This window comes from Falco peregrinus, chromosome 11 (assembly GCF_023634155.1).
Source record: "Falco peregrinus isolate bFalPer1 chromosome 11, bFalPer1.pri, whole genome shotgun sequence".
Lineage (NCBI taxonomy): Eukaryota > Metazoa > Chordata > Aves > Falconiformes > Falconidae > Falco > Falco peregrinus.
In genome coordinates this window covers 26,268,630-26,805,449 of record NC_073731.1, presented here as the reverse complement: position 1 = coordinate 26,805,449, position 536,820 = coordinate 26,268,630, and the positions used below count along the sequence as shown (strand labels likewise).

General features: G+C 42.3%; 8 protein-coding genes, 3 long non-coding RNA genes and 1 other non-coding gene across 42 annotated transcripts; 7 read left to right on the top strand and 5 right to left on the bottom strand.

Moving 5' to 3' along the window:
- Positions 1–43,396: 43,396 nt before the first annotated feature.
- SUSD4 (sushi domain containing 4) lies at positions 43,397–117,795 on the top strand. Of its 3 annotated transcripts, none has more exons than XM_055816380.1 (9): positions 43,397–43,557; positions 43,840–43,995; positions 86,512–86,724; positions 94,169–94,348; positions 97,873–98,061; positions 112,640–112,831; positions 113,317–113,461; positions 115,132–115,514; positions 116,736–117,795. In XM_055816380.1, exons 2-9 carry the CDS (start codon positions 43,875–43,877, stop codon positions 116,762–116,764), a joined length of 1,452 nt encoding a protein of 483 aa, XP_055672355.1. In that variant the 5' UTR covers positions 43,397–43,557; positions 43,840–43,874; the 3' UTR covers positions 116,765–117,795. The 3 variants fall into 3 exon arrangements, with proteins under 3 accessions (XP_055672355.1, XP_055672356.1, XP_055672357.1); XM_055816381.1 differs by lacking the exon at positions 43,397–43,557 and adding an exon at positions 43,618–43,707; XM_055816382.1 differs by lacking the exon at positions 43,397–43,557 and having other exon boundaries at positions 43,787–43,995.
- On the bottom strand, positions 90,289–132,417 carry LOC114013399 (uncharacterized). Its single transcript, XR_003556328.2, has 7 exons — positions 131,527–132,417; positions 118,329–125,118; positions 111,710–111,845; positions 107,690–107,870; positions 107,400–107,605; positions 92,013–92,246; positions 90,289–90,424 (listed from the first exon to the last, which is right to left on the bottom strand). It is a non-coding gene; the product is annotated as an uncharacterized LOC114013399 (long non-coding RNA).
- Positions 124,958–129,259, top strand: LOC114013400 (uncharacterized). Its single transcript, XR_003556329.2, has 3 exons — positions 124,958–125,080; positions 125,575–125,656; positions 127,598–129,259. It is a non-coding gene; the product is annotated as an uncharacterized LOC114013400 (long non-coding RNA).
- A 286-nt stretch (positions 132,418–132,703) lies between the features above and the next one.
- TLR5 (toll like receptor 5) lies at positions 132,704–148,566 on the top strand. 20 transcript variants are annotated; one of them, XM_055816394.1, is made up of 6 exons: positions 132,716–133,041; positions 134,092–134,185; positions 134,907–135,021; positions 137,080–137,775; positions 140,288–140,359; positions 143,690–148,566. In XM_055816394.1, exon 6 carries the CDS (start codon positions 143,694–143,696, stop codon positions 146,277–146,279), a length of 2,586 nt encoding a protein of 861 aa, XP_055672369.1. In that variant the 5' UTR covers positions 132,716–133,041; positions 134,092–134,185; positions 134,907–135,021; positions 137,080–137,775; positions 140,288–140,359; positions 143,690–143,693; the 3' UTR covers positions 146,280–148,566. The 20 variants fall into 20 exon arrangements, 18 of the variants coding, with proteins under 18 accessions (XP_027648947.2, XP_055672369.1, XP_055672373.1 ...); XM_055816398.1 differs by having other exon boundaries at positions 137,141–137,194; positions 137,376–148,566; XM_055816396.1 differs by having other exon boundaries at positions 137,141–137,194; positions 137,348–148,566.
- A 30,582-nt stretch (positions 148,567–179,148) lies between these two features.
- Positions 179,149–271,350, bottom strand: DISP1 (dispatched RND transporter family member 1). 3 transcript variants are annotated; one of them, XM_055816447.1, is made up of 8 exons: positions 271,160–271,350; positions 213,248–213,781; positions 195,415–195,444; positions 191,953–192,076; positions 190,568–190,695; positions 190,051–190,148; positions 187,883–187,980; positions 179,149–182,812 (listed from the first exon to the last, which is right to left on the bottom strand). In XM_055816447.1, the coding sequence occupies exons 2-8, from the start codon at positions 213,748–213,750 to the stop codon at positions 179,168–179,170; spliced, it is 4,626 nt and encodes a 1,541-aa protein (XP_055672422.1). In that variant the 5' UTR covers positions 213,751–213,781; positions 271,160–271,350; the 3' UTR covers positions 179,149–179,167. The 3 variants fall into 3 exon arrangements, with proteins under 3 accessions (XP_055672422.1, XP_055672421.1, XP_005241906.2); XM_055816446.1 differs by having other exon boundaries at positions 271,213–271,350; XM_005241849.4 differs by lacking the exon at positions 271,160–271,350 and adding an exon at positions 221,164–221,299.
- A 14,886-nt stretch (positions 271,351–286,236) lies between these two features.
- BROX (BRO1 domain and CAAX motif containing) lies at positions 286,237–303,670 on the bottom strand. 3 transcript variants are annotated; one of them, XM_055816329.1, is made up of 14 exons: positions 303,525–303,670; positions 301,901–302,031; positions 301,007–301,113; positions 299,383–299,479; positions 297,950–298,045; positions 297,234–297,306; positions 296,770–296,875; positions 296,149–296,238; positions 295,265–295,350; positions 293,861–293,942; positions 292,649–292,799; positions 291,080–291,239; positions 290,481–290,576; positions 286,237–286,668 (listed from the first exon to the last, which is right to left on the bottom strand). In XM_055816329.1, exons 2-13 carry the CDS (start codon positions 301,999–302,001, stop codon positions 290,490–290,492), a joined length of 1,236 nt encoding a protein of 411 aa, XP_055672304.1. In that variant the 5' UTR covers positions 302,002–302,031; positions 303,525–303,670; the 3' UTR covers positions 286,237–286,668; positions 290,481–290,489. The 3 variants fall into 3 exon arrangements, with proteins under 3 accessions (XP_055672304.1, XP_027648915.1, XP_027648916.1); XM_027793114.2 differs by lacking the exons at positions 286,237–286,668; positions 303,525–303,670 and adding an exon at positions 302,982–303,100 and having other exon boundaries at positions 286,930–290,576; XM_027793115.2 differs by lacking the exons at positions 286,237–286,668; positions 303,525–303,670 and adding an exon at positions 302,380–302,560 and having other exon boundaries at positions 286,930–290,576.
- Positions 303,671–303,755: 85 nt separating this feature from the next.
- On the top strand, positions 303,756–332,230 carry AIDA (axin interactor, dorsalization associated). 4 transcript variants are annotated; one of them, XM_055816330.1, is made up of 11 exons: positions 303,761–304,002; positions 307,635–307,704; positions 314,590–314,643; positions 316,879–316,933; positions 322,143–322,206; positions 322,661–322,767; positions 324,462–324,473; positions 327,193–327,315; positions 330,077–330,199; positions 330,691–330,808; positions 331,758–332,230. In XM_055816330.1, the coding sequence occupies exons 1-11, from the start codon at positions 303,893–303,895 to the stop codon at positions 331,852–331,854; spliced, it is 933 nt and encodes a 310-aa protein (XP_055672305.1). In that variant the 5' UTR covers positions 303,761–303,892; the 3' UTR covers positions 331,855–332,230. The 4 variants fall into 4 exon arrangements, with proteins under 4 accessions (XP_055672309.1, XP_055672308.1, XP_055672305.1 ...); XM_055816334.1 differs by lacking the exon at positions 330,691–330,808 and having other exon boundaries at positions 303,756–304,002; XM_055816331.1 differs by lacking the exon at positions 324,462–324,473.
- A 3,143-nt stretch (positions 332,231–335,373) lies between these two features.
- On the bottom strand, positions 335,374–363,001 carry MIA3 (MIA SH3 domain ER export factor 3). 3 transcript variants are annotated; one of them, XM_055816326.1, is made up of 30 exons: positions 362,788–363,001; positions 361,991–362,124; positions 356,577–356,663; positions 352,639–355,579; positions 351,430–351,714; positions 350,370–350,474; positions 349,791–349,897; positions 348,397–348,528; positions 347,179–347,200; positions 344,981–345,069; positions 344,747–344,824; positions 344,550–344,660; positions 343,659–343,730; positions 343,348–343,452; positions 342,436–342,558; positions 342,199–342,322; positions 341,302–341,357; positions 341,133–341,223; positions 340,864–341,002; positions 339,182–339,283; positions 339,029–339,089; positions 338,869–338,904; positions 338,710–338,777; positions 338,318–338,415; positions 338,074–338,205; positions 337,813–337,881; positions 337,619–337,695; positions 337,403–337,474; positions 336,571–336,730; positions 335,374–336,185 (listed from the first exon to the last, which is right to left on the bottom strand). In XM_055816326.1, the coding sequence occupies exons 1-30, from the start codon at positions 362,948–362,950 to the stop codon at positions 335,863–335,865; spliced, it is 6,162 nt and encodes a 2,053-aa protein (XP_055672301.1). In that variant the 5' UTR covers positions 362,951–363,001; the 3' UTR covers positions 335,374–335,862. The 3 variants fall into 3 exon arrangements, with proteins under 3 accessions (XP_055672301.1, XP_055672302.1, XP_055672303.1); XM_055816327.1 differs by lacking the exon at positions 337,403–337,474 and having other exon boundaries at positions 362,788–363,000; XM_055816328.1 differs by lacking the exon at positions 350,370–350,474 and having other exon boundaries at positions 362,788–363,000.
- A 3,691-nt stretch (positions 363,002–366,692) lies between these two features.
- On the top strand, positions 366,693–378,359 carry TAF1A (TATA-box binding protein associated factor, RNA polymerase I subunit A). The gene is made up of 10 exons (XM_055816415.1): positions 366,693–367,079; positions 368,357–368,526; positions 369,836–369,949; positions 370,774–370,972; positions 371,660–371,790; positions 372,657–372,815; positions 373,898–373,964; positions 375,293–375,413; positions 376,798–376,958; positions 378,122–378,359. The coding sequence occupies exons 1-10, from the start codon at positions 366,947–366,949 to the stop codon at positions 378,262–378,264; spliced, it is 1,398 nt and encodes a 465-aa protein (XP_055672390.1). The 5' UTR covers positions 366,693–366,946; the 3' UTR covers positions 378,265–378,359.
- A 1,628-nt stretch (positions 378,360–379,987) lies between these two features.
- Positions 379,988–398,485, top strand: HHIPL2 (HHIP like 2). The gene is given in 12 exon segments (XM_027793164.2): positions 379,988–380,194; positions 383,121–384,698; positions 388,436–389,088; positions 389,860–390,003; positions 390,358–390,614; positions 390,617–390,673; positions 392,112–392,238; positions 392,613–392,641; positions 392,644–392,754; positions 393,988–394,069; positions 396,977–397,059; positions 397,816–398,485. Coding segments are annotated over 11 exon segments (2,301 nt in total). The 5' UTR covers positions 379,988–380,194; positions 383,121–384,314; the 3' UTR covers positions 398,190–398,485.
- Positions 398,486–400,182: 1,697 nt separating this feature from the next.
- On the bottom strand, positions 400,183–400,255 carry TRNAT-UGU (transfer RNA threonine (anticodon UGU)). Its single transcript has one exon. It is a non-coding gene; the product is annotated as a tRNA-Thr (tRNA).
- Positions 400,256–400,456: 201 nt separating this feature from the next.
- Positions 400,457–444,872, top strand: LOC129785333 (uncharacterized). The gene is made up of 4 exons (XR_008749248.1): positions 400,457–400,942; positions 401,171–401,263; positions 411,218–411,355; positions 444,774–444,872. It is a non-coding gene; the product is annotated as an uncharacterized LOC129785333 (long non-coding RNA).
- The last annotated feature ends 91,948 nt before the right edge of the window (positions 444,873–536,820 follow it).

Below are 536,820 nucleotides of genomic sequence, written 5' to 3'. Positions count from 1 at the left end.
CCTGTGCACGTATCACTGATCATGACATGCCTGCAGCTGTCTGAGGTGGCCACCAGTTTCTTCTCATGGTAGATATTTGCCTGCTGACCACCAATAGACATCTATGTATCTCCACCTGCCTGGAAGACACAGCTACGTGAAACAAGCTGAGGTGTCCAAAACCTTGAGAACTTTCTAGTGAATGCTCTGCCTGTTCAGTAAGACAAATGTGTCCTTCCCTGCCCTATATCTTGAGTATGCAACACGTCTCCTTACTAACCATGCAGCAGGGTGAGCTAACTCCTTGCAGCTTCAGATTTGCTTTCTGCTCACATGCACTATTCATGAGTTCATTCCAATTATGATCACAGAGAGGCCTCTCTCCACAGGACTGGGAAAACTCAGCTATATGCAGAAATCCATTGCACATTCCCGGTTCTTCTCCCTTTACATCAAGCAAGATGCCCCCACCACAATAAAATTCTCACAGTTAGCTCAATGGCTCTCACCCTCCCGTACAGGATGGGCGGAGTGCTGCACTCCATCTTCCTTTATCTTTGGGAAGCAGGCAGATCCAGAGGGTTCACCTCCTCTTTCATTTCTTCTTTGAGCACAGCACTTAGTTATCAGGTCTCAGAGAACAAGTGCTCAAAAATAAGCCTTTTCATGGGGTTGCATGCAATTCTCTTATTTTGCTTGACACATCTGCAAAAAAGGTGATTAACATCCACCTTATTTTCCTTCCTTATGCTGCAAGCTGAACAAATGTCCGTGCCCATCAGTTCTCTCTGTTAGTCCTGATGGAGCTCAAATGCCATTTGAATAAAATGCCTGCAGCAGCTCCTATGGAAGTGGTGGGGCATGGTGAGCTGAGGCAGGGCTTGGGCATCTGGATTCTCTGCACTCTTAGACACTGCATGTTGGCTGTGCTTCATTTTTGGAGCTGAGAAGTACTGCAGCTCCCATTAGATTTGCGTAGCTCAGTCACAGGGAATTATAATGCAAGCAAGTCACAAAGGTTCATGAATTTGTGATGCATTCCCTGTCACTGTGAAAACTGTGCTGCATGGCATCCTTAGCACTTTATAAATAAGGTGGGGCAAGAGACCCCCATGGAAACTCTGCAGTGGCTCATCAGATCTTTCCTTTCTTTCACAGAAATGTCCTCATTTGCACTGCAGCCTTGTGAACTTAAAACTTGAGCTCTGTACACTGCTCCTGTAAAATGTTATTCACATTAAACCATGTTCGGAGTTCCAAACTCCTTGTGCACTAATTGTCTTGTGGTTGCCTGTAGAGGAACTTCCCATGGGTATAAATCCTACCACATCAGCATCTGACAGCAGCTTTGCACCAGAGTAAATGTCTGCATGAGGTGCAAGACAATCACGGAGATTTGAGAGTCTGTCTATGAGCTAGGAGGATAAAAAGAATCAACCTCATATGTGCAATTATCTGTCACCTGCTCATCCTCCCAGAATGGGAGATTTACAGAGGGATCTCTCCTTTCCATCACTGCAGGCTAATGATCAGATCCATGGCTTATGAGTAAGCACAGAAGGAGCAGTCCTTTTTAAACTCCTTTTCGTTCTTTACTTCAGACAATCCTGCTGAACCTGACTCAATAGTGTGTTTTCATTCTTCATTTCCATACAGTTCAGACAACCTGGCAGTCCTGGAAGACCTGAGACACTTTAAGCACATTTTTCATTTCCACGTTATTCAGGATGCATCCCAAATCCCAGCCTACTGTTGTTATCCCAGCCTAAGCTTATAGACTGGAGATTCAAATAAAGTCCATAAAAGCAAGGGAGATTCTGGGTGCAAAAGGAACCCAAATTCCAAAGCTTTTGAAGTTTCTCCACCACTAATGATGTCCCCAGTGATAGTTAATCTTAACGTGGTGCCCTGCTACTGCCTGACAAGCTTGTTGCCATGGTGTCTGTCTCTCTCTGTATAACTGGCACGTACAATATAAAATCCTCTCTTTTTTAATAGAGCAAATTACTTCACTTGTTACTGTTGGCCACTCATTAACTCCTTCCTCCATGTTTGAAATCTTTGATGCAGCTCTCACCTGAAGCTCAGCCCCCCACCCCTCACAGCGTCACCTGCCTGTGTGGGCAGGAGGGCTTGGCCAGTGTGATTCTTGGGGAGGGTTGTGTTGCAAAAGAAAGAGCATGAAGCAGAAAATATTCAGTAGGAACAGATCTGGGAGGTGGACTAAAGATGCACCTGAACAAACACTGGGATAACAGGCAGGAAGAAGCTGAATGAATCACCTTTTCACCCATATAGGAGCTGAACAATGTCAGAACTGGAGAAAACGGTTTGTTCTTTGACTCTTGGTGCTCTCAGGGAAGAAGGCATGTTGCACAGCCTTCATAATACACAGGGCTGACTTAGAAAAACAAATCTTCACTTGCTTGGAAAAACATTGCTGGCTTTGTCTACTCACTCACCTCTAAATGTATAGAAACTACATTGTTGGCTCAAGCGGTGATTCATGCGTTCCTTCTAACCTACCTCCTATACACTAAAAGAAAACAACAACAAACTGGTGATGCTTTCTTTAAGTTTAGGCTAGCCGGTCTGCTCCTTGATAAGATCCCTCACCAAATTAGGTTTGCCTAGGCTAGTTTACACAGAGTAGGTTGATCTAGCTCTTATACAGAAGACAACAGTGAGGGACTTCTCCCAGTGTCTTAAAGCATTTCAAGCTTCCCTAAATTCCCACACCCTTTTTGATGGTCTCTCTTGTTCTCCTAGCTGCACAGATGGTCACATTTTAATCACTGCTTTATGCTTCTTGTCAGCTGATATGGCGAAACATTTCGGTGTTCCTCTGTTATATGTAAAAAACCACCAAAGCTGGTTTTGAAGGGGACTTTCCGTTAGCCGCCTCAGTCGTTCACTCCCTGCCAGCTATACCAGATAGCAGGGTCTGTAGCGGTTCTCCATACCTGGTACATCACCACCAGCTGCTGAAGCAGAGCAGCAGGAATAGCTACAGTCACTGGCAAGGGGAACATCACCCAGGTGCTCTGCTGAGGCCACATACCACTTTGAAGCATCTCGCGTAACACAGGTATGTGGGGCACAGATTCCCCAAGAAAACTGCTAGGCTATCCATGCAGAAAGCACCACAAATATTTCCAAAGATGTGTTTTCTTTGCACCGTAAACACATGAATACATTAAACATATTTCAGTGTGTTTTCTCTGTGTCTGTACTCAACCCCATTGCTCCATGGGGACATTGCTGAAATTCCCACGTTGCTGCCCTGGCAGTAGCATCATGGGCTATGAAGAGAAAATAAGCAACTGATCTCCACACCATTGAGGGCCTGTATTTAGGCACAAAAGCTCAAAACCTGATTTATTACTAGTTCTCATCAGAGCTTTCACACCTCTGAAAGAAGTCAGGCTGCTGCTTTGTCTGCTGAAGCTCTTAAGCAAAAAGAGAGTAGACCAGGGCAGTGTGATATTGCTTTAATTCTAAAATCATCAGTGCCATCTTTAATAATGAATGGAATCCTTTTGCCACAGCTTAGCTACAGATAGCACAGGATTTGGAATTTCCAGAGTTTTCATTTCTGCATCTTATTTTCTCTGCACATCTTAACTGCCTAAATAGCCAGCATTCCTAGGCCAGTTCTCGGGCACAGGTCTCTGGATACCTGGCCTTTAATGTCATTTGTCTTTCGTGTCATTCAAGTAGGCTCGACTAGAAAAGATAATCTTTCCTTTTATTTAATGAGATCTATTGGTAATTGACATCAGTAAGATATCTGGCACGATCACTAAGCTAGCTAGCTTAAATTTGTATGTGTTTGTAAAACTGTATGTTTTCCCAAGCTGTAATCACACTCTTAGACTGCTGTGTAAATTTACCCAGAGCACATGCTGCAGCAGGTATGATCTCTTGGGAGTTTAGAGGGGCTTTGTGACCAACACAGTTTATGGCAAATTGTGTTTTGCTGTGTTTTAAAAGCTTACCGTATTTGCTCATTAATTTGCAGGTAGATGGAGCTCAGGAAAATGCGGTGCTCATCAAACACAGGATTGATCACGGATGGTGGCTGGTGTTGCGGCAGGCGGCGGGGCATCCCACAGGGTCTCTGTGCTGGAGGACAGGGGCATCCCCGGGGTCTGTGCTGGGGTGCAGGATGTGTCACATGAAGGGCGCTCCTCTCTGCCTTAGGTGGCACTTTCTGCTGGGGAAGCCTCACCTAGAAGATGGTGAACATGAACAGAGAAAGCTAGGAAAATATTTTCAGTTTCAGAAAGAATCAAGAAAAGAAATTAAAGGAAAAATGAGAAAATGATAAAGTGCCAATCTGATCTCTAATCTATAAAGCACCTTTAGTCAAAATCCTGAGAGAAGGAGCTATCTGAAGTAGCAGTTGTGAACTTAATAATAACGAAGTTGATTCCAGCAGAGAGTGCCATCTTCTACATGTTAATTTAATTTGAACTCGTCTCAGTTTTGGGTTAGGATTTTTTTTGTGTGTGTGTGCTTTTATACATGCTGATAATGTTTGAATTTCAGACATGCTGGTCTGGTGCATGAAAGCTTAAATGAGAAGTTACCTAACCAAATTTTAGTGTCCAAGCTGACTAGAGCACAAATGATGAACAAGCTTTATGGAGAGAGAAAATAAAATTAATTTCACAGTTCATGCTTTGCATTGTACGGTGGTACCAGTAGCACGAGCAACAAGAAAAAATCATGACTTTAAAAATTATCTGGGTTACACCAGGGATTTCCTAGGTATTCTGTCAAGTTAGTAGAAAGGTTAAGTGAAGCCTTCTGAATTAGGAGCTTGAGGTTCAGTTCTCTTCACCAGTGACTTTCAGGGTATCCTTGGGGCATTCACTTAAACTGCCCCCCAAGTGCATTTAGACCCCAACTCCAAAGCTGCACTGCTCAGACTTGCCTGTGTTCAGTTGCTGCAAGCCTGTGGAGATACCTCCACTCAGAGGTGCTGCAGATTTTGTACTGGAGCTGCTAGGGTCCCTGGAAGCTCTGTTTCTCTAAATGTGCAGAAATATTTAAGTTTTGACAGTTTTCAGGTTTTGGCATCTAGCTCAGACTCAAGGCTAACCAGGTTCCAAGTACTAGATGTTTCTCTAGGAAAGAGTCCTCTGAGAGATTCAGTCCAAGAGGCATATCTGAGGATGCCTAAAGCATCTCAGAAGGATCCAGTTCCTTTTGAAACACAGTGATAGCACTGCTTTCATCTGAAATACATCTATGGAGGAGTGGTTTCCCTGCCACTTTCACTCTCCTCCTATACATGGTGGTGTCGTGGTTTAAGCACTTAACTAGGATGGCTGTGAGAAGCTCTGCTTCAAGCCCCCCTTCTCTTTAGATGATGCAAGTCATCTAAAGTCATAAATCTCTCCTGTCCCTAGGAGAGGCTTTACCACCTAGCCCAGGGGTGATAGTGAAGGGGAGGTGTCTCTCTATTCTTCACCTGGAACATATGCCACTATACAAAATAAATTCAAATATTTACGTGCCAGGAATACGCCTGGGTGAGACAGAGCATTCTGAGGGGTAGATCTCCTTCATGGAGCAGTGTAGCCTGAGGTCTGATCCCAAAAGAAGTGCTGCTCATGGGTGGGAGATCAACACAGATGATTCATTGGCAAAGTTCTATGACTCCTGCATCCCAGGGGATCCCAGTGACCCTGGCAATGACAGACTTAATTTTGCCTGTTCTCATAAGAATCCTTGAGCCAGCCCTGTCCATAGGACTGCCAATATTATTCTAGGCTAAAGAATATCTCTCTTCAGTACCCAATGTCCTATCACCGTTCTGTGATGTAATGGAGCTATGTAATGGTGAGGTCCTATTGTCAATAGAGATATACATTTTTTTTAAGACAAGGTGCATTTTTGGAATGTATATATGAGCATGTCTTGAAAAAATCATGGTATTTTATCAAGTCAGGATATTGCTTTTCTGAACTCCTACACATAGAACAGATGAAATTTCCTCAGATACCAGGAGTATGATTTTTTTTGTTTCAACTTTGTTTTACTCTGAATGGATGCTTCTGTTTTGGGATTCCTGGAAAAAAGGTAAGTAAAATACTGTTGGCCAGGTGTCCTTTATTTCATCTAAAAGTTGCTGGCAGCATAGTGATAATTGGCTTGAGTGAGGAAATGTTTCCATCCCTAAATTCTAGATCATTCCATGGATGGATGGAGACATCTCAATCAGAACTTAGCTACAAGATGAATGAACCTGGCTGGACCAAAGAGGTTCACTGCACTGAGCAAAAAGTGAACTGCATGTTTTGATATTGGTTTTGGTAGGTTGAAGTATCGGGATGTATGTAGTAAATTATGCTCCATGCCACTGGAGTGGTCAATAGAGAAGTCTGGGAATACAGCTCATTCAGAGACACCGTAAACCCAATTATACCACCAGTAGATCTTAAAAGTACCACAGAGCTAGACAAGACTGTGCTGCAACACGCCTTCAACCTGCAGTCCCTAAACGTTTACATCTAATTAATTTTCTTAATTGTATAACAGTGCATTTCCTAATTACACTGGGGAACCACTCTTGGGTTGTAACGGGGTCTTTATCTATTGCTCAGCTTATTCTGGCTGCCTCTCTATCAGCATACTCCCTGGCCTAATTTTGTGCTAGCCTGTATGTCTACAAGCACAGACTGCTTGGGGGATGCTTGACAGATCCTTCAGCTGATGCAGCTACATCTCCAAGGACCAGATGGAAACCCTTATTCACACTGAGTTACTACTTGAGTAGTGCCATTGAAATCAGTGGGACTACTGTGGAGACACTTACTGCTTCATGTAAGGGTTTTGTTAAGAGCTCCTATAAACAACAGCCAGAGGAAGCCATTTGCAGTGCACATCCACAGCTTTATTGGTCCTACAATACCCAGGAGCTAGACTATGTGTTCTTGAGTGCCATCTAATGTGAGGAGTAACGAAGTCCTTATCAACAGATGGCATGCTCCTGAAACAAGGACAATCAACCTCCAGATTAGCCATTTTCACATGATGCTGACAGAAATGAGGAACCCATACCCTCAGATACCCCCAATTTATCCCGTCATTGGAACTGGCATACACAATGGTATATGCAGGTATGTAATAAAGTCATGCAAGAGTAATTACAATCAAGAAGTAAAAAGACACATAAACAAAACCCCCCATGTGAGGAGTCTGGTTTTGAAGGAACACACATCCCAGTGTTGCCAAATACATATGCCAGGCAGTAGTGCACTTTTTGTTTTACTTGGCTATGCAGATGGCTGAGGTTAAATACTTGAAATGTATTCCACATTTTTCAATGGCACTGATGTGCTTTAACACAGCATTGGCGCCTCTGGGTTTCCATCACTGCTGGGAAGTAGCTGGAGTCTGGATCCTTTTTTCCCTATCTCCATATTTTGCTGAAACAACTGAAAAATTTCATAATAATGCTTGGTAGATTTTATATCTGTTTTCCTCCTTTGTTTTCAAATTTTGTAAAACCTGACTTCTTAGCCAATGGGTTTACTGGGAGCTCTCCCCAAAAAAATCTGCTGCGCTCCAGGAGAAGAAATTGTTCAATACAATACCGAAATATATACATCATTTATATAATTTAAACCTGATCAAAGGAAATATATTTTAGAAAATGCTGACCAAAATGCAGAACTTATTGTTACTGGATGTTGTTGGTCTACAGAACTCTTTTAATAATTATTGCTAAAACATCTTTTGGAAAATTATGAAACCTCATGATTTCAGGCTTTGAGCCGACCTCTAATATCACAGACTGAGAGCAGACCTGCTGTGAAGTTTAAAATACGCCTCCATCTGTGTGGCTACTCTGGAACACTTGATCTTGGACACTTTGAGACAGGATGTTCCACTGGATTGACCACAGATCACTTCCAGGAGACTAGTGTTTGCTTCACGTTATATCAAATAGACTTGTACTCATTTGCTGTGCAGTTGCCACCGGCACTTTGTACTTCACCCCTCTGTGTTGCCAGGAGCCTAATGTCAGCTTCTGCTTTGCTGAGCAGAGAGAATTTGGCATGTCACAGAGCAGAAGGAACCTGTGCCCTCTCAGAGAGATTTCACTTTTCCTCCTCCTTCCTTTGCTGCTTTTACTGCATCCTAAATAAATGCAGCTGAGTGGTAAGTTACATGCTATTCTTTATTTATAGACTTATAAGGCAACAGAGACTGTGAAAGATATTTGCAAAGCACGGTTCTGGCCAGTTATTGAATTGGCTGAAATATATTCAACCAGTAACAATTACTCTAAAGCAGAGGACAACCTATAAAAGTGTAATCATCATTTTCTATAAAAATAACTCACAATGTGTGGGTTTGGGGGCACTAAGACATGTATTAAAAATATTTCACATAATTCTGGTCTCTGCCAATTGTGAAAAATATCTCTGGGTCCCTAGGGCTCCCTCAGAAAGCACAGCATGGGGACAACCCACAGCTCTGTTTTTTGTATCTGATAATAATGGTGACTATAGTCCCTGGATCACCTGAAAACATCCCTTCATAATTCCTGTTTTCTAACAGCTCTACAGAATTACTTGTGGGATTGAACAAAAACCCACTAGAATCTTAAATAGCTGTCCTGATAGAGATCAGTACCCAAAGGGGAAGCATCTGGGTACCCACAGGGTCAAATATTTCTGCTGCAAATATGCTTCTTAGTGATGATGATATACAAGCTGTAATGCTTCTTTTTCATCTAGCCATTTTAACAGAATCACAGCAACACATGGCTTCAGCCTGAGTTTTTCCCTGTCATCCATTCCAGCGACTAAGATCTGTGAGACAGATCTGCTTTCAAATTGGATAAGACGTGTACCAGGTGCCACATCCATGAGCACTGCACAAACAATGAAAACCCAAAATTGCCTTTCAGCACAGCCTGAATAGAACCCGTATAAACAGCAGCGAGGACTGCCTGAGCTTCAGGATCCGTCTTACTTCTTGCTCTCTGCAATGCACTTCAGCCTGTGTGGCCTGTGGCTTTCCCACCATCATCCTTTCTAAGAGTATAAATGGAGGACAGCAGACTATGAAAGCAGAGGATGGTTATGCAGTTGCTGTTAGACTGTGACTTGGGAGATTTGGGTTGGACTTTCAGTTGTGTTGCAGAGGACTTGCATGATTTTCAGAAAGCAATTTCATCTCTCTTGGGGTCTTCATTTCCCATATTTGCTGTCCTTGCTTCAATAGGTTGGCTCTCCCATCAACATGAACTAGACAGAAACTGCGTCTTAGCCTGCATTTCTGCGCTAGCACCATGATTCAATCATCATCTTGGGATCTCTCTTTCTGTCTGCTGTACTGGAAATGCAACACCATGCCAACCGTGCAAGTCCTCTTTTAAAAAAGAAAAGCTCCTCTGCATGCAGGCTGGCAGAGCCCTGTGTCTTCTGTCACCCACGATATCCATATGAAATTATATGCTCAGTCTCCAAGCAATAGAGTTGTTAACTTTCTCAGTGACACTCATCAGCCTGGGCAGATGTCCGAGACCATCATGATGACTATGGGTTCCACCAAACAAAATAGGTTCTGATACTTTTTTCAGCCTGGACCCTGAGTGGCATCTTTGCTTTAAGTGAATTTGCAAAGTATAAATGTTTGGGAATTCAGTACACAATTCCCCTGGTGATATAAAAGGGAAATAAAACCTGGACCACCCTTTTCAGGGTTTATAGGAGTAACAGCAATAAAAGGCAATAAAGCATGAGTTATCACTGAAGTCATAAGTTTGACTCTCATACAAGCAAAGGTCAGATCAGCTGACAAAACAGTTCATTCTTTCCAGTTCGGATTAGGAGGGTGCTTTAATCCTCAGAACATTATTTTTGAAGATACTCACATATGCCAGTGCCTGTGGCTAGCTCTAAAAATAATAAGCATGATTCATTTCAGTTTTGGACATGCGTTGGACTATGAGGATCATGACTCACTACATGGGGAAGAGTTAAGAGGATATCACCAGTTCATACTCAGATGATGGAATTAGTATCACTTGTTTTCAAAAGAAATTTCAAGGCTGGAACTCTTTAACTTCAGAAATCCAGTGAGTACTTGTGCACAGCAAGACTACTAAAATGATAACATGCCAGGTCCTTTTGGCAGGGCTTGGACATTTTTAAGCAGAGCTTTTCTGAAAGTTTTCTTTCCTGCTCAGTTGCTCACAAGCAGAGGAAAAGTTCAGCTCTCCCTGGGGTCTGCTGTAACATGCTGGCTGGCTGGTGCATGGTGGCACTGGAGCGATATGGGCTGCCTTGGAGTTCAGAATAAGCTGTATCAGGGGAGAATCAAGGTGAAAGACACTTACAGGAATCTCCACCCCGTTTTTAAAGGTCCTTTGCTTAGAAACCTGTTTAAGAAGCACGGCCAGAATAAGCCAAAGACATATGAATGATGGAGAGGTGTTGCAAGTATCTCCTCTCGCAGAGAGATTTCTGAGTGACTCGGTCTGATCTAGCCTTGCTGAGATGGTCTCATTTTGGTTGTTGACATGCTAATTATCTCTATTTCTTTTTTACATATGGAATTTATTATGTCCATTTCTATCCTGAATGCAGTCTTTTCTGTCTCTAAAGAGGCATGGACAGGTTACAAAAGCTACTAGGTATTGATTTTGTTGACACTGAACTTAAAAATTAAAGCTAATTTCTGAAGCACATGTAAAGAATGCTGTGAATTTATTTTAAGAAAGAACTCTATTGAAATGTACTAAAATTGGTAGGTGCCATTTAAAACAATAACATAAACTTTATGACAACCTTCTTGGAAGGACGTATCATCCTGTGGAGCAAGGTACCATGGGGCATGGAGACAAATGAGCCACTAGAGATTCAGAAATTCAGGGTAAGAGAATACCAAGGAGTATCATTAGACTAACTCTTAGGATTGTAGTACTGTTTTTTATAAGCAGCTGAATGTCACTATGAAAAATGTTTACATTTTGAAGAATAAACAGAATCTTTTATTGCTGATTTGAATCCCTCTCTATGCCTTTGCAGTGCCCCAAGGCTGGCATTTCATGTCCTTATTATATTCATTTCTCAGTCTGTTTTTATTTTTGGTTGGTTTGGGGCTTTTTTTTTTTTTTTCTTATTTGGAAAATATTTTGTGTATGTGACTTGAACACCACAAGATAAAGTTCAGTTGGATAATGTTAATGAAATGTGGGAGGTTGGGAGAGAAAATCAGGGGGTGTTTGAAGAAAGTGCTTGTATTTCACACTGTGTTGCAGCAGCTGAAATTAAATTCTGATTAATAGTGTTCACAACCAGTAGTAAGCGACTGTACTGACCTTTGATTGCCAGTAGTTTTTTAATATCTGCCAGAGGTCAAACAAGTAAAAGACCAAGGAGGTATGGCCAGGGGACACGATGGGGAGAAAACAGGGGGGGGATATTAATATGTTACGTGTGGCATGTACATGCCTGCTATTTAACTACAGTTCATTCCTACTCCATACCCTCAGGCAGCCTGAAGTTAATAACCCTGTCATCTGGAGAGATAACACAACACTGATCATCACAATTTCACTAAATAAGTAATTTTAAATTAATTATATTGCATCCTAATAAGACCAGCTCTGGTTGACTCCTCACTTATCTTGGATTACTTTGTCAGGACTGAATATATTAATTTTACAGATAAAGCTGTGTGTGCTTGCACACCAGCTGTTGCTGAGTGTCTCTCTGCGTCACCCACTACCTGCACCTCTCTGACCTCCTGCAATCCTGATGAACAAGGCTCAGTGGGCAGGGAAAGCCGGAGAGTTTTTCCCTTCTCGTTTAGCACTGCATGATGCCATCCTGCAGCTGTGCAAGCCTCCCATTGAGGTGGTTGTTACAGTCACCTCAGTGAGGCCAGTTTATCTCAAGGCACATAGGATTGCAATCCAAATGCAAGCCTCGAGCTTGCCACTTAACTATGCTCCAAATCAACTTCCTCAACCATTTTGATAAGACCAGTGTTTGCTGGCTGATAAAGTGGCTTCTTTATTTTGATATCCTGATGATATGAATGGCACTGACAAGCTGCGGAGAGGAGGATTGGAGTAACGGGCAGGTAGCAGAGTAGGCAGAGGGAGACCTTGGAAAGCTCTCAGCCTGCTGCTGTAACAGCTACTTAAGAAGCGTTTCTTCAAAATGCTCTTTTTGTCAGAAAGTGCCTCTATGTTGAAAAAAATCAGGTCTACTGCATTTTCAATCTCAGAGTAGAGCTAAAGCAGCATGGGAATATCAATTAATTGATTCAGGGTTTTTTTCCCCTCAAAATTTTAATTTACAGGAAAAATATTTGAAATCAAAACATTGACATGATTATAATATCATAATCAACCAAAAGAAACCCCCATGGTTCTGGCTTTTAAACCTTGATTTAGAATAAAGGAGAAGCAGGGATATTCAAAGTAATGGTGATTCTTTTGGAGCAGCAAAAAATTCCCCACTGATTATGGCCTGGGATGCTACAAACTGGACACAAATTTCAATTTTGGAGCTAGTTTCAATAGTCTAGTTCAGGGGTCCTCAAACTACGGCCCACGGGCCGGATACGGCCCCCCAGGGTCCTCAATCCGGCCCCCGGTATTTACAGAACCCCCCCGCCCCCCCCCCCCCGCTGGGGGTTGGGGGGGGAAACCAAGCAGCCGCAGATGACTGCCTGCCACTTCATCTGCGCGCCGGCCCCCTGGTTAAAAAGTTTGAGGACCCCTGATCTAGTTGAATATTCACCTTAGAGATCCTCCTGGTCCATGAAAGGTCCAGCCTTCAGGGACTTCTGAGCCAAAGACATGTGAACTCCTCCAGCCTTGTTCATCTCTGCTCTGTTTTCTAGGATCAAACACTACAATCCAGACATCCAGGGTGATGGAAAGGAAGAGGGAATGGGGGTGCAGACTGTTACTGCATTCCCAGTACATCTATGCAATGTTCTTTTTAATGTCATGGTGCATCAGCGCATGATAACAAATGGTGCCTCCTAAATAGCGGGATTTACTAAAGGGGAGAATAGCAATGAGGTCAAGTCCTGCTTTTGTTGAAACCGTTAGCCAATATTTCAAAGAAAATGTGTTCAGGGATTTATATGGCAAATCAGGATGCCACCTGTGAAGGAGTAGTTTAGTAAGACCAGGGGAGAGTGACACATAGAGGGTGAATCTATTACTAAGTGTGATGCAAATTTCACTCTACAGTTTTAGTCAACCTGTGTTTGGGGGGATGAATGGCAGGTAAATGAGAATCTGGGCTCCTGAGAAGGAAACAGATGAACCCATGAAGTCAAGCACAAGAAAGCAAAAAGCTGGGCTGAGAATGCACGGCCATTAGGTGGGAGCTGAGGAACGTGCATAACAGGACATCACACTCCCACAAGCGGTCTAACCAGGCTGCCACAGCTAAGCATCCCAAGTCAGACAAGCACTTGCCTTCTCTGGGGGAATTACAGAATGCCACTCACTAACAGACAGAGTATGCGGGATTTTCTCCCCCAGTATATGGTGTTCTCTAAGGCAGTGTGTCCTGCACACATGCAGTCAAGAAGAAAAGACAATCCCTAAATGCTGTGTGAGGTGCTGAACTATGCTGTTATGAAAAAAAAAAAAAAAAAAAGACCAGCCTTAAGCTAGTTTTGAAGCTATACCTGTAGGTACAAATGGGGGCAAGTAGATGCCATCACAAACTGTGTATGAGATGCTCATTACAGCAATTCTTCAGGTTATTCTTTGGGCCATGCCAAGAGGGATTTTCTCCCTTCAGACTGTTAATCATGCTGGCTGATGGGCTCTAAGAGAAACACAAGTTTAACTGGTGTTGCCTCCTTTTGCAGATGTTTTCCTTTGAAAAGGGAGAGTGGCAAAACTCAAGAGACACAGTAGTTCAGAAGGAGCTGCAGGAATCACACCCAAGTTCCTCAGGATTTGTATCCTCCCAGCAGTCGTATTTTTACCGTAGGAAAATGAAACATTGCCTGATTAGCAATATTTTATCACTTGTAGTATAGGAGATCTCCTCTCTCAACAGCTGTTTATAGTTTTCCCAGCAAAATTTGCATCTGTTTAAGATAACTGAGTCTAATGATTTAATTGGCAACTGCTATTATGTTCCTAAAATGTTTGATATGAATTCAAGGTTGATAGTAGCAGGAATGAATGATAGACTCGAGTCTCTACTTGAAGGAAATAGGTTGTAGTGTCTCCCTGGAAGGAATCTGGTTATGTTAAATGTGAACAGGGCAGTGTAACAGTTGATGAGTGCAAAGACTGCTTACAGGAGGGAAAATGGTTATTTACCATCAGAATTAAATTGCTATCATTATTGCATAAACCAAGTATGAAAACTCTGTGTCTTATACTGACTATTATAATAGAGAGACACAAGTTGGCCCGTGACAAGCACATACTGGCAAAAGGAAGTGTTTGCTTGTGGGTTTCTTTTTAATAAGTCTGACTTTCTCCAGGCAAGGTTACTTTACACTTATTTCACCTCTGTGAATTGCCTTAGTTAAGAGATACAGCCACAGAGGCATTGCATGGTTGGCTAAGCCTACACTGTAATAAAGACTACTTTTACTTCAAGGCTGGGGAAAGATTTTTCAAGATAACATGCTTTTACCAAAGCCCCTGAAGTTACGCAAATCAACAAACTCTCAGCAGTTATATCACATTGATTTTTGAGTTCACGGGAGGCCTGAACTGTCCAAATTGGAAACTGAAATGGTGCTAGGAGCTGCTCTAGCTTGTGTTCTAGTTCACATAATCCCACAGGCTTTCTGCATCAGGAAAAGAACTGAAACACAGATACGCTCTGACCCTCAGCTCTGACTTCTTCTCCCTAGTTGCTAACATACATTTGGGACATCTGCCAAATGGCTCTTTCACAGAGTGTGTTGAGGAACTATAGGATCCAAGCTGATGCTCTGTGTTCTGTGCAGTAGGACTGACCAAGAACCATACATTTGCCAAGGGATTAATTTCAAACATACGTTTTTTTTCAGGCACTGCAGTGGCACAGTGGTCTTTGTAGCATTACAGGGGGCCTTTCTCATTGTTTTCCTCCCTGGGCCACATAATTTTCATGTACTTTTATCTTTTTCTTATGGGATTTTTGCCATATCATCCTCAGCTGAGACAGTTCTACCCAAGCAAGCAAGAGACAGTTTCAGTCTTGCAGCTTGGATCTGGAGTCTGTATTCAAATCTCTGTGGTCTTACAAAGGTTCTGAGGGTAAGACATGTACCACTGTTTGCTTTGGACTGTCACTAGTGGCATGGTGTACTGCCTCACAGGGGGACTCAAAGCATCTCACAGTTGATGTCTGTATCTTTGGTTCTTTTCAGCAAAATGGGTTTTCTTTCCCCACTGTATAACCGACTGTTAGGTGCAACAGTGCTAGTTAGCATTGGGTACTCCTTCAGAGAGAACTGCAGCATGTTGCAGAGCCTTGTGTATAGGAGTGACTTCAACCTACCCCCAAGCTAAACAATGTGCAGGTGGAGGAGGCTGTCTATTTTAACGGTTTTGTACAAAATGCTGCATGCAACCCCTTCAGGTTCATGAGCTTGTCTGAAAATAGTGACTGTATTTGGATCTTCTTGTAATAAAGAGAGGCAGTTGTGGCTAGATTAAGGAAGAGGTGTGCTCCTAAACCTCCGTGGAATTTACTTTGGAAATATTGCTCAGAGGAGACATTCTGGCTGCTCAGAGGTGGGTAGTGCCATAAATAAATGGCAGATAAATTGAGAAGGAGAAATAATAATCAGAAGTTAAAAATCCCTAAGGAAAATGTCAGCTGTAGTGTATCCGTAGTATGGCACAATGTTTAAGGTCATATTAATTCTATTTTCATCCACATCATTGCCAGTTTTAAGAATAAAAAGAAGAGATAATGTTAATAGTCTTGACACTATGTTTTCATTTCAGACTTGGTACAAATACTTGCAGTATCACTGCCATTCTAGTCCCTCCTGTTTAGACCAGACTCACCTCTACCACATTGTTTCTGTGCTTTTTCCATTTCCACCACACCAGCCTACTCTGACCTTGAGCAAGTCTTTGCTTGTATCTCTGTCCTGCTTCTGTAAAGTACGGCTGATAGTACAGCAATCCTGCAAGGAAAAAAAGCCCTGGATGAACATCACAGTGGGCACTGTGAACATGGCTTAAGCAAATAAGCTCTCGAACACAGGGTGAATTCAGGTTTAAAGTGGCTACAATGACAGGTTGATGTAAAATTTCCATTCCAGTTGCCTTTGGCCTTTTGTGGTGTTTCAGAATCATACTCCAATGAAGGACACTGCAGCAATATGCAATGCACTGTGTCTAAGGGCTTGCACATGCTGGTTCACATCAGTGCCCTTTAGTATGTAGGGCTGGCTGCCAGTCAAAGGCTCCCTTCATCCAAGCTCAAATTAACTTCATGTCATTCGGCAATGCCCACTCTGCATGCATCTGCTGCTTCTCCTGGCCTCATTGCTTAGACTAATGAGGACAGAGCCCGCACATCTTGTATATGTTTGCTGTAGCGTTCACAGTCACATTCTTGGAGAGGTTTGAAATAAAACCCTCCCAAAATTAAGGCCAAGCACACAGGCATTTCCATAACAGTTTTAGATATGACCAGGTACGATGAATTTAGGATTATATTCAATAAAAAAAGGGGATCTTATGTTCACTGAGGTGCTGGGAATGCCATAGCATATGCCATAGCATATCCTGGAAACATGAGGGACACGAACACGATTGGAACTTGGAGTCGGCATGGATTCAGCAAGGGAAACCCTGCTTGCCCAACATAATAACCCTCTATGGTGAAATGACTGGCCTGGGAGATGAAGGGAGTGCAGTGGCCATTTTCCACCTAGACTTCAGGAATGCTTCCTGCACTGTCTTCCAGAAGAGCCTCATGGAGAAGGTGAAGAAGCATGGGCTGGCTGAGCAAACAGGGATGAGGACTGAAAGCTGGTTGAGCAGCTTGGGCCTGGAGGGTGGTGACCAGTGGCACCAGGTCTAGTGGGAGGCCAGGGACCACCAGTGAGCCCCAAGGCAATGGAATTGCCACCTGGTGGGGGGAGGTGGGCCTTCCCCTCTGCTGTGTCCTGCTCTGGGCTCCCCAGTGCAAGGCAGACACGGCCAGACTGGAGAGAACCCCCAGCCCAGTGCCCCTCTGAGCCACCCCCACATTCCCTTGGGGTCAGAATGTTGGGCAGTTGGAGCCAACAGCCACCAGACCAGCTGGGTCAAGACAGGCTCCGGCCGAGCAGCGCTGCCCCAGCACCAGCACCCCGCTTCCCCCCCTCACCGCTGCCGGCTGGCCCATCTCCCTGGTGCACAGCGAGGGTCCTCCTGTCCCAGGTGGGATGGCCCTGGCCAGCTTCTGTGCAGCTCTAGGTGGGCTCCCCCCAGGGCTCAGGGACACGTGGGCACGGCCGGGCCCCACAGCAGCAGCACTGCTCATGTCTGCCGCTCTCTGCTCTGCAGGGAGCCTCTCAGTGATGCCAAGCACAGAGGTGCGGCCGACCTGGGGCTGCAAGAGGAGTGAGAGGTGCCTTCTCCTCCTCCACGAGGAACTGGTGGTCACCAAGTTGCAGTAAGGCCCTCAGAGCCCATCTGTCTCTCCCCCAGCCCCGGCCTGGGGCCCAGGGCAGGGCTGCCCTGACAACAGCCCCTGGGACCTGGCTCAGAGCTGAAGGCATAAGCGCGGGCAGCAGCCTGCCTGCTGAGCGGGGCCCTGACCGCCGGCTGAGAAGCCGCACAACATGGCCGCTGGCTCCCACCTGCCTCAGGCCTGGGGGATGGCTGTGGGCAGCGTCCACTTTATTAACCTTGTGTCCTGTTCCCTCAGCGCTGCTGAGAAGTTGCCTGTGGCCAGTCTCCTCCTCCTGAAGCAGCTGCTGTCCTGCCTCCAGCCCATCAGCCACAACGCGGCCACCAGCAGAATGAGCTGCAGCGACCTGGCTGTCCGCGCTGGGCCCAGCCTGCAGAGCCCACCCAGCGAGGCCCTGCTCCCGCTGGAGGCCTTGCCGGAGCAGACCGGGAAGGTACGTGTCCTGAGCAGCTTTCCCGGCCCATCAGAGCTTGGCTGCTCAGAGGGCCCCGGATGCCTTGAGCAGATGCTGGTGGGGTGGCTGTCTGTACGAGCAGCCCCACAACCTTCTGAGGGACGCGAGGCTCAGCAGTGGGAGAGGCTGCTGGGTCCGTTTTCAGGCAGCAGGGCTGAGACCAAGGGTTTGATATGTGCAGGGAAACATGCTGGTGGTGTTCATGATGGAGAATTGCAGGGAGCTCTTTGGGGAGGAGACAACTGACCTTTCCAGGTTGCCAGCCAAGAAGTCATCAGCCTGCCTGGAAAAATCCAGAGGTGAGAGGAGGGACTGAGGGTTGCCACAGGCTGGGGTCAGCATTGTTTCTGGTGGGGCTGGGCATCAAGCATGGTCCTCTCAGCCCACTTGCCCCATGGCCTGTTTGGCCACTGGCCCTCAAGGCAGGAACAGTTGTCTAGGCAGGATGAGCTGAGCCTGCAGACAGGCTATCGGAGAGCTGAAGACATAAGTGGTGTGGGGCTTCAGGTGGGTTTTGCTTTAGCTGTTGTTTACTTCCAAGAAGTCACTTTGCTGCACATGCTTTTGACTTCTAGATCTGCCTTTGGAAAAGCAAAGTGTCCCTGCAGTCGCAGCAGACACCGAGCACTAGGGAGAAGCCTTGCTGCTCACACTCCCTTCTCTGCTTGGTGTCCCCAAAGAAGCTGGGGGAGAGAGGGTGGTGGAATCTGAAATGGGAGAGGTATGTCGGCTGCCCAAGCACTGTGAGAGTGTGTCTGGTGTAGGAGGGGAGTCTCCGGTGAGGCCAAGTCACTGCTGTGCCTATTTCTAGCACTAAAGCTGGTGTGTGTTTGGGTTATTCCTCCACCCCCCAGGAGGATACAGAGTAAGGAAAACTGGCCTGCTTGTTTCTCAGAGGCACTAGGCATATGCTTCATCAAACAAAATGCCTGCAAAACACCTACAAAAAGACAGAGGGGAGGAGCTGTCAACTTCAGAGGGGTTTTGCTCAGGTCCTACTTCGTCAGAGCTTCACCAAGTCTATTCTGGGCAGGCAGGGGAAACTGCAAAATGTGGCTGATGCAACCCAGCCAAAGGGATCTCCTCTGGATAGCAATTTTGCAGACAGTTGCTTACCATTCCAGGTCATCTCTTGCCACCTGCTAAGGGACATTTCTGTTGCAGGCCCCTCCAGCTTTGCATCCAATCACCCCCGAGAGCACAGCAGACTCCCTGGGATGCCCAGCAGAACTGGCCTGCCCTTCAGGGCATGGAAGGTAAAATGAGCTTGCTTTGGTTAAAATCAGAACTGACTGCAGTGGATTGTGGCTTTCCCTAATATATAATACCACTGTGGGATGGAAAGGTTTGCAGGTTTTCCCCAGGACAAGGAGAAAAAGAGAAGCTGAAAGCAAAAACAAGCCCGGGGAGAGAAGAGTGAGAACCATGTGGAGGAGAAGAGGGGGAAGAGAAAAAAAGCTCTTCTGGGCCATGAAGAATTCCTCGTAAATGGTGTTCCCCAGAGAGGATGAAAATCCAGTCTCTTCTTGCCTTTATGGATTTATCAGAGCTTTCTGACTCTGTCATTGCAGGTGCCAACTCATTTTCACCAGCTGAACCGCTGTGACTCCTGGGCCCCTGTAGCTGATGTTTACAATAAAACGATCTTTTCTCTCTTCTGACTGTGTCTGCCATAGGATATTCTGAAGTGGGGAGCTGTTGTTTTGTGATGAATCCTCAGGGAGGAGTTTGGGATTGTCCCTTGTCCCAGCATCCTTTCCAGCGGGCATCAGGGCTATGTTGAAGTGCTTTAGGAATGAAACCAAAGCACAGAGGTACATAGGAGGGTGGAAGTTGGAAGGGTCCTCTGGAGGTGTTTGCTCAGCTCATGCTCAGATTTTGGTTACAATACAGCTTGTGCTAAGGGCTGGCATATACTGGGAGTGAAGCGTGAGGTCAGAGGGAGGGTAAGATGTAGGCAGGGCATGGTGGCCAGTAAAGGCTAAAGCAGTAAAGGCTAAAGGTCCTTATGCAGCTACTGCCACCTGCAGCTTGCTGTCCCCTGGGGTTGTCATCCCTGCACACTGATTGTCGGGGTCTTTCTTCAGAATCCCCTCGATCGGGGCTATGGTATAAACCAAACTTCCACATTGGGCAGGATAAATACTTCCCTCACATGATGCACCCCCTATTGATTGCACAGAGCTGCAACAGGAAGATTTCAGTCAGTTTGCACAGAATGACTCAACTAAATGTTCTGTTGCCTGCAGAAATATAATTTTAAAAAGGAGCTTAAAAAACCTGCAGTCTGGGGAACTGCACTAGGTTCTTTCCCCTTGATGAAAATGGTAATGCTCCATGCTTGAAGTGAGCCACTGTCAGGGTGCAGTTACTTGTTAATTGTCTCAGACACTGTCAATAAATGAAGAACTGTAAATATCACTCCTTTTCTGCCTTTGAGAACTTACAGACAAATTCAGACATGGCAAGAGGAAGAATTATGTAACAGTAACAGAACTGTGAGGGTGCTGAGTGCTGGGGACCTCAAAACTCCAGGCTTGTGCTTTTGGACAGCTGCTCAAGCTAGTGCTGAGTGAATACAAAACACAGGTGCTCTGGCCTTCTGTCCTTTCCTTGTGCATTTTGCATGAGGGGCTTTGAAAACAAGCAAGGGAGAGAGTCTCTGGCATAAAGCTGGAAAATTGATGTATGAATACAGCTTCCCCATGAGAAAGAAAAAATTACTGTTGCCCATGGCAAGTAATCAGGATGATGCATCTGGTACATTACTAGGAGATGGGTACGTGGGATAAAATGAGACTAGATGCATGTAAGACTTTGGATAAGATGGAAAAGCCAATGATGGGTGCAGCAGTTGCAGAGGGAGATCTTCACAGCAGCATTTCCCACAATGTTACATGTGAAGACAAGGAGAAAGTGGGGGACAGGGCTGTTTTTCTGTTAGATCCAAGGCTTTTGGATTCTTTTTTGTCTTTGCATCTGGGAGCCTGCTGAAACTTCTGTGTCTGAACATGGAGAGATTTTCATTGAAATGCTGTACCTTTGAAGAAAACCCAAAGCATAGCCTTATACTTGCATTTCTGGTACAAAGCATAGAAATAACAGGCTTTGAGAATGGCTATAGTAACCACACAAGATACAAAGAGTTTCTAAATCCCAGTAGCCCAGTGGATAGTAATGCTGGAGACGGGTTCATGCTGTAATTTGTATGCAAAGCCTCAACACTACAGATAGACCATTTCTTGTACCTGGAATTCAGAACAGGCCCACTAGAAAGACATGGCTGGAAGTTAACAGGTAGATATGATCTCTTAACACCGTAATATTTAAGATTATTTAGTTCCAGGTTTAAATTTCTCCAAATAATATACAGCAATCTATGGGAGAAAGTGAAAATTGCAAAAAATAGTAAGGAAAGATTATTCACTCTTTCCTATAACACTGGAATTAGAGGGCAACACATGGACTTATTCATCACAATAAGGGAAAGGAAGAACATCTGCACACAATACATAATTAAATTGTCCACCTCCTTGCCACAGGATGTTTTGGATATCACAAGTATGAATGGGCTAAAGTAGCAATTAGACAGAATCAGGGAAGAAAGGACTCTCATGGGCCATTAAGCTCGGGAAGCAGGAACAGCCTCCAGAAATCCCTGAACTAGTGACTGTCAGTAGAGGGTACAGCAGGGAAAGAAGCCTGCTATGCTTATCCTGTGTCTTATGCTCTTTTCCTACACATCTTTCACCGTTCAGACTCAGAGATGGGATGCTGAGCTAAATGAACCTTTGGTATGACCCCGTGTGGCTATTCTCATGAATTATACAAGACACAGTTCCATACATGCTATGGATGCAATTCACATTCACGCAGAGCATCAGCTTATGGCCTTGCAAATTCTGCTGAATATTTACAGTGAGAATTTAAGCAGAACCTAAGTGGCTGAGTTCATGCATTCACATGATCCCATTTCACCCTATCTGAAATTACATACTGCCTCTTCTGTGACTGGGTTTTGGCTTGGGTGCAATTTGATATGCAATTAGTCAAACATCCTCTCCTGCGATATCTGTCCTGTTGTGAACAATTAGTGTTGCATAAAGGAATAAGTTCTGAGGCTCGAATCCTGGGGATTCCTGTCAATTTGCATTGACAGCATGCTTACAAGAAAGGAGCTGACAGGTCCAGCTGGAATTGAGTGTTAGCAGCCACAGAGGCAGCCACACACCAGCCCACAGATGGTCCACTTCTTGCTCACATTCTTAGCTTTGGCTGCCTTTAGCATCATTTTGTTTTTATATAAATGTTATGCAAGCTATTGAATGTGTTTCAATGTCCAGAAATGCACTTAATATTTTTGATATGGATTAAGGCCACAAGCAGAATTCTTAGATATTTTATTGTGCAACCCATGGGAAGGAAATCATCAGGTTCTTAGTTATATATAGAACAGTTTCTTTTTGTCAGAGAAGAGGGGACCAGCTGGTAGAAGGGTGACCTGATGCTGTTCCCAGGGTGGCCAGATTGCCTGAGAGCAAAGCCCACTTGAAGAAGGGACAACAAGATTTTTCAAGGAAGGTCAGTTTGCTCCTAACAGTGGTTGTCCAAAAAATCCTGCTTCATGGTGATGAGTTTTTCTCCACATTAAAGCCTGCTCCTGAGTAGCTGGGTATCTCACAAGCCCTTGCAGAAATTTTTTATTAAAAAAAATAATTGCAAACCCCCTCTCAAATCTGCCCTCATCCAGAACTAAATTTTCTGGAGGAGGGCAAGGGGAGGTCATTTTTAGTGATCAGAGCTCATGCGTTGGAAAGTTATCAGATGCTGTCTTTTCTTAGCTCTGTGAAGCCATTTAGCTGTGTTCTGGAAGTAATTGGCTTTTAGTGCTCTGGCTAATCAGATACCTCCTTGGTTTACCCTGAACTAATTAACTCTTATTTCTTCAAATTATTCTCAGTGCAGCTGATCACCTAAAGACCTCTTGTCCCTATGCAGCAGTTGCTGCCCATCACTGATAAGGTGAGACATTCTCCATCTCAAGATGTCTTCCCAAACAGAACTAGACAAAAATGTTAAGCGGTGCCAGAATATCGTACCAAATAACAGCCTTTTCTATAGCTGCAATTTTTTCCTTTCTGGAGAACACTGCCTACAATCCTGGATGCTGTTTTTCTATTATACGGGCTACAACATGCAGGAAACAAGACTCCATGCACATGGGACAGGTCAGCTCAATCAAGTTTCTTTGCCCTTCAGTGGCTGACGATCTGTGCGTGGTGAAAGACTACAGCCCTACATGGGTTATAGGGTGCAGAATGCAACATTTTCCAAGCATGAGCAGTATCTCTGGGTTATACGTCATTGTGTTCCTCTGCACCTCTTAGGCAATGGCTTGGATGCAAAGAATGGTTAAATTAGCTGAGGTCATAAGAGGAAGGCAAAGCCATGCACCAATATTAAAGCACAGGTTTTGTTGGTTCTGAGACCTTTACAAATGCCAGGCACAAGCAGATACTGGTTATTTAATCCTAAAAGATATAATGAAGTGGGATGTTCTTTGGAAAACAGAGAGCTTAGACTATGGAAGGAGTTTGGGTTAAGCCTGTTTATGAACACCATCCCAGGGATTATGTACTTCCAGTGTCATAGCTGTGAATGTATCACCAGCAATTCCCCCAAAACATTCAAGAGAATCTCAGAGAAGCTACAGAAGTTCATTGTCCGGGAAGCGTTTGCTAATCTGGCTCTCTCTGATATGGAAAAAGAAGCTGTAACCTGCCTGTGTTATTACTTGTACCTCAATTCCAAGCCTGAGGCTCAACATCATGTAAGGGAAGATGACAGCAAATATTGGCTGAAGCTGTTTGCTTGTCAAAGCGGCCTCAGGTGTGTCCACCTGGGAGACTCCGTTTCTCTCTCCACCCAGATGGCCACAGAGAATGCCTTGTTACCCTTCACGTTACCCTTGGTTGTTATTTACATGCCTAACGCTGGAATCAGTCCCTGTTAAAGCCTCGACATCGAACCCCAGCTTTCAGAAGGGTCCCTTTCTCTGCAAACCATCCCAAAATGCAGATCTGAACAGCTGCTGCAATCAGAAGTGTTTGAAATTCATCTTCGGATCTGAGTGTTGCAGCACAGCCTGCAAATCTGCCCATTATTAACCTTCCAGATGGCAAGCTGAGGAGACATCCCTCAAAAGATGGGTGTATAGTGAAATTTTAATTAATGGTCACTGACCTTTAGGAGTGAGGCATAGCAATCTATGTACTGTGATGCCAGACATTATAGATATCTTAGGAAAATGTTAGAGTGTTGGAAAATACAGTTTCCTGAGCTGGAATATTTTCCTCATTGAATTTCCACGAACTACTTCACGTTTAAAATGTTGTTTTCCTGCTTTTCTCTCAAGGATCTTAACACCTTCTCAGACTTTCAGCAGACCACATCAGGATGTTTGGATGATCCCCAAGGGTAGATTGATCAGTTTCCAAATCTGTCCTCTATCCTTATGTGTCCCAAGGTACCCATGAATCACAGAATCATAGAATCATTTAGGTCAGAAAAGACCATCAAGTCCAACCGTTAGCCCAGGACTGCCAAGACCACCACTAAACCATGTCCCTAAGTGCCACATCTACATATGTTTTAAACATCTCCAGGGATGGTGAAGCCACCACCTCCCTGGTCAGCCTGTTCCAATGCTTGACAAACCTTTCAGTGAAGAATTTTTTCCTAATATCCAATCTAAACCTGCCCTGGCACAACCTGAGGCTGGTTCCTGTTGTCCTGTTGCTTGTTATCTGGGAGAAGAGACTGACCCTGACCTGCCTACAATCTCCTTTCAGGTAGCTGTAGAGAGCAGTAAGATCCCCCCTGAGTATCCTCTTCTCCAGACTAACCAACCCCAGAGAAATTAATAAACTAATTAAGGTTAAACAGAGAGGAATCTGAGGGGACAGCTAAGTGGGAAGAATTTTTTTATCTTATGTTTCTCTTTTCCTGCTCACATCCTTCCGTTTCGTGTCATCTAAAATTTCAGTCACAAAAATCACTCTTTTGCACTGAGCTTCATGAAACCATTAGGTTTGAGTGATGATCTTGCTAATACTCTACTGTTTCCATATGCCTGTGCAGGCAAAGTTAGTAAGCAACACCTTCAGCTCCTCTCCTGAAGATGTTTATATCATTTTGTAATGACCTTTTATCATTACCTGTCCAAGTGAAGAGCCATTCTTGGCTACTTCTTGAGTCGGACTCCTAGTGAAATCCCATACACCCATGAAACTACCATTAGTTTCTGTGGTAAATAAGTGGGTTGGATAAAGGTCCCTGTTCAGAGGGAGTCAGCATTTTCCTCACATTTGATGTGGCCAGAGTGTATCTACTTGTTCTGACGTGGGTGGGGTATGAGATAACTTGTGCAGTGTTAGACCTGTCTGGAAGCCTGGGTTAATGAAATAGGCCTGTATTATTAAATTCTGCTGAGAGGTAACACCATGTCTCTGTGTGAGCTTGGAATGTGAGTAAATTGGGTTCACTCCTGTCCTTACGCAAGCCTGCAGAGATGTACTGTACAGACCTCTCCCAGTACACCAGGGCACTCTCCATAGCTGCTGGTGCCCCACTGTGCTCTTCTGTGTGACAGAGGCAGCATCCTGGATCCTGGGCTGAGGGATGTCACCTGAGACTTTGACCTTTAGAAACAAGTGTGTCTTCTTGAGCAGGCCAACATAATAAAGAGTAATTCAGAGGGTGCTTTACTCAGTATTATTCCCAGACTGTTCAAAGCTGCCTCTTACTCCACATCTTCCACACGTCAACCCCAGGGTCTGAATTTTTTCAAGGTCAGTGATTCTTTTTCTCAGGGTTTTGCTTATAGAAGTGTCCAGACTACAAGGAAGCCACTGAGAGTACATCAGTCTTGCTATAATTGTTGGGTTGCATGCCAGGTCTGGTGATCAATGTTGAAGAGAGAGGAGAGAGGATTTCTGCAAATGAGCTTGATCTCACCTGTTGAATGCCCACAAGGAGGCACAAACACTTTGAAGTGTTTGGTTTACAGTGAACTGCTCCACTGATGTAATTTGCCTTGCATGTTAGCTATGTGGTCTTTGAAGATGCAGCCAAATTAATTTGACAGTTTTAAGTGTATAATTTTTCTTGGCTGAAAATTTCTCAGATAAAGCAGGCTTAATCTGTGTGATGACATGATGTAAAAAGGATACCTGTTCAGATTACATCTAATTACTTTGAAATTGCAAGGGGCCATGCGAAAACTGGTATTTGGGACCATAATTGTTCCCTAGAGCACCAACTAGCTAGCAGGACCTGAATGGATAAGATTTCCACCGTCATTTAGTCATATCCACCAACCTTTGCCCAGAGAGACTTCATCTATGGCAAGGGCCAGGGGATAATCAGATTTCTGCCTGCTCAGCTTTTGAATTGTTATGACTCAGCATGTCTAGTTCAGCTGAACTGAGCTATTCTGCTGTTTAGGGATTCGACTGAAGAAAATTCAAGCTCATTATATAAAGGCAAAGTAAAATACATTATCAATTGGTACACTAGGCTTTGCTGCAGTGAAAAGGAATTAATAACATACAAGCTCATCCAGTTATCTTTCTATTGAAATGGTTGTTGCAAACAACATTCCCGTTATAAAAACTAATTCATTTCACCATACCACTGTGCGATTCCCTGTTTACTCTATTTAAATATAAAAATTTGTTCTGTGACATATAATTCAGCCATACAGATTTTGAAAGGAAATAAATGGTCTGAGTACTGGGCCTACAACACAGAAAAAGATTCACGTACACAGTGAGTATCCTCACAGCAGTGGGAACAGTGATACACTCTACAAGAAGCTGGAGACTTATCTCGTAGTCAAGCAGATCTGCAGGGCATTATCTAGGAGCAGATCAAGATCTCAGCACTAGGGAGGGTGAGATCTTCATTATTTACTCTAGACAAAACATTAAAGATGAAGAGGGAAAAAGTTAAAATTTTCCAAGATGCCTAATGACCCTGCACGGACTTAAATTTTTTATATTCTGTCCAAGATACCTAGAAAATATCTTATTCTCTTCAAGCCCAACTAGATGAGATTGTTGAGATATATATGAAGTAACCTTTTTACTCTTTGTGCTGGGATCCACAGCAGAATGTGGGGCAGCGGTTTCAGAAGTTATTTGAATAAGTGTTAGTGAACTGCACATGCACAACGGCATCCTTTTGTATCTGGATCTGAGTTACAATTTCTTTTTTACGTGTTTTCTGCTTTAGGCTTTTTAGTGCTGCTGGATATGACAGCTTGTAAGGTTTTAAGCAAATCCTTATTTAAGTTAAATGTAGAACTACATCCATGTTTTGTTTTGTTTAGTTTCGGGCCTCGGATTGGTTTTTTTTTAATATTATGTGGTTTAGACTGTGAGGAGGGAGTGAAGAATGTGAATCAGCAGCTTGCTGGCTTCTCTGTCACAGTGAATGCATGTCAGGCTGCTTCGCAGAGGATGACATACCCGCCTTGCTGCGATGGATCAGATTCTTCAGTAACTGCAGCCCAAACAAGACATAAACCCAAATGCTGCCACAAAAGAATGCCGTTCTGTAGCTTGTTGAGTTTCCAGTATCAAACTTGCCATTCCACAATTGAGTTTGTTAATTTTCCTAAGAGATTAAAGCACTTTCAGGTTTACCTCAAGACCTTTGTATTTGTAGAAGGAAATTAGTGTAGCAAGCTGATGTCAGAGCTAGTATCTTTCAAGCATGCTTCTGCGTTACTTTCATCAGAAACTGGTGGATCATTTCTATGAAAATAAGCAAATAATCATTCCTCCCACAGCTTTCTTTCTCATCAGAGTCAAACTTTATAGAGAGCAAGACATTTATGCAAGACATAAGCATAATCACTATAATGTGATTTGGTTTTCTCCTGCAGTTTGAATGGGATTGCAGATTATTTCTACAAATACTGTACATTGGTCAAGGATTCCTTCTGTTATGCACAGAAACTTCTATTTTACTCATGGCTATGTGCAGCCTTTGATTTTCCAACCTGTAATTCTAGGCAACTGAGCATGGCATGAAGCCTTGGTTTTCAGATGTGCTTGGAAATCCCCACTCATGGACTCTCTAAGCAGGTAGCAGGCTCTCAGACTTCCTTGGTGGCTGCAATGGTAATGCCCACTGTGGTTCTGCCTTTCTCTTCACAGCTGGAGTCTTACCTCAGATCCTTAAATAGGTTAATCCATCATCACAGGAAAGTAATAGGAAATTAATTATTGCAGTCTCTGATAAACAAAGCTAGCAGCAAACTTTTCAGTGGAGAGCAGGGCCACTCTAAATACCAAGAGAATTCAGCCAAAATTGTCTCAGGGCAGTTTAGATTCTCTGAGTGCAGGAACTCTTCTATTTAGAATTATTGACAAAAATTGCACCTGAAGACCAAGAAATGAGAGCTTACAATGACCCCAGAATAATTATCTTAGGTGGATATTAATGTAACAGCCAAAGGTGATAGAGATACTACAGAGGTTGAAAAGAAAGCCACTTAGATCAGAAGACCTATGATGCTGTCTTCCAGACACATGCCTAGGACCGTGTCCCTACAAAGGCAGCTGTACCTAGTAGGGAACACTGGCATTTTTCTTTCAAGTTTCTGTGTTCAGCTTCTTGCACCATAGTTCAAACAGATCTAAACCGACTGGTGAGAGCTTAGAAGAAGGTAAAGACAATGATCAAAGATCTGAAAAAAAAAATGGCATATAAGAAAATACTGAAGGAACTGGGAATGTTGCTCTGGAGAAGACTGAAGGAAGACATCATAACAGTCTTCAGTTGCGATGCAGAGAGCAGCTGCAAAGATGGTGGGAATAATCCATTTCCCACATCCATGGTGAGTGGTATGAGCTTCTGTGGGAAATCACAGAATCACATATCAATGATCCAGAAACATCACAGAGGACCTCTTGGGGGTCTTTCCAGCCCTGTTTTCTACAATTGCTAGAAGCAACATACAGGTATGTGAGATCACCCTCTTTCCCATCAGTAGTGTGTAATTAGCTACTATTTCCCATCTTAGGAATTGGCTTAATGGTAATTTTCCATTGGAGTAACTAATCGCTTATGGGGAGGTTGCTGATTTGTTCTGCTGCTAGGAAGATCAGAAGCCAATTTGTATTTTCTTTAGCCTGGAGAAGAAAACACTGAGAGGGAACCTTATCAATGCATACAAGTGTCCTAAGGGTTGGTGTCAAGGGGATGGGACCAGGCTCTCTTCAGCAGTGCCCAGTGACAGGACAAGGGGCAACAGGCACAAACTGCAGCACAGGAGGTTCCTTCTGAATATTAGGAAGAATATATTTACCTTGAGGGTGACAAGAACACTGGAACAGGCTGTCCAAAGAGGCTGTGGGGTCTCCTTTAGAGATAATTCAAAACCCGCTTGGATGCGACTCTGTGCAACCTGCTCGAAGGGAACTTGCTTCAGCAGGGGTTGGACTAGATGGTCTTCAGAGGTCCCTTCCAACCCCAGCCATTCTGTGATTCTGTGATTTCTCCTTCTTTAAAGCCATTCAAGATGCTGCTTGATTGAAGTGAAATTAGAGCTAATGTAAGTGAGCAGCACTATGGATGACAATTAGGAAAATGCTCAGGCTATGAACACCTCTTTTCTTAAAGAACCAAAGTAGAGATCAAATTCAGCAGCAGCTAGAACCTCACTGTGGCACAGTTGAAATCATAGATCTGTGAGCAGCGTTAAATGGAGGTATCATTCCTCAACAGTTTTAAACAGTATAGCACAACCATGACAATGTGAGATAAAAAGCAGATATAAATGACAGTCTACAAACTAAATCTGCTCTAATCTGCTTGAGTGTAAATCCACTTACTTCAGCTGCATAGCTCCAGAGAGTGATTCCAGGGTGAGAAAAAAGAATTTTGCCCCACTGTACTCCCTTCTTTGTTGTCACATGTTTTTCTTTACGATTTGTCACCTTGTAGTCACAGCAGAGCACAGATAAGTTGAAACTGTAAATTGCATATTCTCAGCCAGGACTTTTCTGTTCGTAAGGCTGTTACGTGTACTTACCTGCGACCAGGCATGGGGGGTATAATCATCAACATGACCTGTACGAGTACAGACAGGAGCAAGCAGGGAGCCTAAAGATTTCAGAACCAATCCTTTAACTACTGAGGTCAAAGGCAAATCCCCATGAATTACAAAGGACCTGTGATCTTGGTTTCCAGCAGGTGCCTAAAGCTGTCATGGCAAACCTGCCTTTGCCTGGAGAGCAGTGAGAATAAACAGATTTCCGAAAGCATTGGGAAAAGAAAGCCTCTTTCCACCAGTACAACTAACCAGTTGTTTCTTCTTTTGTGCATGTTGGTTTGCCTTGTAGAATCCATTGCAGGTTTTGTGTGGCACCAGTGGCAATGGCCAGGGACTGCTGAAGGAGGAGGCAGAGAGGTGGGATGCCTGGGGTGGGAGGGGGCTTGAGGGGCACAGACACAGCATGTCCCCCTGCTCACAGAACAACTTGTCAGGTAATTATAATCATCGTTTGGGATATATTCTGACTAGCCAATAAATCCTTATGAATGAAATTGCCCTAGTCAGCACTGCAGCATGTTAGCATTAAATCACCATGGTATATAATCCAGAAAGTAAAACCTCTAAATCTTTTGAAAGGTTTGTTCTTCTGACTAGTAATTTAACAATCTTGTAAGAAGCTGAGATACAAGAGCTTTCTGGCAGAGAAATAGAGAAGAGGCAATGAAAAAAGTGTCATGTACTCTTCTGAATCAATTGCAGTGTCTGACTTACATTTCTAATGAATTATGAAAGGTGAAATTTCTCTCTTTTTCCTTCAAACTAAGCTGGGACGAAACATTGTGATTAAATCTGAACAGAGTCCCGCTCCCTTACATGTATTTTTTGTGGGATATACAGGTTTTTTGGCAGGATAAAATATGCATAAAATCAAGATTTCCATGTAAAGCATGTGCTTTGTTGCATTTGTTTTCCATCCGGTGCATGCTTATGAAGATGACTGAATGATTATCAGTATTTGACGAGCAGCTTCTTTTCAGTGCTCCCTTGCATATCTCTCAGTCTTTGCTCAGTTTCAATTTCTCACTGTTTTTGCAGATCACAACCTAAAAGCTTGAGCCAAACCCCAAAGAAGTAAATAAGCATATTTCTTTGGCCCTGAATAACTGAAGGACTAGACAACAGACTAACTCAGTACAGCTCCTGGGTCAGGCAGCTTTTAGTTTTGCTTTTCCTGTGCTGATATTTTTCCTCAGGGAATTCAGTGAATGTTGCCTAGAAACACCTGTGCCTCAGAAACATCTGAAGCACAGCAAAATAGCCATAGAATTGGGTATGTGAAAATGCCCATCTGTTCCCACCAAACTGAAATTGGGGAGACAAATCCTATAAATATATTTGTGCTAATCAAAATGCTGTTTGACCATTTTTGTCCTCAAAGCTTTTCAACTATGGCTTGCATCGCCCACAAATTTGCTAGTCAACCTTAAAAATTTAATAAGTGCAGTGCATTAGTATAATACTTTGCTCACTCCTGAATTGGTATAAGTAAAGGTTTTAATTACTAAAATTATGCAGTTATAAAAAATAATTTAATGAAATTATTCTTCCCATTTGTATTCATGGGCTGCCTGTATTCAGGCATTATGAGACATGGTAAATTGCACTGAACTGTGGTGGAATAATTCTCAGCGCTGTAACTCTGCCTGAGGACCGTGCACCTTAATGGTTTCTGTTCCCAGCAAAATCAAACTTCAGGGAAGTGTGCTCAGTGTATTTTAAGGAGAATTAAACATAATGCCTGGCTTTTGGAATCACTATCCTTTGTGCTTTGTTGAAGACCTATGACCTAGGCATAGGTAAAAGCATTTCACTGTCATAATCTAAGAGGATTGGCTTCTGCTTGCATTGAAGCCCTTTGCGTAACATCTTTTGCCATCGCTGGTGCAGAAAGTGTGCCCTGCAGATGAAGGTTTCTGGATGATGCCTTAATTAAAGTGCATCCTCTCTAATCTAAAATTATGTCTGTTTATTTCAAAACTAATTACTTCACTATGCTTTCCTCTGCTAAAAAATCTTTGGTTCCTGAATGAGACTGCAAACTCTTTGGGGCAAAGACCACATATAATGAGATAATGTTATGTTTCGTAAATAATATATTAGGAAGGAAGCTTGTGAATAAAATATAGGCTGAAGTTTTGTGATTCAATTTTGGGTATAGGTAAAATTTTACAATTTATCCCACATTTGCAGTCATAAATAATCTTTTTACTCAGATTCATAAATAAATCATCAGCTGAAATACAACCTGCTACCCCAACAGTCTCAAACGTCAGGAAAATAATTTCTGACTTGACTGTGATGGACTGAACAGGAACTCCTGGATTCAAATCAGTTGCAACAAAATTTCACATATACAATTCCTCTTTTCTTCACAAGCTTTGTGTATGGAAAGAACTGCAATATCCTCAGACACTATTTTGAAGGCATTTTTTTCTAAAAGTTACAAGGGTAGCTTCCTAACCTAGAACACCCAAGCTACACCAAATCTACCCTGGACTCTGTGATGGGGAAGGCTAGGTGGTCAACCAGGGAACAGTATTCACTGCTTGTTAATATACAGAATGGGCAAAAAGAGAACAGATTTTTACACATTTTTAGTGTTTCAGAAGGACTAGTTTCCCAAAGATGAAGAAAAAATGGTGAGACTGGTAGTGAGAAAAAAAATCAGAAGGAGCAAATGTGATGGAGAACTGTGAGCTCTTAAGAAAAGCTCGTTAAACAGCCAAAAAGCTGTGATTCCAGTGCCAACACAGATGACAGCGTTGCCTGAAAGGCCACCCAGACTCTGTGAAAAAATGAAAGCAACAATTAGGAATAAGCAGTGATGTACAGTCAATAAAGAAGGGCAACATATAACAATCAGTTATAGATGAGAATTTGTGAAGTGTGGGGAATGGAGCTGGGACAAAAAGACATGACAGTGAATTCTTTCAGTTCCTTTCTGGCTGGGCACAAGGCAGTCTGGGCTTTTCATTAGGAGCTTTGTAGGGAGTTACCACAGTGCAGGTCAGTGCTAGCTCCCTACAAAGCCAGCACTGGGGATGGTGGCTGTCATCACCCAGTGTGGAGCAGTCCTTCTGAAAAGGTCATGGGCTACTACGACCTTCTCGACAGTGAAAGCAAGGCTAAAGTTTTTTGCTCCAAAGAGGAGAAGGAACAACATTCCAAGAGAGGACTGCCCATTTCTCCCTGCCCTTTCTCCCAGGACTGAGAAAAGCCTTTTCCACCCCAGCACAAACCTCTCCACCCCAGCACAGTAGTGGCTTGAGCAGGTCCAGGCCACATGGACCACTGGCTCAGGCAGCTAGGACCAGGCAACCTGGCACGTCCCTGTCATCTGGGGGTTCTGCCCCTGCTCAGTCTCCCCATGCACCAGGTAGCCCTATTTAATTGGAGTCAGAAATGTAAAGAGCTCAGTCTGCTGAGCTTGCCTTGAAGAATCTTGTGAAGTGGTTCACACGTGCTATTTAAGCATTTTCACAGGGAAAAGCACAATTATGAAAGGATGCTTAAGTCCAGATGGAAAAGGCTCTAAGAAATCATTGTTTGGGATCTGAAGATGACAAATTGAAGTTGGATAGTTGGGAGTCTTATTTTCACATGGAAATTAGCTAACTATTTGAACAAACTGCCACAAGAAAACTTGATGCCTTTCCGGAAGCTTAGGTTTAACTGAATACTAATACTCTTCAGCACACAAAATGTACTGGGGCAACTGAGAGAAAAGTAATGGTCAGAGAGACACAAAAGGTGTGATCAGATGGAAGATCTAATTAGCATTAGATTTTGAAAGCCTGTCATCTGAAGCTCTTGCCATCATCACCTCCATACACAGTTCCATCCATGTATGTAATACCTCATGCTTTATGCACCAAAAATGTGTTGACATTGCTATACTAAAGAAATCAGTTTATGTTTCAGTTTGTGTCCTACACTTTAAAGAAAACAATCTCCTCATGTAAATACTATACCCTCATCACCTAATTACAAAGAAGGGCTAAGCTTTTAAATTGCACTAAACTGAAGAAAAAGGAATCATTAATATTATGACAGTTAACCTGTTGAGACAGTTAACCTGTTGATGAAGAGTAGACCTGGATGGATTTGCTTTTGATCAACAAGCATGAAGAATAAGATGACTCCCATGGAGGTCCATATACCTGAAAGTTGTCTTACCCAGAAGAAAGACAGAACTCGTTCTCCTGCATAGCTAAGTAGGGTTTCAGCCCTCGCTCTGGGGAGCTGTTGCCCCTGGAGGGTGCAGGAGACCTTGTGCAGAGAAGGCAGGGACACAGAGAAAAGAGGAAGGCAGCACTGCTTCAGAGGCTTTTCCAACCCACACTGTTGCCACATGCAAAGTCTCCTTGGCAGGCTGCTGCTCTCTCCTTCTCCAAGCTAGACAGGAGATGTTCAACAGATGTTCAACTACAAAATCTATGCTGTCTCTCTCTCATGTCTTCTGTTCCCAAACAGGGAACAGGGTAACTCACCCCAATTCTAACCATGCCCTTTTTTCTCACCCCCTCCCTGTGCCTTCAGTTGCCCAGCGGCTCTCAACCCACAGCTTTCCCCGCACGGACTACAGAGGGAAGGGACCACCCAAGTCACACACCTTGACATGTCCCAGCAGGGCTGGTGTGGACCTACCCTGACCGTCTTGCTCCTCTCCTTTTAAGAACTGCTGATGTTCTTTTTGTTTGGGTTTTGTGTTTTGTTTAGGGTTGGGTTGTGGGTTTTTTTGCTAAAGGAGGAATAGCTAATCCAACCTAATCTAGTTTAGTCTTCTCTTCAATTCAAACTAATCCTGTTGTTGCTATGAATTTCAGGGTGGCAACAGTATGCAGTAATGGTGATCATGTTTTTTCAAGACAGCTTTAGATTTGTTATCATCTCACCTGATAAGTGCTGACAGATGTTCAACTACAAAAATGCAGCACCAAAAAGGAAAAAAGGATCACATGCAGGGAGAAACCTGAACGAACCTGAGCTGTTTGTTGCCTGTACCGAGAGCCAAATGAACAGCTGATACAATTGGCACAACTCAGTGGTAATGTGGCTGTAGCCAAATCAAGTTATTTTTGTGGCTACATGAAAAAAGTAGAAAATAAACATGGAAATTACAAATCAGAACAGCTCAGATCCAAATCTATGCTTCTTCAAGCTGCTAATGCTAAGCACTGCCTAGCAGATTTTTCTTTCTGGTCCCTTTCTTCTGGCTGCACTAATTCCCACTGTATGGCTGTTGCTTTACATTGTGGATTTTTCTAGAAGTCTTGCATTTAATATCTGCATCAAAACATATGCCAAATAAAGTTATAAAAATTCTAGTGTAACAATGATGCAACTATTCTTTTGTAGCTTTTGCATGGCTTTGCTACAAAACGAACTGATTGTTGTATCCCTATCAAGAAACATGAAAACATATATATATGGAAATGTGTATATATATGGAATATATAAGATTCATGTAAACCATTCTTTCCAAATTCATATTTGACCATGTGTTATGAAGTTAAGGTTTTGCCTGGCATTTGGTTAAGACCTGGTATAAAATCCCTCATAACTTAGAAAGCCATTATGCAGTGCTATAAAATTGTGACATTTTACTTCTTTCTGTTATTCTGCTTTCATGACTGCAAAGGTATGGGTATTTGCACTGGAAGGGCTCTCAAACAGCAGCTCTGCTCATGCCATAGCCTTTCAAAGAATATGTGTGAACATATCTGCTTCAGCTCTTTCATTCTGCTCTCTCAAGGGGACTCCACTCCAATTCCTCCTACTTCTTTCCTTGTGTCCTGAAGGGATATATAAACCTGCTCTTTATGCGAGGAAAAAGGTAGAGCGCATTTTTGAACTTTTCTACATGGTTAATTAAATAATTCTAAGCAAACACGCCGTGTCTAGACAGACCCTGCGGAGACATGAGATGCAAGGGCCCGATCCAAGGGCCATGGAAGCAGATTTCTTCTGCACCTGGGCAGAAAGCTCAGCTGCTTGGTTTGGACAAGGGAAGGCACATCCCTTCAGGTTTGAAAGAGGCTCTTCTTATCGGAAGTGTCGTGCTAGCACAGATCCAGCACACAGAGATACACCGCTTCCTAGGCAAGTGCAAGATCCCTGTTGTCGGGGCAGAGCCCACTCCCTGAAACATACCCTCAGACCCCTGGGAATTGTTCCTGAGAAACAGTGAAGTGCCTTTGAGTGAAATCGCAGCGGAGCAGGGGTCTGGAGATCGCAGTTTTGAATGTAAGTATCCTTTGGGGGAGCTGAGTCCAAGGGACTTGCTGGCAGCTGTAAGTTCAAGCATTGGTAGGAAGGAATGTGTGTCTTGCTGTCTCCCTGTGCAGTTCCCTACATAACGGGCTGCGCTGCCCACCCAAAGGTGTGGTGGCAGTGGGATGCATGCCTCCTCATTCTGTTCTGGGCTGCCTCTGCTGGTCTGGTGAAAAAGACTGGAAGGTGTGGTAGGAGAACTTTTCCAGTGGGAAAATGGATGGGGCTGAGCATCTTAACTGACACAGACAAACCTTCAGTGAGTAATTCATCTGTGAGCTGGAGGTGAAAGACACCGGGTCCTCTTATGCAGAACTTCAGGTGTCATAATACAAAGAAAATTAACTGTGTCAAGTGTGCTGTGGGCACAGAAAAGTTTATTGAGTTTATGCTTAAGGGTGACAAATACCATTCATGCTTAGAAGGGTGTTACAGATCAAACACTACATATTGCAATTCATATTTGCTACCCTTTCCTTGTCCATGGGGATATAAAGAAAAGCATTCACAACCGATTTAAATTGTTTCAGGTCCTGGAATTGTTTCACTTGACATTCTTCTGCTGGGAATCACTCTAACAGAAAGCAAGGGCCAAATGTCGTCACAGGGCTAGTGGCAAGTACAATTTGGCTATAATCAGAAAAGTACAAAAAAACTCCATGGGTTCAGCTGAAGAACAGACCTCCCAGTAAGTGCAATGTGGTTCAGTTCTCCAGTTAGCCAGGTATCATTTTTTCATGTAATTTCCTCTGAACTATGTTGATGGAAATAAAAATACAGTTTTCTGTTAATTAAAACTTTTCAGTAGTTAAGTAGGTCAGTAGGAAACAAAAAAGTAGTTCAGACTCCACCCTCCCTATGCTGCCAGTATTTCTAATGAAATGTAATTAGCACTAATTGGTAAAACTACACTGATGGCTGGTTATTAATGTTTGTGTATTGGTCCCAGATGTGGTTTTACAGCTGTCAATGCTAATGGCTCAGTGAAGGAAAAAGAATTCTCCTTTTCATATTCCTGTCATTTTCTTCAGGGTGCCCCCCGCTCCCTTCAAACAAGAGTGATTATGTTAAGGGAAGGGAAAGTCTCTTCTTAAATCCTGACTTTGTAAGAAACTGAATGCCTTCAATTCTCATTTGAATCTGGTAGGAGTTGAAAGCAGCCAGCACTTAGCATCTACAGAATCAGGATTCAACAATTTTAGGGCTGCTTTTCTTGCGTCATCATAATTGTTAGTGGTTCAGAATTTATCAAAATAATTATCCTCCTAATTGCATACATGTTCTTGAAAGCACACTTAGAAGGCAAGCCTCTCTTCTAAGCAATCACCTTAAAGTATTCTGTTTAGAATAATTGCTTTCTTGCAGTCCCTGCAATTACCGACCAAGTGGACAGCATCACCTTCTTCAGGCAGATGTAGGTGAGAAGGCTGGCCTTTTTAGAGAGGGGTGAAATGAAGTGATGAAATCAAGATTTCCAATACAAATCTACTCAGAGAGGTGTGAGGGGGTAGCCTCTTGTGGAGTCAAGCAAAGGCAATGGCACAGTGAAGAGGAGGGTCTCCAGGAATGCTCTGAAAGGGACCAGAGCACACTTGGAAATAGATTGGAAAATACTCAGGAACTCATTCACTTCTGAATATTAACAGTCAGGCATCAACGCTAACAACTAAGAAGATAAAACCTTTCTTTGAAAAGCATCTGCATATTCTTACATGGCTTAATAATGTATGCCTCCCCAGGTCACCCATGGACAGCTTATGTTTGTGAAATCTCGGCTTATTAAGATTTCCAAGTTACAACAGAAATATGGTTCCAAGTTAAAACAGAAAAAGACTCCAGGTATGAAGAAATTGCCTGAATGTCTTATCTGATTCATAAGGGGATTTAACAAACTAGTAAAGTCAGCAGTCATGTGATTATTTGAAAATGCTTGAAAACTTGAGCCCATTCAGATACAAGAAATGCCACATATCTTAGGCTATTATCTGCCATACGGACATGACAAGGCCATTATGAGAACTTATCAAACTTATCTCTTAATAGTTTTGTGCCTTACAAGGTACTCAGAACTCCCTTTTAGCATCCCCCTGCATTTTGCTGGATGATGCTTGGTTCTTTTTTTCATTTCACAAGCAGAATTGTGTTTATCAACATGATACCTGTGGGCTGGGAAACAATAGTTCTTCCTGTGGCCGATGAAAAAGGAAGCTGGTCTGTGCCCAGGAGATCTGGAGGATGCATCGCAACAATATGTACTTACAGCGTGGAACGTTGTTCTGCCAGCCAAATATCAATGCTAGTCATTACCATTTTATATTTAAAAATAATTAATTGCAGACTTCTGTGTTAAGCTGTTCTTTTCCCCATGGACTGACCACCCCTATACTCATTCAACTGTCACTAACCTGCCCTAGTGTCCTTTTTACGGTCTCACACCACCACAAATAAGTTTTCTCAATACCCTCAGCTACAATCACAGCTACATCCTTTTCACCCTTGCTGGAATCTAACTAAAGGATGAAGCAGCCACATCACTGGGACAATTCCTTCTGACCTTGCTTGTGAGCAGAAGAAGGAATATTTTAATGGGATAAATAAAAAAACCCAAACACTTAATCACATAAAGACACAGTAGCCAACCTGTTGCATTACATTTTTGCTAGCAAATTAAAGGTGCCCACAACCTCTCTCATGCACTGAGGCCAACCAGAATGTTAGGCAGTGCAGACTAATGCTGTGGTAACAATTTAACAATACAGAGAAATTAGGTCTGGTGTACTAGAACTGTTAAATGTACTTACATAGATGTAGCTTCAGTGTCTGTAGTGTCTGTTCACTGACGAAAGCAACATTTTAGTTCCTTCAGACCAAGGAATTTGGTTTCCCAGCTCCTGGGTGACAGGTCCAACTGCTCTGTTGTCCAGCAGACGTGGGCAGAACCACATTACTCTGACCCAGCTTGCACAGTTTGCTCCGTGGAAAGCCCAAGCTGGTTGGCATTGAGTGCCCTGACTGTGTAGGTCACACACAGCCCCATGTGTGTCTCCTGGTCCAGGGCAAGCTCAGGGTCTTGAACTGCTGACCATGGGACACTGCTGGGATATCTGCAATAGTGGGTGTCCAAACACTTCTGGTAAAAAGGGAAGAACCAAATGAATCTGGGTGTATTCCAGGCTAGGAAACAGCTGTTCCAGTTATGGGAGAAATTGCAAATTTGGACTAAAAAGATTCCTGTCCATCTGACGCCTACCTTAGATACTGAGCAGCTCTTTGGGTGCGTCTGCCCTGTTTTCACTCACAGGTCTTGGTTCAACATTGTCCACTCTCCACTCACATTAATTCATTCCCTAGCTCCTTTTTTGGAGTGAACAAATTTATCCCCTTTCACAAAATAATTGTTTGCGGTTCCCGAAATAATTTAGTCCAGGCACCTTCCCAATAAGCAGTGTGAACAAGACTACACCACATTTGGCTCCTCCTGTCCCCCTTTTGTCCTGGCTTTGCATCCTTGAGCATCCTTAAGTACTTTCCCATGCCACGGGCACGAGCACTGACCATCAGGTTCACACTGCAAGAGCACCACTCAGGCTGGCGATGTCACAGGATCCCGCTTTGCCTTGGATGCTTTGAACGGCACTTCATACACCTTCACGCGCAGAGGAAACTATTGTATTGTATTAAGGACTCAGGGCCAAATGCTGCATAGGGTGGGCATGGTCGTCATGTTCTCTAGTTCTGAGCAGAGTCAATGTTACTGCTCTTGTCACCTGGTTTGGAGCGAGGGACCACTTTTTGGGTTGGACGCACATAGCTGCATTTTTCAATCTAGCCTTTTATCCGGTATGGATCTCAGAATAAGTTAATCAAATAAATAAGTACGTATGGGAAGATAAAAATAAGAGAATGAAATAGATGAGTGTGTACGGCAAGACGAAAATACAATCCTGTAACTTCAAATATAAGCACAGTGTTTTACTCATGAAGAAGATTATGAAGCTCCAGGAGAAGGTAAGCTGTAAACCCACAAACAGCCAGAAACTAGCTGGGATGCCCACCCTACGCCTGCTAGAGGCAGCCAGGAGCCTGCTGTGCACACCAGCTGGAGGGGAGCTGAAGCCCTCTCCCTCCGACGAGGGTGAAGCCAGCCAGAAATGCCTCTCACCACATGGCAGCACCCACAACCCACTGCAAGGAAGCAGAGATCTCCCCCCACTACCAGCACTGCCTCAATATTTATGTGCCCAAACAATGGGAACCTGCTTCTGGTGGGCACAGATGAGCGGCTGGAGCTTTTCGTCTCCGTTCTGGGGTTGGCTGCTAATAAGAGGCATTTTTAGCTGCAGCAGCAGTGCAGGGACATGGAGGCAGCTCTGTGAGGACATATGGAGAAAAAAAAATGTCATGTCATCTGTCTGACTTGTTTCCAGCCCATCTGTGCCAGTGCTGGTGAGGTGTTATCCCCATCAGAGGCAATTCAGGGTTAGGCCCTACAAGTTTGAGGCATGGCTATAAACTTGCTTAAGTAAGTAGTGGAGGGGTGAATGAATGTGTGAAGGCACAAAAATCACAGAATCTGTGACTGTGAGACACTGGGCGGGGGGGGGGCGGGGGGGGGATTGTCAGGGGACAAATCCTCCTGTATTGCAGTTTGTGCTGTGCAACAGCAGCTCAGACCTTCAGGTCCAGCCCGTTGATCACTGCTCTGGGCCCACCAGCTCAGAAGGATGCACTAAAATTGATTACAGATGTCAGTTTTGGTCACTGAGCTGTTGTAGCCCTTCAGGCAATCTACCCCTTCCAGAAACAAAGTCCAAGCCAAAGCAGAGCAGCTCCTTCCCCTCTGCCTGTCTGCAGTCGGGCTTGCCTCAGGCACCATCCTCCTCCAGCTCTTGCTGCTCCTCACTCAGTTTGGGCTTTCCTGGGCTGCAGGAGCCCTTTCCTGCTCTTGGCTGGCGGGGATGCCTGCCAAACTCCTTCCCACTGGGGGTCAGTCGCCCCAGGCCTCTGGCTGCTGCCACCATCTTGCATTCTACATCCATGCACTGCTCGGCAAGAGGTAAATTTTCACAATTCAGTAAGATTTTAAAGAAGAGCTGCTGCACAAGTGAACGTTAATTTCCTAGTGCTGCTGGGAGCGGTTATACCCCCACTCGCCTGGGTGGCTGATGGAGCACTTGGTTGTCCCTCCTCAGGCCGAACGGTGTCAGAAGCACAGCTGCACACATATGGGGACAGGAGTAAATGGCAGAAGAGGTTAAGTAGGACCTATCCACACCAACAGACACTATTTAATTCGTCTCTTCCTCCTCAGTCAGGGCAGTATGTATCGAGGTGCAATGGCCCCATCCATGCCGAAGGCAGGCTTTGCGTCCAGCACTTTGCATTTTAATGGGTGCAGAACAGGAACAGAGCTAGCTCAGCTGGGGGCATTATCTTCTGCCGTTTTGTTTTCAGAAGCTAAAGCTATCAAACCAGTGACATAAAAATAAAGATCTTTCTATTACAGATAACAGGAATTGCTGCATTATTGCACTGTCCTACTACTTGTAGTAGCCAACAGCTTATTGCCTTAGAAGAACCATCTCTGTCACATAATTGTGCCTGTGTTGTATTTGCCTGGCTTGAGAGAGCTATTACTAACCTGAACTCCCTCGTCGGGCTGACTGGGGAGGTGAAAGGATGCTTGGGTGAAAAGGCTCTATAGTTTCCAGATTTTCATTTTTTAAAAGGAGCATCAAAGGTATCTCAGAGGTAAACATTCTCTTAGCTGAAAATTGGCCACATGCTTTTCCCATCTTAATGGAGGACCTGTACTTCACTATGAGATGCCCATTTTCCCCAGGTGAGAGTATAGACGTAGAGATTTACGCTTCCTGGACTGCTCTGTGAACTGCTACCTGATGCACCGATTTGAGCTAAAGCCCCTTTTGAACAGCCTTAAGTTTTAACTTGGAGGAGACAGCATCAGGTAGCTGAGATGCCTGAAAGCAGCTCCAGCTGTCCGTGTACCTTCACCAGTATCAACTATTAACTTTGCAGCTTCAGAGTGTGCTATGGCCACATGCTGTGAGTAGGAGCCTGCACACCTTTGGGCCCGGGCTGCCACCGGGCCCCAGCTTTTTTTTTTTTCTGTCACAAATGTGTCTTTTCTTGTCCCAGGTTCTCTGCCCCTCACTGCGTCCCAGGAGCATGCTGTGCGCCTTCGCCTGCTTCACAAACACCGGCTCTGTGGCCTCCTCAGCCAGAGGACACCGTCCGCCATTTTGGAGCAAGGGGACAGCGCCCGGCACCTCAGAGCAAGGGAAGGCCTGCACCCCGCGGAGCGTGGGGGGACAGTACCCGTAACGTCGTGCGCTGGGAGGGCACCGGGAAACACGGAGCCGGGTAAGCCACGAGGCAGTGTCTCCGATTCGGTGATCCATGGCACTGAATGTCACAGACTGACTGAGTCCAGCTGGGAGCTCTTCCCAACAGGCACATGGCTTCAGCGGCAGGCCCGGGCGTGCCAGTGCCCCCACGGGTGGGCGGGAGCGCTCCGTGATGCACCTTCGCACCCCCTCGGCTGGGAATGATGCGGCACTGCCGTCGGCCTGGCTGAGCTGAGTCTCGCTGCCGTCGGCCTGGCTGAGCAGTGTCTCGCCTCTGCCTCTAACGGTATCGCTGCCTGAGGAAGCACCGGGGCACCATCAAGTTGGTCCCTCAGCGCTGCCCGCCGGGACCCCCCTTTGAAGTGAAACCAAGCGGGGCCAGCCCGGCGCGCCCGCCTTAACTTCGCCTTCCTCTGCCCTTGCAAGTGTTCGGGACCCCCCGGAGCGGAGCACTGCGAGGCCCCCCCGCCCGGGCTGCCGCCCGCCGGGGCCCCGCTCCCTGTCGTCCCGTCCCGAGCCGCGCCGAGCGCGGCGGGGCGCCGCAGCCCTGCCCGCGGCTGCCATGCGTGTGCGCCGCGGCGGGGCTGCCCGCGCTGCCGCTGGGCGCCGGCGGTCCCGCAGCGCAGGGCTCCCCGCGGCGGCGCTGGGCTCCGCGGCCGGGCGGGCCGGGCAGGTGCGCGCTGCGGCTCCCCGCTGCCCCCCTCGCAGGTAGGGCCGGCCGTGCCCGCGTGTGCGCGCCTGTGTGCCCGCGTGTGCGCGCCCGCCCGGCCCCGGCAGGCTGCCGAGCCGCAGCGGCGGAGGCGGCGGCTGCAGCCGCGGAGGTGCCCGCCGGCGCTGGCGGGGGGGGGGCCCCCGCAGGTAGCAGCGGCGGCGGGCGGGGGGCGGGCGGGGGCGGTGCGGGGGCAGCCGCGCGGCGGGCGGCGGGGGCGACCCGCGGAGCCGGCGCTGCGCCCCGGGCAGCGGCGAGGCGGAGCGGCTCTCTCGTTGCAGGCGGCGGCGAACCGGATGCCTTTGGCGGGCAGAAGATGTGTCATGGGAAGCAGGCGAGCGGCGGCGGTGCCCTCCCGGCGGCGCGGCGGCGGGCGCTGGCCGCAGCGCTCTGGCTGCAGCTGGCGCTGAGCCTCGGCCCGGGGCCGGCGGCGGGCGGTGAGTGAGGGGCCCCGGCCCCGGCCCCCTCCTCCGCCCGGCCCCCGGGGCCGAGCCACCCCCCCCTGCCGCCCCCGCAGCCCCGGCCCCGGGGAGGGGGGAGCGGGGAAACTTCCTCCTGCGAGGGGCGCGAACCGCCGCTCCGTCCTGCCCCCCCGCCCCCCGCCGCTCCGGCCCCCCGCGGGGGGACCCCCGGGAGGAGCGAGCCCCATCCCGGCCCCTGCTAGGCAGCAGTACCTTTATGTAAGTACGGCATGATTTTGAAAAGGCGTCAATTTTTTAATTACAGAAAAAAAAGCGCCTCTCTTCCCCCCACCCCCCCGGGGGCCGCTCGGCCACCTCTCGGGTCCCTCTTGGTGCCACATCCCCCTCAGCCAGGGGAGGCAGAAATGCGGGGAGGGGGCAGGAGGTTTGGGTCTGCAAATGCAACGTCCTTCAGCACTCTCATGCGACACAGCCTTATTTGGCCTTTTTCATTTTAATTACATTTTTATACTATCGTCTGAAATTATTAAGCCTGTGAGATATTTTCAGCAGGTACATTTAATTACAAAATTGCTTTAAATGGATTCTGTAATTAGACTTGAATTGCTGGAAAAAGTCTTAAAGTAAACTGCTTTGCTGTAAAATGAACTTAGCTGTGATAATGAGAGCAGCTTCACATTTCTGCTCTGGCACGGTATTATCTATTTGTGTTGGGGGAATAAGCCATTTTATGATTGAATTGCATCACTGATGGTAGACGGAGTCCAATATAAAAATTGCCTGGGCTTTATCTCGTGCCAAAGACTTACGCCAAAATTTTCTAACTTGAATGCCTAAGCCCAAGCAGCTCCGATCCAGATGTGTTTTCTGTTGCTGAACGCAGACTTACAGAAATACGGCTGGAGAGGACCTCGAAAGGTCGTCTTGTCCATCCTCCTCCCGATGTGATTCAGTCCCAGTTTTCTGTCCGGAGACAGATAATGCCGTTTTCCAATAGAAGTCCCCTGACTGCAAATGTGATTCCAGCTAAACAAGCTTTTAAACTGTTGCAGTCTCTTACGAATCCTTCTTTAGAAATCAATGGCTTTTTTTCCTGCAACTGCGTTACCCTTGGTTTCCCGGCCAGCTCGCGTTTCAGTGTGGTGATGCCATTCCCCCTGTCCTGTGCCTTCCCCGCAATCGGAGTTGTGTGAGCTCCTGTCCTCTAACCTCCTTCTTCTGGCTCCATTCATAAAAATGAGGCTGTTCCAAGGCCCCCTCCTCCCTGAGGCTGCGGATATCCCACAGTTTGATTGTCGGCATTTATTTAGCTGATTAGTGCAAGGGGTTTTTCAAAATATGGTTTATGTCTCCCTTGAATGTAGTAGTTTTCATCTCAGCCGGCAATATATTCTTGTGTGATGTTGATCGTTATTAGCACTGTTGCCTTTCACCTTGGTAGTATAACTAATTCTGTATCAAATTCCATTTGTAAGGCATTTTAGGATCTTTCAAGTTGGGTTTTTTTTGGTCCAGAGTCTAGGAAAAGGCAAGACACTGAACGGTTGTGCATAGGTAAAATAACCAGTGAAAAATGTTCATTGCTGGTCTTAATTTATTATTGCTATTATTTTCCAGTGTGGTTATGTTCGAAAGTCAGGCACTATGTAAATACCGGTAAATGTACAGATCTTTCGTGTGGTGTGAATGTAGGGTTGCTGGGTTTTTTTTTTTGCCCTGAGTCATGCGAGTGGTAAAAATAATGAGCTTTGTAATTAGAACAGAGGACTGTAAATTGGGATCTCCCCTGTTTTAGGCTGTGTTGTATCTGTGAGCGAGCTCACTGTGCTTACGCAGCTTGCTGGGAAGGCTCAGCTTTTGACTCCCCACTCTCTGACCCAGAGTTTGAGAAGTCATAAGCAGCTGTTGACATCAGCCAAAGTTGTGGTTTCCTGGGTCCTTTGAAAATTCTGTTTCTGTAGGACTCTGGTTTTGTGGGTTTGTGTATCCAGACAGAAGGCACCTGGCATTACTGACTGCTTTGCAAAATGTAGTCCCAATCTCTTTCTATCTTCTCATTATCTGTTAAATAAGGATAATCACACTTCTCTCAGAGATTTGAAAAGAGCTTTGATGACATTTAATGAAAATACTATGGAGGTGGAAAGAATTTGTTACAAAAGCTTTAGAAAAACACCAGTGACAATATACTGAAATAAAAACTATCTTACATATTAAAAAAATGAAAATGAATAGTTTAGGGTTATTTTTTTCTGTAAAGCAATCCACAGCTTACATCTTGGATCCCATTTATAGCTTCCTCCTTTCCTTAGCTTATCCCAGGATTTGGCTCCTGTAATAATCCTGTCATGACTTGTGTGACTCCTTCTATTTTATATCTGACTAAGCTTTATTGATTGTCACGTTCTACCATTTCACCCCAAATCAATACTACTTATAACTCTTTTTTTTTTCCTGTCAGTAACCCTACAGAGAGTAACTGTTTATTACATTCTGACTGTCTCAAAAGTGGATCTAGCAGAAAATTTGCTGTAGAAGTGAACTCAAATGAACAAACCTTTCAGCTATCAATATAGCTCATTCCTCCCTGATGTATTTAACTCTGCTGATACCGAAGATAAAGTAAATTTCTCATACCTCAGCTTGCGGCTTTCATCTAGTCATCTTTTGTTTATAGAATCATAGAATCATGTAGGTTGGAAAGGACCTTTAAGATCACCGAGTCCAATGGTTAAAGCAGGATTGCCAAGGCCCCCTTAAACCATGTCCCTAAGTGCCACATCTGTACCCCCAGGGATGGTGACTCTGCCATCTCCCTGGGCATTCTGTTCCAATGCCTGACCACGCTTTGGATGGAGAAATTTTTCCTAATATCCCTAAACCTCCCCTGGAGCAACTTGAGGCTGTTTTCCTCTCGTCCTGTCGCTTGTTACCTGGAGAAGAGACTGATTCCCCCTGCCCACAGGTCCCTTCTGGAGGTTGTGGAGAGCGATCAGCCCCCCCCAGTCCCCTCCTCTCCAGGCTGAGCACCCCCAGCTCCCCCCGCCACTCCCCACAGGATTGTGCCCCAGCCCCTTCCCCAGCCCACGCCTGGCTCTGGACACAATCCAGCCTCTCAGTGTCTTTTTTGTAGCGAAGGGACGAAAACCAGAAAGAAAATAGGAAAATAGGAACAGGCTGGAAAGACTAGTAAGAGTGAAAATGAAATGTGCAAGTGGATAGAGCTGATGACAAGTTATTTCAGAGTTTTAAGATGTTGTAGAGAGTTCACTGTGAAACCTGTTGTTTGGAGATAGTAGTGGTAAGAATATATTTTTTCGTATATTTCAAATTCCTAGAATTATATTAAAATATGTGTCTGTGTGTAATCTAAAAGGAGAGGGAGAAAAAAGTTCAGTAAGCTTCTGCTTTTGAGGTTTGTTGTGTGGCCTTAGAATTTTGTCATTGTACCCCACCATCTTCGGGGTGAGCGTCTGCTTTATTGTCCTAGGTCAGCTGGGTGAGCTCTGTTCTTCTGCAGTGCCTTCTGCTCAGCCCCAGGGAGAAGCTCAGGGCTGCAACATGCATCTCTGTAGGCTTGGATGGGGCCAGGGGCTGTTCTTCTGGCAAATTGTTTCTTTAATCTTCTTCTTAAGAAGTCTCCACCTCTCCTTTAAGCACCTCTGCTGGTGCTTCATCAGCCTTTACACTAGAAAGTTTTTCCTAAGGCTAACCTGAAGCATCCTTGCTGCGGTTTAAGTCTGCTTTTTCCCATCTTGTTCACGGCAGACATTCCGCAGAGCCGCTGCTCCTCAGCTTTCTGGCTGTCTTGTGTTCTCTTCCATCTCTTTGGTCTTCTGCTGCAGAAATGTGGACCCAGTTTCTCCAGACTTCCCTATCATACTTTCTAGATTGCCGGTCATCCAGACCATGAGCTTGCTCCCATGGAGTCATGTCCCTGTGGAACGTGCTGCCCAGCAGCCTCTCCAGCACTGAACGTTGCTGAGGGGTAGCTGCCCGTGCCTTAGAGGCTCTGCTCCTACTCGGGCATCCTGGGTACCTTTGCTGCCATTGTGTGATGCTGCTGGTTTCTATTCAGCTTCTGATTCCCTGTAGCTCCCAGGCTTTTTCCTGCAGGGCTGCTACCTTGTTGTTCCCATCCTGTGTTACTGCTTTGATTTGCTGGGTTTCCCTGGTCACATGTTCTGCAGACAACACCCCTGCACATCGGTGGGTGCTTTTAAGATGGGAAGTAGTATACGTCATGTGTGACGGCAAATAAATCTGTCATGTTGTGAAGCCTTCAAACATTATACTTGGACAAGAGGAAACAGCCTCAAGTTGTGCCAGGGGAGGTGTAGGTTGGATATTAGGAAAATTTCTTCACTGAAAGGGTGGTCAGCCACTGGAACAGGCTGCCCAGGGAGGTCATGGAGTCACCATCCCTGGAAGTGTTTAAAAAACCTGTAGATGCGGTGCTTAGGGACATGATTTAGTGGTGGGCTTGGCAGTGCTGGGTTAACGGTTGGACTCGATGATCTTAAAGGTCTTTTCCAACCTAAATGATTCCATGATTCAACAATTTTATGAATGTTAGTGATACCATGCAGAATAGTGGTGTGGGTTTTTTTTAGACCAAAGCTGAATTTTTACTGCTCTGTGATTTTATTGCATTTGATTGAAGTCTTGCTTATCCCTTGGTCATAGTATCAAACCGCTACTTTTGGGTGTAGTGGCTACCAAACACACATCCCTCAGGTTTCTGAGCATGGTGGACTTGTTTTCTTGGGGTAGCACAGGTTTTTGCATGTGCTGATGATGCGGGCCCGCTAAAGGGTTTATTTCTTGTCATCCTGCGGTTGTTCTCTCTTGGTGAGAGAAGGCAGCCTAAGGTTCCCCCTAACTGTCTTGCATACCCTTTTGAGATTATAAAGAAGGTTTTCTGAAAAATCAGAATGTTTTCTGATACCCTGTCGCTAAGCCTGTAGTTAATGTATTTTACTCACTCCCTCTCAGTGTGTCTGTTTCGCTTGTCAAGCAAAATAGACGTTTCGGCCTCGAGTTCTCTGTACGTTTGATGAAGTCATCAGTCATTTTGCAGGATTGTTTTTAACCTCCAGCTTACTGGAGAAGCTCGGTATTGTGGAAGGAAAAGGTTTTTCCCACCATGACACGATCTTACTCTCAGTCCCAGATCTGCCTCACAGAACCTCCGTTCCCCTCTCTGCAGACGTAAGTTAGCAGTTAACTACCATTTTGCAGCCATTCTGATTGCACGTGGCACGGCCAGCGACATCATAGGATGGCAGCTCATAGTTTATCTTGGTGGCACATCCTTCTGCCTACAGCCTTGTGAGAGGTGGGCATATTTGTTAATTTTAAATTGGTTTCTTGGTACCCTGCAAGAAGGAGGTTTATCCCTGATTTACCATGGGATTCACAGGCTGAGGTTAACGTTGCTTCTCTGTTTTGCTCCCTTACTCCCAGAATTACAGTAGAGTATCTTTGATCTCTTATTAGGGATGATTACAACTTTAGAAGAATTAATTAATTAGGCTTTGCTTGATTTTCTCATCTTTAAACTAGATAAGCTATGTATTTCACAGGCATGTTATGAGGTAGTTTGAGAACCTCCCAAAGAAAATGTTACAGGAGTGAGAGATGGGGATTTTATAAAAGTATAAACTAAAGTTTACCAAAGTAGAAGATTCTTTAAAATTAATGAGTTTTGTTGTTGTTGTGTGGATTAATAATTAAATGTTCTTAGCAGAATTACGAAGTTGTTATCTTTTTTGACTTTTACAGCTTCTCACAGATTTTTTTTCTACAGCATTGATCATGTACCAATTTTTTCCAAATATTGACTACCTCTGATTGCGATTCTTTTTTTTTTTTTTCCACAATGAAATACACGTTATTAAAAGTAGAAAACCTGGCAGTTGTGCTGTGCATTTCAGTGAGGTTTTAGGCATGAAAAGGACAACAAAGTGTAGCCCGAATTCGTATTTGCTATATGCCAGTGCAAATGTCAGTGAAAAACTGGGCTGCACTTAGCGGTGAACATAACTTAGTCAGAAAATGAGCTTGAGGGATAAAGTGGTATATTATGTACAATTTGATTCAGTAAGTGTAAAAATTTGCTTTGCTAACATATTAAGGGAACCATGTATCTTACCGAATTCAGCAATTTAGCTGTGAAAACAACATCTCCTCACTTGGTTTTACATCTTCTCAGCTAGTTTCTTCGACGTGGCGCAAGCATAGTGTTATGAATCCAATTACAGGCTGAGCATCTACCAGGTTTCACAGTGGAGCGGTTTATAGCAGCATTTTTTAACATCCACGCTTCCCTTCTGACTATCATACCCCATTGCTTCTGTCGACACCACGTTTGGCCTCCTGTTTTTCAGAGGGGGCTCCCAAAGGCTCTTCCTGAACAGCTGGGCTGCTGATGGGATTTATCCGAAGTGGGGTGTTTCTTTCTGCGCGTAGTGAAAACAGTGGAAGCGGTGGTTGGTGCCATCTGTGCTCACTGAGCTCCTGCGGGGAAAATGTGTCGGACGTGTTTTCACACTCGTGATGGGTGACCCCTGAATCATATCAACTTTTAAATTGGGTAGTGTCCATCCCGGATTGCTCTTCTGCTCGTTATTAAGGGATTATACAAAGCTTTTGCTCTGTATGGAAGTTCCAGAACTTATCAGGAACATTTCTATATGAAACAAGCTGTGATTTTGTCGGTGTGACCAACTTTAGAAAGTAGTGTATGGGGCTTTTCTGCCAGTGTAACTACTCGATTTTTGGTAAGCATATCTCATTAAACCTCTAATCTGACAAATATTCTTGCTTGAGTTAGGTTAATAGTAACAATAGTGACAAAATGTGACTTTTCAATATAGCCCTTCTCATCCATAGAGTTCAAAGAACTTTATAAAGGAAAATGATTTTTATTATGTCTCTTCATAGATGGGGAGATGACTATGGAAAGGTTAAATGGCTTAAAGAAACGTTTCACATAAGAAAGATCTTGCCATAGATGAGGAAGAGATCCTCTGGATCTTTGTCCAGCACTTACTTCTGTAAATAGAATTGAGGGAAATTCCTAATCCACATTTGTATGATAGGGCTTTTATAATAGGATTTTTTGGCTGTGGCTGTCTTCTAACTGAAATGAGCAGCAGATTTCCTATTCACATAAATTGCTACTTAAGCAAATCACAGAGGGAGTTTTTCCAGTGTGGTTTATTTGCCTGACTCCTTTGTGTCTGAGATAGCACATGGCATTTTTCCAGACACTGAAAACATCTTTGTTCTGAATAATAAAAAAAATAAGAAAATGTTATAAGTTGAGGTTGAGCCCTGAAAAAAGGTATCATGCAGTTTCTACTAGTGCAAAGCATGTACTAACAGGAATGATATTTCTGCCTCGCTTGATCATGTGGTTTGTGATCACAGTTTACATGAAAGGGCAACATTAGAAAAGTATTGCATGTGATTTTTAATTAATTCTAACATATTTAAGCAGTTAGAGAGGAGAAGAGCATGGCATGACCAGGTGGCTCCGTGCAGACTGCAACATGCGTGCCATTGCCTTATACTGCCCATCGCATTATAGAACTCGGTGAATGTATTGTTGCTCCTGTAAAAAATTAGTTCAGCTTACAACTGGTTGTTCTTGAAAACAAAAGGTGTCATGTAAAAGACATAGAAGGATGAAATAGCTATAATGTCTGTTTCCTTACTCTTTTATTTGCTTGTGGTGAAGCAGTGCAAAATTCAGAGCTGGGAAGCATGTAAAGCCAAATTCTGCACTTAGTAAAAATTCACAAAATCTGGAAAAGAAAAAAAAAAAAGTTTGCTTGGAAACTGAAAAGAGGAGACAGGGCTTACCGTAGACTGAAAAAGAAAATAGGTTAGGTTACTAAGGGTTAGAGTATGTAGAAGTCGAGTTATCAAGGTTATCATGAGATAGTGTCCTAAAAATACACTCTTATACACTGCTAAAGAAAAAGCAGGATACAGCATGCACATGAATCAGGGGAATCGTTATTTCACCAGACTCCCATCCTGGAGACCTAGAGAATACACTAAAAAAAAAAGAAGTTGTCTTTGAAAATGGAAAGCCTTCAGATCTTCCTTTTTGGTACTGCGGAAGAAGAGCAGCGTGCCTGGTTGTTGATCTGTCAGGAGACTGGAGGGCACCATAGGGATTCCAGACAAAAGCTCCCCTGTGTGTTGGGAGGAGAAGGTGCTCAGAAGGGGAGGCCTGTAAACGTGGCGTCCTGTTCTCACTTCTTGTCATTAGCACCAGTGGATGCGTACACTGAAAAACTGTGGAACAAAAAATTCATTTCCATCTTCCTGGAGGTGGAACAATAGACCTGAGAGCGGAGTCACAGAAACAGGACAGGGAAAGACCTCAGAAGCACCTGTAGTTCATCCTCCTGCCCGGAACAGGACCCACATACATACCTCAGGGAAGTTATCATTCAAGGCTTCATGCTGGAAACTCTACAGGCTCCCTATCATATATCCCTATGAGTACCTATCCCAGTGCTTCACCACTTTAACCATTCAAAGGATTCTTCTCAAGTCTAATTTGAATCTTCTTTGCTGAAACAGAGCCCTGAGGATTTTAATCTCCAGTGTGGGATTCCCAGGTGTTCCTTCCTCCACTGTGCTCCTGTCAGTGCAGATCCACCAGTGCTGTCTTTGGCCATCCTGACTGCTGCTGCCACTTCCCTGGGTCAGGGCGGGAAGGTCCTGGCTGCTCCAGCCCAGCAAAGTGTCTCTGAAAAGTTAGATACCAGTTAACAGTCTGGGAGCTGAGGTTTAGCTGTAACTGCCCTATGTTCATAGGTTGCTACCAGCATAGAAGGAGCTGTTGTGATTCTTCATGGTGGAACTTAGTTTTCCTAGTTAAGGTTGCAGCTGAGTTTCTATTTAACACAAGATCAGATCTACCAGCAGCTATCAAAAAGGTCAGTTTTGCCTTACTAGTTTGGAAGGGCTTGCAAGGATTTTCCAAAGTCACAACGGAAAGAATCGGGAATAAATCTCAGAGCCCTCCTATAAAAGATGCTTATTTACACAGCCTGTTCTCCTTGGGGATATTAGACCAACTCTTTGTACTTGATCATGATGTAAACAGTATGGTTATTGCCACAGTAAATTGCACCCAAGTGAATTTGTATTTTACTTCTGTAGATTGAGTGAAGTTGTATATACTGAATGGCCCCGTGGTAATAGATCAGATCTACACAAAAGCCAGTCAGTAGCTTAAGACATCCAATGTGTGTTTGCAAATAAACAATTTTAACTGGAATTTTTAGAGGCAGCTACTTAGAGCCGTCACCTCCAGTGCCTGTGTTTCGTTCCCAGTACAATGTGTGCTGATGGTGATTATCCGGAAAGATTGTGTCATTTGGGAATCTGGAGAGGTACAGGGAGAGGTGGGGGTATCAGAGGGTGTATGGGGAGTAGTTGCTTGTTTAGGCTAAAATGGAAGTCTGAGATGTTAAAGCAATGCTAAGAGCTGAATTAGCAAGAGGAGGACTGAGATGATGTGGGTTTTGAAGTCAACAGGACTACTTGCTTCAGTAAATCTTTTAGCTGTAGGAACTTCATGGCATAGAGTATGTCTTTAATCTATTTCTAATGCTTTGTGTAAGCCTACCATGCTATTCCTGTGTTTGTGTAACAATGATTTCTATTCTGAAAGCCATAGGTACTTACGAGACAGTAATTTTTGTGTATCTCCCCACTTAGTTGACATTTTTAGGGATATTTTGTACACATCATATTACTCTGAGAAAACACAAATGATCCACTTAGAACTGAAAATAAATAATAAATAATTTGGTCTCCTGTAAATTGGACTTATAAAATAGCTTGATTGCAATTACCAGCTTTGCAGTAATCTTGAAGGAATTAAGATAAAATGGTGTTATCATGAGCAATAGTAAAAATGAGAATACGCAGATGTTTGTCTTGGTCTTGTAAAATGCAGAACATCCTCCTCTCCTCTAAAGGAGGACCATGACCCCCAGAAATACAGTCACAGCCATTCTGGGGGAGCACCACGCTGCTGCGGCTGCAACACTAACTCCCGCTCTATCCCTTCTTAGCTTCGGAGAGAATCATCCTGGGCAGTTCTTCCCATCACTGGCTCATACAAGCACATGCTCTCTTTTTTGCAGCCCTTTTTTGCTCTCTTCTCTGAGACCTGAGGTTCTTCTGTGAGGCCAGGGAAGTCGTATGGAAGGTACAGCCTCTCTTTTCTTTAAATGCAACTCCCGATTAATACCACCTGGAGTTACTGGGGTGATCTGGAGCTGTGTGTGACATGGTTGTGGCAGCACAGCCCTCTCACTGGCCGTGGCTGCAGCTAGCCCAGCTGCAGTCGCCTGGTGGTCCACCTCCCTTTGAGCTCCTCAGCAAGCGATTCAATCACACCAGCAGGCAAGAAACAAAACAAACCAACCCAATTTCTGTCTAGAATCATCAGTGGTGTAGGTTTACTAGAAGCAACAAAATCCTTAATTTACACACCTTAGCATGATTACACCCCTCTTTTATGTCTTGTGTGCTCCTATGCAAATTATATGGCTGTAGTCTGGTCTTTTGACAGCATTCAGATACCTTTCCCAGTGCAGTACCCACGTTTTAAAACTCTCCCTCTCTCTCTGCTATATGATTCATGTCCCAAAGAGTGGGGTGGTTGTTTCAGGCTTTAGCTCCCTTCTGTTTTGGAATAATGACACTCAGAAATGGTTGCCCAGATCGAAGAGTCCATCTTTCAAATCTAGCAGAGCCATGCACTGTTGCTAGCCCGTGCGTCATCTGTCACTGTTGCCCTCAGTCAGTGGGTCTGTCTTGGAGACCAGCACAAGAAGGGTGCAGTCTAGGACTGATTTTGTCAACACTAGGCTGGTTTGCAGAGGCTAGAATATTTTAGTCCAAAGGGGATAGCTCAGTGAAAATACTGACCAAACAAAGTATATGAATTATTGCAAAATGTACATAATGAAGCCCAACTCCATTATACCTACAGTCTCTTTGAAACTGCATCATGACGGGACACACCACTGCACGCCAGCTGTAAATTGCACGAAAGGACCCATGGACTAGCAGGGACATCTGGTTATAAAGGAGGGATGAGGGAGTGGTACATAACTATCTTTGCACTCATGCACTAGTGCACTTAAGCATGCCTTTATTAATCTTATGTGGAGATGGATAGAGAGATGATAGATAGATGGATAGATGGATAGGCAGGTATGTAGGTAGATATATGTGAGCATTATATGCTGAATAAGAGTAAGAACCTAAAACAAACCCCAGCAAGGGAATTGTAAGAAATATACTACTCTCAATGACAGTCATTTCAAGGTTCTTATGCTTGTTCTTAACATTTACAAGGTTGCTTTTTACACTGCAAAATGGATGAGTGTTCCCTCTAACGCTTCTGTTTGGGTGCAAGAAAGATATTGGATTCATGTGAGGGATGGAGAGCAGAATAGTGTTGGGTATATTTAGATTCTATTTCATTTTTATTTCATATACAGTAACATTACAGAGAAGGACTTCATTCCTCATTTCAAAGAGAAATCCATCACATAAATTGCATTCACAGTGGGGAGAGGAATTTTGTCAAAACCAGGATGAAAGATGCCTTTTTGCAGTAGCCTTGATGTGACAGAAGGTGTTTCCTGGATGCTACTAATGGGTGCATTTTTTATCTCTGGGTTCTGCATGTGGTAGAGTTTTGTTGGTTCTTCCAACAGGCAGACTGAGAAACCTTGTATTCCGAGGAAGTAGATCTATGCAGTTCAGAAAGTTAGCGTGTTGGCCAGGCCGCGTAACTTGATAAAGCAGACTGAAAAAAATTGTATGTAAAACTTTTTTTTTTTAGAATGCTAACATTATTAGGATATAAAAACAATGTAAGGGGGAACTTATGTAAAGTAGCTCAGGATTATGTCAGCTAAAGGGATTTTGCCGCAGTGCATTAGTATCGCAGGTAAGTGATTCATTACATCTGCTGTTCTGGCCTGTTTGAAGCTGTGATTTAAAAATGCAGACTTTCAGAGGAAATAGTTATAAATCTGATCTGAGCTCTGATAATTATTTTTTCCAAGGAAACAATGTAATAGCTCCCAGTTGTAAGTGCGTAGTAGTCATCTTAGCATTTGCTGTTTAAGGTCACTTTTTGCCATATGTAATCTCAGTTTTATTCTTCAGTTGTTTTGATGGAGAGGAAAAAAATCTAGTGTATCTATACATATATTGTTAGAAAAAAATATTTTCCATATGCCAATTTTTTCTGTCTTTGCAGTCAAGTGATTCTGTTATCATAAAATCTCCTCTGAAGTACAAAGCCAAAGCGGTTCAGGGAGCTGCAGCAGGGTTTCAGGAGCCAACACGACTGGCAGCTTACTGTGAATGTTAACATGATACTGATATTTGTTAGTTTGGAAATACTGTTTGCTGTTTTTTCCCTGATCCAAATGTCTTTGGAAACAGGATGGTGTGGGGATTTTCCTGTTCATCAGCTCTCCATTTCTCCTGATTTTCCTTTCTCACCCTGAGGCAGTTGTTCAAGCCCTGGGGGCTCTGATCACCAGCAGTGCTGCCAAATTTCCTACAAGAGCAAATGTGGATCCTCTGTTTTATCTCCTGCACTTGACCTTGGGAGTGAAGGAGGTAGGGCTGAGTGGAGGTTGTATGAGATTAAGAGATTGGGCCTTATGAAACAGTTCAGAAACAGTGTCTCGCCTCAGTTTACATGCAGGGAGGAAGAAAATCACGTATTTCTAGAACACAAGATGATGCTGGTCCTTCTGTTGGATATACAGCCTCTCCTTTCAGCATCTGCAGACCACTCATTCTTGCTCCCTTACAGCCTTGTCAGTCCATACTTACCTCCTCCTCTGACCTGTTTTTAAAAGTACTTGCAGGTGGACTGGTGCCTTTTCTGGGAGATTCTCTGGGAAGCTGCAAGGCTCTTAAAAAATGTTTAATTTGTTTATTTTGTAATGAGGCTTATGTGCTGCTTTCTACAGATCATCTGGTCTACCTGTCTAGATCAGCTAGCTTTTAAAAAATACCTTCATGAACACTTTATAACCATTTGCCTTCATCTGAAATACTAAAAACAGACAGAAAAAAACCCCAAACCACAGGGGGGGAAGAAAGGATCAGGGGATGTGCTATTCAGAGGTTTATGTATAGCTTTCCTTTTCTTCTTAGTTGTAATGGCAATTTCAGTCTTGATTCTGTTACTGAACTTCACTGAATGAATTTTGTTTATTCCTGAACTCTCTTACTGAGCCCTTACAAGGGCTGGTCAGTACCCAGTTCCAGCGTGCTCGTGTCCCTGCTGTCATTTCATGATCCATGGTAGGAAGGGAATGATTCTGTACATATAAGCCTAATGACCTGAATTTGTAAAGCTAAATAGCAACACTGCTACTGGCGTGACTCACTATTATTTTTAGCTCTGAAGGGGAAACAGTGGAGCAAAGGTTCATCTTGCCATACCAGCTGCGTCTTTTGTTGAACAATCTGATATTGCTGAGAGCTTTAACCTTCATGTTTCTGTTTTTAATCAGACTTCTGCAAGATGCCATGCATCTGTTCAGTTTTGTTTCATAATAGGCTCACTCCTTGAGAGAATGGCTCTCTGCTATTCTTGTATGGTACAGGTCCTTGCTTAGTAATTCTAAGGACTTTGCAACTTGGAACTATTGCTAGAAACAGCTGAGGTAGAAAACCAAACTGATTTAACTGAAACAGCAACATGGAAGTCTCTGGATTGGGTTTGTGCTAGTCAAAGCATAAATGTTTCCTCCATTTCCCTTCAGAATGCTAATAATTTTATGCTTAAAGAGCAATTTTCAGAGGTGAAATGTTTGGTAGTACTGATACAATAAAGGAAGAATCACATTTTCCTGTGAGATAACGGATCCAGATTCATTTTGGGAAATGACACTGATTTCTGAAAGCTTTTGCTCCTAGTCTCGTAGAGTGCTGCAAAGTCTAGCAGGTTGCATGGCCTCTGCATTCCCACCAGCTTACCTGGGAAATAAACCCGTCATTAAAATCCCCTGTGGCATGCAAGCAGTTCCAGTTTCCAACATGGAACTTCTAAGTAAAGGTGATACTGTCAGATTTGAAAGAAAAAAACATGCTTACATCTTAAAAGAGCAGTTAAGTGACGTCGGAGGTTAAGAACAGCTTTAGAATTGGCTTGGGCACTGAAATAAATTTGAAGTCTGTACACTTTCAGTGAAACAAGGGCTCTGAGCTACTGTGAAGGTGCAGGAGAGAGCAGAGAGATGCTCCTGCCTTTGGGATACTTGCTAGGAGTATGACCAAAGCAGAAACCTGCATTCAGATTACATGGGGTTTGGGTCCTAGACTATAGCTCATCATGGTGATGCAGCATATTTGATAAGGAAGTTACAGCTTCTACATTAAGTTGAGGAGAAGATATATTTTTTAAACCACAGTGGGAGACTGCGCATAAAGAAACCTCTTCCTGGAAAAAAACCTTACCAATATTTAAATCTAAGTTGAATTATTTCTTAAGAAGGACATATGATGGTGAATGTCAACTGAGTGATACTAGTATGTTCTCTGTAATCAAGCGTCATTCTGCTACATATGGGAGATTTATCTGAGCCAAAAGGGAAGTAAGGGTAGAGAATAAGGAATACTGGGGAAGAACATGCTTTGCATTATCAGGGGATTGTAAGCTCAGATAAAGAAAGACACAGGCATTTTGTCAAAGAAGTCGAGTACGTAAGTTTAAAGCTTGCTCTAGGCAGTTTTAACTTAGCTAGCACTTTCAGCTGCTGATAACCTGAAGTGACACTGACCTTGCCAGAATTACAAGGGTGAGCTTTGCACAGGGGTGAATTATTTCTTGATCAATTGCTCAAGTATATGAGGCACAGTCCAGCATTCCTTCCATATTGATTATAGATGTTTGTTTTGTCCCAGAACAAACATACTGATTGCAGATAGTGGAAGTAGAGTCAGTCCCTCTGTATATTTGAGCTCTTCTGTATCCATTATACGATATCCCGGGGCACAGTGATACCACTGAGCTCACGCTATGCCTCTCCGTGCTTTTTTTTTCTTTTTTGACTCGTTCCTTTCTAAAGCTGTAATGCATGGAATAAGAAATACTGGGTTTGTTCAGTAACTACCTTCACAATTGGGCTTTTTGGCTGCGTTGTCTTTTTCCTAGCTTTGCTGTGTTCATGTCCAGGGGATGCTTCATGACCTTCACTTGCAGATATGCAATTGCAATTGCACAGATATTTTTCAAGTACCATAAGTGGCTGCTTTGCGGTTGTCGGTGTTTAGAGACACAGTGGAGGCAATTTAGCTACAACGTCACTATTTTTAATCTATCCTCTGTGTACTGAATCACTGTACCTCTTGCTAAATCTGTCAGGGTCCGTGGGTGTTAAATGCTGCTAGGATGTAAATCTTTTTTCTTGTGTGGAGCTACCCAGAGTCAGGAAATAAAGTGCTACGGTGGGAACACAGCTCAGTTGTACCCTCCACATGCTAATTGTAGTGATTTCTATTAACGGAATTGGGCAGCTCTGTAGCGACACCATATTCCAAGTTCTTTTCTGGGAGGTCCTGAATTGTGACCCAGTGGACAGAGCCTTTTGGTTTCTTGGACTAGTAGAATGCTGTCAATGCCAAAAGTCCCACAGATATTATCATTTTAAGCTTAGTATATTAAAATGCCTGTCTTTAAAAAAACCCACCAAACACAACAAAAAGAAAAATCACCAAAAATTTTATCTGCTACCCTAGGGAATGTGACAGCTGAAGTGAAGTGTCCCTCCTAGGTCTTCTGTTGAGTGACTTGCTGGGTTCAGAGATACTTTTGCACATGCTACTTTGCCCATCTGTTCTCCTGGCTTTCTCAGCTCCCCTGAGCAGACAGAGAAGCAAAACTCAGAAGATTTCTGTTCTCTCTGCTCTTTAGAGAAAAGAAATTGTGTCAACTGCAATACACTGCTTGGATGCAAAAAAACTGAGCTGGCAGGAAAAAAGCCACAAGGTGGTACCCCTGACATGCAAGGCTAGTTGCAGAAAGGCTCACAGCCCCACCTTGGTTGTAGCAGTGGTCATTGAGTTACACACCTGGATGCTGACATTTTTTGACAGCTACATTTTTTGTTTGTTTGTTCCTCTGCTAGACATTTAAATAAAGATTGTAATACTGTGGTGAGAAATGGCTTAATTTATGTAATTTTCCTTAACAGCGTGGCCTTTAAGGCAATAGTGTGTTGTAAGACTCAGGCTCTTTGTGAACTAAATCTCTGTTGACAGCACATGATTGATTCAATTTTGCAGATGGGACAGATTTCTTTGTTGTGTCTCAACCTGTCTTTTAATTACTTGCGTATAGACCTAGCCAATGACAAACCCAAAAATGTTAATATGGATGAATGCTCACACATATGCCTTACACATATGTGAACGCCCACTCCTTTATGCATTGCTTGAGGAAAAAATATACTTGTACACAATAATCCTGGTTTTTATACGTGTAATACAGAATGCAAAGTTATGCAGCCAGAAATAGGAGCAGGGGTTTGAAAAGATGACGTGTAAAAAGAATCAAAAAAGAATATTGAATGGTTGTACATTCAAGTGGGCTGAGTACAACAGGGATTTGTACTTGATCATCAATTCTCCTTCCTTCAATAGGTCACCAGTTGTTAGCTCCAAATCTGAAGCTGCTTTCACCTGAAGACCTTCTCTTACTGTACTCTTATGCGTCTCATAGCCCTGGCTCACTTGGCACTAATTCCTAATAACTGCTGTCAGTTTTGAAGAAAAAGCCAGGACTGAACAGGCAAAGAGAGTGAATTGCTCTCCTGCCCCTGAGAGTTTTACACCTTGCCAGTCGTCACACAAGGCTGCTGCTGTGGCCTCTCCTATGTATTTTCTTAATGTTACCTGGTTCTGTGAAGACCACAGGAGTTATGCTTTGGATTGCATCAGAAGTAAAATGTTGCCATTCAGTAGAGGAATTCAGTTTCCACATTTTCCTTGCAGGTTCATACTTCTAGAGATACTGTATAGACATTGAAACATTTTAAAACATAGAATTTAGCTCACTTTTCAATTTTCTTAACGCCAATTTAGAAACTGGTATTTCTGTTTAAGAGATTTCAGCTGTAGTAGGCTAACGTCAACACAGCAAAATTTTTCTGCCCTACCTGATCCTGTAACTCGTAAAACCGAGCAGGGGAGACCCTTGGTCTCTGAAGGGTATTTGTCACTGCAGTTTATTTGGAAAACTGATGGCTTGCGTTTCTTTTAGGTTCCAGAGTTTGTCCTCTAAGCATTTATTTTCCCATTTAATGTAAAACCTTTGCCTGGGGCTGAGCCCTGACACATGAGGTGACATTCCAAGATCAAACGTTATTAACTTCAAAAGGAGCACTGGAGACCACTGGTTTAATCAAAGGACTTCATTTTCAGAGGTGATCTACCCCAATTTTCTAGTAGAAGTCCATGAAAGTTGTGATTGTGTACCATCTTTCGAAACTGGATCCTGACCTGAGACACCTTAATCATATGGCACTGCTTGTGGGGAATGATTCTGGCCATTGTGCTGAAATCTCTAAAATGTGACCATCTACCCAGTGTTCTGCAAAGGCAGGAAATATTAATTACAGAATACTCTGACAGCTCTGGATTTATAACACAGCTGAATTTGGCCTGTTGTATTTACAAAATTGGTGTTGATCAGAATTTGTGTAGATGAAAAACTACATAGCTAAATAGTGCTCTGTTTGCTGAACTGTTTTACCTTTGTATAAGAATATTAGATAAAAGGAGTATATTTTAGAAAGACATTCAGTACAAATTTGCATGAAAATGGTACTGTTGCTACAGGGTTTGTTATGAACTGTTATATAAATAATCTGCTTTTAAACAGACTCTAAATACCTATTTATGCAATACAGCAGTTAGAAAAGTTAGTATGTATTTTAAGGCTGACAGTAGCTTACTGCGTTCAACATCTTTGGTTTGTACAGAAGAACATTCTTCACTTAAGATATTTAAAAAAACCAAAGCAAATACCAAGAGACACACTGTCCACACGCACTGTATTTAAATATAAAATTCAAGTTGCATAATGAGTCAGCTACAACCAGGAAAATATTAAATCTGACAGTTTGTTAGTAAACGTTCTCCTGTGCCTATATGTTATAAAGGCTATTTGTCAGTAGATAATGCTGTATATGCTACAAGTTGAATGAACTAAGATAAAAAGGTTTCTAAGTGTATATACATTTTAGGAACTGGAACTCCACATCAGGGCTACAGTCTGATCCCCCTAGCCAAGCCTGTGAGAGGACTTCCCTTCTCTTCAGCCACACTGTTCACTTCTGTCTGCAGAATTGCTCACAGACCTGGGTGCCTGCTAAACAAGGGCAGTGCCTGTGTCATCTTGTAGGGCTCTTAATGTCGTCCTCTTGCTTTTGAGTCCAGCTCCTGACTCTTGACTTTGTGCTCTGGGTACTGAGTCTGAACTGAGAACCTCTACCACAGCCTCTGCGTGAGGTCATGTATCCCTTGCTACCGAAAACAAATGTGCCGTATGAGTAGATTCACCTCTTGTTAGACGATTAATGGATCTTGCTCCAAATGTCAAGTTTAATAGCAAAATTGCAAGTTTTTAGTAGGCAGTGAAATAATCTTAACATTGCTCCAGGCTTGGGTGTGAGGGGTTTTCATGCAGCGTACTTCTGGAATGGAGTGGAATATTGTATTCTACCTACGCATTCTTCAGTTCTTCATGTAAATATATACTCAAGCATTTGCTGGAGTCAGCGATTTCTTAAATCAAACAAGATATATTTATTTAAGGATGGATCTTCTATCCACTCCACCAGGGCAGGTGACAGTTCTTAAGACTGATTATTTAGGATGAACATGTCTCCCTTGTTCAAAGCCTATGTGAGTGTGTCTTCTGTACATGAAGGAGAGCATTCCTCTCATTCTGAAGTGGTCACCACTCTTGCTCACAGATGCTGTCCCTGCTGTGGCCTCGCCACATGGCTTCTGCTTGGGCCGACAGGTACCCTTGGAATCAGTGGCCATAGTCTTGGCTTAGTCTTCTTCTACAGCTTGTATGCCCACATCAAAAAGCAGCTGTGTGAAATAAAGCCATTGCCTGTCTGTAGTCTACCTCACGTGAACTGAGCCACTGCGATTCCACTGCACATCGGGCTGCTCGTACAGAAGCAGCTGAGATGTCTCTGTTCACCTCAGTTCACTGGGACACAGTGGCGAGAACCCCACCTGTATCCCCCCTGCAGGATGAGTTTATTTCAAGGGTGGAAAGCTGTGGCTTCATGTTTGAAAGCTGGAGGAATAAATAGCTGAAGTAATTGTGATCAAATACTTTCCTATTCAGTTTTGCAATGGATATATATGATCTTTCAGTGATGCGTTAGCACTGACAGCTGGGAAGACTCCTCAGGCAAAAGATCTGACTGTTTCGAACTTATAGCGGTACAGCATAGATATAACATGTGGAGGATGATAGTTTCATCCTTTGGGCATGTGTCTGTGTAGGCTGAAGAGATTAGTGAAGGTGGTCTCCTGCCTCAGTTTCCTTAATGCCCTGTATGTATTTTATACAACATTTTGGTTTTATAAATGGTCATTCACACATCTGGTTTCTTTCTGATCTGTTTCTAACTCTGGAAAGTTCTGCCTTGTATAATGGGTCTGGAGTTGATGAGATATTAAAGATTTAAATTCTGAAATACCTGAAATAGAGCACTTTTTTTTTTTTTTTGAAAACTTCCTCAAAACTTAAGCTATTCTTTGTTTTGAGTGCCTCTTGAAGACTAACCCTCTTTATATCACTGTCTTCTAAATCTCCTGGAAGGAGGATCTGATCACTTGTATTTTGCAGTCTGTTCTTGTAATAAGTACAGTCCTTTGACATGCATTGAGGTCATTGGTAATCAATCCTGCACTCATTTTCCAACCACAGAATTACTCTGACTGATTTTCAATAGAATTTTGCATTGAGGGAGAACTGCAGAAGTAATGTGTACTGTGCACTTTGGCTTTCATATTTTTAACCTCATTTTGCCCTTGTGCATCCATCTGACCTGTAAACGTGTCCAATACTAGAGCTTTCTGTGCAAAAAGAGTCAAAAAAGCAATCACTGACCATATATATTTCCCCTTTCCTCTGCAGTGCATTAAGCAGGAGTGCAACACAGCTAAATTTTTTCTTAATGCTTTTTCCATTTTTCTCATTGAGAAAACTGTAGAGAAACCTAGACTGTTGCATGAGTCTTTTCTTTCATTCTGTTAACAGTATGAGAATGTGTTCTTTCCCTTAATTACAAACTCTAGCTTCCTTGTCTGTCTCCACGTGTAGTGTGGTATGGTAGCTGAGCCAGAAGATGAGAAAGACATAGTGTGCTTTGTCTGTGACTTCAAGTCAGAAGTGACTTGACAGTGGAGGAAGTATTTGTAATTACAGAAGCCATGTGGATATCGGGTAAAGAATCCAGAAGACACTCCAGACTGCAAGAAACTACCTACCACTTGCCTTTCATTGAAAGCAAACTTCACAATGTAGCAAATACTTTTAAATATTTTCAAAGATTCACTTCTTGCTTGGCCAGACGTGGGAATCAAGATAGCTTGGTGAAAGTTTCATCTGTGTGTTTGAAATGCTGGATGTACAAAGTAAAGGATTGGTTGTGTTTCATAGGAGACACAAAACCTTGCAGCATTCACTGGAAATTTATCTTCTCTTGTTGTAGAGAAGAGAATTGAATCTTACCGACGACACCAGGGAGATGTTTTCAAAGCAGAAGGCTAGCTCTCTGTTCTGATCCTGTGTGAATGTCTGAGAGGAATGTTTTAAGTCAGGGTAGCGCAAACTGAGCTCTCCACTTGAAGTCTCATGTTTGACTCATCACCACTTCATAGTCAGCTGTAACAAATTCCACTGACTGGCCTGAAGTACCTTCTTTTTCGCTATTTGTGCATCTGCGTCCAAGTGTGGTGTTATGCGGGCACACATTTTAAAGGGGAGTTAATTTTCAGATTCTTACAAATCCTCTTAGTCATCTTGGGGCTGAGCGGAGGGAAAGCAGCTTTGTGGAGAAGGAGCTTGGGGTCCTGGTGGACAACAAGCTGACCATCAGCCAGCCATGTGCCCTTGCAGCAATGGCGGCCAGCAGCATCCCGGGCTGCATTTGGAGGAGAGGGAGACTGGGGCATGTTTCATGTGAGGAGTTGAGAGAGCCGGGACTGTTCAGCCTGGAGAAGAGAAGGCTTAAAGGAGGTCTTATTGATATATAAAACTGACCTGAAGGGAGAGGGCAAATATGACAGAGCCAGGCTCTTTTCAGTGGTTGCCCAGTGGCAGCACAAGAGGCAAGGTTCCCTCTGAACATCAGGAAACACTTTTTCATTGTGAGGGTGACCAAGCACGGGTTGCCCAGAGAGGTGGTGGTATCTCCGTCTGTGGACATACTCAAAACCTGACTGAATACAGTCCTGGGCAACCTTCTCTAGCTGACCCTGCTTAAGCTGGGATGTTGGACTAGATGATCAGAAGGGCCTTTCCAACTTCAACAGTTCTGTTAATTCTGTGATATACCACATACCAAGACATGTCAGAGGAAGCCTCCCTATCAGACTTGTCTACCATTCCTTTCAAGGACATGGGAAGTGTGTGAGACGCCCTCCGTTATGCAGACATTACATAGTTGTGGAGTGACTGAATATGATGCACAGGTCATATCCAAAGCACATGGACTTGCAGCAGGTTGGGTGCAAGGCTGAGGTGTGTTCCTAACATAAAGAAGCAGATGAAGAACTGAGACCTGCTATTTGAATTTTTTAAGTGTATCCAACAAGATTTCTATGTGTAGTATACACATGTGGAATGCTTGCTCATGTTCAAGAGCCCAAATGATTCCAGCCTGAAGATATGGCCTAAGAAATACTTAATTCTGGAAATGTGTAATTTACCTTTCCTCCCCTTTCTTTTCTATCTTTTCTTACTTTAGTCCAGAATGAATGTAGTACTTGATCAAGGTGAAACAATTTAGTAACCCTTTCAATACAGAGTTAAAGGTTTGTAGTGCAGTGTAAGTAATGGGAATGACAGAAAAGAAAAAACACCGTGCAGACATTATGTATGGCAGCAGTGTTCTGGTCACTATTATTGTCATCAATGTTATTGCTATTATGGCTGACATAGTTGTTTTTAACATAGTCTGGCTACCGTCCTCAGCTGAAATTAGGAAGAGTTTGTTGCATTGGTGTCTTTACGAACACACAACATGACCGTATGCTGCCTTGGCGCAAGTGGGACCAAACTGCTAAGGCACAGCTCACATTCTTCAACGTCCTTGTGTTGCTGATTTCATTATAGGAACAGATGGCTTAGCAAGAGTGTTCCCGGCTTGGTTAAAATAAAGATGCGGAAGGTCATATGAACTGGAATTGTTGGAATATGCTGGCTATTATAGTTAGGTGTCGTTCAATAGTGGGTGCTAGATGTACTTTTCCTCCATTGCACAGATAGGATCGAAGGTCTCTCAAGTGTGGGAAGCATATACAACACAGAAATGAACAGTTTTAAGAAGTAAGATGCAAAATGACATATATACATTTTGAGACATTTCTTCCCCTATCTGATTCTGAATGTGTAGAGACGTTTTTGTCGTATAGCAATAAAATGACTGCTCTGTTGGCAGCATCTCATGGTTGCTTACATAAAAGCCAGTATGGCCTTGAAACCTTGGATCTGGACAGAGGGATAAAGGAACAGGTATATTTTAAGCTCCTGATTCAGTGACCTTAGTTCAACACTAACAAAAGATTGCTGCCATCTAAATAGATATTAAATGACCTCCTGAATGTAAAATGGACTTTTCAGTTGCTCAGGTGTCTGCATCACACGTAGTCTCTTGAAGACCTTTCACAGTCTCAGCAGAGATGCCAGTTTTGGATGAGATCTTGGAAGTTGAACTGTGCTTGATTGTAGAATTTAACTACTTGAGGCTGGAGAGGTGCTGCTGGGGCCATGGAGAAAATTTACAACCCCTCTCTACTACGTGTACTGCTATTTTACTTTCTAGCACTTCACATTGTGCCAAGAGGAAAATCCTTTTTAAGCTTTTTAGACTATATTCACTGATGTTTGCTTACTGTATTTTGGCCTTGTATGTATGCTACTAGATGTAGGCTAATTTATGTCAGCGTGTGATTGCTTGCTGTACTAGTTCCTGAAACTCAGGTGGGAACAAAATGCTAGGAACAGGTCTGTAAAGTGATTTTATCTCATTTATTTTTTTTATTGCTTTTGCATTGGGTTGATCTACATTCTTTTTTTTTGTTCTGACATGTATTTCTTGGTCTCCTAAGTTTCTTCAAAGAACTTAAATAGTTACTCACTGATTCATATATATATCAAAGGGTGAAAGAGGTCAGTGAAGAGACTAGTAACAGGAGGGAGAGGGTGCTTTTCTATGTTTCTATTTTGATTAGATTTTCCTCCTGGTTCTAAATACAAAATCTTTGCAAACTTAACTCCTGCAACCTCGTTAGGTTATATTCCCAATCAATTGAATCTTCTGTCCAGCATGCCGTTAAATGGACAAAACTTAACTCCTGCAACCTTGTTAGGTTATATTCCCAATCAATTGAATCTTCTGTCCAGCATGCCATTAAATGGACATTTTCTAGTTCATAATTATAGTAGAGACAATGCAGCAGACTTTGTGAGGAAAGCCTTGTGTGGCTGCGAGATGGTCCATTTTTTATAATTATCTTAATTGGCCTAGGAAAATATATTTCTTTTCCCTACAAATGTTGCCTTGGTGTATCCTGAAGGCAATCACAGCTACAACAGTATTACTGCTGCTCTGAAAGTCACAGCTGAATATGTCAGTGGGAGTCAAAGTAAAAGGTGCAATAGAAATGTTATGAATTATTATTAAGATACATGAGAAAGCTCTGCAGGGAGGAACTGGAACATCTTGGGAAATGGTCTGCAGTCAGCCAGCTGGGAAATCTGGAGACAGAATGTTAATAGAAATGTTGTTTTTAAAAATCACCATGACATCAACATTTATATCAAGTGCCTTGTGCTGGAGCTGGTTATATAACTGTGATTATATTAGGTGTGATGAGCAGCTGTGGGTGAGAGGGGCTGTGCTGTGGATGGTGGAGCTGGTGGCGATGCCTGTAGCTAAGGCTGCTTTGGTAGGAATCCTTGTTTCCAGTGCCCTATAGCTTTATAAATGCCTAGCTGAAATTTTCCATGCTTGTTTTATTGCTGGCTTCATAGCTTTGGATTTTGGGAAATGTTAGAATGAGATTTTTAAAATAGCTAATTATACCCCATGTGTTACTTTTTGCATTAATTAATTATCAGAGTTTGCAAATGCTCTGAAGGCATTTAGGTGCTTGCAAAAGTATCTCAGTTTCCTACGCTGCATGTTATCTGGCCCGATGTGTTTGGAGCTTCAGGTTGCAGGAGAGAGGTGTAGCCCCCACTTTGTAACACAAGGGAAGGAGTAACTGGGCTTGAGTCTGAGGCAAGAACTACCTTCTGGGCAAAACCCCACAAGAGTGTTGGTCAGAATGGAGCCACATGAGGGAAAGCATCAGTTTGCCTTCTTTGCCTTCATACTCAGTTAAAGACATACTAGAAGAGGGTGAAATGACATCGGACTACGAAACCCCTCAGGTTAAAAAATGCTGAAGTTAAGCTTGCTCATATGACCGTTCTTCCAGTCTTCTCATATCTGAGCCCATTGTAGACATTTGTAATCTTTCTCAAGACTATCACTTATTTTAACCCAGGTTGCTCGTGTAGAGTTATTTCAGGTATGTGAAAGAAAGATAGCTTCAAATGATCAGTGTTACCAGCATGAGTTATCAGTAGGATATTTACTTAAGTTATAGAAAACAAAATTCCAGAATTGAAGTCCCCTAGCATGCCAGAGAAGTAACCTGAGAGAGTACGGTTAAGTACCATACATCATCTAGCAACTGGTCTGGTATTTCCTTCGCAGCATTTCCCTCCAAGAGAAAGGGAAAGGTCCCAGTTCCAGCCTGAGTAAACTAAAGCGTAAGTTCTTGTCATTGTGAAGTAAAGCCCCTCTGGCAAAATTTCTTGGTTAGAAGGACGATAGTTAAGAATAACAACATATAAAGTTTTTATATGGTAAGCACCTTCTCAAAACCAGCATAAGCAATTCAGAAGTAGTTCAGGGACTAGAACAAGTGATGAATATTTCAATAAATGTACTGTTGGAGATACCGGATACAAACATACTATATCCTTTTTCATCCTTTAAGCAATATATGCTTTAAGGCAGATTTCTTCTGAAGAGCCATGGAAGGAATAGGTTATAAAACACAGATGCAACTCTGTAGTAGCGTATTTTTAATATTTCATGTTTTTAATGATGTTTTGAAGGTCAGCTATCTAGGGAACGTGAGGGAGTTGTGCAAGGTGTTAAGAGGTCTGGAAAGCTCTGCTGTCTTTTCTGAAGAACTCTGCTTTCATCCATCTGCTTGGCAAGGCAGCCAAGGCAGGCACAGAAAACCTGTGTACACACAGGCTTTATACATAGAAAACAAGCTATATGTTTTCTTTTACAAAATCCATTAAAAACTTTATGTCTAGATAGTGAAAATTTCATACTATTCTACTACCTTAGTGTATTTATATATTAATATCTGGTTGCAAAAGGCTAGCTGTCTTGTGTAATCTGAATTGCTTCTAGCTACTCACTGAGACTGGATTTCCTGCATTTTTAGGCGAGGCGACTGTTAATCAAAGTTGTTCTCATCTCAGTTTGATTCTTGTCCTTCCTCTGCATGCTTTCCATATTGAAATGAGCCATTTATGCCATATATTACAACCTTTTACAAAACCTTACGCTGAAATAGAATTTGGTCTTAAGGCAAAGCTGCTGCTTCTTGGAACTCAATTTCTCAACTATAATTATTTTCATTAATTCCTGTGTCACTTTCAATAGCTTTTTCTTCTCTCGAAAGCTATCGGAGGCTCCCTCTGGTGGCTACATTAACTTACTTTTGTTTTTTTAAAAAAGAAAGATGAAAAAAGCAGTGTGCCCTGTAAGATTGAAAGCCCAAACCGAAAGAAACAATAATAATAATAACAACACAGCTATTGTACAGGCGCAGCAATGAAGATTCATACTGAAGAAGGAAAAGGTAATTTCTTGCAGGGATAGCTGAAGCATTTGCAGCACAATAGAAGCTTTAATTAATGTGTACACCGTTGCTACTGAGCAGTGTGCTCAGATAGGGACAGGACATGAGATCTACTGCGTGAAAACACAGCCTCTCTTTTTTATTGTCTAAAAAAGTAGACCTGTTATCTCACTTAGCATGGGAAACTACTTTGACTTCTGGCTTTATTTTTTTTTTAACAGAATTGTGACGTACAGAATGTTTTTGAAATAATGATGGAGTCTGTTGCACTCAAAAACGCATCACTCAGTTCCCAATAGTTACTTCTTTTGTGTTTATTTTTTTCTCAGGCTTTCCAAGCATATGTAAAATAATTCAGCAGTTCAGTTCTGCTGTTTGTTAGGAATCCATCTGGCAAATAGTCCGGATGCAAGAAATTAACGCTAATGCGTTTCATCTGATGGGCAAAGAGCGTGCACAGTCTGTTGCCACAGCTCAGCTGCCACACACGACCTAGGTAAGCCACAAGAGCTCGGCTGTAGAGACACCAGCTTAAACAAGGCTCCAGGCAGCCTCTGCCAGCCTGAGACAGGATTGACATCAACCCCAGCTGCCAAAGCAGGGTCTGGTTTTCTGTAGTGCCATTCCCATTTGTATGCAGAGAGAGCTTTTGCTGTCCAGTTCATCCATTTTCTGTAGGTCATGAACAAATACACGCAAGGTTTCAGGTTGGAGGCCAGGCTCCACACTCTTCCCCTTCTGCTTCTCCCCTTCCACTGTCTGGGACTGACAGCTGCCCATGAATGTCACAGTCATAATTTACAGCAAAATCCCTTTAAATGGCCCACTGGGTTATATATTTGGCAAATTTCCATTGCTTGGGGGAAGTTTGAAGAAGCTTAGTACCTACAACGTAAACAGAACCAAAATGGAGAGATGATTGTGGGTTATTTCTGGATTTGTGTACAGTGCTGATCCTCGTGAGGATTTCACAGTTTCACTGAAGCTTGTAATGGTAGATGAGGCAGATTAAAATATTTCAGAAGCTTACAGAAGCTTACTCCTGAAAGAGAAAATGTATCGCACAATGTCATTACCGAAAAGAATGTAACTCTTCATTACTGTTATAAATCACACTAAAACAATTTCCTCCCTTGTTTGGGTATGCTGTATTTCAAAAGTAAGTTTAACAAGATGTGTTTTTTGGCATCAGATTACATTTGCCTGATTAGTGATTAAATGAATTTTAAACAATGCAGAATTCATCCCAGTTCGGAGTATCTGTTCTTGTACTTCTTCCATACCATGTAGAACAGCCGATAAAGTTGAGACAGCATCCCTTGCCACCTAAGAGAAAGCTGAGGTGTTTCAAGCCAGAAATGTATACAGAGGCTTTGAGAAGTAGCAGTTTCCTCAGTTTTTCCATGGGATACAGTTTTTTACCTTGGTCATCACTCCATTTCCAATTAGGCTTGTGTATGTGGCGTGCTGTGTGCATAGTTGTATGTATGACATAGGAAACATGCCGAGTTTTAAGATGTACAAGGACATATGTATCTATAGTTAATTTCATTAAGATAGCTGAATTATAAGGTGCTACATCTAGTAAGGCATCCAGTAACTATAGAGCAGATTGTTTTATGAAGTGCTGGCCATGCTAGAGGAGTTTAGCTTTTTTATTTCCTTCGGAGAATTGGGCACGATTGGCAACACTACCTAATTGCCATTTTTCCTGAGAAAGTCCCTTTTCAATGGAGTTTAAGAAGTTAAGTTTAAATTTGCAATATAAAGGAATTAGCTAGGCATGAAGAAGGGTGAAGTCCCTAGAAGAATCCTTCAACCCTCTGTTTTAATTGGAGCTAAAGCCCAGGCAGTGTTTGTGTATGTGTGCATGTGCTGTGTGGGCTCTGTCCCTCACCACAGCTCCTTTCGGAGTGGCATGTGGGGTACACAGAGTTGTGCTTGATGAGTCAAGCCTAATCCTAGCATAGCAAAATATTCAGGTTGCTCCTCTTGGAGACCGCTTTGAGAAGGGATGATCAGTGACATTCGTCCTTCTTGTAATGGCTGAGTCACGTCTGGGCTAAGGGGGGACGTTGCCTGTCCCATGTTAAGACGGCTACTAAACATCAGGTTGGACTTTATACCTTTACACTATTGTATGCATGTCCTTTAGCCCTTCATTTAATTGTAACTTTAAATGATATAAAATTATCATTCCTGTAACTGTGCCTAGCTTCAATGTGATGCTGATAGGGCGTGAGATGCTGCCCTTTATGAGAGCCATAGGTCTAAATGCGTTGGAGGACAGGCGTGCTTTATGAGTGGGAAAGATCTTTAGGTCAAGCCATAGGCTGCACTCCACATAGCGTTATCTCAGTGTGGGAACTCGTAACTACCGGTGGAGGTCACTCCTGCCTGATGTGTGATGATTGATGTGTCTTTGGTGAGCAGCATGTGGGCTAGGAAATGGCTGGAGTCAGAAATCGGGAGCGGAGATATTTCTTTTCATACTGGGAACAACTATTTCTTAACAATAAGACAGATGAGATCAATGGCAATCTCTCTGTTTCTAGGTACGGTGACATATTCACAGAGAATTAATTGCAGGTGAAGAAATTCGAGAAGGTACCAGTGGGATTTCTCCAGGAATACAAAAAATTAATTAAAAGGTGAAAATTTTCAGGCCACGGTTAGGGCGAACTGTGTAAGAGACCACCACGTGTGGCACGATGCTTTCTTGTCTTTCTTTGGGTTTTATAGCCTGAACTGAAAGGCCTTGTGGAGAACAACCCTCAAAGAGGAAAGCAGCTGGGCCTGGCAAAGGATAAATGAAACACGTGGGGTTTTGAGAAGGGGTTTAAAAGACAACTGGACATGAATGGGGAAAAATGGGGGGATAGGGAGGTGTCATAAAAAGATAAATTGAAGCCTGGGAAAATACAAAGCAGCCAAAAGTATATCCTGAGGAGAATGCAGAAGAAAGGTAGAGCACAGAAAGAACCGAGAATAAGGATATATGATGTGGAAGAAGAGGATGAATGGCTTGAACTCCACAAAGAAAGGAAAGGAAAGCAGTGAAGGGATCTGGGACTGTGCCCTCAGCAACCAGGGCACAGCCTCACCGGGTCCCAGCAGGGCTGGGTGCTGGTAGTGGGGTCCATCGACAGCCCCAGATGCAGCCAGGGGGTGAACCAGGTCCAGGGCCCACCCAGCAGGAGGTAGGGATACAATGTGGGTCCAAGGTCTGCCCAGAAGACAGGGCCAGAGACGGGGCTCAGACAGGCCCACCTACAGCATAGCCCAGGGCTATGGGAGCCCAGGGCTGAGCTACCTGGAGCTCCTGGGCTGTGGGCAGGGGGTGTCAGTGGGGGCTTTTGGTGAGGCCAGTCAGTGCCAGTAAGAGCTATTGGTGCCCTCAGGATCCTGGCAGAGATCGTCACGAGAGCAGAGGTGGTACAGGGTGGAGATGTGGGATTCGAGGCAGCTCTAGAAAGGCGGTTCTGGCACCAGGCACTGGCTGCCAGGTGGTGGTGAGTGACTCCTGTCAGGCAGGACAGGAAGGAAAAAGGGAAGAGATTTGAAGAGAGATTTCTGGGAAGTGGTGCCCAACAGAGCCACCGAAGAAAGCTGGGTGAGAATAGAGGAGATATGGAAAGAAAGGGTTGTTGTCATTCTCAGACAGTAAAATTAGTCGTGATGAAGAGCAAAGGGGTGAGATAGTATAATGGCCAGGAAACTGGTGTGGAGACCATATCAATGTTCTTCCACTGGCATTATCAACAGCCAAGTTCAGAGGTTTAACTTGAAATTGGTTTTGAGTTATTGGAAGCAAAATATACCCATGAATTTCATGCATAACAAAACAAGGCCCTTAATCTTGCCCACTCCAGAAGGACCTGCGAGGATTGTCTGACCTTCCTAAAGCGGTTCATCTGCAGTCCCAAATGAGGTTCAAGATGGTGTCAGATTATAAAAAAATATCTTTCTAAGGTGGCCAGAAACTGAAAGTGGCAGTATATTTAGGCACGCTTCGCTCACTTTTAACCTTAATGTAGTAAGGCAAGGTAGTAGTATTGGACAAGGTACTGGCTGACTGGGGGTTGGCTTTCTACTCCCCGTGTAGTGTAGACACGTCAGTGTCTCTCATGTAAACTGGTAATATATATGTCTGTTTTCATTATAGGGTAATCTGTAGTCTGGTTATAGGAGTAAAAAATCATTTATAATCAGAAGATTAGCACTGGCATGCTGCAGTCACAATAGCTACTGAAAGGCCATGCCTACTTAATAAGCTGCTTAACTAAGTCTTGTGGGCTACATTTATAGAAAGAGGCTGTAGATGTAAAGTGTAGATATAATAATTAGGAAGAACATCATTGTCTAAATAACCCAACTGCTCTTGCAAGGAAGCTTGATGTGTTGTTTGTATCAGTGGAGACTGCAATTCACTGAACACTGGAAGGCAGGCTTGAAGATCTGTGCAGTTATGAAAAGAAATGGCTGAGCCAAATATTTTGTAAAAACAAAGTAAGATTTGAAAAGAGAGACTGAGTTAAATCAGGCAACCTATTACGTGCGTGGCTGGAGTCTATGATGTAAGGAGGGAGACAGACTCCTGCATTTATTTAACTCTGCTTACTATATAATTTAGGGTAGTGAGGTGAAATAAGGATGAAGCATTAGCTTCAGCATAGAATTTTACTCTGATCACTGGAGCCTAAAGTTATTAAAAGAACAAACACAATTATGACATGCTAGTGGACTGGCACACATATAAATCTGGATATGCTGCCCGTTTCTTGCAAAGCATATGTATGGCTCTGTGTACCGCCTGCTTTTTATTTTAACTAGATTTGCTGTAGCTGTTGCTCTGAAAAGAACCACTCAACACTCTGGGGAAAGAGGAGCTGCAGAAATTCTCAGATTAATATCTGTTAAGAAAAATAAGTTTTAAATAAATTGCTTGTTTATGTGGTTAAAACTCTTGTCCCTTGAATAAGAACAAAGAACCATCACTTTGCTGGTTCTAGACCTTTCCTAGCTCCCAGCTACTCAACTTACAGTACCATAAAAATTTAATAACAGCTTATTCTTCCTTTTCCTCTAGTCCTTCGAAATGATGGGAATCTATTTTCATGATAGGTAGGGATGTGAATACTTTCTGAAGAACAAAAGCCCATAGTCTTTAAATTTAACCAGTAGATGTTATTTTCAGATTGGCTTTTATGAAAATATTTTGAGCACCAGGTAGCTCAGCATTACCTGTTATCTGTGCACATGAATGCCGTAACAATCTTTCAACTGCCTAATAGCAATATGTATATATTATATAATATTATTATATATGTATATTATTATGTATATATTATATAATATATATTAATTATTATTTATATATTATATAAAGTGTATTAGTTGTCATCTGACAGCCTCAACTTCAGTGTTGTCAATGCAGAGTATATTATGGAGCCTGTAGTTTTTAATGCTGTCAGCAGAAGAATAAAATTGGGTTCTTCTGGTCCACAAAGGTAGGGCATTAACCCTTGGGGAGGCTCTCACAGTATGCTGCCAGCCTCCAACACTGACCTGCCAGGCATCTTGCTGGCATTGATGCCCTGATCTTATTTCAGGCACTGTCCATCCTCTTGGCTCTGCTGCCTGCGATTGAGGGTTTCCCCCTCTCTTCTCTCTTGTCGCTCTCCAGCTTCCTGTTTTAGCCTACTGGGAACCCTGTTGGGCTTCTTCTTGTGTTCCCATCTCTTTCTCTCTTACCTTCTAGTGGTATCACCATCCAAACAGCTGTCAGTCGGCTTCCAGGCTAACATATTTTTGTATGTCACTGCATCCCATCTCTGTACCTTTGCCAAGTCGCTCCTGCTGTTCCCCTTTCGGTTTCTTCAGCTTCTCTTCTGTCCTTAGCTTCACCGTCTTCTGCATATGTTCACTGCTGTGTCTGTAACTGAAAGGGAGCAACTCCCAGTAGCGCCCTAAGACACAATCTGTAATACCCATGGATTAAAGAAAAAAAAAAACCCACAAGAAAAGAACGGAAACCCCCATGATCAGGGGTTGGTTCTCTCACTTCAGTAACTCACAAGATTTTAGATTTTTTTAAGGTAGTGAGGTTAAAAGTCTTGGAGTTATGATGTAAAATAAAGCATAGATGTATTGCACAAAGATTGTACTAATCTTTCAGTCTCCTGAGATGACAGCTGGTTTCCCAGTGAAGGGAAACAGCAGATATCATCTATCTTGACTTTTTAAAACTGCCACCAGGGAAAGTATACGTGAAGATTTGGGGTAATAGAAGAATTGCAGAATTGATAGGAATCTGGCTAGGGAGGAGATGGGTTGCGTTGGAAGTGGAAATACTGGTCTAGAGGGACTTCACACACCAGTGATTTTTTGATGATGCCACAACAATTGAGAGCGTGCCAGTGAAATTTGTCATTGACATTTTCCAGGATTTTTCTTTGGGTTTTTTAGGGGGTTAAATATAACGGCTCTGCAGCGGCACAATGTTATAATTATAAATGTTTCCATATGGCTCACTAGCTCTTCTGTGACTTTGCTCCTTTAGTTGCTTGTTCTGATGCTGTGAGCAGCCTGCCATCGCTTTCAGGCACTGTGAGGTGGTCCTCAGGTAGGACTGCACCAGGAAAATGGGCACACAGGGATTTTTAGTTGAGAGAGCCCCACAGCTGGATTATCTGCTCTTCCAGTCCCACTCCTGACCAGCTGTTTAAACAGAACAAATTTCAGGGGAGTTTTTATCCTGTATTGAGGAATTAAATTGAACACAACTATGAATCAAAAAGAAAGGAAAAAATATGCTTCTGCATCGTCTTAATCTACTACTGATTTTTCCAGTCTTTTCAGTATGAACAGAATAACTCACAGGACAGAACATTTTAAATAAGTGATTTCAGTAAAAAGTGTTTCAGTGTGCTGACAATGCTTCATTATCAGCACCCGACTGGATTCCTGCTTCCTTTCTGTACAACTTTGTGGGTTTGTCTCATTCTTGGAAAATAACAAGTCATCTTTTTTCAGTTTTCTTTAGAGAATGCACTCTCATGAAGGGAAACAACAGACTAAAACCCCTGTGCTTAATGCTACCAGTACTGGCAGAACATAGGAATATAAAGTCACAATTCAATATAGAAGGAAATCAGAAGTTCTTGGGTCCAGATTAGGACCAAAATCAGTCAGAGTATTTTTTTTCCAGGGAATATTATCTGCTTGCTTTCTAAAGCTTTACTTGAGTTGGAGTGCTTTGCGGTGTGATCTGAAGCAAGTGTGAAAGGTGCAATGGCAGTCCTGATGTGGAAGGTGTGAGGTGAACCAGCAAAACCACCTTGTCTTCCTTTACATCTTCTAGACCTGTAGGTAAATAGTGTCCCAGCTTTGCAAGGCTAAGTAAGTACCAGCAAACAAAACATACACAGAGGAAAAGGCGGATAACAAATGGATGGCTGCGATGAGCTTCCCGTACAAGAGGAAAGGTCATGGTTTCATGGGTAGGTGCATCTAGAAAAAAATCACTTCAGGGCCTAAGAGCTATTAGAGTATCCAGAAGCATCAGAAGATTTGTGATGAGGAACCGAGTGCAAAAGCTGGAAAAGTTGTCTCTCTGCTCTCCTGCTTTAAGTATGTACTAGCTTTTAAAATCCCTTGTCTCTCAGTCTTTCTCATGTGTACTTTATTTAAAAGTTTAATATTATAATATTCACACATTTATCCTGATTGTCCCTATATCCAATTCTGCCCATTCTTGAGAGAGTATAAAATCAATTTCTACAGCACAACTGAAAAGGAAAATTTGTTGGATTACCATACTGTTGTGTGCAATAAAAATACAGCATTGTCTAGGGAAGTCCGTAGTTGATTAGAGCATAAATATCAACCCCCCCAACTCATACCTCTGAGTATTTGATTCCTGCATCTTACAGAAACAAGGATCTCTGCTGAATAGTGTGACATTTCATTACTTTGAATTTGCTGTGATGAATAATATTATATGCTATTGGCCTAGAAGAAATATTACTATAGTAACTAGCTCATGATTCATTTTTTATGTTTTTTTTCTGTATTTCCTAAGGGATGCCTGTCTAGACTAAAAATGTTTAAACTAACTCATGGTAATTAATTTTTTCCAGAGTGCTAAAAATATGGGACAGATAAACAAAAATAGTTAGATACTGCTTTTTAAAAACACAACAAGCCCATAACATTCTTGAAATTATGAGAGTATAGTTTTCTTTTGTTTGGTGCTTTTTTATTAGTAGCTTTCTGTCTTGTTATTAATCCTATTTAGTGACCTAAGGCTGATTCCCACATTGACAATATTGCAACTCTAATGAAAACCTTAGACATAAAATATATAAAATGGTACATATGAAGATGAAAACTTAAGTGGGGTTGGTTGATTTAAATCAAAGTAATGAGCTCACTTATTCATTTAAATCAGTAAAAAAGAAATCTTGGCCTAAGTGATATATTAATATTTTATATTTTAGGGTTTTATATATTTAATTCCTGATGAGGATCCTTATGGGTCACCAATCAACAAGCACATGTTGGTAAATACCATCTTTATTACAGTGCTGTATCGGCATAAGGAATAGGAGGATATATTATGTATGTGCCCATTTATTGAAGCATATGTAGAGGTTAATATGCATTTACTGAACCCTTGTTTTTATTATAGTAGAAGATGTTGTTTGATTACTTTTTTTAATTAGACTGTTTCAAAACTTCATCATCTATGTCAAAGCGTGGTTGTCTGCAATTGAGAATCCATAGATACTCAGGGTTCAGATAAGAAATGAGAAACTGAACAATTTAAAAATAGTTAAAATTACCTTAAGTATAATAATAAGCAAATTTAGGCACATTTTATATTTAAAATTCACTTAGAAACATGAAATATTAGCTGTAACAAGGAAATTGAAGAAGTCATTCATTCTCACCTGCTGCTTTTTCACAGAATAGAAAAGAAAAACCTAGCTTTACACTTTTTAAATTCCTGGTAGAGTTTGCAGCTTGAATAGAACTAGTCATTACACTGAACTAGCTGAATAAATAGAAATGAAGAGAATATTCACCTTGTATTTGCAGAAAGCTGAACAAACTCTGGCTTCAGGTTTTTAGTTATTTCTGTCTAATGTTTGATTTGAACTGGCCTCAGTTTAGGCTTCAGCCTGGAAGTGTTACCATTTTCAATAACTCTGTTCAAATACTAAATATCCAGTTTAAATGTTTAGGAACTGGGAGGAAGGGTGGGATTTTGTGATAAACTGGCTTTTATTCACCCTGAGTCATACCCCAGGATTGCCGTGGTAACTTTTGGTAATAAAAATGTAGAAGACCGGAGCTCTGTCAACAGAACCACCAGCACATTTACTGTCTGCCTTTTGTTTTTCATGTAAGTGATGGGAGGTTCAGAGGATTGCACAATAGCATATGACATTTCATAAGCGTTCATAAATTATACAGTCAGACTTGTTAGATTACAAAAGGCTGGAAGCAACAAGTACTTTTTGCATTATATATCAAATGGCTTATTTACAAAAATGACATAGCTATATTAATTGTGAGAAGTTGTGATTAAAGGGACAGGCCTGTGCTCTTTAAGATACTAATTAGAAGAAAGCAATTGTTGAAGTGAAGCAAATAACATCTTTTCAGTTTGCTGTAGGTTTACTGAAGTGCTGTGCTGATTGTATTCTAAACCGTCTTCCTTTTCCAGCAATTTTAAGTGGTTTTTGCTCATGCATTAGCCTAATATCCAGGCAATAAAAGAATCCTGTATCAAGGTTCACATTCAAAAATAAAAATTATGATCACCTCCATGGGTAGAAAATTCAGCTTTTCCCTGCTGTATGACACTGGTCAAGCACCAGCTGGGCTATGCTATCATCCCTGAGTGTTGAATGGTAATGGGAGTAACTAATTGGAGGCATGGCCCCTGAAATAAAGATGCTATTATTACATCTGCAATAATCTGTGCAGGGCTCTTGAACCTGCCCTGCTGACACTGCAGCTTTTCCTCCTTTCTCCCTGGTGAGGTACCCAGGCTGAAGCAGCTCCAGCAGGGCTCCTGCAAGACCCTTTTGCCCTCCATGGGCGCTTTGTCCTGCTTATGGCTCCTCACGTTCCCTCCCCTGTGCCTGCTCTGGAGGGAGCAGCAATCCTTAGGCTTTCCAGGTAGATGTCAGTTTGATTTAGCACAGAAATGCCATGGGACTTGTCACGCCTGAGCAGAGATTTTAAGGTTGAGCTGACCATCACTCTTAGGAGCATCTCTGAGTGACTGCTCCTTTTCAAGCGCACACTGAGAAGAGGAGAAGGAGGTGGTGAGCAAGATTTGGAAGCATGAAAGTCTTTAATAGGAGGGTGCAAACGCAGGTGGTGGGTTGGCTTGGGGTGAAGGAGGATGGGGAACACAGGTGGGAGGCCAGGGCTGGAGGAGGAGAGGCCATGAAATGGAAAAAATAATAAAAATGGGGAACTGCAAATGGGAAAACCTTTGAGCCTGTTGAATGATCAGTTGCCTCTCTTGGAGCCTGTTGCCCTTGCTGCAGGGCTTGCATGGTCACTTTTTATTGCAGATAGATGGTTTTGGTGCTTGGAATCTGCGTTACACACTGATTTTCCAGTTTTTCTGCTATGACACTCTTGGGTTATGTGAAGAAGAGTGAAGCTTAATGGTGTTCTTGATTTTGTAGATCAGCTTGTGGCTTAAGCAAAGTACCCACCCCCTGGAGGTCTTATTTGCTGTTCTATTTCTCCTACAGAGTAATTTGAACTTCTCCCTTTCTTCCAGTGGCTTGTTATGCTGCCCTGGCTAAGGCTGAGCCACGTGAGGAGGGATATCCAACAGTGCTGGGACTTGGGTGTATGTTCTGCAGGGATAGCGAGGGAGGCTGTGATTCACATCTTAAACAGGGCAGGGTTTTTACAAAGCTGCTGAAATCTCAGGGAAGCTTGAGCATTAGTGACCCTTAAGGGATTAAAGAGAGTTTAGATTTTATCAGGCATTTCACTAATGAAATCACAGGTTTATAATTTCATTTCACTTCCAAGGCTAGATGCTAATCGAAGCGCATCCTTCCTTTTCATGTTGCAGGGGTATGTGGATAGTTCAATTAATGTCATCAACAGTGAGGAAGCATAAACAGCCACAGGCGCAATATGCTATGCCTGCGTGGCTTTCACAGAAACAGGGCAAAAACTCTTCAAGGCATGAAAATTACTTCTCCTTTGTGCGAGACAAGCAAGCCCTCAGCATGTTTGCACTTGTGGCCCTTCTGCTTTAGTTCTAATATGTTTTTTTACTGAGAGCTGGCCTAAGATAACCTGCTCCTGCAGTGTTTACAGACTCCTTATAAAATGTGCATGCAGGCAGTCTGGTCCTGCCACAGTCCGCAGAGCCTCTGCCTCTACCCTGGCCTGAGATAGAAAGGACTTGCTGATTTAGTGAACCCAAACGCAGGTGTTGCTGTACGAGAAGCCCATTCTCTATCCTACTGAAGACAAATACTGAAAATGCTCTATCTTTAATGTTATTACACATTACATGTCACTTTTCCTTCACTGTATGTATGTAACTAACCGGATTGAGTGATATCTCTGTTCAAGAGTGAGTGTAGCCATTTCTGAGCTAACATGCATCAGCAGCGTGTCAGTGAAATGCTGTATAGCAGTTTTAGAGTCAAAGAAGTCTGTCAAATCTAGATTAGAAATCACCTTGCCAGCACCGTGAATTTACAAGGAGCTGTAAGATATGGAGGTGAGGGAAGAGGGAAACAAGGAAAACAAAAGAGGAAACTGAGAACAAGGTGTGGAGAAATAGAGAATGAAGGGAGGAGCTGAGGGATTATTCTTTCTGGCTATCATGATTTCTTGTCATGGCAAATATGTAATTTTCCCCTGGTTTCGGATATTTCAAGCCTTTCATGGGGGACGAGATGAATCATTCTGTGTTTGAGAACATACAATGAAGAATTCTAGAAACACAGTCCTTTCAAATAAATTGTTTTATACCCCAAGGAGAGCATTGCTTCTTTTTCAGTCTTCTGATTAATTTGACGTAATTTTTATCTGACTGACAATAACGAAGTAATTAAGGTAAAATAGGAACCTATATAAACTGCTTGTGTTTTGTCCAGGTTAAGAGCATTGCTGTTTTCTGATGACCTTCTGTTGGTCCAGCAACAACCAAAACACATTCTGTATCAGCTGCATGTTTTACTGGTGATGATGACCTTATGTACTCATTAACCTTATCAGGAGGTATTGTTGTCCATTATATTTTACACAACATCCCTTAAAGGTGCCATGCTACAGAAAGTCTACAACTGAGACTAAATATTAAGCTGTTTGGATTACTGAAATAATCAGTTCCAGCAGTAATTGTGTAGTCTTTAGGAATTTAAAGCCATACAATAGCATCCCATAAAGCTGTTACTAGGGATGCGGTGTTGATTATAATGATGACTTCTGACCTTTCTGAATTTTTGCTATATAGGTAACATGAAAGTTTACTGCTTTATTTGACAAGTGTGTGGTAGAGCTTTTACTGGTAGGTGCTGATGGTTCTCCCTTCCCTCTTTGTAACCATGAGAAAAAGTCCAGTAGTCAAAGTAAAATTTCATTCTTTTCCCCAAAGATTCATTGAAGGATTTGTAAAGAAACAGAATCCATTGTAGTTCTAAGTTATTTTTTATCTTATTTGATACACTCTTTCCTGCAGGGTGACACCTTTCTATTATAACCAAAGGATTGGCTTTCCCATTTATGTAACTTTTGTGGTTCTTTCCAAAGACTTGTCTTGTGGCTTTGGCTGAAAACTATTTTGTCTGGTTTCATCAGGTTCTAAAGGGACCAAAGCAAAAGATGTCCTGTCTATAACATGAGATTACTCCTGCCATTATAAAAATACTGTATGGCAACTTTGAGTAGCTGTTCTTAAATGCATAGCTTTGAAAAAGAAGAGAAACTAAAGATCACGAGAAAAAAAGAATTTACCAAGCTGTATTACATTGAAGACATACATTTACTCACTTTTGATAGGGTGGCGCTTAAGTAGATGAGATAATACGAAAACGATTCTTATGTAAAGAGTCCAGGTCTGATATCATTAAGGAAGAGTGGAAGATGCGAATTCAGGGATGTTTCAGCGTTGTTGTTCTTGAATATTGTACCAGAAGTTTCATGCTTAATTTGGAAAAGACTGGTGGACTTAGCTCTCCGCTAAGTAAGTTGTTGAAATATGCAGCACACCTCTTGTGCAAGAGAGTTAGCAACCCTGGTGAAAATCAGAGCAGTTCCTGGCTTCTGTAGATTGCAACGGCCCCGTCAAAACAGCTGCAGTGCTCTCTGTGCGCTGGGAGGTGCTCAGCACAGCGGCCAGCCTCGCTGGACCTCCCATGCACATTTCCTTGCCTCCTTCTCAGCCAAAGCACTGGACGGAGTGGCACAGCACTGGCTTCGCTGCTTTGTGCCTAGTTCGTGTACGCCTTCAAAAAGAAGTTTGCCGTATGAGTGACTTCTGCTGATTGTGGGCCAAATCTATTGTTGATATCTATGGAGAAAAGATGGGGCTGGGGTTTTGTTTGCTTTGCCTTTATGGTCTTACTATAAGAAGTTACTGTATGGCATGTGTAATCCGCCTAACTGGCTCTTCCCTGAGGCTTTTTCCTTCTTCCTTGCTTCAGGAACAAGCAATGGAAATGCTGCATGGAAGCAGTGATCCTGTGCGGATTCCATGTGTCATCTCTTACCCAGCAGCTGAATAACAGCTGGCTACTGGCTTTGTAGAAACTAGAGGGCACATAATTAAATTTTTCCATTTGCGTTCCATTTCCTTCTTGGGAATTCCCCTTGGCGATAGATTGGTCTGCTCACAAACTGTGTTCAAGAAAAAGGACCTAAGAGACTGACTTACTGCAAAGCAATCCCTAGGAGGAATGAAAATCTGTGCTTGTGAAAGGTCATCAGAAAAGTGGCAGCAGGGTCACAGAATTAGGCTGTACCAGGGAAAAAAACATTCTTGCCTTCTATGTTGGGTTTTGTGCTGACGGTCCCAAAATCTCTAACTTTGCATATTTGACTTAATGAAAACTGAGAAATGAGCTTGGCTGACTTTTTTTACCAGATAAATTGTGTGTGAGCTCAGCACCTTTCTTTTTTCTGTTGTTGCAGAGGCATAGTAGTAGGCATTTGTGTACTTTTCCCTGATGCAGCTGGTAAGAAAGGACACATATTTCAAGGTGGGTTGTAATATTCCTTGCCTGACTGCAAATGCTGAGATTACCAAAGTAACAAAATTGAGCTAAATGTCGTGTTATCCCTTGGCTTAATGGAAAATAATTAAGATCATCACTGACTTTATTGAAGGATGTGGGTTTGCTGCCTGAAGCATAAGGAGCTTCTTTTTAATCTCCAGTAAAAATGGACAGCCCTTCTTTATTACTGAGTATTGCCTACAGTGTGTAATCCCATGAACATAATGACTGTATTTCTCCTTGTTCATCACGTTAGCAAGTGATAGTCTTGGGCAATTTGCACTGGAGGTCTTGAGCCATGCAGCAGATGAGCGGGCATGAAGGTCAGAGGTATGTTTGGCTTGGCTACTGCACTGACCCTTCAGTTCTCATGATAAACTTCACTGGATGGAGGAGTAAAACCACGTAAGAGCAGATGCTCTGCTGCTCTTGTGCTGCTTCAGCAAAGAAAGGGGATGCTAGTGAAATCTCTCTGGGTGAAGAGCCCTGGCTATCGGAGCACTGCAGGGGCTGGGTGTAGGTGATGGCTGTGTCTAGCACACATGGCACGTAGGTATTCGGGCTGGGTTCTGGCCATCAGGTCACCTTCTGGAAATTGTAGCCTGGTTGTGGAGTTCAGCACAGTGCCCCGAACTCACATAAAATCAGCCATGTATGGAGTCAGAAAGATGCAATCCTCTCTGGTGACCTGCCGGTGTGCCCTGGCTTTGCTAGCAGGAGCAGGTAATTGGACATAAAACACGCAGCTTGGCATGTGCCTCTTCTATTCTCCACTAGCAGCTTGCGGCCAGGGAACTGAAGGGAGGAATTCAGTGTTCAAATGCAAGAGCCCCTTATGACCTTCAGTGCTCTCCATTTGGCTGCCACAGCTTCACACCAAGCTGTTTGGTGGACGGAATGATTTGGCCTCAGGAAACGGAGATTTGTTTTGAAAAGTCTTGTGCTGTTATATCTTCCTTCTCTCAGACTGTACCACGGAGGCACTTCATCCTTATCATGCAGGAAGTAGCTGAGGCTTTCTGATACTGCTCTTTTAAAATCAAAACATTAAAGCTACAATGCGATGATTTTCAAATTTTCCAGGCGTCCCTCCCACCGGCATTAATTGCCCCCCTGCCGTTCCTGTTGCAAAGCTATTTGCTCTTTCAGTATGCAGTGCTTGTTCAGTGCTGCACTAAACCTTTGTTGCTTTGCAGTAAAAAAAGCTTCAGTTTATGCAAATGACATTGAAATGAGTCTGATACAGTGATAAACAGTCACATTTTATGATTTCAGCTGTTGGGGCTTTGTTATTTTACAGTTAATTTTGTGGATGTAAAGGGCTTAATAAACCCCATTCTGGTGTCAGTGCAGTAATACAGCGCTCCCATAACAGCATTTTAAGAAATTGGTAGGGCCACCAAGCCAACATGATAGGGGAATCCCATATATCCAAAATCAGTGTCCCTTTTCCCTGTGGTAGAGCTCCCTCTCAGCTCGAAATCTCCCCGTACGTAGCAGCTCATCTTCTGGTTTAGTTACTGTGTCTTTGGATGGCAGTTAGGTTGCATGCCCTTTTCTTTATTTCCTCTTCCTCTCCGCTTCTGACACATTATTATTCTTTCCAGTGACTGTACCAGACCTCCAAAATCCCATAGTCCCCAAGAGTAATTACAGATACATTACTGTGCTATCCCCACTGGTAGGTTGGGTCAAGTGCTTTATTTTTATCCAGGCCAGCTACCGAGGAGTGTGGTTGACTGCTTCCTCAGTAGCTGCATGACAAGACAGGAGTGTTTCTGTCACCTGAGTATTTCTGCTGTAGCTGGAGGTGGGTCCTCGCCTGATGGTGGGGTAGCTGGTACTCACGCAGGATTGTTAGTGGTCATTAATGGAAGATGTGAGGCCCCCCGAAAGATTAAACATCAAATGTAAAAACCTAGAAAAAGGGGGACAATGGCTGCATGAGGAGTAAATGAACACAGTTTGATTGTATCTTTGTCTGACATAGGGTTTGATGACCTACATGCTTGTGCTGATCCTGGAGCTCCTGAACATGGATACAAGACACCCAGTGCAGGTGTTTTCTTTGAAAGTGTGGTAGTCCGGTTTCATTGCCAAGAAGGATACAGGCTTAATGGTACTTCAAAAAAACTTTGTGTGAGACACTTTAATGGCTCCCTGAGCTGGAAACCAAGTGATAAACCTGTGTGCCTACAAGAAGGTAAGTCAATTTTCTTAAAGCAATTACAAGTGTCAGTTCTCACTTGTCCACGTACCATGTCTGTGTGTCTCAGCACAAAACACAAAAGGTTGGAGTCCATTTCACAGTGTCTTATTTGATACATACTTCAGTTTACCATCCATCCCATCCATAATCCTCATTTGTTAGTTTAATTTATACCATGAGAGGCTGTGTGCGTGTGCATGCATGCAAGTGTTGAAAGGGACATAAAGAAATCTGAAGAAAAAATGAGAATACATTTCTCCTTTTAACTAGTTACAAATTGATGCAGAGAAAAAACCACCTCCAGTATAAGTAAACTGTAACTATTTATTAAAGCTGCCCACTTAATACTCCTTTCTGCAATGTTTTACTAGGAAAATATAATGAATTTTCAATGCCACTGCTCCTGCTAAACAGGACTTTTAAAAAGTTCTATTTTATGATGTGTTCATGATCCAAGTAGGAAAATCAAATATACATGGACTGCAGAAGTTTAAAGCCACAGTGGAAGTTTACTTTGAGATAATTTAGACTGTTATGGAATAAACCAATTTATTGTACTGCATTTTTTAAATTGTATTTGGTTTTAAATAATTAGAACGTTAAATTATTTTCTTCTTCTAGAAGTTAGAGGCAGGATTAATTCGAATATCATAAGTGTAAATTTTGGCCAAGATAGATTTGAGCAGCACAAACAATTTATTTCACCAAGTATATTGAAGATATAAGTTGTTCTTTTTGTTGATCTATTTTTGGTCAACAGGGCTATTAAAATCAACAGACATGAAAAGCGTTAGTTAAATCACCTGTGTACATTCCACTGTTGTGACTTCTCCACTGAAGTCATTAGCCATTGCCTCATCATCTTCAAGGTGGGGCAAGATAAATCCTATTTCAGAATGCCTCCTACCATTTAAAATCAGATAGATAAATGGGCTTCATTGAAGACTTACGTGGTTCATAAACACACTTACTCCATGGGATCATGCAATTTCTTGGCGTGTATAAAAACTGCAAGTACTTATTTATGCTGGTGGGTGGGTGGGTATGAGGATCCTGTGCCAGGACAGCAGGGATGAAGGGACGTGCCACAGCAGGAGCAAGCAGGGCTTGGGAAGACCATGCTCAGAAGGTACATGTGGAGGGAACAGCCCTAAACAGTGGTCTGTGTGAAAGTGGTGCAGGAGATACTGGAGAGAGTAGCCAGATGCAGCTGGTAGGTAGCCCATGGTCTTTCAGGTAGCTGCCCTGCTGGCAGAAGTCTTTGTAAAATATGGGCTCCTGGACATGTGTGAGGCTACAGACTGCAGAGCTGGAGCTGCGAGCAGCATAGCCGCGAGGTGACTTATGATGTGTATTGAGGTGACAGCTGATGCGTAGGGCGTAAAGGCAGTGGGGACCAATAACACCTGCTCATAATGGTGGCATGGGTCAGCTTCAGTGAAACAACCCGATGCCTTTGAATAATGTATGTATGAAAATCATGCCTTCTCCTGTTACAGTCACCTTTCATAAACGCCCTTGTCTCTCATCTCATGGTTATTTAAGAAAAAAATACATGTAGAGTGGCAGCCGCATGTGTCTAAACTGGATATTTGAACTACCAGAAAAAGCTATAACACTTGGAAAACCTGTTCCCTTAACCACTATGGGTGGCTTCTAGGAATTTTGATGCGCATCTTTGAAATAGTACCTGTACCATCCATTGCAGTTGTTAAAATAAGCATTAACAAGTTTTATTGAGTATTCAAAGCTCTTCCCAGGCCACACAGTCCAGTGGCAATCTGTGGAGGAAGTTTCTGATCGCAATGCCATCAGCAGCAAAACTGCCACTGATGTTAGTGTGATCAACACTCAAGCCAGGTGTTTTCAAAAAAGAAAGAAATTGGAAGATGAGAATGTGATGGATGATGTGAGAACAGTTGCTTAAGAGATAAGCATTACTTCACAGCACGGAACACTTAAAAAGGATTGCCAGCCAATGCTCTGATCAAGCAAAGCACTTAAACTTGAGCATAACTGTAATTATGTGATTAGTTTTGTTAAAGTTCTGTGCTCAAAATTAGGCATATGCAGAAATGCTTTTTATTATTTGGACTAAAGAGTAGGACCCCAATGCAGGATTTAGTGAAGCAAGTGCTTTCCTGATTAAATGGTGTAGTACTTCAGGTATTATTAAAACAATCTTATGGTTTAGCAGTAGGGAAAAAAAATAGATGACAGAATTAATTCTTCTTTCCAATGCACAATACAGCCGCTGATTCAGACAAAATAAGAAGCAAAGGTTCAGTGGCAACCCATGAGACCTATGCATTTGCTCAAGTGCTTTTTGGAGTGATCCTTTTGTGTACTGGGAGCAGAATCATCAGAGAAGGGCGACATAGGGAGCTGGGCAGTGTCGGAATGTGGCATATCTGCAGAACAGTAAAGGAGGAATTACAACAGGATTTGTAATTCTCTGCTGTCTAATGACATACATAAAAGTCCTCATTGCAAAAATTCTGTAATGATATATAAAAAGAAGTTTGAAATTTGTAGCGCCTACTGGAGAAGTAAGAAGTTAATGTTTTACCATTCATCATTAGCTATCACAAGGCGAACTAAACTTTATATTGCATTTACCCATTTGAGACAGTGGCTGCCTGCCATGTGTGCTGTGGTATGCTATCCACGCCTCTCATCCCAGTATGTGTAAATGTCAGATACTGCCAGCTGAGCTTGAACAGTAAAAACACTCAATCCTTTGGAGTTAATTTTCAGTTAATCTCAAGAGTTTGGGTTCAACTAAGGACGGTTACCTACAATTTTATGTCTATACATTGTGTACGTTTAATTGTCATTACATGTATACTAGAAGAATCTTTGATCACAAATGAATGCTGTTTACCAAAGGAAGTAAAGCAACCTGTTTCAGAATGTAATTGATTTTAAAACTAATACATTTGCCTGGAGCTCTTCATCCAATCAATTGAATTTTATAGGTCTGTCATTTCTCGTTAAGAGGCAGGAGATTTTAAATGTCAGTACGAGAATGAAGTTGCATGACTAGGTGCCCAATAAATGCCCTGTCAAAAATCTGTGTGCTTCGAGTTATGTTCTCATGTTGATCTACAGCATGTTCTGACTGTAACTTCCATCAATTCTAATGCAGTTATGCACATAAATACCAAAGCTCTAAGGAAGGAATTTTGTATTTACTGTTTAAGAACAATATGTCATGTTGTTCACACTTTAATCTAATCTTCTCCCACTGTGATAATGTGGCTGCTGAGACTTTGCCCTACTTGGAACAAATGCTACCTCTTTTCCTATGAGATTGAATCTAAATTTACAGTCCACATGGAGATGGCAACCAAGCGAAGAGCTGTGCCCTTCTCTCCCAGTGCATCTGCAGGCAGATGCTTTCGAGATGTCCTCAGTGCCTCATTCTCCCACTGACGGGGATGATAAACCTGCAGTGAAAGGAGTGTGCCAGTATAGTTTGGCTACAGTGTTTTTGTGTGACATTTAGCATTTATTTCTCTTCACCTTTGTCCCTGGATCTGCGAGATGACTGAAATATTTGTATTTCTCCATCTCTTACCTGTCTTGTCCAGTGTTTGCCAATTCTTAAGCCTGCTTACAAGCACTATTTGTATGATGTTTGTAACCTGTGCCTCACACGATGGCCGCAGATCTTGGGTGAAGTCTCAGTGCACTGTTGTTAATACAAGCAAGGACAATAAAGAGAAAGTGTTATGCAGTATGCACTGAAATACTGTGTTTATCATCCACAGAACTATCCTACTAACACAGTACTATGGATTTAATGCTAGTAAAAAGCAAGAGAATACTGATCTTAAATGTTTACTTTGAAGAGTGCAGGGTCCAGATGAGCTGTCCCTGCATTCAACCCATTCTTCATGATGTTCCTTTCATCCTTTCTCCCTATTCCTCTCCATTCCAGCCTGTCAGTGTCATGGCTAGATGTCGTCAAGGCTAATTCAGAGCCTGCTCCACAGTGAGATAGGAGCACTGGACCTATGCATTTGAATTTACATACGGACTAGTAAGCAGAACAGTGCCAGGGCACAGGCCAGCACACTGTTCCTCAACTGTTCCTCAACATTGCAGTGTTAGAAAGGTCCCTGACATGGTTTTGGCCAACGTCAAGTAGTATTCCCCACACAATTCCTGTGAGCACCTTCTGGATTAGTATGGACCAGGGACAATTTTTGGAGGGTAAGAGTTCACCTGCAACAGAACAAGCCACACCAAGCCAGCTGGTACCCATGGGTGGTGTGGCTATCTCCATAGTGCCCAGGTCATGCCTGCCTTCTGAGTCCTTTATGGTCCAGGTTCTCTCGGGAGGAAGGAAGGTGGTCTTCCTTCCCCATGGGCTGGAAGAAACGGGTCTGAGAGATGATGCATGGTTTGTGCATAAACAAAAACACTACAACTATAGTGTTTAACAAATTTTACTCTTCAGACCAATCTTCCTGTGATGGGGGACACACTTGGTTTGCCAAAGCCAAGAACCCCTAATGTACAAAGCTGCATTCTTCATGAAAGTTAGGTCAAGATGAGCCCTTGCACTTGGCAGGCTGTCAGGCCTGCCGGCCGCACCCCACCTCTTTGTGCCACTGCAAGATAAGAAATATGTTCCTAATGTTCTTTTGGCTGACCCATTTTAATATTCAAACGGTGAATATAAGCAGATCACATAAAATTGCCAGAAAGGAGTGTTAAGTCATAGCCGTTGCTCTTCAATGCTGGCTAAAGACCGAGTAGTCCCTTAAATGGTTTAGCAGCTTTCACAGATTTGCTGAAAAGTACTTAGAATAAAGCAGTTTATTTTCTAGGACAGGACATTTTAAAATCCAGTCACTTACTCTCAGCTTTTCCAAGCAGAATTTGTGCCAGCTAACCCAGCTGTTTGCAGAGCGTCGGGTACTGCAATTTACGCCTAAGTGCTAAACAACACAAATTCAGCCAGGGGGAAAGCATTTGCTCACAAGGCATCAGGAAAAAGAGCTGTAATACCGTGGTCCATTGGTCTCGCATTTAGCTGGGGCTTGTAATAGGCCTGTTATCAAAGTCAGCCAGGATGTCACGGGCAAAGGATGGTACAGCGAGCAACTTACCACTGTTCTCTGCCAACATCTAGCTGATTAAAATGATTCTATCTATAGCTGTTACTTGGAATAATGGGGATGAAGTTGCTGTAATAGCTCATTGTTACAGAATCAATTTCCCTCACTTTGAAAGTGAAATCTCATATCTTACTGTGTGGTATGTATACACACCTTTTTTATTTGTATCGCAACAGACAGCTGTTACGCCGAGAGAGTGAGCTGCTCATTGACGTTATCTTTTGGCATCCATCTCTGACCTCTTCCTGCGTGGCTGCGGAGCAGGATCCCCATCTACCTCATCCCATTCTTGGAGGTGCTCAGGGTGGCCTCTTTGTGACAGCATTCAAAGGCTTAGCGTCAGGCGTTTCTTGTGGGGCATCCTCTGCCATCTCCTCTGCTGATGAACTTGCCAGGGAGAGAAAATTATTCAGTCTTTGAAGGTGATGCCTGCGCCCTCATCGCAGTGCGTTTTATAACCCTCTGTTAGGGTAGGCATCCTCCCAGACTTGGGCATTTCTAAATGAATAAATTCTAATAAAACTCCTTGCTGCAGTTTCTCAGACCATCTGGCAGACTGCCAGCCCTTCCTATTCCAGGCTGCAGAACGTACCTGCAGCAGCAGCCAAGGAGCTAAAAGTAACAAGAGAAATAGGAAATTTTGTTACTTATAGTATGTCCAGGAGGCCCCATATCAAAACTAGCTAAATACAATGTATTTTGGAAAACACCCCTATAATGGGAAGGTACAGAGGAAAATATGTTTTAACTGGGGAAGCAACACTCTTACACTTCATATTAGTAAAATTTAGTGATGGAGTCTCAGAAGAATAGAACCCCTAGTTTGCATAAATAAATACATTACGAAATACGCTGGTATTTAGTAGTTGGTGTGTGCTATGCTAAATGACAGTTTATCTTGCCTCTGGTTGCACTTCTAAGCAAACAAGGAAGCTGTTGCTCCGCTTTACTTTATGCATGCTCACAATTAATGGTTAAATACAAATTTAGAGCTGCCTCTTACTCTTTAGCAAGAATTACCCATGGAAATGGCAGAATCTTTCTTTTTTATGCAAGTCTCAAGGTACTTCTGAAACAACTTCTTTGTTTATAAATATTGCATTCCTAAGTGAAGATAATTGTCTCTTGTGGTAGAAGTGTTGTAAAAAAATCCAGCATCAAACAGGCTTATAATATTTTAACTGTCTTGCTTTTATTTGAAATACTTTGTGGGTTTTGATGCCTGGAAACTTTTATCACCTTCTCTGTCATGGATTCACCGCTGGCCAACTAACAGATAATTTTGATTATATTTTCGTAGTATTTAATGTTTACCTCTCTTCTGTTTAATCTCACTTTGCATCTATGAGGAGGATGAACTTTGAGTCACCTGTACTATTCCTTCATATCTTCTTGGCTTGTCTCTTAATTATTCAGTGTTAGCAGAGGGATTTTTACCCTGCCTCACCCTTTCCTTCCACTTTCCACAACATCTTTCATTTTGTAGTCCTCTGGGTTTTATTTCATATTTTGGTGTCTTTGGTGCTGGTGTGAACAGTGAGATGTAAAGCTGCCCGGTACAGGTATCGCAGACAGGTTATAGAGCCCATGCGTGTATATCGCTAGAGGTTTGCAGTTGTTTCCCTTGTTGAGTCTTCTACAGCACTTGAGATGCTGCTGAAGGCCTTAAAAATCACAGCCTCTAAAGGCATATGAATTCAGGCACATAAAATGATCTGATTTAAAACGGGATCAATGAAGATTAAAGTGAAGGCATGCACGTAATGAACTCTGTGGAATGGAGCTGGATAAATCCTTGTAAATGTACCTGATATTCATCTGTCTCTCTGCTAAAAGCGCAGTTTTTCTGTGTTCCTCATGCCATGTCTGTATTTTATCTTCTCTTTCGTCCTGTCCTTAGTGCTGTCAAAGAGTCTGCCTTCACATGGGACTTTGGGATAGTCAGACTGTGCAGTGTAATTTGCATACATGATGAATGGAAGGACAAAATTAAAAAGTGTCTTCCTAAATGCTCTTAATTTTGTTTGTTCAAAAAAGTCTGGGTGAATGATCCATTACTGTAGAATGTCAGCTTCTACTGCAGTGCTGTAGACTTTGAAACCAATGGTTAACTAGGGAAAGGACATCATCATTATTATTATTATTATTATTATTATTATTATTATTATTATTATTTACTGAAATGCATGTATTTTCCAAATGGTTTGAGCAGAGCACTTACATTAACTGATAACTTTTGCTTAAGAGCTTGATTATTGAATAGCTAGCTATGTTTTTTTAATTAAGTTACTATTTTTTTTTTCATGAAGTCACAGATTGCCTTGTTCCACATGTTGAAGATGCAGAGATTCATAACAAGACATACAGGACTGGAGATAAGTTAATAATCAGCTGTCATGAAGGATTCCAGATCCGTTACCCTGACTTAGACAACATGGTTTCAATATGTCAAGACGATGGAACATGGGATAATCTGCCCATTTGTCAAGGTTTAGTACAACAGCACATCCTGTTTTATAGCTCATGCAACCTTGTGATAGTTTGCCAATACTTTTTTCTACAGTTGTAAGGGTGTCAGTGATCTGATAAACTTCACTGTACAGTATTTGAATAGTGCTGCTGCTAAGATTTTTTTGATTCTCTTCCCCATTGCTCCCTGCAGGAAAACAGGTGCCACTTCTGAACATACCCATCCTTAAAATAGTACTTTAAATATTGGTTTTTGTTTGCTAGTCTAAAATCTGACAGATACATTGCACTTTTTAAAAAATCAGGGTTAAATCAGTCAGAAGTTCAGCAGAGGTTCTGATGGGCAACTGACATTTTTGCACCAATTATTTCTGGAAAGATTTAAGCTTCTAACTGCAGTTTCCCCTTCTTTGCCTTGTGCAGCAGGCAGGGGTAGAGAAGGGGCGTACTGTTACTCTGTCAGAGAGTTGTTGATCAGGTTCACAGGCCATTAAACCAGTAGGTATTGACTGAAAATTCAAGGCGTGCGTAGGAATGATTTTGGCCAGAAAATCCATTAGCCATAGAACTAGTAGTACGAGTAGTGTGGGGTCCCAGGTTCACTTAGGCTGCGAGAAATGGTTGGGAGCAAGCCAGCTTTAGTAAATGGAAATTCAATAACCCTGGGCTGCTATTACCTTTACCTTTCTAACACACACATGTTAGTACCATTGACTTGGTTTTAACCAGTTCAGGTCTTGGTAACAAGCTTGACCAGCTGAACAGCATCAAGAGATTTTAACTGTCTGTGCTAAGGGGAAGACTGGATTAGTATTAACTTTCCTCAAACCTATCTCTTGTCTCCTAAAGCTGACAGTTCTCTGTAGGCACTTAATTACACTGTCACATCGATTTGTAGAGTTGAGGCAGGCAGGCAGGGGAGCTGGGACGCTTCTCAGGAGTGACAGTGGCAGGGTGAGACACAAACGTCAGGGCTTGGCATTTCTGCTGTAAAGTGATGAGATTGATGGGTGCCACAGTCAAAAGTTACAGAAGCTTAGTTTACATGGGTCTCAGCAGTTAGGACCCTTGGTTTGGGGCATGTCAAACTGTCCCCCAAGGTCTCGTCTTAGACTATAGCACAGACATGTAGAAATTTAGGCACGTTACGCGAGTAGCTCAGTGTTTTAAATGCACACATTGTATCTGAATAGGGCTGACAGGAAAGGGGAGTTTTCACAAACCCGTAAAAGAGTGGACAGTAGTTTTGGGGTATCTTCTCAGCGATGGCATCATGTGTGGTAGTATAAAGTATACAGCCCATTTTTGAGAGTGGCTGCTGCTCACATCTGGGGTGGATTAAGACTGTCACAGTTACATAAGATGAATACTCAAAAGACGGATTTGCAGGTACTGTATTTGCCAAAGATCCGGGTGGAAATTTTGTGACAGCCAGTATTAACTGGGTAAGCAAAAGTACCCCTTCACTTGTTACTGTCTTCTGTTGCTGTATTTATACTATCAAACACAATCAGTTGCTGCTACTCAATATTTGACATTAACTGCCTTTCAAAATAAAAGCAGTGCTGACAGAAGTTGAGAGATCAATTGTACAAGAGCCAAGTGCTAGGCAATTCGCATTCAAGTATCTGCCATATTTTGCCAAATTCTAAAATTGTCTCCCGAATTTTCTTTTTGCTACATCAGGTGCTAATAATATCAAAGCCCCTTGTCTACTTGCACTAGGTAGGCTGTCAGTGACATTTCTATGGCCCTTTGATTACAACAGGCAGGGGAGTCTCATGACACTAAGATGCCTTTTTTTCTGCCGGAGCAGTGTGAAAGGAATGTGGAGCATATAAGAATCCAGCCTCAAACTATTTTTGCCACGAGATAATAATGATAATTACTGCTCTGAAATTATGTGAATTACTTAGCAAAAAAAAAAAAGTCAAAATGAAGTTTTCAAGCAGCTCGAGAAGTCTGGAGACCTAGGAATTTTCACAGAAACTTGGCTTTCATACAAATTCAAGTAAATCTTGTTCCTGCATTGCGAGGCATCAAACAAGCATTAAAATGTTAAGTCAGCAGGACAAAATTTTCCCTGATACAGTTCAGAGAAGAGTAAGCTTGGTCTGGCTCAGGCCGTCTGTGCTGTTTCTGTCCCACTGGGGGCTGCTTATATCGCTCTGCTCAGCGGGCTGCTCAGCTTGCAGGAACTGGCGTGTTATGTGTGGGGCATACTCGATCAGGGGTATGAGCAGTAGCCAGTGGATAGGATGCCTGAAGCTTTCTTTGAGCAGGGAGATAACCAGCTAGTAAAAAAGCTATCAAAACCATTGCTCTGGTAGTACAGTGTGCTGTAAAAAAAGCTTTCAGGCTTTTTCTGTTCTGTTCTTTTGCTTTTGTCCCTCTGCCTCAAAAGACCATTGCAAGGAAATAACCACTTGAAGTGCTGCCGAGACTTTTTCTTTTAGATGCCAGTGTCTTACAAGAAGGTCTCAGACTGATTTTAGTTTCCCCCTCAGGCTTCAAATTATGAGAGTCCTATGAACATCCTTCACAAATTCCTAGTAGTGGCAAGAGACCTATTTAGGGATTGCCATAATGCAGTTCCTGTCAGTCTCATAACTTTATAATATTATTTTTCATTCCCTGATTACAAATCATCTTTCCTCCACATTATTGCAAATTTAAAAAATCAACAGTATTAAGTATTACCCAGAGGGTCGTTTCTAAGGCCATGAGGAATACTTTTTTTCTCTGGTATAAACCGTTATCTAAATACCAGCCCAAAACAGACTCTGAATGTGAATGATGTTATAAAGTCGTGTCATCAATTAAATTCACTGCTCTTTCTTGCACCAAATGTGGTTGGTGACCATTTAACTGTCACTGCTCAGTACCATCCATGGTACAAATCCCTCAGAAGTAATTCCACAAGTAGAACGTAGTCTGACTACATTTACAATTTCTGGTGATAACAGGTACCTTAAATTTTTGATAACCTAATCTGAGACCTTGTTCAGTGTTTATCATGGGACTGCTCATAGGAAGTCATGGCCCCTTAGACTTTCTCAAACTGGAATTTCAAAATCATTAATTCTGTCTGCAAATCTTTTATAGTTGCGTGCACTTTATCACAGGAGCAGTTTTAATATTAAATATGGTTTACATGCCTGTCAGTTTTAAGAGGAGGAATAAAAATCATAGTTTATCTAAATGACAACCTTTATTTATTAAAGATTCTACCTCAAAAAGAAATTGCCATCTGCTAAACCAATGAATGTTTGTGAAACAGAATACCGTCATTTTCAGAAAACCTTTCCTGAATTTGCTGAGGGTGAATCCCACGCTAGTGAAGCATGTGGGCTAAACAATAAAAGGGTTTGAAACAGGGTAATGAGGCATACGGATCCAAGGGAGATCATGCAGACATGCCATTCATAGCAGAGAAGATGAAAAATATCGCACTCCTCAATTTAGGAATTATAACTGAGATGTGTGAAGATGACTGAGATAAGCACCTTATATTAAAAGATACCTTCCTCTTCTTAATTTGCAGGTTGCCTGAGGCCATTGGTTCTTCCTCATAGTTACATTAACATATCTGAGTTCGAGTCCTCCTTCCCTGTAGGAACAGTGGTGTACTATCAGTGCTTTCCTGGATATAAACTAGAAGGGGCAGAGCTCCTTGAGTGCATGTATAACCTTATCTGGTCAGATAGCCCACCTAGGTGCCTTGATGTGGAAGGTAAATGTCTTCTTTTGTTTATCTTTCAATTTTGCAAAAGCAGCATGCTTTATACGATTTTCACTCAGGGCTATGACCGTGGTTCTGCTGTATGTAATGTTTCCACAGGCCACGCTGAGCCTGTCTGGTTTTTGTTGAGTGCAACCAGTTGTGGTTCACTGCACCATTAGCTCTTGGTGTTCCCTAACCAATAACTTGCTCTCTCAGTGTCCAAAGTGCAAGAGGGGAAGCTCTTCGTGATGATTGCTTTGCCCTTAAAATGTGAATTCTTTGCAGCTTTTCTAACAGAAATACTGAGGAATTTACAGAATTTACATTCATTTGCAGATGGTCAGAGTTTCTACAGGTATGGATAGAGTTCGATGATAAACTAAAAAATACTCCATAGAAACTCTTAGTCTGGGCTGTGCTAGCTGCAAACATTATTCAGTGTTCATGATGCTGAATGCTTGAATATTTGTTGTCTCTCTTAGTAGTTAACCTTAAAAAAGGATTTGCAACGGCAGAGCTCTTAAGTTATCGATTAGGAACATAAAAACCAGTGCAGAACAGAGGTAAATTGTACCAAGCCAAAAGGAATAATCTGTGACTATAACTGCAGTGCTGGAATGGAGGATATAGTAGTGCATGTATATTTGCATCCCATGCATTTAAAACAAAGATACCAAATGGATTGCTCCATACTGTCAAAACCTTCCGCCATCTTCATACTGCATGTTGAATGAAACATCCTAGGAAGTCATCAGAATCCAAATACATCCTCTGTATTTCATTCCCCTAAAAGGACTACATTTTTGCTCTATTTCAAGCCTGTAAGAAAGCTATCTATATGTAGAAAAGCTACTGAGCTAAACGCTAAGCATTCTGGAAGTGCAAAAATTTGCCAACAACATCAACAAAGTGATATACTGCACAAAAATAATAAAATTATCCTTATTTTTAACTGACAATTCAAGTTCCAAATTTGTCTTTGCAATTTTGGAATGACATAGCAAGATGATTTTTATTTTTTTTTATTTAGCACACCATAAAAGATTAATTGCAAATCAGCTCTGTGTAAGCCATTTTTGGAAGGTCTGGTTGTTGTTGTTTATAGCATGGAAAATACATTAAAAATCAGAAGGGCCCTGTTAGGCTTAATCCAAACAGTGTGACTGTTTTAATAAAAATGACAATTCTCCAGTTAGGAAGTTAAGAGCATTAAAATACAGAAACTCAAGTGTATGAAGCAAAAAAAAATGTGTCTTGCCCTCACTTAACACAGGTGAGCATTCCAGCTCCTATCAGAATACCCAAGAAAACTCATGTGCTCATCGCTTATTGCTTGTTTTATAAAGTCACGAAGAGGGTCTTTTTTCTTGGTGATGTACAACACGAGATAAGAACTGCTGCCCTGACAGTTTTACATTTGAAATAACACATAGAAAGTTACCATCCCCAGTCAACTATGATGATCTGTGATGGGGAGATCAGTGTGTGCCAGACACTAGGTCAAGGCCCTCTGGGAGGCATCCTGAGTTTTGATTTAGATCCAGCCTCCCTTCTAAGCCCTTTCTTATTGCTCTCCTGAAATGTTAAAACTTTCCAGGGTGATTTTGTGTTGGCGTCCCATCTGTGCATGTGTGGAATGAACCACAGGAGACTGAAGTCTAGAGCATAACGCTTGCAGGAGCAGGTTCTCCTCAGCTTTGGGGCTGTCCCTGCTTCTGTTGCGGCAGAAGAGAGCGCAGCATCACTGAAAGGTCACCCCTGACAGCACCTCCTGTGAACTCTGTTGTAGGGATGCCTCAGCTGGTACTCAGCGAGCTTCAAAATTAAATCCAGATAGGGTAAATTAACTTGAGATGCCCTCGTTTGAAAATGTTTGTTCAAGTGATTTACGCAAGGAGTGGTGGTCTCCAGGAATCTTGTTACAATCCACTACTCATAATTAGTGGACAAAACTCCCTCCCTATGTATTTTTTATTCTGCACCTTGCATACCTATGTCAGGCTCATTTTTCAGCATTCCTTTTACGTGTGAGGTATAATCTCGCCAAGCAGTATTTTTCACAGAGGAAATCTGCAAATAACAAAATAATTACATGCATTTATTTATTTCCATGATCAATTCAAAGTTCAGTCTAATGACATTTCCAGCTCTGTATTTTAATATGGTAATGATTAAAAGCAAATGGTTGTTAGGAAGCTAGAGTAGGCCATATTAGAGCTTTTCTGCCATAAACAATGCTGCTTACAGCTTTCCTGTTTTCACATACATTCCTCTTCAAGCCTTCACAGGAGGAATTTCTTAAATGTGTAGCCACACTAATGCTACATGTCAATCTTGTGATATTTCCCCACTTTGTTAGGTCAGATGAATTCTGAATGAGGGGATGGTAGCTCCACTTAAATCAGTAGTTACACCGGGGACCACTCGGCTCCCACCGTACAGCATGCTTTCTAATGCTCAGTCCAGTCTTATTCTCGATATTGCCAAGCACAGAGCTTCCACCAGCTCTGGCGAGAGACTAATTTTTGCTGATAGGGAATATTTTTCTGATAATTAACATCACTGTTGCTTTAGTCCCAGCAGTGGATAAAAATTGTGTTACCTGGTGCTGAAGTGCAGCCAACACTGCAGTTATGCAGCGGCTTCTCAGAAACAGCTGTTTGCATCTGATCAGGGAAGCTGTTATAGCTCTGGCAAATAAGGATGCCTCTAGCTCAGTTTGCCAAGTATTTACTGGTACGTGATCCTCTTCTCAAATACTTGTACCTTTGCCAAATTTAAAACATTCAGATTGATTTTTGAGTGTCTGCCTCAAGCTGAATCATTTGGGAAGCTTCAGTTGAAATGGTTCAGCTTTATCTGAGAATGATGGTAGAGGAAATAGTGTTGTTTTACCAGTGCTAGAAAGTTTTACAGTCGTTTAGAGGATAAAATGAAGCATCTTAACACTGAATTTTTGTCTCCTTTAAGTCCTCGATTTACATCTTTAACTTTCTTAATATCCTTTTTTCTAGTGGAATTCCATAATTATGCAGAAGTTTTTTAAACTTTCTTTTGTACAGAAACTCACTAGGCACTTCCAAGGATATACAAAAATCTAAGGAAAGTGTTAACTCTTTATTTATAAAATTTTTAAATTACCAATTTGGGGTTAATCATCCGTCTGTAGGAGTTGATGTAAGTTAATGATTGCCTTCTATAAAATCAGATATGCCAAGCATGGGTGGAAAAATCCCTTAAATTGAAGATTACCACAGGGGGTATAAACATTAACTGTAAAATCAGATGGCTTTCAAAAACATTGGAGGAGAACAAACATACCAGTATGGAACTCCGTGAAATGAAATGTATAGAACTAGGAAACGTTTATGATAGCATACTTTAAGGTTGATAAAGACATTACACAGGATTTTGAGAAATTAAAAAGAAAAACCCTGGCCATTAGTACTTTGGGAATGTGATCTGCATATGATTACACACCTTGCCATCTGGACTCTGTATTTTAAGCTTTCATGCCCTTTGGAAGACTTCCAAGAAGATGTAAAGAATAGTTTTTATAAGGAACTGGGGGGTAGGGGGGTAGGGAGAGCAGGCAAAGAGAGAGGCTGGAAGAATTTGATTATACTGCTAATGCTAGAATATAAAGCAGTTGTATGGATAGTGTAATTGGGAATTCCTGGCTTTGTATTTAAGAGTAAAAGGGAAAACAGGTTGATTGAATGTGCAAACAACAGACATGATCCTGTTACCTGGAATGTTTGGTTTCAGCATCATCCCAGCTGAATAGAAAAGCTAGTCCTGCAGGAAGTCAGATATATTGCAATATCAAAACTTAATTCGACATGCTAGGACCAACAGGTTCTCTAGCTGAGGTTAAGCTTGAAGGAATGTAAAATAAAATATATTTAAACTTTTTGTAGGTAGGTTCAAAATTAAAATGAAACAAACATGAGGAACAAACTTCAAAGGGGATATTTGATGAGTCGAAGAGGGAAAACATAGAAGAAAACTGAAGACATTTCAGAACTCTGGTATATAAAACTACTGCATTGTGAGGGGAGGTGAAAAGATACAGTGCTAAGCAACCACCAGTTACAGACAGGATCCTGAAAATTATAGAAGCTATGGAAGAAAAAGGGAAGGAAGGAACTAAGAAAACTGCACAACAAAGCCAGAAGTGCAAGGGAACCAAAAGAAAAACCCTACCTGGAGCACCAGGAAATTTCTGACTAAAAGGGGGTTATCCATATGAAAACCAAAACCAGCAAAGTATGCTACAAATTAAAAAAATATTCTGGAAAGACAGGCAAGAATACAGGACAGAGCTTTAAAATGGTTCTTCTCATAAACCTAAGGACAGACACTCAACAGAGAGAGTCTGATAATTCTGACACAGAACCTAGAAATTTAAGAGCATGAAAGAGCACTGGAGGAAGGTGATATTACAGGTGAGAAGCCATAGCTGCTCAGTATTTCAAAACAAAGTAGCCTAAACTTTCTAACCAATTACACACAGGATGCTTTGAAGGAAAGCTTCAAAAACCTTCATCCTTATATAACAATTGCTAATGCCATAAACGGTGATTGACAGCGAGCTCTATGTTTGATAAACTATGCCCTTCAAGTATTTTAAATTCTTGATGGAACATACAGCAGTACACTGAGAAAAAAGATACAAGTCAGCCTGCAATCAGTTTTTGTTCAGGGGTCAATAAAGTAAGCAATCCTAAGCCTGAGATGCTGTCCGTCGGTACGAATGGATTTCTCTCTGTGATTCTTTGTTGACACTGAGGAGGCTTTAGATAAATTCCAGCATGACAGAGTGATGTGTGTCCTCCGGGAAGGTACTGTTGATGCAGCAGGTCTCCAACAGATAAAAATCCTGTAGAAGGAGCGGAGGGCAGCAATACAAGCAATTTATGAAACACTGTGGTATTAAGAAATTAAGGGAGGTAGGTATCAGGATTCTGTTCTGTGTTTACAGCTACTCAACTTGCAGGCAAGAGGGAGAATAAATTAAATATTGCTCAACTGCCAAAGTGGTAATCCAAGTTAACTGAGTTAATGTTAACATAAGAGGCATTGAAAGCCTTGGTTTTAATAGCTCTGACTAGAGTGGCATTTCAGAATATATTCACTGCCTCCAGCAATACTTCTTGCAACTCAGGAATGAGAACCAGCAGTAAATGCTCAAATAGCAGCAGCCAACAGTATTTGTAAGCACCTTCACTTGGGCAACACCTCTGCATCGGTGTAAACACCATGATGGCCACAGGATGAAATAGGCTGATAGTGTTTCACCCTGGGGGTGATTAAGTTGCAGAAAGCAAGTGTGATAAAGAAGTTTAAAAAGATAGTTTTCTTTAGAGAAAAAAAAAAATCAGTCAGTAATTTTGCATTTTTCTGCACTGAAGACGGTTAATTCATTCATCACCCACGATTGCAGAAACAATACGCATCCAGCCACCCTGTATGAGTGTGGAAGTTGAACACTTCAAGGAGCTGCTTATAGTGATTTGGAATATCTAGATTTTTGTCCTGTTGGGGAATGCTGAAATTCTTCTGTACACCTTTACCCACAGCTGAAGAGGCATGGAAAATTATTTAATTCAGAAAGAGCATGGTGACATGAAATACTAGGCAGACAAATCATCTTCTGTGGACATGGCTTAATAATCAGCCAGTCTCTAAACTCCAGCAGGTGTGTTGCAAAGTGCAAGAGAAAAACAACCAGGGCAGATTTTGAGACAGAATGAAACACAGAAGTGGGGGGTTGACAGCTGATGTTATGAGATGGGGGGGCTTAGAAAACAGTCTCCAAGTTGAAGACATTGTTTGAAGAAGACAAATACCATTCTCTTTCTAAGTGACTGCTCTTCTTTTGCATTGAAGAAATCTTCAGTCTTGGCTGTGAGTGAAATAGATGCCTTCTCCACTGTTCATAGTTTTTCAAGAAAGCAACAGAACAACAACTTGTAATCTGTTTCTTTTATGTCTTCTGTTTCTGCTGGATGCACAGGACTGTCACAGTAAATCATTGTTTTACACCTGCTCTATCACCTTTCAGAAACTCCTTAGCATTTCCAGAACCAGCCAGACATCCCGACTTTTTTATGGAGCCATAATTTCAGCCCTGAAGTTCCATGTTAGCTGCCAGATGCATGTAGTGTTTTATCCACAGTGCTTTAAATATGCTGAGGATTAGGTGGGCGAAAGCAGACAAAATTTCTCCCTGAGGGCTGTTTATAATATTAATCTTTGACTGTACCTGGCAGGGCTCCTCGGAAAGGAAAAGCACACTACATCGTCTACCTGGAAATCAAGTATTTCTGTGCTTTGTGGACATGTTCATTAAATTTGGCAAAACAGGGCAATCACAGAACATCTTCCACAAATGGAAGGAACTGTAGCTACAGACTCTATGCATTAGGAAGTCTACTCACTGTGTAAGTTTGTTCAGTTCCAGAGATAAAAACCCAATATTTAAAGGGTGGCAGTGTCACCAGTCAGCATAGGGAGGCACTTGATAACTAAATGTAAGTAACCAGAAGCCGATACTCTTCCACACCTTCCTAGCCTTGTAAGCTGGTTTGTGGTATTACAGTGCTAAGATGACCTGTTGGTTTTCCTCCCACCTTTATTTTTTTCCTGGTAGCACTCCACTGGGAAGGGGACCTTGTGCTTTTCCTTCTCCCAGGTGGTATAGCTTGATTTCCTCAGCATTCAGCTAAGCCCTGGAATACGGCTTGTCTGTTCCAGCATTCCTTCTGTCAATCCCTGGTGTCTGGTGTAGGCGACACCACACCTGCTCAAGGGATTCTTGCTTATAAACAAAAAAGAAAAAGCTATTAGAGGAAGAGGGATTAAAATAACATAAAAACACTACTATGTCCAGCTCACAGTGATCACTGGCTTCTTCAGACATCCCTGTTAGGTGCTTCTATCTGTCTGATTTTCTTAGCCAATTTCCCAACAGCTCTTCCTCTCTCCTCTATCTCCCTTCTACTAAGTGCTTTGACCTTTTCCAGGTCTGAGGTTATACTGTGACGCCAGTCAAATACCCAAGCCTTGGCTTGTTTTGAAGCTCTCTGATTCCTGCTTGTTAGGTGTCTCTGCAGCCCCCAGCATCTGCTCCTTGGAGTCCTAAAAAGGCCATTACTAATCATAAAGTCAAACTCTCACGAGAAAAGAAGGAACAAAACTAGAAGCAAGTGATGAAGAAAGCTAAAACAATCTGCTGTAAATGAGATCACAGTGGTCCAAGCATTCCCATGTGAATAATGAGTATAAACAATTCCTTAAAGGTAATTATGGGCCTCTTGCTAAAAGAACACCTAGTTCTCTGTTGCTGCAAACTCATAAATTTTTGTGGTTTAAATGAAAATTGCACTTTTTAACTTAAAATTTACAGGAGAAAGATCACTTGGGGTGTGTTTCATCCTATATCTGTTGTGAAATGCATTTGAAACTAAAGCCTTTGGTATTAAGATCAATGTTTCACAGGTGTGCTGGGAACAGCAGGATTGTTGAGGATGAGTGTGAATTTGGCATGATGCTCCTGCAGGAGCTCAGCTGACTGCAACTGCAAAGTGGGCTTTGCAATGTGTAACTCCAGTAACAAGGAAGCTCTGTGTATGATAAGTCATTGTAAATCACTTTCTGTTTCCACTTAGGAATCATCTAATATTCAACTATTATTAAAATAGGCTTACAACTAGTTTTATACTGTTTCATTTAAGCTCATACAGCTGGTGTCAGTGATAGCAATTTTCAGCAAGATGGTGTTTGTCAAAGCTAGACCAGAGAAGCAGCTTTTCATTAAAAACTTAATTATTCAATTCATTTCACACGTTGTAGAAGGTGAAGAGTGCTTCTCACTGTGTGCATATTGAAAGGCTTACCTGGCTACCGCAGCTAGTCAGAATTACCCTGGGTAATTACTTTTGGCTAGGGGTAGAGCAAGCAGCTTGGAGTCCTGAGACCTCAGGTATGTTCTTAGCTCCTTGAACATGGAATTGCTGAATGGTTGAGAACAGGTTGCTTAACTGTTAGGTGTCTTTTCAGCAGAAAACATCTAAGTGGCATTGTGAAGGTTAAGTAATCGAGAAAGGTTAAGATGGAAAAGACTTTGGAAATTGCTGGCAATATTTTAAATAATTCTGGCTGTAGGCTTTCAAGAAATAAGTTCACTGGCAACTTCAGAGTTCAAAACAAACATCTTGCAGCATTGTTACTTTAGATCATGTTTACTGTCAGGCTTTCTGTATTAGTGCTCACTGAGCTGTTTCTATCAGACTTTCTATTCTGGTATTACTATTGGTGCTGTTGTTTTGCTGTGGGATTCAGCAATCAGAAAAGTTCCTCAGAGCATGTCTTCACCTTCAAAACACAAATTCAGTGGCCTCAAAGTTTTTCTCAGTGTTCCAGTACAACTATAATAGGCACTAAGTCTCCCTTCACAATGCCAGCAGCATTTGTTACAGGAATGTATCATTAAGATACTGTTAAGCCGATACGCATGATAAATGAAAAGTTACTCTAGTAATGCTTCCTGTTCTGCTGCCATTTCTGAAGAGTGTCATTAGATATAAATTCTTGTTAAGCAGCTGTTCTAGACTGAGATGTTTTAACAGGGCTTATTCTAAAGCAACTGGGTTTGCTACTTCCTTCCTTTTACAAATCTTTTGATTTCTTCTTCAAGCTCTCAACTGCATATGAGTGGTTGCATCCAACAGTTTTTCTTCCATCCCGCTTACCATACTGACAACTTAATAGAATTTTTTTTTTCAATTTTAGAATTAAAATACTTCTGTTTTTTACATTACTATGAATTTTAAATCTAAGTATAGAATAGAGAAATAGTGGGTTTAATATTTAAAGTGCAGAAGTAATTTCCTTTGCCTCCTCGTCCTGTTGGCCATCTAGTCCCCTTTCGCCCATGCATTTCCCTATTTGATATTGCACTAGAAATACCAATTCTTGTCTACCGGTTTTTGTCTTGAGATCTTTTTGGCTAACAAATAAATCAGCAAATTCTCTAAACAGTATAGTGTCTTCAGAGTTTAAAAATCCACAACTATCTAACAGCTACCTTTTTTTGAACACCACTGATTTATTTTCTTTTTGTGTGATTGTTTTTTACAAACTCATAACTATTAAGAAGCATTTTCCTTTGTGAAAGATTGTAATGCCGGTGTTCCATGAACTGAATATAGGATATAGGCATTACATACCCCTCCATACTGACTGTGTTATAATGTGTTGTTATGTGTGTGTGAGAGGACGAGGAGCTTGAAATTAGGGCTCTGTATTGTGTGGTGCAAGTGTGATTCATGTGCTGGTAATACCTGTGGAAATGGCCAGGTCTGTCAGGTGAACTGGACAGGAATTGTTGACGTATGCGAGAGAGAAAGGCTTCTTGGTTGAGTATTTATTTTATTCTGAAGGTCTGAAGGGTGATGACGCTGAGGTAACCAAGGAACCAAGTGTTATTAACACAGTGTTCACAAAGACGCAGGAAAAGGAACAAACATAATCTTCATCTTCTATGTTCCTGTAAAAAAAAAAAAGAATTTTCAGATCATTTGTACGCAAGCATGTGTTTGTCCGAAGGCAATGTATGGAAAAGGATCCTTACCGAGGCCCCAGAAGCCAGCCAGTAATGTCTCAGGTGGGGACCAGGCTACCCTCGATGGGTCAGACCTGTTGGAACTCGTACTTCTGCAGTCTCATGGAGTAAATCATGGCTCAAATTAAACGTTGGTTGGAATGCAGTAGACAGAAGACAGGTGTCCAGCTTTCTGGTGTTACTTAGTGTCCTGATATGCACAAGAAGGACCAGTGAGGGTCAGGAGAAGCTCTTGTTCTCTTCCAGTTTGTGAACAAACCAGACAGTGTGTCCACCTCTCTGATGACTATCTAGCGAGATACACCAGCGTTTTCCCTGCATGTAGGACTGGCAGGTTTTTATCTGTGTCTTTCTCATTAGGAAGTTTCACCCTAATCTTTTCTCCCTGTCTGCTCAATAGACAGACATTCACGGTGTGTTTGGAAGGCATGGTGGGTTTTTTTTATTAGGTGCAAATGCCACTAACCCTGACCATCCCTGTGTCAAACAGGTAATGGCTGGCCTTACACTGGGTTTTTCTGCTAACCCAGCTAACCGAGCAACTAATGTCCTACATGAAAGGCAGACTAATAGCTAGAGAAAAAAAATCATACTATGCAAAAAATCAAAGGTGGAAAACAAGCTTATTCCTATCTTTTTTTTTTTTTTTTTTTTTTTTATAAGCAAGTGCTCTGTATTTCAAGGCTTTTTTGCTTTTATTTTTTCACTCACATACAAAAGCGGGGCAAAACCTGAATAATTTACCTCCTACCTACTTTGACCGAAGACTAAACTGACTAGCCATTGAACTGACTAAAAAGAAGGTTTTGAGCACTGTAAATATCTAACTCCACTGTTATCTCTCTGCTAATGGCTTTTAAAAAATGATGTGTCATCTTTATTCTGTGCCATCAGTGTTAAAAGAGAATATGCTAATGGCAAAATATCTTCTCTCCCTCCTAAGGTTCCAGTGTCAACAGTGCAGAATTACTGCAGCATCCTCTGGGCAGAGTTTAAAAAGCTTCTTGGCTGTAGTGGATAGGAAAAAATTATTGGCTGAACCCCATTTATTCCTCCAGTGTCTGGGCAAGTGGCTGCAGCCTGTGGTACCCTGGCGGTGACCCTGCCCCAAGGGATGCGGCTGTTGCAGTGCAGAGGCTGCGATGGGGGGAGCATGCGACGGAGGGGGCATGCCACCGGGTGGGCCTGCCTCTGCCTCTGCTCCAGGCCAGCATGTGCCAGTGTTCCTAGCAGAAGGCTCAGCTCCCCAGGTTTCAAGCTCTTCCTGAGAGCACTAATCTTTCTTTAAAATCAGTCAGAGCAGAAAGCCCATAGCTGATCTCAGGGGAGAGCCCTTGGCTCCAGCAGCTTCTAAGAGCAGGCAGGGAAGTCCATCAAATCAGGAATTCTTCCCTTCAACTTTTCTGAGTAACAGGTGTCTTGAGCATTCCAGAAGGGATTTGTTTGCCATATAAACACACTTGTTCATTCTTTTTGAAAACGATTAAACTTTTCAGCTGAGAATGCAGAGCTGTAAAGTTCCTCTAAATCCCCTTACAGCCTGTGGCCAATTGCTCTGCAAAGACAGATCCAGGATCACGTGCTGCAGAACCACGAGCACACACTGCCTGAATTATGTCCACTCCTCTGACAAGCTCCGAAGTTAAGGACACACGCATGTGGTCTTTTAATGTTGGTCATCAGAAGATACTACTGGATTATCTATGCTGGATGTTGTAATTGGCACATTGCAGTCTCAAAAGCCTGATAAAGTGAAGATGCTGAAAGCTATTGGTAGTAAACATTTGATGTCATATTTAAGAACAGCTGTAGTACCTAGGGCTTTTTTTAAGCTGTTAGAGCTTCCTGAAGTAGAATTCACTTCTTTCTGTGATTATTTATCATTCATACTGCTGTTGGCTTTGATGGTAAAAATGTACTTGTCAGAGACACCTTTGTTTTAATCAGTTTGCAACTGTTTTCATTCTGTGGGTTTGATGCATTTGCCTGAAGGCCTGTAATTTCCAAATACAATTAGGGCTGATCACTGGGAATGCCAGAATTTTAACTTGCCTAGAAAATTTCAGTGGGCTTAGGTTTGCCACCTGAGTTTTCTTCCATATTTGATCTGGCACATTCCTTTTAATCTGTGTAACCAGTGTCGTACACTGGTATCCAGCATAAACAAGAGACCTGACCCTGTAAGACAACTAGCTCTGCACTAAAAATCTTCTGTCTTTGGGAGCCAAGGGTGTTCTGCAGCTCTCCAGACTTTCATAATCTTGCTTTTCTATGATCAAAACTAAGGCCAATTCATGGCTGTCCTTCCACTGACTTCAGAGGATCTTGGGCCAGGATGACCATGGGAATGGCACGAGCTGAGAAAGGGACTCAGTGTACCACGAACTGCCTCAAAGCAAGTTCATTTTCTGTTGTAGTGTATCTCATTTGACTTGATTCGGACAAAGAGGCTGTGAACCTGAGCGTTACTGTTTGTACACGGGGGCCGGTTTGCCCATACAGCTGTTGAGAGATCCTGAAACTGGCTGAACGTAAAGTTCACAGGAGGTGGTGAGCGAGTGAGAAGCCAGCTGATGTAAGAATGAAGCACTGTTTTCAGTGAAGCTAAGCACCCTCATTTTCAAACCTGCTCCATTGCATCTGCTGGTTGTAAGAGTATTTAATGCAAGAGGTGTTGGCAGGTATGACCATTTAAAACTTGACTCGTAACTAATAATTAGTAACAAATGCTCGGCAGTGCATTGAAGAAATGTTTGCAGAAGTTTCCAGGCAGCACCAATACAAAAGCATTTCACTTGAAATATGGAGGGTGTCAGTGGAATGGGTGGCACTCTTTCTTTTTCTTAACACTGGGGATATATCCCACACAGAGTGATGCTCTTGTTTTCAGGTTTTATAAGATGCCTCTCCATTTGTAAACAGACTGACAGCTCTGTATCTGAGTTGTCCCCACAGTGTATTGTTTTTAATCTGCCTGGAAATGTGTCATTCCTGAGCTGATCCACATTGCTGGGACACCAGTTTTGAGGCTTTTTTTTATTCAGCAGGCCGCTTTGGCTCTTAATGACATTAAGAGGTTAGGGCTGAGGCAGCAGGTACATTGCTGGAGGGGAAAATTCATTTCTCTGAGTGTTGCTCTTTGTGATAAGGTGTGCTCTACTTGCTCATTGCTAGAAGGGTACTGGGCATCTACACATCTCTTGCAGCCTGCCGTAGCTTGACAAAACTCGGTTGCAATGGAGCTTAAATTGCTGTCTTCCTTTGTTCTCATGCTCTAAGCATAGATAATAAAAATATACCAGGTTTCCTTATGGTAGGCCAGAATTGTTGCTTTCACTGATTGTTTTCTTTTTAATGGAAGAATGATCCCTGATATGGACAAAAGGTGCTTTCCTACTATTTGAGTCTGACACCTTTGCCCTAGCCTTAAGAAAATTGTTTTCAATCTTGAGTTAACTTCCCAGTAAAGCATTACTCTTTTTTTTTTTTTTGTGGGCCCAGAGACTTTGGAAAGCATGCAGAGTATTGAGGATGTGAATTTTTATGTGAGCTACTTGCTCTGATTTCAAGTTATTATTAAGCCTTGCCAGTGAAAATGCAAACAAAACCATGTCCCCAGGGGATGGGGAATAGACATTGCTGCACATTGTAATCAGCCTCTCTTGAAGATTCATTTAATATCTTGTGTATTTTTTTATGAAATGCATTATTCATGTAACAAGATTCACAGAGAAGCAGCTGAATTGTAATTTCTGGGAAGATTCTTCTTCCGAGAGATGGCATTTTCATTATTTAAATCAATGCAGTAGGTCTTGCCTGCGTGAGGGAGGCATGAAGGGAAGGGAACAGCCTGTAGATGGGGCGCTGAGCCGGTCAGCTCCTGCCTCGGACGGGAAATAAACCAAGCCATCCAGTAATTTAAGTCCTTTTTGGGTCAGTGTGTAGCCATTTGAGACTTCATTACACTTTGTAGGTGTTGTTGGTTTTTTTCTTTCCTCAGAAAGAAAATAGTGATCAACTAACACTTACTCAGTGGAAAAGTTTCCTCTCATAAAAATACTGCTTGCGAGCTGCGTTCCCTGCCGCTGCTTCCTAGCGAGTGCTCCCTCGGTTCTCCATCAGGTTCATCTGCCCAGCCTTGTGAGAGGACATCTTGTTTCAGGGTCTACAATAAAAGTTCCACATGTTTATATTGCAGTTCTGTCTTATTTACCTAACCTTACGTAAACCACTGTACTTAATTAACACAGACTCGGCCTCTGTTACATTTAAGACCTTTCTCCACCAGCAGTCCCGCTGAGGTCAGTTGGGCTGTTCAGAGATAACAAAACACAAATAACACTGGTGGAGTTTAATAATATTACAGTGGTACAGCCTGTAAGTGCCTAAGCAACACTGTGTGCTGTGCATCTCTTGCAGCACAGTTGATGGCAAACTTATTTTTGAAAGCAAGTATTTAGGAATTTAATTAGTGCATATAACCATTTAATTATGTTAATGAAACAAAAAATAGGATGTTACAGCTGCATTTGAGATGCTTCATGAGGAGAGGGGTTCTGCTTATTTTGACTGTCCCCCTCCATCCCCATATAGCCATTTTATGGGCATATGGGCCCCCTTTTGTCCTCCTTTCACCCTCCCCTTCCCCCAGAGGATGGGGAAACTTCCCAGATCCCATCTGTCGGGCCTTTAAACAAGCAGGTGACAGCAGAGCTTGCTGGTGGCACTGAGAGCCAGAAGGGACCCCTCGGCAGGCGTTGCCACGTGCGAGGTGTGTGCATCCATCCGTCCTGCGGCTGGGCACCTGGCCTCCCAGCAGCAGTGCTCTGGTACTGCCGAGACAAACCCCAACCCGCAGAGAGCCTGAAGGGTGCCCTGTGCATTCTGACACGCTGAAGCTACCCAGCGGTGAGTTGCTGGCATTAATGTTTTTTCTCCTTTTCTGTTTATTTGCCCAAGTTTGTCCACTACCTCCAATGGTGAGTCATGGAGACTACATCTGCCACCCGCGGCCTTGCGAGCGTTACAACCACGGGACGGTGGTGGAGTTCTACTGCGATCCTGGTTACACCCTCACCAACGACTACAAGTACATCACCTGCCAGTACGGAGAGTGGTTCCCCTCCTACCAAGTATACTGTGTCAAAACAGGTACGAGAGCAGCAGTGTCGTTTCTCCTGTGCTCTTATATTCCTTTTTTTTTAGAGCAAATTTTTTGGTCTGTAATGCCAGCTGAACTTCATCTGCTTCATGGTTAAGTGATGAACATTGATTTTAAGATACTATTAAATATAGTACGTTTCCAAGATCCTGACTGATCCTAAACCATTTCACTTGTTAGCTCTTCAAATCTGTATTTTTAACACCTTCTGGATATTTTTATGTGTACATAAGCTAAGGTCATGATTGCATGTACAAAAAAAAATGGTCAAGGGGAAAAAGCAAGGTCCAGCCCCTGTGGCAGCTTAATGTTAAGGTTGCTTTTGATATATGGCATTGGGTTCATGTGTCTTTTTACAACATACATATAAAAGATGTCTTGTCCTAACTGGCACTTCTGAGTATTGCTGAAGGTTTAATACAAAATAATAACGGTGATAATCAAGCACAACTCTTGTATTGCTTTTTTGTTACAGAACAAACCTGGCCAAATACCCAGGAGACCCTCCTGACTACATGGAAAATAGTGGCGTTTACTGCTACCAGCGTTTTATTAGTGCTGCTACTGGTTATTTTAGCCAGGATGTTCCAGACCAAATTTAAGACACATTTCCTTCCACGGTTTGTACTGTTTTCTACTTTTTGCAGACTGAGGGCCTTGGTTTGGTTTTCCCATTCAGCACTGTTGCTGAGGAGATGGAGTGGCTCACAAGCCTTGCAGATGCCTTCTGCTCTGAGCAAAAGTCTCTGAACCACAGTGTGGAAGGGCACCCCCAAAACCCCACAGTAGTCCTTTCTGCAACGAAGACAAAAAAAAGCAAAGTTTGCCATATCCGCTTTGGGAGTAATTACAGCTCTGCTGCTGAGAATTGTGGCTTCTGCATGTAAAAATAGCTGACAGTATTTTTAAATACTCATTTTCAGGTGCTGGGGGAATTAATTTTTTAACTACTGTAGGCTTAGTAATGTAAGTTTTAAGAAAGAATTTTTTTTCTCTATTGAAAGATTTATATTAAAAGTTTGCTTTCCCTTCATGAGTATTATTTTCACCAAAATTCATAAACATCTTCTACATAAACACCTGTATAAAATACCATGTAGCTATGAGCATTTGTCACTGACTCTCACAGCATTCCTCCTGAGACCGATAGGTGGGTATTACTATTATTATTATCGTCACCTTACAACTGCAGAAACAAAGGCAGGCATACTGAGTTTTAGGCAAAGCTGGTCTGTATTGGGGTTTACACTTTTTTATAGTTTCTAGTCTGCTCAGTTTGCTATGGACTGTGTGACTTCTCTCCTGTACTTGCTTTTTCTTGTCTCTTTATTCTACCACCTGCAGAAAGGAGCAGTAAAAAAGCTGTATGAGAGTAAATATGTCTCCATACCAATGCAGCAGAAAGGACTTGGTGATCTTAATGTTAAATAAATATATGTACATAAAAGTATACACATTATATAAGTAATGTGTCAATTTATATAGATATAGATACGTGCGTATATACAGTATATGGGGAGTAGTATACATATACATAAGTAACTAGGAAGATCTCTGAGGTAATGGGTTGCACTACAGATAGCTTTATTGCCTGTACTTGTCTAGCTTATTGAAATAGCTTTCTGTCCTCTCCTGTTTAGTTTTTTTTATGTCCTGGGACCCATTCCCTCCTGCTAGGACTATACTGTGATTTAATTAGCTACTAAACAGCTACTTTAGGGTTTAACAGACCCTCCCAATTCATAGAAATGTTTTGCTTAAAAAAGAAACCAGCTTAGCGTACTGGTTAAGGAAGCCTTCATCCTTTGAAAGTAAAACCTGAAGGAGACCAAAAATCTGGCCACCAAAGCCCTGTCATCCAGCAGTAGTCATCTCAGTGCCTGCTTACGAGGGCTGTAAACACTTTTGTGCTTTAGCACACATCTTGCCAGGGGTTCAGACACTTTTGACTGGTGAACTACATCTGTGATTTTATATCCGTGATACCTGCCGGGCACAGCACAGCAAACGGTGCTCCTTATCTCTTCCAAGCACCTGTTCTCCTTCCCATCCCCAAACTGTTCTTCACGTTACTGGTTTCATTTTTCCAATTGTAACAGATTCCACCTGACTGTCAACCTGAACAAAGTTTTGCAAACCTGTGAAGGAAGCGTTTCTGTGAATGTTAATGACCCTGTAGCTTCATTTTGCATGACTAGACAGTGCTGTGTTTGCTTAAGTTCAGCAGTAGCTCTGAGGTGATTCTGACGTGCTCCTGCTGTCTGTCATAACTCGTCTGTGTTTGACGTAGAGGCAACCAGGAGGGCTCCATGGGTGACCCCGACTTTGTGGTGGTGGATGGCGTTCCTGTCATGCTGCCTTCCTACGATGAAGCTGTAAGCAGCGGCTTGAATGCTCTAGCACCCGGATACTCGGCTACTGCGGACCAGGGGCATATTTTGCAGACAGAAGATCAGAATCCTCCCGCTTATCCTGGCCCCAGGATCACAGACATGCTGCCTAGTGAGTCTGAGACCTCTGACAGCAGGTCGGGCTGCTCTGAACTGCTCCAAAGTTTGTACCCGTCCCCGGCATGCCAGGCAGCAGCACTTCCCGGTTCAGATCGAACTGACGTATCCCATAGCACTGCCGGGGAGGCTGCATCCACGAGTCTGCGGATCGATATTGCAGATGGTGAGTCTTGCATAGGTGCAGTAAGTGAGTCCATAAAGAGGAGCCATCGTTTGTTTGTACTGTCAGAGCAGGAGTAAACCCAGCTGACTTGCTTGTCCTTTCTCCACGTTTTTGTCCACATCCTAATTTGGACATTTTTTTAATCGTACTATTCCATGGTCATAGAGCATTGTGTGTGCGATACATCCTTGCTACCTGTGGTGCAAGGGATTTGAATCCCAGGCCAGAAGGTTCCTGTCCAGACCCCATAACAGCAGTCTCACCAACAGGGATGTCAGGAAGCACCTGTGTACAGCAGCGAAGCCAACCATCATCTTGCCTGTGTTGGTCTGTTCATCTGCTCCTCAACTCCTACGCTCACAGCTCCCTCAGATGCCATGGCTTTTACAGCAAAGAACAGGATTTTCTTCTTAAAATGGAAAGCAAATCATGTTTTCATACTCAGTCAAAATTAGCAGCCTTTATTAACAAACTCATAGTGTCTGTGCACAGAGCAAACTGTTCAGTCTGGGGCATGTATGCATCGAGCCATGGGCATGGGAGTCACAGCATAAGGGGAACATACCCACAGGACCATGTAGGAGCAGGGGGATTGCCATACGTTACTGTCTGCATTTAAAATGAACGTGAGCATGCATTGGTATCATTGCATTGAGTTCTAATGGAGCTGTATGGTGCGCTGCTCAGCGTGTTAAGGAAGCCAGATAGCTTTCCTTGGAGACATTTCCATGGAGTGGCTTTGATCCTGCCCTCCACTGTCACTAGAAGTCACTAGGCAAAGAGCTGAAGCCCAGTGTCCTAAATTCAGTGTGGGTGAAGGTCTGGGTGAAGGAAGTCTTCCTGCTTCATAGGGCTGGGACTAACTTTCAATGGTATCACAAGAGGAAGAGGACAGCTAGAAGGAGGAGGGAGAAATTACGATGCCAGTAAAAGTCCCTGCCTACTCTGAATGCTGTTTCAGTGATTAATGTAGTAGAAAAGATGTTTGCATTTAGGTTTTTGTGGGCCTAACTTTTTTTTTTTTTTTTTGGAAAAGCTGGGTGGTTTTAGTAGGATGGGTGTTAGAATGTAAGTGGGTCTAGAACTGGCAATACCATATGTCTTGTCAGATTTTTGCAATGTCCATTCCTTTTTTGGTCAAATTGCTAATACTAATACTCTGCAAAAGTAAAAAGGGAAGGTACAATCAGCAATCAAATGCTATTTCTTTTTTCCCCCTAGAGATTCCTTTGATGGAAGAAGACCCTTAGCCTGCACAGACACGTGTCTTCATCGTATTGCACTGTTGGGTGACATGAATCGTGAGGATTTAGAGATAGAAAAGACTATCTGGATTTGGGGAGGGTATTTTCCTGCTTATCAATCTTCCACACGATGATGTCACCAGACTGGGTGTACATCTTAATCCACAGAGGGGATAACAGCGTCAGCATTTGGAACAGCAGCAGTTTTATGAATGAATCCTGGGGATTTAATGAAAGCAGATGTAGAAAAAGAACTGTGGCTTTTTAGAAATGAAATGTATATCTGCATCGCAGAAAGTCATATGGTTCTGTAAGAAATGCTATTGGATTTTGATACTAACTGCCTCACAAAAGCATGTCAGAATATGTACATTTGCTTATAAAGACTGCTTTAAATGGTCTATGGACCTCTAGTTTATGAAGAATCCTTACAAGTTTAAAAAAATACTAGTACTGAAACGCAAAAAGAGAGGAAAGATCCTCTTTGGCTTTCCTATGATAATCAGGAAGCTTTTGATTTAGTTGTTGGTGATTTTGTTTCAGACCATGTCTGCAGAAAATAGAACAGAAATGATGGGATTCATATATACTTTGATGTATGATAGCAAATATATATATATATATATTTAAAAACTCTTAAAGAGAAAGAAAAGGAAAGACTCCCAGGTCACGTAATGATCTGGAGATTTTTTTAAAGGTAAGGCAGAATTTATATCATATACAATATTCAAGGTAAAGTACTGATATTTGTATTTATGCAAGACTTCTGTGACTACATTGCATTTGATAAATCCTGCTATAATATGAGAGATCTAGAAAATGTTAAAATTATGAAATATGTGCTTAAGAAATGTTGAACTGCCCTGCTTCAACCTTTCTTAAGCTCTTACAAATACATATATATACACTAGAGTAATCTACAGTCATAGCCCAGAGCACTGCCTTGTCCCTGTACGTTGTGGTAGTATTCTGAGCCATTATTGTAGAATACTTTTTAAAAAGATAATAAAGTTCCATTTCCGTTCTTTTGACTTATCCGACTGTGTGTAGTTGGCCTTTTTTTCCTTTCCTCACTCCTTTCAGCAGCTGCCACCTGAAGGCTGCGATGGCAGCAGAACACCTGCTCTGTGGCATTTTCAGCTTTATATTCATTTTCCAGCTACAAATGCAGATAGTATTGTTGGTTAAGCAGAGCATACGAATTGGGTGCAGCAGCGGCGCAGCTTCTATAGATGCTACGAAGCTTCTGTAGGGGCTTTTCTCTCCTCTGCGTACTGCAGCAGAGCATTGTGCTAAAGCCTGTATGGACTGATCGCCTTTGTGGTGTTACAGGCTATTCGTTATTTGTCGGGAAGACTCCTGGCTGTTTCATATATGTATTGAAAGCCAAGCAGATTTTCTCATCTTATTTTTGGTATTGCGCAAATGAAACATATGTTCAGCTGGCAGTGTCTGAAGGAAGAACTCACCGAATGTTAATGACAGAGATTGCCATCATGTGGGCTCATCTAAACCAAAGGGAAAAATGAGACAGAGTTCTGATTTTAGGTACAAAGTAAACCAATAATACCTTTATTGCCCTGAGAAGAGGATCACTCCAATTTGCTCTGTTATTTTTTCAGGATTGCTTAATTATTTGTTTGTATTGTGGTAGCATCTAGTGGTCCCAGTCATGAGTCAGGCTGGTAGAATGACAGATGTGCTGCAGCCATTCAGGAAAGTGTTCCGTAGCATCCTGTCAGCAGTTGTATGTGATAGCAAATGGAGACAAAAAAACCTGTATAATGGAGAGGCAATTATTACAGTAATCTAATTATTAGTGATTGATACTGAAAGATAAGACATATTCCACATTATCCTCCAGTCCTGCTTACATAAGATCTGCATTTTTTTCTGCTGAAATTAGCTCAATTGCAGTCGTACCCTCAGGATTCTCCTAGAGCTGTGTCTGTCAGGTGTTAGCACTTTCTTTGCTACCCCTTCCTTTTTAGGTCCCAGAGGTGTCTGCACTACCAGCTGATGTTCAGGATTGTCACCCAGCACACAAGACTGCTCTAGTACCAACCTTGAACTGAAGCACGCCTCAAGCCTACAGTCAGTTAAGTGATTTTTGTTTCATAATGTCATTGAAAAGTATTGAATTTACTTTAGACGCCCTATAAAATACTATGAAATCTGTCTTGGCTGGTCTTGTAACAGCTTGTGAAATTTCATTCCTTATTAAATTTCTGGACTTCCATTTATTAATTTCTGTTATGAAAGCTTCTGATTAATATTTGGAGATCTACAGTTTTATAGATCTACACTGCTGTATATTGCAGTCATTTTGTTAAGGGAGCCAGATAGGGTGACTTAAGAAATGTAAATTTATGGCTTATCAGACCAGCTTTATTTTTAAAAGTGCAGAACTCAAATACACTAGAAAACGTTGATGTATTAATATTGCTTGATAGTCCTTTAATAGCACCATACTAAACATAACCTGCAAAGGTAAAAGAGGTTTTACCATTTTTTGTTTATGATGTTTAAGGCTTCCTGAAGTAGTGTTTTGGGAGGATGACTTGTGTGGTTGAGTTTGGAGTTGCTGAGGGGGAAAATGTTAATGTTAAAAGATAACATACCTGGGGGGAAAGAGAGGACTGTTTCTGCTGCTTGTTTTCTTTTCCACATAGGGCGTGAATTCTCATGGGGAGTCTGCCTGCCTCTGGATCCGCACCTCTGCCCTGACCCACCAGCTAATGCCCTGGGCTGAGGGCTACCCCCAGCTCCCTGGACGCCCTGCCAGCCTGGAAAACGCTGCAGCTCCCTGTCCTGAGATCTCGGGTCATCCTTGAGCGCTCCCTGAGCCTCAGCAGCCAAACCTGAGGAAGGCAGGTGCTCGTATGGCCCCAAGAGACTAGAGAGCTGGTAAGATCATGACAGTATGTTTGCCGTGCAAACAAAAGCTAATAGGAGGATGAGCGCATCTTATGCAGATCATAAGCTGTTTTCACTTGGGCTAACTGGATGTGAACAAAAACAAACCCAGGAAAACCCTTGTTGGTGAAGGGAGAAGCAGCATGTTAGTGAAGATGCACTACCCGTGTGCCTTCAGCAGAGGGAAGAAAGGGTGCGTACTGAGAACTCCGGGAAAGAGAAACAAGAACTGGCTTCACCCTACCAATATTTCTAAAAAATGAAAAAGGAGGAGAAGTGAACAATATGTCAGCCTTCAACACTAACTTATGAACGAGGGCTTGACCTGCAGAGTGCTGGGGAAGGGGTAGGGATCCAAGGTTTTGCAGTAGCTCTGCAGGGAATGAATCACAACCTGAGCATGAGTCAACAGGACCTGGCTGTTGTGAAAATGTTAAATGTCAATACAAGGGTGTTTACATAGAGCTGTAACTGATAAAATGCATGAAGCAATCCTTCAGCTCCACTCAGCACTAGTAAGGCCTCAGCTAGAGCAGAGTATCAAATGCTGAGCAAATTTTTTTCCTCTTCAAGGGAGATGTGAAGTAGCCGGAGGGAAGCCAAGCAGAGAGAATCAAGAATTATTAGAAGTTTGGAAGAGCCTGTCCTAACAGGTCATGTTAAAGATTATGTCGTGTTCAGTGTGAACAGCAGAAGACCAAAGGGAACACAGAAATTTGGTTTTCTATAAGAAGTGTATTTTGCAAAGAAGAAGGAATTCATCCATGTAAGTAGGGCACAAATAATAGGCTTAATTGCAGCTTGAGAGAATTAGGTTAGATATTAGGAAAAACCTTCTAGCCACAGGGATGGTTACAGGCAGGGAGAGATGGTCTGAGGAAGCTCAGAAACCTCTGTTAGAAGAGATTTTTAAAGACCTTTTTAAATAGATAGGGGCCAGGAGAACACTGGGGTGAGATGCTCTCTGTGAGCTTTGGGGTCCCTTCCCATTCTGTTTCTGTGTGATTCCCAGCTTGTGAAAACTGAACTTGGCTGATGCACAGTTTTCCCCATATAAATTAATACCAAACTGATGGTACTGGGCAAACTGGTCAGCAGTCATCAAAATCACAGCCAGAAATACACTCTGTTCCACCAGCAGAAGCTTTTCCTGTGGTGTGGGCTGGACTCCAGTAAAATCCTGTGGATTAAACCCTGTTGCATTAAAGTGACATTAACTTCAGAATTTTGTTCTGTGACAAATCCAAATTTGGGATTTTCTGGTCTTCATGTCTATCTTAGGCAGTTAAATGAATGCAGCCCTTCTAATTCTCCCTGCGCATTAGGTGAAGTAAATCCTCTCTTGGCAGTTATCTGAAGACACCTATTGAGTTCAAGGAAAAACAGCAGCTCAGGCCCTAGAGCACAGAGACCATCGTCGTGTTTATGCAAAACTTGCTTCCCGTGCCCCAAAAGCTGTTTGTTCCTCTGCACTGTGCTGCAGGTGCTGGCATGGCTTAGCACATCGCCTGTCAGAGGAGCAGCACTGATGAGAGAAGCACGTCTCAAGCTCCTGGTCTTGGTCTCCTGTGGATTCCTAGGGAGGACTCTGGAGCAAGAGGAACCAGAAAGTGAGTAAACGTCTGCCCCCAAACCCAGGAGCATCTCCCATTGTCAGGGGTATGTCCAGACCCTTCGACACAGTTCCCAAAGGAACTGCACTGTGGTGGAGGGGAGATAGGCCCTGCTTTGCTCTCCAAGGCCAGGGTGTGCAGCCAGAAGAGACAGACAAATCCTTCTCCCCCAGAATAACGTATGTAACTTCATGCATTACACATTTCTCGCGTCGCTACCATTATATAAGAGCATACATCCCATTCTTCCAGCCCTACCTTTTCCGGGACAGTAAGAAGAGAAAGGGTGGTAGCTTGAGATTAAATTATTTGCTGTCTAGGTGTCAGAGCGGACTTATAATTCACAAAGACCCCATACAGAAATCGGATGGATAAGGCCGGCTGGGATCCTTGAGGCAGCTTTCCTCAGCAAGGCAAAGGGACTGTCCTGCAGGGCAGGGGGAGCTGCTACGTGGGGACATTTTGTAACCCAGGAGAACTAGATTCACTAAACAGAAACGCGGAGAAGGAAGAAAAGACACTTTAATAAAGTCCAGGCTACACGGGTAAGTTCCCCATGTTCTCCAGTAAGAACAGAGGGAGCTGTTTTCTTAATACAACTGGTTCAAAAGAAAGAATAGAAATAAAAAAATAGGGAAGAGGTGGGGAGGGAAGACAGGCTTCCTAGTCTGAGGATCTAGCAGCTCTTTTTGCACCACCTCTGCGTTTCAGCGGACAGACTGGTTCTGCTTGCAGTAAGGACCTTGGTTTGATTTGGTTCCACTTCCTCCATTTTACTGTGTTTGCCTTCTGTTTCTCCTCTGCTTATCCTTCTACTCGCTTTCTCCTTTTTTTTTTTTTTTTCTTTCCTGTAACTAATACTGTTCTTTCAGTTTCATCCTGCCACCTCAGTCGTGCTGGGAAGCAAAACAAGTTGTTTAATTGCAGTGCAGTACCCAGGAGGACACGTCTCCTCTGTCATAAGAGGTTGCTCTTATTTGCCTGCCTCGTTTACCTTCTCAGCAAAGAGGACGAGAAGGGACGTGGAGCTCCTCACTCTGCTGACAAATGGTCCGTGAAAAGGGTTAGAGAGGGACACCGAGGGGAGCCCGCACTGCTACGTCCATGATGTATCTATATGCCTCGGTCCCAGGCTTGTCAGCCCCTGGTCTTTCGTTGGTCCAGAATTTGCAGGTGTATGTGAATGCTCCTATACAAACATGGTATCAGAGATGTTTAAGAATTAGCTGATGTTTCAGGATGTTTCAAAACAAGACATTTTAAAGAGACTCTCCTTTCTGAAACTGGTGAGCTCACAGCTTCAGAAAATGGGCACTGACACAGTCCAGTGAGGGAGCACAGGGTGCACAGCAGGTCACTTCATCTGGCTGCGTCCTGGTGCTCCAGTATGAATTTCTTGTCCACAGGGTAACTGCTCAAACTAAACAGTTGCCAGCTCCTCAGCTGTCAGGTTCGCATCTTTTTGGTTGGTTTTTTTTTTTTACCTAATTAGGTTAGATTTATTTTTAATGCTCCTTATTATCATCCGCTTCTGACTTGCATCCGTCTACTGCTGAGTACATGCTGCTCTTGCCAAAGCAAGTGTCTTTCGGCAGCTATCTCAGCCCCCTGGAACTGTACCACCCTGCGGGAGATGGCACTTGCCACTGTTGTCCCTTCTATTAATTCCATGGCAGCACATGCTGTTCGTCTGCCTTGTTCAGTGCTCTCGTGTTAATAACTGTGCAACTGGTTGTTATTTCTTTCGTAACCATTACCATAGCTGCCTGTTGTTGATAATTCAGGGTTAATTACTCACTAAGATGTTTAGCAGAACAATTTAGCTTCGCTTAGCCTGTTCATTCATAAAGACTAAATACGTCTGCAGTCTATCAGTAATACAGACGTTACCGGAGTTTGGTATAATTGGCTTTTATTGAAGTGCTGCAGCAAAAATGGGGGTGAGTCCAACTGGCAGTCAGCTGCCTGTTTGTACACCTACTGCTTGTTTTTCCATTAGATTCTGGGCAACCACTTGGGGGGAGAGCCGTCACAGTAACTTCCTAGGTTCACTTACGTATTCATTCATATTGCAGCAGTGTGCAGCGCAGATACAGCCATGGAAGTGCCGAAGCCCAGCTTTAGAAAGGACATCGTGGCAGATGTAAGGAGTCCAGCATTTCAGTTAGGCTTGCAGTGCTGGGCTGATCTATCACAAATATATCTTACTGGACATAGACATACCTGCGGCAAGACTTAGCTAATCTTCTCAATGATTTGTGGAAAAAGTGGTAGAAAAATTGCCAAGAAGAAACATCATTAAAGGCAACGATGCCTCCCGTCAGTCTTCTCTGGTCTGGCAGTCTCCTGTTCCCTGAAGTTTTGAATCCAGGAGCTGTTACAGACAGAAGGCTCTGGATATAGGCACTGCTTTTGGTTTCCAGTGAAAGGGATGGAAACTGGGACCCCTTTCAGCAATGATCTCTTTCTGACCAGGCAGTTGGGAGTCCCCTTCTCCTGACTGCCAGAAGCAGAAAACAGACCGCTTGTTCCCATCCAAGGGAAGGTGAGGGTTTAGCATTATACTCGTTTAGAGCAAAACTGGACTCTGGAAACTCCACTCAGCTGATTTTACTTGCATTACGCTATTTTGCAATGAATTGAGGTTGACTGGGTGCATCGTGGTGCTCTGCGTTCCTTTAAGCCTTCACAGCATAGGGCCGTGCAACAGTTCGTCGATAGCCTTTGGCTGCTCTAGGCACTGACAAGCGACAGCAAGACAGTTCCCATCTTAGACACTTTTTAAATCCAGGTGGTGCTGTCTTCATCTTCAGATGCCTAAATATCCTAAATATGCCCAAATATCTTTATATTAAATCTCACAAGAAAGTGATTAATTGTTCCCTGACCTTCAGTGTCTTCATTGAGACTGTATCACCAAACCATATTTTATGTCACTAGGAGACAGCAGATGTAAATCAAGTATCTGCCTGCTCTGGAATATCTAACAAGGGAGGAAATTACTTCCATCCATTAACACAGATGGAGTTTCTTGACAGGACTTTCTGCCTTTGAAATTCAGTTTTAAAATGCAATTTCATCCTCACAGGTCTGCCTGTTGGTTTCCAGCACACAGGGCATTGCCTCAGTTTGTTTGCAGCACTCGCAAGAACAACCACCTGCTGCTCTCTCATCTCCTAAATGCTTTTTTTACTACGTAATTTAAAAACTATAAATAATTTCTTAAAAAATCCCAACACCCAAGATAAACTTAGATTTTGGGTTTCTTCAGAAGGAAAGGTAGTGAGTATCTTTTCTCAAGAAATTAACAATAATTTAATAAGCTCAAAATAACTGAACTCCATGCACTTTACTTCTGTGGTCCAAGACCGAATACACGGTAACTAAAAAGGGGACATTTTTCCCAAATAATCAGCAAGAAATGACAGTGGGCCTTGGATCTCTGGGAGCACCCACGTTTGCAGCACACATCTGCGCATCCTGCGGCCACATCTGTGGGTGACACGAGACCTGGGAGGCCAATGCCTCTGCATGCAAGGGGGAGGGACCAGGCCTCTGCCCCAGTCACCGTCCTGTGCCACCCACGCTGCTGCTACTTGCTCCAGTACGCTGGGCACTGCAGCCTCCACTGAACATGGTGCATGTACAGCCCACGACAGAATGGGCCTCCCTCTGTGGCAGTGCTTTGTAATTTCTTTTCTTTGGTTTGTCCTCTTAGGGTTTTGCACCAGCAGCCTTCAGCGCTAACGAGTCATGGTATCGGCATGTTCTTCTGGCCCGGCTATATGATGTAGTGAGTATTTTCAACTCGCATCAGCTCCAAAGTGAGTGCTGTTGAAAACAAAACAGATTTAAAAATCCTTAAACAAAAAAAAAAAAAATCAAGCGTAGGAGTAGCCTCATTGTTGTGTTGTCCCTGTGTATCCATTTATCTGTTCAGATCAGTCGTGCACTTGAAGAGGAAGTTCACAACAGGGCAGACAAATCTCACATTCAGAATTAGGACCCTGGAAAGAAAAACCAGCTTGTAAACCAGACAAATATTAGCCCGTGATTGCATTGAAACCTCAAAGCTTAATGCGTGTTCGTAACTGCTTTTGCTGGAAAGAAGCAGCCTCTGCCATGCAATTACGTATTTAAGCTCCGTGGAGAAGATTGGTTTACTGAGTGAGAAAGGCACACAGCCCAGGCTGCTGGTCAGAGTCCTGCGTAATCCTCACAGGCTGCAACATAAATACAACGGTTTGAAGGCCTTTGACATTTGATTAGTATTTTTCTCTTTTATAGAGTGAAGACAGTTTGGAAAATGAGCTAAGGCTTTAATTAGTGGGGCCACAGAGAAAGAAATGAAGAATGACTGTGGAGAGCAGTAAGTATCTGCCAAAAGCTTACAAGGAAACTGATGCCAAGCAGATTGCAGTAGATTTAAAATTCCAAATGTAGATGGACTCACACGTGCAGGTGCCAAACACAACTGTTTCTATATAGGAAGGTAGGAAATCCAAAAAAATTCAAAACACAAATTTGTGGTAACTGGGAAATGCTTTACCCCTTGGCCCTGTCACAGAGAATTGATTCTGCTCTCTTAAGCTGTTCACTGCTGAAGGCTGTTTCTGGATTTACACCATACACACTAGAGCAAAAGAGAAACTAAGTTTATTTGTAGCCCAACTGTACCGGGCCTTGACCCACACAGCTCCATCGACGCAAATACTGGTGCATTGGCCAGGAAAAGCGGTAGCAAAGGTGACTAGACACAAAATGTACAAAGCAGACTAAAATTATCAGCAGTCTGTGGGGTTACTGAAAATGGCAAGCATGCTATTTTCCAGCAAACATGATTTGTGAGGTGATGGTTGCTTCACAGGCAGTGAGTCACAGAAGCTTAGCCTCTGCAGCGTCTCTCTCTCCCCCTTAAGCAGCACTTTCCATGGCAGGAACAGGTAGGTGTAGATAAGAGCAGCGTCTTGGGCTTATGCTGATGGCACAAAATGAGCAGAAACTCTTGCCAAGTCAAAAAAGGTAGAAGAAATACGGGAAAGGCCATACAAACATAAAACACGTTTCAGGTTGGAAGGGTTGGACTCTGAGGTGTGGGTGACGCCAGAAGCGATGTGACACCCAGCTCCAAGTGCTTTCTGCAGCTACACCTGGCTGGCAGCTGCTGGCAGCACTGGTTGGGGCGTCGCTAAACCGGGCACCGAGCGAGGAGGAATGAGACGCAGCACAACTGCTCTGTCTTGTTATCCTGGCATGTGAGACCCCAGTCGATGTGACGACTTGCTGTGGGGCAGGAGGCTGAGTGGCAGGTCACCTCTCCGGAGGGGGCTGCGGTGGCAGGGCACTGCCGGGAAGCACGGCCTCTGGCACAGCTCCATGGCAGGCGGTCCCCCTGCCCGCACCGCTCTGGGGTCTCTCCCCCCTGGGGGTGGGTGCCGGAGGCGGCAGCAGCAGAGGGGCTGCCAGCCAGCCCAGGAACTCGCCTGGCTGCCCACCAGTCCTTCCTCTTGAATCTGCGTAGAAAATTACTAATGATTCTTGGTAAAAATATGATCTAGTATCCAGACTTCAGATTATTCTTCTAATGCCTGCGGGCATCCTTCCATGTGGAAAAAAAAAAAAAAAATGTTCAGGACTTTTTCTCAAAGTTATTACATGCTTTGCTAATAAACCACTTTGGAGATCCTTAGAAGAGTAATGTTCCTGGGAGGGCAAGAAGCGATGTGCTGTTTTTAGTGCTTCCCCCCACCCTTTGTGTTTTTGAGTGGTACAGCGTGATGTGTTGCAATTCATCTGTCATTTTCACATTTGGAGAAGTGGTCAGAATGGGGCAATCCAGCCATCCCAGCTGAACACGCTGTTGTTAACTTGTTAAGTGACAGGCGTCTCGGGTGCAACAGGAGCCGCGAGGCTGGCGTGGAGGTGCTGACTTTTAAATCCCACTTGCATGCAGAAACTCGGCATATGTCAGCATGTACAATTTTCAATTTCACGGGACATTTCTTTTGGTGTTACCAGTGGATTTTGTTTTACCTTCATCTTCCCTTTTTGTTAGTGCTGCAGGATTTATTCCTTGGGGCTCTCTCCTGTTTTACCTGATACCGTGCACGCTGTGCGATTCCCTGGGGGGTTCTGTGGGCAGAGACCTGAGCTTTGCACAAGTGCGCATGTGTATACACTCACACGTAAATGCCGGAGAATTCAATAACATGAGAGCTGTCACAGGTCATTTTACTACAATTCCAATGTTTGAAAGGTACCTAGGTTAGTGTAAGAACAGGTTTCAGCTCTGGTCTGCTTTTCTTCACAGAATACGGGGAACAGCTGCCTGGCCAGCGGTGCTGCCCAAACAAAGGTCTCCCCCTGCTCAGACTGGCCTCGGGGGGAAGCTGCTGCTGCTGCATTTGGAGGGCCTGAAATAGGGATTTTCCCTGTACAGCTGTGGAGGTCAGACAATTGGGGGCTGTATTTTATATATATTTATTTATAAATAAATACATATATTAAGTATGGGAGTTTATTTTTCTCCTACAACCTACTCACCTTGGAAAGCAGCAGAGCAGGCCGAATCACTTCCTCGGACACTATCCTTTTGCGTATTTTTACCTTATTTTTAAGAATCCAAAGCAGGGTAAGCACAGGCTCTGAGCTTTTTTTGCCAAGATCTGACCACACTGATTTCAACAGACAAAACTTTGGTTTCAGAATGCTAAAATGAACATACTGGCATTTTCAAGCTAAAAGTTAGTATGTTGAGTAATTGTTATGCTGAGACTGATGGAGCACTTGCGTCAACTGATCAAACTTTGCTCTGTTAGACTTTACTGATCTTGCTTTTCTCTTTGCTCAAATTAACAGTCACATTTGTAATTGAACTCAGTGGCAGCCAAGGTTATAACGGTATAAACACGCAAAAACCTGCCTCGCCAAAGTCTTCAGTCTCACTAAGAATGAAGCTCACAGAAGCACATTCAGGTCAGAATTGATGCTACCTAAACCAGGAAAAGATTCACTTGCAGAGGCTCGTTTTGGATCTTTCTATATCCATAAAGGGAAAATAATTATCTTTGTATGTGTATAAATTTATCTTTTCTTATTCTACCCATTCTGTGGACAAACTGTTAAATGCCTTGATAAAAGCTTTCTAAAACACTTTAATAATTCCCCAAACACTCAACACAACCCACACTGGCTTTTTCTTTTTTTTTTAAATCTGAAGGTTTATTAAGAAGATCACAGATTTTCCTGTTCACTGTGAAATCCAGGTGGGAAAAAAAATCAAGTAATTCTTGGTATTTAATATGATAATTCTAACTGAGACTTACAAGGTAAAAGAACTTAATGTCATTACCTATGCAAGATATGAAAATGCATGCCTCCAGAAATAATGACCTTATTACAGCATTGATCTTGCGTGGGCAGAAGCCTGCTTTAGAAGAAGCCTGTGGGAAATGTTCATGTATTTCACCTGCCTATTGTACGTTATAGGTGAGCCCAGAGGTGCAATAAGATACACATTTGGTAAGTGTCTTGCATGTAAGAAATCAGAGATTTAATGCATTAATCACTAGAGTGCAATTATAGACCTTAATTGAGAAGGTATTAGCCGTTTGCCATAGATAACCTTCAGTGGCTATTAGAATTTCATAGTCTGAGTTCATTACAACTGGCAAATGCCATTTTGCACAACCAGCACACACAAGGGCCTGTTACTTGGCTGGAAGTACATTTTTTGCAGTATTAAATCCACTCCATTAAATACAAGAGAGAGCACCTGTTCAGGTCTTATTTCAATAAAGATTACATCCTAGTTGCATTTTAAGGGAGTTTATAAAGAGAGCACACTATTAATGTATTTTATTAGCATGTTTAAAATGGGACACACTGGAAATATTACAAACCCATCAGTAGAAGACATCGTGGCTGGTGATAAGGTGCTACGTGCGCAGCTTGCTATGGGTATGTGACTTGCCTAAGACAACAGAGGAGAAGAAACACGTCTGCCTAACACAGACACCTGGCAGAAAGACAACGTTGTAGCTTCGATCATGTCTTGCAAGCGACAGAACAACATAAGATGGTTGTGTAGGTGTGTCAAAATATAACATGCTCATCTGCATCTTTTGGAATTACATTACTTCCTCTGTGCGAGAAGGCACTGAAAGACGTCAGCACACTGCTACGAAAAATACAGCTGCATTAACAGAAAATGTCACTTTTTTTTTTTCTCTCTTTGAGTTACACAAGCACAGTAGCTCAATCTATTGGCATCTTTATATTATAGAGTCCTGTGATTTACACATTTTAAACTTAGGGTTTTTAAATAATTGAATCAAAAAGATTTAATCCAGAGCAAGTCTGCAGTTATCATAGTAGCGTGTGAGCATTGTGCAGTGGTAAATCAAAGTCAACACACCAAAGTGGAAAAGTTTGAGGTCAGATTTGCACCCATAACTTGACAAGAGCTTTTGCCAAAAACACTTCTCTAAGTTTGTGACCACCTGTCACAGCTGACTGTACAACAAGCAGCAGTGAATACCTCGCTTCCACACTGAAATGTACATTGTATATTAAAAAAATAAGATGCTCAGAGACTATAGCCGTGAAAGGATAGCAGTCCTGCTTACCTGTTGCTTCAGCCACTTTTAAAATTTTAATTCAAAATCTGAAACTGGCTTAGCTGGCACCTAAGCTGTCACTGCATTCTAGTCACTTCAGTAACTTCAATATAAAATCAGCCTTTTGTAGAATCATAGAATCACAGAACGGTTTAGGTTGGAAAGGATCATCTTATCCCAACCCTGCTGCCGTGGCCAGGGACACCTTCCACTAGACCAGGTTGCTCCACACCCCATCCAGCCTGGCCTTGAACGCTTCCAGGGACGGAGCATCCACAGCTTCATCCACAGCTTCTCCGGGCAACCTGTGCCAGTGCCTCACCACCCTCACATTAAAGAATTTCTTCCAAACAGCTAATCTACCCTCTTTTAGTTCAAAACCATTCCCCCTTGTCCTATCACTTCATGCCCCTCTCCAGCTTGCCTGTAGGGACCCTTTAGGTCCTGGAAGGCCGCTACGAGGTCTCCCCAGAGCCTTCTCCAGACTGAACAACCCCAACTCCCTCAGCCTGTCTTCACAGGAGAGGTGCTCCAGCCCTCTGAGCATCTTTGTGGCCTCCTCTGGACTCACTCTAATGGGTCCATGTCCTTTTTATGCTGGGGGCCCCAGAGCTGAATCCAGTAATCCAAGGGGGAGTCTCAGGAGAGCGGAGTAGAGGTGGGGAATCGCCTCCCTTGACCTGCTGCTCATGCTTTTGATGCAGCCCCGGATACAGTTGGCATTCTGGGCTGCAAATGCACGTTGCTGGGTCACATAAATGAGCAGTCAGAGGCCCAAGCTGACAGGATCCACAAAAACCTAGGTAGTTCCCACCTACACTGACAAGCTACAACAGGATTATAAGTGAAGTATCCAAGCTAGACACACGCTGAGACATGTAAACTGGGGGCAAACATGTCTAAATCCTGATGCTGGTTCTTGCTGTCACCACCTGGAGGGAGGTGCTGCAGTAGTAGGCTCAGTAGCAATGAGACGCTACAGACTTGCTGTCTCTCCCTATTAATTACAACTGACAGCAATCCTGAAAACATTCAGAACTTCAGGTATCCAGTTCCATCTACTCAACCATAAGTCAGTGAGAGAAGCAGGATGGAACAGAAAGTGCGCGTTACATATTTGAGCATAAGCATCACGACCATTTCCTCCCGCTGTAAATTCGCACAAAACAAGGGATGTTCCCAGGCACTTCTGTAGCACCTTGTGTGACCTGACAGAATTCTGCAGGGCTTTTCCTAAACCAGTTTATCGGACTTCATCTGATTCCCTGTGTTTCATTTACACACAGTATTCTAAATTTAGCAAAATTACTTCTCTCGAGATACACAGGTCCTATTTTCAGCAGCTTTAGAACTATTGTTTCAGTGCCCGAGTATGTTCTAATCTCTCAGCTGAATAAATGTAAGTATAATATATCACAGGCAACCAGAGAGGTGCACCAATATCATTAAAATACATATACATGCAATCACTTATAGGTACTTAATACAGGCATGACCTAAGTATCAGTAATGAAAGGCAGATAACCTGGATTAGCATGAAGACAGCCACTTCGGTGTCCTCTCCGGCCCAGCTGATTCCATACAAAGTAGAACAGCTTAAGAAAGTGTGAGAATTTCCTACCTGGACAGCCTCGCAGTCTGGTGGAGGACATCAGAGGGCATCAGCAGCAGAGTTCAGGTCCTGTCAGGAAAAGAAAGGCACTGGAAGGAGCAATCTGACCGTTGAGTGGAGGGAAAGGAGAAGGGTCTACATCCCTTAGGCATTTAATTCCAAGAGGCTGAGTTGTTGCAACCGCAAGAGTGGGGCCTCATTCTATTTAATAGGTGAATCTTAAGACCTGACCCTGAGTTCTGCATTTCCAGCTGTCCAGATCAGGTCATGCTTTGAGTAACCTGATGTACATTGCAGAACCTATATCCCCCATGCAACACCACCGGGTCCCCAGCTGGCTGCTGAGGATGTGGCCAGGCAGCACTGCGCTCCCGAGTTAGCTCACCAGCGGCCACTTTTTCAAACAGCATCAATTTCCAAAAATTGCATTTAAATGCAAAATGAAAATTTAAATCACTATTTTTTTTTTTTAATAAAAATTACTCTATCCTCTCTTTTACACCCACACCCCTTTTCATTCCTGGTTTCCTCTTTTAAGAATTACAGTAATAGGCAATGAAATCGCTTGAGCTACAGATGGAGCTGGTTCAGTTTGGCTCCCTTAGGAAGCCCGAGTATTGCACTTGGAGTACGGTGACCAGGGGAAGCGGGACAAGGCCGGGGGCAGAGGGTCAGCGCCCGCGGTGGCTCGGCCCGGGGGGCACCCGCACGGTGCAAGGGGCGGGGATGGGCCGGCGCAGCCCCCCCGGAGCGATGGCTGGGACACCCAGCCGCCAGCGAGGCCGAAAGGCGGCACTGCCGAGGCTGAGCCAGTCGGTGTGCCCGGCCCGGCCCACACCGGGCTGCCCCGCCGGTGGGAGCTGCCCCCACACCGGGCTGCCCCGCCGCCCCCCCTCGCCTGGCCCCGGTCCGGCGGCTGCTCCCGGGACCCGCGCGGGAGGGGACCTGCCGGGGTCTCACCGCTGTCTCTACCCTTCTGCTTCCACGGCGGGTTATTTCCCCGTTCCACACCCACCCAGCCACCGCTCCGCACCCCCGGCTCCCTGGGGGGCCCGTCCGCGTTCCCGCGGCGGCCGGGCGGGCTCGGGCAGCGGGGCGGGCCGGGTCCCGGGCAGCGGGGCACCCCCAGCCCAGCCCGGCGCGCTCCCCGGCCGTGACCGCCGCGCTGTCGGCCACACGCCGCCCTGGCTTCAGCCGCCCGGGCCGTGCGAGGGAAGGAGCTGCCCCGCGGAACGCCCCGGGAGCCCGGCCCGCCGCCCGCCGCCGCCACCGGCCGCTGCCCCGGGGCGGGCCCACCCCGCAGGCCGGCCCGGCGGAGGCGGTGCGGGCCGCGGCTGCTCCTTCCCCTCCGCCCGCGGCCTCTCCGCCGTGAGCCGCTACGAAATGCGTTACCCGCCCTTCTTCGGCACCAGCGCTGCGCTTCCCATTTCCAGACCAGTATGTTATTTAGCCGATTTATTGTCCTTTTCCTCAAGGCAGACAAGGCCCGTTACAGCCGTTTGACGGGAACCGAAGGCACGTGAGGTAGGAGCTCCTGAAGGGCACAGAGGCGCCCGAGGTAGGACTGGTGGGGCCTGGCCGGGCCGGCGCCCGAGCTGGGGACCCGGCGGGCAGGCGGAGGGGTGGTTCCCCCCGGGGTGCCGGGTGACCCCGTGCTGCGGCAGGTACCCGGCCCGGCTGGCCCGGCAGGGTGCTCGGCCAGCGCCGGGCTGCGGGGCCGCACCGCGGGCTGACTGACGGTGCTGCTTGCTCGGAGCCAGCCCGGAAGGCAGCAGCGGCTGCTGCTCAGGCTAAAAAGCAAAAATTGTTTTGCTTTTTGTTCCTGTGCGCCTTCAGCTCGGTGGCTGTAGCGGGGAGCGTGCCCCCAGGCCGTGGGAGAGTGCCTGCAATGCCATCCTCTGCCTGGGGGCAGGTGGGACCTGCCTCTTCCTCCTAACTGGGAACGGCTCCTCCGGCACTCCGGCTTCCCCTCCGGCTGTGCCACTGTGCAAGACCCTCTAGGAGCTGACCGAGCTGGTAAGAAGCAGGAGCTAAGGGGAGGGCAGGAAGGGCCTCCAAGCTGTTCTCAAAGGATGGTTTCTGGCTTGAACATACGCGTAGTGAGAACACGGAAACTGCCCAGAGCAGGTCTCCTCCCTCCCCTCTTTGGCCCCCATACAAAGCATCCCCCAACCCTTCATTAGGCTAAAACATGTCTTTGATTTAGTGAATCTTGAACATTATTCACTCTGCTGGATGACCTGTAAGGGGAGGAGAGTGCCTCCACTCCAAAAATAACCAGTGTTTCCACAGTTGATATTTGTGAAATAAAAGGCTTTGGCATTGCACTGTGCAGAAAACAGAACCGAGTGAAGCTGACACTAACTGCTAAATGAAAACATTTCTAGCTTTCTCTCCAGAAGGAGCTGGGTAGGGACAGAAGTTAAAATATAACCTGCATGGGGATTTCTATTTGGCAGTCCTACGTGTCAGACTGCAGGTCTTTTATGGCCTCGGAAACCAGATGCATACCTATCTACATGCGGGAGTGTGTAATTCGGTCTCCTGCTTCTACTCTGCTTGTCATTCATGCAGGTTACCCTGTGTGGCAGCTGTTCTTGGTTGCGTTGGGACCGCCTTGTATAAGGAAAACCGGTAGATAAGCACTTGACCTGGGATATATGTGCAGGTGAGCCCCAGGACTCTGCTACCACACTGTGAGCCAAAAGAAACGGCTGACTCACCGACAGCCTCACACAGCACCTGTTTCAGAAAGGCTACTAGCTGCTTCTCTGCATTCTCCACTTGTTAGGTCTCCTTGCACAACAGGTTCTACACTACTAAGTCATGTCAGCTACACTTGTTAAGTGTGATTTTCAGGTGTTTTTCCTCCCCCAACGAGTTAAGAGCTAATTCAAATTTACTCTGACATAAAGCCTGTTTCAAAGAAATTCAGAAGGTACCTTTTCAATGTCTCCGTTCCAGGAAAGAGTGGAGCAGGTTTCTAACGTCACTTAGACGGTGGGCAGGTTGCCTGCCTGTCTCTCTTTCATACTATATTTATGGTCCTTTTGTCACTGGACGTTTGCAGCTTGTTATCTTTTGCTTGCTTTTTTAAAACACAGGTGCAAAAAACATATTTGCAAAAGCAAACATCCCTCTGTTATCAATTTTTCTGTTTGGTTCCACGTATTTAGGCACCTGTCATACTCTTCTAATATTTTCTTAATAAAGAACATGCCAGATTGTGTCCCAGGAATGCAGGTGTGGCAACCATGCCATTTCCTCTCCAGCCATTTAGTCATCTTTGCTGACCTGAGGTCCTGAACCACTACCACTGTTTTACACCTGACCACTGTTTCACAGGCACGGCAGTGCTGACGAGCGTTATAAACATGTTAGCTTTTCAGGTAAGGCTGCGCAGAGGTCTGCTTGTGACTCCAGGAGTTACAATCTCAATGCTGCTTCTCCAGTTACTGCTACTTCCTTGAGAATTTCTGTCCTGTCTGGGAAAGCTGGCCTCCTGTAAGTTAAAAACTCTGCTGTCATCTTGAGAGTCCTTTCCTATTATCACTTTGATCTTTTCCAGGTGAAAGTTTTAATCCTGGCTGTTTCTAATTATCCTGTGAGCACAAAAAAAAGGACATTTTGTCCATGGACTAAATCCACTTTGTGAAAAACAGGGTCCAAAATGACAGCTAAGAGGGAAGGGAAACTAACAGGAAGGAAACGCCGCTTCCCTGGCGTGGTTTCTAGTCTAGACCAGGCAGTTATCACATGACAGTTTTCAAAGAAAAAGAATGTCAACATGGATTCAGGGTGTGAGGCAGGAATACCTGAGTGGTGACAGTGAGTGACCACGGGTGGTTTCTGCAGCTTGGACGAGCGCATCTGCTGGGAAACAACTGTAGCGCTAAGTTGGAAAAAAACCCCAGGAATCTTCACTGTCGTCACTGAAGCCTCGAGAAGTTCATTTCCTTAGGACCTGGAGGAGCATAAGAAACCCTGTTGGTCCCCTTCTCAAGCCTAGCTGAGGCGCTCCCTGCCTTCATGGTCCCATCAGACAGAGGGGCTGGGGCACTTCCCTGGAGCCTGGGGCTACAGCACCCTCCCTCTGCCTGTCCAGTTTACGCCTGTCCCCCAGAGAAATAGCCCAGAGCATCTTTTAGTCTATATTTTCCCACCCTTCTAGAGACTTCTTTCTTTTAAAGTGATGAACTTTACAGAATGAGTCTTATCCTTCACCTATTTTCATTAGGTATGTATCATTCTTAGGCCTCCAGAAATTGATTACATAGAAGAATAATGATAGAAAAGACTAAATATTTTTATGCATGCTTAATTGTATTTAACTCATTTTGGTCACAGTACAATTTATTTTTGATAGTGGCTGCTTTGCTATTCCTTATTTCACATTCCCAATTTACACGTCTTATTTTTTTCTCTCTCTGCCTACTCTCCAGTTATTATATAATAATAGAGGAACAACACTGCCTTTTTGTGTCCGCATCTCATCATATAATCTGAGGGGATATCAAAACTGATAAATACAAACAAATCTAGATGATGAACAGGAACTAGATAATTGCATCCCATAAGTAGCTTCTGATTACCCAAACCAGCAGCTCGTTTATTATGGTCTTTCTGCTCTGTGAGGTCATTAAATGCCTTATTGCCTTAGGTGTACCCCATCAATGACAGGAACTGTCACAGTACTCACTTGCCTTATAACATGCTTCCTGGCTTCCTGATTTTAAGTTGGAAAATTTGAGTTAAGCATCCTAGCAACTTAAGGTAGAGGCTGAGGGGATGGGAAGGGCCACATTCATTAATCTTTTAAGTCATAAAATTGTTTCTTTTTTAGATTGTAATTGGCTAGAGGGGCCTCATGAAGAAGAGTGTTTACACTGCATAGCATTTTATGAGCACAAATGCATATATTATGATGGCTTAGAGCCTGGGTGAAAGCTTAGAGCTTTATTTTTGTTTCAGTAAGTAGATTTGATCTAATCAGATAACAGCAGCAATACAAATTTTCACAACAGAGGTTGACCTTTATCTGGCCAGTCTAAGAACAAAGACTTACTGTTTGTGATATATCTTTCAAGATCATTTTTATGGCCTAGATAAATATTACAAACTCCATGTCAGTAGGCTTTCTGTTAGATTAAAAAGGGTGCTTTTTGAAGGTCTCTGGGTTCTTTTCTGAGAAATTTTACCAAGCGCCAGATACAAATAGCCCTCCACAGTCAGTTATGTCACCAGCCTCTGGGAAAGATGCCCATAATTGTTGCCATGAGTGAAGAAAAGACTGATGATTTTAGGGTGTCAGGCAAGGATATGTTACTTGTTCTGCACTTTCTCCAAGAAGTAGGAATGACTCAATTCCCTGTATAATTGTGACATGAATATATAGGGAAAACTGAACAGGGAGACTCTTTTATCTGGATAGCAGGACAGGACCCAAGAATTAAAGAATGAGTCTGGGACCCATTTGTCTGTTCAGGTGAATTTCAGTAATTTTAGGCAGGATGTCTCAGCCTTGTTACACATTAACAACAAAGACTTTTCCATTGTTTGCAGTGGGGTTTACTTGTTATTCTCTTCTTAAGAAAACACACAACTTTTTGTGTTTTTTTTCAAGTCTGCTTCATTCTGTTTGGGTGTTTCCATGGAAGGGTCAATGCAATCCAAGAAGGTAAGAGCTGCACTAGCCATGGACCTGGGGTAGAGCACACAGTTGCGCACGGGCTGCGTTAGGTTTGTGCATGCTTTGTAGTCTTCATTCTGAGACTTTGATTGGGGATTACATTTCTGACTGGGTAGCTAACATCCAGAATTCTCTATGCAGATAACTTGAGTCTTACCTTTACAACCAGACTAAACAGCAACGTGGGAAGAGGACAGATGCAGTAGGTCATGCTAACGTAGGAGTTAAACCCCCTTTATATGCTGGTGTATTCGGTCCGTGCCTAAGCCTAAGTATAGTGAAAAGAGAAAGGGACTGAAGAAAAGAAGATGGAAGTGGGAGCTGAGATCATTCGTTGACATACCACGTCTCAGGTCAGTAGTGTTGCGTATGCTCCTGCAGCACTTCTGGGCTGGTTCAGCCATCCCACACTGCTGAACTGTGAGACACCATTGCCAACAAGCTGTACGTGTGTTTCGTTGTATCTTACGGCTCAGCTCTGTCCTGTCAGCATGGCTGAGTGGCAACAGACTGCTTTGTCTGCCGTAACCCCTTTCCTGGAGCCGTTCCAAGCATCTGATCAGTTACAGGTATACAAAGATCAGGTATTTAAACTTAATACTATAAGGACATGAACAATTTCCAAGCATTTGTTCTCAAAAGAAGACTGGGTTTGAAAGAGGAAGCGGGAGAGAAGAAAGAAAAGATTTCTTTGACTTTGTCAGAATTCTTGTTCCAAAACTTGTAGGCTGAATCAAGATTTGGTTTTCTTTCTTATTACTCTACTCTGGTAATAAATGAAACTAATTTCCCCAACTCAAGTCTGCTTTGCCCATGACAGTAATCGGCGAGTAACCTCTCCCTGTCCGTATCTTGACCATGAGTCTTTTCTATATTTTTTCTCCCCTGTCCAGCTGAGAAGGGGAGTGACAGAGTGGCTTTGGTGGCCACCTGGCATCCAGCCAGAGTCAACCCATCACAGGTTCCAAACTCCTCCTGTTCATTGTTTCCCTTTCCCAGTGTCTCTTTCATGCCCACACGCTTTGTACCTGCAGTCGGTACTGTTCGTGAGTGCTGCGCTTTGCCAGCTTCTGGCAGAAAGATCCGGGGTTAACTAACTCTTCTGTTAATCCCTTGTCCCATAAGGATTTCACAACTGACCATTGTTTCTGGTCTGGGAAAGATATCCCGCAACTTTGGCCAGTAATGTTGGATGCTATGCAGAGGCACAGTACGCCAGAACCATTTCATATTAAGAGCATAACTACTTCAAGCAGAATTCAGAAGCTGTATATGGGCAGGACCCCCACTTCATTTTATCACAACTATAAATATGTCCATCCCTATCTGTCAGGAAAGATACTCTGGTGAATGTAAGAGAGGGACTGAAGTCGGCAGGAATGTGTTTATATTAGTATCTAACAATCAGAAGCAAAACGTTTGAAATTTTGAAACAATCAGAAAGCAAAATGTTTAATTTTCTATACAGAAACATCTATTGCTGATTAGATCTGAAACCAGAGAGTTATTTCAAATCTTAGAATTTGCCAGAAAGCAGAAGTGTGGCACCAGTCTGTCTAGTTACTTATTTATAAACTCTGCTGCAAACCCAGTGTAGCTTAGGTTAGATGAATGTAAAACAGCCTCTGTTCAGTTAGCTGGACTCTGGATATAAACATATAGAAGCTGACTTAAATATATTTTCAAAACGTTCAGAAGAAAAGTCATACACTGATGAGGAAAGCAGTGTGCATATCCTTTTTTAAGTTAAATCAGTGCAATTTTATACACAAATCCATCTCAAAACAGAAAAAACCAATAAGGGACAAGTAAGATGGTCTTTGTCTCTTCAGTGCCTTATGTTTTTGGGTACAGAGGGGAGAAACGAGGACTATCTTCTATGTGTTGAACTTACAGACAAAAAATACACCCTGAAGTTGGTTAATCCCATCTTCCTTCCCTTTCTCTGTGGAGCTTTTGTGCTACTTGTGACAACTAGTGGCATCTCACTGAAAGACAGCAGAGTAACAGCAGCACTCACGCAGCTCCAGGTGAGCTCTCCTGTCTCACTGCCCAAACAGCAAGACCCTTAGCTATGGAGCTAAGGGGGAAAAAACCTACCAGCTTGGCAGTAGCATTAATGTTTATCCCTTAGTCCTAAAGCAGGCTTGCGGCAATTCGAAATTAGATTCTCACACACTTATCAAAAGATGCTGCTACCTTTATTATATATATACCCTACTCATCTGTGATTCAGTGACCTACAGAAAATGGCCTGGATTTTTTGTGAAAATCAGCATCGGCAAAACAAAATTTTTTTCTTTGGTGCAGAAGATGAAAAATTTACCAGCTTTACCTTTTTATCCACCAGCCACACCCCAAACACGTAAACGACCGGTATTCTTGGTCAGAGAACTTCATCCTTGTGGAATTATTTCAAGGGATCTGTGTTCCTGATGGGCACACAACTCCTCTGGTGGCCTGTCATCATCTAGGAAAAAACTTCTTAAGAGGGTATCACAGTCACTGCAATAGATCATTGAAAATATTTTTGAAGTTTTTAAGTCTTATTGATGATTATATCAGACATCTTCTCTAGAGTCCACCCAGATAACCAGCGTCTCTGCAGCCCAGTTCCCCAAAACCTATGGCTGACAGTGGGGAACCATTTAGGCCCACTTCTCATTGTTGTAAGCACATATGGAACACGTCTGTTCACTTCCACTGGCATGTGCTGGTTCATGTTTGACCTAAGGTTATGTGGGGGAAGCATGGGAGGCTGCCGAAGAGAGTAAGCATGTACGGAATGCTGCACAAAACCACTTTGGAGACTGACATTTTCCTTTCAGATCACTCTTTTAAAATAGCAAGCAAATACCGTTGGCCATTAGTAAGGAGAAAAATAGGTTATCTGACTTGTTCTTCATCTCTGTGGACTCCGGTACATTTTTGTTGGGGGTATGGAAAGGAGAATGGCAAGGGATTTCTAACTCTCCATGGGAGAGCTGTTACTCTTAAATTCTTTCGGGGCTTGTGTACGTCAGAAAGGAGACAGCCCTAGCTCTCCTGCTCAGCCGTACTTCGGGCCCTGCTTTCTGACAGTTTCTGCAGACGTCCTGAGGTGTACACAACTGCGCTGAGATGGACAGGCACTACTACAACATCCACTCTCAGGTACTGTCAGGTCCCTTTGGGTTTTTTGCTGTGCTAATGAAGGTTTCTAGGCGATTTAAAACCAAGTTAACAAAACCCGAGTTTTTTTAAAAATGAGGACAATAGTGTAGGTCAGTTCCAAACGACTCAAAGCATCTGCATCAGCCTTCCCTGGTCCAGATGCCCTCTTCCCGAGGAGGCTGAGACCGCAGCTAGAGTATTTGTGTTGTGTATGCACTTGCTTGCTGCCTTTAGATCCAGGTAGAATATCTACCCTGCATTGTACATTTCTTTCCATTGCTCAGAAACATACCCTGCTTAGGACTTTCCACCCCAAAAGCATTTGCTGCGTTTTTCCTCCCCCTTCTACTCTTCCACTTCCCTTTGCTGCTCACCCCTTCTGACACCAGTGCGGTGGAAGGAAACAAAACCTCACATGCTGAGCTCTGGTTCTCTAAACTTTATTGCTTCAGTTTTCAATAACAAATGAAGCATTTACACCACCCTTAATCTCCATGTCCATGCACAGGCACGTAACTGAATGGGATGGTCATCATTTTGTGGGAAGAATATTCTTCCCAAAAGGTTTTAGGTGCTAATGGACAGTGGTGAAGGGTTATATAAAATGCTGCATGGAGGGATTCTGTTAACGTAAAAATCTTTGCTGTCCTTATGAGAGCACTAAGAGGCATTACTTACTGCCAGCATCATCCTCCTCGTCGCAGCGGGCCAAGATTAGGGGAAAAGGTAGTAACATGCAGAAAAAATTGAGGGAGCAAAGAGTTTACAAATGAATTCTTCCCTGTCACCAAACCAGAGCCGAGGTGGAGTGTAACAACTGTTAAGAGATTGTTAGAGGCTTCTTTAGCTTATAAGAATGTGGAAAAGCAGGTAAGTGTAAAAGCAAAGGTGGCTAGAAATATTTCACCATTTCCTTATTTTCTAATGATAAAAATAAAACTACATTTTAAAATTTAAAACCAACAACATTTTCTAACTGTTTCACTGTAAACATTTTAGGCTTTTTCTTGTGGTAAGTAGATACACGTCTATTACGTTTCTACTTCCAAAGTACTATCTATTTGTCACTGCTGGTGATGCTGTGATTTTGCCCAAACTTTAAAAACCAACCATGGCATTTGGGCAAAGACAAGGAATGCACACGTAAATGTCTGAAAGGTTAATTACATTAATTCAAAATTATTAGTGCTAAACATCTTGTATTATGGTGTCAACAAAAGAACTACTGTAATAGTTAACAAGTAATAAAAGGGAAAGTTGGTGTTTTGTTTTCATGGTTCAAGCAAAGAGAAAAGTAAAAAACCAAGATCTTGAACGACCTGCTGTATGTTTTCTTTTTTAATAATCTACAATATTTTGTAGTTGCAAAGACAAACGTTATATAGTTTACTGCTTATAATGTCCCCTTTTAACACTGCATGCTAAGTCGAAAAGAGAGGGTGGAAAACACAATTATTTTCTAGTACTAGGAATTATTCCCCATCGATGCAGTTAAAAATCTCTATAACAGAATTTTGATACTCACTGCCTGCAATTTGCTGTTCTTTGCAGCACATCCTAAATTCTGTAGTGAGACAAAATATGAATGAAATTTGAATGCCAGAACTTCAGAATTCAGCACTCTATCCAAGTGTTCTTTATGAACATATATAGTATGAATATTCATACTCTCTTTTACTTTCAAGAATAAGATCTTGTCCCAAAACCATGAAATTGTCTTAAAAATGACAAGATCAGTATTTTAAGTTGCAAGGTATGTGTCTTCCCCCTTGGGGAAAGCCTGTAGGGTGGAAATTTGCGGACTCCCCTTAGCAGTCACAGGTGTTACAAGTTAAGGTTTTAGTATAATCAAATGATTTTGAGACCATCACCAAAAATGTTAGGTACAGTGAGATACAAGATTTGATGGTACTATAGTATCCTTGTACTTCCTATTTAGCAGATAGTCTCTAAAAAATGGCTAGCTCTTTCATTTGGTATTTGCAGTGGGAATATCATGGTGGTTTCTACTGACGTACCTCTTCATTTCCCAGATACCACTTTGTATGATGGCAAGAAGCAGATTATTTTAGTTCAAGTGCAATATTCTGCACAGAATTTTGTACTTGTGCTTTAAAGTAGCAGTGTGTTCAAATCATCATCATAATAATTAGCAGGGTTTACCTCTTCTTAATTACTGGCTCAAAGTCCAGCTTCTTTCCTCTCTGAAGTAGATGTACTTTGCAGACGTTAGATGGCCATCGGGGGTTTGGTTCCACAAGGATTTTACACTTACCAATTTTTAAGCAGATTGTGCTGGAGGTTCGGTTGTCATTTCATTTCAATAAATGTGTTTTAAAAAGCAGAGGCAGATGGTTGAAATCTTAGTTAGAAGGTTGTTTTTTAAACTGCAGTACACAAACAATCACTTTAGGGTTAATAATTTGCTCTGTTCTTTACCAGACTCAGTAAAAATCTTGCTTTGAAAAGGTTTTTGTCTCAGATAAAGGGATAGACAAGCAGACAGATGGCATAATGCAAGGAAAATCCAGAGTGGGAATAAATTAATAAATGGATTTGTCAGTGAGCTGCATAAATTACGTTATGCACCTTTTTGTATAGCTTAGGAATTTACAGTTCACGAAATGTAGTTTTTCATAAAACATGAAATCTTGCGGCACAGTTTCGGGGTACTGCATTTTTTCTTTTCCTTCACTGTCAGACTTGTTCCTGCCTGTACTTTCAAAACTACTTTACAACCCTTTCAAGAACAGTTTCACATCACAGGGTGAATCTGAGGCTCAAAGAGCCCTGGAAGAGGTCACCTTTTTAAAAATTCACGGCAGTTAGGCACTTGTGTGTGACAGCAATCTGAATTCCAAGTAGCATGATCACCCTGACAAGGAGAGCATTCAGGGGAAGAGCAGCCTTGGCCAGCTCTCGACTGACCTTACTTAGGTTATCCAAACTGTTTAAACCTGTTTGGCTAACTGATTAAGGAATGAAACTAATACACCAGCATTATCAGTTCCATGATGCAAATGAAATAGCAAGGGCAAGATTTTCACACTTACCTAGTGGAGTTTTCATGCTGCCCTTAATGTACCTAAAGCAGGGTTACTTTTCAGGTGGTAGAGGTGCTCAGTTCTCATAGGGACCCATCTTCTCACCAGCCAGCCTATCAAATGATGCCTGCTAGACTTCAAAGAAAGGATAAATCCCAAATCACTAGTAATTCTTAGCGTGACATTAGCCTTTTATTCTACAACTGTTACAAATGTGCTGTACAGCTTACTGCATAGATAGCCAACTGCAGAATTAATGCTTAATATTTTCACTGTTTTCACACAGGTTCATGATGCTATATCAGCAGCTCGTATTTGTCTTTGGAGTATCACTAGCTAGTGACACATGGGCACTTAGAAGCTGTTACTCAGAAGCCCAAGTCTCCCTATATTACTTCTGCAACCTCACAGATATTCCACTTGTGCCAAAGGACACGGTGAAGCTTTTGCTGACTTACAACTATATCAGCCAAGTGACTGCAACTTCGTTTCCACTGCTGGAGCACTTGTTGGTGTTGGAAATCGGAACGCAGTATGTCTATCCTGTTACCATAGGAAAAGGAGCTTTCAAGAACCTGCCAAGACTTCGTGTCTTAGACTTGGGATTCAACAGGATTCTTCAACTGGATCTTGATGCTTTTGTGGGCTTGCCAAGTCTGACTGTTCTCCGTCTGTTTCAGAACTACCTAGGAGATTCCATCCTGGAGGAACGTTACTTTCAAGATTTAACCTCATTAGAAGAACTGGATCTATCAGGGAACCAAATTACAAAACTTCAGCCTCATCCTTTATTTTATAACCTAACCGTCTTGAAAACTGTGAACCTGAAATTCAACAAGATATCCAACCTGTGTGAAAGCAATCTTACCAGCTTCCGAGGGAAACGCTTTTTATTTTTTAGCCTCAGTTCTAATAATTTGTACATGACAGATGAAATGGTCTGGGCCAAATGCCCAAATCCTTTCAAAAATATTACGTTTAACTCACTAGACCTTAGTAACAATGGCTGGAGCACAGAGAAAGTCCGCTATTTCTGTACAGCCATTCAAGGGACTCAAATTGATTCTTTAATATTTAGGTCTCATACAATGGGTTCAGGATTTGGCTTTAATAACATTAAAAATCCAGATAATGATACATTTGCAGGACTAGCAAGAAGTGATCTTCGCTTGCTTGATATTTCAAATGGTTACATTTTCTCTCTCAATTCTTTAATCTTTCAAAGCCTTGGTAATCTGGAATTGCTAAACCTTTTCAAAAACAAAATAAATCAAATCCAAAGGCAAGCATTTTTTGGCTTGGGAGACCTAAAAATTCTCAATCTGTCAAGTAATCTTTTAGGTGAGTTGTATGATTATACTTTTGAAGGTCTACATAGTGTCATGTATATTGATTTACAGCAAAATCATATTGGGATGATTGGTGAAAAATCATTCCGTAACTTACTAAGTCTGAAAACGATTGATCTCCGAGACAACGCCATTAAAAAACTCCCTTCCTTTCCACATCTGACCGCTGCTTTTTTAGGTGACAATAAGCTAATGTCTATAGCTGACACAGCAATAGTAGCAACTTACCTTGAATTAGAAAGAAATTGGTTGGCAAACCTGGGTGACCTATATATTCTTTTCCAAGTTCCAGATGTGCAGTATATCTTCTTAAAACAGAATCGCTTCTCTTACTGTGTGAAAAGCGATAATGTTATAGAAAACAATCAGTTAATCTATATGGATCTAGGTGAAAATATGTTACAGCTTGTGTGGGAGAGAGATTTATGTTTGGACGTGTTCAGGGCACTGTCCAAACTGCAGGTTCTACATCTGAATAACAACTACCTTAGTGCTCTTCCACAGGAGATTTTCAGAGGTCTAAAATCTCTAAAAAGACTTAATCTAGCTTCCAACCTACTGTCTCATCTTTCTTCTGGGCTTTTTCCACCAAGCCTAACAAACCTAAACTTATCTGGAAACCAGCTTTTTTCCCCTGAGCCTGAAGTCTTTATGACTTTGAATATTCTGGATATAACACATAATAATTATGTCTGTGATTGTACTTTAAAGAGCCTACTAGCGTGGCTAAATGAAACCAACGTAACCCTGGCTGGCTCACAATCTGACAGGTACTGTGCATACCCACCTGCATTTGCAGGAGTACCACTGTCATCTCTGACATACGATGGTTGCAATGAAGATGAACTCCAGCAGACACTCAGGTTCTCAGTGTTTATCTTCACCTCCATCACTCTTCTAGCGTTGCTGATGGCAGTCACCATTTACACTCGCTGTCGGGGGATTTGTTTTGTCTGGTATAAAACTATTACCAAAAAAATTATAGACAGCTATCCACAAGTAGTAGATAAAAGTGGATACAGATATGATGCGTATTTGTGCTACAGCAAAAATGACTTTGAATGGGTCCAGAATTCTTTGCTAAAGCACCTGGATTCACAGTATTTTGATAAAAACAGATTTACCTTGTGCTTTGAGGAAAGAGATTTCTTGCCCGGGGAAGAACACATCAACAATATTCGTGATGCCATTTGGAACAGCAGGAAAACAATTTGCATTGTGACCAGGCAGTTTCTCAAAGATGGGTGGTGTGTGGAAGCCTTTAATTTTGCCCAGAGCAGGTACTTCTGTGATCTGAAAGATGTCCTCATTATGGTAGTGGTTGGGTCACTTTCTCAGTATCAACTGATGAAACACAAACCAATTCGAAACTTCTTACAAAGAGGTCGGTATTTGCGATGGCCTGAAGATTATCAAGATGTAGACTGGTTTTTAAATAACCTTTCTTGCCAAATTCTGAAGGAAAAAAAAGTGCGAAGGAAAGCTGGTGATACAGAGCTGCAGACTGTAGCAACCCTCTCACATTGATGGTGTATGGGTTGCTGGCTTTCCAAATATCCCATTTCCAGCTGTGCCATGGCAGGAATAAACAGAAGTTTGCTTCATCTTTCCTTGAAAAAGCAGGCAGAAAGATAACTATTTCAGTATAAATCCTACTAAACATGGAAACAGCCTGAAAGCGACCAGCAAATACATGAAAGTCTGATTATTTTATGGACTATGACACACATTTTCAGAATTACATGAATCACAGATGCTTCACATTTTGGATGCTCAGCTTCAGACATTTCAGTCCTGATTTTCAGAGTACTACTTACTTACAGGTCTCTTTCAGTTAGAGGATGCCCATGGCTGTTTTTTTAAAAAGACCCCACGGTACCGTATGGGAGTGACCAAGTCTACGTTCATGTATGGCCTAGCCTGACCCATCAGTTCATGGGTTATTTACTCCTGTGCTTTTTGCACTCTGTAACTTTTCATGCCCTGGTTCGAAGCACAATCAGTGCTTTGCACCTTTATGCTTTCATTTGGTGTAACAGAGATTTCATTTGTTTGCTTTCTACTCAATGAGCCTCAGCTTCTCCACTGGAAAGTACAAACTCTGAACTTCATCCCCTTACCCTCTACAACTTCTCTGCTTGGTGGTAAAACTACGGTCATTGATCTACTTCATTTACTGCTGTTTCAGCCTGGTGCTTTTCCAGTTGAGCTGCCTCCTGCCCTGCAGAGAGGAACAAGTATCCTCGTCAGACCTGAAGCAAACTTGGACTTGAAAAGCAAACAAGAAACTACCTCAGCAGCCACGTGGGCTGGACACTGGTGATGTGGCCATAGCCCAGTGACTGCCAGATAAGCTTTCACATTCCGGGAGTGGAAAGTACAGACAGCGGGTTGTTCTCTGTAAATCCTGTCCCCTGATCAGTTCTGGGATATTTTTCTGCTTCTACTGAAATATTTTTCTAGAGTGATTAATGCTTTTACCTCTCTAATAATTTTACCACTGTTTGTTCAGGTATGTGTCTTCAGGGGGTTGTTCAGGATCATTTTAATAGAAGTCTGATTGAGTGTTCATTGTTATAAAAACCTGCATCTATTATTTTGATGGTGACATACTCCTCGAGCATACGTACTGTTGGCATCTTGGTTTATACATTTATTCAACAAAAGCTTACCAAATTAATCACAGTATGGTCTCAGTCAATTTCTTGCTTTAATGACAGAGCAGGACTGGGAGGTTTTATAAGCTGTCTGTCTTGACCTTAGCTGCAAACAAATAACACCAGCTTAACTATTTTGACAGAGATGAGAAAGTACAATCCACTTCGTGTGGATGCAGTTGTTTGAATATAGATGTACGTGCCTGTGGCTGATCTAATTTACTCGCAGTGCACCAGTATACAGGATTTCTATTGATAAAATTACCACGGTAAAATATTACTTCCTTCTCAATCAGCGTAGTCACTCAGGAACAGAAAAGGGGTAAGCCTTGGAAAACTTCCCAGGCAGCACGGGGAGCAGATGGGAAGAGGGACTGACTGTGCTGATGAAGCCCTGGGTGTCGCTGTTGGCCCAGGGACTAGCTCGGGCTTCCCGAATTCCTGCCTCCCATCCCCTGCAGCTGCTGCCTTAGGGAAAACGTGCAGCAGGGATGGAGGTCTGAAAGAACCAGCAGCCCTGGTTTCCCAGAGCCCCCGTGGGCTGTCAGAAAAGCCACCACCTGCATTCCAACTCTCTGCATTTCTTACAGTTCTCTGAAAATGTCCAAACTTTTCCCTTTTTTTCTCCCCAACCAGTGCAAAGAGTTATAATCGTCCTTTAAAGTCAGAGGTTACATCAGGGAGTATTGCACATAAACCCCAGACAGATAGACAAAGCAGGAACGAATCCGTACAATGAAGACCACGTGCAGGTCTAGGCTGTCAGCCTATGGATCTGCACATGGTGTAAGAGATGGGAATTTTAAAAGCATACTTAAATTATATTTTAAAGGATGTCACAAACCATTTTTGGTCAAGTGTTAATTGAGAGCCCTCTCCAGTTACGACTTTATTGTATACTTACAAGGCACTCCTATCACTTCAGATACTTAAAACTTTTTCCTGCTAACCTATGTATGCAGGAACAACAAGTCGATACAGACATTACTGGGATGGCTTTAACCAAAACCGTTCTATTTTGTTTTAAACGTGTCTGCCTTCATAAGCTTTGGGCTTATGCCACTGGTGGGAGGTGGCTACATAAAACTTGCATTTTCTTCAGCCTTTGGAAAGTCTGACTTTTTACATAAAAGTTTTAATAAAACCTTTGGATGCAATTTCATTGTCTGCCTCCATACTTATATACCATTTTGGAAACTTAAAGAGATCAAACCTGTGTCAGGAGCAGCTGGGGAAATTTCTTTCTACCACAGAGGCAGTTTAGAAACACAAATAACCCAGCCCCTTGCAAATTCTATTGCAAGGGATCTACAAAAGACAATACAAGTGGTTTTGGAGAACGTGCTGCTGAACTCCTGGTTGTGGAGCGGTTTGCAGGCATATGAATAACTGCAGTGTCAATTTTAGAGGGATCTGAAATCGCTCCTTTTTACTCCTTGTGAAAACATTCCAAGTCTCACCAACAAATGCAGTTGGTACAGTCTGTCCTATACAATGCAACACTGACTTCAAACAGATCATAGGACACTGATCACCATCTCTGTAAAGTCACCTGTTCATAAATGACAAAGCTTGGGGAATTGTTGAGAAAGGGCTGTGCAGACTTTATACTCCTCTGCTCAGCAGGAACCACAAAAGCATCCTGTACAAAAATGGAGAATGACGATCCTTGATGAATGAAGGCCATAAATTGAGCCTCAACCTCATAACTATTGATTAGATTCCCTTCAGGCTCACTGGGAACATTACTGCTCTATTAGAATTTTATGGCTCCTTAGTTAAGGATACTCTCATCAGTTTTACTCACCTTCCTCAGTGAAAGACATTAACTTGTTGGAGAGTGTCCAGGATAGGGTGGCACTGGCTCTAAAGCAAGCCATTAAGACGGAAGCTGGTGGATTTATTTGCAGTAGCAGCACAGGGAATATTCAGAGGACAGTGACTCAGTGCCACAAGGTATCAGCTGAGATATTTAATAGTAAAAGACCACCCCCACCATTGCAACATACATTACAAACATTAACTCCTCAAACAAACAGACAGCGTTGTTCAACAGAAACAGCTAGCCAGCCTGTCAGAGCCCAGGGCTGCACGGGCTCCTACCTGAAATCAAGGACCAGAACCCAGATTCTACAAACATATTCCTGTAGAGGGTAACAGAAGCAAAAAATGATATGCCCACATATTATTTCACATTTTACATTATTATGATTTCACAAACAGAGAAATCAGGCTTCTCCTCCCCCCTCCCATCTGACATGTATACTAGTCTCAGCAAAGTGTTGTCCAATCGTATTTGCTAATCCCTCCTTCAGAGATACCACATGCTGGTAAATCTATCACCTTGTTAATTTACAGTTAGTATCCATCATCACTCCCATCTCAATAGCTGTACTACCTGTGCGGACAACACTAGCATAGATAACTACATTGACTACAGAGAGTTCAATCTTTTGAGTGGGACACTCCTACATACGTTGCTCAGAATCACTCCGCCTCTCATTTTCTTGTGTCACATCATTAACTCGGCTCATTTGCTGATTTCTGGGTCTCTTTCAGCATGACAGCTCTCCTACTGCTCACTGCCAGAGACCTTCTGGGTTTCAGATTATTGGATCCCACCTTCTCAATTTCATGTGGTGCTGATTATTTTACAATGACTCTAACACGTCCTTTTCTTGCTGGAACTGTGAATAGCAGCAGTCCAGCTAAACCCCAAAGCAAGGCCCATACCTGGCAAAATACTTACAGACAAAGAGCAATACACAGCTGAGTGGCAAGAGTGAGTGGTGAAGACGCTGCAAATGAAGCAGAAGCAGCACATGTAGATCCCTGGGAAAGCAGCAAAGTTGGGAAGGGAGCACATGGCAGTCTAAGCATCTTGCCATCAAAAGGGGACTTGGGTTCCGTGAGAAGCAGAAACTTGAAGCAAGCGAAAACAGACCAGGAACAAGATAGATCTTTAGGGTCTCACCCTACAAACATGACCAAACATAGTGCCCTAGTATAGTAAGCAGATTGAACTTAAAATAGGACTAGCACTAGAAATATTCGCAAGGTTTCTTTGTGCTATACAGTACTACCAATAGCAAGTGTGCAGTTCTGTAAAATATCAGTTCCAAAATCAGAAGACTGGTGTAAAACCTCAAAAAGTTTAGAAAACAGTTATGAATGTATGGTATTTGACCCTGTAAGACCACATTTTTACACATTCTCCATGATCATAAGAAGGTGGATATTCATACAGTCCATGAATACAAGAACCAAGGCTTTAAGAAATAACGCAAGTATTTCAACGTTTCTGATTAACTGTGAAGTATGTCTAAATTAGTCAGGCCTTGAATAAGCAAGAGTTTTGAGAAGATGATGAAGGAAAGACAGGCTGGCCTTTCCAGCCTCCCAGCCTGCTCTGGGCAGTAGTCTTACATCACAAATATCCTCTTCCATTCTTGCAAGATTTTTTAGTTGTTGCTGATAAACAGGATCAGCAAAACTACAGCCTTGACTGAAGCAAAATAACCGAAGGAGAAGTGACAATGTGAAGACTTCCCATACAAATTTACATCAGTAGTCATTACAGGGCCTCTTCTGGCGGTTGTTCCATTAGGCTGCCTGTTAGTCTCTGAGAAGGTATCAAATGCCTTTGGGATGCCAAACAGCTCATTCTGCTTTTGGGTACAAGGACATTTTCATATGTAGCTTTTAGTTACCTGTTTTCTGTTTTGTCCCTCACAAAGATGAGCTGAGCATCTTGGTCTTCAGTTTCACTGTGCTGCTCCTGGTAGCCATCAAAGATACCACACACCTGGAACAGAACTGCAGGTGCTGCTCCACCAGTATTTCCTTCAACTAAACAAAAGATGCAAAAGCAAAGTGTAGAAGCTGAGTTTTACCCAGAAGGCCACTGTGAGCGCTGACCTGAACCACAGAGAATGCTGCATGCCAAGTAGGTACCAGAAATTTTAAGTCCAGCCTTGTTAGTCAACCTTGCATCACACTGAGGCGTTATCGTTGGGCCAATACAACTCCTGCATGATTTCTTCTTGCTGTTTGGACAGATTGACAGGAGGCTTCTCTTCCCTTTCTAACCTGAACTTTGCTTTCTACATTGTGTATATAGTGTAGTGGGTGCCAAAAATAAGTCTACATTTCCTTTCCCAATATGCAAAAGTCAGTATATAGGTATGACCTGAGTTATTTCGTAGTGCAGAAACTATCTATTCATAGCAGACTCTGTTTGTTTCAGACGTGCAGTTTTCCTTCCTTTTAGATAGCCTATTGTTTGTCTTTTCCATTTGTATTAAAAATAAAATCTTTGAAAACTGCAAGTAAGAGAGAAAAATATATTTCTTCTGAAACTAACAATTCTCCAAACAGGAAGGTTAGCTTTTTCCTGTTTAGACATTATGTTCAAAGAAAGGAAGTCGGGATTTTCAATGATAATAATAATTACTGGTATGTAAACATCAGTAAGTATCAAAGAAGACTTCGCTCTATTTAGTGTGTCCCAAATGCTACACTGCTGTTTAGAGTATCTTTATCTTTACCAGCTCACCAGCCTCTTGCAACAATGGATTTATAAGCAGTCATTGCGCTGGGCTGATCACCTGTATGCAAGCTCCCACACTATAGGAACAGCATTATCAGGCTGCCTCAAGCCTGCATGGAAGGCAGTGATGGAAAGGAATGGAGCAAACAAAGAATCCTCAAACAAAACAACAGTTTGATGTGGCGGGGGTTTTTTGCATCAGGATTACACATACCAAGCTGCGTAAGCTTTTCCTGTTGCCACCCAAAGCTAAGTATTTCAAGCCATGAAATCCGTTGACAGATTCCTAAAAATTGAACTGGCAATATAATTTCAGCATTGTGATTAGACACAATATCAAAACTTTGATATTTGATAAATCGGGTACCTTGTACTAGCGAAACTAGAAGTGCTTTATAAAGACGAGCATTTTATTAACTTCTCTTTAAAGATGGAGGAATTGAAGCAGAGAGAATAAAGTTACTTACCTTTTGTCACGGGCAGCACTGGGAAGAGAACTCAGGTTTGACGAAGGATAAGCTCCTAGGTCTGTTTGCTCTCTTTCGTAGGAGTTCCACAACACACATTTTTATTACCTCAGAAACTGAAGTCTTCTATTTATCTGCAAAACTAATTAACAGCGTAAGGTCTCTACTTAATGTGCCACCAGTTTGCCCCTATGGGGCAGAACTAGTTTTACAGGGAAGAGAAGGTAGCTGAAGACTCATCGAGAGTTGCCGTCCAGAGTTCCAGTGATTTTGCGATGATCTGAGCCTACTCAGGATGGCAGCAAGAATTCACTGGGCATTTCACTGGGAGCTGCTAACATTTTTCAGACAGCCACATGGACTGCTATTTCTGATGAGCACTCGCAAATTAAGAACAGTAGGAAAAACAGTGGAGGACATATGGCCTAGTCCAGGTGAAGACGCATGTGTGGGAATGCCAGCAATGGAGCAGGGAGAACAGGGAGAAAGCAAAATATTGCTAAACACATGAACTCTCTTTGGAGAACTCTAAGATACTAAAATTTCATCAATGATCAGGAAAAAGCTTTGAGCCATTTGGGTATGTTGCTTCAAAACCACGAAGCCTAAGGATTTAACGTTGTCCTGGTTTTGGCTGGGGGAGAGTTAATTTTCTTCTCAGTAGCTGGAACAGTGCTGTGTTTTGGATTTAGTGTGAGAGTAACACTGATAACACACTGATGGCTTTAGTTGTTGCTAAGTAGTGCTTACTCTAAATCAAAGACTCTTGAAGATTCCCATCCCTGCCAGTGAGCAGACGCACAAGCAGCCGGGAGGGAGCAGAGCCAGGACAGCTGACCCGAACTAGCCAGAGGGATATTCCACACCATAGAGCATCGCGCTCAGTGTATAAACTGGGGGGAGTTGGCCGGGGGCTGCTGACCACTGCACAGGGACGGGCTGGGCATCGGTCAGCGGGTGGTAAGCAGTTGTATTGTGCATCAGTTGTCTTTTTCTTTTTATTCCTCTGTGTCTCTCTCCCCTTTTCATTACAGTTGTTGTTATTATATTATTTTATTTCAATTACTGAATTGTTCTTACCTCAACCCACAAGTTTTACCTTTTTCCCTGATTCTCCTTCCCATCCCACTGAGGACAGGGTGCGGAGCGAGCAAGCAGCTGTATGGTACTCAGTTGCCAGCTGGGGTTAAACCACAACAAACAAGAAAAAAAAAAAAAAGGTGAGACAATTAATGGTAGGAAGTATGAGAAACGAGCAAACATATCCCAGCTATAACCTCCTTTTTCCAAAGATGTGATGTTCTGGAATTCGTTCCCACAACTGTTCATCAGAAAGGAAAACCCCAGGCCCATGCACCCAGCCTCCCTTGTGGGATGGTGCAAAATACCAGGGTGAATCACTTGTTTTGTTGTAAGAGTGTTAGCAACTGCAGCCCTCCTGACAAAAATATGCAACGCTACTGAAAAGCAGGCCTTGAATTTCTCACTCTTTTCCTAGGGAGGATAGTCTTCAAGCTGCAAAATGAATGCATTCCAACAGCTCCTGTTGGAGGCATCTTGCAATTCTCAGTGTCAGCTTCTTTAATTTCAAGCTTTAATTGCTTTGTAACTCGTTTTTGTAATCTCTCTAGTTCCACATTGTCAAACATCCCTGGACCACCTTTTGTTGCAAATGGATTTGCACCCGCACAGGAAAGCCTGAGCCACTGGTGAGGACTGCCAACAGCTGGCATGTGCGCTGCGTGGCAGGAATGTGTGTGTGATTTAATACAAGTTAGGAAACGTCCACAAACCATTTACCTAGGTATGTCTACTACGCTCACTACCCAGATTTCTGAGAAAACTCACAGATTAATCACAGCCCTTCCTTATGTGTCTGAAGCCTGGACTGCACTTGTCCTGCCATAGGCACAACATTTTAAGAAGATTCCAGCTCAGCCTTCAGCTGTAGCAGCCAGCGCTGCCCTGACAGACCTCATGGCACAAGGGGAAATACAAGCTTGTGTGGAACAAGGAGAAATCCAGAACACACAGCACCTTTACAAGAATCCCTTGATACCCTTCAGGGACATGCCCAGCAAGAGGAAAATGCAGGCTGATGGTTAATACAGAGCTAATAGTATTTCACTCGGTTCTGTCTTTAAATTCTTTATCAGGAGTAATTTGGAATGTGACTTGATGGAGAACAGACTCGAGCTGGGAACAACAGAGCTTGGTTAGTTTAAATAATGAAGGGGTTTCTTCTTTTTTGTTCCTAAAACTCAAGACAGGCTTTAGAAAAGCCCATTCAGTTTTCTGCCCTCATTTTTATTTTTGTGCAATTCTAGCCCAGGTCCTGGCTGAAGATGGAAACAGATCACTTCACGGAAGAAGAGACTGGCTGCGAAAGATCTGTAGTGTGATTTGAAAGACCTGAAGAACCCAGAGAAGCAAAAGAACTACTAACAACAATGGCTGCAAGAAAATCATATCTGAAGCTAGCGGAAGTTTCCAGAAGAGAAAGAAGAAAGAGGAGCTGCTTTGCTACAGAGGGCACTGTCCCTGCCAACCCACTCCCTGTTCATATTGTAGATGTAGGGACTAAATTAAAGAATGGTACGAGAAACCAATAACCTGAAATAAAGGAGACAAATTCAACTTTTAAAGAACCTTGTGCAAATTACCCTCTTCATGCCTCACTTCTTCACCTTCTTCATGGGAAGACTAGCACAAGCCCTCTCTCCTAAGGGTGCTGTAATTGTAAATGCATTAAAATTGAGAGACATTTAAATACCATGCATATGGAGCATTGTAAACACAGAAGACGGAGAAGGGCTTAACTTTTTTTAATTGCTCCCCTCTTAAGAGGGGAATCCACAGGCCTGTCCTATGGCCCTGGAAGTACACTGGCATTTGTTTTTACACCCAGAATAACTTTCACTGAGGACAGACGTTATTTCAGTGTTTTGCTAAAACTGGAAAATCCTTCCTATTTAGCACGACTTCTGAAAAGAAAGTAACGTAGTTCACTAGAAAGTGGGAACCCACTCCCCCTGGGTGTTCTTCCTTTCGAGTATTTGCTCATACTTCTGCGGTCATTTTTGCTAACAGTGTCCTTTTCATCAGTGTTCTTCTCTGAAGAGACTCATTCATAATATTCTTATTTGGGTATACACACATTCGCCCCCTTGACACTTCAGAAATCCGCAGCTCCATTCATACCCCAGCACACACATCAGAAGGCTGTTTAAAAAGCCCCAGGAAGTTTGCTCAGACATGCTATTTTAGGATACTTGGACTGGGTCTTGGAATTTTACAATATTTAGAAGATTTGGCACTGTGACTATTTCCACACCAAGACATGTGTGCTGTCAGAACATGTACCGTACACCTCATGAGAGAAGAATAAGCTATCTGCAAGCTAAGAGATAAAGAGAAAGGCCTATAAAATGCTGGCGAGTAGCTGTAGTAAACAATCTGGGGAAGGCCGACCCGCTCTGCCAACAGCCCGATCCTGAAGAGAGAGGGGCAGGCCAGGCTGCAGCTGGTCATCGCGACGTACGTGGTGGGGACCCATCCGCTGCTCCGCTGCCTGTTCTGCACCCTGCGAGGAGGAAGGGCCAGCGCATACAGAAAATGTTAGCCTGTCTGAGGATGGGTTGCAACATAATTTGTTGTTAGCTGAAGGGAAAGAACTAGATCTTATTCGTGTTACAGCGCTACAAAGCACATAGCTACAAAGCCTGATGCTTCCTCTGCACAGCTCCACTACATCAGCATACGTGTTATGGTCTTAAAATCACCAGAAGATCAAAGGGCTGCCCAGTCACAAGAAGCCCGAGGAAGAAGAACAAGTAAGATGCCACAGTTTTCTACGTGGCTCCAACATACTTGCTGGCAGCTGCCAAAGGCACCAGAGAGGCACCTTATTAGCAGAGGTGCCCAGGGACAGTCCATCCTGATGATACTATAGTGGTTGCGAGATTTAGGAAGCTACTTAAATTAAAATTCTAAACAGTAGAATGAAGAGGTGGCAGTGGCCACTCAACCAGCTTTAACCTTCTTGTTCAACAGGCAACCCGGGATACCTGCTCGGACACCACCAACTGACTTAAGGGAGCAGCACCAGGGCCACTGTCCTTAGGAAACAATTATTTCTGCCACTCAGTTACTCTCCACAGACTCCTTGCAGGGTCCAAGGTTTAGGAAGGATCCCATGACGCACCTCAGGTTTGCATATACTCATTATTTGCAAGCCCTTAGGAAAGAGGCCTGGCCCTGTAACTTAGGGACCTATCAGGAATGTCTGCAGAAAAATATTTTACAAGTAGGTAGCTGCAAGTAACCACTATGGCTGGGCTGTTCTGCCTTCCCAATTTTCAGAGAAAGGTGGTATTTCTTATGTGTCTCTTATCCCGTGGCAGCAGGCTGTTTATCAAGAAATCGGCCCATACTTCACATCCATGAGACACAGCAAGGGGCGATGAAATCCACCACACAGACCTACATCTTGCAGAAGCACAACAGCAGCTCTTCTCAGCAAAGCTCACCCTTCCTTCTGCCATGCTGTAGCTTCTGCTGCTTCCCAGATGACCTCAGAATACAGAGTTTTAAACTTAATAACTTACTGCTCTCTGACCTCGGCTTTACCCCTTTGAAGGAGGAAGCTTAGCAGGAGACACCCTGGAGGAACACAGCTTGTACTTCACATATAGAAGCAGCAGCTTTTCTTTCAGTGACCCTTTGGTAGCCCTTACACTCAGGTTGGAGATCTCTCCATATCCTGTTGACTCTATTTCATTGGCATGACAAAGCAGCACATCCTGCCTGAACCTATGAACCTTTGGCCAGACCCTCATCTTTAGAGCTCCAGGATACATGCATTAATAATGCCTGATGAGCTATCACTATGTGCTCGATGCCTTAGTCACCAAAATTCAGCTTTGCAAAATATCATTCTGTTCTCCTGGGATGTGTATCTGCAGCCAGAATCATCACTAAAAGCTGCTATGCCACCAAAACACCATCCACAGCAAAACCGGCAGAGATTTTGGACAGAAGCTGTTGGCTTTATTCTGACTTCCTGCAAAGGCTAGAGATGTATCAAGCCTCGGTTTTCAAAGTAGCATCTGGGATCAATGCAAAGCTTTGTCACAAGTGGCTCAAGGTGCAAGACTCAGGCTCGCCTCCCACAGAGAGCCAGCAGCTGCATAGATTTTTGACAGACTGGTAACTGTTTATGCAGTAGCAAATATTTTCATGCTCCATCTATTTATACTTCCATGTCACTTCAGAATTATTTATATTTTTGAAAAAATCCAAGATACCAAGAAGGCTATATAATTCTGTGTGTTACTTCACAGTGTGACAGAGAAAACATGACCTAGGAGGGTAAGAGTCTGAGAAGTGAGATGTGAGATGTGATTGCTTTAGCAGGAAGGTTAATTAAATAAAATTTCTCAAGTTCTAATCCCTCCTGCTTAGCTCCCACTTGCCTTTTGTGACTACTCTGCATGTTTCTAACTACCCACTGAGAAGTCATTGAAGGGGATAATGGTTGCAGCCAGCCTGCCCTATATCCACTGACTTTGAGAAGGATGGGAAAAACATCTTTGAACAATTTTTTCTTCAATACTAATACACTTACTAGAAATAAACCTAACCAGTAAGATGGTCACTGATTAATGGGCATTTTTGGCTTTGCGGAGTCATGAGATGAAAGCCTAAAAATTATCTAGATGGTTGTATGCTGGATGAACTGGGGAGGAGAAGTCTTACACAGTTATGTTGTGGTAAAAGGACTGGGAACCACAAGGCAGAAGAAAACAAAAGGGCTTGAAAATTAGAGAAAACTAGAGAAAAACAAAAAATGCATAGAAAAACAAATGGGCTTTTTACATTTTAAGCAATCTAAGATCTGACCCTGTTTCGTCAATAGAAAGATACCCAGGGAGTTCCATAAATATTTTAGGTTTTTTAAAAAGGCATTTTTACTACATCTTGAGGAGATTAATCCCACAGCAAGAGTATAATCTTTGTTTTCCAAAATCTTAGCCCTTTTTGGGAAATTTTTAATACACTATTAGATCTTGATGGGGAGAATCAGATGATCTCAGTTCTGGACCAGCTTCTGACTTACAGCATCCAAAATGATCAAGATTATTCTTCTGCAGATGTGGCCTTAAGTATTTCTAAAATATGCAGCTGTCTATGAATTCCACATCTGAAAAGGAAAAGTTAGAGAAAGGGACCACCATGGTGACTTGGCGCTCTCAGATCTCCCCTGCAAAATATATGTGTCTATCCCTTCCCAAAATACATCACAATTTTCTGATGTGGGCTAGAAATCTGCCCTCCAATTCTCAGGAAATTATTTTATAGCATTGTAGTATCTAATGATTCAGGAACTGCAAAGCCTCTTCAAGAAACAGAAGGGGCTGCTGGACTCAGGTTACAAGCAAATAGCATGACCCCTGGACAGAAGACGAATGTGGGGATGAGAAAACAAAGATGCAAGGATTGCTGTTGATAAGGCACAATCTCTGTGTTTTCCCTGTGGCAACCACACACTTCCACAGTCATAACAAGAATTCATATGGTTACAAAGCTAATCAATACGCATTTTAAGTAATTCCCAGTTTTTGACTCCAGGAACTTCAAAAGGTGCCTCAGCAGATAGGTACTTCTGTCTCATCAGTGAATCAGAGTATCAATCACACAGGAAAATCAGCCACCCAGGAACTACTCTCAGCAGGAGTCACGAGCAACATCTGCCCTGGTACATTGCCTTCTCCATTACCCTTCTGAAATCAGATTTGACTTTGTGAAAAGGAGTGTGCAGGTACCCTTGTCAGCTCCAGAGGCATGAGACTGGAATGGCACTTTAATGACCCACTTAAAAGTAATGAAACAGCCATTTATCCTAATTGAAGGAACACTAATTATATCAGAAAGTGGTGCACTCTTAGATGGCAGAGTGCAAATGCTATCTAATCAAACTTAATGAATAGGTAAAGTATCCCAACAGAGCATCTGTGCATCACTCACACATTCCTGCAAACAGAAAAATTAGCCTGTAGGGAACTGATCTGAAAATGGAGGCTTTAAAATGGAAGGTTAATTACGGTAGTTGAATACACATGCTTCACCTGAAAACAAGTTCACACCATGAGCCTGGAGGGACATTTTCCTTTTGAAAGAAATGAAGGTGGTTGAAGGGTGGCTGGAACGTGGGGGAACACCCCATGTGGAGGGGCTGTGGTGCTTACTGGGAACATGTGAGGGACTCCCAGTCTTCATTCATGGCATAGAAGGAGGATGTTCAAGACAGCCTTTGAGTAAAGCCTCCACTGATGCTCAGCGCTGCTGCTAAGCCACAAGGGTAAATCTTACGCTGAAATGTCTTTGTTTTGTCTCTAATTGGCTCCCAGCGAGCAGAAGAGAGAGGCTTTTGGCACTGCTGCTGGGAGGGAAAGGTCAGTTCCAGTATCTTCCCAGCCAGGCAGCCTGGAGCGCAGCAGAAGCCAAGCGTACAGCTCTGGGCTGGCACAAAGCGGCTCACATCCTTCAGCCTCAGCCCGTAAGGACAGCAATGGGGCTGCCTGTGCCAGGCTCTGAAGGAGAACTCATTTGTACTGCATTAGCCAGGAGAAGGGTGGTTGGGACGCAAAGGCTGGGAAGGGACATGAAACGAGGATCAGTGCAAGGTCCTGGGGAGCACATCGGAACCCAGCACTCCTGGAAGAGGAGATTATTATTACAGGGGGAGTGTAGGGGTCTTGCCTTCACATGGATATACTAATGCACTTGTATGAAATAGAGCTGGGCTTTCTATGAGTTGTTCACTGATCGGATCCCAGCAGCTATGAAAAAAGAACAAAAACTTTACCAACTCTTTAAAAAAACCCTAACGAGGAATAGCAGTGAATTGACAAAATTGAAACCTCTGCCAATGAAAAAAAGCCATCAAAACTTGCTCCTGTGAGCAAGGTACAACATTAAAGTCAGAAAACATTTACCCTCAAGCCACATTAGTCAGAGCCTTAAAATATTAGCAGAATTGGCTGCATGGAAGCCATGTGAACAGCGCTAGTTTTATGTACTGAAGATGCCAAGTAAACACACAAGTCTTGACCAAACAAGTACTGCACTGACAGCTCAGCTTAAAAAAGAAAAAAAAAAAAAAAAAGCCATGAGGGATGTCATAAAACTCCAAGCAAAATGTGCTGCCAGCCAAAAAACCAAAACAAACCTCAGCAACTCGGGATAAAAAGACATTCACAGTCTCTGAATGCTTACTGAGATTAGACATAAAAGCTTCTTCAACTTATCTTGAGTTGTACTTTCCTCTTAATGTCAAAGGGTACCCTGCCGCATAGGGAGATGTTTATACCCTCTCATGGGAAGCCAAAGGCTTCAGATAAGGGAGTGTCTTCGGAAGAAGAGAGCTTTAAAGGCTCGGGAAGATAGCCTTTATTATCAGCCAACCCTCTATTAGGTTGGTGAGATTCCTGTTTGATTTGGCTGCAGTCTCTAGCCTCAAGTTCCTGCCCTAGCTTTTAAAATAGAACAAGATTTTCAGCTGCCCTGCAGCTGAAAAAGGGCAAAGGGTGGAACATGTAAATAGCAATTAAAGCAAAAATCTTGTTTTTAGAAAACCCTCCCCTAAAAGATACTCTGTGCTCTTCCCCAGTGGCCAAGGCTGGCAGGCTGACAAAGCCAAACATGCCACACAAACCAGTTCAAGTTAAATCTAACTTGCCCTGCTATGTCAAACTGTGGACGACAAAACCATCCTGACATCACCCTTCCGTGCTCTCACGATTAGAGGCAATTCGGTCAAAAGGACAGACTTCTGGATGGGCTTCACGAGGCTGGGGGCTATCCTGGCTCCCCCACCGGTCTGCTAGATAATTACCTTGGGACATCTCTGTTCCTTTACCTTTCTGAAGTATTTTTGAGACCTATTAATATGAAGTTCTGGATTAGGTATTAATATATATTCTTACTATCAGTACTTTTTGTTCCATATAGGTTGGTAAGACTACACAGAGAACTAAAGCAGCTAAGCAAACCGAAGTCAGTTTGGGGAATAAGAACCCTGCACATCTTCCCATACACCACAGAGCAGCCCTGTTAAAGGCTTGTGCTTCACAGCAGCTGAGCGTGCTTAGCTCCCATCTACCATTCATGTTTTGTGACCTTACTTCATCTGTTTCTCAGTTTTTCACTGCACTGTTATAAATCATGACTTCCTTGTCTCTCAGCATTTCAATCAATATATAAAATGTCAGATCAGATAACTGGTACTCTGTCAATGCACACTAATGTAATTTCATAAAGTGATTTCATTTTTCAGAGAAAGAATCAGAGAAGCTATTATTGGAACAGGAAGAACTTGGTAATCGATCAAGGACACTTTAAAGGCAAGATTCTTTGAGTTTTGAGTACTGTAATTGGCTTTGGATTATGCATGAGTGGCTTCTGTGACTTGCACTCCATTTGCACATGCTACAAACCAAAGCTATTTCCAAAAGCTAAGCACATATACAACTGACCTAGGACAAAGTGGATTCACGGGATGGTTAAGTGCCAGTACCTTGGGAGATCAGTTAAGTCATGCAAGTTTTTCAGCATCTATAATTTCTTTTTATATAGCATTAGTATCATGTGGAAGAAGTCACACTCCAGCCCATTGGTTTCTACCTCATTTCCAAACAATGTCTGACATACGGGATGAATCTAAGCTAACATGTATCTCCAAGCATGACAACACTGTATAGAGATCTTGATGAGCTGCAAGGTGCAAGATACAAAAGAGAATCAACTACGGAATTGTGGGCAATAATTAAAGGATTCATGCAGGGGAAAAAAAAAAACAACCAAACCACTCCAAAACTCATGCTATTGGTTTGAATCTGTACTCCAACAGAACACAAATCCAAAGATGCAGTCAAGACCCAAGCTTAGTCCTGATGGCTCTGGAACCAGAACTGTGCAATGGCAAGACAAAGTTCTGCTCACATCTCTGCACGTTTCCTCTCCTTTCATTCATGGCCGTATCATCCCATCTGCGTTAGGAGATGATGAAATTTCTTCAGTTGGGATCCTTGGTAGGTTGGCTTCGGTAACTAAGTAGTCCCTTTCAGGAGCAGATTAGGAATGTCTGGATGAACCATTGACAATTAGTGCTACAGTTTCAGAGTAATTTGTAAACTTTTCTCGGTTCTCTGAATTATCAGCATTATCCTCTTCACTGCTCAGACTTGAGAGCACAGAGAAACTAAGTACTACAAGTCACTGGAAAAGCCAGGGTCTGGGCCAGAATCACAATCCTTATGTTTCTTGCTTTAATAACCACTTGGACCATCCAAAATCTTTTGAAAAAATAATCAAATCGTTTCATTTTTGTTCAACTTGGTCATTGATCTCAGTTTTTGCGCCAGGACTGGGTGGACACACTGAACACTTCAGTGGGGAATACAAGCAATCTTCTGTGATAGCAGTTTCACTTTAAAGTTTTGATGATCTGCTTCTTTGCCACTTGTAAAAGCTTTTGTTTCAAAGGGAGGGAGGTTTGGTTTAGATTAAAAAATTCATTGCATTGCACAGCTATTCTTATAATACTCCTAATTTCCAAGTACCTTTCCAAAGTAAAATATAATAAACAGATTTTTGTGTGAAACATGGAAATAAGCAAAGAAGCAGAACTAGAGTATTACTGGGATAGATTAATTTGAGATTAGAAGAGAAGGAAATTGCAAATAGAAATTAAAGGCAGACAGCAAGGGAAATTGGCACAACACTGTATGAACATCTTGATGAGAATCAAAACTGCCCAAATACTGAAACCAGAGTGATCTCTGATTTTTTTAAGCACTGATTAAGGCTGTGGGGATGCCAACACTTGAAAGAAGATGTAATTTTTTGTAAGAGAAAACAAAGAAGGTGAAGGATTCTGGAGATCCAGACAACTCCACATAGAAAGTTCAGCAATACGGGAGAAAGACATTTTTCTTCAAATCCTACGGTGCTAAAAATAGCAGGAATTCAGACTTCATTGGGGCCAGATTTCATCTGTGGTCTCTGTTTGCAGGGACTCACGTTGCCATGCCATTAGGCACACGTGGCAGAGCTGGAAGTCTGGGCAGATACTGATTTTAATCAGGTTACCTGAAAAAGTCCGTGTAGAAGGTGACTTTACCTTAAGGTGACAGAGGTAAAGCAGATTCCTTGGACACTGTTACACAGAAACAACTTAATGTTAGTGTGTGCCTTAGAGCAGTGAAGGTTATGTGAGCAATTTGACACAGGCATACCTGAAATTCTTCCAAAATTGGAGTGAAAAGACCAGCCTGTGATTTATACAAAGGGGAGACAGAGCTGCACAAAGGCCAGGGGCAGGAGAGAGATCAAAGTTCTTAAACAGAACAAGCTATCCTTATCAGATTGAAGTTGGTTTTTTTTTTTCCTCCATTTCAGGAAACATTTAAAATATTAATTTCCAGCAAAAAGCTTATTCTCAGAATCATCTTCCTAAAAAATGAAACCTGCATTAAAGAAGCTTCAGTTTTCTTGTATTTTTTTATTGGTGGATTTCCTTTATCGCTTTTCCTCTTCTTTCACTTTTTCAGTGGCTAAATAGTAAGATTTAGAGAAAAAGAGAAAATGTCAAGCAGCCACAAAGAAACCTGGACATCATCTGTACAAATGCTAGTGAAATATTTTGAATTAATAAGGTGTTCATGCTGTATGCTTTCAAAATTAAAACATTTTTAAAGAACATTTTCCCACCATTATTACTTCACAAGCCCTAGAATTACACCGAGTCTTACAAAGCATTTCTGACATTTCAGAATTTTCCAGACTGCTCTCAAATAAAACCACAGTAATAAGAGTTTAAACAATCAATAATCCTGGAGGTCTGAATCTCTGGATTCAGGTATCACTCGGCATCAGATTGAAAACAAAGAATGTAACATGGTTGTTTATTTCTTATTCTCTCTTTCCAGCTTCTCTTTTTCAAGACAACATTTACAGGACTACAGGGCACACTGTTCCTTATTCCTGCCTAGTGTCCTATGCTGAACGGCAAGCAGAATAAAACTAGCACTTGCTACTGCCAATCCACGGCCAGACACAGCTAAAGACAGTAATTTCCAAGGCTGATAAACAGGGTTTATTTCTTTAAATGGCTAAATTTCTTGTATTTCTTTGTTCCTTAAGAGTTTTCTAGTCCAGCCATGTTCTAAGGTTTCCACTTAAACCTCAGGCCTCCCAAACACTGAGATTGCTGACAACTCCACACTCATTCCAGGCCTGTGATTCTGTTAAATCTCTCCAGGCTGCTGGAAAGGCAAAGTAGAATAGCAGTCAGTCAGAAAGACACACTAATTTTCATCTCTCATGCAGCTGATATCTGAGAAGAACATCTCAGTGAGGCCCTAAGGGCAACAAGGACTTTGATTTACTCCAGAAGCTGCTTTCTTAGACAAGTTGCTCTCCTGGCAAAATTTAGAACAAATTCTTGAACTATAAAGGCCTGGGGAAGGTTTTGACTTCCCGCCTCACTCAAACAAATAGTGTTCGCACTGTATTTTGTCTGATCCCGCCAGCCCACCAGCAACAACACTTAAAATTTCCTGATGGCATGTCACTATGTTCCAAGTTTAAAGCCTTCATTGTTTATAATATCAATAATTATTATACAAACACAGTATTGAAGAATTATTTCAAATCCTTATTGACTTCAGTACCAACAGGAAGAGGAAACGAGGGCAGGAAAAACCTGCAATTACTGTTATGCGTTCCCAGTAACATCAGTCACACCGCATCAGTACACTGTCTTCCTTGTTCTCCATCTCTCTTCAGCTCGGATATCCTCTGTCAGAGCCAGCTCAGAGAACAAAAGCTGGATTAGACACTTGTACGAATAAGAATAGTATCTAATATTACACTAGCTAATGGAGAACATTCAAAAAGATATCAATTGTCATGCTTGGAGGATATAAACTGATCACCAGCTGAGGTAAAGAAAAAATAGCCTCCCCACCCTCATCCACACAACAATTCAATGTAATTACGATGGGAACACAATGAGCATTTAAACCTTCTTTGAAACAGCCACAACTGGAAGCATGGGAGAGAAAACACTTGACCAGACAACTCGCCTCAAAAATTCCTGTAGCGTTACAAAAAATAGACAGGGTAGCAGTCTGGACCAAGATAATAAAGGAATTTTGGCTTTCCTCTTGAAATGCTGGCAAATGAGCCACATATGGCTGTTTGCTGCAATTCATGCCAACACATTAATGAGCATCTGTTAAGGTACTACAGTTACTTCACAGCATATTGTCTGCATATCCACCAAGGACCCATATTACAGTTCTGCACACACTGTTTAATCCTAGTTTTCCCAGTCACTGGTCCTGCATGGTCAAACTGCCTGCCTTAAGTCTGGTAGTTCTTCCCAACTCAACTCTAACACATCGAAGTCCACTACTCAACAAGACAGTAGTACACACTCCCAGAGGCACAGGGACCACGCAGCTAGTCTGTCTACACATGCCCCTTTTATTCCCTCTTCAGTCAATACAAAATACACCTCTGAGCAGCTAGTTCTGTCCCTGCTTTATTTACCAGGCAGTAAAAGCTGCCAGCACTGTAGCTTTAACCCATCGTCTGAAAATTAGGCTTGGGGTTTTTATTTCATACATAATTTTTAATATGAATAATCATACAATCACAGTGGATATGTAATTTATTACATGGTGCCTTCTCCCGGAGCTGTGCAAATTCTGAATCAGGAGTAGCTATTATGTATATTAATTACCTGGCTCTTGCTAATTTTTGAATCTATTCCTCTCTGGTAATATCCTTGCCTTCCAGGGTTGACCTTATATTTACCTGTAAATCCTGGAACATCCACAAAAGGCTGCAGAAGCAATACAGAACTAAAAATGCTTGACAATGAGATGATCTGCCTTGTTTTGGCACTCTTTTCACTGTTGCCCTATCCATAACACTGCAGAAATGACGCAGATACCCTGTAATGCCTGGCAGTCTTCCTTCCCGAAGGTTAACATTCACTGGGGTAAACACTGTAGTAGAGAAAGGGCAGGTGGGAGAAGATTTAGGAGATTCACAATTGAAATACCGAAGTATAAAAAGGCTTTCTAAGGAAGCTCTGAAATGTATCCACAGAGAATTCTGGTTCTAGATTCAAATAATAACTTTTGACAGGTTTTCCCTTGTCAATCATCAAAAGAATAGGTAAGTCTGGGCTGTATGCCTGGTGTGGTCCTACAAGAATGCAGCAGCCACAGTCATACATAGATTAAAATCCAGCTTCTAATGTGGTTGAAGCTTGATCCATTTATTGATTTGAAAACTAGATCAGTGCCTTAAATAGGTATTGAAACTAAATGGGAAGCAGCAGACTACAGGCTTTAGATGCCCACTGTGGCCTCAAGCATAGAGAAGGCAGGCAGGCAATCGTATGCTGTCCCCACTGAAATCTCTGCATCATGCTCAAACCCAGCTTTAGATAAAACAGATCACAGTAACGCAGTCTGGAGGTGGCGAATGAATTGGCATAATGTGGCCAGATGCTGTGTAAGGGAAGAAAGGCCGAACTTTCTTAGAAAGCTGGAAGTCAAAGATTACATTTTTAGAGACTAATGTAAACCTGAGCTTCCTCAAGTAAAGTATGCTGATGTGTCTCAAAGCTTCAGCTGGCATAAACACTGTAAGAAGAAGGTGGGTTTTTCTTTTAACAGCCTCAAATTTTCATGACCAGATCTAACCTTTAAAGAAATCTGGGTTTATGCCTGCTTATTTATTTCATATTTTTATACACACACTTACATATATGTATACAATGTTAGAACTTTACCAGAAAAACTGTTTCTTACTGGAAATTACTCATTTCATTTCTTCTTACAGGAAAGGATGACTGTAAATTCCAGGGTCAGAGAGGGTTTGTTCAAAACCTAAATCAAATAATGGCTCCTACATGTAAGTACAGACATGTGCAAGAAAACTGCTGATCTGTAAGAACAAGGGTAGATCACCTGTATTTCCTAGCTTCTGTGTTTACATACTGGAAGACTCTGAACTGGAAATCCAGTATTTTAGTTTACAAAAAGCACACAAGACTTAAATTTTTTATTAATATGCATCTTGCAGACCAAAAAGTGCTGTCTGCTGTCACAGGCTAAAACCCATGCCTTCTCCTGTTAGAATCCACACAGACAAACAAATGGGAACAATAGATTAGTCAACTGAATTAAGCTTTCCCAAGCCAGCACACAGCTGACAGCAAGAAGATGATTTAAACAAGATTTAAAGCATCAGTACAGGGAAGACAAGAGACAACAGCTGGGCTCAGAGCACACTGGGCCCCGGGACTACCGTAACCATCGATTCTACCCTATCATGAACTAGGTAACCAGTCACCCAGAAAAGGGGGTGCTCTGTCCCTAAAAGGCAACTATTAAAGGCTATGGTATGGGATGACTTCCAACAGAAGTCAACATTGGTTTATGGCTTAATTTCCTATTGCAGACCACAGCACAGCGATAGATGTGGTAGCTCAAGTACTGAAGGCAGGATAAATAAGCCAGGCCAGAGCTTGTGCTGTTCCAGCTCAACTCCTTTGGTGGCTCAGGGGAGCTGGGCAAGTATCTCAGGTAAGGCTGTCAATCCCTTCCCTTGCCTGGTCAAACAAAAAGATTAACATAAGTGAAGTAGCCCCTTTGCCAAGCTTGTTACCTCAAAGAGGAGAGAAATATTTCATCTGTTCCTGTGCTTGCCCAACTTTCCTGTGTTACTCCAGTTTCAGGTTTCAATTTGCTTTACGGTAGTGAACAGGAGAGAAAGAGACTATACTGCATTATTAGCCAAAACGACATTGCAACCACTGGAAACCTTCAGCAGGTGATGTTCCAAGTTAGATACAATTCACTGCTGCTAAAGTAGGATCTCAAGCTCTCTGGACAGTCACTGGGAAGAGACATAGGTGCTTCTGAATGGTTGCACCTGGGTTGGATGTCTGAAGAAGACAGTGGGAGTACATCTCAGATTGCCGTTAGGCAGTTAGTGGCTTCCTGTCCCACATTTAATTTGGGGGTTTTCTGCAGTGAGGGCAGAGGGATTTCAGGCAGGACACCACAGCCCAGGACGCTCACTATTCCTTAGTGGCAGCAGTCAGCTCTAGGTACTGGCACACCTATCGTCTGCTGCATCCATACCCAGGCAGGCTGGAGCTCTCAGATCTCACTTTACTGAACTAATTCAGCATATTGCAACATTTTGTAGCTGGGAGCCAAATTCTCTGTTCAGATCATCAATTACAGATCAGCCGCTGTCCTACAGAGAAGGGATGAAAGAGACTGAGTCTTTTTGACACAGTTCCAGTTTGTCTTCCCCATTTCCCCTTCCACTGTGGGAGAGACTACAGACTAGACTTGTGTCCAGTTTGATACACTGAGATACAACTTCAGAGCCTCTGAAGTAAAAACAAACCCATCTAGGAGCTGCAATAGCTTTGAGGAAATTTACATTCAGTCAGGCACACCTAAATGCAAAAACATGAAGGGGCTGTGGCTTCCTCACTGTCTGGGTTTCCTAAGGAAGGGTGGATCCATTTCCAGACAGCATGGACTTGGGTGGAGGAAAGGGGGACGACACTAGGAGCAACAACATCTGACATGAACCTTTGCTCTCCTAATCTTAAAATACAACAGCGTGAAACCAGAGCAAGTGTGAAAGCTGAAGACTCCAGCAGGGTTTCATGTCAATCAGGCTTTTCAGGCTAAAGTGCACAAAAAAACAGGAGTGAGACAGCAAATGTTAGATGTCAGGATGATTTCTGAGCTCTTGCATAGTCAGAAGACAAAACAGGTTTAAATCCGCAGCCCTTAGATTTACAGTCCACCTCAGAAGCTCATGCCGCCCCTGCCCCATTCCCAGTCCCCAGGTGGCAGAGTTGGTTACAATACAAACAATAGCTATCTCTGGGGCAAGGCCACTTCAATAAATGAATTGTGCCAGCTCTCCTTCACCGACAAGGCTCCAACAAGGCTGTATGCAAGCAGCAGGGGCTCTTTTCTCAGCAGGGCTTCTTTGCATGCAGCAGCAACTGCAGGGATTTGAGAAACACAAGCACTAGGAGGGAGCTGCTCTCGGTTGCCCAAAGGAGAGGGAATGACTTGCAGAGTAGCACAATGACAACGGACAAAAGGTAAATTTAGACTTAATATCAGAATGATAAATTGCTGAGAGTTCTTAGGACTGGAGACTAATCCTCAAGGATTGCATGGCCCAGTGCCCCGCTGCTGCTCAGGCTACTACACCTGCTCTGCCACTTGCGTTCAATCACTCCCTTGTGGTTAGAGAGCTAGGCGAGATATAATAGTGGGTCTTATTCAAACTCTCTGCCTGGGAGCATACACTTAAAAAGCAGGCACACAATGGCATAATTGCAGCCCCTCCAAACTGCCTGGCCCCTTGCAGTATGATAACTTCTCATCTTTTAGGATGCACATTCAGACACTGCAAGGAAACCAGAGCTGAGCTGGAAAGAAGGTGGAGGTAGTCTTGAAAGGAGAGCTGTGGAAAAGGCAAGCTAGATGCGAGGCATGTGCATGCAGACTGGCTAGCAATGAACTATACTGGGCTTCTCTTTCACTATTATAGGTCGAGTTTTATCTTTTTTTTTTTCCTCCAGTTTTTTCAAGCAGTTTTAAAGCTAGCTGTAGGTACTTTGAGTCACCTATGCATCCAGGCCTAGCATTTCAGATTCGTTATTTTAAAGGCATTATGAAATAGAATCATGAAGTACTAAAACTGGTAAATGAAAATAGGGTTTATATATCCCTACTGTGCTGGACCATTTATAAAAACACTGAAGTAACGATAACATTAAACACCAGTTTATAATATTAGGAGTTTAAGACTGGGGCATATTATTCTAGATTTTATATATTTAAAATAAATATGAATTTAAACATAAAAGCATAGTGTTTCTTTGAAAGCACCAAACAAGAAACAGACCACACCACTTTTTACACTTAACCAGAGCAAAGTGAAAAAATTAAACAGCCAGTTTGAATATCAGTAACTTCTTAGCTATAAAAGCCCAAGCATGTATTTGGAATGCCAAAGAATTCAAGCACATACAATTTCAGCTACATGTACGCAGCATCCCATGGACTTCATTTGACTTTTGAATTTTGAAACATCTATGCTGGTCAGAGTTACCAGTTTCTGTATTCAGGGGACAAACTGAAGTACAGAATTCAACCTCCCTCCTCCATTACCCGTAACAAACCAGTATGCAGCAAAAGCCAAACTGGTGTACTCACGTTGTGCTTTTACCGATGGTCTCAGTTTTGAGCTGTTCACTCAGGAGACAGCTCAGTCTCCATCCCAAATCTGGAGTGGCCAAATTCACTGCACTGACGTACCTGTGAACCTGTATAATAGATGCCAAGTACAGTGTATCAAAGTTATAGCACTAAAACCTATTTGGACGTATTCAGTTACCGGTCATCTTGAAAAAGCACCACCAAGACCTGCTGCTCCACTTGGACATGCACAAGTCTGTGGGGCCGGACGGGATCCACCCGAGGGCACCGAGGGAGCTGGCGGAGTTGCTCGCCGAGCCGCTCTCCACCATGTGCCAGCAGCCCTGGCTCACCGGGGAGGGCCCCGCAGATGGAGGTTGGCCAGTGTGATGTCCCTCTACAAGGAGGGAGGAAAAAGGATCTTGGAAACGGCAGCCCTGGGCAGGAGCGGCTGGGAGCTGCCCGGTGGGAAAGGGCCGGAGGGGCTGGCTGGCAGCTGGCTGGGTGGGAGCCCCCGGCGTGCCCGGGGGGCTGCGAAGGCCAGCAGCGCGTGGGTGGCTAGTGTCAGAGCCAGCGTGGCCAGCAGGCCCGGGGCAGCGGTCGTGCCCCCATGCCCGGCACCGGTGCGGCCGCCCCTCGAATGCTGGGCTCGGTGCTGGGCCCCTCACGGCCAGAGGGACGCTGAGGGGCTGGAGCGTGGCCAGAGCCGGGCAGGGGCTGGGGAAGGGGCTGGGGCACAATCCTGTGGGGAGCGGCGGGGGGAGCTGGGGGTGCTCAGCCTGGAGAGGAGGGGGCTCGGGGGGGCTGATGGCTCTCCACAGCTACCTGACACGAGAGGCTGTAGCGAGGCGGGGGTCAGTCTCTTCTCCCAGATAACAAGTGACAGGGCAAGGGGAAACAGGGGAGGTGTAGGTTAGATGTTAGGAAAAATTGCTTCACCAAAAAGGTGATCAAGCATTGGAACAGGCTGCCCAGGGAGGTGGTGGAGTCACCATCCCTGGAAGTGTTTCAAAGATGTGGCACTTGGGGACATGGTTTAGTGGGGGCTTGGCAGTGCCGGGTTAACAGTTGGCCTCAACGACTTAAAAGCCTGTGTCACCTAAAAGATCCCACGATTCCATAAATTATTGCACATTCACGGAATATGTCCTTTTCAAATACCACTGATTTTAAATGCACAGAAGCTTACAATTCCCTAATTAAACACCAATCTTTTAGATGCTACAGCTTGCAACTTTATCGCATGCTTATTACTCTGAGGTCATAAAAATTAATGTAGTCTCAAATATTGTGGTTTAAACACATTTTCAAGACATTTACTCCCTCTGTATCGTGTACAAGAGTATTTCAATGCAAATAAAGATTTGGAGTATGTCTCTCTCTCTCCTCCACACTCTGTCTTAACTAGGCTAATTGAAGGTTAGATATCTAAGTTATCCAGTGCACTATGTCTCAAATTCTTGTGTATGGGCTCGAGTACCTTGCAGTTAAAATATATTATTCCACGTTCACATTGCTTCTCAGCTGCAAATGATGAAAATGCCAGATTGAGTATATGATAGCTTTCATTATGACACCTTATTTTGGTAAGGTATCTTTCCCCAGTGCTGTTTCACATGCAAACTTCTCTGGAAAGTGATACCATCTAGAGATATCACAGGACAGCTTCTTGAATTCTCATTCAACAACAGCATGTTGTTCACCTGGGACATATTAAGCTAGGTCATTTAACAAGTCCTTATAGAACTGAGAAAGTAGCAGAGCTTATCTCCTGGCAAGCCACAGTAATCCCAGCATTTTTCAATTTTATGTTGTTTTGCTTAATGCTTCCTGAATTACTTCTTTTACGTTTCTTTATGTGAAGATAATGCTACACAAATGAAGGTGAGAGGAAGTCATTATCTGTCACTTATGTTACAAAATTCACAATGCTTGTCTTTATGAAGATTATACTCTTTCAGTGCTATGCCAAATAAAACACCTCCAAATCACACAAATACCTACTGGTACAAGTATTCAAACTAGTATCAGTGTAATACAGTACTCTCTATTTCTGCCCTGTTTAGTATTGTAATACAGCTGTGGAGTATCAAAAAGCTGACATACTATACTCCTCAAATGTAAATAAAGCCTCTCTGTTAAAGGATCAAAGAGATTATGCTACACAACTACACAATCTGTATTTCAAAAACCCAAGAAAAATGGCAATTAACAAAAGGAGAGGAAGGCCTGGTACATGCAGCTTTATGAATACATGAAATACAGGGAAAACTGGTTATCTTTAGTGTATATTAATGTCAAAATGAACTACATTTGGCACTTCACAGTTTCAGTACTACGTCAGGAAAGAAATCAAGCTGTTAGGGTATCTAAGAAAAGCCCAAAATTTTAGGGTCAGATGAGACAGAACCCTAAGGACACAGGATAGAAGAAAAAGCGAGTAAGGGTCTTGGAGAGCTTTACTGCTGTGACAGCCACAAGTTCAAGCTCTGCCAGAATGAAAAGGGTATACGCTAGGAAAAAGGTCTGATGTTCAGCCATGCCATGTCAGATCACTTGGAAAATATTTGGGACAAGACTATCATATACTATAAAATAAATATGTAAAGCAAAATTTAAAAACATAGATTTAAAAGTATATATTTAAACAGACTATTGTCGTTAGAAAAAGCGGAGAGTATCTCTGATCTCGTACTGCAGGATGCCTCCAACAGAACTCTCCACTCAAAAGCACAGCTAAACCCACCTTTCCGTGCTGTCAGCCTTTTCAGTACTGAGTTCAGGTGCCTTCAGTTGCCTATTTCTGTTCATTTTTACCACGACTGTAAGGACGTGGTAAATCCATGAGTTCTGCTTTTGCACGCGAACACCTCGCTCTGAAAATGGATTTGGGGCCAAACACTAACGCTTACTAGGAATTTTTATGAAAGCCAAGAACTCAGTAGTTGCAATACCTCTCTTTCTTAGAGCAACACAGCTCCAGTAACTCCAATTAATTTACTTTTGATTTATACTATTAAAGTGAGAGTTGAATTATTGTCCCAGCACACAACACACAGAAGGTTTTTTGAATTACAAAGTGAAGAACTCTGCTGGTGAGGGAAGGGGACAAGAGGCAGCTGATGCAGTTGTTGCCCCTCTGCTCCCCCCACGCTTCAGGTACCTGATGCTCCTCTGCCAGCTCCAGAACACTGCCGTTACAGCAAGGTGATTTCAGGTGACCTGCTACTAGGGTTGGGTGAGGGCAAACAATCTGAGATGCCACCTTGTCAGCCATCCCCAGCCCAGCTGTCCTCATGTATCCTTCATTTGTCCTGAAAGACTTCAAATATACGTAAATTCAGTAATAACTGCAGTACATCATCCATCTTAAAATTTAAACTATGATATTTCCTATTATTGAATAATATAAAAAAACACTGTATGCAGAAGACATGGCTTAAGTCAAATTTTTAAGGGTCTGACATTATTAAGTATATTTTAGTTGTACTGGTTTTAAAAGATCAGGACACTGTAATATAGGCAGCATTACTAAAGAGTCAGTCATTATTTATAGCCAAGTCACGGAGAAATGTGCTAGAATGGCTATTAAGATAAATTCACAGACAATTTCGATTAAGTCTATAAGGGCTTAAGAAAGTTTGTTTCGGCCTCACAACAAAGCCATCCATCTGCTAAGAGGATTTATTGCTGGAAGAGTTCAACTTCTAACAACTACCATGGTTGTGGCCAGCCCACAGCAAGTGTTATCCCTGCTGCTTTTAAGAAGACAAATCAGCACCAGTTTTAATTAATGGTTTGGGAACTAGACTCAACATACGTTATTAACTAACAGAATTTAAATAAAAGCAACAACCAGCTGCTCCTCTGGAATATGTCTATCCACTTGCAGGTAAAGGAACATTTATCAAAACCTAAAAAATGGAATCCAAACCCAAGACGGACATAGGAACTTTAATACATTTTAGGAATCAACTGAAAATTACTTGTCTCCAGGAAGCACCTGGGTCTATGGTCTATGCAACTTGCTGAAGTGGAGACCTTAGGAAAAAACACTCAGAATACAAGCTGCCAAGTAAAAGGAAACAGCAAAGTCAAGAGTCCTTGATGTGTAAGACTGCTTAGTATCCAGAAGTTGTAGCGCAGTAGTACCTAAACACTGCAGCCTAAGCTGTGCACGATCTATTTTACAGGCTCTCCAGACCTCAGAGACTTTATTTTGATAAACTGAGTGAACCAGTGAGATATACAGAGGCAGAACGACTGATGCCAGACTGATACCGCATACAGAATAAATATTCAAAGAGTAACAACATTAAAGTGAGGGTAGTTCTGCGATAGTGACATGGGATCCAAATTCAGGAATCTGCGGAGATCTGTTATGAATGCGGAGAAGCTATTGCCTTTCTTCCAGCCTCTCCTACCTATACAGACTGAGCTGTTTTTGCAAAGGCAAGTGTTGTTTCACACCGTGGGAATACACAGTACTTAGTAGGATGGTGTCCCAACTCACCATCATAAATCAGATGCTAGATGTATATAGGCACTGCAGATACTATTGGCAGAAGTAAAATTTAATAATAGCTTGCCAGCACATGGAAAAAATTTAAGGTCCAATTCAACGAAGTCAGTGTGATTTTGGCCTGAATCACCCATCTGCTACCTACATTAAGTAGTAAAACGTTTTCTATATAAATAAAATACATTCAATTTTGATCACATTTGACGTTTCTTACAGTGCTAAAATTTTTGTCATTTGTCAACCTGTATTTTTAGAGCTTTCTTGGACTAACTGCCAGAACTCCATCTGGCAAAATTAGAGGTGTTCCTAATTCAAAGCATTTCAAAGTAATTCTCTCACATTAGTTAAAAAAGATGAAATTAATTGATTGCAGGTGATTGTAAAAAGATGGGATTTTAATTCTTTTAAAAAACACAAACAATGAAATACTGACTTAAAAAAGCCCTTTACATTACTATACCAGCTACCTACCCATCTACCAATACCTTGTATGAGGTAGCTGCATTCACAGTGATTATAAATTGAGCCTGGTGTCATATTTTAAAAAACTTATTGTAAATTACTGTGTGATTTTTTGTTAAACCAATCACTGTAATACCCACACTATAAATGTGATCGTAATGTGAAAAACCACAGACAAATAGGGTATCTAGTATGCTAAATATAATTTCTTTCTGCCAGGTGAGGTGAATTTGAGAGAGTTGGTCTCAGATGCGAGTCCCACTCCCAGGAAGATTCTGGTTTGTATTCTTTATTCCTGAAGAAAGTGTACTAGCATCTTCAGAGCCACCACCAGATCTACGTAAAGCCTCTCTCTCCTCCCCTGGATAATCAGAGATGTCACTTCAAAGATTAACTGCATCTACAAGTTACAGTAAAGTCTTTCCTAGACTTTGAAAAGGCAGAAGGCACGTCTGTCACGTCCCAAGCTACACTTGTCATCACTACCAGAACAATTACCAAATATCTTGCCCAGTTTGGTGAATACCCCAGCACTGATTATCCATAGAAATAAAACTGCATCTTCTAAAGCCAGGACCACGTCACTTCATGGAGGAAGCGTGAGCCAGTGCCAGTGGCAAGACCCTGACCCCAGGTGGGCAGCCTACAAGAGAAGCACCACACTTTGCCAGTGTGGCATGCACACATCCAAATTCACTACGCGATCCCAATGCCAGGGAGGACCCTCAGTGACAGCACATCACTTAATGGAAATTAGAGTATTCTAGGCTCATCAGCTTCCCTTGGGACTTGGCAATCACTGGCAAGTCCTGGAGAGATGCCTCAGTAGGACGTAATGGTCCTTGTTAAGATTTCCCGGAGTGAGTGGACCAGGATCCCACCCCTCCGTGCTTGCTCCTAGTAACCTGTAAAAACTTAATTATTGATATTTTTTTTCTCTCATGAGTTTTATGAGAAGAGAATAACGCATAGCCTCAGCAGCCTTCAAATGTCACTGGAACCAATACGTATTCTCTTCCGCTCTCCAGGAATGGATTTGAGAGTCTATTCATGAATTGACATAGATGCGGCACACATACACACATACAGTGCTACATACGTAAGTATTAAACTTATCTGCTTCAATGACTGCTCCTTGTCCAGCTAAATGATTTGGAAAGAATAAAGCAGTTAGCAGGGAGGTAACAGCAAAGTCACAAAAGGCAAATACAACAGCAATACCGTTCGCTAGCCAAGTACATTAGCTCATTTAAATCTTTTCTAAGAGTACATTACATCACAACTCCTTATCTGCCCCATTTTTTTCATTGTATCAGCCTTCAAGAACGTATAAATCATTACAAAAATACAACATTAATCTCTACCGCTTACCTCACTGTCATAAAAGCAGTTATTAATATAAGCAGTCAAAAGGGTTCTCGTTATACAGAATGCAGTTATGGAAAACTGGCTTAGAAAAAAACCTCACTTTTGAGCTCATCAGCTCAAAACGTCCTGTGTTCTGTAGATGCATTAGCTGGGGACCTCCCCTAAGGCCCATGTCTCAAAGGCACAGCTGTGAATGACAGCTGATGTGACAGGCACTACACAAGCATTACATACTGCTTTGGCAAGGTCTGACTGCAGGTCAATTAAACTATCATAACTTTTTTTTTTATTATTTCAGGACAATTTATTGCTTAGCAAGTTACATACAGACCTCACAGAAACTGCACTCAAGCAGGTGCAGCGGTCAGGAAGAAAGCTAGACAACAGCAACAGCCCAGTTTATTTCTTATCCCTTTTAATTTCTTTAGATTGCCGGCACTGCAAGTCCTAGCTCTTTATAATTACCGGCCTCTATGGTGCACAGAAAATCATTGAATTGCTCTCATTACAAACATTTAGAAAGAATCTGGCTCTAAACTGAGTTATGAGTTTTAAAAGAACTGAGTTTTATATTATATCTAAGAAGCTACTCTTCTTAGACCACATAAAACTATTTTAACTTTTTCTATAGATTTCAACCTCTTATTCTATTTCAGTCACTTATATCCAGTCATATAAGCACCAACATCACTACTCCAGACAAACTAAAGTGGTTTGTTGTATGATACTAATCTTCTGCGTCCCCTTGACATGAACATTAGAACAGAAAAAGCCAGGCTTTTCCTCCAGTGATTCATAGCACACCAAGTACATGGTATCACAGCAGTCCACAAAAATCTATCTTGTGTTATCTGTGTGTAGTAAATTGGCATAACCAAACGATTACATGAAGAGAGATCTGTCATTAAGGTGCAGAGCAATTACGACATACTACACAGTTCCAGGTCTCAAATCCACCCTCTGTGAATGAGACCAGCAAGCATTCCCATGACCAAACCATAGCTGTCATTTGACTAAACCCTGTAGTCACACAAACACAATGTTTGAAATCCGATGTTTTGGTTACATGGTTTAGTTCAGTCTTTCTAACTACATCTTGGAACTCCTCTGGGTAAGAAAACTCAGAGCACACTATTTTATGTATTTGAGCCTCTTTAACTAACTTCATCTGATACTATTGACTGTAAGTCTAGAACATGTGTATTAACTATGCCTTTCTGCACAGTAAATTTACTTCTAATTTCCATACTTTGTGGGGAAAAGTTCAGTATTGCAAGGCACTTCACACCCAGTTTTCTAACTCCTGATTTTTTTTATACATACGTTTCTCATACACATGAATTATACTTCCCTTGTCATCACCGAGAACTAAATAGTATTTACTTACTAATATTCCCACCTGCATTCTCTGGTATTTAATGGCAAAGTCTACACAGTAACTGCCAGAACGGGTAAGTTCAAAAAGTTTTACTGCACTATATAAATAGATATGCAACAACGGTAGTGAAAACGCTGTTGATCTCCAACAGCTTTTCTTTAGATTTTGTTAGGATAAATAGTTAAAAAAATTCCCCAAACAGGACACCCTGCAGAGCTGGTGTTTCAGACAATCCTGAACGAACACAGTTATAGCCCTGCCGCTGTTTCAAGGTGCGTGTAAGCCTGCCAATCAGAATAAAGGTAAATGATGTACTCTGAAAATGTGGCAATCTTAGTCCACCCCAAATGTTATCAATCTCACAAGCCCTGGCTTCAGAAAAGAGAGAGTTTCTTTGTAACGCTCTATTTCTTGAGATGGTTTCTAAGAAGAATTCAAACTCTAATGCCCTGGGACAAAAACCAAGTTAAGCATAATCCAGCTCATGAGTTACGGCAAAAAAACATTCTGGACAACATCAGGTTTTACTACATGTAATGGCTTTATGAAAGGTATAAATGTTACTGTTCTATAAAATACATTTTTCATTCCAAAATGCAAATTATAACCCATATTTATTCAGGGCTTTTCAGTGTTTTAAACTTACTTGAAAAAGAAAGACACAGGATTGCCAAATTAAAGATTTATTATAGTGTTTTTATTAACAAACTTTCATTGGAAAGTTCTGGGCGCATTAGCATAGGAGGCACATTGGCTTCGATGTTTGGCATTTGACAGTCAACAGAATTGCACTTCACTGCGATAGCCTTGCTACAACAGTGTGAATTTTCACGGCAACCCTCATAGCGAGCCTCTCTCACTGACCTATTCAGCAGATGTTTTTTATCATTTTGGTCAGCCTTTAAAACCCGGTCATTCTGCAAAGAACGCTGATCTATCTTGCTCTCAGCTTTCTTTTTCTGCTTTGACAGAGAGGCTTTCTTGCTTTCAACCCCGTTCGCTTCTGTACCACCCTTTTCATCACCCTTGTCTGCCTGCTGACAGAATCCCTTTTGGTTATTTGATAGACTGTTCTCACATTCAGAGCAACGCACTATTAGAGGTCCTGCGTTTCGGCAAAGAAACTGTGAGGAGCTCATCGCCTTTGGAACAGTTCTTACGTTTTCCTCTGGGTTTTGATGAGCATGCGAATCTGTCCTATTTATTCTTTGATGTGCCTGAAACTGTTGCACAGACTGGAGGAAAAAATTTTTAGGCAGAGAGTTCTGCGTCATGGTTCTTTTGAGCCTTCCTTGAAGGCAACTGCAGTGGAGGACATGCTGGACTGGGTGCACATAACCTTCAGCAGCTTGCTGTAAAGCATTTATAGGAGCTACAGAGCTTTGGATCTGTACTGTTCCCGGTGAAGGAGAACACTGGTAACAGAAGGTGTCACTTAACTGTTGACATGAGTGTGGACTCCACTTCACTGCCACTTGCTTATATGCATCGGGACAGCTACACTGCCTGTTTTGAGAGAAAATCGGGCATATGGTGTGTTGGTCAATAGATGTCTGTAGCATAGCTGAACTAGCCACGTTTTTGATGCTTTTACTCACTTCGCTGTTATAGGCTGAATGCATAGGCATACATGTGTTTTGGAGCCGGCTGCTGAAGAGCTCTGAGCAGATATGAGTTTCTTCGTACGTCACCTTCTCTGCAGGGTTACAGAGACCGGTTTGTGATGCCAGAGGCTCAAGCTCATAGTGCTCATGCTCCACTTCTGGTTTTTGACTTCTAGAGTCCAGCTGATATTTGCTAACAGGATGGGATTTATTTTGACCTCTGCCTCCTTGGGCTCCTGAAAAGGTCTGAGAGAAGGCATTACACCGCAATTTTTTTGGTAGCGGGATCTGGCCACAAGTGCCCTGGGGTCCAAGGCATCGGCACATGCACTGGAAGAAGAACGTTGCAAAAGCCCAACTAATGCACATGATAAGCATCATAAAAGTGCCAAGCTGCGTGTACGCCAACACTGTAGAGGGCATCATCATTGCTCCAGCTACAAATGTAGTCAATGCAGCCATTGCAATAGCAGAACCCATACGACTTAAAGAAAAAATGACCTTTCCCTCTCGATCAGGGTCAGGGGCTAAGCGATAAGCCACTCCATAATGAACAGCAAAGTCTACAGATAAGCCAACAGCCACCGAAATAGTGACAGATTCTAACACATTTAGCTCCCATCCAAGAAGAACCAAAGAACCTACTGTAACAAAAATAGTTCCAGCTATTGAAACTATTGCATAAAGGCTTATAATTATATTCCAAGTCGTAAGAAGCATTACACTAAATGCAACAGCAACTGAAAGACCCATGGCAATCAGAGTACCATCAGAAAGGCTGTCCTGAAGATCATAAAATTCGAGGTTACTCACAAACCAACCATTGCTGAGACCTTCAGGGGCAGAACTAAGCTCACTTGAAATCCACAGGTCCACCTCTTTGTAAAACTGATGCATTTTCTCATAAGCCAGTGTGAAGAGGTAAGTGCTTTGGAACTCCAACACCACTGCCCTGATGGTGTCATTTAGGTCAAAGCGAGGCCCTGGGGTTTTACTGTCTAAATGGTACCCTGTGCTTCTTTCTAGCTCCATTATAGCTCTCTTGATACATAATTCAAAAACTTCTTGTTTGTATGGAAAGCTCCAGTGGCTGCAGCAGGGGTAAAGGGATGGCTCATCACAGTCTTGATTTTCCATCCACTGCTTAAATGTTTCAATGAAGCAGCTTGTGAAGTCTTGTTCTTCAGTCTGATAGTAAAATGTTTGATTTCTTAACTTCTGACAGAAACGTAAAATCCAAACCTGTGAAGCTGGGCTAGCGATATTAAAACTACTATCTAGCTGCAGCTTTCCTTTACTTTTAGGGTTTAAAGGGTCACCATTATCCTCAGGTGTGACACCCCAGATTACCGTAATTGGCATGTGGAGCTCTTCTCCATGGTGGACACGTTCAAACATAAAAAGTTTTTTATATTCTGCATCATATCGTTCAAATGGGTGAGAAGACCTAAATACCTGAAACTCTGAGAGCTCCAACGATGGCAATTTCATCTTTGGATTTACACACACGATATATGCTCCACCAATGGTTAAGGCAAGGAACCAGAAAAGCCAAATGTATCGAAATTTGATAACAATGCATGGCAAAACTTTTTCAAAAAATATCCTGGATGTTTCTGAGACTGCAAAAATAACCTTGTGGAACATTTGGCACAACACTGTCCAGCAGTTTTTGTTGTTGTATACCCTCTGCTGAGGTTTCTTAAAGCAACTGAAAATATTAAGAAGGTATCGTTCATGTAATACAACTACAGCAGGTAGCCATGTAACCATCAAAACATAATTCACCAAAATGGCAGTGCCGGCATAAACACCAAAACACCTGATTGCTGTGATATTGCTGACATAATTAGCATAGAAGGCAGCAGCGGTAGTAAAACTCGTGACAAACATGGAAAGAGCAGCATGCTGCAGTGTAATGCTTACTGTCTCAGAGGTTCCAGCATGAGGTTTATCAAATTTTGTGTAGTTCCAAACATCACATAAGACAAAAGCATCATCTGCTCCAATCCCAACAAGAATAATCAATGCCGTGAGATTCATGAATGGAAAGAACTCAAAATTAAATACTACTCGATAGAGAAAGTAAGAAATAATCAAGGAACTAATTATTGCAAACATAGTCATCAGCGTGATAAACATGGACTTCGTGTATACACACATGACTAGTAAAACAATTACAATGGCTATGGCAGGATACACGGTATCCATCAACAGGTAATCTTGAAACAATCTATGCTTTATTCCAAACTCAATCCCTGTGACGGTTGTTACACCATCAGAAGCGTTCCAGTTCTCAAAGTTATCAAGGTAAATACTCATCATGCTTTCCCCTTTCTCAGTTGGAGAGAAAAGCATGCTGTATTTTAAAGCTGGCAAGACATAGTCAGCTGTCTTTGGGCTTAGAAAATCCTTGTCCACTAGATAGTGAAGGATCTGGTAAACAGCGTTGTACTTGGTACATTTACGAGGCACATTTGTACACTTGAGTTGGTCCTTCCTTTTGGCATTCATATCCCAGCAGTCTGGCCCCAGGGTTCCATTGTAGTAGTATTTGGCACATGTGCGAAGCAGCTTTAGGGTGTGAGAGACATCCCGTTCTACAATTTTTTGACACGATGACCTGTTGTTTAGAATAGCAATATAGTTGCCCAGTGTCCAGCTGGGACAGCACGAAGCAGCAGTGGCTCTCTGGCAGAGATCACCAAAGTGGGAATGGGATCTGATCTGTATAAAGACAGGCAGGGTAAAAAATCCAGTTTAAAGCAATAGTCTGCATTTATTAGAAACATTCACCCGCAAAAAAAGCGCCAAAGTTCAGCTTACGGTCCTTTTGTGTTAACATTTGAAATTCTTATTTCCACACACATTGTTTTTGATCAATATCCTCTTACATGCAGCAGACCAAACCAGCAGTAACTCAGTATACTGACTTGTCACAGAGGCATAGACTTGGCAGAAGCATTAAGAATATTGTAATTCTATTGTTTGAAGATGGTCTGGGGTGGGGTGGCTTTTTTCCCAGATTGAGAACTGTTAACTCTCTTCTATTATCTCATGCTAGTCCTGAAAATAAATAATCAGCCATACATCAATGAAGTTTCATTTGGCTTGGAATCATACACAGAAGCTCCTAAGAGAGGCAGGGACTTATCATCCAGAAAGAAAGGATGTGACAGCTTTACGATGACTTCCATCATCTGACCTCTCTTCTGCAATGCTCACTTTATGAGTCTTTTTTAGCTCTCGTACAGCTGACAGACATTTCCTTCAGTCAAGTCAGCCTGCTGCCCAGGCACCGCGTGTCCCTAAGTCACGCAGGATCTTCAGGGCACAAGCCCTGGATGATTCTACTGTGGCGTGAGGTGCCCCAAAATAAGTCCTGCTGCACAGAGACAAAGGTCACGCTTCTGAACGCTGTACCCACTGTGGGACGAAGACCCAAGAGCTGACTCAGCAGTAAAGTGGAGTAAGATGCAGCAGCAGCAAGGCCAGAGGAGTCACAGGGATAAGCAAGCACCAGTGGCAAGTGCAGACAAGGGCACAGAGCTGGGTTAGGAGGGAGGACTGCTGGTCCTCAAGTTCAAGTGACTGCCCAAAGCCTAGGAACTCCCACCAGAGCTTTAAAAAATTATAGCAATTTTAACATTTTGGTTAAGGACTCTCCTTTGCTTTGTGTTAACCCCTTATGTGGACAACCTTCTTTTACTTCAAGAATATTCCAGATTTAGTTGAAGCCAATAAGAGCGTGACTTGGCTAAATCACCATAAGGCACTTCTAGACAAAACTGAAAGTAATTATAAAATAGAACTGAAACTCGTAGGTAACAAGGTTAGATATCAGGGAAATTTTCTCATGTTGGGAAAACTCAATAGGTCACAAGGAATAGAAATCTTAAAAGCTGGAACTTATAGCTTGCTATACATGACAATTTAGAGCTAATCCTTCAAATAGTTAGATATATGTAAAATTTCAGATTTAATCAAGTCACATAGAATGAGCACATATTACCAAAGCCACATTAATAAAGTCACGTGCTTAAGAGTTTACAGGATTTGACCCTGAAACCATTATCAATGTATGTTTTAAATTCAGGTGATCTGAAATATACCACTTTTGGGTTTGGGTTGTGTTATTGGTTTTGGTTGTTTGGGTTGGTTTGGGTTTGTTGTTTTTTTTAGCAAAATTGGCAAAATTGCATCAGTTTATTATTAGCAATCCTTTATAATGCAGACAAAAACCCTGCACTTGGGGATTCTCATGGCAGTTATAAAACCTTTAATAAGGGCTTAATTTTGTCAACCAGTTTCTGAACAATAACAAACCGGCATTCCAAAAAACCAGGATAATTCACATTTGATTGTTTCCAGATAAAAACATTCACACATGCAAACTCAGGAAAAACTGAACAACCTACTAAATAAAAGGAAGCACTGGAATAGCATATCTGTATTTTTCATGGCACATGTCCAGGTTAATCCTATGAGGACATAATAGGCAAATTGGGAGGAAAGGATTGTATTGTCTTCTCTATGTATTCAAGTTCAAGATGGGACAATAAGGTTTATAATCTGTTCAACACTTGCTGCAGGCCATAAACATTCACTGGTAAAGTAACTGTTGCCAAAGATAAAGTAACATTTCCAGCTGCCAAGCTGGAAATTAGAAATTAAAATACAAAATTTCACTCCAGATAGCTCATTAAAATACTACGTAAAATGTTAATATATTGTAGCATTGGGCTTTGTTGGTGATCCAAAGGAACTGAAAAGGCCATTTTGCTGTTGCCAGACTTGGTCTGCCACTGGCAAGATTTTAATTTATTTTGGAACAAGTAAGGAAACTAAGCTGTGCAACCTGTGCATATGCTGTATCTGTGGGCAGACCTGCCCAAATGGATCTAGGCAGCGACACAGAATCACAAATACGCAGTCTGAGGAGATCATTTACAGTCTTTGAAGTTTATAAAATAACTGTTTATAGTTAATAGGGAAAACATTCTGCAATTTACAGGTGGAAAAAAAAAGGCTGCTCTTATCCAAGTAGTCAGAAATTAGAACACCTCCTATAGTTGTTTTGTATATAAAGTTTTCATGAAGATTACAGGACTACCATATGCTAAGCAGCTGTAGGATGGAGCCCCTAAGTGTCAGTAAAACATATAAAGTAGTTACAAGCAGATGGGAATACAATTAACACATACGGGATATATTGTTAGTTCATACTAAAGCAAATACTAGTTGGTTCTGAAATCCTGCTTATCTGTAGAATACATAAATTCTGAGGTTTGCATTTCCAAAAAAAAAAAAAGTGTCTGATTTTCCTGTCTTTGAATACAGAAAGCTTTGCTGCGTATTTCAACTGAGCTGTGGCCCTAAACAAGCAAGAATTCAACAACAAAAACAACTACAGAAGACAGTCGGTAAGACCACTACATCTCTGAAGTCATCAGTTTCTTCCGATAGCTGCAGTGCAAGTCAGCATCCTCTCTAGGGACTGGCTGCTGGCAGAACTTAGCATTCAGAAGTAGGGCATATGCAGCACCTCATGAATTCTAAAAAGTGCTTAGAAATTGCTAAGCGCTAAAATCATTCAAACATGTTATTTGCAAGTAACAAGCGAGGTTTTTTTACATTTAATTTAAAAAGCTTCAGCATTTTCTAATTTTTAGCATAAATTTACATACATAGACCAGCAATAATTGCAAAACCTAACCATATCAGTTTGTTTTGTCTACTAGCTAGATTAAAAATCAATGCTGCTATCATGTTGGATTGTCGTTCTGCTCAGCTGAGATGTTCAAATACTATATTCTTAAGTAAATGCCTACATTACAAAAAAGATGCATAGAAACATTGTCTGCAACATTATTCTCTGTAAATATCTACACAACTGTGGGCGTAGCTGTAATAACCAACATTTAGTTTTCTGAAGTGTTCTTATTTCAAAGGAAGAGCTATTTTTATGGATACAAGATGCAAGGTGCTTGTTTTTTGAAGTAGTTTTGTCCTTGTCTCAGGAAGTAAAGCAGTCTTTGAAATAATACATTATTATCTATGTGTGCATATAGGGAGGAAAAAAAGTCCTCAGGGGTAATGCAAGCCTGACAAAGATTATTCTTCAGAGGTAACTAACTGCCTTTATTGTGTTACACAGAGTATATATTTTTTTTATTACAGACTGCATTGCTTTGCAATGATCTGTACTACCTGGGATCTACCTGCACCAGCTGTCTATGTGACTAAACTTTTACAGTTAAATCCAAAGATTAGCACGCCCTCCCTAACTCTCAATTTTTACCCTTGTAAAAGGTTATTCGCCACTGTATATCCTGATTGAACTGGCAATATGATTACTCCCTAGCTCAGTTCATTCAAAACTGAGCTTGGTTAGTTTAAATACTTTGTTTAAATACTTCAATTAAGTACTTTGCTCACCAGGCTCATTCCGATTGAAAGAAATAAAGGGTAATCACATGAGCCATCCTGGCAGCGCAATAATCTCTGATGGGGAAATAAGAATATTTCATGAGCACATGAGGACAAAACCCACTTACACCAACATGGGCCAACCAGGACAAAATGTCAGCAAACTGCCCAGGGAGATGGATTATACAATGTTTCACTACAGCTCAATGTTTTAAGCAAACAAATGCCAGCTGTTAGGGAAAACAATTTGGGAATTCACAAAATTTACACGGTTGTCTATAAGGCAATGATAAACAAACCTAACGATGAAAATATTCCTCATGAAATAAATGCGGTATAATATGAAGTTAATTGTTTAAGATTATTTTTGATTTGGAGGAGAAAAATTTGGAAATAAACAGATCATTATTAACAGAAGAAAGACGTATCGCTTCAATTCCATACAAAGTTACTAGTACAAAGCCAATTATGGTTAGTCAACAGTTCAAAGGAGTTCACTGCAGCAAGCGATAAGCTTGTATTTTACAAATGTAAAAATGAATGCTTATTGTATTTTAGCCTTTGCCAGTTAACTTCCATCAGTTGAAACCAGACACTGATTTCAATTGGAGTGCTAAATCATTTTCCAACACATGTAAAAGCAGCTATGGTAGCCTCTGAAGCTGGCTATTACAATAGTTATTTTGACTACACAAAGTACTGAGTACAAGGAAAGCCTGGAAAAATTACAACAGGGCCAGACAGACAATGCCAAAATGACTCCTTTCATTCACTCAGTTTTAAAGATCAAATTAATTTTACTCTGAAAGTATCACTATCCACATCTAATTAATTGGGCTATATTTCTAGCTACTGTATCTATGTTCCTTTGATGTCCATCTGCCAACCTATTCTCTGTTGACCTTAAAAAATAAATAAATAAATCTGAGTGACCCACTGGGTGTCAGAGAAAATGGCCTATGCTATGAGGATGCAATTAGTTCACCTGAAGGTGAAAAAGCATGAAAAATTAATTATTTGCTGGGAAACAAAAACAAAAATCCATGGAACAATATTCTAAGAGGGAACTCCCAGCAGAAGTTAGGATAGTCCCTTCTGCAAAAAAAAAAAAAAACTTCTGAAGCAACCCTGCTCTACCCCATTCTAGGTTGTATTAGTAGCAAAACCAAATAAATTCCCCAATATAATCTTATTTACAAACCACAAGTTGTTTTCCAACTTCATCTGCATGCTGACTGACCATTTGAAAATGACAGGAACAAAGAGAAGTCCTCTAATATGCTACTGGATGGCAACGGGCAGCAAAACGAAGTTTCAAATACATTTCCTATCTGCAAGTTAAACAAATTAAATGCCATATTTACTTACCCTCAAGTTATCTACATTGCACATTGACTTAATTGCATTCAAATTCCATAAATTCTCTCCTTCTGTTGACGTAAACACCACTCGTGAATAGCGATCACCTGAAATTACAGGAGGGGGGTTTTAGAGATTGTTTGGGTGTGTCTCGTATCAAAGACTGAGGCAAAATCCCACCATTCAAATGACACAGATGAAATCTTTGTCAGGTCGTGGGAATCCACCTCGTTTTCAAGATGAGCTATTCATCTCTAAGACTCAGTCCACATGAAAGTTTCAGTTTCCTTAAAGTGCTTATAGTAAATATGGCATCTTCAATACTATATACCACTTAGAAGCTCTACAGACTTCCATTCAAGCAAACTATCTTCTGAAATATGACAAACAAAAATCAAAAGATCTAATCAGCAAACTATGAAATTCTTGGCACAGCATAATGGCAGTACACAGATAATAGTAATCAAAGCCTGATTTAGTAAGTCATTTGGGAATATAAATAATAATTATAAAGCTGTTTCTACAAGAATGTTTTTGCTTTAGAAGCAAACGACTGCAGTGGAAATTGTTGTGATATCCTTGAGGCCATTTCTAAGAATTCTACAGTTTAGACACATACATCTTAAATAACAAATTAAATCACATTTATTAAAGACAGCTTTTAGGAAATGAAATAATTACTTAGTGGCAGTGAGATCTTTACGCATAGCCAACGAGGGAAACATAAACCCACAAATACATGGTGCTGCATAACATAGCATGTTACTTTGGGTTAAGAAATATTATCATTTTAATTACAATACTCCAAAAACCAAAAGGCTGAATTTTTTTCCCACTGCTGTGAATGTGCACAATTTTTGCCTTTCACAAGACTGTAATGAAAAGACTCAGGGTAGTGCTTTATGATCTCTGACAGTGCTTTAGGATCAAGGAAACTGAAATCTGCATATCCTGGAGCAGACAAAGAAAGATACCAGGAATGACAAAAATGGGTCAAGAGGAAATCAACTGTTTTCTTTACATAATGGACTGGCAAACTTTCCCATAGAAGTGCAATTCCTTCATGACTGCCACAACTGAGACTATGCAGAAACAGTAGCGGAAAGAAAGAGTGAGACTGTGCAGAAACAGGGGGGAGGATAAGAGCAGTTAACTCTGCTTCAAGTTGCAGTTAATGCTCAGTAGAGTTTCAAGTACATTTCCTCTTCTTTACACAAGGTATGTTCAGTCTAATTTGGTTCTGCTCACAGGAGCAGAAATTACAACCTTGCTCACATCCTCTCACTTAGACATAAGACCACACTATAATAGAAAAGAAAAAAAGTTTGTTTTTCACTCTGGTTTTTACTGGTCATCGTTCTCTTAGCTCAAGTAATATAAACAATTAATTTCACAATTATGTTTGTCTGCTCTGTTATCAGTTCTCACATATTGAAGTAGCTGCAAAAGAGCGCAGGTCATTCTATGAATAAAGGCAAGATCTACATCTGCTAATACATACTCTCTGCCAGAACAGGACTTATCAGAGCTTTGCAGTATGCCTTGTAAAAAGTCAATAAAGACTTCTTTGTAATTTTTTGTCCTCTAGTTTAACTTTACCAGCTTCATAAGCCTTCAGCACTTTCAGGTGGGTTTTTTATTTTTATTTTTCTCTCTTTGAGGGGGGTGTTTTGTTTGGGATTTGTGCGTGTGTGTAGGTTTGGGGTGGGGTTTTTTTGTGGGGTAGTTGTTTTTTCCTAAACAAACCCCTTAATCCTGTACAAGATATGACCTGTGGAACTCTTTTAGGACATATGCAGGAAAAGTATTTTGATTTAGGTTTTATAGAATTAAGTTAATGGCACAGATAAAACACAACTTCTTCCCTAGTGTGAATTAGGTGCTACCTCTATAGTCATACACAAAACACTGCTTTTACAATGATCAGTGTTACCAATAACTTATAAAATCTTTAAAGGAAACATTTTAAATAAACACAGTTGCTTCCTAGGAAGAACCAATAGAACAGCAACATTTCAGCCCAATTTCTTCAGACTTCTGCATACAGAAAGAAGGTGCTTATAAATCCACTAAGCAAAAAAGTATTTTCCTAATAAGGCACACAACATACAGAAGAGCTCCAAAATCATGCAACTGGCAGAAGATTACATCCTTCCTTACATCATTTCTCCACTTACTCGGAATATCGCAGAAAAAGGTATCCTTGTGGAAGTTCCAGTCTGCTTGCCTCTTCTCTCTTTCATAGTGATCATCTGACCATCTGTCATCCTGATGACTAAAACAGAATAAATACTTTTACCTTAGCAATGAGATTATTAGTAGAAGCATCCAAACAAGTCACACATCTTAATAGCTCTTACATGAGAAACTGTGTTTTTACCAATGTGACTTTGGTATAGAAAATCTGAAACATTCACTGAACTTTTTGTTTAAATTGGAGACTTCAAAGTAAATAACATTGAGCCCAGTACTGAAAATATCCATAATTCAAAGAGAAAACTAAAATTATATACTTTTTTAAAGAGCTTGCAATGGGAAATATCTAGTTCCATGTGAGAGGCCTTCAGAATTCTGTATTTATTGAAATCAGTGGCAGTAAATATATGAACTTCAGAGGGTAGCGGAGCAAGTACTACGTACATACACCTCTCCACCCCGCCCCAAATAAAATGCCTTTTTAATACAAATTCTTACCTTTTAGCTTGCTCATCTGCATATTTGAAAGGATAGTTCGCAAGTGTTGCTTTGTACCCTGTGTTTTTGACCATGTTGTTCCATGTGACAAGTCTCTGTCCTATAGCCGTCCCTCTTGGTTCAAAACCCTAAGAGAAGAGCACCACAAAATTCCGTTAATACTTTTCATTCTTTAGCTCAAACAGGAAAGTGGAGACATGATCAAAGTGATGGATAGTTTTCATTATGAAGCATAGTTACTCCAGGCATCAACTTTTAAAGATAAAATGCCTTATGACAGGTCAGACAAAATAATGACCAAGTGTGTCAAGTGATAAGGGATTAAGAATTCTTGCACATACTACCTCTCTCCCAGAGAATTGATGACAACTTAAGTCTATGAAACATTCAACACAGTTTTTAGAGCAAGGACATTTTACAAAGTCCTCTTCTGTATCTCAATTATCACTCTTTACTGATTAACTGTGATTCAAAAACCACTGAATAATATCTTCTCTGTCTGTCCAAGCATAAGGCAAATTAATTTTGAAAGTGACTTCCAAACAATCTTAATAACGTGGTTATTTTCAAGAAATATCCATTTCATATGGATATGTACAGATAAGCACGAATATAATATAAATAATAATAACTTACAGGGACAGTATATTTTCATTTGAGGATAATAATTAAATACAGTATTTTCAACAAAAGTCCTGACAGCTACTCATGGGTAAGACAGTTCATGAGAAGTAAGAAATCAGTGTAGTATTTAACAGAATCTGATAAAAATTACTTTCAGACTTTCAATATGGATATAATTTCATCCCCAGGAGGCACTTAAGAATCCTCTTTCCTTTAATAGATCCTGGCCCTTACTCTTTGAAACCTGATTTAGAACGTATGGTCTGAGTTGTACTGTGTTGTACATCTAAAACTGGGATGAATTTACATTATTCAATCTACAGCAGTTCTGTTGAAGGACATATGACCTTTCAATAGCAAAATGCAGTTGGAATTTAAACTAGTGGATAACACTCTCCGATGGCAACTGCAACTTTGTATCACAGTTAGCTGCTCCAATGTCAAGTTTTAATACTTTTTTTTTTAATTAGCGGAATTAAAAGGCTCCTTAGCAATTAATTTCTTTTGTGGATTCATTAGACAGAACTTGCTTCTGCAAACTTACTACCAATTGAATCTCTCTGGAAATTGGAAAAAAACAAATTCACAGTACAGGGAAACTTTTCAGGCATATTAAGAGTCAGGTTCTTCCTCTGGGCAGATCTCAATTTAAAAGGAACGTACCAATTGCTGTAATTGCATCTGCTGTTTATTGATACCACTGAAAAGACAGCAAATCAAACATACTTATTTGACAGTACAATTGATTAATATTTACCTACCAGCAACGGATCAGAGAAGTCTGGAAGATCTGGAACTAATATTCCAACCAGTGCACACACCACTATTAACACAGTACACATGCCCAGGACCACCACAGGCCAGTCAGCTATCAGCGCAGCGTAGCTACACGGAGAGGAGCAAAGAAAAAGATGTTACAGAAATAAGAGTTATAGACAAAACCAATCCATACTTCTCTAAAGAACCATGTTGAAGCACTGACCTGTTTTCTGTGTTATACTTACAGGAAATTAAGCTAGTTATCATAAATGGATAGAAACCATTTGGAAACGGTTTATTTCTACATCACTCTTTTTTTTAAATTAATCAAAAAAACCCCAACCAACCCACTTTCTATCAAATCTCCCTACTGAAACTTGGTATTCTTATACCAAAAAGCTTTTAATATCAGACTATTCTTTTTCCCCTCGTGATTCTGACAAAAATGCAGGCTTTATCTTAGATTTCCTTTGTACTGCTACAATGGTGAATAACTACGGGCTAGTGAAATAGATATTTCTGTTGTTTAGTACATGTTCAGTATTTAAAACTGCCATAGCAATAATCTACATTAAAAATGTGGGGGAAAAAGCGTATGTGAAGTGAAAACTGTTGTTTAAGACTAAACACAATTTTTAGAATATAAATACTCTTTCCTTAACTTTATACTTAACTTTTGGCATGGACATTATCCATGGTTGGGGACCACAAGAAAATAGATGCTTTGTTAAAAAATGTAATGATAGAAAACATCACAGTTCTTCTTCAAAAGCTTAAGCTTTTTTGAGAAAAATACCAAACAGAGGAAGAATCAATTTTGAAGTAGAAGCCCAAAGAAAACATTTCCTCTATATTTAAAATGGTCATTAAAAAAATACTCAAACCCTATATACTAATGATCCATAAAATCTGCTGTAAATTCAAAGGTGCAAGGGAGTTATGACATAATACACAAAGGCTAAACAATTAATGCTGATTAGTCTCAGTATAACACACATCCTTGGATTTTAACTTCTAGTTCATTCTGGATTTTAAAAGTGCAAAAATTTTTATATGCAGATCTAATTTTCATCCTTTTTATAAAATATTTTTATTTTTGTTAAATTGTCAGAAAATTATCAGAAAATAAAATGAAACCCGGACACCTTAGTTTCTTACTAATTTTTCTTACAGTAAAGATTTGAATACACAGAGTTTATGTTTCAAAGGCAACACTGTCTAATCTTGAGAGCAAATAAGAGTACAGAAAGTCCCATAAAGTTTAAGCAGCATGAGAAAAATAATTATAGGCTATGAATCATTCCATACCAATAGTCTCCGTTACAGACCAAATATTGATCAAGAAGATCCAAACTCTTATTTTCCTCCTCAACTTACGTGCAACATAACATGAACATTTATAGCAGAGTGCAACTTTACGTATTTCTACCGTCTTAAAGATTACGGTGGTTCTTGCGTTTCAGAGCAACTCGTCACCTAATCACAATTCAATTATCTGCTCTACAGAAATTTTCTGTCCCATTGCTAAGAAGGGAGGTAATGATACTCAGGTCCACACTCCAGCAACAGCCTTCCCATTTTCTAGCTGTAAAATAAACAGCAGTGAGCAAGCTTACTGCTGACTTTCCATAGCATGGGGAAATAGGTATGTCTAGGGGGTCTACGTACAGCTTTAAGGAGCAAGGAAATCCAAAGCACCGGGTGTATCCCAACTTCCCTCTAGGTAAATGGGGAATAATTCTTACACTCTCACACAAGAAAAAAAGCAATCTGAAGTGTAAGGTTTTATTAAAGTGACTCACAAAGGGGCAGCTTGCCAAATGAGCAATTGTACAAAGTAGAAGGGAAGTAAATGACCTAATAGAATTGTCCTATTTTTAGGACTAAATGATTTCATAAACACCAAGCTAGATTGACTAGCTATTACAGACATTTGCTCTGAAGCCATAAAAATTAGACCTGAAAAATTTATTTTCTTGTTCATCAGTAGTGCCAGATTGACCACTTTGACATGTTGTCTCTACACTTCCATTCTCAGCTGAGCAGCTCTTAAATTGGTTAAATGCTTCAGTCACCAGCTGTAAAAGAACTATGTCCCAGGTGAAGTGTTTATCATGTTAATAAGCCACATAGAGAAAAGAGTAAGTGTTTGTTTACATCTGCAAATCTGTCCTGCTTCTAGATTCACATACTGAAATCCAGATAAGCAAAGCTGACCTGGGCTGGAACACCAAAAAGGACTAACCGTGCTACATTTTGATTTTATTTGTCTGAGCATCATTTGGTGCTGCACTAAAGGACTAGTTTCAAGCAAGTTGCCCCAAGACCTCAGATGCTTTCTTCAAAAGGAGAAGGTAAAAAAGCTAGTGTTTACTTTTCATTTCCATTTTAATCTACAGCATAAACGGGTGGATAGTGTTAAACTTTACAATTCAGCACCTATATGCAGACATACCCAGGTTGAACTGCTATCCAGTCTCACATAAAGAGACTGAAACATACAACATAGAGTTTCCATGAAGAGGTCACTACGAGCAATAGGTACTTGTGTGACTGAATTCATATTAACACACAGGTTTATGTAACAACAGCCACTTAGCAAACAGGCCTCTTCCTTACTGAAACCAAATCCTAAAGGTGGATTACGTTGTTAATGATTTGAGATGGTTTCTTGTTGCTATTACTGATGCAGTAACAGTTGCTCTGTTGTTTTCTATGACCCTGCCATTTTTCAGAGCATATACAGTCCAAATTTAGTGTTCCCGATTGCATAAGGTTTCTGGTTTTAGGAAGAAGAAAAGATCATTATGATGACATTTTCTGAACTTTTCTGTCAGGTTGTTGTATCATTGTTGATGATATAACCAAGCTACTTCTCACAATAACCCTTAATCAAGAAGGTAGGTACCAAGTTGCAGAGATTTTATGCTTGTGCAGACAGTGTACATACACACAACGAAAACGGCATGGGGTTGTAATAAAAAAAATGCCATCAAATATATGAAAACAAGGAACATGGAAATCTGCATAAGATTTTAAAATTCTGGACCAGTATTTATGGAGAAACTAGTTGCCTCTCCATAAACAGAGTATGTGAGTTCGGCCACCTTCTGTGGTCTACCTCCTTCCTGCTCCTCCAGGTTTCATAGACATGTCATTAAGTATGCTAAAGAGTTGTCCCTGGCTCTGTCTTTCAGTATTTATTTAGGAAGCCATTGTAGATCCAGTCTTCTAAACGTTTGAACTTGCTGATGCCTCCACAGTCTCCTGTGGCAGTTACAGAAATTCACAACCCACTGCATAAAGAAATATCTTTTTTCTTTTAAAATGTGCTTTAATTTGCTTGTCTACTATTTTTCTTGAGTATTCCGTACTCTTGCATTATATGGGGAGGCACAGCTTTGCCACCAACTGATTGCATTTATGATTCTGCAAACCTCATGTGTGACAGTACTAGACCTTACCTTTTTGGTAACTTGAATGGTCTGGCTGGCCTGGAAGGAGGGAAAAAAAGAGAGTAATTGAAAATATATGAAATATACATGCATGTGCAAATTTGTTTAATTCTTCCCATACATGGATAACCAAATTACAAAAATTATATATTTTAGAATATGAATAATCTTAAAAGGCATACAATCATATTCAATTGAGTCTTTGCAAACAAGTAATTCAGAGAATAATTACAGCTACAAAGACAGCTGGGTTTTCAAAAGTGGAATTTTATGCAGCTGATTTTTGGGATTATTATTCCAGAAGCTTTTCCAGTTTTCAACAAGAGACCAAATAAACTAACATGATAAAAAATCAGTACCACTGAAAATCATTACAAAGTTTGCATGTGATGAGAACAGACAACCAAAACATCGTGTTCTGACATTGCAATTCACAAACCTTAACCACCATTCGTAATTCCGTTACAAAAAAACCTAACTTTGGCCATAAATTTTATCTTGCCATAACACCAGAAACAGAATGACAGGAGGTTCCTATATAGAATAACTTTTCTATGCAAGTTTTTGTTATTTATTAAAATATCTAATATAAACAATATTACTTCGATGAGGAGATAGCAAACCCACATGCAAATTATTCTTATCTGCTGCTTTTCAGTGAGCACTGCATTTTGTTTACTGGATCAGTAAATTTCACATAAATTCCACTTTTTTAAAAAATCCCATGAAGAATCTGCAAGTCCTTTCAATACTTTCCTGTCTATGAATGCGACATAGAATCACACAAAAGATGTAACCATACTACACCTTCAGTTAGGTTATGGACTTACTTTACTTTTACCACCAAGGACATACTTAACATTACCTCTTTAAAAAGGCAAAGAAAACAATGAGTTAAGAAACAGCTGCTTGCATAAAATAGATCACTCAATATTTCCACACTGAGGTCTCTGAAGGAGATGTGCATGCTCTCGCACCGCTGGAGAAACAGTTTAAACTTCAGACTCCTTGCAGAGTTTCACAAAAGTTTGAAGTTTAATTCAGTGCTGAGAAATGAGATCTGCTGTCCTTTAAACATAAGAATCGACATACTGGGATGAAATTCTTGTCCAGGAGAACCAAAATGTTCTGGCATAATCATATCAAGGTAGCTGCAACCATGCCCGCACTGGGTGTGAGTACTCTTAGACTGTATCCATTTCTAACTCAGAGCAACTATAAAGGGGAAATAATCCATGTAAAATTGAGCCTCTGAAACAGAATGCTTTGTTACACTGAACAAAAAGTACAACCCAATGCAAATCAGCTCTTAACACAGCAACAGGCCATACTCAAAGCACTGCTAGCTAACATGACAGCAAAAGGGTGATGAAAACATAATTGACAGCACAGAATAATATAATGGTGACCATTCCTATTACCCCTTTCCTTGACAGGGAGGATGAAAAAACAAATTAAACTAGCAAAGCTAAACACTGATGCTGAGCCCTCTTTTACTCTTCATCTTCATTCACGGTGTGTCTCAAGCAATATAGCACAATTATAACTATGATGGAACATTCCATCAAGAAATATAAAGCTATTATATCTACATCCTCAAGAAATACAAAACCATTTTAATTTAACTGTTGTAAGTAATCAGAATTGTATAAAAGCAAATTTCTATCAGCTGTAATTCACTGCTGTCTGGAAATGCCCCAACCCAATAAAGCAGTAGAGTCGCTAACTGGGGCATGCCTGTAGGTAGTACATAGTAAAAATTGCTCCTTGCAGCCATGAGAAAGCTGGAGGAAAAGGAGTAGTAAAACAAAATAACTGATCTGCAGCTGCAGTAAGTCAAAAGATTAAGGAAATGTACAGACAAGGATCTTCTGTTAAATCCAGCCACAAAAATTAAGATGAAATTTATGAAACGTCACCAACCTTCAGACTGCAGTCCAAGATACATAAATCTGACTTTCAGAGGAACTGAACATACCCAATTTCACAACTGATGCCAAAAACTTCTGGTACCACCACAACAACAGACTCATCAGTAGCTAAAATGTACAGAAACCCAAATAAACTGAAATTACTTTGCAACAGTAAGTTGCCTGAGGCTGAAAAGAAGTTGTGGCAGGCTCAGGGGACTGCTCGCCATCCTATCTGCAGCCTCAACCACTGAACCAACTTCTCTTGATTAGACAGCGAGTCCTGTTTTCATCTGTGTCATAACAGACCCTACCATGAGCAACAACATCATACAACTATTTCGCATACCCAAGGACAATTAGTATAAGCTTTGTAATTACGCTGACTTGTACAAAGGTTTATATGAGGATTCCAGTTTATATTGGCAGACAAACTTGCCTTCCAGACTTTGTCAATTTTAGTACGCACTTTTTTTTAAAAAGTTAATCTACATGGTTGGAGAAACAAAAACAAAAACAGGTGTTTTAATTGAGAATTAACCCCCATAGAGGCAACTCTTCCTCTGCATGGGCTGCCAGCACTGCTATCCACATCATCCATCACGCTGTACGACTGTTCCCATGATCGCCATGACTCTGTGAAGGATTAGCTGGTTCACCTGGGGCACCATGTCCGCATCACTGTGCACTCCCCCCAGATACGATGGTTTGCTCAGACAGCGAGGTACAGAACCTCATCTGAAGTTCTCAAAAAGCTGGCAAGACAAACATTTTCTGGGAAGGCCCGACGTGTAATCGGTAACGCTCTGGGGATGATGCAGGTAGCTTCTCAATGGATCTTCTTGTACACACTTACTCTTTCCACAGCTCTCCCAACCCCTTCTGCATGCAAAATCTTAGTAGATGGGTATGTTTTAAATCTCTCTTCAAGCTTTACTCTTTCGATCATGTAACTATAGGGCAACACAGATTTTCTCAATGGAACGTTAAAATTTTAGATAGACCTTCAAAAAATTAACTTTGCCTAATCTGGTTTACACAAAAGGGGTAAAACATATCAACACAGCCATCCCTTATTCTCCCCCTTTCCAAGCAAAACCAAACTACATTTCCCTCTGTTTCCTCCACCTGCAAAATATATTCAGTGCTGAACAAATGATGATGATTAAGCTCTTCAAAGTTAGGGAGGGTTAAAGGTCACACCTGCCATCAAACTGTTTTGTTTCAAAAAGCATGCATTAAAAAAACCTGTGTACACCCGGGTGAATTCCAGCAGTGTAACCAATCCCTTGCAGCTGTTGTGATGGCTCTATTATATTGGTCAATAGGAAAAGTTATCCCTGAAATTTATGCCTAAAAAATTCTTTAGTTATGCCCTAAAATACAGAAATGCATGGCAAAACCAGATCTTTCCCACTTAATTAATGCTGCTGTATCTAATTTTTGAAGTATTACATTTTCATTTAAGTGACACCACTAACCTCTAAAATAAGTCTAGACAAAAAAAAATCCTCATCAGTTTTCATGAGAAAGAAATGGTGAATTCCATTATTTTGCTGGGACAAAAGCCAAGCTGATCTGTGTATTAAATTACCTCCGTACTTAGTTCTCACAGGTTTGATAGCAGAAAGTGACAATTGCAGTTGTTTGTGACGAGACTAGCACAACCAAGTTATTACATAAATTACAGTCACTGATTAAAATCTAACACATACTATGCACCAAGGGGGAGAAGGGAAAGGGGAAGAAAAGGACGGGCTCTATTCTACCACCACTTACTGCAATCCTCAGCACCTATTCATCCTGTCCTTTCCTAATGGTGAATTTAGGTTCAGCATCATACAATTAGGAACGACATAAAGATATACAAATTGGTTAAAAACCCCAGATGTTTCTCAAATGAAATATATTTGATTGACCAGCATCCATCTGTGCAACATGGTGAAAAGGAGGAGTGGTGTTTTTAGAAAGTGTTGGTATAATATCTGAAAGTTTACTTAGAAAGTAACAAGAGTATCAGCAGGATGGATCACGGCACCAGCTTGGACTGGATGACTACAGCTCTAACATTCACCTCTCCAGCCTAAATAAACACAACCTCAGCATTTCAACCAGTATTTTGAACAGTGAGGTAACAGAAAACGTTCGTGCCTTGGCACAAATACCAACTGGAATGGGGGCAGTTCACACGTACACAAAAATGTTATTGCTTTATGTATTTTTCAGTCCGAGAATGACAATGACTCGTGCTCTAGCTTCCTGAAGGGTGGCATGGCGTGCCACTCAGCCCCATCCTGCTTCAGGTTCCCAGCGAAACCAAAACTTCCTTTCAGTTACAGCACTGAATGAGTTTTCTCATGAAAGTTAAATAGATTGGCATGGGTGTAACAGGGAGGGCAGTTTGGTCCTAATTTCAAGAGTCACAATGGAAAGCTTTTGGGAATCATAAGTATTACTAAATCCAGTCCTATGAACTTCATGTCACCTGTACATTACAATCACCTGGACAAAACAACACTTCACAAACATGTTACTCAGCTTGGGACCATTCCAAGCCAAGTTAACACTTAATAATAATACTATGGATGGTTTACTGCTTTTGCAGTATATTTGTTTCATGAGTCTAATGCATTTCAGGGGAATAAAACCCTGAATGTGTCAGAGGACAATAAAACTATCTAGATATTCCAAAACATTCTTTTGCAGTCTTTCTTCACAAACCTCAGTCGTGAGAAAGGTATCAATTTAAGTAACCCCCTTTGCCTCGCACCACAAGGAATCAATGCTAGCTGCTTCCTGAGCAGGTGCAAGAAACCCTGTAGAAGATAGCCATGAAATAGAAAATTAGGAAAACAGGCTGTGTTTTGAAGAGAGTTTTCTGTTGTACAGCAGCCAGCCTTTTAGAAAAGTATTAGCAGCTATCAATCAGCTAAAAGGTTGAAAGAATACTAATATGATTTTGAACAGGATTCCTGCCTTCATTGATAGTAATTATTTTTTTAACATCAGTTTAAAAGCATCAATACATTTCAAAACGTATGTTTGTACTAACTTATCCAAACAATACCTTATTAAAATATTTTACATTCTTATTATAATTCTGGGTATTTCCCTGGCTAAACATTTGATATCTGATTTATTTCATGCCACTTAGATGGAATTATTTTCTATTCCAGAGCATGCAGATGTAGAGACTGGAGCTTGGATGTAGAAGGGCTTTTCCGCTTACCTCCTTAGAGGAACAACAAACCAGTTAGAATTTGAGCTAAAATTAACACCTGTGGTGCTACCACCCTGACATGGGGCACTAGGAGGCACTGCCTGGGATTGTTACATCCTTTTCTAAGGCATAAGGAAACAACCGACAGTATCACGGATAAATCTGGAATTGCCAGTACAGGTGCTTCTCCTGTGTTTCATTCCAGGGGAGCAGAAGGTGCACTCTCAGCAGCAATACCCAGCTGACTCTGACGCTTTGCTTCAGCTGAGCTAGCTTCCAGCCTTGGTTGCAAGGTACCACCCTCCCAGCTGGAGCCAGCACTAACTGAGGAAGCATTTAGTGAGAAGCACTCAGCCTTGCCTACCACCAAACAGTTTACTATGAACCACCAGCTGACTGGACTAGAAGCATCTCAAAAAGGTATGGACCAGTCTTTGCAACCACTTTCCCTACTTCACTGCAGGAACTGGTCTTGGATGAGGAAGTACTGACTTGATAAATGTGATCTCTTAGCAAATCCAGCTGAGATCATATCCAAACATCAGTGAGCATGGAACAGTGACAGCCAACCATAATTTCAGGGCTCAAACCCAGACGCGAGTGTAGCACGGAAATGGTTCCTGACAGAAACTTGACAGATTAGGAAAAACCTCAATGTTCCAAACAACCATTCAGAGAAAACTAACTGGTCAGGTGGCTGGTGACCTTAATTTTGGCACTGAGCTGCACAATATTCGAAAAATAAATGTATAGCTTACAATTACTTATCATAAAGCAGCTGTCACAGAGATTTAAAGCAATCACCAATAGTGTTGCAGGTAACGCAGAAGCAATCGTGACAACTGGTCTAGCAAAACAGGGTCCAGAATAAATGAAAATTGTAGACACTGCAGTAGATCTGTAACACCTTCACTTTCTGGCAGTATGGACAAACACGAACAGTCTTCCATAACCTTAATTCTACTTTCCTCATGCATTCTTATGAGGGATGAATTATTTGTCTTGATACAAATAACTTCACGTTCATAAAAATACATAGCGTATTTTTGAAAGTGTACTCTTTAGGTCACAGATTATATCTTCTTTTTGAAGCACTCTGTACACCACAGACATCTAAACATACTAATAAAAAATTATTAAAAAGCCAACAGCAGAAAAACTAATTCTTCCCTCTTTCTTTTCATATTAAAAAAAAAAATCACTTGAAGGAAAAATGTTAACTTACAATAAAAAGCTGAACTTACTGGGGAAAAAAAACCCCAAACAAATCAATATAAAGATTCTCCTGTCCAAGGATCATGAGGTGTTTAACCTCCATGCTTTACTCTGCCAGAGGGAAAGTATTCCCTTTGTTGGTAGATCTGGTTACAAGAAGTGATAAAACATAGCTTTTTGTCATTATTACTCAAGGATATATATGTCACCCAAGGATAAGCTAAATCCCTGCAGGACAGAATGAGATATGCATCATATTGTACATCTTGCATTAGAACATACAATACAAACTAAATCCCTGCAGAGGAAGAAAATCCTCATGTTTGCAGAATGTCACTGACCCGTGAGAACAATTTGAATTGCTCTTAAATATCAAGCTAGGTTTTGCTGCTGTATCAGACATAACACCTATGTGCTTTTTCATTTTAACAATCACTAGAACCACTCAGAAAACAAATCCAACAGATTAAGTTGCCAAACAACTTTTTACAAGCCTCCAAATTTAATTTTTTGCTATGATGCAGTTTTCCTTGACTCCAATAATAAGTTCTCCCTTAGATGTTTTTTAAACATGTAGTTTATTGTATTTGTCTGCACTTAGCTTGTTTACATCTATAAAGGAAGAATACGACAACCCACAACAGAAGGATGTTGTAAAGATGACAGAGAATTCAGTTTTCTGCTAAGTTGCTTTTTTTTAAGGTTTTATTGAAACCAACAAAAATGCAAAGAATTTTCATGTTCTTTCCCACATGAAGTGTCAAGGAACAATCCAAAAGGATTTTTTTTTTAATCTCTAGATCATCAGGGTGAGATGATCTCCAACTAACTACTATTTCATCCCATTAAAAAGCGTGAAATCTCAATGCTGCAGTTTTGCTTAACCTTATACTTCCAAACTATTTCTGCTACTATTATTCTTTTGCATAAAATTAAGCAAAATGAAAGTTTTGTAGTAGAGACACCAAAAATCAATATGCTATTTGGCAACTGTATTATAGACATCAATTCACATTTTTATTGTTGAGATATCAAGCTTTATAAAGGTTCTTGTCTGCTCTTCTTGTAGTCTCACCTACCTCTTCAGTTCCAACTGAGATCTGTTCTGTTCACAGCCAGTATGAGCAAACAACATTGCCTTTCTGCAAGGAATGCAATTGTAGGGAAGTTTTTAATAAGAAAATCACTGAGTGATTCTTGCTCTCTCTCACCTAAATTCAGCATAAAAAGTGTATGCTTTACTGACCTACAGCATACACGCTGGGTAAAACCAGACGGCTTGAACACCAGTGGCAAACCGTATATACTTAAAACCAAGGTTTTGCTCACTTCCTTTCTGCTTTGAAATCAATATAAAATTTAATAACCTACTTTGAAAAAGTAACGAGTAACTTTGACATCTCCCAGTCACAAACTTCTGGCTCATGCCACCATACAAGAGGAAACTATGTTTCCATTAATTCAGCAGAGATGGGAAAAGGTCAATGTAATCATATTGACATCCTATACATCTGTATTTTCAGTTGGAAGTTACTTGGAGAAGTTTAGCACCAGAGCTGGAAGGAACATCCTATGAAAAGCAGCTAGGGACTTTGGGCTTGTCTAGTTTGGAGGAAAGGAGGCTGAGGGGCGACCTCATCATGCTCTACAGCTTCCTGAGGAAGGGAAGTGGAGAGGGAGGTGCTGCTCTCTTCTCCTGGGGATCCAGCCATAGGACACATGGGAATGGTTCAAAGCTGCACCAGGAGAGGTTTAGAGCAGACATTAGGAAACATTTCTTTACTGAGAGGGTGGTCAAACACTGGAACAGACTTCCTAGAGAGGTGGTCAATGCCCCTAAGCCTGTCAGTGTTTAACAGGCATTTGGAAAATGCCCATAACATGCCTTAACTCGGTCAAGCCCTGAGCTGGTCAGGCAGTTGGACTAGACGATCGTTGTAGGTCCTTTCCAACTGGAAGTCTCTTCTATCCCAGTACAATTTGTTATATGCCCAAATTAAAACTTCAATAAATGTATAACATACAGATGACTTGCAACTGAAATGCTCCTATAAACATCTCCAAGGTTTGAGGTTTGTTGAGGGTTTTTCCTCCTCTTTTCCTCATTGCTCCATGTGGATGGCATACACGCAGAAGCCTAGGATTTACTTAAGTCTTCAGTTTAAGGTTCCTTTGAAACTCATTTTCGCAATACTGGTTCCTAATGCCTTCCCTCTTTCATCTTCAACAACTGACTAAATATTATCAACTACTAGGAAAGCTGGCTCTTTTCCTTAATAGCGTCTACTTGGTTCCCTTGAACAGGAATTAAATCATCTTCTCTGTAGGAAAATCTGACAGCATATGAAGGAGCCAAGTAATATACACCCTACAAATATTTTTCTTGTATTCTTCTTTCCCTAATGAGCGTAGCCACTTTTAAACACAGTTCTCAAGCTGTCAATAAGAAAACTGCCATCAAACATAAACTGGATTGTCCCAGATTTAAATGGCAGATTTTACACATAATTTAAAGTACACGCTTCTTCAAAAAGTTTAATTGAAGCTATATATAAATATATGTATATTTCTTTAACTTCTGAAGCACTAAGGGCAGGACCACATAGAGCACTGTTTGGCAAGTTAAACAAAAGTTCTGAACTATTCAAGACAATAAAAAAGGCTTAGTAAAATACCACCATGAATCATTATTTGAAAACAAGCCAACAGCTAATTTGGAGCAGACTAATATTATTTCAAGATCCTTCACAAGTCTAAAACCATTAGTCTTTTTTCTTTTCTTGGTAATTACAGTGAAATTAATAGATACGTTCTGGGATTTAAATGATGACTAGAGTAGTTTTCAGCATTTTTACTGGCAAAAAGTTCCTTCCTTAGAAATATTTTATTTCAAAGCAGGTTTTATTACACTTCCCAGTTGAATGGAGCAATGCAAGGTCATGGTCACATCTTGTATTTCTCTGACAGACAGGAAATTAACATGACCCAAGAAATCACAACATACACACAAGAAAAACTCCATCCCATGCTACCAAAGAAAATGAAAGAGATGTACAAGAGCACCTATTTTTATCAAGGTATTTCTCCACAAAGACTGAAATCCGTGTTTTTATTAGCCATTAATGATTGACAGTAAGCATATGCAAGTTTGACTCTGGAGTAGGGAGACTTCAGGCTGTCACATATCACGCTTCAACTGGTACATGCTTCAGTCTTCCTTCCTGTGCAGATGTAAGAATTTGTGAATGTAAGTCACCAGGGGGTTCATTTTTGCTCTCAGAAAACCTCCTTTGACCAGAGAGCTTTTTTGAAGATAGATTACAATAATTTCTCCAGATTATCAGACTGAGTACAGGGACAAATGCTAGTTTTTATCTTTTTATGTATCCGACCTCTTGCAGCAAGTGAAAATACTATTATTAAGCAATTTTGTTCTGAATTTCTCATTTCTAAATTTTAAAAGCAAAGTATTTCACTTTGAACATGCATTTTGCTGTTGAGCTGCTGTTCCGATGTCTGTGCATTTAGTCACTTAGAATGTAATAATTTTTTTAATTATATAAACTGTATGTATATTCAACACAATTAAAAGATTTAAAGGGATTTAGCAAGCAATTATACTAAGAAGGCTCTTTAGCATATGCTGACACAAATGAAAAACTGTACATATATAATGCAACACCAGCTTCTGTATGTCCTGAGATTAAATTTGTTGTTTGCTCAGTAAGAAGCAAGCAAAAAAAGGGAATATTTACTGAAGATTTAAAGGCTTTCAGTATTGTAACTAAGACTCAAAAAAAGCACTGCAAGATTAAACAGATTTAATATAGTCAAAGCTGTTCAGCAAAAAGTTAGCAAAGTTCACGCATTTGACTGAATGAACTAAACATCCTACAAACTGGAAATGGAACACAAGAATTTTGTGAGGAGGTATCCCATTAACATCACAGAAAATACTGTAAAAGTGGGAGAAGTGATGTATGCAGATTTGCTAGTCCAGTACATTCATCTATTTATGATGATATTAAAAAACCCAAACCCAAACTTATTTCCTAATAGATGAGCCAGGCTATCTGAAGTATGATCAGGATTTCTACCTGTACCTTCCCTTACTTGTACTAATCTGTTAGTGGCACCATCTCATTTCTATTTTGCATTGACGGTCAAAGCTTTAAGATAAATTATTTTTTTTTTATTCAGCAGATATCGTGGCAGAAATCTCAGTGTAGCAAAATTAATGCCAAATTGCTCAGGTGCCCTCTGTATTTCCCTCTTGCATTGTGTTTGGGGTTTTTTGTTTTGTTTTACTGTTCAGGCACCACTGACTATAATTAAAAGCATGTACATCAATTATTACTTACTAGGAGATGAAGACAACATTGAAATCATCAGAGAGGAAAGACAAGTGATTCTGGAAAGAGCTAGAGAGACAGAGAATTATAGTAACTTACAAACGGCTTTCCAAAGTCTATGTTCCTCTTTCTGCACTTTCCCCCCCATCACGAAGAAGACTGAAAACTTTTAAGTAGCAATACCCAAATCTTTCAAAGCCCACCTCTTTAAGAGTGCTGAAGATGAGGTCACTTGGCCATGTGTAGTTTATAATTTTGCTTTTTGTTGTCTAGTGTTTTCTTGTTTCACATTTGAACCTTACTACAACCTATTAATTTAAAAGTGCATGAGAACAACTATACACGGTCAAAGCATTCCAATAAACCGCCATCATTCTTGTTGTTCAGCCATGATTATTTTTCCTAATTACCTGTACTTAAGCGCTCAGTTTTAAAAGTCATCTCAAAAACCACACCAATTACTCCTTTTCAGGAATGAACACAGCTGATGCTGGTTTTCCAGTCAATTTAGTACAAAAGAAAGGACCCATGTTTTTTACCATGTCCCTCACATTATCAGCTTTACGTCTTCCGAAGACTACAGTTCAAAGGCCCAGCAGATTGCTAGTTAAGTACTAGCTCTTCTGTTCAAGGAAAGGTGAGAGACACAGGGCATGGGAAATTCATCTTCAAGCACACACAGAATCTGGAGCTTCTAAATGGCAGAGACTAAAGGTCAAAATATGGCCAAGGCTGGTACTCAGCTGCACTCAGACCAGAGCAGGAACCTTCAAAGTCCCTTTTTCCTATTGCTTCAAAAAAATGCTTGCTTCAAAGCAATCGGAAGTCTAGACAAATACTAATGCTTAATTAGTACAATTAAAAGCCTGCAAAAATCCCTTGGATTGCCTGATGAATAAGGGAAATTTTTTTTAAGTGCACTTAATATCTTTCTAGGCATGTTATTTGTAATTTGGTCAGCCACTGAATTATAAATGGCTTTTTTTATTTGTATCCTGGTCTCTGTGTGTCAGCTCTTTGCTTTCAGCTCTGTGCAAGGGCAATAGCAAGTGCAGCATGTTGTCTGCATAGCCAACAATGCATAATAATCATCATGGGAAGGGTAATGAATTAATAAAACCAGAATAAACCTCTTAAGGTATCACACTCAGGGATAATGTAAGACAAAGTAAAAATTAGTCAAATGAGTAAAAATGAGAAAGCACAGCTCAAATTACTGACTGCCATGAAAAATTACTTCTGAGAAAAAAAAACAGACCCGGCTCATTTGTTTGATCACAGGGAGAGCTCTTCCTCCACACGTGCACGAAAGAGAATCTCACATTTGGGCTCAGATTCGGAAGGATGCACGAGACTGCTACACATTCCCTTTCCTTTTCTCAACTCCATCAAGGCTCCCAAGTATACCATGGGGCTATTAATGCTGGAACAGGAAAAGCAGCATCTAGTTTGTGGTTCCCATGTGCCTCTAGCCTCTTCATTCGGGAAGCCATTGGATAAAGGATTCCTATTTTAGCACGGAATAAATGGCTTAAATGAGAATAAAGTCAGAATTTGCACTGTTTCCATACAAATTACCAACACACAGGAACTCCTGATCTACAGAACAAATCAAGATGTTTGGAACATCCTGAACGCTACATGAAATGATGGTAACAGCTTTTTGCCTTTTAGTGGCTAAAGGTGGATAAAAAGTTTCAGAAACAACCTTCAAAAATCTGACCTAAAGGATTTTTTTTAAAGATATCTATTTTTAATCTTCCTAGGAGGAGTAAGCCTCTTTTATTACATTATAACGCAGTATATGCATAAGTATTTTGTACAAAAAACATTAGTACCCATTCCATATAAAAAGCAAAAACAAAAGTATCTTTTTAATGCATCAAATACAGCAGAAGCTAACAACTTCCAAAACGGAAAAATATTTAGATAGATGGAAAACACTCCATTTAAAAAACTCCATATAGGAGTTCTTGTGAACAGTTAATGTTGCTGAAATGAGAATATTTGAAAATATTGTATAGACATGTATACGTATAATCAGCTCGGCAAGCCATGCAGAATGTACTAGATAACAATTATCCTTTTCCTGGAATTCAAGCAGGGAGCTGTTTCATAACGAAGTCTTGTTATTAAGACTGGTATTTGGCAAACATTCCCTTGCTTTTTGAAAAAACAAGAGCTTTTTATTTCTTTCTGCTTCTAATCTTTATGCCAAGTAACTAGAAGGAAAATATAAAATGGGTAAGAGGCAGCTATAATGTTCTGTCCTCACTTCACAGCTTTTTCATTTTTATAAATCTCCTTTTTAAAGTATTAATTAAAAGTGTAAGTATTCAAATATATCCACAATACTGTTTAAACAGTGTGTGGCACAGAACATTCTGAGATACAGCAGAACTCAGAATCCCAGGACTGTCACATAAATCTGCAATGCCAAAACAGTTCAAAAGACAGCTTAAATATAACTGAAAGGAAGATGTACAGCAAGTCTGGAGGTATTAACGCTTTACCAGTTTCCTGACTCTGAAGTACCATGGTTTTTGCCTTAAGCTTAAAATATAAATTGGTCTAGCAAGCAAAAATTTTGAATCCAGCAGTTCAAACTATCCGAGCTTTGGGAGCTAAAACCTCCATACTAGCCTGGTAAGGGATGAGGAGTAATTTACATATATCCCGAAGTCTTACATTTTAACCAGATTAATGACTCTGTGAGGCTTTAAAACTGATTTTCTTTTCATGTTCTAGCTTGAGACAACTGCACAGTCATGCAAAGATCATCTTACATGTCTTTTTATCTCGTCTTTTTTACCAGAGATAATTCAAACACTTTTCAGAACTGTTCTCTACTTACCTGCTTTAGTCAAAAGCATTAAGACTGTAGTCTTGAAATGTAAATAATGGTAGGTGATATAGAGCAGGTCTGCTCCAAGCAAAGAGTACTTGTATGGATTTATTGGTTCAATATTGCAGAAGCTCAAGAACTACACGCACTGGCAATTTGGCACAGTTTCCTTATCAGCAGTAACATCAGCTCTTTTGCAGCTCTCTAACCTCTTCTCCCCAACCTTTTGTTTCCAAGTCGACAGATCTCAGCTTTCCAAATTGTATCACCAAAGAGAGATTCCAAAAGGAATAGCATCAAGATTAGCAAGGATACCGATAGCTTTTAACTGGTGTTTTCCTATTCAAAAGTTCACATACAAGTCTGAAAGAAGCAATTCAATTTGGTACCAGAGACAAGAGCCATGCACAGCACTGTTACCCCATGCCTTCCACAACCCTGAGACAACTTACTGAATGATCTCTGCACGTTCTTCCTCTTCTGCTCCTATTTACATGCACACATTCCTATATAAAGAATAGATTTTGAACAATACCAGGAATGATTTAAAGAGTTTTCTGGTTTTACACTTATTTATTGTAGCTTTTAGTTCTGCTAGAGTATGCAACCCTTCATTATTTATTTTATCCTACTTTCATTGCACTACACATGCTGCTGGGCTGTATAGTTTTACTCTTACCTAGTGACTCCTAACTTGATGCTTCCAGTTGTCAAGCATCACTCTTTGTGCTTCTTCCACTTCTTCAGATTAACAGCCCTACTTGGCGGTTCTTCTTCATTTCTACTGACTACTTGGTGAAGGTTGCTGACTATTACAGAAGCAGATGGCAGCAAAGGAAAGGCAATAACTACCCACCACCCAAGTGGCCCTAAGCCCCACAGGTATCTTGAGATACATAAGTGCATTCAGACAAAAAGGGTTACTTCAACATGAGTCCTCCAAAGGGGCAGGGTAGAAAAAAAAGGTCTTCCAATAATACCTGAAATGAAAAACTAAGCATAACACGCTCCAAACAGGTAAGTTTGGAAACTGTTTGTCAGAAAGCAAATCAAGCCCCCAGATAATCACATTCTGATATGGAGATGGCTGGAATTTCCCAAGGAGTGTCTTTGTGGTCAAGATACTATGCCCACTAAAAAGAGGTATGGACATGTTTGAATGAACTAAGTCTTAAGTATGTACACAAAATGCCATGAAAAACTTTGCTCAAGATCTTCCAGCCTCAGAAAAATATCTAAAAATCATCAGAATCATTATGACCAACAGTGGACCTATTTTACCTACTTTTACAACAGATTTTTTTGCCATAATCATATTGTACACCACCAACCACTAAAAATATTTTCTTTTCTGCTATAAGCCTTTTTCACCAATCCAAAACAAATTTCCAGTTGCACAGACATTCAAGTTACAGTGTATAAATGACATTTCCATGTAATTTAGTTTAAACTTCAAAGCTGAACACACTACAAAATTCCAGATCCAGCCAGGTTTAAGACGATAGGACAAGTGTGGCATTATTTCAATCTGTCTTCTTTATACACTTCAATCTGCAGTGATATACCAGAGCCACATTCCTTTAATATTAGGTCACTGACAAACGTTAAGCCTTGGGCTTCAAAACCTGACAAAACCTGTCGTGCTGAAACAATTGGTTACCTGCCCAGAGCTGTACGCATTAGCCACAGTCTGCAAAAAGCGTTTGCCCCACTCTATCTAATCACATCTTCCCCCCACCTTAAAGTTATAACAATATTTGAATGCATTTTTAAAAATACAAAGAACCAAAATGAAAGCTACTTTGACTACGCAGTGAATTTAATTAATGTATCATATGAGAACCTGCACTTTAAATAATCCTGTTAAAACATGCGCATGTTGGATGATTTCCAATTAGCCTTGTAAGAAAAATATCTGGAGAAGAAGCTGTTGTGCAGATCATATGCTCAAAATGCAGTAAAATTGAAGTGTGGAACAAAGATCATGCAAAAATATCGCATACCCAAGCGTTACTCTTCTGTGTACAGAAAGTCATTTGAGCATGTAAAAAATGAAGATACATGTATCACCTATTCTCTTTAGCATTGCAGTAACTACAAATAAGACAGTTTGCTTCTTCCTAAGCATATATCCATCCACCCACAAGGCTGCATTCAGCTGCTCCCTGTTTTTACCATCTACCAACAGGTCTTCACTGACAATGGCCTCCCAGTATGATAAACTAGGTTTAAAACACAATGGGAGACTACTACATTTAGACACACCTCGCAGACTATTCAGAAGGAAAAGCAGTCTTTGGTTCCATGCTAATAACACAAGCAATACAAATGTACACGTTTTCCATTAATGCAGCCACAGCCAATCTAAGAAGTTCAAACGCACAAGTAGTCCAACTTCCCCAACATGACATGGCACCTCAGTCCTATTTACCCTAAGTTTAGAGCTAAAAGAACAGGTAACCGCAACCAGAAGCTAGGTGTCTTTTAGAAGATGGACTCGTTTGATTTGCTGACCTATAAGGCATATTGCAAATATCTTCTTGCTGAGAAAATTCAGTTGCCTTAGCTAGAAGCAACTCCAGAAATGAAAGAGTAATCACTTGATAGGGATACATAGGGTATGCCAACACATATAGCTGAGTAAATAAGTACAGGTGCTTTAAAGGTCAGACTGTATACTTATTTTGATTGCTAACATCAAGACAAACATTTATTCATAAATGATTATTTATAATTTATGTACATATATGTACAAATGTACACCACGGTGAGGGAGTGCAAGATGAAAAAACCCATCTTGGCTCAAAATCCCCATCATAGCAGTTCAAACAGTTTTTTGTATTTCTGAAGTGCCAAGGAAAACATTTTTTTACCATAACTGGAAGAACTTTTCACTGATCTTTTTTCTAGAATAAGAGCAGAAAACCAGATTATGGATCACATTTATTCCCTTCCTCAAAGCTATGGAATACAGATGAAGTTGAAGAGTCCTGCTGCGCAGGGAGAAAAACAGCAAAATTAGTGCACCCATTCTGACAATTCGAAAAGTATGACTGATGGATTCTGTAATGGCTCAACCTCCTGTATACCTCTGCATACAAAATTATATAAAAGTTTTCATCTTTACTTAACAAGTATGGGGTGGAAAAAAACATGTCTGACTAAGCAGTTCCAACAACTAAGATTTTTTCCATTTATAAGAGGAATAACTGGCCGGGGAAAGCTGATTTGCATTTTGTATTATTATCCTTATTCTCATCTGCTTTCACCTTCAGGAAAAGAGCTTTATTCACTTTGACTTTTTCCATATTACATATTTGTCCTAATCTAATATTCTCAGTAGTATAAAATTAGTTCATACATTTCATCAAGACAAAATAATTGTACCTGACTAAGAAATACTTGTAGCTCCAAACTCTCAAGCAAGGATTGTTGGATGACAGGGAGAAGGGCAACTTTATTACTCCAGAGAAAATTCATCCAGTTTGGCCCAATTGCAACTCAGAAAAAAAACCCCAAACCTTGCATAAAAGCTTTAAAGTGTCTTACTGCAATGGGGAATTTGATTTTTAGAAATTGTGTCTTGGACTGACTGATTTTGCCCAGGATCAGCAGGCTGTAGATTTTCCTTGTCATTGCTGCTCCCTATAGCTGGGACTACTGTCACTGGAACACCAAAGCCAACAAATATAAAAAGGCAAGTTCATACAAAGTGGAAGATAGAAAGGATTAAAAACTGGAACAATTCAAAATTTCTCAATCCAAGCACAACTAAAGTTTAGTAGATACATACACCGAAAAGACATGGGGGTAACTTACTGAACCAGCTGATCTGACAAAGAAAATTGTTGAAAGTAGTTTCAATGCATCATTTTTTGAGGAAATATGGGTTTTGATTAGACTATGCAGACATACCAGTTCTTTCCATGTTTTCTTAGCTAGCTCTGCATTGGTTTGTTTCACCCAGTATAGGTGTACATTGTGTCTTGTAGAAGAGTTAACGAGCTTCTGAGAAGAAAACCAATCCCCAAGAAGAAAAAACAGCCTTTTTTTTCCCCCTCAAGAAAGAACTAATTCACTTCAGGAATATTCATGTAGTCTTGCAGAACTAGTTTCCTGACTTGGTTTCTTCTGGGGGGAGCGGGGGGAAGTCAGTAATGTGTTAAAGATTAACTTATAAAAACACTGGGGAAGAAATTTGGTTCACGTTCCTTTTAGATCTTCTGCTTTTGTAAGAAAATGTAATAGTTATGGAAAACATTAACCGTACCAAGAACTACAAATGATGCAATCTGCTTACCTTATCCTGGCTATATGTTGCTGCACAGGCTGATGCTGAAAATGGTCAGGCCACTGATGGTGAAGGCAGAAAGACGGGGAGGGCTGAAGACAGCAGGCAGGCTGATATATGGGGGGTTGTTTTTGGCAAATAGATGCTGAATACTCAGTATGTGGCTGCATGCAGCACGAAGTCATAGGAGATGGTGCTGAGCTGCCAACCACTGAATGACATTCTTGCTTGTTATTATGGCTACTTAGAGAATGATGGTATGGACAGGGGTGGCAGCATTGCGACAACATCTGCTGAGTTCTTTGGTTGTCTAAAGGCAAAAAGGATGGTTTGATTGTACCGTTAAGTTGCAGGCAGCCATTTGGACTCGCTTTTGTTCTTGGTGTTTCCTTGGATGGGAGTTGTTGGACCACGACATCTCCATCACTAGCTGCAACACCTGGGCCGGTAGCATTTGACAAGATGCTGCCATTGCTCAGAACCACAGAGTCACTGACGTTGCTCATAGCCATGCTCTAAGTTCTCAGTGGATGTGCGATGTTCCTGAAGAAAAAAATAAAGCAAAGTTCAGAGCTGCAGTGTTTTCAGATGCTCAGAAATAAATTTAGATTAAGATGAGTGAAGCTCCTCTCTCAGCTCATCTTTCACAACACAGGGAAATAGAAAGGAGTCACATACACACTGCCAGCAACATTTTGAAGGACTTTCATTTGTTCAACAAAAAGAGTGAAGCTACAAAATGCTCAGAGACTAAACCAAAATATAAGTCAAATGAATAGACATTCCATAGTCTCCGAGTCATGGCAGAAATGTAATGGTTGGGATGCACAGGATAGTTTTGCACAATTTATTTATCCACTATTTCTGAAAACAGATTTTGGTATAAACTGCGTAACCATCCACACTTTGCACTGCAATTTGCTCGTGGGCTTTGAAAGCCAGCAGGAGACAGGATCATGGTGTAGAGATTGTTTAATAATCATTAATGTGCTAGTTTCAGTAACTTCCTTTCCTATCTCCAATTTCTACTGAAAACAAGGCAAATTTGTATTTTTGAAGAAATTATTTTAAAATGCTTTATTTAAATAAAGCCACTTCAGCAGATGTGTCAAAGTTGCTGGATGGTAGACCAAGTCTTTAGCAGAAGCTCAAAATAAACTGTTACAAACAATAAAAGGTACACTACAAACACATGTTTTTCCAAGCCTAAAAAAAAAAATAATCCCAGGATTCAGTTGCTGCTGATTGAGAAGCTCATGCTTCCAAACAACACATATTCCAAAGGCAGTTAAGATATGCTCTGCACTGTAAATAAAGGATATTAAAGATTTTCTTCTAAAGTCTTGTCTTCTTCAAGCAAAACGTAAGTGAAAGCTATTAATATTGGAAAGGTGACTGATGAGTTTGGCTCAAAATTAAAACTTCTCCGAGGTGCTCGCAGCAGCCAGTTTCCCCTGTGTTAACTATAATCGTGTTTTAATAAGGTTTGAAAATAAGTTGGAGATGATTATTTTGATAAATAACATGAAAGGTCGAACAACACTTAGATAAGAATTTGTTTCCCAAGTTATGGGGTGGACGAGGGGGTCAAGGGGTCAGAGAAGGGAGAAAGAAGAAAGAACACTAACTACACACTATTTAGAAGAATAAATCAACACTAGCTTAAAAACTAATTCAATTAATTACAACTTCTTTGTCTAACTTAATGCTACCTTTTTAATACTGAATTTAATCGACAACATTCCAAGTCCAAATTGCAAGGCTTGCATTACAGACACTGAACTCTGCAGAAAGACACAACATACAGATTAAGGCAGATAAGTGAGGAAGTTTCTAACACATTTTCTTCCCCAATACCTTTGCTGAGTGCTCAGAGTGCTAAGCCTGCACAGCCAGCTGAGCTATTTAATTGCCTGAATGCTAATTCTGAGCAGAAAGTGCTTTGCAGAGTGGAATGCTACCCCCAGCAGCCCCCCTGCGCAGCGTCTCCCCTAGACATAGCTAAATCCTTCACTTCTGAAACGCAAATTAATCCTCTGCTATTTGTTCTAGATCATGTGCAGAGCCAGATGCCCTGGGAAATCACTTGCATTTAGATAACCGCTCAGAACAGGAGAATATGCTGCTTGATGGGCATATTTTTTCCAACCTCCAATTCCACACATTCTTGCCGGGTATCCCCTCCCCTGGCCCAGGCAAGTCAAGCCCATGAGGACTTTCTGCTGAGCACAGAGAGTAAATTCAAGTGGCTGGCTAAACTTCGTTTCAGTCTGAAAAGCCGTATTAGTTACGTGAAATACTGCTGTATTTGAACAGCCTGGTTCTCTCTCGTCCTGTAGGCAGCTTCAAAGCCTGCTGAAGTGGACAGGGCAAGAGCTGGACATCAAGGCAGAGAAAGCCCCTCTCGAGGCGTCTGGCAGCATTTTGGGAATTTCTGGCTGCTTAATTTCACATTCACTCACATAAGAGACAGGCTGCACAGTGATGTTGTTACATCTCTGTTTCAAGCTTCGACACACGTATCATCACTTGAAACTGCGGTACACCAATCAAAGTTACTATCCTGCAGATGACCATGATAACTGAAAAAGTACAGAGATACTGCAAATATCTCACCCTTCAAGACGACAGGCACACCACCCTTTTGCCTTAAACCCAGGACATCTGCAGCGTGCAGCAATTGAGATAACACAACATAATTTTTAGTAGCTGTTTCAAATCACTTTATAAAGGAAACCACACATTTACACGCAAGACACACATGTGCCAAACAGAGATGCAAGCTAACTCATGTGTATGAAGCTGGGCAATCCCAGCACAGACACAGCAGCTTGGAACCTTCAGTGTATCTGCGCCCCTCGTGAACGCGGGCATGGGATTTTTAACTTCTGTTCCAGACAATCCAGCAGCCTCCACTTAATATGATCAAAAATAAAATGCTTTCTTTTCAACAGATGTAATATCTACCTGTATGCCTTTGAGTTTGAACACAATCTTTAGAAAGACTCTTTAGAAACTAGTAAATTCAAAGAAAAGCCAAAGATCATCATCACCACCATAACACACAATTCTGCCTTTGTTCTCCTGCTGAACAGGCTATTCACGAACTATTTCAAGCTATAAAATTTTTAACAGATCAAGTTGATGCTTTCTTCCAAAGCCTTGAGAAACTATTGAGTTCCGTCCATAGGACATGGAGTCTTTGAGCAAGGCAACAGAAGCACCTGCTTACCTTGAAGTTCTTTCAATACCATATTAAAGTGAGAAAGACTACTTTGGATGCTTAAAGTAGCTATCTGGTTAAGTATTTTATTCACAGCTAAGAAAAACTGATGAGGACTCAAACCAATCCTCTAGAATATGAGTTGGGCTGTACATTTTAATTTGGTTTGGTAGCTTTACTTCCTTTAAACAAATGTGAGATGGTTGATGACACCTAACAAGTCTAATATTACCTGAGTTTAATTTTGCACATGTTTGAGGGTATTAAAAATTATGTACTATGGTACTTCATTTCTGTGACACTCTATTCCGGTCACTGCAACTCTACTGACAATGAAACTTCACCTGCAGCTATCACACCAAAATATATTCTTAGATTATATTCTTATCTCTCTGCCATATTTTGTCTCCTCTGCCACAACTGCAGTGACTGGGAACTTACTGAGAGATGTAATAATGTCCCAAGGAAACTCTAAACCGAGAATCTCTCCTTTAGAGGATGCACAAATAAGCCAGTTAGAATGCCACAAGTACAAGCACAGTAAGATTTTAATAACACATGGATGTGGGAAATCAAAGAACCTGTTCATCATGAAAAAAAAAAAAACCCTAAAAATAAGAATCTTTCAAAACACAATCTTTGTGAATTCTCAATTCTTTCAATACTGAAATATAGTTTTGTTGCATTCCTCAAACTGCTTTAGGATTTGGTATTCTCCAATACAGTGGGACTTTCAGACTTATACCAATTTACATCTGAAGAATGTGAAGCAGTGGACAGGTATTCTGAATAATGAGTTCATAGATAATGCAGGTTTTAATATAGGCAGCCCTACTTAACAGAAGATAAAAGTATAATGAGAAAAAGTGTTAACCTACATGTTTAATACATCACACTTAGGTATCCACCTCTCTTGCTGGACACAAGGTATTTTAAATACTAACATCTATTTAGAAATTATGCTGAATCGTTAAGGGAAGAAAAGCATAATTATCTTTAATTACTGAATGCTTGATAACACGTAAGTAAAGCAACTACTAAGAAAGCACTTTAGCCATGCAGTTCAAAACAACAGATTGGAAGAGTGTCATATCTGGGAAGTACCACAGTCTCTACAGACAGTGTTACTTCATGACAGTTTTATGGAATAATCCCTCTATTATTTGTGGAGCTAACAGTGAACACAGCTTACCCAGCACACATCTGCCATCTGCATTGCAAGACCTTCAGGAAATAAAGTAATGCTGTACCACACTAAAACTATGTAGGATTTGGTGTTCCCTAACTAGCATGTTCTTTTTAGACTTGGATTAAGTTCACCTGTTTCTTTGGCTGCAACTGAAAGAATTTTTCTTTGCTTTAAAGTTTCTTTAAAAAAAAAAACAAACCACTTTAAAAAAACATTGGTTCAACAAATCCCACCTGGACTCATAATGCCTGCAATTGAGAATGATAGAAGTGCAAATTCAAGTGGGAATGATGTAGTGGAAATTTAGTATAACCAAGTACATTAGTACAGATAATTTATAGACCTTTAGAAGACGACAGAGAACAGTTAAGTGTTCAGGGTTGTTTTAACCATATAAGAAAAAGAAAAACTCCCCAAAATCTGTACCTTGCACTAAAACAAATCTAAGCTAGTTATAAGACTTTACATTTTTCATTTAAGGTAGGACAAAACTCAGACTTCACCTAAAAGATATCTAAAGCCTTTCAGCTATAGCTAGCATCACACTACTCCGCCAGCTGAACCAGTCCAGCTTTTCTGGACCTTGCAGACCCGTCAGCTACAAAGCATCAGGGTTCTGAGATAAACGTGATGTCTGAAATAACAAAAACATCTTTTCATGTCAAAAGTTCATCTAAAACAGTTGGATTCTAGAAGTAGTGCATTCTTGAAATAAGCAACATTTAACAATCCCAATGCTACCTATTAGGTCCCCTACCAGACGAAATATTATAATGGCCTTGTAGTCCCTTAAGACAGTGAAGTTTTCAACGTGGCAAATGGGTTACACTGTCTCAGTCTGTAAGCTCTGTTAAATCCTCTCCAGAATTCATCTGCTGTGCCAGCCAGTGCACAGCCACTCTTAAGGGGGGGTTTCTCCTCCTTCACATCACCAAAATTCTTTGCATCTTTGCTTTTTCTCAGTGCTCACAGGAGTAACAGGTGGTGCCTGGTGTCTGATACTGGGGTTTATGGGAGATGTCTAGTTATCTATCATTGCAATGGTTTTAGCAAGTCAAACAGCTTTTTAATGTTTTATGGTTGTTGATCTCCATTTTGGCTCTCAGCTAGACATTTTCCAAATTCTCTAGCTCTTACTCCTATGTATTCATATGTGGTCCTTGGTTTCCCTCAGTACCCTGATTCTTGCTTTTCCGTTTCAGCTGTTAACCACTAGGTCTTCCCTGAAAAGCTTTCACTAAATACCAATGCTCACTAGAACAAGCCTTCCCTGTCCTTTCCACTTCCAAGTATTTAAACTATATTTTAAATAGATGTATTTCACTTTAAAGAAGATTACTTCTTATTTCATCAACACACTAGTTTACCTGATATATTTATTAATGTAACTGTTTCACTTTGAGGCTTGACACAATGTAGCTCCTATTTTTGAGAAATACCATTACGGTCAGTTTATTTTCTGCAGTCTATAAATACCCATTTTCTCAACTAATGTCACTGTATTCATGAGCAGTTTTTCAACCATCTAAGTACTTGTACCACGCAGCAGTAGTTAGAAGACAATTACGAAGCAGAAGAGGTTTGCAGAAGGGAAATTTCGGCTCTTCCATTTTGTACCAAGCGTTTCACGAGCCATCGAGCCCTTCCATCCCTCTCCACAGCCGGAGAGGCTGAGAAGCTGTCCCGTCCTGAACCTGAGACACCATGAGTTCATTTCCTGCACGGCAGGCTGGCACGGGAATTGCCATTCCTGTGACAGGGAGTTTCCAGATGTCACCGTGCCAGAACCACAGCTCATGCTACAGATGGGCACTGGCAAAGCAGTGTTGCCAAGCTGGCACACAAACTGCCCCACACCAGCGACAGCTGTGGGGTGAGGGAGCTGGGAAAGACTGGAAAGGGTGGGAAAAACACTGTTCTTCAGGACTTCAGAAATAGATTTTTGCTTTGCTTTTTAAGCTAAAGTTACTTCTTCTGGCACAAATAGTAGAACAACAGCAGACCATTTACAGAAATCGTTTGCAGGGCTTTGACGAAAAAAAAAATAATCAATTGCAGTGCTTTAACTACAAAGTCTTTTTAAAGTCAGAATTCACAACAAATACAATTAAACTAAGATAGAAGCAACAGAAAATTCTCTTCCAGAAGTTTTGTATAATCTAGTATTTTATGGAAAAGTAATAACAATTAATTAAGCAGATACATGTAGAGAAAATGGAAAAAACGTATTAAGAAAATCTGAAAAATGTTTCAAAACACCCTTGAGTCTTGGAAAGGATACAGCTACAAGCAGGAATGGTTGGAACAAAACATACTGCTACAAGAAAAAAACGTGTGTGGTTCTGGAAAGCAGGTATACCGCAGCACAGTTTAAAAGCATGTAAAGCTGTTTAAATACCCAAACATTGCTTACAACTGCAACACTGTCATCACACAATCTTATTTGCACAACTTATTTGCTTTCCATTACCATATGAAAGACACCTAAGTTTTTGTAATTGCAAGTATTCTGATCCAAAATAGCTCTAATCCTGCTTAAGCAGAGGGGGGAAAAATCAAAATACTCTCTTTCTAGATGTAAAAGGAGTTACAGGCATTGAAACTTTCACAGGTTTTTACTTCATCATGCTGTGGGATTAACATTTTAATTATTACAGCTGCAATATTCCTTACGATACAGCTCCAGCTATACCTATCGTCATCCCGACTACATTAGCGTTATGTAAGAGGCTGAGAAACCTTCGACCATCTGTTTAGAATCAGATTTTTTAGTTTTCTGTCCAAATGTAAAAGCTATGTCTGAACATCTTCAAAGAATGCATTACTAATAATAGCATTTTTCTTCATATTTTAATAGAAGCACTAACATAATTACAACTACTGTATATTAAACAAGCGAAACCCTTGGCGAGAATGCCAGCGCATGTCAGGCAGGTATACACCGGCAGTCACACCTATTTGACAAACACAGAGCAGTCTTTGCATTTACCTACAGAAGATACAGCAAAGCGCTTTTACCCTAGCAGTCCAACAACAATTTTCTTCAAAAACTAAACACACGAGAACTGATTCCCCCCACCTCCCCCGCTTCATTTCCCAAGTGTACGTTGGTTTTTAGTCTCCCATTTGCTTAGCCGTGCTCCGAAGGCCAAATGATAACCCTCATGTACCACTTTTATAATAGCACATCTGTTGAAGTGGCTGGATCTCGAGCCGGGGGGGGGGGGGGGGGGGGGGGGCGTGTTTTTCTTTCTCACCAGACTCTTCAGAGCTAACAGGGTCCTGTTCTAAGCTCTCCAGCATTTCTACCCAGCTGTAGCCTTTTACAAGCTCAGGAGTCTACTTGCATTGCAAAGTAGCATTCTAGTGTAAATAAACCGACGGTACACAATAGTCTCAGTTAAACCTACATCCTAACGCTGTCTGAAAGCCCGAGTTGTTCCAGCTGTAACCTAAGAAACACCACGGCCAGACTTGAAGCAATTCAACACAACACACCCCCTTAACGCTTACCAGTCCCAGGCCGGGGAAGCTCAGCAGTCAGGAGAAAGCAGCACCCTCTGCATCCAGGTACCACCCTCCCCACCTACGCGCCCGTTCTTCCCGCAGTCGCCCCAACAATGGCCCGAGCGGGGAGCGCCGAGTCGCGCCGATGAGCCGAGCCGAGCCTAGCCCGGGGAGCGCCGAGCCGATGAGCCGTGCCGTGCCGAGCCGCTGCTCTCCGCCGCCGGGGCCGCCCCTTCCCGCGGCAGGTCAGGGAGCTGGCAGCCACCCGCCGGCTCCTCCCTGCTGCTGCGGGAGCCCCGGGGCCGCTCCCCGCCCTCGGTCCCAGCCCCCCTTTCGTCTGGGCTCGGTTAAGGCCCATGTGGAGACGAGAGCCGCGCTCGCAGCTTCGCCCGCCTGCGCCCCGGGGAGCTGCGGGAGCCCCGGGGGAGCTCCCCACCGTCGCACACGCTCCCGGGGAAGCGGCAGGCGGCATCGCCCCGCCGCCAGCCTTTCTGAGGTGGAAAGAGCCCAGGAAGGCGGGAGGGACACTGAAAATAGCACCCGGTGTCATTTGGAGTGTTTTTCAAACTCACTTCAGTCCCCGTTAGCGCCTGCCAATGTGTTATCCATCCTTTGGTGCTCGGGCGTTTTTAAAGTATCTCTGTGTGGCTACAACTCTCTGACACCTTTCCAACCACCACAAAAAAAAAAAAAAAGAAAAAAAAAAGCAGCAACCACCCCACCAAAAAAACCCAAACCAAACCAAAAATCAGTCTTGTAAAACCAGGGCTTTTCCCCCACCAGATTTTGAGGTATTTGTACCTAAAATAACTTTTCTTGAGTGTCTTTCAGGCCTGAACACTCAAGGACCTGGTAGTCCAAAAGTAAACACCTCCACATGCTCCTCATGCCTTTTTTTTTTTAAAGTCTTCATAAATACAAACTGAATTATTACAGACCATTAATGCAATTATTATAGACCGCTAAGGCAAAAACCTGAAAACTCCATGAGCTGAGAAGATTAGCTTTGTCACTGACAAGTCAAAATGGAGAAGACAGATTGCCACATTCCAGGGATATTTAACCCCCCCGATTCCAGGGCCTCAGGAATAAAGCAGCAGGTTGTGTTTCCAAAGAGCCCAGGATTAAGGTGGGGAACACTGTACTCGTTCAGTTCACAGAGCAGCATTATGAGGAACTTTTAAAAATACTACTATGGGAAATGCTACAAGCTGGTCTCAACCTGCTCTACCAGGGTATGCTCGGGCTAGCTACTCCATCTCACATGCACACAAGCCTCATGTTTTGGGAGGTGACTCCTGGCATTTCCACAGCAGCGGTATTCTCAGAGGCAAACCTCAGAGCCGGCACCCTCCTGGGGCAGATCATATAAACCAGTCCCCTGCCACCCCAAAGCAGATGACAATCCACCTGGGACTGGTTTTTTAGAAGAGCTCTCTTTCCCCTCTGCTGAAATACAGGAGCTCTGGTTTCAGGGTCAAGTTGAACTGCTTGAAGCAAAAGGAATTTTTCATCTAGTAGCATCTTTGCAGAGAAAAAAAAAAAAAATCTTACCAAAGGCAACACTGGGGATCAGTTTCCCTCAGTGTGACCTTAGAATTACACATCCTAACTCTGGTCCTTGTTTTTATGCAAGGCAGCTCCTCCTGCTCATTGGATCTGGTCTTTAACAGGTGGTGAGAGACTGTGGTGCTTCCCCACTTCTAAGGAGAAGCTTTTCTTGGTTTTTAAACCCCTGTTCCTTGCCTTTCTAACTTAGTTTCAACTGGAAAATGTCACTGTCATCAGCTGCCCTGTCTCCACCTCCCACACAGCATCAGCATCCTATCTAGAACATCATTTTTTTAATGTCAGCTAACTGAAAACTTGCTTTCCATCCCACATAGAGCCATTGATTGTGGGCAGCTCTTACACAAGAAACTCAGATACATTCATTGAACGAGACAGCAATACTGCAAAGCCGGTAACTTCCAACCACAACCCAAAATGGAACTAGGACTACAATATGGTATTCACTTTCTGAATATCTGAAATGCATAATATATGCCCAGAAGCGTTACAAGAATAATCTCAAGGCTACTTTTCCAAAGTCACAAAACTCTATGATTTTCTGAAAAACCTGTCCACTAGTAAGTGTTTCTTAAGTATGTAAACATTACTGTATATCAGTTCACTGCAGATACTCTATCACTTATATTTGCTAACCACCTCAAAGAAGTAACAAGAGGCACATAGTATTTGCTCACTTCTTTGATACCTAGGAGAAAAAGCACTATAAAAATCCAAAGGATTAAAATCTACCAAAACTCTTAGATTTTATGTACAGCACAAAATAGCGTTACTGTATCTTAGGACATGAACTTACTGCAGATACTTTTTCCCCCCCAAGAATGACAGTAAAATGGATGTATAACGTATGTTCATAGGTTATGCTCTAATAAAATGATTGCTGTGCAAATTGGGTTTAAATACTGTATTATATATTTGAATTACAGACTTGTCAGTTGAATTACAGACTGCCTTTATACTATTAGAAAAGCAAACTCAGCACTGTGTGTGCTCAGAAACCTTTCCCCCATGCTATGCTCTATCCCTGCAGAGTCTTAATTGCCTGATGTTCCCCTGGCACACTGGGGTTTGGACACCTCCATCATGTACCCTTTAACATCCCCTCCTGCACTACATTCAACTTTTAATGTACTTATCCCACTGCTCATCTCCAGCGATATCAGACAAATTCTGACTTGATTTGTAAGTGATCAGGAAATATGTATAGAAAATATAGCTCTGCAGCACATGGAGTGCACACACAGGAGAACTAGGGGAAGGTGGAAAAGCATGGAAAAATTTTGATGACTTCAAGACAAATCAGGGATGTCAAATTTGATCTGTGGAAGCCTCAAGAAGATAAATGAGTAACACACCCTGCTCCATCCACCACCTGGAAATGCATATATGCAGAGAACGTGCAGGACATCTGCACGGCTAACTCAGCCTGGGTTTAAGTCAATATGATCCTCAATCCACCAGGAAGTTCCACCTACCTATGGAGCTATCAAATTTGTATCATAAATAAGAAGTACTCTCAAAAGCGTCACTATGCATTAAAGAGAAAATGAGCAGAATAAAATTTGACTATCATGCCATCTTGAAGATTAATTTTTAATATTATTTTTCTTTATAGAGATTCACAGATTACTTAAAAATGTGTGATTTCAGCTTCCAAGCTCTTGAAGACTGACATGCTGCTCTGGGCAAACAAAAGTACTTCCCACGTTCTGATCGAAGAAAAATCCTTTAATCTTACAAAAATGGGTAAATCATCTCGTGTCATAACTTAAGGTAAGCAGCCTCTTTTTATCACAGAGATTTAAAAATAACATTTTTCATAATATGCTTAACAAATCAAATCAAGTAGTAGTAAAGATACTAATACAGTTCCCAGAATTTTGTGTACAATCCTTAAGAAAAAAAATATAAATACTGTTAGGATAATAACCATATTGGAGATTCAAATGAATTATAGTTTGTGTAACATATAAAAAGATAAGCCTTAAAAACTCGAGCTTGTATTTGTATTTACAAAGCAGGCTGATATACTGTGTTGTAATGCATGAATTCTCACCATTCTGTTTCTTCAAGCAAGATACAAAGAGTTGCAATTCTTGGCCATGATTCTTCCACAGACTTTCCTAAACTGATGGCATTGCCTGGTGCCTTCGAGCGCCAGCCCCTTCTGCTAGCTTTGGCTGCCTATGCTCAAGAGCTGCTATCAAGTTATCACCCTTCCAACACTGCAGGTGCAGCTATTCTCTGCACTGTTTCTTGGCTGGATGCCTTCACATGCCCCTCTGAGCTTAACAGGACATGAATAACAGATTCTTCTCGTCACAGCAGTGTCTTTTAAAGAGAGAGGGGTTCAGAAGACGTTGTGGGACTGACAGTGTTGGATGTTAACAGGAGAGCTGGTGGCATTTTTGGGTGCTCTGTGGACAAATTGATGCTGAAGGACCATGCAAGCTCTCAGGGAAAAAGGACAGAGGCTTTTGAAACCCTTGAAGGCCAGACAGAGGGCACCAGAGATGCAGTAGAAATTCTGCTGAATTGCTTATGAACCCGGCAGAAATAGAGGTTGAAACGACATAATGAGTTTTGTATATGGCACATATACTCTGCAAGTATTTTATTATAGCTGCACTGAATTTTTATTACAATTCCTATCCACTTACAGAATTTCCTGATGGGTGTTTTTTTCTAGGACACAATATTTTCTATTGCATCTTAGATGCCACAGCACAGTACTTACAGTAGGCAATTTACCAAATGCCATTTAAAACAAACAATACAGTGAAAGAAACATGGTAGGGACAACCATTTATTCACTACTTTTCATACTAAAGTATATTTTTATGCAGTGCTTGCTGAGGTAATACTGAGACAGCAGCAGCTACTTTAATTATTCGGAGGCACACAGGGCACATATTGGGATCTTCCAGATTCTAGCAGTACACGGGACACTCCAGGAGCACAGTATTAAGAAAGTTAATTGGACTCAGTCAGCTTGATCCATCAGAGATTACTAGGTATAGACTGCCACTGATTGTGTCACACCTGACAATTTTGCAGAGATATCCAAATGCCTACACGGTGCTCCCAAGTGCTCTTGAGTCCAGAAATATGAGGCAAAGACACAAACTTAGATATCTGAGACTGCAGCCACACAAACACGAGTCTTCTGCTCCTAGACCTAAACTGAGCCTGAAAATAGAACGGCTGCGTCATAAGGCATCACCCCAAGATGGAAACTCTCAACTGGCATTTGGGAGCCTTGAAACAGACAGTGGAGTTAATTTAAAACCTGTGTTACCCATCCAGAGATGAAAGAAAATATTGTAAAAAGTAAAACCAAAACCACCCAGCAATGAAAAACCTGTCCTTAGATCTGTGGGTTTATTTCTTTGAGATACAGGATGAAGGAAAGGAAGTGAATGAAATGCAAGATATTAGATGTAAAAACTCGCATCCTCTTACATTGGCATTCCTTCTATACACTTCCCCTCCCCGCCAAGGGTTTGAGTATACAAACCTTCATATAAATAAAGGTCATAACATAAGCAAAACTGATTCAGTATCATCATATACCTATGGCCAAAGTCTTAAATATTAAGTCTTCCGTTTTCAGACTGCTAGCGCCATGAGGATGAAATATTGTCTGATCAATAGATGAGGAAGTAAATTGTCTGTCCTTCTCCAGTTTCTACTCATCCAGACTTCAACACAAGATCTTTCAAAACTGACATCCTCAAGAAAGGCTGAGAACTAAGTGCACATAGAGGCTGAAAAATCTTTAAGTCTTGCAAAGCAATCTTCTCCAGCACTAGTGACAAAGGAAATGTAAAGACCCAATTGCCGATCATGCTCTATTTGGGGTTTTTTTGGATAAACAAAGGACTTCTGGCTTGCAATCAGGAAATTTAACTCTACACGCTACATTCAATAAAACTGAATACCAAGACATTCTTTTAATATTCTAGAAACCAGACATTTAAGGTCACATCATCGCAAATAACAAAGTCAAAGCACAGAAATAAATTTCTGGGGGCAAAGAGAGTCTTTCATTGTCCATGAATTGCCTAGAACAATGTGCTCTCAAATCCCTAGTGTAATTAAAAAGTCAGTTCAGTACATTATTGCAAACAACTACAGCAGGATTCTAAACTACTTCCTTAATTGATTTTTTTTAAAAGCTCTCAAAGTAATGTAGAGACATTTTCCAGTCTCCCCCCACCTCTCCAAACTGAAATAAGACACTTTAGCAATATTTCTCTAATTTTTTTCATTGAGATCCTGAGGTTTTAAACCAGGTCATGTGAAGGTTGAGTTTCATGAAATGTAAGACTGTCTTGTTTTATCTACTTACAGAACAGAAATATTAACATCAATTTAATGATTTTTTTCAGTGAAGATCTAATAGAGATAAAACTTCTGTTTTCATGTTTCCAAATCACATGTACTCTGAATTGAAATGTGTATCTGAAGCTCCACAGTAACCCAAGTCCAACAACAGAAAAAAGTTTTGAAAAGCTATTAAATTATTGAAATTCCCCACACTAGAAGCAATTATTACTAAAATTTTTGCTAAAATAAAAAATAAAGTTGTGTTTTAATCAAGAAAAACGGGGGAAAATCAGATTTAATACTCCGCAAAAATGCTGTAATATAGAAGGTTTGTAAGATAGTTTTATTAGCATCTCAAATAGTTTTCAGATGCTAATATGATCAAAACGTGTTAAGTACAAATAAGTCTTAAGTACAATCTTAAGTATAAAAAAGAACTGAAGATCTATACTTTTGATTTATCTACAGCTCACTGTTTTAAAGGAATTTTTAATAGCTTGTCTTCAGTTGTAATCATTTTATTCTCTAAACAGAGCACTCCAATAATAAGTTATATTAAAATGCAGCTGCATAAACATGTTTACACAGTTACATTTTCTCATTTACATTCCTTTCTCACAGGTGTACCTTTTCCACTATGAACAAACTACACTTAAGAGTATCTTATGTAAGTGCACACATGTATAATGTCACTTGTAAAACTGTCCAGACTGACCAGAGGGAAAAACTAACAGAATGCTTCACCTGAATGTAAAATAAACAAGTAATATAAAAAAAGTAGTACTTCCATCACTTGTACAACACCCATATTTAAATTACAACCACCATCCTGATGTTAACAGTGAAAGTGACTACTGCAGCATAGTTTTTTTCCAAATGACAGGAGAAATGCACTTTACCAATATTGTTACAGTAACCACCATATTAACTTGTCTATAATCAAAGAAACAAAGAACTGCACTTCTCCCATCATGTGGAAGAATTCATACAACAGTCCAGAAAACATAACTACCCCGATTTCTATTTCAGCTAGAGAAGCAAAGGAAAAGTCACTTTTTCAGATTCATATTCTTAGTTCAGGAACCAGCAAAATCTTGAAATGTAAGAGATTCTTTTAAAACACTAAGATACCAATTACTTTTAAGATAGGGACCACTGTTTTGCACCCAAATTAAGGGAAACTTAAAATGCAACATCAGTATTCACTGCAACTGCCTGAGTATTGCCTATAATATGTATACTATATAAACAGTCATGTGCAAAATGAACATTTATGTTGCAGATATCAGAAAATTATTTTTTAGTTCATTTCATTCACTTTCACAGCTCAATAGCTGAAGGTTCTTGCTATTCATTTAAGAGTAAATTAGGTGGGAACTGTAGTTCTCAAACACTTCTACATACTGCAAAACCAACCTTCAATCTAGCAAGTTGTTCCCTTGACTTAGTAACAGCATAGAAAACCCCTACCGGCTGCTTAATTATTCATTTTTCTAAAGGATTTCCAAATTAACTGCCTAAACCTTAAAGCAAGGCATGAAAGAGCTCCCCCTGTTTTTGTGCACAGCCCACATCACACCTTCACCTTTCCTCATTAAGAAAGTGAAATAAGCACCAAAGCTAATCTTTTTTTCTTCAGGAAAAAAAAAAAAAAAAAAAAGATCTAAGAGTTTGGAGTAAACAAGCATTGCTAGAGCCCACAGAGGAGCTTTTATTTGATGTGAGCTTTACTGACACACTAACGAAGGCCTGACAGACAAGGCAAGAGAAAATGCTATTTGAGCACAAACTCAATATTTGCTCACTAGGCTACTTGCCTGCCAGAGGGTTACCCAAACACAGCTCCTGCAATGGGAAGTCAAGTCTTTTTAGCTGCGTCTTAGCAAACAGATGTGAGCCTGGGAATTTTTCATACATTCAGATAAATCAAGAGCCAAACCTTTCAGAGCACTAACCTCTATAGCTTTAGAAGGAGATGTCAGATTTCTCTAGGATCCTCTGATTTCACACTGGTTAGACTAAATTAGTTACTGCCTATCATACACAAGTCACATCATTTCCAAACCTTTTCACTACACTAAGTTTGATTACGTGTCTGTTTTACCTGCTACTTTAAGTCAAAAACCTTGAGACAAATCTAAACTATGAAATATCTATGTAACTTTCTTCAACATGTTTGGGGTCAGGTTTTTTTTCTAACACTATCTGTATTCCTTTTACACTATACCCAGGGAATACCGAGGTGTATCTTCTTAAAAACCAGATTTGGTGTCTTCAGCAGGACACAGGTTCCCTAGAACCACACAGCTCTGAGCTATATTCTTCTCAGTACAAAACTGCAACTGTATACCTTCCTGATCAATTCTTAAATCAAAAAATCCTCTGGAAAAGAACAACGTATATAGAAATTGCATTACAATTGTATTACAAACCCAGATATATTATTTCTCTGCATGAGGTCCATATAACAAACCAAGTTTTTATATTGAAGATATCCAGTACTGACCAAATGTCTAAGATTATGTACTTGCAGGCTATTCAAACCTGATGGTATCTCTTGAGATTTACATTCAATAAATACAGTTGGATGGCTATTTAAAGATTGAATTCAAGATCAGACTTCAATTAGATTACTTCTGTTACAGTCTTTGTGATGTATGTAGCCAATTTGGTTAGACAATGTAATTTTTTTCCAATTCCTGCAGGTTACCAATTTCTAGGAGATTCTTCAGAACAGGATTCAATTCTGTACTGGTTACATGAATTATAGTATCAGATTAACTCTCTGCATAAGAATTAAGGCATCTGAGGATCAGGTGCTGAAACGTATTTAAGAGTACAGCTTCTTCCTGCACCCAAGATCTGAGGATCCTCAAGCACTTCAGGACTCTGAAGCAGTAGGACTGACAGCAGTCTGCACAGGAAACCAGGGTATGGGAATTGAGAGAACACTAGCCACTTTTGGTCATTATGGAGTACAACTGTGGAGATATTTTTTTATATCCTGGCAAAGAAGAGTGACTGGGTATATGCCAGCAGCCCCACAGCTGTACAAAGTCAGCACCAGTAAACCACCTCCGGATCAGACACGGAGACAGGCACACAACAGCTGCTGAAGACTTCTGGCAGCCCTGCGGCGGCAGCAGCTGTGCAGCCGGCCCGTGGCTGGGAGAAAAGTTTGGTCCCTTTGCAACTCCTTCCCTTTCAGCTCACTTAATTAGGCTGTGTACCTGTTCCAGGGCATGGGCACTGCTAATTTTAATAAAGCCAAGAAATTGGTTTACTACCAAGCCATTGAACCTTTATAGCAGTGGTCAGATATTAAAACTCGAATATTCTTTTTACAATTTTAAATCTCACTTAATAGACCAGCCTTGTTTAGTCTACAGTATTTAACAGTCACCAGCCAGATACTGTTTTAATACGAGCAACGCCTGCATAAGATACTGACCTTCCCAGCAAGAACTCATAGCCCAATCAGCTATTGAAAGTCAAAGCAGAAAAACTGCTCCATTTGTCAGAAAATGTTAATCCTTGCATATGCCCTTTCCAAAATAACTTGTGTATAAACCTACCAGAAAAAAACACACCATCAAAAACAAAAATAAAAGCCATTTTCCCAAAGAGTTTACTTTAGAGACAAAAGAAAGATAAAAAAGTAGTCTAACCTTGAGGAAAGCATCCCAATCAATTTTGGTTGACTTTTTCTTCATGCTTGCATGACATATCCACTATTATTTTTTTCCCCCTCACCGTGAACAAAAAGGTATCACTTGGATCTGGTCATACTACTCAAAGCCGAATGCCTACAAAGTTATGGCTAGGCATTAGAAAAGACTGTAATATCCACTAGTGTTCGACTGCCTTTCCAGTACAACCGAATGTGAGATGTCAGGCAGTAGTTGTGCATGGCAAGTATGAACAGGTGACCCTGAGCTCCTTGGGTACTGGCATATTCTAAGCCAGGGGTGACAGCAAGCTACGCATTTCAAGGGGAAAGGGGGTGGGGAAAAAGAGAAAGGAACCTGGAATGCTCGGCCAAAGGTCAGAGGACAAGGAATTTCAAAGCTAGGCGATAATTTAAAGAGGCAAGCGCCTATCATGCAAACATGTGCTAAGATGCTCACCCACACACTTCCTCTTCATAGATTAGTTTTCATCCCAAGAAATTTTCCAAATTCCACTTACCACATACCTGCACAAGCTTGTTTGCTGGCATAAGGATGACAACCAGAACAGGCAAGAATAACCAGCAGGAGTGGGGAGATGCACTTCTTTCAGTGGCACTGATGATCTAGGTCCACTTAGGAGAATGTACACATATAATGTGCATATTATAATACATACTGCAAAAGCAATAGGCTTTAGAATTGATACTTAGCACTAAATAGAAACTTTTTTTACAAAAACCTGCTTAAGAAAAAGCATGTAGTGCACAGATCATAGCAAAGAGATAAGCATGACTCAATTTCTGGTTGTAAGTTTTCTATAAAACAAGTTATTGCTGAACCAGTTTTGAATTCTCACAAAATAACAAAGCAAAAACAAAGGGCTGTGTTTTAAATGCTCACAAACTGTGATTCCAGTCCCCTACATACAGGAATTCCTTTCATTAGGACAAGACGGAGAAGAATTCTGATTAGCATTCTAATCCAATACTAAAACATAGTTGGATATACTTGGTAAAGCCATTGAAGGCATTTTCCCAGGTTTCTTGCTTTCTTGTTGAATGACTGCACTTTTTCTTTCAGAGCTAAACAAGTCAACAGTTCAACATCATTATCTTCGATGACTTTCTTCACAAGTGCTGCATTACTAATCTACTTGCATGGCTACTGTAAACACTGAGCAGGAGCATCAATACTCCAGATTATCAGTCAGAGCATGACTGCAACAGTCAGGCTTCTTGTGCATGGTGCCCATCTGAAAGATACCAGCCATCACGAGCTAGTTTGCAAGGCCACAGGTAAACATGTGAGTGACAGCAAACAAAGCTGTATTCCATTAAAATGGCATGGGTGAAACACATGAGTCTGCCCTCAGATGGCAGTAATTCAAGTCAAATTGTGCTGTGTATTCCTGAATTCTGCATAGTACTTAGCAAAAGCCTCATGACTTCAAAAATAAAAGAACAGCCAGGTCCTGTTAAATTTACTACGCTCACTCCCCTTACATTTAAAGATGTAAAGAAACACTTCCCTCAGGGAAGGGGGGCCCAGCTCATAATTTCTGGATTAAACCCATTACTATTAGCTGCAGAATGAAATTATTAGTGACAGGTTCACTGAATTACCTCTTTACAGAGGTCACTAGAGCTTCCTAGAAACCTAAAACTGCCATTGTAAATTTAGCTAATAACAAGTAAGTTTTTTAAACCATCAAAATCAGAGGTAAACATAATAAAGAACCTGTTTTAATACCCTAATTTAGTCATGCACTGAAGTACAATACACTTGCATTTTCTTCACTTCAAAGTCATAAACTGAGAAATACGTGAGCGCTGGCATGTACCGGTATTACATCAACATTTTATATCCACAGATGTAGATGTAAGATTTGTATTGATTTTCAGTATGCTCATTTCTCTTAAAACTGTAACACAAATCAAGAATAATTTCTCTGGCAGGTACACAAACCATAGCTTGATCAGCACATTGAAAATAAGATTAAACCGACACTTAAAATAGGATTAAACAGAAGCTTTCACCACACAAAGTTCTGTTATGAAATGAATCAATTTTGCAAATATGAAGAATCTAGAAAAAAAACCACAAGAAACCACATATACAAAAATCTTACTTTAAATCAGCAGTAATAAACACAGAATGAAACATTTGCCTAATTATTTACAAAGGACCTTAGACAGAAATTGTTCAATTCACCACTTCATAGGCTATGCTTAGTTCTGTTGAAGCTTCCAAGGCTGCTAATAAACTGTGTACTGTTTCACGTAAAATACATACACAGTCCTCCAAGTACAGCCTATGTTTCCCCCACCCCAAGGTTAAATGATCTCATCACTGGATCACAGAGTCCTGTTTCTCTTGCTCGTACTCTCCCTCACTCTGGTCCTGTAAATTTTGTGTTCCTAGTTGTATAAAGGATGCCCTTGATCCCAGTCTAGTAAACAGCTGCGTAGTTAAGAGTCCACTGCTTGGTAGGAAACTTAAGCCTGAAATCCTTCAGATGGATTTCAGCATAAAATCCCAAGTCTTCCGTCTTCCTTTTTTTGGAGTTATCATACAGTTGCCCAGCAATGATATCAATGCATTGCAAGGCATTTTGAGACACGTCTTCGTTGCTGTTGCAGTGGAACTGGGACATGGGGGCATTGGTAGAAACAGCACTGGGCACTGCCTCTGCTCTGCAACACACCAGTATGCCTTGCTGCTTGGACTGCAAGGAGACTGGAGTGTTACAGCTGCTTAGACTGACCTCTCCACTTCTCCAGCATGCAATGACAGCCTTCATCCCTGTTGTCCCTCCTAAGTTCCAATCTACTTCCTAGAAGTGCTTGAAGTAACATCTGACAAATATTGATGCTTTACCCTAGCTAAAAGCAACTTGAAATCCCTGAACAGAGTAAAATAAATATCTTGAATTCTGCTAGTTCATAAGGAACTGACTGGTAAAATGATGCTATAGCTGAATTACTAGGGAAGAAATGGAAAAATCCCACGAAATCGTCACGGTTTATCTTACACTAAAATAAGTATCACCTGTCACAACTGGGCCATGTTCATTAGTATTGAACAGCAACCTACTAAAGTTCTTATAGCCCCACAAGCCTTAAATAGGTTTAAAGCATGCTATGTTATGATTTATTTTACCAGTAGAAAGCTATTGTGCAAAGATACTTGAATCCCACTGACCTCAGTCACAGGTTCCCAGGATCTATGTACAACATTCAACACTTGCCATATAGACCCTAAATCTCAAGTAGACTGATATTAATTTGTAATTAAGAGACTAAACTACCATAAAGTGCAGATTTCATGGTCTAAATTCAGTTTACTATAAATTCAGTTCCTTTTGTGATTTCTTTTTTCTAAACTACTCTTGGTAAGATTAAATCACAAGAGGACAGGCACTTAAATACTGAAGCATTTGTCATCCTGCAAATGAAACTTCAAGATAACAAGTATCTTTACAAGTAGGTAACCAAAACACTGAGAAATTCACAACCAACCTCAGGCATCGAAGTCCTGGAGTGGTCTAAATTATCTCCAAATACTATTACACTATTTCACTAATACCAATATATTTCATTATATTTCACTACAGTTAAAGTCCTGTGGGTCTAGCTCCCCTTGCAGCAACCGGCACCTAAATCTGAAGAGCAACTTCTGTTAGCCTTCAAGTCACCAGGACACCAGGTGATCTGAAATTCAACAAACTCTGTCAGGGGCTGTGTTGAATTATCTACCATCTGGAAACCATAAAAATCAAAATTATATGAAGGGTAACGAAAAAATACTATTAAAACATGATGGTGATGGTAAAGTTTGACAGCTTTCCAACAGAACTAACTGTAAACCTGCCTTTTCTAATGACCCATACAACTTAAAGCAAGCTGAGTGAGAGCCAAGAGCCCTGAAGCATCAGATAAGGCTACCCAGCAGGGTCTCTTACCTGTGGAGATAAACACCCTGGAGATAAACTCTATTTCCTTCTACAATGAAATGCAGAATTCTTTGGTTTAACTTTTAAATTGGATCCAAAAAAATAGATTTCCAAACACTCAAATTCTTTGCAAAAGCACAGTTCCCCTTCTCTAGCCAGCTCTACAGGGTCTCTTTCTGAAAAACGTAGCACTGTTCAAAATTAAGTTAAAGGATTATTTGGAGTTGTCTTGCATAAACGCAAGCCAAGTATCAGCTTAAGTTACTACAATGGTCTTTATATAGGCTCATAAGTCACATGGCAAAGTTTGGCAGTAACAGGCTTCAGTCTTTAGAACATACGTGTTTAGGTATTTGAACATAGTGCCAAAAATCTCCCAAAGATAAGTGAAATACACCAGGAAAACTGGTTTTAATATCCGACGAGTTACTCAACCTGAACTGAATTTATCAAGATAAAGAATACATTTTTCTTGCTATTCTGAGGACAGATGAATCTTTCTGCTCAATATCTAACAGCTGTTGCATACAACAGACACTGGAAATTCTCTAACAGATGCTACAAAAAAAAAATAATCTTCTCTAGAGCAAAATACTTTGCAGCCTACACCAGAGTTTCTATAATGAAATCAATTTCTATGCCACAGTGTTAATTTCAGTCTACTCCATACATTTATGCAACCTACAGCCTCTATGCCTTACATTCAAGATGTTCTCATACCAGCAGTAGTCTTCCATAAAAAGACTTGTTCACTTAACAGTGCTAGCCTTTGCTCAGTGAAATATTAGTTCCTGCGACCTGTCAGAAAGTAACTGAACAACATCATCTCCAGTCTGACAGAAAAAGCAAAAAACCTCCACAAGAACTGAGAAGGCTACCTTTTCAAAACTGAGACTTCTTGTCTGTGAAAACCGGGCAGTTTATTCTGCCCAGAACAGTTCCACTTGTTCCTTAATCCAAAAATGAAAATCCTAACCTTTCACCAAGTTACTAAAAAGCTTTTCTTTTTTCCACACAGTTTAAGCCAAATGTGTCTCAGCACTGGATCCCAAACTTTAATTTCCTTCTACTTCTGCTATTGTTATGCCAGCACTTCTAAATATTTACCCTTCCCAGATTCCTAAAATGGAAGGAGCCAGGGTGCTTTTGTAGTGCAGATACTTTGCACAGACCCCAAGTAGTGGAGAAATTCTCACGCTTTCATGAGGGAACTGGATTTAGGGGACACTTTGTTCATGACAGGGTAAAGTAATCTTTAATAAATTTAAATTGAAGGGTCTTTCTAACACAGAGGGATTATGTATATCTTCCTCATGTACAATGATAAACATTAAAGGTATTAATAAACATTCCTTAGAGAACTGCAGATTTACATTTTTCATAAGTTTAGATGTGATTGAATTGCATCTATATCTGGAAACATTTAGCACTAAGCTGTTGAAAAGTTATTTTACTGCACATGCCACTTCCATTTATCTTCCAAAAAATTAAACTGTCATTACAGATAAGAATTCAGTAAAAGTAAAAGCTTAATCAAAAAAAAAAACTAAGGAAAGACAAACAAAATGCAAGCATTAAACAACACGAGAAAAGGAAATTAACTGCCAGTTTTATAACTAGTGAATGTTTTGGAGTCTCCGCAGGGACAACTTAGCCACTGCTGCCAAAGGGGAACCAGCTTGGTCTTTGCTGAATGCATGTGATGCCAGCAAAGTGATCTACAAGAGAAATGCTTCATATCCTATTTATTTATTAAATCAAACCCATAGTCTAACAAGTTAACCTACAGTAAATCTAAAGGAGCTGTAACATAGAAGATAGTGTGGCTAATGTGAGACAAAAGCAGTTTTCCTACTCTTCTTTTGTAAGCACATACTGAGTTAAATTGTCCTACTTGGCAGAAATCTGTTGCTAAGGCATTTATTCCTCCTGTTTCAACAAAACGAACAGAAAACTAATTAAAATCTGCTAAAGCCATTGATCATGCCTTCTTAACTGAAGTTGTGAAAAGAAGTATCAATATATTATAGTATTCTTTATTTTAAAAGGTGTCAAATTATGCACTCTTAACTAGAAGGAAATCCTTCCAAAATCTTTTTGAGCACTGAGCCTCTTTTGTTATCAAAGCAAACATTTCTTTGTGTGCATATTCCATGCAATACAGTTGGATTTCTCTCCCCTTATGACTGCTGAAAACTTGGGGGATAAGAATCTAAATAAGAGATCATCGTTGCCACATATTCCAGAATTCCTTCAGAATCTGTACAAGTGTATGTATTAATTGACAGAGGAATATAGCAAAACTTGAAACAAAAAACAGTTTTCTGCACAGTGGGGAGCTACAGTTCCTCAACATCCAACTCAGAACACTACACAGGCAAATAAAAAAAAAAAAATAAAAGAGGAAAGAAACCAGAGGCTGCCAAAATCTGCTTTTCAGTCTTAAGGCAACAAAATAATTATGAACAAGTCTATTTCTATAAAACCAGGGAAAAAAAATACTTCAAACATATTATTGTTACTACCAAACCTATTTCACACAGCTGTTAATCTATCAGTAACAGTCTCTCCTTATGCTCCAGGTACGAAACTGTTTCTTTTATACAGACCTTTGCTTCTTTCTCATCTCCTGTTTCTATTTTTATATTTAGTCTCCTCTGTTTCTGAATTTTCCTAACAGCAGTCCAGCTAGGAAAGGAAAAACCTCTGCATCTGTCCTGTAGGCAAGCTTACTGTGTAGAATACCCATCTGCATAAACGCTATTTATCACTGCAAGATGTTTAGATGTGCAGGACAGTTGTAACATATAACCAAGAAGTTTATGTGGGCACACAGGTTCTACAGACTCCACTAACCAGTTTCACCTTTAATCATTGCAGTGACCTGCACTGCATTTGCACCTTCCACAACACTGAGGTGTCAGGCACCATAAAGCTCATTGATGAGGCATATCTTGAGTTTTCCAATTTAGGCTGAGATAATTTCAAAGCTATATCATCCTATGGGAAAAGGCTGGAAGACAAAATCAGAAATTTCATTCATGAGATTAGTGAGAAACTAATATTCAAAGTCATCATTAAAATTATTTTGTTTTTACAGACTGACTTATAAAAATATTTCAGAAAACCCTTTCTAAATTATTCTTATTCAACTGGTAAGTTATAATACAGTTACATTTCACCAATTTCAGATCAAGCCAGTCAAGTACTTTAAAGTGTCAAAAGGCCACTGAACTCATACTAGGTATTTATCACCAAAGCCCCTATCCTTTATAAAAGAAAATACCGAAAACCAGTGCTAGAATGTTAAACCCTTGAAAATAGAAATTCAAAAAATAACCATGGATACTGACAAACTGTAGGCACTTATTTTTCTTAAGCTTTTCTTATACTTATAAAAGCTGCTTTAGAAGTTATACTAAAAAAACCCGAGACAAAAACCCAAATCTTCATCTCTACCATCTGAGACTCGTAACTGAACAGTTAAAAGCCCAATTACTGAACGGATAAAGACACATTATTCAGCTTCATCTGCAATGGGATCTGTGACCAGCCGAGAGTACCACAATCCAAAACAACCGATAATCACGAAACACTAAGTGATGCATCTTCTCTGCTTTTCTAAACCCTGCAAGTTTCACAAATCTGGTTTACAAAGCAGGTAAGCCAAGGTGTGTTGTATGTCACTAACTATAATTTGGAAACAATTCCCACATACTTTAACGTATTTCTAACACTACTTACAAAAATGTAAGATTGACCCTACATTCTTTTAACTGGAGAAAGTATGACACAAAGAGAACAAGCCTAAATGCCATCAACAGCCATACTATATATAATAGAATGATATGTTTCCTATGGCCTGGTGCTGGGATGTAAATATAACACCAAGCCTTTGCCTGGAATCAGAAATGAAGATATTATTGTTATCTTTCAGTCTCTAAAGAACAATGACAGATGGTGAAAGAAAACTAGTAGGGGAGAAAATAATCAAATATGAATTCTCCATTTATCTAGTTCATGAGCAAGCCATAGAAGGTACCTCTTCTTATCAAATCTATCTGCAGAGAAAACCAAGCTTCCTAATAGCCTTACTGGATTTTGTGATTTTTCTAAGCTGATAATGAAAATAATACAAACCAGCTATAATGAAGATTAGACTTTTCGGGGTTACAACGTGACTTTGTTATTATTAGGTGTAACAGATACTGAACAACAAAAAAGATTTCCAAAGATGAGTTTCATCACAATTAATATTATCCACTTGTTTGATGCATCAAGTAATACAACTGCTGGCTTCAAAATTAGTGATTACCAGCAGATTTTAAAAAGCTGAAAAAAAAAATCTGAACTTTTCATACAGTAACCAAAGGTTAAATACTGATGAAGACTGGATGAAACTTTTTAAAACTCCTTGTTATATCAAATTATGTGCTTTCCCATTTATCTGATTTAAAAGGATATACTTTAACCAAATCTGACTTAAAAGCAGGGAGATAAGGCAGCTAGGTAAACTAGAAAACTATAATAGCATCAAAGTTATGTGGATGTGCATCAAAGAAATACATTGCTAACACTGAATAGCAAGGTAAGCATGCCTGCCTTAAGCTGGAAAAGCCGTTTTAAAGAGCAGCAGTTTTAAAGAAGAGCTAAGGTTAATTTGCATCATAAGGAACAGTCTTAAAATGGGAAATGTTTATATATACCTATATAATTAACAGTTCTGTATATATCACAAGTAACATTCAGACAACAGGCCGCAGATACAAGCCTTTCAAAACAGTTAATGTCTGATATTCTCACAGATCTTGACCACTCCAATGCAGACTGTATGACATAACTCTGGAGAGCAGAGGCAAAAATGGAACAGGAGGAGAAAAGGCACCCAGAAAGAGGTAGTCTAGGTTCTAGGCAGGATGATGCCACTCTGAAAGGTGCTGCATAAGGAGAAAAGCAATTTGAGATAGCTCTTTGTATTACTCTTCAAGGTAAGATTTTAATGATAGTGAAAATAATTCTCAAAGGGAAACTGAAAAAAAAGCCAGCAAAAACTTCAAGCTAGATAAAAAGAGAATGTGTTCACAAGAAAAGATGTAAATACTTATTGTACTTTTCTTTCATACATCACCACAAAACATGACATTTCTACGTTCAGATTTCCTACAATCTAAATTTTTAATCGGTGCTTTAATTGTCACTAACAGCTAGAACAGATGTCACTTTGTGGCCCTGAATTAGTTACCTTGAACACAAATGAGCTGACAACTGTAACAGCAGCCTTCCCAATACACAAGAATTAAAATCATGAACTGCCCAGAGTCTGCACAAAGCATCCCCTTCCTTAACCAGCCAGCAGCGTGACTCATGAGGAACAGCTGACTGCACACAGAATGAAGGCTCTGCTGGAAACCGGGCTCACGCGTTACATTTGATGTACTTCAGGCAAGTGAAAAACTTCATTATAACATTCCAAACAGGTTTCCAGGAACAGTGGCACACTGAATTAGGGGCTAAAGGAAGAGGAGTTGTCAGTTGTAACTGCATCAGAAAGAAAAACAGGAACACATTTCCTGGGGTTTTTTAAATTACACTTCAAGAGCTATTGTTACTAATAGCTGCTCCAAGCTGTAAAAACTGCAACCTCGGAGGGCAAAAGTCAAAGAAACCCTACTGATTTTCCCCGGATTACTCACAGAATTAATAAGATCATTTGGGAGGCAGCCTTGAGGTTATCAGAAATCTCTCCTCACATGCCCACAGTACACTTCTGCAGCATTTCTGTTTACAACTCTTTAATGAACTGCAGCGCTGAAGCGGAAATCCTCTTGCCTGCTAGTAGATCGTACTGGAATGCACTTCGGGTATCTACATATTCTGCATTTCCAATAAAAACGTTAGGAAAAACTGAAGCAGCTAAGTCTTTAGCAGTTCTTCAGTACGCAGTTTTAAAATCTCTTTATCCAAGTGTATTCACCACTGAAGAGATATGTATCAAAACTTATATATCAATATTATTACTGATAATATAAGCAAGTTATCTTAACTATTCGTGATATAATCAAACAGAAAATTGCCTTAAAGTGCCACAGAAAGCGTTCCTTTTTTAAAATATTTAAGGCAATAGTCTTAGGCAGGTAGAAACAATCCAAACAATGAGGAAAAAACCCAAACCCAAAGCAGTCTGTCATAGGAAAGAAGTTTACTTGACTTTGTTATCAGTTTGAGAGAAATCACAGTATTTGTTGAAGGATTTTGCTAGCTCTATCAGTACAATCATTGGAGACTTAAGATTATCAGGCATTCACTGTCACAGCTGGGAAAAATGTTTTGCAATATTTCACTTCCCTTCCTATATCCAAAATGAATTTCAAGCAAACTGAAAAATAAGGGTCTTTAGCTAGTTACGTCTGTTTTACTTGAAAAGTTATAAGCAGGACAAATCCAGCACATTAAGAGACAGAGGCAGCAAACATACATGCAAATACATATACACTGGCTCTCTGACGGCTGTGATCAGTGGTGCAGTCTACTGGGGGTCTGTAGCTAATGGTGTTCCCCAGGGGTCAATGCTGGGTCCAGTCTTGTTCAGCTTACTCATCTGTGACCTGGATGAAGGGACAGAGCGCACCCTCAGCAAGTTTGCTGGTGATACAGAACCGGGAGGAGCGGCTGACAGACCAGAAGGCTGCGCTGCCGTTTAGGCTGGAGAGTTGGGTGGAGGAGCCTGATGCAGTTCAACCAAGGCAAGTGTAGGGTCCTGCCCCTGGGGAGGGACAACCCCACGCACCAGCACAGCTGGGGCTGCCCTGCTGGGAGGCAGCTCTGCGGAGAAGGACCTGGGAGTGCTGGCGGGCAGCAGGTTGCCCATGAGCCAGCAGTGTGCCCTGGTGGCCCAGAAGGCCGGTGGGATCCTGGGGGGCATTGGGAGCAGCGTGGCCAGCAGGGCGAGGGGGGTGACCCTCCCCCTCTACTCTGCCTGGTGAGGCCACACCTGCAGTGCTGTGCCCAGTGCTGGGCTGCCCAGGTCAAGGGAGACGGGGAGCTACTGGAGAGGGTCCAGCGGGGGCTGTGAAGATGATGAGGGGGCTGGAGCATCTCCCTGCTGAGGAAAGGCTGAGAGCGCTGGGGCTGTTTGGCCTGGAGAAGGCTGAGGGGGATCTTATCACTGCATACAAATGTCTTCAGGGCGAGTGTCAAGGGGACGGGGCCAGGCTCTGTTCAGTGGTGCCCAGCGACAGGACAAGGGGTAACGGGCACAGACTGCAGCACAGGAGGTTCCTTCTGAATATTAGGAAGAACGTCTTTACCTTGAGGGTGGCAGAGCCCTGGGACAGGCTGCCCAGAGAGGCTGTGGGGTCTCCTGCTCTGGAGACATTCAAACCTGCCTGGATGCGACTGTGCAACTTGCTCTAGGAGAACCTGCTTCAGCAGGGGTTGGACTAGATGATCTCCAGAGGTCCCTTCCAACCCCGACCATTCTGCGACACCCTTAGTTTTCAAAAGGTAAAGTCTGAATATGGAGTGAAGTTGTGTCTTAACTGTTGTACATGGAGGTTCACTGTCCTGACAAGGGTTAACACTGTGAACTTATTGACCATTTCAACATGCAAACCTGTGCATGTTTGCTGCACATTAAAAATAGCCTTAAGGCACCATCTGAAACATTCTAAGTCATAAATCTTACTGTATGACATGGGAGTTTTAAGAAATCCCATGACACTGCTGTTGTCTGCTATCTAGGCACTGCTGACTCACTGTTGCACACATGTATTGCAAAGATTGCCGTCACATGCAACATTCTGTATCCAAGTTCAGCACCTTGTTTGTGTTGGCATGAATTTTTGCCTGCTTTTGACTGATTATGCTTTTTGCATGGGAAAAGCTTAAGATGAGTTTTAGAAATTCCTTTCTCTTTGAAGAGAAATGAAGTTTTTAATAAATTCTCAGAAAAGAGAAACATGGGCACATATAATTTTGGTAAGTTAAATTACCAGTTATCTACACAGTCTTATCCCCAAAAAATGTAAGAACAAAGGGTATCTATTGCTTCTCCTGTACTGCTATACTACCCAGCTAAGAAAGCTGCACATGCTACTTTGGAATCAACTCATGGATTTCTGTTCACTCCTAATAGCAGTTCTTGGCCCCATTCTTCCATTTGTATGGAAGATTCCATACTTTCTATGTAACATAACTGAATTTCCCACCTGAACAGGCTGGCAACAGCAGTTTGTCTGTGTGTGGAACACAATGCCTTCAGCTACCTTTGACTTTTGATAAGGGTTCAGTACAGATGTTTTTATATCTGGATATTGCTTTATAAGTTTGAGCAGTGAAGCATCAGCTAGAACACGTAACTAATGAGACAGATGTACACTGGCTGGTGATATTGATGGCAGTAGGGATGAAGCAGACAAGTAGCTGGTTCTAAGTCACATAGATTAAGAAAGAAAACCACGGTCTTGGACAAGTCAATTAAAGAGATAAAACGTGAGGATAATTTCCATTACCTGGAAGTGACACTCACATCAATTCCCTCATCTACCAATCTTGAAAAACAGACAGAAAGTTCTTAGACTATAAAAAGCAGCTCTCTGTCCTGGAGCTACTGGGACTGGCATCACAGAAGTGTAAGGCAGAAAGAGACATCTTCCTTTCCTGAAAGCCCTATGGCTGGTAGCCTCTGCAGGCATCCATTAGCTTTCTTACAGGGTTGGGGTTTTTTTGTAGACTTGAACTGTCTTTGAGCAGTGACTACTTGAGTGCCTAGAAATACCACAACTTTTCTCCAAAAGGAGGAAGGTTTAGGGTCGTAGGCTTTCTCTTCACATACTTTTTGTTGATCATTCACCCAAACCAGTCTTATCAATGGAGTTTCAACAGAGAAGTCCCACACTCTTTTGCTACTTTGAGCCAGCCACAGAGATACAATCATAACTTCACACTACTGTTACCTAGGGAGTCCAACTACTACTAGCAAAACATCTGTAGGTGTCCTTAACATTTCCCTGAAACCCTTCCATCAAACAGGTTAGCAGTGATTTTCTCCTTTGGCATTGCTTCACCAGTAACCCTCTCGTTGTTTGTCTAATAATATTAAAAATGTAACTTCTCTGGATGATGACTTCTTGCTAGAACTATGTTTAACTTGAGACTTTTAGACCAAGAAGAAACTTTTACATAACAAGATTAGTAGGAATTATCATCACATTCCAATTCTCTCCAAAATATATCTGGTAGGGATTCTTTAATCTATAATATCTTCAAGCAAAAAATTTCAAGTCTCAAACAACAAAGTGAAAAAGGACAGCATCTACCCTCTGATTTAAGTTTAGATATTACCAACAAGTAGCTATTTAAATATTTACAATTCTATGTAACAAAGATAGGGAAAACTTTGAATGGGTTTATAACCTCAAAACAAGGATTGTGAATTTACACCAAAACACTAAATATACTGCATGCAGAATGGTTCAGAAAGTAACTATACATCTTAGAGACTAGGAATAAGAAGTTCTCTAACATGCTAGTTGATAGCCAGCTTCAGGCAGTGTCCACTAATAAAAATGATCAGAACTTTTGCACTGCTCACGTAAATCGAATGGATGGCTTAATTTCAGAACTGATGGTCTCAGTGAGTCAATAATTTCTAGGCACACAGGAGCCTATTTCCATTGCAGCAAACCATCAAGATGCTTTTAGGGGTTTTTTTGTGGGTGGGTTTTTTTGTTTCTTTGTTGTGTTTTTTTTTTGTTGGTTTTTTTTTTTTTAAATTCTCATTTCTCCACAGTAAAAAGCTTTTACTCAGTAGAAACCTCCGAAGTGATGGGAAGGGAGCAGACTTGCCTTCAAAAATGGCCTGAAGTTATTTCAGCATGCCTTGAAGATTACCACCAGGTCAGAAGACTCCCAAACATATTCCAATCCAGGCCTCTACTATGCATTTCACACTGGGTGTGGAAAGCTACATGAATTAGCAGTCCGACAAACTGCAACAGTCATACTGATCTTGCCTACTACACAAATATGAAGTACCTTAGTACTCAAAATGTAATCAAATCTGTATAATTTAAATAATCAAAAGGTAAATATTTGTGTGCAAGCTGATGGCAGATTTCTAATAGTCTTAAAACCTAAAGTAGTCAGGAATATTATCTCATGTTTATATGTTCTTTACTTGAGGTGGAAAATTAACTACTACAAGCTATGCTCACCTGCAAAGATCTCATCTCTGTAAAGAACACTTGACAGATCAGAACAAAATTTCTCATGAGTATCAGAATATCATGCCACTTAACACTTTCTAGTTATTTCTTTTTCCTATGGAATCCGATATTTTTTTTTTAAATTTGGAAAAAAGTTAAAAAGCAGTAGTGGTACCTGGATTGAAAATAAATAGTCTGAACCAATTAGCCTCACGAGGGCAGGAAGGAATCTCAGTGCGAATTTCTAAGCAGAGCTCTGCTTGGAATTTCAACAAGGTAATTAAGTATAGACCACTTCAAAGTGGGACATGTCTATACTGATCACTGGAATATACAGTATTGCAGAAGGGGAAAGTCACTACTTCAAACAGTATTTGAATAAAATATGGATTTCTTTTTTTAAAAAAATCTGTACTCTACAAGAAACATTACAATTGACTGCAGAATATTTGAGCAGGTCTGCTTTTTTTTTTTTCTTGGTTGTCATTTATGCCCAAATACAAGTATTTCTTTGCAAGCAGCCAAACTTAGCTGTTGGCTCCAAATACCTAAACGTAATTAGAATAGTTTTAAACATCAGTTATGCTACGGTTCTTAATCTTTCTGTGCAGACTGTGGGGTACTGCAAATCCAGTTTGTCTTCTCTCTAGCTGACCTTTAGTACCACACCTGAACTTCAAATTCAGAACTCTGTGTCTAATGTCCCTCCTCTAGCTCATGTCATACACAATACCACTTTTGCTGATATATGTATGCCAACACCTCAGCTTTCTTCTGTCTGCTAATTTTCAACTTTCAAACTCCAAGCTTTTACAGACAACCAAGAGAAAACACAGCTCTGTGCCATATATACATTACATTGCCTGGGTTGCCCTGAACATTGATTATTCTTAATGAACTCTTCCTTCATGCTCGATGACTCCCTCAAAAGATTTCCAAGTCAAAACTCCTCTCCACAACAGCTGAACTGTCAATATATTAATTTTATTCAGTTCACCTGGTGCAGAAGTGGGACTTGCACCATTCCTTCCCTTCAGTCTGCAAGCACAAGTGGAACAAGTGTTTAATCACCGTATCAGAGAAGAACTGGCTGCTGGGCTTCAAGTTAGGTGATGTTGCAAAACAGCTAACATAAGCAGCAGGGCAACTGACCACTATTGCGGCAGAAAGGAGTTGCAGCTATAAGATTCAGATTTTTTAGAAGGAAAAAGGGAAATTCACTTGTCCTTATCCTGAAATAGACTTCCTACTTTTCAGTTTGTTGCTTTCAGGGGATTTTACAAACAAATTTGCAGTTCTGAATTTATAATGGCTATATCCCGATGCCCAAACATATATTTGCGTTGGAAATAGATTTTGTGAATTGAGGTGCATGGACTCAGTGATTTGAAACTTTGCCTGAGACGTCGTCAGCCGGTTGCAAACAGATTCTAGGTACACTGTCAGAACTGGGAGTGCATGCCAGAAGCCCTGGCTCCCCCTCTCTGGAGACCCAGACAGAAGGCAATATTTCACTTGTAGGATGGAATACACACAAATAAAAAAAAATATACCTGTCTTTTACAGTGGAAAATGATTTTGATAGATGACCAAATAGGTCATGTCTTCAAGTTACCACAAGATTCAGAGCGGGTTTTTGGGGATTTGTTTATTTTTAAACTAGAAACAGATATACTCCTTTGCAGTTGTATTTTGTTCAATAAGCTTCAGAAAAAATATACACCATATTCTACAGATTTGCAAACTGAGAACACATGCTAGCGTTATGCATACCACAATAAAAAGAGCATACTGCCTGTTCTGCTGAACATCTCTTCCTCCACATGTACACAGATGGAAGCAGCTGTCTCTAAATATCTCACCAAGCTGAAATGCATTTGAGAAACTCTGCTCCATTCCCTAGGCAGGACATACTCTTATGTATGGGTAGAAGGTAAATGCAAGCACTGAGGTGTTTCGTCATTCTCCCCGCCACCCCATAACAAGCTATAAAGAGATACTCATACAGCTTCGAGAAATTAAAAGACTAATACAAATAACACTTCCTGCTGCAATTGTTAAGTTAAGCAGCAACTCTAAGTGCACACTTTCATTTTACAGCACAGCATGAGCAAAAACTAGGCTTCTTGTGCTAAACCATTAAAACATGCAATTTGCCCATCAGGTCACTGTAAGAGTAGGCAAAAAAAAAAGTAGTGTCTGCAACACTGGCTTATACTGAAAAAACAAGGAGGTGGAAGGATGAGGTAATGGAAAGAGGGAAGGCAGTTCATCACTCCACTCACTCTCCCCTCACAGAGGACTGAGCACTCAGGAACAGCAGTGGGACTATGCTCCTACTCATGACCTTTCTTTAAAAAACTGCAGTACAAAGTCTCAAAAAGTAACAGAAAAGTCGGGGTGGAGGCAGAAATCTGGCATTCCACCACTCCCACTCCCAGCTTAAAAACTTCAAGACAGACTGTTACTTCACAGTCTTGCTGGTTTGCTCTACTTTCCATAAACCAAGAATGTTTAAGAAAATTTAATTTAATCTCTGCTTAATGTCTCAGGTTAATCATGTAAATATTCTGCTTCTGGAATATTCAATGTCGTCAGTGGCAGTAGTGGACCATGTGAATGTTCAATAAGGAGAAGAAAACTAAGAATCTCCTTGTGCCATAACATGCACCAGAAGTCCTTTTTCTTGAGGATTTTAGAGACAGGTTAGTTCAGTTTGCATGTTTTTAGACAGGTATGCACCTATACTAAGGGAAATTTCATGTAAATAAGTACACAAGTTACATACTTCTCTCCAACATCTATCAAATTATGAGAAATCACTACTAATGGTACAAAAGAATACTTCTTTTCATATTAGAAAAGGCATTATTGCTTTCTGTAGTCACTGCCCATGGAGTCACTTATTTTGTAGAAAGTAGTTGCAATATTATACGCTGCTGTATATACAGCTATAAGTATTTACATTTCTGTGATTGTAATATTAGAATGATTGTGCTGAAAGCAAACCACAAAATAATGGATTTCTCAATCTTCAAAAACAACAAAACATCCGATTCTTCAGAGAAAAGTATACAACTACTGCAAGATGGCAACTAAGGGGAACATTTTCCCTAGAAATTGAGCCATAAATTCATAACTATGAAAGGGTTTTTTACTGTTTAAGTTAAGTTCCACATTTGGAGTCCATGACACATTTTTCAGGTGTTTCACATGTGGCAGAGGCCCTACCTCTACAACATCAATTCTGCAACCTTATAGCCAAATTTTCTGATTTCCAAACAAACTATGCCTCATAATCCATCTCGTATTTCTAAGTACTGCAATTTTTGCATTACTATAAAGCAAATAAAATTGTAGAAGTGGCTAGTGTTGGACACTTGTCCTCATCATAGTACTGTTTTGCAATTAAATGATTAACACTGCCATGACATATACAAAGACCACAGTGTACCAACACAGACGGGTTACAGTCAGTAGGTCTCTCTGGGCAGTTCCAGTTCCTCTGTTCCAGTACTGGATCATCCTCACAGTAAAAGGTGGGTTGATTTTTTTTCTTGTTTAAATGGAATTTCTTGTTATTTTAATCTGTGCCTGTCGCCTCTTGTCCTTTCACTGGACTGGGATGCAAACAGCAAGAATGTCACAAATGCTGCTCAGAAAGAGCTGGCAAGCACAGTAAGCTGTCAGACCAGTGAGAGAAGATTTCTCTCATCTTTAGGTACTACTGTATTGTTTTGCTTGGAAATGTAGAAGGCAAATATTTCTAGCCTGCTATTCACTCACTGTCCCTTTAAAGATATTAACTGGGTAATGTGAATATGGGAAGCAGGAAAGCACACACATGCAAGTTTCACTCCATGCTCTGTCACCTAAAAAACCCATACATTTTCCATTTCTATGGAGAAACCGTGCCAGTATCTTCACCCAGACAGCTGTACTTTTCCTTTCGTCTAATGAAAAAAGATTTTAACTCTAAATTTCAAGTGTTCCTACAGTCACCTCCAGACTTCACTCCATCGCTTATCCAAGCAAAGAAGCAAACAGAAGAAAAAAGTCCCAAATCAAAAATTATATGAATCACATGGAAATTATTTTGCTTCCAAGGACATGACGAATGTTTAAGTTAGGCATTGATACAATCTTAAAGGCACACCCTCCCCTCTACTGCAGGGCCTCATCTTCCACCACTTCTACCCAACTTCTATCCCACTCAAGGACTAAGTTTTCACTTCTTGCAGTAGGGTGCACTATATTTTAATTGTTCTACCTGCTTTGTAACAGAGTCAAATCAGATATGACAATTTTTAAAAGAAAAATAATGAAAATAATTAAAAGATTAATTACAAAGAATTCTAATTTATTTAATTGCCTTCTAAATCTAATTCATTCAACTTTTCTGTTTTCATTTCTTTAGAGATACTAATGACTTATTTGATCAGCTCTGATTTAGAGAATCAATTACTGTACTGGTAAAACACATCTTTAATGCAACTGCCACCTAGACCTCTTCATTGTTGTTCTTGATTGATTCCTCAGGTCCTTCTCTCAAAGTTCTTGTCAGTCTTGCAGAATTTTTCCATAAGCCCTGATTTACTTTTCTCTGCCAGCATTCAGAAACAGATTCCCAACCACAGAATTTCCATCTAACTTCCATCCTAACTCTGCTTAGTAAAACAACACTCTTGTCATTCTGACTGTAATACTTTCCCAAAAGGTAAGAGGAAAAAACCCATCTATATCAAAAGACACTGGAGCTACAGAAATTCACCTTGCAAAGAAAAGGAGTACACCATACTAAAAACTATATGGAGAATAACTGCCCAGAGAAGTTAGCCACAATTGGGAATTTGTCCTCATTTTCTCAGAGTTAACAAGTCTTCTCCCTCAGCATTTGCATACAGCAGCTTAATTTTCTTCCCCACATCTCATGCGCTGTGAGCAAGACAGCTGGATGAAGTCACCAAGCATTCAGCATGTGGAAATCACCAAGCAGGAGAAAGAGAGCAAGGCCTTATTACAGCCAGATGTTGTTGCTCTTACTGGAGCTCCATGCTCAGGAGTCTCATTAGAAATAATATTGTTCCCAGTTGCAGCCTAACAGTGGAGTGAAACACAACAGAAGTAAAGCAAGTTGTCTGCTCGTGACAAGAGAACATTCAATAAAAATCTGAATTTGGCCTTGATATCTTTGAAATCAATCAGTCTTTAGAATTCACTGCCACATGATGCTAAACATGGAATACAGCAAGATTTAGTGCACTACAAATTTTTATGGTTGACAAGAACATTTAGCTGCTCATACTATATAATGCCAACAGAAGGACTATTGGAAGAGAGATAAAGGTCTGATGTTTAAGACATTAAGGTTTTCACGTCTCCAGCTCAAACCATAACAAGTAACTTCACTCTTTCTAAGGTGGTAAGATTTCTTATGATAAGATTCCAGCTCCATCCCTCCCCCACCAGTCCTGGCGTTCTTCAGTCTCTGAACTGAGCTGCTTCTGTTGGCAAAGATCACAGAAAATCCACTCTCCCCTAGACCCCTCGTACTAGGTTATATTTCTCCCCGGTTGGCAAGCCAAGCTGACTCAGGGGTGGACCTGACACATGCCAGAGCCAGTGAAGAGACAAGGCTATTGCACTGGCTTAGCCACAGTGCGCAACTTCACTCGCCGAACAGGAAGCGTTTAACTGCTTGCTGAAACATTTGTCTCAATAACGGTCTTTGAAAATGACATTTTAAAGGTGTGAGCCTCTCTTCATTAGTTATTCTAAAGGGAGCCTGGATGACTAGCACTGACTAGGTCCTTAACCATTTCAACAGCTAAAACTTATCCAATGGTGAGCCCCCTCCTAAACTGTTGAGCCGAGGCTGCCCTAGCAAACAGGTTCTCCCAACTACCTACCACAGCACTTTCCACAGATCCTGAAGCTTCTGGGAGTAGCTGACACCTGAGATGACACAGTAAGCAGCCAGATTACAAGTCAAATTCAGCACAGCCATTTCTATGCTATTTAAATGCCACTATCATGGCTAGATCTTACTTTTCGTTGCTACTCCTCCCCAGATGTCCCATATACTTTCTTCTTCCTAAACTTGCTTTTTCTCCAGCTTTTAAAAATGGTGCACACTCTCTCTTCTTGCTTATTCTGTTCCTCTATGCTTGCAAGAGCATTGTTCCTCCTATACATACCCAGGACAGGCCTTGTTCAGATAAGGAGTTAACTTCTTTAAGCCTGCTCACTATTATTAATGCTCAGTCCTCTGCCATTGCTATTTCAATCCCCAACTCAAAATGTCGGAATATTAAAACTAAGTAGCAAACAAATTGGTAAAACAAAGGGATACTGGACAGCTTTCCCCTTTTATTAATAAGCCTTTTCACACCCTAGGCTAGATCTGATGGTCTTTTTTCACATTAGTAGCAGCAGCAAGTTAAGATTTACTTTCAGTATCAAGATTATGGTGCTACCAAGCAGTAATAAGTCTCAAATAAACATTATAAAGAAATTAAGTTCTAAAATAAAATTTTTAAATAGTGTTTAAAAAAAACCTCTAATGACTATTAGAATGGGGCAAGATAGAAAATAAATGAAATCTGGCTGAGCAGTTTCAAAGCACCGTACCAATTACATATGAGTTTCTAGCATTTCATGATCACAAAATGAAGTTACCTTCGTTACACTGAATTGTGACAAACTATGCAGTCCTTCAGTACTCAAATTCTTCTCATGTGTTGAACAGACAAATAAAATAACACTACCAAAAGTCTTCACCCAGCAAGGTATCTTCAGTTTAACCATAGGCTATAATAAAAATCTTTATCTCTATTATGATCAGTTACACAGCCTAACAAACAATACTTTAAATAAACACAGATATATATTGGATTGCTAACCTGTAGCTAAAGGTAAAGTAAACTCTGCATCTGCATGTGTGCTATTATTTACATTCACAGAAAATGAAGGTGTAAGTACACAACGTTTTCAGCACCTGCACACATTAGAAATGGGACCATTCTTTTAATTTCAATCTCAGAATTGCAGCTATTCCCCACAGGCTTAGGTAAACAGGACAATTCAGCCAGAACATCCCAATAGTGAAACCACAAAAGAAACACCCCAAAGACAGAATATGGGAGAAAAGGAAAGGCATACTGCCTTTCAGGCGCTTCCCTGAAGAGCAGTAACTTTGCATTATTTCACATTTGTAAAAACCTGTAATTTGGGCATTCAAATAAAACTTGCATGACATGCACTGAACACAGCCTCCTAAAAAGACAGAGGGCCACTTTACTACTTTGGGTAAAAATCATGTTGTAAAACACTGTATTTCTATTCAAAACTTACTAAAGGAAGTTATAGAATCCATAGAAAGCCAGTGAAAAAAGTTTATATTGTACATGAGATTGTTCTATTACTTCAATTTGCACTGACATGCAACGACATAATAGTTGCAAAAGATATATCAATAATTTACTTAAGTTCAACCTGGCTATTATACAAAGTCTACATAAGAACATTATTGCTAAAAGCTGAATATATAAAATTAAGCATAAACATATCAATTGCGAAATCAAGATGAAACTCTCAGAAGCTACCCAGACTCTCAGCCACTCTCAGATCACTGCTTCTTGCTTATGACAGATGGATTTCTGTAGGAATACTTGTTTTTCATCAATTACAGCTAAATCACTTCACTAAGGTTATACCGTGCAGATGAACCCATCAAAATCCACGTGTGTTCAGACAGATAATTCAGTAATTCCATCTGAGCAGTATTTCCTTTTTGCTCTAAGTGCTAGTTTGCCCTAGCTCAAATCACTATCATTTAGTAGCCTAAATGAAGTAATCTGGTCTGTTTCTAATTGACATAACCTCAAATTACCTATAAAGAAAAAAAAAAATATAAACACCAAAACCTAAAACTACTCTGGTAAACACTACTTCTGGCACTCTGTGTACACAGGCCAAGCAGCAAGTACAACAATCCAGTTTAGACACAATGAAGCCCTGAATATCCCTGGATATGCAGTTCCTGGCTCCCCAACTGAGCCCTGATCACCCAGAATGTTTCAACAACATCAGCAGGTTTTCCAGGAGACATTAGTGTGACTACAGCATGATACAGAATAAGAATCCTCACCTGACAGCACTCCAACAGTCTCCAGCTTCTCTCATGAACATAAAGCTATGGATTAATATTTTATTTATCAAAGACCAAGTCCAAATGCTAATTTTTTATCAGATTTCACCACCATCATCTCCCAGGACCAACTCAAATATTTTCCTCAAAGTATTTTTAAAAAATAGATCTTGTAAGCAACATTTGTGTTCTTTCCCTTAGAAACAGGATCCCATTTTGTGCACATTTAAGACTCTAAAAACCCATCCAAAAAGCACGCTGATTCCTCGAGTAGTTAATTCTTTATTAATGTAAGTATTAAACCTCAAAATTTTATCTGTTCTCAAATAACTGAAACACCTCTTTAACAAAGCAGCAAACTATAGCACAGCCTGCATATCGTCACTGCCTCCTTTTAGCAGACAACTTAATTTCACCAGTGCAAATTTTACTGCAACTACCTTCCACTGCTTCTCCCCTCGCAAGGTTTTTGTATTTCGTAACACTCTGGAAACCAAACATCTTGCTTTGAAACAGCTTCGAAAAACTGGCATTTTGCCAACTTTCAACTGATAGTACAGTTTAAATACCTTCCCAGCAAAGTTGCACAAACTTCAAAATACTCCAGGATCAGTCATTAAAATGTTTTTCTTTCAGTTACAACACTAATGAAAACCAAATGTCTAAATTTATTTTAGCTAGCTTGATGGCCTAGGGACTGTGCTTAAGAGAAAGGTCTGACTCAACCCTCATTTACCCAACTGAATAGATTAGCAGTGCAACATTGTAGAGAGATATGGATAATACTTTAAAAAGATTTAATTATTAGAGTATTTCAGCCACAGATTCAATTAAGGAGGCCCAATTAATTGTCCCAATTTGATTCTTCTTCTCTGAAATCTGCAATTACAGTGCACCTGAACCTATGCACTTTTAGATGCAAGTTTATGAGGCTCAATTTGCAAAAAAAAGATTTAAGATCCCAAACTAATGCTATGCCACAGGATCAGCTACTGCAAACTGGATGTTTTCACTACCCAAAAAAGGTACACAGTAACAGATCCTGTCTGAAGTTTCAGTCTTCCCAAAATGTCTACTTGTAAAAGATTTCACTGTGTTATGCAAGTGTATCTCTCAGTTAATACACATGCCATATTCAGTGAACATTGGACTATTCTGGTTGGGAATCGTAGCATACTAAATGAAATGCCTTGTACAAAGCTGTCTTTCAGCTAAGAGTCATGACATTCTGTTGCTGGTTTAATCCATACCCTCTACAATTAAGCCAGCAAATTCTGTGCTGGTTTTGTACAAGCTTAGTAATCTATAATGAATTTATGTTTCAGCAACATTTTACTCCTAAATTCATTTTAGAACACTTTGTACATCCTTCTCCACAGCAAAGAACATTAAAGTTCTGCTAAAAAAAATATCAACATGATCTGACACAAATATCTACATTTTCAATGACAACATTGTTGACCATCATCTGTATCTCAAGATATTTAGAGCATGTACCACCTGTTTCCAACTAGCATTCAAACTGTTCAACTGTATGCTTAGTGACAGCTGCTAAAAAGTCTGAAATATCAGAGAAAAGAAATAAAAGTTTAACAGCAGCTATGTCGAATTGAGGCAAGCCAGAATCTTTTGCTAAATATGAGTCATTATAATACATATAATACTCTAATAATGAAAAGAATGCTGTGAGGTGCAAATATACAAGACCATTATAACCCAAAAGTTAACAGTTTTTGTCTGCAAAAATGTCAGCATCTGTGTGTAACAACTGTTCCTAGGGCACGAGAGCAAGCAAGCCATCTGTGCACTTCCAGAGCTGCACATAACAAGCGCAAATGCCAATCCCTCCCAACAAGCTGAGATTCAGTCATTTTTAAAAAAATCAATTGTTTAGTCTCTAAAATATGTAAAAACTGATATAGAACAAGAAATTAAAGATTACTGATCACCCAGGAAGTAGGCTTTATAACATCAATTCTAAACATATTGCCACTTTGAAGTGCAGTTTACTTATGAACACTAACATTCTTGCCATGCTTTCAAAAGTATGTATAACTCTCCCTGTGTAGAAATCCTTTTCTTCAGCATATCAAGACATTGAAGAATACGTTTTCATACGCTTATTTCGGATTTTCACAAAATCATCACATGCTTACAGTAAATTCAGTCAATTTCACTATTTAAAAGGTTCCTTCTACAGAAATTAGAAGATAGAATTCTAATACAAAATAGCCAATAAATGTTTTTCCTGTTAATCCCAAAAGAAAGGGAAAGGAATAATACAGGAAAAAGGGATACTTTAGATTACTACACTTCCATGTTCCACAAAAAAAACAACCCAACATACAAGGCCTTAGGTCTCTGCCTTGGCCACAACTTTGAGGTTTAGCGATAATGCATGTCACATAAAGAGCAGCAGGAGCCAAGATTTCTTCAGCAAAGGTTCAGCTAAACTATCTCTAAAAGCAGCAGCCAACATGATTAAACAGTTCAGCTATTTAAATGTGAATGAAAAAGTACGGTAAGAATAATTTCTTATTCCTCTTTCTTCGTAAATCCGCACACCTGTTCTTCAGCACTTTCAGAATGTAAACCACGTTTATCCATGTAAGTAAAATAATTATGAGAGAAAAGACTGAGGAGTATGAATTCAACCACACCCTTCAAGAAACTATCTATAAAAAACATTTTTCAGTATGAATTTTCTCAAAACCTGGCAGCCTTACAGAACAGTTACACACATCGCCCTGGCCAGTGGAGGTTCTCTTTTGAAATTTCAAATAGATAACAAAAATGCCTGCGTTTATCAAACTGAGTGGTTTTGGACAAACTTCTCAAAACTGAATCTACTGAACAGTAATACACATTCATTCCTCTCTCAAAGGAAAATAATCACATTGAAAGTAGATTTTGAAGAAACAACAATACTGAAGTCTCAAATTCAGAATATTAAGTTTGATTTTTATGGCTCATAGAACAGGCATCAATTTTTGGCATGAGATAGGGAAACTTTTCTATGAACTGTGAGGAAAAACCAGACAAATACTGTCTTCCCCAGTGAAGCAGAACCTAACACTTTCCATAGACTGAGCATTCTCACTTTAATATCTCATCTACTTGATAATTGAGTTCAAAATGTACCTCAATATCACATGAGGTGCTCCAAAACAGTAATATGAAAGCAAGTATAGGTTAAGAACAAGGTGGCTGCTCAGCTTCCTTCATATTGACACAGTCATGGGAGTAGTCACCCCTTTTGCAATAAGAGAACAATATTCTGAGTTAGTATCTCTTCTGCCCCCCTGCATCCAAGGTTGTTTCTCACTGTACATTAAGGGTTAATATAAAAACATTTAATAGAGATTGCTCTGTGAATATTTAGGATCTTAATGGGTGGTAGCTCTGGAAACTAGCTGTTGGGTCAGGCCAAGAGGATTGATGGAAAATGAGGTAATCCAGCAGATGTATATAGTGCTTTGGGTTTTCTTTCCCTGTCAGTAGCCCAAGTGGCTTTTCTGCCCACAGCACAATTTCCAAGCATGGAAAACAGATATACGGCATGATTAGAAAAAAAATACAAGGTGGCTTTTACCAACAAATCCACTTGGAAAGTCTGCCTGAACTGCCATAAAAGCAGAATAACCCAAGAGCACTTGGTCATTGACCAGCAGAGAGACAGTTTGGTATTGTTAAGACAACACCCAATATAATTAAATAAGCATATAATGCAAAGGGTATTCATCCCCAAGCACTGCCATTTTATAACACCCTGCTGAATCTGCACGTTTGTGGTATATGGGCTATATTACAGCCAGCAAGGGGAACCGTATTATATCAGGCCTCAAAATCCAAAGCCAGATATCTGTGCTCCTCAGCAATTACAGTGATGATTCCCACAACTTCATTTAATCCTAGACATGTGATACTAGTCTCTTCAAATCCATGCCCACTTTCTTCCCAGAGAAGTTGAACTTGTGTTAAAGAAAATTAGGCTTACAGCTTGCCTCACTGTTCAGCAAGGTAAAGGCTCCCTCGCTGACACATACTCATGACTGGATGTTTGGCTACAAAGAAGGACCCAACTGAACTGTATTGCCAAACAGGTGTGGAGAGTACAGAATATACATTTCAGAATCTGAATGGAAAATGAAGATGTTTAATGGTGGTGGCTGCTAAGTGGTATTTACCTTACATAAATCACTCAAGATGTTTTGCACTGCATCTATAAAAGTAGTGAAAGAGCTCTTTAATATATTAAACAGGCATAGTTTATAACACACCTATCTCTGTACCTGTCACTTTACAAAGACACCTCTCCGGCTATTGCTATGGATACCAAGCCTATAGAACATCTTGTTACCTCCATTTGGAAACTCAGCTTAGATGTACTGCACTAAAATTAGCACACTGGAGGTATTTTATTTATGCATTTTAAAATATGCAAGACACTCCTCTGTAGAGACATTTCAAGTTTGTGGAACACACAAGGTATAAGACCATCACACTTTTGTCAAAACACCTTTAATAAACTTTACATATGAGGTAACTTTAAAACAAGTTGACAGTAGAGCTAGTATGGGAAGTGATTGGTACACAGCACTGTGCTATACAGATAGAAGATAGTGCCCAGGTTTCTCCCCCACTCAAGAAACCTGCCTTTGATTATGAAGTGGAAGGGGACAAAGCCATTGTGGCTGTAGTTCCAGAATTAAGTTTATCTCAGGATGTACACAAGGCTCAATTTTATGAAGAAAATTGCTGCTAATTCTTTCTTTTGCCCCGTTAAAAGTGGTCATCTATCTTTTACAGAGCTGTTTCTTTAACAGGCATTTTTCTTCCTTATTCATCTTTCATTTTCCACATGAGGATATTTACATTTTCACTATTTTCCACCATGTTGCCTCTTGACTTCTGGCTTCTCTTTTGGCGTACTTGACAAAAAAACTAACTATGTGTCCTGCAGCAGTTGTTCACTTTGCCCTTAACCGCACAGCTTAGAATGAGACATGAGCAGTACTTAGTCTACTTGTATCTTCACTATGTGACAAAGGCAGCAATAATTTTCTTCAGCTCTCAAACATGCTTGCCCATGCTTCTTTCAGTGAGTGTGACCCGGGAAAGGAGCAAGTTAGCGTTTGACTTCTGTTTTAATTGTATACTTTTTCTAGTGGCTACTTAACAGCGGTTTGGTGTGCTGTGCAGGTAGTTTGCACAGGCTTTCAAGTCAGCAGTCTGTATTTCTGAATCAAGATTTAAGAGGTTACAAAGACATTCAACTTTGTGATCCTTATCTGGGAAAAGGAGAAAAGTAAACGAGTAGCTAGGATAATGCAAAGCAGACTGTTTAGAAGGCAGACAACTGACCAGAAACATTCTTCAAGTGTTGTATTATGTAAGAAGTCTCTCCTGGGCATTTGATCTACATATGCAGAAGTTTTACGGTTTAATTTCCTTGTTATGTCAGCTCTTAGCCAAAAGTCACCACCCCATTTTCCCAAATCACGGGAAGTCTAGGACCTTCATGAAGCAAGAAAAGATGCATGAAATACAGCAGGTTTTCCAGTGGCAATGCTGCATTCCTCAGTTCCTGAGCACTGCAATAATCCATGTACATTGTCTAGCTATTTAAGTGCTGATTGACAGGACTCCAAAGTACTGCAGGGCACACAGAATCAGCAGACTCATATTACTGCAGAACAAAAAAGCAACCTGAACTACTGACAAGCTAGTGCAAAGTAAAGATATACAGATGAACATCTCTGCATTAACTCATTCCAAAGTGAACTTAATCCACTTTCAAAGCAGACAGTAGAATTTACAATCACTGCCTAGTTAATTCCCAATGAGAACAGCATCGTTTGGATGCAGAACATTCATTTGAAAATAGCTATCATGAACCCTCTCTACCTCATTCATCTGTAAACAAACATTAAGTACCTGACATATCCATGGCAACTTGTGCTGTGGAAACGAGAATTCAACATAACCTTTTAAAAAATGATGCCAGTTCTTTCACAAAGAATTCACTGAAAGAACTATAAACCTTGTACAGTGACACTGTAATAATAAATTTAAACATAAACATTAGTGGAGGCCTAGCTTAAAATTCCCACCTGCAGAAATTTCAGTCCGATGCTATCAGTTTTAAAAAGGTATTTCATTGCCCTAAAGACCCCACACACCCTCTCACTCTTCAACACTGCTAGTTTGTCAAACAAGAATGACATCATACTAGCGTGGCCCCCAGCCTCTTAAGGAACTTAAAATTAAAAAATAAATCCATAGGCTAGTTTTATTGGTATAATAATGCTAGAAGTCAAATCAGTTTATAGTGATGCAGCCTCCTCAGAAAAGTAGGCAGTAAACAGAACTGGGACTCCAATAAAACTTAAATTCTGCAAGCTTTCTGTATCCTTATAAATCATGAACAGAGTCAAACAGCTATACCATACACCTGAAGTCTGAGAAAGGAGCCATCTTCAACAGTAGGGACAAGAGGTTGCATTTTCTGTATACAAAGACCAGGGGAAAATACCACAGTAAATTCTACTGTGATAGGTACTTTTAACCTACCAAATCTTTGAACAGTTCTTTCACCTGAAGATACTGTAGCAGAGTAAGCCAAAAACAACCTATGAATCTATGAATGAAAAACTTCAGGCTTCCATACTAACTTTTAATGCAGAAAGAGATACATGTCAGAGTTCTCATCTCTGCAGCTACAGACAAAAATCAATCCTTACAGCATTACATTCTGTGCGTGGAAAACAGGGCCAGGAATTAAACATGCCCTTCAGCAAATCATAATTCAACATCATATCTAAGATTAAGATGCTGACAGTTCTGTCTCCCAGGCCCAAGTTCCTGCTGCTAGACTTCACTGCCTCTTATTCATGCATCTTAATTGCCAGGTTTAGGAAAATGGGTATGCAAGATAAAGGTCGGTATCTGCTAATGAGGGAATGTTTTATTTTATATCTTAGTTCTAACACAGAGTAATGAGCAAAGCAATCTGAAATCTCAGAATCTGATATCAAACCTACCATCAGGCTTGAAAAGTCCAATTTCTCCCTTGTCCCCAAAGCAGTCTTACATTGAGTGGGAAAGAAAGAAGATTCTGGAATTTTGTAGCCACCAGTATACACCTAGTGTGTCAACTGGAAGGTATCTACAGTCATGAAATCAAAGTGAGCCTTTTTTTCTCCCCCAGTGCAATATTACCTTTTCTTTGAAGAGCAGGGACATGAGGGAGTACAGAAGTGCAATTTTGATAGCAAGAGCCATTAGCACAAAATGAGAAGGTGATTAACATGGGTCCAGTGCTATTAACCACTTTGATACGTTTCTAATTTCTATGCCCCTGCTTTCTAGAAACACTTCTAGGATTTTCTGATACTATAATAGTTGGAAAGGAACTCAATAAATCAGCTAATACTGCCTCTCATGAATGGGGGAGAAAAGCACAGTCTAGACATAGTTAATCTGTGCCTTATAAAGCACCCTAAAAATGCAAATACCATAATTTTCCAAAGCAATCTGTTCCAGTGGTTGCCAATTTTTTTCTAGTGTCCATTTACATCATCTTTGTTGCAGTTTAAGCACATTACCAGTGGTTCTGTCATCAGAGCAGCTAGAGTGAAAAATGTTCACCTCTCTTCTTGTTTATCTCACCTGGAGCCAATTCTTCCTTCTCCCTGTAGCCTTCTGTTCTTTAAAGGAAACAGTTCTAAATCTTTCTGTGACTAAAATAAATCCATTTTCAAGACCTGATTCTCTTTTCTTTCTTCCACACACTCTTAGAAGTACTCTAGCTTTTCCTGAGGTGAAATGTCTAAGCAAAGAATGAAAGACTCTCATATGATCTATGGAAAATTATCTTGTTTATGTATCACAGTACATCTGACTTGTTTGCAACATCTATGCTGACAGAATCACATCCCGTTTGTTAACTGCAACATCCTCAGATCCTCTGCACAAAACTCACTCTACTCCCGCAATGTCTACTTTGTACAGAGATGATCAATAAATGGAAGATCTTCAGTCTCGTCCTGATCCAAAAGGCATATTCTTCCCCAGACTGGTTCTCCACTTTCTTCCAATCATTCTGAATGCTAACCACGTTTTCCAACACACTTAAAGCAATTCCTAGCTTGGTACCATCTGCTGCTAATATTGCATAGCCTTAATGTTTCAGTTAAGTCAAAATTAGTGACAGAACCCTGCAGAGACCATTCAGTCTAGACATCCTCTAGTCTGACAGTGATCCACAAAACTGTTTAAGGTTTTTCACCAACTTTACAGTATTTAGAGAAACATTTCCTTGCTTTCCATACAGACAAAATAATTAAATAGCTCATTACACTATGAATGTATTTGTTCCCCCCTAATGAGACTGGATACCATGTTACGAAAGCAGATCTGTCTACTTGTGAATTTTGAGAAAATTCACATTTATGTTTAACACCTTTGTACTTTACTTGAAGAGCTTACCAAACAGTTTGTATGCGTTGCAATGTTTTTGCAAGTGGTCTTCAGTTCTCTAGTGAATCTTTTCCATGTACCCTCTTAGGTACTGGCTTGGCTTCTCCCCCTCTTTGAAGAGCTTTATCTGCCTCTGTGGAAACTGATAACCATTTTGAGAGCAGGAACCAGGCAGGGCAAAATAACTGTTTGAATTTCGCCTGCTTTTCAAGTTAGCACTTTTATTAAGTGTTATTCATTATCTTCCTTATCCAAGGAAAGTTCCTACGCTTCTGTTTGTGGAGTCAGGTATAATTGCAGCTTACTCTGCAACGAAGATAAATCTGAAACAACAACTGCACTGAACATACAGTTTTCTCAGCATCATGTTACATTTCTTCACCCAGTAGCAGGCCAACCCGTTATTCTTATCACCATATATAAACTATTCTAGAAGTACACAATCTTAACTGCAGTAGGCATGAAAGGATGTCCTTAGTATCAAAAGTGCCTGAACAGATACAATGGAAGAGCCAGTCCTGTAGAAAAACCTCTCTAGAAACAGGGACACACCAATGTAAACAGATGCCTTTGTATCATTAAATTTTATTGTTTAACCATATCTACCCTTTAATGTTTATTCTAAAGTTTAGTTTTAAAAAGTTTAACATAACTTTGTCTCAGTGTCAGAATCCTCAGCCAATGTGCCCTGAACTAAATTTATAGAAAGAAATCCATACTTTAACAAAAGCATAAAACCAGAATTTTTAAGTATTTTCCTGAAAAAAAGTTCACCCAAACCTTTTCCAAAAAGGCTGCCAACAATCGATTCCTTAGAAAATTTTCACCGCTCAGCTCTTTTGATAGTTGACCACACCCTAATTTAGTAAACACCCAGCAGCATCTTGCATTCAAGTTATAATAGTCCAGTTTGGTAAACTGGGAAAACAAAGTCTTATGTTACAGATGGAAACAATCTAACTTATCACCAAATACCTCATTAGTGCTAAATGAGGTCTCTTGCCTCCTGTTCTGGTTGAGCTGTATCAATCATGCCAGTGTACATCTGACCATGCATTGGGCTCATTCAACTTTCAACTTGCTAACCAGAAAGCTAACTTAAGCAAGTAGCCTGCTGCTGGCTTAACATATAGTCTTACGCCACAAACACATAAGCAGAAGGCAAGACCACATCGCTGAGCTTGCATACCATAGTTAGGAAGCTCCAATTTGTAATTCCCAACAAGCATTGTCACCCTAATCTAGAACATTACCCACAGGTAAGAGCACAGCTGCTGCATGCAGCAGCCACATTATAACTAAAACTACTTGACATTGGTAATTATGGATAGACTCTCAGGAAGCTGGTCTATACAACTAAATTCACTGGGAGAAGGTAACTGAGAAAGAAAAATGTAAGCAGTGGAAAAAAATCGCTGCATCAGTTCCACCATCCCCACCTGCCCCTCTCCATGAATAGCCATGAGGGCTTGTTCTGGCCCATGTTTTATTACACTAAACAGTAAACCACAGAAAACTACCCAGAAGCAGCTCACACATAAGAAACAACTACAACTTATTAAGAACTACCAAAATATTGACTTTGTTCAATCTTTTCACTTACTGTATTTCTGTTTTCTACTCTGCCCCAGTCATTCTGCTTAGAGCTGTAACACAATGGAGAAAATCTGTAACACAAATATGAATACAAGTCTCCGGTAAAGGCAAACAAGATACCACAGAACATCCTCTTAACAGGGTTGATAAAAGAGCTGGCATGAAGCCTTGACAAGCAAAGCAGTGTAATCACTTTTGGGATATCATTCAGACCCACTATTACCAGTTTACTAAATTTTAAGTTGAAACCTCTGGCACTAAGGCAGTGACCACTAGAACCTTCCCTGAAACAAAGAAGGCAATACTGAAAGGCAGGGTAGACCAGAGGGACCTCTGTTAATTACTCCTAGAGCTCAAAAGCATGAAGAAGCCTCAGTGTCTCACAATAGCATTATTACAGTTTCAGTTCGTAGGTTTTACAGATTTAGCAGTTCTAAACACAGCAAGGAACTCTAACCAGTATATTCAAATTGCCTTTGGGTGTTAGAGAAAAAGATGCAAATTTAAAAAACAAAAACATATTTGGCAACAAGCAAACATGCTAGTTTCCCCTGTTAAGTAAAAAAAATAAATTATTAGAAATTCATGTATTTCTGAAAGTCAATAACTTCTCTATTGTATATGTTATTGGTAAAGCTGTGACAAAGAGAAGCTAGAGCTTTGCAAAGTAACAGATTTTGAAGAGCTAAGAAGAGAGGGACAAGCCTCCTCCAATCCATCCACCATCACACAACAGTGATTAAAACTTATTTGCAAAAGAAGAATTTTAAAAGCTCTCAATTTCTCTATGAAGTAGTTTGGTTTGTAGAACTCAACCATATCCAAGGCAATAACAAACAGCCATGTGACCCTCTCATGGAAAGGCCATGGAAAAAAAATAAATCTGTCTGGAGTTTGTGTTGGCCAGGCAAATCAATATACTTAGTCATAACTCAACAGTACTACTTACAAAGCAAGTAATTGTTTTCCCACTAATGCCATCTCTACAATTTTTTAACAGAGAACAAGTTGCCAAAGTACTGAGTTTGCAGCGGATCTTAAACTGGCTTTGCTTCACAGCAGATTAAGCAGAGAAAAACAGTTTACTGATGCAACAGTTAAGCAGTTGCACATAAAAAAAGCCAATTACAGTTCAGTCAGCCATAACATACTTTCTTCAGCTGTCATATTGTATAAACATTATTACACAATGATACAAATACTATACTCCAGAACTCTTGACACAAATCTTGCTTGTTCATTTCATTAAGTTTCACTGTCAAAGAAAATACACCACAACTTATTCAGGCCCAAAAAATTCCTAGGACTATTCAGGATCTTAGATTTTACCGTCACAGCAGTGAGTTCTAAACTACATTTATATTAATGACCTTATTTTTAGTTTTAATAATGATTTGGGGTTTAATTCTATTATGCTTCTATAAAGGTATCTGCACGACATACACTTCACATGATTTAACTTCAAAGGGTTAAGATTAAGTTACTGAATTCCTGCAATACCTGCTGTAGTTTTTTATGGTATTAAAGAAACTATCAACAATAAGTGAGAACATATGTTTAAGACTAGGGTAAAGTTTATTCCAAGAGGCAAAATTCCCTTCAGCTTTATATGATTATTTTGAATAGCATACGTATTAAAGAAAACATTTTTACTTACATATTCAAACTATGTGGCATAGTACTCTGTAATTTTCTAAGCCCAAAACATCATAACTCCAGCAACCTTTAATTACTGAGTTCTCAAAATCCCCCTCTTCCTTCCTCCCACCCAAAGATATCTCCGTATCACCCAGTTTTTATGCAACTTCAAGAACTGCTGCCCAGCAAGGGCATTTCAATATTAAGTATTTTTACCCTTAGAAATGGATCCTACCAGCTGTATTGCTGCGCATAGCAACTACTTTCAGCAAACACAAAAGGGAGAAAATTCCTAAAAAAATAACCTTTAAAGTTCACATCGAGTCTAGAGGCATTTTCAGTCCAAGTCTATAAGTATCAAGCACCCACCATGTCTTCCAAGTTTTGCACCTTCCCATTAGTTCTAAGGCTACAAATGAGGCCTCAAAAAACAACAAAAAAACCCAAACTAAAAACAAAGCCCAAACCCCCCAGATTTAATTCCAGCAGTACCCTGAAGCACAAGTGTAATCTGAGCTGTATCATTCCACTCACATTCCAGGTAGAATGGATTTTGTGTTTACAAAATGTGTCTTCTCAAAGTCTCACTGCTGATGCTCCATCCTGTGTATAAATACTTAATTACAAACACTTCACAAAAGGCAGCTTGAACACCTAACACGGCCAAATGCATCTTCCCCGAGCTAAAACATAGAAAAATTCTTATGTTACACATACAATTAAAAATGACATTGGTAAAAAAGCCTTAAAGGGATGCACATTGCAAGATCCAATTTCTTCAATTAGTCATTTTATGTCTAAAATACTTTTAAAGCCTACTTATTGATCAGACAGGTACAAGTCACAGGAAGATGATAATGCTGTACTTAAACATTCAAACCTGAAACAATGCTCATCAATACACTCTTCAAGCACTCAGGAAAACAGCAAACAATACTTCTCTAAAGCAAACCAGAAGGACAATATTAGCTGTGGCAACAAACCTTCATGCCTTTGAGATTTACTCCTTGGTACAGTTCCAACAGACATGTCTTATCACATGCAAGAATGGCAATGACATGGAGAAATACCAGGAAGACTAAAACAAGGCTGTTTACAGCCCTTGACCAACCTTGGATACATAAAGACAGAAGGTAAAGAATTAAAGCTCTAAGCAGGGCAGAGATTCTTGGCAATCCAGGAATAACAATAGTTTAATTTCTAAATGCTATGGCTCTGTGCAAGAAAGCACCATTGCTAAGCATGGACGCTTCACCCAAGAACCTAAGCGTTTTCAGATGACAAGGAAAACATTTCCTCCTATTGAAGCCAGATCTATCTTCTTCCCATTTTATCTGCATGTCAAGTTCATTAACAAGGAGACTCTACACAAGACTAAAACACAGTATCCATCTGCTCATAGTTATGGCTTAATTTAGTAACTTTTATTAATTTGTGCTACATAGCACAAGAGTTATGTTGTACTACAGATAGCACAAGAATGTTTTTATCATGCTGCGTTTATCTGCTTCTACAAAAACAACGATGCTATAGATTAAGATATACAGCAAGACCTTTCTTCAGAGACTTGAATGCAGAAAGCTAACATTATTTCCAATCATATACTGGCTATACCAATCCATCAGAAAGCAAGATTTTCTCCTCTTCCATAGAGGAAAAGGATGGGGGAAGGAATAAGAACAGGGAAGGCAGGAAGAAAGAGCGCTTCATTCACAGCTTCTGTAAGCCGAGCACATTGTGACAACCAGTTTGGGCTCTGCACCACGGAGGACATGCAGCATGGTGCCCTACCATGTCCCTCTTGAGGTTACCTGTTTTGAGCTGCATGCCTTAAGCTGTCTCCGAGATACCACAAGTTCCCCCGTTCCCCACCTCAGCACTTGGGTTTCCCCTCATGGAGACAGGCTCTGTATGCCCCTATTCTCATTTCCACCCACACACTCCAAGACCACGCACCTTACCGTGCACCAGTTCTTCTGGTGCCTGTCGCTCCTTTCGGATGTATTCCTATTTAATTTCCAGTGGCCCTTTTCTGCCTATATACCTACCAGTCCCTCCCTGTCTTTCCTCCATGTCATCCATCCACCCTCCCTCCCAAGAAAACTTTATTCTTGCAAGGTCTATGCTACCCTAACATCACCACAAGCAACCTTTAGTTTAGTGACCCCTATCTTCACCCCACTGCACTTCCCAACACTTCTTCCCTTGGTTTTCTTTGCCCTACTCACTCAACCTGATTTCTTCTACTTTTAGGTCCTTTCCTTCCCAGCTCACCAACTGACACCTGTTCTCCCCCCACAACTCTTAGACAGATTTATTTCTGTTAATATCGCATGCTGGAGAATCTCCTGCAGAGTAATTTAAACTGCTATTAATAAGCAAAGACTAAAGGTCAGCTTAAAAAAAAACTAAACACCTTTCACCTTTACAGAATTGCTTTACGAACAGCTCAAGGCTTTCCAACCAAGGAGTCCTCTGTTATTCTAGCTCTCACCAGCTCAGCTGGACTGTTCTCCTTGATGCCCAGAACATTTCTCAAGAACTCTTGACTTGTTGGATTTGGCGTTCCAAAAATTATGCAGCAGACACAATTCACACTCCTTTTAACTACTGCAAGCCTCAACAACCAGAATTCAGATGGAAATTTCATGTGGCTATTCTATCAATGTCAAGACACATGCAACAACAGCATTAGCGTATCACTCATCAAGAAGTCCCCTTAAAAGACTAAGTTACTGTAACAGGGGTCTCATTTTTATGGTAAATCTAAAAAAATATTCTGTTTACAACAAAACACTGATCTATAATAGTTATTTGCATTAAAAACTTCAGTATCAAACAAGCAGTAGCTGAAAGTTTTGATTATTTTAGCATTACAATCTCACTGAATGTATGATTTAGAGGCTACAACTACCCTTTACACCAAAATGAACGCAACCTGCTTTCTTAGAGCAGAAAAGCAACCTGCTTTTTTTCCTTTTAATATAAAAACATTTTAACACCTTCCCATAGTGTTTAATTTTTGCTGCACTTCACACCAAAGCCCAGCTGACTTTGTAAAAACCACTCACAGGAAGTCACACTAAATTCAGAAATACCATATGGTCACTGAACAAGAAAATAGTCATGGTTACCAAACCAAATTAATGTCATTGATCACTTTAAAGAGAGGTGGTTGTAGGCTTGCTAATTATCTGAGGTGCTTATTATGTATTTCAAAGTTTGAAAGTAATTCTATAGTTCTATCAAAGCTACTAAATCAATCATCTCTGTTAAAGGCTTAGAGAAAAAGTAAAGCTTACTGCTCAAATCTATGGTCAACATATGAGAAACATTACTATGAAAGCCATTCAAAACCCCTCCTCATGGGAAAGGGTAACATTATGAGAACTAAGTGTTTTCACATGTTCTTTTTACCTTTGTTCTTTTATAGTCTTATTTTCCACCTCTTCTACAGCAAGATTTTTTTGGAGGCTACTAATCTGAATTCCATCTCTTTCTTCTCAAGGCCCCTTGGGACCGCTTTCCCTCATCAATGTCTTTTGTTCCTGCTACAGTAATTCTCTGGTCAGTCAAAAACAGCTTCACATGGCATTCTCCAACAGAGTCGGGAATCTGCAGTGGTAGCAGATTCAGAAAGAAGGAGTAAAGGAAAAAAAAAAATCATTTGAAGGAATAAACCCCAACATTCTCAGCAATGTTATGTGCCTGTCTGCTAAAAAATAGAGAAGAAGCATCGTCCTGAAATTGTGCCTCTCATGCATTACTGAGCAAGAGAAAGCAACAGAACTGAAGCAAAGGTACTGCTCTATACACAGAGGAAAGCCCAGCCACTGACACTGCCTTCTCCCAGGTTCCATGAAGGCAGTCACCACCGTAGCCTTACTTATTGCATTATACAACCTACAATAACCTTAACTCCACTAAAATAAGTTCAAAAGCAGCTTAAAAAAAATTGGAAAACCTAATCCTTGCGTTCTATTCCCTATATAAAGGCAGCACGCCCCAAGAGTAAAAAAAACAACCAAAACAAACCCCTTCTGAGTTATGATATGAAGTCTCAGATCCTAATACAGTTTTTTTTGTTGTTGTTTTTTTGTTTTGCACCACTGTAGTATCAGGTCCTAGTTTCAACATCCATCTGCTTTTACTGATGTACACATTTAAGCTTCCAATCTCAAAATAACTGTGTCCTTAAACTAGGCTATTATATTACTACAGGATATTACTCACTTTGCTGTAAAGGAGGAAATAAATCTTTCTGCAGAATTTGATTTTCCTTTCTGTTTAATGACTTCCAAAACATCTTACACAACAATCATGGTATAGTTCAACCATTCTATTCCTAAATAGAATACTAGTGAAAAAGACTGTTGTGTTTCGTTATTTTAAGCTTAACATTTAAAAATAATTACTTAAGCAAAAAAGACCCTGGCTGTTTGCTTGCCTGTAACTTTTGTCTCAGTTCACTTGTACATTCAGCAATTAGCACAGCAGCATTCCCATACTAGTTGCAGTTTCTGGGAGCTACTGAAAAAATAAAGCAGCACAAGTCACATTTTAGATTCAGAGTAAAATGTAAATACACATAGGATCTATAACTTGTGAATGTTACATACATTGTAACACACTGAATGTTTGTAAGCATTGTTGAGTCAACAATGTAGTGATTACAAACGTAGGTATTTGCCACAAGAGTCTGTAAGTGCCAATGTGATACTTGTATCTCCCTAATACACACTTCCCCCTCTAATGACTCTTAGCCCCTCTTGGCCGATTCACACTAGATCTCTTCCACCTCCACCACTGCAAGCTGTTTGTTTTAGACTCTTGTCCCTTTGCCCAGTTAAGAAACCTCATCTTCCTCCCAGTCCCTACCTGTTCCAACCACTTTCTTGCACCTTTATTGCCCCGCAATTCCACCAGTCAACACTCTTGAAGACGAGCACATTTATAAGCCCACTGACAATCTGGATGCCTTATCCTAAGCGTTTGTTACTATTTTACAGGTTCATCTAAGCCAGATATTCTATAACAAGCTACTTGCAATTCTGATCAGACACTTTTTGTCCATTTAAAATACATGCATGCTACAGACACAATAAGTAGCTACAGTTCTTCATCCCTCCTGAAAAAAAAGCTGACTCTCCTTTATGGACATAGAACGCAAACCAACAACTGTCCTGCAAAACGAGATTTTTCAATTTTATCCAGTGGATGAGTAAACAGATTGAGTGTCCTACTGCCTTTGTCACAGAAGTGTTTTCAATTAAACTTCTAGCATCCCTCGCCTCCTCTACTAAGAGAACAATAGGAAAAAACTACCAGGTGAGTTGTCCTTCAGGTGGGAGCTAACCCATTCTGTTAGCAGAGCACAGGGACAGTGATAATGTGGTAGCCGGTTGCCCACACTGAATCCAGAAACTGAAGAGGCTTGCTACTCTACTCAGTGTGCATGTCTCTGGCCAGACCTCTGCCTTAATGGTCTCCATTACACCTTCTGCGTTTGCTGCCACCACCAGAAGCAACGCTTGAGATTATCGGAATACCGGTTGTGCAGGCAGGAGTGACCATATCGAAGTTTCTCAAGACAAAGGGCACCACGCGAGTACCCTTTACAAACTACAGCCTGTAAACCTTGTGTTCTCACAGAGCCTTTGCTCCTAACAAATGAACTGGGCAACTACAGGCAGCGCTATGTGTGAACAAAGACCCAAGGTGCATGGAAGAATGACCATACTTCAGTGCATAACAAACGAAAAAAAGTTACGCATCTGAACACCTTTATAAAAAAATCCCCAGATGTCACTAAAATAAACACAAAAATTCAGCAGCGAACATAAAAAAAATCATTTTTACATAATGTTTTAAATTAAAGCTCAGAAGACACAAGGGCATCGCTGGCTGCCCAGAGGGCAACCGTGAGGGCCGGCCCGCACACCTGCGGCCCCGCCAGAGCCCTCACGCCCCCGCCGAGGGGACGCCGGTGCCCCGCGGGCTCGGGCCGCCCTCAGGAGCGCTGCCCCGGGGCGAGGGAGCTGCTCCCCCCGTACAGCAGCCGGCGGAGCTCGGGGCCGCCGCCCGTCCGTGCCGCCGGCCCGACCTACTCCGAGGCGCAGGCGGGGGGAGCCGCTTCCCTCACGGAGGCGGGCGGGGGCCCGCGGCGCGCCCCCCAGCCCTGAGGAGACGGAGACGAGACGTCCCTGCGGCGGCGAAGAGGGAGGGCTGCCTGCCGCCCCGCGCCGCGCTAAGGGGCCCCGCCACCGGCCGCGCCGAGCCGCCGGGTGCCCGCCGGAGCCGGCTGTGGCGGCCGGTACCGCCCTCCCGCCGCGGGGGCCGCACACCTCAGCGGCGGCGCGGAGAGAGACCGCCCCGCGGGGCCCGCCTGCCCGCCCCGGCGGGCGCCTCTCACCTCACGACCGGGGGCGGGCGAGGAAAGCCGCTGGCCTGCCCAGTGCTGCGTACCTGGCGGCTGGCGGCGGCAGGGCCCCTGAGGAGGCTGCCCGTTGTTGTGGCCCGGGTGGCGGCAGGAAGCGAGTAGCCCCCGCGGCGGCGGCGTCTCCACCGTGGCGCAGTTACCATGGGACGGACGCCCTCTCCCTCCGGAAGTCACCGCCGGGAGGGCGGGGAGGGGGCGGGGAGAGGCGCCGTCTTGAGCGCGGCGCCCGGTCCCAGCCTGCCGCCATCTTGAGTGTGGCGCGGCTGAGTCGCTCGCTCCTAGTCCCTCGCCTCAAGTCCCGTCAGCGGGGGGGCGTATGTCGGTGAGGTGCTATAAACGGAGGTTTTCGAAAACTCTTAAAATAACGATAACCTAATGCACACTGTTTACAAAAGACATCTGAACAGCGGGAAGGTCATATCTGGTGCTGAAACGGTTCTCTTCAGAGTTAGAAAATTACGGTAAGGAAAAGCAAATGAGCATAATGCTGCCAGCGGAAAATATGTTTAGTGGGGTTTTGGGGTTGTGTGTTTTGTTGTTTTGTTTTTTTGGGTTTTGGTGGGGTTTTTTTCTGGGGGACTTAAGGAATTAAAACTGGCTTTCTTAGCAGCTGCCCTGTCACTTGAGGTGATTGCAGAGGGATTCCGGCACCAGGGTGAGACACAGCGTGAGGGTGGTGAGGGGCCCAGGCTGGCCCCTCAGCCCCACCATGGCGCAGCCCCAGGCCCACCCCAGGCACAGGGTAAGCCACAGTGAGCGCCTCCAGCCCAGCCTGTAACGCTGCCATCTTCTCTGGTCCTTGCATCAGGGCTTGCAGTGTCCCTGTGCACCCAAGGGACCACCCTTCGTCTTTAAAAAGAAGAAGTTAACATTGTATATAAATTACACATAGAAAACACTATTATATGGATGGGTAAATCCAGTGCTGAAATCCTTGGAAAAGCTCGTTACAGCTGTAATTGTGCCATCTTGTGCATATGCTTTAGTTTTTAATTACATGATTGCATACCATTTTGTCCCAAAGGACCTTGCCTCATTTAGTGCACAGAATGGACTGAAATATGGTTGCGTTGTTACTCAGAGACGCAGAGTTCCCTAACCTTTGAGCGCTTGCTTTTGCAGTTGGAGCAAAAGTACATCTTCGTAATTTTTAAAACCAGAATAAAACATTGAATAATATGAAGTGCCCCTTGCACATGACGAGCAGTTACACTTTCATCCACCCCGAGGGTAATTGGCTCTCTAAAAGTCACTATGAAGTATGTGAGACACCCGGGGTCAGGCTGTTGATGGTTTGAGAGTCAGAGTTTGCAGCCTGAGTCAGAGACACTGACCCCCTCCCTTCCTCCTGAGTCATCTTCTTCTGGGGTTCGCTTAACATCGTTTTTATTAAAGGCTCGTTATATTATAATATATATATTAATCATTATATTATCATTATATATACAAATATGAAAGTCTTGAGTTCTGATTCAGACCTCATCCTAAACAACAGCAGCGTGTCTCCTGTATCAGCCCAAGAGTTTGTGTTTGGTCAGACAGTAGTAGGATCAGAACGAGGAATGCTGTGGAAATTGATGTTTTTAACTGTCAAGTCTGGCACTAGAGCTGCACTGAAGGAGCACGACGGTGAAAGGGAGAGAGCATATGACTTTTAGAGGAGATTTCTGTGAAGCGCCGTAAGCCAGTGAAAGAGGAAAAGCTCCAGCACCTCTGGCTGTAGATGGACCTTTTGCTGCCAGACCTGGTCACTTAACGTGTTGGGCCACTTCATCTCTTAATTGTGCTGATTTCTTCTATAGTCTCAGGCAACTACTGAATCATGTACTATAGCTTCTGTAATTCCTGTGAAACCTTCTCTTTTTTCTCAAAATATATCTACAGGATATCATCTATGCTTCACTGATCCTCTACAGAAGTACATTAACCTCAAGAAATCGAAATACCTGTTTCTAGGCCACAGCTCCTGTCTTTTAGCGCCATCTAGTGTTCATGCCTGGAAGAGATGATGTCATTAGGAATTTCTCCCCATCAGATCGATTTGCCGTTAATTAACACATTCTGGAAACTGATAGATGGTACTGATAGGAGGCATCTTTGTAAATTAGTAAAATATTTCTGTATATAAAATCCAGTGAGATATTTATTACTATTTTTATTTTATGGCATTAAATTCTGACACAGATCTCTTTTACATCAATTAATTAAAATCAAAGCACTCACAAATCAAACATATATATATATCAGTTATTTACTTCTGACTATTCTGTTCTCTGTAACTAATCAGATTGCTTTAGAAAATAGAGGCCACCAAAAAAAAAAAAAAAAGACAACCCCCCCAAAAAACCCTAGCACTGAAATAAATTATCACCTTTCTTCATTTTCAGCTCTCCTGAAAACGAGAGTAGCCATCCAGATCAGAACCCAATCAAAATTTCACTTGCAAAGAAAAATTTCAAGGCTTGGAGTGACAAATATTTCAGTCCATGTACAAAAAAAGCAAGGTGGTTTCTGAAAGAAGGAGGAGACAGAAAATGAGGGATTATCCAGACATCGCCTGTCTTCAGTTGCTTATCTTTTCTTCCTTGATGTCTTTCTTTATAGTGACTTCTAGTTCTTATTCTCATCCCCAGCCCATCATCAGCAATAACTGCTGAAACACCCTTGCCTGTCTTTTACTATTAATGCATAAACTTCAGAAACAAACATGAGGGATTTACAATATCTCCCCATGTTACTATAAAGGAAGTGTTTATTGGTCAGTACAGATAACTCCCCTTTGAAGATGTCAGTTTTTAAATTAAGATACAAATTCTGAGTAGCAAATACAATAAAATAAACATGAGTACAGAATTTTATACAATACTTTTGTGCATACTCAGATTCCTATGTATATTTAAAAACCTTACTGTCCCTACCCAGTCGTGAAAGAACTGGAAATTCTCTGAATTAGTCCAGCTAAAAAGGAAACAAAGCAAGGTGCTCAGCTGCTTTCAGTCCAGGGAAAATTTAATTTAATTAGAGCAATTTCAAATCACACTTCTGGCAGCTGTGTTTATCACACTTTCTTCAAAGGATAGGAATTAGCATTGACTGACATTAGCATCAAAGCTCATTTATTCACCCACCCACATCCTACCAGCCCTTCTGAGTTTGTTTATTTAGCACTTTAATAACACCACAGTAAATAAGATTCATTTTGGAGCGTGCATGGGTTTTGTCAGAGCACTTAGAGCAGGCTTCTTATAATGTCATGGTAGGACGCTCTGCAGTTTTGATGAAAGAGCAGGTAGCTGTTTTCCAGAAGAGATATTTTAAGTGTTTAACAAGCACATAGACTGGTATACAGAACTCCTTTTTCTTTCTTTCTTTTTTTTTTTTTTTTTTTTTTTTTTTTTTTTTTGTCAACAACTAGAAAATATTCTTCTTTCAGCAGCAGGGAAAGTACCAGAAATGACCTGTCATCCCTTAAGCTGCAGAAGACTACCCGTGTCCAAAGCCCGATGGGTCACAGGGGTTTTGAAATCTGGAGCTTGGGGAAAATATGGTACTGGAGACTCAGGTCTCTGTCTCACAGCTGCTTTGTCCTTTTGCCAGCTCATACAGAGGCCAGAGTGCTGCCTGTTCACTTGCAGTGCACAACCTACTGTCATCCCTTCTGAGCTAAAAGTAGGTTCTTGCTGGTAAAGACAGACCATTATTTTAATTCATATTTGTGCAGCACCTGGCAAAACAAGCCTTGATCCCTGATTAGAGGTGCTGGAGCACAGGAATGAGGTGGACTGATCATAGCTCAGCTACCTCTTTGAGGCAGATACAGAGCTGCTGCCACATCAGACCAGACACCAGAGATGCTGACAACAGGAATCTACTGCCTACGTTGCAACCTCAAGCCCTGAGAGAAGCAGTTAGGCTGGGGCCCCATTGCCTTGTTCTTCAGTGATCAGCGGTAGCTTGCATGTAGTCAGGGCTGTTCATGGATGACGAAGTACAAGAAAACGATGCCACAGGAAGACAAAAAGCTTCTTTCAATTGCTTTCCAAAAGGAGGTAGAGCAAATAACTCCATTTGTTTTTTCAACAAGTGGAACCCAACTGAGCTGAGGAGCAGGTTCACAGCAGGCATCCTTCACTGAAACTTTCCCTGCAGATCTCACCTTTACCCCCAGCTTGCCAACATAGGCAAACTAGAAGCAGCAAACAGGCAACCTGCCAAAAGCTGGATAGGGTGGAAATGGAGCCTCCTGTGTATATTACCCAGACAGAAGTGGCTGATCACAAGCCTGCTTTGCTTACTTATGAAATGAGGAGAAAGCCAGGGAGGGCAGCTCTGCAAGCAGAGGGATGGTGTTGGCATTTTCTGCCTTGCAGTGAAACATCAAAAGTAGTGATGGAAATGGTTGTTCCTTCCCAAAGGTTTATTGCGCTACAAGAGAACAGTAGTCTCCCCTAGACAGTGTTACTGGCATTGGCCCTAGCTGAAAAAAAAAAAATCAAAGCCCTCACTTAAAGACATAATTCAGAATGTGAGCATGGAACGGCATAGCTATTAGTTATATATCAGCATAGCTGATAAGTTATCTCTCCAGTGGGCATACAATTCTGAAGTCAAATTAAAAAAAAAACCAAAACACACAACAAAACCCCAAACAGAACACAACAGAGAAAACAGATGAGAGAATGACTAATGGGAATAAATTCCACTGCTTTGACTACAGCATTACTTTATCAAATCCTGGGACTTAATATGCAACAGACTTATCATAAGACAACAGTTCTGTGTAATGGAAATAATTTGTTTCAATATTTCATCCAGCAGTGCAGACAGGCCTGTGGAGTGGGCCATCTTAGCTGGAACATTTATTGATGCTGACCACTGGTTTATAAAGCAGGAGTTGAAAGGTGAAGAATTCAACTCTCCAGTTCTGAACTTAGGAAGAAACAGAAATGCCAAGGAAATGAGGCATCAGCAGCTTGTGAGAAAGTGGAGGAAAATTCATGGCTTTCAATCACTTACAGCACTTGTTATGCAGAAATAGGCTGAGCTCCCAGTTTTGCTTGGAGATTGTGTCACTTCCAATCTTCCCTGTGAGACTCAGGCATGGTTTATAGTGGCGATTTGCATGTAGATGAATGAAACATCTGCTTTCAGTGATTGTATTTCTATAAACTCGGTTTTCATCAGTTGAGAAAGAAAACAGCTTTGTGGGGGGGATATTACTCTCTAAACCACTGCAGTCTAACCTTTTTTTTAAAAAAAGGAAAAAAAAGTTAGCACATGCAACAGGGTAGCACTGATTAGGGTTTTCAACTGACAACCCAGCAAGTGGAGAATTTTGTTTATTCCATTTAGCTAGCCAGAAACCACACAGGCCCATGTAAAATCAGATTTTGGACATGCTTGTTCTCAACTACCATGAAACTGTCAGGGAAAAGCATAATTTAGACATCTCTTCAAAAGTATTGTCCAGAAAACTCATCTTGCATAGTACTTTCCATAATCCACTCTTCCAGATGTTCTCACTTTCTTCATGCATACAAGTAAATGAAAAAGTGCAATGAAGAGTAGCTTAGGACAATACTTAGTATCTCATAAGGAGATTACTGAAGCAGTATCAACTAGGATAAGTATATTCTTCTTTTAGCTTGGCTGATCTATAAAGCCAATTTACCTTCTTATGAATACTGACCAACATTTTCATTTGCAAACAAAATACGGAATCTGAAGAGCAAAAACTAATAAAATCATGATTATTAGTGTTCAGCCACTTGATTTGCTGAATATTTTAAAAAAGACATTTTACATTTTCAGTAGCTAAACTTAGGGGTTTTTTTTATTCTGTTGCTCTGATGAATGAGAAAAAAATTTGCAGCTGCCCAGAACAAAAGAGGACTTTGCAGGTTGATTTAGGTATACTAGGATATTGAATTCCACTGTAATGTCCCAAGCAGTAAGTCTTCCACATTCAGAATTGATCAGCTAATGACAAAACTCCTTTTTCTCTTCAACGATTGTGTTGCTTTCTTCTCTACTGAACATTAAAATCTTGCTATGCTGGGCAAAGGGAGGGGATGTGTCATGCCATGGCCTGTTAACAATTAATTCATAACCTATAAATTACCTTAATCACAGATGTATTGGAACAGCAACATTCAGTATTTAGTAGTTAAGACACTAAGTTGAGTTACATTCTGAAGCCTCATTAATATTTGCAAAGGCACTTTGGGAGGAACCCACTGTATCCTTTACTGATCTGTCTTCAACACCCTGTACCCCAAAGTGGCTTTTGTCACTCAAAGAGCACGAGTAATTTCTCTCAGAGCTCTCTCTGCCATCTCCGTGTTCCTGAAGACAGAAAAGCAGAACTTCCCTTTGATAAAAGGCAACTTATTTAGGTATCTTCTGTTAGGAGCACTTAAAAAATAATAATTGTCCCAGGGCTTCTGGTTACCTTGAGCATAGAGGCTCCTTCACATGCGGCTGATTCATGGCTGTAGCTTATGTGGTGAAGTAATAACAAGACTTTTGCAATACCAGAAGCCACAAAATATGGTTAAAATAAATCTTGAAAAGCAACAATGTGGAAACATCATCTGCAAATCTGCTGTTATGTTTTAGAAATGGACCAGTTCTGCTTTAGCAGCAAAAAGCTGCAAGAAGTCAGTGTTAAGGCAGGATGGGTGACCTGCATTCCCCTCTGGCTCATGTTTCAAGCAGATTCTCAACTACAAAGCTTCCTCTACTAGCCTTTTCCTCTCAGGTTACTCCCACCCAAGCTACTCTCTCCCCTACACAAGCCTGATAAAATGTGATTAAATAGGTTCAAATTTAAGACTGTTAAAGAGAAGTAAGAGTAGAATTTGGTGAATGAGAATCAAGCTCAAGTCGAAGATCTCAGAATAGGCTGAGGTCCTCTTTTAAAATTCAGTTACATCACACCTAAAACTTGGAAAACTACACTACCATTTTTACGTACCCCTTTTTCAAAGCACTCACTTTAAAGAACAAACAGGCACAAGCTGGTACTTCAGGCCTTCAGAGAAGTTGCGTCATGCCTAAATTGCAAGACCTCATGCTTGATTCATCTCTGAAGTCAAAATTCTATGTAAAACTATGTAGAACTTGAAATACAAATTCAGACAGTTTCGACAGCTTTTGAGGCCCGTTCATTTATAGGCAGTCCTCAGCAATGCAAAGTGAACTTTAAAATGACAAAGTTCATAATCTCCTATCCCTCCATTTTAAAAAATCCTACCTTTTCTGTAGAGTTTAGAAAAACTCAGCTTCACCACAATTTTCATCCATCCTTAATTACAAAATCTCACCTGGTTGATCACCTATGCAGTGGTTCCTCAAGAAGCACTGGGACATGCCTTTATTCAGCTAAACATCCAGTGCAGTAACCATTGTCATAGACGTCGATAACCAGTCTCTCAGCATAACAAAGCAGGGCAGGTTATTTTCTTCCTGGCAGGGATTACTAAAGGATAATTGGAAATATATTACATTATTCAGCTGGATTGCCCAACAGCCAACAACACTAATAAAAACAGGAGTGCTGCAACAGGGCGATGCACTTTAGAGACTTTCAGTGAGCTGGTGACAGAAAAACATTTTAGAATTTTGTGTTTGGGAGGGGTTTTGTATCACCCACATTGCCAAGAGTCCTTTGTGTTTAGACAAAGCTTTCTAAGGTGCTTCTCTATTTCTTGAGATTTTTTTCCTCAGGGGGGACTGCTTACACAATACCCTGACTTTGGCCCCAGTTCTGGGGCCAATATTAGTCCCTAAAGCCTAGACCAATGTTGATTCAGATCTGATTCTGCTGCCAGAACTGATACTGAAGTGAACAGTCTGGCCATGTGTCCCCATCACTTTTGCCATGCACCTCCACCTCATCAGCTTGGGGAATGAAACTCCTAAGGCTGCCTTGACTTCTTGTTTGTTCACTTTTAAGTATCATTTACAATCCAAGTCCAGCTTAAATGCAGTAACTTCAGAACATACGGTACAGGAGGACTGGTGCATGTAGTAGAACACACAAACTAATGACCACACTCAAAACTCTACTAAAGCTTTCAAATAGCTTTAAGTAAAACAGTGGGGAAAGTATTACAGAACCGAATTTGATCCAACAGTAGATTGTTCAGTGCTGAAACCATCTTTTAACATGCTTTGTGGCATAAAGCATAATAGCAGAGTTAAAATAAAGCCTAATGAAGCACATCCTCTCCATTCTCCTAGGCAAGATACAGATCTTATTTACCCGGTTCTGTGATCTGTTGTATTCCTCTACTGCATATTTGTATCTGGGTTTGTTGAGTCCAAACAGCATGGCAAGTGTCCTTCCGAGGGATTCACAAGCTGAAAACACACAACAGACAAATAACAACTGGAACATCTTCCTTCTACTAAAGGGCTTTTTGCAACAGGCATTTTACATGATGGCAGAAAACTGTACGGAGCAATCATACATATGAACATAAAGGATCAGCAGATGAGATGATGCAGGGCACAATTAATTTACTTAGTGAAAATCTTCTCCTTGCTTGAGAAACCTCCTTCATAATCCAGCTTTTACAATTTTTTCCAAAGGTCTGGCCAGCATTTCTGGGACAGCCATATCTCACTTACACCATTCCCTGTCTACAAAATTTCTTCCAGGCTTCTTTTCAATCAAATAAATTCACCTTGGTTTAATTAATTCCACAACCTCATTACTACCTCAGAACAACTACCACTTCCAACTCCTGATGTATGCCTGCCTTGTTCTGTGTAGGGGTTAAGAAATACAACTGATGCCTTTTATATTTTAGGCAGTGCTGAAGAACATGAACTCATTGCAACTGCTTTCAGGCCCCACCTTTTCAGACACAGCGCTGCCCTGCCTATGGCAAACTGACAGACATCGCCTGGAGTAAACCTCAGCCAACACAATCCTACTGTCAGCTTTCTGAGACAATGTTCTTGCAGCAGTTATTGCTGTGACCCTTCTTTTTGTTTACAGCCTCAGTTCCTGTCTCTGGGGCAGTTTCTCTGTCTTCAGCAGTCCTCAACTCTCTCAACGTTTGCACCATGCCCTCCCTTTTAGTTATGCCAGTCCAATCTCGGACGCTCAACTGCTTTTCATAAAACTGCAATAGATTTCACTCAAAACCAACTTACTTGCTGCCTACTAATTAATTTACGCTGTACTGTAGGTCACAGTGACTGCAATACAGTAATAAAAGTCACCGACACTTATCAGAAACTTTATTTTCAGTTGCTGATAACCTGTTGTTAGCACTAAAGTGTTTTGTCCCATGTGGGGAAGAAAAGAACTTCCAAATGTTTGAAAACATGGGTAGGAGTGAAATAATGTGTTTACTCTAGTCCATGTTAAAACAGTTGTTGTCTTCACTGCTGTAAATCACAGAGGAACTAGAGCATTTCAGAGTCTTGAGATCTGACAGACGGTCACTGGCTCAGCTTTTGCTATCCCTCTGAACATTTGCCCAGGATCCGAATATACAAGCTGGAGAAAAGATTTGTGCATGGAAGGAACACAGGGCAATCCACAGAATTACTTTTTTCCCCCAGCATGCTTAGACTTTTTGAAAAGATTACTTTAAAGTGAACTTAGTTAAAAGAAAGATGAGTGGCAGAGCTAGTAGTTCAAAGTTAGGACACATACTTTAGATATTTCTTCACTACAGTTTTTCATTAAATCCCCCACTTATGTTGAACAATGGAAAAGGGATGGTATATACTGTGATCATATATCATTTCTCCCCTATGACTCATGCCTCCTTATCAGTTGGAGAGAAGGGACTTTGGAGCACTGCCTTTGGAGCCCGTCACGATTGCAGGGTGAGGAAAGCTGTTCGTAGGGTCCTATCCTGGGTCATGGAGAGATTGGAATATGTGAAACAGAAAACTGTGGAGTGAGAAGGAAGAAAAGATGCTTTTATGACAAAGGCAGCTGAAAGGTGACACAGAGATTAAACACCACGGCAGCCTCTGCCTTACAGCTCCCGTACGATCCCTGTGTGGATTTTGGCAGTTCATAGCTGTGCTGTGTGCTTGCTGGTTCAAAACACTTGCTATCCTTTGGCAGAAGTGTTGACCATTCATAGTTGCTACAGATACACACAATAGGAACACTACCCACAATGTAACATGCCAAATGTCCTGTGACATTTCTAGCTGGATACTCTTAAGTTGGTTGGCTGCTGACAATCTCTACTCTTCTCTTCGTGTTATAAAAAAATTGTATTTGCAGAGCATTCAGATACTTACCTGATACCACTCCTCAAGAATCCAGGAGGAGATGAGTAAGTCCCCATTCTACACGGCATTTTGATGTTGCACAGCAAATAACAGGACAGACTGCAGGCATATATAAAATACACTGAAAATAGACCATGCTCTCTTGAATGAGTAACTATTCCATGTCTAAAGTCCTCTGTAAAAAGTGGTGCATGACCTTGTATAATTAAAGCCTATCGTGCTGTGTAGCTGCGTAAGGACAGAGAGCTGAACTGAGATTTCATATAGCTATTCATACTTTTTTGCTTAATTCATTTTGCCATCTTAAGTTGCTTTTTGATGTTTACCGTGATGTAATAATTTTTATTTATGATTAATACATCACACAGTTATAAACAAAAATTAACCAAGCATCTGCCATAATGCTATATATAGAGATGGGATGTTTATTTCAAAAATCACTGGCAGCAAAAAGCACATTTAATATGAAAGGATGGAATGGCAGCAAGTGGCTTCATGTTGCTTCAAATAAAAAATGTCAGCTATGGGTCTGATTTTTCACGGAAAATTTCACTGTTGGCACAGAGGGATAGACAGAGCAGGAGTCTGCCTTGGATATTTTACTTAGTATTTTCATTAGTGAATGGGTTGATGCAACAGATATATCTATAAATATATTTTTGCAAATTGAAAATAACATGGAAAGTAGAAATGCCATTCAAAGGAACCTCTCTAAAATAAGTATTCTGAAAAACACTCAGGATGTAAGGAAATAATTCCAGGGTTCTGCACTTAGCCAAGATAGGAAACAGCTGCTTAGGTAGCAGATAGGCACTACTGTGTCTTGGTGAGCCCCAGCTGGAGGCTTCTGTTCTGTTTTGGACATGACAACATTTGAAAAGCATGCGGACAAATTAGAGAAAGTCCAGAGTACAGAAATAAGAGTAAGTAAATATCTCAGAAACTAAGACTAAGGCAGAAAGATGCAATAGGATGGTGGTGTTTAGTCTACAGATGGAAAAGCTAAGGGGAGGCATGGTAACAGTCAAATACAGGAAAAGATTTTGAAAGACAAAAGGATAGCTTGTTGACAGGACAAGAGGGGAACTTGAAATGCACACAGCATGATCTACAAGAAATGAAAACTCTGTTAGTGGAAGGGTTCAAAACCACTGCGACCTATTACCTGTGGAGCTGATGCAGTAACCATTACTAAAAGTCTTTAAGAATAAATTGACAAACCTGTCAAGAATTACTTGATCTCTCTTGGGGCAAGAAGCCAGACAAAATGGTCCATCCTTGATCAGAATCATCTATTGCAATTCTTCTGCAAGTGTTTTCTGCCACACTGGTCTCAGTATGAAAGTTGCACAAAATTCATAACGTATCTAATGTACTGCACCCTGGTTGTTCCCTACCTGCGTGAAAATCAGGTTTTTCTATTGTTTTCAAATTACTCTTTTGCCCACACTGAGGCTGCCTCTAGGTATCCCAAAACAAAGACAGCTCCTTTCTAGGTATTGTAAAATGCATTTTTTGGAAAAGACCGATAGGCTGATACCATGCAGCATAGTCCGAATTATGTCATTGTTGATAGCTTTTATATCACCTGACCAAAAGAAAACACCCAATTTTAAAAATCATCAAGTATTTTAAATCCTGGTGATAATCCCTTTAGACAATGCCAGTAAGCATTAAAAGGAGAAAAAATAGCAAAGTACCAGCTTTTTTCCTTGAATAGAGATTGCATTCCAGTTAATTCATCCTTAAAGCAAGCTAATCAATCATATTAAAAAAAAGGAGAAACCTTAACTGACTAAGAAATTAAGTGGTTGCAATTCAAACTGCGCAAAACTGGAGACACAGCCCTGAAGGAGAATGTGGACTACAGAGCAGAAACAAGAAGAAAGCTTTAATTTTGAACATAAAGACAAGCTTATCCATGAAATTGCACTAAACACAGTCCTGTACCATTCAGCTTGCAATATGATCTGCCAGTCTGCAAAGAAGAAAGCCTGTAGCCTGTTTTAATTGATCTCCTTACACAGGCCAGATTCAGCTAATGGATTATTTGCTTTAAATAATTCCACCATGACCAGCAGATACAGCGTATGCAACAGCTACAGAGAGATCTGAATTTGGAAAGCTACAAGTCTTGAAGATACATCACTTGTGTCCTGTTTGCAGGTTTGTCAAACCAAACAAGACCAAGACAGCAAACTCGCACATTTTCTCCCAAGAATTTGTGACTCCTATGCCTGAGGACTCCAGAGGAAGGGTTCATGTTAGCCTCTGTTGTGTCTTATTTAATGTGGCTATTGGAAGACTCACTGGGCTGTCTGTACTTCCGACTTTCTCCATTTTTAATAGACATGTTTTGCTGTGTGGAGATTTCTTGCCATACTTGTGATTTCTTCTAAACATCCATGGCTAACCCTCCTGTATGCTGCTGCACTCCTAATTTGCAGATGCTCAGTGGATGCTGATTGTGTCCCATCGTTTGGAGGTTGTGTGCATGGGGCATTACATCTAGGATTTTGAGAACTGACATGGTATAACTCTGGTTGGCAGCTAAGCACCACACAGCGCTCACTCACTTCCCAGCCCTGTAGGATGAGGGAGGGAATTGGAAGGGTAAAGTGTAAAAACTTGTGGATTGAGATAAAGAGAGTTTAATTAAAAATAAAGTAACAAAAAAGAGAAAAAGAAAAAAACAAAAACAACAACAACACCAAAAAACTTAGAAAAAAACAACTGACCGATGCCCAACCAGTCCCTGAGCGGGGGCAGCCCCCGCCAACCGCTCTCCTTCCCAGTTTTATCACCCAGCATGGTGCGGTGTCACATGCTGTGGGATATCCCTTTGGTCAGTGGGGGTCAGCTGTCCTGGCTGTGTCCCCTCCCAGCGTCTTGTGCACCCCCAACCCGCTCCTGGGGCAGTGTGAGAAGCAGAAAAGGCCTTCATTTACTTTTCCAGTTGCAAAATGCCTCATTGCCCACCTCCCGGCATTTTCCCCCCTACCCTGTGGCCATGAGGAGGCCAGCTGATGGGCTCAGCTGTGGCCAGCAGCGGGTCCATTTTGGGGCTGGCTGGAATGGGCTCTGTCCAGCATGGGGGCAGCTTCTGGTGGCTTCTCACAGAAGCCTCCCCTGCAATCTCCCCAACTACCAAATCTGTGCCACGTAAACCCAGTAAGTAACCTCAGAGAAACCCTACACAGGTGTACACAGCATTACACCGTTTTCTTCCTAAAGGGCAAACGCCTTGAATAGGCTGTCAGGCCCTGGGACAGAGCAGCTGCTGGGACACAGGGCAAGAGATTGGCAGAGTTTGCCAGTGCTCCTGCTCTGTGGCCCTGGCAGTGACCTTTATGGAAGGGTAGCTGCTCACCTGGTCACATGGGCTCCTGGATGTTACCACATAAGTAATTAGCAAGATGCCCTTTTCAATGTAACCTGATGTAAAAGATGTAACTTGTTAACACCTCTTCCCATTTTACAACCGCACTACCGCTGCTGGGTACGTGCCGTTTGTGTTGTGCGGCCATCCAGAGGGCCTGCAGCCTGTGCCTGTGCCGACTCTCCATGTTGTTGACCAGGAACCACAAAACTACACGAAAATCTAAGCTGGGAAATTGCGGGTCTTCAGGAGTTCTCTACACAAACCAGCAACTTTCTGTGACTTGGAAATCCATTTCTCAGTAAATCTGTTTCAGCAAAGACTGCTGCTGAAGAGATTACTTTCTTTATGAAGGAAAGAAAAAGAAAAATCCAGTCCAGCAGCTATATGCCAAATTTACAAACACTCTCCAAATGTTACCACCTGTTTGGGTGGTTCCCTGGTTGAATGGCTGAATCTGATGTCAGACAAAAAACCCCACCCTGTAAAGCAGAAAAATTTTGGTTTCTAAATTGCGAGGAAGGTTTGTCTTAAAGTTGATATCCGGGACTTTGTCAGATTCCCAATACTGCACTCAAAATGGTCCAGTCCTCACATTTCTATAACGTTATTTGATATTATCAAAATTAACCAGAAGTTTTAGACAGCCAAACAACTCTTATAAGGTTCATAGAAATTGAAATCCTTTAAAACACTAGGAAGGAGAAAACAATAGTATTGAATCAGTTTTAGATACTTTTACTTAAGTCACAACACGCATGAATGAAAACATCTTTTCTGTAGGATTTTTCAATATATCTTGTGGGAAAAAATATTTCAGAAGGAAATAGATATCAGAACCCAAGAGAGACTCTTATTTTTTCTTCTAGAAACTCTGCCAAAGCCCGAGAGGCTAAAAGGCATTAGTGTGTGTTTCCATTAAAATTAAAAGGGCCAATCACACCTCGGAAAATGAAAAAAAACCATATCTCCAAATCTACTTGCCACCTGCTGGCAATGTAGAGAAGTGGCCAGCAATCTACACTTCCCAAATAATCCCTTCACATAATATTACATATTATATCCTACAGAGTCACAGACCTTTGCAAGTACTAGGATGTTGTATAGGCATATGAAATTATACCTTATTACTTTTTTTTTTTTTTTTAAAGACAGAAGTTTAGAAATTTCATCCCTTCCTTCCTGCCCCATGACTGGAAGCGCTTCATTGAATTGACTACTTCCACATGCACACAATTTGTGTAGGTATCTTGCTCATTTAAATCCTCCTTCAGGCATACTGCAAGGATAAAGTATTCTCTATAATTGTTAAATTTGCATTAAAGTGGAGAAAGTAACAATCAAAATAAACCCTTTTTCTTGCTACTATACTTAAAATTTTAAATGATGAAACAAAACCTGATACATTAAGATTGTTTATTTTAAATGGTATTCTGAAACTTGTGGTTATATACAAATTTTCGAACTATGAAGCTTAAGATCGCGTGGTGACTGTCTTCACAAAATAAGGCTGCTCAGTCAATCCTATCAGAGCTGATTCCATTGAAGTTTGATTATTCAGAGTAAAGAATAGCTTCAAGAAGGTTGTAATCCACGAAGGCACCAACACCAACACCAAAGGAGGTAGGCCTTCCTACATAAAAAGCTAATCAAGGGTCCCCTTAGTTACCATGTGGTATTTGTTGAATTTCAGAGCATCACCAGCAAGGAAAGATCTGAGTGAAACAGTCATTGTGGAATGACCTTTATACTGCACTCAAAATCTGGAGACAGGTACCCACTGCAGAGGCTTTTCCATGCCAGTCATACTTGCTGTGTTTTATTCCTCAATCAACTGGGGCAGTTAAGGGGGGGAAAAAAAAAGAAAGAAAAAAAAAAAAAAAAAGAGACAGATTTGTTTTTTTAGGGATAATTAATAGGCGTGATCAGGATGTATGTTAACACTGAAACTTCAGTTTAGATACTAGACGTGGGGATGGAGTGAAATGTTTCACCCCACAGCCAACAGACAGAAACTTTTCATTTCTCTGAACTGACATGGAAGGCAGATGAGCTACTGCCTCCTCTCACGTTCCCCCAGTATTAAAGGTAGAGATACGCTTCATAAGTTTAATAAACAGATAACTAAAAATACAGTTTAGTAACATTTCCCATAAAAATCTTACCAATAGCACAGTACTGAAATCTGTGCAACAAAATCAAAATGACAGGAAGGAATATTTACGATACTGTATTGTACCAAAATTGCAGGATCAGAAATTTCTAAAGTGCAAAGTTGGCCATATTCTACACAGATACAGGGGTCTGTTTTCTTGCTTCTAGTATGAACCATCACCATCATTACGGATGCACCACATATCCATGCTGAACATTTAAATGACCAAATGTCATCCTTAGGTTGACAGGCAGAACTCTTCTACCGAATCCAGTGGGATGCAAACATCAGCATCCAAGGGCCAAATTTAGTCCCTCAGTTGCAGGAGTGTCATATGCTGGATGGAGATTAACTACTGTAAACCCAGGAATACAAAACATGGAGAAAGTGTATTTAAATAGAAATCTTACAAAGAGCTTAATGGTTCGTTTTACAGTAGCTGAAAGACAATCACTACATTTTTAAAAGGACAAAATGGAGGGCCCAGCACTCCACATTTTATTTAGCTGCAGTTTTGTCCTAGTTCAATCTGGGCACAAATTTTTAAAGACTATTTACACCAACCAGATTTGCAGGTTTAGCCATGAGCACCTCTAAAACCAGAGAGAGGCCACAAAAACAGGCTCTTGCAGCGTCAAGTGTATTAAAAAGTCACCATTCAAAATACCTCATTCTTAAAAATTACTAAAGGGCATCATAATAGAAGGAGAATGGCTGCTAGGTTTCCAGATTAACTGAAATTCCCAGTCAATTCACCCATATTCTTAAGCATACTGGACAGTTAATCTACATATTATTTACAATAATTCTTGCTACTACCCAACAAAACCAAAAGAGAAAACTGCTCGTTGACTCACAGCTCTCTACACTTTGCAAACTAAACAATCTCCAGTTTCTTATTTTGGGCAAAACTATCCAATATTTGCCATTGGATTTTAACTACAAGTGAACAAAGTTTGTCTTGAAAAGCAACACGTTAAGTGAATTAGTTTGTTCCATTAGTCTATTTTTAAACTACTACATCATATTTACTGAAACAGCTATGGCATAAGAGGTTACATAGCTAAGCTTAAGTAATGCCATAATCTGACACAATCCACTTGGTTATGCCCCAAAACTATTTACAGTGAACTTGATTCAAACAAACTACTTGGTTCAAAAAGTGTCCAAAGAATTCCAAGTCCATAAAATAATCTTTCCTATGAAGTTGTTTGGGAATGATTTAGTCATGATCTGTTAATTTTAAGATATTCATATACTGAGATACACCCATGGGCAAAAGCCTCATTGGAAATGAATCCCAGGACCTACAGATGCGTTAGCAAACAAGGGTAAGTCTGTGCCACAGTGTGGAGCAGATGGAAGGGGAAATGAAGGGAGGAGGGCAAATGAAATCTAGTCTGCATAGAAAGATAATTAATTAGGTTGAGACATGTATGTATCAACACATGCAGGCATCTGAAAAACAATGAGTAACTAAAAAAATCCTGATTATGGAACCGAGTTAACTACAGCTTGATCCTTAAAGGGGGCTAAGCAAACATAGATGACTACAGCTGTAGTATGTTTTCAGAATTAAAAGCTGTATACGCAAAGTAGCACCACGCTCCACTAACAAAACCTAAGCTGGTCTTTTAACCATGCAAGTAGTCTAAGAAGTCAGCTGTTCAAGTTATGAACAGATCCGAGTAACTCTTCATAAAACATACCCCAGGCCCCTGTGCACCATCAGAAAAAATGGACCAATTTTAGATATAACTTCTTCTTGATACTCATTATCCTCTACCCACCTAAGCTCTTGCAGAACAGAAGCTTCTTCCAAAGCAATCCAGCTGATTTTAGACTTATTATTGTGTGCAGAACTGACTGAAAGAAAAATCCATCACTGGAAGCAATGAGTTCTGCAGTTGACTCACTAAGCATTGAGAGCCTCTTTGCCTTTTGCAGCAACAAACTTTGTAGTTTGGTCCAGTATCTCAGGAAGTCTTGAGTCTCCTGTTAAACTCCTCAACAGCTTTTCTTCCACAGGCCATCAAGGAACTACACACCTGCCCTCTAAGCTAAGTTACCCTAAAGTCCCATGAAAGATTTCAAACAGAAGCACTGAATTACACCACAGTGGAAGATGAACCAATCCAAACAGTACCAAGAGAGGAATGCGTTTACAGTGTACGACATGGTAAGCGCATATCCCATCACGTTTTGTTGAAATGGGAACATTTTCAGGCTGTTCAGTTTCTTTCTTGGGTGAAGTACAGCAACTGGTAGCCAGAGACTGCAAAGCCCTCGCTTCAACACATGCAGCATATTCTTTTGCATTTGCAGCAAATCAGAAAGCTATGTTGCTTTTGACTTGGGTGTTATTGCAGTGCTCAGCACTAAAGAACGTTATCACATTTTCCACAGCAGGCAGAAATGGAAGAAGCAAGTTCTACAAAATACTCTTACTCAGTCTTGACTGGGCTTGCCTTTGGCAAGTTCTCTTCATAAGGAGCTGGTTTCAGTGCAATACTGCAGAAGCTGAGAAACAGCATTGGTTATATATGGCATAAAGGAAATCTAGAGCTTGGTTTCCCAGTTGTGTCATCAGCTCATCTTTCCTCCCTCTTCTAACAGCTTCTTATAGACCAGATGCAAACATGGCATCTTAATTACGATTCCATTACCTTATGCATGACAGCTTCATGAATTCTACTGCCAGGAGACTGACTGTCTGCAGCTTTCAAACTTACCAAATCTTTCAAGATTCAAAAACTCTTAATGAATGACACTGTGATGCATCATTTTTAAGCATTTTCGTATTACTTGCTGCATCACTTTCACATACAATTTGATCCTAAAGGATTTTAATTAAAGGACAGACAAGCTAAAGTACCTTAATACAAATTCTGATACAAGAACCCTAACCTATATAGGAAAGGACGGAGGCTAATCATTTCAGAAGAATACAAATTGTGCTCTGGTTATGCAGAACTTAAGGTTTTCCAGGTTCTGTGAAAGTCCTGTGAAACAGCATAGGGGTGTTACAAACCAAACCCAGATTTTCTTCGCTCGCTACAGTTAAGTGAATCGGAACACAACAGGGTGTTAAGCCTGAATGACATAACTTGAATAAATATAACCATTTATGCAAACTTTTGTTTGCAGAATTTGGCATTATATAGCATATAATTTAATGGAAAAATCCTCAAGTGTTACAATCATGATACTTTCTTTGCTATTTGTGGGCAGAAAGTAAGCCCACAAAAAAAAAATATCTCTAGAGGCACAACAGAAACATTTAAGTCCACTCATTCTATGATATCCTACTAAAACAAAGACATATAAATAAACTCCTAGAAATCCACCACATTCTCAAGCAAGATAGATGCATACTAACAAAAGTAAATTAAATGAGTCTTCTAAATTAAAAAAGAAGAATCAGAAAAAGGGAGATCAGAACTAAAGCCCCAGAGTCCAATTAATACAGTTTCAAAGTGAATTCAAAGCACCTATGGCACTTAAGAAATCTGGCATCCACTGTCTTTTTGAGGCTTTATATCTGGTTCCTTCAGAGGTTTTACTTCTTCATCTGGTTTTGGTTTAGCCTGCAAAAAAGAAGAAAAAAAACCCCTAAATACCACAAGTAAAAACCACTGTGTCTGCACAGTATTTATGCACAGCTAACTTTACATATTCTAATCTAATAGTCCCCTCTCTTCAAGGCTGAAGGCCTTGAGCATGCCTCAAGTGAGGGGAAAAAGCCAAGTATTCTCTATTTCAGCATCCTAAATGAATACTTTTCTAAAAAATAATCGTTCTATACCATTCACTCCTGTAACATTTCAGCACCTTATACACATTAAAGAATTTCCTCCTATTCAGGACTTGGAAAAAAAAAAAAAAAAAGACTGTTAATTTCCAGATGCTGGCAGTGTGGCAGAGAGGTTAAATGACTTTCCTCCTGGCACAGCAGAAATGTGAGTTTGGGTGGTAGCCTTGTGTCTACATCCTGCATTGAGCTGGGGAACATTACAGAAGAGCAAAATAGTAACTGTATTATACACAGAATAAAGTTAACTGGAAAGAACAATATATAAGATGATCTTACAGTGTCATCCTTTGGCCTCTTGGTGAGATCAAATGCTGCAAGTGTTTCAGGAGTCCAGTGTGCGTTCAAGGAAGGAAATTCAAAAGGAACAGGCTCTACTAAGCCATAGTTTGCTTTCAGTTCTAGCTGGGGAGCCTCTGTTGGCACCTTCTGAAAATAGCTGTAATAGAATACAGAAATATATTTAAAACACAACATACTATCTCTGCAAGTCTTGTTTGCAATTCTAAAGAAAAACAGTCTGGGTTTTTACAGTGGCAAACACGGCTGCTCGCTTCCATTTCATTAAGGCACTGTCCAACATGCATTCTGTCACCAAGAGTCACAAGAACAAAAGCAATTCCTTCCTGATATCACTCATTCCCTAGCTAGGTGGGGTTTTTCCTACTTGACAACCGTTATTCCCAGGGCTTAGCTGAGAAGAGCACCTTTTGTCCAAAAAGACCTTCAAAATCCAAGCAAGGATTTAAAATACTTCCCAAGGAAGATGAAGAGGACAGTTCTTTTCCTAAATCAGTCTTAATGTGCCACAGTGCAGAATAGCAATGACACCGCAACGCCTGAGGAGGGTATAAATCTACCCTTGGCAAACCAACAAGAGCTGGAAACTGACAAATACTGACACACACTACCTTACTTCCTGTGCTGCAGCAGAGCTCTGGGGCAGGCACATCTCCCAAAACAGTCACTGGTTATCTGGTTTCTCTTTCAAAGCTTGTTTCTAGAGGGGCATGGATTTGTTGAAATCCCTTGTCCGCTGTTGTAAGTTACGACAACCGTTATTGGAACCAAAGCAGAGTAAATAATTTTTTTTCCTATTTGCAATTCAGCTTGATGTACTTGACAAGCCTTTTTTTTTCGTCAATTTCCCTACTATGCAGGTCTTTAAATACCATCAAAAGGGAAATAACAAACCTATTGTGAAATGCTAAATCATAAGAGGAGGGGAGAAAGAAATGAGCAAAAGAATTCTAAAGCCAAACTAATCTTGCTATTTTAAACTGCTTCCAAACTCTGTTTTGGAAGGGGCATTAGCTAACAGAAAGCCCTATTCACAATATTAATTATGCTTAGACCAGTAAAGCTCCTAGGACCCTAAGCGTATTCTTCACTGAAGGCATGACTGTGTTTTGACTTCCCTGCTATCAAAGTAGAACTAGCTACCAGTCTTCTCCATTTCCCCTCTCTTGTCTTTTGCCTGCTAGATCCCAGCAGCTGGGAAGAGGGCATTAGAGCAACAGAGCAACCTCTGCAGGACTTTCTCTTGTGCAGAAGGAAAGGAAACAAAATGGCTGTGGAATGAAGGAAGAAAACTGCTTAACCTCTCCAGCAGGTCAGTCCGGCCTACCCTGCTGAACTGGCACAGAACACAGAGGGGGTGATGGCACAGACCCATAGCAAATATGCTAAAAGAAAATTCCAGAATTACAAATTTATCTCTAAGTTACATGCCATGCCCTAAAAGAATATAAGAACTGGAGAGTAAAATTTACTATCCCGTCTTGAAATAAAGGCAAATGAGGTAATAACAGTTCATATAGAATACTGTACCAACCATGAATTACTTACATGAATCCATTCTCTCTCTGGCATTTTTCTAGTGTGTTCTTAATCAAACTTCCTAATTTCCTAAAGAAGAGATGTCCAGAAGGTTTGGCAGTAGTCCCGGGGCCTTTGGTTTCTCCGTATTCTTTGCACAGTGCTTCAGCCTTGGCAAAAACTTTGTAAGAAAGAAATGTAATAAAAATCATTTACATGACTCCATTAAATCACAGTTCTGATCTACAGTGCTTCAGTTTTAGGAGGTACCAGAATCCATTCAGGCTTCTTGCTTCTTAGAAACAAAAATGAACTAGCTCAAAGGCTGCACTTCCAGCCAAGATTTACTGCTTCCAAAAGTGACTAGGAACAGGAAAAAAAAAACAAAAAACAAAGCGAAGCTTTTTGGGTAGGAAGATGCAGGAAAGCATTTTTACATGTGGCGTAAAATGCAACAACGAGCCCAAGAACTGTGCCACATAGTAGGGACAAAGAAAGGGTGTAAAGGTGTCCAGGCACAGCTGATGCCCCAATATAAACCACACTTAATACGGAGTAGGAAAAGAAGCACTCTTCTCTGAACAGCAGGCACAGTAAAAGACACAGTATTTGTTTTACTGCAAGTAATTCAACTTAGTTTGTTCGTAACAAATTATTTTTATTCTTAAAATTAATATTAAAAGTTTCTGATTTGATGATCTGAGCATTTTTTTTTATACACTGTGGTAAAGTTAAGCAGTGCAGGCTGTTAAGGTAGTGATAGCTTTGAAGAGAGAAGGATGGGCAGAAGACCCTGAACTACTCAACTTTGCTTAATCTACCTTTCAAATTAATAAAAAGGAAATAAATGACCGAAACTTGTTTAAAAACAAACACAGTCTAGATTTAATACTTAACGTAAGACAGAGGAACTTCCAAAACAGAAAAGGCTGCAGTAGCTTAACAAACAGAACAGAAGACCTGATGTCCAGACAATTGGTTTTTATACTGCATTGCAGGCAGTTCAAAGCCAGTCTTTAACAGGCTGGGAAGTGAAGATGAAATTTTATGCAGCACTGTTATGAAAGACAGTGTTTGGTGAGACAAAAGAAGAATATACTGTCTCTGTTCAAAAGCGTGTTGGATTTTCAGCAAGTGACAGGTAAAATCTTAAGTTTATATGAGACCAAATAAACACAATACAGCAAAATAAAACAGGCATGCCATCATCACACCCTGTAATCCAGCCTCAATCGCACTTACATTTTTCTGATTCCTGCAGAGATCTGATTGCTTCCCCACATTTATCACTTGCCAGTAAAGTCTGACCATGGTAACAGTATGCCTAATGGGAGAAGAAATCATTACCAACATCACTGGGCAACTCCTGCACCAATTCACTTCTGCTCTTCTTTACATCAGAGTTGCATCTGTGAAGCTGCCATTCCCTGTAGGTAGCTGACAATTTGGCAATGCAAATCAAAGTAGCATTCACTGGACAATGCAGTTCAACATAAACCACCATGAGTTACGTATGAAGCAAGCTGTCTCGAGCCTAGCAAAGAGTATTTTTGAGCTTTATGAATGCTGTTTTACCAACAGCACTAGCGTGTAGTCCAGCTCAAACCTCTCTCTCTCACTGTATCAATGCGCAGTGTTAAGCCCCATCACAGAAAGAGGATGAACCTGGTCAAGTTTACAAAGCAAAGTATCTAAAGCTACCTGAATATCCAAAAAACAAATCTGCAACAAAAATCACTGAATCCAGAAGAGATGAGGTGTTCTGCTGCTTGAGATACTTTGCCATAGTCTGAACAACTTTTCCACCCCAAAAAGTCCCGTTCCTTCACACTTATGCTTGAAGATAGTAGTGCATTCCAGTGAGAACTGAACTGCCTCTTTTCTATTATCAGTTGTTGTTGAGTTAAAATACTAAATACCATAGGTAAAGGAACAATCCCACGAACTAATGTCTACCTTGCATACCTTCCTACAATGTCTGTTCTCACAGTATAGCAACGTTACCTAAATCTACCATTGCCCATATTACACACCCACACCCCCCCAAAAAAAAAAGTACCACCACAGGTCTGACGCTCCCTTATCTCTCAAACTTGCTAATAAAGCAAGCAGCTTTTAGCTACAGATTTAACCTAAGAGAAAGACAATTCTGTTAACTGCTTAGTTTGGGATTTTTTTACAGTATGAACGAGTCAGATTACAGGCTGTGGCAGGTTACAAAAAATACACAGCAAATTAAGCAGCTGATGATCCCAAGAGCGCCACTGCAGTTGCTAAGAGATCAGTCATGCAAAAAGGGACACCGCTTGGAATGGTACCTAAAATTACTTAACGCAGGTTCATTCAGGGCATTCAAAAAGATGACCAGCTTTGAATTATGCCTAGAATCAGACCGAGATGCAGATAACAGATGACAATTATTATGCTCAACCTGAATTTTTCCACTTCACGATATGCAATCGCGATAAAATTCCATGCTGCAGTAATTTCACTTGGTTCAAACAAAACCACTTTGAATGCCACTGACACTCCACAGTCTCTCTTCACAGCATGGAAAGCAAGTCAAGGCAATACTTAGACCCTCAATCCCTACACAGTCCTTAGGCAACATTAAAAACTGTGACTGCTGTCAACTGAAGTACTTACATAGGCCATGTAGAAACAGGTCTTCAAGTTTAAGTACTTCCTCCATTTACCTGCATAGGTTGGATCCAAACTGGATAATGTCTGATCTATGAACACATATGTAAAGTTATTCTTTAAGACATTTCCAAAAAGAAAAATCACATGCACATTCAAAACCCAGAATTCCTAAACTTAGCAATAGATCGTAACTATGAAGTAGCCAGAAACAAGTGACATAAATTACTCCTGCAAAGGCACACAGAAACTATAAGAAAATATAAAAATATATTGTTTATTGAGCTATCATGCAGTTGTCTCTAGAATCTCTGAAACTGCTGTCCACTAAGTTTGAAAGGCTAATTCTCGTAAGTATTTTTAGGCAGTAGTTCAAAATTTGTTCCTTGTTTAATTTCAATTAGTGACCTGTAAAAGCCTACGTATGTTACAATATTCCATCTCTTATATTGACTCCCATAGTTTTGCACTTCTCTCACTTGCCTCAGTAAGCTCACAGATCAGTTTACTCACCTGGATGTACATAATTAACCTGCTGCACACTTTACGGTCCCCATCATAATCTGCTGCCCAAAGGCAGCTGAAACACACTCTGTTTACATCAAGCTATTTGTTTGCTGCTATTACATATTCTCAAGACATGAAGACTGTCTTCTCTCTCCCCTAACATTGCTTACCATTAGCTACATAAAAAGATTCCCACAAAACCAAAAGGCCTTATCAAAAATATATGTTAGACTGATAACTGAAGCCTTAGGTGTGCTAAATAGAAGATAAATCTACAAAGCATATCCACCGAAAAACAGTGTTAATATGGCAATTGACAAGCGGGTCAAGTACATCTGCTGGCAAGAATGCATAAACCAGGTCACTAAGGATACAAAACTTACCAGCTTTTTGGTAGAAGTTAGCTGTTTCATAAGCAAGAGCAGCTATTAGTCCTGGATTGTGTTTCAGCTCAATAGCCCGAGCAATTGTCACTGAAAAAAAATTCCACACCACAGTATTAAAGTTTAATTGAAAACATCACATCAAATCAGCAGAGTCATTTAGCATTTTAAAACCCTTGCATGAGCAGAAAACAAGTATTGTGCACTCAAGTAAACTGCAGAATAAAGACAGATTGTTTCTTGGATAGAATAATTCCAAATTAATAGAAAAGCTGAAGGAGAGCTGAAGACTAGCTAGTAAATAGAAGCTGCAAATATTTTAAAGTAACTGGGAATTTATGTTAGGCAAGCATGGCGGTGAAGAGACTGCATGAAAGGAAAAAAGAAGAGGGGGCAAATGTCACACACAAAGTGGCAACATTTGTAATATCAGACTGATTTTTGGCATTTTTCTCCTATAATTGTAACTTCAGTTTCTTTAAAAGCAACCCACCCCACGAAGCCACAGTACTTCAAGAGAAGAAAAAAAAATGGCATTGCTGCCAAGCAGACTTCACAAGACATCAAAGTAACCCGCAAAGACTCATTTCCCATCCCCAACAAATGTGCACTTGAAGATACCTTCTTGGGCTTCAGCTTGGCACTGTATGATGTAAGAGTCTATAAGTCGAGCTTCTAAATCTCTTCCCTTTTCCACAGGTGTAATCAATTTTGGAATGTGACTTTCCTAAGTACAAAGCACGTGTCAAAGTCAGTTTAGGCTTAATACCGTTGCTGCCCGTGCAAAGCAAGTCTCTTATTCCCAAATGGAAGGGACGCTGAGTGAAGGTCCCAAGACGGCTGGCTGCACTGTTGCATGTGCTACTGGGCGGACAGACACATTACTCTTCCACTGCCATTAGGAAAGAGTAGTAGGGGCTGAGTGCTAGCACAACATAGTAATACCCATTTTTTTCCTGTATCATTCAAATAGTCTGAGGTATTTTATTCTGTAACCTCTCAGAAAAGCAAAGGCTTTTCTAAAACAAAAAGTCAAGTATTTGGAGACAACTTAAAGAACAGACAGCAAAGACAGTTCTTCTAACCTTCAAGTGTTTAAAAATCCCAGCTGCTACCTTCAGGCTTCTGTGAACGTCTTTTGCTTCATCTTCTGTTATACTAAGAATACAGAACAAATCAATGAATTTTTAGTTAGAATGGACCACTAGGTGTCATGTAGTCCCACCTCCTGCTTTGGAGGAGGACTATCAACAACAGTAGGTCAGGTCAGTTATGGCTTTGTCTAGATGAATTTTGAATTCTTCAGGAATGGACAGTCCGCTAACTCTCTAAGTAACCTGTCCCACTGCTGTGCTACCTTCATGGTAAAGAAGTTTCTTACAGTGTCGAATCATTAAATAATCAAATAGAACTCACTTGAAAAAAGAAATGTAACATCTTTTAATGACTTTGAAGTAAAAGGCAACCTCAGTGTTAAAAGCCAAAGCTTTAGAAATCTGTAGGGCTCAAACTCTGCAGAGCTCCGATTTTGAGAATCTTGATTTTGTACCTGGACATTTACAGCAGAATAGATGAAAGGGTTTATTCACAAATGACGCTTTCTCTGTACCACAGTGACATGGCACTTTGTTCACAGATGCAAGAAGGGACTAAAGTGCACTTGGCCATTACGTAAATGAAAGCCAACTGCCTCCTTGAACTCGACTGGACATGCGCTACAGCAGTCAAAACTCAGAACCTGCTACATTTTTTTGGTGGAATATTGCTGCAATGGAATTACTAAGAAAAGAAAAACACTTACTCTTCTTTTCCAGCAAGTCTTGATGCGTATTTCGTGTACCACAGAGCTACATTAAATCCCATGGAAACCAGTTCAAACACTGCATCCTGCTGGGCACTGAAGACAGACAAAAACCCCCCAAACAAACCCCCAGACAATTTTAATGCTTTCCACTTTGATCTGACAAAACCTTTCTGCTGATAGGTCACATAGTGTAAGCCAACATTTCTCTCTATAAAACACTTTTCATTTAAGAAGTCAATAATTTCCAATTCAGAACCTTCTACTTGCTGAACTGCCTAAAAGAAACTTCAATTTTTACTTATTCCCTTTAAGAGCTCATAATTATAATTTCCTGCATTCAGATGCCTACACTTCCCATTTGGGAGCTTTTATTTTAAAACAGTAACTTGAGATTTGTTTAGCTTTGGGTGTGGCTGACATTTTTCCATCCTTTTTTTTTTTTTTTTTTTTTTTTTAATTGCACATTTGGTGGAAAGCCTTGCTCTGGAATGTCTACTTTAAAGTTGTAGCTGCTAAGTTAATAAGTCAGAGTCCATTACATCTCCCTCAAATGAATGTTATTGCAAGTATTTATGTAACTGCAGTCAAATGGCATGTGCAAATAGCAGGAAATTTCAGAAGCTAAAAATATGGTCTCTGAAAAGAGTGAACTTGCAATCACAAGCTCAGTATAACTTAGGCACTAGTAAACTTTAAAAAGGAAGGTGCAGGAGTGGGAAGAATAATGTTGGCACAAGTACAAGTGTTTACAATCATGAGAAAATTAGAAGAGTCCTAACCAACAGATTGTCTTCCAAGGGGAATAAAAGCTTTGAGGAAGTGGAGGACTTCCAGATAAAGTTTGACAAATTTATAAGCATGGCTGTACAATGCAACTACCTACAACAGCAAGAGGCTACTGAATAATCCAAAAGGTTACAGATCAATATTCCTACTTAAAACCGAACCTTTATTTGTTTGTACCAGGAGTACATGTACTACAAACTTCAGATGACATGAACAGAATCAGACCTTCAGCAACCTTTGTATGTCAAAAAACTCAGAAGATACTGGTCTGTCAATATTGCCAAATGAAAAAACTGTAGTAATCTATGTTAACATAGTCAGTTCACCAACACACTCAAGCTTCTTCTTTGTACTGCTCTAGCCATCTGCAGATATAGTTTGTAGATCAACTAAGACACAATGGATCCTTCCACCATTATCATGCGTTATCCCACCTTTACAGAAAGGCAACACACACTTCAGAACACCTAATACAGTACAGCAATTACCAAAATGCAAAGGATCAGATTCTTGGAAACTACTATGTGTTGAATATTTTGCTGTATTTCCAAGTTTTCCTTCACACCTGTGCTGGCACATGTGCACATACATAACAGACCAGCAGAAAACAGCTGCACACCCTGTAACCATAAAAGCTTACGTACCTTGGAACTTGTCCCTGTAATGTGTCTGTCCACTTGAAATTCTGAATGTATCTCAACTTGCATTCTTGGGAAGAGTCATCCAGTGAAAGGATAAAACCTACAGAATAATTAAAAAAATTGTACTGATAAGCAATCTCAAAATAACAAACAGAAATGAGTAATGAAGGAATGGGGATCAATGAGAATACAGATACAGATAAAGGAATGTTTCTTGCTGTACCACTCAAAAATCTGTGTTACTTCCTGAGGGTTTTATTTCTCAGTATCTTGAGAACAAGATGTGCAAAAACCCCCAAACTGGCTACTACAAGAAACTCTCAGCCCAGAAGGTTACCAGCTCAACCCTGTGAGTCTTGACTGATGCAGGAAAACCGTGCAGATGACTGCATGTTCCATACGGTGACTAGATGGGAGTTGGACTGACCCAGGTACAGGATGGCTGAGGCTGCTTGGGGTGAGTGAGCAATTGTGCCTGCCACCATAGCAGCAGTTGGGAAATTCCAGGAAAAGCTGCCTGGTCAACAAGGAGAGCAAGAAGTGCTTGTAAGCATGGACTCACCTACCTATCATCTCTTTTGTCTCCTGGGCTACAAGAAATTGGTTCTTTATGTCCAGCAGCCCAGAAAGCAGCACTCAGTGGGATGATGCTCATGCTACAGGATGTTCAAATCCTAGCATATGCAGGCCCAAGGAATTTTTTAGGGAGAAGTACGACAGGCCTTGGTCTGATCAGGTCATACAAGACTCACAACAGCAGGAATTGGGGCTATAGCTCTATGTCCTGTCACATGTTTCTATAGACAGAAAATACTTGTTCTTTTCACATGCAGAACACTTTAGCGACCAAGCATGATGCTTTCCTGAAAAAACTCCCCAAACCTTGTCTGCAGCAACACAGACTGTGACCTTACCTTTATCTAGAATGTCATATTAGCTTACACCCTCCCAGGGACTGAGAGATCTAATGCAACCTGAGCTGCTTCACTTCCCAGAGACTGAAAGATAGTTTCCATTAATCAACTGATTCCTGAAAACTCAGTCCTAAGAAACTTGTCTGAGCACCTGACTGCAAAGACAGAGTATCAAAACATTGGCAGGAGGAAGGTTTTGGGAATATATCTTCATAGGTGGTCATCTACCAAAAATGTAGATACTATGCTAATGAGGACCAACGTATACACCTCAGACAAGCAGCAGTAGAAGTCTAAACTTGCAACAAGTCTACTATCTAGCATTGGACAAACCAGAAGTTTACACTGAAGAGCGACTCCTATCAAGTAACTAATAGACTCAATTTATACTTAAGGAGCAATTCACTACAACCTGAGAGACAAATAAACATTTTCTCCTTCAGAAGGAAGAAGAATGAAGTTAAGAGCAAGAAAACAGGGCTGCCAATGCTTAGTACTGGCAGGGTCACAAAGGACACTGAAATTTTTAGAAAGGGCCTGGCAAGTACCCACAACTGGTATCAGGCACAGAACCCTGTAGGATACGCTCCTTCCCGAGAAGTGCAAAGCTTCTTTACAGAAGATTAGCACAGTATACATTCTGAAAAGTATCATTAAAACTCAAATTATGCACCTCTTGATGTATCAGCAATATTGCTAAAAAATGTTCCTACCTTGCAAGAGTGAGAAGTACAAGTCAGTTGCATTCTTCATCATTTCTGGATTACAACTTGAGTCTGTAAACAGCTCCAATAGCCGTGTTCGATATAACCTCAAATCACTGTACAGAGGGAAAAGTAAAACAGAAAAAACAAACCTAAGAAATTCTACCCAAAACCACACTGTTAAGAAGAGTACCCACCCGTGTATACCACCACCCTTTTGGCTAAGAAAGCAAAGCTAAGCATTCACTTTAGCTATTTGAAGGCAAGGAAAGGTACTTTATGAGGAAGATGCCAACAAACAGAGAAAAATCTTCCCTTCCCCATACGACTGACTCTTTAGATTAAGTGCAATCCATTTTGGACTGACCGCAATGGATAACCAGTACCCATTATCACTCTATTGTTCTAACACAAAGTAAAATAACGATGCCTTTATCTACAAGGGGTTGGGTGCAGAGAGAGGGAAGGGAAGTAATAAGCAGCAACATTCTTCAACATTAGAATGGGATGAGCATCTGAAGAGATAAGAATAGATTTGCAAAATAAGCTGAGATCTCTTTTCATTATATTCCTATCCACAATACGACATTCATGCCTTATGCACTTATGGAAATTATTTTCAGTAATCTTTTGTGGAAGAATGCAGTGTCATCAGAAAGACAATGAAATGTTTCGGGTTTTGCCTCTGCATAATTATAATAGGCCCTGCTATACACTCAGAGACTTGAAAACTGGATAATTCATTCTTTGTAACTAAATGTTCAGTGTTATCAGTGTCTTATTGTCTCCCAGCCTACATGTTTCTAGTCATCTTCAGAACAAAAATTGAAGAGTAACCATTACTTTCAAGGATGTTGTCCAAACTGTGAGAGACAGAGTGAAATTAATAACAAGCACACTTACTTGCAAATTTTTGCTGCAGCTGGAGTGGTAGCTACCCCATAAAAATTAAACGAAACGGGAGCTGTAGCCTTCAAAGGGTTACGATGAAACCAGTGGGTCATTTTCTTTCTGTAGTGTTCTCTATGCCAAATCTGAAGTGTGGAAAGAAACGAATAGCTACAGGAACAGGTACAACTGAGATGCTACACATGTCATGCTCCTAAGCTGATAAAAACATATTCTAAATGGAAACAACTAGGAAAGAAAGAAATCTGCAAAATCATATATAATTGCACAGAAGATTTTTTTTTTTTTCTATTTGAAACACTACGCTTCCATCTCCCTTGCCATCATCATCCATGCGCTTAGTCTGAGAATTTCAGTGTCTTGAAATACATATGCTTTCTGAGGGAACTATTTTAATTTGGGCAAAAAGCTATAACCTACTTTGCTCTATATTACTGCATACTTTCTTACTCAGACCCCACCCTGTTCGTTACCTCCTGCAGAAGGCTGAATATTTCCCATGTGATTTACAGGTGTATTTCGATTCACTGGGATCATTATATTGTGCCACCATGGATATAGCTGAAGCTGCAGTTACACGGTAACCCTTGCTGAAAACAAAGATTATTTATAACCGTGCAGCGGACCTGGAAGTTTGGTAGAGTGGCCCTAAAACAGACGACCATTTTATCTTTCACCTGCGTTTCAGCAAATGTATATAACATAGGCAACCCAACGAGCTTTCAACAGTGGTGGACAGCACACAACGGGCACACGATGGAACAAGGGAGTTCCGCGCTGGATAAAAAGAGAAATCGCTTCACCATGAGGACGGTGGAACTGTGGCACAAGTTGCCCACAGAGCCTGTGTGCTTGCCACCCTCGGTGGCCTTCGGCTCACTGGGCGACGCCGAGAGCCCCCGGCCCAGCCCGGGCTGGCCTCGGAGCCCCGAGGCCTCCGTCGCCTCACGGTCCCCGCTGACGGTCCCAGCCCCTCGCTGTAAACGCTGCACTTTGCTGGGGAAACGCAGAAACGCCAAGCAGCGACCCCCTGCCACCGTCCGGGCCTTCCGGACCCGGCGGGCGACTCGCTTACCGTGTCAGCACCTATCGCGACACCTGCACCCAACTGCGCCGCGGAGAGGGGCTGTCACAGGGCTCAGGCGCACGCAAGCCGGGGCACAGTCTGACAGCCGAACAAGGGACCCCCCGCGTCCGAGCCGCTTTTGCTCCCGGGGCGGCTGGCCCGGCGGGGGCCTGCCCGGTGCCGACGGCCTCAGGCCCGCGCCGCCGCCTCGCCACAGCCACGGCCACGGCCGCCGCCCCCGGCCCGGCCCCGCCGCTGTGTCACGCGCCCGCCGCCGCAGGCAGCGCCAGCCGCCCGCCGATGGCATCGTCCCGCGCGGTACGGCGAGCCGACCGCATCGATCCCGCCGGTTATCCCCGCTCCGCGCCGGCTGCCCCAGGCCGCCAGAGCCAGCCCTGCGGCCGGGGTCCCCCCACCCCGGGACTGCCGCCGGAGGCGCGGCCAGGCCCCGCGAGCCCTCCCCCGGTTGGGAGCCCTCAACGCCGCAAACGGAGGCGGGAGAGTGAGGCACCGGCCCTCCCGGACGGGTGACCCGCCGGCAGCGTCGCTTACCCGGGGGAGCCTGATGCCGGCAGCGGAGGGAGGAGCGGAGCGGTCCCCGCCCGGGCGCCGCGCCGAGCCCCAGCCGGGAGGGCGGACGCCTGCGAGGCCACGTGACCGCCGCCATGACGGGGTCCGAGGCGGAAGCGCCGCGGGCTCCCCGCCCCGCCTCGGTAGCCATGGCGCGGGCGGGCGCGGCCGGCGCAGCCAACCTCGCTGGGCGGCGCTGGCGGGAGGCGCTCGCCGCGTTTGGTTGTCGCGGCGGCTGGGCTGGGCCGGGCTGGGCTGGGCTGGGCTGGCGGCGGCGCGGGGCTGGCGGGAGCGGCTGCCCGGCGCGGTGCCCCGGCCCGGGGTGAGCATGCTGCCCTAGCGCTGGGGCTATGTCGGAGGCGGCCCGGAGCCTCCTGCAGCGCTGGGGCGCCAGCTTCAGGAAGGGCACCGACTTCGACTCCTGGGGGCAGCTGGTGGAAGCGATCGACGAGTACCAGATGTGAGTGCGGGGGCGGCCGGCTCCCGCCGCTGCCCCGCCGGTCCCCGGCACGGCCGCGGTGCCCCGAGCGAGGGCCCGGGAGGAGGCGGCGGCCCTGGGGCGGGGCGGGGCAGGGGGCCCCCGGTGGGCCTAGGCCGCGGCCCCCCCTCACCCCCCAGGCCCCGCCGGCGGGTCCCCTGGCGTTGCACGAGGTGCGGGGCCGCGGGTCGGGGCGTCCCCTGAGGCGAGGTGGGGCGGGGGGGGTCGCCGGGAGCCGCCCCGCCGAGGCCGCGGGTCGGTGACGGGCGCTGGGCCGGGCACGGTCCCCCCCCGGCGTGGGGCGAGGCGGAGCCGGTGGTGTGGAGCCTCCGGGCCCCCAGGCGCGAGCCGTGGGGGCGGCTGGCTAGGGGGGCACCGGTGGCCCGGGGTGCCCCCATGGTCGCCCAGGCTCCCGGGCACGGTGCTGAGGGTGGAGGGGTGTCCCGGCTGAGGCAGATGGGCTGCTAGAGCATCACCCTTGCCTGACACAACCCATCGGGGTGCAAAGTGGCCCACGGCACGCCTGTGTGTTCCGCTTCTGGTGAAACAGAGTGGAGTGGGGGAGCGGGGAATCTGGCAGCCCCGGTTAGGTGGGCTTGTGCCGGGGTGGACCACGCTGTCCGTGAATCCTTTGGTGTTGGAGGAGTGTTGGTACTGTGGGTGGTGGGCTTGGAAACACACCGGGTAGCTTTAGTCAAAGGCTCGCCTCGGCTACTCTGTTCACCATGAAGATGGAAGTTATTTCCTTGGGATCTCAGTATTGCAGGCTAAATTTCTTAAGGTGAATTTTCTGGAAGAAGCCCAAATGGTTTGGGCTTGTTCCCCAAGAGGAAGTAAAGCAGAAGACGTGTTCTCTGAGAGATCGTCTAGTGTTGTTCAGGACTCTTCAGGTTAGGGGATGGGCTGTGACCATGCTGGCTACCAGTTCAGTTGCCATTCAGAGTAACTAGCCTGCTGGCTGCGTACAGCATGGTCATGAGATGCTATAATCTCATCACTTCATTCACTCACCAGGCAGGATGATGCAAGTTCGGTTATTTGCACTTTTGCTGATGGCCTTCAGAGTAGGTAAACTGTTACTACAAACTCTGGCACAGGGATGAGAAGAAGTTTTCTACCAGATCTGTATCACGGAAGAAAAAAAAAAAGAAAACAATCATCAGAAAATAAAAGAAGATATTTTAGATGTCTGCCCTTATGTGGGCATCTACAAGGAGTCCAGTAGGATCTAATGCTTTAAACCATCTTGACAGTCTCGGCAATCAATTTCATGTAACGATGTTTCTTCAGAATAAGAAGTCTTCAGGCTTCCCATTCTGACTTCGCTTTCATTGAGAAAAGATCACTAAACATTCACAAACAGTCCAGTTTGAGAGTTGAAGCATAACTTTTGATCCCTTCATCCCAGCATCACTTGTGCGTGACAAGAAATGAGGTGATCTCCATGCCCTTGCTTTATTCTGGCTTTGGAGCACCATGGTGTCTTTGTAAGAAAGCTCTCTTGGATGGTAGCATGGTAAGCTGCTCTTACAAGCTTATCAGTGAGTTTCTACTGAATAGTCTTCAGTAGATGAACTCTCTGGTTCCAGGAGGGAGAAAAAAGGGGAGAGAAGATCACAGGATTACAGGGAGATGTTTCCTAGGGAGGAGCAGAACCTTTTCAGTGCGTGTGTCTGCTTCTTGAAGATACAGCAGGTAAACTAATAACAATTTCAGTCTATAGGGTAGAAATTGCAAATAAGCCGCACAGGGCAAGATACCTACCTGTAGCTCTGGAGAGACGTGATGGCATGGCTTTGTGCTGTTGCCTTCCCAAATGGCAACCTGCGATGGGATGAACAAATGTGGTGCTGCAGTTGGCCACATGCTGCTGACGTCGGCGAGGTCTGTATGGATCAGCATAGGGAAGCTGGAGAGATTTAATGGGTTTAATGGCTGTTGGTGTAAAACAAAGTTATTTGCCTCCTGTGTCCTGGGTGACCTAGGTCTGCTCAGGGCTTTATGTTACTCCTGGAAGTGCAGGAAGCTTGGTGCAAAGATTGGCCCTTGTTCATTCAGGTGCTTACTTGCACAGGAGCCCTCTGAGCTGGCTGCAGTACCTTCCCTGTTGAATGTTCCCATTTGTGGAACTTGGTTTGATCCAGCTTGGAGCAAGTTTCCAGTGGGATGTTAGATGCATTTATTTAGATTAGCGTGGGGTTTTTTGCATTAGTGACAAATGGAAAGAGGGTTGTATTACTGATGCTTGCAGAAATGTTAATACTATGATGCTGCCTGTTGTGGGTGGCATGTTGCTGCTATGGTGATATGTTTTCTTAAACAATGACTTTTAAATGCCCTTTCTATAAGTCCTATGTATCATACAGGGGGGTGGTAGGTAAGAAGAAGACAGGGTTCAAGTGTGTTTGTGCTTCTTGTCTTTTCTCAGCCACCATGTTTCACCCTTTATGAAAGGGGACAAGCCACTGAGTTGTGCCGTTACCTTGTCCTGTTTGGTTGTTTTTTCACTGGTGCTAGTTAAAAACTACAGTGGCCTTAATCCTTGTGTTTTTTTGACAGCTTATTTTTTGGAAAAGCAAAGAAATAATTGAGTTCTGTTTTTTTGTTTCTGACAGTCTCTGACAAAGGCTTTGATGGTAATCTGCTTTGGTATATGGATCTTCGTGTATGTATTTTAACTTGCGCTCCCCCCAAAAAAACCCCACAACACACAGGCTAACGCCCACTGGAATGGTGGTGAGAAGCTGAATCCCTTCAAACAACGCAAACTTGAGAAGTTCCCGATGGAATTGTATTGCAATGCCCCCAATACTATTGCTGTTCCTGGGTTTTCCCCTCGATTCCCGGTCTACCATCCTTCTCTGCTTTTTTGTTTAATATTTACAGGGAATAGCAACAATTGCCCAGAGGTTTTGCTTGTTTAATGTTCTTCCTCCCCAGACGGAAACCGTAACTCTTCCCATAGCTTCCCTCTCTAGCTTCCTTTCGCTTTCTGGAGCTGTTTGCTTACTGTTACTTTCCAAACCCCTTGGTACTCCTGTCTCCGTGGTGACAAGGGGTGGTGTCTCTGCACTGCATGTGATGCTGACAGGCGCAAATGTGAGCTGATACACCCCGGCAGCCTGGGCCAAGCCACCCTGCGCCTGGCTTCCAGCGCTGGGAGAGCCTGTGGCCATCACCTAGGGTGCCTGCACCCGTGTCTCCTGGCAATCCGACTTGCCTCAAACTCTCCCTGTGAAATGAGTGTGGGCTTGTACCACAGCGGGTGGTTTGTTGTTATAAAGTAAGGGGATGGGGAGAGGAAAAAAGGTTAGTGCTTATGAAAGGGGCTGTTGGCTAGAAGGACCTTCTTACCTGTTCTCCTTTCGTGACATGTTATATATGTAGTCTTTCCTGCCTGATGTAGTTGCGTGTTTTGTCCGTCTTCTCTATTTTGTTAAGTATGGCCTACCATGGTTATAGAAATCTTTGTTTAAAAACCCAAACCAACCAAACAAAAACTATTTGGAGCAGCAGTTTGCGAATCTTTTGGCTGACATATATTCTGGAGACTAGAGTCTGTGTGTGTTTCTGTTGTGTTCCCACTCCATAATTTTCTTTCCCCCCCAATCCAGATTAGCAAGGCATCTACAAAAAGAGGCACAGTCTCAGCACAACAACTCAGAATTCACAGAAGATCAGAAGGTGAGTGTTGCTGTTTGCTCAGTCAAGGCGCTTGACTTGTAGATGTCGATGGGTGTTATGTGGGCTTTTTTATCTTGCAGACCAGAGCCTTATGAGACCTTTTTTCCTCCCTCAATATAATCAAACAGACATGGAACCCAGCGTGGCTAAAACCATTGGTGTCATTAGATGTGATAGATGCTCTGCTGTGTAATATTGAATGTCATGCATGCTGTCCCGAGTCCTTTGTAACCTCGGTGTTTCTGGTTTTGGGTCACCTTTTGATAACTTGCTTATACAATGTTAGCACGATTTATGTTGCGAAGTCTGAATACAAAATGTCTTGAACTGCAGACACCAAGGATCTGTGAGGAGGATGTTAGTTTAACATGTAGCACCTGACTGGGAAGGGTCCTGGCAGAATACTCCCTGCTAGTGTCTTAGAACATTATTTATTTATAATCTTTTGAAATATTGAAATCACTTTACTCCTCCCTCCCTACCCTCAGTTGAAAAGGCTGTTTCTTGTCTCAGCATGATACTAATGCAATTCTGTGACAGGATTTAAGAGGAAAATACTAGCTGAGTTCGCATACGCTCAAGCATTTTCAGCAAAACAAAATCTTTTGAGATTTGAGGCTCTGCTAAGTTTTCATGTCTTGTATGAAGGCATGGTTTTCTTAGGAATACCAAATAAGAAAACCCCAGTATTTCCGGATTTGCAAGTCATAAGATCACTTGGTTGAGCAATGATGTTGCCTGACAATTGACATTTGCTAGCCCAGAATCTCACCTATGGTAAAAGGATGCTAGAGTAACAGGATCTGTGTTTGGAAATGTTGGTCCTGAAAGCAGGTCCTGGTTCCAGAATTTGGAGGCGAACTTGATGTATTTAAAGAAATTCCTTACAAAGGAATATACGTGTTACATAGAGGCTGACAGGGCTTTAGCTGTTTCCTCAACATGTACCAATAAGAAAAGCAACGAGCTTGTCTTCCATGTTCCGTTTACCTTCTGCAAAGAAGAAAGTAAGGCTTGTGATCATCTGAAACCAGGTCACAATCTTGGAGAAGGATTTGGTCCACCTTTCCTGAACTGAAGTCTTGGGAACCTCGCTAATGTTGGGCAGCTGTTTACTCCTTGATTGCTTCTCTCTATCCCTCGCTGGTAGCACTCTCCATCGTTCTCAGCTAGAGAGAATCCCATCTTTACTGAGTGTTTCCCCTCTGTGGATACTTTTGAAAATACGGTTACTTCATGAAGGCAAAGCTGTTAATCTCACTTCTGGAGACATCATCTCCTGTGAGTATGGGAACCAGAACCACACAGGGCTTTGCTTCCAGATGTTCCCTGAATCTTGTAGAAAGGACCTTGGAACAGATTGTGGGAGCGAGTGAGGTCAGCCATGAGGGAAGGCCTGGGGGGCTCAGGAAGAAGAGATAACTGACCTCAGATGTTAGATGTGCAACTGCAATCATGTCTTAAGGCAACAGTCTTCTGAAAATAAAAAGGCTGCTTTGAATCCTTGCAGGGTGATACCTGTTTCTAAAGCTGATATAACTTGCAGAAGAGGTTGACATTTATATAACTTGCTTTTTTTGTGCAGATCAGTAAGGGGCTGATGCACTGAAACTTTGAGCCTGGCTATCAAATGGTGGTACCTATGTCGTTAACCACATACACAGCTGAATTCCCCAGCATTTTGTTGAGAACATTCTCTTTCCCTTCTCTACCGTGGGAAGTGCTAGTCACAACAAAAAGTTTTGACATTGCTTTGAAAGAAGAACTGAAAAGTCTGTACAGCAAAACTTTTTACCCTGATGTTAAGCTCCTCGCTGTTCTGGTCTTCCCTATTTCTGCAGGACCTCAGCCAGTATAATCTAGTGATCGTGACCAATTACTGTCATCCCTGGTATCATTTAGTTGGCATGTAGGAATAGAGTTTAGCACAGTTCTGGGTTTTCAAGCAGCTTGGTTAAATGGAAGCGTATCTTCTTTCTTGCCACCCTTCAAAAAAATCTGCATAGCAAACCAGCGACTTTTGTTCAGCTAAGTTCCTGCCAATGCATCCACCAGCATGCTATTTCCTCCTGGTTCTGGAAAGTCTCTTCCCCTAACATCTTGTCTTTCTGAGGTTCTGTATGTCATGTAAGAGCCACCTCTATTTTTCTGAATGTAGAAGAGTATGTAAACTTCAGGGTTTGCTTACCTGGTATTACTGGCCAAGGCTGTGCACAGAATTTCACAGACTGGACAAGACAAGGCTGTGAAGCTAATTATGATTCTCAGTTGCTTGACCTACCCTCATTGCAGTCTTTGTGTAGATTTACAGTTAGCTGTTTTCCAGAGGACGATACACACTGCTGAGAATTACTGTGAGGCTGTCATTGTTCTTTACTTGACATACTCTGTGGGGAAGATGGATTTCTGCAGCAATTCCTCTGTACCAAGGGAAAACTACTAGCTTCACAGCTACAGGGAAAGGACAAGGCTAGGTTCAAATCCTCAGCCCCATCTGTTTGTATAAATTTTTACCATGTTTGGGTTTATTTCATGCATCACAGGTGGTGTTACAGTGCAGATATGGCCACACCATAATTGATGGTGTGTTACTGGCTAATGTAATCATGCAATCTGTTAATCTAACAACACTTGACAGATACTACCAATTTTTTCCTAGGCATACTGTAAGCCAGTTACAATTTATCTTATAATAGATGTATTGTTTATGGTAAGAATTCAGACTTTCAAATATTCATATGTTGCCTTCTTGCTCTTGATCTGAAGAGTCTGTTTTGAAACGCTGTATGCTACTTCCCTTGATAGAGCAGACTAGTTTCCAGAATTTGCTGTTTGTTCCTGTATTTTTAGCTTCCTGGGGGCTGTTGTCTTATATCTACTGCTGGACATAATTCTGGAGTTTTAGTCCTTGCAGAGGGCTCTGTCTTAACTTGGATAATTGGCAGTGCTGGTATCTTCATTAGTGATTGTGAATTTAGTTGGCTAATTTTCTAATACAGATAAATACTGTAAACAATAAATCATTGTGTTTAAAGCTAGTCACCCTGCAGCAGTTTTAAGGAGGCTGTGCAACAATTTCATCACCTAGAAGCTGTGTGTATGGAATATTGACAGATACAGTTACTGGTGGTTTTACCCCAGTCTTAACATCTGGATCCTACTGTTCTTTATTTTACCTTCACTCTCTTAAAAAAATAATAAAAAAATCCCATCTTCATTCATGATCAGCCACTGTGTTTTGCTACATGAATTGTTCCAGTTAGGTTTGGCTAGGATTGTCAGCTTGCCTCCAGCTATACTTACTCTCACCCTGTTCTCTGTGCAATAAGTTTGACCTTTAAAGCACTTTTCTAACCGCAGTTGTTGATTCTCATGTAACTGTTTTTGTGCTAGGCTGGGTTTTCTTCAGTATTAGAAAATCACGCTTTTTTATGCAGTGGTAACTTGCTGAAATAAGAGGACTGTTGAACAGTCTTAGCATGATTCATTAAAACTACTGGTCTCTTAACAGCCTAGACCTCTCTTTAAAGCCAAACTGTGCTCTGGCTCTGTATTTATGCAAACATCTTCGACTGCATTACAGTTAGCACAGTCATTACTCACACAACTACACTGAAGGAACCTTGACTACGAGATCAACTGACACTTTCCCTTTCTAATCACAAGTTTACATAAAACTGAATTTTAACTGTTTTAAACTAGCAAAGTTAATTATGGCTTCAGTTTTTCTGATGAGATGTAGAATGTTTTCCATGCTGCAAAAAGGAGCCTTTGCATGGGGTAGTTGTAGCTGAAAATGATAGCAGTGTTTAGCTGCATTTTTAACTTTTGGGTTGGGTGTGGTCCCTTAAAAAAATAGTTATGAATAATGCCTGCTGGGAGCTTGCCATATTTCAATAGATTCCATATAAAACCTATTCTTTACTATTTTAGGACTCCCAAACTCTCTTCAATTAATCTGTTTCTAGAGCTGTTATTGCCCTTCAGCCCCCAGGAGCCAGAGAACACGCATTTTGTATTGCTGTTTTTTTTTGTTAGGAGGTACCTAGGTCGGGCAGTTTTAGGAACACACGGTTACAGATCTGTAGGGAACAGGGGCGTTGCTGAGCTTATCGGTGAATTGTCAAAGGAGATGGGGGTTGAGCAGCGCTTCTTCAGACCTCGTGTACAGTGTGGCATAGTGCGCCGCATGTGAGAGCGGGAGGGGAGGAGCCACGTGGAAATCTGTTTACATGTTCTGGTTCTGTGGTGGGGCACGGAGACTGTGTGTTGGCACCCTGTGAACTTGTAGCCCTCTTCCTGTGGTGCAGCCTGAGGGTTCTGGTCTAGCATGGAACAGGCATGCTCTTTGCTCAGCAGTCAACACCCAAGCCGTTGGAACAGCTGGGTTTTTGCAAATGTTAGAGCTGTGGTCAAGGCCCGGAGATTTCCCCTTCCTTCCCTAGGGAACCTCTGGATTCTTTTCTTTTACCCATTACTTCACACCTTCCTCTTTGGGATTTTGCCTTTGCAAATGTATCTTTCCAGAGGTTATCAAATATAAAAAGGAATTCCTTTTGTTACACTACAGCTGATTAGATGGGTGTAGTGCATCCTCACCCTAGGGACTGAGAATCTGCTTCTGTATTGCTGCCTACTGTCCTCCCATCCAGCCTGAAAGTACGTATAAATCCACAACACCTGTGTGTGGAGTGTGGGTCTGAAAGTGTCAAAATGAGCCCAGGACTGTATGTACTTTTTTTCAAAAATCTGTATTTTTCTAAGCTGTGCTGGAGATCCAGCTATGGATTTTGTTATGTAGCAGAATGTATTGTGGGGACATAGAAGCTTGTTGACTCAACCTAGACTACAAAATGAACCTCCACAGAAATGGAGCTGTAATATTTTTATTCTGCTATGTTGCATGCAAGCATATGGTCATGTTGCTTTATATTTAAATTCCCAAACAGCCCATTTCTGCCCATGCTGCATCCTAGGTGGAGAAGACAGCGTGTCTTGTGCTAATACACATCCCTCACCATTTTCCTGAAGGGTGCCCAAAAGAACTAAATTTTTTGTAAGATCTCCATACAATGTACAGTATGTTTTTATATATAATATGAATAAATACATATTTTTTCATATATCTTTTCCATATATTCACATCTTTAATACATATATGAAAATATAAACTATGAGAACGTAAAGTCTGAGCTAATGCCATGTTGTAACGGAGTGTTTAAGACGAGAGGAGATACGAGTTGGGGAGAAATGGCTTTGAAAGCTTTGATGAGCCTATAGTGACAGATGAAAATCAGGTATCTGAGGTTTTTACACACTCCAGCTGTTGGCTCTGCCCTTGAGGTATTGATGTCTGATCTGCTTTATGATTCAGCTCCTGAATTCTTTCAACTTTTCAGTGTGGCATAAGATGAACGGCAACTGGAGCCGCTTAGCTTTTAGTCCAGCCTGTTGAAACTCGTGGTGGCCCAGGAGCTGATCAAGGAGGAGTTGTGACATCCTTTTGCAGGAGAGTTAGGGCAGGTGATGGGGAAGGTAGCTGTGAAAGCGTGCCTAGTTTGTATCTGCTGCTACAAACTTCTTGGAGCCCTAAAATGTAACTGTCCTTTAAAGGGAAGTTTTGGCTTTTGGCTGATACCATATAGCTTGCCAGATGCCCATACTCTTGAAGCTCTTTGATGCTAGAGTTGTGCTCTAGGAGATCTTTTCCTCCCCTTGCATCCAGCCTGGGGGGGAACTGTTTTTATACTGCCTGATTTAAAAGGAGAGAATGAGTTGCAGGTGCATATTTCAACTTTAATCTTCCTTCTGGGGGAAAATTTAATTTGAAAATAAACTGCTTTTCTTTGTAGCTTCATTGTTGCTGTTTTTCTTGCCCTATAAATGTTCCACAGAGCATCTTAAATTATATTTGGCCCTTATCTCTGCAGATAACCTTCGTTTTTCTTCACTAAAACCTTTTAGTTAATGAACAAACCTATGATGGTCAGGCAAGGTAAAATACAGCGTGCAGTTGTGTCTACTTGATGTCAGTTAGGGAAGTCTTCACTTCTCCTTTCAGCTAGTAGTAACAGAAACAAATGAAACTGTTGCTGGAGCTTCTTATTTTGTGAGACATAAAAGCCTAAGTAGCGCTGTCTTCAAAGGAAGACTGCTAGCAATGGGCTATTTCGAAGCCCTTCCCTCCTTTCTGCATTTTAAAATGAAAGTGAGAAATTGCTTCGCAGTTCTGCTCAGGGATATTTTAGATAGCTGACAAATTTGAATCAAATATATTTCATGCTTCACTGAATTTGGATGTCTTAAAATTACAAAAATAGAAAGAAGAATAATCTGCCTTTATACTTCCTCTCCCACCAAAACCCACAAAAGCGGACTGTGTTTTTTCAGTGCTGAGATACTGGGCTTCTGTAACTTCTGAGGGCTGACTTGGTCGGCCAAGATTGTAAGCCCGACAGAGGAACCATAGGCATGACTCCTAAAAGGGCAAATTGGAACAAACCACTCAAGTTCTCAGAAGGCAATAAACTGGTTGGTTCGGATAATTTTTTTTCCACTCTCCCCTATCACTTCAGAGCAGTTGAGTTCATAAACAATTTATGATTTGGTAAGCGTTATTAGTTTCTGCTGAGTGAATGACCCCCATCTGTGTTGATGACCTGTGGGAGGGGAGTTAAGTGGCAGATGTCTGTTCCATCTATTGCACTTTCAGAAAATCTTGCTGGTGTATAAAGAAAGCTTTTGATGCTGAGTGATTTGGTACTGACTAATAGATCTGAAATATTTGGGGAAAGAAAGGAATTGTTTGTATTTTTATTTTAAAATATGTGAATATGGAAGAATACAGTTTCAGTACTAAATTAAGTATTTTTTTTTTCTTTTCAGAAAACCATAGCTAAAATTGCAACATGCTTGGAACTGAGAAGCGCAGCTTTACAGGTATAGCTCTTTTTCCTATGTGATTTCATACTTTAGTGATAGGTAACTGTAGAGGTTTTTAAAGTTAGTTTAGTGTCTTCAGACATAGCCATGACTTTGGAAAACAGAGTGAACAAACCCTTGAACACTTGGACTTTCCAGGTTTTCAACACGATGCCCCAGGTGGGTGCCTTTAAAACCTTTAAGTGCTTATATGAGCATAGATGAGGGTTTGTACAGGAATTTAACCACAGGTTTTGTGCCGTTGGTTCTTTGCCTCATTTTCCTCCTTCAGAACTGATCGGTTTGTCTTCCTAACCTGGTGCAGGGGTAGAAAGATCCCTAGAGTGATCCCTGCACTAATTCAGCTGCTTCACAAATTGTAATAGAGCATGAGGAAGAATGCACGTATAGAATAAAGATTATTTTTTAGCACTTGTAAAAGCTGGCAGTGCTGTAGGCAAATGTGTGAAAATAATGAAGCTACTGCTTTTTTCTGGACTGAAAGTAGATGTCATGGGAGTGAGTTTCTTTTTCTTTTGGCACAGTCTTATCCCCAAAACAAAGGAGAAATAAGAGAAATTTCCAAAAGAGTGTGGATGGGGGAGGGATGAATCAGCTGAAGCAAAGTTTGGGTTACTGAATTTCCTTTTTGCCAACAAAGGGTGGTGACAGGCAAATTTTGCATCAAGTGACATGCAGCAGCGCTCCAGAGTACTTCATGTTGCTGTACAAGGTGCAGCAGCTGCACTGTGCTGCCTTCAGTTGTCTGAGAGGCTGGGATACAGTGACAATTTAGGCAGCATGGTGCAGCTGGACTAATGAGGTGGGGGCTGACCAGTCCTGAGGCTGTACAGCATCTGGAGAATTATTTGGTTAGCTCTGCCTGTCTCTCTGCTTTGATCTAACCTGGAGTGTTTGAGCAGCGTTGCACTTGTTCTGAGTCACTGTGTGGCAAAGGCAGGCGTGTTCCGCTGTGGGACAGCTTCGTGGGCCAAGTCATGTCTCAGAGCAACAGCAGAAGATGCAGCAATGTCATAACCTGCTAAACCGAAGAGGTGACATCATGCAAGAGCAGCCTGCCTTGCTGTTGGTTCCTCAGCAGTAACTTGGGGATTTTTATAACCTTGTGTGAGCATACTAGAACTTCTCATCCACTTTGAGGAGTGTTCTACTTGCTGAAGTTTTGTCCTGGTTTCTTAGCAGAGATTAAAGCAGTTACTGAGTGCGGTCATCTTTTCCCATTCTTCTAAGGGTATGGGGGTAGCTGCTTTACTGCACTTCTGTAGTCTTGCAGAAGATCCCTATTGACACTTGGGCAAAACCAAGCAAAAAAACCACCCATTGGGCCTTAAAGAGGCGTTGAAAACAATGGGTAATCTTAAGAGATGCCAAGGATGCAATGACACAATAGGTAAGACCTGATCCGCTGCCTGAAAGAGGATGTCCGGCGGCAATCCTCTTACTTGCACCGCTTTTCTCATGCCAGCTCTCCCACTTGTCATCTCAGAACACGCTAGTTCGGTTTACCGAACTGTTGGTGAATAAAACAGAATAAAATAATCAAAATATTACCTCAGAATAAAAAAATCAAAAACTTTTCTGTTGAGTTAGCAAGTCAAATAGGCTTACTGAGAAGCAGACGTGCTACAGACCAATGAGGAAACTGCGTCATCACAGCTGGAGAAAGGAGGGGTGGGGCTCCCTCTTCCATTTGCAGTGAACCCTTAGCTGAGCGTTTTGTCGAGCTCATCCTGTGTACTGTCATTTCTGCCAGTGTTACAGTGCTGGATATGTCTTGAACTGTGAATGCTCCTGTTGGAGCATCACTTTGCTGTGCTGATCTTGCTTCAGAACAACTTGATCGGGGAAGAACTAAACCAAATCCCTCTGTCTTTAATGTTCCTGTGTATAGTAAGTATGAAAGAGTAATTAGTTGCTTTAAAAATACTTGTCTTGCATTAGAGCTTGGAACATGAGGTAAATTTGTTGTCAATAAATGAGAAGTAATGTCCTTTCTGCCTCACCTGTGAACCTAGCCTCTCTTGGGGAGGTTTTGTTTGGGGGGTTTTAGGACATAGCTTTGAGGTAACCTGGTACACTTGAGCAAAGGAAGCATCCTGCGTGCTTATTCTAAGATATGGTAACTCTGTCTGAGGGGAAGGTGCATACTAAGGTCTAATGTAATCTTTCTGTAATTGTAATCAATTTTGTAATTATAATGTAATTTGTAATGTAATTTTTGTAATGCCCTAGTCCACCCAATCGCAGGATGAATTTAAGCTTGAGGATCTGAAGAAGTTGGAACCGAGTAAGTAGTATCTTTGTATGTTGAGTGATGTTTATCGTTGCAGTGGAAATCATGACAGCAGCATGAATACTGGCTGACCACGATGTGGTTTGACAGTAATGCTGATTTTAGTGGTTCTTCCAAGTATCTGTTACCACATAGACAAAACCTGAAGTGTATTAAGGAGTGTAATGTGGGTAACTTCGAAGTATAGTAGTCCTAAAGTTTCAGATAATCTATTCGTCTTTATTTTCAAATAAGTCACTCCTTGGGTGCTGCTAATTTTTGCACAAAATATTAATTTAAGCGATCAGTACTACAGTATATAATCAGCTGGAAAATTTACCTGCACATTTCTTATTTGAACTGAATTTCAACACTTTTGTGGTCGTCATCTTTGCAGCTTGGAATTTATTTTTTTCTGCTGAAAAAATTGAACTTGTGCTCATGGTAGCCAATCACCTGTCACCCACCACTGTAACGCTACCAGACTAACCAAATTAAGAGTCAAAAGTGAGGATGTGAGTCAGTCTTTGAAGGGTTTTGTGTGATGTTGTTTTTTCCCAACTGATCTTGGATCAGTTCTTGGTATGTCAATCCAGAAATAACTTTTTCGTGTAGGAAGTATCTATTTATCTGCTACATTTTCCTTCCCATAACACTGGCTGCTTTGTTCTCAAAGCATCCTTATGATCAGAGCTTCCACATCTGAGCAATATTGTCCTGAATGCTAATGTTTCTGCAGTTCTTGGGGAACAGGAGATGTGCAAGAGCTTCCTTTGTGCTGCCAAAAACTGGTTTTATTTTGCTCCTGTCACAACTGTATCATGAAGGGCAATGTTGGGGACAAACGTCATGGATGGGCAAGTGTTTCCGCTTCATGAATAAGCTGAGCTTCTCTGCGCTCCCATTCTCTAAGTAACTGGCACAGGATCCTACAGGGAAGCTTGTCAAGAAGCAGGGCATTGAACAGAGCTTCCTCACGTCTCTACCAAAACACAGAGTGCAAATGCTTTTAAACTGTTCCCTGAAAATGGAAAGTGAAGGTACTTTACCAGACTGCTAGGTCTGTGAAGACCATAATTAAGGAAATGATTTAACTATGTGTTGGAAGTATTGGGTCTTTCTCAACCTACATACTGCGTGTCTGGCCTCTGCATCCTCTGATCTGGGATTATTTTGTATAGATACTCCTGTTCTCTGTTTACAAGTGTTTAAAATGTTGTAATAATTTAACGACTGTGGATTTTAGACTCCATTGTGCAAATGACCTGTGAGTGACTGAATGATGGAAGAGAGCGAGGAACCATGTTATAATTGATCAAACTGTTCTATAAATCAAAGGAGGTGACTATTGAAGGGCTTGGTCAGAATCATTGTTCCGCCAACAGGCATAAAGCTTCCCTTGAAATGCCTCCTTTTCTTAAAGGCCAAAATTTCAAGTTACGGTGCAACAGTCCTGTTGCTTATCTTGCCCTCTGTCAAAGAATTTCTTTTTAGCTGTCAAAAAAAGAAAAAGTTCAACACTGTGAAGTGCACTCAGCCCACACCTCATACGACAAGCAACTATATTAAAACTGAGGAGAGTGTGTGGCCATCAGTTTTCAAAGACACCGAGTTATTTTCCTTAGAGGAGAACGGGTGCTTCTACGCTGATGTTCTTAACGCTGCTGTCTAACTTGGATTGTTATTGTTCTGGCCTCTTTCTCTCTGAATTGTGCCTTTGTTTTGTGGGTTTTAAAGTACATCTTGAATAGAGTAAATCTTAATCAGGCCAACATCAGCCATTTCATAAAATATACCGTGAAGTGTTTTAATTTGTGTGTTGTCATTTTCTCTTGCATTCCACCAGAAAAAGCTAAAAAAGTCTGGGCTGGCAATGCAAATAAGCGATTCCTTTGTTAGGTCAAGCCATTCTGTTAGGGTGGAATGAAAACAGCTATTCACACGATTTGGCTTGTTTTAATTACTTTCGTGCCTGAAGCTATCAAAATGGCTGAGAAATTTGGTTTGGGTGTTGTTATAACAACCAGGGGCCTTAGATTAAACTTTTTTTTTTTTTAATCTTGTGTTGTCAAGTTCTAACTTTTCCTATTCAAGTTTGCATTTGGAAAGTGAAGCAGTTGTCTAGTTTTGTTTGTTTATAGGATATGTCACTGAATCTTTTGTGCCAGAATAATGCTACAGGAGGGTCCGTACATAGAAATAGTTCTTTTGAGACGACGCTGTGTGAAATCGTTGCTAACACACTGAATCTCACAAATCCTTTTCTTGTGAAAGCTTATACCAGTGTTATACACATTACAAACGGATAGGCTGGGACATCCCATGTTCCTGTGTTCATCTGTGATAATCCTAGCCACTAAGTGACTAGTTTCAAACTCAGTATGTATGTACTGTAAGAGAAGTAGATACTGCGTTGTGCTGGAGAGCCTGGTATCTGAATTATTTTGTGTTGTCTAATTAAAAAGGAAAATCAGTACAGGTATCATAGGCTGTCACTAAAAATCTAAATGGACAGTGGTGGTCTCTACCAAGGTAGCGTGTACTGGTCTTACAGCTCATGTTGATAATTTCTTTTGAAATCTTTCAAGAGGGAGCCAGCTGCTGATAAAATCAATGGGATATTATCCAATGTCACAAAAGGCAGCTTCTGCACAAGAGCCTGCGGAACAGTATTTTTAGAAGATTTCTATTGGAAAAGCCACATAAATGGAGGCCCCGATGCTGGGGTTCTGCCTGTTGGTGATACACATGAAGAGCTTGCTGTGAGTTGTGTCCTCCCAGCATTACAGAGGGGAAGTGATCTTTCTCCCAGAGGCAATGTGTGTTTTTAAAAACAAAACAAAACCACAAAAAGCCCAAGCCAATCTCTTAAAGCTTGGGTGTCTTACACAGTATTGCAAGGGAGATTCCTGTTCGTTGTAACCTAATGGGGTTTTTTTCTGTGATCTGGTTAATTTTATTTAAATCAACAGAAACTTACACTTGTGATGGATGCAAAGAAGATCCTCCTTTCCTCAGAGGGTGATTGTTGCATTGCTGTTTTATTGCTTTGCTTTTTCTTTGTGACTTTGAGCAAGTATTTCACCAGGCTGAGTGCTTTAGATCCGCCTCTTATCCTGACGATGTTTAAAGGAGAACTTTAGTAAATAGCTGTATTACAACTTCGCAAAATTATTTGCTGTTGATGATGACAGAGTTGAAGGCCTGTTAAAAACTTGATCCACAGCTTTCAGCAGTAACAGGCAAAAGATTCTGGATGGTGTTTCCAGAAGTGCTCCTGAGCTAAGCATTCAGCATCCCCTTTATTACCAGTGCCACCAGGATGCCTGACTGCAGGTCTGGTACCAACACCTGTGCCTGGCTGCGGCTCTCTGGCAGGGGGTGTACGCTCAGCTCTGCCTCCAGGCAGCGTCAGGATTTTAGGTGCTGTAAAACTGCGTTTTTCCTGTGCTTGTATCAGCATTTTGTGCCCTCTAGTGATGATGGAAATGTATGACTGGAAGGTGGTTTTTCAGGGGATGTTCGCTCACACAGTGAGAGAAGTTGGTTCCTGGGAAGAGAGGAATGTAGTGCTAACCAGCCTTTGGAAGCTGGAGGAGAACCACTGTAATTTCTATTGCGTCTGTGTAACACGCCTGTGATCAGTGAGAGATCTCGCTTTACTGAGATTTTTCTGCCTGGAGCAGTTTCACTTTCTGTCTCTGGTATGATGTAGCTTTCCAAGAGCTGGGGAATTCTGAGTGTGATGAAAATCTCCTCCTTTTCCTGAACTTCAGCTGCACAGGAGGCTGACTGACTGCTATTAATTAGCTGCTTTTCTGTTGGGAGGTAGCTGTGATTCTTCACAATCGGAGCAGAAGTCTTTGGAGAGAGAGAGACTTGGCATCAGTTTAGTCTGTCACATCTCTGAAGGCAACTTCAAACTTTCTATGTATATTTGTACTGTGTCTGGCTGGAATCAGGCAGTACATAACCTCTCGGATGGTGGTACAGAAAACCAGAAAAAAAACCCAGAATGAGCAAAGACTGGAAAGACTTTTTGGGGTTCTTTCTAGTTTTCCTAAGGGATTCTTTATTCATTGTAGCATTCAGATAGTGTCCGGTAAGTTAGTGATGGAGCCCGTGCTGAGTGATGTGAATATGAAGACAGGCAGGGAAGCTCTTCTGCGTGTTTGTGTGGTCTTAACGTTGTTTTAAAACAGTTTTGTTCTCATTCAGTAGCCTCAGGGGAGATTTCCTGTGCTCTGAGAGGGCTTATTGCAAAGTGAGGCTCAGTGAGAGGACTGAGGTTTTCTGCCCCCTCTCCCCCTGCCCAGTCTGGGATACTCTCTGTCTGGTAGAACGATGTCTCTCCCTGTGGGCATTCTCTTGTAGATGTTTAGAGCCTTTAGCCGTCACAAAATGCTTATTTCTTTCCCATGCTTTTGGAAGTTTTGCTCTTGCTCTGAAGTGCTTTTGGAAATAACAGCTAAAGTTGTGATTACTAAAACCTGAGTTTCCAATACAGATGGCAAAGACATTCTCCACTCAGTGCTGGAGACTACAGTCAGGGTCTCTGGGGCTTGAGGCTCAGGTGTTGCACTGTACCTCTTCTGAATTTTGCCAGTCTGCCCAGACATCTGAGGGCAGAAAACAAGAAAAAATAAATCAAAATACCCACCACCACCACCACCAAAACCTCCTAAAACCACACGCATGAAGTAGGAAATCTCACTTAAACTACGTGTTACCAGAACGCTTGGACTCTCACGGTGGCAGTCTGAATGTACAGCCAACAAGTGCTTGTGTGTGTCGGTTCCGGAGACTTAAATCTGTTTGGAGCAGATGCCAGCAACGCCACCACCCTCCTTTCAACAGCCACCCAAGATTGCTACCATTTACCCCAGGGCCTGTAGCTTTTTCTCATGGTGCTTTTGGTGATTGCCATGTTTATCTTCCTTGTCTGTGTAGGTGATTGTGTACTTGTAATCTTGTTGGTGATTATGTACTGGCGTTGCAGTTAGCCTGTCTGAACGTTACAGCGATACGGCTCTGATCAGGACGGTACTGGTGTTTAAAATATGAGAGAAGGGTTGGGATTTTTGTATGATCTGATTATGTTTTTTAAATATTATTATTATTTGTGTGTGTGAAGACGCTGTGAGAATGGACATAGCTGTGCAAAGTAGTAGAATTAATGTTTGTTTATGGGTATGGGTTCTCACTTTTTTCCCCTTCTCTGCAGTCTTAAAGAATATCCTCACTTACAATAAGGAGTTCCCCTTTGATGTTCAGCCTGTCCCACTCAGGTAAGAGGGAACTGGGTCACTTCATGTACAGATACGTATCTGAAAGGGAACATAGCCTGGGACCTGGTGTACATCTGAAGCACTAGAATTTCAAGAGCCACATACTTGCTAGTACAGCAAGTATGCTTTGGGTAAACTGGTTGATAAAAGAACTTCTGAATTCTGTTTTTCTAGGTACCACTAAAAATCAAGCCCATGCTTTTGGTAAAATCGGGACTTGATACATCCCTACATCTCTCTGAAATTGCCATCTCTTGGGTTTAGACTCTGTGCTTTCTATTGGGCTGAGGTCCTGCAATCTGTCAGAGTCTGTAGGTACAGGTAGTAGGTATTAAGAAGTATGAAATGACATTAAAATGTGTTGCCTCTGCTCTGTACTCAGACACTGACTTGTGAGTTGAAAGCCAGATGATGTGTGATCTTGAGTCTCATTCTTCTTCCTCTTGCTTTACAGGAAGATTTTAGCACCTGGAGAAGAGGAACACTTGGAGTTTGAGGAGGATGATGAGGAAGGAGGAGCTGGAGCAGGGTCTCCAGACTCTTTTCCTGCTAGAGTTCCAGGTAGGGGCTCTAGGCTTGCCATGCCAGCCCATGCAGCACGTGTAAGTTCCGTCTCTGAGAAGCCCCTTTCTCTACCTGTGATTTCAAAAGCTTGGGTGAGGAGCAACAGGCTAGTGTAAACTCTCATACTGTATTGGAGAACCACAAAGGTGGCCCGTGGATATTTTTTCTCAGCAAACAATATCTTACTGCAAAACAATTCTGTGGATAACCTGTGAGGGTGGTACCATCTACTTCAGATAATTAGCCTTTATTCCTTGTTCAAACTCAGTATTTTCATTCCATGCGCTTTCTTAACTGTACTCTGTGAAGTGTTTCAAACACATTTAAATCTAAATTGTGGCAATGTTTCTCCTGCAAGGAGCATCACGTGCTGCTAGGGATGTGATAAGTTGTTGCTGGTTATTTTTGTGTTGCATCATCTGATGAGACAATGGCTTAGACTAAAGCCAAGCTCTGAGAGGATAAAGGGGGGTGGCTTTGGTTTTGGTAGCTTAAGTTCTTGTCCATGTGAAAGCTCTTGTAGAACTGGGTATATCTACAGATTCTGGAGAAGGTCTTCCTGTAACTTCAGCTTTTGACAATTTATCAGGTAAAGGAGTAGGATGTTACAACAGAGGTTCTTTAGGTTCCTGGTGTAGTTTCTTTGCAGAAGAAAAAAGTTTCTGATTTCAGAGCGGGTTGGCAAACTTCGTATTTCAAGAAGGTGGTAACAAGTAGGGAAACTAGTACTGGAGTTATGGTTGAGAGCGCTGGGGTGTTGCATTACTTATGCCTGGAGAAAACATGTCTCTTACCTTAGATTTGACAAATGCATGCTACTGAGGATGACCCCCGCGGGGGGTACTGCTGTAGATACGCACAGTCTGCAGTCGTTTATGCTAAACTCACAAACATGCCATAATATATTGTGATAGTTTATTGCTGACATTTACTATCTTGATCCTTCTTGTTCACCGTGGTAAATCCACTTATGAAGATGCATTCTGGCTGTCCAAAGCACAGCAGAGAGTCCTTGGGTAGCTCTTGGTATGGTGGTGAATCAGTGAGGCCTTGACCATTCCCACAGTGCCAACGGTTACCCCTGTGCAACCTGTTAGAGCCGTATGCTTATAGTGGGCGTAGAAGCTGTGTACGTGCCTAAGAGGAATCCAAGTTGATGATAGCCAGATGAACTTTACAGTTAAATCATTTTTAAAGAAGGCGTGTAGCCAAATCAGAAAGAGGAGAGGTTTGGGGCATATACTTTCTTACAGAACTATTCCTTGCTTTTTAAGAAGAGGTGAGAGCAACTCCTGAACTTACAGATTATTTACGTTGCCATCTACTTAGTAAACAGTGTATCTGACTTCCCTGATTTTTTTTTTTGCATTAAGGTGATTTTGTGCTATTTGAACACAGAACTTGTTTCCCCATTGAATGTAAAGTACCGTGGTGTTTCTTACCTGATTAGAGGTTGGTCTGTTGTTCTTTCTCTGTGTGATAAGGTTTAATCAAAAGCAGTTTGCAGCCTTCTGGGGCGAGCCTTGTAAGTAAAGTGGACTTTGCATGCTGAATTGATAGGACTGTGTTGCACTTTTGCTTCTATATGCCTTTAATCTGTAGTGCATAACTATGTTGTCTAACTGATCATGGTCTTGTCTTCTACATGCACGGCTTCATCGTTATCGCATTGCACCATTCATCTAACCCAGGAGCCAATGAAGGTATGATAACCTTTTAGTATATACAGTTATTTCTTTGATCATTTTCACGTAGCTGTGATGTTCTTCATTCAGCTCTTAATTTCAACCCTCACAATACAACCTTTGGTAACAATCATAGTACTAGGCATCCATGCGATCGTCATTTGCCTTCAGTACCAGAAAAAGGAAAGGTCGTATTTGGTGACACACCTTATCTAGCTCTTTAAAAGTCCTACTGTGCTAATAACGACTTTCTGACTTGCAGTGTAGCCGAGGGTAGGTGTAGCTAGATTTTTAGCAGAACACACTTTTTAATGGGAAATCTTACACGAAGAGTACTTAGATAGTTAAACTTCTGTGCTGTGTGGAGCTGAACCGCCCAGTGGCTTGATGCCTCTAACAGCAAAGGGTTCCTGCCTTTCTCCTGGTTATATACTTCTATATTCTAGTGCTGTGCTGGCGATGGATTCTTCTGTGAACCGTTTCCATTTGTGGATGCAGCAGGAGACTTGCCACTCTTCCCCCTTTCTCTGAATCGGGGTTTGGGAATGGAGACTGGCTGTGTCCTGGTGGCAGTGAGCTGTTGGGGTGGCTCACCTTTGTGTACCCGAACCACGCTTGTGGGAGGACACTTCGTTGGTTTGTAGGTGCTCCCTTCCCCCTCTGGCTGTGATGCCCTGTGGTTGTGTCTGAAGTGGCTGGCACTTTTCTCGTGCAAAGCCTCAGTGTGAGCCTGCGGAAGGCTCGTGGGTCCAAGCCGTGGTGGCGGCCTGGCAGTGACGTTATACCCCTGAGGGCTGGCTGTCAGCCGATGGCTGCAGTGCGAAGTGACTGCGGAGGCTTTGGCCAAAGACCTGCGCGGGTGGTTGTGGCTCACATGAGACGTGTTACGGTCAGCTGCTTTAGTCCTTTCCTGCTTGGCTGTTCCTCCTGCTGAGGCTGAAAGGAAACAGTGTTCCTTGGAGACCGTCTGTCCTGCTGTTCTCATACCTGCTGGAAATGAGCTTGACTCTCCTGTTGATTGCAACTCTGCAATTTCATGTGTTCTGCAAAGCATTTTTCAATAACATAGTAATTTTTCTTAAGCCACTGTTTTTATAATAAATACCAGTCTGATGCATCTTTCAGGTGATTTTTCTGTCAAGTATCCCATCACTTAGTTCTTTTGAGGATGGACAGGAAAACTGAAGGTTAGAGTTGTTCTTGGCTCTTGCGGGCGTGCTGTTTTTAGGAGACAACTGAAAGATGACAGAGCAAAGTTCTGTGCCAAAGGGAAGACAGGCTTGCTCCTACCTTCATTTAGATTGAAATAAGAGCTCTTGTCTTTCAGCATCTGTTCAAGAGAGACAGCAAGATTAACTAGGGTGCGTATGCTGCTTTGCAGAAATGGGTGCTCTCTAAGTTTGCTTTTAACATTTCTTACACTACGGTCAGGAGCCTGTCCCATTACTTCAGAATGGGGGGTTGAATTCTGTTTGATAGGTTATGAGGTGTCTGCAGACACAGTACCTTGGAGGTCGTGAGTCTGATAGTAGCCAAGATGGGAAATACAGGAACGTACTGCATCACAGATGTGATTTCGAGTCTTGCTGATGGTTCTGAAAGAAGGACTGGGTGTGGGAATGCTCACAAAATCATGCTGAAGCTGTGGCTCTAGTTCTAAGAGCAGTATACATGGTCGTCTCTTGCAAAGCCAGGACAAAAACTCCTTGGTTCTCCAGCTCCTCAAGCAGATCAAGAGGAAAAACAAGTATCAAGGAAAACCCGTATTTGACTTGTCAAAGGAAACTATTACTTTGTGTAGATTTCAAGCCTTGGGATAACATGGGATACCTGGTTTTTTTGGTTTTGTTTTTTTTTTAAATTAGAAAACCAAAACTTTAAATCAAACTTGCTCATGAGTCTAAGCATTTTCTGTCTTGGTGCATATTCATCTAATACTGGAGAGAGGCTTGAAGCCTGACAGTCTTTGCTAAAATCAGCATGAGGAAAACTACTCTGTTGATGACAGAATCTCATGGCTTTTAGTAAGTTTGAAGTTTGGATTTCTTGCCAGCTGCACAGTTTTCCTCAGCACTGTGAGGATTCGTTTATGCTGACTGTGAGGTTTTGGTGCTAAATGTTCTTGATGCAGAGCTGGAAACTCCTTCCTTAAGGCAGAAGGGAATTTGGGGGATGCAAACGCTATTTTTTTTGTTATCCCCTTTAAGCAGAGGCCAGTAGGACTTAGATAATTAAGAATCTCTCTTCTGGTTCCCTTATGTTCAGTGGGATTTGCAGCAGTGCCATTTGCCTCCTTATTCTCCCAGTCTAAATATTCAACATGAAGCCAAGTCATGTTCAATGGGGTGGGACGACTGATTAAGTGTCTGAACTTCCTGCAACTGCAGATTGAATCCAGCCTCCCAAATTTAATCCTTAAAAATGATACAAAGTGATTTCCATGAGTACATTATTCTGCATAAGAGCAAGAAAGAAACAAAGCTCCTCTCAGTTCTTATGGCATTATTTTTTCATGAATTCATTTGACTTGAGGCAGCCCTGGGGTTTTTTGGTGGGGGCTTTGAAATCTGTCACCCGACGTTGTGTGTCTGTGCACACAGACTTGCCTTTAGTTCTGTGTACTCTGTTGGGCTTTGAACCCCCTAAGAACAGCATCTTCTGTGAGGGATGATGGGATGAGCAAGGCCTCTGCTGTAAAATGACACAAAGGGTTAATAATATGCTTTACTCTTTCCAGGTACTTTATTACCCAGATTGCCATCTGAACCCGGGATGACATTACTCACCATCAACATAGAGAAAATTGGTCTGAAAGATGCTGGGCAGTGCATTGATCCTTACATCACAGTCAGTGTAAAGGGTAATGATGTCTGTTCCTGGCTCCTCATTTCTAGTTTGGAGAGTGTTTTCTGAAAGCTGTACTGATTTTTTTTTTTTTTTTTTTTTTTTTTTTAACAACCTGCTGGGAAAAATACTTGTTGGTACTTGGCATTTTCTGTTGTGGACTTAAGGCTTCTGCTTTAATCAAGGGTGGAAAAAAATCTGTGTGTGAGAGATACTGGGAGGTGAATCGCTGCAGGGGACACTCTCATCTGTGTGCTCCAGGGTGCCTGCCCCATGCTGGGAGCTAAGTACCGGTGACTTGGAAGACTGTGGTTCTCTATTCCAGCTTCTTCAGCTGACATTTAAGTACAGACCTGTTTGAATTTCTTGTACTCCCCAACACATATTGGTCTCTGGGCTTTCTGCAGGCGGTGAACCAGTCTGCTGACTCCGTTCTTGCCCTGTCATTAAACTAATTTTTTAGTAAAACAAAGATCATCTTAACAGTGCTTAAGGTTTAGAGGAACAAGTATGAAGCTGGGAAGCAAAGCTTGCAAGTGAAATAAAATATGTTTTAGCCTTGGCACTGAAATATTTCAGCCAAAGCCTGGTGGGCTGACAGCCTCCCGTTCTGAGAGCCTCCGTGAACCTGTAAGAACCACTTTCCCTGTCAGTCCGGGACAGGCAACATAAGGATTTCTCACTGTTTCTGGTGACAACGTGGTTGATACCTGTTGCTTGAGGCTGAGATTTTTGGTATTCAGAGTCTTTCTAAGTGGGACCATCTGCCTCTTCCTCATTTTGCATTTCATAGGGGGAAGCCCTGTGGTCAGAGTTGCTTATCCTTAACCTGCCCCGCTTGACATCTGCTCGTCTTTACAATCTTCGGAAGTGTATGATTTTTTTTGTTTATCATACAAAAATCTGTAGCTGAGCCAACAGCCTCTAGCTATTTTCAATTGTGGTGGTGACCTTGTGTGTATCCTTTTCAGATGTACTATTGGATACCAAACGCAGGGATAAAATACTTGTTAGACGTGCGATCGGGTGCTTCCTCCACCAGACAAGTTCTCTGGCAGAAGTAAGGGTCGCAGTATTGAATGTCACTTAAATCCCAGTGATGTTCTCAAGTGCTGACCTGCCAAAATACCTAGACAGAAAGTTTTACCTAATCCTGCTTCCTGTGATGGTTTTTTCCACTTCTCTCTGGACCTCTGAGGAGTTCACCTGGTTGGGATGGAAGCCGGCGCGTGACTCTTGCCTTCCCCAGCTGATTGAAAATGCAAAGAGGCAGTTCTGTCATGGAAACATGCGGTATTGCTTTGTTTATGGTGTTGCCTTAGGTTTGCAGCATTATTTTTAGATTGTGTAACTATTCTTCAGGCTCCATTTCTCTAGTCATTTGTGGATCTTTCTTTGCTTCTAGTATGCCAGAAAGCTGAGGGGTGGGTGACTTCAGTGGTGGGGCTAGCTGGATGCATGTGGATTTAAACAAGTTTAATTCTTTCATGCTGAGTTTCTCTTGGCCAGCAGGAAAATACCAGCCCTAACAGGGTTCTAACACTGGATCCTGGAACTTATCGGAACTCATAAAGCAAACATTCGTTGTTCTTTGCCATTGAAGTGTTTGTCTTTCTTAATTTCTAATGAATGGTTAAACTGTTGCTTGCCTTCAGGGCTAGCTCTCATTTCCTTTCTGGAGCTCGGGGAGGCTGTATATTGCTAAGCAACGTTAGAACTTTCCCAACAAGTCTTTCTGTTAACATGTGGCGCTCTATTTGCAAGCTCCTATAAACGGTGGCTGCCAAGTAATGATGTAGAAAACAGGATCAAGAAGTGGGACAGGGGGGACGGCCATCGCCTAGTCTGGTAACGGTGACTTTCTGTACTTGGTTTCTCAAGATTTTTGGTGAGGAAAAGTAACTCTGGGAAGTGATTTTGTCCCTGTTAGGAACCTGAAGGTGCTTAGTAGCTGTTTTCCTTGGTTCTATACCAGACTGCTCTTCTGCAGGCTCGGGGAGAGCTTTGTTCCTGGTGCAATGTCGGTGGTCCCAGCCCACTCCCTGGACAAAGTGCAGGGCCCCAGCCTCAGCCCGCACCCCGAGCGCGAGGCACACGCTCTGTACGTGTAACCTTGGCCGTGTCGTTAGCAACTTGGCTCCACCTGAGGGAAAGGGAAAACTGATGAGAGGAGAAAGAGGACAAATGTACTTTTATAAACAGCAGAGGCTTAGTGAGAAACAATGTCGTCTGCGGTGGCTGTGCCTGAGCAGCACAACATGAGAGCCGGAGTCCGACCCGTGGCCCCACCGTGCTTCTGCCTGTGGAAGACCCCAGAGGAGCCATGCGCGTGGAGCCCAGGCAGCGACGCAGGGCGCACACAGCTTGCAGGAGCCGTGCCAGCTGCGCCCCGCAGACCCCGCGTGGAGGGGGCAGCCTTTGGGGCGTATCCCGTCCTGCCGGTTCAGCTAAAGGGCTGAAGCCCTGCTGGAGTCCCGTTTGCAAAGGAATAGAATCCTGTGCTGGCAGGAGAAAGAAACGTGCTCTTAAAAAGAGGGATAATTCCAATTTTTAATTCTAAATGTTGTCAGAACTTTACCTGCTTTCATGTTGCAGTCAGCAAGAAGATGCACTGACTGTGTGTGAGGGAGTGTGATTTCCCCTTTTTCTAAATGCAGGGGGAAAATCCAGGTGTGCGTTAACTTGTGGCAATATTAGGAGTGATTCATCAATCTTTTAAAGCAGGACCTTAAAGTCTGAGAAGCTTGTGCCAGTCTCATGCTGTGTCTTTCCTGCAGATTTGAATGGGATAGACCTGACTCCTGTGCAAGATACTCCCGTGGCTTTGAGGAAGGAGGACACGTATGTCCATTTCAATGTGGACATTGAGATTCAGAAACACATTGAAAAACTAACAAAAGGTACGTACTGTCAGCGACCTGAAACAGCACCCAGGGGCTTTGGAGGCGTAGGCACTAGGCTGCTCCTGTCCTGGTGTAATAAACAGGCTGTGCCTGAGCTGCTGCTGCAGGGCTCGAGATCCAGACAGGGACAAAAACGGACCTTTGCGTCCTGTCCCTTTCAAATCAGTCATGGTGATGGCTTGCAGACAAGAGGGGAATGAAAAGAGATAAAAATGCAGCAGTCTGCTCTGCTACACAGGTAGTGAGCTGCTTTATCGCTTTCTTAGTCACTGGACAGACCGTTACCTGGCTATGAATAACTGAGTGAAGAGTACGAGCTCTTCGGACTGATGAGCATTGCAAGAGTGTGGTGTGGCTTTTGAGCTAATAACAGATGTGTTGGAGGTGATTCCCTCCAGTGTATGCAGAACATCTTAATGGCAGATAAGTTTTCAGTTAACTACTGGCCGTAATTGCTAACTTTTCTATTAAACCATTTTCCACTCTAGGTGCAGCTATTTTCTTTGAGTTCAAACACTACAAGCCTAAGAAAAGGTTTACTAGCACCAAGTGCTTTGCTTTCATGGAGATGGATGAAATTAAACCTGGGGCAATTGTTATAGAACTGTAAGTGACTCGCAATTAGAGATGCCAGTGATGGAGGAAATGAACTAGACCTCGGTTACAATGTGTGGCTTGTTGCGTCGAGGAAGGTTTCATGGACTTGTTAGATCGACCTCCACAAGGAATATCCTCCTTTTAATAAGGAAGGGAAGATAAAATGCTTTTAGGCAAATAAAATGGCTAGAGACCCTTCTCAAAAACTAGACTTATTTCTGAATAAAATGCTCGTGTTTGTAACTAAATTTTATATAAAGTTAACAAATCTGTACGGGAGGTTTTAATTTTAACCTTAGCTTAAGTATCAGATCAGCTGTATTAAAAAAAAATAAATCAACTTGCACAATATTCTGGTACAGAACTTCTCTAAAGGAAATGTGATTTGAGACACGGGATACTGATTTGCAATTGAATTTTTATGAGCATTTCGAAGCATTGTTGGGTGGCCGTCGTTTTTTCCCTGCTCTAAGTATACGGAGAACTAGATTAGCCAGTTATGCTGCAGTGGTTTTGATGTGCATCCCAGCCTTACTGTGTGGCTTAATGTCTGAGCGAGGCTTTTGAGGTGTTTTTTTGTCAGGAAGAGGGTGAACCTTGCCATTCTGGGCATCTCTAGCAAGAGTGCTTATCTGCTAGCTGGAGTGCTTCTAAGTGTTGTGTAACTGATACTGCATCTCCTTTAATCCAGAGTATTATGTTGGGGATTCTCCTTGCAAAAACCTTACATTCCTTTGAAAATGGAAATCTTTGTTTCGTTAAAATCATAATCCAGAGAAAGTACTGGTTTGAATTTCTTCCTGTAAATCTGCTCATTATTCTTGCTTCCAGTAAGTCTGGTCGGATGTATTTAAAAGATTACGGTAATAAGATCTGTACCGGACAAGCTTTCTACTATGCTTTCATCTTCCTACACAGCCATTAGCACGTGGATTAACTTACTTTCTTGTGGTTACAGGTACAAAAAACCCACTGACTTTAAAAGGAAGAAATTGCAACTGTTGACCAAGAAACCACTTTACCTTCACCTCCATCAAACATTGCACAAGGAATGACCCTCGTTGTGAGACTTCTGTGAACTGAACCGCGAGTCACGGTAGCTGTGTGTAGTAGCCTTAGCCTTCGAGGGGCGGGAGAGCGACTGAATTCATGCCAGTAGGTCAGACGGGACCATCACACGCTGCACAGCACTGCGTCAGGGTCAGAGGCGAGCCTGCCACTCGAGCGCAAGATTATTTTTTTCAGTACCTTCCAGAAAAAGTTGTTTCCGAGAGCCCTGAAATACGTTGACTGCTTTTCCTAATTTTGCTGTTCATCACTTTTTATCTTAACCATTATTAGCCTTTTGCCTCAACCTCCACCCCAGGCTGGAGACTGCCCCTTTTGCCAAACCCGTAGCAATAAAGACGTGGCAGGCCGACTAGCTGGTGACACTTGCTGTGCGATTGTAGTTCCTCTCATCTGCATTTCGGAGTCCTCTGGAGGGGGCTGGGGGGCAGAAGACTGGGAGAAGGATGGGGAGGCGTGGGACGGAGCCTGAGGTACCGCAGGTGGTTTAAAGTGAGAGAGAGGAGGGTGCTGGGTCCAGTGGGATGGCGGCAGAGGAGCTCCTCGGCCAGCTGTTCTGCTTTGGCTGGGCCAGGAGGACGACTGCAGATGAGAACACCGAGCGATGATTGTGACAGCTCTGCCCGATCCTGTGCGGAGTGTTGGTTACGTGTTACGGTCCTTTCGGCCACCACGGCTCCCTCCTCGAGCTCCTCCTCCTGTGTCTTGTCCCAGAGTGATTTGCAGAGGCGGGTGGGGGACAGAGAGGGGGGACGGTGGATGTTTCACCATTTCAGCAAGAGCAGGACAGGCCCCTCGGTGCTCAAGCGTCTGTTTTCCAGAGCTTTTGGTAAAGTAGGTCTGGCTGGCAGGTTGACTCCCTTTTCACATGAAACTGCTGTTCTTACGGAAACTGATAGTATGCGGTCTTCTGCATATTTTGTGCAAGTCTGGAAACTTCCTCTAAAAATTACCTTTTTATGTAAGTAGATAGGATTATCATTTATTTTCTATATTTTTGATTTGGTGTGTGTTAAGCTGCAGGACATTGGCTTATTTTGACACACTTGCATTCACCTTTTGACCTAATAAAGGGACAGAAGTAGAACCCAGTCACATCTTTCATATATTTGTGTGGATATTTGATACAATACTTTAAGGTTTGATACACTTCTTGCGTATCTAACTAGTGCCTAAATACTCTGCTATGCTAACGGAAGACCCAGCTCCCAGAATAGTGCCAATTATTAGGTTTATTTTAAACAGTCGGGCCGCAGATGTATCACCAGTTCCTCTTTTCTGTCATGTAACCCCAAGACGTTACATCATGCTTTAACAGCTGTAACACTTTACGAGTGTTACTTGTCCTCATGATACTTGTCCATCTACAGGCAGGTGTTTGGTGTTCTTGGCTCTACCGTACTGATTAGGATAAAAAGCTGGTTTTGAATGTCCTCATCTTCTTGCCTTCTTCCCTCTGTTCTGGTATAACTAGGGATGACTTTATTTCCGTGTTACAAGAAAGCAATGCTTCCTCAGCTTCCCCTGTTGGCTGGGGACAGCGGGGGAACACAGTTGGGTTTTCCTCTTTATGGGGCTTTGCCGTACCCCAGTGGCATTACAGCTGACGTGTCGAAGATCAAGCCCTGAAAAGAGAACGCTGCCAGTTATGGAAATAGCTCTGACTGCAGCATTAAAAAAGAAATAAAAATCATTCTTCGGACTCTGCAAAAGGATAGAGCAAAGGATTAGTCTATGGCTGCAAATAAAGCCGCGCATGGTCGATGGCTGCGTTCCCTGCTGGCGCTGCCTGGCTGCCTCGGGTCTCTTTCTGACCTTCTAAGAACCTGCAGCACCGAGCACCCCTGGGAGCCACGCAGCCTGTCTGGCTCAGCAAGGGCCGATTCTGGGGCTCTGTCATCGTCCAGTGTCCACCAGTGTCACCTGTGGCACAGTGAGAGCGCCGAGGTCAGTCCTGGGTGGCCCTTGTGGCACCTCCTGGTGCTTTTCAGCAGGGCCATCCCACCCGGCTCTGTGAGTGCTGCGTGGGGTGCACACGGGAGGAGGTGCTGCGTGGGGTGCACACGGGAGGAGGTGCTGCGTGGGGTGCACACGGGAGGAGGTGCTGCGTGGGGTGCACACGGGAGGAGGTGCTGCGTGTCACAGAGCCCGGGCTGGAAGGAGGGATCCTGCACGCACAGAACCCAGCTTCCCACACAGGCGTTCATCAGCGTGGGTGGCGTGAGCCGCTACACCCGTCGCCCGCTTCCAGTGGAATTACAAGCGCGTTGTTTCAGCTGCCTGCCTCGACTCTGTCCCAGCTTGTACGTGTCTCTATTAACTCCAGTTATATGAAACGTCAACTTCAAAGTATTTTTGTTAAATACACAAGTAGAGCTTTGTATTTAACTGATTGTGAATTAATGGCTTTAGAGCGTGAAATGCCATTTTTAAAGTTTCTTCTATTCTTTGTGGGTTTTTTTCCTGTGAACTGTCTTTCACTGAAAGGACTACTGCTCCCCCCACAAGCTCTTGTAATGTTTTACACTTCAGTGATGCTCTTGTCTTTCATCTTAAATCTAAAGCTTAATACCTGGACTGGAAGAACATAACAGCGCGAGGGCAAGTTTAATGGCTGCTTGTCCTCCGGCAGTAAAGCTGTAATGGCCGTTCTATAGGGTTTTTTTATTATTCTGGGTTGTTTCCCCTCTTCTTTCTCCTCCCTAAGCTTTCCCTTTGTACAGAGCACTTCTGAAAAACCTTGGCCTCTAGATAAGTGGCCCCGCTATGCCAAATAGTACATACTCATCCTTGTACGAACATTTACGTCCTTTAACATCTACCAGTGTAGGGTGTGTTTAAAGCTATTCAGTCTTCTGTGTGTGCAAAGTGAGTTAAAGCAATACAGGTTAACATGGCTTACATACACCCATGCTGCTCTACAGAATCGTTATTTTTTTGTTAATGTAAGTGAAAGAGGCTGTGCAAATCCAGCCTTACTGCTAAGGAAGCTGAATCGGTCTTAAATACTGAATAAGATTAAAAACACGGCTCTTAAACTTTGCTTAATGCTGCAAGCCAGTCTTGAAAGCAGAAAGCAATTATGAAACTTCTTACGTTTCTAGAATGGCATAGCATTCCCTGCACTTCCCAACTAACCGCACAGCTTCGGAAAGGCTTCCGGCTCCGTCCTGCCCTTCAGCTGAGGACTCCATCGCCCCGTGCCCTTGTTCCGTGAAGCCAGGCCGTGACACACCAGCCTCCTTCAGCGGAAGGGTGATGGAGTCGCTAACCTGGCAGCAGCAGCAGCAGTTGCCCAGCCTTGTTTCAGTTCCTGACCTCGGCCATGGCTGTAGCACTCCGGTTGCATTACTGAACCGATGTCCTTCCTGACCAAAAAATGGCACTGAAACAAAGCCGTCAGCGTTTAGCAAAAGGAATTTTGCTTTTTATTATAACTTCCCTTTGAATACAGTGTCATTTGTGCTTCTGATCTCTGACCAGACACCTTTTTTTTTTAAAAAAAAAAAAAAAAAAAAACAACAAAAAACCAAAACCCAACCAACTTTCAGTCCTCATGTAAACCCCTGGCCTACAGTCACTGCAGCTTAATGATGTGATGGAGAAGGCAGGTAGAATAGCATTTTACTTAAAAAATTATTTCCACAGGAAATGATTTGATTTACATTTTTCACGAAATTAGTTCATTCACCAACTGGTTACAGAGGCTACATTTAATTAAAACTAGCCACACAGGTACTCCCTTTCTATTGCACGTTTAGAGTAGGTTCAAGTCCATCACAAAAAGGTTCTTGCAGCCCAAGAGGATGGATGAGTTTAAGGTGATCATAAATGCACATAAGATGTCTGTAGCAATTGGATAAAAATTAATCCACAAAAGCTGAAATATACCGAAATGAGACAAATGGCTTCCACCAGAGAGTCATTTCCTAAAATCCTGACCGCAGGAAGTGCGCTGGAGTCCATTCCGTTGAGCTGCTGACCGAACGCTGCAGTTAGGGTTTCTGGGCTGGAGGCTGTGCGTAATCCTTTGCGCCTGGCGGCGGCGGGCCCGCAGGGTAGTCCCTGGGTCCCGATGGAGGCAAGTCTCTGTTAGAAGGCGGCGTATAGTCTCTCGGGCCAGGCGGGGGTAGCCGCGGGCCTGGAGGATAATCTCTTGGGCCAGGAGGACCGAGGGGTCGAAAAGGCGGGTGCCCACGTCCATAGCCTCTGGGATCTGGAGGCGGCGGTAGCGGGCCAGGAGGCAGATCTCTCATTCCTAAGGGTGGGCCAGGTAAGAAATCTCTCGCAGCTGGAGGTGGCAAAGGAGCACCACGAACTGGAAGGAAAGGAAACCACGGAGTTAAATGAACTCTTGCTTTCACCTGACCAGGGCAGCTCCTCACCCAGTTCCTCATTGCTTCGTTTTGTGGAGCAGCTCCGGGGCGGGTCAGGCAAGTGCAGACTTCACCCACCACGAGTTACATTCTAGCGCGTTTGGGCTGCTGGCTTCCACGTTAGATTAAACAAGGGGAAATGCCTCCTTCATACCTGGGCATGAAGGGGGCTTGAAAGAACCTCACCTGCCCCAGCTTAGCGAGCAAGGCAGCCCGAGCCCATGAAGCGGGGAAGCCGCGTGCCAACCGCCAGCTGAGCTCAGTTCCACGCTCAGCTTCCAGGAAGCGCAGCGGGAAAAGTTTCAGCGCACGGCAATGCAACTGTACCTAGGGGCACGGGGAGAGGTCGAGGCCCAAAGTGCCCACGGAGAGGGGCTGGCGGTGGTCCGTAGCGAACAGGCGGCGGAGGCGGAGGTCCCATCACCGGGGAGGTCATGATGGGTGTCCCGGCCGGGAAAGACGGTGGACCTTTGGGACTAGCATTAGCCTGTGCAAGATCAGATTATACTGATCATTATATCAGTATATCAGATTATACAGATTATAAGCGCGTTACTCACTGCATCAGGAGAGGTACTGACACTGCTGAACATCACAACCACTCACCCAACCGCCAAGAGGTGGAAGAGAGCAGAAAAGAAAGAAAAAAAACACCCCAAAACACATCAACCAAGTAGAAAATAGGGAAAGTTACTGCAACATCATCATCCCTTCACCCGGAGCACTGCTTGCACTACCCAGGAGTGAGTCTTAGTGGATCTTCTGAGACGACAAGTTTTCTTTAGCTAGAGTTGTACTAAAGAAAAGTTCAATCCCTTCTGAAGTGTCCTCAGCGGACGCCCCTTTGGTAAAGGGCCTGGCACCTTGAATTACATACGAAATTGTGCTTAAATACCACAGGTAAGTCAGCTTCTTAGGATTATTGTTGTAGTCACTCCAAAGTGTTTGCCTGCAGTCCTTAACAAGAAAGATCTCATTTCCTCAATTCCATAAAAACCAGACAGCAACTGCTCATCATTAGAGAAACCTTGTGAGACAGAGGTACAAGCCCTTGGTTAGTGTCGCAGAGCATTTTGTTATTTAGCAGTTCAGAACACCAAGCCCGTTATTCCTCTCCATCAAAGCAGAGCAGCACCATATTCAGCCTCCAAATACTCACTGTAGCTGGTTCAACAGATGAAGGTGAATCAGTAGTTACACAGAGGGCTTCAGACTCTTTGGGAGAGGGGTGCTTTGGGGGTTTTTTTGGACAGCAAATAAGGATAGCGACAGGATACAGACAAGACAGAACATGATACAGTTAAAGAAGCAGCAGGAAGAACAGTGAATCATGTATTAGAAACGCTTCCTGAAGGTTGGGGTTTTTTCAGCTTACCACTCCATCCATTCCTGTGGAAGGGGAGGAGGTTCTTGGCCTGCTGCTGATAAGGGATGCTACAGCAGGCCCAAGATCTGTAAAGAGAGCCAGAAATACATGTCTTGGTGTAAGGAAGATGGGTTTTAAGTTCCATTTCTGAAATGAAAGAATCACTGAATAAATTGCAGTTGGTTGCAGGCCACATAACCTACCAGGTACAGACATCCTTCCAGGTAACTCCGGTGGCCTTCGTGGAACAGGGGGCCCATCTACCACGGAACCTTAAGGGAAACGAGAACCCCAGAGAGCCTCATGACCACGTGCCTGAGCTATTTCTGTTAAAATAAACCCACCCAAAACAACCACTCATCTGTGTATTAATAAACTATCCCTAGAACCAGGATCAGCCCTTGGCGTCCTGGGGTTCGCAGCGTAAGAGGCAGCCAGCACAGAAGGGAAGCTTTACTGCTTACCGAATTCACCCCTCGAGCCTTCCCTCCGAGGAGCAGAAAGGGGCCGAGCAGGAACTTCTATCATCTGGGTGGGTGATGGATTTCCTCCACTCACAGGTGACGGGCCAAAAGAGCCATCTCTGCTTAAGGGCCCTATGCCAAATAATTAAAACCACTTGACTTTTCTACAATTTAGCAGAGCCTTATTGTTTTAGGCTATAATGGACTCAAAGACCAAAGTTTTGGGAGAAACAGCAGCATTTACCTCGTCGTGGTGGGACTGGGCGATCAGGTCTGCCTGGAGTTGGCTTTACAATCAATGGTCTTTGAAGCATGACAATTTTTTGGTTTACTTCTATTAATCTGATTTTAAAAAAGTAAAGATTTTTGTAAAAATTATTCAAATAATACACAAGTTTTATTTTTTATAATGTAACAAGGCAAACCGCATTGTGAAATGTTACAGCTTTCAGAAAGAAATCTTATTTTAACCATCAAAACAGTTTAACAGCAGTTTAAAATCAGTAACTCAAATATGCAGTGCACATCCCGAGCAAGCAGGCTAACTTGAGCCTCTTGCGTTGTTCGAGTTTCTTCCCTCCCAAGCAACGTGCAGCATGTTCAAAGAACAATAAAAATGGTCTGTCTTGTACTTACTTTTGTCTCAGGTTGGCTGCTTCTCTTTTTTCTTCAGCCAGAGCTCTCTCGGCAGAGCGGGCAATAAGCTATTAGGGAAAATTTTGCCAACTGCATTAACTGCACTGACCTGAAGTCAAATACAAACCCTTTACGTCAGGAAAGGAAGAACATTCTTACCCAATTGTCATGTGCCTTCTTCTCATGAGCAGCAATCTGAGAAGAAAAGAAGCATTTTAGTTTATTTTGTCTTAACTACCAGTATTTGCAGTAACTCACCAAGGAGCACTGCAGTGATACAGTAAAAGATGACACAATAACAAGCAAGCAAGAAGTTTACCTGGTTTTTGTAAGATCTCTCTGTTTTTTGCAATTCTTCTTCCATATCTTGGATCCTCTGCCTGTACAAAAGGAAAAAGGGGAATGAGAGAGGTTTAAAACTAATTTTCTTCAATAGCGGAAATAAAGGACAGTCTTCAGAAACTGAAGTTACTTGTAAACTTTCACTTCCTCGATGGCCAGCACTGCTTTTTCATCTGCAGCAGACAATTTCTGCTCCTTCTCCTGACGCTCATACTCTTCCTGGGTTAGCTTTCTGCATAGGAAAAACAAAAAAACAACTATATTCCCCCATCCTACATCTACTACAACTCAAAGTCAAGGTATTCCCCTGCTAACAACAGTGATATCAGAATCTATAATAATGTATAAGAATACAGAAAAAGAAATAATCACATAAAAGAGAGAAATGCTGTCTTTTGAAACCAACAGACAAGCCCTTTGTATATAAAACCTGAAAACCAAGGACACAAGAGTTGACTGGACAGTTCTGTCAGCACCTAATGTTAGCATCTAACACCTGCAGACTGTCTCTTCAGATCCTGTAGTTTACTTATGAATCCTACAGACAGCAATGCAGATTTACAGAGGCAGGAACAAGGAAACACACAGAACTGTCATCTAAGCAAGGCAAGTGAAGAAATGAATGTGTAGTGAAAAAGGGGGAATAGAGGGCCCAGGTGACAAACACATTCGATAGTCCTCAACCGTGTGCAAAGAAGCTTTTTCTTAAGTATTCTCCACATCAATTTATTACGGGATCAATTTCCACATTTTTTTTTTTATAACCTCAATTTTTTCATTTTTGACATTTTCCTGGAAATATTGAAGAAAGAGGTCCAAGAGCTATCCCACAAAACTGGAACCATTAAACTGGCTAACAGCCAGTCCAACGTAACCCATTTCCTTGGCTACACATGGAAACAGTTTTCCAGAAAAAAACTGCAAGACTCATTCTAATCAAGAAGCAGTAACAGGCACTGTAATTTCGTAAAAGTTTTGGAAGGAACAGAAATTCTTCAGAGATATCATCAAGAGGAAGTTTTCCTTGAAAGGTGGGCTATCCTCCACCTCTCCATTATGTGTTTACTACACCTGGATCCTGAAGTTACAAGGTCAGGCAGTTTCACCACTGAGGTGCCGTACAGCCTCAATTCCTTAGCTTGTTCCAACCCTGTGCTTCCCCCAACCTACACACTTGAATTTCAATTGCTTCTCCTTCAGCCTTCCTACAGAATTTAGCTGAAAACATCCTTGAATCCTATCTCACATTTTCCCCACAAAATTGAGATGGTATTACAGACATTTGTAAGTAAATAAATGAATAAATAAATGAGGAATGAACACAGATATTCTTCACTGCTAGCAATTCACTCATCTCAGCTGTTACCACAAACTCAAAGGGCCTTAATTTAGCCCTTTGAGAAAGTATTTTAGCCTTTTAAGCTTTTTTCAAAGTTTCTACATTATCAGAATTTTGACTGACTGAACTGAGGTCACAGCAACTGAAACAAATTCTCCTGGACATTTTCTGGACAATGTGAGCGAGCAACCACAGAATTCACAGACCAAGCCACTCATCTCTGCTCTCCAAAAGTTGTTTGGTCGGGTTTTCAATAGTAGAAGGCATTATCGTGTAATGCGAGTGTCTTATTAGAATCTCTGGAATGGCAGAAAAAGTCAAAAAAGGGGTACTAGCTTCAACCACACTGAAAGAGTAGCCACCACCTTCCATTATAAATACAACTTCAAGTTGTTTGATCCTTCTGAGCAAAGTGTTTGGGTAGTGCCCGAGATCTAACATGCCGTGTTGTGGAAGAGTCACAAAAGGCTTACTTCTGGAGTGCCATCTCCTTCTGCTGGTACAGTTCACCAAGAATCTCCACTTTCTGCTGTAATGTTTTGCAATCATTTTCCAGTCGAGCTTTGGCTGACTGGAGCAAACACGAGTCATGTTCTAATTTTTTTATTTGCTCTGTTGGAGAAGCAAAGGTAGATTAGGAAGTTGAAGGAAGTTGCAATGAGAACCGTTACACCACTTAAACGCTCTGTTGCTTTTGAAGCCACAAACAGTACATCCTAAGCAATTCTTTCGCTAAGCCTACCTTCCAGCTCATGTCTTGCTGTTACTTCATCACTCAGTTTGGATTGCAGAAGATTTCTGTCTTCTTCAACTATGGATAACATAGTTTTTACCTGAAAAGAGGAGAAAGTTTATGATCTTAGGCACAGCAGTAATGTGGCTACATTTATTAGATATCTTGTGCAGCATACCCTGGAGACATCCATCATCTGCTTAATCTGAGACTTCATCTTCTCACTCTCATTATCTAGAAAAGAAAGATATATTTGTTTTCTCCATTTCTTAATCCCAATTCCCTGAACTCTACAGCTGTTAAAAATAACACGCTACACTTTAATCTGGGATAGGTCTCCTTAAGTGGTAAAAAAACCCCAACAAACAAAACACCAAAAAAAGAGGGGGAGGTGGGGCACAATAGCAAATCCATGACCAGCACAACAGAACTATTAGATTGATTCCAAAAGGCATTCAGAAGATTCCTTCTTGTTCACTTCTTCTACCCACCACACTAATAATGTGAACACTGAATCTGTTACCGGACACAGCATCTGAAAATCACTAAGCGGGAATTTCCAGCCCACATATACAGTATGGTTGTGGTGGGTGGGGGAGACTTCAAAAACAGAGATGCAGCAAATACACGTGCAACATCACTAATGACAAACTGCCGGAGTAGTTTTGAAAACTTCTGTTTCGATCTTTTGTATTTAGAAGATGTGATTACCTAAATTAGTTACCTATGTTGAGGTAAGCAAAATACTCGTTAAAAATTCATATTAAAAATAAATGTAGCATAATAACAAAGGTGAGATTCTCAGCTTTCGGAATGTTCTTAATTACTAACCTTTATATGCAATCTTTAAAACTGTGTGATTACACTTCTGATATACCTAAAAGGTCATTTAAAAGCAATTATTTGCCTTTTTAACAGTTTCTCCTTTCAGCTAGGAGGTACTTTGTGTTTGAGGATGAAAGCTGGCAGCCTCTTACCCCACAGGCAGCTACAGGCATGGATTCCCCTCGTTACCTGTATGACATGCCACGGACACACCGGCACAAGCTGCAGCCAGTGGGCAGGATTGCTGTACCTGGCAACTCGCCGTTGGCCAGATCGTCTCCTGAAGCCCATTTGCACCCTTCGCCATCCTTCTCGGCCTCAGATGCTGAATCCATGTCGAGCTGCTTCAGCTGCATAATGCAGTTAGTTAAAACCTAGTAAAAAAATCAAAATTTCAATGAAGAAGAGTCGCTCTGCATTTTGTAAATTGTTTCAAAGTATTTTATGATGCGTAGTATTTAAAGCAAACCTGTTATAAAGAACCTACTTCAATCTCATTTTCCTTGTAGGCAAGTGCTTCTTCTAAGTCCTTCTGAGATTTCTGATACAGTTTGATCTGCTCAGTGAGTTCAGCATGCCTCTCACTCCAACCTTCAGCTTCCTTTAGCAGCTGTATGAAGCACCAAGGCAAGATGATTACTTGTTTTTATTTTTAGTACAGCGTGTAAGTAATTAAAGTCTATTTTACTGCCAGCTCTGGTGATAACTGATCACCACAGGTCACAGACACAGGGTAAATCTCACGGTTATCACACATTACTAGTCCATTGGTAGAACTGGATGCTGGGAATCTTTCTGCAGTTTGTATTATTCGGTGATTTTACAAATTTGACATTTTCTCAGCTAATATCCCAACAACATAACCAAACTGCTCACACACTTCAAAATAGGAGGAATTAATCACAGTCCAGAGGTATCAAACCACATTCCTGAAAAGGCCATCTACTTCATATACAGAGAAAAAAAATCAAACAGATACTTGCAATTATTTTTAAAAGAACTTGCATGACATTTCAGGGCTAAAGGTCCTCCCCACTTAGCTTAGCTTCAGAGTTGCTTTTTGATAATTCTTTAGAATTACTTCCTTGAGTCCTGATCCCAAGCAGCAATCTCCCAATCATGCAGTGGCTACACCACATCAGCACAGACTTCTTGTGAAGTTGCTGACAAAAACTGAAACAGGCAAAGCCTTCACACTGAAGACATGTGGCTCACCTGCACAAAAAGCCTGTACAGACAGGCAAAAGGCATTTAAATTTTCTCTTGATAACATGAAATGTTGAATTCTGACACGTTAAGAAAACAGAAACATGCTGAAGTTATACCCAAGAAAGCTAGGAATAAAGCCCCAATACTTTGTTCAAAACAAACAGAATTGCTTGGCCTGGCCATAACTTACTTGCTCCTTACTCTTTTTCAGTCTGGCATTCTCTTCCTGCACATGATGAAGCTCAGATTTCACCTTTTCTTCACTTAGTTTAGCTTCATTAAGAGCAATCTGCACCTACAAATGAAACAAAAAGGAACAAAAAGACAAATTGTAATGGAGGAAGAGCTATGTATTAGCTGTAAAATGGAAAAAAAAAAAAAGGTATATATGCACAAACAACCTGGAATCTGCCAAGCTAGCATTTTCTATTACATCCTAGACATGAATTTTCCTGGTACAAAGAACTTGTGACTGTTGAGAGGGTGTAGATATTTTTTTACCTCTGAAAGCTCTACAGAATGCACACTGATAGCCTCTTGAAGTTTCGCCAGGGACTTCTGAGTTTCAGAGATCTATGTAAGAAAGAGATGAGCAGTGACTCTGCATTAGCCCGGTAAATGCCTTAGCCAGAGTAATTATTTTATCTGTGTAATATGGAAGCATAAAAGGAAAGTCAAAACACCAACACATTTCCATTTAAAGCAGCCATTGGACTAGCAGCAACATAGCACTGCCTTATCAGCAAGGTAAGGAACAGAAACACGCAGTACATTAGAATCAACTTCCCCCTGTGACTCTGCTTGCTCCTGGCTGGGCAAGTTCCCCGTACACCTGCGCAGTCTAAAACAAAAGTAACACGTGTTGCTGTCATTAGCGACAACCTTTGATCAAAACAAGATCAAAGAACTTGTTGGAGCTTACCACTACCACAGAAAATCAGGCTTTAAAAAGAAAAAAAACACATAAATACCGCTGGACAACAAGAATGAAGGGCAGCTTAAAGATCTCCACACGTACTACAGAACGAGATGCTCCCCCTAAGTACAAGAAAACATCTCTTACCAACCTGAAACCTTCAGCTCATATTGTTAAGGAACTTCCTGCTCTGGGTAGGAAATATTAGACTAGCCCATGATTGAGCACATCTGTGTGTGACAGCACATAACCACACAGGTCCATCAAGATCTTACCAGAGGGAAAAAAAAAAAAAAAAAAAAGTCATCAACAGATTCTCTCCCTGGAGCTTGGGATGAACCTAAAATTTCCTTTCAGTTCTTTTTGAGGTGGTTCATCTTCGCTCTACCTCTACCTGTTTACCCATCAGGTTGTGACCAGCATTTAGGGTGCATTAATTTAAGGACAATGTAAGACACAAGTGTGATTGCTCTTACCTTGTTCTGTTTCTTCTCATTCTTTTTCCTCTCCGCTTCAAGCATTGTGTGCAGATTTTTTACTTTGTCATCTAGCTGACGATTTGCTTCTTCCAACCCTTTGACAGTGTCCTAAAAAGAAAGAAAACGACCCAATAAGGCAAGTTATTTTACTGACTGTTTTGCTTTTAGTACAGAGACAGTTAACCGTCTCTTACCTTAAGCCCTGTAGTTTCATCAGAGAGAACATCTTGTTGTTCTCGGGCCACTTTCACAGATTCCTTTGCTTCCTTTATCTAGGCACAGGAACAACCAAAAAAAGAACCAAGGAAACCGTCAACATAATACTCGGTAAGAACAGAAAATAAAAACACAGTAGCTGTTGCATTGACTGTGTCGTTAAACCAGTAACAGAAAATTAGGAAGCAAAGGATGAGAACCTACAACAATACCTTTTGATCATATTCTGACATCTTTTCTAAGATTTCTGTTTTTTCTTGCAGAAGGTTTTTAATTTTTTCAGCAAGTTGCTTTTCAGTCACTAGGAAGAAAAAGAAAGCTTACAGTAACTGTCCATATCCTGGGGTGGGGATCAGAGCTATCATTGCTACCACTTGAGGGAACATTTTCAAGCAAGGACTAAACCATAAATCAGAACAGTGTCAATTCCCTGGCAGTCAGCCCTTCCTGCAGGAATCTGAGCATCTCCAGCTTTCATTTAAAGTCAGGACTGAAAACAAGACAGTAAAGCATTGAACACTGACAAAAAGCATATAGCTTTTGCATCCACTTCACAAAAATCTGGTCACAGAACGCACATCAGAGCCTGGCTAGGCACAGGACGCTGGCTAGCCACAGATGAGGCATGTTCAAGGGAAGAACTGGCAACGAAGATGTCAGAGCAGTCTTAGACCGCTGCTGTGACACTCCGGGAGATGCAATACCTTCCCCAACAACCATCTCTTTCTGCTATATCAAACCTGAATGTTTGGTCAGCAACGATAATGATGAAAACTGTCAAAGACCTACTGGGAAGAGGAAAGACAGTCAGCTAGCAGGTGGCATCAGTAAGCCTCAGGGAACTGCACCACTTTCAAACAGACCTCAAAAGAGCTATGACAGAGCAACAGTTCTTTAGGCATGCATTTGTTTCTGAACCCCGACAAGCTGTCAACCAGCCCTTAGGACCCAATAAAAATCATTAACATACTTAAATTATTTTATTGCGGATTAATTTAAAGAACATCTAATTGTCGTTCTTTTTCAAGTCCTAAACCACGCTGTAGCTGCACACCCCAAGCCCCAAATGCCTCACAGCAAATCCTGCAGCACAAACAGGAAGCACTGGTTGTTCCAACTGCATCCCGCAGGGTGCAATGGGAACTGCTGCTCCACCTTCCCCTCCCACGTGAGGGATTCTGGGCCAGTGGGATCCCCATCCCTTCCTGCTCTGGGGAGAGGAGAGCCAACAAGCAACTGCTGAGGGAGAAGACAGCTCTCAGCAGTTTAAGGGAGGCAGGAATCCCTGCATTAGCTTGGTCTCCTGATTTTACTAGTATCATGAGGAGTAGATAATAGATTTTACCTTCGGGACTTCAAATATAATCTATCTTTTAAAGCATTTTTGTCACTGTTACTATTTCTCTCTTTTCAATAAAGTTTTTAAGAACAACTTTGTCATGCTTGAAGAATATCTATTTTTTCTCAGCTTTAGTAGTTTCTATACAGTATCATACCAAAGAATATTTTTGGGGCCAAAAAAAAAGCATTAGACCCAAGTTCCGTATTTTGTTAGGGTAGGCACCTAAATAATTTCTACAGCACCAGTACCAATGTTTTTCCGCCTCCAACAACAATAATTCTTTTCCAGTACAGAAATCACCTTCCAGAAGTAGAATGGATTTTTTTTCAGTTCATTAATTCTGCATTATACTGCAATATATCTACAATGAAACTAGAGGAATGATTCAGAAGTAGTATGGTTTATGAGGAAGAAAGAGGCAAATAGTTCATGTGAAGACAATTCTTTCATATTTTCAGGTTTTATTCAATTATGAATTTCAGCCATCACCCTACTTTGAATTCTCTTTCTTTTCTATTCAGTACACATTAATTTTATACACCTGAAGCTTGAGAAATCCTGTGGTAAAAAGCAATGTGCTAGCCACAGTAATATCTGCATTATTTGAAGTCCACATTTAACTGTCTTTGCAACTGCACAGCAGTCAGTTTCAGGCTTCCCTCAATCCGAAAAGGTAAGAGGAACTAGCTACGGTTCTTTGTGAGAACCAACAAGCAAAAGCAGATCCACTGCTAGTCAGAAAAACAAAACAAACTCTACCCCCGCTACCGTTGTGCCAATGAATCGATGGATCACATTTATATTGAACAAGGTGGAGCTTTTCCTTGCCCTTTAATTTGCAGGTGTGAGCTGCATTGTTTCTCCTAATCAAAGCATTATCAAAAGCAAAACTGAAATCCTCAGATTCAAGTATCCTCTACTGACCTAGCTTACACCATAACCTTATAACCTTAGTCTCAGCGCTCTCCTTGAAAGGCAGTCAAGATGAACTCTTGGTCTTCTAAAACAATCTTCAGAACCTTAACATGCCTAAGCACCAAGTACATTGAAAAGCACAGAGAAACTTACCTTGATATATTCTACTCTTTACCTACAGAAGAGGAGGGGGGAAGAATAAAAATAAATTAGCCATGGTAGGTGAAAAATTTTATTCGTTTTCCCTTTTCAGAAAAGTCACTACATACACAGATTAAAGCAGCATACAGAAAACTCATGTATTGCTGCCAACAAGGGTGTTGAGTAACACTACAAACAAGCTTAAGCAGTTTTCTAATAAAAGCTTCTAGGTTAATGCCTTGTCCTAGAGTCTTAGTAAACGTCTGTTTACTTGGTCACTAAAAAGACAGCAGTAACTGCCCACATCAGATTTGCAACAGAAAGTGAAGCCATTTCGCATCAAACAACAGTCATGAACTTGCAAACACAAAACCACTTGCATCCCACTTCTCATCCCTTTGAAGCAAGGTATGTTTACATGACGGTGTTAATTTCAAAATTAACAGTTTCAGAAGCTTTCTTTTCATGCTGTTATATTAACAATGTTTTGCACTTGAAACTGACCTAATGTATTTGATATCAAAACTAAACAAGTAAAAAACTAACAATATTATTACAGATAAAATTTATTTTTAATTTATTTTTGTCAAGCAAAGATAAAATTATTCGACAAACTTCCAGACCATATCATCGCTGAACTGGACAGCTGTAAAATAAACTGTCCCATCTGATTTTCATCTATCCCTTCCCAAGGAGATGGCACTACTATACTTCAGAGCTGGTAATGGTACTTTTCTTGCACAGAAAATTATCCGTGTAGGAAAGAGGACAAATGTGGAGTGAGAAGAGTGGGGAAGGGGCTCTCCAGTGGGAATTAAGATCAGGTTTTTAGGTTTCTAAATGCAGAGCCTGCAAGCAGCTGGACAATACGAATGGGGGAGGATTAACTGCTTGTTTTGGAGATACTTGGCAACAGGCTCAAGCACATGGAAGGCTTTTCGTTTCAGAGATTTGCTGAGCCTTTCCTCAGTCTTCTTTAGTTACAACATACTCCCCTATTTTGCTCTTGAAACTGCCTCTTACCAAGAAATCTTCAATTAACAACGTAAAAGGAAACGCTTCTTGGCTTGAAGCAAACTGCAGCCCACTACAGCTATTAAGCCCAGCATTAATGCTCTAAACAGAAAAAGTAAAAACACAGGGGACTACCCACCACTTTGACCCCAGTAACGCTGAAACAGTTTAACCATACAAAAGACCACTCATCAGCAGGGCATGAAGTATACTTACTGAAAGGCAGGTTCTCCAGAAAATTATAGCAAGCGTGGCAATTCCCACTAAGGCAGTGATAATAATAGGCTCCCATGGAAGTCCATGGAAATCAGGCCCAGGACGAATTTCCTCAGGCAGGGTAGCAACCAACTGAAAACCGACAGCATTGATAACTATGAGGGTATTTTCATTAAATACTGCAGCAAAATAAGCAGTCTGCCAAATGCTTTCATTCCTCTGATAAAACCAGAGAACCATCTAGAGCTTTCTTGCAGTTCTTCTGTAATGTGAAAAACGTAAGTGAAGAAAACCACAAGGCAGCACAGCACTGGCATTTCAGCTCAAAAGTCTGAGTATCTGGAAGACACCCGACAGGACCAATCTGCTGGCAAAGAACTGCTACACCAAAATAAGCTGATATACACATTTGGCATTACACAGCGCTAGGAGTTACTTGATCCATTTCTAAATAGATCTATGAGGATGGAAAAAACACTGAGAAAAACGCATCTTTATATCTGGACGTTTGTAACAAGCCAGTAAAAACAACTCCCGCTCTCTTCCCAGCTGTCACCCTGGCCACAGGGATGTCGTATGTCATGTGTCCCGTCATAACAAGGCCAGAGAGCACCGAATGCCTGGAAAAGGTGCCAACACCTGGTACAGTTCACAGGGCTGGCACACAGAAACCTCTGCCTTCCCCCCGCCACAGCCGAGGGAAGCTGAGATTAAAAAGAAGGGGCACACTGTCCCCCGAGGAGCCCAGCGCAGGGGTGAGCTGCCGTTTTGGCAGGACCCCCGCTCCAGCGGCGGGAGCCCAGGCAGTGATCCCGGCCCCTGTTGACGCCAGCAGGTGCCTCCGGTCCCGCGGGACACCCCCAAATGGCTGGGGGGGGGGGGGGGGGGGGGGGGGAGGGGCAGCCGGGGCAGGTGTATGGTGGGATGGCTCCCCTCAGGGGCTGGGAGGTGGCCCCCCTCAGGGGACCGGGGAGGGGAAGGGGGTGTGTGTGTGTGGCCTCCCCTCAGGGGGCCGGGGAGCAACATCCGCCTCGGCCCGGGAGTCGTGGGTTGTCACTTGGCCCGCCGAGTCCCCCCGGGTTCAGACCGGCGCAGCCCCTCCGCCGCTTGCCACAGCCGCCCGCCCAAGGGCCGGCAGCGCGGGGGGCGGCCCCGCCCGGCGCGCGCAATAACAGCGCCCCGCCCCCCCCCCCCCCCCCCCCCCCCCCGCGCACCTGCAGCAGCCGCCGCGCCGGGGGCTCCGGGAGGCGCGCGCCGCCGCCCGCGGGGTCCATGGCGGCGCGAGCCAGCCGGCAGGCACACGTCAGCCCGGAGTGACAGCGCCGCCCCCGCCCCCCCGCGTCATCGCCGCGCGCCGCCGCCCGCATGCGCAGCCCGCTACGGCCGCCACTCACCCGCCGCAGCAGCTCCCGCGCCGGGCCCAGGGCTCCCCGTGAGGAGGCGCCGGCCTCCGCCCCGCGTCCCGCCGTTCGCCCGGCGCCCCCCGCCGCCGCCTCGGGGCCTGGAGGGAGAGGAGAGAGGCGTCACCTCACGGAGCGGCCGCCCTGGGCAGCGGGGCCTGCTGACTGGGCACGGCTGGGCTGGGCTGCCCCCGCGCCTTCTGCCGCGGCCTAGGGGAGATCTCAGGGTACGGTCCCCGGTTCTCCAGGGCACTGGAGGAGGAGGCAGAAGGCCTTGGAAGGGACGGTGATATCCCACAGGCTGCTTTAGAAAGAGTACCGGAGAGAGTGGCCCAGATCCGCCAAGTGGCTGCCAAGCCTGCCTCAGAGCACACACAGCTACAGCCACAGGGCAACAGTAAAAAAGCACACGCTCTTCAGTCCCTCATCAATAAACCTACGTCTTCTAGTAACTTTCCAAGGCTCTTAGTATGGCATAAGCTTTAAACCATCCTCTACCCTGACCTGAAGCCTGCCGCCTCCTCTCACTGCTACCGCTGTCACAAATTCAAATTAACAGATGCAAATAACCACCTGCCCAGCCTGCTGGTATACTGTGGAACAGCTCCTGTGAGCAGAGGCTCGACCAGCATCTGCCCTGATTCTTCTCAAGGCTTCCAGCACTCCTCACAGGAACACCTGGCAAACAGCATTTAACCACCATTAAGGAACGGAAGATTGTCTAAAATACAAGGGAACATCTGGCTGCTTAACCATGTAAGTAATCCACCAGCCATGTAAAATTCAGTAGGTATCTTTGCATTCAACCTAGTTTCCTTCAGAACTTACAAACTGTTCAAAAGTGCTTGGCTATGGGGATCGTGCAGTACCTTGGTAGCGTACAAAACCTACGCAAAGTGTGCCTGGTTTTTTTTCTGAGTGCTCAGTGAAGATGGATTTATTAAGCATAATCAGAGGTGAAAGCAGAACAGCAAAGATGAGCTTAGCACCAAGAATGGAGTCAAAGGTAGTTTCATGCCAAAACAGCTGGGAAAGGTGATGCTAATAGGACCCTTCCCTGGCATAAGGATGAATCAGCACAGATAAGCACACTTGCTCCAGAGGAAGGCCTCAGCAAAAGAGTCAAACATTTTTCCTACTCCAACAAACACCTTAGCCAGAAATTACTGAACTGCTTGAGGGAAGCTACACTCCATCCTTCCCGGAAAGTAATAGAGCCCAGAGTTACAGGTTAAAAAGAGCAAGTGCAGGATTCTATAGCCTCATGGTTAGACTGTCAGCCCCCCTGCAAGGAGGAGGAAACCTGAGCGGATGGTATGCATCCAGCTCTTCATCCACTACTATGCTGAGACACAGTCCACCAGCCTGACCACAGAACTCTATGACACAGGAGTTTTCTTTATTTCTGTAGTGCAAAAAGGTAGGAAAACTGCTCTGCTGAGGCGAGTGGTAGCAACACAACACTGCCACTGGAGGGACTCTCATGGGTTAGTGAAAGCCATTAGGATTACAGCAATTTACAATGGAAATATTAGTGAAAAAAATTTGTATTTGCTTAAAAAAATGTATTCGCCTTCAACCATGCTCCTCTCTAAGAGCAAAAGAACAAAACAGCCCAATTCCAAGAGGTTACCTGCAGCTGTATCTTCCCTGGCACTCTGTCTTGAATCAACTGACCCAAAGGAAGTATCTTCCAGCAGTGATCCTCTTTCAATATCATAGTCTTCTTCAGCTTCTCTACTATCTGAGAAGTTTGCCTCCTCATGCACAGGTGGAACATTAACAGCCCTCTCCTCCTTCTCCTCAACAGGCTGTTCAGGCCTCTTGTCTTCAAGCTGCTGAAATTCTCGATTGCTCTCATCCATGGCATTGGGGTTTCTGATGGAAACTCTGTAATATTCAGCTTCTTTTGCACCATCTGTGGCAGACAGGGAGACATGAATTAAGCACTGAGCTAACGTGCACATCTTACCCACAGCTGCCTCCAGTGAAATACTGCATTTGACAAACACTTTCTCGACACTTTTTAAACACTTCAGCTTGTGTGCTGCTTCCAGTATATTCTCAATTAACTTTCAGTAACACTTAATGAAATGTTCATATGGAATTTATGCAAGGTTATCAGCCACTGACCTTGCAATAAAATACTATTAGATGAAGTATTTTCATTGTTCATGACTATCAGAAATCACATCCTTAACACATACTACAGTAAAAGGAGCCTTGCTAAAAGCATATCTTACCAACTTCTTGCACATTAATTAGAAAAAACATCAAGATTGCAGCAGATTCTACTGCTGGTTCTTCCCCTGTGAAAAGATCTGGCTGTTCAGTATTTCTACTTATGCACTCTTTTATGAATGTTGGTAAAATATATGATGGCAGGGACACCCGAGATATTAGGTGCATAGATTTAGTGCCTGAACTTTGCATTAATCACTGGATCTCTCATAACTGGGTGCTAGCTAGTTCAGAAAATGACTAACCTAAACCCTCCAAAAAATTCAGCACATTAATGTATATGACTCCTTATTTCTTGAGAGTAGGAAGTATAGACATGACCTGAATGGCTCCTTCTAGCCATGCACAGATCCCACTGATCTTACACAGAACCTGGCCTGTAAGAACAGATATACTGAGTTCAAAATTTTCTCTCAGGATTTGTCCCTAGGCCACCCATCACAATGCCAAAAATAAGAAAAATCCCAGCAGATACCGTAGGGCCTCTTTCAGTTCTGCTCCCTCACCCTACATTCTTAAAGCTTCTCTGGGTTGCATAGTGTTGTCCAGGGTAGGGTTTTACTTCCATTTCAGCTATTTATCAACTGTTTTAACATCCTACCTTGAAAGTGCAGCAGATCATCCTCCTGTTCTGGAATGGATGCAAGTGGAACACTGTCACTAGCAGATGAATATTTACTCCTTAAAGAATATATTAGCTCTTGAATATCATCCATCAGCGCACTCTCCTCATCATACAAATCCATCTCTTTCACCACCTCCTCTTTATTTTCTGCCACTCTGGAATCCAGAACTTTTCCTACAACATCCATAATGCTTGATTCTGAAAACTCAAGTATCTGGTCCAAAGCTTTTTCTGTATCTTCATTATTATGGCTTGCCTTCCGAGCAAGCTCCATCTCTACCTTCATGTCGTGGAACATGGCTTCCACCCTAACCACATGTTGACGTCCAAGGTACTTTTGCAGACGTATTACACGCTTTTCATCAAGAAAGTCTCTCATTATTGTGAGCTGCTTCACAGACTCGCTGAAGTCTGTTACAGTGTCATCTGTGGCTGCTGAGCTGTCAGCAGGGCTGGAGAAATGTACAGACTGCTGGTGGTCATTTCTTGTATGCACTAAATTTTGTACCTCTTTTGAGTCTTTCTGTGAAAAGTCCTCTGGAAGATGATCTTCCCTTTGGTTAAAGTCATTGTTGTCTTCTATATCAGGAAATTGGAATTTATGCTGTTCTGCAGCTAATGGCTCCTCAGCTTCAGAAGACTCATTATCATCTTTCATGACATGTTCCATCTCATCCAATTCAGCACCTTCACTCTCTGGTACGTCAGCCTCTTTGTTCCCAGTCTGGCTTGCATCTTGCATGCTGACTGTTTTTTTAGCCTCCTTAGAAATTGTGTTTATTTCCTCTCCTGTTTCATAAATAGGGTTTGCAGTTCCCGAAACAGCTTCACTTGGTACTTCTAAATCAGGATTTGTACTTTTAACGTTTAGTGTGCCACCTTGTACATTTGCAGCCCTTGCTTGCAACAGCTTTGCACTTGCAGCATTCTCATCTTCCAGTAGCTCTTCTTCTACTGGTTTCAGGTCAGGATCGTCTTTAGCATCTGGCTCTTCAGATTGCAATTCTGGTCTTGGTGTTCTTTCTTTAGCTAAATTTGTGCCAAGATTTCTGTCTGAATCTCTATCCTCAGTATGAGTAGTTCTTTGCAGAGTAAGATACTCTGTCTTAGTATTCTGTGTAGTGCTTCTTGATTTTTCTTCAGGGGAACTTTTCTCGATGCTTTCTTCAAATACTGTCATCTTGCCAAGATTTCTTGAAAGCTCTTCTTTCACATCTACCTCCGAATACTCAGTCTCATTTTCCCATGGCCTAGGTTGCTCGACAGCTCCTCTACGGCTTGCGTCTCCCTCCCCTGCAGGGGTTTCTTTCATGTTTCTCCATTTTATTTCAGGTTCTTTGTTAAGAGAGGCAGTTTTTTGATTTTCATCATCAGTCTCCCCTGTTTGTTTCAAATCTTCTTCATGTCTTAGAGGCTCTTTCTCCACAGTGGTCATTCCATGCTCCAGTTTTTCTTTCAATAGGTCAGTATCTCCTAAGTCACTTTGAGATGCATTTTTTGCATCTTCCACTGGTTTGGCTGGAACATCAACAGGCTTGTTCTCAGCTCTTCCCTTCTTTGCTTTCTCCCATCGTTTTCTGTGCTTGAAATCATTTTCCAAGACCTCTTCCAAGGTATCATCCTCAAACTTTTTCTCATCTTTCTCTATTCGAGCAAACGGCACTCCTTCTGGACTTTTGTTGCTATTGCCAATGGATGGGTTTAAAGCATCTTGCTTGCTTTTAACAAATGATTTGGACTCCAGATCATCTCCTGGACTAGGCAAAACACGAGGATCAGGCACAGCTTTACTTTTCAGCTCTTCAGTACTTGTCTCAGTTCCATCAGCCATGAGCTGCTCTTCAAACTGTTCAGTTTTGTTTGTTTGTTCTTTTGAACCCAGATCACCTGTACCTACAGGTTCCTTCCTAAGGTGTTCTTTGAAGAGAACCTCAGGTTGAGTTGTTGCTGGTGCTTCTCTTTTATTAATGAGCATTACCTCATCTTGTTTCTCTTTTGTTTGTTTAGATTCGGACCTGTCCACACTTATACTGTCACCTGACTTCTTGCTCTTACTGAAGGCATCCTTAAGAATTAATGCATCTGAATCAGGTTCTTCCTCATTATCTCTTTGGTTATTTAGCTCTGTAGCACCCTTTGCATGTTCATCGGGTTCATGACTTTGTGACTCAATGTCATCGTTTTCATCATCTTCTGAATCCACTGGGGATGTAATTTCTTCCTCTGCCATAAAAGACAGCAGAGGGATTTCTTCAGACTGATCTGTAAAGTCTGGTTCCTCCTCTGCATCATGAGCATTAATGCTCAAGTCTTCATTAAAATCATCTTCCAGCGATGTAACAAGTCGAGTCACTTCATCATCTGATACAACAGCATCAGCAGTTGAGCCAAATTTTGTTTTCAAGTTCACAGAGAGCTCTCTGTTTAAAAGTGTATAGGCATTGACTTCTTCATCCTCGTCATCAAGTTGACTGGTTTCACCCTGAGGAACACTAGTGTTTTTGGTATTTTCACTTTCTAGCCCTTTTAGTTTCCCATGTAGCATTCCTTTCAAGTGCTCATGTGCAATTTGATCTCCCTGAGAGTTTTCTTCGTGACTATTGACACTGGAGTCTCCCCCAGTATTTTCAGTTCCTTCTGTAAGAGAACTGTCCACTTCCTCTGTCATGGCGGGGGCCTCCTTTTCCTCTGTGCTTAGCTCAAGATTGTCTGTCTCCAAAGCATTAAGGGACTTCACTTCATCAACCTGTTCAATCTCCTCATCCCCTTCAATTCCTTCAGCTGGTTTTGTCTGTGGATCATTTGATTCAGTGTCCCCTTCATTTGCTGTCGTCTCTTGCAACGACTTCAAAAGCTCATCCACATTGTAATTATCAAAATCATCCCTTCCGCCATCAAAGCAAACAAAATCTGTTTCCTGAAATGAAAAACAACATGTAATCATAAATACTATGTTCTTTATTACAGTGATGAGACCAAATTAATTTGGTTGGTTAGAGAGAGAGAGAGATACAGCAGCAAAGTAAATCATATTAATTGGGTAGGATTAACACCCTGAGTCCTTAACCAAAACTTTCTTTGAAATTGGTGGAAGTTTTGCCCAAGGACTGTTAAAAACCTAAATAAAAAGGCTGTGGCTTAGCCCTGCCAAAGACCTCCTAAGTGAAGAGCAAACCGGAAGTCAGCAATGGAGTTGACATTATTGTACTTTACTCATCACACACATCCTGAAATTAACAAGTCTATTGCTGAAAGCCAGTGAGGAGAAGAAAACAAGCATCGCTAAGCTTGTTTGTCACAATTTCTTTTAGCTGGTCTCTCCTGAAATGGCCAAGTCCTCCAAGCAGGAGCTGCCCCTCACACAATTTCTGAAAAATAAAGAGCAGTGCAAGTCACTGAACACAATTTCATAAGGGTCTGAAACTGCATCCACAAACATGCACAGCTCTGGCCTCACTCACACAACTCTGGGGTTATCAGCTATTAGTGCATGAAAGCCACCTATGTGTGTAGGGCTTGAAAGGCCAATTCTAGAATCAAAGGGCTAAGCACACCAGGTTTTGCTTGTTTCTGATAGTACTTTAATATTTGAAAGTTTGGGAAAAGAAACAATTCTGAATACGTACCAGACTACGTGCGAGCCAGCTAGCAGCTTTTCTAGAGCTAAATCAATCCAAATGGATTTTTTTAGAAGAAAACCAGAATATTAAAGAAGGACCAACGCTCATCCACACGTATAGCTGCAAAAACATTCAACCCCCTGATACACATGTGCATCCCTGCATGTATGTAGCTGCTTACTAACAAAAGGTTCCTAAGGATCATTGATATTCCCATTCTCCTCCTCAGGGATTTTATTGATTGCTGAGGTAAGAAACAGTAAGAAGCCCAAATAAAAAAATAACAAGACTTACATCTGTTGGTAATTCTAGCTCCTCATTGGAATAATTATGGTTTATTTCAAGTAAATCCTTTGGAAAATATCCAAAATCGCTTCCAACCTGCCAGAAAACAAACACAAGCAAACAAAAAGCAGTAAAGCAACTTTCAAAATCATGCGACTATTCCTAATTACAGACACTAGTAACAAACACATCAAACTTTCCGTCAAGTATTTCTAAGTGAAGTTTAACACAGTGAATAAAAAGATTAGCGATACCTTTTTTATCCAATACTTATATTTCACAACACTCTTGTGAAGCTGGAAAGTTTTTCTATTCATATTTTAAAGCCTGACTTATAACAAATTATTAGGAGAGTTGGAAATGACGTCCAGGCATTCTGGCTCAGGTGCTTTAATTCCTATTGTGCGCTCTCACGGGCATCACATATGCCTCAAGTATTTTCCTGAGTAGTAGAAGAGGATCTTTGACAAATAAGATTTACATCCATGCGCAATGTTATAGCCTGAAAAGTGCTCACTTTGTAGCTTAAGGAAGAAAAAAATTCTTAAAGCAGATTTTAGGAAAATGCAAAATAGTACCTGAGGTAATAACCTATCTTAAAACCTGTGTGAAAAACAGCCCCTCTCTGCAAATGCATTATTACACTTCAGTGACTAATACAAGCAAAAATCAGTTGCAGATGGCAATTTTCAAGCAAGTCAATGTGCTAAGCCAAGGCAAACAGTGGAAGACAAGAATCTCTCTTATCACTCACCAGGTAAGATCTATACAGTAATGCTCTCACTTGTGAGTTCTGACAAGGGCTGTCAAGAAGCCAATATTAATAGCACGCTATCACTACGCAGATTAGATAATCCAGGCAATTAGAGCCTGGACAACACACCTAGAAAGGTACAGAGTACCTAGATGACCAAAATATCCAGGGGCAAAAAAAAATAATTTTGGTCACTTCCTCAATGTTTTGTTAAAGGACAAAGACGACAATTACTCATTTTCTTGAAGAGTTTGTTTGGGAAGAGCACTCAGTTAAAAGATGAAATTAAAAAGGAAAGCATTATGTCATAACAATTAGGGATATATATATATATGTATTGTTACACTGACATCACTGAAATAGGTTAACCTGGGATGAAGTTTTCTGGATTTACAGTGGCATTAAAAAAAAAAAGGGGGGGGGGGGGGGGGGGAGAATTGTATCCAGTAAATACTACGTACTAATCATTTTGGGGTTGGGTTTTTTTGTTATGCAAGAGAAGTAAGCACTGATACATTATAGGGCTTCCTTTTTTACCTATTTCTCATTCAAATCTTACCTTCTATAGTTGGTATCTCTGAAGTCAATTACACATATATTTAAAAAAACAGTACAATTATTACCCCTCTGCTTTTTGTAAACACACAGAGGTACTCTCTTACGGAAAAGAGATAATGTATACAGGTTTATTATTGGGAATTACTGGGAATGGGAAATTAAACTTGACAAATCAAAAGCTTGTCCTTGTGTGGTATACTACAGTTTTATTCTAAATTGGCCTGTTTCTCTCTACAAACTTCTATTCTAGTTTTAAATTATCTTTCTGAAAACAAAAGCTAAATCTTCAAAGTAGTCTCTTTGCAGACTAATCTCCGTGACTACCATTATAATTAGGCATCACGATTTGAAACTCATTTAGCATAATCCAAGCTGCTGGCCATACAAGTCCTCTGCAGTGACCCAGTTTGCCACTTACGTGGTTTATGAACCATATGGGATCTGCACGCCCAAAATTTCATCTGCTCCTATCCCTACAAGTCCTCTCTTGTCAGGGAAAAAATGCCTTATTGTGCAAATAAAGGAAATATTCTTCATTCTTTACAGACACGACAGAGGAAAGATGTTATGAATGCCAAATAAATAATGGAGAAAAAAGTGCATCCTTCATTTCCACTCCCTTTCCAGTTAAAATGCCATCAATGGACAAAACATAGTTCTGTGTACAGCATCTGTCCCCACCAGTGCCCACATCCAACAGCCAGCTGCAGCAGATTCACTGACCAAGAAGCCAGATCCTCACACTGCCTACTTCAGGGACGGAAGAGACAGCTGGGAATAAAGATATTAAAATGTTTTTAATCTTAAAGCCCACATCCCCAAAGCACAGGCACCACAGGTACCTAAAACTGCAAAACATCAGGCAAAGAAGAGCTGGTTTGGTCTGCCCTTGCCGAGCACTGGCATTGTTAAGACACAGAAACAACAGGAGAGAATTCCCTGATCCTCTGGGTTCTCCAGACATATTCTGTCTTCCTCTCTTACCTTAAATTCACACATCCTGTTTTCTTTTTTATTACCCTACATGCAAGATTTGAAAACAAAAGCAAGAACCCACAACCCCAAAAAAGTCACTATCTGCAGCCAAATCTTTCTTATAATGTGAGGCCAGAAAGAGTTTTCTCAACCTTGAATCAAAGGAATAAAGTTCAGTCCTTTGCCGTAAGATAAAATAACAGTCTTCTGCAGCAATAATTCAAAAGTGTCTTTGCTGAAACGTTTTGTTAAAAACCAGCAGTTTTTACTTAGAATTATCTGAAGTCATTTCAGAGTTCTGGATCCTGCTAAAGATGAGAGCAGCATGCCAATGAAATGCATAGGAGCAAAGTCTACATAACACAGCTTGATGGCGTAAACAACGTGAGGTAGATGCTGAAGAGGAGACCAGTTTTAGAGCACACGGTGCGCTGGACAATGAGAGTACCCGCTGTGCTCCACCTTTCGCCTTTGGGGAAAAAACTAAGTATTTTACTGGAACTGACGTATTTGTGAAATTCATAACATAAAAACACTACGAAATAATGGCCATAAAACATTGCCCAAGTATCTAACTTTGTTTATTAATGAGGTTTAGACAGCTCTGCTAAAAACTGCATGCCATATAATGTATAGAATATGTATATAGCTGGGTTCCAAAATTTTTTCATACGCAAAATACTCACTGAGTTCAAAGGGAGTTCTGCAAGCAGTGAAGTATAGAAGACTGGGATCATAAAATAAAGGACCTATTTTGTTAAAATACAGCATGGTTGCTGGCACAGGAGAAAAAAAAAATCAACAATGGCTTGAAAAGGGCGGAGTGAATTAGAAAAGCAAGGGCAAATAAAGCCCAGACCTAACCACTGTAGATTTTTCAGCCTTGGTGAAAGGCTCCTTTCTTAACAGATCATCTCCCCTCAGGTCAGAAATACTATTGTGTTTCTCAGGGCTCCTCAAAAACTGATTTCAGGATTAGAGCCTGTATTTACAACTTGTTTGAAATAAGCCCCTGGTTGCAATCGTTAAATCTTCTCATACATACATTCCCCTAACCTCCGCCCTCATCTGAAGACCAGAATACCAGTTATCCCTTGATTTCGTAGTTTCTGTTATGCTCTAACAAATATTTTCCCCCAAAACTTTGGGGAATGGAAAAGCACAGTAGGGTAGATGCATGGGACCAAACGATACACACAAGCACACAAAGTCACGCAATGAGATCCCAAAAGGGCTGCAGCAGAAGGCAACATGCCTTCCATTGGAATCCGTTTAATCGCAGACCTCACTAGGTAGCCTGTTTTTAATTAGCAAGCAACAACCTCCCCCTAGCTCCACAACTACAGACAGCAGGCACGGCTGGCCTGCATAAATCAAGTTGCCCAGCCGAATCTAGCATGGGAAGTCACGTTGCACAGGAGAGACCCCGGCGCGATCTGCAGCTCAGGGACAGGGTCAGACACGCCAGTGCCCTACTCAGCATGCAATGCCTACTCAGGCACCCCTGGCCCCACTGCAGCGTTGGACACTGCTTGTTGCAGTCTTACAATTAACGCAGCAGCAGTCAATCAAAGCAGGGAAAAAAAGTAAGATTACAGCCACCAACTGAAAGGAATTAGTCTGTCATCACTACCCTAAAAAGAATATAGAGAACAGCGTTAACACGATTAAAAAATTACAACAAATAAAATGAGGCACTGCAATTTTTCAGACCTGCCAACTTCAGCTTTTACTTATTAAAGCAAACATCCTTTTAACTTGGGAGACATGCCTAACCGTTGCACGAGCTTCCTATCAGAATATTAACTGAATATTAACTCAGCAATTACCTGAAACCTGCTGTCTGATCTCACAGCCTGCATTACGCCTTGTTAGAAAAAGCAGAATTGGCCCCACACTGCTACTCTGCATCTCAAGAAGCGGCAGCCCTGGAAACCCGTACCGGCTAATTAACCAGATTATTTATGGTACAGTACATGTCACAAGGGAATTACCAGCATGATACAATTATAAACTCTTCTTTAACCATGTGCTACAGTTTTCTGCTCTGTTCTGTATTGTTCTAATTGGATTCAGCTCCTGCTGAGAGCTTGGCTGTCCACACCCAGCCTGAACAGGTTAGAGAAAGCGATACACCCTGCTTTTCACTAAAACCACTAGCCCCACAGCCAGCACCCAGGTGTGGCTTTGAGCAGCCTAGACCACTGTCGCAGGCAATCATCTATCCCTTGTAGGCAGCCAGGGTAAGCAAGGATGTTGAAGTAAACGATTCGGACACAAAAAGGTGTGTAAGGGAAGCATGGGGAGGGGGCAACAGGGACCAGGTCTAAGCAACCTCCAGACTGCCAGTGCTTTCAAGGGAAGCCCACAAAAAACCTGCTCTTCCTCCAGGGTATCTCAGTTCTGCTTCTGTCAGGCAAATGAAGCGCTTACAATGAAAGCCGAGAGGAGTTTTCTACGAAGTAACTGCCAAGTATGGGGACCCCCCTTTCCCATCAACAGCACCCTCTCAGAGTGCCCAGAGAAGACAAGGACTCTGACAAGGCCACTACTCTGCAAGCTGCCGCAATGTGTTACTAAAGCTGAAAGAGAGACAGACCTTTTAAAAATCAAATTTACCTTAATTCTTTTTAGTTTTACTACTTTTTTTTCCCCCCTCCAACTCTGCATGCAGATTAGATAAAAAGCAGAAGAGTGCAGCTGAATATCAGGAAAAGAAACACTATTAAAACACGTACGTGGAATGGTCTTTAGCAGGATTAGAGTGCAGGATGAGACCACATCGCAGGTAAAACACAAAGTGCAGGCTTAAAGTCTTCCTAGCTGGGAAGGGAGGCTCAGCTCCCAGGCAGGCTCATGGGCCACCACTTACAGCGCTGCACCGGGAGGTTTTCAACACAAAGGCAGTTTTCGAACAGTTTTTAGCACACATTAGCGTCGCCCGTTTTTCACAGTACTTAATGCCTTAGAACTGATCAAACCACATCCCATTTCACACAGGCCTCAAGACAAAATAGCTAAATAACATAATGAAGGCTGTGCTCAAAACCCTGCGTGTTCTCCTGCAAGGCAAAAGGAAAGAAAAAAGATTACCCACTGAAAGCACCAAGCAGAACGAATGCTTCACGGTACTTACACTTCCAGCCCACAGCTCAGTTGATTTTCCTATTAGTTTGTAATATACGTACACTGCTTCTCCCTTCTTAAAATTTACAAAGCGACAATCCGGACCTTTAAAATCCTGCATCGCCTTCCCTCGGCACATTAACACTGTCCAAAGAAAAAAAAAAAAAAAAGAAGCGTATTACTTTAATAATAATAGAACAGTTTCAGGAAAAGGGTCTTTGCTAACTGGCAGAAAATAAGACCTCCCCTCCCCACACGCACTGCTCTCCTATTTTCTGGACTGGGTCAAGAGATAAGAACTTAACTCAAAGCCTAACTAAAATAGGAGATCATTTAAAAAATAAAGCAAGCTCACTGATCAAGGCATGCGTTTGACAAAGCACTTGAGAAACGCGTATCAGAAGTGCTCTATGATGCTAATTATTCACATTAAGATGGGTTGAAAGCTGGCATCTGCGCGCGAGCAAACCAGGCCCCCCCAGTTACTCAGCGTATAAACAACACCCGGGGAGCGGGTTCATTCCCGGAGGTTTTGCAGGGGGGAACCCCAAAACCGCGGGGATCCCAGAACTCGGTGGGGGCAGGGGAACGGCGCCCGCCGGGCCGCGTCCCATTTTCCCGATCCTCCCCGATTTCCGTGCCAAGGTGGGGGGGCGCTCAGGGAAACGCCTCCGGGAAGCATGCGACGTGTGCATCTTTTCCCGTAGGAAGTTCCCGGGCGCGGGAGGCGGCCCGCCGGCTGTGCCCAGCGCCGGGAGCGGGGCCGGGGGCTCCCTCCCCCCTCCCCTCCCCGCCGTCCCCACTCACTGCTGCACTCGGGGTCGGCGCAGCGCTTGCGCTCGGCGAAGCGGCGGCCCAGGTCGGGCCCGGCGGCGGCGCAGAGGGCGGGGGGCGACGGGGACAGGAGCAGCGGCAGGAGCAGCAGCAGGGCGAGGAGCAGCCGGTGGTCCGGCAGCGGGGCTGCGGCCATGTTGGCGGGCCCGGCGGCGGGGAGGGAGCAGACACGTCAGCAGCGCCGGCGGGAGGGCGATGTGGCGGGGGAGGGACGGGCCCGGCCCGGCCCCGCCGCGGCGGGAGGAGGGCAGCGGCCGGACCCTCCCCCCCGGCCGCGTCCCTTGCCCGCCTCCGCCGAGACGGGACCCCGGCCCGGTGTGGGGCTCCCCCCCGCCCCGCAGGGCTGCGGGCGAAGCGTCTGCCCCGCATTTGTGCGTGTTAATGGCGGGTTTAAGTGACGGGAGCGGCGCTCGGGCCCCGTGCAGAGAAGGTGCTGTTGCCCCTGGGCCCCGACAGGTCCAAACACCCACCGGCCGCTCCCTCTCGTCCGCGCTGGAGGGGAGCGACCGTCACCCAGCGGGCACATCACAGCGGGTGACCTCCCGAGAGCCTGGGGTTAACCCGGGCGAAGGGCTGGAGCCCACCGGGCTGCTCTGGCTCTTCCCAGCTTCAGCTTCCACCCGCTGCTGCGTTTTAACTGGGAATGTTTGGAAACCAAAAGATGCGCTACCTACAAGTGTGCCCGCACTTCCACCATTACCTCTTCTTCACTTCCATCACCTCTACGTTGCTTTAGAGATCTAACATAGCAGAATAACAGCAGAAGTCACAATGGTCACACAAAGGAGAAAAAACTCGCTTCTCTTTCTCAGACCCACGTTACTTGTTCAGCAGAGCCCCTGACAGTGATTATGACAAAGACAATAAAAGATGCAGCCAAGAAGAGATAGGTAACATAAGAGAGTCTTCTTGCTGCTTTATCAAATGGCAAAAAATATATTATTTTTTTATCTTTCCAAAGGGCAAATTCTGAAGCTGCTCCCAAAATGAATAGGCGCTTGGCAGAACTGATAGTCCAGGTGAAAGATTCTGCTTTTTTGTGCACATCAAAGGACAACTGGACAGCTGAGGGGCTTTTTAAAGAGCCCTTTTGCACGATCTATTACAGGAGTTAGCCATCACCACTGCTAATTGCATTAGTGCACTGCCTGTGTTCTTTTGCTCTATATACTCTCACATCCACAGCCCCATTGTACAGGGCCTAAGACCCAAGCTTTGTTACTGCTACAGAATCTCTAAAAAATATGTAGGCATTTCATTTTCAGACCCTATCTCAAGCAGTTTAATATCCTAGTCATATTATGCAAAAGCATCAAGGTAGAAACAAGTACCTTCCTTAGTGCTGCAATGAATAGTTTTGGTACCCCTTTGCCCGACGTACCTTGGACATCTTGCCATCTCTTGCAGCCCAGTCAATCCTGAGGTTAAGCAAACATCCGCATGCTACAGGCACACAATGATTCGTTCACCCAGTGCTCACACACGCTCTCCAGGGCTAGCACAGTATCGCAGCTGTAGTACACAGTATTTCCGACACCCCCCCTGGAATTTGGTTGATGTTTTTGTATTTCACATCCTGTAAAATAAGGTGATACCTATTTGCCATTGCTGATAGTGGCTGATAAAAGGCTCTAAGAAAGCCTAACTCATAACATTTAGAAGTGAATTTTATCACAATTTGCAATATGGAGGTAAATATATGCAAGTCATGTTTTATGATGAATAAAATGAAAGTCCTTTTTCCCTTGACATTAACATTTCTTGTGGCTTAATGCCCAGCCTGATCTTTAGGTCCAATTGATTGTGAAGACAGAGCTGTTCCGTAACTTCCCATCAATATGAGGTTATCAAGCTTATCTTTATTAAAAGACCAAGATAAAAGCTAACAGTGTCTGTGGTCATAAAGACAAGGGCAAGAAAGGAAGATGTGAAGAAAAACAAGATCACATACTTCTTGCACAAGTCATTGCCTTTATTGTGCAATAATGAGTAGCTCACAGTTGATACACAGACATGAGTTTACCACTGCAACTATCCAGCATTCTCAACAATTTCAAGTATTTTATAGTGATGATGTACCCGCTTATTAACATAACCACCTTTCTCCAACGTGTGACGTACAAAGATAAATATTTCACTTAGATCAATTTATGTATTTCACACAAAATTTCCTCCAGTCTTCAACCCGTCTTGGAAACAGATATATTCAACTATGACAGTAGCCCTGCTGTGCATGAGGAAGCTAACGTTTTGTATGTATCTACAGCTACAAAGCAGTTCCCCCATCTCTCCTGCACTCAAGCATCTACTAAAGTAACCGATACCCATTAACAAGATCAGTTGGCTAAGTTTACGTAAGAATCAGCAAAGGCTCGCACTCATGTATGACACAAGAAGATAAAAATAACAAGCCAAACATAAATGTGCTTCTAAGCAAATGAGAGAACTTCAAGAAATAAATTTGGGTAAACTGGACAGTAAAATTAGGGTACCAACCTAACAAAAGATCAGAAATGTTGAAGGAAGTGACACCACACTTGGGGAACACCCATGATCAATGAGACACTCATATGAGGTACAAATTATAAAGGGCTGACAAAAACGATGGCACTGCTAAAGAAGTGGTGCTATATAACAGTTTATCATCAATTCCGTTAATTATTAATATAGAATATTTATGAACTGAAATGCTGGTCATATACTGGAATTAAAAAAAAAAAGCTAGGCTTCTACTAACCCCACACATTTATTAAATGCCATATTAAGGTATGATACCAAGATTAAATGTTTAGATGCTACAAACTGTTCTGCCTTGTAGTATTCCCTTGACGCTCGTTATTGATCACAATTGAACCAGGATACTGGATTACATGAACCTTTAATCTGAGCCAGTTTATGATTTACTCACCCTGAAATGGCAGAGCTCTTTTGAAAAAAACCCTGGAAATTCTTACTTGGAAAACTGGACTTTACACATACCAATACCCCATGGCAAAGCCAGTTGCCAAAAGTGATTTAAAGAAACAAGTTCCAGCACAAACTTGTACCAACCAGACTCTGTGGTTGAGGCAGGCAGGTTTCTAGAATCCAGGTGCTCTGCAAGAGCACAGGCAGCATTACTGATCTACAAGGCACAAGAACTATATTCAGAACCCCCTTCTTCTGTCGAACGTGATGTTCTAAATTACAAACTGAAAGAAAAGTACCAATACGTGAATGTATTGGTAATGGAAATTGTGACAACAGGATCTGGTTAACTCTCGCTTTTAGAGCAACCATTGCATTAGTCACAGCTCTTAGTAACGCTGGGATTATACTGCGTGTAAAATTAAACATCTCTCTGCCTCGCCACAGAACCCGCCCAGCTGGTGTCCCACGCTCCCCCTGATCCCTCCCGCTTCACCCCCGGCCGGCGCTCCTCGTTTTCCCGCTTCCACAGGCAAAGCCGGCCTGCGGCGGCTGCGCGGGCCCGGGAGGCGGCAGCATGGTTCCTCGGCAGCATGGTTCCTCGGCAGGGCTCCCGGCCCCGCCGCCCCGGGGCTCCCGCCGCCCCTCCCCGCCGCTGCAGACAGGCCCGCGTTCTCCGCTCGTTCCGGACCGATTGCGGACGGGCGCCAGCCCCCACGGCACCCTGCCGGCCACTCAGCCCGGGTGCCCGGGCCCCGCCGCCTGCGCCGCTCCCTACCCAGCCCCAGCCCCAGGGGTGCCGAGCGCCGCCCCCTCAGGGCCGCAGCCGGGCGGGGCGGGAGCGCCACCGGGCCCGGCCCAGGCCGCCACGGCCGCCGCGCGCGCCCTGCCGCTCACGTGGCCGCGTCCCCCCAGCGCGCAGGCGCGCGGAGAAACGCGCCTCTTCCGCTATGGCGCCGCGCGCGTGCGCCGCAGCACTCCCTCCCTGCGGGCGGGCGCGCTGCCGGGCAGCCTGAGGGGCCGCCGGCCGAGGCGCTGGGCTGCGGCTGGGCCCGCCTGGTCTCCTCTCCCACGGAGCGGCCCGCTGTCGGTGCGGGGCTCGGCGCCGTTAGCTCAGGGCCGGGAGGCCTCCCAGGGGGCGGCGATGGCGGCTGGCCGCGGTAGCCGGGGGGGGAGGCGGTGAGGCGGCGCCGCGCCGCGGGTGTGGCGGCCTGCCCCGGGCGCCATGGACAGCTTGCTGGAGGAAGAGGAGGAGGAGGAAGAGGAGGTGGCGGCGAGGAGCCCCGCCGCGCAGGCGAGGAGGGCCCTGCTGCCGGGCCTGCACCTGCCCTTCCTGCCGCCGCAGTTCTTCCGACCCGGTAAGGGGGGACTGGGCCCGGGGTGGGCCCGTGCGTCGCCGCCCCGCTCCCCTCCGAGCCTGACGGAGGAACGCCGCCCTGCGCCCGGCCTGCCGCTCCCCCCACCCCATCCGTCCCCCGCCGTTCGCCGTCGGTGTCCCGCCGGGGAGGCGCCGGGGCTCCCGGTGCTCTCGGGGCCGGTGCGGCGGGGGGGCGGCCCGACCGCCAGTAAGGGCCGGGAGGGGACTGATAAAAGCCTTGTGGGTGCAGGTGACTCTAAAATCTCCGGAGTTGTTATATACGTATATACACATGTAAATATATAAAATAGCTCTGTAGTGAAATACTTCACACCAGTTCTGTCCACATCAACTTCTCAGCAACTTGCTCTGTAGGACTTACCTACAGTAGCCACAGTCCCCGTTGCGTTACCTTGTGGTGTTCGCTGTGCATTTTATTTTCTGAGTACTTGGAACTTCTGAGGTTAGACATAGGTGTGACGACCAGACCTATAGGTAGGTCAGTTAGAGGTGATTTTGTAGAATGTGCTGTAATAAAACTGCTTTGAGCCAGTGTTGGAGCTGTTCCTTTGCCTACAGCTCCCAGGTTAGAGGTAGTTTGATGAGGGCTTTGTGGAAGGCCCTTACGGCTTGAGCATATTGTAGGGATATGTTAGATCGTGCTGTACAGTCATGAGCTTTGAACAGCTGTGGAAATAAGGTTTCAGTTTTGTGCTACAACAGGAGTTGAACCAGTATCCATGTAAAAAGAATAAGTGGCCTCTTTCCAGTTTTGCACTCAAAGGAAAGTAATTCTCTAAATTTATCTTTGTTTATAGTGGGAATTTCTAAGCCTTTGGTACTGGAGTGGCCTCTTTGTATGTGTGTATGCAAATCTTCAACACAGCAAAGGTCACAAGTGTAGATGATAATTAGTAAGGCAAGAGAGTGGTCCTCAAAATATAACAAAATGTACCGTGAAGTTATCAAAACGCTGTGGTCTTGTAATTCTGGTAGGTTAGTAGTATGTAATAATTGGCTTTCCACTGCTTCAAGTGTCTACAGCTGTGTGCTGCTTGTAGAAAACACCATTTAATATTTTTTTCCAGCTTTTACCATAGTCTTGCTTCCCTGCAGACTAATAGGTGTATTTATCTTCAAAACCACATAGCTTAAGATCACTTTTTGTGGTGTCTGAGAAAGATCATATAAGACAGATCCTGAAATAATAGGCACACTGTTATCTGAGTAGACACTGTGATGTTGTGGGCTTAGTTGATTTTTGTTTGTTTGTTTTAGCATCTTCCCATGAACACAAATTAAACTTCAAGAAGAGCAAGGAAGTGTGTTTAAATTACATTCAGGATGCCATACTACAAAAGCAGTGGAAAAGGGCTGCAGAGTTTATGACCTCCTACGTTGAGTCACTGGAGAAAGACTACTCTAGGGAATATGTGGGTCCATCAGAGGTAAGCCAATGTCCCTTATCAGAGTTCTTTTTCTTTTGCAGCTGAAAAAATACTTGTAAGAAGCATCTTCAGGGCCAACATTTGTTTTAATTAACTAATCACAGGCTTGCTTTTTTTTTAAATTAAAAAAAAAACCACAGAGGTAAGACCTGAAAAGTTAGACAACATTCATAAACTAAACTAGTTTCTTAAAACTCAAAAAGCAAACAAAATACCCCCAAAACCCAAATGCTTCCAAATACAAATAAGCCGCTCTTCAGATGTTGATGTAGAAACTCTTGGATACAGAAAGTACACCAGACGCCATGATTTATAGTGCCCAAGGCAGCATGCTGTCCAGTTACTTACCAGGAGTCAGCCTCTGCACAGGCATGGCTCTGCTGTGGGTTTAACCAGCATTGCTGGAGCCTGAATTTCACCGAGATCTCACTTTCAGGGGTGCTGAGAAGCTGTGTGCTGTTCCATGTTTTTCCTGACAGAGTGCTCAGTGGTGCCGAAAAGTTCTATGGGCTTGCAGGCTGGTTTTGTGGGTGTGTTGTTTTCGGGGTTTTTGGGGGGTGTGTGTTTTTCGTACGTAGGCCCATGACACAATAGATGAAAACTTTGCTTGGTGTAAGTTAATTCCATCAGAACCATGTCTATGAAAAGTCATCTTAAAGTAGTCTTCTAAAATGGAAAAGCAGTAAATATGTGCCTGCCACTGGCCTGCCATCAGTCAGAATCTGTTTGAAAGTGAGTGGCTTGTTTAGGTCTTTACCAGCTCCCCCAATACTTGCAATACTTGTAGCAGGTACTGAGGAGCAGGAGGAAAGGGGATCAGAGCTGTTAAAATAAATGGAGGACTTGAATATGGCTAGCCTGCTGGAATACTTTTTGTTACATTGTGTAGGCAGACCTTGAAAACAAGTGTACGTAGGTGGAAAGCTATATCTAATTGGAAATAATCTTTATTACTAAGTTCAAAGAATTGTGCATACCTTGTGTCTCAGTGGGATCATATAGAAGGAAAACAAGTTTTTGGTAACTGGAGGGGAACTTTCTAACAAATGCAGTTTTCATAAGCTTTGCTGGAGCACTGCGTTTGTAAGGAGCAATTATGAAGCACCCCCTGAATGATTGTAAAAGTCGTACTAGATGAGTACGTAGGTTGCCATAGTAGTAGGTAATATTTAGTATTGTTATTTTATTTGCAATGCAAATGTACGTTTTTTCATGTTACACTAACTGTAAGTTTGAGAAGACTATATACGGTGACTGTTGCCACTTCTGTACTAAGATTATTTTTTAATCTCTTTCTCCATATTAATAGATCATTTGGAGAATAGGAACCGAAATTTTGTGCCATCATTCACATAGCAGCATGAAAGAGTTCAACTCTTTCATAGAACAGATGAAAACTTTAGGAGTAAAAAGGTATTTGAAGGTGAGTCTTCACTATACTGTGGACTCTTGTATCACCCATATGTATTTTTTTTCCTGTGGTGGCTCATTCAGACTTAGTGTTTTGGTTTCCTTGACTGTTTCTCACTTGTGGTGGTGCTTCTATCTTTCATTCTGTTAGATTTGTTTAAGGCCTTCAACAGAAGCTCTATACAAGAGTTTACTAGAGCTAACTGAAGGTTTAGACTTTTATCCAGTGCCTGATCACCATGATAAGGTGGTAGGATATCCCTTTTTCAGGTGTTCTGCAGTTGGGTAGCCAAATGAAAAAGCAGCAAATGTAATCCAGCTGGATTTCCTCAGGACATTTCTGGATCTTTTTGAGTAGGTACAGCACCTGTTAATGGCAAGCAGGTTTTTGAGACAGCCTTGATAAGTGCCACTGAGTGTCTGCCCACCTGATGGGTGATTTTCTGCCCCACAGATTTCAAGAGCTTCAGCCCTTTCCCTTCCCAGGGATATGTCTTTGTGTATCAGATATGCTTTTAATTACTGATGTTTCTTGACCATCTTCACACAGAAAAAATGACTTGGGTCCTTGGCTCATCTTCCTGCCCCCTGTGACACTCATTCTCTCATTCCTGTTTTCCTCCAAAATTCTTTGTAAAGATACTGTTTCAATAAAAGGATATGTATAAAATGCTCTTCTAATTAAAATACTTTACTAACCGTGTTTGCAATATTTTATATGCCTGTCTGTAATGAGTCCCTTCTTTCCCTGCACATCTGTGTAGACCTTTGCTGTATTGCTGAAAATCTCGCCATTTGTGATGTGAAATGCTGTGGTATGGACTACTTGAATTGCAGGTTTGCTTGGAGCATGCCTTTCATCTCCTTTGTAACGGACTAACAGATGAAGCTTACCAAAACCTGTGCCTGGCAGAAAGCTGGAGATTTGGAGAACAAACAGTCATTCAGGATAAAGAAATAAAGCTGATTCAGGCTTACAGGGGACTGTTGGACTACTATAGCTGGTCGAAGCAGAAGAGCATCGTGTTGGAACATGGTGAGTGTGTTTTATGCTGAGCTGTAAACTTCAACTTGCTTGTGTAGACATCATGGTTTGCAATGACACCTTCGCTTTACTAGACTTCAAAATTTGATGATAAGGGTGGTATGTGATTCTATATCGGCAATGATAGTGATGCAGAAATGGTGTTCTGAAACTTTCTCCCCGATTCACATTTCTTATATCCAGCCAGCATGACCTGAAATAGTGATCAAATGAACGTATTAACTTATAGCAGTGGCTTAATAAGTGCTTGACTACTGCTAGAATTTTGAGCAAAAACCCCCAAAGCTTGTGTTTGAACTTCAGTTTCTTTAAACATACTACTTGTGTGTGGCATCTAATTCTGCGTATATCTACTGGATGTGCATTATCATTTACATTGGATCACTACTTGTTTCTGTGAAAACTAGGTATTTAATTTGGTTTATGAATCTTGTGCTGGTAGCATCTTGTCTTGGAATACTACCCATCATGCGCTGTAAGTTGAAACTGGGTGATAATAAATTTGCATGAAGAGCAGTGAAAATGTGTTTCAATACTGAGGAAACTAAGACCTCTTAGAAGCTCTCTGACTGGAGTCCTTGCTTTGCAAAATGTGATCATCTCATAGGCGCACAGCTTCTTTGAGATTCTTTTTGATGAGCAGAGCTAACTTTCTGGCATTCTTTCATGTTTTGGTAGGTCAGGATGGATTTGAAGACTTGTCTGTTGAACAGGAAATGCACGGTTGCTTTCGGAAGGCGGCAGTGAACTTAAAGGAGATTATTGAAATACCTGGAGTCTGGGATCAATTTGTGAAATGCTATGTGGATGTAAGGGCATGTTTTATAGATATCTTCCTTTTGCATTTCTCTTGTCTAATTTTCATTAAGATGTCTGTCTGCAGACATACGTATATGTGTGTGGGTGACAACGAAGTATTTTAAAAGCAACACATCTGTACATATATCTCACTGGATTTGATTTAGAGCACAGTTTACTCCTGGTAGAACTGCAGAGCCTGCACAGAGTACAAAAAGGACTTTTTTTCCTGGCAATGCACAGATAGAAATAGACAAATGACTTGCATATTTTGTTTTCATGGTACTAGTACAGAAATGGGAGCACAGCTGCTTTGTTTAAATTCCTGAAAACAAGTTCTCTTTCTGGTAAGAGTGTTTTTCTGGATACACTAATTGTTAAAGACACCAAACATGCAGTCCCACTCTGTGGATTTTTTTGGGGGGTTTGTTTGTTGGGGTTTTTTTAAGTATCTGCTTAGAATTTGTAATTTAGAAATAAAGTTGTTAATCTCAAAAAGATTGTAAGATTTACTTTTTGTCAGTGCTGGTAAGCTCTGACTTAAAGCACATCTTGGCGCTGACAGCTGCCAAGTTCTCTCTTTAAAGACATGGCAGGCTGCTTTCAGTGTTTCTTCGCAGTGAGCAAGTGCTGGTAATTCTCTGACAATTAAGTGTGTTAAAGGCATTTTCTCCTGTAGTGTGTGATTTATTTTTTTTGTGTCTATCTGATGAGAGTAGTCAGTAAAATGAAAATACACTGGTCTTAATCTTATCTAGTATGCTGGGCTCCTGTATACAGACTGTGCTAATGGGTAGTTTTGTGGCAGCCTGAAACTAGTTGTAAGAGTTTGATTTGTACTCTGTGGCAAACTAATGACAGCCTTAACTTCTCTTAGTTGCTGGAGTTCTATGGAGATCATAACGAAGCCCGCCAAGTATTAAATGAATATGCCTACAACTCAAAGTTTCCTGCTAATCCCAATGCTCATGTTTACCTCTATCAGTTCCTGAAGAGACATGGTGAATCAAAGAAATCACTCATATCTGCACTGAAGGTAAATATTACATAGTAGATACAGGCTGTGGTAATTAATGTTGCATGGTGGTCAAAGAGTTTGGTTCAGTTGAACTCCTGTAACATTACTTACCCTATTGTATTCTTTGAGGGAAGTGGAGGGTTACAGGAGTGTTAGTGGGAGGGGTGCTAATGGTGGAGCAAACAGTATCCTTTACTGTCTTTGAGTTCAAGTCTTTGTTTTGCCTTTAACTGATACATCGTATAACTTCTTGTAGTCTGTAAACAAGTTCAGAGAGCATGCTTACATGGTTCCAGAAGTTTGTATCAGCAGTCCTGTAGAAAACATGCATTGATTTCTGTTACAGTTTGACCTTTATATGTTGAAGAAATGATTAGGTGCTTGCCCTTTCACATATTGATCCTGTCTAGCCATTAGTTTCTTTGTTTTCAATCTGTGCGTTTAAGCTAAAATAGAAGTTAATGTTTGCTGGCTGTTGGCAGACAAGGCCTTGCTGAATTAAGCTTTTGTATAGTTGCTTTTACGTTCCTGCTTTCCTTGCCTGTGCTCATTAGTCTTGGTAGCTTCTTGGAAACAAAGTTTTGCAATTTGTTTTGCCACTTGATGGCACTAATGTGCTTTCGCTAGGGCAGGTGTTTTAAAACAGCTTCATAAAGTTTAGACTTTTAAACTGTAGCATGTATGTATAAAATGCTGCCTTCTCAGTGCTTTTTAGCACAAATCAAAGAACTGGTCTCATAGGTCTAGAAACTGTGATCCAATGCACAGAGCAGCAGACAGGGGAGCTAGAACTGGCCTAGGAAGGAAATGATGTTGCCTTCTAAAAATGGGACAGTAGATGGGTTTTGGGCTGTTCCTTGAGAATGTTACGTTTGTCACATGCGGTGTTTTTCAGCAGCCATCAAAGTATTTCATCCATTGTGTCACAGATGTGCAAAATGGACCTAGATGGTTGTTCTTTGTATCAAGGGACTAAGGTACCAGGTGCTTAATTTTCATAACCAAAAGCCTGTGCTTTTCTTGATCAGGTAGAAGGCTTCAAAAGTTTTCACTTTAAAATAATGTACCTGGGTTTTGTTGTTTCCTTTTTTATTTTTCAGATCTTGTATGATATTGTTCCTTCTCACGAGCTAATGATAGATTTTAATATCATGCTTCAAAAATCAAGTAAGTCTTTAAATATCTTTGCTCTTTTTCTTTATGTTAATCTAGAGTAGTAATATTCTCCAGCCTTCTTTCTGCTTTTTGAAGTAGTTTTTTTTTATAATAAAAAAAGCCCTCAAACCCCAACTTTCTAATCACAGGAACCTTTAAACTGGATGTGTGAGCAGGCATTTACAAACTCCTGTAAACAAACGCGTTTCTCATTTTAAAGGCTGATCAAAGCAAACTTGTAAGGCACGGCCAGGATCTCAAAAATAATTTTTTTTGAGATGCCCTACTCACTAGGTTAACCGTTGGACTTGATCTTAAAGGTTTTTTTCCAACCTAAACAATTCTGTGAATGCCAGGGTCTCCATTCCCTTTTTAGGGTCTCTTGATTTATTTTTTTGAAATTATTCTTTCTCTTCTGGAGGAGTTGAGATGGGTCTGTGCTTTAGTTTGTTGTTATTGATCAAAGACAAAATCTTCCTTGTCTTCAAGGGAGTTTTGTCTTCAAGCTGGTAGAAACATCTTTTTCTTTGGAGACTGTTTTTTTCCATGCTGATCAATTGTATTCTAAGCTGTCTGCCTTCTAGTGACCTGGAATGTTCTAGCATGTCAGCAGATTGGTGAAATGGCCTTGAATAAGATTGTTCTCTCTTCTGCTGCTTTTCTTCTTTGGGAGAGGAAAAAACCAACCTCCTGGGTAAAACCTGCCTTTTTCTGGTCTTGTGTGACCCGTTTGCTAACTTTTTGTAGCTGATCAGGACAGTCTGATTTTTTTTGAAGAAACTTATACGGATAAACATAACTTCTCCACATTTACCTGCTGTGATAGGTCAAGTGTTGTTTAAGAACTCTGCTGATACATTACTAGTGATGTGAAATGGCTGGTTTATTCATATCAGTCCCAGATTTGATTTTTCTTTTTTTGGTGGCATCTCAGGATTTGAAGTGTTCTAGAGGCACTGTGTTCCCTTCTTATGGGAAGAACAAGTTGGACAGCGGTGCCAGTCGGAAGCACTGATTGAGCTTTGGAAACAGCAATTACTGTAAGCGAGGCAGTGTGGGATAAGTGAGTGGTACTGTGTGTGCCTCTTGCGTCAGCAGATTTTGAGCAGGGTGGGAGTAGGGACACAGCGTCTCTGGTATGAGTTGTGCTCTAGAGCCAGGAAGTATTCCTTAACTTTATCTCTTGCAAGGCCACAGAAGGCAACGGGGGAAGCTCCCAGTTCACAGGGACAGTTAGCAGCATTTGAGGAGGCAGGATGGAGTATTGTATTTCACTTGTTGCTTATTAATGAGTTCAGCTTGATCTAAGTAATTAACTAATCAGCCTAATCTTTTTCCAGAAAAAAGAAAAAAGCGTCAGTTGGGGCTAGAAGTCATTTTTTCAGCCTTGGATTACGCTGGCTGGAAGGAAAATGTAAAAGCGTGGAGCTGTTTGGCAAGACAGGTGAAACAAATTGTGATGTAAGTATCTCTGCAATGTGCCAAGTCCAAATGTGTCCAAATGTGTCAAGTCTCCACCTTTGGGCTGTTGACAAAGTGACACCCTATAGCCTTTCTCTTCCTGCTGGTAACCTAAGAGATGTCTGGCTTACCCTGAGTTCTGTGGCAGTGCTTGGCTGCAGTGTGCTTTCATTGGGAGGAAGGAAGAAATTATTGAGGAGACTTCCAAATTTCCATTATTATCATTGCCTGAAAAAATGATGTGGTTTTTTTGTGTTGGGTTGGGTTTTTTTTCTACCAGGTTACATGGTTATGCAGGAAGAGTTACTCAGATGTTTGGGTAGTATTTGCTGCCCATTGCTAATCTCCCTCTTTTGCGGGGGAGGGAATCGAGTTGTTGAGTCTGCTGCTTTGTAATTGTGTAGAATATTTGGAGCTGGTTTGAGAATTGCTGGGCTGCAATAGGGGCATAGCTGGTACTGTACAGGCTGGTGTGTTGTGTGATGGTGCTGTTACAGAATGCAGCCAGTGTATTATTTAAAGTGGAGCCCACACCTGTGTTCTTGCCAACACTGACAGACATGGCCTCTGATTTCAGAAGCAATCTCAGACACTCTGTGCCCAGAAGGCCTCTAATGTCTAGACTTTTTTTTTTTACCCAACAAACAAGGTGTTGTGTTTTTAAGCCCTGTATATTTACAGTAAATTAATTCAGTACTTAATTTGACCTGTTTTGCTGCTTTATTGCCATCTCTGCAGCATCTGCTATTAAGATCCAGAAGCAAGTGGATTAAAGCTAGGAGTGTTGTTGCAGAGAGTTAATAAAAATGGTATGGTACTTTAACTTTGCCTGCTTTTTTGTGTTTGAAGACACAGCTTCAGAGTATCTTGAAATATACTGGGCATCTTGGTTGTTTTCATGGGAATATCACTTTCCTGTTGTAGGTAGTTTTTGTTGCTGAAATGCTTGGTTTAAGGTCTTTATTGAATAACAATTGGGATAAGTTAGTCTTTGAGTATGCACAGAGTAACACAGACCTTTTCTAAAAACAAACCAACCCCTTCATACTACTAAGATGTTGACAAACTTCAAGAAACTTTCTTATTATTATTGACAAATTGGCACACAAGTCAAAGGTTTGCTTCATTTCATACCATAATCTGTGTTATTGCCAAGTCTAAATAAGGCTGCTAGAGTTCCCTTCCTGCTTCACTAGTGTTGCCAGGGATTAAAAAAACCCGATTCTTTCTGTTTAGATTAATATTTCAGTCTGCAGTGTAAGGTCAGTTGTCTATACTAGCAATTTATGAGACTTGTAGCAAGTTGATTATAAAATTCAGTGACTCCTAATAATCTTCTCATCCCAATTTAAGCTTTTCTGTAACTTGCTTTACCTTTTCCTAGCTCTGAGAAGCATCTTGACTGGATCAAGCAAGAGTGGAAATCCAGAAAGGACTGGTGGCCAGCCTTCCATTTTAGCCGTTACTTAGCAAAAAGGAATTGGCAGGAAAATGAAAGCCTTTCATATGAAAAAGCTCTGGTGGCTGGAATTTTACTGGGAAAGGGTAATACTAAATATTTTTTCCTTTTGGCTACATAGAAACAAAGCCTAGTTCTAGTCCTAATGAGGCAGGATGCAGCTGATCTACTCCTTGGAAGAAACGTGGTTTGTTTCTTCTAGGAAAGATTGTTGTCTGTGAAGCTGAACATGAGAAAATACTTAAATCATTTGGTATTTGACAGTAAGGCATATTTTGCATAACTTGGTCTTGTGCTGGTTTAGCATTCTGTTGTATCTGGCCTTGTTAAGCAGTCACAATACTATTTACCTTGTTTAACCCTCAAGCCATAATTTCAAAAACATACAACATGCTTCTGAGTGAAAATTGTGAGGACTGTGGAGAGTTTGCTTGCTGGATGCCAGCCTAGGCAGTGTCTGGGTGAATACTGCAAGCAGCTGGCCATTAAGGACAGTGAGGTGTTTGTAATGCAGGAAAGAGAGGGGAGGTTCTTGAAAGAAAACCATTAGCAGTTAGGTAAGAGGGTGAAGATCATGACCTCTTCAGTAGTGTTCTTTGAAATGCTGCCAAAACCAAGTGGAGTATCAGGCCAAGAAGCCGCTGTTTAATTGAGAATGAGAATATGGTGTGGAAACTGTGGTTTGTACAATGGTTTGGCTGATGGGCACTTTGCTCATTGTCAGCTTTTCTATATCTTTTGGACTTCATAAAACAGTTTCTCATATTGAAAGTCATTTTTTGTTTTCAGTAATATGTTATCAAATGTCTCCCGGCCTTTATTTGCAGGTGACTTAAAGAAAATTAGAGCTGGAACAATTTTATTAATGAAGTTTCTGTGCTTGTTGGTGTCAATATGAGACACTCTTTTTCCTTATCCAACACAATAAGTTAATGTATGAAATCAGGGGTGCTTTACACTGTTGAAATTTTACTTTCTGACCTTTTGAAGAGTAAAAACAAAAGAGAAAAATATTTTGAAAGATGCAGCATACAGTTATGTAAGTGTAGAATGTTTTCTGGGTCAAATGAGGATAGATAATTTAATGCTGCAGTTATGTCTGTAATGTGCATTTTTTAGATTATTTTATTACTTTCCATTACTGAAAACTTGTAGATGTTCGCATGTTATTTAAACAATGAAGGCATCTTGTATTTGCTTGTATCATGGTAAAACTTACAATACTTTTTTCTTTTTTTTTTCTGCTTAGATTGCAAGTACTTTAAATATGTATCACACCAAGGCTGCAAAGCTCAGGTGGAGAGGTTTCGTTTCCTGAGGAAATTTGTGAATAAGCACAATCCTGTCCACCTGAGAATATCTGGTCTTTCAGATTCCTCTCTGCAATCTTGACTGGAAGCCATTCTTAAGGTTCTTGCCATACTTTTTCCTCTCTGTGAAACTGACTTCTGCATTGATGCTGTTCTAAAAGTTCTAGGCAGACCCTATTGACTCAGTACTAGAATTTTTTTATCTGTTTCTGTAAAAATGGTTTGGTTTGTATTTATTTTATAATAAAATGAATATGTCAACTTACAAGATTGAGGAATTTCTTTAATATTAGTCCCATATTTCGGTGTGAAATGCAAACAGCATTGATTTCAAATACACCTTGAAAAATATTTAGTATTATGGCGTATAATTTCTGTATCAATGGTATTGTAGGGTTGATCCTCCTTGTGTTTAGATGCGTGGAAGGTGACTTAGATGACTGCTGGAATGCAGTTCAAAACCCATTCAGGACTCGCAGTGGCATTCATAATAGGTGTAGAGTCTTACACTAGGAACACACTGAAAATGCATTTCAACCTGAGGGGTTACATAGCTTGCTGCTTCTAACTGATCGTTTCCTGACATGGGTAGAAAATGGAGAGGCGTGTGTCACTTTTTTTGCATTGTATATTGAGAATTACAGGCTGTAAAGTTCTACTGCAGCTTGTTCCATAGAATCAAATAGATGATGCATTTCAACATATCCAAAGGTGGTTTTTCCACATGTCATACTTGTGGTTTGTATGTTCAGTTCAGGGATTGTTTTCACATTGTGGGCAGGAGGGAGTGAAAGGCTGGTGTAGCCGCACGGCTACAGAGGCAATTTAGTGTTGCAGTGCTTTGAAAGAGCAAAGGCACAGAACTGCTGAAAACTTCTCTGCCTGGTAGAAGAGACTTTTTGCAGTCTTGCCTATGAGTTGAAATATGCAGTGTTGCTGTGTTTGGAAAGCAAATGTTTGTGACTACGCACATTAATTAGCATTCCAGTTTGCTTGAAAGCAACAAAATGGTTTCCAAATACTACTACTGTTTTAAGTGGCAGGTCTGTAGAACTCTAGTGGATGAACTGCTTGAACTGCCTCTGGAAATGAAATAAAGATGTCTAACAGCATAGTAGTATATGGATAAGTACAGCTGTGCTTTTAAAAGCTGAGTGCTTATCTGGGAATTTGGTCTGGGTCAGTATGGGTTTTATGAAATGTGCCTTAAGACAACGTGTCTTAAATATCAAGTGAGCTAATTGTATGTTTTACCAAAACCCACCCCCATGGTTGTTTGTAATTCCTGACCTGTGTGCTGGTTTAGTTCTGATTCCTGAAGAATGCTGCTGCCTCGTTCTGTAATAGTCAGGGTTTGTTTTTTTTTGTTGGAGATTTCCAACTGGGTTTTGACTAATTTAATTTAGGTTATGAAGTTTCAAAATGTTCTTCTTCAGCATCCCATAAGGTATCCCACAGCCCTGGGAAGCAGAACTTCTTAGTCTGAAAGGTGATCCAGATTGTTGCTCCCAGTGACTGTCTTGATGGGTTTCATGCCAGGGCAGTGGGGCTAAAGCTGTGCTGGGACAGCCCTGGCAGGCAGCCAGCCAGGGGGGCCCTTCCCTGGGCTTCCTGCCTGCCGCTGTGCCCCCTGCTCCTCTGGGCTTGCACGGGTGGGCCTGTGATGGGCTGGTGACTCCTGTGTGGGCCTGGGAGCATCCCGGCAGGGTATTGGAGGATCATAGAATCATTTAGGGTGGAAAAGACCTTTAAGATCATAAAGACTAACTGTTAACCCAGGACTGCCAAGTCCACCACTAAAACATGTTTTTTGAACACTTCCAGGGGTGGCGGTTCTACCGTGTCCCTGGGCAGCCTGTTCCAATGCCTGACCACCCGTTGGATGAAGAAATTTTTCCTAATATCCAACCTACGCCTCCCCTGGCGCAACTTGAGGCCGTTCCCTCTTGTCCTGTAGGCTGTTACCTGGGAGAAGAGACTGACCCCCGCCTCGCTACAGCCTCTCGTGTCAGGTAGCTGTGGAGAGCCATCAGCCCCCCCGAGCCCCCTCCTCTCCAGGCTGAGCACCCCCAGCTCCCCCCGCCGCTCCCCGCAGGATTGTGCCCCAGCCCCTGCCCGGCTCTGGCCGCGCTCCAGCCCCTCAGCGTCCCTCTGGCCGTGAGGGGCCCAGCACCGAGCCCAGCATTCGAGGGGCGGCCGCACCGGTGCCGGGCATGGGGGCACGACCGCTGCCCCGGGCCTGCTGGCCACGCTGGCTCTGACACTAGCCACCCACGCGCTGCTGGCCTTCGCAGCCCCCCGGGCACGCCGGGGGCAGCCAGTGAGCCCTGGGGACACCCTGGTGCCCGGTGCCAGTGGGATGTGGCTCCATGCGCTTCATGCCCTGCTTGTGCATGCCCGCAGTCTCCCTGCCCCCGCCGGGCAGGTCATTATGCCACAGGAGCAGGTCAGGTCTGTCAGGGACCTGCCTGGCCTAACCCCGGGCTGGCTGGGCCTGATCCCCCAGAAATTTGGGCTTCCCCCTTCCATGGTGTCTCTGTGTTCCTTTGTGGGCACGCAGAGAAGTTTTTACCATGTAACCTAACACAAGTAGTATGAAAATTGAATTCTAGGGCAGGGGCTTGTTGAGAGCTTTTTTCCCTTCTGTCCCCTTAGCTGCCTGTGGGAGATGTGTATGCCTTGCAGCATCTGAGAAACCATCTGTTGAGGAGGAAGCGTGAAACAAAGCAGCAGAGATTGGGCTGGAGGTAAGGGGAATGACAGGACAAAGAGGAGCTTGATGTCTTTGAAACTGTTAATCCCTTGTGCTCTCAGCTTTCTCCAGTCACCTCTGGAAGCAGGATTGCTGCCAGGGGTCATGTTCTCTCCTGGTGCTAGAAGCACCATGCTGCAGTCAGCAAGTAGAAAAGCACAGTCCCAGCTTTCACGTAACTCTCTCAAGCATTGTTCTTTCATGTCCTGGAAGAAGCTTGTTATTTCCTGACACCATAGTAGTTACACCTGAGACAAACCTGCAGACCACAAGCCCTGAGTGAAATTTCCTGTGGAAATGATTCAGTTTGTACTGTTATTTTCAAGCCTGTGTGTTGTATTTTAAATACGGTAACTCCTAGTGGATTGGAATATTCTACTTTGGCTCTGAATTCCGTGCTCTAGGTTTGGGTTTTTTGTGAACTGTCCTCATCCTGTGTGCAAAACTCCTGTGACAAGTTTTTTTCCATGAAACAAATAGCACATTTTTCTTTCCTGTTCTCCTTGTTCTCCCTTGTTCAGGGAATCCATGTTTTTTGTGCAGACCCAGTGTCTGTTGTCCCTCTGTTATCCCACTTCTTGTTCTGCTATTTTCAATATTAAAATCTAACATAATGCTGACTCAAAATTGCAAATCACTTCAGCTTTACCCTCTGCTTTCCTTGTTGTTTATGTTTCTGATGCCACTGCTTGTGCTTTTTCCCGTGTTTCCTGTTTTTACTGAAGTTCAAGAAAAGCAAGCTAATGAAATGTCAGCTGCTTTTTAAAGCATGTTGACCCTGTGCATACATACCTCCTGCCTTTTGCCCACCAGGTTCTCTGTATTCTGAGCAACTCCCTCATTCTGGAAACTTCGGCAGGGCTTGCCTTGGCTTTCAGAGCAGCGTAAGCCTGTTGTCAGCACTAAACAAGCACATACCTTACCTTGGAGTAGTTCCTGCAGAAGCAGAGGATTGAATTCAGTACAGTGTTCTGTACTGAATTTGCAGTTCTTCAGGGTTTTCTGTAATTTGAGTTCTTATCTGCAATAGTAAATGGAAAGTTCTGCTCGGTCTTGTGTTGTTGCATTTAGAGAATGTCTGGAGGTGGTGTGCTGGCCAAAAAAACCAGACTGCCCACTGCAAGGAGTCCTTGGGTAGGGTGAGCAGTAAGCTCTCTGGGAGGTTGTGTTGTCTCCTTGCCTGAATGTGAGTGAAGCTATTCTAGCTTTTCTGCCCTTGTGAGAGGGCAGCAGGAGTGTTCTTGCCTCCTGGTCTGCAGTATCCAGTAACTAGGTAGTGCAGTTCTGCACATGAGTAAATATTCTGGGGTTTTGTCTGCATCTGTCCCTAGGAAAAGGAGAGAGGCATTAAAAGTTCCTTTAATGGTAGATAATGTTAGCTACCCCAAAGAGCTCATAAATGCTAAAGGAATTAAAAGCATAGGGAGCTCATAGACTGTAGTTACAAATGAACAGTATGCAAACATCCTCACTTATCCTTGATGTTTGTTATTGTTTCAAAATAAGATAATTGCCAGGGGACACCAAAGTAATGCCTTAATTTCAGTGATTGTCTGCAATGTATGAGAGCAATAAATGAGATAAGCTGATACTTCAGCAGTTTTAAATACTTGGATTTAAAATGCTTTATCTCATAACAGTGCTGAATCTTGTAGTTGGTGTGTTTCCAGTTCATTGAGGTCTAAGCAGGAGCGTTGTTGGCAGGCTGCTGGATAGTCAAGGTGCCACGAGTCAAAGCCACAGCAAAACAGGTGAAGGTTAAAAATCCAGAGGCTTTTCAAAACAACTGTTTCCCAATAAAGGCTGAGGAGATCCATAATCACAGAGTATTCTCAGCTGTTGTGTTATGCTGGCAGTTGTATTGAGAAACTAGGACTGGAAGCTTTGGCTTCTACATGAGCTATGTACAGATAGATCCTGGGAGTAAATGATGTGTGGGTGGAGGGGGAAAAGTTTTGGATGAGTGGAGGTGTCCCTATATATGAGGTTCTTCCAGCAGCTTCCTTTTCCCCACCTGCTGCCTGTGTCCCACAGAGGTAAAGCAGTAAGTAGGAAGCTACTAGAAACACCACAAAGGATATCTGTGTGTTGGCTGTAATAGATTCTCCTCAGATCTCTAGGAAGGAGAGAGATCTAATTGCGCTTTTTTTTGGTTTTAATTGCTTTGTTCCTCATTCATGTTTCAGAAGCAATAGAACAGATCACAAAGCCTTGCTCCCTAATGAGCTCTGTTGTATGGAAATGTCTAGTGAGCGGGTGCATGCTAAAGCCTCTCCCTAACAGCATTGGGACTGGCTGATGGCTCCTGCAGCTGCAAGGTAGAGCACAACTTACTCCTCTTAGTTGCATTCGTTAGGCTCTTGGTGTGCTGCAGACCTTGAACTCGTGCTTTGTGATGCATGCAGCACAGCGCTGAGGAGCGCTCTGGGTGCGTGTGGGTTTGTCGCGGTACGAGTAGCGATGTGCACGTGAAAGGATATGTTTCTTTTTGGTGTAGGGGTAAAGCAGCTTGGTTGTGATCAACGTGTGCTCTCGGTCCGCTCGTGGAAGAGCGGAGGTAGGGAAGTGTCGTTCTCGGAAACACAGACTGAGTACAATGTGTACGAAGACGGTGCACCTGCACACCCAACTGATGCTGTACTTCACTAACTGGAGGGTTTGCTCATGCGTTCTTCACCAGAGGGGAAAGTAGACAAAAATCTCTTTCATCTTCAAATCGGTTTAACATTGGCTGGGATCAAACCCACTAAAATCAATTAGCTGAAGTACAATGTTACCACAGAACATCACAGTTGGCTTCAGGTTGTGCTGGTGCCTTAAATGTGTGTTTTCTCCTTCACTCTTTCTGAATTTCTTCTTGTTTTAACTCTGAATGTATGCCTGGATCTGTGGGTATCAGCAAGAGCTCTGTAAAACTTTTTGTCCTGAAATTGTACCAATAGTTAGTTTGGTTGTATTTTATGACCCCTGTTTGGTGTTTATGAAATCACAGCCAAGTTTAGTATATTTTAGGAGCTGAGTAAAACGGTAGTTAGAAATTGAAAATTATTCAATTGTGTTTTGTAAATGGGGAGAGATTATCAGGTTCTTGATTTGGTATCATATTTCATATTTTTATGTTGTTCATATTTTGTGGTGAAGGATTTCTCAGCCAATTTAAACTAAGATGTAGGGATTAGATTTGTGAGTGCTTCTAGGGGCATGAGAAGTGTCCAGAGACGAGGGTTCAGCTATGTGACGTGTGAAATGCCAAAGAGACAGGCTGGAGCGTTTCCTCTCCTGCCAAGTAGATTTCAGAGAGGAAAAGAGAGAGAGAGAGAATGTAAGCAAACCTGAGTAAATGCTGAGCTCTGTGGCTGGCAATTAATAAAACAGGGAGGATGAATGAGCCATACTATGAAGGAGCCCAGAATTTCTATACATCTGACCTCAAGAAACCTACACCGACAGAAGTGAATTTTTGGCCGTGCACTGGAAGGAGCAGCAGCAGCTCTGGAATTTCCTTTTCTTGCCCACGTGTCTGTCTTTGCCTCTCCTTGTTGTGCCTGATAGACAGTTTGCTGGGGCATCCTCAGTGTCTGGATTATGGGCCACCTTTCCAGCCCCCTTTTCACTTGGAATTCTGCTCTGCCTATGGAGATTTTGGCTGCTGTGACCAGGAGAGAGACAACACCATTGCAGCAAAATACTGGGACATCATGGATTATATTGGTCCCTGGGAAAATAAGCTGTGTGGAACGTATATCAAAGATATCTTATGTCAGGTAAGGCAGAAAAATAGTACACTTGGGACTGAATTGGTAGTCAGCTGAGGTTCTGATAGTCTCTTATAGCAAGCTGTGTTGCTGTGGAAAGAGGTGTGGGAGCAGGGGGAAAGTGGACTGACAGGGTGATGGTACCTAATTCTTGGCATGTGCTTTGTGTAAGGTGCGTCACGTTGTGGTATCTGGCAATATGCAGTGACATTGCCTAGCAATAATTATTTATGAAAGCACTGTCCAATGTGGATGGTGATGGGAATCCTGCTGCTCTGCTCATTTTCTCATAATGAAGGGTAGAGTTACAGGTCAATATTTGTTTTCTGCTTGCAGCTACTAGATGCTGGATTACAATCTCTGGAGTATCAAATGATATGGGAATTATCAGGGAAAGTGTCTGGATCCCTGGACTGCATGAAGGATGCATTTTGATTGTGTTCCTGCTGAGGATGCTCCAAATGGTGTGGTTGTTAAAGTAGAACAAAATGTAATAAGCAGTGGTTTCACACAGCTGCTGCAAGGTCCCGAGGCTTCAGTCACTGCATTTTCATCAGTGCTGCCTCCCCACCATCCACCTGGCTCACAGAAACAGGCATTGTGCAGTGAGAAAAGACACAAGGCATGGTTTTTCCTGACTGAGCTCCTCTGCCTCCCTGTAATTAGAGGGCAGGACTGATGTGGCTTTTCAATAACTTAGTCATGCAAAGCTGGATCTACTGCTGGCCAAAACAAAAAGCTGCCAAAAGACACGTCAAGTCTTACTAAGAATGTATAAACCTCTTCTACTTACTATTTCCTTAGCCCTAGAATACCATCTGTGTACCAAAATGTTTCCACCCATTTTTGGATGCTGGCAAGGTTCTGGCATCTCCTTGGGGTGGGGGGAACAACACTCTTTCAGCATCAGGGCTGAAAAAAGTTAGCATCAGGGTTGTTTGTCTACAGTTGCTAAACCAGTAAAAGATATGTTACAGGTTCTAGCAGAACGACCAATATCAGTGTTAGGAAGATTTTTCTACATGTTGCAGGTAGAAAAACCACTATAAAATCACTATTACTTTTTGATTTCTGTGCAACCTGCTCAAGGGGAACCTGCTTCATCAGGGGGTTGGACTAGATGATCTCCAGAGGTCCCTTCCGACCCCGACCGTTCTGGGATTTTGTGATTCTCAGATTGCTGGTCTGGGAGCTGGACTCTGTTCCCACTTATGGAGAGAAATTAAAAATGTTTTCAAAGGTGTTAATGAAGTAATCACTTCTGGACAGAACTGTGAGGAGCTTTAGACTGCAAGTGACTTGTGAACAGCAGAGCAGTGAGACAGCTGCAGCTGCATGTTGGTGGGAACGAGGGAGCTTCCCGGGATTCAAAATGCAGCACAGGTTAGGCTCTGCCTACTCTCCCTCACCTTTCCTTGGTGACGCCTTATCAGGCTGTCACCTCTCCTTGTCTTCAAGTCACTTGAGATCAGCACCATGTTCTGTGAATACTATGATATAACCAGAAATTCAACATATTCAGGGGTGTGCGAGTGTATACTGGTGAAAGTGGAAGGGTGAGCAATGGTTAATGGACTCAGTAGCATCAGGGGAGGAACATGCCAGCCAAGTCTTGTTGAATGCCTGCACCTTCAAGAAGGTGAGAACACAAAGACACTTACCTGAAGCTTTGGCTTTTGGTGATGGCACTCAGAGCCTTATGGTGCCCTTCCTCGTTCTGGGAAGTCCTTAAACATGGCAAAAGTTGCGTGGTTCTGTCATCCGGGGGGTGGTCAGGCTGCAGGGACAGGCCCAGGCTTGGGTGAAGTGGCCCTCCTCTGCAGGCTGGGGACTCCTGATGTGGGGAGAGAAGTGCTTCCTTACAGATGGGATGCGTAAGCAACAGAAACTAGCTCTTTCTGTGCAGCTTAATAACCAGATGGCAGCAGTGAAAAGTGAGAAGCTTAACTGTGCCATCCAAGAGTTGAAAGGGCTTTACAAGTCTTGCCTGTATGTTCTTAGTATGGCCAAAAGACCTCGGATTCTTCTGTGAGCAAAGGGGAGAGTTTGCTATGCTGAGTTTGGAGTGAAGGTCTGTAGCCTTCACGTTAAATGTCCTGCAAAGGCTGCTACTTGCACACATACAAAAAAGTCAGTGCTTGTGTAACTGTCCCAGGTTTTTTTAAGGAACTTTAAGGAAGCAAACTTGTTTAATGAGGCGGAAAAAATACTAATGTAGTAGTTCTTCATTCTTTGACCGTCTATATAATTACCTTCCTACGTATGTGCCTAATAAAAACTCTGGATAGACTGTTTCAGACTTTTGGCATGAAAACCAGTACAATAATCTTTCTGCAGAATTTAGCTGCTTCTGTTTTGACTTCTGCATCTTTGTGGTGATTAAAATAGAGGTGGGATTTAAATGGAAATATTTGGTAGAAGTTCTGACCCAGAATCCTTGCAAGAGAAGGAGTTTAAATTCAAGTAGAAATTCAAATACAGTGCCTGATTTTCAGTATTTAACCTATATTTTGCACAGCTAAAAACCTAATGATATTTGAAGGGATATAGTTTTAGATACATAACACTTGAAAATGTTGCCTGCAGTATATTTTTTTCCTGACGATCACATATAGGGTCAGTGGTAGCTACACAAATTGCATAAGATTATATTTACTTATTTGAGTTGGTTTTAAATCTCAACTATAGTCTCTCAGTGATACTATGCATGCAAGAACATCATCAAAGTTGCACAGCATCAGACCAAAGGTTAATTTACCCTATATATTTAACCAATGCACATCTTTAGCACCTACAAATTCTTCTAGCAGAGTTTCACCTCCTTTTTTAACCTGGCTCATATTAGCTTTATGTGATGGCCCCTCATTTTTCTTCTGGGGGAAAGTGAGCCACATCCAGCTTCTGGTCACTTGTGATATTTACAGACCTCTCTCTGGCTGTTACCCTACTCTGATCACCTCTCTGCAAGACTGCTCAGTCCTACCTTACCTAGCTGTTCTGTATCTTTGACTGTCCTTGTGACTATTCGCTGTCCTTTTACTGTCCTTGTGGATTTGCTCCCCTAAGTTGCTTTTGGGAAGGGGGATCAGAGCTGCACACAGTGTTGAAGGTGCAGGTGAACCTGTACCCATTTTTTTTTTTTTTCTTTCTTTCCTAACACTTGATTAGACCTAGGTATGGGCTTAAGTGGCTTAATAAAGTAAAATCTTAAATATACCTGGAAAAGGCAGTGATGCCAGCTGATGTGAAAGATGTGTCCAGATTTGGGACTGCTGGTCTGGAGTACAAAGGTTAACGTTCTCCATGGTGCAAAGGGTTGCTGCAGTAGTGGAGTTAAATTATTCTGTGTCTGTTAAGCACAGGTTACAAAGTACCTAGTTTAAAATCTAGCAGGGGAGACTAAATTTCTAAAAGCAAAAGTAAGACTAGATTGCAAGGAGAAATTCCCTGTCACTTCCTTAAAACCTTGTAGTAGTGGAGAATTCACAGCCTCCATAGATATACCTCTGTTGGGAGTAATGTAGGTGCAGCCAGTTGTGCTTTGGTAAAGGAGACTACTGCTGACCTCAAAATCCTCTTTGACCATATTCTGAGTGACTTTTTACTACTCCACTTCAAAGATGGCTCACCATGTACTCTGCCTTACTAATTTTTCATGTTATTAATCAGTTTGCTTTCATGAAGGTGTCTTGGTTTCTCCTGGATGTGCGTACACAGCCATGTACTTAGTTTCTTTTACTTTCTAGGAATGTTCTCCATATGCTGCACATCTCTATGATGCAGAAAACCCTCGGACACCTCTAAGAAGCCTCCCAGGACTTTGTTTTGACTACTGCTCTGAGTTTCATTTTAACTGCCACTCTGCCATCAGCCTGCTGACAAGTGATAAGCGCATCCAAGATTGCTGCGAGACAAACAAGACACGCTTTTGCAACCTCATTCATCTGCACGATGAGGACTACTGCTTCCCCAATGTTCTGAAGAACACAGCCCTCAACCACAACCTGGGCTCGGTGGTGGAGGACCGCAAAGGCTGCCTCCAGCTCTGTCTGACTGAGGTTGCCAACGGCCTGTGGAACCCGGTGCTCATGGTGCATGCAAATGACCATACCCACCGCGTGTTCATAGCTGAGCAAGTGGGAGTGATCTGGGTCTACCTCCCTGATGGCAGCTGGCTGGAGGAGCCCTTTCTGGATATTAAGAATATAGTGCTGGCTACGTCGTGGAGAGAAGATGAGAGAGGCTTTCTGGGGATGGCTTTCCACCCCAAGCACAAGTACAATGGGAAATTTTATATCTATTACTCGTACATGGATGAGAACCAAGTGAAAAAGATCAGGATCAGTGAATTGAAGGTTTTGGCATCTGATGCCAACAGAGCTGATCCATGCTCAGAAAGGTACAGTTCATGTTGAATGCCATGACGAGAAATGATTTCTGTGCCCTTGTCCTTCCCCCTTGCAGAACCTGCACGTTCCCGGTCACTCTGGTTAGGTGTGTGACTTGGCTGCCATGAAGCTGTCAGAAATGGCTTGGCTCAGGGTCACATAGCAAACTAGAAAAAACCCTGAAAAACGACCCAGGATCTAGGCTTCCAGGTCATCATCTCTCCCCATCTTGCACTCTAAAGAGCGGTAATAGCCTTAAGCCTATTGTGGAATTAACATCTGTGCTAGAAGTGTTTTGTCTCGTAGAGAGCAAGCATGCTTCACTACAGTACTATACGTTAATTTTATCTTACATGTGTGTACCTGCCCCATCCCTCAGCTGAGATAAAGTTCATTCTCATTTATGGAGAAGAATTTGTTAATACCAGACTTACATTTCTCTAGCTTTTTTCAATCACCATAAGATTGTTCTGAAGTGCTCTGATTCACCAACTGCTTTTCATATAAGAAAAGCAGAACCCACCTGCCACAATCAAAGCCTAAAGGGCAGCAAGGGTTCCCTCCCTGCAGATGAATGGTAGGCGACAGCCTTATGCTGCACTTGCAGGCAACACGATGCGACTCAGAACTGTATTTGACAAAACCCACAGGTCTATACAGCTGGGAAATCTTGCTTTCTTCTGTAGGAGTGATGCAATGTTTCTGCAGCCTAACGGACGTTCAGTCCTTCCCAGTAGCCACATACATTATTGCTTTCTCTGTTTGTTTGTTTTTGTTTTAAGGAATCTTCTGGAGCTTGAGGAACCAGCTGCAAATCATAATGGTGGGCAGCTGCTCTTCAGTGTGGATGGCTACATGTACCTATTCACTGGGGGTGGAGGGAAGGCTGGAGACCCTTTTGGAAAACTTGGGAATGCTCAAAACAAGTAAGTAGGAGGGCAGGTGAAAGCTTTCAGCTTGTTCACAGAGACATAAGGTTTGGAAGTAAGACAATGAGGAAGAATAAAGTAAGAGTGCTTCCCGAAAGTGCTTGTGTATTTGCAAGTCTGTTCAATGCAGTATTCCAAAAATCAAAATTTCATGCTTTGGGAGCTGAGGAAACCCAAGTTGTTTAGAGAGGGGAGAGTCTTCTGTGACTTGAGCAGGTTGTAAGACATATCAGCCACTGGTTTATCTCTTTTGGACAGGTAACTTTTCCTTTGTAAAGGGGGAAGAAGAGAATTCTTTGTGTTTTCAGTTGCTTCTCATGCTGGGGTTTCTTTTTCTATTGTTCTCTTTAGGAGTACTTTGTTGGGGAAAGTCTTAAGGATTGATGTGGATGGAAAAAGCCCTGATGGAAAGCCTTATCGCATCCCTCCTGATAATCCGTTTGTGTCTGATCCCAAGGCCCGCCCTGAGGTTTATGCTTATGGGGTCAGGAATATGTGGCGCTGTGCAGTTGACAGAGGGGACCCTGTCACGGAAAAGGGAAGAGGGAGGATCTTCTGTGGGGACGTCGGGCAGAACAGGTTTGAAGAAATCGACATCATTGTTAAAGGAGAGCAAAGGAAGGATTTGAATGCTATGACACAAAGCTTTGCCACAATTCCTCTTTGGGTAAGGAAGTTTCTTGCAGAAGATTCTTTATTATATGTGTATGTTTAGTGGACTATAGCACCATTTTTCCAGTGAAGCTAAATAATCCAGTGTTAAATGGAGATTGTTTACTTAAGAATTGAAATCCCTTCTCCCCAGCCCTGCAGCATTGGTATGAAATGCTGCCCTGCTTATTCAGGGAATTCCCTGCCATACGCTGCACCGGACAAGCTGTTTAGGGCCAAAGCCTGTGCCTTTTGCAGACAGACAGAGCTTTCCCAGTGAAGTCAGGAAGGCAATGGGTTGTGGTTTAAGTAGAAAAGCAATACCATGTTTTCTTCAGAAGCTCTGAGCTCTGGCTGAGGAGAGTGGACCAAGCTGATGCTGAGATCCTGAAACAAATCCTGTGGTGCAGGCGGTGTGCCCTAGCAAGTAGGGTGCTGCAGCAGAACACCCAAAAACCGTGCTCTGGGTCTGACTGTGGGTGTGATGGACAAACTCACTTGCTGCCTTGAAGAAAGAGTAGATATCGGTAGTCATCTTAAAGCTCTCTGGAAAGCATGGCAGAAGAACTTGGTATTATTATAATGTTTCTTAAGCTGTTGGAAGAACACACTTGGTCTCAAGCTCATGTAGGTGTTTCTGAAACATTTGTGTGAGCGGGCAAGTGTACAATATGTGTTATCAACATTTCTCCTCTGCTATGCTGGTACCAACATGGCACTCAAGTTTTTTTGTTTGGTTGGTTTTTTTGCTAGCCCGGTCTCAACTGACAAAACTGGATTAGATTTTGCCGTTAATCTTTATTTTTTTAAATGAATACTTTTATGATTTTTATCCACATCATTAAGGACAAGCTACTTGATCCAGGGGAAGAAAAATGAGGACAAGACTAAAATTTTGTGGGATCTCATATTCAACCTGAGAAAGGGCTGAATTCAATTTTAACATTGACAGAGGCAAAGCCTTTATTTCATGTCTCGTGACATAAAAAGGAGGTAGCACACTTATCCATGTTCTGTGCTGAGGCTGTCAGCAAACCTATGAAGCTATTGAGTTAACTTGCAATTGTTTGATCTTATTACCTTCTTAAAAAAAATACTGGAATTTGTAAAGACGGTCCCTGCTAAAATGACTGGTGCAATCACACACCTGTAAGATAATACTTCCTGCAGGCTGTTACCTTTCTGCATTGCTTGCTTGATGCAGGCAGTCTTGGTCCTGTGTGTTATTGAAGCTCATCATTACTAAGTCTTGATAAGCAACTACACAGAGAGCTCCTTAGAGCCCCTGGGTCTGCTCAGTCCTGGAGCAAATGACTGAAATTTAACTACACTGTTTGTTCAACGGTTACTGGTCCTTCTAGTAACCTTTGTGCACATCGGTGTCACTGAGCGATTGCTTTTTGATGCTCTCTGGATGTAACTTTTCTTACTTTTTATTCCTCTGTGTTTAACAGATGACATCCTTCCGATATTTGCATATGGCCGCAACGTGGGGAAGTCAGTTACTGGAGGTTATGTATACAGAGGATGTGAATCGCCCAATTTGAATGGCCTTTATATTTTTGGTGATTTCATGAACGGGTGAGACTAATTATTTTCTCTACAACTCCCATTTTGTACCCACATTTGCCTTACCAGGGCAAATAAGCATTTTGGAACAACCCAAAACCTTTTGAGCTGCAGTAAATGAGAATCTCAGGTGTCTGCCTATTAGATGAAGCTCTCTGTTTGACTATTATAGCAACATTTTGGTTGGAATCTAACTTTCCTCCAATTTAGAAACCTTAGGATAGGTTTGCTTCTGTTCAGGTCTGTTTTTCCAAAAGACAACCATTAAAGCCCGTCAACAGTCAGGGTCTCCACTGACTTTTTTTTTTTTTTAGTGATGCATGATTTTGACAGGAACTAATCTTGATAATGGAAACATAAAACATAAGGTTTTATTTTTCATGTAGTCAACTTATGGCTTTGCGGGAAGATGAGAAGACAAGTGGAAGAAGCAAGATATCTGCATTGGCAGCACAAGAGCTTGTGCTTTCCCTGGAATGATCAGTTCTTACAGCAAATTCATCATCTCATTTGCTGAGGATGAAGCAGGTAGGTATCATGCTAGCCATATTGGAAACTGTACTGTCAGTTCTGTATTGCAGGGCAAATGTGTAAAGTTACGTTGCTCCTCACATGTTACTAGAGAGCAGGCACTGCAAAACAGGCTTGTGGCTATCTCAGCACAGCAGGTGGGGTTAGTATGTGGTTCCGAGAGGTCTCCTGCCCTGGGAGGCTATCGGAGATCGGCTTGATGGAGAGCTCAGGAGACAGATCCTCATGTGAACTTTCAGTCTGAATACTCCAAGTTCTGTAAGAAGTTTGAACTCCTGTTTGTTTCAGCCTTTCTCTGTCATTTTGTTTCTGACAGAGCGCTGTGTAATGTAAAACGTGGCTGCAAGTTTTTTGAGAACATAATGTGCTTTACTGAACTCTGATGCTTCACAATTCAGCAGAAAAGAGATTTGCTTGTAATTAAAAGATCCTAGAACATCTGGCTAGTCTGTTCTGTCAAAGATGCAAGGAGATGCAGGCTTTGTGAAATAGGTACAATTTTTAACTGTTCTAACAACATATGGAGTGAATGGATGTTACATGTCTCTTTTATTGGTTGTTCTAGAAACCAATATGGTGTCATCATGTAATTTAAAAGACATGTAATCATGTAATTTAAAAAACAACAGTTTTGCCTCTTTTGCAAGCTAATATGATTTGCCTGGATATTGTGCCAGTAGGTGTTGAAGGGAATGCACGAGGAGTAGTTGCTCTTCTCAGCAACTGTACAGGGATAAGAAGGTTCTGTCTTCCATGGATTAGCTAATTTAGTTCTTACTGGTTTTGGTTGGGGTTTTTTGGTATGACTCTGAAGCTGGCTAAATATTTGCTGTGTGTTCTTCCCCGCTGTAGCTTCTGGCTGCTGCTTTGCTACAAATAGGTTAAAAATTACATATTTATACAGAGGAAAGTAACTTTGGGAGAGCTGCTGACATGAGGTAATGAAGGTCCTGCTCAGGCACTGTGCTTGATTGAGAGGTGCTGGTTCTGTGTGGAACCCTGCTGCAACCAAGAGATCATTTGGGGTTCTGGGAGCCTCCCTGCACAGGCCAGGGTGAGACCAAAGCCCGCTTCTTGGAAGTCAGACACAGCTAAGGGAGTGACTGAAGGGGGTTTCTTTTCTAATCACATGAATTAGTGAAGAGCCAGGAAAGGGAGGGAAATGGAGAACTGGGATTCAGCTTGGACACTTGAACCTGAGACCATTTTTCTTTTTTCACTTCCATTTAGGTGAGCTGTATTTTATGTCTACTTCTTATCCCAGTGCCTATGTACCACATGGATCGCTCTACAAGTTTATTGATCCTGCAAGGTTAGTAATTAAAGATGTTTTGTCCATGCCAAGTTCTTCTATCATTGCCATACACCCTCCAGCTATCACAGTAGAAAGAATACCAAGTACTACTGATACATGACCTCGCTGAGCTCCACATCCAGTCTTCGTTTTTTGTTCACCCACCATATATTTGGTGCAACTTTAATCAGTTTTAGCAAAGTTATTCCTCAGTCATCATGTCTACACACCCAGAAATAAACAGAGTTCAGATACCTGAAAGGTCTGGAGCAGTAAGGATTAAAATAATGTCTCCTTAGCTGCATATCTGAAGTATAATGCAGTAGTCTTTTAAAAATGACAGTCCGCATCCTTGAGGGTCATGACATCAAATATCTGCGATGCGCTTTCATATAAATAAATAAAATGAAGTCCACAGTTTAGTTTTCTTTACAAAGAAGAGTGAGACCTGGTGGTTCATGCGGTGTTCAAATACTAATTGGAGCCTGAACCTAAGTTTTTCCAAGCAAAATTTTTTTCCCCATTGAGCAATTATCCCTGCTAAAGTCTGTTTTTACAATAATAAGCATGCTTATGTAATTTCTTCCCCTCCCAAGCTTTTGGATCTGGCTAAGAAGCGTTAAATGACTTTCAAATCACCCTGTAAAGTAGATACAGTACTAATGTGTCCGTGCTGTTGCTGAGATCTCAGACGCTTAACAAAATGAAGAAAATGAATTATGGTTTTTTAGGAAGTGAAATTCAAAGCTAGATAGTTAAACTGTACCAAGGTGATGGGAATAGGAACTTGAGTCCTTTACTTGCTGTAACTACTTGAGGGGACTCCTGCCTTTAACAGCTTATTGTCTGTCAGGAAGCTTTTGAACTGCATTAACTGTGACTGACCAAAATGTAACATTTTCATCTTTTAAAAAAATAGTAATTTGTGAGCTAGCATAAATATTGAGAGCTTGAGCATGCTTTATTTCACAAAAAATAGCCCTGCAGTCCCTATGCCACTCCTTAAAGTGCCATGAAGACTATCAGGATGACAAATCCTCTCCTTTTTCCCACTGTAAAGGGAGAAATACAGCTTACTGTTTCGCAAGCAGCCTGCGGGAGCCTTTCCAGGAGGCTGCCTGCCTGAGGACTGGTGTGCATTAATGCACCATGGTATGATGCCTCCGTGGGGTACAGCAAGCCCCTGCCAGGAGTGCAATGGTTTCACTGCTCAGAAGGGCTTTCTGGAAAGAAGCCAGCTGTTCTCTGTGCTTTTGGAGCTTCATATCCATCACTTGTAGAACAGGACCAGGCACTAATTCCCTTGACTCCTTGGAATTTATTCTTGCATTTTCTGGTTCCCTTAGCCCAGATGCTGCTCTGCTCAGCTTTGCCCTTGTCTGTTTGCTTGAGTGCTTTCTTTGCAAGCTTGTCCAAGGTGTGCAAAGCACTGACTGCTCCTCTGGAGGCTGTTTGCTTGGTCCTGGAGCAGAAAGTCCTGACACCTCCAGATCCTGGGTTGTACTCTGGCCTCCTGACTGGGTGGAGGTTTTTCCTTTCTCCTTTGCATTTTAATGCTGTTTATGGGATTCTTCTGTTTGTCTCGTTGTGAGCGGTGGCTCCTCTGATGGTTACAGTCTCAGTCTGTCCAGCCCAGATGCTCCCTGCTCCTTGCCTGCAATTCAGCAAGCACGCTGGCAAGGGCACCAAGCCACACAAATTCCTGCTTCAGAATGTTGTCAAGGCCCTGCCATCGACCTGATGGCAACTAAAAGTTCCCTAGGAACCTCCCAGGAAACCTGATGGCAGCAGTACCCCGTGTCCCCGCATCAGCTTGCCACTCCATCAGTGCTCTTGGAGACAGCAGAGGGGCTTGGATGCCTCTGCCTGGACCAGCACCAAATCTCTTCAGTCAGGAGCAGAAGGAAGAGGTGTTAGAAGGTGCTTTAAAAGTAAGGAGAGAGAAGAGAAAAAAACCCCACACCACGCCTCACAAACCCCCCCAAAAGCAATGCCAACAACCCTAGCAATCCTTGCTTGTCTGGAGGAAGCACTGGGCTGTTACCCCTGTCTGAAGGAGAATGCTAATCACAACAAAATGGGATGCCTTAGGTCATGTTTTGCTTTGTGTTGTGCCGTCAAGCATGCCAAATTGGAAGAGCCTGTTGTTATTTCTCCTACAGTAGTTCCCTTAGTGGGTAACAGAAAACACAGGTCTGTTGCTCTTTGTGCCCCGCCCCCCCCCCCCCCCTTCCTGTCATTTAACATGTGACAGCTTTACCTCAGGGAAAATGTGCTTTTTTTGGAGGTGCTTTTGTTCTGTGGGAAGCTGTCAGGGAACAGCAGGAGAGAGACATGTTGTATACACTTTCTTTGCAGTTGTTGCTTCCTCCCTCTTTGCCTGTTCCTTTCCTTTCTCACCCCTCTTGCTGCACCACTATCTTGTGTCCAAAGCAGCACCTTTTGAAGGCCACGCAAACTTCCATGAGGATGTTCCATGCATCCACCAGGCTTCTAGAAAACAGCGTTGTGCTGTGCCTCCAGCAGCAGGACACATAGCTGAACACACCTAATCAGCACTCTTGAATTCAGTGATGGGCTACAAGTTCATGCAGGCAGGTCAGCATCCCACACACAAACAAACCAGCTATCGGTGTTGGATAAAGACCATCCACGCTGCATGATGACAGAAAGTTGACCAGAGGGATGGTAGGAGAGAAGCTGCAACCTTCCAGCTGCTATTGTTACTCAGACAGGGATTTTATGGCTAGCAGCCCTGAGTTAGGCTCTTAAATTCTGCCTGTGTTACACTCTAGGTGCCTAAAATGCTTTCATGCCTCTTCCAGCAGAGGCAAATGACAACGGGGGATTAATGTGTGCGTCAGGAATAAGTAAACTTCCGTAACAATCTCTCAGATACCTGCGTATGGCTTTCTGTTTTTCAAGGAGAGCTCCACCCGGGAAGTGTAAATACAAGCCTGTTCCTGTGAAAACAAAGAGTAAACGGATACCATTTGTTCCACGTGCAAGTAAGTTGTTATGATTTAATATTACTGACAAGCAAAACATACAACCATCTTGCAGGCATGTGACTGAAATCTTTAGCAGTCTTCAAAACCAAAGCACCGAGCAGGAGCAATCTTGAAGTCAGGTTATCAGATTTAACGTGTGCTTTTTTTTAAATCCCAGTCTCTGATATTTTTTTTGTAAGTGTTGCCAAGTAATAGTGTAGATGGGCATCACAAGGGAACTGGTGGCTTTGATGCAGGCATTGGATTTTGTCCAGGAAGTTCTGTGCACCTGTCTCTGGCTCTGTGACACACTCCTTGAGTCAAATAATCCACTCTCCATAAATCTAGGGGAGTCAGTCTTCCTTTCTCCTGGCCTTTTTCTGTCCTACATCCTATGCAGCTAGGCTTATTGTTGACTAGAAGCAGTGTTTAGCAAGTTGAGGTTATCTTGTCTGGGATTTCCAGGTGTTAGTGTGGCATGAAAAATTCATATTGTTAAGTCTGCCAGAGAAGTGTGCAAGGTTTCATCACATTCTGTCTGGATTTAATTTCCTTAAATATATATTCATCATTTCTAAAATTAAGCAGACTTTTATTTCCAAGAAACCCACGCCTTTTTTGATAGAAGAGGTTTATATATGTGTATTTCTTCTTTCAGAATGTCAGCTCTTTTTCCTAACTGTAGCTCTAATAAGGGTTTATATCAGTCATATCTCTGAATTAGCCTTTTGCCTTAAAGCAGAGATGCTGAACCATGTTAATTACTTTCCTCAGAGACTGTCCTTGAGCTGCTTAATGAACCTTCAACAACCAAGCCTCCAAAAATATCTTCTACCTCCACTGCAGCCGTCCCACCAGTTTCTTCCAAGAAAGCTAAAAAGACCCCACCCACCAAAACAAAAGCATCAACAGTGAAATCGGCTCCGTCTGGTAAAAAGAGGCAAAAAATCAAAGCTGAGGCTAAATCTCGCAAGCCAAAGCGGGAAGAGAAGGTTGCACACGTTTCTAGAACTACACCAGCAACACCTTTGTCAAAAAGGAAGAGCTCATACCTAACCAGAACCAAGAAGCCTCTTCCAAAGAAGGCAGCACCAGCTAAGGAAGAACTGGGAAAGAAGGAGGAGAGCAGGTTAAGCAGCCACTTTTGAAGCTCAGTGATGTCCCAGAAAAAGTGACTTATAAGATGGTGAAACGAATGTTTTGAATAGTGGCCAAATCAAAGGGAATCAGCTGACTTGCTATGCCAGTGCTCCCAGGTGTGCCTCCTTTAATGTCAGTGCTAGCAGCCTCTATGCATGTTCTATTAAACCTCAACAGCACCAGCCTCCTAATATTAGCTTTCTTTGCAAATCCTGCCATGATGTCCTTTTTCTGACATAAGTAGTTATGAGGACATTCACTGGTAAGATTTGGCTGTGTATGGCTGTCTAATAAATCCAAGTGCCTCCAACTTTCAGGACTTGCGTCTTTTTTCCAAGAGTATGGAATAGACATGGCGATGACCTCACCTTTCCTTTTTTTTTGTGTGTTCTTCAACTGAAATGCAGTGAAAAGTATATCTTAAGAGTAGTTGTCTTTTAGACAACGAAATTATATATATATATATTCTTTTAAGCAGTATTTTTTCAAGGTATGGATCACCTGCAGGTTCCGAAGGATTCAGTAAGGGCTGGAAATGTTCAGCAGATCTTTAAAATGAACAAAATCAAAGCAGCAGGAACCAAGAAACCCTCCAAAATCCTAGTTACAGCTGAGCAATTGGATGAAACCATCATCTAGCTTCCAACTGAAAGTAGATTGGATTCTGTCCTGGAGAGCAGCCCTTGACCAGCAGGTAAGGGCCGGTGCAGGGTTACTGGCTGCAGCTCGCCCTGGCTGAGCCTCTTCCCTGGGAGCAGATGAACTGGAGGGGTGTGGGGTCCTGCTGGCCTGGCAGTAGCGGTGCCCCTTCATACCTGGAGCACACTGTGAAATTAATTTGGGAGGAGCGGCTGACAGACCAGAAGGCTGCGCTGCCGTTTAGGCTGGAGAGTTGGGTGGAGGAGCCTGATGCAGTTCAACCAAGGCAAGTGTAGGGTCCTGCCCCTGGGGAGGGACAACCCCACGCACCAGCACAGCTGGGGCTGCCCTGCTGGGAGGCAGCTCTGCGGAGAAGGACCTGGGAGTGCTGGCGGGCAGCAGGTTGCCCATGAGCCAGCAGCGTGCCCTGGTGGCCCAGAAGGCCGGTGGGATCCTGGGGTGCATTGGGAGCAGCGTGGCCAGCAGGGCGAGGGGGGTGACCCTCCCCCTCTACTCTGCCTGGCGAGGCCACACCTGCAGTGCTGTGCCCAGTGCTGGGCTGCCCAGGTCAAGGGAGACGGGGAGCTACTGGAGAGGGTCCAGCGGGGGCTGTGAAGATGATGAGGGGGCTGGAGCATCTCCCTGCTGAGGAAAGGCTGAGAGCGCTGGGGCTGTTCAGCCTGGAGAAGGCTGAGGGGGATCTTATCACTGCATACAAATGTCTTCAGGGCGAGTGTCAAGGGGACGGGGCCAGGCTCTGTTCAGTGGTGCCCAGTGACAGGACAAGGGGCAACGGGCACAGACTACAACAACCGAAGTCCCATGTGAATATGGAGAAGAACGTCTTTACCTTGAAGGTGGCAGAGCCCTGGGACAGGCTGCCAAGAGGCTGTGGGGTCTCCTGCTCTGGAGACATTCAAACATCTACCTGGATGTGACTCTGTGGAACCTGCTTCAGCAGGGCTTGGACTAGATGATCTCCAGAGGTCCCTTCCAACCCCGACCATTCTGGGATTCTGTGCAAGGAGAACGGGGAGAGCGGGGACCACGGGGTTGCGTTCCCCCCGGTGGAAGCGCACCGGGGCAGCAGCCACCTTCAGCGTTCCTTTGCAGAGCGGAGCCGGGGCCTGCCTGGGGCTGCAGCCCTGGGCCTAGGAGGCAGCCAAAGCCCCCGGCACCGCTTTGCAAGCTCAGGTGACGCTTGTCTCCGTACCGCCAGCAGCAGCGCCCGGCAGCGCGGTGCCTTCATGGAGCCCCCCCCCGCGCGGCTGCGCCCCCCCTCCCGCGCAGGCGGCTCCGCAGCCCTACTCTCCGCTCGCTTCGGGCGGGAAAAAGAAACCGCGCAGGAGCAAAAGCGCGGGAAGGCCCCAGCGAGGATCGAACTCGCGACCCCTGGTTTACAAGACCAGTGCTCTAACCACTGAGCTATGGAGCCACCTATCACTTCTAGCCCTGCCGACGGCTCCTGGCCCTCTCCGCCGGCCGCCTCCCCGCGCTGCTGCCCGGCTGGGGGCTGAGGGGCGCGGCGCTCCGGCCGCGGCGTTCGGCACCCCCCTTGCTCCGCGAACGTGGCGGGGTCCCCCGGCGGGCCCGGCGCGGCACCCGCCGGCTTGCCTGCCCCTTGGTAGGCCGCGGGCTGCGCCTCAGGTCCCGGCAGTGGCAATACCCGCCGAGCTCTCCACCCGGGCCTTGCCCGCAGAGCCGGGGAAGCCCCCCCAGGTTTCCTCACCACCGGGCGGCGGGCCCCACCGCGCCTCTGCCCCTCGGGGCTGCCCGGGGGCAGCACCCCCGGCCCGGAGCCAGGCCCTGAAATGCTCCCCGGGGGAGCAGCTGCCCGCGGCGGGGGGTGACCCCGCATCCCAGCCGGCACCCCCCAGCCGGCCGGCGCTGCCGGGGGGTAGCTGAGGGGCCTTCCCCTATCGGCGGGTGGGGGCCTGCCGCAAATTGAGGAGAAAGCCGGCGCTGCACCGAGAATTGCGTGTTTCGGTGGCAAATGGAGGCTGGTGAGGGGATTGCTGGAAGGATCGCTGCGAGTTCTCCGGCCATCCAGCGGTGCCCTCCGTGCTGTGGAGGAGGGGGCAGGCTGCTCCCTGTGGTGGGGGCCGGTCCAAGATTTTGGGAGGTAAGGCTGTGTAGTTTTGTGCAAAATGAAATAATAATAATAAAAAAGTTTAAACGGAGAGATTGTAATCAAATTGGCGTGGTAAAATTTCCTCAGGTTTTCTGAAATGTCACAGAAAAAGGGGTTTAATTTTCTTGGAAGTAACCCACAAGTCTCGGTTTGCTAGAGTGCAAACCCAGCGGCAAGACAGGTATTGTGTAGCCTTAGTTTCTCTCTTCATTTTTACAGAGCAAGGAAGTTTGAAACCATTGAAGACTTTCTCCTTTCCTTTGCATAAGAGAGCGTGCGGCCCTCGGTGACAGTTTAGGTGAAGGTGAAAAGGTAAGCTGTGGAGAGGAAACTGAGACACACCGCTGTGGGGTAATAAATCTGAGCAGTTCTGCTGCACACGGGGCTCACGTTCAAGGAAAGCAGACATGATTTGCTGGGTGCAAGCCTGAAGCTGCGTGTGACCTGAAGTAAAGCTCCTTGAAATGAGAATAGACTGAAAAAGCTGCATTAAGGAGTTAAAAGACCTTTCATCCATCCCACACTCCACAAATCACAAACTAGGTCAACTTCCTCTTTTTTTTTTAATGGTTTGGGTTTTTTTAAATTTTATTTTTTTATTTCAACTTCTCTTTAAACGGATACGATCTCTGTGGACAAAGTAGACCAGTTCTGCTGAACTCTGTCTTCTTGTTTATGTAAGACGCTAAATTCCTTTAAAATACCTGCTTTTGACCTGTAATGTGCAGCTGATAAAGTCGAAGTTTTGCATTTCTTTGGTTGGTTTTTTTCCCCCTTCCCTTTGAAGGCAGTGACTCTTTATAGAGTTGGTAAAGCTCTTCCAAAAAGGGCGAAGATGTCTGTGGTGACTGTTCTGCTAATGCTTCAGGGAACTGAAATATAAGCATACCTTGTTTTATAACCTTAAAGTAGGTAGAGCAGAACTGTCTTACGCTCTTCCTGCTATAATGCAAACTTACCTTCATAAATCTAACAGCTGAGCAGCAGGGTCAGACGTATTCTGAGAACAGAACAGTGTTGAAATCAAGTTTTCTGTGATAGTATGGCTCACTCACTGTTGTTTAACTTCGGTGCAAAGTGTGTAACTTTGCCCTGCTTCCAGATTGCTTTTGCTGCCTGCTTAGAGCTCACTGCAGGGTGGGCCACACTTCAAACGCTGTGTAGCAGATAGTCTTAGTCAGACACGCTAGTGGGGGGAATCAAGATGTGTGGTGGAGGTACCTAGCTGTCAGTAAGCCCTCGAGCTTCTTTTTGTAATGGAAATGAGGAAACGAGATACTTCTCGGATGCAGTTTACCTCACCTGAAGGTAAACCTCTAAAATAAGTCAGCTGAATCGTGGTCTAGAAGTGCTTGTTTCTCAGTTGACTGTGAAGGGTGGTGATGTTGAAAATGTCAGTGGTTAAGTGAGAAACATCTCACTAGGTGTGACAAGTTTGTACCATCTGAGTTCTGCTAGGGAGCAGATACCCTGCTGAGACCTGGCTGAGGAGGGACACACCAGCTGCTTCACTTAACAGGCACAGCAGCACTACATAGCTCCTGTCTGCAAGCTAGCTGCTAATGCTTCTAGCCAGCCCATCCTCTTAAGTCTTGTTTGCACGGGAGTAAGTTTTAGTTCAATACTCTTTTGCTTTAGATGTTTAAACTAGAATAGCTGTAGCTGGAAAATTCCCATCAGAGGACCAAGAGAATTTCTAGGGAGATAGCAAGATAAATTATATGTCTAAAGAAGACTCTATGGTTCTTCCTGCAACTAGATGTACAGATCTGAAAATTAAGCATTTAGGTAATAAAATGCCTATCTAGTCTTCTGTTCATTGCTGCTGAAAGCCACTAGGTGGAACCTAAGTACTGCGTGAAAAGATGATGAAACTTTTTTTTTTTTTTTTTTTTTTTTTTTTAACACACTTTAAATGCTGGAAAGAGTGAATTTTTACCACGCAGGGTTTTTGTTGGTTTTGGTGGGTTGGTTTTTGGTTTTGTTTTTTGTTTTGTGGGGGTTTTTTTGGTTGGTGGTTTTTGTTGTTGATGTTTGGGGGTTTTTTTGCGAGCTGCCATGCCGGTATAACACATTTGTCTTTTTCTTTCATATAGAAGAGCTTTTGTAAGACGCATTCCCGAAGTGGGAAGGCATACTGAAAGTTATTGGGAGCAGCATGCAGAAAAGTTTGCCCTTCCTGAGAAAAGCTGTTAAGGAGCAAGATTTGAAAGATATATCCTAGACCTCCTCTGCACCAAGGATAGGCATCCAGCTAGAAAATAGAATGGCTAGTGTAAGAATAGATGCAGTCTGGCACTCAGTCTGGACCAATGCTGTTATTTAAAAATGACTTAGTTGTTCCTGATTAGCTCCCTGACTGTCCTTAACAGCCCCACTGAACAAATATGTGTTTAACTGTGTGTAAAGCTGGTGTCAGTCTGCAGATGTTAACCATGTTGCTGTGAATTTACATCTGTCTCGTTAAGAGCAGTGAGCTAATCTCATGCATATTCCATATGATCTTACTGCTGTATCTTGCATTCAAATGCTAACAGGACAAGCGAACCAAAGGAATGACTCTTCAGACAGCTGGTTCATGAATTATCCCTAGAAATTCTCTTATACTACAGTATTCTCTTTTCTAAACTCCTTTGCCCAGGTTGCCGTCAAATTCCCTGCTGGATTCGTTTTTTCTGGTGTTTTGCAGGATTTGGTTCTTTGTTGCACAAACCAGCTGCCAGCTTTGGGCTGCAGCAGTATGAAATAATAGCAGTGACAGTTTTCTCTGCAGAGGTGGTGTGTCTCCCAGCAGGTTGTCATGGCTTGCCTACCTTTGTCCTCTTCATATCTGATTTTCTGTGTCCTAGGGGCAGCCTACTGCACCTGGGATTATCTCAGCAGAAGTGCAGATCAGCAAAACTGGCATGCTTGCCTTTCCTTGTCAACCTCTGAGAAAGGCCTTGCAGCGTAGCTCCAGTCTTCTAGTGAAATGAAAATTTCTGTGAGTTTTAATTGTTTGACAGGTTCAGTACTGTTGGTTTTGTTTCTTAAAGAAGCTCTGTAGTATCCTAAAGGTGTCTGAGTGTGTTTTCATTTTAATTGGCAAGTGCTGATGGATTACTTCGTTTGGTACAAATGCAAAGGTGGGTTTTTTTGAGTAAAATGTCATTAAAATCAGGGGGAAACTTCCTGCTGAGTTTGGATGGCTTTTGGAGCTAGTCCTTGGGTTATTTTAGGCATGGAAGAATCTCAAAATGTGGTTGAGGCCTGCCTTCTCTTCTGCATGTGAAGCTTTAAGTTCTGTTTGAGATACGCCTGAGGAAATGTCCTGTTGTTCAGCAGTTTTGACCCAATCGATCCTTTTAAAAAACATTGTTCTTCAAATTACACAGGAATGATCCACCTGTCCTTGAAACATTGGATACAAAACACAAGGTAGAACTAGATAAATCAGTAAAAATAATCTGTGATTTTTCCACTAACAGTTGCCATTTGTAACAGAGGCTGGGTAAGGTGCTGTGAAGGCTGTTTCCAGGTTTGAGCTTGTTCACTGCTTGCATCCCTACTCCATCCTAGCAGGAGATACTGGTCTGCACCCTTCCCCTTCTCTGATAATTTGCTTTCCATAGGAAAGGAGTTAAAACATGCAACAGATAGGATCCCCTTTCAAAATGACTTTGGTAGTCTCTGTGCTCTTCTTTTGGGCAAGTATCCATTATCACATGTAAAAAAATTCTTGCCTTTTTAACAGTATTTTTGCAGCTCTGAAGAGGAGCCAGGGACGCATGTGTCTATGAAAAGTCAGTTCTCTTTTTTTTTTTTTTTTTTTTTTTTTCCCTTCAGAAAGGTGACATCACACACAAGGCAAATGTAAAGACAATCATATTCCATGCATATCTGTCTGCTTGTAGGTCAGCTCATGTAATGGGTGTTGTGGTGCTCATTGCTCATATTTGAGCATCAGTACGTTTTTATGGAGAAGCCATCACTGTTCTCAAGTCATACTCCAGAGTAATGGTTCTGTCTCTGCCTCATTGTGCTCTCCTGTTGTGGAACATGATGCTGATTTTTGTTGGTTTTTATCTTCTTGAAGCTGGTATACATCTAATGTATTTTTCTTAATGTGAAAGATCCAAGCAGAAGAGATGTTGTCTTCAAATGCTTTTTGATTTGATCTTCCTGAAACGAGAAAGGAGTAATCTAATTTTGTTTGCTTCAGAGTTATTTCTCCAATCCAGATCAGATTTGAAGCTATTTATTATACTTAAGTGTTTCTGATTGTGCTAATGAAATAGCTGATGAGCCTTAGGATCTTTGAAAAATTGAGGTATTTCCTGCTCCAAGATGAACTGGCTGCAAGTGAAAGATGTTTTCATGACAATTGTGTAATCTGTAGAATATTTCTTCTTTCCTGCCCTGGATTAAAAAGAAGTTGTGTCTGTTACTATCAAAAAGATCATCTCCTTATTGAAGACATTTAGGAGAGCCAAAGGACATAGTGTTCTTCACAGTATAGAAGAGGACTTGATCAAACCTGGCCTTTGCCTTGAAGACAGAGACACTCCTGGAGCCCGGCTGGGGAGGGGCAGAGAGAGATCACCCAGCGCTTCACCCCTCTGAGACAGCATGGGGGCTTCCCCTCCTGCAGCCACCAGCCGGACTGGCTGTCTCTGAGCCGGTGGGTGCAGAAAGTGCTGTAACATCCACGTGTCTTAGTGTGCTCAAACCAGTGAAGCTGTGTGCACTGTCGTTTGGCTGGGTGTGCTTTTCACCTCCTGAACTGTGCTGAACCTACCCGGAGCATTCTGCAGATGAAGCGTGGCTGCATGGTGCCCCTCAGCCTTGGCTCATGTGTCAGCTGTGCCAGCTGCCTGAAAAAGACAGCACATTGAAGCCGGGTGACAGCAGCACATAGCTTTCTTGTCCTCGCATGTCCCTTGTAGAAGTCCACAAAGGCAGGAAGTAGCTGACCCGTAGCTGTGTATGTGCTGGTCGGTCTGTCACTAAACATGCATGTTTATGTCTGTGTATGTATGTACACATGTGTGTATATTTGTGTTGCCAAGCAGAGTGTAGAGCAGCTGCATTCTCCCTCTCTTGAGGCACTAACCTGAAGGCCTTTGCTCAGTTGTTGGTTTCCAAAAAGTGCAGGAAAGCAGGGCCATCATTGAGGCTGGTAGTCCTTACATTTGGCTGAAACCAGTTAGCAGATTTGAAAGTTACTTGGGAGTGGGGTTGGCAACTGGTGTGGTCACATCAACACTTTTCCAAGGAAAACCAAGCTAAAAATGTACCGATCAGATTTTCCAAGCAAGCTTTAAAAATTCTTCAGAAAGCACAAATCAGGAATGAGGGTGAGGCAGAGAACCAGGAGATCCAAAGTCCCCATCCTCACTCTGATACGGACTCCGCTACTTAACCTGTGCCCTGCTTCCATAGCTGTCCAGCACTTCCCACCCAGCCTCCCAAAGGGATGGCGGATGCATTTGTTTGTAACGTGCTCTATAAATGCAAAGTCTTATTATCAGCGTAAAAATAGAAGACTTCAAGTGGGCTGTAACGGAATAAAAATGTATAAACAGGATGGCTGAAGACTCCCTCCTTCTGAAAAAAATACAAACATGTTGATTTTTCTGTTGCTATTTTTAGACACAGGGAAGAAAGCTGCTTCACAGGCACCAGAATTCTTGTTTTAAATAAACTTTTTGTGATGGTTTCTTCCAAAGAGCTGTAACGCTATAGGTACTACCTTCCTTTTGCAACTCAGTGGGAGGTAAAGAAATGGGAGTGTGTCCCAGTGTGGTCAGCACTGGTGTAGATGGGAGGCTGTCGTCTCAGCCATGACCTGTTCGGAAGAGGTTGAATATTTGGCTCAACTGAGGATGCAGCTACCCAAGCGAGACACAAATGTGTGGGTCTGCTCTGGGTTTCAGTTACTGGGAAAAGCAAAATACCTGTCACAGCTATCAGGCACCTTCCTCAAGTGCTCACATTCCCTTTCCTGTGAAACACATCTGAGTTCCAGAGGCAGACAGTCTCTATGCTAATCAAGGAATAAATTGTTCTTTGTTCTGAAGCTCTCTTAAGGTAGATGGAGGGAAGATGCACGTGTAATAAATAATACTAAAACCGTGAAAAGCCAACTGTTACTTAAGTGCTGGACATGATAACTAGATGGAGCTAGGTGATTTGTATTTTTTCCTCTGAGGAAAAGTAAATGAACTGAAAATATGTTTTTGTTCCCAGCTCTGTTTCTGATTTTGCCGTATGTTTGCTGCTAGAGACATCAGTTTGTGGGTTACAGTCATGAAACTGACCCTGTGTTACTCTTCTGTGCAGTTAGTTCAGAATATCCTGCCCCCTTTTCCTTGTGTGCCTGGGGAGGGTCATACTCTGAGCTCCGGCCATTCGGAGATCTGTCCTCACCACACTGGGGTGGGCAGCCTGGAACATTTCTGCTGAAGCAGAAACGTGCTTTGGAGGAGTGAGTGGGACCAGGTGTTTCAGCCCCCAGGTAGGGTCAGTGGCCCCTGGACACCAAATGAGAATGGGAGTTTACAGATTCCCTTTTCTGTTTCTAGGGTTAAGCTGGATGGATTTGCATGGTCCTACCTAATACAGCCCTATCAGTTAGTTGTTCTGTGGATCAAATGTGTTGTTCTACAGCTCTGTTCTCTCCCAGGAGAATACATTCATTTTCCCAGTTGTTGGACTGGACCAACATATGCCACAGAACAAACTGAAATGAAAAAGTGTGGATGGAAGGTTTCTGTGTACTTTTTGACTTGTGAATTTTCATGTCATATTGAAGCCCTCCTGTGCAATTCGGTCCCATGGCTCCTGTTGCTGGTCGAGGTTTTGAACATGGATTGTGCAGCCAGCTGCAGTTCTGTGTACTCTGGTTTTGTTGTCTCCAGCTGCCAAACCACTGAGGGTGCGATCTACATTCTGAGCAAGTTATGAACACCTACATTTTACGAGATGAACAAAAATAGCAACTAGTACATAGGTGTGCGGCAGCCTCATTGCATAAAATCTAACAATGGCTTTGTTTTAGGATAGTAAACCAGCCAAATATCCTTTCCTCAGATCTGGTTTCTTTCAGAAATGAGTCAGAAAAGAATCTGAGAAGTGTCGTCCTGAAAGCTGGGAAGCTGCGATTTTGCTCCCAGCCTTATGCTAGCAATTGGGAGGAGCTCCACCTCCCAAAGCTGCTGCTGTACAACTTCCCTGAACCACATTTTGGAAGGGATTGAAGGCCAGTTTTTGAGTGATCACCTCCTCTTCTGACAGTGTTTCCATAATCCTGCCCACTGAGCATGGAAAATTTCACCTCCTTCAGTTTTTAGGCAGGTGCTACTGTTTCAAGAGTATGCTTTTGCTGACGAAGTATTGTCAGGTTTTCAAAGTGGTAACTGGCTGTGTTCAAGTCCCTCCTTTGCTTCTGAAGGACCAAACTGTCTACAGACCCTTGAACCTCTTCTCTTTTGAGTAAGCTTGGACCCACAGTTCAGCTTTGTGATTGGGTTTGTGTCTCCTTTGCCATTTTTCCTGCTTTTGATTGGGTTGGAAATACTGAGAGTACAGCCTTCCTCAGGGTACTATCTGTTTTCTTTGGCTTTCCCAAATGTAATGCATCATGCAGAGCTGAATATGAATGGGAAGAGAATGAATGAAAATGTTTTGAGTCGTGAGGATTTGGATTAAGCTTTGTGTAAAGCTTTTTGGTTTGAGGCTTGTCTGTTTTAAATTACCTTACTATGTAACAGTGCAGATATATCTGTCACTGAGGTCCTGGCTAGCTAATGAAGGCTAACGCAGGTGATACTACATCCTTCACACACTTGCATCCAATCTGCAATCTAATGGCTTTGACAGATCCCCTCAAGCAGAATTGTCAAGCTGACTCCATGATCAAATGTGCCCAAAAGCTTTAAAAGCACCACTGAGAATGTCAAATGGGACTGATGAGGTTAGATCATATCTGCATGAGGGAATAAATTGTTCTTAAGTGTAATTCACAAATCAGAACATTGGACTATTGTAATCAAACTCCAAGTGAGCCTCTCTGTAGGGCATAAATATCAGCAGCTGCTCTTCATACATGACAGATCTCTTTCAAAGCTTATACATGCCTATTAATTCTTCTCCTAACCAAAAGTTAATTGAAGGATGCTTCAACCTGCCATAGAGAAGGTATCTTAGGCTTCATAATTCACTTAGGTAAATGATGTATTAATGATTTTAGTGTGGTGGGAAATGCTTGCCCCAATTTACTTTGCTATTATGTGAGTAAATTTAGAAGTGCCTCATTTGTAACCTCCAGCCAGGACTGGTTGGAGGGCAGTGGATTTACCAAGGCCATGATTTCTGCAGTGTGGAGTGGAACTGATTCAACCCCTGTGAAAAGACTGGGTCAATATTTCTGCGTAGTCAGAAGCAGGAGAAGGTGATCAGGGTCAGGATGCAGAGGCACTTCTGCCAAATAAATGGTAAACAAATTGGTCTACAAGTTTTATTAGTGAATACAGGACTTTCATGTCCAGTGGGATTGAAAGGAGGTAATGAGCAACCTGATCTAGTTGCAGATGTCTATGCTTATTGCAGGGGGGGTTGGACTAAGCGACTTTTAAAGGTCCCTTCCAACCCAAATTATTCTATGAGGCGTTTGTATATATGAATATAAGCCTTTTTAGATCTCGGCTAAGTAAAATATTTAAGTGGTGTTGCTTTCAGTGGAATTCAGAAGTGTGCTGAAATGTCTGGATTGTACCACTCTATAGTCCTTTTCTGAGCCTTCTAGTATGTCTTCATTTGAGAGGTGTAATGTCTTGCTGCTCTTCAGGAAGCCTCATCTGCTGTTGTACTGGTGGTTTTTCTTTTTTTAATCTCCACAGTCATTCCCATTGAGAAAGAGGAGAGGAACAAGGAATCACTCCATTCACTGAAATACAGGCTGTGAAACAGAGCTGGGTCTTCTGCTGTGACCCAGAGCATGAAATGCAGTGTGTTAAGACCACATTCCTTATCAGCAGGGCAATTCAAATAGAGATTACATGGAGTATCCTTTGCCTGGTATTTGTTAAGTCTTACAGTGGCTTTATACTTTCTGGGCTATCAAATGCATCTTACCTTACAAAGCAGGGACTAATTTAGCAGTTTATCTATGAACTATTCTTAATCTTCCAGTTAAGACATTATTGGATTGTAGGATTGTGTTGTGGGCGTGTTTGAGGCATTCTTGTTTTCTTGCTAGCATTTGATGTGCACAGTGGAAAAGCACTGTGTCAGTGTTCAGAAAAACTGCAAAAAGAAAGGATGAGATGTCTTACCTACAGAGGACCCAGCTCTGGTGACCTTTCCATTAGTGCAACCCTAGGCAAAAACTTACTGAAAATTAGATTTACCTTTTGCTTAATTGGCTGTTCTGGTGGAAGCAATTCTGGCAATGTGATAAATCTGGCCAGTGGTGGATTGTTGTTTTCCTGTAAAAAAAATTAATTAACTTTCCATACAGTTCTACAGTTGAAGCAGAATTGCTTCAAGGTTGAAGGCACTAATGCCCATTAATATGGTACAAGAGATTTTGATTGGGAAACTTCTTCAAACAGTTCTGGGGAAAAAAAAGAAAAAAAAAAGCTTACATCTTCAAGTAAATAAAAATTGATCTATTCCTATTTATGGTAAATAAAGAAGTACTGTATGAAAAAACCAACACTAAAAAGAGAAGTGCTTTTAAAGACTGACTCAGCTATTTTGGTTTTATAGGACAGGTGAATGAAGCTTCTTTGGATTCTTCCCTGAATAAATATAAACACTTTTAAGGTCCTCTGGAGAACAGAGAAAGAAGCAGCAGTAATGCAGAAGCACTAGTTTAATCTCCTGTCCACCAGATACTTTTGCTTTAGTGTGGAGTGCACATGGTCAGTCTTACACCATTCGTATGCTTTACATACATGTTTAATATTTGGAGTCCTTGAACATATCTACAAAGCAAGAGTAGAGAGATCCACATTGTTCTTAGTGCTCAAAGTTGAGAAGGAAAAGCAAAGAAGTGTGGGTTTGCTTGTACCCATCCCCTTAGACTCGTCCTTGGGCTGAGAGTTCTCTGTAGGGAGAATTCTTGGTATACATTGTGGGATGTCTGGAAAATAGATAGTAATAAATACATCATTTTATATGGAAGATGGATAATTCAGTGCCTAAGAATGTGAACTGGAGAATAAATCAATTCAAAGAGACTTTCTGTTCTTTAATGTTTATTTCTCTTTTTTCTTTCCCCAGTGAATGTTCCTCAGCAGTCCTAGCAAAAGGATGTTTTTACAAATATCTTGCGGAAAATCTCAGATCTTGCTGTCTTTCCTCATGAGGACTGAGAACTGCAGACCAGAAGGTGGATCGTCACAGCTCATGTTTAAAGCAGTAAGTAGCAAATCAAAGTAATTTCAAGACCGAGTTGTTGTTTCTTGCTGAACTGATGGTCTCTTGTTCTAAATCACTCCATCGTGCTTAGTGAGAAGTAATAGCACATTGCTGTCTCCTCTGAACTCTGGAATTTATGGTGATAGTTGTATGACATGAATCTAGGTTTAAGTTAATCTCCAGTTACCTCTTCCATTTTCATTTTGCGCTTGCTTGCTCTGCAGTGACCGCCTTTAGACTGCTAATTCTATAAATCTTTGTCACAGAGGGTCACTGGGTTTGAGGGAAAGGAGAAAAGACTGTGAATAGAAGTCTAATATGCTTTCTCCACTAGATAACTGTGCCAGAGGTAGGTGTGCTTGCTGCAGTCTGATTTAGCTAGTGCAGATACCCCTGCTAAATGCATAAACTAAATGTAGTCTAGTAGGTGTTAATTAGCGTGTTTACAGAAACACAGAAACAATTTGGTTCAACAAGAGCAAATCAATCAGACTTTAGCTGAAGAAACTCCAGAGTGACCGTTTCCACCTGACCTGCCAGGAGACAGGTTAGAAAACATCGATAAGACCAGCTACTGGCTGCTGCAGCGTGCACTTAGTGGTGCACTTAGTGTCCTCTGTGTGTGTTTGGGGGAAGCAGGGAGTGACCACTTGTTCCACCTTAGTTGTAATACTTCTCCTTTTACACATACACCTTTGCCAAGAGGAAAAAAACCTGAAAACTCTCCAGTCTAATAAATTTGAATGCTATGTAGATGAAAATCTCAAAGCCCTTGGGCTCTGACCACAGTATTGTTTAGATGCATTGGCAGAGCCTGAAAACCTTTATCTTGTCCATTTGACCTAGGGTTATTCCCTTAAATGCTTTTTCCAGGCTCATCCTCCCATTTCCCATTTTAGTATCTCTCTTCTGGTGCAGTAGAAGAAAGCTCAAAGCTCATGTTCTCTTTAAGTGTTGCTTGGAAAAGGAGCTTCAGTAAGACTGATACTCTTTCTGTGGATCCCTTTGTTGTGGCCCAGGCTGGAATGACGTGTAGATGTTGTTCTGGTACCTAGTACCCAAATACAGCCTCAGGGGCTGGGACAGTGTTTGCAAGAGCGTTTGTCCACCTCCCATCTGCTTTGGATGCTGGATCATTGGTTTTATTCATGCTGGTGGGCACTGCCTGGTACAAGGTGTCCCAAATTTCTGGTATCAGTCCTCACCAGTGGAAGGCCACACCACTTTGTCCTTGAGGAAGCTTCTTCCTTAAGCGCTCCTTATGCTTGGATCAGCTGATCACCTTATCTGACAGTGGCTGCTTTGCAGGTCCCCGTGAGTGTACCCTAGATTCTGGATGCTCCTGTGACAGGCACAGGTGAAGGCACTTTGTACTCTTGGCAGTATGAATTATGCTACATTGTAAATGTGGATTCTCTTACTCAATTAACATGGCAGGTTGAGCTTTGCATGAGCTCATCATGAGTTCAACTAGTCCCTATGTTAGAGGCAGAGCTGTGGTACATCCAATCGATGTACTTTGTGGAGGATGAGCAATTTAAGTTGCATAGCAGGTCAGAGTGGAAGTGAAGGACATAGAGTTCCTTTTTTCTAGGAGCAAATCAGAGCAAGTCATATACTGCGTTTACACTGTGAAGCCCAGATCCTGCCTTATGCTATGCCATTTTAATCTATGCTAGATGTCTGAGAATCTAAGCTGATGCTTTTAAATGACAGTCTGAGCTTTGTAATTCAGGATCTGGGCGTTCTTTTCAGGTGCTTCTATTTCAAACGAGACTGCTTGTGTTTAACATCCTTTCTGTCTCTCGTGGCTTCTGCCGGATGGAAAAATCATTTGGCTTGTGGGATGCTATTTAATAAAAATAATTCTTTATGTTTGAATTTATAAACTGTGATCAGTACCAATACAGAAAACTGTAGGTGATCCCATCAGCAAAATCTTCAGCAAGTGCTCCCCTCTGGTTTTCATTTGCTCCTCAGAAGCAGGGGGAAGAAAGTGAGAGCTTTTCAGAGCTCTAATCTGCAATTGTCCAATGAAATTACGAGATTTGAATTACACATTGAGGTTGAAAATGTCCTTGTTGTGCAAAAAGGACATAATCTGAAACTGTCAGGGCTGGAATATATAAAACTGCACATACGATAATTTGTCCAAAGCTGCTATCAAAAAGAAAATAAGGGAGATGTCTTTGTCAGCCAAAACGTCACACCTTGCAGATTTAGAGCAGGATGAAGTGATTTGCCAACCTCCATACTACTCACAGGGGCCAAGTAAGTCCTTCCCCTGTATAATCCCACCTGCCTTTCTCTGACACTCCAGCCAGGGCCAGGCAGTTTAGATAAAGTATAGTGTCACTAATCCACTGGGTCACATACAGTATGAAGCTCAGCATTTTAAAGGTTGCTATCTGTCTTTGAAAGAAAGACCGTGGCACAATGCATGAAGACTTTGTTTTCCTTTTACTATTTGTCTTCATCATCCCACTGACTTTAATCAGTAGCTCTGCTGAATAACAGCAGTGAGAAAACATTATGGAAGTGTACCAGGGGACCCTACCTCAGAATTACCAGTTACGCTACCTAATAGATACATCCTTCTGGTAATACAGGCTGTTTATCAAAGCATCTGTAGGCAAGAATTTCGTTGAAGCAACTGCCTAGGGAAGGAATTTTTCATGAGCTTGGGGCGAGAGGGAGTATAGCAGGTTGAGAGTGGACCTGGAGCTGCCTGCAGGTTTTTTTTGGCAGACGTTACATGCAGGATGAGATCTTGGGCGGTGAGAATGCAGAGCAGAGGGAGCTTGTGAGCAGTGTGTAAGATGGGTCCTGTGAGAAGATTACAAGTATGTATTGGAGAAATCGGAGAATTTATCTCAGGCTCTGACAAGCTTTGTGCAACTGCCTATGTAATACTAAAGAAAGTTCCAGTATCTACTGAACTCGTTTGCAGATAAATTGCATGAAATTTCTATAAATCTAACACTGCTTGACAGCTCTAAAGAATGGAGTCACTTGCTCATGTATAAGGTCATAGCAGGTCACTTCTCACGCCCTTAAACCTGCCAGCCTAGTGCAACCATGATTCAAGGAGAACCATGGGAACATCTGGTGGGAACAGTGACAGTTCAATCAGTATGGCTCCTGCAGTTCTTACGTCTGTTGCTGTATCTACCAGCTTGAGCAAAGTGTTATGGTCAATTTGTGGTGTAGGAACTGGAAGGGAGCTCATACCGTATCCAGTCTTTGAATGAGACAGCTTGTAACTTATTTTGAGCAGGTGAGGTTTCCAACTAGCGACCGATTCGCATGGGCTCGGGTGCAGCGCAACGCAAGGAGGCATGCAGTCTCCTGGTAAATCATCTTGTTACATCCCCGTGCGCTTGCCTTGCCTTCGGCAGCAAGCCTAACACCCCAGACACTGAAAGCTGGCTTGTATCCTACCAGCATTCTGAGAGGTACGAAACATGATACTTAAGGCAGTAATGCATGTGATCTTTTCAGTTTTGATCTGCCACAAACCCCTGGCTTTAAAGGCTGTAAGATACCCTTGACTAACATTTTCAGGCTTGGCAAGCCTATTTTGGTAAATATATGCTTACTGAACTGAGTTCTGACCTTCCGGGACATTAGGTAGATGGGGTCTTCCACCCTGAGATACCTTCTACAGCCTCTTAGCTCATCAGTTGTAATCTAGCATCAGATTCCCCCCTCTATTCTTACAGGCACAATTTCCATTTATTATACTTAATAAAAAAAGTAGTAGGAGGTTTTTGCTTGCTTTTAGGTATGCTGTCAAGTGTAGTGCTCAGCCATTTAACCAGGAATAGCTACATCAGGAATCTCACACAATGGAAGAGGATATTCCCTGTATGCATAGTTATATCACAAAAGAAAACCTGAAGCAGAAATATATGAAAACAAACACGCAGGAATTTGATGCTGTCATTTCTCCATCTGAGCATGTGCAACAAGTACAATTCTCAGTACAATGCTGAACTGCTCAGTCACGTGGTTTTTTCCCCTCTGGTTGCTGATCAGTGGGAAGTATGGTACTTGTGCGGCCACACAACAGCCTCTTTCATGAGCTGCAGTGTCAGAAGGAAATGTTAATGTGCTGTGAAGCTCGGAAGACATGGGGTTTGGCAGAAAAAGCATGGCATGTACCATTTTGGCAGGAAGAGTCAGACCTATGGGCCCCAGTGTCAGTATGAGGGGTAGGAAAAGAAGTCATATGTATCTTTTAAAGGCAGATGAATTTAATTTGGGCTGGCAATACCACAATCGCTTCCAGCCTTTCACTCCCCACCTCTGCTTCTCTGATCCTGCTACCAGTGCTGGCTCAAGCATTCATAAACCAGCACAGCTCGATGCAGCTCCCAGTTGCTGGTATGAATGGGAAGGAGTGACAGGAGTGGGAATTGGGAGAGCTGCATTTTGGCAGCAGCTGGTGGGTGTGTTGGCTTAAAGTAGTCATGGAACTCTAGGCACTCACAGGTTTTAGTTGTAGCCATGCAATTATTAACTGTTTTAGCCAGATCTAACACAGCTAGATTTCTTTAAATTGAATATCCTGGATTTTCACTGCTTGTTTTGGAAACATATGTAATATGTTTTATGTACAGCGTACCTCAAGTTATTGGTAAGCACTCTGAAGCTGTTCATGTATGTATTTCTGTTTGGGGGGTCAAAGGGGACGAATCCCTGCCTGGAGTGGATTTGACTTACCCCAGTATGGCGCTGTGGTCATCTCCCTGCTGCCCCTTAACAGATCACAAAGCAAACCTGGAAGCAGGAGATCTTTAACTTACCCACACATACTTGTGCTACAGCACCTCAGCCTCTCGGTTTGACTCTCCTCCATCCATTTCCTTTCCTCCTCCTATCTCTGTGGGCGTATGTTTTAGGTAGTAATTCTCTCCCTTTGCTCCACAGTAGACAAAATATATACGTGCGAGGTGTAACAGATAGGATGGTTGCTACCAGGTACTCTGCTGTTCCTGGTACCGAGATACTCTCGGTGGGGTGACGACTGACAAAGGATAGTTAGAACCATGTATTGTAGCTCTGTTCACAGTCACTCTCCACTCAGCTCTGCTGTTTTGAAGTGAGAAGTGTGAGCTTGTCCCCTCCAGTGAGAGTCCCCTCTCAGTGTCGAAGGCAAGCTGCCTTCCTGAGTGTGGGAAATTGTTAGGGGTTTGGGAGCTGCTTCCTTAGGCTGATGGTGGTGCAGGTGGAAAGCAAAGAAAGGGTGAAGAGGGTTAGTGAAGAGGAAGAGGCAGTTACGCCTTTTAAGTTAAGCTGTTCTCCCACCATCTCCTGGGTGGAGACAAGCTATGTAGCAATGTGCCTCACTTTTCCTATCTGCACAGTAGGTATAATTGCAAGTCTTTGAGGACAGTAGAGAGAATGGATGTTTATATTGTTTGGATGAAAAGCACTATGCACACAAAGTGTTTGCTGTTGAGAAACTGATCCTATTTCATGATGTTTGGCAACAGTTGATGTTCTGTTCCTTTGCTATCTTGCCCATTACAGGGGCGAGAAGGCATTAGCAAGGGGTTCTGTTTGCTTCCCTTAATGGCTGATTCCCTTGCTGTTGGCTAAGAAATCTTGTTAAGCTTGTTCAGAAGAAGACTGTGCAGATTTGTTTCTGAAAGCTTTACAGAAATCTGTGGACAAATTGTCTGAGCCCAGGGCATTTCCAGATCGCATATCCTTAATTGTATTAAACACTTCGGAGCCATCTGACGGATTGTCTCACAGTTCAGCCATCTGGTCTAGAGATTTAGGCAAGCTTTACTTTATGGAGAAACTCTGAGTCACTCACACTGGAGTGTCATTAGATGGCCCCTGGGCTGCTCTTTGATGGAGAAAGGCTAGTATACTGCCACTGCTGATAGTATGCTGATTGAGAGAGACATAAGGTTCTAGGGGCTCATTAGTTTTGATTAATCAGGCTAAAAATACAGCTTGCTTTCCTTTCTTGTCTTTGCAAAAAGACTAGTTACCCCTCTCCCCACCCATAGAAATTGACATTGTTATTTTAGTTGTTTTGTATTTGTTGTTACAAATCTGCAAAGCCCACTCTGCTTTCAAAACAAGTTCTTGTCTTCTAAGGCAGTTAAGACTGATTACCACCACACTTAGAAGCTTTGATGCGCTTCTTGCAACGCCCATGTTAGGTAGGGAATATGGTTACCCTCATAGTAGCAACGGGAGGATGTACAGAGAAATAAGGTCGTGTAGGAGAAGGTACCTTTCACTGAAGACTACACCAGCTGCATGAAAGCCACTTTAGTGCTGGTTTCATGCTTGCTGGTTCCTGTGTGCTGACTCTCTTTCCCTGAGGCAAAGAAACTCTGTAAATAACTTGCTAACAGATTCCCAGGAGGAAGATCGGGTGCCATGAGGCCACTCTTGTTCCCGAGCCACGTGTGCACACATGGTGCGTGGTGGGCTGAGGAAAGCTCCTCTTTCAGTGGTGAGCTTATTAATACCCTTCCGTCATATGGTCAGTGTGCCCTGTGCCGGCCGGCTCAGGGGGTCGGAGGATGCTGGCTTTCCATATAAGAAAGTTCAGCACTAGCTTTGAATTCTCTTTTGTCATGATCTGTATTCAGTGCTGGCAAGGGGAGACAGGGTGACTGGTACTGGAAGGGAAGAGAGGCAGTTAAGAGAAATGCTTTCAGTTGCATACTGCAGCCACTGCAGACTCAGTTTTCGAGATGATTTTGGCCAATAACCCAAGAATTTATATTTAAAATTATTTGGAGACTAAAGCTCTATTTGTGTACTTGAATCTGCCAATAATTAGACCCAAGAATACATGAAATTTCCCAAAACCACTGTGCATCACAGAAGGCTCTACAGGCCTGAATCTTCAGATAATCACTTAAATTTACAGGAGAAGCCTAACTTTGATTTGGTTTGAAATAAAATCCTGAAAGCATCCGAGTCCTCAAGCCTGAATTGCATTTGGAGACGTATCTGGAGGCCGTCCCACTCCTCCCAACTCTAAGATACAAAGTAAGTGAATCCAAATGAGAAATTTAACTCTGCTAAGCTAGAATTGTGCCCCACCTTCATACAGCAGTCAGCAGTGGCAGAAGGCAGTGCTTTTCTCCTGTCCAGGTTTTCCAAAGCCTTCCGCCAGCAGGGCTGAGCATCCAGGAGATGGTCTTAGATGCTGTGAGGGACATGGGAGGCTTTCCAGCTTCCTGCTTCAGCTTCTGTGTGTTCACCATGTTGTGGGACAAAGTGTTGCATTGCTTTTTTCTTCCACATTTCTCCCCTCTTTCTCCCTCTCTTACCCCTTCCCCCTCCTCCTATTGAGAGTATATATTGTTAAGGAAGAGCAGTTCCATTTATTTGACCAATGTAATCTCTCAGATGTAGGCAGTCCTGCTGTTGGTGCACTGTGCTGGAGTAAGATTCATCACTGTATGACACATTGGAGTTCTCTGCTTGTTACCCATTTAACGCTCTGATGAGGAAATGGCCCAAAGTGATTGCTCTGACTGTCTGGGATGATCCCAAGATGATACCTCAAATTTGGATGAGTTCTGTATGCTAAGAGGGGCTGACTTCTCCTGGTTTCCTAGGGGTAATTCAAAAGCCATGCTATGGAAGTGAAATGACGTTACCCAGTAGAAGACCTGGAATAAACATGATCAGAAGCTGGACCATTTCCCTCTTCCTCATCCTTATTTAGGTGAAGTAGCGAGCAATCCTAGCTTGCAACAGGGCTGCAGTTTTGGGGTGTTTTTGGTGTCTGGGTAAAAGAGACTTTGTTCTGCCCAGCTTCATTCCTGGCTCTCTTACAATCTGCTGTTATTTTCTGCTGTGCTTCAGAAGGTGCAGTTTCAGGAAGAGAGTACAACAGTGGCTTGAGGCCATCTCTGCCTCTATTCCTCAGCTTCTCAGCTGCTCAGGGGCCAGTTTAAATTAGAGCAGCCCCCGCGGGTTCTCTTGCAGACGCTTTACCCAGCTGCTTCTGTTTCTGGAGCACAGAATGCCTCAATCACACCCTCATCCCTGACATTGCCCCTGTGCCAAGGACAGAGATGGTGGCACTGTACAAATATGCAGGCCCTGTGCTACTCTGTAGCTGTTGCTGTATTGCTGGAGCAGTGTGTGAAGGCTGAAATGGGTCTTGGTTCTGTAAAATGCTTATATTATTTCTTTAGGGTGTTGTAAAGTTGGAGTCTATGAAATTTGGTGTTACAGAACCTAAATTTTAATATACTGGGGGCAAGTTTTACTGTTGGTCTGATGGTGGCAAAAAGCATGGTGGAGGCATTCCAGCTGCACTTGAATTTCCTGTGAGTTTGTCCAGCTCAGCACAAAACTGAGGCCTCACTCTGTGTCTCAGTGCTGCAATACCAGGAGTGGAAAACTGGAGAGAAGCATCAATGGATACATTGCTGAGCTGCCCACCCATTCCTCAAGTGGGTGAGCTAGAGAGCATACAGGTTCTTTGGGAGTTTTCAGGAAAGTCAGCCAAAGATTGTGTTTATACGGACCAGTTCCTTTTAAAAATATAGCATTTTGGTTAGTTAAGGGCAGACCCTGGCTGTCAATAGTCTTCCAGTAGTATTTTGACAGAAAATATGGCATTGCTTTTTCTAAAAACCAATAAATTCTGAGTTGCAAAGAAAAGAAAAAAGAGGCTATTTTTCATAAAAGAATTACCATACAGCGTTCTGCCCAGGTCTTAAGATTGCTTCATTATTTGGGTGAATTATTTATAACTGGGCTTTCCTTCACTCAAGCCCATATAGTTTTGCACAAGAAAAGGAATTTTCCATCACAGAGGCATGTAACAGGGTTTTGACTTAATATGCATGCGGTGTGGTGTGGGTCTCTGAGTAAAACATCCTGTCTGAACATGAAGTACCAGCAATAACATGTTAAGTGGTACGTTGAACCCCTCTCGTTATATAGATCTAGCGGTCTGCTGTGTGTCACAGACACAAAGGAGTGAAAACTAATCTGTTGCAATTCCATAGCTGAGGGGTATCATGTAAAGGCACCTCAAGGTGGCTGTAGGTTTCCTGGTGGATTGCACGAGCAGCCTGCGAGATGAGGTGATGCTCTAGGCAACTGTTTTAATGGCTTCATTGCTTCAGTGAGGCACGTATTGACCATTCCCAAACAGTGATTTCCCCTTCCCAGTGAAGATTAAGACAGCCGTGCCTCCCTTTGCCCTGCATAATTAGCACAGGCCTTCCCTAGCAGGCCAAGGACCGAGATCTCTCCTGTGGCCTGCAAACCCACCGTTCACGACCTTCTCCACATTGAAGCTGCTTTTCCAGGGCATAAACATTACAGCAAGGGTTATACACTGCTTGCAACAGTTTCCCAGCAGCTACTGTGCTACTCTGACAGCCTTTGCATTTTCTTTTTGTAATTTTCTTTGTATAAATGCAATAAGCAGATAGGCATATTGCTGGACTGGAATGATAAAAACTTCTTAGTTTCTACTTAGACCCACAAAAAATATTGTTTCTAGTCTTTTCCTAGATTTTTGTTCAGAGTACTGAATTTTGTATTTTTTTGGCCTAACCTCATGAGAAGATTGCTGTTAATACTTACAGTGCATTGTCTCAACTGAAGGAGGGAGGAAATGGCTTGCTGACCTAAATATCAAGGGTCTAATTGCTTTCTTCCACAGAAATGAGCATGCAAGGGACCGAGAAGGGACTAATTTAGAAATATTTTTTCCCCATTTTTTGTCCAGGATAGCGGGACTATGCCCCTTCTAGCCAAAATGGGGGATTTCCTTGCAAAACCTGCATGCAGATACCACAGGACACTCAGCTGGCCTGTGCCCATCCGAAGGCTGATGTGGGTTTTAGGCCTGTTGCTGGATTCTTTGCTGTTCTGTTCAGGTTCTGCTGAAGCCAGTGGTGATACCTTACAAAGGCATGTGTTTAGCTTGGGTAATGATTAAGGATGAACCAGCTCAGTCTTTTCTATTGCTGTCTGCAGATGTGTGCTTTTTGTGAACTCAGGGAAGTTCAAGGAAGGCCGTTCTAGTTTCTGAAGCGTAACTCCCTGAAAGTCAGTTGCATGATTTACTTTGTGGAGGAATGAGTGGAGAGTCTTTCAAGATAGAAGTACTTATAGTACTATAGACTTTAAGAATCCCATGCATATTTTATAAAGCTAAGATTTGGCCTGACCTGTCTCCCTCTGCCTTTTGCTTCTCTCTGATGCAGTGCAGAAGTTGAAGAGTATGCTGTTTACCTGGCTGAATATTAGTGCTGTTGTATATGCTCAGAATCAGTTATTTTATTGATCAGTATTAGAGAAGGGAGAGAGAATAGTGGCAGAGATATTTGTTAGTCCTGATAGCCTATTCTGTGCAGTAGGCATCCCTGAGGGGTTTACTTGAGGAGCAGTATTGCAGCTGCAAGTATAGCCAGGTAGAGGAAACCAGGTCCCTCTTTCTCCATTGCAGCAGAACCAACAAGCAGAAACCCTTGTCCCAGGGGCAGCCTGGGTTGTCACTGTGCTGTCAGAGCACTTCAGAGGTCTAGGGCCACACCTCTACGCATTCCAACTCTAAACTGGGTTTAAACTGGCATCTTGCTAGCTATGTCTGTCTGAAAAAAATACCTGGAAGTCTGATACAGACCAATGCTGATAGTGCTTTAACCATGGGGTTCTTTGTACCTGCTTAGAGCACTGAATGTCTTATTTTGCATAGTAAGCCTAGAGAATTTATCAGAAAAGAAGTAACAATTAAGACAGACATAATGCAGCTCATTGTGGAGGGGCCCAAATAATTTATAAACCAAAAATTGAAAACGTTGATCGAGAACAGACTTTGAAAATAGCCCAGTCTTTCCAATTTCTGTGGTACTAGAAAAATTAGCTTCCTTCTTGTCATCTAGGTAATAAGATCTTTGGGGCCACTTTTCAGCCAATATGAATGAGCAAAGCCTTAATGCTGACTTTTATCAGTTTGCTTATATTTTCCTATAGCTTGTGTAGCACCATGAACACTGCCAGCTCCTTACAAATAAGCCATGTTTCAATATGCCAACAGGTATTTCAGAAGGCAGGTCCTAGATATAAAGTCTTGTGTTCTGCACCAATCCTAGTTGTCAGATCATTCTTGCCTCTTGCCAGTCCTTGTCAGCTAGACATCATTGCGGTGGATGTAAAGGATCTCCGCAGAGGTGAGTGTCTGCTGCATGTCCTGAGATACTTGGTTGCTTTGGTCTCCTGACTCTTTGTTCGTGCCTCTTTTACCCTAGTCTAGTGTTGGCAGGGGTCTAGTGAGAGACATATCTTAGGAAAGCTAGAGTTTTCCTCTTGTTTTGTAAACTGTTTTCTCTCAGTGTCTTAAAATGGATGTTAATGGGCTAATGAGGTGATCTTGTTTAAAAACTATTCATCTGTTGTACAAATGAGATGTGAAAATAATATGCTTGGTTTCTTCAATTTCCCCCCTGCCCCCCCTTAAAACACAGAGCATGCTGTTGTCTTAATGCCAACAGGGAGAGGGAAGTGGTATGAGCTGTTCTTGCTGAATGTGTTTTTATCATCTGTGCTTATAGTAGTTTACTCTCTGAGGTACTTGCTCATTAAGGGAACCTATTAAGCGATAGCAGGAGAAAAGAGATGTTAAGATGCACTATTCTAGACAGCAACGGAGAGAGATTTTCAGCTCTAGATCTCAGTGTGGTGGTAATTTAGGTGAATAAAGGGTTTGACAGACTCGTTTGCAACAGCTGCATTTTTCCTCCTTTCTCATATGCAGAGAAAGTGTATCCCTGGGAAAATAGTAATGGATGAAAACTCTTGAGCCATGTTGCTGTTCTGGAGAGATCCTGTATGTCTTTGCACATTGTAGGGGATTAGTTGGGGTCAGAGCTCTGCTGGAAAGCTGTGGGGCTGCTGTGCAAGGCCACAAGCAGTACCAGGGAGCAGCAGGGGCAGAGGAGGTGTTGTGACAAGGCTGGTAGATGCAAGGATTCTTACCAGCAGGGATGCAGCCCTGCAGTGCTGGGGTGATGCAAGCTGAGAGGCCCAGTGATGGCAGCTGAGGTCAAGCCAGAGCCTAGTCTGGTGGATCAGTACAGTGATGAGGCAGGTCTGTGGGTCAAGCTGAGTCAGCAAGTGAGTCAGGGCCAGGAGCATGTCAGGACAGTAACTGGGGTCAGACACAGTGCAGTGATTGCCAGGCAAGTCTGTAGTGGCAAGGCATGACCAAGGTCAGAGTGGGAAATCAGGTCTGCAGCGTAGAGTCCAGATCAGTGGAGTACGTGGCCAGGCATTGGCATGGCTGTGATGCTGCTGCAGCATAGCTCTGGCAGAGCCAAGGGTGAAAGTCCTAGCTTAAAAGGGACTTGTATGTGAGAGATGGTTTTTACTTCATGATGAAGCTAATACAGAGCTCCTGGGAAGAGGGCCTTTTGGTTCTCTGTCCAAAAGCAAAGAAAAGGTTGTGTGTGTGTGTAAAAAGGAAAGGAAAGAGAGGGAGACTTTCATGGAAGTATTTATTAAATGAGAAGAAAAGCCTGAAGCCTGATTTATTTAGCCTCTCACGTGTTTTCTCCATTTGGCAATGCATGGGTAGTCCCCTGGTCAGACATCTCTTACTTAGCTGCCTGCAAAATAAATATGGGCAGGCAGTAGTAGCAAGGCTACAGGAAAGCTTTTCCTTCCTTACACAGCTCCTGAAAATAGAGATGAGATTGAGTACTGAGTACTTGTTTTATATTAGAAATGCAAAATCTCATGCCAAATCGATGTTAAGACTGCATGTTTAAAATAGCTTAAGATCCGGAAGCACAAAATTCAGGTTCCAGTTGCAGTTCTGACTCACAGTCCTGTTGCATGTTGCAGAGTTTAGTATTTTCCCTTCCTGTTTGTGTATAGATGGATGGTACAGCATATGCCTATTTCGGGATTTCTTCTACCAGTTCCCAGCAGAAGCCAGAAGTGGAATAGAAGTTAGAAATAAGTTTATTAAAATTAGAATTAATAGAAAAATCAACACTGACTATTTCTAAACTTTGGCATGTTTGGAGTCCAAATCTGCAGCTGAATTGGGCGGTGAGCCAATGTGAATGAATATGAACATCTCCTGTATTATGTTGTTTTGTCAGTTGCTCCTTATCATTATAAAGAACTCAAAAATAGAGTTTGAGATGCTATTTGGACCCATTTCTGGTAAGCTGTCAAGAGAAAATCATGACATTGCTCCAGTGAAAACATTTGGTTTAGTTTGTTCTGATTTTGTACATAATCTTTTCATCACCACCAGCTGAACTGATGTTATTTATCCTCGTCCTTGATGTTTTCAGGGGGGCTTCAACCTGCCTTTTTGTCCTAGCACAATAAGTAGCTTATGGGATAGTAAAATGCAACAAGTGTTGCCGTACATTCGTTCTGTAAACTGCATGTATTTGTGGATGTCCAGTTTCTGATGCAGAGAAACAAGCCTGCTTTTAAACTCAAACCTCCAAGTCAGAATTCCATTTAAGGGCACTTTTCTTAGTCTGTGGTGGTGAAAATCCACTATAGACACACCTGTGGATGTTAGGTTTGGGAGGAGTGAATTTCTTTAAAAGATGCTTTTGCTTTTGTCAAAAACTAATTTTGTCACACACTTACAAAGTGCAAGGTACTGGAATATCAGAGCAGGTGTCAGACAAGAAAAGGAGATTAGGCATCATCAGATGCTTTAAGCAGAGAATTTTTCCTCCTGGCAAGGAGGATACTCGACATGTTAAACAGCATGATTTTTTTCAAACTGTTTACCTGACACGGGGAGTTACCTTACTAGATGTCACATTTACTGCTACTCTTCCTGAAGTATTTTTCACTATGTACACTTATAAGGGCAACATTTTTGATCAGAGGGATGTTCTTGTGAGGTTTTTTAGTTGTTGCTTCAAAGAGTTTGAACTCTGCTCCTATTTACAGCAAGGTATCAATAGAAATCTTGCAAATTTACAGAAGAGGGTGACCATTCCTGTAACCTGAACTATTCAGAGAGGAGATGTTCGATAGTCTGAGCAATAGTATAAACTGTTTTGTAGTTTGGTAGGGGGCTTTGATGGTACAAGTCTAAATCTCAGCTTTTAACACCTTTAAGTAGTCAGGTCCTCCTTTGTACACTTCTAGAATAGCCTGCCATAAAATTGGACTACTCTCTCAAAAAACCCCACCACTAACAATTATTTTATTTCAGAATGATTTAAATCTGAAAACAAAAGAGAAATCAGAAGAAACCAACTAGTGACAGAGATTTGCATATGAAGAATATATTAAAAAAGTTTAAATGTCTGCCTATATTAAAAAAGAAAAAAAAATGTTCTTATTCTATGGAATGCAGTAATGTATAAAAGCTTCTATAATTTCCCCAATTAGCTTGTCATAATAACTTCAGATTTGATTGCACATATTTCTGTTATCCCCTCAGGCAGTGAGTGTGTCTGTTGAAGAGGTGTTAGCTAGTACAGACAACCATTTATATGGGCTGGACATTCAAAGCTTCTCCATTCCTCAGGATCCCTTTTCAACAGCAGTTAAGGAAGGAAGCCACACAGGAATGGAGGAGACTGTACATGGTAATTTACCAGGCCAAAAAGGCAAAATATAGCTGTTGGAAGAAGCATAGCATAGGTCAAACAGTTACCAGAAGCTTCACAGCCAATTTTGATACTGTTATTTGTATTGCAGAAGTATCCGGCATTTCTACTTGTGCTGGGACTCCTTTGAAAGATGTTGTGTAAAGGAGGAGGAGAGATTTAATTTCAATGAGCAGCAAGAACTTTTGTGTTTCAAAACGTGTGTTTTGTCTGCCTCCTACAGAAGACAAGGTTAACAATGCTGGAAAGAGTTTATTGTGTTAAATTGAGTGGTTTGTCTCAAGATAAACATGGGATTTAGGGTATGTCTTTCTGACTTGGGGCCTGTCACAGGCAACGAACAAGGCGTGCAGTGGGTCAGAGAAGAGCGTGCCCTTGCAGACCCTTGTCTTGCATGTTTGCTTACTGGACCTTCCTGAGAGGTGCCTGTTGTGTAGCCGTGCTGATGGGGTGTACCTGCCTGCTGGGCTCCCGGGCCTTCTGTCTGCCTTTGCCCGACTGCAGCCCTTTCTGTAGAGCAGCTCAGTCACTATTTGCTAGGAGCAAACCGTGAAGCATGCCAGTCACCAAAAAACTACAGTTCCCACTGCCATGGGATTTCTCAAAAGGATGAATATGACCTTTAGACTGAGTGCGACCGGATTTACAAGTGCAGAGCTGAGTGCAGAGGTGGCCCTGTGTAACACTGGGATGTGCTCCAGACAAGTGCTGTTCCTTGTTCCTCTTCAGCTTAGCACTAGATCAGCACTGGGGCTTTTGCTGCAATTATTGACCCAATTTATTAAAATGTTAATAAGATCTGCCTACTCTGTGGAAGAGTCAGGCAGTATCTGGAAAGCATCTCACAAAGAGCCATTACAGTTCCCAGTGTGTGCGTAGGGTATTAGCAAGCACTTAACTGCACTCAGCCAGTCACACGGCTGCACCATCTGAGCGGGCCTTAGCGAACTGGAGTAGGTGGATGTGTCTGCGCTAGCACTTGTGCATTCTTATATCATCAGGAGTTGTCCCAATTCTCCACAGGAGAGAGTGCTCAGAGTGAACTCCGCTAGCCTGTGCATGTAGAACTCGCTCCCTCTGTCTGGCCTTGCCCTGGATTTCACCCTGGGTCTACCGAAGGTCTGCCGTAACTGGCTGATGGTGTTCCTGATCCTCTGCATAACTCTTACAAACCAGTTTGCTCCCTACTCCCAACATGCATTTCCTTGACTCATAGCATCCATGACATCCATGGCAAGGGGCACATTAAAAGACACAAAACAAATTGGTTTTTTTGTTTACCAAAACAAGGCTGCTTCCTATATTGTGGTTCTTTCTGGAACAGGATGGAAAGACAAACCACAGGAGGGAGAAGTTGTCACTAGTGAGAAAGGGCTTAGATGCTACAGCGATGACAGTAGCATAATAGCATTTATGTGCCCTTATCCTGTACCCAGATTCTACCACAGACCGTGCTGGTGTAGTTAAGCCAGCATAAAGGCTGTTGTGGAGCCAGCACACTTAAGATTGCTGTAGACCAAATGTCTCAGTGAACCTGTGGAAAAGGTATCTTGATTACTGCTCAGGTACGCTCTTCTTGGGATCTCTTAGACCAGTCCACAGGTGCCCTGGGAAGGACTCAAGAGGCTGAGAGCTGGTGCTGAGAGCAGCTTTTTCTATATCTGGAGCATAAGCATGGGGCAGGTGGGAGGGGGAAGACCCTTGAGGTGAGGCATTTGAGATGTGATCACTGATTGTGTCCCTCAGTGTCTGGTATCTAGGACTTTTCTGGGGCTTAGAAGAATGTACTCTCCTTTCATTAGAAAGTTCTCAGAAGGCAGAATAATCCACACTTTCTGGTGACCAGCAACCTGGGGACTACCTTTCTACTTATTCTTACAAAGTTTCTCCACCCTAGCTGGATTTGGAAATCACATCATTGTTAATAGCAATGAAAGATTAGAATGGTCAAAGTATAACATTAACAGTAGAAGAGAACTGTGTGATTCATTAGAAATGCAAATGTGACGTTTAGAAGGCATAGAAGAGGAGTCAACAACTCATAGAATAAGAAGACGTTTTGCAAGTGGTTAGGAGTAGTGGAATGAGACAGGGGAAAGGAAAACTTCAGCTGAGCAAGTAGGAAATCTGCTTAGCCGTGAGATTGATTACACCAACAGATACTTTCCCAGGACATGAGGCAGAAGAGTCCATCGCTTGAGTAATTGGACACTGACGGGTGGATAAGCCCAGGGGGAATGATCCTTCTTGTTAGACTGCGAGATGGACTTGGACTTTCCCATCTCTCATTTCAAAGACTGTATGTTTGAGTGAAGAGAGTAACAGGACTCCTTTTCTCTGTGCCAAAAGGTATTGGCTGTCTTCTGTGGTTCTCACACCCACAGAATACCAGGCTCTTGCTTGTGAAGATACCTTGGTGCCTGCTCTTAACTTTTTTTCTAAGGATTTTAAAAACTTTTAGGACAGTTATAAATCACTTGTGTGTGGGTGACTAAATGGAACATTTGAAGTCAGTTTAGAAGTTGCTCTGAGCACCCGAGATACTAAAGATGATAAGATTTTCATGCATCTTGGTAAGTTTTACCGCATGTGGCTGTTTGAAGGGGCATTTTTGCGCAGCTTTTCTTGTGAGCTATGTTGTATGTTTTACAGAGGAGGGATGGAACTTTTTTATATTTGCAAATCTGTAGAATCTGAGATGAGTAACAAGGGAGTCTGGTCTCAGTTCCTGTCTCAGATGGTGCCTTATGGTTGTAATCAGATAGGACATCGTGGCTTCTGATGATTTTCAGAGTGGGGGGTGGCGTGGAGGGACGGAAGAAGAGGTTTTTAGCATCAGTCAGTTTGTGACTAGTGATGTCAGATCAGGATAGACCTTTTGAGATGTCCCAAGCACCTTACAGTGTCTTTAGTGTAGATGCTCAGGAAACAGAGAAAAAAAGACTTTAGAAGAAAAATGAAAATAGATCAGGGGAGGTGGTGAGAAGACCAAAATATCTGTTAATGTGTACATGCCTCGGGGAAAATTCCTCTGTATGTTCATTAATTCTTTCTTTTCCTTTTTCATACTGAAAGCTGGAACCACAAATTTGGGGTCTAGAGTGAATCCTATTTTTCCTAGGATTTCTGATCCAGGACAGCAGTTCAGGCAATTTGAGAAGCAAGAAGGAATAGAGGAATTGCCAGCAAGCCAGACTTTTATATTTAGCAACCAAACAGAAAACTAGTAGTCCCTTCGAAAGTGATACCTCTTTGCTTGGCTTTCCCTAAACTATTGTATAAAGGGTACAGGGACCGTGACCTGGATTGCAGGAGTGAAATGATATTCCAGTCTGTGAATGTTATTTGACATTCCTGTGTGATGGCCATGAACAACGCTGAAGATGTCTGTTGACAAAACAAACACAAATTTGATAAGTTCACATATATATTATTTTTTTTTTGAAACAAGGTGTTCATGTACACACTCTGTCCGATGCACTTTTTTCTGCAGTTTTACCTACGTAAAATTGTCATGCATGACTGTAACTTTTTCTGACAAGAGGCAGTATTTCATACTGGTATTTAGGTAGCATTAGCTTGAGCCGTCGACATCTGGGCAGCTGTGTACAAGTGGAATAATTTTAATAGTGTAGCTGCAGAATGGGGAGAGCTGCTATAAACTTAAGCTGTCTGGCTTTTGCTGCAGATCAAGCCTGGAGCCGGAACTGCTCAGACATGGCAGTTATATTTCAGTGGAGATATATTATTTATGAATTCCTGGTTGTCACCATATTTAAAAACATGTGAAATCTGTTGGTGTGCAGAAAATAAGTCTGGGAGAGGTCAGCCAAGATAGCAAAGTGTGCGAAAATCATGGCAGACATCCACTTTAGTGCTGTAAATCAAGCACTTTCTGTGGTTTTCAGGCAGATACTTGATTCTGCTGGATTTGTCATATGATGGTCTCTTAATCAGATAGGAATTTAAGGCCATCCTATTTAGCTCATTCTTATCAGAACCACATGTGCTGTTTTATTAGTAGTATTATTATTGTTATGGGGGTGGTGAGGCACTGGACCAGGTTAGCCAGAGAAGCTGTGGATGCCCCATCCCTGAAAATGTTCAAGGCCAGGTTGGATGGGGCTTTGAGCAACCTGGTCTATTGGAAGGTGTCCCTGGCATGTCAGCAGGGTTGGAACTAGGTGGTCTTTAAGGTCCCTTCCAACCCAAACCGTTCTGTGATTCTGTGAACTGCTGAGGCAGTTTGGATTGCTCTGTGTAGTGGAGGAATCTTGGATCTCTGTAAATGAGTGGAGGTTGAAAGTTCACTCTGTTGAACAAGCAGGCAAATTTGTCTGAGGCTATTAAGTTTAAATCATAGTTTATTACATTTCTTCATGTAATAAACTGATCATGCCGTGAACTTTTTGATTGTGGTCATGTACTCACTGGAGTGTAACAATCATTTGGCCAAATACAGTTTCAGATAAAACCAGTCCCTGAGTTCAGAGGTGTTCAGATGAAGGGGATTGATTTGGTTCATCATATTAGCAGAGAAACAGTCATATAGTCATCTGTAGTTTTGGTGAAGGAATCTGGCTCCCAGCTAAATGTAATATTTTGCATGTGCTTATTTTTAACACACTCTGAGGAGCTCTGATGCAACTTTGAAAGTATTTCAGTAAATATTAGTTTTTAATATGGAACATCTGTACACGATTATGACGAGGAATGTGACAGGCTTTATCTCGCTCAGTTCTCTTTCAACCCATGCGAAAATGTTGTCCAAGCTGAACAGTATGGTTCCTTTTCAATCTGTATATATACAAGAGAGAAAAAATGAGGGAGATCTGGATTCATCCTGTCTGATGTCAGGCAGTAAATGGACATTAGGGTTTCACGAGTGCTTTAACCGGGGAGGAAGCCAGCACAGCTACTGAAAGAAAGAGCTGGACCCCTCCCCATCTTCCCTTCCCATACAGCCCCCTGCTTTGTGGCAGTACAAGTGTGATGAATGGGTTTGCTTCGATCCAGTTCTGCCCTCTGGTTCCCCATGTGCAGGCACAGCCTCTTCTGGCAGCACATGGGAAGGGGCAGTACGGGAGTGAGGATGGACGTCTGGGGCAAAGGGGCACAGAGCTGTAAGTATTGCCAGCTTAAAGCTTGAAGATTACTTTTGAGTTTTCTCTATAGTCAACAGACTATCTCATGCCTAGTATCGTCCACCTTATTTTTTAATTAGGACTGGTCCTCAGAAGTTGAGAAACCAGCAAGCGCTAAGTCAGTACCAGCTAAGCTGAATGCCATTTCTCATCTGAGAGTCCTAAGGCTGCGGGGGAAAGTTTGAGATAAATATGCTCAAAACCAGCACTATTGATCCAGCACCTTTCAACAGTACTGAACTTCACTGAAAATTAAATTCAAACACAACCCAAACTTAAACCATTAATATATTTAGCTAGTATATTATCCTCCAAAGTGTTAGCAGCCTGAACTAAATCTGCCAAAAAATTTAAAGTAGGCCTGTATCTCAGTGTGAAGGCCATATATTACTTTAACAGATCAGGCATTTATTTATGCTTGTTTTTGTTACATTAGGGTTTGTGAGATGGAATTGATTAATAAACTGTCACATTAATGTTTCCACTTAGCCTATTGCTGGCAAACCCATCTTTCAGCAGCAGTGTTAATGTTATAATGACATTGAACAGGCAGACAAAAATACTGTGTGTAAATTAGGCTTTTTATAACTTGCTGCTTATGTAGGATGGACTGGAGGCGAGTGTGTTTTACCAAGGAAGAACTTCTAAACCTTTGTCTTTCTCTCCACCCAGTCACATAAAATCAAAGCTCTTTAGAAGATGGAATTTCAAAGATCCCAACAGAGAATTTCTGTCAGTATGAAATAAGCTAGGAATAATGCCTAGAACAAATGGTCTCTTAGATGAAGTGAGGGAATAAATAAAAGGAACTAGAAGTTTTCGTATGTGATAAACAGTATGACTTACCTGCCTATCTGAGACCTCTTGGGAGAACTGCAAATGAATTGGGATAAAAGGGAACATCACTTGTTCAGAGAAGTGAGATGTGACAAAAGGGGAAATTTTCCCCCTTTTGTCAACAGTATGTATAATTGCTTTAAATCCAAAACATGAAAGGAGTTAGACTCATGGGTATGGAAAGAGGGAAGGACACGGACAACTTTGTGATGAGGACCTGCTCCAGTTTTTACCACACCAGGAGGATCAGATAGATGAAGATTTGTGGAGTTTTTTGAACAATGAGGAGGATCCTCTCAAGTACAGGGGTGGTGGTAAGGGAATTTGAGGGAATCACAGCTATTCAGACATCTGTTGAGAAAGGGATGAAGGAGAAGTATGAGCCACCCATGTAATAAAGAAATAATGGCACTCCTAAAAGAAGGGGGGAATAATCTCATCTCTAAATTAGTGGGATTAATCTGCAATAAGAAAGATTTAGGACAGATACTAGATAACCAAGAAAATGGAGCAAACAGATAGTGCGTGAAGAGGTGGTGAGGGCCATTGGAAGACAATAAAGACTTATTAGAAACATTTGCCAGAAAGGACAAAGGTACAGGTGATTCTTCCTCGGCACAGAATGTGGATTCTATGATTTCTTGAGGTTGTTCTCAGTTAGCATTTTTTTGTGATTCTGTTACTAGTGTAGGAACTTGCTATAAAATAAATGCATATTAGCCTGCATGGTCCAATTTGCAAACAAGGCTGTCTTCTTCCTCCACTTTGAAGAGTGCTCTCCTGAGCAGTGCACTCTACTCTGCATGGTCCTTTCCCCTAGGAAGTGGAGGGGAAAACCAGCACATGATAATAACCATTGTGCCAGCATTCAGTGCACTACTCTATGGTACTTGGGCATTGGATGTGAGTTCAGTATAAGAACCTGAAAATTACAGGAGTGCGTGCTGTTATTACCAAAAATAGTAAAGGCATCATCCTTCTGGAATAGCTAATGCTTTGGAACAGTAAAAAAACCTAAATAAGAAGACTAAATTCAAGCAGTGAATCCATATCTGAACCTGCACACAGGTGTTTTGGGCCTATCTGCCATGGAGAAAAAGTCTTGACATTTACTGAAATAAAATGTTTGTGCATAAATCTAGATAGCTTCAAGGCTGTCTTGCCTCCAAGAGATTCTTTCATGAGATGTATCTTGAAATCTTTTCACTATGGCCATACTCTGAAGAAAATAAAAAGCTCATTCCCCCTGCAGGATATTAGGTTAGAAGATAAAGACAGATCTGTAGAAAACCTACTATTCACTGCTTGAGTGGTGAATAGGGTTAGCTGAGAATATTGTTTTGAGTAACATACTGCTTGTCCACTTTGAGCTACGTCTTGTGTATAACCCTGAGAGCAGCCAATCTACCCATTTAGAACAGATTTGTTTTCATATGCAGTTTGGCCTGGACAATCTAGGTTTTTTTCCTCAGGATTGTTAGACAAGCAGTTCTTTTCAGCTGAGCACAAGGTTGTTCATGGTCTGTTTTATGATCTGTAATATGTATGTGTGGAAAAAGATCTTAAATGTTTATTCTTTGAAGTGATTGGGAGCATTCAGTGATTCAGGATTCCAAACTCGGTAAGAAATTCCAAATTCAGAAATACTGAGTAAGAAACTGATTAAGTAATTATTTCTGAGATTCAAATCATGAAAACATTTAATTACTCTTAATTATTAAAATATTATGAGCATGTGTGGCTGAGGACCATGTCTGAGTGAAAGGTTATAGCTATCACTTATTCCAGTAGAAGATGAGGAAGCGTACAGCCTTGGAGGAACGGCTTTCTATGTTCTTGGTGTTGCAATGTGTTGAAAATCTGTGTGTGACAAAGCTCTTTGTTGATTGCAGCTGGTGGTTGGCATGCGCCCTTTCAGATAACTGAATGCTGCTCTTTCTCGTAACTGTCTAATTTTTAATTTTTTAAACACATAGCTTATGAATATCTTTGTAGGTGTGTCTTTAGGAGTGTCACAAGTTGATACACTTTAAAACTTTGTTTGTAAAACAGGGGAATGGGGAAAAAGTTGTAAATCTCACAAGTAAGTAATTTATTAGCTACATGTGTTATGGGGAATGGCCTGATACAGTGAAATAGCATACCCTGTAATCAGCCAGCCATGTGTACTGGTGGAAGCCATTTATAAAACAATCACCAAATAGAACAGCCCACATGAATACCAAAGACCAACCCATAATTCCCCCTAAGGATATTCACATCGGTTATAGGATCAATTCAAACTTCATTTTTCATTTCTTCATTTCATTTAGTGCTTTTCACTTTCTCTACTGATGTACTTGTGTCTGGGTTTGGATACCCTGGGGCTTTGGAGGTGTTCGGAGTGAGACTGCCATGCAAAGGTTAGTCCAGACTGTCAGGGTGCTGGTGATGCACAGCAGACAGAGCATCCTACCACTGCGGGGATCTCCTGCTACACAGAATTGCCTTCTGCAGTGAGTGGCACAGAGTTTTTGTGACAGCGTCTGCGTGGCCATCTTCTCTCTGCTGCTGGTTGGGAACATAGCCAAGGAAAAGGTGGCTAGGTGCAGACCTACTGATCTTTTTCTGGGGAATGATGCTGTGGTCAGAGCTGGGAAGTTTTAAGAGTAATCTTCAGACTGTTACAGATAATGTCAGTACAGTCTGGAGTGCACTGGTGAATCACAGAGAAAAGGATGTTTCAAACCCTGTTTGCGTCTGGATTAGTGTTTTTTTAGTCGTGTAGAATCACTGTTTCTTGGACACATCTCTGTCTTCACTAAAGATTCTTGTTCTTTCGTTACAGGATAGCGTGTGTGGATTATTCTGCAACACACTTGGTATTTTGGGGGAAGCCCCATCATTGTCTGTTCTCTTTCCCTCTTTCTCTTTTATTTCTGTATGTAAATAATATATTTCATAAATAGTGAGTTTTCTGCTTTCACAGATGTATCTTTGCATTCATCTTCTGTCTAAACTGCAGTTTTGCTCACCTGGTCAGGGATACAAGTCATCACTAGCTCAAGCCGAACTTTATTTATGTGGAGCTTTTCATCTTCCCCTGCAAGCTCTTCAGCCTGTGTCCTGCTTTAGGTTTGATCCCTGTGCAGGGCACAGCCCTTCTGTCCGTCAGCTAGATCTGTAAGCAGAATGACTTCTGCTCAGCCTGGGTGTGACCAAATAAGACAAGTCTGTTCCTAAGCCTTAGTTCTGCCTGTGTATGATCTCCAGCACAGTCCTACTCAACTACACAGCTCCTTATTTCTCAGTTACCAACATTCTTTGGCCCATTTTTCCTCCCCATTTTTTTTCCATTTAAGTTTTGCTGTCAGACAATTTTTTCTCGTCTGCCCCTTTGGCTATGTCACTTCTGTGTTTCTCCCTGTGCTGTCTGTTTGGTTAAACATTAAATTACTCACTTTCACTTTGAAGGCTCATCCTAGCATACTACCACTGGTATTTTGTCTCTCAGTCGTTATTGAGATGTCAGGATTGCTGTCCATTTAGACTGGACTTAGCTCACTGTGCCCATCTTGATGTCTGGACTCATGCTAACGCTCATGTTTGGGAGGACCTCTCCATGAATATTTGTTATTTCCCTTCATAACCTTCCTTAAAGCTTCCTTTGTTCACTGGTGTCTACAGCAGTCAAGCCAGGCCACTGGGTGTATTGTGACAGCCTGCCAGCATAGTCTGTATGGTCTCCTGGCTTTCCTCTCTTCAGTTCATTTGTTTTCAATTTTAATTTTTTTCTGAGATGGGAACTATTTCTTCTGTACTTGTATAGGGCTTAGCATGGTGCAGTTTGTGACTGCAGTTCATAGACATGGTGGTAGCAGCAGTGTTATAGTTTTGGTTGTTACACTGCAAATTCTGGGACTTTTCAGGAGCCTTTTACGCCTTTGCTGAGCCTTTCTGTGGTAAAAATCCAATAGATACCAGTAAGACTGTCTGGGTGAAGACTGAATGATAACTTCAATTCTTCCTTAAGTCTGTTTGTTTTATTGTCATTTGTCTGCACTCTGTGGAGTGCTAAGCACCTTCAGCTCCTGGAGATGTAGCATGTTACAAGATTCTTTTCCCCCCTTCCAACCTGACCTCACAATCATTCAGAAGGAGGGAAAATGGTACCAGCATAAAATAAGAAGTTTGATGTCTTTGTATTATAATAGGATACTGTATAGTACTGGTTATTTTAGTAAGGCTAAGAATCTGTAGACTTTTTATTATAATTATTTATGTAATTTCTCCTGTTAAATATTCAGAGTGCTGAAATGCTCTATTAGTGCTGGGCACTGATGATAACTGTGCTGTGGTTCCTTGGGACCTTAAATAATCATTTGGAGGCTAATTAATAAGTGGATATAGTGATGCTACGATCTGCTAATCCAAAAAGTCACTGCCAGGCTCTGCATTTGTGTATGCAAGATGAGAATACAGATTTTTCTTTTTTCCAGAGAGAGTATGACTAGCAATGCAGTTTTCTCTTTTACTCCCACCACTAATCCAGAGTGATTGTCCCATAGGAAAGAGGGTTTCTTCCTGCTTCCACTCCTGCCCTTTCCTTTCTTTTCCCCAAATGTTTGTCCTCCATGCAACTGGACTACACGGACTCTTTAGCTTAAGTAACTCACAAATGCCTGTAAGGCCATGTGACGTTTTGCTCTATAGGAACAAAATTGTCAGATGACATTTTGAGCAAAATGTTGGATGGCAACAGCAAAATGAGCAAAATGTTGGGTGGCAAGTACCTGTTTTGAGGGAAGGGGTTTCTGCGCTCCTTGGCTCCTCAGTCTGATCTAAAGCCTATTTACTGTGTCTATAGGAAGAGGCTTCCTGTCCTGGATAATCTTTCAGTCCGGCATTCTACATTGTGCTGCCATTCTCTGGGCTTAGATCCTGCAAGTTGTGTTCCCCATCTCTTTTACTGACTTCCCAGATGATTGAAGTTTGCAGAGATGCTCAGAACCTTGCAGGCTGGGACTCCTAATGAGCAGCTGGTAGCTTTTTGGTGGTGGGGAATCTATACGTAAAATTCGAGCCCATGAAGTTGAAAGTGAATGAAACTTTAAGAACCATTATAGTTAAACTGTGACATCTGTTATACGTTTTTATGATTGTCTTGTGAAAGTCTGGGTCTTGGGTATAATTAGCTGTGATGCTTTAAAAAACTGTAAAACTCTGGGGAATCTGCTCTTTGACAATTAATATGTCTTCAGTCTTCCAGCATCTCCATGCTAAACATCAGTCCTTGTTTGGTTACAGCAGGCACCCCAAAGCTTGTCTGTATCTTTCCAGTGCTTAGATCCATCCACTCAGCTGAAGTAAAATTCTATGGCATCCTAAATGTAAATAAATAAAAAGGCATGTGCGCTTGCTTCCGTTTCTGTTTTTCTTCATCAGCAAGCCTCATATTTACCAAAGAGAGTGTTGTTTCTGTGCATAAGAGAAGAGCTGCAGAGGCAGAAGGCAGGGTAAAAGATGTGGCAGGAGCAAGACACAAACGTGATGAGAGGTGAAGGATTGCAACATCTGTTCTGTTTTTCTGGAACTGTGCCTACTTAGTGCTGGAGAGGCTGTCGAAAGGCACATGCAAGTTGTAGCACAGCCTTTTTGGAGCATCTTCTTTCTAGAAGGTGTGAAACTGGGGGGTGTTTTCACAGCAGTAACTAGTGGATGCATTGTGTGACATTGGCTCTGCAAGTAAAGACTGATGAAGTGCCTGTAGAAGCTAGAAATGGACACAACAGCGCGAACTTCTGGGGACTTAGCATTGGTTATTGAAGAAATTGAATTCACATGCTGTTTGCATATCACTGAAAATCTGTGTGGATTTTGTTTCCTTGGGAGGTAGATACAGAGCCAGGCCTCATAACTGAGATGTCTGTAAGCAGTACATAAATCCATAGGATTTATCTAGAGAACTTCAGGCTGGGATCACTGTAGCCTAGATCTCATTCTGTGCTTTTCTTTTTCATGGTTTGAGTAACTTCAACCTGTGATTTATTTCATGCAGGAATTCCTCACCTCCTGATTTGGGGTATTCTGTCCCAACTCCAGACAAGATGTCAGTGAATGCTGACATTTTTGTTTTCAACCCAAAATGATGATGAAACTGAGAACAGGGCTGTCAGCTGAGGACATTTGTATCTCCAACAGCTGTGGTCAATGAGCCAAGCTTGTGCAAACCCAGTGGTTAATCATTTGGGGGGAATCTGCACATCTTGTTTGCCTGAGTCAGCTACCTAAAGGATTTGCTAATAGCTAAAAGTTTGCCTGAATCATTGGGCTGCTGGGTGCAGTAAGCATCTGTTCACATCCTGCCTGCTGTAATTAGAGACAGGGATGTGCTATTTAAAAACAGAAGAGACAGCAGTGCATTGCTGGACTGAGGATAATTTTTTTTCCCAATGTTGTTAATAGTGTCTCTTGTTTGTCCTAGTGTCAAGGCTGTTAGCTGTGACTGTTCATGATGTATATAGCTATGTTTGGGGGATTTTTAGCTCTGAAGATGGCTTCTTCAATTCTTAGAGAACCAGAGGACTAATAATGTGATGGATAATAGCGCTGTCAGCACTGTAGGACCAGGGCCTGCTGAACTGAACCATGGATGATAACAACCATCCTCCAGGAGGGACTGTTCGGTACTGAGGACCATCAACTTAGGGCACAGCTGAATGAAGTTCAAATTACAGCAGTTCTGTAGACCTCAGGTGTCTTTGGGTTGATCAGTCATCTCTACCTAAATGCCTTACCTGCAAACCATCAGTGATGGTATAGCCCCAAGGCTATACCTCTGTCTCAAGGAGATGAGCTATATTCAGAGATTTCTGAGCTGCTTGGGTACTGCAGTACTGGGACCTTAGCTCAACAGATGGAAGCTGCAGGGTAAAGTGCATTCTTCTCTGACTGTAGAAAGTTTCTGCCATTGATAAACTCAACTGATTGACTCTCAATCTATTGGGGAGAAAGCAGTTAAACTAGCTATATTATGTATTGTCATATTTGAAAACTTTAAAAATACAGTTAACTCATAAACTTAATACTGTTGCATAGCTCTAAGTTCTCATGGAAAGAAAATACCTTTTCTAAAGTATAAATGGCATGTTAAGCCTTCCAGAGTGTGGTTCCCTCTGTTTATGTCTCCTTTCTAAAAGGAAACATATTCATGAAGTCAGATTCTCAGTGTTAGTATGATGCTAAGTTATTAAGAAGATATTATTCTTGTAGCTTAAATAGCCTAAGGTTATGAGACAGATAAAGTTTTATTAAGTCCACTGATCTAGCTAGAACAAAATAGATCCTGTAGAAGGCCTAAAGCTTTTCTGGTTTTTTTTGACTATGTCATTTGGTCTTACATAAGCCATTAAATCTTCCTACACCGAGCTATTAAGAATAACCATTGTCAGCTTTGAAAAAAACGCATCTAACCAGCCTCAAAACTTTTAAAAATCCACTTGGGAATATTCTTATGGTATTGTTAATTGCGTCTTTCCTACTGAGATATGAAAAATGATAATGAACGGGGGCTCCTGGTTTCATGCTGCCTTGCCAATACTTCGCTGCGGCTGTACGTCGAGCAGCCTAGACAAAAGCATAAGCAGTGTGACAGCCTGCAACTGGGGCCTGATCCAGTTGTTCTCCATAGAGATAATCTATTCACAGACTTCAGTGTGTTTTGGATGAAGGCAATTTGCTTTCTTTTGAACCGAACCCAGAGCACGTGTGGGGAGTTAACTAAGCCTAGAGGATGACACATTACCTAATCTGGTTACCATGTTGTTCTCTTGGGAGAGATGGCTCTTATGTGGAAACAATCTGCAGATTTCAGTTCGTCTCAACATGACTAACGCATCTGCCTGTGTCTTAAGGTGAATAAATAGCTGAAACTGTGAGCGCATGCAGCTGGCAGATAATTGGGCCTGTGTGAGTGTCTGAAACTGAACTTCTGAACTCTCCAGCAGAAGCCTGGTAGTTGCTAGCTGCAGTTGGTATGGGCCGGCCGTAAATTTTGATGATGTGGACTAAAATATAGTGGCATATTCCAAACCCTCCGATTACTGTCCCAAACCCTCCAATTAATAAACAGGCCTGAGAAAGAGCCAACAATGAGGACGCTGATCGCATGTTGTGCTTTTGCATTAGACTGTTTAGATTGTGAAAATCAGAGGCTTGGAGTGCTGAAAGGAAGAGGAAGCCAAAAAGGTGTCTTCTCAAAAAGAAGAAATGGTCTTGAAAAGAAGGGGACCTGGAAAGAAGATGGCGAAGATCCTGGCTGGGGTACAGATCTTGTAAGTGGATGTAGATCCTGGAGATCAGAGCGCTGCATGGAGAAGGCAAATGCTTGGGGATGTGCAGGGACCTTGGCCACTCATGCCCGAGGCTGGTCACTGTGAACAGCTGCACATCAAGAACTAAAAAAGCTTTCTGCCCAGCGTTCTTGGGCTAGCAATGATCTTCCTCTGGGGAGGGGCAGTCAACACTTAGTGAGTATATGAAGCTTGGAGGAGAGCAAGTGAATGCGTGTGAGATAATCGGGCAGCGTAAAAACGCTAATCTCTTTGTTCTAAAATAAATCCCAGTATCCAGTTCCACTACTTGCTTGCTTTGTTTCGCCTGGGACAGTCTGCTACACTACATCTGTAGCGGGAAAGAAGTGGGCCGCTCTCATGGAATGAGGAGGACAAGCGTCATTCAGGCTTAGCATCTTTTCTTGTCATTGTGAGTTTTCTAAGAAATAAATGAATGCAGTTTATTCTAATTCTGGGCAACATGATCGACAGTCCAAAAGGAAACATCCTCTGTTTTTCAAATAGTTACTGTTGTAATTATGTCTCAGTGAAAGTCTAGCAAACTTTGTGGTGTTTACTTTCTGTTAGGACTGTTAACAAGGTGTTAACTGGCACAAACAGTGTTCCTATTAATGTCGACCTTTCTTCTCAGAATGAGACATGACATAGGACCATCAAAGCTTTTGGAGAGCTGTTCAGTATTGCTCATCTGGGAGGAATTTGAAGTGGGAAGCTGGAGGAGAGGGAAAGCAAAAGAATGTATTGAGGTAGCTTCCTCAAACTCAGTTTTTAGCGTAGGACTCTGATTTGCAAAATGTTGAGAATCTTTGGAAATGCTAGGTTGTACCCTCGTGTATGGGGAAAAAAAGCCCACCTATTCTTGTACATATGCAGTTTTCATAGGAACCTGGAATTCTTTTAAATTAATCCATAAAAAGCGAAAAGCACAACCCACTCTGCCTGCTAAGTGGAAATACATTTACATACAGTTTCTCTGTATTTAAATATGCCAGTAAGAGTGAAGCCAGAGCCCAGCTGAGCTGTATTGGAACTGATCAGGAGACCAGGATTTGCTGCATTACTGTGTACAGGATCAGTGGGACCACCGGGAAGCAGGGGATAGCGTTGGCAGTTTACTGCTCTCCTTACTTAGCTTCAGCCAGGTTTGACTTGTTTTTGCCTCTGTCTTACAACGGAGCGTTTCTCACAGGTGGCAGGTTTTGCTGGAGTCACCTTTTTCAAGCAATTCTTCATCCGTAGCTGTATGTTTTGGACAGTAGCACACAGGGGAAAGTGTTAAGGGCTGATATTTGATACTGGAATAAAGTTATCAAATGCAGCGTTGTGAGAGCTGCTAATTAAAGTTTAGATGCAGATGAAACCCCCGCTTGGATCCAGTGCAAGGCTGAATTCTGAAGTGTAACTTACTGCTGGCAACCATCCCTCAGAGGTTTTGGCCTTTGTTGAAGGTTGCAGTGAAATAGGTTGTTCTTGCAGAAGATAAATGTTGCTTAAAAATTACTTGGAGCACATTCATCTGCAGATTTCAGAATCTTTACAGAATTTCCCCCATTCCCTCCCTGCTAAAAATGGAAGCAGAGAGGTGGAGAAGTTCACTGGGTTGCCCACATTTCTGCAGTCAGCCAGTGGCAAAACCAGCAAGGTCATTGAGGAGTCCTGGATTTTGGTGGGTCGTTTGCTTCACATATAATTTAAGAAGCTGAAGCCCTTTTTATAGGTTATTTTTCAGCATCTCCCTTTTGATGAGACCTTCTTCAAACATCTCTCTTAGACCTCATCTTCTTTAATTACTGCTTATCTCTGAGTCATTTTAGGACCTGCATGCAACTGGCTCAGTTATGTCTGTGCTTGAATCTCAGTGCTGTAATTCTGTCATGGATACAGCTACATCTATGCCCCATGTCTTGCCTGGCATACTCCCCTATTTTCTGCCCAAACAGCTGCCATGCACAGTGTAGACGACCTGAACGAGTATTCTCAGTGGTATCCCAACCTGCCAGCTCCTGCTTGGAGCTCTGTGTTCACATTTGCTGCTCATGCAGCAGGTGGGTTTACTTTCAAGACCAAACTCATGACAGATATTATAGATGTGCATTTGTTTCTTTCCTGTTAAGCTGATCCTTGACTTTCTAGACAAAAGAAATCAAGGAGTGTTAACCCGGCTGGTTTTCAAGGGGATATTGGATTTGATGCCTCTCTACAAACTGATAGGGAGCAGAGAAGTGAGCAAGCACGTGGATGAAGAATGTGAAACACAATATGACACTTCAAAGCGAAACATGTCTAGCTGGAATTTATTGGGGGAGTTCATCAATGATTAGTTTATTTCTGATCTTGTTTATCACTTTCATTAACAACCTTGGCATAAAAAATAGACTGTTAATGAAGTTTCCTGATGACACTCCACTGGGAGACAAGTCAGAACTCCAAACCATTTTAGTGGTGTAATTAAAAGCTCACCTGTCCTCTTTGAACACTTATTTGTATCTGTGCTTCTTTTAATTTCAGTAGTAAAAAACCCATTCTTTGCACACTTCCCCTTTTTCTTTCAATTGACATATTAAAGGTGTATTTTGGCTCAACTATCTGAAAAACTCAGGTTTTTTAAGGTGTCTGTCAAGTTGGTTTTCATTAATTTTCCCTGGCAAAACCCAAATGAATAATGTAACTTGATGCCAAAGCTCCAAATGGGGGTTACAGATAATTATTCATGCTCAAGACTTTGGCTATGAATCATTTTAACTGTGCCCTCTAACTGATTATGTAGCACCACTAGTTTCATATTTTTTGTTTCTGATGTAAATAATTTTCAGTGGTATAAAATGTGGGAGGGAACACATTTGCATTAAACACAGGTAACTATGACTAAAAGAAAAGAAAACCTTTAAAACAAGAGTTATAGGGTCATCTAAGTGGCAATTAGAATCCTTTAAAAATTCATTCAGATTTAGTGAAATGTTGTTGGCAGTCATTCATAAAAGTAATTGCCCTGTGCACATGAAAAATTTAAATGTGGTAATTTAGTAATGAATCTGAGCTGTCAGAAGGCATTTTATGGATAATCAGACATTCCTGCAGGCATAGCTGTTACTGAAGAAAATTGAAAAATAACTTTGTGGAGGCAAAATTATCGGAAATAAGTGTTTTCTCTGGAAACAAAGAAAGAACCGTATGATTTTTAGAAATGTAGTACACTAAGTTGACAAGGGCAGCTACTAGAAGCAAATGAAGAATCAGTTGTGGCCGTAATATTGATTCAGATTAGTCAGTTTAAGTAGTGGTCTTTGAGGAGTGAGTTCTTCTAGATTCCCAGATACTCTGTGTGCAGACACATTATCCAGCCCCCAGGAAGGGGAAGCAGGAATTCTCCGCTACAGCTTGCAAATCATGTCATCAATTCTGAAAGGAGAAGCTCAGTTCTCCTTTCATTCTACTTGAATGAAACTGCTGACTGTATTTGAATTAATTTTTATTTCCCCTAGAATAAGGGAGGGCTACGTGTTGTTGCAGGGCACATTAGGGACAGGAAAACTTGAGGCACTTCAGAAGTTTAGTTGGAGCCACTGATGCAAAAAGGTCAGTGCAAGCCGTTGCCTTTGGATGTGGTAGCAGTTCACTCCCACTCTGTGCCGGTGTTAATGACTTGAAAATGGATAAGAACACTTGCAAATCTCTTCTACCCCAAGTCTCTAAATCACTCTGGGGAGTAGATCTTTGTCTCAGTTGTGTTACTGCTGTTGCTTTTGCCCTTGTATAAGTATTTCGGGGGATTTTGAGACTGTAAGACTTTGGGAAGAAAATGTTTTCAAAGATCAGATCCAGTTGGGGTTGCTGCTCCACTTAAATACCATTTTGCCAGAACTGATTTGCCAACTGATGTATTCATAAAGAATGTTTATGGGTTTTTTATGTTCTCCAGTGTTAGAATGCTATAAGGAGATACTCCTGTATTCTAATTCATGGTGTGATTGTTTAAAGATGCTGATCTTGGATGCTATATTAAGTATTAAAATAAATAGCATTAGTTTTCAACTTCACTTTTTGTTTATGCAGCTGGTATTCCTTTTCCCAATTTTTGCTATTTACATAGTTCATTGAATGTTAGAAGAGATCAGCTCAACTCGTATTTCTGGTCTGCTTTACTTTATGGTGTAGTGGAAGGAAGTTTTCAAAAGAAAACAAAGATTTGGTTTTTGCAGAACTGAAAATAAAATGTATTTCTGTTGATCTATGGATTTGTTTAAAAACCTATTTGTGCCCTCTGTATTTGCTACAAAGCTTAAATATGGGCTTAGATCAACACAGCAGGTTCTCTTCAGTGCTGTGTGAATGAATGTAAAATCTTTTGTAAAATTTCTACCATTAAAAAAAATCATTAGATATTATTAGGAAAATAGTATCTTTTATGAGAAATGATGAGATGAAGTATATCACCTGGCAAGAAGTAGCTAGCTCCAGTGTTAAAGCTCTTCAATATTGTCTCCTTTTCCCATAGGTCACTTAGAAGATAAATCACCACTTGGAGGGAGCCATGATACCAAGTCTGTGTTCTCATTCTGCACTGTGGAATGGGGCCCTGCTTTTTTGTTCTGGCGATCTGGTAAGTCTCCCAGGCAAGAACATAGAAGACCCTGCTGAGAGAAAAGCACCTTGAAGATAAGTCCTTTCTTTCCACAGTGAGTTACCTGACTATTACTGCTGTAGTGTTTGGCTGTTTTAAGGTTTGCAGAGCTATAAAACATTTGATCATCCCAGGGGTGGGGGAGGAGCTGAAGGACATCTTTTCCTTTTGATGAAACACTGAGGAGAAAGAACAGTGTAACAAATGCTATTTATACAGGCTGCTTGCCAAATCAAACCTCAACCTTTAATTACATCTGTGCACACTGTAGGCGTGTTTAATAAAGATCTAAACGCAGTGTCATCCTCCTATTTGACTTGTTAGCATTTTGCCTTTTTTCTGTAAAGCCTGGAACCTGTTGATGTGATTGACTATGAGTAAGAGCATGGTTTGAGGCTGAAAATCAGTCAATGACATGAGCTCGTTTAATATAACCTTTTGAAAACTTTCGTTGTTCTGCCTGCTTGTGAAGCATTCAGTGATGGTTACAGATTGTTTTGTGTCCTAAGAGTGCCATAGTCAGATAGGAAGACTCAGTACCCAAAGGGGCTAAGGGGAGGGCATAAGCTCTTTGGGGGTATGTGAGGATTGAAGGGATGCACTTGGGGTGTTCTGTTGTGTATTGGGCTTTGATTTCCATACAGGCTCTCCATTTAGGCAGAATGATCAGCACTAGCACTTCACAAAACCAGTTGAACCTTGTTAAGTAGCCTTGTCACTTCGACAGAGACTCCAAGGAATTCCAGCTGGGCTTGAATTCCCATTTCGTTTAGATAGCCTTTATCTAGGTCAGGGTTGAAGTTCTTGCTCACGATGCTTGCATTGTCCAGTCATTGCTGTTCTATTGACAAAGACAGATTTTTCCATTTTTCTAGCACCCACATGCTGCAAAACGGTGCCCTTTAGAATTTCTGTAAGGTCAGACAGCAGCCTCTGGTCCTGCTTTCAGTCTGTGTGCAGGGACTTTAAAGCTCCAGACTTAGGCCTTTCATTTTTTCACTCTTTTCTGTCAATATTGCATTGCCTCAGTGGATGCCTCTTTGACCTCACATCTCAACTCCTTCCGCACTATTTCTTTCGATCAGGACTGAAATCTAGTGCCAATTACTGATGCATTGCTATACTAAAAATGACTTGGGCTCGCTGGCTGGCAGCACTCCCACCTGTGCTTACGGCAGAAGTAGCTGGGTGCAGGCATTCAGGTAAGAAGGGTGGGATGGGAGCTGTCCCATTGCTGTCCTTTCTTGCGCACACTGGTGGCTAAATGAGAACCACGGGGAGTCACAGACCCCTGAACTAAGTCCCCACCAAAGACTCCAGTCAATGCCTGAAGTTAAACGGTCTGCAGATTCCCCTGCTTGTCTGTGCTGGCTATAGCAGCGTGCTCTTTTACAGCAGAAGGATGCACTTTCTGTCCCGTGGCTGTTTGCTTTTCTGTCACTGTCATCTGAAAAATTGGCAGGGCATTAGCAAGGGTGCTGCCTTTCCTAAAGCTCACCAAGGTCTGTACCCCGATTTTTATGAGCAAATAGTCTGCAGATTTCAAACTCGATTAGGAATTAAAACCTTTATTCTGGAATAAGGGCCAAATGAATACTGTTCAAATTAAAGCTGGTTTGTGTTGCTTTCCTCAGAGAAATGTGTCTGTTCTGGGTTGTGTTTTTTTTCCTCTGTTGGCACATTTATTTGTTTGTGTTGCATAGGGAACTGAGTATGTTATGAAGCTAAATCTTTCCTACCAAGCAGCAGCTCTGGCTCAGCTTTGGTGGTTATTTAAAATCTCAGAAGAGAATCATCAGCTGCTCCACTTGTATATTCAAACACACAAGGTGATATGCTAATTGGGCTTTCATTAGTGCCTGACTGACGTCACCAACAGAGCAGAAAGAAAGGGGGCTAAGCAGATGAAGTACTTTTCCACTGTTGAACTGGTACTGACGCAGCTATGTACTATAGCTTTTTTTTTTTTCTCCTTTTTTTTTCCTGGAGCAGTTCTAATTTTCTGTGTGACTGCATCTGTGCACTGTAGCATTCAAATATTGCCCTGGTGTATTACTCTGAAAGCTGAGCTTTTTATGAAAAAGGGAAAGGGAACAGAGGCTGTGAAATTCCTTCTTTTCTTTAGTGTTATTACTGTCTGGGATTGATTCAATTAGGTTAGACAAGTAAAATTTCATGATGCGACTCATCAGTGCTGTTCACATATGAGTACATATCTGCATATTTAGGCAGTCTGTCTCCTCTGAGAAACATAGATACCATGGATAATAAACAGCTGCATGTCATTTAACGAGCAAGTAAGAGGCACAAGCCCCTTTTTTCCAGGACGGTGTCCACTGTGTGAGCTCAAGCAGAAATTATAGCAGAATTGAAACAGAATATGTTCTTTTTTCAGAGCTGCCAGTAGAAAGCTTTGCAAACTGGGAAGATTTTACATGGGTATAGCAAGCAGCTTTAGCAAGATAGTACATGAAGGATCTATATCACGTCATGGGGTATAGTGCTCCATCAGAAGTCCACAGAGCTGTGTTTGATTCCTGTTTTCATCTCCAGAGGTGAAATACTTAATCTCTTTGCACCTCAGCTACCCCATCACTTGTACAACAGGGATAATGTCTTCCTTTATAAAATGTTTTGCTATGATGAGTGAAGTCTACATCTTCAGGAATTAAAAAAAACAAAATGCATTTTGGTCATGATAATGACTAAACGTAGCCTGAGAAGGAGCAGATTTGCCTGATTGGAAACCATTTTTACTCAGCACTAAATGAACTAAGTTATTGCTGGAATTAATTAAATACAATTGCTATTGCAAGTGGATGGTGAGTTGGAGAAATATTTTTGTCTTGTAATAAATTAACTCAAATCTAATAAAAAGGCTAAAGACAGAAGGGAATTCTGACTTTGAAAAGACTCTAGCAATGCTATTAGAATTGTTTCTTTTCAAATCAGAAATTGAGAGTGTAGAACTATTCGTTGCTTTAACTTCAGCAAAAAAACGGTGACAGCAGGGACCTTGTTAAACTGGGACACATACTTCAGTGACTAGAAACCTATTGTAATCTCAATTACAGAGATATAATCTTGGGCTTTAGTCCATATGTCTGTCTTAGAGAGCTATTAATGCCGTTGGTTTGCATCCAGCTTGCAGACAAAGATACTTAACTAAACATTTTCTTTTTGCTTCTGTCATTAGCTGGGGTGCATAGGCAAAATGGCTGGGACTGTCTTGTTCCTTGGTCCAATTAATAGACCTCTATTGTTCCTCAAGTATAAAATTCTGACAACACATGGATGAAAAATTATTCCAAAGCCCGTCATTGGGATGAACAAATGAAATCCATCATGAATTTAAATGGAGCCATTTATTATAACCTCCTGCCTTTCATTGGACCGTGGGTCTTTTTCCTGTGTGATATTTATATTTTTTTGAACTGTGAGGACAAGGACAAATTGAAGGAGTTGCTGAATTCTTTGTTACGAGCTCCTACTACAGTTCATTTACTTCTCGTCCATCTTGCTGGGGAAGAGCTAGGTAAGGTGTCTATTGAGGAAAGATACACAGTGGGGGTGCAATTTATAACTCCTTCCACTCTTTCAAGCAGAATAAAATCCCTGGATAATGACTGAAGAAGCTGAGCCCAGGGACTCCACTGTGGTTATGCACAGTAGTAACAGGAGACAGTCAACTTGTAGGAATTGTGTGTTTGCTCCATTTCTGCTTAGGAGTTGTTCATGAATTGCTTGATGATTGCTGTCATCAGGGTACTTTGAGTCCCAGGAGTGGTGACTGTCGGTTTATCCTCTTTTTGAGGACTGTAGTTTCAATTGTCTGGGACCTGTGAAGGTAAACACTGCACTATAACTGGAATATGTGGAAATAAAGAGATGTGCAGGAAATAATCCCAGCCAGCAGTGATCTATTTTACTCTTTATAAATAGTTCTTCACAGGAGAAGCAAAAATTGCTGTTAGTGAGGACAGTCTCACTTAATAATCTCTCTTTCTCATAAAAGCATTAACTGCTGTCAAAAGGGAGTGGGTGGCCGTGGCCCAGAAGCAGCTTGTTTGCCCACCAGATGGAGCTGAAAAAATCTGTCAGATGGAGCGCTCCGTGATCTAACCCGGGGTCCTGCAGTGCGCTTAATGCACAGATTTATTGGCAGCATCTCCAGATGTGACCCTCACTGCAGGTCCCCACTCAGGGGCAAGGGCCACCACGCTGTGCTCTCCCAGGAGGTGCTGCAGGGACACCGAGACTCTAGCTAGGTTCAGTGCCTGGGTTCACCCTGCCAGGCTTTAGTTCATCAGCATTTCCATTTCAATTTTATGCATTTTCTTTCCTGATAACACTGTTACTAGAAGTCAGATTTGCTGAGGGAAGGGGCATGGGAGGTGCAGTTAGTACAGCAGGGTGGAGGTGCTGCCAAGGATGTTGGTGGTGCTGAGCCTTGCGGGAGGGCATCGGAAACTTGCGTAGTAGGGGTGCAGTTTATAGCTCCTTCCACTTTTTCAAGGAAACGACCTTTGAAAAGGGAGTTTACAGAGAGCTTGGTCCTTTGAGGCGTGCTGTGTTTCCTCTGAGGTGACAGCAAACCTCACTGGTTGCCCTGCTGATGGGACACCATGGGAGCTAAAGGCAACCACCCCCCGCAAGACAAGCAGCACCTTTTATATTTTTCAAAGACCCTGCTGCTAATGCTTTATATCCAAGGGTTTGTTACTTAAATGCTTTTCTGGGTGAGTGCTCCCAAAGGCTGACGCCCAGGTGTGAATGCATGTAAGGAGGAGTTAATTTAAAATAAGATTAAATAACTGTGGGAAAGGAGGGCAAAGGTAGTTACAGCAAGCATCCAGGTATTCAACTTCTTTAGCTCTTTTTTTCCTTTAAAATTTTAACAGCTATTTGCCTAGTTTGTCTCAAGATATTATTTTATTTTTTTTTAAATCAGTGGTGTCATGATTGTTGGTTACATCATGTGGCTGTTACAACGAAACTTTTAAAGCCGTTGGTTCTCAGGGTTAAAATGGAGTGAGAGAAAGGTTGAATTGGAAAAAATATCTGTTATTCTAATTAAAATTACTTGTCAAAGTAATTTTGATACATCAGCTCATTAGTGAAGAGAATAATATAAATTAATTAAACACTACAGATAAGGACATGCAACAAGGAAGGATGCACCTTATGTACTGTTTTATAGAAGATTTCAGTGAGTATAATCAGGAGTGGAGTAATAGAAGGACTTAATTTACCTATGCTTGTGGCAAGTTCAAGTAGGTCAGTTAGGTTCTGGCTCCTAAAAACTCTAGTTTGGACTCCTAGAGTTAGATGGCTTGTTTAGAGATTTTGTTCTAGAAGTGATTTTTTTTTTTTCTCTCAAAAAAGATCGTTGCCTCTACCAGGAGGACCTGAGCGTTTTTATGTGCAATCAAAAAGATGACTTAATTAGCTGTAACAGAGATTGAGTGGGATAAATCACAGGGCTGAATGATGCTGTGAAAGGAAGGGGCGCGTGGGTGGAGGAGATGAGGGAGGAAGAGGCAGGTTAGGGAGCCTGTGGGGTTTTATTCCAGAGCTACAGCGTAGCGGGAGCTGGGCCAGCAGAAAGTTTCAGGGTAAAGAAGAAAGATGTTGTATGGTCTAGAGATGGCTGGCAAATCAGCATAAGGCTTTTATCTGAACAGCAGGCCTTTCAGCAAGGTTTTCAGGGCAAACCATTTAACGTTGCGATTGATTTTGGTGGTTGTGGTTTTTTTGTCGTTGGGGTTTTTTTTGTTTGTTTGTGGGTTTTTTGTGTTTTTTTTTTTTTCTTCCTAGGCTTCATTTGAAAAAAAATTCATAGCAATCGTCAGGTGCTACAGCTATCCTTGGTGAGAACAGGTAACACCTCAGATTAAACCAGGGGAATACCTTGGAGGAGTTAAAGAGTTGAAAGGGGAATGGCTGACTTGGGTAAGAGCCAGCAGGAATTGTTCTCAGAGCTGGTGCAGGGTGGGTGAGGTTCCAGAGAGGGCCAACATGTGAAATAACTTTGAAAATGGAGGCAGTGGGGTGGGGTAGAAGCAGAGACCTTCCAATTTTTAGAAGAACTGTAGGATGAAAAGTTTAAAACAAACCATCTTGATTATGATGAGGTGTTAATAAATAGCCAGCGGTGTTAAGTCATGACAACAATCTTCATTTCCTTCCACATTAGGATAGCAGAGCATGCCAATAAGGAAAAGGCAACTTGTATCTTCAGTGCAGGAGAGTTTCTTGGTATTGTTTTGAATGACGTTCTCATAAACAAGATAAAGACACACAGAGTGATGTGAAGTGAGGGTAGTGTGGTGGGGAGAATCTTGAAAAGTAACTATTTGTGAGTTTCTGTCAAATGGGGAGGATGCAATCTGCGGGATTCCTTGGCAGGGTGTGGTGGGTCTAGTGCATGTGGGTACTTAGAGCAGTAATTTGTGTGAAGAACTAGAAAGTATGTGTATTGCATTTCTAGGCCATGCTCAGCTGGACAGACTGCAAGCGTTTGGATGAAAGGACTAACGTTCAAAAGAATCTTGACAATTAGAAGAACTGGTTTGAATTAAGTGGAATTCAGTTCAAGGACAGGCACAGAGTCCTATGATGAGCTATAAATTATTTGTGAGATTAAAAAATGAATGAACAGCTAGCTGGCAGTCCCTCAAGAAAAGATGTGGGGTTATAGTGGGTAGCAAACTGAACACCGATTGAGGCTATCATAGTTGATGCGAGGAAACATAAACAAGACCATACCATGTGAAACACCAGAGGCAGCCTTTGTGCTGTGTTTCACACTGGTACGACCACAGCTGGAGCATCTTGTCTTGTTCCGGGCCCCACACAGAGACCTGGAGTGAATGGAAATCAGAGATCTGGAGAATACAGGCAGCAAGGAAAAGTTGGAAGAATTAACCTCTTTAATCTAGGGACAAGCGCAGAGCTGTGAGAGTTCGTAAAATAAAATGGCTGCCTCAGAGGAGGAGTGTGTGGTGCAGATCCCACAAGAAATAGTAGGCTTAAACTCCACTGGAGGAAATCTGTGTTAGACACTGGGAAAGGCTTTCTAACAGCAGGGCTACATAAACTCCTGACATACAGGTTTTTAAGAACCGGGTAAACAAATTTCTGAGAAAAAATTAAAGGGTACTGTTGCTATTGCAGTGGGACAGAGAATAAGACTGCCCTTTATGCTCTTTCTAAACTTGTTTTCTATAGGTATCCTATAAAAGAGCTATAGACACCCATGTGGGTACCATAGGCATGTGAGAACATGCAGTTCTCGTGCTTTGTTTTTGGTCAAAAAAGCAGTAGTGTGCAGAAAAGGGGAAGCACCTGCTTGTCCCTAAGCTGGTAGGAAACGTTCAACCTTCCTGCAAAACTTACTGCAGTGAAGGGGTGGTGAGGAAAAGGAGAGCACGGGATTTTCTCTTGCTGATAGCTGGCCTGTGCAAGAACCAAGTGATTCTGCCAGTCTCTTCAGTGTTGTGGTCATGGTTGATTTTTTTTTTTTTTTTAAAAGAGGATCTTAAATCCAGGTGCTGTTCTGCAGGACACTGTGCATGGCATGTGGCAAAGCAAGCCAAAAACAGACGCCCAGCATGCATTATGTGAAACTTCATGTCAAAACGTGCCTCTGTGCTAGATTTCTAGGTCTTGGAAAGGTAGTATCTTCTGCTTGAAATCACAGAAAATCCCAAATAGATCTAAATTAAGTATTATTTTGGAAAATACAAAGTGTTCTATAATTATGCAATAGATACCACTTTGATTGTAATTGCATGAGTCAAAATTAGATTCCAAATAGTTCCTTATGGTTGTTCTAAGCGAGATGCTAGCAACTGCAAAGCACTGACAAATGTATACAGTAATCTAACTAGTTATAATGAATATTTCAGTGTGACTATACCTTTTTTACAGATTGTGTGTTGTACTCTCTTTCTGTGTAGAGAGAATTGTATCTAGTATGAGAGAAAATAGTTCAGAGTGCCAGCCCTGTGTATTGCTGGACCCTATCAGTAGCTTGTTATTATGAGTGGTTTGGAAGGTTGTGCGTCTTTTGGGGGAAAATGGGGGACAAACAATAGAAGCAGTGTATTTATAACTGGCTGGAATCTGAGTATATTTAATAATTGGAATAGTCTTGAGAACTTTGGATTAAAAATGCCATGGAAAAACAAAATGATGAAGCTATAGAAGCCAGTTTTCTTCCTCCTGGTTTGTGGTGTAGCATTGTGCTGCCTTGCTTTTTCTATATCCTGTGTCCCATGCCCCAGAGGGAAGAAAAGTGATAGTGGGTGTCTTGAGTAGATGGTCTAGTAAACAGACAACTATTTCAAATTAAAATTACTTTCACCGTGTTTCTTCAGATATGGCCATCATCTTGGATTAATCTTTTGCATTTCATACTGGCTTGCTAACAGAAAGCAACACTTGCAGTGTAAAGAAATTCAGGGTGATTTTTTTTTTTTTTTTAAATCTATCATATTAGTTTATGAAAAAAAATCACCTCAGTGCTAAAAATATTGTTAAATGGCCATTTTACATGTAATCAAATCACTCTTCTGATACTAGTCCATCAGTCTAAATTTTTTGATGTTTTTGATGGTGATGAGAAAACAGTATGGAAATTAGGACTCTTGAAAGGTGACTCTATAAGAGTGAAGCTGTAAGTGTATGAGAATCAGGGAGACAAGGGGAGATTTTGTATTTGGCTCCCACTAGAAAAAATTTTGTAGCTTGTTAATATTTCTCTGGTCAAGGAGGATATGCTGTAAGAGAAGCTTTTCTTACAGTATTTCAGGAAATTGGCTTCTGGCATGGTAAGTCAATGGAAGTTGTACCACTTTATCAGAGTGCTGCTTACGGCCAGGATATGAAAAGCAGAGAAGTTATGGGGAGAGGGCAGCATGGAGATACAAAAAAACCTACACCACGTTTTATAAACCCCAAAACTGTCATTTATAGTTTGCTCTCACTTATGCACCCACAATTTTCCATGCTGTTTTGTATGTCCATATGACGCAAATGGCACAGTGTCAGGAAACACAGAGCGGTCATTATTATATGCTATGTGCAGGAGCTACTGTGTCTCAAGCAAGTAAGTGAGTGAGAAGCAGAGCTGCCTATCTTTCTATATGTTTTCATGGATCATTCTTTGTACTTAAAAGCCAGCCTATGCTTATCACAGTAAGATAAAAAATCTTCTAGTTGCATACATGTTCAAGTGCGGCTTGGCCATGCTAACTAAACCAGACTATTCCAAATGAAATGCAGCAAAGGATTTGCAATTTAAATTGAGAGGTGGAAAAAATGTGGTGGGGTCTATTCCAAAATGGATGGCTTAAATGAGGAAGTGGGTAGAGCTGTGACTGGATCTCTGGAGAGCTGGGTTTGGGTCCTGGCTCTGCTGCACGCTGGCTGCGTGGCAAATCACTTCCTAACTTGCTCATGCATTTCATGCTTCATTTTGACTTTATGCTCCTTGGCGTAGGGACCAAGTCCCAGTGGCGGGAAGACTTTGGTGTGGAGTACAGCAGGAGCTCTTCTCATCTGAGGTCTCTAAGCGCAAAGATAGTTTGGAGGGTAAATGATGACAATAATAAGAGTGTCTGAAATTCATTCAAGAACTTGTCCAACTGAGTGAACATTTGGGGCTATCTGGAAAGATGACATGGAAAAGAATTTTCCAGTGAATGAGACGTGTTTGTCTTGTGCCATCCAACTAAGCAGCAGGAAGTTAGTGCTATGTGAAAGAAAAGATTTACTTTGTAATGTAATGGCTGGAGAGAAAAAGGCATTGCCCATCCCTGTCTGCCCTCAGCAGCTTCCTGTACTGCAGTTAAAAATTGTTATCTCAGTCTGTTATCCTCAAGTTATCATATAAACCTGGTTGAATAAATACTACAAATAGGGACAGTGTTTTCTACCTTTGAAGCTGGTTGGGGAAGGAAGGATAGGACTAGCTACTTTGACAGGGTACAACCAGAAGTGAGTAACTGAGAGGGCAAGCTAAGGGGACATCCTTAGCCAGAACTTTGCCGTGTGCTAAGGCAGTACAAATACAGCCCAGAAAGGCGACAAAGTGGTTTGCATGAAATCTGCAATTGCCTAAATGTCATTGCCGCAGATAGGCTTGAATGGGGACATAAGGTCATTCCCACTTCAGAACACTGAGAAAGTTTGGAGAACAGTATTAAATTAGCATCCCAATTCAGATGCTTAGATATTTCTGTTACCTGGCCCTATCCAAGATTATGAGTGTGAACATTCATCAGATGCAGTTATTTTAATGTCAGTATTCTGGTTTGACTGCGTATATAATCTCAATCTGCATTTACACAACAGCATGGGTAATGAAGGATCCATGCTCTAACCAGACCTTTGTGGAATGTTTCATGGTTGTAAACGATTCTTGGAAATCTCATCTGATAATGGTTTTCTCATTCTCTGGGGAATACAAGTAGATGGGATGGAAATCATCCACATAGAGGGATGGTGCAAATGTCTCTTACTCTGATCACAGAAGGATGGAAATATTTCTTTCCTGAATTTTGTGCCTCGAAAATGTTTTTGAGGTACTTACTGCACACTTAATACTTAGATTGCTGTCTAGTACACTGACTTTCCACAATACCAGCATGTGCAGAACACTTCCTCTGCTGTACCACTACTTCTCAGGCATATTTGATTTGCAGAGATCTAGTTTTCTTTCCCTTATCTAAGATGACCTGTTCACAGAATCACAGCTCATGCTGGATTAAGTAATTAGGCCAAGACCAAGCTCTTTCAGGACCAGAGATTAAAGATAATGTGGAAGAAAGTGGTGCTGAAACCATCAGTTTTAACTACAGGAGGTAGCGGCATGCTTGTGTTCTCTGCGCAGCAAGACACTTTCTTGATTAGATACATCAGGTAGTCTAAGAAAGAAGCTTTCTAATTATAAGGTTGATAGTAGCTTAGTCTCTGTCCATAAATCATCTGTACTCTCACTTAAATAATTATGACCTTTTTCAAATAAGGAGTTAATATTAGTCTGGAAATAGTACCTCTTTCTTTATGGATTGTTAAGTTCTTTATGTATTGCTTTACTTTGAGACTCAAGCTTGGTTAGCTTGAAGTTGTCATGCAAGATTTGTCAAGGAGAGCCATTGAATAAATCAGATGATATTATCTAGATATGTGCCTGATCCAATCCCACACAGTAGATAATAATTGATAAGGTATATAGTTTTTAGTGTCTCGTGTTTGTTTGGAGCCAGTGTTATGACTTGGTATTACCTAGTCTTAACTTCTAGGTAAAGTTAATGAAGTTGTTTAAATGAGACCCTGGAGGATTAGCTAATGTAGAGAGACTCTGCTCACTCTTCTCCTGTTTAAAGAAAAAACTCTTGATAAAAGGTGTGAGAGTATTTTTAAGAGGCTCAGCCTCTGACACTGTTTGAAGTGGTAATGACCCTGTTGATCCTACATTGATGAAGAATTCTAGTAGCCTACTCTTGGGTGGGTAATTGAAATCAAAAAAGGGGCCACAGTGGTGCTTTTGAGTCCTTGTGGCATAGTGGATTGCTGTTTCACAGAAATACTAGTGAGAGCACTGCTCCAAGCTGTAACTAAAATGTCCAGAAAAGACTGAGGCTTTGTAGAGAATCTGTGGCTTGTGAGGTTTCCTGTGTCCCCAATTTCTATCATTCTGGAACCAAGCAATAAAGGATGCTGTGATCATCATCTCTTTCTTTTGCTGCCACTTAGGCCAGCATGTTGTAGTTCTCCTAACACGCAGGAATTTACAGCATGTCCTTACTTGTGTCTTCCAAGTTGGTTGGTGAGGTTTGTATAGATTTATGATTAGAAAAAGAGCTATTTAAAATTCCACACTGTCAATATGTGGTTACATTTATTTGACTGATTCTGTAATTAAATGGATTTACATGGATTACAGACAAATTACTTTAAGAAGTGACAAGGAGATGGCTAGTTAAAGCTGAATTATATCACAAGCTTAGTGGTATATTATGAGCTCCTCTGTGAAATCTAGCCACAGGTTAAGATTTAAAAAGTGGCATTGACAGCAGTTGGGTTCCAGCAGTTATTGCTGCTGAATAGTTTTCCATTTAAAAACCTGTCCTTGTAGTAGGGGTAGGCAACGTGGATTCACCAAGGGGAAATCATGCTTGATTGATCTGATAGCCTTCTGTGATGGAATGACTGGCTGGGTAGATGGGAGGAGAGCAGTAGATGTTGTCTGCCTTGACCTCAGCAAGGCTTTTGACACAGTCTCCTGTGACATCTGCATAGGTAAGCTCAGGAAATGTTGGTTAGATGAGTGGACAGCGAGGTTGATTGAGAACTGGCTGAATAGTAGAGCTCTCTGAGGGCTGTGATCAGTGGCACAGAGTCTAGTTGGAGGCCTGTAGCTAGTGGTGTTGCCCAGGGGTTAGTACAGGGTCCAGTCTTGTTTGGTTTATCCATCTGTGACCTGGATGAAGGGACAGAGCGCACCCTCAGCAAGTTTGCTGGTGATACAGAACCGGGAGGAGCGGCTGACAGACCAGAAGGCTGCGCTGCCGTTTAGGCTGGAGAGTTGGGTGGAGGAGCCTGATGCAGTTCAACCAAGGCAAGTGTAGGGTCCTGCCCCTGGGGAGGGACAACCCCACGCACCAGCACAGCTGGGGCTGCCCTGCTGGGAGGCAGCTCTGCGGAGAAGGACCTGGGAGTGCTGGCGGGCAGCAGGTTGCCCATGAGCCAGCAGCGTGCCCTGGTGGCCCAGAAGGCCGGTGGGATCCTGGGGGGCATTGGGAGCAGCGTGGCCAGCAGGGCGAGGGGGGTGACCCTCCCCCTCTACTCTGCCTGGTGAGGCCACACCTGCAGTGCTGTGCCCAGTGCTGGGCTGCCCAGGTCAAGGGAGACGGGGAGCTACTGGAGAGGGTCCAGCGGGGGCTGTGAAGATGATGAGGGGGCTGGAGCATCTCCCTGCTGAGGAAAGGCTGAGAGCGCTGGGGCTGTTCAGCCTGGAGAAGGCCGAGGGGGATCTTATCGATGCATACAAATGTCTTCAGGGCGAGTGTCAAGGGGACGGGGCCAGGCTCTGTTCAGTGGTGCCCAGTGACAGGACAAGGGGCAACGGGCACAGACTACAACAACCGAAGTCCCATGTGAATATGGAGAAGAACGTCTTTACCTTGAAGGTGGCAGAGCCCTGGGACAGGCTGCCAAGAGGCTGTGGGGTCTCCTGCTCTGGAGACATTCAAACATCTACCTGGATGTGACTCTGTGGAACCTGCTTCAGCAGGGGTTGGACTAGATGATCTCCAGAGGTCCCTTCCAACCCCGACCATTCTGGGATTAGGCATCTATCTAGGAATTTGAGAGTCTACAGTGGGGCACATGTAGTGGAATGAAGCTGGCCTAATTAGCATTGATAATATCCAGCTGTGTGTTGGCTTTAGGGGCTGCGGGTTGGCTGATGCAGATGAGGTGCAGCTGTGGCTGGTTAAGTTAAGTGGTTGAGAGGCAGTGAAGAGAGCAGCTGAGGAAGAAGTGGAGAGAGGAAGAAGCAGAGAAAAAACACGCGCCCTGGATGAGGTGACATGAGGCGAAAGCAGCAGGGGACTAGCATGGAGGGTGTGCTGGTATGAGATGGTAAGACGCTGTTGCAGCTTGATAGTTTGGAGAGTGCTATGAAAAGCACACATTTATGAAAATAAACAGTCAAAATCTAAGAAAATTAAGAAAGGTTAATTTCAAAAAGAAAAAGAGTGGAGCTTGAGGTTAAAGAAGGCTCAAGAAAATTGGTAGAAGAGAGACAGAAACTATCAAGTACACCAAGAGTGACTATTGCTTTTAAGAGGTCTCTAGATTTTAAATCTAGATCTCATAAACCTGAACTATAATGAATAGCAATGTATTCAGGTTTTAACTACACTTTACAATTTTTTTGTGATAAAATGTGTGTCCTATCAACTAAATGGATTTAACTGCAGCTATGCTTGATATTATGAGTCCAGTGAAAGCCTGTTTTATTTTTATGATCTGTGTCGCAAGTTGTTTCAGAGCATATTTCTTTTCCTTGTCCATAGAGGGCTGTCTGCTTAAGTATACTTGTTCTTTTTCCCAAGTATGCTCTGAAATACTTTTTTTTTTCCTGCATGGGTACCTTTTCACAGTGTTGTTTTGATCTCTTGATAGGATCAGTTTCATTGGTAAATCATATTGGGGAAAATTATGATGTAGAGAAGTTTAGCAATGGAAAACAGATCTGCAGTAAGATTAAGGGCTTGAGAAGCACTGCTGTTTACTGTACTGATAACCAAAAAGCTTTTAATTCCCAGATTTAAATGAGATAAGTATGTTACAGCTGCACCTGCCTCAGAAGATTATTTTTTTCCAGCATGTGAACTAGAAACACAGTTTCGTAGGGCTGAAAAATAAAGTACTCTTATTATCAACAGCTTACGTTTCATTCTTGCATATTTATACTTTGACCCAATTTGCTATCTTATCAGAACAGCTGAAGGGCTAGTATAAGGCAAGAGCACAGTTTAATCTGAAACTGCGTCTTAAAATACTTCAAACTTTATAAACTGATCAACAGAAATTCAGTCTGGTCACTGATGTACTCTGGTGTGTCATAAAAGCTCAGTTTGCCCTTGGCTGTGGCTGAGGGAGGTGCTGCTACTCATGGTGCTTTCAGCTGCTTGCAAAACTCATATGGTTTGTTCAGTTGCACACCTCGGGTCTGCCCCTGACTACTACTGAGTGGACAAGTAGCTTAAATGGGAAGTGCAAATTTCTGACATGTATTAGATTTTGTCCATGGTGAAATCTGGAAAAACATTTCATAATGGACCTACCACTTCATTATCTTAATTTTTCATGATCAGCTTGAGGCATCTCTGTTCTGTGAGCCACCTGGAGTATGGACCAAGGTTTAATACATGTCCTTCTCTCATGATTCTCCAAACTGTGTTCTTCTGTTTCAGTCAAATACTTCATTTATAACATTGAAAAATAATGATATCAAAAGAAAATAGCTTCCCTGGGGGTTCTTTCTGCTACTGCCAAATGTTTTGTAAGCCATCACAAGGAAAGCAGTGCCAGCATGATGTATGGAGCTAATAGATCGGCATGATGAGGTAGAGCTGGAAAAGAGAGGGTTGGGTTTTTAAGAATGTCTGTCTTACTACATTCTGATTTCTAGTTAATTTCTTTGTGAAGACCTGGCCAGCGTGGTCAGATTTATACAGGGCAATTATGAGAACAAAATATTTCAAGTGGTTGAGTTAATTTGCATGATAAGTAAATTTTTCCACTCCATTGGTATGGCTTAGGATCCTTTAGCTCCGTTCTCAGCAGTGGTAAAGGAACAGTTTTATGGACTTAAATCACTGCACATCATTTTAAGCTCATAATAATTTGACTTATGAAAATGGTACATAAACTCCTAAGTGCTTATGAAAATTTGATGGTAATTCTCACTGAAAGTCACCAGGATTTAGAATTTCAAATGGCAAAGTAACTTCTTAAAATTATACATTACTACTTCGTATATTCAGGAAGCTGTATCTTATTTGTCAACCTGGTTTCACACTAAGAAGATCAGAAGGTTTTTTTCTCTTGGAGGACTAGTCATACCAGCCCTCCTCTGTTGCCAGGTTTCACGCATGAGAGTGAAACGTGAACATGCAGTCAAAATTTGCTTTTTATTTTCAGTGAAGTCTTATTTTAGTCAAAGTAAGCAAGCCCAGTTTGGCGATATTTTCTCAGATTACAGTTTTTTTTTCAGACCAGTGGGCCTCTGTCAACCATCAGAAATTTCCCAGGAATCAACAGCACTCCTTTGTCATTACTGTTGTAATAGTATGTAAAGCATAATATTCGTTACGGCTTTTAGGACCAGCTGCAGACCACTTCTCATTACATCATGCAAGTCCAGTCTGAATTGTTTTGGCTGAGATTTTGTGGCTGTTTGTGAAAGAAGAGCTTGCTTTGTGTCTTCATGCACCCCAGAGAGTGCCAAATAAAACACACAGATTACAGGAGGAGGGTTTTTAAGTGCACACACATGGGGAAGATTTTCTGAGCGAACGTTACTGATGCAGGCTCTACGGTATGGTGGAAGCCCAAGGGAAGAAGGCTTCCAGTGAGCAAATACTATAAAATACTCCTATGGTTCTTTACAGTGGGATTAATCCCTAAGGGGCTTTTAAGATTTGGGATGCCCTTTTCATGAGCTTTGAACCAAAATCCCGGAGCCTTAACAAATCTCACTGCAGGCAATAACAGCTTTGGAGCATGAACATGTCTACAGAGTAGGTGAGATTAATTTAAGCTCATAAAACAAAGGTCTTGCTAATGTAAAAACTTGTCGTGGTTGATTTTTGGAAGGTCACTTTCCACTATGGCAACAGAGAAGCCTTACTTAAGAAAGAAAGGATCATAACTGAACCAACGTGGAGAATAGAGAGGCAAAAAGAAGGTGCTCTGGCATTTGCTGAAGGTACCAGCAATTCCTTTAAAGAACACACAAGATGGGCCCTTCTTCCCCACATTATCCAAATGGTTTATCTCTCTGGGTATTTTACACTTGGCTTTTTCTGCTGAAGTTGAGCTATTGCTCAAGATAAACCTGAAGTAATTAGTTAACCTGAAGTAGTTGTAGTATTTCTAAAGCAGGCGCATATATTGTGTTTACTGTTGTTGGGGAAATACACGGACAATCTGAAACTACAGGACTGAAGGAAAGGGAGAGCGAGCTGTCCACTGAAGCACCAGGGCTTTGTTGGTACCTCTTTGTACATGGGCATGGGATTCATGTCAGGGGTTTCCTTCAAGTACCTTGCACAGACTTCTCCTTCCATAGTTTCACTGTTTACAGGAATGCAATCCTAGCTTGAAAGATACGCAAAAAAGAAGACACTGGATGATCTGATGGCCTCATCTGGATCAGATCCCAGACACAACCCATCAAGAGTTGGGGCACAGAGGCAGAGAAAACAATATTGGTGTTCTCTGGTGCTGAATAATGTCTTTTTATGGTTCTCACATTCATGCCCAGAACAGGGTAAAAGCTGAGGGGCCATAGCAAAATGATTACTATATATCATTTTAAAACAGCGTAAATAACACATTTTCATTGTATTTGTCATCCGATCTGACTACTCAGTTAAGGCCAAGTGACAATCTTGCATTTGTTAGGAACAATTTCTGATGTGAAAGCCCAGAGCTGGTACGTAACCTAAACCCCTAAAGTTCACTGCTAAAAGCATTATTCCTCTGACAATTTACAGCATGTGATGGCTTCACAAAGTAGTGGCTTTATTTACAGTGTGTTACTCTGTATTACGTGCTGCCAGCCATCTGTAAAGTGCACTGCAGTTTGTTATCACCTGCTTATGGGCATTAAAAAGACTGATGGACCAGATTCTCCTTTAGAGAAGAGCCCCTTTATGTCACTCAGGCTGGTTTAAAGGGACCCTGAACTGCAAGTAATATAATCTATTCCTACTTTATGGTCCATCTGTACTTCTGCGTGGTATAAGGGACCCCAGCATCAACGAAGATGAGGTCATTGGGAATCTAGTCATGTTCAGCTGCTAGGTGGACAAAGGATCTTTAAAGAATAGTAAGAGTAACTCATTGGTCTTTCCACTGCTATGAATGCCAGCCCTTAAATTTGAAATCTCTCTGTGATGCATCTTGCCTGCCTTGCAGATGAGGAACACAGCACACAGAGCGGGTAAGTGATTTGCCTGCAACGTTGAGCAGAACCTGGGTTCTGTTGTCAGCAGAGCCAAGCAAAAAGATTTAATGCCATTCAAGACTAAGGTACATGTGCAGAAAGCAGGGTTGGTTTTTTTTTGGCAGAAAGATGATTATTTTTTTTCTTCTTTCTGTATTCCTTTCAGAGGGAAGTAAATCTGATCAGAGTGCACGATGGGACCACCAGGGGACAGAGTTGTGGAAGTCCACAGGACAATCCATTTGCCTTCCTCTTACAGGTTCCCTGGCACTGCAGCCCCTGGTGTCCCGGGAGCAGGAGACAGTCTGCGCGACTATTTGCTCTGGAAGTGGTGGGCTCCCAAAGCCTGACTTCCCAAGCAATGGGGAGTGTAGGGCCTGTCAGAAATTTGGGAAGGGGTAATGATAAGAAACAGTGTTTTGAAGGAAGGTTGCCTGTCAGCTGTGGCTCCTTTGGCAAAATGGGTCCATTTCTGCAAAAGATTCATTAATACACTGAATTCTGGTGAAATGGGATGTTTCTCAGATTGTCCCGTTGGTGCTGCTCTCAGCACTCACTTCCTGAACTTAATCACCCAAGAGTGCTGCTTCTGACTGTCTCTCTTGCTTTTGGCTCCTACATGCACTGAGGGGAAATGCTTGAGCAGATAACTGGGTTTTTTTCTGTCAGTTTCTTCTTTATCTCTTTTATTAGATTGTCTCTGCATTGCCAGCTTTCAGCACTTAGTGATCATTGCTCTATCGTATCCCTCAGCTGCAGGGAATTAAATCCATACTGAACTGAGACAGGAAGGTTGTAAATGAAATGCACCGGCATAGCGTTGGCTTGTCTGGAAATTGCCACATACTTTGGTGACTGTGACTCTTGGGGGATGACAGCAATATAAGTAGTGTAAAAACATTTATAGTTAACCATGTACCTGCATGGAGTCTCCCCTGTGCTGCTGCTGATAGATCATAGCACGCTCTGCAGTGCTTCGCACGGGGCAGCACAGTCAAGGGGCTTGGGAATATTGCGTGAATGTTTTTGTTATTTGTTTGCAAGAAGCTGAAGTGCCAGATCTGAAGTGTCACAGGTCGGTATGAGCTCACCCTGGCTGGCCACCCTCGCTGGGGAGTGCCTCCATAACCATGCTGCCGGTGTGCCGCATTTCTCCTCTTCCCTGCCTGGAGTGTGAGCGTCCTGCGTCACTGCTCTGCGGTCCGGAGGAAAGGACTGGGTGTATGCTTACGGAGAAGGGCAGAGGACAGGGCAAACCAGTGAAGAGGAGTGCACAGAATGAAGCCCCACTGCACCCCATTTCTTTGCTTTGACTTCCATTAGTGATGCAAGTTAAAGCTGCCTATTCACACCATCCCTCTGTCCTCAAAAGTTTTAACATGCCAGGGCTAGAGTGCAGAAGGTCATCTGGTATTTTAACTTGTTGCAATTGGAATGCTCTAATTAGTACATTTATTGTCTCTTTATACTCAAAACCAAAGAGAGGTAGGAGAATATCTGCCTGGAAACATTCATTCTTTGAAATAATAACATTCTTCTGCAGCGTTACCCATGGTGAACTCTATTAAGAGTGGCATAGAATAAAACTTTTCACAACACTCATTTGAGGATACCTGTATCTCAGCAGCAGTTGAAGAGGCAAATCAAATGTTTGCAATGATTGGGAAAGGAATAGAGAGCAAAATTGAAAATGTCACTATGCAACTGTATAGATCTATGATTCACACACACTTTGATTATTGTGTGCTGTTCCCCTCATTTCTAAGGATATATTAAAGCTGGAAAAGGTTCAGAGAAGGGCAGCGAGTATGGAAGTGTTACCATAGATATGGAATAGCTCCTGTGTGAGGAGTGACTCACAAGACTCTGTCTTTTCAGCCTGGAAGAGAGGGGTGGGTACACAACGTCTGTACCTCTGGGGCATCCGGGTAAGCTGCCTGATCCCTGAAGCCAGAGTCTGCCAGCCCTGGATGAAGTAAGTGACTTCACTGATTTATTTCTTCTCTGCATCTGAGGTACCATAGGAAACCCTGAAGGCCAGCTTAGGTGCTGTAGCAGGGGGAGTACGGTTTGTGTTTTTTCAGAACTCCTGTAAAAGTGTATGGCCTCCTACTGTTGTAACTTGTTCTTTGGCTGCTCCCTTTGGACAGGGAGGTTATGAATATGAATTGTAGAGATGTCTGGAGGCAACATGACCGTTTGCTTTTTTTTCCCCTGCCAGTTCTTTTCCTTCTTTGTTTTAAATTGTGCTGCTAAGTCCCCACAAGCAATTACACCTGTGTGTGGCCTAGTGTAAACAAAATGGAGGATCAGTGAGGTGGAACATAAGGTCAATGGAGACAGAGGTATTTTTTCTACATCTTATGGATATTATTGTCTCTGGTTCACAAGGGAGATTAGTTGATGCTGTAATCAGCAGTGAGCTCCTCATGGCATTCTATTACCAGTCCTTCACAGCAAAAATTTTCTTGCTTATTTATCTTTTTATTTTTATTATCTGCATTTTTCAGCTTGTGATTTGGGATGTTTGAATCTCCAAAGGTTCATGACTGCTTTTGCAGCTTGTCCTGCCTCTCAGAAGTGCTGAGACTTAGCAGCTGCTCTTGAGTTCAGTGGAAAGTTTTGTTGCCTGTCATTTCTGAAATGATGTTACTCTACAGAAGTTATGATGTCTTCTGCCACTGCAGCATGCCCTGTTTATTAAACAGCATTTTTCCTGCGGGGAATGTGTGTAGCAGTTACCCTCAAACCTGCATCTCATGGTGTAACAAACACCATTCATTGCCTCAGTGGTCTGGTTGTAGGGTGCTGGTCTACCAACTCTTCAGGCATATGTTACACATGAAATGGGTCTCAGATTTCCCTCAGTTTGAAAGATAGCTCTGTAATCTGGAGAAAGTAAGGGCAAATGGCTCTGTAAAAATAAATGGCATGGGGAAAGGATGCATGCTCTCCCCTGCAGCAGCACTTTTCTGTGGAGTGCTGCATAGCTGGTGCAGGTAGGGTAAACCCAGCCCTCTTGGCTCACCACCTTTGGGACAGCTACAGCAAAGATAGTGCCACTGTCAGGATCTGTCACGGGGGTCAGTGCTGTGCTTGGACCCTCCTCCACCCCACCGTGGTCAGGTGGCTGGAAGGCATCTCAGAGTGTCTGACAAGACTGAAAGGCAGCTGGTCTCTGTGCTGCCCAGTTGATCCTATTGATCTGAGTAACAGCTTAGCTTAGGGATGCCACATGCCTGCCACTGGGGAGAAACAGCAGCCTGCACTGTCCTGAGTGTCCCTTATTTTGCTTTTGACAGAGTGGCCATGTCTCCTTCTGTCTGGAATATATAGCTCTTGTCCTGGTTAATAAATACCCAGTGAAGCCACCTGAACATTTAGGGGGGAAATAAATTTCCCCTTCCACTTCCCCACCTGCATCCCTGGTGCTCAGCAGCTTCACTGAGCTGCATCCCGCCCTTCGCCTTCCCCACGTGTCTGTAACAGCTCTCCCTGGGTAGCTGCAAGCTCCTCTCTCTTCTCACCAGATGAATAAAACATCATGGCCTTACATCATGATAAAACCTGCCTGGCTGTGCTTTTAACATCTTCTGTTTATTTATTTATCTATGGCACGCAGCACAAATATAATTTAAATGGTATATTAGACTGATGTTATGAAGCTAAAAAGGTGGGTCCCTGTCGCCCCCCTTATTGACTGGTTTCAGAGTACCGCTGGGAAATATTACAGTGTGTATTTTATTATTGAAGTTGATGCCAATGTAGAAGTTTCCTGACTTCTCTTTCACCATTTCTCTGACACTGAAGGAATTTCTTGACTGCAGCCTGTGTGATGTACCTTAAAGAATTATTGTTACAATGTATTAGATTATACAGATGTGTTATTGTAAACCAGTGATTTTTTTGGGTCAGTTACTTAACTCTATCAGAGTGGGTGTGTGTGCTTTTAGGCTTTGAAATGCTGAACATTGTCATTCCAAAGCAGACCATTTTCCCCAAAGAAACAAAAGTATACTTAAGATAGAGAAGTGCCTTCCTCGTCTTCCAATTTGAGCTAATACAAGATTTTTGCATATAGTCTAATAGGAAGAGCATGGGTAGGATGATGGATGACTAGACAGACTTTTGCAGCCACCTAATTTTATATTCCATGGAAGGCTATTAGGTTTCTGAGGGGAAATATCTTGTTTATATCTCTGCTGAAACCATTTCGTCTTGGTGATGAATGAATCGGTGGGTTTCTCAGGATATGCTTGTTCTTGTCAACAAAAGGAAGCCATCGTTCATCATGGGAAAAGGTAGACTGACCCCAAGCCTTAGCCCGTAGCTGAGAGCAGGATGATAAATCTGGTAGGCAGTTGAAACATGTTTAGTGAGGGAGTATGGCTAGCGCAAAGTTACGGCAAAGGCAACTGGAGCACTGCCCTTTTTGCTGGGTTCAAGCCTTGCTCTTTATTTACATATCAAGTTGTGTTTTTTACTAATAAGCATTTGGACTGGCAATGTCTTTTTTGTAAGCTGTAGAGGTGTTTAAACTGAGGTCAAGCAAACCAGCAAAGTGCCATGATAGTTTTGTGGGACCCAGTCCAATTTGATAAGAAGAACGAAATGACTAAGCATGTGCTAAGTTTTATTGCTACTCAGTGCGTTACCATTTCGGTTGTGTCAATGTTTCCATTATAAATACCTCTTCTCAGGGGAACTCAGCTGTACTTCTCATTTGGGGCTGGAAAATTCCATTTAGAGAATGCCATTAATTATTTAAAAATACACATTTGCTTTTTAGGTCAGGATTTTCAAAGCAGTGATTTGCAATACTCGACATGAGACAGTTTGGAGAGGCCTGATTTTCAGGTGGTCACTGGAGATAGGCAACTAATCAGAAAAATAATAATGCTGCCTTTCTGCCCATCCCATTTCCAGATGTACCTGTTCTAGTTAAGTTTCTGAGATACTTATATCTGCGTTCTATTTTTTAACTTCTCTATCTTTTGATGGTGACCGGAAGCTCAAGATGGGTGGTTTGATTTATTTCTCATGAAGAAATAGAAGGCCTAAGATCAGAATGTGGCCTGGAGTAATATTTGAACTTCTCTTATAAAAAAAGAGGTGTGTTCACTCTCGTGTCCATGCTGCTCCTTTTCACCACGTCTGGCTAACGATCCTAAGGCAGTGCTGTCTGTTTTATTGGACATATTCATCCACCGTTACGCACTTGACATGAGTTCTCCTGCGGAAGATCAGGGTCTGTCAAGCCACGTGCAGGTTGGTCAAGGCTTGTGTTATTCTTCCAGTACCGTATGTCCGTCCCTGTGCTCTCACGCAAAGGGGTGGGTGGTTGCCCGCAGGCAGCACTGCCAGTGCTGAGGCTTTGTACCTGCTCAGCCATTTACGTTCTAGACCAAAACGAGAAGCCGAAGCCCAGAAGAAGGGAGGTGCATTGCATAAGCACTTGCTTCTGGCAGCACAGCAGGTAGCCGTGCAGTTGGCAGGCGTTGCTAAATACCAGGGTCTGGTGAAACCATTACAGCTGGTTGGGTTACCACGCCATGTGTAACTGGAGAACCATTTTGCTGGCTGTTGGTGAGCAGGAAACCCCCTGGCAGACAGTGGCACTGTGGGATAAACTACAAAGAACCCAGTGTAACTGATTTTATGACAGGCGTTGCGTATTTTTCCTGAGCAGCAGAGAAGGGCTGTAACCTCAAACCATCAGAAACGGCATATGCAGTGGCTCTTTGTGTGCGGCAGGAGCAGATTAGCAGATGGCATTTTCTGTCCTTAATCTATGAAGCACATTGAAAATTCAGGAACACATTTATGTGCCTTTACAAAGACAATATTGTGCCTGGTGTAGTGTCTGTTTGCCCGAACTCAATAGCATTTGCTTAAAAGAAGGTGCTAGAAGAACCCATTAGCCAATCTTACTATAAGCAGGCCCATACACAAGTTCGATACGCTAGAATGAGAAAAAGCTCCTTTTCAGGGTAGCTGTAAAACAAGTATTTGCAGCTCGACGGATAACTCTGTAGGATGTTATTCTGCAGTTGGCTTTGAGACCAGAGTAGCATGCTTGCTTGTATATTCCATACTGTGAACTTGACGCCAAAGCACTGACACACAGCTGTCCCCCATCATTCTGGGTTTTATGGCTTTAACAGGCGATTATAAAACTAGCAGTGAGATTTTGTCAATTCTGATAATAAAAATAACACATGTGTTTTCACAGTGTGCTTTTCTTGTCTCCAGTGTGCATTCTGGAAATTTATCTATAGGAATATCCTTTGAGAATTGTGGTCAGGGAGCATTTTGAGGCTACTGAAAGTAAAAGATGATGGGTAACGTCTGATGTTTTTCTTGGGCAGTAGCTGAATTAGATTGCTGTCTTTTCCCAATCTGGAGGTTTCCTGTATTTCAGGATAATATCCAGGAGATAGAAAATGCACCATCATGGGCAATACGGTGCATTTTCTTAAGCAATGTGTCAGTGAAGTGCAGTATGGCAGTCTTTGGAGTGGTGAGGGGCTGTTAGGCAAAACCTGTCTCAGCCTAAGAGCCAAGAGGGAGCTTGAACCAAGACAGCTGAGGCCAACCCCATGCATGAGGGAAGAGTTTTGAAGTCTGCTCCGAGGAGACAGGAAAGGAAACTATAAGGATGCTCTGTTCTATGCTGGGAACAGGTCAATGGCCCAAGAAGTCCTGAGATCAAGACCATTACTTTCTTCTGTTCTTGGTATCCAAGAGTCTCAGCCATGCAAAACGTGAAGAACACGGCATGAAATGCTGTTGCATTTCATCATGTTGTTACTATGCAGACTATAGTCGTCATTAGAGTTTGTCTTAAACAGCAAAAACCTTCGAAGCAGGATCGTGAAGCTAACCATATATGTACTCTTAATGGGTCTTATGAGCTTCTCTTCCTTAAATTTGAAATAGCGTTTCTCATTTTGACTTGCAGTCCATACTGTGCACTTTTCCAGTTATTTCTGAGAATAATGATCTATATTTAGGAGGCAACTCTGTGATTTTCCTCTGAAATAGGAACTGGTTTTGGAATTGGAATGACACGTCTCTGACATTTGGCTTCAAGGACATTCCAGTCTTGTTTTTTCCAGATGTAACCCAATGCACTTAGAGTTGGAGAAAATTATTTTTATCTTTCGTGCCAGAGGTTTAGCTAGTCAATGCAAGTTTCAAATTACTTTACTCATGCAAATGTTCAGCAGGACTTGATGGCTTGAACTCTTCTCGTTTTGATTTTGGTGAATTGTTTGTGTGTTTTACTCAGAAAAATATTAAGAACGGTCAGGTACTTGATGATTTTTCTTCTGATGACCAGTTTGGGATTAGTTCCATAAAATGATCCTGAGAGAGTATTTTTACGCTATGAAGTGTATAAAGGGGGAAGATGTCTTGGTGGAACTAGGCCCATGTTTGCATTGAGAATTGTCAGCATATATTATATGTTTTTGTTTTATTGTTTAGATCAATGTATTATTTAAAACTGAAACATGGCTTTTCTTGTTTGAGGGTGCATTTATTTAAACTGTGCAATTCATATTGCGATCTGTAAGAACCCAGAGGCAGGAGCATTGTGCACTAGGAAGCAGAGGGTGGGAGCAGCACCGAGAGGCTCCTCTGCAGAAATTTAGTTTCAAAATTGAAGAGCTATGCATGCTGTTTTCCACTAGGAGATATGTTGATAGAACAGGTAGCTTTCTGAGACAAGCAGCAGATGCTAGCAGAAGTGGAGACAGCTGGTGTCTGGCTGGGAGCACTGTGCCATGGAACGTGTCTCCATGCTGTCACCTGCTGCAGAGAATGAACATCTCCATGATGCTGGTAGAGATGTGCCGGAGACCTTTACCTAAGCAAGGCAACAGGGGAAACAGTCGCTGGGTCTGTGTACTGAGAGGGCCATACAAACCAAGATGAAAAACTAAATGTGAAGTCTTTTTTGTTCTCTTCCTCAGAAAGTGGATGAGAGGTAATACAGTATGGGATCAATGCCTGAAACACTGGGGCAGGTGTTGAAAGTTTACAATTTTTGTGACCCTGAACAAAACAAGACTCTGCATATGAGGTGGGTTTTCTGTGCTTTTGACTGACCAGATGAAGGGGATAGCTAACTTCCCCAGAGCTCTGGGATTGCCGCTGATGGGCTTGCAATTTCGATATGCTGGAGAGGTTTTAAGGAGAGAGAAAGGAAACCCTAAGGAAATGTGTCTAGAGAGCAAGGTGGTCAGAGTGCCCCAAGAAAGGCTGAGACAACCACATACGTGATACCAAATGCTCAAGTGTAAGCGAAACTAATCTAGGAGGCAAGTGGGAACAGCAGGGTCCTGATCTTGTCATTCAAGAATAAAAACTGCACAAAGGGTGGGTAGAAAAATACCCAAACTGTGGGCAGCAGTGTAAGAGGTGTGGGAAATGAAACTGGTTTATTTGAAATGCCAGGAGGATGCCCCAGGGAAGGTAGCACAGAGCACCAGGATATCTCCCAGTGCTGTGTAGCCCCAGCAGCGCTGATAAACAGTGACTGTGGTTTGGCACGGTGTGACCAAGTACAGCGGCAGCCATATGGGATGGAGAGCCAGCAGTGCTCCACAGAGCACCTCCTGCAGAGACCTGCGTGGAAAGCATCCACAGAGCTCCAGGGGGGAAATCGGTTGGGAAGAGCTAAGGAAACCTTGCATTTGTGAAGTTTTGCAAGTCTCTGAATCTGGTCAGCGTCTTGTGTCTGTTCTCTTTAATGAAAGGAAAGATGCACGTTATTTTGGTATGTTCTTGTCACGTGTTTTTGACAGATACAATTCGAATTTAAAAGATGAGTGTAAAGGGAGGGGAGATTAGAAAAATGAGCTGGGAATTAATTCTGTGTTCTGTTTCCACTTCTACTACATGCTTTCTATGTGACCATGAGTGAATAATTTCATATGTGATTTCCATCGAAATAAGTAGGAGAATCCAGACCCTCGTTGCTCAGAATGAATGTGAAAATAATGCTGTCCTTCCACACCGTCTGTTTGGGTTAGTCATGCCTCAGGGCAGACAGGGACCATCTTACAGAACATGTTTGTCAGGGGTACTCTTACATGTTTTTATAGTGTCCTGAATGTGGTCTGGAGGCTGGAGAATATGCTGCAATAAAAATAAACCTTTATTAATAATAAAAAGGGGTTCTGCTGCAACTAAAGAATTCATTAAAGATTAAGCTGGTGTTAGTGGAGGGGGGGTGTCCATTTTTTATGTGCATTATTGATGCAGGCACCCTCCCCAGAAATACATGTTATTTATTCCTAACATTTTCCAGAAGATTTCTTAAAGATTTGTTTTGTTCTCTTGTGATAAAATCTCAAGGTCACAGAAGGGATGCTTTTAGTGATGCTCTTACAACTGGCATTGTAAAATTTTATTTCTTAGTGAGGTGCTGCTAGTGGAAAGGCTGATAAATTTTAAATTCTATTTCATACTGGTACATTGGCTATAACTGTCTAATTGCACCTGCACAACACTGTTGACGAGCTTGCTAATGGATTAAAGGGAGCTGATGTCATGATAGCTGCAGAGTGGAGATACATGCAGAACATGTAGTTTTCGTTTCCTATACAGTGGGGAGTGCAGACTAGTTGCCAAAAATTGCAAAGCAATCTGCAGTCTGATCAAGCTTCACACACATTTTTCAGCTTTCAGGACAAAAGGGCCGGATCTGGTGGAAAGCAATAGGAGTGTGATGCAGCTGATAGCTGCATCACAGGTGCCCAGGGAGGTATTTAAAGGTATAACAGGTAAACCCAGAGAAAACAAGTCATGGAAAGCAAAAGAAAAGAAGATTCCAAGGAAAGGAGTGTGGCTAGTGGTGGGCCGCTCCAGGAAGGTGAAAGTGAGCTGCTAGTCATGAGCTTTGGGACGGAGGGTGAGTGACTTCCACGAGCTGTTTTAGCACAGTGCAAGTGGTGGGAGTTGCTGGGGGGCATTTCCAGGAGAGAAACTCCAGGGAGCTGCAGGTATACATGCTCTGTCTTTCTAACAATAAAAATCTGTTTGTTTATTTGTTTTTTCTCTCCCTTTCTCCCCCCTCCTTCCCCCCCCCCCCCTTAATTCAGTAATGCATGGAAAGCAATTAAACTCCCTTGCAAAGAAGCACAGGACTTGGAGGTGCAGGACTTTGGTTTTACTAGCTGTGATTAAGGATTTGCTGGGTGACCTAGGCCAAGTGGGTTTTTTGTTGTGTATGCCCTGTTGTTCTTACGGGGATAACAATATCACTTTAGCTTTCTGGAGCCGGTTAAACATTGGTACTTGGCATATATACTGTACTAGTGATAAGTAAGCTCTTTCCCAACAAACTTCAATTCACTTAGGCTTTAACTGTCCATTTTAATGGCCAAGAAGCTTCTGAGAGGAATTCTGTTGCTGATTTGTACCACTTGACAAATGACACTATTTGGGTTTTCTGTTAATGAGGGAGAAAAAAAAATCTCTTATAAAATATAGGTCTCTTAGATGATTCTGGTGCTTATATAATCTCCTCTCTTGCTGTTCTTCCGCACAGCATTGTAAACATAATTAGTCCTTTGCATTTTTCTCATTTAATTCAGCCCTCACTGCATGCATCTTATCGTGCATTAGAAGCAAGCTGAAACATTAATTAATTTGAGCCATTTCATAGAGCTGAAGGAACTCATTTAACTGTCTTTATCACTCTGAATTCAGAGGCCAAGAACACAGTGCCTGCTTGCTGCCTTCATGTGAGAGCAGTCGCTGGCAAAATTCTTCACCTAAAATGAACTTGCAGACTTGTAATTTCTTGACTGGCATCTGCCATTTAATACCTAAATTTCCCATCTAGAAATGCAGAAGACTTCACTATGTATCCTGTACTGTGTATGGATTAGCATCTATGTCTCTGGATTCTATTTACATTCCCGTAATGCATTTTATAATTCATATATGGATACACTGATTGCAAACCCCCCCCCCAATGCTTTTTTCATGTCTTTATTCAGTTCTGAGTATCTTCTTACAAGCATTTCTGTGGATGAGCAGAGAGTTCCTACTGTTCCTTGTAAGACCTGTTTTTAATCCTTCCTGCATTATGGACAAAATCCTTGCTTCCGTCAGGAAAGCATCCTGCTGCAGATACCAGCCTCTGTGCCAAATACTAGGTTATAAGCAACCCATGCAGTATGGGAAACGGAGGTGTAATATGATTTTCAAAGGGTAACCAATGCAAAATTGACATCCCATCATCTGGCTCGTTAAGCTAGAAAACAGACTGGGTCATCAGGAATTAGCCCTGTGAAAACCTAAAAATGAAGAGGAGAGGCTTTGATTTATTTGGATGTCTTTCACAGAAAATCCAGACACCAATTCTTCTCTCTTCCTCCTGTTCCGTACCAGAGGAACCTGACAAACGTGTGCTTGTTTAATGCTTCACAGGTGGTAACCAACTTCGTTAGGCAGGGTAGGGAGGAAGCAGCGTTGCTACTTGTGCAGCTGGGGCTTGATTTGATTTACTCTGATTTACACTAGCGTAACGGAGCATGAATGCAAGGCACCTGATCTCCAGGTTTCCATTACAAGCCTAAAGATATAAACTATGTGTATATGAGAGCTCTGGGCAGGCTGAAGCTGTGGAGTTGGAGGCTGTGCGCTTTACAGATTTCAGGAGGTTTGTTAGTGATTGTCATTAGTGAGGGATCTGTCTCGTGACAGCCAGGGACCCGTGACTGTATCGGTTTCTAGCGTTTGGTGGGTGAAGAACGGCTCTGGCTGCCTGCATAATGTGGGCTCGTGAAGCTTTTTACTGTCATCTATAGGTGAAATCATTAGCAAAAAGAAACTTAATAAAGAACAGAGGGAACTGTACGGACAAGTTTCCTGGAATACTTCACTAAATCAGAAGGAAATCCATCATTTCCATTGCATTTGCTATCTTTATTTATGCCTGTGGTGGATGTTCTCGGGTGCGAGGCGCGAGCCCCTCGAAGGGGATGGGAAGTGTCCTTCTGCATCTTGGGTGGTGCCCCAAGTCTGCTGCGCACTGGAGGTCGCTCAGGTCTGAGGGCACACTCCAGCTTGCTTGGCCTCATCCTGGTCTAAAATGAACGTACTCATAGCCGTGCCGGTTTCCTGGTGTAACCTTTCCTCCTGGTTTTATACCATCATAAAGAGCAGCAGGTAAAGGGCCCTGGATATTTTCCCCGTGTTAATATTAATTCAGCTGTCTGCCTCTGTTTTTATCTGTGGCCAATTTCCTACGTCTGTTATATCTAACTTGACAAGTGCTGACATTCTTCTCTCATGCTTTGAACTACGCTGTGGATGGATTTATGTGTCTCTTTCTCCTGCTCTGCATCTTATTTTGTGGCTTGATGGGTGGGACAACTTCAGAATTCTGGGATCCACAGTAACGCTGCTTTTAGTTGCCATTTTTGTCAAGTGTCTTTCAACAATCGCGGCTGAGTGTTTTGTAATTAAAATGGCTTGGAAATTTTGCTCACTGATCAATTTGAAATAATTTGATTATTGCTAAATTCTGTGAGGCTCCAGGAAAGCAAAAGCAATGGAGAGTGTGTTGTTGTTAGAGCAGCTTTGTGTTTAGCATGACTTGCATAATACTTGACTACTCCTTTTCAAATACGGTTGTCTGAAGATACTCTGGGGCAATTTCTGATTCCTCCTTCTGTGCTTTGGGAAGTGAATAGAGATGAATCTCTTGTGCCTTGTGCAAATGGTCAGTGCGCTGCTGCCTGTGAGCTTGTTCTTTGGAAGCATTTTGGACCCTTGACACGAGTGTCAAACTTGTGATCTCTGCAGAAATATACAGGGCCGCTGTGAATTTTCCCCTGTTCTGATAATTCCCATGGCTTATGGAAAAACTGTTCACTCAAAAAATTTCCAGAGTACTGAAGTAAGTATAATAGCTTTACTATATTCCTCTTTGGAGGGAAGAAGAACTTTGGGGTAAGAATGGGTCTGGCACTCTTGAAAGGCAAGCTTGTTTCCCATTTCAGCTGCAGCCTCCTTCCGTGCTTGTGGATAAGGGACTTGACCTTTGTTTTTTCTCAGTTGTTTCATCTTCAAACTGGAGATCTTAATGATCCCCTATTCCATGAGAGGGTTTTGGTACTGTATTTGAATTTATTAGCACCTGCAAGGATCTCAAATTCCACGATACCAATACAAGACAGCAACTTGCAACATGCGCTATCAGGTGTAACACATGAACAGAAAATGTTTCTTGTACATAGGTTAGCCCCTTTGATGTTAGAAGGCAAAAAGTCCAGGTAAAATATTTATCTTTATCTCTTACGACAACTTAGTCTACTTGCCACATTATTTTTACAGGTCATTTTTTTGGATATATTTTTAGCTGCCAGTCTGCTCTGTAACAGAAACTGTTGGCCACGGGGAATTTGCTGTGAAGCACCAATATTAAACAACAGCAGATCCCTTCATTTGCGCAGTGTCCTTCTTGTCCAGTAAGAATAACGAGCTTCCCTTTGAACACTGTGACCCATGTCTGCAGGGCTCCTCCGTGTTCCCTTCAGTTTTACTCTTAGTTGACCGCCTGCACCATGTGAAGGGACTTTACAGGGCAGCTTGGTGCTGATACTAGGGCAGCGCCAGAATCTCTAGCCTATGCATAGATGCTCACCAAGGATTTAGGTGGTCGTGCCTCACATAAAGGTTCTCAGACCACTCATAGCATCTGCCTTCTGTGGCTCATTCCTTTTGTTGTTGCTTTATCACTGGTAGTTTTCCCCCTCCTTGCAGAGCAAGCCTGAAGATACCTGCACTGAAAAGAGGAAGGTGTCCTGTGTTTTGGGCGTACATAAAGTGTTTGGCCAGGGAGTTCCTTAGTATGGCAGGCAACATATAAGCTGTAATGAAACCACCCTTCCACCATGTTTCGTTCATCTCTGAGTTACTTTTTGCTGTCAAAATGAAATGTGGTGTTCTTCTAAAGCGAATCTAACACTGCAAATGAGGGCCAGACACCACAGAACTATCTCAATTGATTCACACATTACACGCTCATTAATGCAATCTAATGCAGCACTTGCATATGCCAAACATGTTTACTAAAGCTGGATATTTACAGACCATTCCTACTTGCATTACTCCTCCTTTGCCTCTGCGGTAAAATAAAATGCAATTACTTTAGCAGTCCCTGTACCCTGCAGAAGTCATTAGATGTTAACTAAAATTATTTTTTTTCTTTCCTCTCTTTAAAACAGATCTGGAATAGTTTTGTTAAGGGAAAAATGCTGTTTTTCCTCAGAGCTACAGTTATGCCCAAATCAAAGCACCAGATACTTGGTGGTTCCAGCCTCAGTTTGTGATTTAAAGGATGGGACTGATACTTGTTTTGATGGGGAGAAACAGCAACAGCCTGGTCCAGAAATAGTATGCTCTAGGAAAGACTTGCACATGGACATAGAGTTGAATTTCGCAGCTGAACCCTTCTTTATTCTGTAAAGAGCTTCCTAACTAATCTGATGGCCAACTTCTCAAAAACGTTCACCATTTGCTTTTGTGCAGGCCTTCGTTTGAAACTGTGACTGCGCAGTAAAGGGCTTGATGAAGCCATTGGAGAAACCAGTAAGTCCTTTGATTTTATATTGCAAAGCTTGCCTTCCCCTTCTCCTCTAACACCAGAGCTGTCATGTCAGCTGTTCAAGTGAGGTTGAAAGCCAGGGAGATCTTTGTGGATGTGAGTGGCAGGTCTGGATTCTCAAACTCCTATGCGACATTTAGAGCAGAGATCAATCTGTTCAAGGACTCAGAATTTGACATGTCTTATTTTTCTGGCCTTTATTAAAAGAGCTGTGAATTGGTGAATTCCCCCCTCCATCTCAGAGCCGATGTGAGGAGAAACTCAGCTCTTGTGACTCCTTACAATAAGAAGGAATAAATACCGATTTATCATTGCAAAACGAAACCTTAAGAGCTGTGTCTGTGCTTTATGAAGGCAGCAGATACTTCAAGATGCAAGTGTGGGGCCCAGTCTTGCCCTTCTTTGGCATTCAACACCTGCCACTGTACTCTGGGAATGATTATATTGAACCTTTAAATGCAGGAAACCTTTCAGGCTGCCTTTATGATAGCACTGATCAAGTGATAAATATTTCATGCCTGAAAAAGTAGTAGGTGCTTCTCATTTGCCTTGCTTGCAGGAAGCAGATGGGGCGGTTAGTATGGGTCTGGTGTGTCTCTTCTCCTCACTCGGCATCTTGTAGTTTACAACAGCTGCCAAAATATTAAAATGCTTGGTCAGGAAGAATGAAATAGGGTTGAGAGGCTGGCAGAGGAGTCATCTATATGACCATTCAATTAATTGGTCAAAGTGGCCATAAACCAACAATAGGAGTAAGCCTATGGCTTACTCATGACCTGAACCATTGGTGTGCATTCTCTGCTTGCAGCTGCAGCACATGGCTGGGCAGTTGCGTTGTTTCCACAGGTGGAGCTGGGCTGTTCTGTTAACACACCAAACTGCCTGTCAAGGCCTCCAGCTTAATCATGGCAAGTCAAGCTACAGTACCTGCGGTCTGGTTTTTTGTTAGCAGACAACTGAAGAAGGGCTTGTAAGCTAAATGCTTGCGGTCAATGAAGGAAATAGCATGTCTGAGGAAAGATAATTTGCTTAATACATATGAACTTTGTTATCTTCAGTGCTGATGTTTTGTTAAAATTCTGTAGCGCTGCATCTTCTGTCACTTTACTCTGGTATCCTCCTTTAACTAATAAGAAAGGACAAGCAAACTTCCTGGTGGTTGCCCACTTTCACGGGTTACACTGCGCTTGGCAGGACTTGCAGATGTGCTGCCTTTAGCCTGGGCTGAAAGGGAAACTGCCTGTGCCAAAGGGGCTGTTCTGCCAGGTGGATCCCACCTGTGCCGGTGCTGCGGAAGGACAGAGCTAGAAACGTTCAGCACTTGTAAAACCCAAGTTAAGGAAGTGTATCTTGCAGTGAGTTTTGAGTATGGTACGGTTTCTTTTATTAGAGAGTCCCTGAGGTGGTATTATCTGAGATGTGTACCTCCTAGAGTCACGGTGCAGCTTCAGGAATGGGATTAAGTGACCCCCTGGGGAATGGGCCTGCAATTAGATCTTGATTTTCAAATACAGTTAAGATAAGTAGATGCTTATTGCTAGGCATCAAGTAAGAGCTTTCTTCCCTTCCCTGTGTTGAGTTTAGCTGCTGATGGTGTTTGGCCCTCTGTACAATTCATCATCAGTTTATGATTATGATGTATAATAATTATGCTCTGAAAAATAGAAAAAAATTATATGCAAAATACAGAAATTACCAGGAAATGCTAGAAAAAAAATTAACAATTGAAACTATAGGTCTAACATTAAATTATTAAGGTTTATTCCTAAGTTAAAAATGACCTTTTTAAACTATTTCCAAACAATGAACTCTTAATCTTTTTATCACATTGAGCAATAAAACCATCTGAGAGGCTTGGAACATGAAAGGTAGGAAACATAGCACTTGGTCTTTTAAGGGATTGGATTTTCCCATTGGAATCTCACTAGTTTATACCACGGGTGGGCACAGGATTTAGTCACAGACAGTGAAAGACCATAGGAAAACATCTTGTGAAGTCTCCAAGAATGGCCATGTACTTCATACTGAAAGTAACGACTGAGAGCAAGAAAAAGAAGTTTGCATTGCAGCAGGATTTTTTGAAGTGTACACACCTCCAAGAACAGGCTTATGGTTACAATTATCTATTTGCAGTTACAGCAATGGGGCATCTGCCCAGGGAAGCCCATGGTTTTGGATGTGCTGCGGCTTTGGTTTTGACCCTTAGTCCAGTGTTGTGGGCCAAACAGGATGAGCGCTGCAGTGTTGTTGTGCCGTTACAAAGGGATTTGGAGCAAAGCAGTCCTGGTTTACTGCTGCAGTCACCCACCATGATGGGAGGAGGAGTCATCCCATCATCCACTTGTTCAAGTGATCTAGAATAGATGTGCGAGTGGGTTCAATTTCTACACAAACCTCTGCAAAATTTGAGAAATAACGTATTAAAATGCTGATAAGTTTCATCTTTCATCCACTTGAGTGACACAGAGCTGATCACAGAAAAAATGCAGAAACTTTTCACAGTGACAAGGCACAGGTAGCAGTGACAGTAAGAAGATCTGTAAAGGACTTTTGCAATATGTCATTCAGGTGTTGGATTTATTTTGCAGCCTTGTGAGAGGTTTTACCTGAAGCACTGTGAATTTAGTGGGTGATAAACTCCCAGCATTTTAATTGGAGCTGGATGAAACACACTTGCTGCAGGGCTCAGGGTGCTGCTTCTATGAAGATGTAGTTACTGCACAAAACTGAAGCTTGCATGTATTCTCTTTAGTATGTAACTGGGAAGAATTCTATAAAAGTTTTTTCCCTTCCACCCTTTTTGTATCTGTAAGTTTCTGTGTGCCAGCTAGCTTGGTAGGGGCAAGAACATGCTGAGAAAAGATCTCAGTACAGTCTGTAAGCTTTGCACGTTGAGGTTTATTTTACAGCAGGAGTTACCTTACATTGTGAAATGTATGTAGAGAGTGAAAGGAGGTTGCCCTTCCCAGAACCCTATGGAATATAAGACTTGGAATATAATACCACCTCTCTAGTAATGTCAAAGTGATCCACTTGTTTAAATGAAGGGTTGGTCAGATCCCAGGGTACATAGGCCAGTTCAGAGAATGGATTTCCTCACGGTTTTCACTCTGGTCTTCAAGAAGGTCAGCTTCTTGCCCTGTGAGTTTTGCACCTTTCATGCTGAGACTCAACACCAACTCAATGGAAAACTGCAGGCATGATGGAAATGGTGGGGGATTGTGGAGAAAGGTGCTTAGATGCAGGTCAGGAAAGTGGCAACTGGGTGCTTGGCATATACCCAATGAAGACCTGGAAACCCTGTGGGTATCCTGGTTCTTAGGGAAGCATTGCCCTGTGGTACTTAGAGGGAAGCTCCTCTTGCCACCCTCACAGTGATGAAGCTTACTGGTCTTACTGGTGCTCATTACATTTGAGTGCATGAGGACAATCTTGGTGCTTTGTAATCATGGTCTCACCTCAGAGATGAGTGATACCAACCTAGACAAGGGCATTTGAAATTGGCTTGTTAACATGTGGAGGTTACTTTCTTCAGAAACTAACTAGAGAGATGAAACTAGTAGAAAAGAGACCAATCAGCCCAAGGTGAAGCAGGTCTTGTTCCACAGTGCGTGCAGGAGATGCTGACGCAGGCTGTTGGGTGCGTAGGCAGCACCGAGTGTTCACCTCGCTGCCTGCTCAGAATGTTTCTAAGTCATATACTTCTTTATTGAACCTCAGTATTTTCACTCTGGAAACCACCCGGGGTCAGGAAGTTGAAATCATTGACTGAACTGAAGAGTGTATACTTTTTTAACACGTAAGTTAAATGACTGATAAAAAGCTGGTAGAATCCACTGGGCAGATCACACATTCAAGACTGAAACTTGCAGCTTCTTGTTTCTTGTCAGCATTTCCCAAAGCATGGGGGTACAAGAAGTGCTTGGGGCATGAACCTAAAACCATGCAACCTAAACTGGCGTGGCTACCTTAGCTTGCCACTTGACTGGTGATGGCTGTGTACAGTAGAGCTCATGTGATGCACTGTGAGTAGAGGAGAAGGCAGAACACGCAGGCAACAAGCCCGAGAGTCCTGCATTTCTCCTGATTTAATTTGTAAAATCAGGCTATTGGCACATCTGTGAAAAGACTGGTCAAATATACAAGATGTAAGATAGAAAGTGAAGCTTTCTGCAGTGCATCTTACAAATGAGCTTAAAAAGAGACATCCAAGTTGCCCTAAGCAAGAATAGCCAGTGACTGAGTCTGCACAATACGACTCCTGCACGGCCACACCAACGTACCCTTGGCGAGGTGCTCTGGGTCCCCATGGCATTCTCACACCTGCACACATGGTTTTTTCCCCTATAAAAAGGGGAGAAAAGAGGAGTGTTGCGAGGCTGCCTTTTTGGTGTCTCAGAGGATTTAACTGTAGAGTTAAAGACTTGCTAAGCTTTGGAAAGAAGGTGGTGTTTCAGCACTGATCAAAGCCAGTCTGAGACCATAGTGCCCCTGAAGAGGGTGGTCTTGCTCTTTGTGAAACAGCGTTATGACTTCCTAGCATTTCCCTTGGGTTGGAAGGGGGGACAGTGTTGGACTCATGTTGTGGGTAGATGTGATACAGCCTTTTGGCAGTTCTGCCTTTCCTGAGGTCCTTGATTTGGAGATGTTTTCCATTCATTTCACTGGGAGTTGACTCAGGTCCTTAGTGATGCCTAATTGTGCAAATGAAAAAAGTAGTGTTGCAGAAACAGAACCAGACCTGAAAGGAAGGCCGTCTTAACCTTTGCTCAGAATGTAAACACTCTAGTCCATCGATTCTGCGTTAGTCGCTGCTAATGAAGACTATCTGTCTAGAGGACCCCTGTCAGGGGAAGGGGGGAGGGGGGTGGGTGGGGAATAATTCCCCAAACCCCAAATCAAAATAGCATAGAACAAATCTATCAACACTCTTCTTGGAGAACGATAACAAAATTAGAATGTCCTTTCAAATTCAACTAGACTTTCACTTAAACAGAAAAACTTTTCCCACATAAAGAACCTTCAGGGAGTTAGTTAAAATCTGCTAAGATAAAATATATACCACATCTCACTCTCCTCAAAAAGCCTTATTATGTTCATTCCCATTAACTCCCTCCTCAGGGTATTTCGTATGTCTGCAGAACGTATTATGGCTATTTGGTTCTGAATGTTTTTGCAGGACTGTCACTGAATTTAAGTCAGAAAATGGCTAAAACTGTGAACAACATTTCAAAGACTGTAACAAGCGTGTTTCAGTAATAAATAAGTCAGCAGACAGAAATGTCTCTACTAATTCTCTGTCAGGCCAGGCACAGTCAGAGCTTGAAGGAGAAGGTAAGACATATTTTATTTGATGTATCCTGATACGGTGCTATCCAAGTGAAGCCCTGCCAACATTTTCACTTTAATTTTGCATTACAGAACTCTGACGAAAGTTGTCTCACTGCTGTTCAGTCATTAATTTCTTTCCAATAGCAGCCTGTTCACCCTCAGAGGTAAAGTTGGAAAACTGGCATTGACTCTGCTCTGTCTGTCATTTTCATGTTATATACCCTTGAATATCCGTGTATGCCACCGCTTCCTTAGCTGGTAAAGACTTTAATCATATTCACGAGGAAGCAGCATAGTGATTCTTTTACCAAGACATTTCTTGAGTGTTAGGTAAAGCCTCTTTATAGATACACACAGTGGAAGAGTTAAAAGACTTCATGCTTATTGACTCAGATGGCTCTTACATCTAAGTTCCTTTCATTTTGAAGTTCAGTTTTCTCGCTTTCTCTTGCAAGGCTGAATGTTTTATCCGTGAATTTCCTACTGGACAAAGGAATGGTGAGCTCCTGTTTCTCAGGAAAATGAGCTGCTGGGTTCATTATCATCAGCTCTGTATAAAATGGTTTGCCAGACATTCCAAGCATGAGGTAAAGTCCCTCCTGGGCCTGTGCTGCAGTCCTCACAGCGGGGAAGACGAGCTTTTGAAATAATTTCAATTTTTATTCATTAAGTGTACAAAAATAGGACATTTGATCCATCCAAAAGCAAACAGCCAGAGTATACTGTGTCACCCAGCAAGAGTACAGGACAAAAGGCTGGAGATGGAAGAGATCACAGCAGTACTGGTGCAGAGCAAAGGTCACCTGTCCCACTACTCTCTGCTGATGGCAGCCACTGGCAGATACTTGAAGGACAGGCATATGCAACACTTTCACCAACTCTTTTCTTTTTTCGGATCCTTTTTCTCTTCAGTAGATCTTCTTCCCAAGTGAGCGTCTGGTCTTCTCTTGGACCTTTCTAAACTGTTTGCAGCAATGACGTCCTTTGGCAAGTCATTCCACAAGCTGACAACCTGGTTCATGAAGAACCTTCTCCTTTACCTTACCTTGAGGCTGGCTCCTTCTAGCTTCATTTTATGACCTCAATTTTTGTATGAGAAGAGACAGTGTGTAATTGATGCCTGCCTGATCCTGGCCACTCTTGATTTTAGATAAGTATCGTACCTGCACTAAGATGACCCCTTTCCAGACCAAAGGGACCATATGGAAATTGTTCCTTGTGTGGAAGCTGTTCCATAGCTGTGGTCATTGTAGCTGCCTTTCTCTGAATGGTTTAGGTTCTAATACAGCCTTTCACAGAGGAGAAAACAAGAACCACATGCTATATTGAAGATGTGGAAGACCCATAGAGAAATGCATACAATCACATAATTAGGTTTTCTGTGTTGTTTATTTCTTTCTTGACAATACATATTTTGTTTTCTTCTGGTTTATTTTTGCCAATTTGACTCCTACTGAGTTGATGTTTTTATGGAACTAATAATCCCAATGCCAAAATGCTGTTCCTGGCTGATAATTGTTGGCTCTGAGTCTGTTGTTTCCTGTGTGAAGTTACAATTTTTTTTTTCTCCATGTGCAATCGTTACCTACACTGTCATTCATTTGACATTCTATTGCCCAATCACCAAATCTTGTATGGCCTTTTAACGATTCTTCCTAGTCTGCCCTCATTCTTACTGTCCTGAATAGGTTTTTTTGTCAGCAGCAAACTTTCTCACCTTTTGCCATTTATTTATGAGCAAATTGAATATCAGCACAGCTCCCTGAGGAAATCAGCTGATGATCTGTCTCCACTGTGAAAGCTTATCCTTTGTTTTTTGTCTTTTAACCAGTTATTTTTCCTTGAAAGGACTTCTCCATAGCCATGCAACGTTTGCATAGATATGATTAAAAAGAGAAAAATCAAAGTAGATCATCACCAGAAGCAAAATTTCTGCAGATCAAAAAACTGCAAGCAGCGGCAAGCTGTGCTCAAACAATCAACGCAGTCCCGTAGCAGTTGTAATCAATGTCCTCCCAACAGAATCTTTTAAATCGACACAACCTGTATATGTTTATCTCAAAATGTGATACGTCATCCAGTATGGCAGACAGGGCATCCACTGGGCCACAGAATGAACTGCCAGGTGTCTGTAAAGGGGCACAAATAGCCAGTTGCAAAGGAGAAAGGTACGTGGGGTTTGTTTCATTGGGTTATTTTGTTTTTGTTGGGTTTTTTTAATTTCACAAAACCATCTGTCCGCTGCTGATCACAGGATCATCCTAAAGCGTAATGCTGAAATCTGATCCTAAAACTTCCCGCTGAAAAGCAAAAACTGTGCTGCCTCCTCTTTAATAGCTCGGGGAGTATTTCCCAATTGCCTTCTGTCTCTTCCAGAGGCTGTCCCCTAGCGACATCCTATCTTCCCTACCTGTTCTAGCAACCAATTTCTTTCGTAGTGATTAGGGAGGCTTCTTCATCCAGACATTTCAGTAATGTGGTTTAGTCTCACCCATAGAGAGAGGCATCACAGCAGTGTGGTGGAGCTTATTAGTGGCTGAAGCCTGGAGCTGAGGGCTGAGAAGGGACAGGAGGAGCTTTTTATGGCGATGTTGCCAGAAGAAGAGCATGATTCCTATGTGCAGACCTTTAGAGTAATTGGGTCTAGACCGTGGATTGCTTGGAGTTAGTTGCCCAAGTAGATGTGGAGATTTGAGCCTGAAAAGACGTGTTTTCCCAAGCTTTATCAGATGGTAAACCAAGGATATTCTCTCTCCCTGAAAATCTTCCCTCCCTGTTAAACTGCTTCCCAGCTCAGACTGGCTCATGTTCAGCAGAGCTGCACCGGGTTCTTGCAGATCTCTTGTTCTGGAGTTGGGGTGGGTAGAGCAGATAGAGAAGTCAGGTGTGTGCCCTGATTTCAGCCAGGTTAGGAAGACATGTCCGTGGCAGAGCGGGGACTGGCAGTCAGGCTGTCGAACTCTTTCCTTACGTACAGTCATGCTGGCTGTGGACATGAAGCAATCTTCATTCAGATAAAGCCCTGTAAATCTGCAGCTAACTGGGGGTGGGATCCTTTAGGCACTGGGCAGCCTTCGTTATAGGCGTTAAAACAGCGTGTGCGATAGTCAAAGAAAGACGTTATTGCTAAAGTAGCTTGGTTGCACTTTGTTCTTGATGCAAGCACTGCTTTGCTATTTAGCACGTGTACAGGCAAATCTCAGATTTAGGACCCCCAAAAGGCCACCATATTTTTTTTTTTTTTTTTTTGTGAAAGGCTTTGTGTTCTTTCAGTGAGTGCATTTAGGAAAAAAACCCAGTGACAGTGATGTGGATGATCAGGAAATACCCGTATTGTTATTTTGTCCAAACAATTTGATACTGCCTGAACACTAGCAGGTATTTGAGAACCAAAAGGAGAATATCTAATGGACCTTAGCCTGGTGCTGGGTTGAGTTTACTGATTAGAGCTATTTGAAATGCCCATCCTCATGTTGTCCCCTACTCACCTGTCTGGAAGGACAGACTTCTGCATTGCTCAGTCCCTATCCTGACCCCACCCTCAGGCTAGAAACATGGCCATCATGCAGCATTTTTTGAAATCAGTCGCTGTCCAGCTGGAGCTACAAATAATAGCGGTGTCAGTCCATGGGCTCTTTCAGTTGTTTATTTTGTTGGGGGAAGCACTAAAGTCTCAAAAATGTAGACTCTTATAAGAGTATGTACTGGGCATGCCCTTATGAATAAGTGATCTGTAATTGTGTGCAAGTGCTTCTACTGGCTTCAAGTATATTTTTGCAGGTGCCCCATCTGGGGAAAAAATGGCCACAAATGAGACCCTAAATCATGCTAAATATTGCAGAGAGCATATCAGTGAAGTATTTAAAGATTTAAAAAAAATCCCGGATTCTGAATTTGCAAAACACCATTTCCTCCATCTGCACTCAGTGCTCATCATTTTGTTATGAAACCACTTCATTCCTTCATCGCTAATAGCTCTCTTTAAATACTGAATTGCCTCATTAGGGTCTCTTATCCCATGAATGAAAGTCTTCCTCTGAGTCAAATAGGCAGTCTTTTATTTTTCCCATTGATTTTTAGTTGATTATATCCGACTGGTTCTAAGTAATCAATAAAGCAGTGTGGAAAGACTTCTGATCTTTGAAATTGAGTGGAGTAGACCTTTTTATTATAATGCCTCTTTCTCTTGAAATCTTGTGTTTACTGGAAGCTGTTTGCCACCAGTTTAAGCATACAGCTGCCCTGTTTGCTCTTGTTCAAAGACTTCCTTCTCTCCCCCCAAAAGGGAATGGCAATTCTAAAAGCCTGATTCTGACTGCGGTGTAGCTTGGCAGAGTCACCCCTAATGAAGGGGGTCACACTTGTGTCAAACAGCTGGATGAGGTCACAAGGAGCTGGACTCCTTTGCCGAATTAGCGTGTCAGTCAGTGGAGAAGTCAGAAAGAAAGCTCTGCCTTGTGCTTCGATGCAATAAGCTCCTCTCAGTTGTTAATAGGAGCTAAATAACCACTGTTGTGATGATATTGTCTGCTGGAAATTCGTCTCCCTAATTGATGGGTTCAGCAGACTGCATGTTTCTAAATACAGATATGTCGCTTCCTTCTGTCTCACTGGTTTAACAGTTTAAGTAAATGAATACAGATGTTTTGTTGCTCCCTTAATGAGTGAGTGGAGAACCATGGATGATTTTCTCAGCATATCATCTCCCTGTGAAGTGCAGTGTCTTTGGGATCTGAAAGTCTGGATTTGGCAATTAAATAGTTACAGGTCATTGGTTACAATCCTGCCAAAGGTGGACCAGAGAGTCTGTCTGATTTACTGCTTGTGGTTTAGGGAGAGGTGAGGGGGACTAAGTTTATGGGTGCATCAGAAAATTGTTGCAAGAAAAGCTAAGGCCATCTTCAGCGTGTGCTAATGGAGAAAAGCAGACGTTTGCTTCAGGACACAGCTGGGAAGTTGCAGTCCTGTAAGTTGCCTTGCACCAGTTCAGCTGTCGGGCTGCCAGAGGCTGTGACACAAAATTCACCATCCAAATGGCACCTTTATTGAGAGCCAGTGGGAACAAACTCCTTAGGTGCCGTGTGGGAAATGGGTGGATAACAATTGCTGGTGCTTTTGCCCGCTTGGGGTAGGTGGATGGGTAGTTTCAGCCAAAGTGGTGCTTTCTGAGATTCTGTGAAACTAAAAGACAAAGGCAAAATCCAGGTAAGAGCAATTTGTTAGGTAGTACATAGGCAAAAGGGGACACTTTTATGAGCTGTCAGATTATGACAACCCCTTGAAATCAGCCCCACACTAATGCAGACAGAACAGCATGTTGTGACCAGCAAGGAGCTGATGCAGGCACTCTGTGTGTTGTCACTTGGCGTGAGACACCAGTTCTGATTTCCGGGTGGGCTGGGGTGCGTCAGTGGCTGATAACAGAATAGGGTGTCCTCACCTTCAGATTTAATTTCTGGATGTGTTTGATGTGTTTTGTGATGCCAGATGAGTGAGTTAACCATTTATGCTAAAGCTGACAGAGAGGTTGCAAGACTTTAGTTAATGTTTTGGGGCTGATGTAAACTTTCAAGCACAGCTTGTCTATACTATCACTGAGGAAAACTGTGGGCGTATTGTGGACCAGCATTTGCTGTGATATAACTTAGGGACTACAGCTGCCTGACCGAAGTACCTGTTCTCACGCAGTTTCTAAGCTTGGGGAAACAATTAGTGTCCTTAGATCCAACGATGTGCAACCTAATGGGGCCATAAGGCTGCTGTCAGGGGGCTAGTGCAGCTCCTTGAAGTGGCATTCTCTGCTTTTAATAAAAAGCCCTTCCATGAGAGCATTTTGCTTTTCCAGACCCAGGATTGATACTTCACATATGAGTCAACAGCTGTTGAGCTGAACTCGAACCACTCCAGCTAGCTGGCAGCTAGCATGGATATCCCACAGGCAATGGAAGCAAAACAGCGGCGTGCTGGAGGAGAGAGTTGCTGCTGTGCAGCACAAAATCAGAAGCCCGGAGTTACCGTGTGCAGAACTGGGTCTTTTTAAGAACATTATAAATACTCGCAAGTACATACGGCCTCAGCGTGCTGGGCACGTGAAATACCATGTGATTAAAGTCAGGTGGGTTCTTATGGCTGTTATCCAGCACAAAAGCAAACCTTGGAGCTGGCTTCCCAGCTGACAAAAAACAAAACCGGATGAGGTTATTGAGAGAAGCGTGCATGGGACTTGGGGAATCCAATGCTGTCATTCAGATGCTGTCTTTGTGGGTGACCACGTGGAAGTCAACCTGCTTCCCTCTTGGTGGCTTTGAATGATGACCTCCACTTGCTGGCAGCGGGGTAGCAACACTGGAGTCAATTGAGCTATACCAGTTTACGCTTGATGGGAATTGCTAAGATGGGGGTTGGTATATTTACTGCCTGCCTGGCAGTTATGAGAAGGGTTATTTGTGCCATTTACACACATGTAGAATAAGAGGAGATTTGTATGAGTGTTCAATATGATAACTTCCCTCTGTGCGTTAGTGTGGTGGGCAGTGCTGAGCTAGTGCTGTTGAAGCAAAGCTGGGAGGTTGAGGCAGTGTTGCTTGGGGAATGGAGAGCATGGGGAGAAGACAGAGGGCATAGGAGCTACTTTTCAAAGCAAGGAGTGAAGACGACTACCCTAAAAAAGAGTAAATACAGAGCAAAGAGTGAGAAAAATGAGGGTAAAGAACCAGATGAGACTGGTTTGATGCTCGTGATTTTGCTGTAATCACTAATCCTGTTATTGCACCTTCCTGCCATGAATGTGCCTTGACCCAGCATGCCTGGGGTGGAGACAGAAAGGGATGGGGTGGCTTCCTGAGCTTGAATACTTCTGCATTACCTTGTTTTTACAGTGAAGTAACTATTGGGGCAAACTAAGAAAGGTCCAGCTCACCTCAGCATGGTTGTTTGGATGTCCTCTGAGGGGGCTGCAGCACAACACCGATATCCATACATCTCACGAGGAGGGGTTATTTCTAAGCTTGTCCATTAGTTCTATCGCATGAGAGGTCACCCCTTAACAATTCTGTTAGAAATATAAATTTCCTACCAGATCCTGTGACAACGAGCTCAGCAGCATCTTCTCATGGGAGGAGATGACAGCAGGACAAAGATCTCCTCCTCCAGCCATTTGAAACAGAAACAGGTGTTTTAGTCTGTTGATGTCAATCCAAATAACCATGTCAATGTTGTTCATGATGTATTGAGGCTGTGACACTCTACGCTGTGGTATGGGTTGGGGCACCAGGTGTTTTTTTCTTGCTGCTATGTCTAGGGTGTTTAGGAGAGGCTGCATGTCTAAGATGGTCCAGTGAAGAAAGTACCATTGTCTTAAAAGTTAGTAAGCTGTTCGGCATGGATAGGTAGTGAGCAAGCATCTATACTGCCTATGGATAAACCTTACCATCCCTTAGCTGTGCTTATGTGACTGTCTTCTTGGATACATCGCAGTAGTCTGATGGCTGCTTTACTGTGAAGTGCCTCTGGTACTCCCCAGAATTCAGAATCCTTGGGAAATCTTAGCTGTAGCCCTGGCTCCAGCTTGATGGGCACAAGTAAAAGTAGGGAAGCATGTAAAAGGAAACTAGTTTCAGCAGAGAATCCCTCTGGACAAAAAGCACTGCCTGTAGGCAGGTTTAAGTGTAGCGTGGTTGCAACATGCAGAATGGACCTGGTCCATTTTAGCTATACTGTTTAGAAACAGTTGTGGCTTAAAATGCTCGAGCACTAAGAATTATTTTGTAGAAACAGGATTTGCTAAAGCGATCCCCCTTCATGGTGGCATACTGAATTGTAAGACAATTGCAGTTATTTACACAACGTGTAAATAAACTTGCTCCCCTGACTGTAAACCATGTCTATTAGCCTTATGGCCTTGTAATGAATCCTTTTAAACTATGCAGCTGTGCTGCACTTTGAGAGTGCTGCTACTCACCTGACTGGAGACTTTTCATATTCCAAGATCTCTCTTGTAATCCCCCTTTCAGTCATCTGCAAAGCTGTCTCTTTGGCTTTTGTAAACTGTCTCCTCCTGCCATGCGCTTGCACTCTGCTTCTCCGACTGCTCCTCTGACCTCTGCCGGGGCAATGCCAATTAGAGCTGCAGTGCAACACCCTTTTTTTGGTATAGATTGCTCCCTCTGCCTACCTCCAGCTTGTCAGTAAAGCGCGTACGGCTCTTGGATACTGAACGTTTATATAAGTTGTGAAAATGTCACTTAATGAGCTTGGTCAGATAGGGAGCTTGTCATTTATTTTCATGAACAGTGGCTGATGTAAGGAAATGGTACTGACTTTTTTACAAAATCTAGACTTGGTAGGAAATTTTGGAGAGACCATCCTACCTGCTGTGCTGGGGTCTGCGATCACTAAACAAACAGATTTCCCTCCTTTCAGACATCGTATCGCTGCCACTTGTAAACATGGTTTACGAAGCTCCTTCTGGAGGTCTGCCGAGCTGGATTTATTGTCCCCTGCCTGTTTGCTGCGGTAGCACTTGAAATCTTTAGGGCTTATGTTCATGTTAGCTCCTTGAATCCAGAATGGACATTTAGATGGTTAGTACTAGTATTAAAAAGTTGCTCTGATGAGTAAATAACAAAGTCACTGTTGCATAAAGGAGTAGGTACCTGCTCTTCAGTTTCAGGTTGGTCTTTGGGTTGTACTTAACATTATGGTGTCTGAGTGCCCATCAGTAGTACATTAAATTGTGTGGGAGTAACATTCCAGGTGATGAGTGGCTTGGCTTCTTCCTCATGCATATGCAGAGGAACACTTAGCATTTTTTATGTAAATACAGCGAGTGTATGTTTATCTTGGAGAAGCAGTTTTGGTTTTGCATTTGGCTGAGAAAGTGGTGACATTTGCAGTTGTGTGGCCCATTTCTTGTGAACTCCGGTGTGAAATTTGTCCCTGGTTGAATGAAGCTGACAAAAAAAAGTAGCTACCCGCCTAGCTGGCTTTAGCCTTCTGTATATCCCATTAGCTCTCCTAGTTTTTGGGACCTGAACAGGGAGGCAAAGCCCCCTCCCTCTTATTGTCCCCTGTGGACATATTTAAGGGGAATGCTATTAAAAAGCATCTCTAGAAAACTTTCCACACCTTTACTTCTTCCTGCAAGCTTGGTCACAGGAGGGATTGAGCCAAATCAGCTTTCACCGTGCCCTTGCTCGGAGCTGTGCTTGCCAAAGAAGGACCCCACAGGATTTGACTATTGCGGAGTAGATGCATTACTAGGAAAAAAGAGACAGCTTTTACGGGAGTGAGGCTGTATCTTAACTACTGCTCAGTCACTTGGGAAGTCTGTAAAAGCTTTCTGAAACTACCAGGCTCCTCCCAAAGCACCACTTGATCTAGTGCATTTTCAGATTCAAAGCTGAGCCTGTAAAACTTATCCCTGTACAAAGACCACCCAACACTAGCAGGGTGCGCAAAGAAATTTCTGTTTATAGTTTAGTGCAAGGGTCAGATAGCTTTGCTATGGTTCAGGTTATCCACCCAGAGAAAGCATGCTCTTTTGCTAAGCATGGGATACATGAGTCATTTCTATTACCCAGACCTCTAGACATAACATAAAATAGATGGCATGAAATAGCATTAAAGATATTAAAGATGGGAGGAAATTAAGTGTTTTCCCCCTTGCATTCTTGAGCTATAGAGTAATGGATTTCTAGTGCAAACTCAGCTACTAATGCACACATCGGTGCGTGCAAACAGTAGAAACCTCAAACTTCGTACTGTAAGATGCAGAAAACACAGTCAAGTAAAAAGCAACACAGAACTGCTTTTGCGATACAAATTTGGTGGTTAATATCCTAGCAGGGAACTAGTTTTTATCTACTTTTAAAAAATGTTTGGTAAACTGGGCTTATCTTAAGCTGCCTAGAATTTGTGACCCTCCCAGTATTTGATGTATTGCAGAATTTTCTCTCTTAGTTTGAGAATGACCTGTAAGGCCCCAAATCTGTATTTTTCCTTTTTCATATTTAAAAATGTATTATTTGAAAATAAATTCCTGCTCAACCTCTGTATTCCCAGTTCAGGTCTCTTCTGTCATCCGTCTCTGTTATGGTCCTGTGGAATGGCTAGGGAATTTAGGATAACAGAACTCACACCCACCGAAACCAGAAATAAATTATTTTTATCTCCCTTTTTTGAAAGGTGCAAATTTTGAACATCAAATTCCCTCAAAACTGGGTATATATGATTTGAAGGAACGCCTCTCCTCATTGGAGGCTGCACTTAAATATACTGGCTCCCTTGAATGCTTGGGAACACTTGCAGTTGGATTTCTTTTTTAGGACTTTTTCCACTTAGTAATTAATACTCCTCCTTATATAACACTTGTGACTGAAAGCACTGTGCAAAGGGATAAAAATGGGCAGTCTGCCCCACTGAAAGGAGATGAAGCTGCTGTACTGCTGATGGACCTGCTTCCTGAAATTCCCTAGTGCAGAGGAGGTTAAAAGTTCTATGTCAAATATAATACTCTTGGTCTGTTGCACTCAGTGACTGCAGCCAGTCCTTTAACTATTAAAGTAACAGAATTTGAGGCTGAGTATTTTTAGCAGGTTTTATTGATGGATTTCTTAAGCTTCTGTTTCAGAGGATTTGTGATCATAAAGCAGGATGGAAGGAGTTTCTAACTAGTGTATGAAAGCTTAATTCTCCTATCCATGTGGGGCCAGTGCACCATTTCCAGCAACTAAAGGCTGCCTGACTTCCATGTTTGCTCTGGAAACCAGAAATACTTGCCATTTGTTGGCCAGAGGAAATATATTTCATTTGAGCTGGATTGGGTCTTGGTATTTGATTTATTGTAGCCCAAATGTGTCTTTTACAATTTTGAAATCTGTGAAGTCATATCAATAACGTAAATTAAAAGCTTCAAGTAATCTCAAATATTTTACATCTACAAGAAATACAAAAGAAAGAAATGCCAGATAATAGAAAAGGAAAACCCAATTACTTGACTTACCCTCAGCAACACAGAAAGTTTCTTTGTCTAGATGAAGGTAAACACAGTCCATAATCCAGCTTCTTGAAGTACTCAGTACTTTTATTTTCTTTATTGTACTCTCTGAAAGTACACACCATTTATGTAGCACATCATGTACATAAAAGATACTGGGAATGAACTGAGACTTAGTAATCAATGCCAGCCCTCATTTCCCCATCAGGAAATTAGTTGGGACAGAGCTGGCATTGAAACTGTGGGATGTCTTTATTATCTGAAGTGGAGCATGCTCAGTTGTTTCTGTCTTGAAAAAACCCAGGTTCCTGTTACTTGGAAAGGGCAGCTGTGTTTATTCACTGTTTTCTCCTGGGCATCCCAATTTCTTTGTATGTGTTGGCAGCAGAAGACTATGTATGTCTCTTTTGGAAACCTCAGGCAGAAGTATCTGCTTTCCTTGCAGGTGACTGAGCCCAGGACCAGCATGAGGTCTTGGTCTCTTTGGCTGTCTATAAATTGAAGCATGACTCAAGTTGTGAGCTATAGGCCTCTAGGAGGTTAAGGTGGTGGCTCTGGTCTTTTATATATGCTCTTCTGGCCAAAGGGCGTGGATGTCTTAGCACTGCTGCAGCTGATGGTGATTCCTGAAGGAGATTCAGTTAGTGGAGTGATTATACAGGGGAAGAAAATATCAGAACAGCACAAGAGGGAGGACAGGTAGGAAGATGATGGTGAAATACACCTTTTTCTGATGGAAAAGAGGAAGTTGCTTGGATTGAAGAAGAAATGAACTTCAGCCTGCAGTCACTGATGGCAAGTGGCCAGTCTGTAGCAGCTATTTTCTGTTGCTGTAGTAGCACAAACCAGCTCTCAGGAGATCAATACTGTGGTATGGAGTCAAACCTTCCCCCGCTGTATCTAAAGGTGGTGATGCAGTGTGGATTCAGGACTGAATGTGGGACGGAGATCAGGGAATCCAAGATCAATCCAGCTTGCACCCCTACTTGCCTGTATGTGCTTAGGCTCCATCCTGTTCTCATCCATCTATCCTCAGGTGACCAGATGGTTCTGGCCATCTACCCTTTTTCCAACAGACCCATTTACTGCTAGGAGCAAGAAAGAAACCATCCATTTATTGCCAAGTAAAGAGCAACTTTGCCTTGTATATACAAAATTATTTTGCTGACCTTCAAAGCATAGTCAGACATTTATTTTTTTTAAATAAGGAGACTAGTGGCAGGGGTTTCTCTGCACAGGCTATCGGTAGTGCTTACCGAGCTGGCACTGTATGCAGCCTTTCCACTGCTTTGCGTGGCATGCATAATGGATGGCATTGCCAGGACTAGTTCCCTGATGTTATATAGTACTAAGGAAGTAACTCCTTTACTTAACCTTACTGATTTTTAACCCAGCCATTAGTCTTTTCACAAATGGTATCATTTTCCCCTTTGGCATGAAGCAGGAGAGCCTGTTGAAAACCACAGCATCCGTTGTAGGGATGGACATATTCATCACTTAAGCCTGGGGCTCAGCTGTGAACACGAGTAGGACTTCAGAAGCCAAAATATATTTGGCCAAACTTTTTTGTGTAATAGTTTCCTCAGAACTCTAAGCTGTAGTCAAACATTTCATTAAAATGCCTTGGGCATGCACAAGAAAGCTCTTGACTGTAATGTTTGCCCAGGGAGTTCTGTTTCAGTCTTCAGCCTAGATTGTCCTTAAAGCCTATTGTACTGCATGAAAGGTAACAGAGTACCTTGAGGGAGACTCAGGCAATTCAGATGCATACCAGTGAGTTCCTGTGCCTCCTGCCTAGAGCCTTCCAGCAGCCACAAATTGAGCTGGGTAATATTGTCATTACTGCATCTCCTCTTCACCATGCTCACTGCAGCCAACATGAACTACTTGCTCTTGTTCTGGTTATAGTGACATTTCTGCTATGTGTTCTTGGAAGCAGGGAATGTATGTATCTTGATGATTTTGGTAAGGAAAGGAAAGCACTCATACCGTTATTACTGTAACTTCAGTTTGGCCAGAGTCCTCTCTTACCAGTCTATGCAACTGCCAGTTATACTAATAATACCAGTCTGTCTAACGGTCCATCTGACAACCTCCCCACTGTGGTGGCACCCAGCTTCTGTAAAGCCCTAAAAAGATACAGGGACTGGTCCTAGATGATGCTCTCACCAGGGCAGCAGCATTTTGCACTTGACTTCACCAGGACCTTGCTCATTTGCAGACAGCCGGTGCTGTTGGTGCACACTGGGAGGGAACGCACTTGGTTGCAAAGCCAGAGCTCAGATGTGAGTAGGTCTCTGCATGCTCCCAGGCCCAGCTTTTTGTCTGGCAGCAAAAATGATTTACAAAGATTGTGGTTCAGCTTTCTGGGACTTTATTATTTTTTTTTATTAACAGCAGCTCTGGGTGAAGCATTTAATGTAAATTGATTAAATAATGGGATGCTGTTCCCCTCTTACCCCAGCCACATGACAGGCTGGCTATTTTCAAGTGACTTGTTCTTTCCCATTAACAAGCAGAATAATTCAAATGAATCGCTTCTAGAAATGAGAGAAACCGTAGTGTCCCCAATTATTCATGCCTCTCTTCCGTGTGAGCATCGCCGCAGTAGGCATGCAGTTGTTCTAAACATAGGATATCTTTTCTCTCAGGACTGTATTATCCTTGACAACTCGTCAATCACCTGGAACAAAAAAACTCTGTACCACCTTTCATTATTTTTCTAATCGTGTCTTTTCTAGATCCATAATTGTTCTTCATGGGTTATAAAGCCACCATAATTTGCTGTAGTGAAAAACACTGATACTGATTTATGTGGTTTGGGTTATGCAGTGTGCATTTCATTTAATGTCCAGTCTGGGGGTAGAAACCTCTCCAACCCGAGTATGTGTGGTGCAACAGGACCTCTGTGTCTTTTCTCTTATTACTCCTAAAGAGACACGTATGTTTGCTTTTAGAAATGTTTCTGAAACTTTGTTTTCTCTTGACACTTTCTGCCTTCCACAATCACTTCATTGCCTCGTGGCATGCTAGGGCTAATTTCATGGCTTGTTCTGTGGTTGTGGAATATCTGCTCTTTCCCAGGATGTCTGTAAAACAAGCTGACAAACCAGCCTGCTGCTTAGCCCACCCCACAGTTTGCTTCGTTGCTTTGGATGGGTTTAGTAGCGTTTGAAACCCATTAACGTACACCTCCCTCATATGAGCCTGATTTGTACCGTGTCTGTCTCTCCCATCATCATCGTTAAATGCGATTTTAATTTCACATTTTTAAATTGGGGTTGAAACCGGCGCGAGTAAAAGCACGTGTGCATTGCACGTTGTGCTCGGGGGGCAGACTGCTGTGCTGGGGCACAGGCGTCCCCCGCGGTGCAGAGCCGTCCCGCTTGGCAGGGCGTGCGCCTGGCAGCACAGTGTGCAGCTCACTGCATGCTGCTGCTTCAGGGACAGGTAGGCACTGACTGCAGCTCTCTTCTGAGGAGCAATGCTATCGGATGTGATCGTTGAGGGTGCATTCCTGCTCTTACTTGCAGAAACTCTGGATACTCTGCTCGTGTGGCGACTCTTCTTTGCTATTTCAGATAATCCGGTTCCTACCTGCCACTTGATCATCCCAAATTAGTGCTGGCTGTGGCGCTGTGGGGTTAAAGCAATTTTGTAACATTGTCGAGATTAAAATTCCTGTGAAACAATGGAGAAATATTGGCTCCTGGCCTTAAATGTTACTTACTGCATAATACAATTTTTAATGGGCGTGAAGGTTTGCTAAGTTTTAGTCTCAGTGAGCTGGAAGAGGTCTGTTCAATGTGGATTTGGAAAACACACTCATGTACTGCTGCTTTTCTGGCAACTTTCTTTCTTCTCCACAATGTAGTGCCTATCTCATACAAGAAATGGCAAGCAGAAAACCCCTCTTCTCTTTGAAAGCACCATTTCCTTCCCCTTCCAGGTTCTTGAGGCATGGCAGGGCATAAGCCTGGTCCACTGAAGAGCATGTTATTATCTTTGGGCCAAAATCTACTGCGTTAAATGGAAGTGAAGCTAAGGCAGACTTTTTACTGTAGTTGTGCTCTTCTGCATCATGGAGGCTGGATCCAGTCCTTTGCAGAAGGCCAGCTGAAGCTAGTGAATCCTGCGACACTGATTTTCCCTTGTAGATCTGAGTGCAACCTGAACAGCCCGTAGGTGAATTGGAAGGTGTGAACACCAGAGCCCTGGAAATGCTCTTTCTGCCTTTTAAAGTGTGTCTAGGCTGGGAAAGAAAATGTTTCTCAGTTGCCAAGGGCTGCTCTCTGATATTTTGATCTACAGAGACTGTGACAGTCTCTCATTTTATCTTTGCTAGTGAACTAGATTACATTTGTGTTATTGTCTGGGCCTTGTTTTAAGGCACATGCAAAGCTCCGTGCCTTATCTATGTACTCTGGCAGGGGGAAGGTTCACGTGTACATTTTAAGTTGATGCCTTTCTGGTATCACCAGCTGTCTCCCATTTCTTGCATCAGAATAAGAAGAGAGATGTATTATTTAACTGAAAATGACTCTGGATGCCTTACTTGCTTGAGATTATTGATGCCATGACCCCTCAGGGAGGAAAAGCTGAATAGTAGTGGCTGATAAATGGAAAGTGTTTCTCTTTAATTCTCCCCTGCCACTTTCTCCGTTTTCCTTTCACCGCTAAAGTATACAGTCAGTTTTCTGATACTTTCCCTGTTACTTTTGTTGACAAGAGCATCTGGAGGCACCAGCTAAGTTCCTGTATTTCATGTGCCAGGTACACAATGAGAGCTCAAAGACCTAAACAGGACCACACATAGGCACAATCGTCCTAGAAAAAAACCAGCATTGTTATAGTTTTATAAATAAAACATTTGAATAGTGTGGACATTTTATAATGGGCTATACCAATTAATCTAAGAATTGCTGCTATTATCAGTCATTTAGGTATTAGTCTGATAGCAATTAGGGAAATACGGTATATATAGTAAGCTAAAAATTGCACATCAGAAGCCATGGAGATATTGGAGAAAACAAAGGTTAGATATGAGATTTTGTCATACAACTTTCCAAGGGCTATAATAAGATTTGAAGTAGCTCAAAACTCCAGAAACATGAAGCTCCTGGCAGAAGGTTGGTTTTCTGCTCACAGTTAAGTGTTCATCTCTAGTAACAGAAGCTGATCTGAGGTTACAAACTGCAGGATTTCTCATCTGAAATTCCAGGGAGGGAGGGAGGGATAAGGTGTTCTGCTTGCGTTGCTCTCTTTGCCAAACAAAAGAATCGAGATAATACCAGCTTTTGAACTGCTTTTGTTCCTGTTCTCCTTAGTTGTAGTTATGTTTCTTTCTAGGCTTGGAAGGCTTCTAATTTGGGATGCTGGTGGATATCCTTAGGAAATTTCAGTGGTATCTAAATTATGCTTGAATTTCTTTCTTATTCCTTTTATTTATGAGAGCTAGGGATGCTACCAAGGGTGGAAGTATTTTCAAATATTCCAAGTTTGAGATGAAAAAGTTCTGATGCTTTTGTTCAGACTTTTTTCTGGGCCAAACCCCTTTAAGCTGAAAAGGAGTATTCTATAAGAAGAGTTTTATATTTTTCCTAACATTTCAGCAGTTCTCCTTCCAATACCACGTAGCACCTAGAAATGAAAATTTGCCTTAAAAATGAAAAATGGGAATGAAGAAAATGGTCTCATATAGGAATTTCATTACAGCATGGATGAAATTTGGTCATAGTGTGGTGCTGATTCCAAAGAGCTCCTGGTTTTTCGAATGTTTTCTCCTGGATGTCTCTCTGCTGGGTCTCTCTCTCTCTCCTGGCTACGGAGCTCAGAATTGCAGTGGGAGGTCCAAATCCTGTGCTTCTAATGGAGGGTGAGTTACAGTCAAGCAAAGGAGTGAATTTTTATATGGATTTCTTCATTGGATTGACTGTGCTTACAAGAAATGCGGTGCCTCCCATGCATCCTGTTGGCTGCAGGTGTCCGTGTGAACCCAGACATCAGAAGCTCCTGGTACATTCCAGCTCGTTCCCTAAAAGCCCCTCAAAAGGCTACAAAAGCAATACTGGTATTTTCCTCTCCCCTCAAAAGCCAAGGACGCACCTCCAGAGGGCACTGCAAACTTGCTGTGCTGGTGTCACCAGCAAGCCATGTGCAAGAGGGAGCTGTGCAATGGGCATTTTGTTGCAGTTAGGGGATGTCAAAATATTTCAGTAATATTTTGACTGTCACTTTGATTGCAAAGCACCTGGTTTTAGATGTAGCTTGTATGCGTTTGGAACTAAAAAAAAATCCCTGCGGCAGCTGTCTTTTGTTTAACATGAGACTGTTGTGCTTATGTTTTTCACATTCACTATATATATAAGCAGCAAAGGGACAGATCTAAGCCAGTCATGAAAAAAGATAATTTCCTATAACTCTTGAGTCTTCTGGCTTCTCTGCTAATTTTCAGCTGAACAGATGCTATACAAGCAAATATTCATACAGTAAAAATATACAAACCCAGAATTCTAAGGAGTGGTATGATAGCTTACAGATACTGTGATAAACGCTCTCCTGATGTTACTAAGAGACACTCCTTACCTTCCCTAAGTAGCATCCAGAGCAGACAGATGTGTACAGAGGGGGAATTGAGGCTCAGAGAGGAAGAGGGGACGTCTGAGTGCTGGGGAAGGTGGATGTGATGAAAGCATTCGAAAAGTGGTGCTTCTTAGTGTTGCTTATGAGGCCATGTTGGAGGCCTGGGACGGAGAAGCTAATCTTACAGAATGACAAGTTTCAGGATGCCACTTCTGTCATGAGTATCGCTGGGTTCTTTTGGCTTGCCCAGGTTCAGGTGGCTGCAGAAGAGCACAGCAGCCCACAGGACCACACCAGCTGTGAGGCATGAAGTTGCCTGCTGCTGTGCTGCTGGCCACGTTCCTTGGCACTTCCACGGCAGAATTCCTCTCTGGCTTCATGACCCCTTGGCGCTGCTCTCCTCTGCTTGCCAGGGATGAGTTGGGAGGATTGACAGCCCGGTGCTGAACCACTGGCTCTTTACTGGACCTGCCCCTCTCTGCGCACTGCGGTATGCCCTCCCGGCTGCCAGCTGCCCGTGCTTGTCGGTGAAAGAACTGGCAGGAAGGGTTGGCCCTGTCTCAGGTTGGGCCCCCCCAGCCCCCGAATGAGTAGCTGACTGGGGTTCCAGAGGCAGGGTTGGTGTGGCACTCAGCCTGCTGGATTTACCGTGCTAGGCTGTGTTAGCTGGAGACAGCATTGTGCTTGTGCGCGCCCAGCGTGCAGGCTGGTGCGGGTGCCGTCTGTGCAGGGGCAGTGAGGCTGAGCTTGGAGAGAGCTCTGAGGAATCCTAGTGCCAGGGGCTGAACACTAGTTTAGCCATAAACAGCCCAGCTGTGCTGGAGTGGGAACCAGCAGTTTGCTCCAGGCTACCTTGGAGGGACAACAGTGTTCAGAGAGGCTTCCAGCGTGGGCAGAGAGCTCCTTTTGCCACTAGCTTTAAACTAAAGCAAATTTGGGCAGTTTGGCTACAGCAGTAGGCAGGAGAATGCGTTGCAGCTAGCCAGGGCAGGTGGTGGAGAAGCAGCCAAGAGGTCTCGGATGGCACGGTCGCTGGGATGGCCATGCACAGCTTTCTCATAAACTGAAATTTGAGTCCTGTGGAAAATGGATGTTTTGGTCCTTGGTTTTGGTCTAATGGTGCAACAAAGTGTGAAGATACTGAAATGTACCATTAATTTATCAGATGTTCCAGACGGCGTTCATTCTGAAAGTCAAAGCGTTTTGTTTCAGCTTAATTTGACCACATCCGCTGGATCAATTGTAGAGCCTTAGGCTTCCCTTCCAGTCTGTGGCTGGATTCGTCTCCATGCTACACAGCAGCAGTTCGGCTGCGGAGGATATCCCACAGCATCTTCTCAGATTAAATCCAAGCAGAGAATGCAGAGAAAGGAAGGGGCAGGGGAAAAAAAGAAAGGAAGAATGTGAGATCATTGCTCCGAGACAGCGTGGTAGCTGAGGCAGACAGAGATTAATGAGAAATTGACCTAAAAAGAAGTGTTTTCAAATGGGTCAGCTGAAATGTTTCAATTAGGTCAACAAGACCTGGAACAAAATCTTTTATTTTGGTTTTCGGATTAAAATAAAAGAAAAATGACTGTCTTTTCCTACAGAAGGCATTGGCAGAAGATTCCCAACCAGCTGTACCGGTAGTACAGAAGAGAAGTTTCCTTCTCTGAGCTGGTAGCAAATTTCCATACCCAACTCCTGGTCTTCTAGGTAAGACCCCTCTTCTGCCTTCATAGTTAATTTGGCCTTCTCAGTGAGATCAGTGGCTTGATGCTGAGAGAGGCAAATACAGCGGGATCTTGAGACTTTTTAGCAATTCATTGTACCCTTCCCTGCCATCTGGACGCCATCCTTTTTTTTTCCAGCTGAAAATACACATTTTCCTCCACATCTGCAACAACCCTGCTTTTTGCATTCTGGTCCAGTTTTGTTGCCTCTAGCCTCAAGAACGTCCTTTGAATTAGGGGTCCCATCTGTTGTTATCCTGAGCAGCACAGAAATAGAAAATCCTCCAGGCAAATGGAGCATTGCTTTGCAGGACCAGACTGAGCTCTGCATCCAGTTTAATGCTTAGTTTAAATTCTGTGGAATAGGCACCTTAGATCTTTGTTTTTCGGGGGCAATGTGCCAAGTAAATGGAAATTTATATCTGACAATTTCCCATTTCCTTAAAAATGAAACACACTACTAATAAGCAAACTAGGGGGATGAGGAGCACGTTTGCTGAGAGACAGGGACAGCTCTGAGCATGTAGTTGCCTGTGCTTGTCAGTGCATCTTTCTTTTCTGGTGTTTGATATTTTGTACTCTTATTTGCAAAACTGGAACCCTAAGGATGCTGTGTTTGTGGGCAGAACTGTGTCCAGCTAGGCACTGTGAGCTATCCTGTCTTATAAAACCTATCTGCAAACATTTGGCCTTTGGCCAATTTCAGACCTTTGAATACAGGTATGTGTACGAGCTACTGCGTGAACAGTTCCTGGGCACATTAGGTAGGAATGGCATAGCTTAGTGCCTATTTGGTGGCACATTCTATGAAGACATCTCACTTGTAAAACAATAAGAAATCCAATAGCTGAAACATGTGACTTGGCAGTTAGCAGAAGAAATTCTTTAACATTAAAAATCTACATCTTGATCTGAATTTTATATCCTCCCTATCTTCGGTAACTGCAGAAGAGGTTCTTCATGTGGCTGCTGTCCACATCTTTTTTTACTATGCCCCAGTGGGATGTCCACAACATCACTGTGCAGTTGAGTCAGTCCATTGCTAAATGGATGTGGGCTGGGAAAGACAGCTGGCCAAACTGGGACACAGAAGGACTGATGCTTGAGATGCAGTGTCTTTATCTTCCTTTTTGTCTGCCCAAGCTTGTCTCCAATTACAAAGGTCTATTTCTTCCACGTATCCAGATACCAAAACGGGCAAGAAGATCCTTTAACGCATAGCACGGCAGGTCACCACTGAAGTAGTACAATATGCATTGAGGATCCTGATTTCAAATAGAATTCATAAAGGATACTGATAAAAGGTAGGTCTGGATAGTAACGTCTGAGTATAATTCTTGATCTAAGTCCTCCGTAGTCGCAGGTGTTCAAACCCTGGGCTTTGTTATTATGCCATTATAAGAGACAAGAGCTAGCTGCAAAGTTCAGGTCAGGAGCCTGACTCTGAATTTCAATGACTTGCAGGGATTGTCCAAGCAAACAGTGGTTACTCTATGTACTTCTGAATTCAAATTGAGTCATTCTTTAGGCGAAGAGAAAGCAACAGACAGCTTGTCACTCACTGTTTCTTTTGAATTGAAATAAAACTTTTAAAACTTTAAAAATAAAGCTGTGAAAAGCAGCTACATTTTATGTAGGCTTTGCACCATGTAAAAATTCACAAGAAAGCAAAGGGCAGAGATTTTATCGCTGGAAGCTGAATCGTATTAGTTTTCTGGATTTGGCGTTGGCTAAGATCTGAATGTAACCTTAGATGCAAAGTCCCCAAAGTCTACAAATTTGAATCTTCTGTCACCCTTAAATACTACAAGCATGGAGCAGGCTGTATTGCATGAACAGTATGAAAAAGGTGAAACAAACTTATTTTGCTGTTTTCATTACTGTTGCGAACTCAGGTTTCATAACATGCTGGTATCTCTGGCAGAAATGTGGCGTAAAGTGGCAAGAAAGACCATTTATTGTGTTCCCCTTCTTGGATTCCCATCCATCCTTACTGGACGTTAAACAGTCGAGATCGTGAGGAAGACCTGGTCACCAGCATCCTGTTTCATCTTGCAGCATGAAGTGCTGACCTCAGTATTTCCAAGCTCATATGCAGATTGCAGTAGGCGGAAAGATGATGGAGGGGAAGGTGCATGTCTGGTGTACTTGATGTACAAGTGCAACCGTGCAAACTCCATCACGTCCGTTTGCTAACGTTTTATTTCATTTTTCATTGCAGCTCAGAGATAAACACTGTACCTGGAACTCCGTGGTTTTACAACCAAGAAAATAGGTTTGTAGGTATGTGAAGCAAGGAAAGGAGAACCAGATCTCATTTTTGGGGTGTAAAAAGTCCCTCTTTGCAATGGAGAGAGAGAGAGAATTTACGTTCCCTTTGTGTACAGCATGATCTAGTGTGGCTCTTGTCCTCTTCTACTGCACGAGGTGTGAGTGGTGCCTGCAGGAAGGATTGACAGAGGTGTTGGGTAGCGCTGTCACTTCTTTGCAGTTCTGTATTCTTAAAGCATTGAAATAGTCCAGCTCTCTGGCATGGCAGTGCTGTGAAGGTCAGAGCATATTGTATTGGAAAGAGGCATCCTTCCTCCTGCACTGGCTGATAGAAATCCCAGGGAGGATTTTAAGCAGGGGTTCATTTGAAAATGGATAGATGAAAGCAAGCAAATTAATCAGCTAGCAAAAGGAAAATGGATGTTCTGGAAGACTTAATCAGTCTGAATCATGAGCCAGACCTGCAGCCAGAGGCAGTGGCAGGGCTTGCCAGCATGAATACCGGTGAAAAATGTGGAGCAGGACACTCGTGTCAGGGAACAAGACACTGCAGCAGCCTGCTGCTCAGGTCTTGTGTTTGTAGTCAGTAGTGGGAGGGAGGCAAGAGGGATGTGCTGCAGTTGATGTTCTGCAAGTAGTTACTATCCATCTAAGAAAGAATAAGAAACACAGAAAAGAAAGCCCTTTATCTTACTAACAGGGTTCCTTCTCACTAAACCACTCAATTTATGGCACTTTCGGAAAGAAATTGAAAATATGCCAGTTTGGTGCTGCTGAGTGCCTCCAGTTTTAGTGTGGTGCTTTAGGGTGCGTGGCCATCCTAAAGGAGCTGCAGTGTCTGCAGCTGCTCTGTGTCAGGGACACCAGCATGTCACTAGCAGGGTCAGTGCTGTCTGGCTGGGAAGACCTTTACTTTACCACTGAGTTGTAAGGTTCAGGCTGCCTTTCCCCTCTGCTTAATTTTTGTACTGGTAATTTATGAGGGACGGTAGCTGCAGCCAAACCAGGTAAATCTATCTGTTCACGTAGGAGGGAATAATGTAATATTCTGCTCACCTTGCAGTATTGCTGCTGAGAGGAGACTCTGTGCTGGAGTCCCCATGTCTTGGAAGTGGGTAAGTGGGAATAATATGTAGGAAAAATGTCAAAGCTGACTTAGAAATATGAGTAGGTATTAATTTCTCTGTTTTGGCTAACACAAACGTGTTTAACTGCTCCTCCCATCAGCTGGGAGAAACAAAAGAAAAGTAAGAATGTGTATTTACATTTTTGTAATGAATTTGCCTAGATTTCGTTTATTCCTGTTCTGAGTTTGCTTTGTGTTACTAGTCTCCTGGTAGGAAAGTCTGCTGGAAAAAGATGCATTTGAACTTAACATAGCAGTTGATCCACGAGAGATGAATTTTAAGCTTGCAATCCTGTGATCTTGCTGTGGAAGCGTAATACCAAGAGTCACATGCAACTATTTAAACATAAAAAAACCCCAAACCACATGACTTGGAGTTACCGTTCCTAACACTAAGCTGCAGTAAATAATTCTTTACCAAGTTGTTTTTTGATTTTTTTTTTTTTTAACACAAACAAATGTCTTTGATAACATTTCTAACTGTTATCAGGAAGCATGCAAGCAGAGGGGAGATTTACTGATTAAATGAGATGTTTCACATTTTTGCCCCACTGCATCTTGCATCCAGCTGCAGGCCTCAGTCTGGAAGCTGAGACCAATTGGCGGCGAGGGCCAGATGGGGAACGCCTTACTGATCCCTTACTGGTGTCACTGACAGCTGTGGGATTGTTGCTGGGAGCCACTGCTCTGCAGTACCACAGAGTCACATCTTGTCCCTGAAAAACCTTGTTGTGTTCCTTTAGAAAGACAGATGACACTGCTTTGGGCAGGAACCCAGTTCCCACTGGTTGTCCCCAGCACCATTTTTTCCAGTGAGGGGTTAACCATGCCCTTGAAGGACCAGCAAATTGCAGTTCAAAGATTCGGGAACAGCCACTGGGCAGACAGCTGCTTCTCTTAAAAGGTTACCAACGTGAGCTGCTCACTAACACACCGTCCTCCTGAGTACACCCTGAGAGAACATCCTTGCCCAATCCTTTGTTGGAGATCATTCTTCTCTACCCATTTATTAATAAGCAGGTGATGTCAGCCCGTTACTCCTTTCTTCCTCCAGGCAAAATCTAGCCACAACGAGCAAATAATAGGTGAGATTTAGGGAGAGGATGCTGATGGTGTTGGAATGCAGGGTGACCCCAGGAACAGGCACTGCCACTGAGGCAGAAGATGACATCAGCGCTCCCGCTCCACTGACAGGTTTGCTATCTGCAAAAAAATGGGCTTAGGCCTGTGCTCTATTGTGTTACAGTTAATGCAGTAATTCACTGGCAAACAAGGCCGCTCTTAGTTCATCTGATCAAACGTCGTTTAATGGGGTGGATAACAGCAGTGTGAATTCTAAAGGGGTGATGCCATGCTCTGGTCTGAAAATGAAAATGGGCTCGGTGGGGAGTCGCCCCCTCACTTCCCTGCTTATCTGGGTGCGCATCCTGGTTGGGGCAGAGTGGGACCGCAGATGCTGTGGGCATCCCTTCGGGAGCAGAAGCAGCTTTTTGGCTGGCTGGGAATGAAATGTAAGACAGCTTTGCTTTCCTTGTCCTCCTGCTACTGTTTCTCTCCAGCTTTGCCTTTCCCTCCAACTTCGAAGGGGTTGTTCAAAGCATTGAGAGTAGGTGCAATGAAATGGTCTAAGGAGAAGAGGGGGATACTTGTGTGTCTTCCATGCAGTGGCCCATCAGAGAATTTGCAGGATATAGAGTACAGTCCTGTTGGGGATGCTTTTCCCATGTGCCTGTGAGATTGGAAGGATGGCTGCTGGGTGAGGAGCCCTCTTCCAAGGGGCTTCCAGATCCCTCTGCAGCAGGGTCTGCAACATGCAGTGTAGCCATCTCTCCGCTCCCACAGGTTTTATGTAGTCCTTCTCTCCTGAGTCACAGGAGAGAAGTATAGTTTTATGTATTTTCTTCCAGTATAGTGATAGGAAATTAATGTATTTCTGGTAAGCAAGAGCAGTGGCTTTTCCTTGAAGATCTAGGGGTGGGTACACCTCCTCTCAAAACTGCAGTGGGGGCACATTTTCCTGAGCTATGTGGAGAGTCGTTTCACCTGATCTTACTCACAAATCTGTCTGATGGACCCCAGGTCCTTGTGACCTTACTTCGCTGTCCCCAGCGGGTGTGCAGAATTAAATGGTGACCGTGCGGATGCTGCATGTTACTGTGTACCTTGGGTCAGAGGGTGATCTCAGAAGGTACAGGCTGACAAATTGCCAAGTACTCTGGCAATCCTATGTGACAGTTCACCACAAGAAAGTTTCTTGTGAGTATTCTGGTGAAAACAGGCTTTGGGTTGGATTTTTCCCTGTCTACATCTGTAGTCCAAACCTCACAGCCTCAGATGATGAGTACGAAACAAAGATAAGTATGAGGCTAATTGCTTTTGCAATATGAGTTGGGAGAAAGGTAGAAAGTCAAGAACCAGAGATTATTGGACTATTGAGATTTTCCGGAGTTATCTTCCACTTCTAATCAATATGTTGCTTTATAATTCCATGAACCAAAGACGAAGTTTTACTCGGCCCCACCCAACAATCTCCCACAAATCCCAGGTCAGGGTAGCTGGAATCTGCTATATTCTGCTTATTCCTAATTATCCAGTAGCTTTAATGGATGGCGTAAGTCAGAATACCTCTGACGAAGATGCCACTTTTTTAGAAGACTGAGCAGGTATTGTAATGCCCTTCTCCTTTGCTCCCTATCCATCTTACTTTGGCTGTTGCAGAAGTTGTTTCGGTGCTGCTATTAATTCTGCATCATGCATTGCAATAGTGCAACACCGCTCTGTTTAGATTCACAGCAGGTCCATGGGGAACCACTTGAATCCCAAGTAAGTCTGAAAACCATCCCTTGAAAACACATGCACCAATACTGAGTTTTATATAACCCTCTTTTAGACACAGGCTAAAGCTAGGGCTACCACTCTTTCAAAAGAAGTGCTTTCTCCCTAGGAAAAAAAAGCCAGCCTTTTCCAGGCCACATAGCAGGAGTGGATGATGTGAAATAATATTTCAGCATCAGCCCTGAGTGGAAGGGTTGCATAACGAGGCAGTGTTCTGTGTCAGACTTCAATGGATGTTACTAAGAAGACAGAGCATTTTTACTCCCAGCTAATGCAGGTAGTGTGGATTTTGTGTTGGTTACTCATGCAGTCCATTTCATTGTGGCATGACTATTTATTATAGGTGGCTGCATGTACACTTGTACACCAGTAATTACCTTGTTTGTCATGATAAGCCAATGATTAGAACAGCTTACTTCAAGTGAGGATACATGGATTTAGCTGGACTCTGCCACTGACTTAGTATGTGAACCCAGATAATCCATTAACTTTCATGCAGCTTGTTATCCTGCATGTAATTTAGTAATTGTGACACCAATCTTTATAAATCCCTTGGTCATCTTTGCAAACTTCTGTGGTAGAAGGTCAATCCAAACACTGTTGTTACAATAAGGAGCGTGTGTGTTACAGGGGCTTAGGAGCTGAAGAGAAAAGAATTAGTTTCAGTTACATGATTGAGTCTGATAGTTATGATCAAGCCTTGGTGGCCCCCAGTTTAGCAGCATAATCTGTAGAAAGGTTCTCCTTGCAAGGTTTCCAGTGGGCTTTATTTGGTATCGTGACTGTGAATGCAAAAAAAATAATCAAGATGACAACTTTATGTTCCAATTTCTCTGTTGTCAGGATGATTTAAAAGAATCTGAGGGAGGGTCAAAATTCACATCTGCACCCACATTTTAGTTTCTTCTCCCTTTGCTGCTCGGTGATGATTCGAGTGATGATGTTCAGCCAACTGCAAAGTGAGTTGATCGAGATCTGTATCGAAAGTCCCTATTTGGAGCTCTAAAAGCTGACAGTGTATGACTGGTAGTTAGGTTTAGTGGACCCATCAGTAATTAACCTAAGCATACTAAATGGCTAAGCCAAGTGGAGCAGAGACACCTACCATAAACAGCATTTCACTGTTCTTCATTCTTTGTTGAAGCGCTCATAATGTCTTGCCAGATACCTGGTGTAACATAAACAAAATGTCTCTGTTCTGAGGAGATTTAAAAACACCTAGCAAAGGATAGGAAGAAATAAAGTATGTATTTTAAAATACAGATCAACTTAAGTTCCCTGAGGAAGTCTGGCAAAATGAGGTTTCCAGGGAGGTTTAAAAATGGGAAGTGTCCTCATGCTACAGTTGCGCTCAGAGGTGAGGAACAAGGCAGGGTCACACGAAACAATAAAAAGCATCTCTTGGTGAAGAGGACAGCAAGTACAGATATGAGAACTTTTGTGTTTTGAGGGCTAAGATTTACTAAGAATATGATACTATCTTAAGCTGTAGCCTCAAAATGAGTATCTGTGATGCTGAGGGGTTCTAACCATCCCTCTTTTTGCATCCCTCATTGCTGTTTGCTTGTGAGATGCCTTTTCTGTTGCACAGACTAATAATGCACGTGTTACAGACGAAGATACTGCTTCGACAGGCGAGCTGAAAAATACCACCGTGGACAATGTGAAATGAACAGATATGTGGAAAGTGAGCCCTGCTTTTATCTTGTGCACATGGAGTTGAACAAAAATGGCTTCCTCAATCAGTAGCACATTAGCTTTCATCCCCCTCCTCGAGCTGACATCTTCCATTGCTGAGCTACTCTCCTCTTTGATCTGCTTTTTTGTTTTCAGCTTATTCTTTCATCAGGAAAGATGAGCTTCTCCTGTGAGCAGAACATGAGTAAACACACTAGAGAAAAATGGAAGAGATAATAATATGAATTTATCTTCTGAATAAGTTCCTGTTCCAGAAAATTAAGCAACATCTCTTTCTCCCCAGTGACATTTCTCTAATAATCATTTCATAGTAACAAGACTATAAACAGAAGAATCTTAATAACTTTAGAGTGGTGTACTATTCAGTCACTGTTCAAGATGGAAGGATTTAGATGATAAAGATCCCAGCTACTCTGGCACTTTAATCAGGAGCAACAATAGTTAAATGACATATTTTAATATGTTTGTGCCTTGCATTTCACTATGGTGCCGTCGGTTTGTTAGGAGCTAGTACAAACCAGCTTGAAGTCTGTGCCATTTTTCAATTAACTTTAAAAAGCCTTCTTTCAGGCCTTTAAGCCAAGGTCGGTATTGGAGTTTTTCCCTTAATCTATTCTCTAGTGAGACAGATTAATAAGAGGGCATTACGTCCCCTTTCCAGATGGAAGGACCAAGGAAGCTGCAGCCCGGTTTGACGGTGGTCAGTTAGATCGGCCGTAGCTCTGGGACTACAGCTCCTTCCATGGGAGTCTTCCCTGACCGATAGCGCAGTGCCCAAATCCAGAAGAGTACTTACAAAGCTGCAGGCTCCACCAAGTCATAAATGAGATCACATTTTAATTAAAACATTGACATTATAAAATATACACGGCACAGTAACACATAATATTTAGGAAACTCTAGTAGGAATTACGTAAGAATTTGTTATGCAGTATTTAAGAGCTGTGATATTTCACCTGGTTTGCTGCCATTGTTGCTGGAGACTCCCTTCTCCTGCACCCTTCCCTGGACCGCATCCTAATTCTTGTGGCTATTTTCAAGGCAAAGCTATGCAGATATCTCAGTGTGGAGCTTATCTTTGTTGCCATCAACAGGTGTATCACGAGCACCTTACTTATGTTGTGTATTCCCTTGCTTCATGAGTAGCCTTGCTAAACTCACAGAGATGCTTGTGAAGTTGGTTATCATGTGGATAGGAGCCAAGATTTAATTTCTGGCTCAAAATTCATCACTCCTGCTTGCAGATGGTATCCTTCCTTTTCGCTTTTATTTATTACTCTTTTAGTAAATGTATTGTAGTGGAAGGAATTATCATGACAGCCCTGGATAAAAGTGTCCTTGACATATAACCGTTATAATTTCTTCTCCTTATCGTGTGGCAAAATGCGACCGGTTCGTTTATGATTTGTGTTGTGTAAAGGGCTTGCTCATATTCTATAGAAATGTCTGTGATTTTCCTTCTGGCTTTAGGCATCTGTGGATGGGCCAGTGTGCCTACAAACAGTGGTCTCCAAGGGGATGTCCTGACTGGGGACAGCTGACGTTCTTTCCCTCTTACTCCCCTGCTGTATTCCTTCCTTCACCATCACATGTGTGATGGGAGCTGTAAAAACAGCTTGGAAACCAGCCCATCTTTCCTTCCTGTTCTCTCATTTGGTAAATGCAGAGACTGGGGTAGAGAGTTTTACTTGTATTATGCCCTGGCAGTGGGGTAAGGCTTAACCGGCTTTTTTTAGTCTCCAAAAATGATGATCCTCTGATTATTCCCATGTTTGCTCTGTCTGTTAAAGGATGACACTTCTGTGTACAATTCCAGCAAATCCAAGCCTGTCTTTGCAGGGAACACTTATTAATGTCTTTCTGCATGAGCCCCAGATACTTTTTTTTTTTTTTCATTATTTAGGCTCCTACTGACTATGGGGAAGATCAATAGCCGGTTGCTAGTGGCTGTCGTCGTTATCACTTTGTGGCAGGTGATATAGTAGTGTAGCCTGCCTTGAGTTGTTCTCCCTCTACTTTGGGCACATAGTTTATCCATAAAACTAACAGTTGCTCCACGTTCAATTTGTCATCCTTGCCCTTGAAAGTAGAAGCTGATTTTTGAATACGCCGCAGTGTGCAATATACTCCCTGTTCACTGCAGCAAAAGCTGATGAGTAACTGTGGGGTTGGAAGAGGAGAAAGGCGTAGGTTCCAGTAAATGAGAGCCACTGGAGGCGGGAGCAGAGGTGGGTACATGGGTAGCGAAGAATGCCAGATACATGAACTAGAAGGGTTATCCCTGAGTTTTCCTCTTTGCTACTGCTTATTAAATTCCCCAGCTGGACATCGTGGGGGTGAGAAGCTGTTCTCCTTTAATTTCATACTAAGGTTTTCAGACTGTAGCGCTCTTCCGAAGAAATCTGTGTTTCATTTCACTTGCTGCACAGCTATACCGGAGGTCTAATGTCAGAGGCAATCACTGGCCAGCCAGGTTTCAAACCTCACACTGTAATTTATTGCAATACGTTGAACATCTTCCTTTGGAAAATGTCTCATTTAAGGTGTCTGACACTGAGCCTTCAGAATTGCTAGTCCCTTTGGAAATTTTGGCTTTAGTGATGTGAGTAGGGCACTGTCCCCCTCTCTCTTCTCTAGGGAACTGGGACTGTTGTCTTGCTCGGTGCAGCTTGTATCCATCTGGCACTGCAGCCATCGAAACCCAATTAAAGAAGGCACAAAAAGGAGAAAGCAGAGAAAGCTGATTTTCTGAAATTGTGCTACCTTTTGTTATCAGCCTGTGATCAATGCAGTGGTAATTGGTGACAACAGCTGAGGAAATGCTGGTTATTACAGGAGGTGAACATCCCTATCTGTCATCTGTGTCCAGCTTGCTTATCTTCAAATTGGAGCATGGGGTCATTAAAACAACATAATATTAGTACATTGATGGAACAGGCAGTCTGCTAAGTTCTTGGATACCAGATGGTAAATGCAGCTTGAGTTGGCAAATTGTTGCTCTTCTTCCTGCCGTGCAAAGGCATTTTATCTACAAGCATAATAAAAAACAGAACAGAAAACCAAGGAGAAATTTCTTTAATCAAGCATGAGAGATTTGAAAGAAAATAATAACAAGAAAAAACTTAGACAAAAGTACAGGAACAAATTCTGCTCCAGCGCTTTCTGATTTATTCCTCTTGCATGAGAGCTCTGCAGGACAGAGCCTGCTGATTTTACTGTACAGAGAACCCTAATGACCTCAATAGGAATTTATTAATAAAATAAGGTACCACTGAGCATGTCTGTCCAGCTTTTTCATAGTGGCTTCTTTCTTTCACAAATATTTCTGAAATTCTGGAGTTTTCCTAGAATAATAGGAAAGGATGAGAGTTTTTTTAAAAAAGGTAGAATTAATAAACAATAGCTGATGATAGGACCAGTCATGTTGATGATTGGTCTATAAAAGTGAAACCTTTAACATTTTGGAATTGCCTCCAGATACAAGCTTTGTTACTTCAGACTAGGCAAGATGAATCCTTGGCAGTATGCTTTAGAAGGCAGTCCTGTCCTGGCGGGGGATTCATCAGAGGGAAAGATAAATCTTTCCATCTCTAATTTCAAAAATCTAGGAATCCTTCTGGGGCCTTCACAAAAATAAAGAAATTATAGTGCCTCTCCAGAGCACATAATGTGCCTTGAAATGCAATCATAAAAACCTCTGCAAATCTAAATCCCAAAGGCAATCAACATATTTTGGTGGAAATCTTGAGAGACTTAAGTTGCCTAGTCTTCACTGTACAAACAAATAAATGCCACTTGTCCTGTAATTTTCATCATGGGATATAAATGTGTTCGGTTTTACATGTTCTCAAAGATGAGGGCTCCAACTTTTGTGAGTCCAGCATTTCTTTTCAGTGGTATCACTCATGGCTGCATCCTGTAATGCATTTAGACATTGTGGGGGAGTGCTTTGTTCCGTGAGTGATACCAGGGCAGTCTCTAACTTGGTCACGTTCAGATCTAAATGCCGAATCTAATTTCTTTGACCCTTTTTCTTCCCAACATAGCAACATATTTCTTGCTGCATGAATAGTGACATAAGTAAAGTAAGTAATTAGTGGTAATCTGGATACAAAGGGTTCTGTGAGGGAAGGTGAGGGTGTCTGTTGAATTGCCCTCTACCTCCTGGTTTCTGTCGCACACCCCGTACCCTGCTCTCAGACCCACTGCTTTGTGCCTGACACCACAGTGATGGTTGTATGGGGTCAGGCCAGAAGCCCACCTACCTCCGTGTCTCTTCTCTGGCAATGGTGCCAAAGCAGGCACCTAAGGAAAAGTAAAGAAAAGGGCAAGCATCTAACGATACTTTTCCTACTCTCTAATCATTTGCAGGTTGGGGATTTCCTGAGCCAGAAATGTATCATTGACTTTGGAAAGTGGGCTGCTTGCCCCAGACAAGTGGTTTGTGATGTGATTGTCCCATTCATTGTGCTGGCACCATTTAGAGAGCATTTTGATCAACCCAGATTCTTGCCTCAAACTAGAGTGCTCATTTGACTCCTGATTATTTATCGTTGTTGTGAGTTTTCCTGTTTGTGGCCTTCTCATTTAATGATGAGTGCTGCAGATGGCTTACAAATTGAGACATATTTTAAACTAAGTATGAAGCTGGTTGTGTAACCTCAGCTGCCTTGGGATTTGGGGGGGGGGGGGAGGGAAGAAAGAATTTCCCTGCAAGTACTCAGCAGACAATCACTGCTCAGTGAATGAAGGCATGGATGTCATTTTACATCAGCTATACTTGCTTACATTCCTTGTGGCTGGAGGCAGAATTTAAGAAACCATTGGATATGGCTGATAGAAGGAGGTAATAAAACAGCACAGAAGGAACACAGAAATGTTAAGCAGATAGCAGCATCACTCTAAAATGAGCTCTTCCTTTTAGGGAAAAGAATTTTTTTACCTTCTGTATTATATTTTCTGCTACAAAGGAAAAAAAAAAAGATAGCAGCGTAGTTGTAGTTTAGTACTCAAAAATCAGTGGGAACTTTACACTATGAGTTTCTCAGGATGTGATTTACCAGTGAGTTTTCCCTGCTGTGTACCTTCTTTCTGGGCAAAGGGGACATTGATGGGCAGAGGAAACATTTTCAAGAGCTGCTGTGCAGCTCCAGACCTCCTTTGTAGAGACCCCCAGTTTGCTTCTTAGTGTGCTGATTCCTTGCTGGTGCTCAGTAGTGGCATTTGCGAGAAGACTTTTTACCTTCCACCAGTGAGCAGAGGTTTTCCATAGTGACAAATGACGACCTGGCTTCATGTCATGACCTCATCCCATTGCTGCTGGATCGCATGGTGTGGGCTAGCGGGAACAATACCAGCAAGGTCAAGGAATTGCAGTCTGATGGAGAATGGTGCAGACCTTCTTCTCAGTGACCCAGCAGCTCCTGCAGTTGCATTTCACTCGCTGACCTGGCTTTCCATCGGCTATTAAACAGGATCCTGCTGTAACCCTGTCGCTGGCTTGGACCTGAGCGAAGTACCAGATGGCTGGGAGGGGGGCGGTTCTCAGAGCTGCTCCCCGGTGTCACGGTTCAGATGTGTTCTCAACTGGGAATGTTTTCTTCTAACAGTTTTTCAAGAGGTGGGCTGCCATTCTGGGCAAACTCCCTGTGAACTGTCATGCATCTGCCTGGGCAGGATGAATTATTTTGGACTTTGCTTTCTATCGCAAAACCCCAGGATAATGTCTGCTTTCAAAAAAAAATCCCCAAAGGTTTTCAAGAAGAAAACCTGGCACTTACAGCGAGACAGTCAGGGTTACTCAGCGCTGTGCGTTTAGTGTCATTTGAGGAGCTGTAGGGTACCCCTGGTCTCCAGCTGTCTCTCCAGAGGGGTGAAGACCTCTCATGGATCCTGTGCCGTATTTGCTAGGTCTGTGTGGAAGTCTCAAATCCTCCAGGACAGCCCAGTGCAGCTGACTTGGGGCAAATGAAAACAGCCCTCAGCTACACTCACTTGTCCCAGGGTGGGACACATACGTGCTGTGTGCGGGGTGGAAGGCGGTCGTGCCCGGCGGTGGTGAGCACGGTGTGAGGACCAGCACGGCGGGGAAGCACAAAGCTGCTGCTGCCCCGTTCCGTGGCCCAGTTGCAGGAAGCCTGTAGAAACCTGGCAGAGGGCAGCCAGCAGGCCAGACCTAAATATGACACCAGTGAAAGTTTTACCTAAATAAGAACTGAACTAAAAAAGAAATGTAAAGTCATTATGGCTTAGATCACTACAGCCTCATTCTTGAATATCCTCTGGCTGCCGTTTGCTGGTTTGGCAGCACAAAGCTGCTGCAGCTGAGCACAGGCAGCTGTACTAGGTTACAAATGCTTTTATGTTTCTGGAAGAAGCAGAGGGCTGGTGAAGCAAGCTTGTTCAGAGCTGTGTATTGATTTTCACCAACGCAAAGTGGGTGTAAAACTCTATGTGATCGATCCTGTCCTCCTCCTGGCTGCACAGAGGGGTAACACACCAGGGAGACTGGGGGTTTAACAGAGCTGCTTTAATGAAGCTGCTAACAAAGAGAGCAGGTTGGCTCTTAGCAGGCCTTGAGACTGGCCGTCACTTTTTCTTTTCACAAGGTGGGACTCCATACCCGAGGTGGCTTCTGATGAGCGTACAGTTCACGAAAGCATTTCTAACTGGATGACAAAGCCCAGCCCCCTAAAACCCAATCAACACATTCTGCCCGAGCAGGAGGAGGCGTTACAGCATGGGCTGATGTGTTTGCACGTAGAGAACACAGCGCTGGTGGCGGCTGCTTTCTCATCCCGGGAACCAATTTAGCGTCCCCTTCCCCATATGACTCAGACAATAAATTACACTTTAATCTAAATCTTGTACATTATTCCTACTACAATAGCTGGGCAATTTCCCTATTTCTTTTTTCAGCATCTCCCTTGGATCCTATTTATCAGCTATATTGTTTCATATTAAATAAGTTATTGCATTTACCAGGTAAGGCATTTATGCGTAGCATTAGAATGAGCAACACACAGGGACTCTCCCGAACATTATCTCCCTGCCAACAAACAGAGCAGATAGACTAAACGGGAGATTTACCTAAAGGAACAAACCAAAGATGATGTGAGGAAGTATCCTATCTGGAAGGGAACATTTCCTGAATATTCTACCCATTCTTCACTCATCTGCTTTCAGTCAGCCAAATGTGCATTTGAAGTCCCCGTGAAAAGGCATGCCAGAGAGATGGGATGGGGAAAGGGAGAGAGCATTTTTATCACCCACCAACTTAGTTGGGCCCACAGCCTAACTGTGGCACAATTCTCTGCGGCAGTAAGATTATTTATGGGCAGGAGCGTGCCTTCATCAGGGGATATTACAGTGCCCAGCTCTTGAATATCCTCTAGCATGCTCATCCAGGTGTGCTACAGATCATGGAACTGGGGCTCACCTTGAAGTCACTGAATGAAGTTAAGACAAAACAAACATTAAATACCATACTTCTGCAGCCGAAGTGAATTTTCTAGGTTTTGAGCTTTTGTTTGCTGTAGTGAATCTGAAGAAAATTCCAGTTTGGCCCAGAGGCCATTGTCATTAAAGCTGGTCTGTATACTCATGCAGAAGTTTTATATGAACAATAAACATTGCAATGAGAAACAGTGAAGGCAGAAAATTATTGGTAGGCTCTTGTGGAAGTGATAGCTTTTGCAAAGTCCCAGCAATCTGAGGAGAAGCAGATGTTTTGAGTCTCCACCAGCAGGCTGGAAAATGAAATTTTGATTTGAGTCTGGCTGCCATTTGTCTGTGTTCACCTTAGCTTTTGTTGTACATCATGTGATGGTGATGCTCTTGGGGCATCCAAAGCACCAGAGTCCCTCTCACAGGAGGCTCTGAAATGACTCAGTTACAGTTAATGGGAAACCTAAACTATTAGGAATGTTGAAATGTTTAGTTTGGATCAGAAACTGTAGAAATCTGTGTTCAACATGCTGCATTCGTGCACATTTCCATTTCCTGGTGTTATTTTCTCTATTTCCTATTGTTGTCATTTGCGTTTAATACAGTTGTAAAGTTTCAAAGCTTAAATACAGTGAAACGGAAACAAATGAGCAGAAATAAGAGCTGTTCACTGCCTGTCCTGGATCACTGGATACTGGCTGGTAGGAGGTGCCACAGGACATGATAAAGCATCTGTGTGTGACCACAGCAAGTGGTCACAAGGGCAAGGCACAGCCCTGCCGTTCACAGCAGTGCTGAACTAAGTGGTCGTATCCATGTGAACAATTCGGGTTATTCCTGAATAGTTTACTGCCTTAACAGCGTTAATCTTAACGGAGTTAGGCTAGAGTACATATTTGTTCATAGTGCTTTTCATACTGCTGTGTGTGATTTTCACATTCAACTTGAGACACCCATGTTAATTTACGTGACCACTGTGTTACTGAGATCTTTTCATAGCAGTTTCCAGGCAAGTTTCATATTTGTGTTGCAAGAGAAAGAGCAGAGACCTGACTGAGGCCTGTAAGGGTGAAAGGTAGAAATAAAAAGCCGTAGATGGGATTTTTTTTCCTTTCCTTTTTTATGGATTCCTACACATTTGTATGAGCTTCAGTACAGATAGTCTAAATAAGGAAGTCCCCAAAAGGAGGGTGATGCTTATCATGCCCAGTTTCTCCATGAAGCTAGGACTCTCTGTGGTTTCCTCTTAATTTCTCTACCTCTGGATCATCTCCAGCTCTCCCAGGCCCTCTCCCACCTTCTTCATGGGTCACCAGCAGATCCTTCCCTCTTGGGTCTCCCTCCTTTCACCCTCCTACATTTTAGCGGTTGTTTTCTCTGACATGCTCCCAGGTGACTCGCGGTAACTCTTACCAAGCTCCCTGGACGGTGTCCCTGCCTGCCTCCGTCCCTCCCAGCAGGTTTGTGGATAGCCCTGGGCTGTGGGACTGGAGAGCCCAGGCTAGCAGCCACCTTGCAATTGCAGCCTGTTAGTGCCCCATCGCGCAACGCACGTGAGTAAGAGGGACTCCTGAGATGGAGTGATTTATGTCCTGTGTTTTTAAAATCAATTTGGATCCAGCTAGAGATTCTGTGCCACAATTACCCTCTTCCTCCTTGCTGCTTATATGGCACACCTGCTTTTTATATTAAATTGCAAACTCTTGAGGGAAGCAAGTTCTTTTTTTAACTCAGTGTACAGTGCCTAGTACAGCTGGGGTTGTTTCATGGGGATTTTGTCTGGTACTGCAATATAATGATTAAATAACAATAAAAGGAATCTCTGGGGCTAACGCATCTGCCTAAAATCTGGAATTTCACTTGGAATTATATTGCTTCGTGCCTAAACCCAGGCTTTGCTGTGCTTGCATAATACCATTTCATGACAAGAAAACTGCACCACAGCAAGTTAAGGGGGTATTGATCACTCCAGGAAATTTGAAGAAAACCGGCAAAATTAGAATAAACATAATGAATTTGTTTTTCCCTAACATTGAATGCAGGATGCTGTGTAAACAGTATGGGGGAGCTCTGGAAACATGAGTCAAAAAGTGTGGTGTCCGCGGTTGTCCGTTACTAGTATCTGATGTGAACAGCACTGGGTCTAGAGAAGATACTTGGGTTTTCTCTGCCTGACAGTCTAAATGGACAGCGGCTGAGTTGGCTATCTTTTACAGCTGTGTGAGGCAAAAAGGTGGGTGTCACCCAGTTTCGTACATGCAGTGCTGACCTTTGCTCCCTGACGTGGAGACATGGCTAGTCCTGTTCCTCCAGAGGTGGGAGGCTCAGGCACATCCTTGTGGAGCGCGGAACTCTTGGCTTTCTTTGCTTTCTGTGAGCGGCTGGTTAATGCTTTATAGCCTTTATTGCTACAACAGCTTTTTTGTCTCCTTGTTTAGAAGCAAGTTATACTTTATTTCAAGTGTAGGTCCGTGGTAATTACATGTGTAAATTGTTTTGTTATTTTAAAATGAAAAATAATACCCAGTTGCTGGCTAAATTTTGTCTTTCTCCCCTGCTGCTTCTCTTTCTCTGTCTCTTGTGGGTTAAGGAAAGTGGAAAGACCTGAAAACAACTCAACTTCAGTTTCTTGTTCTAAATGGGCAAGTTTCTAGGCATATAGTTCTGTGCCACCTCCGGCCACCTTCATATGATCACACCAACGACTAAACTTCTGCAGGACTGCACTGGAACGGCAAAGTCTCCGGTGTTGGTCGCAGGGAAAAGTAGTGGGTTCCTAGTGGTTCAATGTCTGTTTTTCTTTTCCTCTGTAACTGAGTAATGATAGTTGAACAACAGCCCATTAAGAAGAGGGGGATAGTGAGGAAACCTTCTTAAGGATGATATTGGGGAAGTACCAGACCTGCATAACCCACATTGTACACACATACACCATTTACAAAGCAGGTATCACACAGCCTGGTGAACAGAAGGACCAGTTTGTAAATGCATGCTACTGGGAAACTGACCTGAAATGGAGACAAGTATTTGTTGTAACCACCTTCAGGAAGAGTGGCTTTGCTTCTCTCTGAGAAGATGATATGCCCCCAGTGAGCAAGCGTCAGGGCTCAGTTACACATAAACTCCTCGGCGCCCATAGCAGGCTTCAACTGTATTTAATTTATTGGTCACTCTCTCTTAAGCAAATGAATGGAGGAAGATGTCTGACATTGCCCAATTTCACAGTTAATGGGCTGAACTTCTTTCCAAGGTAAATATTGGACAGCTTTGAGCCTTGGTATTTTTCCATCCCTCTCCCTATCTCTTTCTTGATCTCTACTGTAGCAAATCAGCTGGGGGCAGGGGCTGTGAACTCCTTCACTTCGGCATATGCTGTGCTCTGAACCACTTACCAGGAATCACGGGGCTTGGATGGGATCAGGTGCCTTGTGTGAATGAAGTCACCTTTCATCCCAGATGCTCACAGTACCTCCCCATCTGCATCATATGGCTGCATCATATGAGACAGTCTTCAGGTTGCTCAGGATACGTGATTTTGGGAGGTGGCTTAATGGAATCTGGGGATTGTTTTCCAGCCTCTGCTGTGTTATGAGTTTGAAGAGTCACTTTCCATCTTGCTCCTCACTGGGTATTCAGTGTCATCAGTAACACATCTGTGCTAGCTGTGATAGCTTGTCTTAATTCTAGGTGTGGTGTTTTCAGAGTGATTCTATTGATTTCCTCGGTTCCCTGGCTCAACACCTTTGAGGGGCTGCAGATAGCCATGATTTCTCATCTCCTAAAATACTGGTCCTTGTTTTCTTCTCAGTCTCTGAGGACTTGACTCTTTTCTAAGGCATTATCGACTTTGGTGGAGGTAAAACAGAACAAGGTAGTGGAGGATTTCACACCAAGTATTTTATGGATTTCTTTCTCTGACAATACAAAATGTACGAGAGGTAAAGTGTGGGGCAGACACATCAGATAATACGTAGTATTGGCGTTAAGAAAGGATATTCATGTGAGCAGCAGCACACGCCCTCGGGAGCGCTGCTGCACAGCACATTGGTGCACCCTTGCTTTCACTTGTCCTGCTGGAACAAGGAAAGCAAGGCACTCCATTAAATGAAGTAAGGTGACAATGTTTGTGAAAAAGCACAGCAGCAACAGTTGCTCTGAATGAATAGTGTGATCTGAATGTTGTGATTTTATAAAATGATTAAGTGACTTTGTTCTCTTTCACCAAAATGAAACAATACGTTTCCATTCCAGGCTTTTGTCTTTTAACAGTGTATTTTTTATTACTCTGAGTTGAGATAAATTTCCTTTGATTCCACAGAACACATGATAAGGGAGAGAATTAAAAAAAAAAATCCGAAGCCTTGTGGTTAAAAGACTCAGGTGAATTAAACAAGAAATAAGGCTTAAATCAGCTCAATCAAATTACCTCTTGGTTGTGAAATTACCTCTGAATTATGAATCAGAGGATTTGGCTCCTGCTTCTCATGAACATTTATTTGTGGTTTTCAGCCCTAGTAAGTTACTTTGCACTTGCTAATACTGCAGTTTTGCAGGTGAGCTCCTCTCCTGGTGAGGCAGGTACGTACTGTCTTCAGTTTACTGATGATTAAGCCAAGGCACAGAGTGGTTGAAGGTCACACAGAGGGTGAGCCAGGGCAAATCCACTAAGCAAATGTAGGACTGTAACCTGTAACAGTTTGACAAGCAAGTAAGCTCATTTCCACAGGGTCCTGAGTGTGGCTTGTAGGTCGGGTTGGTAGGTTTGTGCAATTTTTAAAAAGATTTATCAGTAGATTTGGGTACGGTATGAGCACATTGCTGGATTTTAACCCGTTTCTTGATTCCAGCTAGGTTTCAGGCTTCAAAAGCAGCATCCAAAGAGACAGGATGTATTTTTATTTGCCTTAAAAAGAGCAGCCAGCATGACATCATCCCCTTCAGTTAGGCAGGCATTGATCTCTGCAGTGGAGGGAGAGGGAGTACACGGCCCCCAAAGCTGTTGCTCTAGAGCAGGCTCTGTGGATGCGAATAACCTAAGTGATCAAAAGGGAAAGATCTTCAGCTGGAAACAAATAGTGGGGCTGCAGAAGGGAAGTCTCTTGCTTCGGCTTCATGGGGGAAGAAAGAAGGGAAAGCTGCAGGAGTCATGACAAACCAAAGCGTGAAATACTCACAGGGAACAAATGGTGGGTAGCTTTAACAACCATTGTAGCAGGGTCAGAGAGGAATAAAAGGACTTATTGAGTTCACTTGCTGAGACAGAGTTCACACAGTGCTCATTTGGCTGGCAGAATGGAAAATGGCAGCAATCCTGGGAGTAAAAGAACAACCCTTGGGCTGCAGACATATGATTACGTGCCAATGAAGAATACAGTGAATTAGGGACAGCATAACAGAAGCAGCTATACTTTGTTGTTGTGTTTTGCCTTGTTTTTCATTCTGAATGTTCTAGTTGCTTTAGGAAACATCTAAAATTTGCTATAAAAATGTGATAGTTCCCTCCTCATTTCCAAGTCACACTTCTGTGGGAGCTGCCATACCTCTGTTGCATGAAAACATCTTGAAGGATAGTAACAAGATATGGAGCAAGATGGAGGTTCCATTCATACAGGAGTAGTTATTTCCAAAGCTACTGAAATCTCTTCAAAGCAAGAAGCTCTTTCAGTTCAAAGAGTTATCCAACATTTGCTCATTCTTGCCACTGTTTATGAACTAAGCAACTGCCATCATTTTTATTTAGGGTAGGAGATATCCTGGCATCACAGGGCCTGGGCGACAGTAGTGTCCTGTCCTAATGCCTGCTGTGTTTTTTCACTCATGCTGCAAATATTGGAGGAGGCATAGATCTGAGACCCTTTCTCTTTAGTGAACACCATATTATCATGATCTTCATTCCAGGTCTCAAAGAACAGTGCCAGAAATCAATGTAACTTCCCATGAAGCTTCTCATTGTAGATGGCTGTAGCACAGCCCCACTTGGCTCACGTACCGTGGTCTTTTTAACCTGGAGACTGTCTTGCCGAACTCTACCTGGATTGAAGGTGAGTCAGGGCGGTGTGTGGAAGTCCTGGCCTTTGGTGTCTGTGGCAAATGCTCTTGGGATGGAGGCTCATCAGTAAGCACATACGTAAACCACAAATGATGGCTGGGATATATGAAGGCAGCCTGACTTCTCTTTGGGAGGCTTTACTCTACCTTCTCGTGACCATGTTCAGTGCAAGTAAATTATACTGCTGTACTTGTTAGATCTGTCTGGACCCAAATCTAGCCAGCACTAGTCTGATCCCTCCTCTGTGTTCCTGCCACGTTTGTGGCCATGCTCTGGAGGAGGCCAGAGGACAGAGAGGGGTGTTCAAAACTTGACAGCATCTTGGCAAGAACAGTTTACAGGGGAACTTACTTAATAAGCACCCTGAAACCTGGCCTGTCTGGGTAAAACCTGATTCTCTTGTGAGAATAATTTCTCCCTGAATATGAGAGGGTATCTTCCTGTCCCCTGCTATGAACTGACCCTGCTTCCAACTCTGTGGAAAATGCGTCAACAAGGGCAGATGTTTGATTTAATCTTGCTGACCTTCATCAGCTCCCATGTCTTTAAAAAGTGAATATGCCCCAGATCTTAAATACTTGAGGCCTCTGGGTTGGACCTGTTTGAACTCTGTTTGAACTCCATTCAGAATGAAAGCCTGAGATACTGAGGATATTGCCCAGAGTCTTCCAGGCAAGGAGAGATGAGGGCTGAAGAACAACAGGGTAATACGCATGTAAAGGCACATTTGGATCCACGTTAGAGCAGAAGCTAAAGATTCCCAGTTACTTAAGCCAGGTACCTCAAATATCTCTGGATAATCAAGGCTGTGGTTTGCTGTCATACCCGAGACAGGGAGATGGAGGCCCTGAGAGGGTTGCTGTAGACAAAATAATTATCTTCCAGAGTTCAGAGAAGAGGTGGCTTGACAGTTGTTAGTTTTACCTGCTGGCGCATATGTGTGATATTGAATTATTGCATGCGGTGAGTGTGAGCTGTGTTCAGGCCAATTCGCACCAACCTTCCAAATGCAGGTTCGTACAGATAAGTCTGTACAGCACAATTTCCAGCCAGCTCCTAGGACTTTGTAGCTAGGCACCTCTTGCTTCACTTGCCCTCTAAAAGAAGACCTGTTTTACTGAGTCAGGTGGCTTAGCCTTTTTTTGAAATAAGCAACGGTAGCAAACAGGCTGCCTTTCATCATTCACAACTCCAATTACATTCTCCTTATAGTATTGTGGGGCATTATAGCAAAGTCAATGAGGGCTTTTGTTGCTAACAGTGAAACCGACCAAAGTTTGTATCTGCCTTTAATAAGAACATGGTAAAGTCAGTGTTGGGGAGAGTAATCAAAGCCTCCATGGGATCTGGCATGTCATGCTGAAGTTTTTCAGCATCTGCTAACCTTAATTGATTTGCCGACGGGACAACAGATTGACTGGGATGTTCTGAGATGCCATATTGTCAAGCCCCACCAGTTTTCTGGACATTGCACTAGAAATGTTTGTTCTTGTTTGCACATCTTTCATCATGAAAGACCAAGCTGTGTAGGAACAAGCCAGCCAAGTTCAAGCTGTGATCTCTTCTGCCAGGCTAGTGCCCAGCAGTTCTATTAATTATGCCTGTTCTGGCTAGGGAAAAAAGGGCCAAACAAATGAATTTAAACAACACATGGGGAGGGAGTCATTGTACAACCATTTCTTCAGTTCAGAGCCATCCAGCTCCCTGACATTAGCTGTGTGTTAGCAGATGTGGTTTTGCTTCCATGTGAAACATCTAGTTACTGAACAGAGGCAGGGTGCTTTAAAAAGTGTTTTAACAACTTTTCCCCACAAGAAAGAGAGTTCCACAGCAAACACAATGCCACGTAAAATGGCTTATGTGGTAGATGGAAAGACTGAGGTGAAAAAGGGCATCCATGGTGTTCTTCCACCTGTGGCAGGTTGCTTGGGACCTGTGGTCACCCAGCTCTGGCAGATTTTGTTCTCCACATCACCTTGAAAAGACTGCCTCAATTTCTTTCCCTTTCCCAGCAGCAATCTTGCCTTCTAATTGTCCTTAGCTGCCTGTTAGGTGAGAGCACGTAGCACCCAAATGCAATGCTGAGGGAGTCAACGGAGTTTTATGGCCATCATATTTCCGATAAGCAATCCGGTTGGCAACAGGAGACATACTTAAAAAAAAAAAAAAAAACCAACAAAAAAACCCACAACAGAAAATGCTTTAACAGCATTTTCGCTGAATGGATTTTTTCGAAGTGATGAAGGGATCTTGAAAACATTACAAACTTCACTTGCAATGTTGGGAACTGTCACGTTTTGGTGTAGGAATATTATCAGAAGACTTGCAGGTTTTTGGAAAGATGTAGCCGTTCTATAGCGTTTCAAAACTATCAGTCCCTAGTAAGTCCAGAAGAAAATTACCAGCCAAACCCCTTGGTACATGAAATGTCATGTAAGATTCAAATGTTTCAGGTTTGATTATTTATTAGGTTTACAGCAAAGGGCTGCAAAGCTCAGAATGAGTTACAGCATCATGTTGTACATGGCTTTTTCCACCCATGGAATTAAAAGCATTTTACAAAAGCTAATTGCTGCCATCCCAATTATAAATGAAGAAGTGGAGGCATTATGAAACTTGCCAAGGGTAACAAACTAGTCCCTGGGAAGAGCTGGAAACAGGGCCTGCAGCCCAGGAGCTGGGTGTTGCTCAATATCCTGGGCCACACCACCCCCCGGCCGTCCCGAGGTGAAATCGTAGCTCCTCTGCAGCTGTGAAAGTTTGGTAGTTGACTTCAGTGATGGCAAAACACAGTCCCGTAGGATTATTCTGCCTTTGTTCAAATTATCCAAACTTCTTGAGACAGTCAATCTGTCTGGACTCATTAAATGTCACCAAGGCTTTGGTTCTTTCTCTGGGCTGGCGCATATTTTCTTCAGAAGAAAGCCCAGACTGGGCAGAGGTGTGCTCCACTTCAGCTGTCACGCGGGCGGCAGGCTCTGCCTGCTCCACAGGCTGGGCAGGAGCTGATCAGCTCCACTCCATACATTGCACAACCCCCCTTATTAAATAAACTCATGTAAATGTGTATATTTTTAAATACCTTCATTACTTGATTTGTACTCCTGTAATTTATTTTTTTTAAGTATGAAGAAAAAGGAGTGAGAATGAAATTAAGGAAAGTTCCCGTTGCTGTATTGTGTCGAGCAATGAGTATTACAGCAGATATGAATGTTAAGGACACAAATACACAACCATAGCTGGGGATGCAAATAAGCTTCTATTAACCAGAGCTCTAAAGATCAGAGCAGACTGCGTTTCTTGGACCATGTTCTGCTCGCTTTATTCTTTGAGGATTATATCTGAAAGTATCAAAAGAATTGAAGATCTGGAAGCAACTATCTACTCATTTGTTTATTCAGTGCGGGAATATGTTTGCATTAGGCACCCATCCAAAAGCAACTTCTTCTATTAAAAGGGAATGGGTCACAGCAGGACACTTAGAAATGGATTTCTTCAGTAGCAGGCTGCAAGCACCCGTTATTTCCAGCTATTTTGTAAATGAAGGAGATATTTACTTTCTCCTGTATTACCTAAAAGGAATAAATCCCAAGCAAAAGAAATCTTAAATGTGTAGAAAAATCACAGACGTGAAAAGATACATTTTCATTAAATTTAAGTGTTAAGTTCTTCAAGTATTTAAGTACTGTTAGACAAAGTGATAGTGCCAAGTGAGCGCAGAAACTAAACAAGCTGTCTCCTGTATTTGAAGAACAACGAGAAAAGAAGTAAGTCAAATAAGACAAAAGTAATGCTTTGTACTTCATGGCTCGAAGGGAGGGATGACCTTTCCAAGACTGTACAGAGCTGGAAGCCACCACCCTCATTCGTCCTGCATTGAAGCTTGCTCTTAAATCAGTGCTTTCAAGCTCAGTGCAACTGTTTGTAGAATTACATGTCCAGAACCTCAGGGAAAAGTGGGAGAAGGTTCTCAACAAGTCTATCCCTGAAAGACATTTGAAATGTAGCTTTTTTGATGAGTTCAGTTGAACACAGCTACAAGCCCGTGGAAAGGAAATGGGAACTGAGATCAGGTTCAAGTTGCCCAATGTGGAAACTTGCCAGGGTTTTACTCATGTTGCTTTTTATTTATTCCAGGTTAAAGCCAGCACATGGACAGTTCACATGAGCTGGCTGGTGGGCAGTGCTGTGTGAAGTCATGATAAATTTATTGCGGATCAGAGTCTGAAGGACTGGCGATTAGGTACAGCAACGGAGCAGGATCAGGATTTTGTTGTCTCTCTTTGAGACAGTTTTCCCTTTAAAGATAATTTTGGCAAATTTATACAATGTATAATAGAGATTTTTGGTCCTGCAATTGAATTGAAAATGAATGTGCTGATCTGGAAGGTAACTGACAGTCTTTCAAGATGATCCTTAAATCACAGTGGTTTTCTGGGCAGGGCTGTATTCTGTGATATTACCCACGCTGGGCAAAAATTCTTCAAAGGGGATGTCATTCTTCATTATATTCTCTGCACAAAGAGACTGATAGAAGCAGAAACAATAAGAGAAGGGCATTAGGAAAGTTTCAGATTTAAATCTTGTTTTAACTGTTGCTAGAAGGTTGTGTCAGGTCTTACTTCCATATTCAAAACTGGCTGGCTTAAACGGAGTGAAATCTTCAGTTCCTCAGCTATTATACATACTCATCTCTTATTTGCTTTTTGGGAAAGATGTGGAATTCTTACATGAATAACAGATAAGTGAGACCATATGTGGTGCAATAGGTTGTATTCCTGTGATGTTGCTCTTGGCACCTCACATATCCTCTGAGTAAGTATAAAACTGTGTCTCCCTCTTCCTCCTCCTCACAAGAGCGTAGACTCAGTTCTGCATTTGCCGTTGTGCTAATTTCTTACGTACCAAAAAAATCCAGTTACAAGCCTATCCTCAAGAGTGTGTGTGTACCTCTTAAAAAGTGATAAATTTTAACATGGCTTACCAGGTTGTTTAGAGAAGAAGAGATGTCGTGGTGTCTGGCCCTTTTGCTTGTTGGAAAGGCTAGGCATAAAATGCACCAGGGAAAGAAATATGAGTGCATAAATCAAAATCTGTTTATATTTTTAACAACCTGCATTTTGAAGGAGTGTTAGGCTAGTGGGGTGGTTTTGGAGATCTTCATCTGAAGTGATGCTGAGGGTTCCATTTTAATTGGTGAAAAATCAATACGTTTAAGAACAAATAAACAAATAAAGACAAATTTGCATGGGATCAGAGGCACGGAACTGAGAGGCAGAAAATCAAAGGCAGGCAAAACTTTAAAGAAACTTGCATTTAACCAGAACTGGGAGTTTGGGCACCACGATTAGGAAGTAACGTGTTGTTTTCTGTCTTTCTCAATGAATCAAGCAATAGAATCTTGTAATGGAACAGGAAAGAACCAAACCAACCAAATCCCAGGATGCAGGGTGCTGTCTTGCAGATTGCATCTAATCCACAGCCACTGAAGAATTTTATGATCTTCAGAAGACCTTACTGAAAAATTAGGCTTGTTCTCCACACACATAATTTTTACTCAGAAGGGGGAGGTAGGGTGGGGTGGAAAGGAAGGGGGGAAATCTGGTTTCCATTGGAAATATTTTTAAATGGAAATTTCCAACCACTTCTATAGTTAACGAGGAAATAGAACATTTTGTTGCAAAGATTTCATTGGGAAACAATTTCCGTTTTTCATCAAAAAACTTTCCAGCCCAATTTTTCCAAGCAGCTCTAGTTGTCTCACATATCGACTGCTTGGAAGCTGATGGCACAGATGGGAAAGAGCACAACTCTGCTGGCCTCAGGAGCCATCACCCTGTGATGGGGGAGTTTCCCTGGATGTGGGGCGGTAGGGGACTCAGGGCAATGCTGATGACACTCCTCAGAGGGCAGTGGTGCACACGCACAGTGACCCGCTCTGCACTCCATCAAAGGGTTGCACAACTTGTTATAGATGGCAGAAGGATCGTTTCATGCACCAGTGAAATGCAGTCCATTGTGGGTTGGAAAATAGCAATGGCTGGACCTCAAAAAAGGCTTCGATTCAGTTTGGGATACCATAGAAAAGTCAACATTTGCTAACAGTTACCAGCCTACTGGTATCTGAGACACCACATTTTCCATTTATACTCAGAGCAGGAAGTAACTGTGGTCTTCTCATATACCACAGTGTGGTAATTTTTCTGGCAAATGTTCACTTTTTAATGATGACCACTATATTTTCCATTGTTTGTGCTAGAGCTCTGTTTACAGCTTAAGGCAGATGCAGTGCTCCATGTTAATCATTCATCCATATGGAAATGCATGTAACATACACTTCTTCAAAGACTTAGGAGAGTACTCACATAGACCATATACAGAGGGACTAAAGAAAAATCACCTCTCTCAGTCCTTCTGCAGTTCTCAGCTGTACATCTTCCATCTTCTGAGTTTGCGGATCCGTATTTCTTTCTAAATTATCCTGATGGCTCTGACAAGATCAGACCAGGTCAAGATAAAACCAGCTGATAGCTCTTCCCTTCCTTGCAGGTCAGCTCAATCTTCCTTGCAGAGAAAAGAGCCTGGCTGTGCCGTCCAGCGTGTTTGAGGTCTGATGCACCCACAGCTGAAGCCCTGACTCCCGCCAGCAGAGCTGGGGTTCAGACGTGGCAGCAGAGCAGTGCTGCGGGCCGCTGCTGCTGGCTGAGTCACTGCACCAGCGCTGCAGAAGTCTGCTTGCAGGGCACAGCTCTGCCTGTTTGATCTCTTACATGGGGTTTATGTCAAAGCCTTGCGTACAGCAACAAGCCAAGGCTGCTTAGTTGTCCTTGCACATCTGTTTTTTGACATAATTTGTAAGCGCTTTTAGAAGCACCATGAGTAGGATCAGGGAGGATTTAGCTATGGCTGTTTTCATTTTTGCCTGCTACAAATGCTGTGATCCATCACCTCAGCTGGGGCAAAGGACCCTGCTGCCAGCTCACAGGTGTCTCTGTTGCTCAGTAGAATGCATCCGTGTTTCCTTTCCCATAAACGATTGAAGGCCGGATTTCACCAGCCCTCTGGCAAGGAACGAGGCAGAAATTTTTCCCCATTTAGGGGTGGTGAAGGTCTCGAAGCAGGGGCTATGTTCTGTCCACGTGACTGCTACATTGGTAAAGTTTTTTAGGGGAGGATTGTTCACAGAGGAACTCCAACTCTCCCTGCTTGGACTGACAGCCTTTCTTCCTCTGTGAGAGCAAACGCCACCAGTGACTGCTCCTTAACACAGACACAGTGAGGGGGTTTAACCACTGGAGCAGTATTGCCAGCAAAACCACCAGTACTGCAGTCTATTTTGGGCTGCCCAGGGATGCGTGGTCCACCCCGTATGTTCAAGAAGATGAGTTGGTATGGCAGGAGGTCACCTGCACTGAGGTTAGTGAACAAACAAGCATGGAGATGGAAAAGGGGACAGAGCACTAAGGAGGAATATGGAAACATCTCCTGGGCACACAGGGATGGAAACAGGCAGACCCAGCCTTGTCTGGAGTGAGAGGTATGAGGGGCAGCAAGGGCATTTCTACAGCTACACCAGCAGCACAAGGAGGGCCTTTGCTGACTGGTGGACTGTGATGAAGGACACTGGAAAGACTAAGGGACTCAGTGCTTCCTTCGTCTCAGCCTTTCCTGCAGAGTCTACTCTCGGGCCTCCTAGGTCTCTGCGTCAGAGCTCAGCACCCAGAGAGCTCCAGCATCACTTCCCAGTGCTCGTGAGATGGAGAGGAGCCTCGCTTGGGCTGCTTATGGGCTTAATGTAACTCAGGTCCCAGTAGTGGCCAGACCTGACATGGAGACTGACACAACACAAATTGTGGTGGGTGAGAGCCTCATCCAGTGAAAGGGAAGCTCCTTTTATCCGCCCAACAAGCAGGAGGAGTTTGTCCGATGCTTCAGAGAGTAACAGATTTATCTTCGGGTGATGGTTAGATGATCACAGTTTAGCAGCTGTCTCTCACCAGGCAGGTTTACAAGGACTGCTCTCCCTTCTAGGCAAATACAGAAGGCCCAGATTCCACCTGGCTTGGTATTTTGCAGTCACAAGGAAATCAGCAGGGAGCTTATATGGCTCACATGAGAGGCATGCAGGAGTCTGCCTCGGGGCTCTTGCAAATGCGGGATTGGTCTTCTGAAATTACGGAAGTTGCATCTATTTTATGGCATTTGAGGGATCTGACCTGTTATATTTATTTTGCAGATAGCTTCTCTGACCTGCTGCTGTTTCTATTTTTTTTAATGAGGTTCTCAAGAAACATTTATCTATTAAATCAGGTCATTAAAAAAATTACATTTCCTTCCTGAAGCCTACAGTGGTTTTTCTGTCTAAGAAAACTGGGGCATACAACTGTCGTTCCCATGTGCATGATCACAGAACAGTATCAGCAGAGACCAGGGTCATTTTTATAAAGCAAACATTGATTGCCCCCCTCCCGCTTCAAGGTGTTAAATAAACAATGGGTTTCCATAACCAGAGAACAAACCAAGGTCTCATCAAATAAAATATTTGAAACAGAAAGAAAAACCTGACTGACTTTTCAGGTTGTTTTTTTAAATTCAGTTTTGGGGTTTTTTTTTCCAGTTTTCCCAATTTATCCATTATTTGTCTAACTGTAATTGTATTTGGAGCCCAAATTTAGGTCATGTGGAGTGCTTGTCTGCATCAGCTCAGAAGTAAGGTGTCAGCTTTTCCAGTAGATGACTCTGGAATATTTTGGGAAGACTTGAAGGCCTTGCAACACACTTGTAAGCTGACTGCATCCAGGAACAGCGCTGGCTGCTGAGGGAATTACCAGGGAAAAGCTCATGCCCGTGTTGTAAATGTTTTTAACGCCCAGGACAGGGAGGCAGGCTGTGGACAGACTGCCCTTTGGGGGTGTTCCTGGGTCTGTTCTGACTCAGAGATCGTGTTTGAGAGAGCTGGTTGCGGAGGCTGACAGCGTAACGGGGAATATTTTAACAGCCTAACCAGTTATGTTCCAGTTCTCCAGACTGCTTCTAGGCACTGAGCCATTTGCTCTTGTAGACTTTATCATTTTGATCGCCTGCAACACTGATGAACCAAAGATTGATCCTACCAAGCGCTGAATATGCTCAAATTCCATTGTCTTGCCATTGCTAGGGGTGATGAGTCTTCAGTACCTTACTGGCTCCAGCACTGACATGGTCTGAAATGAGAGTGCTGGATCTAGATGCTGTTTGAACGTCGGGGATCATTGTGGCTTTAAGTCCCACCCTGTGGGACTGTGAGGATAACAGTGCCATTGCATTGGGCTGCAGTGGTCAAGTCCTATTACTCTGCTATTTTGAGAACTGTGCTTTGCCCTCTCCTGAAATGGGTGCTGGGAAGCAAACATGATCCTTTCAGGAGAGATGCCTGGTAAGAATCCTGCCGGAAGCACGCAGAAGCACATACATGGTCCTTACATGGGTAAACAATATCTTGTGATTAAATTCTGAGACTTCCCGTTTCATAGACCCAAGAGGCAGTGGATTTATTCCAAGTATTGTGTGTCTCTGGAGAGACAAAAGGATTGAAGGGAGCTTTCAGAGCAAGCTAACAAGTCTAAGCTCAAAATTTCTTCTGAAGCCGTTGTTTTTAAAAGTGAGGAAAACAATTCTTGGTGAAGAAGAGTCATTGCCAGAGTGATTAGGTTTTGCACACTGTGTGGAGGACCTTACCTGATGGTATAGGACACCCTTCATATGCCATTGCAGTCCTCTGGTTCCCACTAAGAGGTTATTGTGATCTGAATCACTGATGATGCTTGACAAGCTGAATTGTCCGTACCCTATGGTGAATCTTCTGCTTTGTACTGCTGGAAACACGGAAACAGATGTCCTGGACCTTCCTGGCTCTGTTCCTCCAATGCTTGCAGGAAACTTCACAGAAAAAAGTTCACAGATGCATCTTAGCATCACCACCATGCAGATGAGAGCTCCACTAGTGACCTTTGACTGAGACCAACATGTGTAGACATCCATCCAGTACAAAGTGACTAGCAAATGGAGGCACATGCCACGATCCTGTTTGACTTAAGGTCGTGGTTCCATGCAGCAACAGGACATGAGGGAAGAGGCAGTGCCGCTGTGACTTAACACTTTCACAATTTCCCCCTGGTGTGTTTGCAAGAGAGAAATCAACAGAGAATTTGCCAGGCTGCGAGGAAGCTGTAAAATTTTACAGCCATGACCACAACACATATGAGCAGCAGAAGCACTGGTGAATTATGCAGGTTATGCCAAACAAGCAGCAATAAAACTTTTATAGCCCCATCCCATATTTTGTATGTGTCACATCTTTGCCTGGATTTATTGGGCTTGTTTGTAGAATTTTTTTATTGAAACTAATTTGTTTCTATGGAAACAACTGTATCCATTAAACTGGGTGGAGCTTAGTGACACTCCACGAGGCTAAGATCAGTTAATAATTTAGTCTTAATGATGCGCTGTAACAGTTGCTGCAGCTTTGTAATTTCATTGAGGTTTCATCCATCCCTTCCATGCCCCCTTTGTTTTTCCCACCTACCTGCTGTCTCTGGGGCTATGAACGTCGTGAGCTCTTTTGAGCAGGACCTGTCTTCAGTTACACTGCCTCAATTTAAACGTCTTACATTTAAACAGTCCTAAACATGCTGCTGAATTAATCCCAAAGGACAGCAATTTCGTTGTAAGGAAGCTTCATTTTCACCATCTTCTGTGGTCAGAGAGACACAAAAAGGTAAAATTATTTCTGTGTAGTCATGCCGTTGAGCAGTAGAAGAAGAGGGATTTTATACTGAGACAGATTATATAGATTTATATACATATATATTCATTCCCCCTCCCATTCCCCCAGCTCTTGTAATTCTGCAATTTATGTATTTTCTAGTTGTGGAAAAGAGCAATTTACCCAGTGGTTACTTCTGTTTTCTCTTTCGTGTAAAAACTCTTTTGGTACTAAGTCTAGAGGATCCTCTAAAAGATAAACTGAGAGTTGCAAGGTTAAATTGCAAGCTTTATGATCGCTACCATGTGATTTGGACCTGAATTTCTTAGTACAACAGCAGCCAGGCTGAATGTGGATTTTGGAAGGACAGATATATTCCTTTTGGGGGTTATACTGGAGTCAATTCCTTGTTTGCCAAAGATAAGTCTGAAATGATGGCAAACATTGAGTCTCACTCTTTAAACATCTGAGGGTATGTGCTATACATAGAAACTGGGGGCGGGGGGATAGGGATTACTTTAAAAGGGGGTGAGCTGTCATTGACAATACAAAGGCAACGTATTTATCAAATGTCTATACTCCAGAGGGAAAAAATGATACAGAAATAATTTTCTGCCATTTTTAGAGGCGATCATTTGAGAGGTAGAACGTAATGACTGTTAAACAGCATTCAGCAGCATAAATCTGCCCTACCTGATGATTTTATGAAAGGTGAATAGCTGCATTAAAGTCAACAGTATTTTTATCTTTGTACAAAGACAAGCATGTAAATACGTTTTTTTATCTGTGGTGAGTTGGCTGGCTTTGATTAAAGTGGAGATTCATCAGGTTTAAGATACGGCGTCTTCCTGGTGATTCCCTAACTTTCCATGTTGCAACTTAAAGGCATGATTTAGAGGGGTGTAACGTGACTGATTTGGGAACAGTTTATACTCCTGCTGTTGTTACCACGTGTGCTGCTGTGGGTCCGTGGATCCCTCCTCCATCCTCACGCAGAGCACCAACTCGGTGAGCACCAGCCCAAGTGTCTGGTATTTATGAAGCATCTTCTGTCCCAGCGTGTGCTTTTCCCCAGGCAGCGTTCAGTGCCAGCGGCGTGGCTGGGATGGTGGGGGCAGCCAGGGGGGCCAGCATGGCCTGTCCTCACGGGTGAGAGAAGTAGAAAAGATGGGGGTTAATGCACTGATGTCACCCTCTAGATGAAGAGCTGTGGTACGTTTCCTGCCCTCGCGGTGTGTGTTTCACCCTGACCCTTTGCTCCCACCAAGTTAATCACGCGATGTACAGCTTGTAAGTGGTTTGAAATACAAATATTTCTGAATAACTGTGAATGTTTTCATGCATACATCTTTAAAAATTTCCACAGGTGGTTTGGTGGTTAGGCTGTGATTTATCAAATATTTCAACTTCCGAGGGATCATTTCCTACACAGTGAATTGGAATATTGTTGTGAACAAAATTCCTAACATTCTAGCATTTCAACATTGTTCCTTTCAATGGATGGGGTCGATTTAGTTATCATTTGGAGCAGAAAGATTCCAAGGCTGATGAAACAAATGTTTAGGCTTGTAATTTGTTGCCTTCAGGTCACTGGGATTTATTTCTTTGGAAGTTTGCTGGATCTGATGTTAAACATGCATCAGAATAGCTGGTGAGGAACGGGCCGTGCCAAGAGTGGTTGCTCAAAGCAGAGCAGCTCATGGGGGAACTCAGTGATGGGCCCGAGGGGTGCCCCGCGCTCTGTGGGTGGCAAGCGTGGCCACTTTTGGTCATCCCCTGCCGGGAAGCATTTGGGAGCTGTGAGCAAGGAACCAGCGCCATAGTGCACAGCGCCAAATGCAGCTCCTCTCACCAGCCCGTTTGCAGACATTTCATCAGTGCTGTAGCGTTGACGTGCTGATGTACCAGACAAGTTGAATGCCTGCATTTCAGCACTCTCTTATCTGTCACCTCTCCCGGGGAGCATTTCCCTGTCGTTTCCAGCCCTGCCCTGCTGGTGGGACGTGGCTGCCAAGTAGAGGTGTGGTAGTGGAGACCTGTGATGTTAATTTTGCCCTGGTTTTGTTGGTTTGGGTTTTTTTTTTCTCGTGGAGGGGGATTGTGCTTCTGTGCATGAAGACCTGGAGCAGAGCTTCACCAGTGCCGCTCCAGCCTTTCCTGCTGATGCTCCCCTGGATGCCCGGAGTGGGGCAGAACTATGCTTTAATGGGGGAAACGGTGGCATTTGGGGATCCCTCTGTTGTCCCCCACACTGCCTTCCTCAGTCAGGCTGAGAACCTGGGGACTGAGCGAGTACACAGCTCTGGAAAGGGTGGTCCCCCGCTGCGCAGGGGCTGGTGAGGCAGGGAGCAGGCATGTAACTCTGGGCCATCTCCAGATGCCTAACAGGACCTATGACCTACCTGGAGTACGTTTACCACCTGGAAAAGTGTACCACTTGTTTTGTTGTTTTAAAGGCTGTTTTCATGGGATTGCTATTTTAACCAGCTCTACTTGCAGCCCCGCGTTGAAAGGCCTGTGGTGGGTACTGCCAGTGGTCCTGGTGGGAGCAGGCAGCAGTTCCCAGCCATCAGTCAACTTTGGTGGGGTGTCACAGTCAATAGATATCCTGGGAGCTGCTGGCCAAGGCTCAGGCTGAGGGATGAGAGGAACCAATGGAGTTTCTTCTGTATTTATTTTGAAATACAAAAAAAAAAAAAAAAAAAAAAAAAAAGGAGAGAAAAACTGAATAACTGCATGTCTCAAGT

What these genes read in the sequence shown, in the direction of transcription:
- SUSD4 (XM_055816380.1), top strand. Translation starts at nt 43,875, where the DNA reads ATGTGTCATGGGAAGCAGGCGAGCGGCGGCGGTGCCCTCCCGGCGGCG. An exon ending in TAGGTGCCTTGATGTGGAAG is followed by an intron (nt 98,062 to 112,639) that starts GTAAATGTCTTC and finishes TATTTGCCCAAG; the next exon opens with TTTGTCCACTACCTCCAATG. An exon ending in AGTATACTGTGTCAAAACAG is followed by an intron (nt 112,832 to 113,316) that starts GTACGAGAGCAG and finishes TTTTTGTTACAG; the next exon opens with AACAAACCTGGCCAAATACC.
- DISP1 (XM_055816447.1), bottom strand. Translation starts at nt 213,750, where the DNA reads ATGGCTATGAGCAACGTCAGTGACTCTGTGGTTCTGAGCAATGGCAGC. An exon ending in CCATTCAAGTTACCAAAAAG is followed by an intron (nt 192,077 to 195,414) that starts GTAAGGTCTAGT and finishes CTCTCCGTGTAG; the next exon opens with CTACGCTGCGCTGATAGCTG. An exon ending in GCAATGTAGATAACTTGAGG is followed by an intron (nt 182,813 to 187,882) that starts GTAAGTAAATAT and finishes GTCTTTATACAG; the next exon opens with ATCAGATCCCATTCCCACTT.
- BROX (XM_055816329.1), bottom strand. Translation starts at nt 302,001, where the DNA reads ATGACCCACTGGTTTCATCGTAACCCTTTGAAGGCTACAGCTCCCGTT. An exon ending in AGACTTGCTGGAAAAGAAGA is followed by an intron (nt 297,307 to 297,949) that starts GTAAGTGTTTTT and finishes CTGTATTCTTAG; the next exon opens with TATAACAGAAGATGAAGCAA. An exon ending in CAGAGAGAGAATGGATTCAT is followed by an intron (nt 291,240 to 292,648) that starts GTAAGTAATTCA and finishes ATTCTATTACAG; the next exon opens with CTATTTTCAGAAGGTGCCAA.
- AIDA (XM_055816330.1), top strand. Translation starts at nt 303,893, where the DNA reads ATGTCGGAGGCGGCCCGGAGCCTCCTGCAGCGCTGGGGCGCCAGCTTC. An exon ending in TGAGAAGCGCAGCTTTACAG is followed by an intron (nt 314,644 to 316,878) that starts GTATAGCTCTTT and finishes GTAATGCCCTAG; the next exon opens with TCCACCCAATCGCAGGATGA. An exon ending in GGGGCAATTGTTATAGAACT is followed by an intron (nt 330,809 to 331,757) that starts GTAAGTGACTCG and finishes TTGTGGTTACAG; the next exon opens with GTACAAAAAACCCACTGACT.
- MIA3 (XM_055816326.1), bottom strand. Translation starts at nt 362,950, where the DNA reads ATGGCCGCAGCCCCGCTGCCGGACCACCGGCTGCTCCTCGCCCTGCTG. An exon ending in AGCAAGACATGAGCTGGAAG is followed by an intron (nt 341,003 to 341,132) that starts GTAGGCTTAGCG and finishes CTTCTCCAACAG; the next exon opens with AGCAAATAAAAAAATTAGAA. An exon ending in ACCTCTCCCCGTGCCCCTAG is followed by an intron (nt 336,186 to 336,570) that starts GTACAGTTGCAT and finishes CTTTCCTTCCAG; the next exon opens with TTCGTGGTGCTCCTTTGCCA.
- TAF1A (XM_055816415.1), top strand. Translation starts at nt 366,947, where the DNA reads ATGGACAGCTTGCTGGAGGAAGAGGAGGAGGAGGAAGAGGAGGTGGCG. An exon ending in TTGTGAAATGCTATGTGGAT is followed by an intron (nt 371,791 to 372,656) that starts GTAAGGGCATGT and finishes AACTTCTCTTAG; the next exon opens with TTGCTGGAGTTCTATGGAGA. An exon ending in TATCATGCTTCAAAAATCAA is followed by an intron (nt 373,965 to 375,292) that starts GTAAGTCTTTAA and finishes ATCTTTTTCCAG; the next exon opens with AAAAAAGAAAAAAGCGTCAG.